This window comes from Bufo gargarizans, chromosome 1 (assembly GCF_014858855.1).
Source record: "Bufo gargarizans isolate SCDJY-AF-19 chromosome 1, ASM1485885v1, whole genome shotgun sequence".
Taxonomy (NCBI): Eukaryota; Metazoa; Chordata; class Amphibia; order Anura; family Bufonidae; genus Bufo; species Bufo gargarizans.
In genome coordinates this window covers 286,609,249-287,178,202 of record NC_058080.1, presented here as the reverse complement: position 1 = coordinate 287,178,202, position 568,954 = coordinate 286,609,249, and the positions used below count along the sequence as shown (strand labels likewise).

Below are 568,954 nucleotides of genomic sequence, written 5' to 3'. Positions count from 1 at the left end.
AGTGTATTTGGTGGCATTGCCAAAACAACCTGATTTCAGTTACTGATCTGCCACTGATTTCTCTGCTGCAGATTTTGCTAAGGGGGTACATTTATGTGGCCTTTCCATGGTACGTTTTTGCTGCCTTTTTGTAATAAAAGGGAAGCAAAATATATATTTTCTATCTTTTTATTTTTCAAAGACTGTGTGTATAATAGCAATTCTATGTCACATATGCATTATACATTGAATGTCTGTTTTTAGTTAAAGATTATAATACAAATATATATTAAAAAAATTAAAAATTGTATATATTTTATACCGTGCATATAAATTAGTATTTCTTTTGTAAATTGTAACCAAAATTTATTATCTTAAGAGGGTGGGGATCCAGGTTAAAGATATTGATGACCTATACTTGGAATAGGTCATCAATATAAGTTTGGAATGCCAAACTAAGTCTACTTTCAGATTGGCGTTTTTTGCGGATCCGTCATGGATCTGCAAAAATGCTTCCGTTAGAATAATACAACCGCATGCATCTGTCATGAACGGATCTGGTTGTATTATGTCTTCTATAGCCATGACTGATCCGTCATGAACACCATTGAAAGTCAATGGGGGAAGGATCCATTTTCTATTGTCAGAGAAAACGGATCCGTCCCCATTGACTTGCATTGTGTATCGGGACAAATCTGGCTCCGCTTCGTCAGGCGGAATGGTGACTGAACTGAGCAAACGGGTGCATTCTGAGCGGATCCTTTTCCATTCAGAATGCATTAGGGCAAAACTGATCTGTTTTGGACCAGTTCTGAGAGCCCATGACTGATCTCGGAAACAGAAATCCAAAACGCTAGTGTGAAAGTAGCCTTACACTGCTGTAACAGAAAATGGAGCATGGATCCCTACTCTGTATAGTGGCCATGGGCAAGCCCAGTGCCCCTCCATGGTCCAATCACCATGCCCTCGGCAAAAGCTCCACTGGTTCCAGAGGATGTGGAACACTGGTCTGGGCTCATTAACCACTAGGGTCCCCTTAAATTTCCAGAAGAAGAGTACAGGGGTTGTGCAGGAGGTGTGTATTGATGACCTATCCTCAGGATAGGTCATCAATGTCTGATGGACAGGGGTCAGCTGTTTGAAGAGGAGGTGATGCTCCATGCGAGCGCTGTTTCCTCTTCATTACACTAGGCATTGTCTCCCTTGCAGTGGCTGCATTCAAGTGAATGGAGTGAGAACTTTTTGATTATACTGCAATTGACCTGTTAAAAAGGAAGTCCAAGAGACTCACTACCATAGAAATGCACCTCAGCATGCTGAGGGAATACTACAAGTCTAGGGGGTCTAAGATCTCACCTCCGCCCAAACCTATTCCCCACAATGAGGAATTCTGCAAGAAGTTCGAACTGGTTAATAATAAGTATTCCTTTGAACTAATGCTACTAAATATCGAATACCTGCACAAAGAGGTTGATACTATCAAACCAACCCTGTCAACGTTGGATGGGCAGACACAAGGGCTGTTGTCTACGGATGATTTTACGGCTCATAAAGAGAAAATAACCCAACATTTGCAACAACATTAATCTGAGGTGGAAAAAATCTAAAGGGATAAGTGGCACCGCGATCTGGAAGACTATCAGTCTGGACGAATATACAACTGGCAGAATCAACAACCACGTAGCAGACGCCCTAGACGAAGGGGCAAGGGGAGAAGATTTGAGCAGAGTCACTTTGGCTTTACAACTTGCGATTCAGAATCAACTGATGAATCAACAAAGTCATATTTTTTAGGAAGACCACCAAATGCAGCGGGAGGAAACGCCGATGTGGCGGCAGAAAACATCACAGGGTCCAGAAAAGACCAACATCCACCTATACATCCGGGCTACAATCAGGGAGCACGGGAGAGAGTGACGAGGCACACTTACAAAAAGTAAAACAGCTGGTGGTAAATATATAATTGATTTGAATTGAGTGTTGATCAAGTCAATGTCTTGGGACATGGACTATCTTTAAGCCCCACGGCAGAGACCGATTGGTTTGAGACCGAACTTGACTTACAAAGCTTTTTTAGGCGTCTTAGATTGAAGGTTTTTTTTTTATATACTAACATATAGGGGTGTGTCTAATAATGATGTTGCTGAATTGTCTTTAGCCAAATATGAGTTACGCAATAAGAGTCAATTTATACCCCCTCATAACAATAACATTGTAGAATCATACATTCAGTTAGTCACCAAACAGATTAGAATGATCCAACAACAGAGTAGTCAGTGGCATTGCAAGTCTAATATTACACACGATGAGAGAGAAGCTCTTAAAGAGCTGACACGTAACAGTGACATTACCATCAAGCCCGCCGACAAGGGGGGGCGCTGTGGTTGTTATGGACACAGAAAAATATCTGGGAGAGATACGTAGGCAGTTGGGTGAAACTTTGAGACAGGATCCCAAATGGGAGATTGTGGACTTGGTTGACACGGCTTGTGCACGGGGTATTATTGATGCTGACTTATGCCAGTTTCTCAAGGTACTGCACCCTGTCACCCCGCTGATTTATGTGCTCCCCAAGATACACAAATGTTTGATTGATCCCCCTGGCAGACCCATTGTGTCTGGCAGGGGATCTATCTTTATCACCATTGCCATCTTTTTGGATAGATTGCTCCGTGTCCATGCAACCTCAGCACCCTCCTATGTCAGGGATACTGGACATTTTTTGACCAAATTGAGTGAGATTACTTCACCGGCTCATTTTTATTTGGTCAGCTTTGATGTTGTGTCGCTGTATACGTCTATTTCACATGATTATGGATTAAATGTCGTCAATGTGGCCCTGGCATGGGACTCACTTCTGATGCTCGCCGGTTTGTCCTCAACCTCCTTGAGTTGGTCCTGAAGCGGAGGTTGAGGACAAACCGGCGAGCATCAGAAGTGAGTCCCGTGCCAGGGACACATTGACGACATTGAAGGTAATCAATATATACCGCCTGCACAAACCCTTTAATCTCCAGAGAGGAAGATGAAGCAGCCCGCTCAGCATGGCTGACTCTCTCTCCCCCCCCCCCCCCAACCATAGAGCCATAAGAATAGATGTTCCAGAATTATTACATGGGGAATACATGAAGCTATTAAAATAGGCAGGTCAGGAGTAGTGAAAGGTCCTCTTTAAATCAGGTATTGGTACTTTAGGCAGGTGCCAAGTCCTGCTAGAAAATGAAATCAGCATCTCCATGAAGCTTGTCAGCAGAGGGGAAGCGTGAAGTGCTCTAAAATTTCCTGGTAGACAGCTGCGCTGACTTTTGGACTTGATATAACACAATGGACCAACATCAGCAGATTACATGACTTCCCAAACCATCACTAGCTGTGGAAACTTCACACTGGACTTCAAGCAACTTGGATTATGTGCCTCTCCACGCTTCCTCCAGACTGAGACCTTGATTTCCAAATGAAATGTAAAATTATTTTTTATCAGAAAACAGGACTTTGGGATACTGAACAACAGTCCAGTCCTTTTTCTCCTTAGCCCAGGTAATACACTTCTTACATTGTCTCAGGGTCAGGAGTAGCTTGACACAAGGAGTGACAGTTGTAGCCCATGTCCTGGATACATCAGTGTGTGGTGAGACTTAAAGCACTGACTCCAACCTCAGTCCTCTCCTTTTGAATCTCCCCCAAATTCTTGACTGGCCTTTTCTTGACAATCCTTTCAAGGATGTAGTTATCTCTGTTGCTTGTGCACCTTTTTCTACTACTCTTTTTCCTTCCACTCAACTTTCTATTAGTATACTTGGGCTCTGTAAGCATCCAGCTTCTTTAACAATGACTTTTTGTGGCTTACTCTCCTTGTGGAGGGTGTCAATGACTGTCTTCTGGACAACTGTCAAGTCAGCAACCTTACCTATGATTGTGTGGCCTACTGAACCAGATTAAGGCTACATTCAATTGATGGATTCAAAAAAGGGACGGCTCAAGGTCTGCCAATATATGGATGTACAGTAGGTGCAACCAACCGACCTGGCTCACCCTGCCAGTATAAATAGAATTGAGAACAAAAGAATTGTGAGTGGGCACTCAAACTATGGACTAGGCAGAAAGCAATTTATTATGTGGTCAATAAAATATAAAATGTTACAATAAAATACAAACATAAACAGTCCTAGCATTGATGGGCAAATAGCATGTATATTACATATAAAATCCTAGTATGCTAGGCGATGCAAAATGTATATCGAGACCTGCAACATGTACACTCCTACAGTTGCAGGCAATGCAGATCGCAATGTGTGTACTAGGACATGCAACAATATAGCAATGGGACTGAAACTTGCAGTAATGTGAAGATTAGGTTGCTTGAGACATCCAAACAGTCAGTGAGGACCAAGAATATTATCCCAATATCTCTAGTCATGGAGTTCAGCAGTGGTATATTATGACCCAATGTCTCTGGTAATATGTGCAAGGCTAAACAGCCATCAAAGGAATTCTTTCTGGATGAAATCCCGTATGGATCAAATAGCCAGCCTATATGTAAGTAGATATAAGAGGGCGTGTAACAACTTGCGTACCGATATCCTCCTGTGCGGCGTCCCGCATCAGCGGTACAGTGGACTCACCTCTATGTCCGTGTATTAGATATTGGAAGCTACCCTCCTCTCCGACGAAAGTTCAGCAGTTTCACTTGTCAGTGGTGGCAGGGGAGCAGACTGCAATCACTGTCCAGCTGGTCGATTTTCATGCACCAGTCTCATGATAGTTTGCAATGTTGGTCTCGGCTATATTGCCACTCCAGCTGGAAAATTTCCTCAAACAAATTCCGACTGTGTACAGCTTGGTAATTCCTACAGCATATACAGGTCCTTCTAAAAAAAATTAGCATATTGTGATAAAGTTCATTATTTTCTGTAATGTACTGATAAACATTAGACTTTCATATATTTTAGATTCATTACACACAACTGAAGTAGTTCAAGCCTTTTATTGTTTTAATATTGATGATTTTGGCATACAGCTCATGAAAACCCCAAATTCCTATCTAAAAAAATTAGCATATTTCATCCGACCAATAAAAGAAAAGTGTTTTTAATACAAAAAAAGTCAACCTTCAAATAATTATAACAAGGAAGAGCAGGCACACCACCATCATAAATGATAACAGGAGACAAATGGAAGATAAAACTGTGTCTGAGGCCTTTCGGAATTTGGAGACATTATTACATAAACAGCTAAGACAACGATGGGAAATTAAAACATTAAACTACTATATTTCTAGTGAAAAAATTCCAAAGGGACTAAGTAATATTAAACAACCAGCACAGGATCTATATTGTGAAGACTTCAACAGGGAATGGGAATCTCTGTTGAAGACACAATCTATGGCATTAATACAATTGATTATAACTCGTAGAACTCAAATGTTAAATGATATTAATCTACAAATTGAAACTAGTAAATCTGCGATTAAAAAATTTCCCCACAATGAAGAATATAATTTATGGCAATCACGGATTTGTAAAAGTCTAGATTCCCTAGAACAAGAGATTATTTATAGAAAAACTAAAAAGATCTTCAATAGAGGAAATGATAAAATGCACAATACGGATAGGGCACAAAACTCTCAGAATCAAGAATATTATTCTGACAATTTATCTGGGAACACCTATAGAGCACATGAGTCACATAATGTGGAGTCTCAGAGGAAAGTACAAAGAGATATAGGATTTGAACAAGGGGACCCAAAAATCACTTATAATATACCTATCACAAACCAATACGAAAGTCTATCTGAAACACATTTTTTAGACAGAACACCGCCTCACCACAAATCCCGAATACATCGACCTATGGAGAAAGCAACTCCCAGACAAGAACATTACCAGACACCAACACAATCACACAATTACAATCTAAGACACAGAGACTTCAGCCCCACAACACATGCACAAAAGAGAGAACGGACCCCACCGAGAGGGAGACGGCGCTCGCGACCGCCCCCAACACAACATTACAACCCACAGAGACCACAACGCACGCAAGTCACTCGGACTCAAGATCAGGGAGGAAGATACGTAGGGGAAAAAGGAAACAGAAACACACAGAGATGAATTCCCAAACGAAGGAAGAAAGCCCCATCATTAATTTAAGTACACATACACTTACTCAAGCACAGAGCACTTTATTGAGTAAGGGTCTAAAATTTGCACCCACAGCCCTTTTGAACAAATTTGAGACGTATATTAACAAAAATTTGTGAGGAAATTATGCCTGAAAAAGCACTTTATCAAAAATCCCTATGAATATACCCTATCGAACCAATCCAAATATTTACACACCGATTTGAAACCGAAATCTAGGAAATACCCTCAACAAGAAATAGGATATGAGATAGCAGCTTTTAGAAAAAATATGGAGACAGACATCAGAAAGATCAATACATCTATACAGAAGAGACATTATAACAATTTAACTAAATGTGAATGTGAAGCTTTGAAACAATTACAGAAACTGGACAGTATTACGATACGTCCAGCTGACAAAGGAGGTGCAATTGTGATTCAAAACACAGAGGATTATGACAAAGAGTGTCGCAAGCAATTGATGGATCAAGATACTTATATGAAGTTAGATAGAGACCCCACACAGGAATTTTTTGGATCCTTAACTGATCTATGTAAAAGAGGTAAAGAACAAGGCTTTCTATATGAAAATGAATACAAATACATATTAGACACTGAACAAAGAATCCCTGTTTTTTACTGCCTGCCTAAAGTTCACAAAAATAGTAAAAATCCTCCAGGACGCCCTATTATTTCAGGGATAGGATCTATTACCTGCAATTTATCACACTATATTGACCAAATCTTGCAACCTTTTGTCAAAAAGACACCTTCCTATATTAAGGATACAACCGATATTATTAAAACTGTTGAAACTCTAATCTATGACCCTGAATGGTTTTTAGTCACATTGGATGTCAGCTCTCTGTATACCTCCATCAAACATAAACAAGGTTTGGAAGCAATAAGAACAGTACTAAAGAGAGAGAGTAAGTTAGAAGAAGGCCAAATTAATTTTACAGTAGAAGGGATCCAACATATATTATCACATAATTATTTCTGGTATGGTTCTGAATTTTATTTGCAAGCCAGGGGGACCGCCATGGGGACCAGGTTCGCCCCCAGCTACGCCAATCTCTTTGTAGCACAATTTGAGCACAGGGTGATTGGGTCGTGGCTGGGGTCGAGCTTGGTCCTCTGGCGGCGATATATTGATGACATCCTTTTCATTTGGAATGGGAGAGAAGATGACCTGAATGAATTTATTATAGAACTAAATCAGAACGACCAAAACTTAACGTTTACTGCCAATATCAGTCAAAAACAAGTTGAATTTCTAGATTTATGTATTGCTGTAGAAACACAGAGATTGGTTTGTAGCACATACTATAAACCAGTAACTCGTAATAGCTACATCTTGCACACGAGTTGCCATCTCCCTCGGTGGTTGTCAAACATACCAATCAACCAATTTAGGCGTTTAAAACGAAATTGTACGTCTGAGAGCACTTTTGAAGAAGAAGCAGAAATAATGAAGAAAAATTTTGATGCCAAACAATATCCATCATCCCTTTTACAAAATTCTTTGAACAAGGTGAAAATGATGGATAGAACCACCTTTTTCAAAGAAAAATCCAATATAGAATTAGAGAGAGATGCAGAAGAAAATAAAATAAGACTTATTCTTCCTTTTAATTCTCAGTATAAGAAGATTGAGAAAATGATCAAAACACACTGGCATCTTCTTCGTGAAGACAAAGTTATAGGACATCTCCTACCAGTCGTACCAGACATTACATATACAAAAGTCCCTTCGTTAGCATTAAAAATTGCTCCAACTATTAAAAATAGGAATTTAACTCAAACTGATACGATTGCTAAATGGGCAGGCCTACATGGGTTCTTCCGCTGTGGAAGCTGTGCAAATTGCAAAATCACAAAAAATCAGAATAGAAAAACAGAATTAGTGATGTCAACAAGCAATAATTATAGATGGACAATCAGAGAATTTCTAACATGTAGCACTACGGATGTTATCTATCTGCTCCAATGCACATGTGATAAGCAATACATTGGGAGAACTAAGAGGACATTAAAAAAGAGAGTCTCGGAACACATCGCAAATATACGTAAGGGATATGAGAAGCATACGGTCTCTAAACATTTTAAAACTCATCATAATCAAGATCCCAGTACATTAAGATATGTGGCCCTAGAGAGAATACAACCTAACTGGAGGGGAGGGAACCACATTATGCATATGTCCCGAGTAGAGTCAAGAAGGATTTTTGAATTTGGCTCGTTGGTTCCGAAAGGTCTCAATGCAGAATTAGAAGTATTTGGTTTTCTATAGGTTGCCTGGGACCGATGTGACATCAGGGTTAGCTGTCCTCAGTCCAGCACCCTGATCTCCCCTTGCTCCCAGGCATCATTATATCTACCTTCATTATATCTACCTTCAACAAGAAATGAAATAAAATATATAATATATGAAATTACATACTAAATATAGGACAAAATTTTTATAAAAATGTTATAGAAACATCTTACAAATATCCTTATATGTACTATGGTTGAAGAGATATACGAAATTTTCACTAAGATATATGAGAACAAAAAACGCACAGGAAACGCATGTGTGCATTGAGACCTATTATAATAATATTATGAAAGAACCTTTTTTAGCATATTTTTAGTATATTTGTGCGATTGTAAACATTACAAGAGAATAATACACATATTCTGTGCGACATAGAATGAGATTTGACATTTTGATACATATTTGTAACCGCTTTAGAATCGTTTTTAGAATCCTTCTTAGAATCCATGCCATGTTTTAAGTGTTCCTAGCTGATCTCAGGTTTTACCAATGATTTTAATTGTGTACCCTATATAATGTTTGGAAGAGCGCAGTCTGGTAGCTACTGAGGAAGAGGCAGGTAGCCTCGAAACGCGTCTAGCCGACTACGCAATTCCTACATCCAGTACTGGTCCGGACCCCAAGTACAGAAGACTTTGTGGATCAAAAGTATTATCCTGTAACAACTCTTTTTTGAACACAGCCATTGACGCAATATAGGACCTAGACTTATCCTTGATACAAGGACCTGTGAACTACAGGACTGGACGATTCATACCAGCTGATCGGAACATATTATCCTTGGTACAAGGACCTGTGAACTACGGGATTGGGCGAATTATACCAGCTGATCGGAACATCTGATTCATTTGCATAGAATCACCTGATCGAAAGCACGCCCTGCGAACTAAACACTTGAAACCAACCCAGCGTCCAGCATCCTGCGTCCTGCGCTCATGTGATTGCAGTTTCCATTGCTGTGCATCAGTCACTTTGAGCGCGTCTTCCGGGCTGTGTGCCTGTTTTAATTGATCCAGTGTTCGGCGCTCAGCGCACAGAGTCCAGCGTCTTGGAGACTACACACTGCTCCGTGCATGTATACCGCACGCTAATAACATCGGCACTACTGAGTGGTAAGAGTCTCATGGAGACAGACTAATACTGACAAGTGGATTGTTATAACTTTCTCTTCAACTCAGGAGACATAATTTTAGGAGACTACATACCAATCTTGGCTTTTTATGTGATATTTCCTTTTTATATCAATTTTATCTCAATGTATTTTATTGTTTATTGTTTAGAGTATTTTATTGGCCATTTTTATGTGTGATATCTCAGAATAAAATTTTTTATAATAATTTCAACAGAGTATTTCCAGTGGTCCACTCTTTTTCCAGAAGGTGGTGTGCCTGCTCTTCCTTGTTACAATTTTTCATTTCATAATTGGGTGAGTGACCCAATCAGCAGCGAACCCACCGCTATCCGTTCACCTAGAGTGTTGAGCCTCCCTATTTCTTCAGTATTTTACAATCTTCAAATAATTATGTTCAGTTATGCACTAAATACTTGGTCGGGAATCCTTTTGCCGAAATTACTGCTTCAATGCGGCGTGGCATGGAGGCAATCAGCCTGTGGCACTGCTCAGGTGTTATGGAGGCCCAGGATGCTTCGATAGCGGCCTTAAGCTCATCCAGAGTGTTGGGTCTTGCGTCTCTCAACTTTCTCTTCCCAATATCCCACAGATTCTCTATGGGGTTCAGGTCGGGAGAGTTGGCAGGCCAATTGAGCACAGTAATACCATGGTCAGTAAACCATTTACCAGTGGTTTTGGCACTGTGAGCAGGTGCCAGGTCGTGCTGAAAAATGAAATCTTTATCTCCATAAAGCTTTTCAGCAGATGGAAGCATGAAGTGCTCCAAAATCTCCTGATAGCTAGCTGCATTGACCCTGCCCTTGATAAAACACAGTGGACCAACACCAGCAGCTGACATGGGACCCCAGACCATCACTGACTGTGGGTACTTGACACTAGACTTCAGGCATTTTGGCATTTCCCTCTCCCCAGTCTTCCTCCAGACTCTGGCACCTTGATTTCCGAATGACATGCAAAATTTGCTTTCATCCGAAAAAAGTACTTTGGACCACTGAGCAACAGTCCAGTGCTGCTTCTCTGTAGCCCAGGTCAGGCGCTTCTGCCGCTGTTTCTGGTTCAAAAGTGGCTTGACCTGGGGAATGCTGCACCTGTAGCCCATTTCCTGCACACGCCTGTACACGGTGGCTCTGGATGTTTCTACTTCAGACTCAGTCCACTGCTTCCGCAGGTCGCCCAAGGTCTGGAATCGGTCCTTCTCCACAATCTTCCTCAGGGTCCGGTCACCTCTTCTCGTTGTGCAGCGTTTTTTGCCACACTTTTTCCTTCCCACAGACTTCCCACTGAGGTGCCTTGATACAGCACTCTGGGAACAGCCTATTCGTTCAGAAATTTCTTTCTGTGTCTTACCCTCTTGCTTGAGGGTGTCAATGATGGCCTTCTGGACAGCAGTCAGGTCGGCAGTCTTACCCATGATTGCGGTTTTGAGTAATGAACCAGGCTGGGAGTTTTTAAAAGCCTCAGGAATCTTTTGCAGGTGTTTAGAGGTAATTAGTTGATTCAGATGATTAGGTTAATAGCTCGTTTAGAGAACCTTTTCATTATATGCTAATTTTTTTAGATAGGAATTTTGGGTTTTCATGAGCTGTATGCCAAAATCATCAATATTAAAACAATAAAAGGCTTGAACTACTTCAGTTGTGTGTAATGAATCTAAAATATATGAAAGTCTAATGTTTATCAGTACATTACAGAAAATAATGAACTTTATCACAATATGCTAATTTTTTTTGAAGGACCTGTATTTCCACGCCAAACGTGTTTCGAAACAACTAGTTTATTCCTCACTGACTGTTTGGATGTCTCAAGCAACCTAATCTTCACATTGCTGCAAGTTTCAGTCCCATTGCTATATTGTTGCAGGTCCTAGTACACATATTGCGATCTGCATTGCCTGCAACTTTAGGTATGTACATGTTGCAGGTCTTGATATACATTTTGCATGGCCTAGCATACTAGGATTTTATATGTAATATACATGATATTTGCCCATCAATACTAGGACTGTTTGTTTGTATTTTATTGTAACATTTTATTGACCACATAATAAATTGCTTTCTGCCTAGTCCATAGTTTGAGTGCCCACCCACAATTCTTTTGTTCTTAAGGCTACATTCACACATTTTTTAGAACATATTGAAGTCAATAGGGGTATTCACATGGCTGCTTTTTTAACAGCCAATGAATAGCAGCCGTCAAGAAATAGAACATGTTCTATTTTGGGCCGTTTTCACGACTAGACGGACCCCTTTGAAAACAATGGGACTAGAAATAAGTGAACCAGGTTCGTTACGATCTTTGCAAAATTTCCTCCAGCATCCAAACCCCAAGCTTTTCAGGTCGTGTAAGGGACAGTTATTTTGCGGATCAGCCACTTAGAAGTGGGGCTGCCCTTTTCGGGGCGATTACTCTGCTTGTAGACAGGGAATGTTAGTATTATAGGGTAAAAATCCAAAAGCAAACCCATGTGTACCCCCTTAGAGCTATTTAAGGTGGATATTATCCAGAATTAGAAGACATCTTTCTCTGTGATTGGAGGCAGCTTATTCTCATTGATGACGTCACACAGAACTTGATATTATATCTGGATAATGCTTTGGCTCAACTACTATCTGTTTGACTACTGAATTGTAAGTAGCCACAGTTGTGGCAAATAACCCTCAACAAATTAATCAAATACTGACCCTCTTATCATATATAGTGTACTTATTATCATCCATATGTGATGATTGTTTTGTGTATCTACGTCTAATGGGATTTTATTATAATATTATTTGATTAAAAGTTATGTTTTAAGTAGGTTTAGTCCCGTGAACCCTCGTTTCATACGAACCCAGTAAAACGGCACAGAGCACCATTTTACTGCATGTGGCAGTGGGGAAAAGCACTAGGGAGGGAGAAGAACAATGCTCACATAATCCGGAGAGGAAGCTGGGGGAAGGGCTTGCCCTCATTGGCTCACAGAACGATAGACAGCCTGGATGAGCCAATCAGTGCTGCAGCAGGCAGGGAGGTGCCCATGCAGAATGAGCAGAACATCATTCTGTGTTGGACTGGGAATGAAGGTGGGTGGGTCTTGCAGTGTCTGACAGATCTTAGGGACAGTGCACAGTCACAATCAAGCTTCTAGTCTACTGTCAGGGACATTGAAGGAAAAGGCTAGATAGAAAGAAGAAGAATTGTGTAGAATAGGGAAAGGCAGAAAAAGCTGACAGCCAGGGAGCGAGAAGTGAGGAGCTGTGTGCCTGGGTGTACATACTAGCTGCACTTATAACACAGAAGCAGCTGCTGCAGAACATCAAAAGAAGCTGCCTACTTGAAATCTCAGTGAAAAGGGGGGAGGGTGTGTGTGTAATAATTATATAGGTTGACAAATTGTGTTTTCCACTAGAGAAAGTTATTTTCTGAAAATGCATATTTTAACGCCCAAAAGACATTAAGCATTAGGCCCAAATCTGTTATGGGCACCGATACTGCATTATTTTCAAAGTCAACTCTCTATAGCAGTGTCTTCATTGTGTGTGTGTGTATAAAGGGAAGGACATCATATTTAACTCCTGTTTTTAAGTTTCAAAAGACAGATTTGTAAACCGTTGCATACTTTGTGTGACTGTGTACATTTAGGCCCAAAAATGTTAGGGATATGTAAAGGTTCAAAACGAATGACCCAGAGCCAGAATGTGGGTAGTAGCAGGACCAACCATCCAACCGGAAGTAGTAGTAGTAGAAGGCTTCAGTTGTCCCTGGCTTCGGAACGATGCAACATTATCATTGAGGAGAAAGAGGATGAGATTGTGGATTGAATGACTTACTCCTCCTGTCAGTTGCAGCAGGATGACATGGAGGTGATGTCTGAGTCTGACACCGTGTTGCAGAGCCAGTGGTCACAGAGTTCCTCTTGCTCCTCCTCCTTGCAGCCCCAGAGAAGGCTTTTAGTATTCCTCTCAGTCTTCACTGCTCCTTCCTAGTGTGGTGCCTTCCTTTTTTCCAAAAAGCGGCAAGAAAACCCAACACGCCCTATGGCAGATAGTTGAGTCTCTCAGTTAAAGACTTGTGTGAGAGCAGTCAGCATTGTAGTGCCCTGAGAAGGCAGTTCAGGAACAGGCTGCAAACCCAAAGCATAGCTGTGTTGGTGGTGGTAGTAGTGGCATCTGTAGCCGCAGTATTGGCAGTGGGAGGCAGTGACAGACCTGCCTCTATCTCTGCGTGAATATCTCTCGTCTGGAAGTTGTTCTTCACGCTGCAGGAAGACAGTAGCATTGCCCTGCAAGAACAGAATAAGATGTGGACAGGCAAACAAACGTAGGCACCACAGCTTGATTGAACCACATAAAGAGGATCACCCTATCCAGTTGGCAAGCCAAGGTGGTAGCTAGCTACCACAATTCACCGATATCCAAAGGGAGTAAACTGCATATGGTTCTTGGTGTAATGATGACAATCTCAACAAAAAAATAAATAAAACAGGGATAGGGTTCCCTAAAGTAGGTGGCCCTGGCTAGTGGATAAACATACAGAGGCACCACTAGTCAGTAGTCAAACCAAATAGCCAGCTACCACAACACGAGTTCCCACCTTCTCCTGGTCCCCCCTGCTGTAGCCAGGGCACATCAATGGGCAGTACGATGTCTTTCGCACCATCATCCCTTTCTGCTTCACCCGCTCAGACTCCTTCTGATCCCCCCAATCCATTGATAACAGAATGTGTGACCAGGAGATAACAGTATGCACCCAGCAAACCACTGGTGCGCACACTTAATTCCCACCTGACCTAGCAGCAATTATTTCTCCCAAAAAGCCATCCCTGTCTTGTATGTGGTGGAGAATGTGTGTTGCTCCCTGCGATCTCACTGTGTAGCAAGGTTTACACCATGGTGGACACCTGTAACAGCTCTTACAGGCAAGGGACATTACACATTTTCCATGGCCCACTGGGTCAATGTTTTTTGAGGCAGCACGTCGGCAACAAGACCAGATCCTTTTGATTCTCCCCCCTTGATTGTTTCAGCCTGGCTCCCACACAGGCACTTATCCGCCTTCTCCACCATGAACATGCTCCCATCCCCAAAAGCAGAAAGGCACAGCGTTACTCCCACTCCACACAGCAGCAACAATGGCCGCAACATCCTGGCTGACCTGAACCTGGGGGAAATAACACATGCTCCCTGCATGGTGCACGTTATCAACCTAATCGTGCAACGCTTTTTCAAAAATTACACTGGCTTGCACAAGGTGCTGGCAATGTCCAGGAGACCGTCCTCACATTTCAGCCATTCTTTCCTCGTGAGAAATGCTCTCCTGGACTTGCAGCGATAAAATAGCTTACTTCTATACCGCTTAAGCTGTGACATTCCCACTCGCTGGAATTCAACATTGCATGCACAATCTGTACGAGCAACGGAAAGCTGTGAATGATTTTATCATGAGCCAGACCACCTCAGCAACAGGGAGCATGTGTTGTTTCGAGGTCAGGCAGTGGCAGCTCATCTGAGACACCTGTCAGGAGGCCACAAAGTTTGTCAGCAGGGGAAACTGCGGCAAGAACACCCTCCTATTTATCTTAGAAATAATTCTGATTGTCATGCAGCAGGGGACAACGTCGGAAGAATAACAGCTAACGCATCTTGCTGCCCTCCCTGTAGCTGTTGGGGACCCAAAGGATACACTGCCATGGAGGAGGTGGAGCTGCCACTGCAAGAGCAGGAGAAGGAATTGGAGGAGGATGATGATGATGATGATGATGATGATGATGGCTCCAGTTAGGACACGCTTATCTTTAGTTGGGGGGGGGGGGGGGGGGGGCCTTGAGTCAGAAAGAATTGGCTCCTCGGAAACACTAGCCTGAATGGTGACCTGTATGCTCGCAGTGACAGGCGTATCATTGACATCAAGCTGTCTGATTACTGGACAGCCATGCTTTTAGACCCTCACTAGCAAAGCAAAATGGGAGAATTTTTTCCTGCCGAAGAAAGGGTGGCAAAATTACATTATAATCAAAAATTCTGTGTACGCAGCTTGCCACAGGTTTCGGTGAGCAGACACCTGCCGCCAGCGTATCTGAAAGGGTGGCCCCTCTCCGCCCCCCCCATCTCCCACCGCCACAAGCAGCAGAAGCCAGTTCAGTCTCCTCAACATGATGGTGCAGATTTTCCATGTGCCGTTCCAGGCGGAGGCCAATAATCAAGACAAAAGCTCCTGTCTCAATACCCAGGTTCAGGCCTACCAACACTCTGACCTATATCTGGCACATACTCTATTCCCTGACCCCATGGATTTCTGGGACGGTAGACTGGAACAGTGGCCCGAACTGGCACAGCATGGTCTCTTTCTTGGCCAGCCTCTAGTGTCGGAGAGGATTTTCAGTAAATGACAAATGGACCAAGATGTCCAAAATATCACTTTTGTCAAAATGACCCAAGCCTGGATTGGGGAAGATTTTCACAGTCCTCCGGCCGAGGCAGGTGAATAGATCTGGCCTTGCTGATGGTGCCTCATCTTCCCACTGTTGCTGTCTGCCTGCCTGCTATCATGCCACTGCTGCTGCCTGCTAACCAACATGTTCCGTATGGCTGCTGCCTTCATCATTCTATAAAATAAAAAGAACGAAGAGATAAAAATTATATTCCTAGGAGACTAGAGGGTATCAATTTCCAGGGAAACTGGACCCACTTTGGTTCGGCCTGAACCGATTCGGGTGTGAAGTTAACTTTTTGAAAAAATTGGTGAACATGAACTGAACTGAACCTCGAATGGTAAGCTCATCTCTAAATGAGACCATTGTTAACAGCTGTTAGACAGAAGTGCACCCGTGTAACAGCTGTAAAAAATTGGTACACTTGTGAAATATGGCCTCTTAGGGGTCAAACAAAATTACTCACCTCATACACTGTCATGTGCACAGGCAGTGGTTCCTCTCTCGATTATGTTACCACGCGATCATGCTGGGAGCCACTATGGGGGACATTATTACTAGGGAAGAGCAAATCGACTTTGGATGAAACATCCAAAATCGATTCACATAAAACTCTGTTTCAATACTGTACGAAGCAAGCGCCCCGTATAGTATTAGAATGTATTGTAAGTTATTACTTTGCAAAGTGTCCACCACATACTGAAAGGCAGCAGTGGTCTGAACATGCTGGGACTTGTAGTGGCAGGTCTTTTGCATTCGGGGTTAAAGATAGAGATTCATATGAACCCTTATGACAAGAATATGTTGTTGTCTAGAACATTTACTGGCTCCGATATTTTGACCATCTTCCCTGAAAATGACCGTCCCCAGCTGCCCCCAGGGGAAGGCAGTGAAATTGACACCACAAATGTATTTTTAGCACAAGAATATGTGAAAACCTGTTAAGTAGGTGAAAGGTACCACATAGAATATAATATTGGCAATAACTAGCAAAGCTATATATGATTATTTTCCTTAGATTACCATACAAGCAGCAGCTGAGCCTAAGTGGCCCAATAACACATGCTGTTGTCCTCTTTTGTACATCTTGCGATCACAGCCTGAAATTCCTCAAAGCACGTTTTACATTGTTATAACAATGGTAAAATATATGCGGACCAATCAACATGAAGATATACAGATAAGATACTTTGCAAAACAAAGTCAACGCCAAGAAAAGTTGCAGGCAAGTTACATGCAACTTAGGCTACTTTCACACTAGCGTTTGGGGCTCCGCTTGAGAGTTCCGTTTGAAGGCTCTCACAAGCGGCCCCGAACACATCCGTACTGCCCCAATGCATTCTGAGTGGATGCGGATCCGCTCAGAATGCATCAGTCTGGCACCGTTTGGCCGCCGCTCGGCAGGCGGAGGCAAACGGATCCGTCCAGACTTACAATGTAAGTCAATAGGGACGGATCCGTTTGAAGTTGACACAATATGGCTCAATTTCAAACGGATCCATCCCCCATTGACTTTCAATGTAAAGTCTGGATGGATCCATCTAACTTTCACACTTAGAGATTTTTCTAAAATATAATGCAGATGGATCCGTTCTGAACGGATCCCATAGTCTGCATTATATGAGTGGATCCGTCTGTGCAAACACCAGACGGATCCGCTCCAAACGCAAGTGTGAAATTAGCCTTAAATTGTGGTCTATGATGTCAAATTTGGGCGTGAACAGTGTTGGATTTCTTTTTACTGTTTTGTCGCAGAATGGCTTAAGTTATATCGGGAACCCAATAACGCGACGTTACGATGTGACATTGCGATCTTCATTTTGCATGTCAAGTTACAGTGTTCCCTGAATGTTTCCAGTGAGGCAAAAACACATATTTACAATAGCTCGATCCTGGATCCTCCTATACAAGGTGTGAGGATGATTTCTGCTATTGTGTAGGTTAGCAAATAAAAACTGGTGTACTAGAAGTAGCTTCTTCTTACTAATATTGAAAATATTAGATGTATGCTCTGACAAGGGAATACATCAGGGGTTGCCATAAAAACTTATGTAGCAGCAATATTTAGATATATGAGCATTTCTTTTTAAATTATTTAAATTTGAAAATGTTTAATATATGAGACATTGTAACGTGGAGAATCCATCTTCAAGCAAAGTTAAGTTCTCCTTAGTCCTTATGCACACGACCGTTGTGTGCATCCGTGGCCGTTGTGACGTTTTTTTCCGCGGACCCATTGACTTACAATGGAAAAATCGGAAAATGCACCGTTTGCAGCCGAGACCGTGATCTGTGTTTCCTGTCCGTCCAAAAAAATATGACCTGTCCTATTTTTTTGACGGACAACGGTTCACGGACCCATTCAAGTCAATGGGTCCGTGAAAGAACACGGATGCACACAAGATTGGCATCCGTGTCCGTGATCCATGTCCGTAGGTTACTTTCATACAGACGGATCCGAAGATCTGTCCGCATAAAAGCTTTTTCAGAGGTGAGTTTTCACTTCGTGAAAACTCAGATCCGACAGTATATTCTAACACAGAGGCGTTCCCATGGTGATGGGGACGCTTCAGGTTAGAATATACTGAAAAACTGTGTACATGACCCCCCCCCCCCCGTTTTTAACTCATTGGTGGCCAGTGCGGCCGCCCCCCCCCCCCCTCCCTCCCCTGTAGTTAACTTATTGGTGGCCAGTGGGCCCCCCTCCCTCCCCTGTAGTTAACTCATTGGTGGCCAGTGGGCCCCCCTCCCTCCCCTGTAGTTAACTCATTGGTGGCCAGTGGGCCCCCCTCCCTCCCCTGTAGTTAACTTGTTGGTAGCCAGCCCCCCCCTCCCTCCCCTGTAGTTAACTCGTTGGTGGCCAGTGGGCCCTCTCCCCTCCTAAGTAAAATCTCCCCCCCATCATTGGTGGCAGTGGAGAGTACCGATCGGAGTCCCAGTTTAATCGCTGGGGCTCCGATCGGTAACCATGGCAACCGGGACGCTACTGCAGTCCTGGTTGCCATGGTTACTTAGCAATTTGTAGAAGCATCATACTTACCTGCGAGCTGCGATGTCTGTGTCCGGCCGGGAGCTCCTCCTACTGGTAGGCGACAGGTCTGTGCGGTGCATTGCCTAATGATCTGTCACTTACCAGTAGGAGGAGCTCCCGGCCGGTCACAGACATCGCTGCTCCACTGCCACCAATGATAGGGGGGGGAGATTTTAATTAGGAGGGGGAGGGAGGGGAGAGGGCCCACTGGCCACCAATGAGTTAACTACAGGAAAGGGGGGGCGGCCGCACTGGCCACCAATGAGTTAAAAACAGGGGGGGAAGGGGGTCTGCCCCCTGCTGCCTGGCAGCACCTACCAGGCAGCAGGGGGCAGTCATGTACACCGTTTTTCAGTATATTCTAACCTGAAGCGTCCCGATCACCATGGGAACGCCTCTGTGTTAGAATATACTGTCGGATCTGAGTTTCACGATCTAGCTCATATCCGACAGTATATTCTAACATAGAGGCATTCCCATGGTGATGGGGACGCTTCAAGTTAAAATATACCATCGGATTGGAGAAAACTCTGATCCAATGGTATAAAAGGGACTCCTGACTTTACATTGAAAGTCAATGGGGACGGATCCGTTTGAAATTGCACCATATTGTGTCAACGTCAAACGGATCCGTCCCCATTGACTTGCATTGTAATTCAGGACGGATCCGTTTGGCTCCGCACTGCCAGGCGGACACCAAAACGACTTTTTCTTCATGTCCGTGGATCCTCCAAAAATCAAGGAAGACCCACGGACGAAAAAACGGTCACGGATCACGGACCTACGGACCCCGTTTTTGTGGACCGTGAAAAAATACTGTCGTGTGCATGAGGCCCTAAAGGAACACTTCCATCAGAAATGGGGTATTTTTTAACTCAATATTACAAAAAGCTATTTATTTTTCAATGTTTGGCCGTTTTTAATTTCAGCACTACTAAGGCAGTAAAATTAAATACAAGGGGAGGGATCAAATTGGCACAAAGAAAAACTGGCTTAGTTGCCCTTAGCAACCAAATCAGATTCCACCTTTCATTTTCCAAAGGAGCTCTCAGAAATAAAAGGTGGAATCTGATTGATTGCTATGGACAACTAAGCCATTTCTACTTTACACCAGTTTGATAAATGTTCCCCAAAGTCTTGTCCTTTTATTTTACTCTGAGGAGGAAGACATTATCTGATGGTTAATCCTCATGATAATGGTAGGTGTACAATTGGGATGACAGTATTAAAGCTCATTTGGTTCTTTTGATAATCCTAGATAAAAGATGTCCACAGAAGAGCATTGCACTCTAACCGAATCACTACAGGGTGGATTTCTCTGGTCGTAGGGATAGAAACATAGAATGTGTCAGAAGATAAGAACCATTTGGCCCACCTAGTCTGCCCAATATACTGAATCCTATGGATAGCCCCTGGCCCTATCTTATATGAAGGATGGCCTTATGCCTATCCCATGCATGCTTAAACTCCTTCACTGTATTTGCAGCTACCACTTCTGCAGGAAGGCTATTCCATGCATCCACTACTCTCTCAGTAAAGTAATACTTCCGGATATTACTTTTAATCCTTTGCCCCTCTAATTTAAAACTATGTCCTCTTGTAGCAGTTTTTCTTCTTTTAAATATTCTCTCCTCTTTTACCTTGTTGATTCCCTTTATGTATTTAAACGTTTCTATCATATCCCCTCTGTCTCGTCTTTCTTCCAAGCTATACATGTTAAGGTCCTATAATTTTTCCTGGTAAGTTTTATCCTGCAATCCATGTACCAGTTTAGTAGCTCTTCTCTGAACTCTCTCCAAAGTATCAATATCCTTCTGGAGATATGGTCTCCAGTACTGAGCACAATACTCCAAATGAGGTCTCAGTAGTGCTCTGTAGAGCGGCATGAGCACCTCCCTCTTTCTACTGGTATTGCCTCTCCCTATACACCCAAGCATTCTGCTAGCATTTCCTGCTGCTCTATGGCATTGTCTGCCTACCTTTAAGTCTTCTGAAATAATGACCCCTAAATCCCTTTCCTCAGATACTGAGGTTAGGACTGTATCACTGATTTTATATTCTGCTCTTGGGTTTTTGCGCCCCAGGGATGGCCTGACTTAGGGCTGTATTACACCATCAGATTTTCTGACCAATCATTGGTCAGATAGCTGCTTACACACACAGATTTTTTTGTAATACACACACCAACTATTGAATTGATTGGACAGAAATTGGTCAGATAATCTGTTGATGTAATACAGCCCTTACGCTAGTTTCACACCTCCAGTGTGAATTCCATTAGGCTGTTCTTGCAGACAATGCCGGGAATCGCCCAGACACAATCGGCAGCATGCAGCGGTTTTGTCTGGCCAATCTCCCGCATTATCTTCTGGAATGCGGCTGGATCTATGCCCGACCTCATTATACTTTCACATCACATATGATTCTCAACAGTTTTGCTGGATGAGCAGCTGGATCTCTGTGCCACGGATGTGAAAGTAGCCTAAAAATGTTAACCATTTGCCCCCTTCCTGACCAGGCCTAATTTTGCAAAACTGACATATCTCACTTTATGTGGTAATAACTTTGGAACGCCTTTACTTATCCAAGTCATTCAGAGATTGTTTTCTCGTGACACATTGTACTTCATGATGGTCATAAATTTGAGTCAATATATTTCACCTTTATTTATGAAAAAATTCCAAATTTACCCCAAATTTAGAAAAATTCACAATTTTCGAAATATCTATTTCTCTGCTTTTAAAACAGAAAGTGATACCTCATAAAATATTTATTACTTAACATTCCCCATATGTCTACTTTATGTTGGCCTCATGTTGGAAATGTCATTTTATTTTTTTAGGATGTAAGAAGGCTTAGAAGTTTAGAATCAATTCTTCAAATTTTTAAGAAAATTGCCAAAACACACTTTTTAAGGAACAGTTCAGGTCTGAAGTCACTTTGTGGGGCCTACATAGTGGATACCCCCATAAATGACCCCATTGTAGAAACTACACCCCTCAAGTTACTTAAAACCGATTTTACAAACTTTGTTAACCCTTTAGGCATTCCATAAGAATTAAAGGAAAATGGAGATCAAATTTCACTTTTTGGGCAGATTTTCCATTTTTATCCAATTTTTTCTTTAACACATCGATGGTTAACAGCCAAACAAAACTCAATATTTATTACCTAGATTCTGCGGTTTACAGAAACATCCCACATGTGGTTATAAACTGCTGTATGGGCACACAGCAGGGCGCAGAAGAAAAGGAACTCCACGTGGTTTTTAGATGCCATGTCCCATTTGAAGCCCCCTGATGCACCCTTACAGTAGAAACTCCCAAGAAGTGATCCCATTTTGGAAACTGGGAGATAAGGTGCCAGTTTAATTGCTACTATTTTTGGGTACATATGATTTTTTGATCATTCATTATAACACTTTATGGGGCAAGGTGACCAAAAAATTGGTTGTTTTAGCAGTTTCTATTTATTTTTACAGCGTTAACCTGAGGGGTTCAGCCAAGTGACATTTTTATAGAGCAGATTGTTACGGACGTGGCGATACCCAATATGTATACTTTTTCTTATTTATTAAAGTTTTACACAATAATAGCATTTTTGAAACAAAAAAAATGTTTTAATGTGTCCATGTTCTGAGAGCTATAGTTTTTTTTATTTTTTGAGAGATTTTCTTATGTAGGGGCTCATTTTTTGTGGGATGAGGTGACGGTTTTATTGGTACCATTTAGTGGGACATACGCATTTTTGATCACTTGGTGTTGCACTTTTTGTGATGTAAGGTGACAAAAATTGCTTGTTTTGACACAGTTTTTTTTTTTTTTTTACGGTGTTCACCCGAGGGGTTAGGTCATGTGATATTTTTATAGAGCTGGTTTTTACGGACGCGGCAATACCAAATATATGTCTATTTTATTTTTTCTATTTTTAAATTATTATTTTTTAATCCTTACTTGGGGAATTTTTTTTTTTTTTTTTTCAACGCTTTATTTTTTTATTTTACACTTTTCGTCCCCCATAAGGTCATACAAGACCTCTGGGGGACATTTACTTCAATTTTTCTTTTTCTCCTGTAACTGGGGCTGACATAGTAGCCCCAGTTACATGAGAAATGCATCCCCCCCAGAGAGGCTGTACAGCGCAATACAGCACTGCACAGCCTCAGTCCAGGGCTGATCGAGGTCTCTGAAAGACCTCACACAGCTCCTGCACTCTCCGGTCCCGGCGATCACATGACCGCCGGGCCGGAACAGGAAGTGCATATCTGCTCTGCATACACAGCCTTAGTTTTAACAATGAGATCCCTCTGATGCTTTGGAAGCTCTCTGTGGACCATGGCTTTTGCTGTGGGATGCGACTAAGAAAATGTCTGGAAAGACCAACTAGAGCAGCTGACCTTTATTTGGGGTTATTCAGAGGCACTTTGATTTCTGGTGCATGCTATTTAACATGATTTTGAATGTGATTGCTTATTTTTGAACACAGCTACATCCCCAGTAATAAGAGCGTGTGCACACTTATGCAACCACATTATTTTAGTTTGTTTTCTTCCCTCCACCTAAAAGATTTCAGTTTGTTTTTCTATTGAGTTGTACAATTTATAGGTCACATTAAAGTTCGAAAAAGTTCTGTGTGTAGACTTTTTATATCCACTGTATAGTTTCAGATCACAAAGGTCAATAAGTCTTCAAATTCAGTGTATAACCTTTGTCACTAGTCTCCTGGCAATGACATTTTACTGCAAGCAATCAATAAAATAATTCATGTGTCCACAAAGTGTCTTTTTATTAGGGTGAAGTATAATGATGTTTGAAATGTTAACAAATGCTATTAACTGATGTATTATTTATTCTCAATTTTTCTGTTGTAATACAAAATGACTGTCAAAGTATCAAACACATACAAAAGTAGTGACAAAAGAAATAATCATCAGAGTGTCAGGCTTCACTGAAAAAGTGTTGCTTTACATAGTAATACATCAGGAGTTTCTGCAGTGTGTTAACATGCAGCAGGAACACAATACATAACAGTGTCCATGATATTAAAAAGGTCCCATTTCATCCCAGCAGTAAACATTTACGTTTCATTTCAGTCATCGCCTCCGCAGAGCTTTAGCAGGGCTGCCCCATAGTCCCCTGAGGTATCAGACTGCAAAGAGAGAAATGTAACTAGTTATATGCCAAGGATAGTTTTGACCCCAACAAATAACAGATGGCATTAACTGTAGCATGTAATACAACATATGCCATTCAAGATAACGTTTGCTACCTCTGTAATTCAGTTCTTTTGACTTATTAGTACTAATAGGGCAGCTGATATTCCCTCAAGTTATGGTACACCCTAAATACGTCCCCTTAAACATGTTACATTGCAAAAGGCAGGAAGCAAAGAGAAATATCCTAAATTGAGCTGTAACTGATGTAATACTACAATTTAAACAATGCCTGATTCTTGTCCGTTCTGTTAATGAAAATTAGTCTAAACAATTTACCAATCTGAGTCTATAGCATCGAGATTTGTTCCATAAAGACTTTCACCAATCATGTTAACTATTGCTTGGCGAGTCACATGATATCAATTTTAAAATTCATCATTTAACTGTATCTAATAAATAAACCACAACTACAAGATGTTCTGAAACCCAGCAGAAAGGTTCCCTGAAGAGCAAAGACTATACCATACGATAAAATAAAATGTAATGGCTATACATACCTTAATAGCAGAGTATAAAGACTCCCCAGCAAGTTTCTTGTATTCCGCACGGATATCCACAAGATCAATATCTGATCTGGAGACCATTATTCTTGTCAGAGTGTATTCATCTGTCCCAGCACCCTTTATTAATAATAACAATAAAGAAAATAATATTGTAAAAATGAGCAAATGTTGGGCAATATCTGGCCACCAAAGTGACTACATTCTCCTGTAACGCAGCATGTAACCCAGCAGTAGCAGGTATATATAATACTGTTCACAGGTCCTGCTGGGTGGTGGTGGGAGAGGGTTTTAAAAGGTAGTCTGCTATTATCTACGCAACCAAAGTGCCAGACAGGCCTTGCTCACCTGATCCCAATCCGTGGCTCCCTTGAAGATAAAATTGGCATTTTTGAACTTTGCAAATGATGCCTTTACTGCAATGAGGGCAGCACTGTTGCTTTCACAGCACAGACTCTGCTCCATTGATCGCGTCAGGCAAGAGGTACCTACGGCCTGGAACTGTCAATCAACAGTCTAAAGGCCGTTTCACACGAGTGGATGCCGTGCGTGACATTCGCTGCGTGAATGACAGCAAAGACCCGATGCGGACAGCAGAAGCACGGAACAGTAATATCATTGATAATGCTCCGTGCCTCTCTGTGACCTTTTTACTACAAAAATCACAGTGACAACTTTATCTCACTGTGATTTTGTAGTAAAAAGGTCACAGAGAGGCACGGAGCATTATCAGTCATGTTAATGCTCCGTGATTCTGCAGTCTGCATCGGGTCTTGGCTGTCATTCACGCAGCGGATGTCACGCACGGCATCCGCTTGTGTGAAACAGCCCTAAGGGATGGACTAGGCAGTGAATGGAGCAGAGCTTCTGTGCAATGACCGCAACGGTGCCATGGTCATTGCACTAAAGGCATAATTTACATATTAAAAGAAAGCTGGTTTTAGCTGCAATTTAGCCATGGATGGTTGTAAATTGGCACAGTTTGAATCAGGCGAGGTTAACATATCTGGCACTATGTTTGGTTGCATAACGATGCTACGGATTACAGACTCCCATAAAAAGATAAAATAAATGCGGACAACTCTTTAAGAACCATATATTTTAGACTAACGATTATTGAAATGAATACATGCTACTTTCCCAAAATACAAAAAATGTGTTGTGGTATAGGCAGTGTATGTAAAGCTTAAGTTAAAGATTCACCTTTATAGCTTTGTGCAGCCTTTCAGCAAAGAAAGCAGGAATACTCCTTGCACATTTCACTATAAAACAAAAGATAAAGAAAGGTTACTCATGATATAAACATGCCAATAAAAATGTAAATAAGATGCCTCATGTTACTTGATAGCACCATCGTTTTATATTTTTACTTTTTAGGATTGCTGAGACTGGATACGCGGCGCAGTCCACCTGTTAAAAGCACCTTGAAGTATTCAAGGTTATCAGACCCTGGAGAATCTTGAAAATGATTTAAAGCAGTAAAATAAAAATGTTATTAGAAAGCTGCTAAATTATACAACCATTTCACTTTATTTACATATAAACAGGGAACCTCTAAGTACAGCAGCTGCTGTATACAGAGGGAGCTCAGGGTATCTGTCATATCAATGAAACATCGTTCCAATCAACCCTTTTTTATAATATGGAGTAACCCACAGAATCACATACATAGAAGACACTGGTGCAATGTAGGTATAACAATGTGGCATACATGTATGCTGTGGGGATGGTGAGAGCACACAAGCTATGCCGGAACCACTAGCAGCCAATCTGCTGCAACAGACGAGATCAGTGCCAACACCACCTCTGGTTATTTTACCCCTCAGATGACACATTCAACCACAACTGCAGTGTATTATATCAGCAGTTAAGCAACTGCATGATTAGATCCCCTAGAGCAGGGGGTGCACAACCTTTTTTTGTCTGAGGGCCGCATTGTCACCACACTCTATTTCAAGGGGCCGCAAATAAAATAAAAAATGTTGATTGGCAGTCATTCCTCCTTCATTTAGCTACATTGATTATCAGTAGCAAATCCCCGATTACACATGATATGCGGCGCGATTAGGTCAGTTACCATGAATGAGCTTATGAACACTTGTTCCCAGTAATTGACCTGAATATCTCTCAGTGTATTAGGGGCTTAAAGGGATTTCCCAGTAAAAATGAATTTTTAACAAGTTCTTGCAGCATGGCCCCTGAAACCAAAGCGTTATACTTACCGGCTCCCCACTCTGTTTTTACTTGGCAGTGCATGGCCATGGTCACATGCACCTCTCCAGCCAATCACTGGCTTCCGCGGTGATGTGGCCACAAGCAGTGGGTCACTGCTGCAGCCAGTCATTGACTGGAGCGGTGTATGTGACCATGGCCATGCACTGACAGGTGCAAAAGTGCAGGAACTGGAAGAAGTGCTGCATGAAGCAGGTAAAGTATGAATCTTTGTTTCAGGGGCCATGCTACAGGAACTTGTTAAAAGTCAATTTTACAGAAAAGTGGCGACATTTCCTTCCTGCCTCCTATTCATAAATCAGTGATTTCCTTCACCTCAGAGGATGGCGCTCCCTGGCTATAACCACCTCCTGCCAGTTACAGGCACCAAGCAACAAACAGTAAGCATTTTCCCTTACTAGTGGGGAAAGCGGTTGGTTTACACTTTCATAACCAGGCCTGAGCAGACACTTTTTTTGGTGATTTAGCGCACGTGGTGGTTCGAACAGATTTAACCCAAATAATTTTTGCAACAATTTTTCACTTGACACATAGGGTCTGATAACTTATTTTTCAGTTTTATTTGGGGAAAACTGTACAAAAGTATTTTTTTTTTTTCAAACTATAGCACCTAATTTTTAAATATGCAATCTAAAACCAAAATATTTTTTTTTATAATTAGTTCCTTATTTTGTGTTTGTTGTTTTGTTATATAATATGTATAGTTTTACGTGAATGGGGCAATAATGGCGACAGTTTTGGTTGGTGTGGGTGTTTTTTCTTTTATGTATTATATTATTTTTTATCTATCTTAATTTTTTATATATTTCTGCTACAAATACACACTTTTTGTAAATTTTTCTTTTTTTTTTTTACTTTTATTTGAATTTTTTTTTTTTTTAATTGATTTATCACTTATTATTTAAAATATATTTTTGCCACATATGTCCCCCCAAGAGGTCATAAAAAGACTGTTGGGGGACAATGAACACTACTATTTTGCACTTTTTATTTTATTTGTATTTTCTATTTTTTTTAATATATATTTTTTCTGCATAATGTGTCCCCAAGGGATCATAAAAAGACTGTTAGGGGATAGTGAACACTCTTATTTTTTTATTTTATTTGTATTCTATTTTTTTGCCACATCATATTTTATTTCTTTTATTTATATATTTTTTTTTTCCTGCCATATTTTGTCCCAAAAAGGTCACTGAAAGACCTTTGGGGACACTGACTTTCATCCGAAAATAGAAGGAGTACGGCACAACTGCAAACCTACCAAGACAAGTACATCCACCTAAACTGAATGCCCAGGTAAGGAGAGCAATAATTAGAGAAGCAGACAAAAGGCCCATGGTCACTGGGCTTTATGGAAGAGCTGCAAGTCATTTTTGAAGCAACCAATAAGAAGTCCCATTTTCAGTTTGTCACATGCTATGTAGGTGACATAGCAAACATGTGGAAGACGGTGCTCTGGTCAGATGAGACCAAAGTTGAACTTTTTGGCCTAAATACAAAACGCTATGCATGGTGGAAAACGAACACTATACATCACCCTGAACACACCATCCCCACCATACAACATAGTGATGACAGCATCTTGCTGTGGGGATGCTTTTCTTCAGCAGGGATGGGGAAGCTGGTCAGAGTTGATGGGAAGATGAATGGAACTACATACAGGACAATCCTGGAGGAAAACCTGTTAGAGGCTGCAAAAGACTTAAGACTGGGGCGGAGGTTCACCTTCCAGCAGGACAAAGACTCTAAACATACAGCCAGGACTACAATGGAATGGTTTAGATCAAAGGATATTTGTGTGTTAGAATGCATGGTCAATGTAAAATAAGTTCCAGCACTTGTAAATCATTTCATTGCTTCGTCTGTTTTTTTCAGCAAATACTGAAAAAAAAATGGCTGCTTGGTGGCCATACAGCCTGGGAGAGGCATGTGTAGAATATAGCTGGGTGCTACTTTGCCCAGATTGTAGGCTGTAAGCCCAGGAGAGGCATGTTAGAGTTGGCCCCATCTGATTAGAAGCCACCTTGTCGTCCGGTAGATGGGCCCAACATATTTTTTATCAATTATATGCGCAAGAGCAGTAAGTATGGCCACCAAGCAGCCATTTTTTATTAAGTATTTGCTTATATCTTTGTGCAATTGACTAGCAGTGTGCTGCTACCTGTAGTTCTACTAATTTCATTGCGTTTCAGCCAAGGTAGCGTGCACCTGCAATCTCAAATTTACTTATTATGGAGTTGCTGGTTCGTTTGTTTTTCTTTCCTCTTGTCACTGCCACTGGGGGAAGGAAGGGGGGGTATGGGAAATGGCGCCCCCTGGTGGTGAGTTTGAACTGTGCACCACTGCCCATTTACCATGTGCTTTTAATTAGATAGTTTGTACAGCTGTATTCTACTTTGCCCATATTGCAGGCTGACAGCCTAGGAGAGGCATGTGTAGGATATAGATGGGTGCTACTTTGCCCATATTGTAGGCCGTAAGCCCAGGAGAGGCATGTTAGAGTAGGCCCCATCTGATCAAAAGCCACCTTGTCGTCTGGTAGATGGGCCCGACATCTTTTTGATCAATTATATGCACAAAGAGCTTCTAGCTGCCCTTGCAGTAAGTATTGCCACCAAGCAGCCATTTTGTATTCAGTATTTGCTTATATCTTTGTGCAATTGACTAGCAGTGTGCCGTTACCTGTAGTTCTACTACCTCAGGATAGGTCATCAATATCCGATCAGCTGTTTGAAGAGGAGGCGCGCGCCGTGCCAGCGCTGCATCCCCTTCACTGTTTCCCTTCTCGCCGTCGCCTCTGCAGCGGTGAGCAGGTGTAATTACAATGGGACAGATCGCTTCTATACAAGCGAGACTATGCAAAACAGAGCAGAAATTCTTGCTCGTTTGGGGGTCACTGAAGCGGTACGGGACAGAAGAGTCAGGGTTTTGGTATACCAGTCAGACCGGCCTCCTCGTTCCCAAATGTTTGATTTGTTTAATTTTGTAAAAAAATGGCTGGAACCAGATGTCTGCACTCCAGCCCAGATTGTTGAGAGGGTTGTCGTCGACCATTTTTACCGGGCTCTCCCCAGCAAGCTGCAGCGGTGGGTTGGTCAGGGGGATCCCCAGAGGGCAGACCAGCTAGTGGACCTAGTGGAGAGGTTTGTTGCCACAGAGATTAATCTCCAGGAGGGGCTCACCAACCCGGGGACCCCTGGGAACAGTAGGGCCACAATGGGCAAACGTCATCCTGTGGCAAAAGGGGATAACAAAGAAACCCCAGGTCCCAGGAGAGACTCCATGCTCCGGAAGCCGGGGCAGGTCCAGTGTTGGAGATGCCGGGAGTTTGGTCACATCATGGCTCAGTGTCCACTGACCACGGAGGTTATGGAATGTAACTACAGCCGACGTCCATCCCTGTTTGCAGCACCGTTGTTTCTGGCTACCGTGAGACTAGAGACTAAGCCACAAGTCTGCAAACTAGTGGTGAAAGGCTGCCCAATCCTGTTGTTGCTAGACTCTGGTAGTCTGGTGACATATTGGTACATGCCAGTCTTGTACCCGGAACACATATATCCGATCGATTTGCGAATGTAATATGTATTCAGGGTGACACCAAAAGGTATCCTGTGGCCCTCGCAAAAATAGAGACGCCATAGGGAATAGCTGAATATAAACTGGGAGTGGTGAAATCCCTTATGCATAGTGTAATTGTGGGGCGGGATTTCCCTCTGTTTTGGGAACTGTGGAAAAGTGGGCCTGTAGCAAAAGCAGACCAGGAGCCTCCTTCGGACAATAAGGTCGACCTCAGAGGGGAGGAGGAGATGTCTCCGCTACAGGTCTTCGCATGGGAAGATGAAGTTGACTCCAACCCCCGAGAAATGCCCGAGTTAGAAGTAAACCCAAATAACTTGGGCACAGCCCAGCTGAAGGATGATACCCTTAGACATGCCAGGGAAAATGTAGGGGTTATTAATGGTGTTCCCCAAAGTCCAGGGGCTGATCAGCAATTTCCTCACTCTGGAAATTGTTGAGCAGTTGCTGGTACCCCAGTCCTATCGACGCAAAATGCTGGACATGGCACATAGCCATGTTCTAGGGGGATACCTGGGAACCGAGAAGACCCAAGAAAGGGTTCTCCGGAGGTTTTATTGGATCAGGATTCAGTTGGAGTACTGCAAGTCCTGCCCAATATGCCAGATAACTGCACCGGTAAAGCATTTTCGCAGTCCCCTGATACCCCTCCCCATCATCGAGGTACCCTTCGAGAGGTTAGGGATGGATTTAATAGGGCCTATTGTAAAAGCGGTCCGGGGAAACCAGTACATCCTTGTGGTTGTAGACTATGCCACACGATATCCGGAAGTGGTACCCTTGAGAAATATAGCTTCTAAAAAAATTGCACTTAAGTTATTCTTTATGTTCTCTAGGATGGGGATCCCAAAAAAAAAACCTAACAGACCAAAGCTCCCCATTCATGTCCAGGGTAATGAACGATCTGCACCGGTTGTTGAAGGTGGCGCACATACGTACCTTAGTGTATCATCCCCAGACAGATGGGTTGGTCGAGCGATTTAATAAAACCCTGAAACAAATGCTAAAAAAGGTAGAGGAAAAAGACGGTCAAGACTGGGACTGTCTCCTTCCATACCTGCTGTTCTCCATTTGGGAGGTGCTGCAGGCTTCTACAGGTTTCTTGCCTTTTGAGCTATTTTATGGTTGACACCCAAATGGACTGTTGGATGTGGCAAAAGAAACCTGGGAAGCCGAGGCCACCCCATATTAAAAGCATTTTTGAACATGTGGTGCAAATGCAGGAGCGAATCAAAAGGCACAGGAGGCCCAACATAGAGTATATAACTGGGCAGCAAAAATTAGGCAATTCAGCCTGGGCAACCGGGTATTAGTGTTGGTGCCAACAGTCTAAAGTAAGTTCCTAGCAAAATGGCAAGGCCCTTCTGAAGTAGTAGAAAAGGTCGGAGAAGTAAAATTATAAAAAGGTGCATCAACCAGGAAGACAGAAAAAGTATCAGGTGTATCATGTGAACTTAATAAAAAGTTGGAATGATAGGGAGGCCTTGGTCGCTGCTAGTCCCAAGAGTAGTAGGTCACCACATCCAGCCCCCATAATTAACCGCCTCCGGACCGCCTAACGCAGGATTGCGGTCCGGAGGCGGTCGATTCATTCCTCTTCGACGTGCCGGCGCGCCATCTCGCGAGATTTCCTGTGAACGCGCGCACACAGGAACGGCAGGTAAACGAGTGCTTCTACAGCCTGCCAGCGGCGATCATTCGCTGGCAGGCTGTAGATGCGATTTTTTTAACCCTTGAAAGGTATATCAGACGCTGTTTTGTTAACAGCGTCTGATATACCTGCTACCTGGTGGTCCCTTTTGCTTGGATCGACCACCAGAGGACACAGGCAGCTCTGTAAGTAGCACCAAACACCACTACACTACACCCCCCACCCCCCTGATCACCCCCCTGTAAGGCTCCATTCAGACGTCCGTATGTGTTTTGCGGATCCACAAAACACATACGGACGTCTGAATGGAGCTTTACAGGGGGGTGATCAGGGAGTCTATATGGGGTGATCACCCCCCTGTCAGGCTCCATTCAGACATCCGTATGTGTTTTGCAGATCCGCAAAACACATACGGACGTCTGAATGGAGCCTTAGAGGGGGGTGATCAATGACAGCATCTAGACACCCCATATAGACTCCTTGATCACCCCCCTGTCATTGATCACCCCCCTGTAAGGCTCCATTCAGACGTCCGTATGTGTTTTGTCATCTCCTAGAACTTTTTTTTTTTTTTTTGGCACAAGTTAGGGGAAAATGATTTATTTTTTTTTTCTCTTACAAAATAATTTTCCGCTAACTAAAAAAAATTCTAGGAACTCGCCATGCCTCTCACGGAATACCTTGGGGTGTCTTCTTTCCAAAATGGGGTCACTTGTGGGGTAGTTATACTGCCCTGGCATTTTAGGGGCACTAAAGCGTGAGAATACAAATGCCTAAAAATGCCCTCCTAAAAGATACTCATTGGTATTTGGGCCTCTTTGCGCACCTAGGCTGCAAAAGTGTCACACATGTGGTATCGCTGTACTCAGGAGAAGTAGGGCAATGTGTTTTGGGGTGTATTTTTACATATACCCAAACTTTGTGTGAGAAATACCTCTGTCAAATGACAACTTTGTATAAAAAATTTTGGGGGAAGTTGTCTTTTAGAGAGATATTTCTCTCACCCAGCATGGGTATATGTAAAAAGACACCCCAAAACACATTGCCCTACTTCTTCTGAGTACGGCGATACCACGTGTGACACTTTTTTGCAGCCAAGATGCGCAAAGGGGCCCAATTTCCAATGAGTACTTTCAGGATTTCACAAGGCATTTTTACGAATTTGGATTCCAAACTACTTCTCACGCTTTAGGACCCCTAAAATGCCAGGGCAGTATAAATACCCCACATGACCCCATTTTGGAAAGAAGACACCCCAAGGTTTTCCGTGAGGGGTATGGTTAGTTCATGTAAAATTTTATTTTTTGTCACAAGTTAGTGGAATATGAGACTTTGCAAAAAAAATAAAAAATAATAATAATTTTCCGCTAACTTGTGACAAAAAATAAAAACTTCCATGAACTCACTATGCCCATCAGCGAATACCTTAGGGTGTCTACTTTCCGAAATGGGGTCATTTGTGGGGTGTTTCTACTGTCTGGGCATTGTAGAACCTCAGGAAACATGACAGGTGCTCAGAAAGTCAGAGCTGCTTCAAAATGCGGAAATTCACATTTTTGCATCATAGTTTGTAAACGCTATAACTTTTAACCAAACCAATATACACTTATTGCATTTTTTTTTTTTTTAATCAAAGACATGTAGAACAATACATTTAGAGAAAAATTTATATAGAAATGTAGTTTTAATTGAAAAATGTTACAACCGAAAGTGAAAAATGACTTTTTTTTGCAAAAATTTCGGTCAATTTCAATTAATATATAAAAAATAAATAAAAGTAAAAATGTCAGCAGCAATGAAATACCACCAAATGAAAGCTCTATTATTAGTGAGAAGTAAAGGAGGTAAAATTCATTTGGGTGGTAAGTTGTATGACCGAGCAATAAACCGTGAAAGTAGTGTAGTGCAGAATTGTAAAAAGTGTTCTGGTCATTAAAGGGAACCTGTCACCGGGATTTTGTGTACAGAGCTGAGGACATTGGTTGTTAGATGGCCGCTAGCACATCTGCAATACCCAGTCCCCATAGCTCTGTGTGCTTTTATTGTGTAAAAAAAAAAACGATTTGATACATATGCAAATTAACCTGAGAGGAGTCCTGTCCCTGACTCATCTCACATAAAGGACTCATCTCAGGTTAATTTGCATATGTATTAGGGCTGAAACGATTATTCGAATAACTCGATTAAATCGAGTCAAAAAATTCATCGATGCAGTTTCCCTGCATCGAGGAATCGTTCAGATCACGTGATCACGGAGCGGGAGTGAAATTAAGTGTCTCACTCACCGCTTCCGTGTCCTCCGGAGCCAGAGAGGCAGGACTGAGCGGCCGGCACAGAGGAGGAGGGAGTCTCTCCCTCCCCACTGTGCGCGGCTGCCGCTGAAGACCAAGTAGGAGGAGGAGGGGAGGGACTGAGGAGGAGGGGAGGGACTGTGGCCACTGCGCCACCAATGAATGTGCCGGCCATATCCCACAGGGTCCCCCTCCTCCCCCCCCCCCATCATTGGTGGCAGTGTCAGTTCCGATCGGAGCCCCAGCAGTGTAATGCTGGGGCTCCGATCGGTTACCATGGGAGCCAGGACGCTGCTTAAGTCCTGGCTGCCATGGTATGTTAGTAGTGAGCAGAGAGCAGCGCATTATACTCACGTGCGCTGTGGCGGACGGTCGCTCCTTCTTCTGTCTGTGCGGCGGATTGCTAATGCTTAGCATTAGCAATGCGCCGCACAGACCTATGAGAAGGAGCGACCGCCGGCCACAGCGCACGTGAGTATAATGCGCTGCTCTCTGCTCACTACTAACATACCATGGCAGCCAGGACTTAAGCAGCGTCCTGGCTCCCATGGTAACCGATCGGAGCCCCAGCATTACACTGCTGGGGCTCCGATCGGAACTGACACTGCCACCAATGATTAATACTGGGGAGGGAGGGAGGGGGAGTTGCGTTACCAGAGGGGGCATATCAGAGGCTGGGGGAGGCAGATCAGAGGCTGGGGGGAGGGAGGGGAGGCAGATCAGAGGCTGGGGGGAGGCAGATCAGAGGCTGGGGGGAGGCAGATCAGAGGCTGGGGGGAGGCAGATCAGAGGCTGGGGGGGGAGGCAGATCAGAGGCTGGGGGGGGAGGCAGATCAGAGGCTGGGGGGGAGGCAGATCAGAGGCTGGGGGGGGGGGGAGCCAGATCAGAGGCTGGGGGGGGGGGGGAGCCAGATCAGAGGCGGGGGGGGGGGGGAGCCAGATCAGAGGCTGGGGGGGGGGGGGGGGAGCCAGATCAGAGGCTGGGGGGGGAGCCAGATCAGAGGCTGGGGGGGGAGCCAGATCAGAGGCTGGGGGGGGGAGCCAGATCAGAGGCTGGGGGGGGGAGCCAGATCAGAGGCTGGGGGGGGGGGGGGGCGAGACAGATCAGAGGCTGGGGGCAAGCAGATCAGAGGCTGGGGGGAGGCAGATGGAGAGAGAGAGTGGTTAATGGAGGCTGCAAGCACCACCTTGGCATGTATAAAGTTATTGGTTTAGAGAGGGGTTAATGAAGGCACCTCCAAGGTGCTTTCATTAACCTCTTCAGACCAATAACTTTATACATGCCTAATGCCAAGGTGCTTCCATTAACCCCTCCAAACCCAATGGGCATGTATAAAGTTATTGGTTTGGAGGGGTTAATGGAAGCACCTTGGCATTAGGCATGTATAAAGTTATTAACCCCTTCAAACCAATAACTTTATACATACCTAATTACGTACGTTATTTTAAGTAGCTTTTTCTTATTAGATTACTCGATGAATCGAGAAATATAATCGATAGAATACTCGATTACAAAAATATTCGTTTACTGCAGCCCTAATATGTATCAAATCTTTTTTTTTTACACAATAAAAGCACACAGAGCTATGAGGACTGGGTATTGCGGATGTGCTAGCGGCCATCTAACAACCCATGTCCTCAGCTCTGTACACAAAATGCCGGTGACAGGTTCCCTTTAAGGGGGTTTAAGCTAGGGGAGCTGAGCCGGTTAAAGTAGGAGAGACCCTCTCCAAGTCCCAACAGCAGGAAGTAAAACAATTCCTGCAAAGGAACAAAAGAAAGTTCTCAGATCTACCCAGGGGGACCCATCTGATAAAACATGATATTGTTACACAGCAAGGAAAAAAGTAAACCTGAAACTCTATAGAATACCGGAAGCCCGTCGTGAAACAGTCTCGGCCGAAGCGTATGCTGGAATTGGGAGTAATTGAATGGTCGCAAAGCAAGTGGTCCAGCCCAATAGTGTTGATTCCCAAACCAAATGGGACATGGCGATTTTGCAATAACTTTAGGAAGCTAAATGATATCTCCAAGTTTGATGCATATCCCATGCCCAGGGTCGATGAACTGATTGATAAACTAGGTGGGGCCAGGTACATGACGATTCTGGACCTTACAAAAGGGTATTGGCAAATTCCCTTAACGGATAGAGCTAAGGAAAAAAATGCGTTTTCCACCCTGGAAGGTTTGTTCCAGTACAACAACATGCCGTTCGGGTTACATGGGGCGCCAGCAACATTCCAGAGGTTGATGGATTTAATTTTGAGATCCTATAGTAGTTACGCAGCAGCTTACCTAGACAATGTGATTGTGTTTAGTGCAGACTGGGGAAGTCACCTCTGTAAAGTACAGGCGCTACCAGATGCTCTAGTTGACGCAGGCCTTACAATAAATGCAGAAAAAAGTGTGCTGTAGGACTGGAAGAGGCAAAGTACCTGGGATATGTTATTGACAGAGATATAGTAAGCCTCAAGTCAAGAAAGTGAAGACTATACTGAATTGGCCGAGGCCAGCAATGAATAAACAAGTGGCAGCCTTTATAGGGATTACTGGATACTACCGAAGATTTATACCAAATTCGGCAATAGCAGCGCCAATAGCAGACTTGACAAAAGGAACAAAGTCCGTAATAGTGTCATGGTCCCTAGAAGCACCACCACCAATGAGGAGGAGGGGGGGGGGGGGACCCTGTGGCCACCAATGATTTTAATACTGCTGGGGTTGAGGGGCACGTTTAATACAGGAGGCTGGGTGCGGGCAGCAGAATCACATCTATGACAGGAAGCTGCGATCAGCGGCAGTTAACCTCTGGGGTTAACTGCCGCTGATCGCAGCTTTTAGAGGCTGGGCAACGGCTATGTGATTCTACACCCAGCTTCCTGTATTTGTATTAAACATTAACTTTCATTGGTGGCGCATTGCACCTGCCGCTCCTCCGCCCTCTCTCTCCTCATTGGTGGCAGCAGAGGCACAGGGGGAGGGAGAGAGTGACTCCTCCTCCCCTGTGCTGCTAAATAGAACACAGAGCGCGCTGAGAGCAGTGCGCTCCATGCTCTCTGATACTAGACAGCGGCGTAACGCATCCTAGTATCGAAAAATGTAAAATCCCGGTATCGAGGTTGATACCGAACAAAAGTATTGAATGGGTATCGAAACAATCCTAATTCCAATGCAAGAATAGCTACATTATGGGGAATAGAAGGATAAAGTGAAACAACATCAAGAGTGAACCAAGTATACTTTCTGTGCCACTGTGTCATAAAAACTGAGTACATTGGCAGTACTCTATCTTTACTATACCCGAAGTCTATACTAAAGAATAAAAATAAAAAAATCACAGAAAACCAGTGAAACACAATGCATCACGCAAAGTTAGTTTCAACTCATCTGAATCAGAGGTAACCAGTGATTCTCAGCATTCAGCTGAGGACTACACTCTGGAATTACAGGAACAGGCGGTAGTGCAAGCATATTACAAAAAAAAGCAAAGAACAAAACGAGGTCGAGAGGTCTTCCAAAAAACGTCCAAGACGGGATGGACGGAAACACAAATTGATCTCATTCTATGGCCACGTGGCTACAGAAAAAAATAGAGGGCTGTGCAGATCAACAATCAACGTTGGATGTTATTAACCAGTCTGAACAGTCTTACTGATGACCCAAAAAATGTCTTGTCTTTGGGTCTGAACTTCGATATATTTACCACTATTCTTGAGATTAACAAGTTTGTTAGAAATTTAACCCTTAGGAGACATTTTTATAACTCAGTTGATCAATTGGGGGATTTAGAGACAGGTACAGAACTGGCTGTTAATAATTATACCAACCTTTCATTTCAGGAGCAGCTGTCTCTGGTCTGTCTTGCAACTCTCAATTAAATCTTCTGCCCAAAGCATGGATACTTTTCAGGAGGTTATTGAAAAACAACTTACTTCAATACACAACCAAATATCCCATAATAGTAATAAAAATCATAACCTAACCATAAAACAAAGAAATGCTTTGAGGGAGCTAGAAGGTAAAACTGATATTATAATTAAAATGGCAGACAAAGGGGGATCTGTGGTGGTTTTAAACAAGGAAACATATTACCAACAAATGATGGACTTATTGTCTGATGCTTCCACATATCAGAGATTGGATAAAAATCCTTTACCTGAATATAAAAAACTAAAAAACACACCTTAATTCTTAATAAAGGGAGAGCTCTGGATTTTATCGACCACAGACCATACAATTTTCTGAATGTGGAGGCACCGGTTACACCCATAATACATGCATTACTAAAAGTTCACAAAAAATGTGGTCCCACCTCCACTGCGTCCTATTGTTTTGGGCATTGGCTCTCTGATGGAAAGGATGGGAGATTGGTTGGATACCCTGCTGCAGCCACTTGTTAAAAGGGTACCGGGCTATATTGCCGATGCATTCAGAAGTTTTTATGACAAACAGTGGCACAGAAAGTATACTTTGTTCACTCGATGTGGTTTCGCTTTATCCTTCTATTCCCATAATGTAGCTATTCTTGCATTGGAATATCACCTCCATAGGTATAGCAAACATTCAGTGGAGTTTATTGACTATATCTTGGAGGTGACATCCTTTCTTATGACACACAATTATTTCTCCTTTGACAATACATTTTTTGTCCAAATAAGGGGTGTGTCTATGGGGGCAAAATTCTCACCCTCATTATCCAATCTAACTATGGCATATTGGGAGGAGAGATATACCTTTTCTCAAAATAACCCCTTTTCGTGCGAGGTGGTCTGGTATGGCAGATACAGCGATGAACAGCTCCTAATATGGGGCAGCGATGTATCGGCCATATCAGCCTTTGTTGACTACGTAAATAACCCATACAATTTGAGGTTCACTCATGTGGTTGATTCATACACTATGAATTTTTTTTATTTAAAATTGACTGGCTATCAAAATCAGACAGAAACGTTCTTCAAAAATGTGTCAGGGAATACAATATTAAAAGCTAATAGTCATCATCCTGTTCACACTTTAAAAGCCATTCCAGTATAATTTATCCAGGCGCGCAGAAATTGCAGTACAAATGTCGCGTTTACAAGCGAATGTCAGTTAATTCGGACGTATTTGTCCCAGAGGGATTATCCTGACTGGTTGTTATCTAGAGCTCTGAATATAGCATCAAATAAATCTAGAACAGCGACTTAAAAAGATTCAAATAGACAAATCGCCAGGACCGGATGGCATACACCTCCGTATCCTAAGGGAATTAAGTAATGTCATAGCCAGACCCTTATTTCTGATATTTGCGGACTCTATACTGACAGGGAATGTCCCACAGGATTGGCGCATGGCAAATGTGGTGCCAATATTCAAAACGGGTGCAAAAACAGAGCTTGGAAACTATAGGCTGGTAAGTTTAACATCTGTTGTGGGTAAACTGTTTGAAGGTTTTCTGAGAGATGCTATCTTAGAGCATCTCAACGGAAATAAGCAAATAACGCCATATCAGCATGGCTTTGTGAGGGATCAATCATGTCAGACTAATTTAATCAGTTTCCATGAGGAGGTAAGTTCTAGACTTGACAGCGGCGAATCAATGGATGTCGTATATCTGGACTTCTCCAAAGCATTTGACACTGTACCACATAAAAGGTTAGTATATAAAATGAGAATACTCAGACTGGGAGAAAACATCTGTAAGTGGGTAAGTAACTGGCTCAATGATAGAAAACAGAGGGTGGTTATTAACGGTACACACTCAGATTAGGTCACTCACTAGTGGGGTACCTCAGGGGTCAGTATTGGGCCCTATTCTCTTCAATATATTTATTAATGATCTTGTAGAAGGCTTGCATAGTAAAGTATCAATTTTTGCAGATGACACTAAACTGTGTAAAGTAATTAACACTGAAGAGGACAGTATACTACTACAGAGCGATCTGGATAGATTGGAGGCTTGGGCAGATAAGTGGCAGATGAGGTTTAACACTGACAAATGTAAAGTTATGCACATGGGAAGGAATAATGCAAGTCACCCGTACATACTAAATGGTAAAACACTCGGTAACACTGACATGGAAAAGGATCTAGGAATTTAAAAAAAAAAACAGCAAACTAAGCTGCAAAAACCAGTGTCAGGCAGCTGCTGCCAAGGCCAATAAGATAATGGGTTGCATCAGAAGGGGCATAGATTCCCGTGATAAGAACATAGTCCTACCACTTTACAAATCATTAGTCATAGTCATACCACACATGGAGTACTGTGTACAGTTCTGGGCTCCTGTGAACAAGGCAGACAAGCAGAGCTGGAGAGGGTCCAGAGGAGGGCAACTAAAGTAATAACTGGAATGGGGCAACTACAGTACCCTGAAAGATTATCAAAATTAGGGTTATTCACTTTAGAAAAAAGACGACTGAGGGGAGATCTAATTACTATGTATAAATATATCAGGGGTCAGTACAGAGATCTCTCCCATCATCTATTCATTCCCAGGACTGTGACGAGGGGACATCCTCTGCGACTGGAGGAAAGAAGGTTTGTACACAAACATAGAAGAGGATTCTTTACGGTAAGAGCAGTGAGACTATGGAACTCTCTGCCTGAGGAGGTGGTGATGGTGAGTACAATAAAGGAATTCAAGAGGGGCCTGGATGTATTTCTGGAGTGTAATAATATTACAGGCTATAGCTACTAGAGAGGGGTCGTTGATCCAGGGAGTTATTCTGATTGCCTGATTGGAGTCGGGAAGGAATTTTTTATTCCCCTAAAGTGAGGAAAATTGGCTTCTACCTCACAGTTTTTTTTTTGCCTTCCTCTGGATCAACTTGCAGGATAACAGGGTGAACTGGATGGACAAATGTCTTTTTTCGGCCGTATGTATTATGTTACTATGTAACTGAATTACTGTTTAAACCCAAAAGGACTAACATAACCACAAATGACACAACAGATTTAGAACAACCTACACTTGTACTTACATACAGTCGCCAGTTCACACAAATTCAACAGGCTATCAGAAAAGGTCTTCCTATCTTGTATGAGGACAATATTCTATAGGACACCTAAAAAAATGGATGTAGAATAGTATCAAGGCGACCCAGTACATTGGCTACTGTTCTTTCTCCTTTGCTTTTTACACGCACTGCAAATAAATCATCTGGTGACTGGATAAAATACCTAGGTTTTACCAAACGTGGAGGACACTTATGCAAAATGTGCAGATATGCCACATACAGAAACCTTTCCGATAAAAAGCTATATTAATTGCAATACAATGGGCATTATTTAGGTCATTGAATGTACAATGTGTGATCTGATGTATATAGGGTGTTCCAGCAGGAAATTGAAAACAAGACTGCTGGAACATGTTAATTACATTACTAACCCCTCAGCGATGGCTACATCAAATGCGGCCAATCATTTTATAACCGTACATAACCGTGGTTTAACTAGTTTTCGCACCTATGCGATAGAAAAGGTAATTGTTCCTTTGAGAGGAGGTAATATGGGAAAAAAAAAAAAAAAAGGTTTTGCAGCGGAAGGCATATTGGATATTCAGACTGAATACCAGATATCCACAGGGTCTTCGTTTGAGGAAAGAACTAATGTATTTTTATTAATACTGTTGTAATCCAACATGCATAAGCGAATATCAGCCATTACTTTCACCGATAGTTATATGAAGATGTCTTATTATTTTATACATTATGTTCATGTTAGATTTTTTTATCCCATTCACACTGAGCAGCTTTTTAGGGTAAAAATATTTGAGGCTAGAGTCCTGATATAGAACAAGTGCCAGAATAGAAGTAGATTGTGCCCTGGAAATGTGTTGTTGTACTATGTATTTTATATACTTTGTTTGCTGTGGGACTTATATACACAAATTTATTTTGTATGCTGTTAAATGCAGATTTCAGGTGTAGCACATGACAGACCTATGGAGTGCCCTGCCTCTGGGAGGTGGTTCCCCTCCCATTGTTGGTTGGGGGAGTGGATCTATTTATCTATTTAAACCTGGAGGTTTGGCAGTCCATACAGTTACGACTAAGGCCTCTTGCACACGACCTTATGGCTTTTTCAGTATTTTGCGGTCCGACAAAAACGGATCCGCAATAAATACGGATGACGTCCGTGTGCATTCAGTTTTTTTTCGGAATGGAACAGCTGGCCCCTGATAGAACAGTACTATCATTGTCCGTTATGAGGACAATAATAGGGCATGTTCTATCTTTGAACGGAATGGAAAAACAGAAACGGAAGGCATACAAAGATTCATTTTAATGGTGTCCACATGCTGTAATTTGTTAACGAAAATAAAGACAAAGCAACAAAACGATTTACAAGTGCTGGAACTTATGTTACATTGTCTATGGACTGAGAACTTGCCTGGTTCGTTCCATGCAGGGAGGAAGATGAATATATGGCAAGCTGGATTTTTGTTTGTGGACTTTGAGTTGCCCATGGTGCCAGATCCCTATTTTTCAAAAACGGATTCGGCACCCATTGACTTATATTGGTTTTTAGTGACAGATCCGGTTGTTCCATTTTGATTTAACACAACTGCATCCAAACACGACAGTTTTTGTCCAGTTTTGAGATCCTCTGCCGGATCTCAAAACTGAAAACCAAAAGCGCAGATTTGAAAGTAGTCATATGACACACAAGACACAAGACCGATATATTATCAGTGGCGTTGCGAGGGGGGTGCGGTGGGTGCGCGCCGCACCGGGTGACACCAGTCTGATGGGGTGTCAGCCACCGGCCGCCAGAGTTCTCCTTACTCACTCACAAGCACGTCAGCCCGGCCGTCACGTGGTGAAGTGGGTGTGACTGTCTATTGAGTGGCGCCGCTGCAGCTGCACTGCAGGAGCAGCCAGCAGGCCCAGGACTGGAGCTAATGTTTGGGTCGTGAGTCACGTGACAGCAGTGACTGACTCACACAGCCAGCCAGACCTGCCACTGCCGCGCCCGAGGGAGGAGGAGGTGTGGTAGGTAGCGCAGAGAGCGCATATTGACTTTATATTTAGATGATTTAATACCCCATTATAGTATTTATTATATTTAGGGGGCGGGGCAGAGGGTTGGGGCCTCCAGGTCCAGCCAGGTTAAAGCTTGAACAGAAGGTGGAAATGCACTTTAATGCTCCATGACTCATGGAGCATTAAAGTGCGTTTCCTGGAAATGGCACAAACTACATAATGGAGGGCAGTGTGGGGGCAAATTACATAATGGAGGGCAGTGTGGGGGGCAAATTACTTAAAGGGGTACTGCACTTTGTTTTAACTAATGATCTATCCTCTGGATAGATCATCAGCATCTGATCGTCGGGGGTCCATTCAAGTGAACAGAGCTTAGCCCCGTCCACGCTAGTTGATACTAGTCATGACGTCACTGGGCCAGCGGTAAACAGTGAGAAGGCCGCATCGCTGCTATAGCGCCGCTGCTTTCTCAAACAGCTGATTGGCGGGGTATTGGGGAGCACAGCGAGAAGCAGGATAACACTGTGGGGACTCCAGGTTGGGGGATGATGATAGAAATGTGAGGAAGCCAAGATATCCGTGTGTCACACTCTGCAGAGACGAGACGCGGCTGAAAGAAGTGTCTGGACCAAATGGAGAAGCTGACAGAGAAGATCTACATCGGAGGAGATGTCACCTGGAGGCCCTGGATGTGAGAGGTACGTGCTGCTGTATAGTATAGTGTATTTATGTATGTGTACCATGTATATGGTGTATCCCCCCCCACGTCAGCAGTCTGTTAGTTTGTTTACTATCCAAACCCTCCCCCTGCGTTACCACTTGGGTCGGTCGACAGGCTCAGGGAAGGACGTGAAGGGATGTAGCTTGATGGATGCCCCCTACGTGACTCGTCCTGGGGGGGGGGGGGGGGGGTGACAATTTTCTACCACACCGGGTGACACCAGCCTTAGCAACGTCGCTTTATATTATATCTAACTAAAATCTGCCCATCTGCATGTTCCACTTACAAAGGAATCCTTCTACAGCCTAGTGTCTACATGAATACTGAAATTCTTTATTTCTTAACTTCTTGTACTAAAAAAATAATACTTATAATAATTGGTAACAAAATATGTTCATGATTCATGTTCTAAAGCTGAACTTCAACATTAGGAGCTATACCTGACAAATATGAACATGTAAATTCTTTGCCGTACCCTTAAAGTTAGAAAAAGAAAGAGGCATTTACATTCATTATGAGCAGCACAGCCTGTGAACAGTCAGCAAGTGTATTACCTATTGCAATCAGGAGATCTTCCAGATGACCGGATATCTCACTATTGATACTATCCTCGATAGCTTTATTGCAGATTTTCTTATATTCATCAAATGCTGTAGACAGATAAACATTGGGTCAATTTAGCATTGAGCACTCTAACTGCTGATGCACTGGAATCCAAAAAAGGAGTGCCAAAAAGTCAGAATTTTTTTGCGTAATTTGGTCAGTTATTTCCACTAAAACTAGGTGCAGGTCAAAAGCACAGAATAGGTGCAAATCACACCTGATCTCTGAGTAGGCTTCACTACTGGTTTTGGCTCACAATAACTGATGGAAATAGCTGACTAAATAACTGGAGTGTGAACTCAGCCTTAAGCCACATGCACACGACCGTTGCCCAGCCGTGCCCGTATTGCGGCCTGCAAGCAGTGGGTCCACAATATACGGGCGCCGGCCGCGTGCGCACGGTGTAATGGATGTGGAACCATTCAATTCTGGGGTATGCACAGATATGCCACAAACATTAATAGGCATGCTCCTCTTTATTATTGTAGCACATCTGATGCCAGGGAGAGATAGATTAAGACTGGCGAGTAAAACAAGTTATTAGAAAATTACCAACTGTTTAAATAAAATTTTTATGTAAACTTTTTTTTTTTTTTTTTTAGAATAGAATTTTGGGCAATTTTTATTTTCTATGTCACCATCCATATTCTTTTTAAGAATCCTAAAATCCTGCAGTCTTCACAGTAGCCACTAGTCCTAGAAAATGTCAAGACTTCCTTTTCTTGGACAGCAGCCACATGGGCCATAGAAACAATATACCGGACGGGACCTAATTGACTTAGGGCTCTTTCACACTTGCGTTCTTGTCTTCCGGCATAGAGTTCCGTCGTCGGGGCTCTATGCCGGAAGAATCCTGATCAGTTTTATCCTAATGCATTCTGAATGGAGTGAAATCCGTTCAGGATGCATCAGGATGTCTTCAGTTCCGGAACGGAACGTTTTTTGGCCGGAGAAAATACCGCAGCATGCTGCGCTTTTTGCTCCGGCCAAAAATCCTGAAGACTTCCCGCAAGGCCGGATCCGGAATTAATGCCCATTGAAAGGCATTGATCCGGATCCGGCCTTAAGCTAAACGTTGTTTCGGCGCATTGCCGGATGCGACGTTTAGCTTTTTCTCAATGGTTACCATGGCTGCCGGGACGCTAAAGTCCTGGCAGCCATGGTAAAGTGTAGTGGGGAGCGGGGGAGCAGTATACTTACCGTCCGTGCGGCTCCCGGGGCGCTCCAGAGTGACGTCAGGGCGCCCCAAGCGCATGGATCACGTGATTGCATGGCACGTCATCCATGCGCATGGGGCGCTCTGACGTCACTCTGGAGCGCCCCGGGAGCCGCGCGGACTGTAAGTATACCGCTCCCCCGCTCCTACTATGGCAACCAGGACTTTAATAGCGTCCTGGGTGCCATAGTAACACTGAAAGCATTTTGAAGACGGATCCGTCTTCAAATGCTTTCAGTACACTTGCGTTTTTCCGGATCCGGCGTGTAATTCTGGCAAGTGGAGTACACGCCGGATCCGAACAACGCAAGTGTGAAAGAGGCCTTATATGGGAGATTTTTCTAGCCAATCGTCAAACACAGAATGAAGACTTGCACAACTGGGTGTAAATCTACGAATGATTGGTCATTCCCACTATTTAAACCCATTCTCTTCTTCCTCCCTCATGCATGAGTAAGGTGGCGGAGAATTGGCATCCCTCATGGTGTGAATTGTTTTTATGAAGATTTTCACAAATAAAAAGAATGGAGGTGTTTGTCACTCAGATGGTCGCGAGTATGGAACTATTGCTCACTTGAACCCGAAAGGCCACGTTCTATGTTTCACAGCTGCTGAATGGAGGGGTGAAGCTTCAAAGTAGACTTGAAGGATTGAACAAGATTGCAGTGTGATGAGATTTTTGTTCTAAGATTTTTCTCGGCATGCTCTGCGACTTGGGCAGAGGGAGGGAGTAGATAAGCTGACATCGCTGTGATATCTATATATAGGTGTTATTTGTCATTGTAAGGCTACTTTCACACTTGCGTTCAGAGCTGATCCGTCTGGTGTCTGCACAGACGGATCCGCTCCTATAATGCAGACGATGGGATCCGTTCAGAACGGATCCGTCTGCGTTATAGTTTAGAAAAAATTCAAAGTGTGAAAGTTGCTCAGACGGATCCGTCCAGACTTTACATTGAAAGTCAATGGGGGACGGATCCGTTTGAAGATTGAGCCATATTATGTCATCTTCAAACTGATCCGTCCCCATTGACTTACATTGTAAGTCTGGACGGATCCGCTTGCCTCTGCACGGCCAGGCGGAAGACTCGAACACTGCAAGCAGCGTTCGGGTGTCCGCCTGCTGAGCGGAGCGGAGGACAGACGGTGCCAGACTGATGCATTCTGAGCGGATCCGCATCCACTCAGAATGCATTAGGGCAGTACGGATGCGTTCGGGGCCGCTTGTGAGAGCCTTTAAACGGAACTCACAAGTGGAGCCCCGAACGCTAATGTGAAAGTAGCCTAATTCTGCCTATAATGCTAATATGATGGCTACTAAAACGTTACCAGTCCAGAACAGGACTTAACATATTATTAGGCCAAGTGTACAGTTTAAAAACTGCAGGATTAAAGGATTTATTATTTATTTTTAATTATAAAAGGTGACATGGAAAATGTAAACAAAAAATTATAAAAATAAAAAATAAAAAAAAAGTATAACTTTACAACATGATTTAAAAAAATTCCGATGACATTCTTTTACTTAATGTTCCCCTGTGTAAAGAAAAACATGCTTTACGTAAATTTAAAAATGCCATACTTAGCCTAAGCTGTGGAAAGCTTCTCAAACAAAGTACTTCAATAAATTTATCTTCATCTGTTCCCCATTTTTTCTCTCCAGCATTATACAGAATCTTGAAAGGCACAAAAATATAAATAAGATAATATTCATTGCTACTGTATTTTAAACAAAAATACACTACAATATGTTGTAGTGGAAGCCAGTTTTTCCCCCTCTTTCTACTGGTTATACCTGGTTATGCAGCCGCGTATCGTACTTCCTTCCACTACTGCCTCCCCACAATGGAATCTCATTAAGGCTAATTTTCAATAATTTACCCATCAGCTCTTTATCAACAGCTTTACAGAAATCCAAACAGGCGATATCCATGGCACCACCTTCATCCATCACTTTTTATTCATTTATTTTATTTATGCTATTCACCACTTCGGTTATAAGACACGATAACTTTTTAGGATGGGTCATTATGAACATTTTTACATTTGTTGAACAAGTGATTAATAGCAAAACAGATTCATTGAGTCACAGATTTGACCTGAGGCCCCTCCTACAGTTATCGAAGTGGTTTCCTAGGTCCTCAACCTTTAACCCCTGTAATAGCCTCCACTGCAGGGGAATCCCCAGACCACTATTTCTCGTGGCATCACACGACTGATTTACAGGAGGCTGAAAGGAGTCACCTTTGTCTAATCGCTTAGATATTGTGGTTGCTATTGACCACAACATCTAAGGGGATGAATAGCCAGGATGGGAGCTAACTGCAATCTTGGCTATTGTAGGGGAAGTCCATTAAATTACAATGGCACAGTGTTACAATTACAATGGCACAGGCACAACTGCCCATCCCAGCAATGTAACTGTACATTGCTTTGCAGAAAGGGATTAAAAATACTGTCCAAAAATGTTATCTACACTATATTGTTCTGAGGAATTTTTTTTCTGGTTGTTTCAACAGTTGGAGACCAGGAAAGAAGTCTTTGTGATTGTGACCCACAACATGAAAGGGAATGTGTAATATATTCTATACAGATTTACATATGCAGATACTGTAATATTGTGTTGGTCTTTTTTAATGTTGTAGCTACCTATTAAATCCCCTGAGGGGCGGCAGTATTGAAGACACCCACTTCCTTCTTCTATACATAGTATAGCCGAAATGAATGGAAGTCAATTGATTAGGAAGTGATGGAGTACAGCCACTGTCATACACAAGGTCACCTGATATGATTTTCCTCATCCTGCTCTTGTATATACAGCAGGGATGACAAGTGCATTATAGCAAACTGGAAGCGTCAGCTTATTGTGACCGCTATAGTGGTCAGCGTGGAAACTAGAATATAATTTTTTATTTGGATAGTCACATAAAAAAACAAAACTAAATATCTAAAAAATATATATATTTAGAATACAAATCTCATGACACATTCCCTTTAAGCTTACAATTTAGACAAACTGCTGCCATTATTTACACCATGCGATGAAATATTCTTTCACCATATCAAACATGGAGTGAAAAATAACTGATAAATAGGACGGTTTAAGAAGAAGAAATTACAAGTCATTAGCATGCCAAGTAAGGTTGGTAAACTGTGTATATCATCATCACATGTCACTAGCTCAGAGCTGCAGGGAAGGCATGTCTAGCTTTATTTACCTCAGCATCCTTTTTAGCAAGATGTTCATCCACTTTTGGACTTTCATCACGTCTGGCCTTGAGGGGAAAAAAAATTAAAAAAAACAATTTTTATGGATTAAGTATATGGAGATTGATTGTGTTTTTGTAAGCAAAGCTAAAGACCTTAGCTCATCAACTATGGTAAATTTAGACTAACATCTGCTCAGGAAGTCTATGTGATTAGGAATGCCACAGCATCCTCATTAGAGAATTAGAACGCGTTCCATACCACAACCAAATGTATGAATCTAAAAAAATAAAATAAAAAGGTTGATGCCAAAAAAACTACAAGAAGCAAAAGTTGAGTTGACACCACTTAGGGAGAAAACATTTCTTGCTTGGTGGAAATCTTAATCACAGCAGTGATGTGCTGTTCAAGCCTCTGAGACTTCTGAAGCCTGTGACTGGCTTCAGCAGTCACAGGACCCATGCGCTTCATGGTCCTGAGGGGACTTGAAGCGACCAGGAACAAACACCATAGGGTTTCATTGTAATACAAATTATATATATATATATATATATATATATATATATATATATATAAAGGTAGTACTATACAGAGTACTATACTACCTCCTTTTGCATCCTTCTTCCCTCAATATATACATGTTAAACATGGGAGAAAATGTTATGTGGACACAGCCAACGCAGGCTATAAACATATGTGCACGGCCACCCTTTACCCAATATTCTAGTCATCATACAGACAATAACATGACATGAAGTAATACAGTCGGTGGAATTTAGCCACCTGAAAACATGTTGTGTATTGTATCAGGCTTATGGACTGAAATCAGTAAAGCATTAACAATTTTTTTAAATCACCATCTTTTTAGTAATAAGACTAATGAGGTCATTTATCAAACTGGTGTAAAGTAGAACTGTAAAGTAGAAAATGTATCAGATTAAACTTCCTATAAAAACACTAAATAAAAACAAAAATAAACACCCCTCTAGCAAAGTGTTCAGAAAAAATAAAATCTTACATTGGCCAAGAACAGCAATGCTTTCCTGAAGTCACCTGATGTTTCTGAACTGATATCATCTCCAAGGCTTTTACCATATACTGCAAGGAAAAAAACATATCTGGCTATTGATGACAAAATAGAACTAAAAGAAGTACCAAATACTTCAAGAGCATGTTCATTTTAAAAGGTGTATGTCCACCTTTACAATGCATATAAAAATGAATGACATTTTAAAGCTTGGTAGGAGAAAGATGGAAATATGATTACAGGATCAGGGAAAGGGACCATTTGTTTGTAGTCCGTAAGCACAGAGACACATACACCTGGGTAGGACCTGTAGACACAATACAGCTGGATATTAAAAATTATAAATACTTATGCACCAAATCCACTGCTGCTACTCCAGTCCTCTTCTCCGGGATTTGTTTACTTGGCCGCAGCGATGACGTAACTGCTGACTACCACAGACAACCAGTGGCCTCAGTAGAGCACTTTAAAGGGGTTGTCCATTGTCTGTTTTTTTTTTAATGGCCTACTTAAACCTGCCACTTACATAGCCTGCTACAAAAACTGCATCTTCCTGTGGTTCAGGGATTGTCAAACCTAACAAAGGGCTGGTAAACTTAGCACTGGGTTACCTAAAAATGTACAATGGCCAAGAAGAGGAGGAGGAGGTTGGACAGACAACAAGTCAACAGCTCATCACCAAGGGACCTTTCACACAAATATAGTCATATTGCTAGTTATGGGAATAATATATGAAAACAGCACCATTTCATGTATCTCTGCTGTTATACATTATAGAAACACACAATCTTGTTTACCCCTATGAAGCATGTGGTGTATTTTGACTTTGTGGTACTTTTTTTTTTTCATCCCCCTTATTTCAAAAGCCACATGTAGCCAAATGAGGGCTTGTTTTTTGCCCATTGCCCAAATTATATTCTTTTAATCATTTTGACTTACATATTATGAACTAAAACCTTTATTTTTAGGGGAAGTGGGATAAACAACAAAAAAACAAAAACAAAAAAAACCTGCAATTCGGAAAATGTTTTTTTTAAGGTCACCTGTCATCCTTTGTACCTATGAAACTGGCTGACCCGTAAAAGGCATCTGTGTTGGTCCCCTATTTTTTATACCTTATTATAATATTTTCAAACTTTATTGACTTTGCATTTTAGTTCCACTTGGGAACTTGAAATTATATGAGCTTGATCACTAATCTAATACAGTACAATGCAATACATTAGGAGGTCAAATGCCAACTGTCAAGGTGCTGTTTCACTGGTTATGTACCTGAGTAGTAAGCATCTCCCACTTCTTTCATCTGCTTGCTAGTTCGTGATGCCAGGATTTCTATCAAGATATTTTCAGATGTTCCTGTACCCTTGACATTAAAGTGAAGGAAATAAGGTGAGTTTTTAGCGTTCCTTCTGATTTCTAAAGAAAACTAAATATTGACAAACAAGTATATGCATTTAACCGTATAGATTTGTATAGACAAGTTTTTGGTTACATAATATACTCACCTGCTCCCTGCTGCTCTGGCTCCCTTCTCAGGTCTTCTGGTCCCCGTCTTGTAAGCTTCCAGAGAGACAGATGATTGGCGACTTGTCCCAAAGCGGCACGTCACTGCTGAGTGACATAGCGCTTAGAGACACGTTACACCTGGGGTCAGTCATTACCTTCTAAGGCTACTTTCACACTTGCGTTCGGAGCGGATCCGTCTGGTGTCTGCACAGACGGATCCGCTCCTATAATGCAGATGATGGGATCCGTTCAGAACGGATCCGTCTGCATTATATTTCAGAAGAAATTCTGAGTGTGAAAGTTAGTCAAACGGATCCGTCCAGACTTTACATCGAAAGTCAACGGGGGACGGATCCGTTTGAAATTGAGCCATATTGGGTCAACTTCAAACAGATCCGTCCCCGTTGACTTACAATGCAAGTCTGGACGGATACGTTTGGCTCCGCACGGCCAGGCGGACACCCGAACGCTGTCCGCCTGCTGAGCGGAGCGGAGGCCAAACGCTGCCAGACTGATCCGCATCCACTCAGAATGCATTGGGGCTGTACGGATCAGTTCGGGGCCACTTGTGAGAGCCTTTAAATGGAACTCACAAGCGGAACCCCGAACGCAAGTAGCCTAATCTATGTGGATTTTTCCAATTTGTTAAAAGGGAACCAGTCACCAAGAAAATGATAAATAATCTGCAGGCAGCATGTTATAGAGCAAGAGGAGCTGAGAAGATTGATATATAGTTTTTGGGGAAAAGATTCAGTATAACTTTATTGATTTTAATTCCTGGACATTCTAAGCTATGAAGTCAAGGAGGACGGTCCTATCAGTGATTGACAGCTATCTCTGTATACACAGTCATAGAGGGAAGGCTGTCAATCACTGATAGGACCACCTCCTTGTCTTCAGTCAGTGACTGACAGCTATCTCTGTATACACAGTCATAGAGGGAAGGCTGTCAATCACTGATAGGACCGTCTCCTTGTCTTCAGTCAGTGACTGACAGCTATCTCTGTATACACAGTCATAGAGGGAAGGCTGTCAGTCACTGATAGGACCGTCTCCTTGTCTTCAGTCAGTGACTGACAGCTATCTCTGTACACAGTCATAGAGGGAAGGCTGTCAATCACTGATAGGACCTCCTCCTTGTCTTCAAAGCTCAAAATGAGCATGGATATAAATGGATAAATTACAGGTACTACTGAATATTCAAACTATAGTCAATAAAACTATACATCAATGTGCTCATCTCCTCCTGCCCTATAACACGCTGCCTGCATCTCAGACACCATGTTCTATGTGACAGGTTCCATTTAACAAATGTTATATATGGCCAGATTAAAGAGAATGTACTAATTAAAACCAGATACTGACACATTTTTCTTTTTTTATAATTTGTTTTCATTTTCTGAATGTAATTTTTTTTAGTTTATATGATTTATGAGGACAGCCCATCTTGCCCAAGACACTGTTAACTGCATTCAGAAATATCCTTTAACCCCTTAGTGACCAAGCCTGTTTGGGCCTTAATGACAAAGCCAAATTTTGGAACTCTGACGTGTCATTTTAGCTTAGAATAACTTTGTAACGGTTTTGCACATCAAAGTAATTCCGATATTGTTTTCTCGTCACATATTGTACTTTACTTAGGTGGTAAAATTCTACCGATAAAATATGCGTATAAAAAGAAATTTAGTATAAATTGGCACATTTTTTCTATTTTCAACTGCAATATTTCACATACATAAATACTATTCAATATTTTTATCAGAAATAAATTTCCACATCTTTACTTTATTTTGGCTGCACTTACAAAAAAATGTTAACTTTTTCTTTTATTTTAGAAGACTAATAGAACCCCGCAAAAGTGAACCCATTTTAAAAACTAGGCCTCTTAACGTATTTATCTATGGGTGTAATGAGTTTTTTGACCCACTAGTTTTTTTTAAAGAAATTAATACTAAGAAGGTGAAAAAAAAAAATTTTTTTTTTTTTTACACAAAAGTATTAATTTAAAGACATATTTTTCCTACAGAGCACATTATTATCAATCCCTAAATGTTACTGTGCTGAAGGCTGATCTTCAGCACAGTAACCAGTGCGCCATTTTGTTTTTATTTTTAATTAGATGGGGGGGGGAAGCAACCCTAATAACTGAGCGGCGGCGGCCAGCTTTTAGTCTGCGCATGCGCCAGGCCACCATATTTCTTGAGGGTAAGGGGGGTGGGGGTTGAGCATCAGGACCCAGCTTAGGGCCAGAAGCGCTGGGGGACCCGATCGCTGCACCAGAGACTTTCTCCCTCCTCTCTTACATGAGAGGAGGGAGAAAGTTTAGTCCCTTGTCTCACTCTCTTTCTCCCCCCCTCCTTCCCTCCCTTGTCACTCTCTTTCTCCCCCCTCCTTCCCTCCCTTGTCACTCTCTTTCTCCCCCCCTCCTTCCCTCCCTTGTCACTCTCTTTCTCCCCCCCTCCTTCCCTCCCTTGTCACTCTCTTTCTCCCCCCCTCCTTCCCTCCCTTGTCACTCTCTTTCTCCCCCCCTCCTTCCCTCCCTTGTCACTCTCTTTCTCCCCCCCTCCTTCCCTCCCTTGTCACTCTCTTTCTCCCCCCCTCCTTCCCTCCTTGTCACTCTCTTTCTCCCCCCTCCTTCCCTCCCTTGTCACTCTCTTCTTCCCCCCTCCTTCCCTCCCTTGTCACTCTCTTTCTCCCCCCCTCCTTCCCTCCCTTGTCACTCTCTTTCTCCCCCCCCTCCTTCCCTCCTTGTCCTCTCTTTCTCCCCCCCTCCTTCCTCCCTTGTCACTCTCTTCTCCCCCCTCCTTCCTCCCTTGTCACTCTCTTTCTCCCCCCTCCTTCCCTCCCTTGTCACTCTCTTTCTCCCCCCTCCTTCCCTCCCTTGTCACTCTCTTTCTCCCCCCTCCTTCCCTCCCTTGTCACTCTCTTTCTCCCCCCTCCTTCCCTCCCTTGTCACTCTCTTTCTCCCCCCTCCTTCCCTCCCTTGTCACTCTCTTTCTCCCCCCTCCTTCCCTCCCTTGTCACTCTCTTTCTCCCCCCTCCTTCCCTCCCTTGTCACTCTCTTTCTCCCCCCTCCTTCCCTCCCTTGTCACTCTCTTTCTCCCCCCTCCTTCCCTCCCTTGTCACTCTCTTTCTCCCCCCTCCTTCCCTCCCTTGTCACTCTCTTTCTCCCCCCTCCTTCCCTCCCTTGTCACTCTCTTTCTCCCCCCTCCTTCCCTCCCTTGTCACTCTCTTTCTCCCCCCTCCTTCCCTCCCTTGTCACTCTCTTTCTCCCCCCTCCTTCCCTCCCTTGTCACTCTCTTTCTCCCCCCTCCTTCCCTCCCTTGTCACTCTCTTTCTCCCCCCTCCTTCCCTCCCTTGTCACTCTCTTTCTCCCCCCCTCTTCCCTCCCTTGTCACTCTCTTTCTCCCCCCTCCTTCCCTCCCTTGTCACTCTCTTTCTCCCCCCTCCTTCCCTCCCTTGTCACTCTCTTTCTCCCCCACCCACCTCGGGTGTAGCGTGGCCGAGCTCTGTCCGGTCCGTGATACAGAAGCATTTGCTGTACCCGGCCGGACTGACAGGAAGTGCACACTAAGTGAGCACTTCCTGTCAGTCCGGCCGGGTACAGGAAACAAAAGCTCCTGTACCACGGACCAGACAGAGCTCGGCCACGATACACTTGAGGCGCTTCCCTCCTGTCAGTCCCTCTCTTCATGCTGCGCCAGAGCGGGGCGCCGACAGTGTTGAGGGGCACAATGCGCTGCCCTGCTGAAAGGGAACGGCGTTCCTGCTAAGAAAAAAAGTGCAGGAACGCCGTTCCCACGCGTTCCTGCAGGACTCGAGCCCTGTTACTCACTGCCTATAGAAGAACACCTCTTTGAAATGGCGGCGATAAACAGATTTTTACATTAGTTCACATTCCAAAGTAGTGCACAGTGCGCAGATGCTAGAGTGTTATCTCTTCGCTTTAATTAAAAGCCGCTTTGTCACAATATACAATCACAGTCTGCTTAAACTAATAACACACAAATAATTAAATGTTACCATGTTTTTTATTCAACACACCATGTAAACATTCACAGTGCAGGTGGAAAAAGTATGTGAACCCTCCTTTGGCAGCAATAACTTCAACCAAACTTTTCCTGTAGTTGCAGATCAGACGTGCACAACGGTCAGGAGTAATTCTTGACCATTCCTCTTTACAGAACTGTTTCAGTTCAGCAATATTCTTGGGATGTCTGGTGTGAATCGCTTTCTTGAGGTCATGCCACAGCATCTCAATTGGGTTGAGGTCAGGACTGACCGGGCCATTCCAGAAGGCGTATTTTCTTATGTTTAAGCCATTCTGTTGTTGATTTACTTCTATGCTTTGGGTCGTCCTGTTGCAACACCCATCTTCTGTTGAGCTTCAGCTGATGGACAGTCAGAAAAATGTCTTGATAAACTTGGGAATTCATTTTTCCTTCGATGATAGCAATCCGTCCAGGCCCTGACGCAGCAAAGCAGCCCAAAACCATGATGCCCCCACCACCATACTTCACAGTTGGGATGAGGTTTTGATGTTGGTGTGCTGTGCCTCTTTTTCTCCACACATAGTGTTGTGTGTTTTTGCCAAACAACTCAACTTTGGTTTCATCTATCACAGAAAATTTTGCCAGTACTACTGTGGAACATCCAGGTGCTCTTGTGCAAACTGTAAACGTGCAGCAATGTTTTTTTTGGACAGCAGTGGCTTCCTCTGTGGTATCCTCCCATGAAATCTATTCTTGTTTAGTGTTTTACGTATCGTAGATTCGCTAACAGGGATGTTAGCATATGCCAGAGACTTTTGTAAGTCTTTAGCTGACGCTCTAGGATTCTTCTTCACCTCATTGAGCAGTCTGCGCTGTGCTCTTGCAGTCATCTTTACAGGACGGCCACTCCTAGGGAGAGTAGCAGCAGTGCTGAACTTTCTCCATTTATAGTCAATTTGTCTTACCGTGGACTGATGAATAGCAAGGCTTTGAGATACTTTTATAACCCCTTCCAGCTTTATGCAAGTCAACAATTCCTAATCGTAGGTCTTCTGAGAGCTCTTTTGTGCGAGGCATCATTCACATCAGGCAATGATTCTTGTGAAAAGCAAACCCAGAACTGGTGTGTGTTTTTTTATAGGGCAGGGCAGCTGTAACCAACACCTCCAATCGCATCTCATTGATTGGACTCCAGTTCGCTGACACCTCACTCCAATTAGCTTGTGGAGATGTCATTAGTCTAGGGGTTCACATACTTTTTCCACCTGCACTGTGAATGTTTACATGGTGTGTTCAATAAAAACATGGTAACATTTAATTCTGTGTGTGTCATTAGTTTAAGCAGACTGTGATTGGCTTAGCATCCTTTTACAGTGCACACTTCTTCTTCAAAGCATCTGTTGGTAGATAGAAGACAAACACTGCCGCAGCACAGTTCTCTGCCCCCCTCCCCCTTCTCCTCATAGTGTTGCATAGACAGAGCTCACTAATAGCAGAAAGGGGAGGGGGGAGGCTCCTGAGATAAGAAGTTAGTAACAACTTAAGATTAACCAGTTACATTCCTGGAGATACAAAAAATATAGAATAAAATTCACACATCTCTAACAATTGTTGTGACTTAGATGAAGATCAGATCACATTGTATGACCAATTTGTGCAGAAATCCATATTATTCCCAAGGGTTCACATACTTTTTCTTGCAACTGTAAGTACCTATTGTTCTTCATTATATTCATGTCTATGATGATGTGATGAGATGACTATTTAATAATTTATTTGCAGCATAACAGGCTGAACTAGATGGACAGATGTCTTTTTACAGCCTTACAAACTATGTTAGGTTACATTCCTTTAACACCTTAAGGACCGAGCTCATTTTCACCTTAAGGACCAGGCCATTTTTTGCAAATCTGACCAGTGTCACTTTATGTGGTGATAACTTTAAAACGCTTTGACCTATCCAGGCCATTCTGAGATTGTTTTTTCGGCAGATATTGTACTTCATGACACTGGTAAAATGAAGTAAAAAAATAATTTTTATTTATAAAAAAAATACCAAATTTACCCAATTTTTTTTAAAAATTGCAAATTTCCAAGTTTCAATTTCTCTACTTTTATAATACATAGTAATACCTCCAAACATAGTTATTACTTTACATTCCCCATATGTCTACTTCATGTTTGCATCAATTTGGGAATTATATTTTATATTTTGGGGATGTTACAAGGCTTAGAAGTTTGGAAGCAAATCTTAAAATTTTTCTGAACTTTTCAAAAACCCAATTTTTAGGGACCAGTTCAGGTCTGAAGTCACTTTGTGAGGCTTATATAATAGAAACCACCCAAAAATGACCCCATTCTAAAAACTACACCCCTCAAGGTATTCAAAACTGATTTTACAAACTTTGTTAACCTTTTAGGTGTTCCACAAGAGTTATTGGCAAATAGAGATGAAATTTCAGAATTAAAATTTTTGGGCAAATTTTCCATTTTACTATTTTTTTTCCCAGTTACAAAGCAAGGGTTAACAGCCAAACAAAACTCATTATTTATGGCCCCGATTCTGCAGTTTACAGAAACACCCCATATGTGGTCGTAAACTGCTGTACGGGCACATGGCAGGGCGCAGAAGGAAAGGAATGCCATACGGTTTTTGGAAGGCAGATTTTGCTAGACAGTTTTTTTGGACACCATGTCCCATTTGAAGCCCCCCTGATGCACCCCTAGAGTAGAAACTCCTAAAAATTGACCCCATTTTAGAAACTACGGGATAGGGTGGAAGTTTTGTTGGTACTAGTTTGGGGTACATATGATTTTTGGTTGCGCTATGGGCTGCTAATTGGTGTGGTTCTCAGTATTATCTTTCATTAGTAATTTATGTGTGCCGGGTGTTTCACGGACATGACATCTGAACAGTTTTTTGTTCTCGCAGGACATAGGTCTTCACCGGTCTAGTGCTGCAGTTCACAGTCGCATCCCAGGGCTCTGGAAGCGTTACTGTGGGTGGTGATTTTTCTGTCACTAGGGATCCCCTCCCTCTCATTCCTTCCCCTTCAGGACGAAGCTGGGCAGTCAGAGCACAGCTTAGGGAATGATATAGGGATGGTGTAGGAGGTTGCGGTGGACCTGGAGAACTTCCCCCCTCCCTCCCTAGGAGTACCGATTACCCATCTAAGTGTGGGGTAGATATATACCCCACCTACTTTATTTTGCACTATTATCTAAGGGCATCTATTTTATATCATATAATATTAAAAGTTATATTTTAAGGTTACCATTTTTTCATAAGTTTTTTTGTTGCTCTATATTACACTTTTTGTGAGGCAAGGTAACAAGAAATAGCTTTTTTGGCACTTTTTTTTGTTATTTACAACATTCATCTGACAGGTTAGATCATGTGGTATTTTTATAGAGCAGGTTGTCACGGACGCGGCGATACCTAATATGTATACAATTTTTTTATTTATGTAAGTTTTACACAATGATTTGATTTTTGAAACAAAAAAAAAAATATGTTTTAGTGTCTCCATAGTCTGAGAGCCATAGTTTTTTCAGTTTTTGGGCGATTATCTAAGGTAGGGTCTCATTTTTTGTGGATGAGATGACTGTTTTATTGGCACTATTTTGGGGTGCATATGACTTTTTGATCGCTTGCTATTACACTTTTTGTGACATAAGATGACAAAAAAAAAAAAATTTTACACAGTTTTTTTTTTTTTTACGGTATTCACCTGAGGGGTTAGGTCATGCAATATTTTTATAGAGCCGGTCGATACGGACGCGGCGATACCCAATATGTATACTTTTTTTTATTTATGTAAGTTTTACACATTAATATCATTTATGAAACAAAAAAAAAAAAAAATCATGTTATAGTGTTTCCGTAGTCTAAGGCTGGGTTCACACGGGCGTGCCCGGATTAGGTCCGGAGGTGTCCCGGTGTATTGCAGCAAACCCGTGCGATTAGGTACGCAATTTCAGTCGGTTTTGACTGCGATTGCATTCCGATGTTCAATTTTTATCGCGCAGGTGCATGCGCGTGATAAAAAACCAACTGTGGTACACAGACCCGAACTTCTTCACAGAAGTTCAGGTTTGGGTTCAAGGTTGTGTAGATATTATTATTTTCCCTTATAACATGGTTATGAGGGAAAATAATAGCATTCTGAATACAGAATGCATAGTAAAATAGCGCTGGAGGGGTTAAAAAAAATTCACCTCTTGATCGCGTAGTTCCCGGTCTCTTCTTTAATGATGAAATACCGGCTAGGACCTGTGGTGACGTCAGATCACATGCTCCAATCACATGGTCCATCATGGTCAACTAGCAACCATGCGTGAAAATCGCACCGCATCCGCACCTGCTTGCAGATGCTTGCGATTTTCACTCAGCCCCATTCACTTCTATGGGGCCTGTCCTGCGTTAAAAACGCAGAATATAGAGCATGCTGCGATTTTAAAGCATTGCAGAAGTGATGCGTGAAAAAAAAAACGCTCATGTACACAGCCCCATTGAAATAAATGGTGCCGGATTCAGTGCGGGTGCAATGCGTTCACCTCCCGCATTGCACCCGCGCGGAAATCTTGCCCGTGTGAACTCAGCCTAAGAGCCATAGTTTTTTTCAGTTTTTGGGCGATTATATTGGTAGGGTATGATTTTTGTGGGATGAGATGACGGTTTGATTGGCGCTATTTTGGGGTGAATATGACTTTTTGATCGCTTGCTATTACACTTTTTGTGATGTAAGGTGACAATTTTTTTTTATTTAGCACAGTTTTATTTTTTAAGATGTTCATCTGAGGGGTTAGCTCGTGTGATATTATAGACTGACTACAACTGAGCAGACGGGGAAGGAGGGGAGCTCCCTCCCTCTGTCACCCCATCCATCTGGGGGCTACAAAGGCACAGCAGCCCCCCGATGGCAGAGGGAGGGAGCTCCCTGACTTAACCCTTTCCATACAACGGTCCGTACGGACCGTGGTATGGAAAGGGTGAAACGGCTGACATCGCTGTTTATACCAGAGTGTCAGCAATATGCTGACACTCTGGTATAAACCACTGACCACCAATGAATATTCAGGGAGAGGCGGGCGGGGGATCGCGATTCCGCCTGCCGCACCGCCCACCTCCCGCCCCCCCTGCACCCCGCCGACATAAAATTTTACTTTGCCCATTTTAAAGTTTCTGTAGACATGGTGACAGTTTAATGCCAGGACGAGTATACTCGTCCTGGAGCGCTAAGTACCAGTGCTCCAGGACGAGTATACTCGTCCTAGGTCCTTAACGTGTTAAAGGCTATAGACACTTTTGCACTGATTTTTTTCCTTTACTGTTCGTTTGCTTCCTAAATGCAGTATTAAAAGGAGTTGCCTGAGATAATTAAAATTTTTGGAGAAGCCTTCAAAGGCTGTAAAAAAATGTTAAAAAATAAATAGAATACTTACCTCTTTCTCTGGGTGCTGTTCTCTGCAAGTCCGGTTATCCTGCTGCTGCTTGTTTACAGAATGCAGCAGTGATACGCAGATATATGGCCCAGAACCACTGCAGCCAATCACTGTCCTCATGCCATGCAGGCATACAGTATATGACTGCTGCAGCCAATCACTGTCCTCATGCCATGCAGGCATACAGTATATGACTGCTGCAGCCAATCACTGTCCTCATTGGTATACTGCTTAGGACAGTGATTAGATGAAGCGGCCATATGCCATGCAGGCATACAGTATATGACTGCTGCAGCCAATCACTGTCCTCAGTGGTATACCAATGAGGACAGTAATTGGCTGCAGTGGACCCATGCCATACACCTGCAAGTTACTGCTACAGTCTGTAAACAAGCAGAACCAGGAGGACAGGACTAGTAGCACCAAAAACAGCATAGAGATTTTTAATTATCTCGGACAACCCCTTAAGCAACTTTCTAAATAGGTGTCATCAATGACTTCCTACCATTTTGCTTCTGAAAAATGTGTGCAAGTCCTTCATTTATCTGCTGGGGCTGCTAAATCTGCTCCTGTTTTTGAGTATTCTCTCTGCTTTACCTCTATTCTGTGAGAGTTAGCAATAGCAGGAGGTTGTACACAGTAGGTGTGTGGAGAGTGGATCCAAGGAGGGCAGCTCATACAGGCTATAGATAGGAAAGAACACACAAGGCGGTTTGCAGACGGAGAATCACATAGGTGGTGTACAGGTGTAGAGAGAAAGCAAGACAAGGCAACTTAAACTGTTTCTATCACCAGAAATACCCAAATTAAACTGGCTGACATTAGAGATGTGCTAATACCATCTGAACCTAACTAGCCTATTACTATCCATGCCCCTGTTACATTAATGAAGTAACTTTTATAATATGCAAATTAGCCTCTAGGAGCAGGGGAGGGGGGTGTTGCTCCTGCTCTTAGAGGCTCTGGCACGGCGCAGGTGGAAGATTTACCATACACTCAGGGCCGGCAGGAGGATGCGAACGCTGCCTGGCCCTGTCAATCAAGACTTGGAGGGAGGTGAAATTTTGTAATGGGGAAAATAAACACCTAACAAGTAGCTTCAAATTGTTCCTGCAAGTCTTAGGCCCCTTTCACACGGGCGAGTATTCCGCGCGGGTGCGATGCGTGAGTTGAACGCATTGCACCCGCACTGAATCCTGACCCATTCATTTCTATGGGGCTGTTCACATGAGCGGTGATTTTCACGCATCACTTGTGCGTTGCGTGAAAATCGCAGCATGCTCCTCTTTGTGCGTTGCGGTGCGATAATCCACGCAACGCAGGCCCCATAGAAGTGAATGGGGTTGCGTGAAAATCGCAAGCATCTGCAAGCAAGTGCGGATGCGGTGCGATTTTCACGCATGGGTTCTAGGTGACAGTCTATTCACTGTATTGTTTTCCCTTATAACATGGTTATAAGGGAAAATAATAGCATTCTGACTACAGAATGCATAGTATAATAGTGCTGGAAGGGTTAAAAAAAATAAAAAAAAGTTAACTCACCTTATTCTCTTGTTCGCGTAGTTCGTTCCCGGTCTGTTCTTTGCTAGCTGTGGGCTTGGGCTGAATGACCTGTGGTGACGTCAGATCACATGCTCCAATCACATGGTCCATCACCATGGTGATGGAGCATGTGATCTGACATCACCACAGGTCCTTTAGCCCAAGCCCACAGCTAGCAAAGAACAGACCGGGAACGAACTACGCGAACAAGAGGATAAGGTGAGTTAACTTTTTTTTATTTTTTTAACCCTCCCAGCACTATTATACTATGCATTCTGTAGTCAGAATGCTATTATTTTCCCTTATAACCATGTTATAAGGGAAAATAATACAATCTTCAGAACATCAATCCCAAGCCCGAACTTCTGTGAAGAAGTTCGGGTTTGGGTACCAAACATGCGCGATTTTTCTCACGCGAGTGCAAAACGCATGACAATGTTTTGCACTCGCGCGGAAAAATTGCGCATTTTCCCGCAACGCACCCGGCTCTTATCTGGGCAAAAAACATGACGCCCGTGTGAAAGAGGCCTTAGGCTGGTTTCACATGGGCGTTGCGGATTGGGGCCGGATGCGTTCAGAGTGCGTTCAGTGAAACTCGCACCATTTTGCAAGCAAGTTCAGTCAGTTTTGTCTGCGATTGCGTTCAGTTTTTTCCACGCGGGTGCAATGCGTTTTTCACGCGCGTGATAAAAAACTCAAGGTTTACAAACAACATCTCCTAGCAACCATCAGTGAAAAACGCATTGCACCCGCACTTGCTTGCGGATGCAATTCGTTTTTCATGCAGCCCCATTCACTTCTATGCGTAAAAAATGCAGAATATAGAACATGCTGCGATTTTCACGCAACGCAGAACTGATGCGTGAAAAACAACGCTCATGTACACAGCCCCATTGAAATGAATGGGTCAGGATTCAGTGCGGGTGCTATGTGTTCACATCACGCATTGCACCCGCGCGGAAAACTTGCTCGTGTCAAAGGGGCCTAAAGGGAATGTGTCATCAGAAAATGCCCTTTTGTTTAAATGATGTTTTTATATTTTAAAATATTTTTTATTATGGTTTTTTTCCCCATGTCCATATCTATATTTAAACAAAAAACATAAAATCTTGCATTTTTTTCACTGGCCACTAAGCCTAATAGGCGCCACTTCCTGGTCTGCACAGATCATCACTTTACTGTAGTTATCTGCTTATCTGTCATTCTAGTCCTGTCTGTAATGATATCATCTCAGTGTATAGATAAGACTGGATCCACCATTCACAATAGACGATTGTCAAATCTTCTCTATTCTTTTCTTGTACAATGACCTCTGCACAGGGCACAGAGCTGCCTAGAAAACTCCCATAGAAGTCAGTGAGGTCCCCTCCTGACCATTGTGTCTATGGACCATGGGGATGCCGTAAAGCAATTTTCTTAATGCTTTTCAGAACAGCTCAGGCAAGATGGCAGCCCCCATAATCATGTTTAGGAAACATTTTTAAAAATCTGCAATCAGAAGATAAAAACAGTTTAGGAAAAAGGAGATGTGTCGTTATCGGGTTTTAACTGGCAGATAACTTGGTGACACATTTCATTTAAGGTGCCCATACACATTCAATGGCTATCAGCCAAACAATCGTTTGTTGACCACTAACATGTAAAAATATGTTTTCCCCATGTCAAATGTGTGCATGGCCTGCGATATGACCCCTGTGATGTAACATATAAGACCAGCACAAGGAATCTTTACTAAGGAACTACAGACTAAGGAACTACTTCAAAGCACATCTGAAATACAGAGCAATTGAAAAGTGTCTACTTTATTTCTTAAAGATTTTTCATCCTTTACTACTATCTACCTTCATAGCTTTCTTCAGCTGTTTTGCATCAAATACCGCTGGAGGCAATATGAGAGACACCAAAAGATGTTCAAAGTTTCCAGAAAGATCACCTTTCAAGTCATCCTTTAGTTCCTAAGTATGAAAGAAATGTCAAAAGTTAGTACTGGGAGTTTACATTCAATGATACCGTTTTACATAAGCTAGAACACCTTTTACTCTTAAAGGGACTCTGTCACCAGTTTCTAACCCCCACTTTTAAAAATATTGTTCTGTCCATGGAGCCCTTGTGATTACTAAGGTGTTGTTATAAGCTAAATCTGCTGGCTCGTTTTGATAAAAAAACGTTTTATCTAACCTGTCAGTCATATAGTTAAGGTGCCCAGGGCGTTTCTCATGGCCTGAAGATGCCGCCGCCGCCGCCGTTGGTGCCCAGCTCCTCCTCTGCTCTCGTCAGCGCCGCCTGAAAATCCTGAGATACGCCTCCGGCTCTCCCTCACGCCCCCCTCCTTCTTTTCTAAGATCCCGCGCGTGCGGCAGTGTTCGCGTTATCGGGAGGTTGAGCGAAGTGCTCGCGCATGCGCACTTCGCTCAATGAGGCTGAACCGAAAAGTCCGCACGGGCGCATCAGGCACAGGCCTGTGCGCACGTGCGGGATCTTAGAAAAAAAGGAGGGGGGAGTGAGGGAGAGCCGGAGGCGTATCTCATGATTTTCAGGCGGCGCTGACGAGAGCAGAGGAGGAGCTGGGCACCAACGGCGGCGGCGGCGGCATCTTCAGGCCATGAGAAACGCCCTGGGCACCTTAACTATATGACTGACAGGTTAGATAAAACTTTTTTTTTATCAAAACGAGCCAGCAGATTTAGCTTATAACAACACCTTAGTAATCACAAGGGCTCCATGCACAGAACCATATTTTTAAAAGTGGGGGTTAGAAACTGGTGACAGAGTCCCTTTAACTGCAGAGATTCATAGTAAACCCACATGCACATTTTTTGACAGCCAGAATTGCACCATATCAGACCTGTCATACATGTGCCTCACCGTTTCATAAAACCTCTCAGGAGTAAAAATGTTAAAACTCTGGATGAGCCGTGACAGCTTTCAGAAACCTTAGGCATTTCCCTTCTTCTTTATGGAACATTGATACATTTGTTCTCAAAGCATCAATAGGATATTTGCAATATAGCTAGTTTTACATACAGAAAAAAAATCTGCTCAGACTGTGGCCAGCTGACAGCATTTAGTCCTTTTCCAGGTACGTGTTTAATACGGCAGATAAACAGTTAAAGGGCACCTGTCAGCAGATTTGTACCTATGACACTGGCTGACCTGTTACTTGAGCACTTGGCAGCTGAAGACAACTGTGTTGGTCCCATGTTCATAAGTGATCACATTGCTGAGAAAAATTATGTTTTAATATATGCAAATGAGCCTCTAGGAGCAACAGGGGCGTTGCTATTACACCTAGAGGCTCTGCTCTCTCTGCAGCTGCCACGCCCTCTCTACTTTGATTGGCAGGACCAGACAATGAAAACAACATACTGCCTGGCCCTGCCAATCAAAGTGGAAAGGGTGCAGCAGTTGCAGAGAGAGCAGAGCCTCTAGGTTTTTTTTTTATCAAGTGCCCACAACCCGCCCCCTGAAACAGAATATTCATATTTACCTGCTCCACGCTGCTCTGGTCCTCCAGGCTACCTCTGCTTTCTCCATTTCCCAGTCCCCACATTGGTTATATCCAGCTGGCCATGGACCTGGTTACATGCACCACTCCAGTAGTGATGTGGCTACAAGCAGCACATCACCAATGAGGGCATCCGAATGTAAAGAGCGCGAGGAATGGAAGATGGAGACAGCGAAGAAAGCACAGCTACGACCAGAGCAGCATGAAGCAGGCAAGTATAAATCTTCTGTTTCAGGGGCATGCTGTAGGCACTTGATAAAAAAATTACTATTACCGAATAACCCTTTAGGGTGGCCATACACATTCAGTAGCCGTCAGACAAACAACTGTTCAGCCAAAAGATCTCTCTCCCAGTTCCCCCATGCACTTACATTCTACTCCCCCTCCCAATGCTACATCCTAAAGTTATTGACCTTGACCCCTCCACTTCAGTAAAACACAAGTAAACCGCATTCTCTTTTATACATTTCTGTTGTCTAAACCTGCGGTGCATCTTATTGTCCAGTGCGTCTTATTAAGAGAAAAGTACTGTAGGTTATCTACTGGGGGAACAAAAGGATCAACATCATCTGTTAAAGGGAACCTGTCACTGGGATTTTGTGTATATAGCCGAGGACATGGGTTGCTAGATGGCCACTAGCCCATCTGCAATATCCAGCCCCCATAGCTCTGTGTGCTTTTATGGTGTACAAAAAACGATTTAATACATATGCAAATTAACCCGAGATGTGTCCTGTCCCTGAGATGAGTCCGTCATCTCAGGTTAATTTGCATATGTATCAAATTTTTTTTTTTTTTTTTTTTTTTACACAATAAAAGCACAGAGAGCTATAGGGACTGGATATTGCGGATGTGCTAGTGGCCATCTAGCAACCCATGTCCTCAGCCCTATACACAAAAGCCCAGTGACAGGTTCCCTTCAAAGTCAGAAGTCCTCCATAGTCACATTAGATTGCAGGTGGGCGTAGCTGATAATACACTAAGGCCTAGTTCATACTTCAGTGATTTAATCAGTATTTGATCAGTGATTTCCATAGGTGATTGTCAGCCAAATCCAGATGAGGGTCAAAAAACACAGAGCAGATGCAAATCTTTCCATTATACCGTATCTCTGTGTAGGCATCACTCCTGGTTTTGGCTCACAATCACTGATGGAAATCACTGACCAAATGAAAGGTGAACTAGGCCTAAAGGTAGGTTCACATCTCTGCTAAGGTACAGACTCTGCTGGGACAGACAGACAATAAGAGCCATCGTATCCCTTGCCAGCAGATCTTGATTGACTATAGTTGGATCGGACAGGTTTCCGGCAAAAAGCTGGCATTTATGGCAGGAGTTCTGTGCCGGAGATGTGAATGTAGCCTAATGTGTTTGGAAGCCTTGCGAGTACATGTTATGCTGGAATACATAAAAAGAAAGATACACTTTACCTTCCCACATGCTGCCAAATATTCTTTTGCAATAAGCTGTCTCTGCGAATTTGACCTTTGTGTAAGAATATTGGTTAAGGAATCCTCATCAGTCCCTAGTTAAAACAAAACCAAAACTATGTATAAAAAGTATGCAAATGAAGATCCCTACATTGAATAAAAATTGAAAATTGCAAACGGCTAAGGCCACTTTCACACTGGCGTTTTGGCTTTCCGTTTGCGAGATCCGTTCAGGGCTCTCACAAGCGGTCCAAAACAGTTTTGCCCTAATGCATTCTGAATGGAAAAGGATCTGCTCAGAATGCATCAGTTTGCCTCCGTTCCGCTTTGGAGGAGGACACCAAAACGCTGCTTGCAGCATTTTGGTTCCCGTCTGACGAAACTGAGCCAAACGGATCCGTTCTGACATACACTGTAACTCAATGGGGATGGATCAGTTTTCAATGACACAATCTGGCACAATAGAAAATGGATCCGTCCTCCTTTGACTTTCAATGGTGTTCAAGGCGGATCGGTCTTAGCTATGTTAAAGATAATACAAACGGATCCGTTCTGAACAGATGCATTATCTGATCGGATCCGTCTGTGCATGACTGATCCGCACCAAATGCGAGTGTAAAAGTAGCTTAACCACTTCAACCCCGCTAGCTAAAACCCCCTTCATGACCAGGCCACTTTTTACACTTCTGCACTACACTACTTTCACCGTTTATTGCTCGGTCATGCAACTTACCACCCAAATGAATTTTACCTCCTTTTCTTCTCACTAATAGAGCTTTCATTTGGTGGTATTTCATTGCTGCTGACATTTTTACTTTATTTGTTATTAATCGAAATTTAACGATTTTTTTGCCAAAAAATGACATTTTTCACTTTCAGCTGTAAAATTTTGCAAAAAAAACGACATCCATATATAAATTTTTCGGTAATTTTATTGTTCTACATGTCTTTGATAAAAAAAAATGTTTGGGCAAAAAAAAAAAAAATGGTTTGGGTAAAAGTTAGAGCGTTTACAAACTATGGTACAAAAATGTGAATTTCCGCTTTCTGAAGCAGCTCTGACTTTCTGAGCACCTGTCATGTTTCCTGAGGTTCTACAATGCCCAGACAGTAGAAAACCCCCACAAATGACCCCATTTCGGAAAGTAGACACCCTAAGGTATTCGCTGATGGGCATAGTGAGTTCATAGAACTTTTTATTTTTTAAAAGAGAAATATCTTGGCAAAAGACAACTTTTCCAATTTTTTTATACAAAGTTGGCATTTGACCAAGATATTTTTCTCACCCAGCATGGGTATATGTAAAATGACACCCCAAAACACATTCCCCAACTTCTCCTGAGTACGGCGATACCACATGTGTGACACTTTTTTGCAGCCAAGGTGGGCAAAGGGGCACATATTCCAAAGTGCACCTTTCGGATTTCGCAGGCCATTTTTTTTTTTACACATTTTGATTGCAAAGTTCTTCTCACACATTTGGGCCCCTAAATTGCCAGGGCAGTATAACTACGCCACAAGTGACCCCATTTTGGAAAGAAGACACCCCAAGGTATTCCGTGAGGGGCATGGCGAGTTCCTAGAATTTTTTATTTTTTGTCGCAAGTTAGTGGAATATGAGACTTTGTAAGGAAAAAAGAAAAAAAAAGAAAAATCATCATTTTCCGCTAACTTGTGACAAAAAATAAAAAATTCTAGGAACTCGCCGTGCCCCTCACGGAATACCTTGGGGTGTCTTATTTCCAAAATGGGGTCACACATTTTTTTTTTGTTTTTTTCTCACAAAGTCTCACTTTCCGCTAACTTAGGACAAAAATTTCAATCTTTCATGGACTCAATATGCCCCTCACGGAATACCTTGGGGTGTCTTCTTTCCGAAATGGGGTCACATGTGGGGTATTTATACTGCCCTGGCTTTTTAGGGGTCCTAAAGCGTGAGAAGAAGTCTGGAATATAAATGTCTAAAAATGTTTACGCATTTGGATTCCGTGAAGGGTATGGTGAGTTCATGTGAGATTTTATTTTTTGACACAAGTTAGTGGAATATGAGACTTCGTAAAAAAAAAAAAAAAAAAAATATATATATATATTTCCGCTAACTTGGGCCAAAAAAAATGTCTGAATGGAGCTTTACAGCGGGTGATCAATGACAGGGGGGTGATCACCCATATAGACTCCCTGATCACCCCCCTGTAAGGCTCCATTCAGACGTCCGTATGATTTTTACGGATCCATGGATCGGATCCGCAAAACACATGCGGACGTCTGAATGGAGCCTTACAGGGGGGTGATCAATGACAGGGGGTGATCAGGGAGTGCATATGGGTGATCACCCCCCTGTCATTGATCACCCCCCTGTAAGGCTCCATTCAGACGTCCGTATGATTTTTACGGATCCATGGATCGGATCCGCAAAACACATGCGGACGTCTGAATGGAGCCTTACAGGGGGGTGATCAATGACAGGGGGTGATCAGGGAGTGTATATGGGTGATCACCCGCCTGTCATTGATCACCCCCCTGTAAGGCTCCATTCAGACGTCCGCATGTGTTTTGCGGATCCGATCCATGGATCCGTAAAAATCATACGGACGTCTGAATGGAGCCTGACAGGGGTGTGATCAATGACAGGGGGGTGATCATGGGTTCATAAGGGGTTAATAAGTGACGGGGGGGGGGGTAGGGTGTAGTGTAGTGTGGTGTTTGGTGCGACTTTACTGAGCTACCTGTGTCCTCTGGTGGTCGATCCAAACAAAAGGGACCACCAGAGGACCAGGTAGCAGGTATATTAGAGGCTGTTATCAAAACAGCGTCTAATATACCTGTTAGGGGTTAAAAAAAATCACATCTCCAGCCTGCCAGCGAGCGATCGCCGCTGGCAGGCTGGAGATTCACTCGCTTACCTCCTGTTACTGTGAGCGTGCGTTCACAGGAAATCTCGGGTATCGCGAGATGACGCGCCGATGCGTCCAGGAGGAGTAAATCAACCACCTCCCGGACGCATCGGTGCGTTAGGCGGTCGGGAGGTGGTTAAAACACATTTGCAAGTGGTTACAGTCTTGGAAAGAAGACCATCTCTGTAAGGTCCGCAAAGGCTCAGCTGTGGTCCTCACTTATAAGCTTGTAAACAGAGACTGGGGTAGATTTACTAATACACGGTGTAAACTTACACCAGCAGTGTGAATATGTGCTGAATTAAGCCTGTATAATACATTTTGTACCTAACTGTTTTGCACAGTGTCTTAAAGAGGATATCTTATGATTAATGTAAAAAATAAAAAAAACAGACATCATGTAGTACATGACAATCTCTTTCTAACAAAGCTAGAACCAGCCCTGTACCTCACATGGATCTCCCCATTCAATGCTCTGCTAGATTTATATCAAGCTGACAGCTCAAGGGGAGTGTCTTCTCTGCAGCAGCTCAGGGGGCGTGTCCATGCTCTCCCTATCACAGCTCAGGCAGTTGAAGGATGAAACTGAGCATGTGCGGCCATCTCAGTGAGCAGGTCAAAGAGATAAGAAAAAAAAAAAACAGCGGCTATGCTAAATCTTTTATTACATGCCATTACAAAAATATTCAGATTCAGCAGCTGGTTTGAAAACTGTAGAATATTTTTTGTGGGACAACCCCTTTAAGCCATGCCCCTTACCCACTATGCCACTTTCTCTTGTCAAACGAGACAAAATGTTAACCTGGCTCACAGTTTTTCTCATGCACTCAGAAGTCAACAATAGATGGCAGCTGCCAGGACAATGACAATAAGAATTTTAGATGTGATTGATGATACAGCCTGCTGTTAAAGGGGTTTTCCAAGTGTTTTTTCTCTAGATAGGTCACCAATATCTGATCGGTTGGGGTCCTACACCTGGCACCTCAGCCAATCAGCTGTTTGAGAAGGCAGCGGCGCTCGCAGCTTTTCCTAGGCAGTGTGATGTCATTCATCGGTACATGGCCTAGGCGCAGCTCAGCCCCATTGAGGTGAAAGGGTCTGGGCTGCGATACCGCTATACAATGTAAGAAGCTGTGCTTGATAAGTTGAAACTACTCCAAGCGCAGCTGTCTTCTCAATCAGCTGATTGGTGGAGGTCCTGGGTGTCGGACCCCCACCAGATACTGATGACCTGTCATCAGTAAGAAAAAACATTGGAAAACTCCTTTAAAGAAGCTATAGCAGTAGACTGAAATCAGAAGACTCAAGACAGCCAAAGCCAACACCAGAGGCTGCAACAGTCATAACTACGGCAAGGAATTGCAGTAAGCCAAGAATACAGAAGACTGAACGCAAGCCACCAGTAAAGCAATAGAGCTTACTAGTCCACTTAGTGTTCTGAACTTATGTCAGGGTAGTATACAGGTGAAACTCGAAAAATTTGAATATCGTGCAAAAGTCCATTTATATCAGTAATGCAAATGAAAAGGAATTGCATTAATGCAGCTTAAAATTAGAATTTTGTGAAAAGGTTCAATATTCTAGGCTCAAAGTGTCACACTCTAGTCAGCTAATTAATCCATATCCCCTGACCAAATGGGACCTCAAAAGTGTGACTTTGGGGTTTCATAAGCTGTAAGCCATAATCATCCAAATGATAACAAATAAAGGCTTGGAATATCTCGCTTTGCATGTAATGAGTCTTTCTCATATGTGAGTGTCACCTTTTAAGTTGCATTACTGAAATAAATGAACTTTGCACGATATTCTAATTTTTTGAGTTTCACCTGTATTTCCAACACTGGTTTCCAGCCCATGGAAAACATAAATCTATACTCACCGAGGCCTTTGATGGCTTTCCTAACTGCATCAGCATCTCTGCCTGCACTGAAACCTGGGAAGTCCTTCACGGTTCCTCTGTTACCAGCCTGTGAAGATATAGCACATGCATCATATATACACCTTTAGGTGACTTTATAACAGTACAAATCTGCAAAAATGTGATTACACACCTACTATAACAAAAGCCGCACAGCCATAGAGTCAAACAGAAGAGAGCCGAGTATTGTTTCCATTATGACTGTTCACATGCTTTATTGCGCAGTGTACTGAAACAATAGCATGCCGTCAACCTTAACCCACCATAAACATGTTCCGGAAATACCGATAGCTTTCACAAAAGATTTCCAGAGCTGTCACATTCCAGACTGTTCTCCTGCTTCCCCCAGCACGGCTACCAGCCAGAATATCACTGCTACATGAGCTGCACACATCGATGGTAACATCCCTGCATTACTTGCCACAAGCAGTGCACAGAATAGACATACTATTTCACAAATCACAACACTTGAGATAAACGTCCTATGCTGGTCCTCTCAATGGAAAATGCAGCATTTCCAAATAAGAAATCCACAAACTAGCAATGGGGACTAGGATCATCTTCATCAAGTTGATGGCAACTAGTCCAGACCACTATACCGTGTATGAAGTCCCGATGCCTGCTTCTGGCACCACAACTAGTAAAAACAGCTGATTGCTGGGGTTCCAGGAACTGGACCTATCCTAAGGCTAGGTCTACACGACGACATTTGTCGCGCTACAAAAAGTTGCGCGACAGATAGGGCGCAACAGTTGTCGTGCGACATTTTGTTGCACTAATGTTGCGCGACAATTTTTATAATGGCAGTCTATGGTGTCGCACTGCAACATGCAACATACTGCGACGTGACAGTCGCAGAAAAAATCCATCTCGAATGGATTTTCTGTGACTGTCGCAGTCGCAGCATGTCGCATGTTGCAGTGCGACACCATAGACTGCCATTATAAAAATTGTTGCGCGACATTCGTGCAACAAAATGTTGCGCGCCAAATGTTGCGCCCTATTTGTCGAGCAACAAATGTTGTCGTGTAGACCTAGCCTAAGGCTTCTTCCGGAATTGCAGTGCAGCCTTCCAGCAGGCTGTTACGGCATAGGATGCCGGGAATCGGCTGGACAAAAACCATTGCTTGCAGCGTAACGGATATCCGATGGATCCCATTATAGTTAATGGGGCCGGCGGGCATTCCAGCAACATCGGCAATGCCAGATCCACAGAACCCTGGCAGGCTGTTCTCTGCCAGAACAGCCTGCCGGAATGCTGTGCTGCAAATGTGAAAATAGCCTAAATGAGCCCTGGAAAACACTTAACAGGGGATTATTGCTTATTTTTATTTTAGCATAATACCTGTTACACTCAAACGTCTTACATTCTCAGAATGCAATCTGATAGAACCTCAACATAAAAAGGAGTGAAAAACCCCTTTACGGGTGGTTTCACATCATTTAAAGAGGACCTTTCATGGGTCCAGACATTATGAAATAAGTAGCAGATTATGTAGGGCATAGTCCATGGATGTAAGATCGCTTACTATTTTTTCTGGGCGCCGCTCAGGCTGTGCCTCGATCCAATCACAGCAGAGCGTTACAGACAGGGAGAAAAAAACAACTCACCTTCTCCCTGGCTGTGACGCTCTGCGCTGTCATTGGACCGCGCTACAGCCAGGGAGAAGGAGACTCCCATTGAGAAACAGGGCTGTGTCCTACTCCCTGTACCGATGCTATTCATTACTATTCATACCAGGCGGGAGAAGTTAACAGGGGCCACAGCGGGCGAACAGAGCGGCACCAAGAAAAAATAGTAAGCGATCTTACATCCATGGACTATGCCCTACATAACCTGCTAATTATTTCATAATGTATGGTCCCATAAAAGGACCTCTTTAAAAATGCAATTTTTCATGAAGTGGATTCTGAATTCTACGAGAAATATAAAAGGAAGGATTTCTATTTCTTTGGGTTGGATTTACTTCTGGCTTCAGCTCAAAAAAAGAAAAAAGTGGCAGCACAGTCCCTGGTGAAAGCAGAAGGGTGCAGCTGGCCCAATATGGCTAAAAGCCAATGCAACAGATAAAAGACAAAAAAATGGGCAGCACTCCAGGAAGTAAAAAAAGCAGGACATGCGACGTTTCGGCTCTATACAGGAGCCTTTCTCAAGGTACTTGTCACATTCCAGTGACTCGTTTCGGCATACAATCTGCCTTCATCAAACTGCAGCTTACCTGCTGTACGTCAGTCCTAGCAAGTACACAGTGTACAGAACCTTCTGCTTCGTACACAGTATAGATTCTGGTGCCATGGCTGCCTGGAAAAACTGGTCGGTGGTGGTGCCGGCTGTTGGACCCCCACTGATCTGATCATCATAAGGATAGGTCATCAATATTTATAGCCCGGACAAGCCCTTCAAGGGTTATTCTCAGTCTGGACATTTATGCATATTCTACTTCTGTGAATGTAGAAGTGACTGAGCATGCGCTGCGCTGTCCACTGTTCTATGGGAGTTCATGAGGATTTTGGCGAGGAATATGCATTTGAATCTGTCATGGGACATACCATTACATTAGAAACCATTCTTTGTGACAAACTGGCAATAGAATTTCTTAGAAACAGAGTGGCAAGGTGGGTACTACTACTAGCCATACCACCTGGATGGCCAGGGCATCATGATATGCTTGTGGATTCTGCACACGTGTGACTTTCCAGGGTGGTAAGAATGCCAATATTTTCCTAATCATCTGGTCCAACCAGTTCTGTGTGTGTGTACACTTGTCCATTCAAACATTATTTTCTAAAGATGTAGAGCGTTCTCACAGCGAACGATTAAAAAGGGAAAAACTGGCGCAGACCTCGCTGCGTTGTCTTAAAATATAAACCACAATGACTAAACCACACTGAATTCATGCGCCAAAATAAGCAAAGGAGGAGACCAAGATCCGGGAAGGTTTTTATGAGGCTATATTTCAATCAATCTTGTGGCGCTCATCTCACAGACGTCCTATGTGGAACCTTGCACTGGACTTCTGAATTCTAATTACTTTTCTGCACAGACATAGATGCTGCCAGATTTATGAACGAATAATCACCAGAAGAAATCAGTAGCTTGCTCTACATATACAGTATGTGCTGCATTATGATAATATATCAGCAACCTGTACTATCTAGTAAAAGATGTCTTCTATAAGTCATTTTAGTTCATCGTTCCGGCCATTGAGCGTGACAGACGCAAAGAAACATCTGAACAGTTGCCTATGTATTCTAAATATATTGTATGGACACACATCTGCGTTAATGTCAGAATGTGGCTGCACTCGGAGCAATTCCAATCTATGGGATAATAGCAAATTATAAGTATATAAGCAGTCGCCAGGGGGTTCTGCAATCATATAAAAGCTCAAGTCTAGTGCAACTACACAGGCCTGTCATTCACGGGTAAATGTGCTATGCGGGGCGGTGAGGTGGCTCAGTGGTTAATTTGAACCTAGGGGTCCTAGGTTCAAATCCGACCAAGGACAACACCTGCATGTATGTTCTCCCTGTGTTTGCGTGGGCTTCCTCTGGGTACTCTGGTTTCCTCCCACACTCCAAAGACATACGGATAGGGAACCATCAGGGACGGTATGACACTAATGTCTGGAAAGCGCTGCGGAATGTGTCAGCGCTATATAAGTGTGTAAAATATAATAATTATGTTTTACTTTTACAATCTGCCGGCTGCATTTAACGGATCAAGCAGGCTGTTCATCGCAGGACCTAATGGACTAGAATGGCTGTATCACTTTTGAATCCCATTAAAGTCAATGAGGTCCAGCATTGAACGGCGGTATCCGGCTAGGCCAGATCCAGTGAAGACCGACAGGCTGTTCCTCTGCTGGAACACGATGGAAATATCACTCTGAAAAACCTGTGTGGGTGCACCCTAAGGGCCGTTTCACACGAGCGGATGCCATGCGTGACATCCGCTGCATGAATGACAGCCAAGACCCGATGCTGACTGCAGAAGCACGGCGCAGTAACATGACTGATAATGCTCCGTGCCTCTCTGTGACCTCTTTACTACGAAATCACAGTGACAACTTTATCTCACTCTGATTTAGTAGTAAAGAGATCACAGAGAGGCACGGAGCATTATCAGTCATGTTACTGCGCCGTGCCTCTGCAGTCTGCATCGGGTCATTCACGCAGCGGAAGTCACGCACGGCATCCGCTCGTATGAAACAGCCATAAGGGTATAGAGTTGCTGCAGAAATGCCACAGACTATCCCATTCATGTTCATGGCGCATTGAACCAACATTTGCTTCCTCCAAAAATAACTTTATTCCAGGGGTAGAGCTGATTTTCAGTCACAGAATTTCTGCAACAGATCTTCCATTTGTGAATATCCCCATAGGTTCCTCTTAGCCAATGCTCATTTTCTAGACACCAACACTGGTAGGGGTATCTAGTAGCCAAAGGGTTAAAGAAACATTTCACTAGAGAAACCAACATTAGTATTAGGTGCATACATTTTATTCTTACAGTCTATAATCTGGTTATGGCTATATGGCATTTTAAGTACTTCACGCAAGGAGCCGCCTCTCTTTCTCCTAGTGCAGGGTTGCGCAACCTGCGGCCTTCCAGCTGTTGCAAAACTACAACTCCCAGCATGCCCAAACAGGCTACAGTTAAAGGGGTATTCTCATCACGCTGTTTTATACTTACCTGCTCCCGGCGCGCTGTCCACTTCCTGGTTTCGGCATGGGGCGGGCTCCATCTTGATTGAAGTCTTCTCCCAGCCGGGCCGCACGCTGGACTGAACGCGCATGCCGTCGCGCATGCGCCCTGGTAACTACTTCCTGGCACGTATACTATACTGGCCAGGTAGAAATCACCATAGAGCATGTGAGGCCTCAGCGTGCGCTTTCGGAACTGCGCGCGGCCGGCCGAAAAGAAGTCGTCTGCGCAAGTGCGGCCACCGCGATTCCGGAGAATAGCAGTGGCCGTAACCAGGGGAGACGGAAGACAACAGTCAGGTAAGTATATGGTCATTTACTTCTTCGGGGTGGCAATTACTTAAATATATTTAGAAAAATTATCACTGTTAAATCATTAACAGATTTAACAGTGATCATTAAGATGGGAATACCCCTTTAACAGCCTACAGCAGGGCATGGTGGGAGTTGTAGTTTTACAACAGCTGGAGGGCTGCAGGTTGAGCAACCCTGCACTAGGAGAAAGAGAGACGGCTCCTCGCGTGAAGTGCCGATACTCCAAGGTGAATGACGTACGAGCAGTTACCCTACTCACCAACACCTTGGATGGCAAAATATAAACGGTGAAGCCCTGGGCTACAGCCTCGAATCAAGACCAGCGGGGAAGCAATGCGGTAAGGATAATAACACCTACCATGGCGCTGTCATCTGGGGTACAAGATGATATTTCAAGAGTAGGAACTTCTAAACAGAAACTTTATTATTTCCGTAACTGTCTTTACAACGCGTTTCAAGAGCGGACTGCTCTCTTCACAGGCTAATGATGCAGAGTACTGGGGAATGAGAAAGACTTTTAAATAGAGCGCCAAAAACCACAGTTCAAATGATCAAGCCCTAGAGGGGGCTTTCCTTTCTGTATTACATCTCCGTCTGGACCAGACAACATGACGCTAAGGAAGCACGTGGAAAACAAGGACAGTCCCCTCTAGGGATAGATCCTTGGCATTGGGTTTTTGGCGCAGAGTTTTCATTCCTCAATACTCTATGTCTTGACCTGATGAACAAAGCAATCTGCCCTTGAAACGCGTTGTAAAGACATTTCATAATAACATTTCTGTATAGGGTCTCCTACTCCAGGAATACAGCATCTTCTTGTACCCCAGATGACAGTGCCCCGATAGGATCGTGGTTTTTATACTTGCCGCATTCAGTTACACTAAGGCTACTTCCACACTCGCGTTTGGTGCGGATCCGTCTTGTATCTGCACAGACGGATCCGCACCAATAATTCAAACGCTTGTATCTGTTCATAACCGATCCCTTTGTATTATTCATAAAAAAAAAAAAAGTCTAAGTCAAAACGGATCCGTCTTGACTTACATTGAAAGTCAATGGGGGACGGATCCGTTTTTAATTGCATAGTCCGCATAGTCAGAAGGATATCAAAACGCTGCAAGCTGCATTTTAGAGACTGTCTAAAAAACGCAACGGAGACCAAATGCAGCCAAACTGATGCATTCTGAACGGATCCTTATCCATTCAGAATGCATTGGGGCTAAACTGATCCGTTTTGGGCCACTTGTGAAAGCCCTGAAACGGATCTCACCAGCGGACCCAGAAACGCCAGTGTGAAAGTAGCCTAAATATTCCAACTGGTACCATGAAATGTAAGCAGCCTGGTCATAGTATACACTTACCCATACAGAAGACATGTTGAATCTGGGGGGAAAAAAATGGCAAAAAAGGACAAAATCAACAGTCAATACATTATTTATATTTCATAAAAACATACAAATTATGACAGCAAGACTAATGTAAATTATTTCCAGAAGCAGCTACCTACCAGCGTTACATAAAAGGAACTCCAGGCTACGGACACATTCAGGGCATTTTTTAATGACTGCATTTTACTCCTTTTAGTCAAAAAAAAATATTTTAATTGGTCTTTATTAAAAAAAAAATCTGCCATTTTTAAGATACAAAGGTTAAAAATCTGTGTGTTTGCAGAGTATCACTTCTCAGTCCCATCAGCTGACCGCTTACATGAAGCCGCAACTCTGTTCTCCTGACCTCAAACACTCATTATAGCTCAACTCTTGTCAAATTGCTAAGAATATGGCTTACATGAGTGTTTATGTGGTCAGGAGATCAGAGATAAGGCTTCACATGAGCTGTCAGCTGATGGAACCGACATGTGATACTCTGAAAACTGACTTTTATCCCTTTTATTTCAAAAATGGATCAAAAGTTTTAATAAAGACCAACTGAAAAAGTGATTTTAGCCCAAAATAACAAAAATTACCCTGAAAGTGGCCAACAGACCTTTTTATCCCCACAATTTGATTGCATCCCCAGAAAACAAACCATACTCTATATGCATATTACGCAGAGTGCTAATTTGGGTAGGTTTGAGCGTTGAAAGAACCTGCGACCTCTAGTCGATTCCAGCTCCCCCCCCTCCCTAGACATCAGTCTGACCATGGCTGTACTGAATTCTACTCATGGCATTATGCCAGTACAGTTCAGTAGATTTGAGATCGGGCAGGAACTCACAGCATTATAAATCATTATAAGGGTCCATTCACACGTCCACAAATTGCAGATCTACAAAACATGGACACCGGCATGGCTGGCACTATAATAGAAATGCCTTTTCTTGTCCGTGACTGTGGACAAGAATAGGACATGTTCTATTTTTTTGCGGGGCTGTGGAACGGTAGTGCGGATGCGGACAGCCCACTCTGTGCTGTGCACATCTTTTGTGGCCCCAACATTGCGGAACAGATGCGGACCCATTTTCCGGATGTGTGAATGGACCCTAATCCTGTGAGTGGGTCTCAGGAAATACCGTTTTCAAACGGAGCGCATTTCATGGACTGAATACATTTGTGTAAAACTGCCCTTACTGTAGTTTAGGGGGTTTCCAAAGCCCGAGTCCCCATAAAGGGGTATTAAAAACCTTTTTCACCGGCCTACAAATGGTGGGAAAAAATAAATAAAATAAAAACAGCAGTTTTACAAGCCTTGCCCATCCCATTCTAATGGTGGCGGTGTCCCACTTTCTGCCGGTCTTGTCACAGCAGGAAACAGCTGTGAATGCCACTTAGGCACCTTTCAGACGAGTGAGTGTCACGCTCCAGACTGGCAGTGCCGCTCCCGTCCTGACCTCCCAGCACTGCCGGGGTTGCATAGCATTATAGTGATTTATGATGCTTTGTAACCTTTACAGTTCAGGAATGTATTCTATAACACTGACATAATGTGGCCCCTTTCACACGGGTGAGTTTTCTGCGCGGGTGCAATACATGAAGTGAACGCATTGCACCCGCACTGAATCCAGACCCATTCATTTCTATGGGGCTGTGCAGAGGAGCGGTGATTTTCACGCATCATTTGTGCGTTGCGTAAAAATCGCAGCAAGTTCTATTTTGTGCGCTTTTCACACAACGCAGGCCCCATAGAAGTGAATGGGACTGCATGAAAATCGCAAGCATCCGCAAGCAAGTGCGGATGCGGTTGCTAGGAGACGATCGGGATAGAGACCCGATCATTATTATTTCCCCTGTACCATGGTTATCATGTGATCTTTTTACCATGGTGATGGCTCATGTGACGGACCATGTGATGATCGCAGCGACGTCCTCAAAGGTCCTATTCCTCAAAGAAGTGATGCCGGCTGCGCAAACAAGTGGATTAAGGTGAGTAAAAATTTATATTTTTTAACCCCTCCAGCCCTATTGTACTATGCATTCTGTATTCGGAATGCTATTATTTTCCCTTATAACCAGGTTATAAAAGGGAAAATAATACAATCTACACAACCTTGAACCCAAACCTGAACTTCTGTGAAGAAGTTCTGGTCTGGGTACCACATTCAGTTTTTTATCACTCGTGTGCAAAACGCATTGCACCCGCGCAATAAAAACGGAACGAAACGCAATCGCAGTCAAAACTGAATGCAATTGGGTATCTACTCGCGCGGGTTTGCCGCAACGCATCCGGACACGCTCGTGTGAAAGAGGCCTAAGGGTTACATAGCATCATAAAATCAATATAATGCTAGGACGGGAGATGCGCTGCGAGTCCGGAGCGTGACACTCCCTCGTCTGAAACCAGACTTGGCCAATCACTGGCTGCAGTGACGACCTGCCTCTGCCAGTGATTGGCTGAGCAGAAATCCAAGCCATTTTCAGAGCAGGAAGTGGGGCGCAGCAGGGACCCCACTACTACTGGAAGAGCAGCATCTAAATCCCATGTGCCGTAAGGACCTTGTGATGTCACAGGGTCATGGGACATGCTAAACTCATGTGGGTTTGAAGCAGACACGGGAAGCACAAACAGCGTAATATCTACATGCCATGAGTTGTGGTAATAAAGATTAGTAATAAAATATAAAAATTGTGTTGACGGCGAGGCGCATAGTCACTTTAGAATTGAGGCCTCCAATGTCACTTGGCCCTGAGACGTCACAAGGTCCTCGAGAGGTATAGGATTAAACACTACCCTACTGGAAGGGCATCGCGGAGGATTGAGGAGGCATTACATTTTTATTATGTATAGCCGTGGGAAAGGGGTTTTCTTTGCGCTGGAATAGCCCTTTAAGAACATTTTTGTAACACAAGGCAGTCTAAATTCTAATATTTGAGATGTCAACAAAAATGGTAGAATTTTATAAACTATCAGACTGGAGGTCAGGATCTTCAGTGTAAGAACTCCTCCTGTCTGCTGCAGGATGTGACGCAAGCATTTCACCTCTCCCACACTCCTGTAGATGTTATACTGCGCCCACACCCTGAGTGATGGTGTGCAGTCCGCTCTCTGCTGCAGAAAACCGCAAAGACACATGCGGATTTTTCAACAACTACAAAAATGGAACCAAAAAAAACAGCAGAACGTTCCACAAAAAAAACAAGCCCTCATAAAGCTCTGTAGACCGGAAAAAAAAAATCCCCAAAAATTATGGCTGATGGTGATGGAAAGAAAATGTTATATTTTTTTTTAAAGCTACAGTACATGTACACGACAGGCCGTGTTTTGCAGCCTACAAATTGCGGATCTAAAGAGCACGGATGCCGCCCGTGTGCATTCCGCAATTTGCAGAACGGACCGCCCATAATAGAAATGCCTATTCTTGTCCGCAAAACGGACAAGAACAGGTCATGTTCTATTTTGCGGTGAATGAGTCCATATCCGAGCCGCAAAAAATAAGGCTCAGATGTGGACCCCAAACAACGGTCACGTGAATAAGGCCTAAAAGTAGTAAAAATAAATAAATATACAAGTTTGGTATCGCCGTATTCGTATTGAGCTGCAGAATAAGGACGTCATGTTATTTTGCAAACAGTGAACGCTGTGATGTAAAAGCCCCAAAAACCTTGGCGGAAATGTTTCTCTTTTTTACCCCCCAATTTAACCCCATAAAAGAACCTTTACCCCGTTTTCCAATAACAGGCATCGTAAATTAAATGGTGCCCTTAGAAAATAAGCCTTCATATGGATATATGAACGTGGGGAGGAAAAAAAACTAAAATGTAAAACCAATAATTGGGCTGGTACTTAAGGAGTTAAAGGATCTCCAACAAGGTTATGCAGAAGAAACGGCCCCATGTAATTCGGGAGCATCTATTCTTACACCGCTACGATGTGCCACTCATTTACTGTTCCTGCTAGAAGTTATGACTAAATTGCTAGCAGTTTCCTATGAAGGTCCAGATGAGCGTTTCCCGTTCAGGGGGTGTGTCCCTGCACAGTCTTCCTCTATCCAATTAGTGCTACCAGTGTCTGAGTGTACAGGGGCACACATGCAACTAGTAACACCCATCTGGACCCTCACTGCAAATTGCAACTAATTCATTCACTCATAACTTCTAGTAGGAATAATAAAGGAATGGCACAGCATAGAAGCATACGAATAGATGCTGCAAGTAGTTACTACAACATACATGTCAGGAGAGGTGACAGGTCCTCTTTAACAAGCCAGGTCTACCTCCAGTAGGATTTTTACAGTCTATAGGAAATGAGCCTCAAAGGGTCCAGCCGAATCCAGGTACCCACCCGCTCTGTGACTGTATGTGCCAATCCAAAAAGTGGGACACTCCGGTACACTGTCCCCTAGCAGCATTGTATGTACAGAGGTTTTCCAGAGTCAGTGCTCAGCGACTGGCTGCAGTGGTCACTGGCGGTTGACATTACGCCATCGCTGCAGACTGGACAGGTGGGTTTCCCAGGCGAATACTGCGACTTTGAGTATTCGAGGTCATTTCAGCTCCGCCAAATTTTGCCCGATGCTGGAATACCTCCTCTCACAGTGTTCTCCACAGAGCAGGCACGGTAAAAGGATCAGGCATGCTGAAATCCAACATGTCTCATCCTCGTTTCCTCTGACATCTGAGGGTTTGCCTTCCAACAAATGCCACCCAAATCCCAGGCCCACCTCTGTCCACCACCCTCTTGGCTCTGTGCTGGTTAATATGGACATGCTACAATAGGGCTGTACATGTTCTGGTGGAAAACCTCCCTGCATGCAGCCCAATAATAGCAGAATGGCAGACACCATGACTAAACCATGGTTATACAGGTGTGAGCAGAGCCTTATTGAAGTGCCCCCTGTGTCTACAGGCTCCTGCTGGGTACCAATCGATGTTCATCCAGGCTTGTGCTATAATGAGACCCCTATGAAATCACAGATGCCAGTGTGTGGTGCCCACAAGCACTTGTGGACAGGAACTCCTGGAAGTTCTGCAACTTCCCTGCTATTAACCATTAGACATCTGAAATATGAGAAATCACTGTTCCAACAGTCAGAACTCACCGGTGGGCGCAGCGAGAAGACGAGGATGCGACTGCTGTGTCCTGTGCGGGCAGCTGGAGTGGAGCCGCGCCCGAGCAGCCGCTCCCCCTGTGCGGGAATAGGAGGGGGCCGGGCGGTCACCACACCCTCCCGCTCTCCACACTCCCAGACTGCACTGCGCGCCCTCAGGAAGGGAACCTCACACCAGCCTGTGTGAGGAGAGACTGGTCTGCAGCGCTGTCCGACATTGTACAGAATACAGGCGAAGGCTGGGGCATTTTGCATTGCGGAGTGGTTAAATGTCGCACTAATATGATATCTTACAATGTTGGGAATAAACATGAATTGGTGGCATAGTGTCTGTACAGAGATAGAGAGGTGGTGCTACACATGATCTTGTCCATCCTTGAGCCTTTTGTTGGGAGATCTGCTTTACATTCTACTCCATCTACAAGGCCATTATTAAAGAGAACTAGGCCTAATACAAAACCTTGTGTCATATTCCACATGTATACCATTTACAGCTATGTTTTGTCTTTTAACTTCAAAGCTACGAACACTTTTGAGGCACTTTTTTGCATTCTACTCATTTTGAGCTATAAATCATTTTTGCAATTGTTCTTTGTTAAAAAATGTCAGCATTTTTTCATAAAGGGGTTAAATTTCGGTCTATTTGAAGACTGTCACCTTCTGTTTATGGAGTCATGTATAGCTCTTATCTCTCATCTACTGACCTCATAAACACTCATTTAAGGGTTACATTAGACAGGCAAATAATCCTGAAGATCATAGCTAACACGCATTCGTAGCAGCTCGTTAGTGATGATCTGGCAGTGTAATACTGCCGCTGATTACCTGATGAACGAGCATACAGTCGTTCATCGGATAGCTGGAATCTTTTAGCAGGTTGTGCTGTCTAATCGCGATCTGCTGCCGGCAAACAACGATTAAGTGTGGGGACACCAAACGGCATGAGCAATCATTCCTTCCTATACCGTGGAGGAGATCACTGCATGTAATAGCAGCAGTCTCCTCCTCTGAGAACACTTCCTTCCCAACAATCACCTGTGATCTGCAGGTCTAATATAAGCCTAAGCGCTCATGCACACAAACAAATTTTCTTTCCCTGTCCGTTCTGTTTTTTTTTGCAGACCGTATATGAAACCATTTTTTTCAATGGGTCCGCAAAAAAAAAGGAAGGTATTCGGTGTGCATTCTGTTTCCGTATGTCCGTATTTCCATTCCGCAAAAAAATAGAACATGTCCTATTATTGTCTGCATTACGGACAAGGATAGTACTGTTCTATTAGGGGCCAGCTGTTCCGTTCCGCAAAATACGGAATGCACACAGATGTCATCCGTAATTTTTGCAGATCCATTTTTTTGCAAACCGCAAAATACATATGGTTGTATGAACAAGCCCTAAGCCATATTCTTATCAGTTTGATAACAATTTAGCTGTGAGTGTTTGGTCAGGATATTAGAGATGAGAGCTCTACATTTGCCGTCATCTGACGGGACTCAGAGTAAACAGAGACTGTAAATAGACTGAAACCCATGTATCACAAAAACTGCAGACATTTTTTAATGAAGACCAAATGCAAAAAATATTTTTTGCCCAAAATTAATAAAATGCAAATCATAAAAAATTGCTCTGAAAGCATTCATAGCCTTTAACCTCTTAAGGACACGACGTATCGGTACGGCATGTTGTCCTGGTACTTAAGGACACATGACGTACCGGTATCGGAACCCGGTGCCTGCTCAAATCATCGAGCAGGCACCTTGGCTAAATGCGCCGGGGGGTCCTGTGACAGACGTCCGGCTGTCTATGGTACTGATCAGAGGCTGTCCATGGTGCTGATTAGGCCCCATGCACACGGCCGTGTTTCACAGCCGTGTGCGGGCCGTGGAACCGCGGCCTGGATCCCTCCTGAGAGCAGGAGCGCACGGCGTCACTGGTTGCTATGACGCCGTGCGCTCCCTGCTGCCGGCACAGTACAGTAATACACTGGTATAGATCTATACCAGTGTATTACTGTACTGTGCCGGCAGCAGGGAGCGCACGGCGTCATAGCAACCAGTGACGCCGTGCGCTCCTGCTCTCAGGAGGGATCCAGGCCGCGGTTCCACGGCCCGCACACGGCTGTGAAACACGGCCGTGTGCATGGGGCCTTAGACTTCTGCTAAAGGAACCAAGTGGGTCTGGGTCAAAAAAATGTGAAAAAAAGGAAAAATCAAAAACCACATTTATCACTGATTAAAAATGAAAAAAATAAAATTCCCTACACATGTTTGATATCACCGCGTCCGTAACGACCTGATCTATAAAACGGTGATGTTACTTTACCCGCACGGTGAACGCCATAAAAATAATAAAACTATGATGAAATTGAAATTTTGCCCACCTTACTTCCCAAAAAATGTAATAAAAGTGATCTAAAAAGTTGCATGTACGCCAAAATAGTGCCAATCAAACCATCACCTCATCCCGCAAAAAATGAAACCCTATCTAAGATAATCGCCCAAAAACTGAAAAAACTATGGCTCTCAGAATATGGAGACACTAAAACATGATTTTTTGGTTTTTGTTTCAAAAATGAAATATTTGTGTAAAACTTACATGAAAAAAAAGTATACATATTAGGTATTGCCGCGTCCGTAATAACCTGCTCTATAAAAATATCACATGACCTAACCCCTCAGGTGAATACCGTAAAAAAAAAAAAACTGTAAAAAAAGCTATTTTTTGTCACCTTACATCACAAAAAAGTGTAATAGCAAGCGATCAAAAAGTCATACAGACCCCAAAATAGTGCCAATCAAACCGTCATCTCATCCCGCAAAAATCATACCCTACCCAAGATATTTGCCCAAAAACTGAAAAAAACTATGGCTCTCAGACTATGGAGACACTAAAACATGATTTTTTGTGTTTAAAAAATGAAATCATTGTGTAAAACTTACATAAATAAAAAAAGTATACATATTAGGTATCACCGCGTCCATGACAACCTGCTCTATAAAAATATTACATGATCTAACCCCTCACGTGAATACCGTAAAAAAAACTAAAAAAACTGTGTAAAAAAAGCAATTTTTTTGTCACCTTACATCACAAAAAAGTGTAATAACAAGTGATCAAAAAGTCATACGGACCCCAAAATAGTGCCAATCAAACCGTCATCTTATCCCGCAAAAATCATACCCTACCCAAGATATTTGCCCAAAAACTTTAAAAAACTATGGCTCTCAGACTATGGAGACACTAAAACATGATTTTTTTTTGTTTAAAAAATGAAATCATTGTGTAAAACGTACATATTAGCTATTGCCGCGTCCAAGACAACCTGCTCTATAAAAATATTACATGATCAAACCTGTCAGATGAATGTTGAAAATAACAAAAAATAAAAACAGCTATTTCTTGTTACCTTGCCTCACAAAAAGTGTAATATAGGGCAACCAAAAATCATATGTACCCTAAACTAGTACCAACAGTACTGCCACCCTATCCCGTAGTTTCTAAAATTGGGTCTTTTTTTTGGAGTTTCTACTCTAGGGGTGCATCGGGGGGCTTCAAATGGGACATGGTGTCAAAAAAACGGTCCAGCAAAATCTGCCTTCCAAAACCGTATGGCATTCCTTTCCTTCTGCACCCAGCCGTGTGCCCGTACAGTGGTTTACGACCACATATGGGGTGTTTCTGTAAACTACAGAATCAGAGCCATAAATATTGAGTTTTGTTTGGCTGTTAACCCTTGCTTTGTAACTGGAAAAAAAAATATTAAAATGGAAAATTTGCCAAAAAAGTGAAATTTTGAAATTGTATCTCTATTTTCCATTAAATCTTGTGGAACACCTAAAGGGTTAACAAAGTTTGTAAAATCAGTTTTGAATACCTTGAGGGGTGTAGTTTCTTAGATGGGGTCACTTTTATGGCGTTTCTACTCTAGGGGTGCATCAGAGGGGCTTCAAATGGGACATGGTGTAAAAAAAAACAGTCCAGCAAAATCTGCCTTCCAAAAACCATACGCGCACCTTTCCCTCTACGCCCTACTGTGTGCCCATACAGTAGTTTACGGCCACATATGGGGTGTTTCTGCAAACTATAGAATCAGAAAATAAATATAGCATTTTGTTTGGCTGTTAACCCTTGGTTTGTTACTGGAAAATGTATTAAAATTGAAAATTTGCCCAAAAATTTAAATTCTCAAATTTCATCTCCATTTGCCAATAACTCTTGTGCAACACCTAAAGGGTTAACAAAGTTTGTAAAATCAGTTTGGAATACCTTGAGGGGTGTAGTTTCTTAGATAGGGTCACTTTTATGGAGTTTCTACTCTAGGGGTGCATTAAGAGGGCTTCAAATGGGACATGGTGTAAAAAAAAAAAAAACAGTCCAGCAAAATCTGCCTTCCAAAAACCATATGGCGCACCTTTCCCTCTACGCTCTACTGTGTGCCCGTACAGTTGTTTACGGCAACATATGGGGTGTTTCTGCAAACTACAGAATTGGGGCAATAAATATAGCATTTTGTTTGGCTGTTGTGCTTTGTTACTGGAAAAAATGGATGGAAAATTTGCCAAAAAATCAAAATTCTGAAATTTTAGCGCCATTTGCCATTTACTCTTGTGGAACACCTAAAGGGTTAACGACGTTTGTAAAATCAGTTTTGAATACCTTGAGGGGTGTAGTTTCTAGAATTGGGTCATTTTTGGGTTGACGTGTGGAGAAGACTGTACGTCAGCAAACAGAAACTTGTGCAGTTTAAAGCGGCAAGATTTCTTTGTGCCACCATAGGTGCCATAAGTACATTGCTTTTCTCCCCTCTTGTGCTCTGCTATTCACCAAATTAGAATGCATCATTAGGAAGGAAAAATATTAACTGTTTTATGTCAGCCGTGCATTCACTTCACATCACAAGGGCTGGAAATGTGCTAGAGAACACCTGCAACATGTAGGGTATTAGGGCTCATTCAGACGACGTAGGTGGTCCGTGCCCATGCTGCGGCCGGCACATTGCGGCTGTGTGAATTTCTTTTTCCTATTGCGATGCAGACCTATTGACTTTAAAGGGCTTCTGTCACCCCACTAAAGTCATTATTTTTTTTTGGGCTAGTTACTGTCATGGAACCATGAACCAGACGTACAACAAGAGATGAGTGGAAATAAGAAGGCTTTATTGAAAATAAAGCTGTAAGGCAAAAGTCCAAACGGATGGCTAAACCGAAGCAGGGTCTTGCGAAACCAGGGATCAGGAACCAGAAGGGTAGTCAGACGAAGCCAGGATCAGGAATCAGCAGGGTAGTCAGACGAAGCCAGGATCAGGAATCAGCAGGGTAGTCAGACGAAGCCAGGATCAGGAACCAGAAGCAGCAGCAGTCTTAGAAGCATGTGAGCACAGGAGGACCAAGCAAGGAACTGAAGCCACAGACCTCCTATATATATGAGCTAGGCATCCAGCTCCTCCCAGTGGGAAGGAGGAGCCGCAGGGTGGGAGGCTACAAGAAACCCAGAAACCAAGATGGCCGCCAGCACATGTCAAACGAAGGAGAACAGCAAGGAGGTAAGACCATGACAGTACCTCCCCCTCAAGGGCCCCTCCTCTGCGGAGTAAGGAACGGTTTCTGAGGGAAGCGTGCGTGGAAGGCTCGGAGCAAGGCAGGAGCATGGACATCTGCGGAGGGAACCCAGGAACGCTCCTCTGGACCATAACCACGCCAATGGACCAAAAACTGCACCCGGCCGCGGACCAGGCGTGAGTCCAGGATATTGCTCACCTCATACTCCTCACAATTGCCCACTTGGACCGGACGAGGCCGAGGAATCGAGGAAGTGAAACGATTACACACCAGTGGCTTCAACAGGGAGACATGAAACACGTTGGAGATCCGCATGCCAGGAGGAAGCGCAAGGGCATAGGCTACCGGGTTTACCCTGCGAAGCACTCGGAAGGGACCAACAAAGCGAGGCGCCAGCTTGGGAGTGGGCACTCGAAGGTTGAGGTTGCGGGTGGACAACCATACGCGGTCTCCGACCTGGTAGGAAGGAGCGGGCGCTCGTCTGCGATCAGCCTGGAGTTTCTGGCGCTGCGCAGAGACCTCAAGGGACCTCTGGATCTGTACCCAAGAAGCACGTAGGACGGAAAGGTGATCCTCCACAGCCGGAATATCCTGGGGAGAGAATACCTCCGGTAACACGGCAGGTTGGAACCCATAATTGGCCATGAAGGGAGACGTCCCAGAGGAAGAGTTCACCGCCGTGTTCCTGGCAAACTCAGCCCAAGGCAGGAGGTCAACCCAATTGTCTTGGTGATCGGAGACATAGCAACGAAGGAATTGCTCCAAGGCCTGATTGGATCGTTCTGCGGCCCCATTGGACTGAGGGTGGTAGGCCGAGGAGAAAGAGAGATGAATCCCCAACTGGGAGCAAAAGGCGCGCCAGAACCTGGACACAAACTGACTCCCCCGATCCGACACAATCTCCTTGGGCAAACCGTGCAACCGGAAGACCTCCCTGGCAAAAATCGAGGCCAACTCTTGTGCAGAGGGTAACTTCTTAAGAGGAACACAGTGGCACATTTTGGAAAACCGATCCACTATCATGAGAATGACCGTATGGCCTCGGGATGCAGGGAGGTCCACAATGAAATCCATCCCCAGGTGTGACCATGGACGCTCCCCGGTGGCTATGGGTTGCAAAAGGCCCAACGGAAGGTGCCGAGGGGACTTACTCTGGGCACAAACGGAGCATGCCGCTACATATGCGGCGATGTCGGAACGTAGAGAAGGCCACCAGAACAGACGTGAAACAGCCCAGGACAGCTGATTCTTTCCAGGATGCCCCGCGGCCTTGGAGTTATGGTAGGTTCGCAACAACCGAGTGCGCAACTCCTCCGGCACAAAACACCTGCCGTTGGGTCTCCCAGAGGGAGCACCAGATTGAGCCGCCAAAATCTGCTCACCCAGGGGAGAGGTCAGGCTGGTGCGAATGGCGGCCAGGATCTGATTCGGAGGTATGACCGAAGTCGGAATCGACTCCTCCCCGGACAGCTCGGAGTACTGCCGTGATAAGGCATCCGCTCTGATGTTCTTGGAACCGGGTAGGTAGGAGACCACGTAATTAAAACGTGACAAGAACAGAGCCCATCTGGCCTGACGTGGTGTCAATCTCTTGGCCTCAGAGAGGTAGGTCAGATTCTTGTGGTCCGTCAGGATGAGAACCGGAACCACCGAGCCCTCGAGCAAGTGCCTCCATTCTTTAAGGGCCTGCACGATGGCCAATAACTCCCTGTCACCAATCTGGTAGTTGCACTCCGCGGAAGACAGTTTCCGGGAGTAAAACCCACAAGGAAGCAGAGGACCCTCTGGTGTTCTACGCTGAGACAGGAGGGCGCCTACTCCCGTCTCAGACGCGTCCACCTCGAGGACAAACGGCAACCCAGGGTTGGGATGCGACAGAATCGGAGCCGACACAAAGGCGGACTTTAGAGCCTCAAAAGCTTGGATGGCCTCGGGCGGCCAGACCTGGGGATTACTGCCCTTCTTGGTCAGATCCGTGAGAGGCTTGGCTAGCATGGAAAAGTCCCTGATGAACTTCCGATAATAATTGGCGAAGCCCAAAAAGCGCTGCAGGGCACGAAGACCACTGGGCTGGGGCCACTGTAAGACAGCCGAAACCTTCTCAGGATCCATGGAGAACCCCTCAGCGGAAATGATGTAACCTAAGAAGGTTACCTGGGATCGGTGAAATTCGCATTTCTCAAGCTTACCGAACAGCTTGTTCTCTCGTAACCGTTGCAACACTCGTCTGACATCCAGAATGTGGGCCTCCATGGATTCAGAATATACCAAGATGTCATCCAAATAGACCACCACACACTGCTGCAACAGGTCACGGAAAACATCGTTGATGAATTCCTGGAAGACTGCGGGCGCATTGCACAACCCAAAGGGCATAACCAAGGATTCATAATGACCGGTCCTGGTGTTAAACGCGGTCTTCCACTCATCGCCCGCCTTGATCCTTACCAGGTTATATGCCGCCCTCAGGTCGAGTTTGGTAAAGACTGTGGCCCCTTTGAGGCGATCGAACAGCTCGGAAATCAAGGGTATCGGGTAAGCGTTCTTGATCGTGATGCGATTGAGACCCCTGTAATCGATGCAAGGCCTCAACTCACCGCCCTTCTTTTTCACAAAGAAAAATCCAGCCCCTGCCGGGGACGAGGATTTGCGAATGTGTCCACGTGAAAGCGCCTCCCTCACGTACTCCTCCATGGCCTCATTCTCCGCTACCGACAGTGGATAGACTTTGCCACGAGGCGGAACGGCACCAGATTGTAACTCTATGGCACAATCGTATGGGCGGTGCGGAGGTAGGGCAACCGCACGCACCTTATCGAATACATCCCGGTACTCCTCGTATTCAGGAGGCAACAGAGAGTCCGAGGAAGTACACAGCAACTTAACAGGCCCATGGATGCAACTAGCCCCACACTGCGGTGACCACGAGAGGATCTCGGCCGATTTCCAATCGAAAGTCGGATTATGCTTCTGGAGCCAGGGGTACCCCAAGACCACCGAGTAGTGTGGAGACGAAATAACCTGGAGACAGACCGACTCTCTGTGAACGGCACCAATGGCCATCCCCACTGGAAGGGTCTCATGAGTCACGTGTGGCGGCAGAAGGGGTCTGCCGTCTATCGCCTCAAGAGCCAGTGGGGAACCTCGAGGCTGCAGAGGAATGGAATTGGCGGCAGCGAACACACTATCAATGAACAAACCACCAGCACCAGAGTCCACCAACGCCTGGGTCGTCACCGAGCCCCCGACCCAGGAGAGGACAACAGTAATCAGTGGTTTGTCAACACGGGAAACCGGGGACGAGGAGACTCCACCCAAGATCTGCCCCCGACAGGATCTCAGGTGCGAGCGTTTCCCGGACGGTTCGGGCATGCCAACCGAAAATGCCCACCGAGACCACAGTACATGCATCGGCCCTCGCGTCTCCGGAGTACCCTCTCCCCCTCGGACAGACGAGCAAACCCCAGCTGCATGGGTTCACCCCCAGACAAGTCATCCCCAGGAGGCATGGGAGGAGAGGGAGGCACGGGTGGGACAGCAAACGTAGGCGCCAATCTGTTAGAAGGCCTCCGCAGGCTCTCCTTAAAGGAAGGTCTCTCCCTGAGTCTGGTGTCAATCAAAATCAGGAAAGAAATAAGAGACTCGAGCTCCACTGGTAGGTCCTTAGCTGCAACCTCATCCTTCAAGGCATCCGAGAGACCATGAGAGAAAGCAGCGACCAGAGCCTCATTATTCCAGCCCACCTCTGCTGCCAGGGTACGAAACTCAATGGCGTATTCAGCTACGGATCGTGAACCCTGTCTGATGGACATAAGGAGCTTCGCAGCAGAGGCAGCACGAGCCGGCACATCGAATACCTTCCGAAAAGAAGCAACAAAACCAGAAAACTCGGCAACCACCGGATTGTTGTTCTCCCATAAAGGGCTGGCCCAGGCCAAGGCCTTGTCAGAGAGCAGCGAGATCAAGAAGCCCACCTTTGATCTCTCAGTAGGAAACTCGAAGTAAATGCCCACCTGGTTAAGGAAACCTCGGCACTGAGTTGGCTCTCCCCCAAAGCGCTGTGGAAGGGGGGCAGAACCGGTCATACCCCAAAACACCGCAGGTGCAGTAACAGGTGTCGGGGTAGACTCTGACGCAACAACCGGAGCGGCAGTAGGAGCGGGCCCAGGAGCGACAACCGACCCATCGGCAACGGAAGCTAAATGAGCCGTGCGTTCAAGCAGGGTTTGCAACGCCACAGCGAACCGACCCAACAGGTGATCCTGCTGATCAAGTCTGGCAACCAGCGTAGGTAGCGAGGATGGCCCTGTACCGTCAGAATTCATGGCTTGGTCCTAATGTCATGGAGCCATGAACAAGAGATGAGTGGAAATAAGAAGGCTTTATTGAAAATAAAGCTGTAAGGCAAAAGTCCAAACGGATGGCTAAACCGAAGCAGGGTCTTGCGAAACCAGGGATCAGGAACCAGAAGGGTAGTCAGACGAAGCCAGGATCAGGAATCAGCAGGGTAGTCAGACGAAGCCAGGATCAGGAATCAGCAGGGTAGTCAGACGAAGCCAGGATCAGGAACCAGAAGCAGCAGCAGTCTTAGAAGCATGTGAGCACAGGAGGACCAAGCAAGGAACTGAAGCCACAGACCTCCTATATATATGAGCTAGGCATCCAGCTCCTCCCAGTGGGAAGGAGGAGCCGCAGGGTGGGAGGCTACAAGAAACCCAGAAACCAAGATGGCCGCCAGCACATGTCAAACGAAGGAGAACAGCAAGGAGGTAAGACCATGACAGTTACATTCCTTATAGTGCGATATATGAGAATATAATGGTGTTACTTACTTTCATTCGGCCGTTTCTTATAAAAACGAAGTTTTATAATATGCAAATCAGGTCTTACCAGCAAGTAGGGCGTCTTCTCTTTCGGTGATGTCATCGGCGCAGGCGCACTGAGGGAGTTCTGAGGAGACGAGCCTCCTCATCTCAGAGCGCCTGCGCCGAATGAACAGAGGCGCGCGATTTTTAAAATGCTGACAGGGCCGGCCGGAGGACGAGATCGCGGCTGGCCCTGTCAATCAACACGACGAGGGGACGGTTTTTTGCGGCGGCTACCAGCAAGTAGACGCCCTACTTGCTGGTATAGACCTGATTTGCATATTATAAAACTTCGTTTTTATAAGAAACGGCCGAATGAAAGTAAGTAACACCATTATATTCTCATATATCGCACTATAAGGAATGTAACTAGCCCAAAAAAAAAAAATGACTTTAGTGGGGTGACAGAAGCCCTTTAATGCAGGTGCGTAGCTAATGGCTCATGGGCCCAGGTGCAAGAGTTCAGCTTGGGGCCCCCCTTCCCTTAGTGTTTTGTGGCCAGGGGCAGGAAGCACAAGGCCTTCGTGCTGCCCGAGGCAAAAATTGAAACGGCACCCCCTTGAGCCAGAGGTGTAACTTGACCAGCATGCACTTTCTATAATACTGGTGTCTTCTTATGCACCACAAGGGTCTTTGGGCCCCCTCAGGCTCCTGGGCCCGGTAGCGACGGCTACCTCTGCACCCCCTATAGCTACACCCCTGCTTGAATGGGTTCGTGATCCACAATATACGGCAAAAGATAGGACATGTCCTATCTTTTGTGGTGTGACGGCACGGACCCATAAACCCACGGAAGCGCTTGCGTGTGCTTCCAACCCGTGCCTCTGCTCCATGGCGTATTTTGCGGATTGCACACCCTTTCAAGGCAATGGGTCCCCATCCATGATACAGGATTCACACAGCTCGTGCCCCTATATTGTGGACCCGCCATTTGTGGTCCAAAATACAGGCACTGACAGCCTACGGTGATGTCAATGAGCACTTCTTTAAAACATCCAACAATTCTGAAATAAAACAAATCAGTAGCAAGTGTTTGTGTTAAAAAAAAAAGATCTTTAAGGCCCCTTACACTTGTAGTTTTTTTGTCACGTTTTTTTGCACCTGTGTTTTTGCAGTGTTTATTTGCAGGATACTTTTTTCAGGTGTTTCTCCGTAGGGGAATAACAGCATGAAGAAAATGGAAAATGGCTAACACAATGTGTGCAAAAAAATTAATTAAAAAAAAACAGAGCCAGAGAAAAAATATATATTCTGGCTTTTTTTTTTTTTCTCAGGTAAAAGAAATGCCAGTGACAATTTCATGTGTGTGATGATCTTACATCTTTTTCAAATCAGAGATTTAGAGTCAAGTGCTGCGGTAACTATGCAAAGAATGCTGGAAAAATTCTTTAACACTTACACATAAGCTGAGGCCAAGCTCAAGGGAAAAAGCAAACGTGTATATAGTGAATAAGTGCTAGGGCTCAAGCACTCCGTAGTGTTTCAGTGGGCATCCGATCTGTGTCTCTGTTTGAAGTGAATGGGTCCGTGATCTGTGATGCAATGGCTGTGTGCATGAGCCCTTAAATTGAGCAATTGTAAAGTTAAAAAGTAGAGCATAGAATTTTCTTTTTGTTTTACATGTGCAATTATCCACTTGACTTTTTTATGTATGCAGGGGGGTAAGAAATTCTGGACCTCATGAATATTTAGGACTCATCAGCATGCTCTGGAGATGTTCAATACAAGATTTTAGCAACATAAAAAAAAAAAAAAAGTAACCAAGCATTTTACTAAGGGGATCTAACACTAGTTTATAGTTATAGTTTTTAGTTATTAGTTTAGTTAGGATACCATAAAACTGGTAAGAATGCAGAGATTTTTTGTGGGTCTTTTTTTTTATTGTCATTCTTTTTTTGACAGCTGTTTGAATGTTTGTTTTTTATGTGGGCTGTTCTTTTTTTAATGGCATTTTTGAAGTACAGTATATTTTTGGGTGGTGTGGAGCGGTAGCAAAAAAACTGAAATTCTGTCATTATAAATGCAATGTAAATGGTGTTTCAACTTTATTCTGAGGGTCAGTACGATTATGGTATACTAAATTTTAATCTTTTTTTATGTTTTATTACTTTTGCACGGAAAGCACATTTAAGAAAAAAAAATTGTGTTAACATTTTTACTTTTCTGTCAATGGAGCCGTGTGAAGGCTTTTTTTATTCCGAATGAGCTGTGGTTCTCATTCGTACCATTTTAGGGTACAGCTTTATGACCACATTTTATTCTTTTTTTTTTATTAGGGAGAATTTATAAATACTAAATATGTGTAGGTTTATTTTTTATTTTTAGTGATAACATGGGAATTTTTTTCTACTCCCCCCCCCCCCAAACTTTTTTAAAAACTTTTTTTAGTGTCTTTATTTTGTTCAAAAGGTGACAGACCTGGGGACCTTTATTTGCTGCCCAGCTGCCATAGAAACCAATCGGCAACCCACAGATGCATTGTGGGGCGCTGATGGGGTTACAAAGTGGGCCCCTTCCCTCTAACTACTTAGATCTTGCAGTCACTATTGAACATAGCATCTAAGAAAATAACTGCTGATGGTGTGGAGCTCAGCTCCTGATCTAAGCCATCTTTGCACCATAAGGCTCCTTTCACACGAACGAGTTTTCCACGCGGGTGCCAAGCGTGACATGAACGCATAGCACCTGCACTGAATCCTAACCCATTTATTTCCATGGGTCTGTGTACATGAGCGTTTTTTTTTCCATGCATCAGTTCTGCGTTGCGTGAAAAACGCAGCATGTTCTATATTCTATGTTTTTCACGCAGCCCTGGCCCCATAGAAGTGAATGGAGCTTCAGTGAAAAACGCATTGCATCCGGAAGCAAGTGCGGATGCAATGCGTTCTTCACTGATGGTTGCTAGAAGATATTGTTTGTAAACCATCAGTCTTTTATCACGCGCGTGAAAAACGCATCAAAACGCATTGTACTCGCGCTGAAAAAACAACTGATTGCAATTGCAGACAAAACTGACTGAACTTGCTTGCAAAATGGTGCGAGTTTCACTGAACGCATCCGGACCTAATCCATCACGCTCGTGTGAAAGAGGCCTAAATGTATGGCATTTAGTGTCAAAGGGAATTGTCCACCTCCGGCAAGCTGTATTATGTACAGTAATACATGTTTAGAACACCTGCCATTGACCTTGAATCAGACATTTTAATTTTCTACCACTGTGTGCTCGCAAACTGTCCTGGAATACTTTGAGAGGACTCATGAGTACATGCACATAATGGAGAGGACTCCAGGAGAAGTCCTTACAATGCACTCCAGGGCTCATTTGCAGATACACAACAGGTGAGCTAAAGTGAGTATCAACATACAAATTACTGATCCAAGGTCAGTGGCAGGTGTTCTATACATGTATAAGTATATTTAATAGGACTTGCAGGAGGTAACAGATTCCATTTAAATCATCACTAACCTTTCAACAAACTTTGCTTTCATCAATAGTACAGTGCGGTTCACTGACTGCAGCCTTAGGGCTCATGCACACGAACGTATTTTCTTTCTGTGCCCGTTCATTTTTTTTTGTGGACCGTATATGGGACCATTCATTTCAATGGGTCCACCCAAAAAAAAAGGAAAGTACTCCGTGTGCAGTCCGTTTCCGTACTTCGCAAAAAAAATAGAACATGTCCTATTATTGTCCGCATTACGGACGAGAATAGTACTATTCTATTAGGGGCCAGCTGTTCTGTTCCACAAAAGACGAAATGCACACAGATGTCATCCGTATTTTTTGCGGATCCGTTTTTGCGGCCTTATAGTGTGTGAACTATGTCCTGTGAACTGTGTACTCCCCGTGTCTTGTTTGTATCACAGTGCAGTTCACTGTGACACTTTGTTGCCGTATAGGCTGGCTGCCTGTGTTTTGGCTGTGGTTGACTCTTCCCATGTATGCTGGCTGCAGTGTTCTGTGGCTATGTGTGAACTGTTTCCTGTGACTTGTATGTTCTGTGTAGAGTTAATGTTTCCCTGGTCTGTGTGTTTGATTACCAGGTGGCAGGGGCGTTGCTAGGGTCTCAAAAGATCCGGGGCACAAGCCCCAATAAATATGCCCCCCCCCCCCGAACTATGCTGTACTTGCTATACAGCGGCACTTACCTGTCACATCCAGGGCCTCCAGGTGACGTCTCCTCTCTGTCATCATCTTCTCGGTCTGGACAACTTCTCTCAGCCGCCTCGTCTCTGCAGAGTGTGACACACAGACATCTTAGCTTCCTCACTTTCTATCATTATCCCCAACTGGAGCCCCCAGTAGTAATAAGAACGCCTATAATGTCCCCTGGATTTGCAGTGCTCCCTGCAGTTATAATCCTCCCTCCACCATACAGTCCCATGTAAATAACATCACCTCTTCCCCATCCGCCTCCAACGCACAATCCCATGTAAACATCACCCCCTAAGGCTACTTTCACACTTGCGTTCATGTACTTGTACAGGACGGATCCGCACCGATATAATACAAACTAATGCATCCGTTCAGGACCAATTTGTTTGTATTAGATTTTAATTTCTAAGTCCCAATACGGATCCGTCCTGACTTACATTGAAAGTCAATGGGGGACGGATCCGTTTACAATTGCACCATTTTGTGTCAATGCAAAGGGATCCGTCCCCATTGACTTACATTGTCAGGACGGATGCGTTTGGCTCCGCAAGGCCATGCGGACACAAAAAACGCTGCTTGCAGCATTTTGAGGTCCGCCTCCAAAATGGAACGGGGGACCGCACGGAGCCGAACGAATGCATTCTGAATGGATCCGCATCCATTCAGAATGCATTGGGGTTAAACTGATGCATTTGGGGCTGCTTGTGAGAGACCTGAAACGGATCTCACAAGCGGATCACCAAACGCAAGTGTGAACGGACCCTAAACATTAAGTCCCATGTACATAAACATCATTCCCCCCCACCATCCACTTTCAACATACAGTCCCATGTAAATAACATCCCTCCCTCCCCCAGCCACCTCAAGCACACAGTTCCATGTCAATAACATCCCTCCCTTCAGCCCTAAAATACATCCCAGTTAAATAACTACAACTCCCAGCATTTCTCTACCTCTCCCTTCACTTACCTCGCCTGTACAGACATCACTATTAGGCTCCTTCTCCTCTTGACTCCGGTCCAATCCTGAACTGGGAAGAGGCGAAAGACCTTTGGTGACATCACAGGCCATGTGATCAGCAAAACAGGCTGTGATAGGATGACCTGGATGGTGACATCATCCAGGTCATCCTATAACAGCCTGTTTTGCTGATCACATGACCTGTGATGTCACCAAAGGTCCTTCGCCTGTTCCCAGTATAAGATTCAATTGTATTTGCCGTTCTGTGTACGGCAATACAGTTGCATCTAGCAGGCAGGCAGGACATTCGGGGCATGGGACAAAACATCCGGGGCCCAGGCCCCGAATGTTTTAACCTAGCGACGCCCCTGCCAGGTGGTCAGGTACTCTCATTACCCAGCTATTTAGTCTAGTGAGATCTGTGCCAGAAATCAGTCTCCAGGATTGCTGTGTGCAGGGTGTGTGCTCCTGATCTGTGTGGTTGCCTGGTATTTCATAGATGTCACTATGGTCTGACTGTGCCCGCCATGCATCCAGTTTCGCATAGGGTCCAGACATCTGTCTGACTTCATGTTTGTTCAGCTCTGTCTGTGATCACCATGCATTCAGTTCTGCATGGGAACCAGACATCTGTCTTTGTCTGCATGTACTGGTCTGTCTGGGTTCACCATATGTACTGGATCTAGTTCTGCATGGGTTCCTGTTTATGTGGTTCATCTGTGTTCTGGTACTTGGTTCGTGTCTGAGCAGTGTCCTATGTTGCAGCTTTGTTTGGTTTCCTGTTTGTTGGCTTATGTTCCTGTTTTGTTATGTTCCTGGACCCTGGTATCCTGCACCAGTGTCTGTTGTCTTTCAGGTTTTGGCCAAGTGTATTGAGGCTATCCCAGGAGGTAGTGGTGTTGTTGCTTCCTTGTCTCAAAGACCAGATGCCTATTGGAGTTAAATGGTGAAAACCAGGGAAGCATCGGAATAAGGCCATTAGGGTTTAGCCCTAAGTCAAACCAGTCACTTGGCCCAGTGGTTCTACATCTGCCACTGTTCCCTGTCCGTTTGTCCAGTACTATGCCAGTTGTGTTTGGTCATCACTTGTTAATAAAGTATTTGTTTTGGTACTCTGGACTGTTTGTCTGTATGCTCGTAGTATGTTCTGTGGTTCTCTTGACTCCCCCTTAGAACATGACCGTATGAAATACCAGACCACGCAGTCTGTCCTGACTTGTGTTAGTGATTCTGAGTTCGGTGTGTGTAAGAAGGTGTAGCATGTTCCTTCCTTTTCGTGTTTGGGGCTTGTGCATGTTTGTTCTCCCGAGGGATGGCGTCCTGGGGGTATTTTCTGTAATTCTCGGTTGAAATTTGATTCCTGGCACAGTTTTGCTCTCTCTCTCCACCTCCATGTGGGCTAGTTGCTGACTAGGAATGTCTGTGCGTATTGGCCGCGGTTTGTGGTGAGTTTGAACTGGTGCCTATTTTTATGCTCTGTTCGGATTTGGCCCTTGGATGAGGGTATTCTGATATGATTTTGAGTCTGTTCTGTTCTCTAGTCCTCCCTTTGTAAATTGGGGAGGCTTGAAGGGGGGGGGGGGGGTACTGTCACAGGGCAGTTCACTGACACTTGTTGCCATGCAGGCTGGCTGCCTGCGCTCTTGCGTACTGGCTGCGGGCTGTTTCCTCTGTATGCTGGTTGTTTGGGTGCTGTGTGCTGGCTGGGGCCTTATAGTTTGTAAACTATGTCCTGTGAATTGTGTACTCCCTGAGGTAGATTTATCAAAACTGGTATAAAGGAAAACTGGCCTAGTTGCCCATAGCAACCAATCAGATTCCTCCTTTAATTTTTCCTTGCCGTGTGGGCTGGCTGCCTGTGCTTGTGTACTGGCTGCGGTTGACTTTCCCGTATATACTGGCTGCATTGTTCTGTGACTGTGTGAACTGTGACTTGTATGCTGTGTTCTCATAGGGTTAATGTTTCCCTGGTCTGTGTCCTTAATTACCACATGGTCAGGTACTTTCATTATTCAGCTATTTAGTCCTGTAAGTTGTGTGCCTGAGATCAGTCTCCAGGATTGCTGTGTGCAGGGTGCATGCTCCTGACCTGGGTGTTTGTCATTCTACCTTGATCTGTGTGGTTGCCTGGTATTTCATTAATGTCACTATGGCCTAGTCTGACTTCGAACGCCATGCTCCCTATTCTACATGGGTTCAGGTGTATGTATGTTGTTACTAGGTCTCTGTATGTCTATTTCACCATGTCTAGCCTGTTTGGGAGTTGCTTCAGCTTTGTCTGTGATCACTATGCATCCAGTTCCACATAGGGTCCAGGCATCTGTGTGTCTTCATATTTGTTCAGCTCTGTCTGGGATCGCCATGCATCCAGTTCCACATGGGGTCCAGACGTTTGACTTTGTGTGCATGTACTGGTCTGCATGTGTCCTGTATCTAGTTCTGCATGGGTTCCTGAATATGTGGCTCATCTCTGTTTTGGTACTTGGTTTGTGTCTAAACAGTGTCTTATGTTGCAGGTTTGTTTGGTTTCCTGTTTGTTGGCCTGTGTTCCTATTTTGTTACATTCCTGGACCGCAGGTGTCATGCACCAGTGTCTGTTGTCTTTCATGTTTTGGCCAAGTGTAACGGGAACATCCCAGGAGGTAGCAGTCTGGTTGCTCTCCTGCAGTGAAGACCAGATCCCTGTATATAGATTAAAGGGTGAAAACCAGGGGAGCACCGGAATAACGCCCTTAGGGTTTGGCCCTAAGTCAAACCGGTCACTTGGCTCAGTGGTTCTACATCTGCTCCTCTACCCTACCTGTTTGTCCAGGATTATGCTAGTTGTGTTTTGTCATTACTTGTTAATAAAGTATTTGTTTTGGCTCTCTGGTCCTTACTCCAACCAGGCAGCGACAGGAAGAAGTATAAATTTGACCCTTGTATGTCTCATTGTAACGCTGTTGTCGAGGACAAAAAAGAAAAAATTACTCTTACCGGTAATTTCGTTTTCTTGAGTCCTCAACCACTGCATGAAAATCCCAATCCCCCCCCCCAAAAAAAAAAGAAATATATGTATATAAAGGTTAAGGGAGCACGGTATTAGGAGTTGTATGAAGGTACAAATGTGTGATTAGACCCTCTGGCTGTCAATCCAGTAAGACACTGAGGAGGAGTCAGAGGTGAGTCAAATGTATTCTTCTTTCTGTCCCTGCCTGGTTGGAGGAAGGTCTCTCTCATAGTAAAGCTGTCATGGAGGACGTTTTTTTGTATTTATTTTGGTTTTAGCTTCAAAAACTGCATCAATAAACTTAAAGAGGACCTTTCATGGTTCCAGACATTATGAAATAAGTAGGGGGTTGTGTAGGGCATAATTCATGGATGTAATATCGCTTACTAGTGTGTCTGTCTGGCTCTCCGTTCCCCCGCTGTGGCCCCCAATCACTCTGCCCATCTGATATTCTAATGAATAGCATCGGTACAGGGAGGAGGACACTGCCCTGTTTCTCAATGAGCGTCTCCTTCTCCCTGGCTGTAGCTGTATTCATTAGCATATCAGGGGGGCAAAGTGGACAGGGGCCACAGCGGGGTAATGGAGTGCCGGACGACACACTAGTAAGCGATATTACATCCATGAACTATACCCTACACAACCCCCTACTTATTTCATAACGTCTGGACCCATGAAAGGTCCTCTTTAAATGTATGGCAACATCCTAAAAGCATTTTTCAAACAGAGAATCAATTACCAAGGATGGATGAGCGGTAAACAGCTGATAACATGAGAACTAGACATTTCTCATGGACAAGACTTAATACAAAGTTTCTTGTGGTTGCTTGTACTATTGATTTATGCAAAGTTGTGTGAAAAGTAAGTGACCATTTAAGGTCCACCTGCCAATGCCTAATATTTACAGTGCAATGCGTGAAGGGGTCTAACAATTTTGAACTGCATATATATAAAAAAATAATAATGAAACAACCTTCCAAATAGTCTTAATTGAAGAACTCTATGTTCTTGCATATACAGGTCCTTCTAAAAAAATTAGCATATTGTGATAAAGTTCATTATTTTCTGTAATGTACTGATAAACATTAGACTTTCATATATTTTAGATTCATTACACACCAACTGAAGTAGTTCAAGCCTTTTATTGTTTTAATATTGATGATTTTGGCATACAGCTAATGAAAACCCAAATTTCCTATCTCAAAAAATTTGCATATTTCATCCGACCAATAAAAGAAAAGTGTTTTTAATACAAAAAAAGTCAACCTTCAAATAATTATGTTCAGTTATGCACTCAATACTTGGTCGGGAATCCTTTTGCAGAAATCACTGCTTTAATGCGGCGTGGCATGGAGGCAATCAGCCTGTGGCACTGCTGAGGTGTTATGGAGGCCCAGGATGCTTCGATAGCGGCCTTAAGCTCATCCAGAGTGTTGGGTCTTGCGTCTCTTAACTTTCTCTTCCCAATATCCCACAGATTCTCTATGGGGTTCAGGTCAGGAGAGTTGGCAGGCCAATTGAGCACAGTAATACCATGGTCAGTAAACCATTTACCAGTGGTTTTGGCACTGTGAGCAGGTGCCAGGTCGTGCTGAAAAATGAAATCTTCATCTCCATAAAGCTTTTCAGCAGATGGAAGCATGAAGTGCTCCACAATCTCCTGATAGCGGCTGCATTGACCCTGCCCTTGATAAAACACAGTGGACCAACACCAGCAGCTGACATGGCACCCCAGACCATCACTGACTGTGGGTACTTGACACTGGACTTCAGGCATTTTGGCATTTCCCTCTCCCCAGTGTTCCTCCAGACTCTGGCACCTTGATTTCCGAATGACATGCAAAATTTGCTTTCATCCGAAAAAAGTACTTTGGACCACTGAGCAACAGTCCAGTGCTGCTTCTCTGTAGCCCAGGTCAGGCGCTTCTGCCGCTGTTTCTGGGGAATGCGGCACCTGTAGCCCATTTCCTGCACACGCCTGTACACAGGGGCTCTGGATGTTTCTACTCCAGACTCAGTCCACTGCTTCCGCAGGTCCCCCAAGGTCTGGAATCGGTCTTTCTCCACTATCTCCCTCAGGGTCCGGTCACCTCTTCTCGTTGTGCAGCGTTTTCTGCCACACTTTTTCCTTCCCACAGACTTCCCACTGAGGTGCCTTGATACAGCACTCTGGGAACAGCCTATTCGTTCAGAAATTTCTTTCTGTGTCTTACCCTCCTGCTTGAGGGTCAATGATGGCCTTCTGGACAGCAGTCAGGTCGGCAGTCTTACCCATGATTGCGGTTTTGAGTAATGAACCAGGCTGGGAGTTTTTAAAAGCCTCAGGAATCTTTTGCAGGTGTTTAGAGTTAATTAGTTGATTCAGATGATTAGGTTAATAGCTCGTTTAGAGAACCTTCTCATGATATGCAAATTTTTTTAGATAGGAATTTGGGGTTTTCATGAGCTGTATGCCAAAATCATCAATATTAAAACAATAAAAGGCTTGAACTACTTCAGTTGGTGTGTAATGAATCTAAAATATATGAAAGTCTAATGTTTATCAGTACATTACGGAAAATAATGAACTTTATCACAATATGCTAATTTTTTGAGAAGGACCTGTACAGGTCAGACGCAGGCATATATATTTCAATGGTTATGGACTTCAAGCCCTGTATTCAGTCCTATATTGCAATAATGTGTTATTCCACTTTAACTGTCTACTGGCAGATCAATGCTATCTAAAACAGTACTAATACATATTAGAAAAATAAAAATATAGTATACTACCTGGCAAACACACCAGATTAAAATAATTCTTTTAGCCTTCTTTTATATGTTATATAATGCTAAGATTCCACCAAACAATAATGGTATGCTGGAAGTGCATTGCAATAAGAACTTATTTAAAGGCAGGACACTTAATCCTTTGGCACATCTTCTGGCAGTCTGTGCACCAGAAAAGCAATTCTACGACAACTATGAGCTAGTTCAGATTTGACATATAACTTATGCAAGACTTTTTTTGTTTTTAACTGTTGAGAGCAGCAATACATTTAAGAAGGGGAATAGTGCACAAAACCGGATTAGCATTTCTTGACAAAAGTGTTAGGTCTAACCCCTTTCCGATCTTCGCCATACATGTACAGTGGAAGTCAGGTCTTTAACCGCCTCCGGACCAACGCAGGATTGCGGTTCGGAGGCGGTCGATTCATTCCTCCTAGACGCATCCGTGCGTCATCTCGCGAGATGACGTGCATAGCTGGCCCGCGCATTGCAGGCCGGCAAAAGTCGCAGCAGAAAAACAAATCACAAGCCTATTAACATTATATTTATAAATATAATGTGTTAAATGGCTTCTGTGCTCCTCTGCTGGTCCTTTTCGTCGCTTGGTCCCAGCAGAGGAGCACAGATCACTGTAAGTGCACAAACACCACACACTTAGCCCCAGATCACCCCCCATCACCCCAATTAACCCCTTGATCACCCCTGTCAATCACTAGTGAAAGGGAAAAAAGTGATCAGTGTAAACTGTCACTTTTTTTTCCACTAGTATTGACGGTTAGGTTTTAGGATAGTTTAGGCCCCTTTGTTAGGTAGTTAGCGTCGGTTAGTGCCCAGCCCACCGCAGTCACTGATTCGCTGATTAGCGTATCGATAATCAGCATTGGTACTTTTATAGTATCTGTAAGTGATCAGAACTAATCACAGTCAGATCTATAATAGTATTAGTGTCACTTTAGCTCGCCCTCCACCCAAAACGCAGTGTTTGCCCGATCAGGCCTGATCGGTCGCCCACACGTGCGTTCACCCACACCTGCCCTGCCGCAGTAACATTTTTTTTTATCACTGCACAATCACTTTACAAGCGCTGCGGCGATAAAAAGAAAATCAGTTTTGATATTTTTTATCAATCGCAGCGGCTTCCGGTACTTCGCTAGCCTCCCATTTGTAAGACAGGCTTGCTTTTTTTTCTTGGGTAGTCTCAGGGAATACCCCCTAAATTTAGTTGACCAAATGGCAAGTAAGGGGTATTCTTCTGAAGAGGCCTACATGCTTCTGACCCAGTCGGATGAGGAATGGGAACCCTCATCTGACGAATCCAGCGGGTCAGAATACGAACCTGTAGAAAGCAGTGGCAGTCTGACCCAAAGTTCGGACGATGAGGTTGAGGTCCCTGATACCACCAGGCGTACCCGGCCCCGTGTTGCTAGAACACAGGTTGCGCAGGATCCGCTTCAAGGGCAGCAGAGTGGGGCTGGCGCTGGCGGATTACGTGGTGAGGCATACACCAGCAGCGCAGCCCATCCTGGACCTAGTACCAGCACTGCCGTAGAACATGGTGAAGGGCTAGCACCAGAAGGGCAGTTGAAGCTGGTACAGTGGCACGTGCATTAGTTACCCCGTCGCAGCCACCGCACAGACAGGCCCGTAGACCCCCTAGAATCCCTGAGGTGCTGGCAAATCCTGATTGGCAGTACCCAACTTCAGCCGCACCAGTAGTTCCCTCTTTCACCGCCCAGTCTGGAGTTCGGGTTGAGACAGCTCAGATCGGTTCGGCCCTGGGATTTTTTGAGTGAGCTTGACTGCGGAGCTCTTGGACATAGTCGTGGCAGAAACAAACCGGTATGCCACACAATTTATATCCGCCAACCCGGGAAGCTATTATGCCCAGCCTTTCCGGTCGAAATCTGTTTAAGTTTCCGAAATTAAAACTTTTCTGAGCCTTCTCCTCAACATGGGTCTAACCAAAAAGCATGAATTGCGGTCATATTGGTCCACGAACCCAATTCATCACATGCCCATGTTCTCTGCTACCATGTCCAGGGCACGATTTGAGGCCATCCTGCGTTTCCTGCACTTAAGTGACAACAGCACCTCTCGTCCCAGAGGCCATCCAGCTTTTGACCGGCTCCACAAAATTCGACCCCTCATAGACCACCATAACACCAAATTTGCAGATTTGTATACCCCTGAGCAAAACATCTGCATAGACGAGTCCCTTATACATTTTACCGGGCGCCTTGGCTTCAAACAATACATCCCAAGCAAACACGCCCGGTATGGGGTCAAATTGTATAAGCTCTGTGAAAGGGCCACAGGCTATACCCACAAATTTCGTGTCTATGAGGGTATAGATCAGATCCTGGAGCCGGTCGGTTGCCCTGACTACCTGGGGAGCAGTGGGAAGACAGTCTGGGACTTGGTGTCACCCTTATTTGGCAAGGGGTACCATCTTTATGTAGACAATTTCTACACAAGTATGCCCCTCTTCAGGCATTTGTTTATAGAACAGATTGGCTGCTGTGACACCACGCGACCTAGTCGCCGGGGCTTCCCCAATGGCTCGTTACCACCCATCTTGCAAGGGGGGAGAGGGCTGGCTTGTGTAACGAAGAACTGCTCTCGGTGAAATGGAGAGAAAAGCGTGACGTTTACATGCTCTCCTCCATTCACGCGGACACGACAATACAAATTGAATGAGCAACCAGTGTAATTGAAAAGCCCCTCTGTGTCCACGACTATAATTTGTTCATGGGAGGGGTGGACTTCAATGACCAGATGTTGGCTCCTTATCTAGTGTCCCGCCGCACCAGACGCTGGTATAAGAAGGTGTCTGTATATTTAATTCAATTGGCGATGTACAATAGTTTTGTTTTCTACAGTAAGGCTGGGAGAATAGGATCCTTCCTCAAATTTCAGGAAGAAATCATCGAGAACCTCTTGTATCCAGGAGGTTCCGTGGCCCCATCCACAAGTGTAGTGAGCCGTCTACACGAGCGACATTTCCCCAATGTCGTTGATGGTACCTCAACCCAAGCGCCACCCCGAAAAAGATGTTGTGTCTGTAGCAGGAGTGGAATAAGGCGTGACACCCGCTATTTCTGTCCTGACTGCCCTGACCACCCTGCCCTATGCTTAGGGGATTGTTTCTGGAAGTACCACACACAGGTACACTATTAGCATAGGGATTGCGTCACAGGCACACAGGGCTCTTAGGGCCCTTTCACACAGAGCTGCTGCAAACCTCTCCTTTCACCTGGGACAAAGTGCATAATGTACTCCGCCACATCTCTGGGCAATTGGCGCTTTGCACATTGTCCCATGGGGAAGGAGAGGTTTGTCCTTTAAAGGTAAAAAAAAGCAAAACAAAAATAAAAATCACCGGTAAGCAAAAAAGTTAATGTTCTGTTCCAAAAGTTCAATAAAGTTTATAAAAGTTAATGTTCTGTTCAAATGTTATATAAAGTTAATTTTTTTTTTTTTACCTTCTAGATGGACCAACCGATGAACCAGCTGCAGCACTGATGTGCATCCTGACAGAAGCATTGCGCTGCTGTCAGATTACACAAAAGTGTATGCGGCGCTGCAAGATGAGATTTCTCCTCTGCAGTAAAAAAAATACGTTTGCCGAGGCTTATGAGCTGAGAGGCGGTGTTCATATGCTTTGGCAAACACTTTGTATATATAAAAAAAATATATAAAAATCCCGGCAATGATTTATTCATCCACATCGATTGATGTGAATGGAGAAATCGGGTTTGCCAGGGCATACGAGCTGAGTGGGTTTGGATGTTGGGCGGAGCTCCTATGTCCTGGCAGACGCCTTTCTTTTTGGCAGAGATTTTTTCATCCACATTGATCGATGCGAATGAAGAAATCTGTGCCGTTCATTTTTTCTTTCAGCCCAGAGGCTGAACGGAAAAAAAAAATCTCATTGTCCGTATGCTCAATATAAGGAGAATAGCAGAAACTCCTAATGCTGGCCATACATGTAATGATTGCGGAGACCCTCAAATGCCAGGGCAGTACAAACACCCCACAAATGACCCTATTTTGGAAAGAAGACACCCCAAGGTATTCGCTGAGGGGCATATTCAGTCCATGAAAGATTGAACTTTTTGTCCCAAGTTAGCGGAAAGGGAGACTTTGTGAGAGAAAAAAAAAAAAAAAACAATTTCCGCAAACTTGTGCCCAAAAAAAAATCTTCTATGAACTCGCCATGCCCCTCATGGAATACCTTGGGGTGTCTTCTTTCCAAAATGGGGTCACATGTGGGGTATTTATACTGCCCTGGCATTTTAGAGGCTCTAAAGCGTGAGTAGTAGTCTGGAATCCAAATGTCTAAAAATGCCCTCCTAAAAGGAATTTGGGCCCCTTTGCGCACCTAGGCTGCAAAAAAGTGTCACACATGTGGTATCGCCGTACTCAGGAGAAGTTGGGCAATGTGTTTTGGGGTGTCTTTTTACATATACCCATGATGGGTGAGAGAAATATCTCTCTAAAATGACAACTTTGTATAAAAAAAATGGGAAAAGTTGACTTTTAGAGAGATATTTCTCTCACCCAGCATGGGTATATGTAAAAATACACCCCAAAACACATTGCCCTATGCGGCGATACCACATGTGTGACACTTTTTTGCAGCCTAGGTGGGCAAAGGGGCCCAAATTCTAAAGAGCACCTTTAGGATTTCACAGGGCATTTTTTACACATTTGGATTTCAAACTACTTCTCACGCATTAGGACCCCTAAAAGGCCAGGGCAGTATAAATACCCCACAAGTGACCCCGTTTTGGAAAGAAGACACTCCAAGGTATTTCGTGATGGGCATAGTGAGTTCATGGAAGTTTTTATTTTTTTGTCACAAGTTAGTGGAATATGAGACTTTGTAAGAAAAAAAAAAAATTTCCGCTAACTTGTGACAAAAAATAAAAACTTCTATGAACTCACTATGCCCATCAGCGAATACCTTAGGGCAGTGATGGCGAACCTATGGCACGGGTGCCAGAGGCGGCACTCAGAGCCCTCTCTGTGGGCACCTGCGCCCTGGAAAAAGTCTATGGCGTACCAATATGCTTTAGACTTTTCCTGCCATTCATCAGCACAGGACGCACTATGAACGGCACAGGCAGTGCACTGAATGTAGGCTATTAAGCTATTATAGCTAAATGATAAAGTACATGAAAGATATACTATATTGTATTCAAGTTAAATTGCCATGTTGGCACGTTGCAATAAATAAGTGGGTATTTGGTTGGAGTTTGGGCACTCGGTCTCTAAAAGGTTCACCATCACTGCCTTAGGGTGTCTACTTTCTGAAATGGGGTCATTTGTGGGGTGTTTCTACTGTCTGGGCATTGTAGAACCTCAGGAAACATGACAGGTGCTCAGAAAGTCAGAGCTGCTTCAAAATGCGGAAATTCACATTTTTGTACCATAGCTTGTAAACGCTATAACTTTTGCGCAAACCAATAAATATACACTTATTTTTTTTATCAAAGACATGTAGAACAATAAAGAAAAATGTATATAGAAATGTAGTTTTATTTGAAAAATTTTACAACTAAAAGTGAAAATGTCACAGCCACTATCTCTGGCTGTGATCTTCCGTCCTTGCTCGTTCGGCGCTCCTCGCTGAAGTTTCGTTTCTATGTTATTTGGGGTTCTGTATGGGTTAACTCCCCTGTGTTCCTATCAGGAGTTAATCCTCTCTGTCTGTTCCATGGGTGTGGCCTCTCTGCTGCACCCATGGAACCTGTATATAAGGCCTCATGCACACGACCGTTGTGTGCATCCGTGGCCGTTGTGCCGTTTTCCGTTTTTTTTCGCGGACCCATTGACTTTCAATGGGTCCGTGGAAAAATCGGAAAATGCTCCGTTTTGCAGCTGAGACCGTGATCCGTGTATCCTGTCCGTCAAAAAAATAGGACCTGTCCTATTTTTTTGACAGACAACGATTCACGGACCCATTCAAGTCAATGGGTCCATGAAAGAACACGGATGCACACAAGATTGGCATCCGTGTCCGTGATCCGTGGCCGTAAGTTACTTTCATACAGACGGATCCGAAGATCCGTCTGCATAAAAGCTTTTTCATAGCTGAGTTTTCACTTCGTGAAAACTCAGATCCGACAGTATATTCTAACACAGTTAGAATATACAACGAACTGTGTACATGACTGCCCCCTGCTGCCTGGCAGCACCCGATCTCTTACAGGGGGCTGTGATCCGTACAGTTAACCCCTCAGGTGCTAATTGTGCTATCATAGCCCCCTGTAAGAGATCAGGGGCTGCCAGGCAGCAGGAGGCAGACCCCCCTCCCTCCCCAGTTTAAATTTCATTGGTGGTCAGTGCGCCCCCCCTCCCTCCCTCCCTCTATTGTAATGATAACATTGGTGGCACAGTGTGCGCCCCCCTCCTCCCTCCCTCTATTGTAATAATAGCATTGGTGGCAGTGTGCGGCCCCCCCCCAGCCCCCTCCTCCCTCCCTTTATTGTAATAATAGCATTGGTGGCACAGTGTGCGGCCCCCCTCCCTCCCTCTATTGCATTAACATTGGTAGCAGTGTGCGCCCCCCCCCCCCTCCTCCCTCTTTTGTTTTAATACATTGGTGGCAGTGTGCGCCCCCCCCCCCTTCCTCCCTTTATTGTTTTAATACATTGGTGGCAGTGTTGTAATATTGTGCGCCCCCCCCCACCCCCTCCTCCCTCCCTCTATTGTAATAATAGCATTGGTGGCACAGTGTGCGGCCCCCCTCCCTCCCTCTATTGCATTAACATTGGTAGCAGTGCGCGCCCCCCCCCCCTTCCTCCCTCTATTCTTTTAATACATTGGTGGCAGTGTGCGGCCTCCCCTCTCCCCCCCCCCAGATCATTGGTGGCAGCAGAGTTCCGATCGGAGTCACAGTTTAATCGCTGGGGCTCCGATCGGTAACCATGGCAACGAGGACGCTACTGCAGTCCTGGTTGCCATGGTTACTTAGCCTTAGCAATAGTAGAAGATTCATACTTACCTGCTGGCTGCTGCGATGTCTGCATCCGGCCGGGAGCGCCTCCTACTGGTAAGTGACAGCAATGCGCCGCACAGACCTGTCACTTACCAGTAGGAAGAGCTCCCAGCCGGACACAGAGATCGCAGAAGCCAGCAGCCAGGTAAGTATGATGCTTCTACTCCGCTGCCACCAATGATCGGGGGGGGGGGGAAGAGGGGAGGCCTCACACTGCCACCAATGCTATTATTACAATAGAGGGAGGGAGGGGGGGCGCACACTGCCACCAATGCTATTATTACAATAGAGGAAGGGAGGCGCACACTGCCACCAATGCTATTATTACAATAGAGGGAGGGAGGGGGGGAGGCGCACACTGCCACCAATGCTATTATTACAATAGAGGGAGGGAGGTGGGGGGCGCACACTGCCACCAATGCTATTATTACAATAGAGGGAGCGGGGGGGGCGGGGGCGCACACTGCCACCAATGCTATTATTACAATAGAGGGAGGGGGGGGGGCGGACGGCGCACACTGGCCACCAACGAGTTAACTACAGGGGAGGGAGGGGGGGGCCCACTGGCCACCAATGAGTTAAAAACAGGGGGGGGGGGGGTCTGCCCCCTGCTGCCTGGCAGCACCTGCCAGGCAGCAGGGGGCAGTCATGTACACAGTTTTTTTGTATATTCTAACCTGAAGCGTCCCCATCACCATGGGAACGCCTCTGTGTTAGAATATACTGTCGGATCTGAGTTTCACGATGTAGCTCATATCCGACAGTATATTCTAACAAAGAGGCGTTCCCATGGTGATGGGGACGCTTCAAGTTAAAATATACTATAAAAGAACTCCAGACTTTACATTGAAAGTCAATGGGGACGGATCCGTTTGAAATGGCACCATATTGTGTCAACGTCAAATGGATCCGTCCCTATTGACTTGCATTGTAATTCAGGATGGGTCCGTTTGGCTCCGCACGGCCAGGCGGACACCAAAACGACTTTTTTTTTCATGTCCGTGGATCCTCCAAAAATTAAGGAAGACCCTCGGACGAAAAAACGGTCACAGACCTACGGACCCCGTTTTTGCGGACCGTGAAAAAAAACTGTTGTGTGCATGAGGCCTAAGGCCTCATGCACACGGACGTTTTTTTTCACGGTCCGCAAAACGGGGTTCCGTTGGTCCGTGATCCGTGACCGTTTTTCCGTCCGTGGGTCTTCCTTGATTTTTGGAGGATCCACGGACATGAAAAAAAAGTCATTTTGGTGTCCGCCTGGCCGTGCGGAGCCAAACGGATCCGTCCTGAATTACAATGCAAGTCAATGGGGACGGATCCGTTTGATGTTGACACAATATGGTGCCATTTCAAACGGATCCGTCCCCATTGACTTTCAATGTAAAGTCTGGAGTTCTGTTATACCATCGGATTGGAGTTTTCTCCAATCCGATGGTATATTTTAACTTGTAGCGTCCCCATCACCATGGGAACGCCTATATGTTAGAATATACTGTCGGATATGAGCTACATCGTGAAACTCATTTCCGACAGTATATTCTAACACAGAGGCGTTCCCATGGTGATGGAGACGCTTCAGGTTAGAATATACAAAAAAACTGTGTACATGACTGTCCCCTGCTGCCTGGCAGGTGCTGCCAGGCAGCAGGGGGCAGACCCCCCCCCCCCTGTTTTTAACTCATTGGTGGCCAGTGGGCCCCCCCTCCCCTGTTGTTAACTCGTTGGTGGCCAGTGTGCGCACCCCCCTCCCTCCCTCCCTCTATTGTTTTAATACATTGGGGCCAGTGTGCGCGTGCCCCCCCCAACCCCCCCTCCCTCCCTCTATTGTTTTAATACATTGGGGCCAGTGTGCGCGCGCCCCCCCCCCCTCCCTCCCTCTATTGTTTTAATACATTGGGGCCAGTGTGCGCACCCCCCCAACCCCCCCCCCCCTCCCTCCCTCTATTGTAATCATCATCGGTGGCAGCGGAGTAGAAGATTTTCATACTTACCTGGCTGCTGGCTGCTGCGATCTCTGTGTCCGGCCGGGAGCTCCTCCTACTGGTAAGTGACAGGTCTGTGCGGCGCATTGCTGTCACTTACCAGTAGGAGGAGCTCCCGGCCGGACGCAGACATCGCAGCAGCCAGCAGCCAGGTAAGTATGAAAATCTTCCACTCCGCTGCCACCGATGATGATTACAATAGAGGGAGGGAGGGGGGGGGGTTGGGGGGGTGCGCACACTGGCCCCAATGTATTAAAACAATAGAGGGAGGGAGGGAGGGGGGGTTGGGGGGGCGCGCGCACACTGGCCCCAATGTATTAAAACAATAGAGGGAGGGAGGGAGGGGGGGTTGGGGGGGCGCGCGCACACTGGCCCCAATGTATTAAAACAATAGAGGGAGGGAGGGGGGGTTGGGGGGGCGCGCGCACACTGGCCCCAATGTATTAAAACAATAGAGGGAGGGAGGGAGGGGGGTGCGCACACTGGCCACCAACGAGTTAACAACAGGGGGGGGGGTGGCCGCACAATGATATTCAAACTGGGGAGGGGGGGGGGTCTGCCCCCTGCTGCCTGGCAGCCCTGATCTCTTACAGGGGGATATGATGGGGTTAATTGTACTATCATATCCCCCTGTAAGAGATCGGGTGCTGCCAGGCAGCAGGGGGCAGTCTTGTACAAAGTTTGCAGTGTATTCTAACTAGAAGCGTCCCCATCACCATGGGAACGCTTCTGTGTTAGAATATACTGTCGGAAATGAGTTTTCACGAAGTGAAAACTTAGATCAGAAAAAGCTTTTATGCAGACGGATCTTCGGATCCGTCTGTATGAAAGCAACCTACGGCCACGGATCACGGACACGGATGCCAATCTTGTGTGCATCCGTGTTCTTTCACGGACCCATTGACTTGAATGGGCCCGTGAACCGTTGGCCGTGAAAAAAATAGGACAGGTCCTATTTTTTTCACGGCCAGGAAACACGGCTCACGGATGCGGCTGCCAAACGGTGCATTTTCCGATTTTTCCACGGACCCATTGAAAGTCAATGGGTCCGTGAAAAAAAACGGAAAACGGCACAACGGCCACGGATGCACACAACGGTCGTGTGCATGAGGCCTAAGGCTGAGGTTTCCTCAGTTCTGTGTCAGCTCTCCTGGTGTGTGTTGTCTTGTCCTGCTCCTTGTTTGTACCCACTCTCCCATGCTGCTGACCCATGGGATCTGTGTCTGTCTGTGCTCTGTGGGTTTCCCTACTTGTTCATTGATGTCCTCTTTCCTGTGTTTCTGTATCTGTTCTGCCAGTTATGTTTGTTACCTTGTGTGTATTAATGTCTCTGTTCAGCAAGCCCTTGCTGCACCTTTCTTTGCAGCAGAGTGCCATGGGTAAGGCCATGCAGTTTACTACTGCTGGAGCAAGTCCTTCTCTGCTCATTGTCACTCCTGTTTCCTTGCTATGAACTCCTGCTTGTGTTATTAGTTGCCCTGTTTGTATTTGCCTGTCTATATTATGTATGCCTATGTGCCGTCGGTACCTTCTGGTACCTGTTATCCATTCGTTCCTGCTGTCACTGTCTAGCTCACGCTCCAGAGTGGACCCTGGCAACTTCCTGCTGCAAAGCCTAACCCTACCATCCGGGGCCCTAGTGAATACCAGGAGTTGCTTAGTCACGCCCCTCTGGAGTATTACTAGACAGTGGCGCAGTGGGGGTTTGCTCCCATTGTGCTGACGGTACATAGAGCTCATGTTTTGTCTGTGCTGCCTTCCCTGGTTTTTGTTTGTGCAATAAACTCATGTGTGTCTGTACCTGATTTCCGTTTGTTTATTGCTTGACGACGCGGTGGTCGCTCCTAGGACCTCCAACTCGTGACAGAAAAATGTAATCTTTTTGCAAAAAAAAAATCAGTAAATTCGATTAACAAATAAAGTAAAAATGTCAGCAGCAATGAAATACCACCAAATGAAAGCTCTATTAGTGAGAAGAAAAGGAGGTAAAATTCATTTGAGTGGTAAGTTGTATGACCGAGCAATAAACCGTGAAAGTAGTGTAGTGCAGAATTGTAAAAAGTGGTCTGGTCATTAAGGGGGTTTAAGCTAGGGGAGCTGAGGTGGTTAAAGATGGCGCCTGCTCAGAAGTTGAGCTGGCACCATAGCATCTGGGTTTCTACTGTTTTAAACAGCAGGCACCTGAAGCTAATGTCTGTGGTCAGTGATAATGTAGATCAGACATTTAACCCCCTCAGATGACATTGTGACCACAATATCTGAGAGTTTTTTCCCTTTAGAGTCTGCTCCCAGGACCCAAACAGTTGCCCAGTGCAGAGATCGGAGAAACTGTTCATTCCCTGTGGTAGTCTCAAGCCTCCAAAAGGTTCCAAGGCTACCACGGCGATAGTTCCTACGTTTAGGAATAGGATATAGGAAGGGACTTAGAAAAAGTAAAAAAAAAGTTTTGAAAATATAAAAATGTATAAAAAAATGAAATCTCTCTTTTCCATATTAAAAATAACAATAAAAATATATATATAATTGGCATCGCCATATCCCTATAATGCCTGAACTATTAAAATATAAATGTATTTATCCTGTACAGAACATTTCTTCACCTCCCCCCCAGCAAAAAAAAAAATGTAATAAAAAGTTATACAAACTCCAAAATGTTATCAATAAAAACTACCCCACAAAAAATTTATGCTCACACAGCTCCATAGATATAAGTATAAGGCTATATGCACGCAACCTTGTTGTTTTTTGCGGTCCGCAAACCGCGGATCCACAAAAAACTGAAGCCGCTCGTGTGCATTCCGCAATTTGGGAACGGAACGGGCGGCCCATTGTAGACATGCCTATTCTTGTCCACAAAACTGACAAGAATAGGACATGCTATATTTTTTTTGCGGGGCCACGGAACGTTACAACGGATGCGGACAGCACACGGAGTGCTGTCTGCATCTTTTACGGCCCCATTGAAGTGAATGGGTCTGCATCCGAGCCGCAAAAACGGCACCTCGGATGCAGACCAAAACAACGGTCGTGTGCATGAGGCCTAAATGTTATGGCGGTCAGAATATGGCAATGAAAAGAAAAAAAACTAATATTTTTTTTCAAAATTCAACTATATAAATGTGGTATTTCTGTAATCGTACTGACCCAGGGAATGAAGGTTAAATAGATTCAGTGCACACGCCAATGTGGATCAAAACTATATCCTTTTTAATTTGACAAGATATATTTGTACATAATTTCCATTGTTTCAGAAAAAAAAAAGAAAAAGGGAGAACATTCTTATGGGGTCAGAGCAGACACCCCCTGCTGCAGCTAGTGCAGATAAGACTTGAAAAAGGTCACTACAACCGAAACGTCGTCGTCATCATCATCATGCTGAGAAACGATTCTTGAAATTATCAATGTTCTCCTTTTTTAAAAATATTTTTGATGAGACAATGGAAATTATGTACAACTATATCTCGTCAAATTAAAAAGGATACAACTTTGATCCACATTGGCGTGTGCACTGAATCTATTTATTTAATATTCAAATAGGGTTGAAGAACCCTATTTGGTTGCACAGCACCCCACATATGGTGTACTTTTCCAATATATTTCCAGGAAATGAAGGTAACTGCATTGGGAATGCGGTAAAAACGAATTGTATAAAGCTATGGCAGAATTGCTTTTTTTTTTTCCAATTCCTCCCCATTTTGAGATTTTTCTCCAGCTGCCAATTACACTGTATGTAGTAATACATGATGCCATTAGAAAGTATAACTTGTCCCACAAAAAAACAAGCTCTCATATGGCTATGTGAATGGAAAAAAAAAATTATGGAAAACAGAAAATCTTGAAGGGATTATAGATTTAGATAAATTTAACAAACATCATGTGACATTTGATAAATTGGAAGTTCAAGGAAAACTGACTTTAAATATTATCAACATGATAAATTCTCCCTATGTGTTTTAGAGCCGGACCCTGGATTGAAGGGGTTTCCCAAACTCTTGAAAATTTCAGATAGCAATGATTGTTATAAAATATAATATAAAAAGCTTAAATCAACTGTTTTATCCTTTTCCATTCCAGCACTGCCCACCAGTCTTTGTTTCCGGCACTGCAGTGATGGCATCCTTGACTACTCCAAGAAACCTTGATGAAGTCTTCAGTGCTGCGCCAGAAACAAAAAACTGCCGGGCAGTGTAACTGAGCTGGAATGGTGGAGGAGCGGACAGGTGATTAAGCCTTTTTTATTTTTTATTTTTTTATAATCCCTGATGTTATCTGAAATTTTAGGTTTTTTGGAAAGCTCCTTTAACTGAACAATGCCTTTAATTATCCAAAGAAAATGTTGTTTCCATTTTTATAGTACAGATAGTGCGTTTAGTAGGATTTACTGGAATGGTTGAGCATCAGACAGGTGATTAAGCCTTCTTTATAATAATCCCTGATGTTATCTGACATTTTAGGGTTTTTGGAAAACTCCTTCAACTGAACAAACCCTTTAATTAACAACAATAGGATATTTCTATTTTTATAGTGTTTAACAAATAGAACAGATAGTGAGTTACTAGGATTTATCAGGGATGGGTTAATATGTGGATTTTCAAGCTGATCTGCTTGTGAACACATACAAAACAATTCAATCATATAATAATGGCAACATGTTATAAGTAATGAAAACTCATTTTATTAATATAAATGTGTTCAATGGCACATCTGTCATACAATATATGTGTATATAAAATAGCAATATACGTTGTATATACGTTGGTTTTCCTATTATGTTTTACAGCACCATAAAAGGGCTACAGTCATCTGAAAGACTTGTCTCACACACAGGACAATAAGAGAAGCTCTACTTCCCCAAGTGAGCATTCGGCCCGAGCGCACCATGTTCCAGCATTCTACAACACAACTGACAGCAGCAGCCTGCCCAGCAATTAAAGGCAACATTACATCCACAGGGGCAGATGTGGACACTGTGAAGCCTACTTTACAAATGGCAACACACAGTTTCCATGTTGTGTTAGTAGTTTCACAATCTAAGGCATTAAAATGGTTCTAACTACTCACAGAATAGCAAAATATAGGAATCTAAGCCCTGGTAGATCAGTATATGTGAGAATCTGTACTAAATGGACTAAAATGTCACTTATAATTAACATGCTCCCACCTGTTAATGACATACTAGCTTTCATTGCTATGACTATCGGACTGGTTTAGAGGGCATCTGTCAGCAGATTTGTACCTGAAAAATTGGCTGACCTGTTGCAAGTGCGCTCAGCAGCTGAAGACATCTGTCTTGGTCCCATGTTCATATGTGTCCGCATACCGTATATATAAATAAGCCTCTAGGAGCAAAAGGGGCCTCTGCAACTGCCGCACCCTCTGAACTTTGAGTCACAGGGCCAGGTGTGATCACGTTTACACTGCAATCAAAGTGCAGAGGGAGCAGCAGTTGCAGAGAGAGCGGAGCCTCTAGGTGTAACGGTAACACCCCTGTTGCTCCTAGAGGCTAATTTGCATATATCAATACATTATTTTTCTCAGTAATGCAGGCACCTATGAACATGGGACCAACACAGATGTCTTTAGCTGCCAAGCGCACATGTAAGTGGTCAGCCAGTTTCAAGGGCATGCTGACAGATGCCCTTTAAAGGGATTGTATGAGATTAGTTCTAAAGGCCTTCTTTTCTCCCCGAAACAGAACCACTCCTTCTAAGCCCCTTGCCTGGTATTGCAGATCAATTCCATCACTAATTTCATCAAACTCCTTTTATGTAATATTGAGAACCTATCCTATTCCAAAGCAGTAGTAGATATAGCAGAAACACAATGTTGTAGATGATATATTGAATGCACCCGCAGTCGAATAGATAACATTGATTCTGCAGATTTTGCAGAGCTAGCATTTTATGCCACCATCATGTGTGGTAGCCCGATTACACACCAACTCTAAGAAGGTGCTAGAATTGCATAGGACAAGTACAAAAATAATTTCATATCCCCACAACTATGCTCCTAAATAAAAAATGAATGCCACTTGTCATGATAAAAATGCCCTATAATCTTAAGGAGGTTGGGAGGCTTTTTAGAGGGCTCGATAACAGTGCATTTTTACTGTGCGTTCTCCAGTGGTACACTACAATGTGCTGAAATATGTGTGCTGGCACTTTGTAAATAAAGAATGTTAGGGTACATTCTCACACCATTTTTAACGGCTGTTTTTTCCCGGATGCTATTCTCAAAAACGAGCATTACAAAACAGGACAATGTCCTATTTTTTTATGCCCGTCATTCACGCACTATAAAAAAAATGGCCGTATGACTTCAATGGTTCTGAAAACAGCGTGAATGTACCCTTACTCCTTCCTACCCAGCTTCCCTCTCTAAGACACTCTGCCATCAATGGACACAAGCACCTTGTGATGTATACTCCCACGTGTCCCTACTTTCTATCCTAAGCACTTTACCTATATGTCTTCCTAAAATCCTTCCATTAGTTCTGCATGTTTATATTATAGCTAAAACCCTTCATTGACATAATATTTCATACATTTATATTCCATATACTCAAACTTGCAGAAGACATTTGCTGCATGACATAATAGCATTTGCCATAGCTTCTACCTTCATGTCCTTCTTCTACATGCATGGAGCTGAATAATAAATTCCATATGAGCGTAAAGCGGCGATTCTGAGATTCTGGTGATTGGCTAATAACAGTTCTTACAGTCATTTTGAGGAATGTTTCAAGCCCGACCTTTGCTTTGCTTGTTTCTTACCCGGTGATGTTACAAACAGTTTTCTTTTAAGGCTCAGACTACAAACCAAAACAAAGGCTGCGACTTAGGCTTCGTTCACATCACCGTTCAGCCTTTCCGTTCTCCTTCCCCGTTAAGGGGCAGGAAAATGGAAAAGACTGATTCGGCACATAACTGAGCCAAACGGAGCCCCACAGACTATAGGGTCCATTAGGTTTCTGCTCAGAAGAAGATTTTTGAGTGGAGACAAAAGTTGTGCATGCATGCTTTTGTCTCCGCTTCAAAAATCTTCTTCTGAGCGGAAACCTAACAGACTCTATATTAAACTCTATTGGGCCCGTGGGCTCAGTTATGTGCCGAATCCGTCCTTTCCGTTTTACTGCCCCTAAACGGGGTAGGAGAACGGAAAGGCTGAACGGCGATGTGAACGAAGCCTTATGGGCAACCTCATATCGTTATCTCAAAAACAAGGCAGGTGTTCCATTACCACCCTACTTTAAAGCTCTTTCCATCCTTTATATCTTCTCACACTTATCTAAGCCAATAACAATTGTCTAAAAGTAAATCCTGGTTCCACTTCCTTCCCCATCAATGCTCCACTCACGTCAGTTCTCTTCAACCCCACTTATTAACAATTATCTTCACTATCTTAGACTCCTCACGCCTAATAACCCTAAAGCAATATGTTGTTCAAAGCCAGGAACTAGTATATCTGAAAGTCTTAGAATGTAATACATATGGATGATTTTTTTTTTCTCATTACTGAAGTCTGGTAAAACTGTACATTCTTTTACTACAATATAGAAAAAACATAATTTCTCCAGTGTCTTCTCCCAAGTGTCCTTATAGTAGTCTCAATATTATAATCATGAAGATACTTGTAGAATCGAAGGTACAGCAGATTACAATTAAAGTTCTAAAATATAGAATAAGATTTTAAGGACACAATAGGGACCCTAAATAAAAAAAAATACTAAATAATATCTGCAGTGATATGATTGTTCTAATACAGTGCATATAAAGCTTATAGGTAATGAAACATCTAGTGTTTGACCTTTGGTGGCAGTGGTTAGACTATGTGCAGTGCAATTTTCTAGGCAATTGGAGGGAAAGAACAAATATTTGCCATGTGTTTTAGCCCCATGTATCTCGCAGACGTGGGCATAGCGAGGTAGCTCAGTTGAGTCGCAGTTAGTACTGCACATCTGTCCATCGTTCATTTACGTTCCCTTTTAATGTAGAAAAATACTGGTGCTTGTTTCTTTTTTTACATCTTATAAAATGGTTTAACCTTTTCAAAATATACTTTGTATGTGCCAACATGTCATCAAACTTCTGTTCCATCGTGTAAGTTATTATGAACTTTGACTTCAAGATTCATTTGCTTAATTCTAACGCTTTTAACCTCGTAGTCATCTTTGCTGTCATTGAGCAGGTTAATGTTCCTGACAGTACAATGCTGCTTGCTAAAGTTCTTTTCCATTCTGTCTATGTTTTTCCTTGAAGCATCAACCTTAGTGTTCAGTGGATATTCCTCAGCAGCATCTCTAGGTGGCGTCTTCTTTCTGTTTTTCCTGCACTTCTGTGTGATAAGGCACACAGACAAAAGAACAAGTATAAGTAGCATTATGGCTGCAAAGGCACTTCCGATGGAAGCCCCCGTTTGAGATGCCGCAGTTGCAGCACTTTCCATTTCCAAGTTCAAAGTCTTCATGTTAGTGCCATTCTTAACCTGGTCTCCTTCGTTGTCATAAATCAAAGATTCATCCAGAGTAAGCCTGCCATTGTTGTCAACCAGATCCCTGCGGGCACGCCTCAGTTGGTAGGTGACTGATCGCTGAACTCTAGGTCCTGCCATTGTCTCTGGACCAATGATGTAAATAACTTGAAGGTACCACTGGTGCCCAGTTTCAACCTTTTCAAAAGAAAATAAAGATCGTTTTTAAATACACTTCTGGCCAAATTTCAAACACTACATTTTTTTAATTTTTATATTGGAATATGAGGTCAATGCACAGCACTGGCCATGTTGTTATGAACAGAATAAGTCCATATATTAACCCTTAGGATACCGGAGGTTATTTCGTTTTTGCATTTTCATTTTACTTCACAAAGCCATATGAGGGCTTATTTTTTGTATGCAATGGCATACAATGTAGTGGGAAGTGTCCCTACGGCGTTCCCTTTGTGGCAAAACTGACCCGTGCCCTTCATTCTCTGGGTCAGTACGACTACAACGATACCACATATGTATAGGTGTTTTATGTCTAAATAGTGTAAAAATAAATGTAAACTTTGAAGAATAATTTTTCTTCGCATCACCATATTCTGACCCCCATATTTATTTATTTTTTTAAAAGTTATATCTACTGAGCTGTGTGGGGGCTCATTTTATGCGGGAAGATCTGTAGTTTTTATTGATACCATTTTCGAGTGTGTGACTTTTTTGGGTAAGAGAAGCAATGAATAAAATGGCAAATCTGCCAGTTTGACCCTTTTCTCTGTTACAATATTCGCCGGATTGGAAAAATATATTTTTATATCTTATAATAGTATGGGCGTTTTTGAATGCAGTGATGCCCATGATGTTTATTTTTTTGGTTATTTATGTATGTATGTTTTTTATGGTTTTGTAGCCCATGTTTGAAGCTACAAAATGGTGTATTAAAAAAAAAATATCGAATTCTGTACCACTATGTTTATTAAATATCCATATTGGTACAGAATTGCTCATTTCTTATGTTGACCTGTCACCTGCTGGGCAAAATAAAAATTGAAGCTTTAATACCCTGGGTCTCTTTACAGTATTACAGCCATACTCTGCGGCCAATGAGGTAAGAAGCTTTTCACCCTTTAGATGCCGTGATCTCACGGCATCTAAAGGCTTTAATGACTGCAATCGGCATTATTGCCGGTCGCGGTCATTAGCCGCGATTCTCTGCTGTTTGAAAGAGTGGAGACTAGTTGGCCATGGCGCCTGCTGCACGCACGAGCGGGCGCCATGTTTGCCCATTGCCGTACATGTACGGCGATGGTAGCGAAAGGGTTAAAGGTGTTTTCCGAGCAGGCCTTCTGCCCGCTTACCCTATGCAGTGATGAAACGTTCATCGGTCTCATGGCCTAGGCACAGCTCAGTCCAATTTAAGTGAATGACGCTGAGCTGTGATACTGTCACAGAAACCGATTTTCGTTGAACATAGTTGTACTTCGAGAGGCATCCATTTTGTCGGCTTCCCCTTCTTATACCAGTACTTTTGAAATGGAACTTAACTTTTTGAAGTAGGCAACCTGTTATTTTTCTCTAACCTATTACGATTTTTTTTTTTAGAACATATTCATTTAGATTTAGATTTTAGCACGTAGCTGTCGAAATTAACTTCTGTATTCTGTCTTTTCATTCCTGATTGGTTACTTTAGTAAATGACTTTTATTGGTCATATTAAAAGTGATGGCTAAAGGAGTGGCGACTAGACCCCCAATGTACAACTAATAAAATTAGCTCTATGGGCGTTGCCTGGCAGATAATTTTTTAACCCCTTAGTCACCACTCATACGTCTTTTTACGGCGGTCACTAAGGGGCCTTAGGCTGGGCCGCTGCTTTTTTACGATGGTCCAGTCTAAGCTCTGCAGGGGTCTCCCATACAATGGGAAGCGGGAACCCAGCTCTAACATGAGAGCCGCAGCCCTGCTCTAACAGCTTGGACCGGCAGGAGTGCCGATCTGGGCTGTTTAACACTTAAGATGCCGTGGGCAATGGCGCCAGACGCATGTAAAATGCTAACAGAGGGAGCAGTCTCCCTCTGTCTCCCATCGGCACTCCGCAAATGCGATCACGGGGTACCGATTTGTGTGAAGGCTGCCTGGGGTCTATAAAGGCCCCAAGCCAGCCTTGATTAGTTTCCAGCAGGTTTTTTTTTCCATTGAAAATAAACTTTTCAATGAAAAAAACAGCAAAAAAAATATCTCCCCCATATGTTTGGTATTGCCGCCTCCGTAACGACCTGGGCTACATAAATATCATGTAAATTATCCTCTACGGTAAACGCCATAAAAAAAATAAAAAATAGAAAAAAAGAAGAAGACAGAATTGCTAATGTATTCTTAGTCGCCACCGAAAAAACTTAATAACAAGCGATCAAAAAGAGTCATTTACTCCAAAAATGATACCAATGAAAAATAGAAGTTGTCCCGCAAAAATAAAGCCCTCACACAACTCCTTAGAAAGAAAAATAAAAAAGTTATCGATCTTGGGAAGCAGCAATGCGAAAACATTTTTTTCTTTTTAAATAAAGGGGTTTTATTGCAAAAAAGTTGTAAAACTTAAAAAAATATATATGTACAGTATTTGGTATCATGTAATTGTACTGACCCAGAGAATAAAGATATTATGTTATTTATACCGAAAAATGGACGATGTAAAATTTATAACGAAAAAACGCTGTGGCAGTATTGCCGTTTTTCCCATCTCCCTCCCAGAAAGAGTTAATAAAAGTTAATCAGAAAGTTATGTATACCCCAAAATGGCACCATTAAAAACTACAACTTGTCCTGCAAAAAACAAGCCCTCATAAAGCTATATTGATGGAAAAATAAAAAAGTCCTATATAGCTCTTGGAACGCGACGATGAAAAAAGGAAGAAAAGCGCTTGGTCATTAAGGCCCAAAACAGGCTGGCCACTAAGGGGTTAATCGGCAAAGTCTCTGTGTCTTTGATTCTTAGGTTGACCGCATCCCCTGGCACAAGTCGAACTTAACCAATTTGAATCCCACAGGCAACCAGGTGAAATGCCCTAATTTGGGAGTTGTCTTAAACAACTGTTGCAACAACACCAAGCACAGCCACTATACCATGTACAGAGCTGTGCTTGGCAAGCTGTGAGGAGACAGTGGTGCAACGTTTGTGGTTTTTACATTGCGTATTTTGGTGTTTTTTGTTTTTGTTAAAAAAACTCTGGATAGGTCATCAGAATCTAATCGGTGGGGGCCGCGGCCTTCTCTCTAATTTCCTTAGGCTGAGTGACAAGATGTTTATCCGTCACGTAGCCTAGGAGCAGCTCAAACCCATTCAAGAGAGTGAGGATGAGCTGCGATATCAAGCACAGCTGCTATACAATGTAAGGCTGCGGTGTGCACAGGAGCTCTGGTGCCTTCTCAAACAGCTGATCTGCAGGGGCACTGGGCCCCCACTGATCAGGTACTGATGACTTATCCAGAGGATAGGTCATCAGTAAAAATATACATAAACATTTAATGTAACTAACCTTGTAGAGGGCATCTACTTTCATGGTAAAGCCATCCACTCCAGGTATGCCACTCATGGCATGAAAATCTGATGACTCTGCAGCAAAGTGTGCATCAAACGGAACGTCATGGAAGAATTTATCAGTTACTTCTGGCTGGTTTCGGTCCTGCACAGTTCATAGAAAACAGGAACAGCTTGTTTAGCACAGAACTTACAATAAAATAACACATACTGTATAATAAGGTAGTCTTTGCTCATGGAATTCAAAAGTTTTTCTTTGAATCTTGCAGATGACATTGTCTGGGTGGCTGATTAATGCAAGAACTAATGGAAACTAAGGCTGCATTTACATCTCCGTTCTCGAGATCCGACGCAAAAGCCGTCCACCGGACCTCATTGTAGTCAATGGGAATCCGGCAGTGAAGTAGAGGATCTGGCAGGCTGCTCTGTGCCGGATCAGCCTACTGTATCTCTAAACGGAAATGTGAACGAGGCCAAACTGTGTGTAGTAGTTATGGTACAATAACAAGCACAAACGCATCCGCAGGAATGGCACTAAAAAACAAAAAAAAAACATGTTCTTTTTTTGTTTTTGCTAACAGTTGTGCCTCAATAGACATGTCATATAAATGGGAATAAAGTACACGCTGTCACAGCACACAGCAGTGAAATAAATGTTAGTAAATTGCCACAATGTGTCTTCCTGTTTACTTTGTACCATCAATAATAAAAGTTACAGCAAAATCCCTTTCGGCATGGCAAAGCATGAAAATGAGCTTACCAAGAGCAGAAACCGATGCTTTAGGTTCTTATTAGGCTGAATACAACCATACTGAGCGCCTTCATTATAAATGGTGCCTGTGGGATCAAAGAAAGGAACATATCCATCCTTCCCAGTGCAGAGATAAACCTTCTCCAGTTGGAGCTTGTATGCTGAATTCAGATTCTGGTCTGGATTCCAAAGTACTCTTCCATACAGGGTTTGACCTACAAAGAGACTGGATACTTAAAACTAGGCGTGATCATGTAACTGTACCTATATAATATACTTTTGTACTAGTAGTAATTAGAAAGAAACTTTCTGTATAATAGTCTACAGAAACAATATGTAAATATGATAAGAACACTGGAATGTGGTGCACAGGTGAGATACAGAACACTGGTAAGTATAAGGCTTGGTTAATTCTTTTCTGTATACCTTTTCATTACATTACTATATGATCTAAAATGAAAATATTACCTTAACCCCTTAGGGTACTTTCACACTTGCAGGACAGAACTCAGTGCTGGAAAAGAAAACCGCTAGTGTGAAAGTACCCTTACCCAATTTTAAAAAAATTTATCGTCGCCTTCCAAGAGCTATAACGTTTTTATTTTAATGTCTATGTAGCCATATTTTTTTGAGAGACAAGTTGTAGTTTATAAAGGTGCCAATTTGGGGCACACATGCTTACTGATTATCTTTTAGTAACTCTTTCTTGAAGGGAAATGGGAAAAAAAAAGCAAAATAACTGCCACTTAGTTTTTAAGTTATAAATTTTGCGACATTAATTTTTCGGCATAAATAACACTTACTTTATTCTCTGGGTCAGTACGATTACAGCAATACCAAGTACATATAGTTTGTTTGTGCCTTACTACTCTTACAACTTTTTTTTAAAAGAAGAAAATGTTTTTGCACTGCCGCATCCCAACACCCTTTTTTACTTGTCTTTCTACAGAGCTGAGTGAGGGCTTGATTTTTGCAGGACAAGTTTTCATTGGTATCATTTGAGGGCTATATAACAATTTTTGATCACTTTTTATTCCGTTTTTTTGGTAGTGACTAAGCAAAAAGCAACAATTCAGTTTTTTTTTTTTTAAAGCATTCATTATATGGGATAAATTACATGATAATTGCATAGTGCGGGTTGTTACAGACTATTGCACTTTTTTTTTTATCTAATAAGGGCTGTTTCACACAAGCGAGTCCATTGTGGGAATCACGCTCCGTGTGTGAGTGTGATCCTCCGCTCTGGACTTGCAGGAGCGCACGGCATTATACGGACTTATAATGCTGTGTGCCTCTGCTTGACTTTATTTCTACAGAATCATACTGACAGCTTTATGTCACTATGATTCTGTGGAAAAAAGGCCATGCAGAGACACATAGCATTATAAATCATGATAATACTCTGCACTCCTGCAAGTCCAGAGCAGAGGATCACACTCACACAGCCCTAATTTTTTTTTAACTTTATTTAACCATTTAATAGTTCCACAAGGAGATCCATAATAGGCGATCTTTTGATTACTTCTAAAATACATTTCACTATTCCTATAGTGCAATGCATTTTAATGTCAGTGCTATATTGACAATGACCAGCAGGCTGCGCCAGGAAGGCGCACCCTGCTGGGAAAGGCTGGAGGCAGGCCTACAGCCTACACTAGGCCCCGGCTTTTCTGTACTGGCATCGGCAACCCACAATGTCATTTGCGGGGTGTCGATAGGAGACAGAGGGAGTCTGCTCCCTCTGTAACTTATTACATACGGCAGACTCCATTGCCCATGGCATGTAAGGGGTTAAACAGCCCAGATTGGCACTCCTGCTGGTCCGGGGCTCTTAGAGCAGGAGTGCAGTTCACATGCCAGAAGCAAGCCCTGGTACTCCGCTGCATGGGAGACCTGTGCAGCGCTTAGACTAGGCCGCCCCAAAAAGCCTAAGGCCCCTTAGTGACCCCTGTAAAAAGGTGTATGGGTGGTCACTAGGGGGTTAAGGAGTTCCTAAAACACTTGCCATATACAGTTGAAATCATACGTTTACATATACCTTAGCGTAGTGAGACCTCAGCACACGTTTAGTTAAAAGGCTTTTGTGGGTGCTCGTCTCCTGATAGCCTCCTTCCACCCGCGGAGTGAAATAGTAGCTTTCAAATAAGTTTTTCAGAGACAGCACACCAATGTAGCTTTATATTCAACCTTTATTTACCAGTGGTATATTCTCAATATATTCTTATGACATTTATTGCTATGTGCAACGTTTCGGGCCCATTTGGTGCCCTTTGTCAAGCTGGATTGCCGGTCTGCGTGTTTCCACGCACGCCGTGGAAACACGCAGACCGGCAATCCAGCTTGACAAAGGGCACCAAATGGGCCCGAAACGTTGCACATAGCAATAAATGTCATAAGAATATATTGAGAATATACCACTGGTAAATAAAGGTTGAATATAAAGCTACATTGGTGTGCTGTCTCTGAAAACTTATTTGAAAGCTACATATACCTTAGCCACATTTATTAAAACTCAGTTTTTCACAATTCCTTTTAAGAAAGTAATAATAGAAACTGATGTATTTCAGCTTTTATTCCTTTTACCACATTCCCGTTGGAGCAGAAGTTTACATACACGTCTTATTTGGTAGCATTGCCTTTACAATTTTCTAACTTGAGTATAGCATTTTGGGTAGTCATCCATAAGCTGACAGAACTGGTGTCTGGTTTGTAGGCGTCCCTGCTCACATACACTTTTTCAATTCTGCACATACATTTTCTATTAGATTGAGATCAGGGCTCTATGATGTCAACTCCATTACCTTGCCTTTGTTGTTCTTAAAGGGGTTGTGCAGCCAGTAATATTGATGACCTATCCTCAGGATAGGTCATCAATATCTGATTGGTGGGGGTCCAAATCTGGTTTCCACCGCTGCGAGCGCTACTTTCTTTTCAAGACTGCATGTTGTCTTGCTTGCAGCAGTGGCGCAGTGTTTTCAAGTAAATGGAATAAGCACTTATAATTACACTGCACCTCCGAGACGACGTAGTGTAATCTTGAAGAGAAATTAGTGCTCATACGAGTGCCGTCTCTTCAAACAGCTGATCAGCAGGGGTGCCGGGAGTCAGACCCCTACCAATCAGATATTGGTTACCTATCCTGAGGATAGGTCATCAATATTATTGGCTGCACAACCCATTTAAGCCATTTTGTAACAACCCTGGAAGTATGATTTGGGGTATTGTCCATTTTGAAGACCTATTTGTGCCCAAGCTTTCTGGCTGATGTCTTGAGTTGCTTCAGTAACTCCACGCAATTTTCTTTCCTCATAATGCAATCTATTTTGTGAGGTGCACCAGACCCTCCTGCAAAAAAGCACCCCTATAACATAATGCTGCCACCCCTGAGCTTCATAGTTGGGATGGTGTTCTTTGGTTTGCAAGCATCCTCCTTTTTCCCCCGTACATAACAGTGGTCATTATGGTCAAACCGTTCCATTTTCTTTTATTAGACCAGGGCGTTTGTTGTTGTTCTTGGATTGTTCTGTATTTTTCACACTGCAGTACATTTAACTCCTGAATGGTATGATAGCTGCATGGTTTCATGGTTTTTAATCTTGCATTATTGTTTAGAAAAGATGAAAGTGGTACCTTCAGGCCTCAGAAATTGCTTCCAAGGATGCACCAGTCTATAGAAGTCTATGGGGGACATTTATCAACCCTATTATGTTAAAATTGTGGCAAAAATAAGTTGCAAATTACGGTGCACATCATATTTACTCCATAATTTGCAACTTTTAAGCTTCTCAAAGTGGTGTGGGGCTTAGTGGACGTTGCTTGGTGGAAGGGGCAAGGCTTTCCCCAGCCCGCCGGATTTACAATAACTTATGGCAGAAACTGGCGCAAGATATACAGTGGGTATAAAAAGTTTACACACCCCTGTTAAAATGTCAGGTTTTCTGTGCTGTAAAAAAATGAGACAAAGATAAATCACTTCAGAACTTTTTCCACCTTTAATGTGACCTATAAACTGTACTACTCAATTGAAAAACAAACTGAAATCTTTTAGGTGGAGGGAAGAAAAAAACAAAACACTAAAATAATGTGGTTGCATAAGTGTGCACACCCTCTTATAACTGGGGATGTAGCTGTGTTCAGAATTAAGCAATCACATTCTAAATCATGTTAAATAGGAGTCGGCATACACCTGCCATCATTTAAAGTGCTTCTGATTAACCCCAAATAAAGTTCAGCTGCTCTAGTTGGTCTTTCCTGAAATTTTCTTAGTTGCATCTCACAGAAAAAGCCATGGTCCACAGAGAGCTTCCAAAGCATGAGAGGGATCTCATTGTCAAAAGGTATCAGTCAGGAGAAGGGTACAAAAGAATTTACAAGGCATTAGATATACCATGGAACACAGTGAAGACAGTCATCATCAAGTGGAGAAAATATGGCACGACAGTGACATTACCAAGAACTGGACGTCCGTCCAAAATTGATGAAAAGACGAGAAGAAAACTGGTCTGGGAGGCTACCAAGAGGCCTACAGCAACATTAAAGGAGCTGCAGGAATATCTGGCAAGTACTGGCTGTGTGGTACATGTGAAAACACTCTACCGTATTCTTCATATGTCTGGGCTATGGGGTAGGGTGGCAAGAAGAAAGCCTTTTCTTACGAAGAAAAACATCCAAGCCAGGCTACATTTTTCAAAAACACATCTAAGGTCTGCCAAAAGCATGTGGGAAAAGGTGTTATGGTCTGGTGAAACCAAGGTTGAACTTTTTGGCCATAATTCCAAAAGATATGTTTGGCGCAAAAACAACACTGTACATCACCAAAAGAACACCATACCCACAGTGAAGCATGGTGGTGGCAGCATCATGCTTTGGGGCTGTTTTTCTTCAGCTGGAACTGGGGCCTTAGTTAAGCTAGAGTGAATTATGAACAGTTCCAAATACCAGTCAATATTGGCACAAAACCTTCAGGCTTCTGCTAGAAATCTGAACATGAAGAGGAACTTCATCTTTCAGCATGACAACGACCCAAAGCATACATCCAAATCAACAAAGGAATGGTTTTACCAGAAGAAGATTAAAGTTTTGGAATGGCTCAGCCAGAGCCCAGACCTGAATCCGATTGAAAATCTTTGGGGTGATCTGAAGAGGGCTGTGCACAGGAGATGCCCTCGCAATCTGACAGAATTGGAGTGTTTTTTAAAGAAGAGTGGGCAAATCTTGCCAAGTCAAAATGTGCCATGCTGATAGACTCATACCCAAAAAGACTGAGTGCTGTAATAAAATCGAAAGGTGCTTCAACAAAGTATTAGTTTAAGGGTGTGCACACTTATGCAACCTTATTATTTATCATTTATCTACCTAAGGCTACTTTCACACTAGCGTTTTTCTTTTCCGGCGATGAGTTCCATCCTAGGGTCTCAAATCCAGAAAATAACTCATCAGTTTTATCCCCATGCATTCTGAATGGAGAGTAATACATTTAGGATGCATCAGGATGTCTTCAGTTTTTTGACTGATCAGGCTTTTCAGAAAACCGTAGCATGTTGTATTTTTACCTCCGGCCAAAAATCTGGACCACTTTGACTGAACGCTGGATCCGGCCTTTTTCCCATTGACTTGCATTAATGCCGGATCCGGCGCCGTGTGTTCCGTCAAAACGGATCTGGCTTTTGCATGGTATACCCAAAAAATTAGAAAAAAAAGTTAAAGTCCATAAATGGTGGATCCGTTTTTTTTTCTAATGCATTTTTTCATTGTGATCAAAATCCTGATCAGGATTCAAATGTAATCCGTTTTCACCTGTTTTTACGGATCTGGCAGGCAGTTCCGGGGACGGAATTGAACACCGGATTCAAACAACGCTAGTGTGAAAATAGCCTAAAAGATTTCAGTTTGTTTTTCAATTGAGTGGTACAGTTTATAGGTCACATCAAAGGTGGAAAAAGTTCTGAAATGATTTATCTTTATCTCATTTTTTTACATCACAGAAACCTGACATTTTAACAGGGGTGTGTAGACTTTTTTATATCCACTGTAGCTGAAGTCACAGACTGCCAGAGATGTGACAAATTTATTAAGAGACATCTGGCGCCTCACAGACAGCAAAGCAGACAAATTGCAGTTAAATTACTTCACATTCAAACCTTTAGGCTACTTTCACATTAACGGCAGGGGAGTCCGGCAGGCTGTTCCGGCAGGTGAACAGCTCGTCGGATCCATCCTGCCGCTAGTTCACGCGTGCCCCCGGACTGCCGCGCCATCTCAATTGACTATAATGAGGGTGGGGGCGGAGTTCCGGCGGCAGCACGACGAGAGGCAGCCGGACTAAAAGTACGGCATGCAGTACTTTTAGTCCGGCTGCCTCTCGCCATGAGCGGCCGCCGGTACTCCGCCCCTGCCCCCATTATAGTCAATGGGGACGGAGCGCCAGTCCGGGGGCACACGTGAACTGGCAGCAGGACAGATCCGACAGACCCGCTGGAACAGCCTGCCGGACTCCCCTGCCGCTAGTGTGAAACTAGCCTTAGACTTCTGACCCTCAGCTTCTAGCTAAGTCTGTTTCAAGAAATAAGGCCCCCATATGCAAATCCACTTCTCCTATGTCTGTCTTTTTCTTTTCACGTTTATTATCATTGAGAGCATATTCTGAATACAAATTGTTAAAAAAGTAGCAAAAGGAAACATAAAAATACCTTTGGAAAATGCTCCTTTATAATCCATCTCTGCAAGTGACATCTCAGTCTTTGTTGGATCCATCAAGAAAATCTTTTCATTGTTACACAGCTGGAATTCAGTGTTTAAGGAATATACAACAGGCACTGGACGGTTAGTCTGCTGAAAGGCGATAGGAATAAGAAACCTAAGAAAAGAAATAAAATGGGAAATATATTGTCATATAGATATTGACATGCTACAAGTTAGGCTACTTTTCCACTAGAGTTTTTTGTGGATCCGTCATGGATCTGCAAAAACGCTTCCGTTACAATAATACAACCGCATGCATCCATCATGAACGGACCAGTTGTATTATGTCTTGTATAGCCATGACTGATCCGTCATGAACACCATTGAAAGTCAATGGGGGTACGGATCCGTTTTCTAGTGTGTCCGTCCCCATTGACTTACATTGTGCGTCAGAACGGATCCGTCTTGCTCCGCACTAAATCCCGGACAGAAAAATGCTGCTTGCAGCGTTATTCTGTCCGCTATAGGAGCGCAACCAAATGGAACGGAATGCATTCTTGTGCACTCCGTTTCGTTCAGTTTTGTCCCCATTGACAATGAATGGGGACAAAACTGAAGCGTTTTCACCCGCTATTGAGATCCTATAAAGGATCTCAACAGCGGAATTGAAAACACTTTGGTGAAAGTAGCCTAAAAAGGTAGGTAGTTTAATGTGATGTTACTGAAGGCAGCTACCAACTAAATACATAGCAAATGCACCAAGGCTTTGTTAAGATGTCCACACTAGTTATTGCATCATAAGACAAGCTCAAAAGGAACTTACTGACCTTTCTGGAGCATGTGCTGTGCAGGCTAGAGGTTTATCTCCAGGGTCTACCCACGACTGTGTTGGCTGCACAGTACAGGGAATTAAGTAGATGGTATATTCTCCAGAGTAGTCTTTTCTGAAAAAGAGAGTAAAAATAATCGAAATATAGAATTTTAAATCAGTACTGTCCTGATCTGTAACTGAAATAAATTCTTACACTTCACTTTGAACATTCAGACAATAATTATGTTCAAGCTAGGCTCTCTTCACAATAGTGCCATTGGTTTTGTTCATAACTAAATCAGTGCAGCTGGTTATAGAAGAGACCCTAAATGAATCCTAAAATATTGAACTGAATTATAATAAAAACTACAAACCCAAGCTTGGGTTTGTAGTTTTTTGTTAAATAGCGTTAAAAACTACTCTATCCCAGAATTCCTGAGGAAAAGTAAATAAAGCATGATGATTGTAATACTGTTTTGTATCTTTTACCTGCTGTATGAGCTTGTTGCTCTCCACAGCTGATATGGAGAGTCAAATGTCTGCGCACTCCACAAAGGCTGAAGGTCAAACTCGATGCCACCCAAGTGGTCAGGTGCCATAATGCGAGATTTCATATCTGGAAGAGTGTGATGCTCCATGACAAACTGACCTGTATAATAAATGAAAGGTGTAATTATTTTTTATATTTTAATATCCCATGCACAAATACATTACTGTAAAACCCTGAAATTTTAATTTGGCCTTAATTTAAATAGTCTATTCTTAAAAACATAAGATTATTAAAATAAGCATATTTCAAATATTCAAAAGGAGTCTGCCAGCAGTTTTAACCAAGATAAACTGCTGAAAGCACTAAGACGCGACTGAGGATAGCAGTACAAACCTCTTGTGAAGCTTTTATCATAAAGAGTAGTGTGAATATGAAGTTTTATTCTGCACATTCTGCTCTTGCAGGTTGGAGCTTCACTGTAAAATACCCTCTAAATTAAGCTACTTCACAGTTTCCTATCTTTCACTCAGAGCAGAGGGGAGGGGCCTCGAAGAAACTCTATGCAGACAACACTTCACTGTGAATCCCTGTCCTAAGCACAGCAGAATTTGTTAGAAGAAAACTTCCTTTTCCCACTACTCCTGATGAGAAAAGCTTGACAATACCCACAAGGGGACTGATCATTTACAGACATACAACCCACCTTGTGGCAACATAAAAAATTACCTCTAAATTTAGCATGGGTTTTAAATTCAATGACCAGGCGACCATCCTCCCGAATATATATTCTTATGATCTGAAGTCTGGCAGACAGAACACTGTCTGTCTGGATTCCTGCATTAAAACACATAAGCGCATGTTACCATGTTTTCTTTGTATAACATTTTTACTTCCTTAAACCTGATGCTCATCAGCTAAATGCTACATAGTTTTTTTTCCCCCTTTTATAAAAGATGCTGTAGTATCAGAATCAGTAGGGTATCTTACCGGTTCTCCAGAGAACAGTATCGTAGAAGAAGGAAAATTCCATCTCTGTGTGGTGTTCCAAAGAAGCCCAACCCCTTGGTGCAGTGACATAAATGTAGGACACATACAGAGGAACATGAACCGTCAGAAAGGACTGGGCCGAGTCTCGCACCTACCAAAGTTTAATATGTAAGTGAAATATGAATTACATGAACAATAAAAAGAAGTATTTATTCTACACTTTATTATAATCACAAGCACAATTATAAATGTCCCTGAAAGACCAGCCATCATTTGCATTCTTCAAAATTCCAGTGGTATGTGAATGATAAAATCAAGTAGCTTCTACTGCATATACACCAATCAGCAATAACATTTTCCTAATATTATGTTGCTCCCCGTTGTGCCACCAAAACTGCTCTGACCCACTGAAGCAGGGACTCCACAAGACCTCAAATTGTGTCCTGCAGTGTCTGTCCCCATGAGTGGCAGATATTTTAAAGGGCTTCTCAGGGAATAATTTATTTTTAAAATATTTCTTTATTATAAATATATTCCCAAATACCTTTCATTAGTTATAATGGCTCGTTTTGTCTAGGGAGCAATCATTAGGAGAAACAAAATGGCAACCGTCCTGTTAGTATACACAAAACCTGTCCTAATCACACAGGAGGACAAGTTACTTCACAACACAGAGAAAAAGCTGCATCATCCTTGTCTCTGCTCCGACTGTCAGGGATTATGATCCTGACTACAGTTTAATATGATATTTAGCTGAATCTCTGTAGGAATGGAGTTCATCAGGAGACATAAAATACAGAGAGGACAGACTGTGGTACCGGAGACTACATACAAGTGCTGCTGCTCATTAGTCACATTCAGGCTCGGACAGGCCCATAGGGGTACAGGTGAATCTCCTGGTGGGCCCCTGAGCAAAGTGGGCCCCTAGTCTCCCAACCCCTGTACAAGTGGCACATAACACAGTAGACGTAACTGCTCTACATACATATATTCAATATATAGCACCTCATCCAGCCTATGTTCATGTAAAACACTTGAAGAAACTCCCCAGTTTATTATAGTCACGATCAGAGCAGAGATAACTTCTAAGTATAGAGGAAAAGCTGCCAGTGTCCTTTTCTCCCCAGTACCTACCTTCTCAAAGCTGCTGCAGGGACCCCCATATTCCATCATTTGGTAGCATCTTGCTGCTGTGTGATAAGGTAATATTTGAATGTATCCAGACGATGGGCCCCCAAAATAAATTACTGGTGGGCCCTAGGCACCCCAGTCTGACACTGGCCACATCTGCTCATGAACTCCATTCCTACAGAGATTCAGCTGAATATCTTATCTGTATTCGGGATCATAATCCCTGACAAGCAGAGCAGAGAGGAGGATGAGGCAGCTCTTTACCTCAGTGTTGTGAAGTAACTTGTCCTGCTGTGTTATTAGGACAGGTTTTGTGTGTACTAATAGGATGATGGACATTTTGTTTCTCCTAATCATTGCTCCCTAAACAAAACGAGCCAATATAACTAATGAAAGGTATTTGGGAATATATTTATAATAAAGTAATATTTACGTATTTTAATTTTCTTAATTGTTAGAGAACCCCTTTAATGTAAAGATTCATCTGTGTGAACTTTGGTTTGATAACTCTTCACGCGTCACCTTTAGCATTAAACCATTATACTACTATCTTCTACCAAAATCTCTTGAAATTTTCAGCACCTGAAAATCTGCAGTCACAGCTCCACCACAGACATCAATGAGTTCTGTCATGTCATAATATGCATCAAAAGTCCAAATGCAACTCTTCAGGTTGAGGTGTTTGTACAGCTGAACTGTCTTTGGTTCTCTGACATTGGGATCAAATTGGTAAGGACGATCATAACCTGGACCAACCGCAATGCTGTCATATGTCACCTCATCCAGAAATCCAGCTTCTGCAAACCAAAATACAGATGAAGAAATGTCATCGTAGATTTTATATAATAACTAGGTATATAAGTGCTTTATAATCTGACCAAGATCCTCAAAATTTAGTCTGACAAAAGCAGAATATCTATTAGCTATAAGACTAGAAGCTGTACTCTGATGAAGGACTGAGAACTAGTACTAACATCAGGTAACTGTACTGAGCAAAATAAAACTTAGGGTACATTTACATGACTGTATGTATTTTGTTGTCCATGGATGAACCATGTCCTTTCTAAATCCGTATGTCAATTTCACAAAAGACAGAACATGTCCTATTCTTGGCAGCAAAATGTGGTTCACGGACCTACAGAATTAAACAGGTCTGAAAAAGAAAAAGGTTGCAACCCGGACGTCACACAGAAGTCATCCATATTTTGCTGAACACAAAATACATACGGTCGTGTGACTGTACCCTTAACAGAAGCAACAGCTACAAATATTAATACAGACACATACGGTATTTTCGAGCCCAGTACCTGAAAGGCCTTTCAAATCACGGATGGTGACAAGATTGGAGCATACATGCTGATGGCGATAAACGGATTCAGAAAGCAAGAAGTGAAGGTTATGCAGTGGCATTGTAGAGATAAGTGGCAGCATGCCATCCTGATGTGGAATCTGCACCGAGATATGAATTCTGAAAGTAGAAAAAAAAATAGTATTTAGGTCATTCTACCTTTTACACTTACAGCACATAAGTAGAGTTCTCTGTTCCTACCATGTTCGGCACGTCCATACTTTACACTGCAAATACTATTTACAGTAAAAACTTGATAGCATACAGTTTCAAATCATAACACTTTAAATGAGAAATAAAAAAATCTACTAATGCTAGATGATAAATCTGAATTATTGGTAAGATCAGCTGATAAAGTGGCAGAGGAGACAGTAATTTAGTTGAATGAAATTCTTTCCATGTAACCTGGCCAAGCTTATGGATTATTGCTAATTGCTCGGATATACCTGTACTTGCAATTTAAAAGCACAGCAAATACAGGCCCCAAATGTGTACTAACACTCGTACCATCAGTACGTGTAAGTTACCTGTTGGGATGTTCTTTGTGTTTAACATCCAGATACTTCAGAGTTGCAATGAATGATTGAGCCTGGAAGCCTCTTGCGGTGCCGGCTACCACTGGAGTGTGGCATATTGCACTGTCAGTTCCTATTGTCACTATATTGCTTCGCAGTGGTGTTCCCATATGTCCCACTTTATCCACTGCTTTCGCCACACAACGTACATGGAAACGTCTGCTGAAATAAATGCTATCCAGCACCTAGTGAGCATAGCAAGGAAAAATATATGAATACTGTTGACTAATCTTTTAATCATCATTTAAACGTGAAACTATTTTTATTACATTTTTGATGTCCTACTACTTAAAGGAAAGGTCTCACTGAAAATGTTATTTGCCAGTTAAAACCAATTAGCAACACATATAATTTTTTTCTAATCTGTTTCTAATTGCAGATTTTTTCATTCTATTTCCTGAACATGATTATAGGGGCGGCCATCTTCCCTGAGTTGTTCTTATCAGCATTTAGAAAGCATTAAGAAAATTGCTTTACGGCAGCCACATGGTCCATAGACACAATGGACAGGAGGAGAGTCTCAGGAGACCTCACTGACTTCTATGGGAGAGTTTTCTAGGCAGCTCTGTGGCCTGTGCAGAGGTCATTGTACAAGGAAAGAATCAATAAGATTTGACAATCATCTATTGTGAATGGTGGATCCTGACCTATCTATACACAGAGGTGAAATCATTACAGGCAGGACTAGAATGACTGATAAGCAGATAACTACAGTCAAGTGATCTGTATAGACCAAGAAGTGGCACCTATTATTAGACATAGTGGCCAGTGCAAAAACTACAGGATTAAGTTTTTTGTTTAAATTTTGATATTAACATGAAAAATTAAAAATAAAAACGTGTTTTAAACACTCATTTTCTGATGACACATTCCCTTTAAGGAGTAGATGGATGTTAACCTGGTGAACCAATTCATATAGGTAACATGTCACTTCATTTTTTGGCAGAATCATTTGAACACTGGCTCCAATTTCATTTTTACATTTACAGCAACTACTCACCATGTGATTAACCCCAGTGAAAGGAGTGGTATCAGTTACAGTCTCAAAAGGAGATCTTGCCCCATTAGAATCGGTGGGTGCTGCCACTTCCCAGCTGAACACAATAGTGGACTGATTAATGCCAGCCTCCTCACACCGTTCCTTCATCACAAAGTACTTTGGAAAGTGTGGGTCACATGGTGTGACACAAATAAGTGGGTACCCAGGAGATGGAGATTTCTTTGTGCCCTCCTTAATAACTTCCTCCACATGGTCATAGTCGGCCAGGGATACAACCTAAAAGTAAAAAAATAAAATAAAAAATCCCATAATTTTAATTACTAACATTCCGCAATTTTTTGGGTCACCCTTTACCCCTCCAAAAAAACGGAATAAAAAGTGGTAAAAAATTTGTAGGTATCCCTAAATGGTATTAATAAAAACTACAGCTCACCCTGCCAATGGCGTACTAATGGGTGGGTATGAGGGGCAATCCGCCCTGGGTGCCTATGGTGGTGCCAGAGGCTAGATGCAATGAGCACTTCCATCAATACAGATGGAAGCGCTCATTGCTGGAGCGCTGGGAGGTGCAGTCCTATTACTCAGCTCCCCCCGCTCTGTCTCTCCCGCACTGAATGCTGAAGCAGGGAGAAGTCTCCACCATTCAGCGTGCAAGCACGGATTGCGCTGCCGGCTTGTGTGGGAGGAGCCTGCAGCCTGGCAATCTGCATAAGCTCCACCCACACAGAGCTGCACGATCTGTGCCTGCAGGAGAGAGATGACTGAGCTTCAGGAACAGGACAAGGTGAGTAGGTAATGTGTTTGCATGTCATTACTACCATGGAGGGGGCAGAGAGAACATTTCTACAATAGAGGGGACACAGGGCATTACTACTACAAAGGGGGCACAGAGGGCATTTCTACAATAGAGGGGACACAGGGCATTACTCCTACAAAGGGGGCACAGAGGGCATTTCTACAATGAAGGGGGCACAGAGGGCATTTCTACGATGGAGGGGGCACGGAGGGCATTACTACTACAAAGGGGAAACAGAGGGCATTACTATTACAAAGGGGGCACAGAAGGCAATACTACTACAAAGGGGGCACAGAGGGCATTACTACTATGAAGGGGGCACAATGGGCATTACTACTATGAAGGAGGCACCAAGAGCATTACTCCTGTGAAGGGGGTGGGCATAACTGTTATGGGGTATTGAGTGGGTGTTATTACTGTGAAGGAGGCACAATGGGCATTACTACTGTGAAGGGACACAGAGAGCATTATTACTGTTATAGGGGCACAGTGAGGGCATAACTACTCTGAAGGGGCACAGAGAGGGCATTACAACTGTGAAAGGGGCACAGAGTGGGCATTACTATTGTGAAAGGGGCACAATGAAGGGATAAGTACTGTAAAGGGGCACAGTGTGGGCATAACTACTGTGAGGGGGCACAATGAGGGCAATACTACTGTAAAGGGGTAAAACATTTTTTTTTAAGTATTGGGGGGAGGGGGTGCCAGAAAAAGGACCCGCCCCTGCACCCTGCAAAAAAACAAGTGATAAAACAGCTATGTATACGGAAATATAAAACAAGTTATGGCATCACAATAAGGCAATGCAATGTTTTTTCAAAAGTTTTTACAACAATAAATAATAAAAACGATATAAGGTAGTTATGTCAGCGAACGCTTTAAAAACGCTTAACAAATACCCTGTCACTCTAGCGTCAACGCCCTGGTGAATGGATGTGACATCACTGCAGTACAAGTGAACAAAGATGGGCAGGGGCCATTCCCTACAGTTATGCCTCAGGCACACAACAGTGTACATTTTAGATTGTAATTCTCATGCTCAAGGGGGTTGGTCCATTCAACAGTTTCCTATCGGTTTCTTAGTTAAGGCCAGTATATTAATAAAGAATGCAAAAATATTGGTTATCACCTTTCAATCTGCTACTTGTTAAACTGTCAGTTTGCTAATGATTGACCACGATGACAAAATATCAGTTGACTGTTACATTCTAAAGGCCCCTTTATATGGGCCAATGATCACAGCAATCGGGGGAATGATAACTGCCCTGTGTAAAGGTACCACTGATCACCCAGTGAATGAGCAAATGCTTGTTCATCAGGTGAAAGCATCACAGGTGCAGTCACCCTAGGTTATTGTTTCTGGGCAGACTGCGCTGTCTGAACAGGCATTTGCTGCCCAGAGACAATGATTCTCTATGGGGACGAGCGATTGAAGTAGCAATCCCACGTACCCATACAGCAGAGGTGATTGCAGCATGTAAACAGAGCTCTCACCCTCTGTAGGAACAAACAGGTCATTGGCGATTATAGCCTGCTGTGTTGGCCCCTGGACTTTAAGAAGTGAATTCAGAGGTGACAAAAATTTGCCTTCACTTCCTGTTGTCACGTTTGCCAACAACAAAATATAACAATGCAACACAAAACAGTAATACAGATGCAGTCACCCATCTTTGTTGGCTGCTCTGACTGACTAATATATGGTTATTTTTAATGTAAGGAAGTTTTTACAGTAGAAATCTTCATTAAATCCACACTCCATAAAATAAACCCATACACTTGGCCTTTAGGCCTAATGCTAGGTCTGAAAGGGAATGCATAACTTTTACCTCTGGTGTTCCCTAAATGAACCTGACAGTGGTTATAACATAGTATATTCCCTTGGTTCTGGCTCTGTGGGTCACCGCTGACTTTACTGTACTTTGGTCCCTGCGTGTGGGGACTGGCCAATGCTGTGACGTGTCCCCAAACAGCACATCACTGCTGGGTCATGGGAGGTTTGGGGGTGCCTCACCGATGCAGCCAGTCATTGGCTGCAGCAGTGCACAGGACTCCATGCATGCTGGAAGTATTCATGCAGGGACTGAAGTGCAGTGAAGTCATCAGCGGACCTATGGTGCCAGAAGCAAGCATCAGGGAGCAGGCAAGTATGCTTCACTCGACATGTCGCATTGGGTGGGGCTTAAACTATATAAAGTTAATTATATGAAGTTGGACAACCCCTTTAAAGAGAATCTGTCACCATGACTAATACTGAACTGTTATAATGTGTGGATATCCTAAGAGACACAGAGTCCGGCATTGTAATTCTCCTCTCTAAACTCCTCCACAGTAATGCGGCAAATGTGGTATGTCCTCTGCATTATAATGCATCCTCCAGACATCCTCAGAATAGTGTAGTGGACTCCTACGTACTTCAGTCGCATACAGAGCAGTGAAAAATGCATACAGGAGAATGTGCATCAAGTAGTAACTAACAACTGCATAAAGGCACATGCCCTAGAATTTGACAGCCATTTTAATTATCATCGCTAAAACTCATTTAATGTGATTACTTTGTGATGGTATTGAATTCTGAAGATAGGCAATAAATGAGAAAGACAGCATATTAAACCTCCAGCAATTTTTCTCTAATTGATATATACACTGAGGTGAAAGTCCATTCATTTTAATTACCTCTGGTGCAGGTAATGACTCAGATCTAACTGCATAGTGAATTCATATTTTATGAGCAGCTCACAACTCCGTAATAGTAGAAGATTTATTGGCCACTGTATACAGTCAGAGAATAATATTTCTCCACAAAATAAAGTGAATGGGCAAACAAAAAATAAAACATAAAGATCGGGTTATAAGAAATAACTACTAACGCCATACAGAAGAGGACTGCAAGGTCTGGAGTGCTATGTAAAGGCTGCCTCCTAATTTCCACTTTTCAGCACATTAAGGGTACTTTCACACTCGCGGCAGAGGATTCCGGCAGGCAGTTTCGTCGCCGGAACTGCCTGCCGGATCTGTCAAAACGTATGCAAACTGATGGCATTTGTCATACGTATCAGCATCCTGATCCCTCTGACAAATGCATTGAAATGCTGGATCCGGTTCTCCGGGGTCACCCGGAAAAACGGATCCGGCATTTATTTGGTTTCAAATTTTTTGCGGTCTGAGCATGCACAGACCGCGATGCCGAATCCGTTTTGCCGGATCATGCAAGTGTTCCGGAATTTTGGACGGAGATAAAACCGCAGCATGCTGCGGTATTATCTCCGTCCTGAAAAGTCAAAAAGACTGAACCGAAGACATCCTGATGCATCCTGAACGGATTTCTCTCCATTCAGAATGCTTGAGGATATAACTGATCAGTTATTTTTCCGGTATTGAGCCCCTAGGACGGAAGCAGCAGCAGTAAAAACCAGTCATTGATCCTTTTTTATTTGTGATGCTTGGCCTTGGTCACCCTTGTATTGATGAACCTTCCAAGTCCAGCATTAAGTAGATGGGATATAAAAAATAGAATGAAGGATTGCCATTTTATTTTCACCATCTGTACTGTGATATGATTAAAGAAGAGGAGGATATCATGGAAACCGCCAGCAGTATTTCGTATGCCCTCAATGATGAGGTCATCATAAAATGCAGTGCAATCTACAGGATTGCAGAGTTGAAATCTGCACTGCTTGGAGAGCATCAGAAGATCCATTCCGCAAGAGCCGAGGGAGGCACAGCACAGGCACAAGAAGAAAGGGCTAGACGAGAGGTTTAACCCTGTCAATCCAGGGGAAGAGACGAGGAACGAAAGCTGTAGGAGTGTTACTAAATGGTTGCTAAATACTCTGAGGGCTCTGGCTGGCCCCTTAGTGCTACTAAGCACTACATATACATATATTTCTCTGGAATGGGACCACAGAATTACATAATCAAGGTACCGTTTTTGGCAGCATGAACAACCGTACCTGGCTATATGCCGTGTTTAATACGGTCAATCATGCTGACACATGCTTTTTACAGGAACAAAGAATTCTTTAATACATTTTGTAATTTGTTTTAGTCATAGGTGTCTGACAAATCTGTACTTCCTATGATGGAAGGAATATTGCCTAATATTCACTATTAATTGTTGTGAGAGCTATCAGTTTTATTTTTTAAGTATAAGCAAGTATAAGTAAAACCGATGTACTGTCTGAGGCTTCAGCCTTGTAATGTACACTGGGATTAGGGCTGAAACGATTACTCGATTAAATCAAGTAATTCGACACAAAAAAATCCTCGATGCAAATTTGTTGCATCGAAGATTCGTTTGTGTCATGTGACCACGGAGAGGGAGTGAAGCGCTTGCTATTACTCCCGCTGGCCTGCAATACTCACCTTTCCAGCAGGCGGCCTCCGGACACTCCACAGTACGTCCATGGTCCTGCGCTGCTCTGACCTCCTGACGTACGCACGCCGTGACCTGACGCACTGTGTGACGTCAGGAGCAGAGCAGCGCAGAACGATGGAGTGTCGGCAGCTCCCCTGCTGGAAAGGTAAGTTGGTGAAACCGAGGGGGTGGGGCGCAACTAAGGCCGGGCGCCTGGAGTGCACAGCGTCATAGAAACCAGTGACGCTGTGCAATCCGGGTGTCAGGAGGAGCGTGGCAGCAGAGCTGATGGCACACTGGGGGCAGAGCTGATGGCACACTGGGGGCAGAGCTGATGGCAGAGCTGGGGGCAGAGCTGATGGCACAATGGGGGCAGAGCTGATGGCACAATGGGGGCAGAGCTGATGGCACAATGGGGGCAGAGCTGATGGCACTGGGTGGGGAGAGCTGATGGCACTGGGTGGGGAGAGCTGATGGCACTGGGTGGGGAGAGCTGATGGCACTGGGTGGGGAGAGCTGATGGCACTGGGTGGGGAGAGCTGATGGCACTGGGTGGGGAGAGCTGATGGCACTGGGGGATAGTGGAGCTGATGGCACTGGGGGATAGTGGAGCTGATGGCACTGGGAGATAGTGGAGCTGATGGCACTGGGAGATAGTGGAGCTGATGGCACTGGGAGATAGTGGAGCTGATGGCACTGGGAGATAGTGGAGCTGATGGCACTGGGAGATAGTGGAGCTGATGGCACTGGGAGATAGTGGAGCTGATGGCACTGGGAGATAGTGGAGCTCATGCACTTGGGCTGATCGCACAGTGGGGAACAAAGGGTGTTGGGGACTGATGGCAGGGGGTCTGATGAGTTTTTATAAAGGAAAACAGTCTATTATTTTTTTCTTATTAGATTACTCGATTAATCGTAAAAAATAATCGATAGAATACTCGATTACTAAAATAATCATTTACTGCAGCCCTAACTGGGATGTACTGATGATAACAGTGCAATAGTAAGTTAGTAATTAATAGATGACTCACTATAGGTGGTGATGGTAATATTAGACTTCCTGTTGCCTCCTGGTCCAGAATAGTCACTGTTGCAGTTGTTATATCTCCAAGCACAGCTTCAACAGGGTCATCAGGTCCAAGAACCAGTGAAAAGGATTCATGCCACTCTCTGTCCTCATTTGACAAGATTTCCACCTTGAAAAATATGTGATCAATGCCTGCAAATTGCAATGGATGATATCTGAATCTGCTTCACAATTTTTAAATATTAGAAAACAAAACTTTTAGAAAATGTAATTCTTATACATGAGATGTTAGAAAAGAAGCCAACATTTGGTAAGTATGTTTCTTTTACTTACAGAGATATTGGCATTTTTCTAATTTGTTGAAGCAGCTATAAGTAACAACAGGATTTGCAGCCATGTTGGCTGCCATTCTCAATTTATTATCTTCTCAGAAGCTAATGGTAACATTGTTAGTGTTCAGTGTCGGACTGGGGTGCCTAGGGCCTACCAGTAAAATTTATTCTCGGGGTCCACTGTACAGATATATTCAAATATTACCTGCACACAGAGCAGCAGACATCAGCAGGATGCTACAAGATGATTGATTATGGGAGCCCCTGCAGGGACTTTGAGAAGGCAGATCCCTGGGAAAGGAGGATATTGGCTGGCCTGTCTCTCTACCTAGAAGTCATCTCAACCACCTGATCACGTCTATAATAACCTGGGTAGTTCCTTAAATATTCTACCCAGTTTTGACATGAACTTACGCTGGCTGAGGAGCTGTAGATTGCCTATCTATATGTAGTGCAGTAAGTCTACAGGGTTATGTGCCACTTCTGCAGAGGGTGGTAGACTAGGGTCCCACCTTGCTCGGGGGCCAAACTGGGAGATTTACCTATACCCCTGTCTCAGTCCGAGCCTGTTAGTGTTATTGACTGAACAGTTGTTGAGAAGCTATTTCAAATGTAACAACCAATATGGCTATACTTCATGTTGTCACTTTTGCAAAAATTTTAATGTCCACCAAAACAAACCTGAAACGTCTGAAAGTAAATGAAACAGAATTACTGAACTTTGGCCTCTACTTGAGCTTCTAAATTTCCAAGCATTTGGTCAATTTTACACACACACACATATACTTTTAGATAAATATATCTATTCACACACACATGTACTTATCGGTTAGATCAAAATGACTTACCTGGGCTAAATTTAAGAACTCTGCTTTTTGGATAATAGTCAACTCCTGACTGGGCAGATCCATCTCGAGTGCTACAACGCACCTTTGATGTCCTGTTCTGGTCTCCTCTTCTTATTATTTTTATGTTTAAAATGGCTACTCCATCTGGTTCCTGGGGCTCTCTAATTTGATATGTAGACTCCTCAAATTCAATGGTCGGTGCTATTTTTTTTTGGGTGGTGAGGGGGGGAAATTGGATATCATTACCAAACCTTTGTCATGCAGCAAGATAAAAGAAAAGTTAACTATATTGAAATACAATTGTTGGTGATAGTTCTCGTGTATCAATAGCACTTACCATCCTCATCATTTGAAATGGTAATGGTAGCCATATCTATTTTCCCAATTCTTGCTCCACTCCAGTGATTGCCGAGAGGATTGCTTAGGTAGATCTTTAACTGCTCTTCTGGTTCAAACACTGAGTCGTCAATGATGAAGATTGAGCAGTTTTTCAGCTGTCATGGGGAATAAGAAATGTTACGTGACTGCATTTTTGTGTTGTTTTATTATATGGGTGATTTCTATGAAATTTGCTTAATGGTTTGTCAGTGCTTTCCCACTGTCTGCTCAACAACAAACCAGACGTCAATCAGAACTCACTTGGAAAAGTTTACTAAGAAAATTGCACCTGAATTCTGTGTGCCATAGATGGAGTACATGGTGTGAGCCAACTGTTTTATTATGTCTTTCAGCTGGCTTATTTTATACCTACATAATTAAAGGGAATCTGTCAGCTCCGAAACACCCCCCAAATTTGAGTAAGTGGTGTAAGTGATGCCGACTCCAGTTAAGTAATTTTTATCTGCATACTCACTTGCATTCTAACACTGTGCTTCAACAAACCAGCAGTAAAATGCATTGAGAGGACTCCTCTTTGAGTCCCCTCCATTATGTTTGTAAGCGCGGGAGTCCTCTCATTTTACGGCTGGTTTGTCAGAGAACAGTGTCAAAACGCAAGATGAAAATGACATATTCAGTCTTCTCGTCACTTAGGGTGGGGTTCACATCTGCATTCTAGATTCCGTTATGGCTTTCCATTATAAAATGGTTATAACAGAAAATAATGGAATCCATAAGATGCAAGTCAAAACGGAAGCCTTTAGAAGCATTCCGTTTTGATCCGTCTTAATAGAAGTCTATGGGGAATCATAACGGATCTGTCTGGGTCCCATTATGCAAGACGGAAAAAAAAGTCCTGTCGACAGGACTTTTTTCTCCGTTCTGCATAACAGAAACCAGACGGATCCGTTATGCTTCCCCATAGACTTCTATTAAGACGGAAAGCAAAACGGAATGCCTTTTAAATACTTCTGTTTTGCATTTCATCATAATACAAGTCTATGGGCAGCATAACGGATCCGTCCTTCCGTCTTATGGATTCCGTTATAAACATTTTATAACGGAAAGCCATAACGGAATCCAGAACGCAGATGTGAACCCACCTTTACACTATACACTGCTTACTCTAGTTTGGGGGCTGTTTGGGTACTTTTCCAGTATGTTTTACATACTGTAATTAATCTTGGTAGCAAGTTTCTTACTAAAAATGTTAACAAATGTAAGCACATAAGAACTACTAGTCTACTCAAATTGTTTAGCATGTTTATTTTTAAGCAGAATCCTCCTAACAAACTCTGAAGATAATGTTAGACACTGTTCAAGCAAGATGTAAAGAATAAAGATGTCCATACATATTAGTATAAAGTTGATAAAAATGGACGATTTCAACCAAAATCCTCATTTGGCAGGTGAAATTTAACAACTTAGGATCATTTTAGCTGACCAATGACAGACTATTAATATCTGAAAAGAAGTTGGCTTTGCTTGAAATTTTCGGAAAGATGAAAAATCTTTCTTTGAAAGAACATTCCCAGAAAGATCTTTTGTCCATTGCCCAATATCAATGAACATATACGGACAGTTTGAACAACTGTAATGGCCAATATTGACTAAAATGTGTATGGCTGTGAAGAGATCTTTCACCATATGATTGTTTATTGAACTGTTGTTCAGCCATCAACCAACTTCTATCTGTTGTGTATGACCATCTTAACCCCTTAAAGACTGAGCCTATTTTAATTTTAGAATTTTTTATTTTTCTTCCCCGTATTCCAATAGCCATAACTTTTGAAATTTTGCACTCACATACTCATATGAGGGCTTATTTATTGCAGGACAAGATACATATTTAATGACACCATTTAATTTACCATGTATTGTATTGGAAAACAGGGGGGGAACACAATTCCGCCAAGGGTTTTGATATTATGAAGCTCACTGTAAGGAAATCCTTATTCTGCGGGTCAATACGATTATGGCGATGCCAAATTTACATGGTTTTTATCTTATTATTTTAGAAAATCAAAATTTTATGACCTATAACTATTTATATTTCGGTCTACAGGGCTGTACAAGCACTCGCATAGCTATAGGGGCCCCCAAGCCAGGGGCATTTTATAAAGGGAATTCTAGTGTGCACTTCCACAATGGAAGCGCTCACTAGTTTCCAAGACCCGGGGAGAGAAGAGCTGTGAGCGCTGTACTCAGGGCCCACGCTGCTGGGTCCTGGCTGCCTGCAGCGTCAGGACGCACAAAGCGCACTCTGACCTGACGCCAGCGAGGGCCCTGAGAAGAGAATGGAAGCCCGCCGGACCTGGAGAGTGGCAGCGGAGCAGGAGAAGTAAGTTAATTTATTTATTTTTAAGTTGCTCTGAGCTCTGCTAATGGGGGTCTGGAGGTCTGCTAATGGGGGTCTGGAGGTCTGATATGGGGGGTCTGGAGGTCTGGTCTGAGGTCTGATATAGGTATCTGGAGGTCTAAAAGGGGTCGGGTCTGAGAGGTCTAATAGGGGTCTTATCTAAAGTTTGATATTGGGGCGGGGTCTGATCTGAGGTCTAACACTTGGGTCTGATATGTGGTCTGATATAGAGGTCTAAAGGAGATCTGGTCTGAGATGGAGGGGAGTCTCATCTGGGGTTTTATATAGGGGTCTGATCTGAAAGGTACGGGGGTTTGTTTTTGTACTGGTGCACAATATAAAGGGGTATTTTTGTACTGGCGCACTGTATGGTACCAGTATTTTCAGGTGGACTGTTTCTGCAGGATAGTATTGGAGGCACAGTATTGGGGGGGGGGGGGCAGGTTGGGGTGTTGAAAAGGTGGGAGGATGATGGAAAAGTAAGAAACTAAGATGTATGTTTGTTAAACTCTGCAGAGACGAGACATGGCTGGAAGAAGTCACAATGGCGGTCTGGTCTGAAAGGAGATGAGGAAATAGAATATCTACATCAGAGGAGACGTCACTGGATGTAAGAGGTACATACACTGCCTGTTCCAAATCCACCTGGATTTAACTAAGCAAATAGTTATGAGCCTCCTATTGGATAATTACTGCATGGGCGATTATCTTTCAGCTGGCAACAAGTTACTTAACCCCAACTGGTGCAATGAGTTGTTAGTCTGTTTGAGAAGGGTCAAATCATTGACATACATCAAGCAGGATGGAGATGTCACGGAAGGTATTACAGAAAACTAGAAGACACAACTGAAGATCTGACTGACTCAATCCAAAACAAGGAACATAAGGGTAAGGGTAACATAAGGGTAAGCCCTGTAACAGCCCTAGCTCTCTCCCTTACTGCTCAGCCTATGCAAAAATCTCTATAGTAGAAAATTGCATACCCTCGTTCCTCGACTGTATGACACCTGAACACCCTATAATAGTGAGGGGACACGACCACCGGCTCCCTACACTTAATATGGAGGGAGTCAGGGTCACCTAGGATCAAGCAAACAGGAAAACACAAATAAATTAACAGACTTATCTGTAGAAGCATCAGTTGTAGCATCCAGCATGCACACACTCCAGGAAGTTGTATAAACCGCAAAGTGATGCAGTATGGGAGGGGATTTAAAGGGATGCAATCAGTGCAACTAGATGACAGCCGAGAGAGGGAAACAAGATGACAAAACGAAAGCAAAACAAAAGAACCTCAAGCAGGAGGTTCTGAAGAACGTCTGTCAGAGCTTCTCAGATGTCTGGCGGTGACAGGAGATTGCAGAAACTACTAAAATTGGGTTAAGAACTGTCCAACGCATTATTAAACTGGAAGGATAGTTGGGGACCCATCGTATTCGAGGAAGAAATGTGGTGGGAAAAAAATCCTGAATGATCGTGATCGTCGATTGAATGCGGTGAATTCAAATCGAAGAAAAACAACAGTAGAACTCAGGGCTATGTTTATTAGTGAAAGTAAGAGCATTTCCACACGCACAATGCAAAGGGAACTCAAGGGATTGGGACTGAACAGCTGTGTAGCCGTAACAAAATCACTAATCAGTGAGGCAAACCAGAACAAAAGGCTTCAATTTGCTAGGGAGCATAAAGATTGGACTCTAGAGCAATGGAAGAAGGTCATGTGGTCGGATGAGTCCAGATTTACCCTGTTCCAGAGTGATGGGCGCATCAGGGTAAGAAGAGAGGCAGATGAAGCGATGCACCCATCATGCCTAGTGCCTACTGTACAAGCCTGTGGGGGCAGTGCTATGATCTGGGGTTGCTGCAGTTGGTCAGGTCTAGGTTCAGCAACAATATGTGCTCCAAGAATGAGGTCAGCTGACTACCTGAACATAATGAATGACCAGCTTATTCCATCAATGGATTTTCTCTTCCCTGATGGCACAGGCATATTCCAAGATGACAATGCCAGGATTCATCCGTCTCAAATTGTGAGCACATGGATTGGCCACCCCAGAGTCCAGACCTTAACCCCATTGAGAATTTTTGGGATGTGCTGGAGAAAGCTTTGCGCAGCGGTCAGACTCTACCATCATCAATGCAAGATCTTGGTGAAAAATGTATGCAACACTGGATGGAAATAAATCTTGTGACATTGCAGAAGCTTATCGAAACAATGCCACAGCAAATGCGTGCCGTAATCAAAGCTAAAGGCAGTCCAACAAAATATTTTTGTTGCCGACTTTTTTTGGGGGACGGTGGTTGTCGCATTTTTTTTGTATTTTTTTTTGTATGAGCGCTGCCTTTTCTGCTCTGCTCTCATATGAGTGCTGCCCTCTCTTCAAACAGCTGATCAGCAGGGGTGCCATGTGTCGGTTTCCCAGCAACCTGATATAATTTTTACCTCAGGCAGAAGCATAAAGGCTAGGTGCACCCCTGCCCCTTGCCAAAAAGCACTGAGGGAAGGGGATGGGGGCCAAGCTGAACTCATGCACCAGGGCCCATGAGCCTTTAGCTACGCCACTGTTTACAAGGGCTTGTTTATTTGCAGGACGAACTGTAGCTTTAAAAAAAAATTACCCCATTTTTGATCACAGTTATTAATTTTTTTGCGGGGGACAAAAAAAATGGTGAATCGCATGTTTTCATTTTTTTTTCATTATGGATTTCACCATGCAGGAAAAATATTTTAATAGCTCAGACATTTTAGGACGTGGAGATACCGGTTATATTTTTTTTTATTATTATTGTTTATATCTTTTTAAATTTAAAATTGGAAAGGTGGGTGATTTGAATTTAGAATTTTATTTTAATTTTTCTTATGGAACTATTATGGCCTAATCGATTTTCATTGCCTGCCAGTAAAGCTGTGCCTTGTGCCCAACCCGATCATTGCAGCCGAGTTCCTGCTGTATTTTACAGCAGGCACCCGCCATGTATGGAGTAGGCCGCTCCATACAAGCCCTTGCACAGAATCCGGTACATGTATAGCAATATGCGTTAAGGGGTTAAGTAAAGCTAGCTATATACATTAAGGCCCCCATGTACACATTAGTGTATTGTCATCTGAACCTGGGGTGCCCCCAACTCATTAAATATTTTCGCCTGAACGTTTTGTTCTCCTGGGAGATAAGCCGTCGCCACAGGTGTCTGGTAGTGGCTTTGTTTGCTCTCCTCATACAATACACATACAAGCCGAACATGTACGTATGTGAGGGAGGCGGTGGGGAGTTGGAAGAGATAGCTTTCATTCGGCTGACATCTATTCAATATATACAGCCAGCTTAAGATGTAAATCTGCCATCATGTGTGTGGTTGCTCGGTATCACTATACAAAATAGCTCCTCACCACCAGGAAGAAAAGTTGCACTCTAGTTAGAATCAGTGCCGAAGAGCCTGCACAATATCTGTACAAACTTCCCTGATATTCCAGTTTTTCTTTTAAATCTAACCTCTGCAGGAGGGACACGTTACAGTAGGCTTTATCATACCTTGTGAATGGCCCCAAAAGCCCCCAACAGACCATTTATGCTAGATTATGTCACTAGTTTGCATCTGGGACACATGAATGGGACTGCTTGTAGATACAGCGGGGACTATTTATTTTGGCTGAGAATAATCTACTGCATTATCACCATTTTAGAGGGACCATGCTTTCTGCATTTTACAATTTGAATCAATCCTACTGACACAATCCTGTAGGTGGCAGTGCAGCAAAGCACCACGTCTGCTGCTACGTTTCCAGCACAGGTCATTTTGGAGATACCTTATCATACTCCACAAAGAAAAGGAGAGTTATAAATGAGTAAGTAGAACGGTGGAGCTACGGCGGATAGCAACCACACAGGTTACTGCTTTCATTTTTTTCAGCCTGCCCTACAAAAATGCAAGCTGTTACCTGATTTGCTATGTGCAACAAGACTGGTCTTATTTGTACTATTATTTATAAGTCTGGCCCAGAGGCTGCCTAAAAGTAACCCCTTTAATATTCTTAACTTGAACATAACATTAAAGAAACCTACCTTTTCTCCCTTCAAAAATATAACACGAGAATCATCAGAATTTCTCCTCTCTTCAAAGTCATCCATCACTTGAGCAGATTGAGACTGTGTGTAACAACGTACAGAAGACTCATAACTTAAATCTCCAGTACGAATGACAGGAACATGCAGCAATCCATCCTTCTCCTTTACTGTGAATAGGTCTTTACCAAACTGCATGCTGGGAACTAGAGGGAAACCAAAGGAAATATTAAACTGTAGAATATTTCAAGAGAGCAGAAGATGACATGAAATGAAATGTCTCTTCAAGTTTATCGAAGAAGCATTTTGCATGACATTTCATCTTCTGCAACCACCCCCATCCCTTTTCTATTCTTCTGTGAGTTAGAGATTGAGGTTAAAGGACCCTTTACAGGGGCCGAGGATCCTGAAGATAATCGCCAAGGATCGTTCATAGGAAAGCTTGTTAGTGATTATGTGCCGGTGTAAATGTACCGGTGATGCACCGCTGAATTCAATCATTTCTGGGCACACAACAATTATCGTTTACCGCCAGCAGATTGTGCTGTGTAATTAGAATCTGCTGCTGGCAAACGCGTTAGTATGGGGACGAGCGATGGCATTAGCACTTGCTCCTCCCCATACTCTGGAGGAGATCCAGGGCCGTCTTTAACAAGGGGCAAAAGTGGCAGCTGCCCCGGGCCCAGTTGCTCCTGGGGGGCCCAAGGCAGCTGCCTCTTGAGCCCTGCTAGCCACTGCCGTGGGTGTCAGGCTGTCAGCTACACAGGGGGTGCTGCCATGCCTGCCGCCACTCCAGGAAGCGTACTGTGAGAGCTGTGATTCTCTAGGACCTTAGATGACATCATCACCATGTGACCAGTAACCTAGCAATATTACTGGTCACATGACTATGAGGTCATTAAGGTCCTTTTTACAAGGAGTGTTGCTGTAGAAGTTTGCCTTAACTGTGGCGCTTTTTTATGTGACGATTACATCAGAAAAAGGTGAAAGGGGCTGTTATGCTAATATACTGTAAACTACTGTATAGTGGGGTGCTGTATACTGTGGGGGCCTGTATACTGTGGAGTGCTATTGTCACAACCAGACAGCTGAGAAGCTCTGACAGAAGCCTTTCAGAACCTCCTCCTTGAGTTATCTTTGTTTTTGGTTTTCAGTTCCTCATCTCGTTAGCCTCTCTCAGCTGTCATGTAGTTGGACTGATTGCATCCCTTTAAATTCCTCCCCATAATGCATTAGTATGCGGTTTATACAGCTTCCTGGAGTGTGTAGTGCATGCTGATCCTATTTCCCAGTTCTTCTACAAGTTAAGTGTTGTACATTCATTTGTGATTTTCTGTTTGCTGGATCCCAGGTGACCCTGACTCCCTCCGTGTCTAGTGTAGGGAGCCGGTGGTCGTGTCCCTTCACTATTGTAGGGTGTTCAGGTGTTATATAGTCGAGGTACGAGGATATGCGATCATCCACCATTGGGATTATTGCATAGGCTGAGCAGTAAGGGAGAGAGCCAGGTCTGATGCAGGGGTCTCCCTTTTTTGTTCCTTAGTTTTGGATCCAGTGAGTCATATATTCATTTTGCATTGTCTTGTTTCCTGTACACCTTCCGTGACATTATAAACCGCCAAAACCGTCTCAAGCATGGATCCGGTTTCACTTTTGACTGAACGCTTCCAGGGTCTTTCATTGGAGGTAGCTGATCTCCGTAAGACTCTTTCTCAGTTTCTAGTGACCGGTTCAGCTTGCGTTCATGGAGTTTGTTCTGAGCCTAAGATCTCGCTCCCGGATACGTTCTCCGGGGGTAGTGAGAATTTTGTGCGTTTCAGAGAGGCTTGCAAACTCCATTTTCGCCTTCTTCCCCATTCCTCTGGTGATGAGGAACGGAGGGTGGGGATCATTATATCGCTGCTCAGGGGTAACGCTCAGTCGTGGGCTTTTCCGCTGCCGATGGGGGCACGGCCCCTCCGTTCAGTGGATGAATTCTTTTTAGCCCTGGGTCAGATATATGATGATCCAGATCGTATTGCTCTGGCTGAGTCTTGACTACGTCTTTTATGCCAGGGTAAACAATCTGCAGAGATATACTGCTCAGAATTTCGGAGATGGGCAGCTGATACTGGTTGGAATGATGCTGAACTCCGAAGTCAATTTTGCCATGGTCTTTCAGAGGGATTGAAAGATGCATTTGCCTTTCATGAGAGGCCTATCTCCTTGGACTCTGCTATGTCTCAGGACGTTCATATTGACAGGCATCTTAGAGAGAGAGGAGAGATCTCTCCTTCCTGTCATACTCAGTCCCAGGACAGTGCAGCGGTCTCATTCTGTGCGCAGGGGTCTCAGTCGCTGTCAGCCCCTTCTGAGCAGGAGCCCATGCAGCTGGGGTTGATTGCCTCTGACAATAGAAGATTCAGCCCGCATGGGAAGGTTTGTTTTTGTTGTGGAGGTATAAATCATTTGGCAAATGTTTGTCCCTCTAGGAGATTCAGGCAGTTTTATGGGAGTAATAAAGAAACAAAAAGGAAAAAATCTTTTAAAAATGTTCCATCTGTTACTATTGGCAGGGTTGAGGCGGAAATTGAAGGTTTTCCGTTTGCTTGTAGTTCCCGTTTTGTCCTGCCTGCCAGGGTGGCGCTAGAGAGCAAGAACATTTTTTGTGAGATTTTTGTAGATAGTGGAGCAGCTGTCAATCTCATAGTGGAGCAGCTGTTTTTGCTATTGATTCCGCTCCACTTTCTCAGAAATCATTAAAGGGCATAGTTCACAATATTCGTTTAATTGTGAGTGATGCTCATGTTGAGGATGATTCATGTTTCGTCCTTAGCGGATTACCTACTCCTCTTGTGTTGGGGCTACCCTGGCTCACTAAACATAACCCCACCATTGATTGGCAAGCGAGGCAAATAAATGGTTGGAGTGACTTTTGCAGAGAGAATTGCCTCACGACATCTGTTTCTGAGGTTTCTACTAAGACTGTACTACCTTTTCTCTCTGAATTTTCGGATGTCTTCTCTGAGAGTGGAGTTCAGGATTTGCCCCCGCACAGGGAGTACGATTGCCCTATTAATCTCATCCCAGGCTCCAAGTGGCCTAAATATCGTTTATACAACCTCTCCCAACCTGAAAGGGTCGCTATGCGTGCTTATATCTCTGAGAGTCTGAGAAAAGGACACATACGACCCTTGAAGTCACCTGTTGCCGCTGGTTTTTTCTTTGTTAAGAAAAAAGATGGTTCTTTAAGACCTTGCCTGGATTTCAGGGAGCTGAACAGTATCACTATTCGTGACCCTTATCCGCTTCCTCTGATCCCAGACCTGTTTAACCAGATTGTTGGGGCTAAAGTCTTTTCCAAGTTAGATCTAAGAGGGGCATACAACCTGGTCAGAGAAGGAGACGAATGGAAGACGGCCTTCAATACCCCTGAGGGCCATTTTGAGAATTTGGTTATGCCTTTTGGTTTGATGAATGCCCCAGCCGTTTTTCAGCATTTCGTGAACAGCATTTTTTATCATTTAATGGGAAAATTTGTATTAGTGTATTTGGATGACATTTTGATTTTTTCTCCTGATTTCAAAACTCATAAGGAACACTTACGTCAGGTCTTGCTCATCCTGCGGGAGAATAAATTATACGCGAAACTGGAAAAATGTGTGTTTGCGGTTCCAGAAATTCAATTTCTGGGGTTTCTTCTCTCCGCTTCTGGTTTTCGCATGGACCCCGAGAAGGTCCGCGCTGTGCTTGAGTGGGAGCTTCCTGAGAATCAGAAGGCGCTGATGCGTTTTTTAGGCTTTGCCAAATATTACAGGAAGTTTATTTTGAATTATTCCTCTATTGTTAAACCACTCACTGATATGACCAGAAAGGGGGTAGATTTTTCTTCCTGGTCGGTAGAGGCGCGTAAGGCCTTTTCTAATATCAAGGAGAGTTTTGCTTCCGCTCCCATCTTGGTACAACCTGATATTTCTCTACCCTTCATAGTTGAGGTTGATGCTTCTGAGGTGGGTGTGGGTGCGGTCTTGTCTCAGGGTTCCTCTCCTGCCAAATGGCGACCGTGTGCCTTTTTCTCGAAGAAACTCTTCTCCGCAGAGAGAAATTACGATGTGGGAGATAGGGAATTGTTGGCCATCAAGTTGGCTTTTGAGGAATGGCGCCATTGGCTAGAGGGAGCCAGACACCCTATTACCGTGTTTACTGACCATAAAAATCTGGCCTACTTGGAGTCAGCCAAGCGTCTGAACCCTAGACAGTCCAGATGGTCTTTGTTCTTTTCAAGGTTTAATTTTGTTGTCACGTTCCGCCCTGGGGTTAAGAATGTGAAGGCAGATGCCCTGTCACGTTGTTTTCCGGGAGGTGGGAATTTTGAAAACCCGGGTCCCATTTTGGCTGAAGGTGTGGTGGTCTCTGCTCTTTTTCCTGAATTGGAGGCAGAGGTGCAGGCAGCCCAGTCTCCTGATCTTTGTCCTCCTAGGAGGTTGTTTGTGCCTCTCGCTTTAAGACACAAGATTTTTAAGGAACACCACGATACGGTCCTTGCTGGGCACCCGGGGCCAAGAGCCACAGTGGATCTCATCGCTCGGAGATTCTGGTGGCCTGCGCTTCGTAAGTCGGTTGAGGGTTTTGTGGCAGCCTGCGAGACTTGCGCTCGTGCCAAAGTCCCTCATTCACGGCCATCAGGTCCTCTCCTTCCCTTACCCATTCCTTCCCGTCCTTGGACACATCTGTCCATGGACTTCATAACGGACCTGCCTCGTTCCTCGGGGAAGACTGTGATTCTGGTGGTGGTGGACTGTTTTAGCAAAATGGTGCATTTCATCCCTTTTCCTGGTTTGCCCAATGCTAAGACGCTAGCGCAGGCATTTATTTATCACATTGTCAAATTGCATCTTATTCCTTCAGACATAGTCTCTGATAGGGGCACGCAGTTTGTTTCCAGATTCTGGAAGGCTTTCTGTTCTCGCTTGGGGGTTCGGTTGTCATTCTCTTCTGCTTTCCACCCGCAGTCGAATGGCCAGACAGAGCGCGTCAATCAGAATCTGGAGACATATCTGCGCTGTTTTGTGGCGGAGAATCAGGAGGATTGGTGTTCTTTTTTGTCCCTTGCTGAGTTTGCTTTAAATAACCGTCGTCAGGAGTCCTCTGATAAGTCACCATTTTTTGGTGCATATGGGTTTCATCCGCAGTTTGGGACTTTCTCGGGAGAGGGGTCTTCTGGTTTACCTGATGAGGACAGATTCTCCTCGTCTTTGTCATCTATTTGGCAAAAGATTCAGGATAATCTAAAGAGCATGAGTGAGAGATATAAGCGTGTGGCAGATAAGAGACGTGTGCTTGGTCCGGACCTGAATGTTGGTGATCTGGTGTGGTTGTCTACCAAGAATATCAAATTGAAGGTTCCCTCCTGGAAGTTGGGTCCTTGGTTTATTAGGCCTTACAAAATCCTGTCTGTCATCAATCCTGTTGCCTACCGTCTTGATCTTCCTCAGACTTGGAAGATCCATAATGTTTTTCATAAGTCCTTATTGAAACCTTATGTTCAACCCATTGTACCCTCGCCTTTGCCTCCTCCTCCGATTATGGTTGATGGGAATATTGAATTTCAGGTCTCTAGGATTGTGGATTCTCATCTTGTCCGCGGTTCTCTCCAGTACCTCGTTCATTGGGAGGGTTATGGTCCTGAGGAGAGGATGTGGGTCCCACTGACGGACATTAAGGCCACTCGTCTCATCAGGGCTTTCCATAGGTCCCATCCTGAGAAGGTGGGCTCTGAGTGTCCGGAGTCCACTCGTAGAGGGAGGGGTACTGTCACAACCAGACAGCTGAGAAGCTCTGACAGAAGCCTTTCAGAACCGCCTCCTTGAGTTTTCTTTGTTTTTGGTTTTCAGTTCCTCATCTCGTTAGCCTCTCTCAGCTGTCATGTAGTTGGACTGATTGCATCCCTTTAAATTCCTCCCCATAATGCATTAGTGTGCGGTTTATACAGCTTCCTGGAGTGTGTGTGCATGCTGATCCTATTTCCCAGTTCTTCTACAAGTTAAGTGTTGTTTATTTATTTATATTTTCTGTTTGCTGGATCCCAGGTGACCCTGACTCCCTCCGTGTCTAGTGTAGGGAGCCGGTGGTCGTGTCCCTTCACTATTGTAGGGTGTTCAGGTGTTATATAGTCGAGGTACGAGGATATGCGATCATCCACCATTGGGATTATTGCATAGGCTGAGCAGTAAGGGAGAGAGCCAGGTCTGATGCAGGGGTCTCCCTTTTTTGTTCCTTAGTTTTGGATCCAGTGAGTCATATATTCATTTTGCATTGTCTTGTTTCCTGTACACCTTCCATGACAGCTATACTGCTGTACTGTATACTGTGGGGGGCTGTATACTGTGGGTGCTGTATATTGTGGAGTGCTGTACTGTATACTGTGGGGGGCTGTATACTGTGGAGTGCTATACTGCTGTACTGTATAGTGTGGGGTGCTGTTTTGTGTATAGTTTGGGGTGCTGTATATGGTGAGGTGTTATACTGCTCTACTGTATACTGTGAGGTGTTGTATACTGTGGGCTGCTATACTGCTCTACTATATACTGTGGGGTACTGTATAGTGTGGGGTGCTATACTGCATACTGTGTGGTGCTGTATACTATAGGGTGCTATACTGCATACTGTGGGGTGCACTATAATGCTAGGGTGAGCTGTGCCCTGGTCTCCTTCCTGCAGAGCGGTGCCCACTTCCAGCCTGAGCCCAGCTGCCCAGAGCACTGATCCTGAGCCGCTGGAGTCTTCAGAACTGGAAGTATTTACAGTCATTCACTGTACTCTACCAGGTGTGTGGATTTTTTGTGTGTGTGTTGTGGTGGAGGGCGTGATTGCCTGCTAAGGTGTGGGAAGGCGGGATCCAGGGGGCCCAAGTAAATTTTTGCCCAGGGTCCAATCAATATTAAAGACGGCCCTGAGGAGATCGCTGCATGTAAATGTAGTGGTCTCCTCCACCAGCAAACAGCAGATTGTTGGAAAGGAAAGCTCCCTTCCAGACAATCCGCTGCTCTGTCTTCCCATATAAAGGGGCCTTAAAGGGGTTGTCTCACTTCAGCAAATGGCATTTATTATGTAGAGAAAGTTAATAGAAGGCACTTACTAATGTATTGTTATTATCCATATAAATTGCAGGGTAGTCGTAATCATGGAAACGAGAAGTGTATAATGTGATGTAAAAAGGAATCCAGCCAGCGAAGGAAGAAATATGGATAATAACAATACATTAGTAATGTACAAATGAATCCAGCCAGCGAAGGAAGAGGAAGAAATATGGATAATAACAATACATTAGTGTCTTGTATTAAATTTCTGTACATGATAAATGTAATTTGCTGACGTGAGACAAAGGATACAGAAGATAAGAAGGACCTACAACACAAATGAACAACCACTTACATTTTACTGATATTTATACCACTCCCTGTCATACTGCTAACATACAGCACTCAATGTTTCCTATTACAATTTTCCATTTAAAGAGAATCTGTCATCAGGAAATTCATTGTTAAATCAGGCACACGGCTTTGTAGTCAGCTGAATGTAATGACACCTTTCACTTAGTGTACATTGCTTTTTAATGGATAAAGAATATGTTTTCCATATGCAAATGAACAATTGAGTGCACTGAGGGCGGGCCCAAGCCACTCTTATAGTATTTACTGCACTGAAGGTCAGTCTTTCTGTGTATCACTGTTTGCATCTGTTATAACTGTTAAATTTCAGTTGTGGTGTATGTACATATTTTCCTGAAGGTACTGCCACACATTCAAGTTGGTGCAGTTTTGGAATTCAAACCAGGAGTGAATTGGAAAAAAAAAAGGAGATGTCGTGTCTGCTCTTAATACTTTCTCTCCTTTTATAATCCACGCCTGAGTTTGGCTTCCAAAACTGCATCAAGGAACCTGAACATGTGGCCGTGCCATTTAAGAGGACCTTTCACTTGTATAAGCTATGTGAACTGAGTATGCTGCCATATAGAGCGGCGCCCGGGGATCTCACTGCACTTACTATTATCCCCGGGCGCCGCTCCGTTCTCCCGTTATAGGCTCCGGTACCTTTGCTCCTTAAGTTATAGTAGGCGGGTCTTCCCTTGTCCTGTGGGCGTCTCCTTCTCCCAGGCTGTGAGCTGTGCGCTGCGATTGGCCAGCGCTGCAGCCTAGGAGAAGGAGACGCCCACAGGACAAGGGAAGACCCGCCTACTATAACTTAAGGAGCAAAGGTACCGGAGCCTATAACGGGAGAACGGAGCGGCGCCCGGGGATAATAGTAAGTGCAGTGAGATCCCCGGGCGCCGCTCTATATGGCAGCATACTCAGTTCAGATAGTTTATACAAGTGAAAGGTCCTCTTTAAGGTCATTAACGTTTTGTGTCAATAGAGTTTGCAACAAAGTTGATGATAGTCATGCACCTTCTCATGTATCTGGTACACTACCAACAAATTGTGCAACGCTGTAAAAGCCAAAAAGTGTCAGACCAAGAGCAACTTATAGGAAGGTGACCCAAAGTCACTAGTATGCCCCATTCCAGTCTTATGGAAGTATGCACCTTCTACACACAATAGATACCTTTCAGCAGGTACATGCTGCCCTAACCTTTTACACCATGAAATACTGTCAGACAATGAACTGTATTTTGCATAGGGATAGGGAGAGACTTGTCAATGAAGCTGAACCAGGCAGGAAGAAGCAGAAGAATATGCATCTAGTGGGCAAGTCTCCTTGTGTCTGCCTCTTTTTTAAATTATGGAGCAGATTTACTGATACTGTGTAATAGTTAGACAGTGTTAACTTAGACTAGACAGTCTTAGGCTGAATGCACACAGGCTGGATTCCTGCTGACAGCAGGAGCGCACAGCGTCATTGGTTGCTATGATGCCGTGCGCTCCCTGCTGCCGCCGCAGTACATTAATACACCGGTATAAATCATACCAGTGTATTACTGTATTGCGGCGGCAGCAGGGAGCGCACGGCGTCATAGCAACCAATGACGCTGTGCGCTCCTGCTGTCAGCAGGAATCCAGCCCGTGGTTCCACGGACCGCTCACAGCCGTGTGCATTCGGCCTTACACTGTGGCAGATATATCTCAGTGGCTAATACTGGATGACTTTCTAATCTAAGCTAGATGTAGATCACAAAATATGCCAAATTTCTGGTTCATGTTTTGGCCACAATGTGGGATTTAAAGTCATGCCCCTTTCATGGGAAGCCATGCCCCCTCGTTGGAAAAGCTATAAAAGGGGTCTAAAAGTGTTTAAATGTGGTGCAAGGCATGTACACTAGTTTTCTTTGTGCAAACTGCACCAGAATTCTGGCACAATTACAATTGTAAATCTGCCCCAATATCTTCTCTGAAAGCCTTTCATAGTAAAATGCAGTTCATTGAAATGTGCGTGCATGTCAGTATTTCATGCTGTATGCATTTACGGCAGAAGATGTCTGTTGACAATTTCCCTTAAAGGGTATTTACACCTACAGGACAATGTTTATGATTGCTTTTTACTTATTTTGGCAAAAAAAAAAAAATTCAATTGGTCTTTAATAGAAATGTTCCGTCGTTTACGAAATACAAGGGTTAAAAATGACTTCTCAGTCCTGCAATTGCATTTTGGCTAAAAATAATTTTTCTATTGGTCTTCATTAAAAATATTTAGCCATTTTTGACATATAAGAGTTAAAAATCAGTCTGCAAATTATCCTTTCTCAGTCTCATCAGTTGAAGGCTCATGTGAGGTCTTATCTCTGATCTCCTGACCTCAAACACTCACGTAAGCCAAATTCTTATCAGTTTGATAAGAGTTTAGCTTTAATGAGTGTTTATGAGGTCAGGAGATCAGAGATAAGGCTTCACATGAGCCGTCAACTGATGAGACTGAGAAAGGATAATTTGCAGACTGATTTTTAACTCTTATATGTCAAAAATGGCTAAATATTTTTAATGAAGACCAATAGAAAAATTATTTTTAGCCAAAATGCAATTGCAACATGCAATCTTAAAAAAACAATTTCCCAAATGTATACATATCCTTTAAACACTATTCATGAGACTCTTCTGAACCCCACACAAACAGAGCTCATGAACCTAAATGGTCAGCAAAGCTTATCTTACCATCTTGATACGTATCATTGATGGCAACTGTTGCCTGAAATGGTTTTGTGAGTTCAGCCCCCTGTGCAGAGCTGAGGAAGACGACAAATGTCTCCAATCCCTCGATGACTGGGTGCTGTGTATCGTCAAGTATAGACAGGGTACAGTGCTGCAACATAGAAATAGTCTGTTAGGTATAGTAGTACATCTTAGCCATTTCATATATCAAGTTAACTTGTGAAACTTATCATCAGAGGTGCAAATGTTGTAAGAATGAAAGAAAGGGCAGCAAGACTAGACATCACTCACACACTGAATTCACAAATGGCATTTATGAGTCACATTAAAGACAGAAGTATTAATAGTAGAAGGAAACTCATGCTTTATTATATAAAAAGCCATATGATATGACACAGAGTGGAGAGTATATCATGATCTCATCCAACTATGTTATAAACACTTTAGCTATGCTCTGCTCCGACATTCACATCTGCACTAGTTCATTTCACTCTTCTGCTCCATTAGAGAACAACGAAAACAGAAGTAGCGGATTTAGCAAAAAATTTAAACCAACAGAGACGAAGAGTGACTATAATGGGGTCTGTTCAGTTTTTGTTTGGGTGTTGTTTTTTTTACTGGTTTTTAGCAGGAGTTTTTGTCAGCTTTTTTTTGGAGGAATTTGTGACGGAGGACCCCAATAGAACATACCCTAAATCAAACTGTAGGGAATAATTAGGCTGTGCCTTCCATTGACGTTAATGAAAAAAATTACAGGAAATGCTTGCATAACTATCCCCCAGAGTCCAATAGGATTTTCATTTAGGATTATCTATTTAACTGTACTAATAGAAGTAAGGATACAAGGCACAGAGAAGCAACCCTGAATGATGGGAAGAGGGTGCAGGAAAGAGTCTGTGTACAACTGCTTTCAGGAGGGTGTCTTGGTCACCAAAGTACTAGACAACCTCCAAGATCACGATTGCAACTTTCTCCTCTCAGTTACAGTCGGAAGAGCACAAACCATTTCTATAATCAGAGTAACACCATGCACACTCATATATAAGGAAACATCATGATTGTCCAGGATTTTGAAGACCACGGAAAACAACTGTGATGGATGACCGAAGAATTCTTTCCCTGGTGAAGAAAACACCCTTCACAACAGTTGGCCAGATCAAGAACACTCTCCAGGAGGTAGGTGTATGTGTGTGTGAAAGTCAACAATCAAGAGAAGACTTCACCAGAGTGAATACAGAGGGTTCACCACAAGATGTAAACCATTGGTGAGCCTCAAAAACAGGAAGGCCAGATTAGAGTTTGCCAAATGACATCTAAAAAAGCCTTCACAGTTCTGGAAAAATATCCTATGGAAAGATAAGACCAAGATCAACTTGTGCCAGAGTCATGGGAAGAGAAGAGTATGGAGAAGGAAGGGAACTGCTCATGATCCTAAGCATACCACCTCATCAGTGAAGCATGGTGGTGGTAGTGTCATGGCATGGGCCTGTATGGCTGCCAATTGAACTGGTTCTCTTATATTTATTGATGATGTGACTGCTGACAAAAGCAGCAGGATAAATTCTGAACTGTTTCGGGCAATATTATCTGCTCATATTCAGCCAAATGCTTCAGAACTCATTGGACGGCGCTTCACAGTGCAGATGGACAATGGCCCAAAGCATACTGCAAAAGCAACCAAAGAGTTTTTTAAGGGAAAGAAGTGGAATGTTATGCAATGGCCAAGTCAATCACCTAAGCTGAATCCGATTGAGCATGCATTTCACTTGCTGAAGAAAAAACTGAAGGGAAAATGCCCCAAGAACAAGCAGGAACTGAAGACAGTTTCAGTAGAGGCCTGGCAGAGTATTACCAGGGATCAAACCCAGCGTCTGGTGATGTCTATGCTTTCCAGACTTCAGGGTGTAATTGACTGCAATGGATTTGCAACCAAGTATTAAAAAGTGAAAGTTTGATTTATGATTATTATTCTGTTCCATTACTTTTGGTCCCTTAACAATTGGGAGGCACATATGCAAACTGTTGTATTTCCTACACCGTTCACCTGATTTGGATGTAAATACCCTCAAATTAAAGCTGACTGTCTGCAGTTAAAGCACATCTTGTTTGTTTCATTTCAAATACATTGTGGTGGTGTATAGAGCCAAACATTTTAAATTGTGTTGATGTCCCAATATTTATGGACCTGAGTGTATGTAATACAATCATATGCAATATTCCAGAGCACTATCTCCTCACTTTTTACTAACAGGCCCAATATTTTCCTGACCACTGCAACTACATTTAAATTGGAATAAGAAGAAGAATTATGGACCATTTAACTGAGGCTGATACAATGTTATAATATGAAGAATGTTTTTGGAGGTCTTTGGAAATGTTCTCATAAAATTAAGATTTACTAGATGGAGGATAATTTCTAAAAGGATACTCAAATTTGAGGTAAGTGTGTCTTATAGTCCAAATTCTAATGACCTCTTCTATTATGCAGGTGGAAGGCGAAAGGCACACGGAGCAGTGAGGAAAGCGCCGCACAGTACTCACCCTCCCAGGTGTCTTTCTGGGACCCGCTCTGCACTGTGTCCTGATGGTGTACAGCGTCTGGACATAGTGCACATAGGCACGCACTATGACCTAAAGCTGTGGGACGTAAAGTCATAATGCAGTGCGGGCTGGAAGAATACCAGGGAGTAGTGAGTGGCAGTGCCATCCAGAGCAAGCGAGGTAAGTTTATTTATATATTTTTTTTAAATGTCTGATCTGAGGTCTGATAGGGGTCTGATCTGAGGCTGATGGGGTCTGTTCTGTGGCTGATGGGATCTGATATGAGGCTGATGGGGGACTGATATGAAGCTAATGAAGGTTGGGCCTCTGATCTGAGGCTGATGGAGCTTGGGGGTCTAATCTGAGCTCTGATGAAAAAAAATAATCTTCCTCCTTTAAATCCTAGGTGCGTCTTATAGTCTGGTGTGTCTTATAGTTTGAAAAATACAGCAAGTATATACAGGTTCATTGATTATGGCTCCCTGCCTACCATTATATCTATAATACCCCCTTTTGGATCTAAAAAATGACATAGTACTTTGTGTTCCCAAAATAACCAACCTTTATAATTTCTAGGAGGAACAAAAGGGGTATTATTACTTTGCAGCAGCATAAAGGTATGTAATTATCTATCTGTCCCACGGCATGACAGTACTATTTGGGCCTTGTATAGACGTATTATTGGTAAAATCTGTCAGTGTTTTTTAGTCAGTAAAAATATAGTAATATTAATCAGTCACTATGTGTTGGTAATATGTTGTCATGAGGTAGCAGTATTATTTGAGCCTTGCATAGTGGTATCATTGGTAATATTGGTCTTTGTGTAGTGAATTTAAAGGGGTTGTCTCATCATGTACAATGGGGGCATATCGCTAGGATATGCCCCCTTTGTCTTATAGGTGCGGGTCCCACGGCTGGGACCTGCATCTATATCGTGAACGGAGCCACGCAGGGTGGTTGGCTGGAGGACTCCGGTCCGGCCACCACCAAGCCGTCTCCCCAAAGAAGTGAATGGGAGCGTACCGCGCATGCGTGCCCCCCGCTCCCATTAATTTCTACGGGGCCGATAGAAATAGCCCCATAGAAAATGAATGGAGGGTGGCTGCGCATGCATCCTCCTTCACTTGCGGGTCTCCGTTCTCGATATAAGACAATTGGGGCATATCCTAGCGATATGCCCCCATTGTCCATGATGAGACAACCCCTTTAAGGCTACTTTCACACTAGCGTTAATATTTTCCGGTATTGAGATCCGTCATAAGGTCTCAATACCGGGAAAAAACGCTTCCCTTTTGTCTCCATTCATTGTCAATGGGGACAAAACATAACTGAACAGAATGGAATACTCCAAAATGCATTCCATTCCGTTCTGCTGTGTCAGAGAAAAGCAAACCGCATCTCAGGAAGGAAAGCAAACCGCACCATGACATAGCAGAAAACGGATCCATCCCCCATTGACTGAGTTCATAGCGGATCCGTTTGGCTATGTGGTTTTGGTAGTAGTCATTTGTGTCGGTATTATATGCATCTTGTATATTGTTATTAATCGTAACTGTGTTCTTTGTACAGTGCATTTTGTTCTGTAACATTAAGTGGGCAATATAATAACCTTGGGACTTTTAAGACCCTAGAAATGCCGGCTACAGCCAGTAGAAGCTCTCGCTGTGACCTAAAGCACGGGCTACTCTCTGCAGCCCGCACCAGGATTAATGGCAGCAGGGACCTATAAGACCCACACATGCAGCCCTGTTTCAGAACTCCAGATGAAAAATAAAATAATCAATATCACGATGTTTTAATAAAATGGACATCGACTAGCTGCAAGAAAGCAAATTACCAAATCAATTTGATTAATCGCACAGCCCTAACTTAGACACACTCAAGTAATTACTTGCCTCTACTGTTTTCCCAGGTCTAAATTCTATTTTTTTGGAGCTCGGGATGTAGTCAATTCCTGGTGTAGCAGACGGTGGATCTGAAGGGCGCGTGGCACACCACACAGATGTTGGCACAGAGAGGTCTGGTCCACTACGCATCACTGGTATCTCTACAGAGCCTGTTGGACAGTAGAGTACATGTGAATATGTAAAAAAACTTGATTAAATACATAAATGAATACTAGTATACTAACAGAGAAATAGTGCAATAGCAACAGATGCATACATTCACTTAAATCATATGCTATGGCATTAGGTAGGTTTCTGCTCTTGTTTACAAGCAAGAACATATATAAGCAAGGAAATGTGTTTGTGCACCGGTTGTGTACATGGATATGGTGGATAGTCCTTTGTCCCAATATTTCAAGAACAAAGAACAGTTTGTTACTTTTAACAGCATTGCTTATAACAACCTCCCCCAACTTATTATAGATTTAGTACTAAAGGGGTTTTCCAGCCCTAAAAAAGATTGCTGTAAACCCCCTTTAAGTAAGCACTTTGGTAATCTAATTTTAGTATCACAGTCTTGCTATACAATCCAGTTATGCCTCAGATGACCATGAGTATTGGCTGTAATTACTGCTACCAATTTGATGTTTAAGAGGGCAGTTACATGGGTGATATGGGTCATATAATCTAATATTAAAGGGGTTGTCTCACTTCAGCAAGTGGCATTTATCATGTAGAGAAGGTTAGTACAAGGCACTTACTAATGTATTGTTATTATCCATATTGCTTCCTTTACTGGCTGGAAACCTTTTTCCATTACATTATACACTTTTCCTTTCCATGGTAACGATCACCCTGCAATCCAGCAGAGGTGGTCGCGTTAGCGCGCCATAGGAAAAAGTGCTGGCCTCTCTGGTGGCTGTGACCGTGAGAGCTCACACAGGCTATTGCATTTTCCCATAGTGTCCACTGATGGATTGCAGGGTGGTCGTAACCATGGAAACAAGAAGTGAATAATGCGATGGAAAAATTAATCAAGCCAGCAAAGGAAGCAATATGGATAATAACAATACATTAGTAAGTGCCTTGCATTAACTGTCTCTACATGATAAATACTATTTGCTGACGTGAGACAACCCCTTTAAATTCGGTGTAACAAATATACCATAACATGAGATGTACAAATGCTTTCACCATCCATATGAACACAACAATAACATAATGCAGTACTTATAACTTTGGCTAATTTATACCTGCATCTTCGCTGACAATAAAGGTGGCGTTGCCCAAGAATACCGTTGAAGCATCATTGGGTCCTTCAATAATAACCCTGGCAATTGCAATACTTCCAAGTCTAGCATTCTCTGAAGGGTTAGCCAGGGCTATCTCAAATTCTTCTTCTTCTTCATATTCACTGTCATCTATTACTTTGATGTCACATGTGGACATAGTAACTCCAGGTCCAAAAATGATATGATTTTCATTGGTCATTCCCCTAGACTTAAAGTCAGACCCTGACTCCAGTGCATAAAGACTGCTGCCTTTAGCAGATTTGGGGATTGTGTAGCAGATAGTAGAAACAATGCTTCCTGGATCACCTGTTAAAATAAACCTGGAATTACAATGATGTAGTTTTACAATTACTATTCCCGTCTCCAATATTAAAGAGGATTTCCACTTAGAATATAAGATTGGCCATATATTAGAAAATTAGAGGTTGGAGCCACATTAAAGGATTGGTAATTATAGGTTTGCTTTACTTACAAAGATGTCGGAATTGTAAAGGGGTATTCCAGTTATAGGAAGTTATTACAATTACATTGGTGGGGGTCCAACCACTGGGACTCCCACTGATCAGAATTGGTGCCCCATAGCGTAAAATGAATGGATCAGCCAGTCGAGCAACCAGACTACCCCTATATAATATTCAGCTGTGGCAATTTTCGCAAAAATGCAGCCATATTGGTGGTCACTGTTGAATTAGCGCCTCCAAAACGGACAATAAATCTTCCATTCTCTCAGCATTTTCAATCAATAACGAAGCGACAGTTTTCCTATCAGTAGCTTAGAAGTCAATTTAAAAGTGGTGACCTCTATAAGTGACAGCAGGGCAACCCAGAGAGAAGGCAGGGACAGTTCCCAGGTGTCCCTGCCTGCTAGATTGCTCAACGAGCGCTGTGTGTACAGATCAGGAAGTGCTATGTGATCGCCGGGGCCGGGAGAGTGTAGGAGCGGTCGGGTCTTCTACAGACCTCGATCAGCCCTGCACTGAGGCTGTACAGCGTTGTATGGTGCTGTACAGCCTCTTTGGGGGGTGTATTTCCCCTGTGACTGGGGCTACAATGTCAGCCCCAGTTACATAAGAGGAGAAATCAATAATGGGGAAAAAAAGAAAAGTGAAGTTAAATGTCCCCCAGAGGTCTTGTATGACCTTATGGGGGACGCAAAGTGTAAAATAAAAAAAAAAAAAAATAAAGTGTTAAAATAGTAAGCAAGGAAAAAAAAAAATTTAATAGAAAAAAATAAATAAAATAGGACATATTTGGTATTGACGGTATGCTCTATAAATATATCACATGATCCACCCAGTCCGATAAACACCATAAAAATTATAAACTGTCAAAAAAAGCCATTTTTGTCACCTTACATCACAAAAAGTGCAGCACCAAGTGATCAAAACGGAGTATGTCCCAAAAAATTGTACCAATAAAACACCTCATTCCACAAAAAATGAGTCCCTACATAAGAAAATCGCTCAAACAAAAAAAAAAATATATAGCTCTCAGAACATGGACACAGTTTTGTTTCCAAAATGCTATTATTGTGTTAAAGTGAAATAAAAAAAAATAAAGTATACATATTAGGTATCACCACGTCCGTAACAACCAGCTGTATATCACATTACCTAACCCCTCGGGTGAACACCCAAATTTTTTTTTTATAAAAAACTGTGCCAAAAAAGCAATTTTTTGTCACCTAACATCACATAACTTAGAATTTACAAATGGCGACAAGACTTTTTGCGACTAGACCCGCCGCCGCAGCTCTGCAGTTGAATACAGCGGCGGGCACAGGAGCTGATAGTTCTCTGCCCCGCCGCCGATGTTCTTCTCAGCAGCGCAGTGGAGAAGGAATCTCCCTCCCCCCTGTGCTGCTGCCGCCGCCTCCGCCAATAAGAAAAGACGGGAGGAGGAGGAAGAGGGGAGGGGCTGACCTGTAATACAAATACAGGAGGCGGGTGGCAGAATCAAATAGCCGGCACCCGACCTTTGTGACAGGGAGCTGCGATCAGCGGCAGTTGAGTTAACCCTTCAGGTGCGGTACCTGAGGGGTTAACTGCCGCTGATCGCAGCTCCCTGTCATAGAGGTCGGGTGCCGGCTATTTGATTCCGGCACCCGCCTCCTGTATTTGTATAAGAAACATTGGTGGCACAGTGCGCCCCCCCCCCCCCCCAACACCCCAGTATAAGAAACATTGGTGGCTCAGTGGGAAGTGCCAATGAGGGTTAAAAAATACAAAAAAAATTAACTCACCTTCTCCAATTGATCGCGTAGCTGCCGATCTCCTGTTCTTTCTTCAGGACCTGTGGTGACGTCACTGAGCTCATCACATGGTCCATTACCATGGTGATGGATCATGTGATGAGCACAGTGATGTCACTACAGGTCCTTTGACAGGTCCTGAAGAAAGAACAGGAGACGATCAATTGGAGGAGGTGAGTTAATTTTTTTTTTTTAACCCTTATTGGCACTGCCCACTGCGCCACTAATGTTTATTATATTAAGGGGGGGGCGCACTGCGCCACCAATGTTTATTATATTGAGGGGGGGGGGCACACTGCGCCACCAATGTTTATTATACTGGGGTGTTGGGGGGGGGCGCACTGCGCCACCAATGTTTATTATATTGGGGGGGCGCACTGCGCCACCAATGTTTATTATATTGGGGGGGGGGGCGCACTGCACCACCAATGTTTATTATACTGGGGTGTTGGGGGAGTGCACTGCGCCACTAATGTTTATGATATTGACCTTCTACTATGCATTCTGTATTAAAGAATGCTATTATTTTCCCTTATAACCATGTTATAAGGGAAATTAATACAGTGAATAGACTTTCATCCTAGCAACCATGCTTGAAAATCGCACCGCATCCACACTTGCTTGCGATTTTCACGCAGCCCCATTAACTTCTATGGGGCCTGCGTTGCGTGAAAAGCGCACAACATAGAGCATGCTGCGATTTTCACGCAACGTAACAACCTGCTCTATAAAAATAGCACATGATCTACCCTGTCAGATAAATGCTGTAAAAAATTAAAACAGTGCCAAAACAGCCATTTTTTTGGTTACCTTGCCTCACAAAAAACGTAATATAGAGCAATTAAAAATCATATGTACCCCAAAATAGTAACAATAAAACTGGCACCTTATCCCCTAGTTTCCAAAATGGGGTCACTACTGTAAGGGTGCACAGGGGGCTTCAAATGGGACATGGCATATAAAAACCAGTTCAGCAAAATCTGCCTTCCAAAAACCATATGGTGCTCCTTTTCTTCTGCACCCTGCCGCGTGTCCTTACATCAGTTTACGACCACATGTGGGATGTTTCTGTAAACCGCAGAATCAGGGTAATAAATATTGAGTTTTGTTTGGCTGTTAACCCTCAATGTGTTAAAGAAAAAAAATGGATTAAAATGGAAAATCTGCCCAAAAAGTGAAATGTAAAAATTTGATCTATATTTTCCTTTAATTCTTGTTGAACACCTAAAGGGTTAACAAAGTTTATAAAATCAGTTTAAAGTAAATTGAGTAGTGTAGTTTCTACAATGGGGTAATTTATGGGGGGTATCAACTATGTAAGCCCCACAAAGTGACTTCAGACCTGAACTGATCCTTAAAAAGTGGGTTTTGGCAACTTTCTTAAAAATTGTTTCTAAAATTCTAAGCCTTCTAACGTTCTAATAAAATAAAATGACATTTACAAAATGATGCCAACATAAAGTAGACATATGGGGAATGTTAAGTAATAAATATTTTATGAGGAATCACTTTCTGTTATAAAAGCACCGAAATTGAAATCTAGAAAATTGCTAATTTTTCTAAATTTTTGGTAAATTTGGGATTTTTTCATAAATAAGGGTGAAATATATTGACTATCATGAAGTACAGTGTGTCACGAGAAAACAATCTCAGTTCCACATAAAGTGAGATATGTCAGATTTGCTAAATTAGGCCTGGTCAGGAAGGGGGCAAATGGCCCGGATGTGAAGTGGTTAATGTGCAGTTTCAAAAGGATTTCCACCCAACTCGTAAAACGTTGAAGCAGGTCCAGATAAGAAGCTACAAGGACACAAAAGAAATTGCACAGGAAAAAAATCATAACAAAAGCTAAACCAGAAAATATAAAGTAGTGTTTCAAGTGCCGGATATTAATGTCTAAGACCAAAGCGTATTGTTAAATTAACAGGTCTCTGCTAGCAGTGCAGATATCTATAATGGGTTGCGGCTTCAGACTGCTTCCATTTAGGTATTTCTATAAGATGTGACAGTCCCTGGGATGCAGACAATAAAAAAATCAAGCAAATAAGCAACGCAGCTGAAGCAATCACAGGGCTGTTTACTGATGTGGCTTCTGCAGAATATAGAATTGTGGAGTCTCCATTGTCTACAAAATTTAAGGGAATTTCCATAGAATTCTGAACAAGACACTACTTAGGTTTTGTCTGGGGAATATTGCAATATCATGTTCTGTACATAGCTTGTACAATACATACAGAGGGACTGAGTTTGTGTTCTGATAGCCCCAGTATGAGGACTTACGATTGGGACCACGTGTAAAAAGAGTCCTTAGAGGTTAATGCAGCCGAAAATACTATTAGAGTCGGTTTTGGAACATTTGAAAACCAGTAAATAAATTCATAAACTGGATCTTGACGTTGTTGCTCTGACCTATTCAATTAACAACTTCTTTGTAGAAATGATGGGAGCACTAAATTCATTTTGATTCTTAAATCTCCCTGGTGAAAATGGTTTCTAGTGTTGGACTAAAGGGAACTAGTTTTGTCATTTTTATCACTGCTGCAGTTTAAAACAGGGTAAAGGACTTAGGGTACTTTCACACTTGCCTGCCAGATCCGGAAATCCGTATGCAAACGGATAGCATTTATTTCCGGATCCAGATCACAAATGCATTGAAATATCAGATCGGTCTATCCGGTGTCATCCGCAAAAATGTTTTTTCGGAACACTTGGTACCGGATCCAGCATTAATACATTTCAATAGAAATAAATGCAAGTGTTCCGGAATTTTGGCCGGAGAAAATACCGCAGCATACCGTAAGAGGGACTAAACTAAAGACATCCTGATGCATACTGAATGGATTGCTTTCCATTCAGAATGCATTAGGATAAAACGGAAGCATTTTTTTTTTTTTACAGTATTGAGCCCCTGTGACGGAACTCAATACCAGAAAACTTTAACGCTAGTGTGAAAGTACCAGGAAAGTACCATTAGACTAGTTTCACACTGGTGCTAAAATCTTCTGGCAGGCTGTTCTGGCAGAGGAACAGCCTATTGGAGTTCATTGTATCCGATATCGCTGGATACTACCTTCCCCCCACGTAGACTTTTCACTATAATGGGACCCAGCAGGGATCCAGTCTCTTTCTGGCATTAGTGCTAGGATTCGTTCAGCCTGACAAAAACGCTGGTTGCAGCTGTATTTGTCCAGTCAAATCTCGTCACTAAAGCCGGAAACAAACTGGATCCTTGCCGGGTCCCATTATAGTCAATGGGGCCTGGCGATGCTCCGGCAGAGTCCGGCTATGGATGCGATGAACTCCAGCAGGCTGTTCCACTATTGGAACATTTTAGTGCTAGTGTGCCTCTCCAATCTAGAGTTTCCTATAAAGATATACTTAAAAGAATTTATCAACATTCTAAAATACAAAATGTCAATTTAAAAATATTTTAACATACACTGAGCAAAAATATAAACGCAACTCAAAGAGCTGAAACATTTTCTACATACACAAAAGACCCATTACTCTCAAATATTGTTCACAAATCTAAGGCCTATTGCACACAAACGTTTTATTTTCCGTTTACGTTCCGTTTTTTGAGTTCCGTATACGGATCCGCAAAACAAAATCGAAGGTACGCCGTATGCCTTCCGTTTACGTATTTCAGTTTTTCTGTTCCATTCAAAAATAGAACATGTCCTATTATTGTCTGCATAATGGACAAGAATAGTACTGTTCTATCAGGGGCTAGTTGTTCCTTTCCCAAAAACCCTAAATGCACACACAAACGTCTTCCGTATTTTTTGTGGATCCGTTTTTTGCGGACCGCAAAATACTGAAAAAGCCATACGGTCGTGTGCAAGAGGCCTAAATCTATGTTAGTGAGCACTTCTCCATTGCCGAGATAATCCATCCCACCTCACAAGTGTGGCATATCAAGGTGCTGATTAGACAGCATGAATATTTTGCACAGGTGTGCCTTAGACTGCCCACAATAAAAGGCCACTCTGAAATGTGCACAGTTTTGCCTTATTGGTGGGGGGTGGGGGTTAGAAAACCAGTCAGTATCTGGTGTGGCCACAATTTACCTCACGCAGTGAAACACTTCTCCGTCACATAGAGTTTATCAGGTTGTTGATTGTGGCCTGTGGAATGTTGATCCACTCCTCTTCAATAGCTGTGCGAAGTTGCAGAATATTGTCAGGAACTGGAACACGCTGTTGTACAAGCCGACCCAGGAATTGTGTACAGATCCTTGCAATATTAGGCTGTGCATTATCATGCTGCAACATGAGGTGATGGTCGTGGATGAATGGCACAACAATGGGCCTCAGGATCTCGTCATGGAATCTCTGTGCATTCAAAATGCCATCCATAAAATGCACCTGTGTTCGTTGCCCATAACATACGCCTGCCCTTATCATAACCCCACCGCCACCATGGGCCACTCGATCCACAACATTGACGTCAGCAAACCGCTCACCCACACAACGCCACACACAATGTCTGCCATCTGCCCTGAAAAGTGAAAACTGGGACTCATCCATGAACAGAACACCTCTCCAACATGCCAGGCGCCATCGAATGTGAGCATTTGCCCACTCAAGTCGGTTACGCCAACGAACTGCAGTCAGGTCCAGACCCTGATGAGGACGACGAGCATGCAGATGAGCTTCCTTCAGACAGTTTCTAACAGTTTGGGCAGAAATTCTTTGGTTATGCAAACCGATTGTGTCACGGCTGAGGATGGGGAAAACCCTCAGCCGTGCAATGCCAGATGATGTTGGTCGCTGCTCGACAAGGACGACAGAATTAGGGAGCAGGTCACCTCCTAATCTGACCCCGACTCCTAGCTGTATGAGCCGACCCTGATGGTAGGAGGGCTCATACTTGAAGTCCCTGCTAGCCCTCAGGGTGGCCCTAAACTAGGAGCAGGGTAAGACGACCTGTTCCTTCTGGACATGGAGGAACAGGAGTCTCACTGGCCAAGCTGCAAGGAAAAGGGGAACACAAACAGACCTATGGATATGGCAGGTGAACTGCACTAGTTCCACCTACCTGCCACAGCCTTGCTGACTGGATCCCTGTGCTGACAAGCTGATGTCCACACAACACTAAATGAACACAGCAAACACACATCCACACACAGGAACCCAGATCCATAGCTGCACCAAATAACAAATGGAAAACATCAACTGAACATCACATATAACATAAACTTATGACCACAAGGGTGGCCCACACTGGTAGATGGAAAATTAGTAGGAGGATGACTCCAGCATGCATGACTGAAGTACCCCTCTGACAACTGCTCACAGCAGAGACTATATAGGCCCAAGTAGCCACACCCACACAGACACACCCAGTGTTCAGACCCTTCCAACACCAGGGAAGGGAAGACAGCAACTTAAAGGGGAATACACACAATAAACCTAAATACTACAGCCCTCACCTGTGATTGACAACCAGACCAAACCGCTGACAACCGCATGCGACCACAAGAGTCACGACCATAACCATGGTCGTGACAGATTGTTGCTGCAGCTGTCCGGGTGGCTGTTCTCAGATAATCATGGAGGTAAACATGCTGGTTGTGAGGCCGGTTGGATGTACTGCCAAATTCTCTGAAACGCCTTTGGAGATGGCTTATGGTAGAGAAATTAACATTCATTCATTGCACGGGCAACAGTTCTGGTAGACATTTCTACAGTCAGCATGCTCCCTCAAATGTTGCGACATCTGTGGCGTTGTGCTGTGTGATCAAACTGCACATTTCAGAGTGGACTTTTATCGTGGGCCATCTAAGGGCTGTTTCACACGAGCGAGTACATTGCGGGAATCACGCTCCGTGTGTGAGTGTGATCCTCCGCTCTGGACTTGCAGGAGCGCACGGCATTATCATGATTTATAATGCTATGTGTCTCTGCTTGACCTTATTTCTACAGAATCATACTGACAGCTTTATGTCACTATGATTCTGTTAGGGAAAAAAACATGCAGAGACACATAGCATTATAAATCATGATAATGCCGTGCGCGCCTGCAAGTCCAGAGCAGAGGATCACACTCACACACGGAGCACGATTCCCGCAATGGACTCGCTCGTGTGAAACAGCCCTACGGCACGCCTGTGCAATATTCATGCTGTCTAATCAGCACCTTGATATGCCACACCTGTGAGGTGGGATGGATTATCTCGGCAAAGGAGAAGTGCTCAATGACACAGATTTAGACAGATTTGTGAACAATATTTGAGAGTAATGGGTCTTTTGTGTATGTAGAAAATGTTTTAGATCTTTGAGTTTAGCTCATGCAAAATGGGAGCAAAACCAAAAGTGTTGCGTTTATATTTTTGCTCAGTGTATATTTAAAAATCTGATAAAATAAAGTGTCCAAAATAATATTAAGCACACATTTTGTATTGGGATAAAACAGAAAAGTCATTCCCTTAAACTTTTATTTTCTTTTGTATGTACACCTCAAAAACTGTACCAAACTGCCCTGCGTGAACAAAAAAGGGGACATACAAGTGAAAGCCTCAAGGTTTTCAACTAGAATATAAATAAAAGACCTGTCATTTTGTTGGACTTACGCCAATGATAAACCGTCTTCACCTTTCACAGTGTAATGCTGCCTAATCTGTAATTCTGAATAATTAATAACTTTACACCAGCAGTATTCTTCCATCCAGTGCAATCCTGAAATACTAATTTCCCATAACATGCAACTTTCTCGCAGACTATTTTAAGGGGTGAATAGACCAGCAATTTTCGCGGTCAGTATGAGATCAAAGCTCTAATACTGTAAGGACATGAGTGATCCTGCATCCGATGGACAAAAGGCTCTAAGAGATGTCTCATTAGAGCAGTGGAAAGTAACTGATCGTGACCTAATTATATTTTGCACACTCTAGCAACAATGTGAAGTACCGGTAATTAAATTGTAAATGCTACAGAACCTCATTTAGCAAATCTAGTCATTTACTTGTCTAATAATGAATGTAATATAGTAATTACAGAAAATATATGGATGTATCATTGGTTTCTATAATTGACATGACACAGAACTCTCATAATTTCAGAGACCGCTAGCAAAGGGACAGTAGAAGAGATTATTTTAAGTATACATTTTGTTACAAGGTATTTCAAATCAAACAGCTATTTCCAGATGTAATAGACTAATATGCACCGTGGTTATGCTGGATCATCAGAATCTGGCAGCAAAGCTGTGTTCATAGTCTTATAATTTGCTGACACTGAAATAAGACATTAACCATGGCTGCTATATTTCAATCTAATGTCCCTGGAACATATATTTACTCAGTATCTTAACCTAAAGAGTCACATCGCTGTCTTATGTGATAATGTCCTCAAAATATTAGAGAATCAGACCATATGACATTTGCTATTTCTCCTGCAGAGGGCGCATTCTAACCATTACAAATAAATAATCAGTCTTGTATGGGTGACATTAAAGGGGTTGTCCAGCCTCGAAGCTGAAAACTCCTATGGTCTTTACCTGTGCCTCTGAACATATAAAAGCAGAAATCACCTGCCTATGGTCCATCCCCTGCTCCATTCATGGCTGCATTGGACCAGGAAATGGCTTGGTCCAGTGACCACTACGGCCAATCAAAGGCGTCAGTGGTCATATTAGCTTGAATAGTAACTCACAGCTGCGATGTAACATTTAAGCTCATGTGACCGTCGAGGCCTGTTATTCGCTGCAGCGGTCATGGGATCGGAAGCAACTTGGATTGAAGCAGCGGTGTTCAGGTGAGCAGGTTCGGACAATAGGGTTTGTCGACTCGAACGTAGGATTACCCTTTTATGGCTATACTGGGTTTTTGTGATTAGTCATGTGATCCTGGTGATCACATGATGTTACATGACCACTAGGACCAATAGCGGCTGTTAAGCAATCCACAGTGCTAATTGAGTGCTGTGGATAGGAAATGACAGGAGAGATAGAAACCACTTCTGTCTTCTCTACTGGGTACTCAGCAACCTCTGACAGTTGGACACCCAACATCCAGCTACCCAGTTGCTCAGGAAACTACAATAAACTTGTTGATTTTTAGATTTTAGATCCATTCCTGTGTTTAGCTAAAAAAAAAAAAAAAAAAAAAGCGACAAGAACAGCAACAAAAAAACATTGGGCCCTATAATTACATAATGTAGGATAATACCGTAATTGCTGACATAAGGAAAAAATAAAGAATCAAACCTTTTCTTTCAACAGGTACAGACAGGACATCAGTACTCTCATTAGCACGGTAGATCTTCTTATCAAACTGTAGAGTGGGCTCATCTTCGGTGTCATTAATGTTAACGGTGGCTTTAGTGATCTGCCCCAGAAGGGCATAGGCTGGCATGCTCAGCTCCACTGTGAAATGTTCAATATTCTCATATACCTGGTCGTCATTAATGATGATGGTACAGGCTTTACTGTCTTCTCGCTCATCAAACTGCACCTGATCGATTTACATAAGAAACAGGATAACACCACATAGCAGCGCTGAAATGTCTCTTAATAGCAAAAGTCCATGTCTTCATTGCAGTTTCTCAACTGTTACTGTAATTTTACCATGAATGTTAAAGGGATTCTCCACCTTTTATTAAGTGATGGCCTATCCTCAGGATTGACTTAAAGGGGATCACCACTGCAGGGATGAGCTGGGTCCACTACAAAGTAGACATAGATGGGAGCAGCACTGCAGCGACCAACTGAGTCCACTACAAAGCAGACATCAATCCTAGCAGTGCTGATGGGACAAGATCAGTCCACTACAAAGTAGACATAAAATCTAGCAGTGCTGCAGGGACAAGATCAGTCCACTACAAAGCAGACATCAAATCTAGCAGTGCTGCAGGGACAAGATCAGTCCACTACAAAGCAGACATCAAGCCTAGGAGTGCTGCAGGGACAAGATCAGTCCACTACAAAGTAGACATCAAGCCTAGCAGTGCTGCAGGGACAAGATCAGTCCACTACAAAGCAGACATCAATCCTAGCAGTGCTGAAGGGACAAGATCAGTCCACTACAAAGCAGACATCAAGCCTAGCAGTGCTGCAGGGACAAGATCAGTCCACTACAAAGCAGACATCAAGCCTAGCAGTGCTGCAGGGACAAGATCAGTCCACTACAAAGCAGACATCAAGCCTAGGAGTGCTGCAGGGACAAGATCAGTCCACTACAAAGCAGACATCAAATCTAGCAGTGCTGCAGGGACAAGATCAGTCCACTACAAAGCAGACATCAATCCTAGCAGTGCTGCAGGGACAAGATCAGTCCACTACAAAGCAGACATCAATCCTAGAAGTGCTGCAGGAACAAGATCAGTCCACTACAAAGCAGACATCAAATCTAGCAGTGCTGCAGGAACAAGATCAGTCCACTACAAAGTAGACATCAAATCTAGCAGTGCTGCAGGAACAAGATCAGTCCACTACAAAGCAGACATCAAGCCTAGCAGTGCTGCAGGGACAAGATCAGTCCACTACAAAGCAGACATCCATCCTAGCAGTGCTGCAGGGACAAGATCAGTCCACTACAAAGTAGACATCAAATCTAGCAGTGCTGCAGGGACAAGATCAGTCCACTACAAAGCAGACATCAAATCTAGCAGTGCTGCAGGGACAAGATCAGTCCACTACAAAGCAGACATCAATCCTAGCAGTGCTGCAGGGACAAGATCAGTCCACTACAAAGCAGACATCAAGCCTAGTAGTGCTGCAGGGACAAGATCAGTCCACTACAAAGCAGACATCAAGCCTAGCAGTGCTGCAGGGACAAGATCAGTCCACTACAAAGCAGACATCAATCCTAGCAGTGCTGCAGGGACAAGATCAGTCCACTACAAAGCAGACATCAAGCCTAGGAGTGCTGCAGGGACAAGATCAGTCCACTACAAAGCAGACATCAAATCTAGCAGTGCTGCAGGGACAAGATCAGTCCACTACAAAGCAGACATCAATCCTAGCAGTGCTGCAGGGACAAGATCAGTCCACTACAAAGCAGACATCAAGCCTAGCAGTGCTGCAGGGACAAGATCAGTCCACTACAAAGCAGACATCAAGCCTAGCAGTGCTGCAGGGACAAGATCAGTCCACTACAAAGCAGACATCAAGCCTAGCAGTGCTGCAGGGACAAGATCAGTCCACTACAAACCAGACATCAAATCTAGCAGTGCTGCAGGGACAAGATCAGTCCACTACAAAGTAGACATCAATGGGAGCAGCAATGCACGGACGAGCCGAGTTCACTAGAAAGTAGAGGGAGCTGTCTGTTTCCAGCACTAGAGCTAGGGCAGGGGTGCAAGGTGTCAGACCCCTGCCAATCAGCTAGTGATCTGAGGATAGGACATCATTTAATAAAGGATAGATAACCCCTTTAAGTAATCTAATTACACCCACACAAAATAAATTACTTTCCTTGGTAACTTGCTAGGTGGTATAGTTTTCATATAAAATAGATAGAAGGAAAGAGAATTATAGAAAATAAGTGAAAACAGCAATATTCTAGACACTAAGCAGAAAAGTGCTTTGTGGCAGAATTCTATACTGGATAGAAAATGTCATAATAAAATAACATCTTCCAGTAAAGTCAAATTCTATCTTCCGTAAACAGGCAAAGAGGGATTCCTGTTCTGGGGACTTTTCAGAACAATTCTACAGCACACTGTGCTAGCTGCTCCAGGGACAGGATGAAACCATGGTCCTGTATTCTGCATAGATAGTCATTACTCATGAATACAATCCATAACACTTTAAAATAGGCTCAATAATTATTTGACCAAGTGTGAATATTATATACAATTCGATTAAAATGAAGTTTCACCATTGAAATCCAATCTTTTGATGTTTTATTTAAATTGTGTGTGGACTATTTAAATTAAATCCCCTCCATAGACATAGATTTAGTAGATCTGTTACCTGCCTGCATTTGCCACTAGAGGAGCTTACTGCATACTGTGATCATTGAGTACTATGTATAACACTATGCAGAAAACTACTACACTTCTTCTACTGGCAACTGCAGCTTGTTATTTTTTTAATCTATAGCTATGCTATACCCATAAAATAAACATTATACTAAAATACTAAGAAATGAATAAGCTCAGAATTGTGTACCAACTACTTACATGATGATAAAAGGTGGAGATGGTAAGGTTTTAGCACCTAGGTACAAAGTTAAATAAATGAAGATATTTTACCTGGCCAGCATATTCTACATAGTCCTGCTGTCCTGGTCCAGAGCTGACGCCGGAGCTTGATGTGGCAGTTCCCTGCTCTGTCCGGCATAGGACTATCGCATACTGATTAAGATTTCCAGTCCTTTTAACATTAACACTTATGGATCCTGCTTTTTCACTTACGTTGTAGCTTTTAACAAGAAATATACACATTAGTGACCGATTCGCTGAAAAAATAAAATTCTAAGCAGCAGAACAGTAGCTAGAACATATTCAGTGTTGGATGTCAAAAACCCCCCTTTCCATGTAAATCACTCTATGGTAATAAAATCTTGAAGCATAGTCTAAAATCTCAATCCATGTATTCTTAGACATCACTTAGCAACAATGAAGAGCGATGTGTAACAAAACTGATAAGAGCTCAAAGACAAGATACGCTCACAACCTAACAATATTATAATTTGTAACATTATCAGCTCCTTCACCTATTTTACCCAGGTAAGGCTCCTTTCACACCTGCGTTCAGGTGTCCGCTCGTGAGCTCCGATTGAAGGGACTCACAAGCGGCCCTGAACGCAGCCGTCTGGCCCTAATGCATTCTCAGTGGAGGCGGATCCACTGAGAATGCGTCCGTCTGCCAGCGCTCAGCCTCCGCTCCGCTCAGTGAGTGGACAAGCAGCGTTCGGGTGTCCACCTGGCCGTGCGGAGGCGAGCGGATCCGTTCCGACTTATAATGGAAGTCAATGGGGACGGAACCGCTTGAAGATGACACCATATGGCTCAATCTTCAAGCGGATCCGTCTCCCATTGACTTTCAATGTAAAGTCTGAACGGATCCGCTCAGGATACTTTCACACTTAGAAAAATTTTCTAAGTTATAATGCAGACGGATCCGTTCTGAACGGAGCCACCGTCTGCATTAATATGAGCGGATCCGTTCAGAACGGATCCGATCGAACGCTAGAGTGAAAGTAGCCTAAGGCTGCATTCACACTTCAGTTATTTGATCAGTTATTTCCATCAGTTATTGTTAGTCAAACCCAGTAGTGAAGCCTACATAGACATCAGGTATAATGGAAAGATCTGCACCTAGTTTTGGCTCACAATAACTGATGGAAATAACCGACCAAATAACTGAAGTGTGAACTTGTTGTAATCCATAAATAAAGGGGTATTCCTGTCATTTCAATGTATCCTCTATCCATAGAATAAGGGATATAACTATTAGACCAGCTGGTGTCCTAAAGCTTGGACCCCCACAGTCACAAAACAGATATGTTGTTCCCCGAAATGAACGGAGGGGAAGGCCGAGCATGCGCACTGCCACTTCATTCATCGTTATTGGATTGCCAGAGATATCAGAGTACGGCACTTGTCTCAAATGAAGTGGCAGTGCCCATGCTCAACTTGCCATTGCATTCATTTCAGGGGGCCACGTGGGATATGAGACCCCCATTCTTATAAATGGTAGAGGTCCCAGTGGTAGAACCTCAGCTGATCTAATAGTTATCTCCTGTGTATAGGAGATAACTTGAAATGACTGGAATACCCCTTTAATGAGGGTAAATAAATAAAAATCCGCTTATCACAACACATCAAAGTCTAGTCCAGAAATAAAAGGAGCACAGTCTTCAAAACAAAGTACAGCCTGAAGAAACCACTGCAAACAGTGGCAACCATAATAAAGGATAAAACAAACATTTCTATTAAATTGCTTGTTTGTTCTCTGCATCTTATCTTATTTCCTTGACAGGTAACTGATGAAAGTATCGAAAACGCACACTGTGATCTTAAAAATGGAAGCTTTATCAGACTCAACAGGACATTCTGGCGAGTTAAGATGAAGGAGAATAGAAATAGTAAAAGCTTACATTGAAATATCACATAGGGTATTCAATACAATGCTTTCGGAAAGTCTGCAGACTCTTTTATTTTTTCACATTTTGTTGTATTGCAGCATTGTGCTAAAATAAAAAATAAAAATCAAGTTTTACCATCATTCTGTGCTCAATACCCCATAATCACAAGGTGAAAACAGAAGTTTTGAAATCTTTGCTAATTTATTAAAGGGCTTCTGTCACCCCACTAAACTCTTTATTATTATTTTTGGCTTCTTATAATCCCTATACTGCGATATATGAATACATAATGTAATTAGTCATTTTGGTTCAGAAGATAATGAATAAAACACACTTTTATAATATGCAAATTACCTGTCTACCAGCAAGTAGGGCGGCTACTTGCTGGTAGCAGCCGCATCCTCCTATCATAAAGACGCCCCCTCCGCATGTTGATCGACAGGGCCAGGGAACGGGATCGTCCTCTGGCTAGCCCTGTCTGCTATCAAGATCTCGCGCCGGCACCGTAACAGTATTCAGTCGGCGCAGGCGCACTGAGAGGAGGACGCTCGCTCGGCCGCTCCATCCTCAATGCGCCTGCGCCGATGATGTCACATCTACATCATAGAGTTTAGTGGGGTGACAGAAGCCCTTTAAAAAGGAAAAACTAAAATCTTGCATTGACATAAGCATTCAGACGCTTTACGGGCAGCACGGTGACTGAGTGGTTAGCACTGGTGCCTTGCAGCGCTGGGGTCCTAGGTTCGAATCCGACCAAGGACAACATCTGCAGTTTGTATGTTCTCACCGTGTTTGCGTGGGTTTCCTCCAGGTACTCCGGTTTCCTCCTACACTCCATACTGATAGGGAATTTAGATTGTCCCCATTGGGGACAGAGAGATGCTAATGTCTGTAAACTGCTGCAAAATATAGTATTTTACTCAGTATTTAGTTGAAGCACCACAAGGTTTGCACACATGGATTTGGGGATTTTTTGTCATTCTTCTCTGCAGATCCACTCAAGCTCTGTCAGACTGAATGGGCACCGTCAGTGGACACGCATTTTGAGTTCTTTCCAGAGATGGTCGATTGAGTTCAAGTGAGGGCTCTGGCTGGGCCACTTCAAGGACATTCCCAGAGTTGTCCCTAAGCCATTCCTGTGTTTAGGGTCATTGACTTGTGGGCAGTTGAAACTCTGGACCAGTCTTAGGTTCAGAGCACTCTGGATCAGGTTTTTATTAAGACTATCCCTGTACTTTCCTCCATTCAGCTTTTCTTCAACCCTGACCAGTCTCCCTGTCCCTGCCACAGAAAAACAACCCTATTGCATGATGGTGCCGCCATCATGCTTCACTCTAGGGATGGTATTGAGCAGATGATGAGAAGTGCCTAGTTTCCTCCAGAAATGATGCTTAGAACTGAGACTAAAAAGTCCAATCTTGGTTTCATTAGAACAGATAATCATGTTTCTCACAGTCTGAGTGTCCTTTAGGTGCTTTTTTTTTTTGCAAACTCCCTAGGCAGGATTTCATGCGTCTTTTACTGGGGAGGGACTTCTTTCTACCGACTCTGCCATAAAGCACAGATTGGCGGCATACTGCAGTGATGGTTGACCTTCTGGCAGTTTCTCATATCTGCACACAGGATCTTTGGAGCTCAGCCAGAGTGACCGTTGCGTTCTTGGTCACCTCCTTTATTAAGGCCCTTCTCCCCTGATTACTTAGTTTGGTGGGACAGCTAGGTCTAGGAAGAGCCCTGGTTGTTCCAAACTACTTCAAGGAGGAAGCCACTGTGCTCTTGGGAACTTTCAGTGCAGCAAAATTTTTGTGTACCATTTGTCCCTACATAATCCTGTCCAAATCATGTCAAGTTAACCAAATTTACCACAGGAAAATTCAATCAAATGCAATTCAATCAAGATAAAACAGCTCAAAGATGATCGGGAGAAATGGGAGAGCTAAATGGCAAATATTTCTAAAATTCTATTTTCAGCTTGTCATTATGGGTTATTGAGTGCAGACTGATGGGGGAAACTTGAAGTTTTGTTTATTTTAGCACAAGGCCGCAACAAAACAAAATGTGAAAAAAGTTAGAGTCTGAAGACTTTCCGAATACATTGTATATTATTGACCGTTTAGTGATTAAACCTGTGTATGTACCTGTATTTTGTCTCTTAATACTGCAAAGTTGCAGGAGTTGTCTATTGAGAACAATTTTTTCCCCCTAACAATAAGCTAATCATGTAGCAAAATAAATCCAGCATTTGAAACAGTCCCAAAATATCCACACTTTAATTTTTGGAAAAATACAAAAAGTCCATATAAATGAACCCACTCCCTGGTCTATATCTTTCGGTTAAATAGCCTTACTCATGACCAGCTCACTCATCCCAGTTAAAAAAAACACACACATCACATGATTAATTACCATACCTAAAACCAAACAATTCTTGGGAGTTAGTGTTGCCATATTTGATGCATTTTTTTTATGATTGCATTGTATTTGTTTTAGGCTAACAAAGAAAAAGGACAGTCTTTAATAACCCTTTTGTGTACCTGCTTGTACATCTGTGGTGTGCGAAGGGTGTATGGAGCAGGCTCAGGGGCTGTGTTTGCTGCATACACAGCTGACATCTGTCCACAGCAGCTGGGAACGGATTTTCAGCCATCTAGCCTCTCAGATGCTGCAGTCAATAAAGACTGCAGCATCTGAAAGGTCGGACAGAGGAAGGGACTCCCTCAGTCCTCTCTTCAGTGCCCCCATGGCAGAATTGTGAGGTCCCAATCAGTTTCTATGGCTGCCCAGTGCCTTATGAAGTCTCCCAGGTCTGCCATAGGAAATTGTCTGTGACAGGGCTTAATATGAAGACTTAAAAATTACCTCATGTCCAAATCCCCTAAGTGGAAGAAATATAACAGTACAAAAAATATTACAAAAATTAATAACAAATTTGCAAATACCCCAAAAGGGTACCAATCAAAACTGCAGTTTGCTCAACAAAAAACAAGCGTTCAAACAGCTCTGTTATGGGTGTCAAAATATGGCAATGCAAGAACATTTTTAAAAGGTGTACATTTTTTAAAAAGCTAGTAAAAATATAATAAAAATTGTATAAATTTGGTATTGGCATGCTCATACTGTCCTACAGAACAGGGTTGTATTTTCTCAAAGCCAAACTCAAAGGCACTCACACTTTTTTAGGCCAAAACAAATACAATTCTTTTTAAGGTATAAACAGAGTTTTAGTTACCAGAGGGGGAGTCTCACCTAGGAAACCCCCTAATACCTACAGGCAAGTGTTGGCTGTAGACAACTGACAACAAGCACTGGAATCAAAAGATATCTGTGGTTTTCAATGGACACAGTGGAAATCTTTATTTTCGCTGAGCCTGAGAAAGCATTTAATATCATTAACAGGGCATTTTGTTTTAATATTATAAATATATTATTTTGTTGTATTATGTTAAAGGGGTTTTCTGGGTATTTATACCTGATGACCAGTTCCAACACCTGGCACCCTCTGTCGATCAGCAGTTTGGTGAGCACAGCGGCCTCAACTCAACTTACCAAGCAGAGCACCATCTGATGCAAAGTGGTTGTGCATGGAATTTAAAGTGAAGGCTCCTTCACTTTAAAGGGAATGAGCTGCATCTAGGCCAAGTAACCAATAAACGTGATGTAATAGGCCTAGGAAGAGGCCACAACCTCCTGAGGATAGGCCATCAATATAGAAAAAACGTAAAACATGACGTTTGCCCTTTATATGCAGTTTTGAAAGTGAAATTAGGATTTTTCAGAGCCTGACTGACTTACCTAACGTAGGTAAAGCTTATCAGCGACCACTGGATGTGGAACATATTGTCAGTGACCACATTGGGTTTACTGTCTTTTACAAGAAATTTAAAGTTATCCATGGTTTCCTTGTACTTGTCTTCATTTAGAATATAACGTATCAAGCCCAGGTTTATGTCCTCTGAAAAAGAAACACCTTTTAACGGACACATGAAGTGTGTGGATTTCCAGCAAAGTTACCATCTGAACAGGACATTCATTATTGTTTATTAAAAATGCAATAAACCCCAAGGATGAATCAGACACCATCCTTGCTGAAGTGCAGATGTGAAAGACCTGCAACACTGTAAACTATGCAATACAAACAATAATGATAATGGGAATAATGTATTGCCAATAATAAAATAGAGAGATATCGGAGGATAGCCCAGTAAGATGTTATTATACATCAGGAGAACTCCACTTAAAGCATAAATCCAGAGATTTACACAAAACTACCCAGGGAATGTGTCTGAGGGTGCACAATTTGTTTGTTAAAAAAAAAAAAGGTCTTAACTTTCTTTTAATGCATTTGTTTCCCAGAATTCCAGCTATATCAATTTCTTGTTTTGGGAGAAGCACTCCTGATGCAACTTTAATGAGGGTGTAGTGTAACTGCACTGGACTGTTTAAAGGGCATCTGTCAGCAGACTTGTACCTATGACACCGGCTGACCTGTTACATGTGCACTTGGCAGCTGAAGACATCTGTGTTGGTCCCATGTTCATATGTGCCCACATTGCTGAGAAAAATTATGTTTTAATATATGCAAATGAGCCTCTATGAGCAATGGGGCTGTTGCCATTGCACCTAGAGGCTCCACTCTCCCTGCAACTGCTAAACCCGCTGCACTTTAATTGACAGGACCAGGCATGATGACGTTTACACTACCTGGCCCTGTCAATCGAAGTGCAGAGGGCATGGCAGTTGCAGAGAGAGCAGAGCCTCTAGGTGCAATGGCAACACTCTCGTTGCTCTTGGAGGCTCATTTTCATATATTAAAACATCATTTTTTCCCAGCCATGCAGGTACATATGAACATGGGGCCAACACAGATGTCTTCAGCTGCCAAGCGCACATGTAACTGGTCAGCCAGTTTTACAGGTACAAATCTTCTGACAGATGCCCTTTAATATCTCCAGATAATTAGCACTTGAAGCATTTTTTGAGAAGTGTTTTCTTTAAAAAGAAACAGTGTATTGTGTTTTTTTTTTCAGTTTTTGCTGTGCATTAATGCACCATTTTTCTGCTGCACCACTACCAACACACATGCACATGCTCTAATAGGTCAACGATTAAAATTTATAAAAAAATGTATTAACTGAACCTAATTTTTTTTCTTTAAGAAGAAAGACAGACTAGTTTATTGAAAAAACAGCATACCTTGTGTAAATGAAGTGAGGAGTAACCCAGGTTTTAGTTTGTTTTCCAAACAGCCATGTGTGGGCCCACTTAAAATTTCATAGGTAAGTTGCTTGTCATCGGTGTCTGGATCTATGGTCATTAGTTCCTTCTTTGTAATGTAATTGGAAGCCTGGAAATAATCCAAATATTGCTGATTCTCACAAGTGAGATTACATTAAAATACATGTTGGACGCAGAAAGCTTTGCATTGCAGAAAAATAATATCAACACCCATTGATACAGAAAGATGATACATGAATTATAACACCTATTGTGTTTTTAAAGAAACACTACAAGAGCAGTAATGTGTCCCTTAAAGCCTCATGCACACGACCGTTCCGTTTTTTGCGGAACGGAACAGGCGGCCCATTGTAGAAATGCCTATTCTTGTCCTCAAAACGGACAAGAATAGGACATGTTCTATTTTTTTTGAGGGGCCACGGAACGGAGCAACAGATGCGGACAGGAACAACGGCCGTGTGCACGAGGCCTTATTCAACTCTTTTTCCTACAGTGTCTCATGTGTCTAATCAAAATTGTTCCTAGACATAAAGAATTCTCCTGTATGTATTGTAGGTGATCAGCCATTTCCTATCCAGCTTCTAACAAGCCAATGTATCTATGGATATAAGGAAACTTGCTGCAGAAGGAGCTTTTGCTCTACATCTCGGTTGGCATTAAGAGACCAGGGACGTCTAGATCAGCATATTAGGGCTCATGCACGCAAACGTATTTTCTTTCTGTGTTCATTCCGTTTTCTTTGCGGACTGTATGTGAAAGCATTCATTTCATTGGGTCAGCAAAAAAATAATAATACGGAGTTACTCCGTGTGCATACGTTTCCGTATGTCCGTTCCGCAAAAAATAGAACATGTCCTATTATTATTATTCTATTAGGGGCCAGCTGTTCCATTCTGCAAAATACGGAATGCACACGGCATGAGGCCTAACTCTACAAGGATGTCCCTGAATGCCCTTGCAAAATTAGCAGCTCATGTGATCTTAGCAGAGCCAGATCAGCAATAGGACCAACTGCCTTGTTAAAGTCTGCAGGTGCTATATCGCCTGTAAATAACACAAATTACAGGTCCCATTTTCAAGCCCGCCCCCATAACCCATACCTCTCTTATATCAAAATGGCCATTATGGAGAGGGACATAATTAAAAAAAAATCTATTCCAGTTGCACTTTGTGCTATTAAAAAAAAGTTTCAAAGACACATCTACAAAAAAAATGCATCTGGTCAGGAAGGGTGGGAGTAAATGGCCTTATTTTGAACTACTCAATAGGGTTTTCCCACAATACAAACGTATTCCCTTAGGAAACGGTATAAGTATCTAAAGGCAAGTATCCAACCAGTATCTGATTGGTACTGATCAGATATTTAAGGGCACTTTACACAGGCCAAGAATCCGCCAGATAATCATTAACGAGTGTTCATAGGAACACTCATTAGTAGTGTTGAGCGAACTTGTGTTTTAAGTACGGCATCTAAAGTTCGGGTTTAGGTTATCGAAGTATTCCGTTATGGTCCGTGGTAGCAGAATCCTTAACGGGATACTTCGATAACCCGAACCCAAACTTTAGACGCTGAACTTAAAACACAAGTTCGCTCAACACTACTCATTAGCGATTACCTGGTGCTGAAAAGGTGCCACTGATTACACGATGAACGAGCAAAACTTTCAATCACCTGCAATGACCTAGAGTTATCAATAGAAAAATGTATGATATTAGCCTATTAGAGATCGGGAATCACATTTGTCCAGTGTTCATAAGCAACCAAAATTACAGTGCATTTAGAAAGTGTTCAGGCCCTTTTATTTTTTTCACATTCTATTATGTTGCGGCCTTGTGCTAAAATAAAAAAAACAAGCCCTTAAGTCACTCCTGTGTTGACCTGGCTGAGTGCTTAGGGTCATTGTCTTGTAGGAAAGTTAACCTTGGCCCAGTCTGATGGTATTGGGTAGGCGATGAGCGGTGCCTCGTCTCCTCCAGACACTTAGATTTAAAGGGGTTATCCAAGACTATAAAAATGTCTCCCATATGCCGGGGCCCTCTCACGCTCAATATACTTACCTGGCTCCCCGCCCCCTGAACCACTCCTGGTACCCGCACCGCCACTGCAGCTTCTCCCTGTGAGCGGATGAAAACATCCAGTGTCGGAGGGGAGCAGTCAATGGCAAGCGGGGACAGGGACTAGCCTCCCTACCGTCACCCGCGATACTAGGGAGGCTCATCCAATCTTGGTTTTGTCAGACCAAAGAGTCTTGTTTCTCACAGTCTGTGAGTCTTTTAGGTGCTTTTCCGCAAACTGCAGACGGGCTTTCATAAGTCCTTTACTGCTACAAAGCCCAGACTGATGAAGTTCTGCAATGACTGACCTTCTGGAAGTTTGTCTCATCTGCACACAGGATCTTGGGAGCTCAGCCAGAATGACCATTGGGTTATTTGTCACCTCTCACCTCTCTACCAAGGCCTTTCTCCCCCCAATTACTTATTTTGATAAGGCAGCCAGCTCTAGGAAGAGTCCTGGTTGTTCCATACTTCTTCAGTTTAAAAATAATGGAGGCCACTGTGCTCTTAGAAACTTTCAGTGCAGCAGAATTTGTTTTGTACCCATCTTCAGATCTTTCACACAAAACTGTCTCTGAGCACTACATGCAGTTCTTTCCTTCTCATGGCTTGTTTTTTTCTCTGAAATGAATTGTCAGCTGGGAGGCCTTATATAGACAGAGGTGTACCTTTCCAAATCATGTCCAGTCGGCTAAATTTACCACAGGTGGACTTCAATCAAAGCACAGAAACATCTCAAAGATGATCAAGAAAAATGGGAAGCCCCCAGAGTTAAATTTCAAGTGTCATAGCAAAGGGTCTGAATACTTTTCTTTTCCCTTTTAATAAATTTGCAAAGATTTCTAAAATTCTGTTTTCCCTTTCTCATTATGGGGTATTGAGTATAGATGGAAGGGGGAAAACTAGATTTTTTTTTATTTTAACACAACAAAATGTAAAAAAAAAAAAAAAAAAAGTGAAAGGATCTGAAGACTTTCAGAATGCGCTCTTAAACCAAGCAAGCAACCTAAAGCACATTTTCAAGACTCCTCTAAGTTCATGAAATGAACACCAAAGTCAGTCACGATTCTAAGAGTTAGCCAATGTTACCTTTCCATCCATGTATTCCAACCACTGAAGTCCTAAATTGGTAATGATTCTTGGTGTCCCATCATCAACTGGAAGGATATCTACTTTAAATCTCTGAGGCGCTGCAGTAACAATCTGTAACCGCAAGGTAATAAAACAATTTAAGATTCCTGCATACATTGCAATAACAAATATCCATTTTGACAATACTGATTAAAGTGGATAGCAGGATAGCAGTGAATCCACTTTGCAACCAATAGTCACAGAGTCTGCACATGTTTCATTCATGCCTATAGTATATCATTACATTGATGAAATAGTTTTTGCAATGTAATAATAATAATAATCTTTATTTATATAGCGCCAACATATTTTGCAGCGCAATGTATTTTCTGATTTGTTTTGGTAATAATCTACCCAATCTTCCCCTTATCACTCTATATTATGCAGAGGTGTAACTAGAGCCCCACAGAAACAATTTTAATGTGCAACCCTCATTCCTGCAGCTAGTCAAGAGTGCTCTTTCAGACCAAGCCAGGCATCCACTTCTTCTGTTTCCAACACATATATGCTGTATATCATGCCACTGTATTTACTGTCACTGTATATAATGTCATTGTATAATACCGTTGAGGGGACCCTGACAATAAAATCTTTCAGTCCTCCTCCCGGGGGAGGCCCTGTAACAACTGCTTTCACTATAGCTAGGCCCTGCATTCATCGGTTGCTTCCTAAAGCTGGGCATATGTACGAAGTAGTTGTTGGCTGCAAGCTACTTTTGCTGACCCCACCATAACCTAGGAGTCTTGGCTAAAATTTTAATGTGGTGAAGGGATAAAGCTCATCTCTAACAGCAACAAATGTTAAAATCAACATCCTGAGCCCCATACCCAGATAGCCAGCCATATCTTAAGGAGGAGTCTTACACAGATAAGATTTGGGAAATATACTACTGAGCACCTACGCCAGACTTCTGTATTTTACTATTCTGTTAGATGCCAACTTCCGCTCTTAAGGCTAATTTCACACTAGCGGTAAAGAGATCTGACGGGCTGTTCCGACAAGGAACAGACCGCCAGAGCTCTCTGGATCCGGCATTGCTGCTCACTACCAGAATGTCTGCCGGCCCCATTAACTATAATGGGGAACAGCAGAGATCTGGCCGCAACCCGGCAAATATGCCATAATGTTTACTTGCCATTGTAACACAAAGCAGCTTACAGATCGAAGACCACTGAAATCAGCAGTGAATGTATGACTGATAAAAGGTTCACATTCTAAATGGCATACCTCTTTCCCTCCATCTTCTACAATAAAGAAAGGGTTAGTTCCATCTGATACGGTGAAGGAGAATCGGTCCTTTAGAGTATTACTTCCGTCATGATTGTAGCTGATACGATTCTGGTAGATGTCATCCATTGTGAAGGTAAACGTCTGGCGGTAGCTCTGACCATTGGTGCTGCGCTCAATCACTCCATAACGAGGTGGCTGGACAATGGTGAACGTAATGGATTCTGCCTGTTTCAGATATGACAGTAATACTGTATGGCTTAACTGACTAATCGCCAAGAGACCTCAAGGCTATTTTCATACAGGCTTTGTGCTAAATTATACAATCTTATTAGTTTAAAAACATATGGTTATGTAACTGGTCCAACCTCCAAAAACCCCACAAACTAAAGCAGGCATGCTCAACCTGCAGCCCTCCAGCTGTTGCAAAACTACAACTCCCATAATTCCCTGACAGCCTACACCTATCAGCCTACAGAAGGGCATGCCGGGAGTTGTAGTTTTACAACAGCTGGAGGGCCGCAGGTTGAGCAACCCTGCACTAAAGCAGGTGAACTGAAGATCCTCATACCTCAGTGTCAGCATCAATAGCTTTCAACTCAAATTCTGTAATGGTTTTTCGAACACCTTCTTGCACCCTCATTCCTGTATTCTGCACCATAGGTAAAGAGTCGTCCACTTTATTGATGGTTATATAAAAGGTCTGAGATACCTAATAAACAAACGATATTAGGGAGATAGTATGGACACCACCAGCAGATAAAAAACCTTATTGATGTTTATAAGCAGGAAAAGTAATACATAAGAGGAAAGATTCTGGTGAACTTGTTTTCTTTGCAGATGCAGTTTTTTCATACGTGAAATCACAATGGTTGTGATAGAAGGCTTTGTTTGCGTCATACTTTGGCTCTCTGCTGCCAAGATATGCAACGGTATTCAAATGTAGCCCTCAGCAAATCCATTCACTTACAAGAGGCAAACAAAAGTCCAAAAGGGGATTAAAGGGGTTGTCTTACTTTAGAAAATGGCTTTATCATGTAGACAAAGCTAATACAAGGCACTTACTAATATAACGTGATTATCCATATTGTCGCCCTTTACTGGACAAATTTATTTTTCCATCACATTATACACTGCTTGTGTCCATGGTTACGACCACCCTGCAATCCAACAGCGGTGGCCGTGATTGCACACTATAGGAAAAAGTGCACTCCTATGGTCCCAGCCACCAGAAAGGCCAGCGCTTTTTCCTGGAGTGTACAAGCACGACCACCGCTGCTGGATTACAGGGTGGTCCTAACCATGGAAATGAGCAGTGTATAATGTGCTGAAAAAATTAATCCAGCCAGCAAAGGCGGCAATATGGACATTCCCAATACATTAGTAAATGCATTGTATTAACTTTTTCTTCATGATAACTGCCATTTGCTGAAGTGACACAACACCTTTAAACTGTGGGCTCAGTTTAGCCTGATTTCCATCTGTATACATCATTTTTGGGGGGACAACAACAAAGTACAAAGTTTATCCTTAGACTCCATTTGCTTCATTAAAGTGAACAGATCCGCTGTGAGAAATGTTTGAATAACGTTTTTGAGTATCCAGAAATGTAACATTAAAGGGCATCTGTCAGCAGATTTGTACCTATGACACCGGCTGACCTGTTCCATGTGCGCTTGGCAGCTGAAGACATCTGTGTTGGTCCTATGTTCATATGTGTCCGCATTGCTGAGAAATATGATGTTTATATGCAAATGAGCGGCTAGGAGCAATGGGGCTGTTAACGTCACACTTAGGCCTCATGCACACGACCGTGAAAAAAAACCAGCTGTTAAAAACGGACACACTGTCAGTTTTTCATGGCCATTTTGCATTAGAGTGTGCATCCATTTTCTGGCCATGTGTCCGTTTTTAATGTCCAACATGAAAAACTGATGAATTTGACCCACCCTTCTGGGAACACCCACAGGACAGCAACAATAATGTCCCCCATACTGTAGGAATTTTTTTTATATTTTTTTTGCTGCCCCTTAGCTTTAATAATGCCCCCATGTAGGCCCCCAGCTAAATAAATGTCCCCCACAGTGTATATAATTTTTTTTATAGTGTCCCCAGCTTTTATAATGCCCCCAGCTAAATAAATGTCCCCCAGCTTTAATATTGCCCCCAATGTAGGGCCCAATCTTAAATAATGTCCCCCATAGTGTGTTTCTTTTTTTTTTTTAGGGCCCCCAGCTTTATGTCCCCCATGGTTTATATAATGACCCCATAGTGTCCTGCAGTCCAAAAAAAAAAAACACAAGCCCTCACCTTATCCACTTGCTTGCGCTGCAGCAGTCTCTTCTCTCTTCACAGAACGGGACCTGCCGAAGGTGCGCGATGACGTCACTGAGCACTCCCACGTGGTTATGTCACCACGCAGATCGCAGGTCCTTCTCAATGAAGAGAGAAGAGACTGCCGCACCACGAGCAAGTGGATGAGGTGAGTATATTTTTTTAACCTCTAAATGGCCTGTGTACCCGTTTTTAACAGTCGTTAGACGGGTGCACTCCTGTCAATCGGCCGTTAAAAACGGTCCCATTGATTTTAATGGGGTCCATTTGGCCGTGAAAACTGCCAAAAATAGGACATGTCCTATTTTTGGACGAACACTATTCACCCTTAGACGGCCATCACACGGCCATTTTTCACTGTCGTGTGCATGTAGCCTTAGAGGCTCTGCTCTCTCTGCAACTGCCGCACCCTCTCACCTTTAATTGACTTTAGGAGACTTCAGGGCCAGGCATGATAACATTTACACTGTCTGGCCCTGTCAATCAAAGTGCAGAGGGCGCGGCAGTTGCAGAGAGAGCAGAGTCTATAGGTGTAATAGCAACGTCCCTGTTGCTCCTAGAAGCTCATTCGCATATATTAAAACATCATATTTCTCAGCAATGCGGACACATATGACCATAGGACCAACACAGATACCTTCAGCTGCCAAGCGCACATGTAACAGGTCAGCCGGTGTCATAGGTACATCTGCTGACAGATGCCCTTTAAGATCCTGGACCCAAGTGCAAAATCTTTAACAGGGTCCCCACCTACCATGTTGCAGAATGATCTTTGGGCCCCCTCAGGTTCTGTAGCTTCCTCTAAACCATCTATAGCTACCTGCCTGAACGTATCCATTTAGCAGAAAGCTCAGTAGAGGGCTAAAATAAGATGTGCACAGCCCCTAAGCGCAGTGGAAATCTCTATTTCTTGCTAATACTATCATCTGACACTTTTCACACCAAGCAGTACAATACTAAAACTATAATATTGGCTATAATTGACAAGGTAATGAACCAAACAGGCAGAAGAATATTCAAATCTGACTGAAGCTGTACTAGCAGATAGCAAGTAACATCCATAGAAATCTATTTATTTCCAGTTCTGTATCTTCTTGTGTGCTGATCCTTCCAACTATTACCTTTTTTTTTTACAAAAGAAAAGGCTCAAAATGAAATAACAAAAAAAAAAATCTAGCGGAATAAAGGCACATCAAAAAGAGACTCATTTCCTCTGTATGTTGAAAAAGAAGAGCACTCTTGGCTGTAGGCATTAGAGGAGATTAATCTGTGCAGCCAAATAAGCAATGATGAGACCCAGCAACAGTGGAACTGTAAAGACAATATGTGCGCCTTGGGAAATCTGCCTTAGGCCTATTGTTTACCTCAAAGCAGGCACAAATGTCCTGTAAACGGAGAACCTGACAAAACCAAAAATTCTTCTACCTCATTGACTCCATCTGAGACGGTGAAGGTAAAGTCATCGGCATGTTTTTCATCAGCGCTAGTGTGAATGTATTGAATACTTCGCGACTCCAGATCTGCCTGGCTGAAGCTGCTAATTTTTATGCCTGGAAAAAAAGGAGAAATAAATCAACCATGAATTCCTGCTGTCAATCTTTTTTTCATTATAAAACCATGTACAATACCTCGCACATAATAAGCACAGAGATAAGAAATCAATATATAGCTTGTAAAATGCATTCACAATGTAATACCACAACTTAGCTCAGACCCAAATCTCAGGTATTTGCATACAGACACTTTTTCCTGCATTTCTATACCGCTGACGACCTAATGTGTATGGGGAGCTCCCAACTCTCCCCCAACAGATGACGTCGAAGGAGAGAAGGATTGACTGCATTTTTTCACCCGATTCCTTTGTTCTCACAGTAGTTAAAGAGTAACTAAACTTTTACACAAGCTGCTTTTAAACTCTTCTAAATGGCCCCAAAATAATTTTTGTAATATACTTTATTAATGAATTATGTTGTTTTGCAACTTAAAAAGGTATCCAAAGTTCATGATAGTACCGCTTCTTAAAATCCACATTCCCATACAGCACTGGCTTGTCAGCGCTATGCGGTGTACGGATTTCTGCTGCTGTACAGATCTCCTGCCTGCGCTCCCCCCAAAGCTATTTCCGGCACAGCACATTGGTACCCTGTGTCCTGTACCATGTGCTCTGCCATGTTTTAGCTGATCGGAGCAGGCTCCTGCCCGTGCCCATGCTCCTCTCAGCTCAAGGCTCTCTATACCACACTGGTACGGTACCTTTTTAAGTTGCAAAACAACATAATTCATTAATAAAGTATAATACAAACATTATTTGGGGGCTATTTAGAAACTTGTATAAAATTTTAGTTACTCATTAAGCCATCTCTACCAGAAGTGTCTGGCAGCAGCTTTTTCCTCTCGATGAATAAACATACATGTTTTCCACAACCAAACGTGTAAATGTATGGGGGAATCAGGAGAGACAGCCCCGACAGTCATCCGTCTGTTTGGCTGGCAGATATCGAATGTGTATGTCTGGCTTTAGGGTCACACATTTTTATGGTATTTTTGTGGTACTTTTAAGGATTTGAGTTTGTTTTTTTTTTTTGCTCAAAATGTATGCGAATTACTAAAAGTAGTGCATACATGCATTTTTTTCATGTGGTGTTTTTTCAACTGTGGCACATTTTTGAGAAATCTGAAACAGCTTTTCTTTTTTCTTCACATTTTCTTTCAAATTTAGAATTTGATTTAATCATTTTCCACTAAATAAACTTTCAAGATAATTTTCTGTTAAAAGCAACATAAAGGTTGTGAAAGTTAACAGATACAAACATTCCCTACATACCTCCCTGAAAGAGGAAATACTAGTAATATATGAGAAGGGCGGGGGACAGCAGTCACAGTAAGGATTTATTTTGTGACTGTGGCAAGGAACAGAACATGTGCCTGATTATAATGCAGACTTTTAAGCTTAAAGTAGTTGTCTCACCTCCAATATTGGTGGCATATTGCTAGGATATGCCGCCAATGGCATATAGGTGCAGATCCCACCTCTGGGAACCGCACCTATCTCTAAAACGAAGCATCCAAAGAGAATGAGGGTGCACTGCACATGCGTGACCGCCCTCCATTCATTTGTATGGGAGTGCTGAAAATAGCTCAATGCTGGATCAGCTATTTCCGGCAGTTCCATAGAAGTGTATAAAGCGGTGGACGCATTTGCGCAGTGTGCTCTCCTTCTATGGGACTTCCTGAAACAGCCGAGCACATGGCTCTGCATTTTTGGCGCTCCCATAGAAATATATTAAGGGTGGTCATGCATAGGTAGGGCACTCTCCTGGACTTTTGGCGCTCCGTTCTAGAGATAGTTGTGGGTCCCAGGAGCAGGCCCAGACCTATCTGACATTAGTTACATATCCTAGTGATATGCCCCCAATATTTGAGGTGAGACAACCCCTTTAAAGGGTAACTGTCATGTTTTCATCAAAAAAATCAATTTTAGCATATGTTACTGCTGCAGTAGCATTATGCATAAAACAATCTGTAGTTTCTTCACATTCCACTGTTTTCCTTGAGTTTTCCCCTTAGTGACAGCTGTTTAAACATGTACAATATGAGGACCTTCTCAAGATGGCTCCTCTGCCAGTTCTCTGAGGCCAAAACTGCTTTCCCTCACTTCCCATACACACTTGCTGTAGCCAGCAGCTCCCTGCCAGCCAATCATATTGGATTACTGAGAAACACACCTCCTCACTCTGAAGCCTAATGCAGGCATACAGTGTGAAGGACTGCCCCTCTGTCTTCTGTCTACACTAAAAGGAAGACAGACAAAGTCCAAGCAACGGTCTTTTAAGGGAGCAGTGGAAATGGACAGAGGACATTAATGAAAGCTGTTATTATGAGGTAATTACAGATCTTTTGACAATCATTGACACACTAAGGCTACTTTCACACTGGCGTTTTGGTTTCCATTTGTAAGATCCGTTCAGGGATCTCACAAAACTGATCAGTTTTGCCCTTAATGCATTCTGAATGGATAAGGATCCGCTCAGACTGCATCAGTTTGGCCTGCATTCCTCTTTGGAGGTGGACACCAAAACTCTGCTTGCAACGTTTTGGTGTCCATTTGCCGAAACTGAGCCAAACGGATCTGCCCTGACACACAATGTAAGTCAATGGGGACAGATCAGTTTTCACTGACACAATATTGCACAATAGAAAACGGATCTGTCCCCCATTGACTTTCAAGAGTATTCAAGACGGATCAGTTTTGGCTATGTTAAAGATAATACAAACTGCTCTGTTCTGAACAGATGCATGCAGTTGTATTATCTGAACGGAGGCGTTTGTGCAGATCCATGACGGATCCGCACCAAACGCGATTGTGAAAGTAGCCTAACTCAGGTATACATGTCTAGCTCTAATAAACTAGCAAATAAAAATAATATGACAGTTACCCTTTAAAGCTTCATGTACTCAACTGTGTCTATAGTTCAGTCTGCAAACAAGAGATCCACAGAATACTAATACCTTTCATGTGCATTACATATTTTTCTTGCTCCCATCAGTAGAAAGGGCTATTCTAGTCTGCAAAATGGGCAAGAATAGGACATGCTCTATCATTTCTGGAGCAGCCACAGGGATCCGCAATAAAACATGGATGTGTTTAGAAATGAAAAAGTCTGTGACTGCCAAAAATGTGGATAGCAGACAGATGAAAAATATAGTCATGTACCTTCAAGGAGCCCAATAGTAGATTTTAAATCACAGTTAAAAGTGTCAAATATGTGTTTTACAGTCTTCAAATATTGCATCTAAATAAGATACTGCCATCTATAAGATTCACTTGAAGTGTGGATGTTAGCAAACATAATTAACTTGAATCCCTTTATGCTGACGTACTGAATTACCTGTCTGTACAGAATCACTGTTCTGTATTACAAACAATTCGGATAATCGGAAATCAGATGCCCTTACACAAACATTCCTTCCAATGTCACAGACAATCTAGGAGATGTTAGTAGTGGTCCAGTACCTGGGGAGCTTATGTGCTCCAGATGCCCAAGGCTAGGTTGCCTATTGATGCGGAAGAGTAGTTCTCTGGGCTCACTGTCTCGATCTGTAGCTGAAAGTTGCTGTGTAGTGATTTTCTTCCAAGTATTCTCATCCAAGGTGAGACCTTTGTTGGCAGTAATTGATGGCGGCAGTCTGTCTTCTAAAAGGCAAGCAGAACAACATTGCTATAAACAGTAGGATTTCTACAACAGGCATGTGTTTTCCCACATGGCGAAAATTACAGATTTTACAGCAAGATTTATTAAAATGACAGAAACACAGTACACTTACCTAATATACTAATATAGAATGGCTGGTCAATCAGTGTATTCCCTTCTGAATCAACTAGATCAAATTTGAAAGAAAAACTTCCTCCTGATTCTCCTTTACTGTGCTTATACAGAATGTATCCTACAAAGAGAGGCAGGTTATAGAAATAGTACCATATAACTTAGACATTTTAGTTTTATTGTATAAGTTATGCTAAAGTTATTATCTACCTTTATTAACGTCCATCTGAGTAAAGCTGGTAACTGGTCCTTTAACAGAAATTGGCACCAAGTTATTATTCTTTGACATCTGTAATTGTCCCACAGCCGGATCTCTCTTGATGACGTATCTTAGCTTGGCATCATCTGAATCCATGTCAGTTCCCTTTAAATGCTGTTCAGTGATTGTAGCTGTTGAGCCTAGATAGAAATACATATGGAAACTGTCGTTAGAAAAAAGCAATAACTAGCTCCACACAAGAAGTGCTAATTATATATTATTATTATTATTATCAGTTTCAGAGTCCACGAGCTCCAGAGTGGTTTTAAAAAAACATTTGTTGCTAGCCAGCAATGAGATGAGAAGACCATCGTCATGCATGTTCATGCAATCGCATCCTGTAGCCCAAGGCAAAAGGGTCTGCCATTTGTTCATGCCACTCTGTGTAGATTCTTACCAGCTACAGTTGTGTCTACATTTAAAGTGGTTGCCCACCTTTGTTGTCTTCTTTTCAGATCTCTCCAGTATGGCCACACCCACAGTGGCGAGTATACTTACCTGAGCCCTGTTGCTGGGTTCCGACTCCATCGCTCCTCCTCGTGCCCTGCTGATGCCGTAGCTACTTACGTCAACATCTGGTATGATGCGAGTCACAATGACTGGCCACATCGTTGACGTGTCACCTCACTAGGCCATGTGACACATGACCAGCACAGCCAGTCATTGGTTGTGGTGGTAACGTGACTAAAGACAAACAGGATGTTGATGGGGGTAGCTACGAGGCCAGCGGTGCACGAGGAGGAGTGATAGAGCTGGAACCCAGCAGCGGGGATCAAGTAAATATGGATGTAGCAGAGTTAATAGTCACAGTCATAACTTCTTAACTAGATGTAATGACTCACCAAGTGTGTGTGTGTTAACTCTGCTGCATTTGCATAGACTTGCATAAGAGGGACTATCTGCCCATGCTGGGTGGACTGAAAAAAGGCACAAGAATGAAGAACCCCTTTAACCCTCTGCAAATGTCGTTGCTATCAAAACCCTTAGGCTGCAATTCACATCAAAACCACTGAGTGGTTACATATAGACCATATAGCATGAACACCTTCTAACAAAGAATCACAAAATCATGTCTTTCTTCAAAGCTGCCCATTTCACCTCCACTAACCTTGGAATATGTTGAGCCAAGAGGAAAGATAAGGACATGGGGCTGCTTCTATAGCACATACAATACGCTATAGTCAAAGTTATATGAGGCTTGGTTTACCATGGTTATTCCAATATTTGTACCATTCTTTAAGAACACAGAGTACGGACTGGTAAAACATTGCTAACATTTTATATTAAACTGTTAGCAAACCAAGCCTACTACGTTCCACCTGACTAATGATGATCCACCAGTTGAAATGGATGTAACCTGGAAGAATAATAAGCTTAAGGGCTCATGCACACGATCGTATGTATTTTGCGGTCCGCAAAACATGGATCAGCAAAAGATACGGATGACGTTCGTGTGCATTCAGTATTTTGCAGAACGGAACATCTGGCCCCTAATAGAAAAGACATGTTCTATTTTTTGCGCAACGGACATGCACACGGAGTAACTTCTGTTTCTTTTTCCCGGACCCACTGAAAATTCCCCCGGAAAGGACACGAAAAGAAAATACGTTTGCATGAGCCCTAATACAGACAATGTAGAAAGGTATATCCAATACAGTATCAGACTACCTATCAAACTATTCAGTATGTTCCATCATTCATTCATGAACACATGAGACAGCCAGGTATTACTTATATTATTTTACCACCTATATTCTCATAAGGCTAATGCCTATATGTATTACAGTACGTGCACTACTATTAGTAACAAGTAGAAATAGTTATGCTTCTATCAGTTTGACCCACCTTCCTCTATGCCATTCTTCTACCCGTTAGACATACCTGCTGAGATTTGTAGGCCTCTGTTTACAGCCAGCCTTGGTGGTTCCTTTGTCTGTGGCTCAATAGTAAACTGTAATCTTCCAGTATCAGTGTACCGACCGTCTGAGAGCGAGAACCTGAATTCATCTGAATGCGTAGCCCCAGTATCTGGTATGTATACAATCAACTCATCTAATATATCCTGATAAGTAAAAGAGGAGCCTTGGGCCAGGATCCTTCCATTATCCAATGGCTCAGAGTAGAATTGCCTCCTGCGTAAAAGTCCTATGGGAATGCACTTGAAATATTATCTGATAGCATATATACATTTATGAAAAAGACACAATCTATGTTTTAAACACTAAATCACACTAAAACGAATAAAAAATCATGTTTTTATAAGGCATCACTTTTGGACAATTGTTACTCATGCAGTGGAGCATAGAACATACATCATGTATAATGTAGGCCTAGTGTAGACCTTTTCTTTTCTGAGCCAGCCACCAATGTCTCAGGCTGTCAGCAATGAGTGCTTCGAACAGTCAAAAGGACCTGTCTTTGCTCGCAGGAGCTTTACAACAAAGAAAAGAGACGGTTTGGCAACTTTGCTGTTGCCATCTCAAGGATTTGACCAATTATCTGGAAAGAACATTTGGGCCAATTACCGGAAAGGAACATGTAAATGTGCCTGATCACTTCAGATGATTGTCAGGCGCCAAAACCCTTATGTGTCACCAGCACACTGTCCTACGTAGACAGGGATTTGCTGCCGACAAACAATGAAACTATATGATCGTAGTAATGATCGCCCATTGCCATATGGCACAGATCATTGGTGCATATAAATTCAGCTAACACGTGGGCAATAATCGGGAATGAACATTCCTCATTCCTGAACATTGCCAGCTCTCTTGGGCTGTGTAAAATTGCCATTTTATCCCATCAAGAATTGTAAGACATGTTGGTGTATGTAGCATTTGTGTATTCACATAGCACTAGATGCAAAACAAAATAGCATAAACAGGCACTTGTATCATGTAAGCTATAAAAAGAGTAGCAGTTTAGTAAGTAACTGGTTAATTCTGTAATTAGTAAAGGTAACAGTAACAATAATGGAAGTTTTCAGTGCATGTAGAGTTAGGGTCCATTCACACGTATCCGGATCCGCAATACTCCCAGCCGGCACCCCCATAGAAATGCCTATTCTTGCAGAATTGCGGAAAGGGTGTGGACAACACTTGCGGACGTGTGAATGAAGCCTTAAGGGGTTGATCTGGGGTTTTTATATTGATAGCCTATACTTAAGATAGTTCATCAATATCAGATAGGTGGGGGTCTGTCTCCTGGCATCCCTGCCAATCAGCTGTATCTCAGGTACCAGAACTGCACAGCTCTATCCCCTCTGTAGAGAACAGAGCCAGCTGCAATGCTGCGTGAATGGGAGTAGCGATGCAGTAACCAGTTCCATCGGCTACAGGGCTGTGTAGTTCCGGTGCCTATTTTTGGAACCAGAGCAACTGCAGAACATTTGATCGGCAGTTGTGCAGGATGTCAGACCCCTGCTGATCTGATATTGATGACCTTTCCTATAAATATAATGACTTTCATTTAATTTATGAAAAAATGTAAAATTTTGCCTGGGCCAGAGATATTAATGGTCTATCCTCAGGATCAGATTGGTGGGGGTCTGCCCCCCAGCGGTCAGCTGTTTTCGGTGCCCATAGCACCAGACGTTATACAGTATACAAGATCTGTGTAGTTTGTGGCTCAGGTGTACTGCAGCTCAGTTCCATTCACTTCCATACCCTGGCACAGCCACAACGCAGTGTACAGAGGTACCTGCTCCCAAGTTTACCACTTACCATGGGAAGGTGCTTTTGTGACAATGAAAACGAGCTCATTATCTGGTGTATCAATGTCCTGGACACTTAAGGAGGTATTCCTTATTACTGCTCCTGCATTATCATGGACACTTACAGGCAATACAAATATCTGGGGAGGTTCATCATTCTTGCTCTGTAATAAGAAAAGGAAACATGAGAGTTTATATTAAATCCATGTATGTGGACTTAATAGTTTCAATCACACAGGTTTCAAAGCAGCATTGTGACAAAAGACATTAAAGAGCATGTTAGCATGATCAACTCTATCAAACTGGTATTGCCTGGTAGGGTTGATCATGCTGAGTAAAACAATATATTTCTTTTGTGTGTATCTTAAATTGGTTTTCTAAGATTTTTTTAACTGATTGGTGTGGGCCTGACACCCAGGAACCCCGCTGATTAGCTGTTTTAGAAGGCACTGGCGCTTGCAGTAGTCCACAGCCTTGTCTCAGCTCACCAAGCCCAGCAACGTACATTGTATAGCGGCTGTGGTTGGTATTGCAGCTCAGCCCCATTCACTTCAAAGGGTTTGAGCTGCGCTTAGGCCATGTGACTGATAAACATCATGTTACTGGGATAGGCAAAGCTGCAAGAAAGCTGTATGGATACTGTGGGAACCCCACCGATCAGAGGATAGGTCATCAGTTTAAAAAAATAATAATCTAGGAAAACCCCTATAAGTGGCTCATGAGAAATGTGTACCAGTACTTTAATTTTTATGCAGCTGGAGTGCTGAGGGATGGGGGGAGAACTTAGAGCACTGCTATGCCCCTCTGTGCTCAGTAAATCCTTGATAACTTTTCTGGATAGCCTGTGGCCCGTCATACCGTCTCCATACATTCCCATTTAAATAATTTGTATGGCCGGCTTTAAGTGGGGATCCGCCAGGGTGAACAATAGAATTCCATTACTATACGTAGCAAACAGAAGGCAAAATTCCAATTGGCCAACATGTCTTCTCTACCAATGCACCTACTAAGAACTGAACACCACCTGTATTAGAATACCTACCTCTATGGTGATGGTGATATTGTGAATTTCAGACTGGCTCGATCCATCAGTCATAAAAAAACTAAAGTAGTCAACACTCGGCTCCACACTGTCATGGACACTCTGTACATAGTAGACGTAATTCTCTACGATGTCCTGAATTGAAAACGAAGATTCAGAGCCCTCCTGACCTCCTAGAGAAGTTCGGCCTCCTGTTTTAAAAGTTTGGCAAATAACATTTCATTCAATAATATATAGCTGTTATACACATGTATGTCCATGTCCTGTTATATAATGTAAACATATTCTGCAGCGCTCTGCTAGATTCGTCAGCACTCCCTGTCCCCATTGGGGCTCCCAGTCTAAATCCTTTATTTCATACATAGGAAGGAAGTCAAATAACTTGCAGTGTAGGAGGAAACTGAAGTACCTGGAGGAAATCCACACAAAGTATACAGTCAGTAACTCTGAATTTATGTCTGCCTGTATTAATTCATTGCTACAGGATGTATTCAGGAACAGACCACCATAGACACCTTATTTATCAGTCTCAGGCACTGTCACAGTCATGTCATACAATGCCATTATAACACTGTCTGAAGTAATAGAACATTCATCTAAGAAGTTTCTTTCCTACCAAGAATAACATAAACCCTAAATATCTATTATAATGAAAAGACCTATGAACAGAGACCTAGTGAACTGCTCTGTACAGACCTTTACATCTGCATCTCCACGCATACCGCTATACATGTGCTGTGCATATGAAAGATTCATGTCTACGTAACACTTTGTACACAGCTCAACGGTATATATTCACTACATGGCAGTGCTTGAGCAAAAAAAAAAAAAAAAACTAATAGGCACATAAGCCTGGCGTGTGCTATGTTAGTCTTGATATCCCCTGCACTGTCAGAGGATGCTTGTGCCTCATCCTAAATGACATGCATCCTCCAGGCGTTCATGTTCCTGACTATACCAGTTCATAGCTGGCAAAGATTTTAGTGATCATTTAAGCTAGAAAACTGGAATAAAAATGATGAGAAAAATGCCAGGGCTGATGACCCTGCCCACATCCCTTCCCCTTTTCAGGCAGTGAAAAAGCACAAATTGTGACTACAATGGTGTTTTAAAAAAGTTGAAAACGTAAAGTTTGCCAATTTTTTACACCAGTGTAGGGGGAAGAAAAATCTCCCCCATAAAGTGCATACCTAAAACCTAACAGAGAGAACATTACAAAGTTAAACCACTCTCCATATCTCTATGAATCAGCAACTATCGGTATATTAACCCTTTCAGCCAGTGTGATGTACCTCACAGTGGTTGAGGGCTTGTATGGAGCAAGCTGCCACATTGAGGCCGCTTCCTGTGTCGGCTGTATCATACAGCAGACAGGCCACAAAGACCGGGGATCAGCGATGACTATTAAATATAAAAATATTTTTCCAGCGCGGTGTACACCGTAATGGATACAAATAAAAACACGCAATTCATTTTTTGGTCACCTCATCCCCCCATAAAAATTGAATGACTGATCAAAAAGTTGTATGCACCCCAAAAACAGTAGCAAAAAAATGACAGTTCGTCCCGCAAAAAAAAAAAAACCTTCATACAGATCTGAGGATGGAAATCTAAAAAAGTTGTAAAGTTGTAGCTGTCAGAAAATGGCAATGCTAAGAAAATTTTGATTTTTTCAAAGCAAACAAAACAAAAAAAACGATACATTTGTTATCACCGTAATCGTACTGACCCGCAGAATAAGGACGTCATGTCACAGTGGACACCGTAATATCAAAACCCAAACAACCTTGTCAGAATTGTGGGTTTTTTGGCATTTTAACTCCTTGAAGATTTTATTCCCTGTTTTCCAATACAGGACATGGTAAATTAAATGCTGCCATTAAAAAATATAACTTAGGCCTCATGCACACGACCGTTGTGTGCATCCGTGGCCGTTGTGCCGCTTTCCGTTTTTTTTCGCGGATCCATTGACTTTCAATGGGTCCGTGGACAAATCGGAAAATGCACCGTTTGGCAGCCGCATCCGTGATCCGTGTTTCCTGGCCGTGAAAAAAATATGACCTGTCCTACTTTTTTCACGGCCAACGGTTCACGGACCCATTCAAGTCAATGGGTCCGTGAAAAAACACGGATGCACACAAGATTGTCATCCGTGTCCGTGATCCGTGTCCGTGATCCGTGTCCGTTTTTTCCTATCATTTCAATGGCAAACTTGACTTTGATTTTTTTTTCATTTTTCATGTCCGTGGATCCTCCAAAAATCAAGGAAGACCCACGGACGAAAAAACGGTCACGGATCACGGACCTACGGACCCCGTTTTTGCGGACCTTAAAAAAAAACGGTCGTGTGCATGAGGCCTTATCCCGCAAAACATAAGCCCTTATGTGCCTATATGAATGAAAAATTAAAAAGATTATGGCTACTGGAACGTGGGGAGGAAAAAATTAAAATGTATAAAAGGAAAAAGGGGTGTATGGCTTATCACTAGGATATGCCATTACTTACTAAATTGGTGGTTGCCCAACCTCTGAGACCCCCAAGCCTGACTGCAATGAAAGTATGGTGGACCTCTCAGCTTTTCTTCTAGACAGCACCCCTCCAGACCCAGCATTATGTGGGGAGCTGCAGCACAGCCGAATCAAGTGAAGTTGGGTGATTTGAAGTATATGCACAGCATTAGGTCAGGAGAGAGAACCTCTGACGGAGCTGCTGTGTTTACTAGTGCTGTCACCTCTGTGGTCTAGTGAACTTTGTGGGTTGCAGAACTTGCCACCCACCGATAAGTATGTGATGGCATACTGTAGCAATGAAGTAATCTGAAAAACACATATGTGAGGTCTAGAATCCCTTGGACATGCACACATATTACCTTTTTATGGGGTTTTATTCATTTTGAGTAATTCAGACGGAAAGTCAGATAACAGCTGACTTCCCAGAAAGGCAGCTATGCAGCAGTATAAAGTACTTCACCTCACAGAGCACATCCATCTTCACTCAGCTCATTCTAAACATTAGTACATGTCAAAGAAGGAATATACAGAATAGCCTGAGGTCAGTCTGAAGCAACCTCGTCTCATTCCTGCTACAACATCAGAATAGACATCCGATAATATAAGAGAATACACTTCAAACTACGACTTACCGTTCTTGATGTTCTCAAGGTAACCAAACCTTGGTCCAGTGACAACATGTATTTTTAGCCTTGGAACAAATGCTACAGATTCAAGAGGCAGTATATTACGTACAGATAGAGGAATTCTCCCTCCTTCTTCCACCTGTAAATTTATCAGAATCTTAAAATGTGTTTCAAAAATATTTTCATTGTCATATAACAAATGCTTAGCATAGTTTGTCAGATAGAGATAGAATGTAGACATTACAAGGAACATGTCATTTTGGAATATGATGGCTTACCTTGAGCATATGATGACGATGGCCTATCCTGAGGCCATCCATTTTACAAATCCTGCACAATCCCTAAAGTGGGCCAATGTATGTGTGTGTGTATATATATATATATATAGTGGCTTTATATTATATTAATTTAAAAGGAGTTTTCAAGGCTTCTGATATTCATGACCTATTCTCAGGATAGGTCATTAATATCCAATCGGTAAGTGTCTGACACCCCCCATACCCACTGATCAGCTGTTCCCTGCAGCCTCCAGCACCAGGACTAGCTTTCAGACGAATGTGTCCTGTGCGGAAATCACCCTCCGTGTGTGAGCGTGATTTCACGTTATGGACACGGCTCTTTTCCCAGGAGCACGCAGCATTATACTTATTTAGAATGCTGTGTCTCTGCGTGACCTTACTTCTACAGAATTCTACTGACATAATGTGGTGTCTCTTACATAATGTAGAAGTAAGGTCATGCAGAGACACACAACATTATAAATCATTAAAATGCTGTGTGCTCCAGTGAAACGAGCATGTCCATAATGGGAAATCACGCTCACACACAGAGCATGATTTCCGCACAAGACACGCTCGTCTGAAAGAGGCCTTAAATGGAGCAGGAAGCAGACAACTCTGATCAAAGTGTAATGACTGTGTGGGGCTACTACAGCTTGGCTTCTATGAATGGAAGCTGAGCTGCAGTCACCCGGCACAGCCACTACACTTTGAACTGAGCTGTCTGCTTGCTGCTCCATTCAAAGAGACTGCATGGAACCGCTGATCGGTGAGGGTGCAGATTGTTGTGTCCCTACTGATTGGATATTGATGACCCATCCTGAGAACAGATCAATATCAGGGACCTGGAAAAACCCTTTAGGTGCATGCAACCACAGGAAAATACATGGGATTAGATACTTTACTCTTGTCATTAGAACACTTACCGTTATGTGCTCACCAGACTGAATTACCGTAAGACTCCTACTGACTGGTGTAATGGTGATAGTAAATATCTGATTATCCAGACGGTCATTGTCCTCATTGTACACAGTGAAGTGGAACAGATCAGTGAGAGGCTGGCTGTCTATCTCTGATATTGTGGAATATCTACATTAGAAAAAGCTAAGTATTAGTCTTCTAATGCTCATTCATTTTCAGATTTTTTTCTCTAATCATTCTAAAAGATTTATTTAACCGTCATGATCATAATGAATATTTAATACTAAAAATACTGAGGATTTGCCATAAAAAGTTGTACAAGTTTTCATTGACTGCTTTCTGATACAGAGAAGGCAACTTACTTAATCTTCCTGTTGTTGATATCTTCCATTGTGAAAAAGGAGAACTCTGATAGCTCCTCGGCCACTTGTCCTGACTTGGCCTTTGTTAGAACACCATACATTGGCAGGGAGACCAGTTGGATTCTGATTTTAGAGTCCTGGGAATGACCATCCTGATCAGGAAAAATAAAGTCCATTATGCTGTGTTTGCACTGGGTCATACTACAAAGCGTGCACATGATAATCGGCCCTTTTTTTGTCACAGGGCACACTATAATATGAAACATCTACTATTTATCAGAGTTTAGAGGAAGAATGTGATCATCATCAACCATGAAGTCCTACTTTCCATACTAAGCATTCAGAGGCTCATTTATTAAGAACAGCGTTTTAGACGCCCTACTGTATATCTGCTCAAAGTTATGACGAGACGCAGACCTCCATATAACTTCGGAGCATCCAGCGCCAGTCTAAATGTAAGACAGCTTCCTAGCTAGCTCACATTTAGACCATTTCTACGCCTAAAACAGGCCGACCCGTCCCCTTCCCTGCCCACTTTTTTAGATCTGGCGTGAACAGGGAAAAGTCGCAGATTATGGCGAAACTAACCGTTGCAATGCAATCTATGCCTGAAATACTCAGAATATAGGCTTATTTCAGGATAATAAATGACCCCCCCCAGTTTCTTACATTTCATCTGGATCATGAATGAGCTAGTTCTCCTGTGTCATTTATAGAGAAGTCATCTCTGTCAGTCCATTAACCATTGAGTATTCATTAAGTGAAGGAGAGGTGCAGATTGTGACTTTTACTCTCTTTATGGAGCTTTACATGCGTTTTTATATGAAACTGTCTGCACTTGCCTGACTAAGGTAATGCACTGATTAATACCTACCGTAATTGGCAATCTCACAAGTGACAGCCACTGTAATTGTGAGGATTATTTGCATCAAATGTTTAAAAGATTGCATTACGCAGCAAGAGAATATGTAACATTCATTTTCAAATCACATGAAGAAGTAGTCCTATTTCTTCAAAGCCACAACCTCAAAAACAGCATCTTTTTCATAATGCAGCTACAAGTTAAGCAAGCTTAGCTGGCAAATCTCACTGCCAAGTCAACATCGTTATTCATAAAGAAAATGTACTTATGGAAGGCATGGAAGATACATCTCCTGTGAGTCTATGACATTCAGATGATGCTCACTTCTCCAAATGAAGCTAATGGTTCCTAGCGTGGCATTGTTTATCTGCAGAAATAGTCCTGTGACTATATAAAAATTCATAGCCGGCTTAAATCAAATCACATTGAGGGAGATTATCATGAGGGGATTTTGAAGGATTCTGAGTCGTCGTCATTTATGCCCAATTTATCAAATGTCGCACGATTTGCACCCGTTTGAGCCATTTCCTTCTGAGATCCGTTATTTTAGACGGAAAAAAAATGTCCTGTAAATAACGGATCTCAGACAGAAATGACTCAAACGGATACCAAAAGTGCATAACTCATGCTTAGGATGCATTTTTTTTCTTTGTTTTTCTGTTCTTCTCTCGGATCAGAAGAACGGAAAAAATAAGTGGTGATCTGTCTCAGTTTCAGAATAGTTTCTGATAGTTCCTTAGGGTTTTGACATCTTAGGTTACCATGGAGGAGAACTATAGTAAGGCTAAAACTTAATGACTTGGCAAATATTCATTGAGATTAAACTTCTATATTTCTTTAATATTAAAATAAAATGTAATTTACAATAAAAAAAAAAAAAGAAAAGAGAAATCACATACCGTGTAAGCAAGATTTGAGTTTGTAATGACAACAGAGCTTTTGCTAGGCACCGTAATAGACAACAGAGAACCGGGGACAAGGCGAGGACCATTGTCATTTGCCAACGTGACTATTACTTTCAGAAGAGTTGTGGTGGAAGTCACTCCATCAGTGACTGCAATCTCCATGCTGTCTTCCGTTGTTGCGGAGCCATCATGCACGTAATGCACAGCATTTCTGTTGATATCTTCATACGTAAATGAATCATCTGCCAAAAATTTCAACCGTTATCTGTAAGTGGAACAATTACAAGTATACTGGCACTAGGTTTTGCATGCAGTATTAAGAAATGTGTGAATCTAGGAGATCCCAAAATACCACAAATGGCAACAATTTTTCCAAACTGGCACATATGGTATACGGTACTTGGTGATACTAGCTAGGCATAGTAGACACATTTTTCTTGCTAATGTGTATGGTATGGTGTGATAGCATACACTAATATTAGTATACCCTAACATTTTCCATAAAAAAGGTGCATGTGTCATTCCCCCAACATGTGACCAGTTTGTATGTAAATGACACTTGTCTATATTGCTTGTCTACCTGAAGTCAATACCGTCTGTATGCCATCTTCAGATTTCATAAGGACACCAAAACGAGGCGGTTCCACCACTTCATATAACAGATCCTCTGGAGCTGTGTCCGTATCACTCACTGCAAGCTGCATTCCTACAAATGACAGATAACGGTGACTGGGGGTCTGAATCTCGGCACCACCACGGGCCAGCTGTCTGAAGGGGCATTGGTGCTCAAGTAAGCACTGTGCTCTCTGTTTCAGACCTGTGAGAATTCACAACCACCCCCTTAAAACACCTGATTGGCAATTTCGAAGTACTGGAATCTGGAGTGCGGAATTTGTAATTATAGGCAATTTCAGGATTCTTAAAATCTACATGAAAAAAATAACATTAAGTCCACAAAAAATTAAAGGGGTTTTACAAGTGTTTAATACTGATGACCTATCCTCAGGATATGTTATAAAGGTCGAGCACCGCACACCGTTTTTAATTGCCAGTGCCAGCAAGGACTTGTCAGTCGTAGCAAATTAATAGAAAATTGCGGCACATGGCTTTTCGTTTGCAGTTCAAGGCATTTTATTCATGTCACATCACACAGAATTCATGATCCAGTAATTTCTCAGAAGCGCAATTGATTATAGGTATTAGATTACGTGACCGGACGTTTCGCCGGTCTATTATCTTGATGCGGCTTCAATGTAGCTTTCGGCGCTGGATCACAGGATGCTGTCCGGTCACGTAATCTAATACCTGTAATCAATTGCGCTTCTGAAAAATTACTGGATCATGAATTCTGTGTGATGTGACACAAATAAAATGCCTTGAACTGCAAACGAAAAGCCGTGTGCCGCAATTTTCTATTGATTAACTATCCTCAGGATAGGCTGGCAGTATCTGATCAGTGGGAGCCGACACCCGGAACTCCTGCCGATCATCTGTTTGACGAGACGGAGGAGACTCTTAGCTTACCAAGCACAGCGCCATATATTGTATAGTGGCTGTGCTCGGTATCGCAGCTCAGCTCTCTTCAAACAGTCGATTGGCCGGGGTCTCGGGAGTCAGATCCCCACCAATCAGATACTGATGACCTATCCTGAGGATAGGACATCAGTATTAAACACTCGGAAAACCCCATCAATGATCTATGCACCCTTCAATGCATATAGCTGCTGTTCATGTTTTATCTTTCCTCCAAGCTGTTTGTGTTCACCTTCTCTCCCAGCTACAATATTAAATATAGATATACTATTGGAGTCATGACATGCTGTAATGTTCTTATGTGAAGGAGACAAAGAGGGTGCTCTGTGAGGAACGGCAGTTTTATCTACCAAGTAGCTGTTTACAGAATATATAGCTCCGTGTAATGCTGAAGTACTTTTTAAAGAGTTAGATAAGGTAAGTTTTTTTTATTTTTGGGTAGACTGCTACCATAGTAACCTCCATATTGGCATTAGGAATAAGTGACGATTTTTGAAGATTCATCTACTTCCACTACTTTAATTTGCTCGTCCCTTGAGTGCATATAGAAATGCACCATAATGGCCATTATAAATAATTTTCTGATGAAATCTGGAAGGTATCAGACCTAATTTCTGGATTTCTCTGATGCTTGACAACTTGCTTCCCATCTTAGTCTTACCCTGGGTTCACACCTGAGCGTTTCTGAGACGCGCGTTTTACACGCGTATTTGTCGCGCGTTTTTATGCACGTTTTTTGCAATAGTAAACGCGCGTTTGACGCACGTTTGTGTGATTGACTGCAGTGTTGTCCAATGAGTCTATGGCCAAAACGCGCGACAAACGCCCCCAAAAAAGCTCAAGAACTTGTTTATGCGTCGGGCGTTTTACAGCGCGTTCAAACGCGCTGTAAAACGCTCAAGTGTGAACCAGGGCCATAGGGAAGCATTGGTTTTCACGTGTTGAGCATTTTACAGCGCGTTTGAACGCGCTGTAAAATGCTCAGGTGTGAACTTAGGGTAAGTGTCGGAGAAGTTAAATGCAGGCTACTAACCAATAGGAACTCTTCCACCTTGCGTCACCTCAAGGAGCGGAGCAGTGATCTGGAATACGGGAGGTTGCTGTTCATTTGAAAGCAAATGAATGGTAAATGGCATTTCCGCTGTGGTGAACTCCCCATCTGAAACTGAGAGCAGGAACACAGAGCAGCAGTCAGATGGTGTATTTCCACAATGCCACCTCCAGACTTCAGTTTTAGTTCACACGCTAATATGTGAAGGCAGACCACATTGAAAAATACATGATTCTGCTTAAATCCAGCTCAGCAGCTGCTAGCAAAAGCCCTTTATACAGCACATCCGGCAAATATGTTACTGATACGTGTTAAATATATACTGTGTGTAAATGTATACAATGTTACTGTGTATATATATATATATATATATATATATTTAAACACCTTAGTAACAATATTTTTTGTATAATTTTTTTACGTATTATTTAACATATTTTTTATTACAAAAATAAGAGTATACAACGTCTTCCATAAATTCACATCATGATGGAATACAATGCGAGTGTACAAACAGTAATGTACAATAAATCATGGCAAAAGACAATGAAAAGCGTTTGAATCTCAGTAAACAAAAAGAGACATAATAGTAAGGAAAAAAATATATAATATTTTTTTTTTGCATTATCACTGAAAAGTGCAGTAAACTCCTATTTTCAGTGGGAGGGAGTCAATGGTAGATGTAGACAATTGTACAGGTTGGATACACCTGGACTATAAGGCCATATGTAGTGTGCAAACGTAAATGTGAAGAGAACCTGATTCACATTTAGTGCTATGATTCCTGTAAGGCTGCATTCACACGTCCGCAAGGGTTGTCCACACCCGTTACGCAATTGTGCAGAACGGGTGAGGACCCATTCATTCTCTATGGGGCTGGAAGAGATGCGGAGAGCACACTATGTGCAGTTCCGCAATTGCGGACAAGAATAGGCAGTTCTATGGGGGTGCCGGCCGGGTGTATTACGGATCCGCAATACACTACGGACGTGTGAATGGACCCTTAGTGAAAGCAAAAGTGATTTGCAAGTTGCTTCAAGGAAAAAAAGGATAGGTTCAAGCTGAATAACACCATGTTTCAAAGGCTTCTCAAAAAGTATACAGCTGAAGAAGAGTGCATGCATGTCCAGTGTTCACACTTCCTAATTTACCAAGTTCAAATTTTCTCCCAGGCAACGATCTCACAGATGATGGCTGCAGGTAGGCAGACGTTATCTCATAAACATACATGTGTAACTTGCAAAGCTGCTTAGTTTTCAGCATACTGCAGCTCAAGTCCCATTCAACTGAACGGGAGCTAAGCTTCAGTACCCTGGCATGGTCACTACACAGTGGAAGGAGCCTTGTGCTTGTGGCCCCATCCACTCTATAGTTTCTGGCGACTGCCCAAAACAGCTTATCTGTGGTGGCATGTTGGACCCCGACCAATCAAATTTATGACCATCAGGCCACTCTCCTTGATTTCTGGAATAAAAAATGATTAGCCCAAATTCTACATTTCTTTGTATATTAACGTTTTCTAATACTACCAAGAAATAATATTTGTACACTACCTGTAAAGAAGAAATTCACTGATTCAGGAAGACCTAGAACAGAAATAAAATCTGACTTAGCACTGACCTAGCATGTTGCCTTCTGTACAATTTTGAGATTTAAAGGAAATGTGTCACCATAATTTTATTATGCCAGTTAAAACCAGATAGTAACACAGCATTTTTTTCTAATCTGTTTTTATTTTCTGATTGTAGATTTTTTTTCCTATTTCCTGAACATGATTATGGGGGCGGCCATTTTGCCTGAGCTGTTCTTAACAGAATTTACATATATCAAGGGGAGAAAAACAGAACTGGATCGCATATCCACAATGCTATGCTTAGATCTAATTAAGCTCGCTTCTCAGCGCCATATTAAAGTGTACAGCCCCCCATACTACATGCTGTACAAGAGGCATTAGTGTATATTTTGATCAAAAGGCATAAGCGCACTCACCACGTCAAGGTCGCCTCTTTGAGTGGGACCTACTCTGACAAAAAGCCGCAGCACAATGCGGTGACAAAGCGGCACTGCCCTAGTAGGCGGCAGGACCCAGGAGTCAAACGTATGACAATGCCACCCATGGCACTGGGTCCCACCAACCCACCAGTACAGCGCCACAAAAACAAAGGCCACCACGCAGTACTGCACCAAGTGAACAGCTGTCTAACACAACATGTTCATTGCTATCAGGAACTGCGTGTCAATGACACCAGTAGTAAAGAAGAAAGATTCAAATTGCATTACGTCAGCCACATTGGCCATAGACACAATGGTCAGGGGGGACCTCATTGACTTCTATGGAAGAGTTTCTAGGCAGCTCTGTGCCCTGTGCAGAGGTCATTGTGCAAAGAAAGAATAGAGAAGATTTGATAATCATCTGTTGTGAATGGAGGATCCTGTCTTATCTGTCATTCTAATCCTGCCTATGATATTACCTCCTTGTATAGATAAACAGCTAACTGCATTAATGTGATCTGTACAAACCAAGAAGTGGCACCTATTATTTGGCTTAGTGGCCAGTGTGAAAACTGCAGGATTTTATAGTTTTCATTAGAATATAGATATTGACATGGAAAATTAAAAATAACCACCAAAAATTCTTTAACAATGTGATTTAAACAATAGCTTATTTTCTGATGACACATTTCATTTAAATGTGAATTAAAGGGAAAATGTTCAAATCATGTTTTTATGTTAAACATATATTTTTCGAATTTTGAAAGTCCTTCTCTATATACCGTATATATAATAAATCCTAAAATCCTGCAGTTTTCGCACTGTCTACTAGGCCTAAAATATGTGAAGACTTACTGGGAGGAATTTATCAAACACTGGTGGTTTACATTTTGCTCTTCTCTTTAATATCCCCGGTGTCGCCGGAGGATGAGCTTAATTTATGATGAGGCTCACACCTTGTCATAAATTAGACACATCCTCTGACAGTTCATGCACCTCAACTAAAATCAATTCCAGCTCGTAGCTGGCATAGGTTTCAGTAATCATTTACTCCAGAAAACTGGTGTTAATTATGCTAAATGTGCAGGGGCTGATGACCCTGGGCACACTGTGCCCCACCATGCCCTTTTTCAGAAAGTGGTGAGGGCAGAATTGAAATGTTACTTGCACCTACGTTTAGGCGCAAGGGCATTTAAAATTACATAAACCCAGGGTTTGTGACTTTTTTATGCCAGAAAACTGGCAAAGGGGGATGATAAATTCCTCCTACTATTCTTTGAGGGCAGCCACATTATCCATAGCCACAATAGATTGGAGGGGGCCTCAGTGATTTCTATGGGGGTTTTCTAGGCATGCTCTGTAACCTGTGCAGAGGTCTGGAAGCAGCTGATAAGCTGTGATATCACCTATTGTGCATAGTAGATCCTAAACAAAGGTTATATATGTCCAAACATAATCGATATCTGTTATCCATTATGGCCCATGCCTCATTCCCCAGTCGTGCTCTCTTCAGCAGGTGCGATGCAGTAGTATTGTGCCTGTTGGGCTGAATAGAACAGCGCACAGGCCGAGCATCATTCCCCGTCTTGTCTTCAGCCTTTTCTTTCTTTCAGCACAGCTGAAACTGGAACTGCATCACACCTACTGCTGAGGAGACTGGGATGTGCTTCGTTCATCAGGGGAATGGGGCTAGCTGAGTATCAATGTGTTAATTTACACCACAGGTTGCTTCACTAAAGTAAAGGGTCACTAAGGGGGAGCACTACTGTGTGGGTGCACTAAAGGGGAGCATTACTCTGTGGGGGCACTAAAGGGGAGCATTACTGTGTGGGGGAACCACAGGGGAGAATTACAGTGTGGGAGCACTAAGCAGGAGAACTAATGTCTGGAGGCACTAAGGGGGAGCATTACTGTGTCGGGGGCACTAAGGAGGAGGAATACTGTGTGGACGCACTAAGAGGGAGCATTACTGTGTGGGGGCACTAAGGAGGAGCATTACTGTGTGGGGACACTAAATGGGTATAATTACTGTGTGGTGCCTCTAAGGGGACATAACTACTGTATAGGGGGGCACTTAGGGGCCATAACTATTGTTTAAGGGCACTAAGGGGGCATTCTATTTTGTGGGGACCCTACGGGAGCAAAACTACAGAGTAAGTGGGGGGTTCTATAGCATGCATAGGCATCGGGTGCCCACCGATCTGATACTGAGATGACTTATCCAGAAGATAGGTCATTAGTTAAAAAAACCTCTCAAAAAACCCTTTTAACATAAAAACTATGATTTAAACAATAGGTCATTTTCTGATGATACATTCCTTTTTAAGTATGTAAAGGAATCTTGATGAACAACAGACAAGCTATAAGAGACCAGCTACACTTACCTGTGAAGGAGAAATCCATGATCTCACTCAAGTGAGGTGCTGCTCGCGGTGGACGGTAGACAATGCTTCCAGCATTGATATCAGCTTGTGTGAAGTATCTCACAGGGATCCGGGGCCTGTCTTTGTGCTCTAAAGTACCTGCATATTTAACAAAAAAATTAACTCAGTCAAAACTCATTCAAACACGAAATTTCCTTTTCTGTAGAGAACTGAAAAATAGTGTTAATATATGGCAGAATCGGTGGCCAACTGCCGGCATGAGCGCCCACACTTGAGAGCTGCTCCGTTCCCCGCACAGAATCCTGCAATATCCTGGCATACTGGCCACTTCAAACATCGAGTGGCAAGTCCACAGAGGGAAGAGGAGACCTGGAAAGTTGGCAATGGGCCCCAGAAAGGCGCAGTCAGCAGTTGAAAAGCTAAAAGAATATGTGAGACAGGAGGCTCAAAATTGCGCCGTCGCTCCTGCCACACCACGGGCGTCAGTCACGCGAGGTCAAGCAGTGCAGCAGTCAGAGGCGGAAGGTACGGGGGAGCCCGAAATTACTTTAAAAACTGTCTCTGATCAGCTGCTGACAGCGATCTCTACATGCCAGACCTCACTCACCTGCAAAATTGAGGAGGTGAAGGTGGACCTGGGCCTGCTGAGGCAAGACGTGCAGCAGCTCAGGGAGCAGGTGCGCCACACAGAAGACAGGGTCTCGGCTTTAGAAGACCTCACTAGACCACTTGTTGTAAAAGTGCATGATGTGGAAAGGTCTGTGAGCCTATGGCAACAAAAGTGTGATGATCTTGAGAACAGGGCCAGGTGCAACAATGTCAGGATCCTGGGACTACCAGAGAGAGCGGAAGGCTCGGATCCGGCTATATTCCTGGAACTTTGGTTTAATGCGCAATTTTCTGCTGCCTACGCTGTTGAAAGGGCACATCGAGTTCCTGCCAGACCTCCCCTCCAGGGACGCCTCTAAGACCCCTTTTGCCACGGATGCTTAACTGGAAAGATAGAGACCTCATCCTGAGTCAAGCAAGAAACAAGAGTGACATCAAGCATGAAAACGCGAATCTATCGCTATTACACGTTTTTTCTGCTGAGCTGCAAAAGAAGAGGGCCACCTTTATTTCAGTCAAGAGACGACTACATGATTTAAACCTACAATAGTCCATGGCTTATCCGGCGCGTCTTCGGGTGGTGGATGGCGAAAAGATCTTCAAGAGAGCGAGCTGCCCAAGACCTCATTGATGCTACCGTCTTCGCTGATGTCGCAAGTATCACGACCACACTGTTACTTACACTCACCTGTCTGATGTGTTCCTTTGACTCTTAAAATCACTGTCCGGGACTCAGGGCAATCCTTTACCCTGCACCAGTGGAACGTATTAGACCATAATACTTCACTCCACCCCTTTTTCAGCATTTAAATTATTTAAATTAAAAGAACTGCTATGTTTCCCTTAGGGTTAATCAATCTTCTTCTGGGGACTCCCTTGTCACTCTCTTCTCCCCCCCCCCTCGCTCCCTTGTCACTCTCTCTTCTCCCCCCCTCCCTCCCTTGTCACTCTCTTCTCTCCCCCTCCCTTGTCACTCTCTTCTCCCCCCCTCCCTTGTCACTCTCATTCCCTCCCTTGTCACTCTCATTTCCCCCCCTCCCTTGTCACTCTCATTCCCCCCCCTCCCTTGTCACTCTCATTCCCCCCCCTCCCTTGTCACTCTCATTCCCCCCCCTTGTCACTCTCATTTCCTCATTTCCCCCCCCCCCTTGTCACTCTCATTCCCCCCCCTCCCTTGTCACTCTCATTCCCCCCCTCCCTTGTCACTCTCATTCCCTCCCTCCCTTGTCACTCTCATCCCCCCCCTCCCTTGTCACTCTCATTCCCCCCCCCTCCCTTGTCACTCTCATCCCCCCCCCCTCCCTTGTCACTCTCATCCCCCCCCTCCCTTGTCACTCTCATTTCCCCCCCTCCCTTGTCACTCTCATTTCCCCCCCTCCCTTGTCACTCTCATTCCCCCCCCTCCCTTGTCACTCTCATTCCCCCCCCCCTCCCTTGTCACTCTCATTCCCCCCCCCCTCCCTTGTCACTCTCATTCCCCCCCCCTCCCTTGTCACTCTCATTCCCCCCCTACCTCGAGTGTAGCGTGGCCGAGCTCTGTTCGGTTTGCGGTACAGGAGCATTTGTTTCCTGTACCCAGCCAGACTGAAAGGAAGTGCACACTAAGTGAGCACTTCCTGTCAGTCCGGCCGGGTACAGGAAACAAAAGTTCCTGTACCGCGGAGCGAACAGAGCTCGGCCACGCTACATTAGAGGCGCTTCCCTCCTGTCAGTCCCTCTCTTCGGGCTGTGCCCTGGCGGTGCACAATCATAGACGTGCCAGCCTGGGCCGTGCGGCACCCTCCCGGTGAGGGGGAGGGCCCGCTGCCGTACTTAAAAAAATAAAAATTGCGGCAGGACCGGCCTGGCCGCCACTTAACCAATGCTTTTTCTTTAAACCGCGCGGGGCCGGCGCCCCCTGCTAAATTGCGCCCTAGGCGACTGCCTAGGTTGCCTTACAGGTGGCACCGGCCCTGTATATACAACCCCCCCCCCCCTGCCACTATGACCATATTTCAGGCGGTGGTGGGCTTTGTTGCGCAGTATCCCAATGCTAAACTGCTCTGTATGGGAGACTTTAGTTTAGTGATGCATGATGATATGGACAGATTCCATCCGGTGGGGGGAGGGGACAGTCGCTCTCCACATGTCACCACCCTCTCCACAGTGGTGGAGGAATTGAGATGGTTAGATATGTGGAGACTTAAACATCCGCTTCAGAGTTTTACTCCTGTCAAGGGTTCCTTGTCTAGGATTGATTATCTCCTTGGCAACGCAGCAGTATACACAGATCTCGAAGATATAGGGTATGGATCGCAGGGACCCTCGGACAATGCTCCGGTCTTTGCTAAACTAAGATTTCATAACTTTGTCAGGCAGAGTATCAAAATGCGCATTTATCCATTCTGGTTGTCCCTTATGACCACGAACGATGGGATCCCTGATCAGCTTCAGCTGTTCCTGGACGTGCAGGATGAGATGACAGATGAATTGCTGCTCTGGGAGACAATGAAAGCCTACTTGAGGGGGGTGTCTCAAATCATATATCTCCTATATCAAGAAAGACTTAATGTGTAAAGAACTAGAATTACACACTAGTTGTAAAGAGGCAGAGAGCTCTTTTAGGTCTGACCCCTCTGAGGCAAATAGAAAGGAATTGATGCTTAAAGGCAGGCTATATATGATGCATCTTAGGGAGAAGAGTGAGTACAAATTGTTCTCTTTAAAGCAACAATCCTCTGAGACGAGTAATCAGGAGGGTAAATTGCTTGCTCATATTGTGCGTAACAACAGTATGTTCCCCCCGGTCATCCGAATAAAGAATCCTGAGGGCTCGGTGGTGGAATCAGTGGAGGGTATATTACAATGTTTCAAGGGGTTCTACCAAGACCTGTATGAGTCTGCAGTTCAATACACAGCACAGGAGTTAGGTGAATATCTAATGGAGGTAGTGCACCCCCAGCTTAATGAAGATGACAGGAACCTATTAGAAGCTGACATTTTGCTAGAAGAAATCCAAATGGCAATTAAGGAGCTGCCTGCTGGAAAAGCGCCCGGTCCAGATGGTATCCCGGTAGAAGTGCATTCTAATTATGTAGAGGTACTAGGGCCCCAGCTTCTCAAATTATACCTGGCTACTCGGCAACGACATCAGTTGTCAGAATCCATGTATGATGCTACTATAGCGGTGATCCTGAAGCCCGATAAAAATCCATTTGAGTGCTGATTGTATCGACCAATCTCGCTATTGAACTTAGATTATAAAATACTAACGAGGCTCCTACTAGATTAAATAAGATAATTGCCACTTTAGTGCATAGAGATCAGTCAGGATTTATACCGGGTAGATCGACATCTGACAACATTAGGAGAGCGCAGGCCATTGTGCAGATAGGAATAGCAGGGGATAAGCACTGGGCCCTGGCATCACTGGATACAGCCAAGGCATTCGACTGATTGGAGTGGATGTATTTATTTTTTATTTGTTTATAAATTTCTTTATTAATTTTCTCAGAGGAAAAACAATATACAAATATATAAAAAGGAAGGAGCATAATGCGTATACATATTACATCTCCAAATGTATAATCTCAATAGTATACATACTGATAGGACTCTGACATGACACGATGGCCTGATAGGCCGGCAAGCATATAAAATAGAAAAAGAGGCCCTAGCATGGATACTGGTCTCCCTCCTTCCATAGCAGACAAACCCAAAACAGCCTCCCCCACCATTCCCCCCCCCCCCCAGGCCGGGCCACGGCTGTCGCAGGGGCTGCGTGTGACACCCACCATCATTCAAAGTTATTTCATCCTATCTCATGGTAACCTGTTAATTGTACCATGTCCGGTGTTTCTCCCCTTCACATTTAATATACTCAAATTCCTTTACTCTGTGCATTAATCTTTCCCACTCTAGTAAAGTAGGCGCCCTATCCATCACCCAATTCCTAAGAATGAATACCTTCGCCAATAAAAGCCCCTTCAGCCAGCGAATCTGTTCGCCTTTTGATGATTTATATTTAAACTTCGAGGGAAATATCCCAAGTATGGCTAATTCAATAGTTAGGGGGGGGCTATCCTCAGTTCTTGACCCTATACCCTGGAATATACTTTGCCAGAAATTCTTAATGGCCGGACAACTCCATAACATGTGCACATATCCGGCTTCAGGCCTGAGGCATTTCGTACAACAAAATTATTTTTCTTTTTTTCCATACATTTTGGAGAGGAGATCCGGAGTGAGATATAACCGATGTACGATTTTAAATTGTGTCAATCGATGCTGGCCCGAGAGGGAGGCCTTCTTAATATTTTGATATACCTCCCGCCACTGAAGTGAATTACCTACCCCTAAATCCGCTTCCCATTTACCAACACTTTTAAATTTAATGATAGTGCTTAAATCCTTTTTTAATCTAGTATATATTTGTGAAACCCTAACTTTTTTCCCATAAGAAGTATAACAGAAACCTAACAGTGATGGCGTGAGTGGTGTTTGAGAAACTTTATTTCGCATACAGTATGTGCATGCTTAAGCTGAGAATATCTATAATGATTTAACACCGTAATTGGTGTCTCGTGAAATATTTCCCCTATAGGTTTTAATTTACCGACAATACAAATGTGTGAGAGCATCGTGATCCCTCTCTGGGTCGAATAATTGTTGTCATTTAGAGCTAAAAATTCATTTAGAAAAGGGTTATTCCATAACGGGGTAAACTCCTGAGCATATGTAACCAGCAAAATGGATTTTATCTTATTCCATACTTTCTGCAGCATTGAACTTATAGGGCAGGTATATTCACTGCAACCTAAAAGTCCAGCCTCCACCGTACTAAATATATTCTGCATAGGGCACGTCTGTTGTTTAGTAAGGTAAGATATCAATAAGCCATCTCCAACGTTAATGCACCATTGTAGTTGAGAGCACAGATAATATCCCTGGAAATATGGAAGACCTAGGTCACCATCAATTTCGGCTAAACAGAGATATCACAGCTTGATCTGGACCCTTTTCCTGCCCCATATCAGATCGTTGATCAGTCTGTCAATCCCGTTAAAGAAACCATCCTCGATCCAAATGGGGCAGGGGCCTATCACATACAGTATCCAGGGCAACAGAATCATTTTTATCAATGCGATTCTGTTGATCTGCGAAAGGGGGAGTTTCTGCCAGACCCTAACCTTCTCCTTTACTTTATTTGCCAAGGGAATGATATTTAATTTATTGTAGTCCCTTACTGAGCTACCAATCTTTATCCCTAGGTATTCCAAGTGGTCCAGTGGGGATAATACTTTTACCTTTAACTCGTTTTGTGGGAGTGAGCGATTCAGAGGGAGGAGGACAGATTTTGACCAGTTTATCTCATACCCGGCCGAACTAGTCTATTGTTTGCATAACCCGTGGAACATTTCTCCACCCGTCATTTAAATAAAGCAGTACGTCGTCCGCATATAAACTGATCTTATCCCCCGCCCCCTTCCTCCTAATCCCACAATTTCCTCATCGGCTATGGTCCTACAAGCAAGGGGTTCCATGAAAATTGCAAAAAGTTATGGAGAAAGTGGGCAGCCCTGCCGAGTACCACGCTGCAAGCAAATAGCAGGAGAGATCACCTCGTTGATGTTAATTCTAGCCACTGGGCCGTTGTATAGCATTCTGACCCATCCAATAAAACTTTTCCCCAAGTTCATCTTATGCATGGTCTGCCAGAGAAAGGACCACTCGATCCTGTCGAAGGCCTTGGCAGCATCCAAGGACAGGATGGAGCAGTCCTCTAACCCTCCCGTCTGTATATTCAGGAAGGTCCTCCGTATATTTGTCTGGATCTATCGCCCAGGAATAAACCCCGTCTGATCTGTATGTACTAGCCCCGTTATCACCTTTTTTAGTCTGTTTGCGAGGACTTTGGCGTCTATCTTATAATCTGAGTTGAGTAATGATATGGGTCGGTAGGCCTCTACTTTCTTTCCATCCTTCCCTTTCTTCAAGATCAGTGTGATGATTGCCTCCATTAATGACGGGGGCAAATTCCCTGTAGTACAAGATTCATTTAATACCTGCAGTAGCCCAGGCAGGAGGACTTCCGCGTGGCACTTGTATATGCCAAACGGGAGCCCATCCGACCCGGGGACCGAGGACCCCTGAATTCCCGATACGACCTCCTGCAACTCCCCCCAAAAGAATAGGGGAGTTCAGAAGTGCCGAATCCGGTTCCGCCAGTGTTGGAAGCCTGATTTGCTGCAAAAAGCCTTCTACGAGTACCTCTGTATCGTCTGATTCAGAGCGATATAAGTTGTTAAAGTATTTTACAAATTCTCCCTCAATTTCCACTGCTTTGTCCAGCTTACGGCCATCACATGCTTGGATTTGTCTAATCTTTTGGCAGGCCCTTTGATTAAAAACTATAGAAACTAGCAGTTTACCTGGGGTTCCCGCCTCGCAAAAGTGGTCATATCTTTGAAAGAACAATTTGTTCTGTGCCTTTTTCATCATATAGTTTGTATAGTGATCCTTAGCTGTTTTAAGCTTGGCCCGCATATTCGCATCGTTGTTTATTCTGAACATCCCTTCTAAGTATTTTACATTTTCTTCCAGACTCTTTTCCTCTGCTCTTTTTACTTTAATTATCCCATAGTATAGCCCACGGAGATATGCCTTCATTGCATCCCACACAAAGTGGATATGCGTTGATCCAATGTTTTCTCGCCAGAAGTGGGCTAGTTCCTTATTTGTCCTCTCTTGATCTTTTACAATAGTTAGAAAATGTGCATTCAGTCTAAATGGTCTAACAATAGCGTGTTGTCCCCCTATCTTCATGACTAATAGAATCGGTGAGTGATCAGAGATTCCGTGGATCTCATTTTATTTTCAAAATTAGAGCGGTCATCTCAGTATTGGCCAGGGCAATGTCAATTCTGGACATGGCATTGTATGTCTTGCTAAAACATGAAAAGGCCTGTTTATTACCATACAACGCCCGCCAGATATCCATTAGCCCTGTTTCCTCACAGAACCCTCGGAGTAATGAGTGTTTTCCCTGATTGTATTTTGCGGCATTAGATATTCTGTCCAATTCTGGGTCTAACACACAGTTGAAGTCCCCGGATACTAACACCAGACACCGCTCTCTACTATACACGAACATGGCCAGCTGATTCAAGACTGTCATGGCGAATGGGGGAGGGATATACAAAAAGGCCAAAGTACAATTTCGTCCGTTCCATCGGCCGTAGAGAAAGATAAATCTCCCGTCTGTGTCAATCCGATGTTCCAAAGGGACATAGTCAACATTTTTGTGGACATAAACGCTAACCCCACGGGAGAATGATGAGAAGCTGTAGTGGAACTGATGCCCCGCCCATTTCTTTGTTAAATAATCAGGGATCCCTGGTGATGCATGTGTTTCCAGTAATGCTACTATTGCGGGGAGATGTCGAGAGATCAAGTCAAAGACTATAACCCGTTTTGTTCTGTCCCCGAGCCCGCGTACATTCCATGTTAAGATTTTATCATTCATTACGTTTTGTAATTATAAGAGCGTCGTCCGCCGCCCCTTAGCGACAACCGTGGCCGTGCCCAAACCCAACCCATCCCACCACCCACCACACCCGTCCTCCCCAAACACCGCCCCCCCCATTCCCCCAAACTGGTTCACTGGTGAGAATCACCCTGTCAACCTCTTACATTACGCCCACCGGCTAATGGGCGCCCACCCCCTACCCCCACCTCCACCTCCACTACCCAACCACTGTCCCACAGGCCTGCATCAAAATTCTATTTCTATTTCTCTACACAGTCCACCCACTGGATGTATTTATTGGCGGTGTTGCAGAGCTTTGGTTTTGGCCCTAAGTTTATCAAATGGATAGAGTAGATAAGGTGAGATTATATGCAGATGATCTCCTTCTTTTTATGGATAAGCCTGAGACTACGCTTCTAGAGCGATTGAAATAATAGGAAATTTTGGGATGTACTAGTGCTTGCACATAAACTGGACGAAGTCTGCAATTATGCCCCTCTGGGCACATACGTGGGCCCCACAATACTGCAACTTACCGGTTGTGGATCGCTTAAAATACTTGGGGATTGTGATCACCAAAGATCCCCAACTGTCTATTGAGGGAAAGTGGAAAATTTAAATACCGTCTCTGACGGCTGATGATTGGAACAAAGCTTTAATGGCTTCGCTGAAGGTCTATCCATCAATCAACAATAGGTTGATTCAGCTGTTTATATTGCACAGAAGTTACCTTACGCCCAATAGGTTACACAAAATGGGTAGACTACCACAGAATAGATGCCACAGATGTTTAGAGGCTAATGCAGATTTATGGCCTCTGCTGTGGGATTGTACTTACTTGAGAGGCTATTGGAGAGAGGTGGTAGGAGTACTGTCAACTATGGTTCCCTCTGCAGTACCACTATGTCCTAAATTTGTGTTCTGGGTATATTAGATGAGGAGACATGGGGGCATTACCATAGGGTGTTCTTGAGTGAGACTCTATTCCTTGCTAGAAAAGCCATTGCTTTGAGGTGGATGGCCGATAGAGCGCCCACACTAAGTCAGTGGAAATCATTGGTCAATCATGCTGTGAGTATGGAAAAAATTGTATTCATTCACAAAAAATGTCCACGAAAATGTCACAAGGTATGGGGAGAGTGGTGTTCATCTTCCCTAACATTGCATAATGCATGCATGTACTCTGTGGCCAATATTGATCATCCATCTGCTGTATAATAATGTACGACTCTCAGGTTCTGGATCATTTTACTTGTTACTCCTCTCTGATTAAGAATGGATTTTTCTTGCATCTTTTGTAAGATCCTCGGGATCTCTCATGATATCAGTGTATCCCCTGCATGGGATGTATCCTTGCAATGCTTTCTTGTCACATGCCTTATTTGTTAAACGTCAATAATACGAGTTATAAAATAATAATATATGGCAGAATCAGGTAGAAAGTATTTTTTTTCTACAATGCTTCTAATAATTAAACACTACTACTAGAGTTGGTAAAGGTAAGTTAAGGCTAGTTTCACACTACTGTCAGTAGTTCCAGCAGGCTGTTCCGGCAGAGAACAGCCTGCCAGAGCTCTCTGGATCCGGCATTGCCGGATCTTACCAGAATGCCCGCGGGCCCCATTCAATACAATGGGTTGGGGTGGAGATCTGGCCGCTACCTGGCAAATATGTGAGCAGCAGTTTTTGTCTGGCTGAATTCCGGCATATAGGTGGCAGCAGACAGGATAGGTCATCAATATCATATCTGCGGGGATCCGACACCTGGGACCCCCACCATTCGCCGCTTCCTGTTCATTACACTGCACTTTGCCTTGGAAGCGCAGTGTAATGATGAGTACTCATTAAACTTGTAATGACATCATGCCACTGGTCCACAGGAGATGATGCATAATAACCAGGAAGCAGCACTCACATGGAACACCGCCTCCTTGTCAAACAGCTGATATTGAATAGGTCAACAACAGATATTGATGACCTATTCTGAGGATAGGTCATCAATAAATAAATAAAAGTAAATCACTGCACAAGCCCTTTAAGGCTTGATAATAATCATCGTTAAGAAAGGCCAGGTGATGCGAACTTCAAAGTTTTATGAATACCCAGACCTTTCTAACCTTATCCCAAAAAACAGCAGCCATGGATTCTTCTAAGCAGCTGACTAAAACTCCTGAAAATGAAAACAGTTGAGGCCCACAAAGCAGGAGAAGGCTGTAAGAAGATAAAGTGTTTTCAGGTTGCCATTTCCTCAGTTCGAAATGTAATTAAGAAATGGCAGTGAATAGGAACAGTGGAGGTCAAGAGAAGGTCTGGAAGACAAAGAAACATTTCTGAGACAGCTGCTCAAAAGATTGAAAGAAAGGCAAATCAGAACCCCTGCTTGACTGCAAAAGACCTTCAAGAAGATTTAGCAGACTCTGGAGATGTGATACATTGTTCTGCTGTTCAACACCTGCACAAATATGGCCTTCATGGAAGATTCATCAGAAGAAAACCTCTCCTGCACCCTCACCTCAAAATTCAGCGTCAGAAGTTTGCAAAAAAACATCTAAACAAGTCTGATACATTTTGGAAACAAGTTCTGTGGACTGATGAAGTTAAAATAGAAATCTTTGGCCACAATGAGCAAAGGTATGTTGAGAATAAATAAGAATAAAGGGCACAGAATTTCATGAAAAGAACACCTCTCCAACTATTAACCATGGGTGTGAATGAATTAAGCTTTGGGATTGTGTTGCAGCGAATGGCATGGGGAACATTTCACAGGTAGAGGGAAGAATGGAGTCAATGGAATTCCAGCAAATTCTGGAAGCAAACATAACACAAACTGTAAAAAAGCTGAAGTTGATAAGATGATGGCTTCTACAGTCGTGGCCAAAAGTTTTGAGAATGACACAAATATTAGTTTTCACAAAGTTTGCTGCTAAACTGCTTTTAGATCTTTGTTTCAGTTGTTTCTGTGATGTAATGAAATATAATTCCACGCACTTCATACGTTTCAAAGGCTTTTATCGACAATTACATGACATTTATGCAAAGAGTTAGTATTTGCAGTGTTGGCCCTTCTTTTTCAGGACCTCTGCAATTCGACTGGGCATGCTATCAATCAACTTCTGGGCCAATTCCTGACTGATAGCAACCCATTCTTTCATAATCACTTCTTGGAGTTTGTCAGAATTAGTGGGTTTTTGTTTGTCCACCCGCCTCTTGAGGATTGACCACAAGTTCTCAATGGGATTAAGATCTGGGGAGTTTCCAGGCCATGGACCCAAAATGTCAACGTTTTGGTCCCTGAGCCACTTAGTTATCCCTTTTGCCTTATGGCACGGTGCTCCATCGTGCTGGAAAATGCATTGTTCTTCACCAAACTGTTGTTGGATTGTTGGAAGCAGTTGCTGTTGGAGGGTGTTTTGGTACCATTCTTTATTCATGGCTGTGTTTTTGGGCAAAATTGTGAGTGAGCCCACTCCCTTGGATGAGAAGCAACCCCACACATGAATGGTCTCAGGATGCTTTACTGTTGGCATGACACAGGACTGATGGTAGCGCTCACCTTTTCTTCTCCGGACAAACCTTTTTCCTGATGCCCCAAACAATCGGAAAGAGGCTTCATCGGAGAATATGACTTTGCCCCAGTCCTCAGCAGTCCATTCACCATATTTTCTGCAGAAGATCAATCTGTCCCTGATGTTTCTTTTGGAGAGAAGTGGCTTCTTTGCTGCCCTTCTTGACACCAGGCCATCTTCCAAAAGTCTTCGCCTCACTGTGCGTGCAGATGCGCTCACACCTGCCTGCTGCCATTCCTGAGCAAGCTCTGCACTGGTGGCACTCCGATCCCGCAGCTGAATCCTCTTTAGGAGACAATCCTGGTGCTTGCTGGACTTTCTCGGATGCCCTGAAGCCTTCTTAACAAGAACTGAACTTCTTTCCTTGAAGTTCTTGATGATCCTATAAATTGTTGATTGAGGTGCAATCTTAGTAGCCACAATATCCTTGCCTGTGAAGCCATTTTAATGCAACGCAATGATGGCTGCACATTCTTCACCATGGTTAACAATGGAAGAACAATTCTTTCAAGCATCACCCTCCTTTTAACAGGTCAAGTCAACCTGACATAATGATCTCCAGCCTTGTGCTCGTCAACATTCTCACCTGAGTTAACAAGACGATTACTGAAACGATCTCAGCAGGTCCTTTAATGACAGCAATGAAATGCAGTGGAAAGGGGGGGATTAAGTTAATTTTCATGGCAAAGAAGGACTATGCAATTCATCTCATCACTCTTCATAACATTCTGGAGTATATGCAAATTGCTATTATAAAAACTTAAGCAGCAACTTTTCCAATTTCCAATATTTATGTAATTCAACTTTTGGCCACGACTGTACAAATGGATGAGGATTCTAAACACACCTCAAACTCCACAACAAACTACCTCAAATGGCGCAAGGTGAAGGTTTTACCATGGTCCTCACAGTCCCCTGATCTGAACATTATTGAAAATTTGTGGATAGACCTCAAAACAGCAGTGCATACAAGACGACCCAGGAATCTCACAGAACTGAAAGACTTTTGCAAAGAAGAATGGTAAAGATCTTCTAAACAAGAATTTAAAGACTCTTGGCTGGCTACAAACAGCGTTTACAAGCTGCGATACCTGCCAAATAGAGTGTTACTAGGTACTAAACATCCTAAGGGTGTCCAAAGTTTCATTTCTGGCCTCTTTCCTTTTTTTTGGTTATTTTGCAAATGTACATGATGAAAAATAAAAAAAATAGTTTTTTGCTTAAAATACAAAGGGAATGTGTCATCTTTAACGTTATGCCTTTTGGAGATCATCTTTAACTTGCTTAACTGTTTATAGGGACAGTAATTTTGACCAGGGGTGCCCAAACGTTGCACACCACTGCATATATATATATATATATATACATACATACATACAGTCATGTGAAAAAATTAGGACACCCTTTGAAAGCATGTGGTTTTTTGTAACATTTTTAATAAAAGGTTATTTCATCTCCGTTTCAACAATACAGAGAGATTAAAGTAATCCAACTAAACAAAGAAAACTGAAGAAAAGTCTTTTCAAGATCTTCTGTAAATGTCATTCTACAAAAATGCCTATTCTAACTGAGGAAAAAGATAGGACACCCTCACATGTATTCCCTCTTAAATTGGCTCAGATCTCACACAGGTATATCACACCAGGTGCACATAATTAGTAGATCGTTACTCTGCATGTTGAATGAGGCTTGCCCTATTTAAACCTCAGACATTTAGTTTGGTGTGCTCCTGACTGTTGAAGTGAGAGTGAGCACCATGGTGAGAGCAAAAGAGCTGTCAGAGGACTTCAGAAAAAAGATTGTAGCAGCCTATGAGTCTGGGAAGGGATTTAAAAAGATCTCAAAAGATTTTGAAATCAGCCATTCCACTGTCCGGAAGATAGTCTACAAGTGGAGGGCTTTCAAAACAACTGCCAACATGCCCAGGACTGGTCGCCCCAGCAAGTTCACCCCAAGAGCAGACCGCAAGATGCTAAAAGAGGTCTCCAAAAACCCTAAAGTGTCATCTCGAGAACTACAGCAGGCTCTGGCTACTGTTGATGTAGAAGTACATGCCTCTACAATCAGAAAGAGACTGTACAAGTTTAACTTGCATGGGAGGTGTGCAAGGAGGAAACCTTTGCTTTCCAAGAGAAACATCGAGGCCAGACTGACATTTGCCAGAGATAAAGTTGACAAAGACCAGGACTTCTGGAATAATGTTCTTTGGACAGATGAGTCCAAAATTGAATTATTTGGACACAACAGCAGAGGACATGTTTGGCGTAAACCAAACACAGCATTCCAAGAAAAGAACCTCATACCAACTGTGAAGCATGGAGGTGGAAGTGTCATGGTTTGGGGCTGCTTTGCTGCAGCAGGACCTGGTCAGCTCACCATCATAGAATCCACGATGAATTCTACTGTGTATCAGAAGGTGCTTGAAGAACATGTGAGACCATCAGTTAGAAAATTAAAGCTGAAGCGGAACTGGACCATGCAACATGACAATGACACAAAACATACTAGTAAATCAACCAAAGATTGGCTGAAAAAGAAGAAATGGAGAGTCCTGGAATGGCCAAGTCAAAGTCCAGATTTGAATCCCATTGAGATGCTGTGGGGTGACTTGAAAAGGGCTGTACGTGCAAGAAACCCCTCAAACATCTCACAGCTGAAAAAGTTCTGCATTGAGGAGTGGGGTAAAATTTCCTCAGACCGATGTCGAAGACTGGTAGATGGCTACAAGAACCGTCTCACTGCAGTTATTTCAGCCAAAGGAGGTAACACTCGCTATTAGGGGCAAGGGTGTCCTATCTTTTTCCTCAGTTAGAATAGGCATTTTTGTAGAATGACATTTACAGAAGATCTTGAAAAGACTTTTCTTCAGTTTTCTTTGTTTAGTTGGATTACTTTAATCTCTCTGTATTGTTGAAACGGAGATGAAATAACCTTTTATTAAAAATGTTACAAAAAACCACATGCTTTCAAAGGGTGTCCTAATTTTTTCACATGACTGTACATACTGTTAGGGAACTTAGATTGTGAGCTCCATTGGTGACAGCTTGATGCTAATGCATGTAAAGCGCCGCGGAATATGTCAGCATTATATAAGAGAGTAAAATAAAGACAGACAGATAGATAAAATCTATAAAGTAGTGAATTTATACTGGATTTAGCAGTTATAGGGTTATTCCTATAGTGTCCCAACCACTAAATATCCAGGTTTATCACCCAAGAAATATTATCTCAAAGTAAATAATGGATAATAATTAATAATACTGCAATATCCTGGTCAAGGCTTGTTCTGCTGCTTGACATTTTGTTAAATGAGCTCTGGAGCATCACTACAACAAACCCATCCAGTTAAATGCAATATTGCAGAGTTTAAGGCTGACAGTAATGTGTGAGGAGAATGTAATTCTGCTGACAGTTGAATATCTTATCTGGTCAGCTCACTGCTGTGTTCCTGCCCAACTTTATTAATCTCTAACATTTTAGGCAGCTAGTTAATTAACTTCAATAAAGAATGATTTACCATAAATCCTTGCTATTAGGTGGTGCTTCCAGGCAATGTATATGCTCGACTCCACTGCAACATAGTCTTTCGAAATCTACTTTGCTTCAAGTAGTCTGTACATTATCAAATCCAGCCATATATTACAAAAATGTAGTCTGAACCCACTTTTTTCTTCTTTTAGATTATTTTCATCAAGGGAAACAAGGATTGCATCTTACCAGCCCAATCCTTTGTTTGTAGCCTAAACAAGGTTGTGCATTATTATTAGGGAGTTTGGCGACATGGTATATAATAGGTGGTAATTCAGCATAGCAATGCACAATAATGCAAATATCTAATCATGCCAGCAATTCAATGCATACAAGAAACCGAATGTGGTCAAGAGGTTCCGTTTTTGTTCGAACTGGACATCAGAAACGGGATAAAATTTTACATTGGACTGAATGTTGCCATCAAATGGCATGAGTATTTAAAAAACTGCTGACAGCTACAAAATATGCCAAGACTACAAACAGTAAGGCCCATAACCATAAACATGATGATCCATAGGTTGCTGGTCATGTCAAAGTACAAAAATATGGTCAACACTTGGTTGCTTTATGAGAAAGTGATATAGAAATATTGCGGGTGTTCTGATCAATTTTAGAGGGTATTGTTAAAAAAAAAAAAATCAAAACAGCATTACAGCAAGCACTTCCAAAAGCTATTGCAAAATGCACAAATAAGAGTAGTTTGAATTGTTCCAATAACATCATCATACAGAGCCCAAAAAATAATAAACTAGACAGGGTGGAGGAGGTGATGGTGCATTTGTCCTTTCTGCCCTCTCCGTAATACCACTATTATAACACAACACATCAAAACTTTAGTCTATGACCTCCAGAGGAAGAAAAACCTGACCACCCTGTTAGATAAGAACAGGACATCTAGGATCGTAGTCTTGTCAAAAGATGAGAAAAGCATTGCCTGGCCTGTCAAATTTTCATTTCTCCTGCATCACATGGATGGCAGGGTGAATATTAATCCATGGATACATTCTGTGGCTGGAGGAGGCTGTGTAATGCCTAAAGGAATGTTCACACAGTTGTACTAGCAAACAATTTACATGTGAAACCCAAATCAAAATTCCACGTGTTTCCAATGCTGTTTTGTATGCGACTTTCCAGTTAAAGTGTTTTTGATGCAGATTTTAATGCAGTTTTTGATGTGCTCTTTAGGCCTCATATCCCTTAGAATGAGAATGAATGTGTTGCTCTTTTTTCCTACAGCTCGGATATTTCAATTCACGTGCTGAAGAAAACGCTCCATATGAACTGCAGCACAGATTTTCCTTGAAAACAATCAGAGGTAGTCTAAGAGCCAAGTCTGTCCGAAGTTGGTGTGGAAAATGCCCCAAAATCCATGCGGAAAATCCACTGTGTGAACGTGGCCTAGGTCTGCCTGAGTAAAGCTGCTGATCAAGTGCATCCTTTTTGGCCAACAAAACACCTGAGATACTAAAAAATACAATGTTGAATGTGCAACCATCTAAGCTACACTTGCAGTGAAAATGATCAGAAAAAGTTTAGTACAGACACTGAACAAGCAGGTAATAAGTTAGGTAATGTGAACTCAGCAATGTAAAGAACTGTTAAAGCAGCCTTCAATTAACATCCTGCAACTCAAATGTATTGATAAGTAACACAACTTCGAAGGTACAAAGTGTTCAAAGGTGAATCTACACTTAGAGTCCCAACCAGTGTCATTTCACCCTTGTCATTCCAAAGTGGCACTAACATGACACTAAAAAAAGTTACTGAAAAAGTCTTAATACTAGGTGTCTGCCATAACTGTTATTGTCACTTCGAGAAACGAAAATATTTCTGTCACATGTGAAAATACGAATACCCCACATTTCCACCAGATTGTTTCCTTACCTTCATGTGCTTGTAATGGAACAGTCACATTGTAAACGATTTTTTCACTAGGGCTTTCAGAATCAACAAAGGACAGATAATGGGACTGAATCACTGTTATCCGGTCTTCAAGAGCCTGCAAAATATGTGGATTTGATGAACATCCAATGGCACTCGCTTCTCTCCATTCAGACAGCAGTGTTTTCTTTTCCCAGCAGTGACAGGTAAGGTATCAAAAGTGCACAGTGTAAAGCAGTGTATGACCACAGCAGGGGTACTCAAGCACTTTTTGTAAAGGTCTATACAGCTGGGTCTGCTGTAGGGTGATACAATACCACTGGCGTGTAGAGCTGCAGCGATTTTTTTTTCTACAATAAATCCCACCTAAACTCCAGCCTCTAATCCCACCTAATCTCTGAAACTTTTTTGATGACCACACAGTGATAGTTCCCCCTTAGTGCCTCCCCATACAGGAAGAATGTCCTCTTAGTGGTACCTACCATTAAAGATGCCCCTTAGTGACCCTCGAACAGTATGATATCACTTTAGTGCCCCCAACAGACTATGAAACCATCTTAGTGTCTACCTCACAGTCGAATGTCCCCTAAGTGCCCCCTCACAGTTGGATGATCCCTTAAGTGCCCCTCACATAGAATGAGGCCTTATTAGGCGACACCAACACAGAGTGATGTCCTCACACACTATGATGTGCCCTTAAATCCCTCCTCACAGAGTGATCCCCTCTTAAGTGGCTTCTGAACAGTATGATATCCCCTTACATGCCCCCCACCCCACACAGAGTGATGGCGTCTAAGTGCCTCCCCCACAGTACAAAGCCCTCTTAAGTCTCCCCACACAGTACGATGCCCCAATAAGTGACCCCCCCACGCAGTGCTGCCCCTCAAGTTCCTTCAAACGGAATAATATCCCTTCAAGTGGCCCCCCACACGGTGATGCCTCCCTCTTAGAGTTAAGCTCCCTTAGGTGCCCCCCTCATAGATTATGCCCCCCACACAGTGATGCACCCATCACAATGACATCACTACATTAAGTCTGCTAGCACTGAACTATGGACAGCAGGGGAATGGTGAAGCAAGGAGCTAAAGGATACCTGCTTCACCTTTGTATTCAACTGTATGTGCTTCCTGCGGACGCAGATATAGTTGAGAAGCAGGGCAGGCAGGAAGAAAGCTAGCAACCGTGTTCCAACAGTTGGGTGCCTCTGGACTAGTAAGTACTGCATATATTGAGACAGTACTTAAAGAGGACCTGTAAGCATAAAATGCAATGCTTTCTGAAAGCACCATGTTATAGAGCAGGAGAGGTTTTGTGGGAAAGGATTCAGTAAAACCTGTAATTTATACATTTATCTATTTTTTTCACTTTCGTAGAACAGCTATAGGTATAGGGAGAAGGAGTTATCATAGACTGACAGCTATCTCTGTATTCAAACTTAGGGTACTTTCACACTAGCGTTATTCTTTTCCGCCATTGAGTTCCGTCCTAGGGGCTCAATACCGGAAAAGAACTGATCAGTTTTATCCTAATGCATTCTGAGAGCAATCCATTCAGGATGCATCAGGATGTCTTCAGTTCAGTCTTTTTGCCTTTTCAGGACGGAGATAATACCGCAGCATGCTACGGTTTTATCTCCGTCCAAAATTCCGGAACACTTGCCAGAATGCCGGATCCATCATTTTTTCCAATGAAATGCATTAATGCCGGATCCGGCCCAGAGTGTTCTGGCAAAACGGATCCAGCATTGTGGTCTGCGCATGCTCAGACCGCAAAAAATGTGAAAAATATAAATGCCGGATCCCTTTTTTCAGATGACACCAGAGAGACGGATCCGGCATTTCAATGCATTTGTCAAATGGATCAGGATCCTGATTCGTCTGACAAATGCCATCAGTTTGCATAAGTTTTGATGGATCTGGGAGGAATCCTCTGCCGCAAGTGTGAAAGTAACCGTATTCACGCAATCACTGATAACGCCACTCTCCTGTACCGATAGTTTTTTACAGGGCTGCAAAAAAGCAGAGATATACATGTATACATTACAAGTTTTACTAAATCTTTTCCCACAAAACTATCTATCAATCTGCTCAGCTCCTCCGGCTCTGTACCATGCTGCCTGCAGATTGCACTGCATTTTCATGGTGACAGGTTCCTATTAGAAAATTCCTGCTAATAATCAGTCACAACTTATAAAGTAAGTACAGCCCCACGTGTATAAACATACAGCATTTAAAAAAGGGGCAGCTACTTTTTTATAATAAATGGCATTGAGGGTTATAATTAATCAAACAATTAATGAATAATTGATCTAACAAAGGTTGACCTTAATAGACACGTGTCTTTTTTCAACCTATGCAATATATTCAGTATTAATATTGCAGAGTTCATACATCATACTATAAGTATTATTGCAGTAATGAACCTCAATAGACACAGGTCTGATGGTGCAACAGATAAAAGCTGATAAAATATACAGTTTAGTATTTTCTTACTGTCATGTGGAGGGAGGATCCTGGAGAAAGTTGCGGTGCCTCAGGGTGGTTGGGTAAAATACCAATATTGAAAGTGTGTCTGTCTTGGGGGGCATGATTTGTTGATGCACTGGAAATCTGTACACATGAAAAAGAGCAGACTGTAAGGCTGGCAGAATTCAGCACTTTTCTTCACCCATATACTGTAGATCAGAAGCTTATATATTCTGTATATTATAGGGTTTTCCATCTTTTATTAAGTGACGGGCAATTCTAAGGACCCATCTGCTTATGGCTATTGCTGAATAGCTGATCAGAGGTGGTGCAGGGTGTCGGATCCCTGCCAATCACCTAATAATTGCCTATCCTGAGGACAGGACACCACTTTAAGTGCTTTTTTAATTAAAGATAAGAACAGAGACGCCATTTACTAAATCTATACCTCTCTCATTCGTTCTCCATTCTCACAATGTCCTACCTCATAGAAACAGAAATAAAGGGAGAGATTTACTAACCAAAATGCGCCAGAATTCTGGTGCAATGTGCACCAAAAAGACTGGTGTAAATGCTTTGCAAAACATTTGTTGTTTTAGACACCAGACACTTTCAGACGTATGGCCGTTTTGCAAATTGTAGGATATGTCCTATTTTGGTCCGTACTGCGGATGAGAATAGTCCCTTTTATTGACGGGAGTGAGAAAAATGAGAAATACACACAGAAGGTGTCCTTTTTTTTGTATCCGTTGTTTGTGGACCAAAACACAGACATGGCCATTCCATTTGCATGAAGCCTTATACTCTGTGTGTGACTTCAGCCAAAGGCTGTCAGTCACCGACACTGATTTCAAGATGCTGCCATATACTAGAACTGATACCAAATAGAGAAGAGATAAAAATAACTTGCATTATATAAACACATGAATAATAATAGCAGAAAAACAATGAAAATAAAGTCTGTAAAATTAACATGAGAATCCAATCAGAGCCACATGAAATGAAAATCCTATAATCATATTATTGTCCCCCATTAATTTAGCAGGAATTTCCATAATTAACCAACAAAGGAATTATTTAGGTGTGAGGTGGCAGTTATCCTGGCAGCACCCTGGTATTCAATCTTTAACCCCTGTACAAGATCTGGACTTTTCTGCAGGGGAGATACCAGGCTGCTACCTCCTGTAATAGTCCTGATGTGGTTGACAGCTGACCGAGTCAGAGGGTCAGAGACACATGCGCTGGGGACCAAGTGATCAGGCAAACTCGGAGTCAGTAACAGGCCAAGGTCATGGCAGGCAAGTTCATGTGAATCCAAGAAACATGTCAGAGATCAGGGCAGACAAACAGAACAACTTTGCTAGGGCACCTATTGCTCAGACACCCTCCCCTAGGAAAAGGTGCCTTAAGCACCCCAGAATTGCCAGCCATTGGACAAGTGCAGGCCGCAACCCGCAGTGGCAGACGAGACAAGGTATTCCGGCGGCTAGGCCTGCTGCTTGTGTGTAGAGGAGGGCCAGAGGATTTGGGCCACCATATCCACAAGTACAGAAGCTGGGTTAATGATGTGGCCCCCGCGCCTGCCCCAGATAGTAGGACATTGGTGGGCACGAAGCACCGCCATAACACTATCTGTCTGTTTATCTATTATATATATATATATATATATCTGTTATAAGCCACTGTATGCCCCCTCAGAAACAACACCTGAGACCACATCAGTATTACAGCACGTGAATGAACTCTATAGGAAATCCATGCCTCCCTATAAAATCCAACACAGTGGTACAACATTGGCCATTAGCAGTATGTAACCAGTGAACTAATAATCTGTGTGCTGTTTAGCAAACACTGTACCAGGTGTGTAATACCAGTAGATTTTATGTTCTTAGTCAGACATATAATTTTCCTCGGAGAGTAGTAGGTAGCGAGTTCATTTAGAGACAAGACAGTAGTAATTTAGAAGAGCGTTAAAAAGATTTGCTTACATCTGCTTAAAATGTTCCCAGGTCACTCCTTATCTGTCTGTGTTATCTAGTGAGTTACTCTGCAAATTGCTTTAATCACCTGTACTGATGGATTGCGAGGGTGCAATCATCAAGAGGTCTTGGAATAATCGCTAGGATGAACTCTACATGCTCAACTTCCTGGAATAAACAGATGCTCATCTCCTCGCCAAGGATATCACTGTGCAAAATGATTCTTGGCATATAAGTATACAAATATATTTCTGTGTATACATAATTAAAGAGGATTTACACCACAAATGTAACACTGGCATACATTAGTACATTACATTATGGAACAGTAGCCAGGTTTTAGTAATTATGTCTGCTTTTACTTGTAGACATTTTTTTTTTCTTTGCAAACGTGACAACAGAAAGTGCATCATTAATAGTTGTCACCTTCCCATAAACTTATTATAAACTGTGACATGAATCTCAATCAATAACTGACAGCTTTATCATCAGTTTTTGAGAAGCTAAATCAAAGTGACACCCATGCACTTCCCCCGTCACTTGTCCGCAGCAGCAGATTTTCTGAGAATAACAACATAATTACTAAACTGCTTTACTACTACATCATTTTACACCTTGGCTGGAAATCCTCTTAAATTAATATAAAGATATTACATGCTAGGTCCTGCAATTGTTTGAGATAGTGTTTCTGAGACTTTTATACTTGTGACCTATCCTCTGGATAGGTTATCTCGTTAATCGGGTATTACCCTGCCTGATCTTCGCTAACGAGCGCTCATAAGAACGCTTGTTATCGATGATCTAAAAGATTATCTGCCACTTCCCATGATATGAGAGCATGCATCTGGTGAGGGTATGTCAGGAGACTATGCTAAAGTCCCATCCACAGCCAGAGAAATCGGAGGAAAAGGAGATAGATGTCGGGAGTAAACTCACTGCTGACAAAACTCATTCAACTCTGCTACAACCATAAAACACAGAATACGAAAATATAATTCTGTAATTGTACCTGGAAACTGAATGCATCTCGTCCTTGTAAATGGGATCCAGAATGCCTGTACCAAAGCAGTCCCTCGTTGATGTCCTGCTGTGTGAAAGAGTTGGACGGGGTCGCAAATCGTCCATCAGGCAATCGCTGCCAACTATTTGCTGGACCGTCAGCAGACATAGGAGCCAGAAGGACAACGTCACCTGAAATTGGCATAATTTGTAGCTCTTTGTAAGGTGCCCATACACAGTGCAGACCAGCGGCTGCATCCACATGAAGATCACTAACAATTGCCGGGCTGCATTTACACTAATGTTTCAAATGGCAATTATCAGCAATCTGCATGTGTATCCTGTGGTCAGACCACATCAGTGTTGGACTGAGATTCCATGGGTCTACCGAAGGAAATAATTCTTGAGGCCTAACCCCTATATCAGGGATGGCCAACCTGCGGCTCTCCAGCTGTTTTAAAACTACAACTCCCACCGTGCCCTGCTGTAGGCTGAAAGCTGTAGGCAATGTAGGCATGCTGGGAGTTGTAGTTTTGCAACCACTGGAGAGCCTCAGGTTGGCCATCCCTGCCCTATATCATCAATAAAGTGTAATTGGTTTTGAATCAAAGGAATAGACCCTAGTGGTAAGTGGTTGTAAAGACAGCTCCAAATGTTTTTCCTCCTTGATGCCTAGTATGTCTTCAGACCCTGGGGCTACCAGAGAATCCTCCGATACTCTGAGACCGGTGAGCCAGTCCGACCCTGGACTGCACCGTATACCAGCAACATAAAGCTGTTTGTGTGCCAAATGTGCTTCCATTTTTACTGAAAACATACCTTCAGTTACAATGTGAAGCACATTACCCAGACTGAGAGATTCAGACATACCCATCCCCTAGTACCTAGTAATTAACCCCAAAATGTCAGGATATTATGTAGTTTGCAGGTAACAGGCAGATAACTGCTATGACATAACATAAGGTACAATAGATGAATTAATTTTCTACATAGGAAAAGATCTGCTTCAAACTGTATAAAAAGAAGAAACAATTCTCAAAGAGGTGGCCATACTAATAAGTAGAGAGCCTGCTACATACATAAAGTTGAAAACAGAGAATGGTATTTAGTCTTTACCAAATTTCGGATGATCACTTGTAATGGTGTATAGGATATCGGAGTCGGCCACGCCAAAGGCCCTAGCCTGCAGGAGTCTATTTGATATCTGAAGCATTCCTCCTTCTGGAACCCAAACAGCTGAGTTTAATACAAGCTGTATCCCTCCGTTTATCTGTAGTTAAGGGAGGAAGCAAGGGGTTAATACAGAATATTAAGAAGCAGTATTTCACTTCAGATTTCGACCATAATAAATGTGCCGATTCAGGATATTTACTTTAAAAAATTGTAAATCATTAAAATGTTAATAACACAATCCCTGCTTAATGTAGTCAGCACATTTCTAATTAATAAAGCATATTAGAATAAATTATATGTTTTCAACTTGCTTAGCTATTTAGAATGAAGAGGATTGTGTTTCCATGTACAGGGACACTCCTAGCCACCTCAATTGCTACCTGGACAAGTAGCAGCTATTCAGCTAATAAAGTAGGGCAGCATAATATGCCTGCATTGTGTGAATGGAAGATTACAACTGAAAGTGATTCCGGTCTATAGGCGGCACTAGCACTTTCTGTCTGTACTAGTTTATAAGCATGAAGCTCTGTTAGGTCTCCTTGCAACAGATTTGTATAGAAATCGACAGATTCTCTTCTGGACAGGACATCAGTATCTGATCGGTGGGGGTCCAACATCTAGGACCCCTGACGATCAGCTGTTTGAGGCGGCATCGGCGCTCATAGTAGCTCCTCGGCCTTCTCTCGGCAAACAAATCATAGCACTGAACATTGTATAGTGGCTGTGATTAGTATTGCAGCTCAGCCTTATTCACTTCAATGACACTGAGTTGTGCACAGGCCATGTGACCGATGAACGTGACATCACACGACCTAGGAAAAGCTGCAGAAGGCTGCGGTGCTACTGCAAGTGCTGGGGCATTCTCAAACAGCTGATCGGCGGGGGTCCTGGGTGTTAGACCCCCACTGATCAGATACTGATGAGCTATCCAGAAGATAGGTCATCAGAGTAAAACTCCCAGAAAACCCCTTTAATGACTAGGAACTTAAAGTGGCCCTGGAAAAAATACTAAAAGTGGCCCCCAGTTTTGTAGTCTGGTCCAAATTGATGGAAGGCAGAGCCAGCAATACCATATTGTGGTACATTATACCACCCCGACAGAGCCAAATACCACAGACCATCACATAATACTGCCAGCAGCACAAAATACGTGCCCAAAAACCTTGGGCAACGGCCCACAGGAAATTTCCCTGTAAGGTCTATGGCCAATCCGCCCCTGCTCTATGCCAGCCTTCAAATAAAGATACTTGTATCAAATAGAAGTATAAATTTCTGGAATACCTTCTCTGCAACTTTGACATGAAACAGAATATTCTGGAAGTAGTAGCCATCATTTGCCTGGAAAACAATTACATCTGATTGACTTTCAGAGCCGTCATGGATATAATGAAGCGCTCTGTTTGTAATGTCATCGAGTCGGAATTTGTGGATGGGCGTGTTCCCTGGGGGAATCACCACCTGTCCATATTTTGGAGCCGTTAGAACAATAACGGTAACATCCTGGGGATTATCATCATCTCTTAGATCAAGGACAAAACCACTGATAGATCCAACTTCACCTTTGCCAACCACTAATTCTTCATTTCTTAGGATGTATGGTGCCTTTTGTGAGAGGGAAAGAGAAAAAGATGCATGAGATATCACCCAAGAAAACAAAACAAAAAACAGTACAACTACAGTATACATCACCAACCAACTGATTCCAAATGTAGTATATACTTACGTCTGTCCAAAGATATAAAGTAGGTATAAATCCTTCCAAAGAAATGTTTTCTTAGACTATTTTTCCCCCAGTAATTCCTCACTATATATATGCTTGCTGTTAGTGAATAGACACATTCTTACTTGCATTGGGGAGCTATAATACATTTTGTCATTTCCATTTTAATGAAAATAACAGTACTAACTACAGTCCATGTAATACCACTATAGTGTGCCCATATAACGCTACTGAATGAGGGCCAAATATTAGCATGTACCAGGTAACAAGTTAGTTAATTCTGATGAGGGTTGTTAGCTCTTGCTGTAAATCACTGTGAGAGTATGGTGGAGGTGCTTAGTTTATGAACTCGCAAGGCATTCACCCCCATTGGTAGTAGTAATAAGTCAGAGTAACTGGACGTCTATTGTTTTTGAAGACATTTCGTTAGTTATCTGAATGGCTTCCTCAATTATCATGACTTGTACAAGACATTAAATACTGGTGACTCATGCTTCAGTCAGTGTAATCTGTTTATCATAATCAACATAAGATCAAGAACCCCGTGGAGGTAAGATGTTGATTGCAATGTCATGACTGAAGCTATATAGTTGCTCTGACTTATTACTACTGATGTGCCATGATCTGGATGATTGAGAACCTTCAGAGACACCCCTTTTGGTTCTTCCAGAATATAGCTATTGTGTCTCAATATGATCTCCAAAAGTAGACTACAAGAAACAGCGCTACAGTGTAACATATTGTACATCTGTATATATTCATCACCCATGTCTTATGAAGACAACCACATTATTGCCGGTAGCAGTGATGCCCAAGGTTTGATAAAATAACGATACTCCATATACTTTGCTAATCACACCATGGGTTGCATATGATCATATTGAACATTACCTTAGTTGACACTGCTTGTATGTTGATTGTCTTTGGCTGCGAGTAGAGATGTCCATCACTGACTTTTAGTGAAAAGAAGCCTTTCCTACATGAAAGTAAGAAATTTAGATAAAACACACATTTAGGGCTCATGCACACGATCATATTGTTGGTCCAGAACCGATCTACATTTTTTGTGGATTGTACATGGTGGATTGTCCTTGTTTTCAAGGGAGTTAAGCAGCCTCCAGAAGAGTCTGGCAAAAGCTTGCTCCTCTCTCTCCACGGACCCATTAATTTCTATGGGTCTGGAAAAATGTGGACAGCACACGGATGTTTTCTGTGTGTTGTACGCATATGTATGGCTGTGCCGCGAAATTATAGAACATGTCGTATTCTTGTCTGTCAAAAAATGTCTAGTGAAGGGAGTGAGAAAACTGCAGCATGTACACATCCGGCATCCATATTTTGCAGACTGCAAAATGGACATGGTAGAGTGCATGAGGCCTTAAAGCAATAGTAAATGTGCAATTATGTAGAAGGGAACTTGTCAGCTAATGTTGCTGTGTACATGTATGAATTAGCAGAACAATCTGCACTTTTTTCATCAAGTGTATATGCAAAAAGCGTATCAACTAATAATACTTTTTAGCATTTTGCGTACTAACAGAACATTATTTCTTATTTAGCATTTTATTAGAAGCCACATAACATGATCAAGAAAGTCTACAAAATTGTACAATGTACTTTAACTGATTTAGGACTATAACATTTTTTATTAGAATTTAAGCAGAGACATTTTACACACTTCATAAAACTGGGGCATTGTAAAAGCTTGATAATAGAGATGAGCGAACTGATTTTAAACTAATCAAATTCATTATGAATTTCACACAAAAAATTGGATTCAAGGGAATCCAGAACTTTTACAATTTGTTTCAAATTGCTCAAAATGGTAGTCACAGACAACAGAGAAGAAGGCATCTTACATAGTAACATAGTTTATAAGGCTGCAAAAAGACATCCAGTTCAGCCTGTTATCCTGTAAGCTGATCCAGAGGAAGGCAAAAAGAAATTGCGACGTAGAAGCCAATTTTCCTCACATTTTCCTTGCACACGGGCGTCACAGATTTTGTGCGGATGCGTTGCGGGTGCATTGCAGGAAACCCGCTCGAGTGCGCAGGCCATTTCAGTCAGTTTTGTCTGCGATTGCGTTGTTCAGTTTTTTCAGCGCGAGTGCAAAGCGTTTTAATGCGTTTTGCACGTGCGTGATAAAAAAACTGAATGTGGTACCCAGACCCAAACCCAGACTTCTTCACTGAAGTTCAGGTTGGGTTTGTTGTTCTGTAGATTTTATTATTTTCCATTATAACATGGTTATAATGGAAAATAGAATTCTTTAATACAGAATGCTAAGTAAAATGTCCCTTAAGGGTTAAAAAGTAATAAAAAAATTACTCACCTCATCCACTTGATTGCGCAGCCGTTATAGTCTTCTTTCTTCTTCTTGCAGGACCTGCAAAAGGACCTGCGCTGACATCATCGCACTCACCACGTGGTGAGAGCGGTGATGTCAGTGCAGGGTCTGCTGAATGAAGATAGAAGATCCTTCACCCATAGTCATATATGTCACTGTCACTCTGACATTACTAATTCTGTCTTGGTGTTAAAGAGCTTGGAAGGGGTTGTATACAGCCCTAGTACACCCCAAAGTGTCATACACAACTTTTCACGGTAACTGGGGAACTTCTGATTTGAATTAAACTTTTTGGAACCAAATTGAACCTGACAGCTGCAAACCCAAAACGAATTTCAAGCAATGTGGTCATCGCTACTTAATATAGTAGGTAATTTGTTTCTTGCATTTAGAGTAATATTATGATAATAGCCGTGTGTATATTTTTTATTTTTCAAGACAATCTGGAGTTTTTTTTAGTTGTACTATTTTGCAGGTGTATAAAATTAATTGCTTTTTTTATTGTACATACATGCACTCTTCTGATCACTTGTACCATAGACTGCACTTCTTTTGCAGTCTATGGAATTCTAACAGACTGCCTGTCAAGCCATGTCTTGGGCATGGCTTTGCAGGCAGCTCACTATGACAGCACTGGAGGCCTTCACAAGGTCCCAACCTGTCATAGCAACTGAACAGACCCATTTGATTTCGCATTGGAGCTCCGATTGTAGGGCAGAGGGAGCCCTCTCCCTCTGTGTAACCAATCAGATGCTGCGATTGGTACTGACAGCGGCATCTGATTGGTTAAATGATCAGGATTGGCGTTGTCTCTGATTCTCGTCATTGTGGGAGGATGCTGGCTGTATTACACAGCTGGGACCAGTTGCAAATGTAGCAGGATCAGCTGATCGCCCTGCTCAATACACCTTGCGCCACGCTGACCTACTATTACGTCAGGGGGCACAATGAGGTACATGCATTCAAGCAGTCCATGCACTAGTATAGCAAATCTACTATGTGCGGGTACAGAATTATGCTATAATTTACACCAGTTACTGGCAAATAAATTATAGTAAATTTGGAAGTCAATACATGTGGCCTAATACTGCTGCAATCTTTTTCAGTACTGTTGCAAATGAGAAGTCCCTAAAAATGGCAAAAATAAAAACACTATGACAGTCGTTAAGGGGTTAATTTTAGCATGTTTCAGGATTTTTAAGCATTATTAGAGTGTTATGCTTGAGTATAAGTTCCTTACCTTGATTTCTCTTTGCTGTGCTTAAACCTCACCCTTTGCTCAATCAGATCCTTCCAGCTAAAGTGCGTGTCCTTGTTTAGATGAATCTCCTTGCCATGCGTTATTTTCACGAGCCGGCCATTGGCTGGAGCAGTCACAATATGAAATGTAAGAGCAGCCTCTTCTGTATCCAAATCCTGAACATTCATAAAAGAAAGGTCCAATGGTCTTACTGCGCCAATCCCTACTGTGAAAGAGCCATTCACTAGGAGAACTGGAGGATGTGAGTTAACTGAAATTGATGAAAAAAAACTATGTTAACATAAGTACTGTGGTCAAGTACAGATTAAAGGTAGGGAGCATATTTGTGAAAAAAAAAATTATGTTTAACTTACACAAATAAATAATTACAGTCTATTCCAACTACTTTCAAGGTGCTTATAGACATTAGATAAATGTTGCCGACATTCTGGCAAGGTTCGCCCAAATAACAGATGTCGGGTTAAAAACAGATGTGGCATTTTGGATTTCAACCTGGCCAAACTTTTGTTTTCAAGGGAGTTAAGCAGCCTCCAGAAGAGTCTGGCAAAAGCTTGCTCCTCTCTCTCCACTGGGAACACAAACGCGCTTGGCTCAATGAAGGGGTCTGGAGGAATAGCTGTTGATTAAACAAGCTGGGCTGACAAATCTAATGTGTATGTCACAGTCAAATAGTGGAAAAGCTTTTTATAGTCTGTGTGCTACTGGGGAAGGATTTTCCAATCCAAAATAGTCCAAGAACTCTAGTATGATGCCACAAAGTTTCACACATGATTACTGATAACATAAGGCACTGGTTTTATCAATCATGTGCTTTATAGTATTGAAATGAGAATATAGCTCCAGAAATCACAATTAGCAAGCAACATTTTGGCCCAGATATCTAAAGTTTAAGGTCAGCTTTGCCGCTACAGTTGTATACAGACAATACAATTTTTACCAACAATCTGATATTTATGGGGCCACAAGACAGGTGGATAACTTACGTTAAGGGAAAGAGAGTGGACAGATTTATACACTTACGAGCAAAGGGGTAACAATGTTTTCAACTTTTGACTTTTATCTCACCATCCACTACAGCTTTCAAAGTGAGACTACCATCATTCTATAGACAATCATCTTGGCTATCTTATACATAAATTGGACTTGCAACTATTTAGCATATGATTAGTTGTGCAGATTCTTGTCATTTAACTGCATTGTTACTGCTTTGCTCCTGGTAGTGGAACAATCTTTTTCTTGTTGTCTACTATTCTCACATTCCCTAATAGCTCAGTGTGTTATTAGGTTGATTCCCAAGCGAAAGGTCATTGGTTCAAATCCAGGAAAGTATATGAAGAAGATTTTCCAAGAAAAGAGAAACAGCATTATCCAGTTTATCGATAGCAGGATCTCGGCCAAGAAAATTGCCAAACTGCATCATGTGAGTGCCATGACAGTTAAAAGAATATGAAATGAAGTCCATCCATTCCAAAGCCAAGAGGTGGACATCCAGGCAAAATATCAGTCAACAAGTCGGCTCAGTTCAATCAGGTCTATCAGCTCTGGCGCGACAAACATGGCAGTGGAGGTGGCTTGTATGCTTCGTAATAGTGAGATCACAGACGTCCATGCAAGCACCGTGCAACGGGCATTACACAAGTCTGGAATGGTAGCCTGAAAAAAAGGTGAAGAAGCCTTGACAGTGGACTGTAGAAGATTAGAAATGGGTGGTTTGGAGCAATAAGATGAATGTCAATAGAGTGGGCTCTGTTGGGTGAAAATGGGTCTGAAGAAAACAAAGAAAAAGGGGGCTAACAGATTGAGAAATTGAAGGAACTGTCAAGTTCGGTGGAGGAAGCCTGATGGTAAGAGGTTGTTTCACAGCCAAAGGCATTGGATACTTGACCAGGATCGATGGTAGTCTCAGCGCTGAACTATATATGAGTATTAGGGATCAACCGATTTTTTAGGGCCGATACCGATAATATGTGAACTTTCAGGCTGATAATTTATACCGATATTTTGGGTATTTTCATTTTTGAAAAAATAAAATAAAATTCCTACACAAATCTGCAGAAAATGTATGTTTATTGTTAATGTGTAGTTTGCTTTTTTTTTTGTAAATCTTTATTTTTCATTTATACTTAATATTTTGGTGTTTTATTTTTATTTTCTTAACATTTTTCTTTTGTTTGTTTTTTTACTAACTTTTAGCCCCCTTAGGGACTAGAACCCTTGTCCTATTCACCCTGATAGATCTCCATCAGGGTGAATGGGAGCTCACACTGTCCCTGCTGCTCTGTGCTTTGTGCACACAGCAGCATGGAGCTTACCATGGCATCCAGGGCTTCAGTAGCGTCCTGGCTGCCATGGTAACCGATCGGAGCCCCAGGATTACACTGGGGGGATTACGCAGGGGAGAGGGGATCCTGTGGCCACTGCCACCAATGAATAATACTGGGGGGCGCACTGCGCCACCAATGTTTTTAATACTGGGGTGGGGGGCGCACTGTGCCACCAATGATTAATACTGGGGGGATCGGGGGGGGGGGGCACTGCGCCACCAATGAAGATAAATCTCTCATTCATTCATATACAGGAGGCGGGAGCTGGCTGCAGAATCACATAGCCAGCTCCTGACCTCTATGAGCAGTAGCTGCGATCCGCGGCACCTGAGGTGTTAACTACCGCAGCTATTGCTCATAGAGATTTCTCTTCATTGGTGGCGCAGTGGCCACAGCCCCTCCCCTTCTCTTGTCCTCCTTCCTCTCATTGGTGGCAGCAGCAGCAGCACAGGGGGGAGGGAGACACTGCTTCCTTCTCCTCTGTGCTGCTGAGGGAACACGGAGAGCGCTGTCAGCAGCGCGATCTGTGTTCCCTTTAAGCTATCGGAATATCGACAAAATAGATGCCGATACCGATAGCGGTCAAAATCCTGAATATCGGCCGATAATATCGGTAAATCTGATAATTGGTCGATCCCTAATGAGTATCCTACAAGATCAGTTACTTCGTACACTCGAGTACTATGGGTATGAAAAGGACGACAGTGTGTTCCAGCAGGACAGTGACCCGAAGCATACATCGAGATTGGCAAAGAAATGGCTTAATGACAATGAAGCATAGGTGCTGGATTGGCCCCTACAGTCCCCAGACCTCAACTGGTGGGTACAGTGGAAGAAAAAGCTGTATTCGTATTTGTGAGTCGACAAGTATGCACCAATATTGAAAATGTGTAGAAGAGACCTGGGAACAGATTTTGGTTGAAACATGCTTGAATCTGATCGAGAGCATGCCCAGAAGGATTCAGGCAGTGTTGAAAGCCAAAGGTGGATTTAAACAATACTAACAAAATATAAAAATTTCGAATTTTAGGAGCAAAACAGTAACAATGCAGTTACATGACAAGAATCTGCATAACTAATCATATGCTGAATAGCTGAAAGTCCATTTTATGTATGAGATAGCCAAGATGGTTGTCTATAAAATGATGGTAGTCTCACGTTGGAAGCTATAGTGGATGGTAAGATCCAACAAAAGGTGTCGGACCTGTGGTTTGAGCTTCTGTCCCTCTTTTTTATAATTCTTATCTTTGTAGCGTTAATGTCTTTTTTTTCCTGTATCTTATTAATTACTGAATTGTAATCATTTATATCTTTTGCATATAGCACTAATATACTGTGCAGTAATATATGATCCAGATTCACACTGGCTGCAATTTTTGCTATGCATGTAAGGATTTAAATAACATTACTATCAGAAGGGAAGGAAAACATTCTGCTCCATTCTCCATCTAGTTCAGTGGTTGTGCACCTGTACTTAGTGCACCCAGATGCTGTCAAATTGTTGCAGCTGCAAGAATGCCATTCATTCTCTCATATTGCGACCTGCTGTATGGTAATAAGCTCACTCTGTCTTCTGTACGCTACAACAGTTGAATAGGAATGACGACTGGGTCTATGAGGCATTCCTTTGGGACGGTTTCACTAGGTATGCAGCCTTCATGTTTGCTTTAGACACGTGAGCTTGCATTTTTAGCAGTGTTGGTTGATATCATGAATTCCCCTGGTTCATAAAATCAAAAAGATAAAGGTATATCATCTTATGTACAGTACAGTATTCTCTGTGCTGTTTTATATTGCAAAGACACACAGGCACAGTAACAATGTAATTACACTAAATCGATGATCATTAATTCTAACATAACTTTGAATTAACTTGTAACTAATGTGACGAATAATAATCATTATACTATCATAAATGAATGCTCAGTTAAGGAGAATTTGTAATTATTACAGCACTCATTACTTTGTGATTGAAAGCAGTAACTTCCCCTGCACGGGCTTCTTGGCTCCCATCTTTCTAGCATCATTCATATACCAGACAACTTGTGTAATTTTTACCACTATCTTGCTGCTCATTACTATATGTAGTAGGATTAAATATGAATACGGAAACAGTTTATGACGCGTTTAATAATTCTACATGACCAACTTGGAGTGGAATGCATATGCAAGCTTTAATTGCATGGACACATTTATTATGTGGACAAGTCAAATTCTGCCCCTTGTTATAATATCAGCACTACAGTGGTGCCACTAGTGTTGGAGTTGTCCAACTGAATTTTTTTTTCTGGGGGTAAACTGTAGTGAGGCTGGTAAAAGAATTAAAAAGAAAACATCTCACACTTACCTTTCCAAGCCCCCTTAGATAAAGCGTAATGTTATCGGCTGCAGTGGTGACGTCCCATATACCAATGCAGCCAATCAATGTCCTTTAGCGCTGAGGCTAGTGATTGGGCGCACTCGTCACATGTGGTATACAGGAGATCACTGCTGCAGACAAAAAGGTTACCGTACATCGTTGGCAATGTTGGATCAGAGAGAGTTTTGAAAGGCGAGTTTAAAAAGAACCTGTCACCATGAAATGCAGTGCATTCTACAGACAGCATGCTATACAGAAGAAGTTGAACAGATTGATAAATAGTTTTATGAGAAAAGATTCAGTTTACCTTCTAATCTATTCATTAAAATCTCAGCTTTTTCTGAGTTCAGTAAACAATCTTAACAGTAATCGACAGCCTTCCCTGGATAGGTGATCAGTATCTGATCAGTGGGTGTCCAACACCCAGAACCCCTGCCTATCAGCTGTTTGAAAAGGCACTGGCGTATCTGTGAACGCTGTGGACTTCTCCGTGCTTTCCACACAGGGCTGTACATTGTAGAACGGCTGTGCTCGGTATTCACTTCTATGGGGCTGAGCTGCGTCTAGGCCACATGACCGATAAACAAGTCATCACTGGCCTAGGAAAAGTTGAGAGAAGGCCGATGCACTACTGCAAGCTCAGCTGCCTTTTCAAACAGCTGATCAGTGGGGGCCCCGGATGTCGGTCCCCATTGATAACAAACTGATGACCTATCCTGAGGATTAAAGTCTCAGAAAACCCTTTAATGAATAAGTTGCAGATCATGAAAAATAAACTATAAAAGCAGTACACTGTTCTCTCAGGCTGCAGCCGTGTCTAACTACCCCTCCTTCTAATACTAGTGCAGGTGAGCCTGGAAGTATATGAGGAAGGGGCTGGGTTTAGTGTGGATAACTTTTGTCTACACAATGAGTGTGGCTGTTTTGTTTGAAGGTATCTCCTAGTTACTAATAGTACTCAATAGACTTGGTTACAACCATGTGGCACTGTAACAGACTACAGAATACTAAAGCTACCAAGATAAATCCCGTTCCTCATTGCTCAATGGTGCAATAGCAAGGCAGACTTGCTTTTCAGGTTCCTGGGAAGGCTGGGTTACCATGTGGAACAGTTTTAGGTGTAGAAAATAGTCTAAATTTAAGCCAGCAAGGAAGCTGGCTTACATTTAGACCTGTGGTGGATGCACAGAAGTTATGTAGAGGCCAGCGCCTCTTCATAACTTCAGCGGATCCAACGCCAGCTCACAGGGTTATTAAGACTGGCGACTTTAAACATAAATGATTAAACTAAGAATCTACCTATTGTATTTTTATATTACAGTCGCCAACCCAGAGGTTTAAACCCAGAGTCAGGAACTTATACAGCTTTAGTAATTGAAATAAGGTTGTGATATACTATGATATCTTATATACCAGTGATGGCTAACCTTGGCACTATAGCTGTGGTGAAACTATGACTCCCAGCATGCTCCATTTATTTCTATAGAGTTCTGAGAGCAGCCAAGCAAGCGGGGCATCTTGGGAGTTGTAGTTTTACCACAGCTGGAGTGCCAAGGTTAGCCATCACTGTTATATACATAATGTATGTCCTTTCCTTTCCTGAAGTGGGGAAAATGCAGGCCATAGTTTAAAATACCCTGTATGTCCAGAATATTCTAATTGAGGTGAAGATCTGGTCATGTGACTTGCCGTCATGAGATCGGATTACGTTTTGAAAGTTGATTGTAGGGAAGCAACTTTAGATCATGATTACGGACAGTTCAGAGTCTGAAACGTGTAGATCTGTTGCTGGGAATCCTGTCTTGTAACACTGGATTTTAATCTGTGGATTGAATAAAGCCTATAGGTATTTTTGCCTTGATCTATCCTTGGAACTGCCCCATAATCTAAATCATTAGGTATCCAGTGACCAGTGTGTACAGACTAACTTTCCTCACAGAGATTTGTTCTTGATCATTGCTTAAAATGAGATCATTAAGATAATTATTATGTATATTATCACCTTCAACAAAATGTTAGTAAACCCTTTACATAATTCTTGTTATTCTGTTTTGTAGGTGACCTTGTTATAGAGAATTGCATTAAAATGTGCCTACAAGTGATTATGCCTCTTTATTACAGATGTGATTACTATTTATGTGAATAAAACCAGTGGCTCAATACAAGTGTAGTGAAGAACATTTCATTTTATTATTTCAGGTATTGTACAGGATAATTTATCCATCCACCGTGGAGTAGGTGACCAGTTCTAGGTAATAACATGACCACGCACCATACAGACTCAATTACACAAGAATTACACATGTTTATTTTTCACTGACCTTCACATCTCCTTGTCTTACTGTTTCCTGAGAATCCATGTCCACAATGATGCACACAGTGATGATCCTTTAAAAACGTCTTATTGTCACACATTTTGCAACGCTGGGAACTGTCACATTCCAGACATCCAGAAAAGCAGGCTATAAAAGGTAATATAATTCATGAAGCTTACGTTACTGTGTATACATAATTAAGCCACAATGTACCAGGCTAAATGAATAAGGCTACTTTCACACCAGCGTTTTTGCTGGATCCATCATGGATCAGCAATAACGCTTCCGTCATAATAATACAACCGTCTGCATCCGTTAGGAACGGATCCAGTTGTATGATCTTTAAAATAGCCACGACGGATCCGTCATGAACAGTCAATGGGGGAAGGATTAGTTGTGAGTTGTGAGGGATCCGTCTTATTCCGCACCACATCGAGGACACAAAAACGCTGCTTGCAGCTTTATTCTGTCCGAAATGGGGACGCAACCAAACCGAACAGAATGCATTCTGGTGCACTCCGTTTCGTTCAGTTTTATCCCCATTGACAATGAATGGGGACAAAACTGAAATGTTTTCTTCTCCGCTATTGAGAACCTATGACGGATCTCAATAGCGGAAATTTATGCTGGTGGGAAAGACACATAGAAAAATCTAAATAAATATTATTAGTTGTGAACAAGATATTTCTCAAAATTAGTGACAAATTATTTGCTATGGTCTACTTACAGAGGCATGTCCGGTCAGAGTGGTAAACATGATGCTGTTGACCGCACTCGGTGACGCACTGTCCGTCCAGAAGATAAAATGGGGCTTTGCACTGACTGCAGTGATTGACATCAACACAGAACTGACAATGAGCTCCACACTCTGCAATACACAAAGACATTACTATTTATAGTCCCAGCTAAAAGAGGAAATAACACACACATGACTATTATAAGTAGGGGCGAGCAAATCGAGCTTCGGATCAAAGATCAGAAGTTGATTTGTTGCAAAACTTCGTTTTAATGCTGTATGGAGACCTGTCTCCGTGAGGGATTAAAATGTATGGGCTTCACAGAGTCAAAATACGTTAAGTCCGTAGTCGGGGGAGACTGGTGAATAACTGGTGAATAACTTCAGGCTTCAACTCTACAACTTAAAAAAAAAAATTAAAGCAGGAATTCGAAGTCTGTGGAGGTACCTGCTAGTACTGAAGACTACTTCGGATTCCTGTTTTAAAATGTTTTTGAAGTTGTAGAATCGAAGGCCGAAGTTATTCTCCAAAGTTTTGCGCGCCTCTGGCGAAATCCATACATTTTAATGCTGTACGGAGACAGGTCTCCGTACAGCATTAAAACAAAGTTTTGCAACAAATCGGCTTCGGATCTTGGACCCAAAGCTCGATTTTCTCACCCCTAATTATAAGGATCACACAGAGCTTTTAAAATGAAGTGGATGTGGATTCGCTGTGTCACTTGAACAGATTTGGCATGGGCCTACTCCTTAGGGCAGGTCTTCACCCTTTAAACCCTGTACTGGGATTTGGACTGCACTGCAGGGGAGCTACCAGGCCACTACCTCTTGGAGTCGTCTTTGTTCAAGTGACTTCTGAGTCATGGGGGTCAAGAGACACCAGTGAGGGCACAGAGGGATCAGGCAAGACCATAGTCAGGGACAGAGTAAAGTCAGAGCAGGCAAGAAATGTACAATCCGAAAAACAACCTGAGACCAGGCAAGCAGCTATGGGTCAGTAAAGAGATCAGACAAGAGCCAGGTCAGACAGCACTGGATCAGTTCCAGAAATCAGGCAGAAGTTGGTACAAGGAACAGACAAATTAACAAATATCACACCTTTTCAGGAAACTAGCAAACTAGAACCTATTTCTCAGGCACCTTCTTACAGGGGAAGGTGCCTCAAATACCCTAAGGTGACCAGCCATAGGCTGGTGAGGGAGAGGTTGTGCATACTGGCTCTTACAGCACCCTACAAGCAGCAAGAGGCATGATGGGAGACACAGCACTACTCCGACAGCTGGGACTGATGTGCAGGTGAGGGAGATGCCGGTGGGACTGGGCTTCTGAAGTCCAGGGACAACAGAGTGGGCAAGAAGGAGAAGAGTTGCAGTGGAGGCACGGCCCAACGCCATAACTTTTACCCACATTTTTCCTATGGTCATATTATTTTGAGGACATTGGTACAGTGGTAACAAAATTGCACATCAAATTAGCAGTATGGTCATTGACGTTTTTTATAGACAGTATAAGGCTCTATGCACATTGCATCTGAGCCTGTTATTAGAGGGAGAAGATTTCCAGACCATACCTTCAACAGAAGGCTCTTACATTTGCCACTAAAAAGCATCACATATAGGATACCATTTTTTCACTAGCTCTCTGTATAGGAAAGTGCAATCTGCCTCATTTTCCAATACAGATTTAAAACTAGGTATGCAAATATATACCAGCCCAATGAAGGCCACAAGGACTTTTGGTGAATATGTTTGATGTGTACACCAAGAGCTTATTGCAATTTTTACACTAAATGTAGGTCTCTAACGTACTGTGCTTAAGGACTAATATTTTATATGGTATATAATGTAATTGGTGTACAATGAACAGAATGTGACACTATCACCAGGATTAGGGGGTAATAAACGCCAGTATTTATGGGGCCGGACTTTAATAGGCCTTTTACATTGTTTGGGTAAATGCTTAGCAGAATGAAGCGTGCTCAGACATTTTTTGCAATTTTATACACTTGCTGAATCTATGCGGAATACATTGCTGGCACAGTCTCAAGGACTGTTTTTAACATGAATCTCACAATCACATTATAAGATGACAGCATATGATTATTATAGCACACGGGGGATATATTTACAACCAGCACGAAAATCTACTTGGGGTGGAGACAAGAACGAAGCAGAACTAAAGCATATTAAAAAATGATAAATATACAAATAAGCAATAGCTATATGAGGAGGACGTTAAGATGAATGAAAATAATCGAGAAGGAGACGAGAAATGAGAATGTAGATGACAGTAGGATGCATTAATATTTATATAGCAGATGGTGATGACCTGATTATCTCATGGCCAGGCAGGAAGCGGAGAAGGAGGCCGTATACTGTAAAAGGTCATCAGTAAAGAGTTAATAAATAATGGATTGCCTGGCTTATATCCCCAGGAGGTAAAAACGTCCATGAATCTAGTATTTCATGTTTATTTCTAAAAAGGGAACACCATAACTTCTCTGAGCAGTAAATAAATATATGCAAATTCAAATTCAAGAGTGTCGGCTGGTTTCTCAAGTTGTCAACCACAGCGAGCAATGAAGGAGAAGGCCATGAAGTGATGCGGCTGCAAACGGCTACAACGGGAAATGAATGAAATATTTCAGCTCATTAAAGCAACAGCAATTATTCTGATCTTTATTATGGTATAGGTTTGCTCAATGTAGATTCAATGTAGATTCAAATAAAAAGCGTGTTACGTGCTCTAGACCACATGCTGCAAACAATATCATTTCAGACTATCCAAAAACCCACATCACTGCTGGTTTTGTCCACTTTCACATGGTCAGTATTTTTAGCCCAAAACCAGGAAGATTTATGTCCCTTCTGTTATTTGGATCCACTGCTGGTTTTGTCTTCAAAATACGGATGCAATATGTTGACCAAGTACTGACCATGTGAAAGTAGGATAAATGAATCCCAACGACATAAAAACCAATTATAGATGTACGTAACACTTCAGATCTCCATCATCTACAAGGTACTGCTCTCCCTGCTCATTCTTGTAGGACAAGGAAAAGAGGTGACCAGCACAAAGCAAAGCTGAAGGAAAACTCTTCCAGAACGCACAAGTAGAAGGGCTCGGGAAGGAGTAATATAGCACATTTCATAGCTGCAGAGATTAGACTTGCCATATGATAAATCTGAGGTAAGTTTGATCTAGCACATAAAAGAAAAAGAAATGGATTAGTCTGTGGGAGACACTGAAGTCAAATCAATGTGAGCAGTGATGCAGTGACAATGTTGACGGTGCTAGAGGTACACCTCAACAGCTGATCGGCAGGGGTGCAGGGTGTTGGTCTCCTGTAAATCAGTTAGTGATGGCCTATCCTGAGGATAGACTATCACTTAGAAAAGGCTGGATACCCCCTTTAAAACAAATTTGTATAAACATTTAGTTACACTTTAAGGAAAGAGTGGTCTGGCATATACTTGCAATACGAAGAACTAGGGAAGAATGAGTTCACCGAACTTTTACTAATTTGTAACTAGAAGGGATGCACATATCTCACATAACTCTTACTAGGGATCTATGCCATAGACAGTAGGGATGTAGCTAATGGATGGTGTTAAAGCATAGAGTAAACCAATTAAATGGTCCACAAATAAAAAAAAAAAATGCAGTGAAAATTATTGTTATGTTGAGAAACACACTGCAACACTTTTCTCGCCCCTGCACTGTTCTATGGTTGCTATATACACATTACAGATAATTAAAGGCTATGGACACCTTTGTGCACTAAAAATCAATAACCCCATATCTTACCGTAATGCAGCACATAATACAATTGCACTGGTTTGTTTACTGGTATCAGCTTTGCTTCACATGCTCTCAGAAATGCTCTGATATGAGTTTTATGCCGTCATCTCCTGTGAGGCTCTGTGGGCGTTCCTGTGGATGTCACATGCACCAGCACAAGCTCTGCTGCCCCGCCCCCACATCCTGTTACATAACAGCTATCAGCCACTTGCATATAGGCTACAGTCTGTAATCAGCAGATCTATTTCTCACTTTCCATTCTGTAGAAACTCCATTATTTGTAGACACAATAGATATTTCTGCTGGTGACGTTAGTGCAGCGATCTACAGTCAGAACCATGGCGGTATAAGCAGGATATACTGTATTTTTCCCCAAAAAGTGGGGGAAAATGCCCCTGCGTCTTATGGGCGAATGCTGCCATTTTACATTGCAGTCTGCGATGCTGCAGCATCGCAGACTGCGATGTATCAGCCGGAGGGAGGAGGGGCCGGTGGCATGCAAATGCGGCGGGGCCGGTGCGGTCACTGTACTCCGGCCCCGCAGCTCACTCACTTACTTAATGCCTAAACCTTTTATATTAATAACTTTAATTGAAGTTCCGATCCCCAGCCCCATCTGTACTACTTACTAAATGTCCTGTAGCAGGCAGAGCAGGGCGGGCAGCCAGCCATAACTCACTGATGTCACGTGCCTGCGCCGCCTATGTCATTCATAAAGTAGTAAGTAGTACAGATGGGGCTGGGGATCGGAACTTCAATTAAAGTTATTATTATAAAAGGTTTAGGCAATACAGCAGTGAGTGAGCGGCGGGCCCGGAGTACAGTGACCGCACTGTCCCGCCGCATTTGCATGCCACCGGCCCCTCCCACAGGTTTAGCTCCGGTATATTAGGGCATCTGTGGATGCCACTATTATGGGGTGGGGGATATGTGTATGGCACTGTTATGGGGTGGGGGATCTGTGAGTGACACATATATAGCAGTTCCATCCACAGATCCACCCCCCATAACAGTGCCATCCACAGATCCCCCTCCATAACAGTGCCATCCACAGATCCCCCTCCATAACAGTGCTATTCACACAGATCCCCCCCAATAACAGTGCTATCCACAGATCCCCCCATAACAGTGCCGTCCTTAGATCCCCCATAACAGTGCCATCCACAGATCCCCCCATAACAGTACCATTCACAGATCCTCCCATAACAGTGCCACCCACAGATCCCCCCATAACAGTGCCATCCACAGATCCTCCATATTAGTGTCATGCACAGACCACTATTAGTTCAAAACCCACCAAAAGCACACCTTTTGGTTAAAGATATTTTTTTTCTTATTTTCCTCCTAAAAAACCTAGGTGCGTCTTAAGGGGGCGGTGCGTCTCATAGGGCGAAAAATACGGGTAGATCTCATTACTGACAGCTCTCACTACATGCACTCTCTTCTGAATATAGTATTGTGTGCAGTCCACACAGTAAGCGGTCACTTTTCCCACACAGATTAGTACAGTGTGACGACATACAATGCTATATATATATAAGTACACAGTGGGGGAGATTTATCAAAACTAGTGCAAAGGAAAACTGGCTTAGTTGTCCACAGCAACCAAGCAGATTCCTTTCATTTTCCAATGAAGCTGTGAAAAATGAAAGGTGGAATTTCATTGGCTGCTATGGGCAACTAAGCCAGTTCTACTTTACACCAGTTTGATAAATGACATTTATATATATGTAAAGAAAAAAAATGTCCGCACTCTCAAACACTTTATTCACTCCTGTGGTCGCAATGTTTTCAGCTCATTCACAGAGTCTCTTTTAAAGCTATGAACTAGAACGTTGCGACTAGTGTTGAGTGAACTTCTATTTTGAAAGCTTGGGGTGCAAGGCTCAGGTTATCTAAGAATTCTGTTATGGATTCCGCTACCACGGACCATAAGGGTCCATTCACACGTCTGCAACTGTTTTGCGGTCCGCAAATTGCGGATCCGCCAAACATGGACACTGGCCATGTGCGTTCCGCACACCCTATAAGAATTGGGCCGCTGCCACAGCAGAGCAGCAGCCCGATGGTTTTCTCCTCCATTCAGCGGTCCCTGAGGACCGCGACATGGAAGGGGTTAAACGACCGACACCGATTCGGTCATTTCAAGCAGAGTGTCAGCTGTATGTTACAGCTAACATTCTGTCCCGCTACTGCTCTGCAAACCTTGACTTTGGGGGGAGGGAAGGTGAGGGGGGCTTATTGCGTCGCCTGCCACCCTGAAGGGAGGGGAGGGCTTGTTGCCTCGCCGGTCATCCTGAAGGAAGGCGGGGAGCGGGGGGGGGGGGACTTGTTGCAGTGCCGGCCACCCTGAAGGGGGGGGGCTTGTTGCCATCCTAAAGGGGAGGGGGTGACGGCTTGTATGGAGGTGAGGACGCCCATTTTACATGTGGGGGAAGTGGGACGGCATCCTGCCACTGACACAGCAGAGCAATGGCCCAATGGTTAGCCCCTTCCATACAGCAGTCCCTAAGGATCATGGCATGGAAGGGGTTATGTCTGCAGTTTGAAGCAGACTGTCAGCTGTATGTTACTGCTGACAGCAGAGGTCGCAGTAAATTTTTTCCAGAAGAGTAAAAATACTACTCTTAAAATTTTGAGGAGTATTTTTAGCTGAGGAGGAGTATGAACTTTTCGGTAATTTGTATATATAATGCATAGGCCCACATAACGTTATGAGGCTGATATTTCTGCAGGGAAACCATTGCTAGTCTCCCATGCAGAAATAAATGTAGACAATTTTACATTTATCCAACATTATACACTAAACATAAGACCACTGCTGCAATACACAGCGCCCACCTGACGCTGCCATACACAGCGCCCACCTGACGCTGCCATACACAGCACCCACCTGATGCTGCCATACACAGCACCCACCTGACGCTGCCATACACAGCACCCACCTGACGCTGCCATACACAGCACCCACCTGATGCTGCCATACACAGCGCCCACCTGACGCTGCCATACACAGCGCCCACCTGACGCTGCCATACACAGCGTCCACCTGACACTGCCATACACAGTGCCCACCTGACGCTGCCATACACATATTACATACACAGCTCTACCACATGCCCATTACACAGATAGTTTACTATGTACACATTGCACATACAGCTCTGCTACATGTCCATTACACAAAACTACTGTGTGCACATTACACAGAAAACTGTACAATAGACTTGTTACACTGACATGTGATGACATGAAATGGACCTGCAAAAACTCTTCCGTTACAATAATACAAACGCATGCATCAGTCATGAACGGATCAGGTTGTATTATGTCTTCTATAGCCATGACAGATACGTCTTGAACACCATTGAAAGTCAATGGGGGACGGATACGTTTTCTATTGTGTCAGAGAAAAAAACTGATCTGTCCCCAGGCAGCGTTTTGGTGTCCGCCTCCAAAGCGGAGTGGTGATGGAATGGAGGAAAACTGATGCATTCTGAGCGGATCCTTTTCCATTCAAAATCCATTAGGGCAAAACTGAAAGTAGCCTTATACACACCTTCCATACATAAAGTACCTCTGCATTCTCAACCAGCACAGTCCTACACAGAGCCTGTGTTCCCCTAACTCCTCCCACACATATGGCTGATCACATGACTGTGACATCACCACAGGTCCTGTAACCACAATGTAGTCTGGAGCTGCACCTGGTGAGAGATGTCCATGAGAGGAGGGGCTTCATATGTGTCGGACCTGGCAGCTTCTGTTACAGCGCTCCTGACTAGGGAAGGGGAAGGAGGAGGAAGAGGGTGACAGTGCGCACTCCTGTGTGCACACAGGAGGAGTTACAGAGAATCCGTCAGATGACAAATTCTCTGTAAACTCACTGAGAACAGCCTGCTGTGCATAGGAAGCACAGCAGGCTGTAGAACAAAAATGATAAAAGATAGATAAATAGAACCAATTGTCACGATCAGTTTGGGGGAAAAACTCCACAATAAACACAGGAGGGAATGGGAATAGTAACTGGGGCCTGGAAACTAGGGAAGGAACAGGTCACCTCCTAAACAAACCTAATCCGGGCCCTAACTAGCTATCAATATGAATAGACCTTGAAGGTAAGAATATTCATATGCTGGACACCTAGGCACTTATTTCCCTATAAGGCCCTGGAATGATGTTAGGACCAGAGACAACCCATTCCTCCCCAGATGGACGTATGGAAGTCTCTGTAAGAACCGTACAATGATGTTCCTCCAACACCATGTGACGCAATTCCGGTGGCACAAATAGTTTCCCAGAGGGACATGACTCCGGTGCATCTCCCCGAGCCACTAACACCTTCACCTCAAGGTCAGGGTAAAGAGAGGATATCACTACCCCTTTAGACACTATGGGATTCGGGTTTCCTCCAGGGAAACTACGTGACAAGGCATCCGCCTTGACATTCTTAATCCCAGGATGATAGGTGACAGTGAAATTTAATCTGGTGTAAATTAGGGCCCATCTGGCTTGTCTTGGGTTCAGTCGTTTCGCCCCTTCCAACCAATGACGCTATTTCTCAAAAGCCAATTTAATGGCCAGCAACTCTCTGTTACCCACATCATCATTTTTCTCAGCAGGGGATAGTTTTTTTGAGAAAAATGCACATGGTCGCCATTTACTGGGTGATGGGCCCTGTGACAAAACTGCTCCTACCCCCACCTCGGATGCGTCCACTTCCACAATAAACGGTTGTGAGACATCTGGCTGCACCAATATGAGAGCAGAAGAGAATCATTCCTGAATCGCAGAAAAGGCTTGCAACGCCGAATCAGACCATACAGAGACATCCGTCCCTTTCTTAGTCATGTCTGTTAAGGGTTTTACTATTGTCAAATAATTCTTAATACATTTTCGGTAATAGTTGGTGAATCCTAAAAAACGCATAAGAGCCTTCAGATTTTCGGGTCGATCCCAGTCCAATACAGCACAGACTTTCTCAGGATCGATTCGAAAACCCGAAGATGACAGCAGGTAGCCCAAGAACTGCACCTCGTTTACCGCAAAAACACATTTCTCTAATTTTGCAAACAATTTATTATCCCTTAAAATCTGTAACACCTGTCTTACATGATTCTGATGTGTTTCCATGTCAGGAGAATAAATAAGAATGTCATCCAAATACACGATCACAAACCTCCCCACCAGGTGATGAAAGATGTCATTCACAAAATGTTGGAAGACAGCCGGGGCATTGGTCAACCTGAAAGGCATGTTAAACAAATCGGGAATCAAAGGAAGAGGGTAAGGATCACGGATAGTAATCTGATGGAGTTCACAAAAATCCAGACATGGCCAAAGACCTCCATCTTACAAAAAAGAACCCTGCAGCCACTGGAGACTTGGAAGGTCTTATGTGCCCTTTCTTCAAACTCTCGGCAATATATTCTCTCATGGCCTGCCTTTCAGGTTCAGAAAGATTATACAACCTAGATTTAGGCAATTTAGCCCCAGGAATAAGATTGACAGGACAATCATATTCCCGATGGGAAGGTAAATCCTGACATCCACTCTCAGAAAACACATCGGCAAACTCGGATACAAAAGAGGGTACAGCCTTAGTAGTAACAACAGAAAAGGATGTATTGAGACAATCAATGCAATAGTCCCCCCAATCCAGAATCTGCCTAGCTTGCCAATCGATAGTTGCATTATGCTTGGCAAGCCTTGGTAAACCCAGAACCATAGGTGCAGAGAGACCTTCCAAGACAAAACATGAGATAACTTATTGATGAGTCACCCACTCTTAACCACCTCCCGACCGCATAACGCACGGATGCGTCCGGGAGGTGGTTGATTTATTCCTCCTGGACGCATCCGTGCGTCATCTCGCGAGACGCGAGATTTCGGTCACAGCCGGCCCGCGCATGCGCAAAGTTCAAGGAGCATTTCGTCAGCAACCTGCCAGCCAATGATCGCGGCTGGCAGGTTGCTGATTTTTAAAAAAAACAATGACAAGCCAGATAGCAGATCATATTTGTAAATATGATCTGTTATATGGCTGCCCTGCTCCTCTGCTGGTCCTTTTCGTCGGTTGGATCCAGCAGAGGAGCAGGCTACACAGTGAGTACACCAAACACCACATACTAGCCCCAGATCACTCCCCCTGAACCCCAATGAACCATTTGATCGCCCCTGTCAATCACTAGTGAAAGGAAAAAAGTGATCAGTGCAAACTGTAACTTTCTTTTTTCACTGGTATTGACCGTTAGGTTTTAGGTATAGTTTAGGCCCCTTGGTTAGGTAGTTTAGGGATCAGTTAGCGCCCAGCACACCGCAGTCCGTTATTCGCTGATTAGCGTATCGCTAATCAGCATTTGTACTTTTATATTATCTGGAAGTGATCAAAACTGATCACGGTCAGATCTATAATTGTATTAGTGTCACTTTAGTTCGCCCTCCACCCAAAACGCAGTGTTTGCCCGATCAGGCCTTATCGGTCGCCCACACGTGCGTTCACCCACGCCCGCCCCACCGCAGTGACAAAAAATATTTTTTTTTGATCACTGCACATTCACTTTACAAAAAAAATCAGTTTTGATATTTTTTATCAACCGCAGCGGCCTCCGGTACTTCGCTAGCCTCCCATTTGTAAGACAGGCTTGCTTTTTTTCTTGGGTAGTCTCAGGGAATACCCCTAAATTTAGTTGCCCAAATGTCAAACAGGGGGTATTCTTCTGAAGAGGCCTACAGGCTTCTGACCCAGTCGGATGAGGAATGGGAACCCTCATCTGATGAATCTAGCGGGTCAGAATATGAACCTGTAGAAAGCAGTGGCTCTCTGACCCAAAGTTCGGACGAGGGGGCTGAGGTCCCTGATACCACCAGGCGTACCCGGCCCCGTGTCGCTAGACCGCAGGTTGCGCAGGATCCGCTTCAAGAGCAGCAGAGTGGGGCTGGTGCTGTCGGATTACGTGGTGAGGCATACACCAGCAGCGCAGCCCTTCCTGGACCTAGTACCAGCACTGCCGTAGAACATGGTGAAGTAGCGAGCACCAGAAGGGCAGTTGAAGCTGGTACGGTGGCACGTGCAGTAGTGACCCCGTCGCAGCCACCGCAAAGACGTGCCCGTAGAGCCCCTAGAATCCCTGAGGTGCTGGCAAACCCTGATTGGCAGTCCCCAACTTCAGCCGCTGCTGTAGTTCCCCCTTTCACCGCCTAGTCTGGAGTTCGGGTTGAGACAGCTCAGATCGGTTCAGCCCTGGGATTTTTTGAGCTGTTCTTGACTGCGGAGCTCTTAGACTTAGTTGTGGCAGAAACAAATCGGTATGCCACACAATTTATAACCGCTAACCCGGGAAGCTTTTATGCCCAGCCTTTCCGGTGGAAACCAGTCCAAGTTTCCGAAATTAATTTTTTTTGGGGCCTTCTCCTCAACATGGGTCTAACTAAAAAGCATGAATTGCGGTCATATTGGTCCACGAACCCAATTCATCACATGCCCATGTTCTCTGCTGCTATGTCCAGGACACGATTTGAGACCATCCTGCGTTTCCTGCACTTTAGTGACAACACTGCCTCCTGTCCCAGAGGCCACCCTGCTTTTGACCGGCTCCACAAAATTCGGCCCCTCATAGACCATTTCAACCTGAAATTTGCAGATTTGTATACCCCAGAGCAAAACATCTGCGTAGACGAGTCCCTGATACATTTTACCGGGCGCCTTGGCTTCAAACAATACATCCCAAGCAAGTGCGCCCGGTATGGGGTCAAATTGTATAAGCTCTGTGAAAGGGCCACAGGCTATACCCACAAATTTCGTGTCTATGAGGGAAAAGATCAGACCCTGGAGCCGGTCGGTTGCCCTGACTACCTGGGGAGCAGTGGGAAGATAGTCTGGGACTTGGTGTCACCCTTATTCGGCAAGGGGTACCATCTTTACGTGGACAATTTCTACACAAGTATGGCCCTCTTTAGGCATTTGTTTCTAGAACGGATTGGCGCCTGTGGCACCGCGCGAACTAGTCGCGCGGGCTTCCCCCAACGGCTCGTTAGCACCCGTCTTGCAAGGGGGCAGAGGGCCGCACTGTGTAACGAAGAACTGCTCGCGGTGAAATGGAGAGACAAGCGTGACGTTTACATGCTCTCCTCCATTCACGCAGACACGACAATACAAATTGAGCGAGCAACCCGTGTCATTGAAAAGCCCCTCTCAGTCCACGACTATAACCTTCACATGGGAGGGGTGGACTTCAATCACCAGATGTTGTCTCCGTATTTAGTTTCCCGCAGAACCAGACGCTGGTATAAGAAGGTGTCTGTATATTTGATTCAATTGGCTCTGTATAATAGTTTTGTTCTCTACAGTAAGGCTGGGAGAACACGATCCTTCCTCAAATTTCAGGAAGAGATCATCGAGAGCCTCCTGTACCCAGGAGGTTCCGTGGCCCCATCCACCAGTGTAGTTAGCCGTCTACACGAGCGACATTTCCCCAATGTCGTTGCTGGTACCTCAACCCAACCGTCACCCCGAAAAAGATGTCGTGTCTGTAGCAGGAGTGGAATAAGGCGTGACACCCGCTATTTCTGTCCTGACTGTCCTGACCACCCTGCCCTATGCTTAGGGGAGTGTTTCCGGAAGTACCACACACAGGTACACCTAGCATAGGGATCATCTCACCAGGACAGGCACACAGGGCTATTAGGGCCCATTCACTCACAGCTGCTGCAAACGTCTCCTTTCACCTGGGACAAAGTGCATAATGCACTTCGCCACATCTTTGGGCGATTTGCGCTTTGCACATTGACCCATGGGGAAGGAGAGGTTTGTTCTAAAAACACCAGTAAGCAAAAAGGTTAATGTTTAGTTTAAAAAGTTAAAGTTTATATGTTCTGTTCCAAAGTTAATAAAATTATTGCGTTGCGGCCTGTTTTTTTTTTTTTTTTTTTTACCTTCCAGGTGGACCAACCGATCGACTAGCTGCAGCACTGATGTGCATTCTGACAGAAGCATTGCGCTGCTGTCAGATTACACGCAAGTCGGTGTATGCGGCGCTGCAAGACGAGATTTCTACTCTGCAGTAACAGATACGTTTGCCAAGGCATACGAGCTGAGGAGGAGGCGGCGTTCCTATGCTTTGGCAAACACTTTGTATATATAAAAAAAAATAATAATAATTCCCGGCAATGATTTATTCATCCACATCGATAGATGTGAATGTAGAAATCTGGTTTGCCAGGGCATACGAGCTAAGTGGGTATGGATGTTGGGCGGAGCTCCTATGTCCTGGCAGACGCCTTTCCCCTCCTTTTTTTTTGGGGGCAGAGATTTTTTCATCCACATTGATCGATGCGAATGAAGAAATCTGTGCCGTTCATTTTTTTCTTTTAGCCCAGAGGCTGAACGGAAAAAAAAATCTCATTACCTGTATGCTCAATATAAGAAGAATAGCAGAAACTCCTAATGCTGGCCATACATGTAATGATTGCGGAGACCCTCAAATGCCAGGGCAGTACAAACACCCCACAACTGACCCCATTTTGGAAAGAAGACACCCCAAGGTATTCGCTGAGGGGCATATTGAGTCCTTGAAAGATTTACATTTTTGTCCTAAGTTAGCAGAAAGTGAGACTTTGTGAGAAAAAACAAATAAAAATCAATTTCCGCTAACTTATGCCCAAAAAATACATTTCTATGAACTCGCCATGCCCCTCATTGAATACCTTGGGGTGTCTTCTTTCCAAAGTGGGGTCACATGTGGGGTATTTATACTGCCCTGGCTGTGGGGCCCTAAAGCGTGAGAAGAAGTCTGGGATCCAAATGTCTAAAAATGCCCTCCTAAAAGGAATTTGGGCACTTTTGCAGCCTAGATGCGCAAAAGTGTCACACATGTGGTATCACCGTACTCAGGAGAAGCTGGGGAATGTGTTTTGGGGTGTCATTTTACATATACCCCTGCTGGGTGAGATAAATATCTTGGTCAAATGCCAACTTTGTATAAAAAAAAAAATGGGAAAAGTTGTCTTTTGCCAAGATATTTCTCTCACCCAGCATGGGTATATGTATAATGACACCCCGAAACACATTCCCCAACTTCTCCTGAGTACAGCGATACCAGATGTGTGACACTTTTTTGCAGCCAAGGTGGGCAAAGGGGCACATATTCCAAAGTGCACCTTTCGGATTTCGCAGGCCATTTTTTACACATTTTGATTGCAAAGTACTTCTCACACATTTGGGCCCCTAAATTGCCAGGGCAGTATAACTACGCCACAAGTGACCCCATTTTGGAAAGAAGACACCCCAAGGTATTCCGTGAGGGGCATGGCGAGTTCCTAGAATTCTTTATTTTTTGTCGCAAGTTAGTGGAATATGAGACTTTGTAAGAAAAAAAAATAATAATAAAAAATCATCATTTTCCGCTAACTTGTGACAAAAAATTAAAAATTCTAGGAACTCGCCATGCCGCTCACGGAATACCTTGGGGTGTCTTCTTTCCAAAATGGGGTCACTTGTGGGGTAGTTATACTGCCCTGGCAATTTAGGGGCCCATATGTGTGAGAAGTACTTTGCAATCAAAATATGTAAAAAATGGCCTGCGAAATCCGAAAGGTGCACTTTGGAATATGTGCCCCATTGCCCACCTTGGCTGCAAAAAAGTGTCACACATCTGGTATCGCCGTACTCAGGAGAAGTTGGGGAATGTGTTTTGGGGTGTCATTTTACATATACCCATGCTGGGTGAGAAAAATATCTTGGTCAAATGCCAACTTTGTATAAAAAAATTGGAAAAGTTGTCTTTTGCCAAGATATTTCTCTCACCCAGCATGGTTATATTTAAAATGACACCCCAAAACACATTCCCCAACTTCTCCTGAGTACGGCGATACCAGATGTGTGACACTTTTTTACAGCCTAGGTGGGCAAAGGGACCCACATTCCAAAGTGCACCTTTCGGATTTTACCGGTCATTTTTTACAGATTTCGATTGCAAACTACTTCTCACACATATGGGCCCCTAAATTGCCAGGGCAGTATAACTACGCCACAAGTGACCCCATTTTGGAAAGAAGGCACCCTAAGGTATTCCATGAGGGGCATGGCGAGTTCCTAGAATTTTTTATTTTTTGTCGCAAGTTAGTGGAATATGAGACTTTGGAAGAAAAGAAAAAAAAAATCATCATTTTCCGCTAACTTGTGACAAAAAATAAAAAGTTCTATGAACTCACTATGCCCATCAGCGAATACCTTAGGGTGTCTACTTTCCGAAATGGGGTCATTTGTGGGGGTTTTCTACTGTTTGGGCATTGTAGAACCTCAGGAAACATGACAGGTGCTCAGAAAGTCAGAGCTGTTTCAAAAAGCGGAAATTCAAATTTTTGTACCATAGTGTGTAAACGCTATAACTTTTACCCAAACCATTTTTTTTTTTGCCCAAACATTTTTTTTAATCAAAGACATGTAGAACAATAAATTTGGCAAAAAAATGTATATATGGGTGGTTTTTTTTGCAAAATTTTACAGCTGAAAGTGAAAAATGTCATTTTTTTGCAAAAAAATCGTTACATTTTGATTAATAACAAAAAAAAGTAAAAATGTCAGCAGCAATAAAATACCACCAAATGAAAGCTCTATTAGTGAGAAGAAAAGGAGGTAAAATTCATTTGGGTGGTAAGTTGCATGACCGAGCGATAAACAGTGAAAGTAGTGTAGTGCAGAAGTGTAAAAAGTGGCCTGGTCATTAAGGGGGTTTTAGCTAGCGGGGTTGAAGTGGTTAATCTGATATCATGCAAAACTTGCGACAAGCACCTCTGAGTAAGGGGGGCAGAATCAATAGCAAATACAGGAATATCTTTTTTTAATGTACTTGGTGATAAACCGTGCATGCGGACAAACTGAGCATCAATCAGGTTCACCCCAGCCTCGCAGTCGATAAATACTTCAATTCCCACAGTCTTTATCTCTAGCGCCACCTCGGCAGTCAGGAGAAATCAGGTACTACCAGCAAAGGACAAATGCACATTCTCTGACTCCCCAATCACACCTCCGATAGTCAGATGGGATTTAGACGCCTCTTTTTGTTTCTCTTTTTGCCGATGAATGCTTGGACATACAGTACAGACCAAAAGTTTGGACACACCTTCTCATTCAAAGAGTTTTCTTTATTTTCATGACTATGAAAATTGTAGATTCACACTGAAGGCATCAAAACTATGAATTAACACATGTGGAATTATATACATAACAAAAAAGTGTGAAACAACTGAAAATATTTCATATTCTAGGTTCTTCAAAGTAGCCAACTTTTGCTTTGATTACTGCTTTGCACACTCTTGGCATTCTCTTGATGAGCTTCAAGAGGTAGTCACCTGAAATGGTCTTCCAACAGTCTTGAAGGAGTTCCCAGAGACGCTTAGCACTTGTTGGCCCTTTTGCCTTCACTCTGCGGTCCAGCTCAACCCAAACCATCTGGACTGGATGACTGGAGGCCAGGTCATCTGGCGCAGCACCCCATCACTCTCCTTCATGGTCAAAAAGCCCTTACACAGCCTGGAGGTGTGTTTAGGGTCATTGTCCTGTTGAAAAATAAAAGATGGTCCGCAAGATGCTGTGGTAGCCATGCTGGTTCAGTATGCCTTCAATTTTGAATAAATTCCCAACAATGTCACCAGCAAAGCACCCCCACACCATCACACCACCTCCTCCATGCTTCACGGTGGGAACCAGGCATGTACAGTCCATCCGTTCACCTTTTCTGCGTCACACAAAGACACGGTGGTTGGAACCAAAGATCTCAAATTTGGACTCATCAGACCAAAGCACAGATTTCCACTGGTCTAATGTCCATTCCTTGTGTTCTTTAGCCCAAACAAGTCTCTTCTGCTTGTTGCCTGTCCTTAGCAGTGGTTTCCTAGCAGATATTCTACCATGAAGGCCTGATTCACACAGTCACCTCTTAACAATTGTTCTAGAGATGTGTCTGCTGCTAGAACTCTGTGTGGCATTGACCTTGTCTCTAATCTGAGCTGCTGTTAACCTGCGATTTCTGAGGCTGGTTACTCGGATGAACTTATCCTCCGCAGCAGAGGTGACTCTTGGTCTTCCTTTCCTGGGGCGGTCCGCATGTGAGCCAGTTTCTTTGTAGCGCTTGATGGTTTTTGTGACTGCACTTGGGGACACTTTCAAAGTTTTCCCAATTTTTCGGACTGACTGACCTTCATTTCTTAAAGTAATGATGGCCACTAGTTTTTCTTTACTTAGCTACTTTTTTCTTGCCATAATACAAATTCTAACAGTCTATTCAGTAGGACTATCAGCTGGGTATCCACCTGACTTCTCCACAACGCAACTGATGGTCCCAACCCCACTTATAAGGCAAGAAATCCCACTTATTAAACCTGACAGGGCACACCTCTTGAAGCTCATCAAGAGAATGCCAAGAGTGTGCAAAGCAGTTATCAAAGCAAAAGGTGGCTACTTTGAAGAACCTAGAATATGACATATTTTCAGTTGTTTCACACTTTTTTGTTATGTATATAATTCCACATGTGTTAATTCATAGTTTTGATGCCTTCAATGTGAATCTACAATTTTCATAGTCATAAATATAAAGAAAACTCTTTGAATGAGAAGGTGTGTCCAAACTTTTGGTCTGTACTGTATATTGACAAAATGTCCCCTTTGACCGCAGAAAAAAAACAACCTCCCTGCTTGCGAATCCTACTTTAGCAAGCAGATCCCAGAGTTGCTCCCCCTAATTGCATGGGTTCATCCCCAGGTATAAGCTCAGGAGTCTTTTCACCCAAAGAGTCAAAGGAATACGGTATGTTATGTAATGTCCTGAGAGAGGGGGCCCTTAGATCTCTCTTTTAGGCGTCTATCAATACGTACAGCCAAAGACATAGACTCAGGATTCTCAAGAAAGGCCAAAGCGTCCTTCAGCCTCTCAGATAATCCCTGACAAAACTGGCTACGGAGAGCTGGATCGTTCCACTCAGTATCCGTAGCCCACCTCCTAAATTCTGTACACTAGATCTCCGCCGAACGCCCTCTTTGACGCAGGCCCTGTAATTTAGTCTCGGCCAGGGAGGTTCGCTCCAGGTCATCATAATTGAATCCTAAAGCTCCGAAAAATGCATCTACTGATCGGAGAGACTGTGATCCGGTCGGCAAAAAAAGCCCAAGACTGGGCGTCCCCTTTAAGAAACTAAATAATCACACCCACTCTCTGGCTCACGTCCCCAGATGAGTGTGGACGCAACTTAAAGTACCATTTGCACGCTTCCCTGAACCGAATAAAATTATCACCCCCCCCCCGAGAATCTATCCAGAAAAGCAACTTTAGGTTCAGGATAGGTTAGGTAACCACCAGGGGCGTAACTAAAGGCTCATGGGCCCCGGTGCAAGAGTTCAGCTTGGGCCCCCCTTCCCTCAGTGCTTTGTGTGTCTTCTTATGCGGAACAAGTATCTTTGGGCCCCTTCAGGCTCCTGGGCCCGGTAGCGACTGCTACCTCTGCACCCCCTATAGCTACACCCCTGGTAACCACTACTAGGATCAGCCAACAGTGGTCTCTGCATCTGTGAGACCGTCGTGCCTCCATAGCTGTCCGGCCAGTGCAGCCATAACATCCATGGCTGAACTGATGGGGACAACAAAATGACGGTTATTCGGCGGCTTATAATGTCACAATCAGTGTGGGGGGAAAAACTCCACACTCCACACTAAACACAGGAGGGTAGGGTAATAGTAACTGGGCCTGGACACTGGGTACAGGCAAATAAAAAGAGATAAAACGCCCAAGGTGTGAGCACAAGGCTGCTGTGTTGCAATCACAGATGTCACTATAGAGAACACAGGATCCACACAATAGGTGATGGCTACATCTTATCTCCTTCCTTGTACAATGACCTATGCACAGGTCACAGAGTGTGCCTGGAAAACTCTATCAGTCTATTTGGTCTATGGCTCTTAGTGGCTGCTGTAAAGCATATCTCTAAATGCTATTAAAAACTGCTCAGGCAAGATGGCTGCCCCATGATTATGTTCAGAAAATTTTAAAAAATCGACAATCAGAAAACAGATTATACAACAGATTAAAATATGTGTCACTATCTGGTTTTAACTGGCAGAAAAATGTCGCTTCCATCGCCGTACATGTACGGCGCTGGAGCGATGGGAAAACATGGCACCTGTTTGCACATGCAGTGGGCGTCATGGACGGCGGGTTTCTGCCGGTTGTGGTAATTAAAGCTTCCAGACTTGATACCGGCCGCAGGGGAATTGGTTTTAATATGCTGAGTTTTGCAAGCAGTTGCCTGTTTTTCACAATTCCCAATAAAATAACAACATTACGAATTCTCATGTGTTATCGTATTTTTCGCCCTATAAGATGCACCGGCCTATAAGACGCACCTAGGTTTTTGAGGAGGAAAATAGGAAGAAATTTTTTTTTAACCAAAAGGTGTGCTTTTGGTGGGTTTTGAATTAATGGTGGTCTGTGCATGACACTATTATGGGGGATCTGTGGATGACGCACTGTCATGTGTGGGATCTGTGGATGACACTGTTTATGGGGGATCTGTGGATGGCACTGTTTATGGGGGATCTGTGGATGGCACTGTTATGGGGCATCTGTGGATGGCACTGTTATGGGGCATCTGTGGATGGCACTGTTATGGGGCATCTGTGGAAGGTACTGCTATGGGGTGGGGGATCTGTGGATGGCATTGTTATGGGGTGGGGGATCTGTGGATGACACTGCTATATGTTATCCACAGATCCCCCTCATAACAGTGTCCCCCAATACACCGGCCCTCTGCTCACCGCAGTATTTATAAACATTAATCCTTATCCTGTTAATAAGTTTAACTAAAGCTGCGCTCTCCCCTGTTCCAGTACAGCACTTGCTAACAAGCTTCCATAGCAGGCAGAGCGGATGGCAGCAGTAACGTCACTCACTGACGTTGCGCGTCTGCTCCGCCTGCTTCATTCATAAAGTGGGAGGAGCAGGCGCACAACGTCAGTGAGTGACGTTACTGCTGCCGTCCACTCTGCCTGCTATGGAAGCTTGTTCGTAAGTGCTGTACGGATACAGGGGAACAGGGGAGAGCCCAGCGTTAGCTAAACTTATTAACAGGATAAGGATTAATGTTTATAAATACTTCGGTGAGCGGCAGGGCCCAGTGTAAGAGTACAGTGACTACACCGGGCCCCACCTCTAGTCCCAGACTCCAGCCCCTTCTCTCTCCTGGCTCATACATCGCAGTCTGTGATGATGCAGCATCGCAGACTGCGATGTAAAATGGAAGCATTTGCCCCATATGACGGAGGGGCATTTCCCCCCCCCACTTTTTTTTTGGGGGGGGGGGGGGGGAGTGCATCTTATGTGGCAAAAAATACGGTATGTCAATGTTTCCCTATATGAAAAAAGTCACATATACTGCTAAAAAGCGCCATGACCGTGTTTTTTTTTTCTATTTTTACAAGGTGGCTTGCAACTTGTCTCCCACAAGGAAACATTGATATCACTCTTCCACAGAATCCATAACGGAATTCTTAGATAACCCCAACCTTGTACGCCAAACTTGAAAACAGAAGTTCGCTTATCCCTATTCACAGCGATCTCACAATTTACTTGAAATAACAGGTCTGTATTGCCAGGTAGCCATAGCCTTTTGGCTTCCTATGGAACTGACCTTACCGCTTAGGACTGAAATGATGACCATCTCTGTGCAGTGGTGTGGAATACATTGAAAAGATAACAAAAGGAAATAAAAAATACATATAGAGGTGCAGTACAGTCTACAAGACCTATAGAAAATATTATACCAGAAATAAGGAACACAATCAATAAACTCAGTCACAGAAAATAGCAGATTGACACCAACCTCTGCATGTGTCGCCGTGCTTGTAATATGAAGGTGGGCAGTGCTCGACACAAGCACCGTTATGTAAGCTGTAGTGTTCCATACACTGCAAGCAGTCTGTGTTCAAGGGGCCTTTGCATGCATTGCAGCTCCAGTCACATTCTGAAAGGATAATATATGCATTGCTTAAAAATTAGAAGTATGAAAGCTGAAATGACAGTAATCAAAACTAGCAGTGGTCAGATTCCAATTGTGTACAGATAATCAGCGTAATGCATAAAGATAATTTTATTTAAGTGAATGGACAACATCCAGCATTGAATGAGCATGTATTTATTCGGAGTAGATAATGACATAAATGGTTGCTAACAATTCCCAAATTGTGCAGAAATCAATAGTACAAGTGACCATAAGACTCTTTGTAATATATCTTAATATAGAAAAATGTCTAGTTCTCCTGGTAGCAGGAGATGCTTTTCTGTTTCAAATTTCCCTTGAAACTGTCCAGGACAGTAAACCTGCCAATACAAGTCTATAGAGAGGAGAGGGATGAAGTGAGCAGGAACTCAGAGACAGGCACACAAGAGAGATGGCATAGACTATTTATGTCTCAACCTAGGGTACATTCACATGACCATTGTAATTCTTTCCGTTTTGCAGTCCGCAAATAACGGAACCGTGTGTCCGCATTCTGCGGACGAATGACTTTCGTTTGTGTTCCGTATGTCTTTTGTTTATTACCTTCCGCAAAAAAACCGAAGGAAAAAAAAAAAGAGAAAAGAAAAAGAATTATTAATTCACAGTTGTCAAGGAATACGGAAACGGATCCACAAAAAATGGATGTCATACGGAAACCATTGACTTGAATGAGGCTGTGGACTTATTTCCGCAGACAATAGTAGTACAAGCTTCATATTTTTGCGGACTAGAAATGCGAAAACACGGATGCGGACAACATGCTGAATGTTGTCCGCACATTTTATTCACCCATGAATGAATCGATGCGCATCTATTCCGCAAAATGCAAAACGGAAGCGGATAAAATTATATGGTCGTGTGAATGTACCCAAAGTGCTTTATTCACATCGATACAGGTCAGTATTTCTCTGTAATGTTCTCTATGAACCTGGGCTGGTTCTGAGTGAGTAGATTATCCTCTCCTTTTTGTGTGCAGTGGATGGCAGCTAATCTCCTCCCACAAGATCTGGGAAAACTGCAAACTAAAAACCTAGCATACAAAGGAGAAAACTGCTAAAAATGCTAGATACAAATCATATAAAGGCCAGAAAGTGTTATTTCCAATCTACATACTCTGTACTATTAATTGAAGGGGTTGTCTGGGTTCAGAGCTGAACCCAGACATATCCCCATTTTCACCCAGACTGTCCCCCTGATGTGAGCATCGGAGCATTTCCTGCTCCGATGCTCTCCTTTGTCCTGCGCTGAATCGTGCAGGATAAGGCTTTTTTTGGAGATCCTTTCACGTACCGGGCTCTCCAAGGGTAAATCTAGGATGAGGCTTCTGTGATGTGCTAATGACTTCACTGATGTGCTAAAGCCCGCCCATCAGTGCCGGTGACATCACCGGCAACACTGCTAGACGGAAGCCTCCACCTAGCAGTGTAAAAATATAAACAAACAGCCCTTGCCCTGTGCAATACAGTGTAGGGCTAGAGAGAGCATTGGAGCATGAAATGCTCCGATGTTCATATGAGAGGGGCTGCCTTGGTGGAAATGAGGATATGTCCGGGTTCAGCTATGAACCCGGCACACCCCTTTAATGCAATGTTTGTTGAAAGGTTAGGTATACTTTAATGTTCTATACTGAGAACAAGTTCAATTTTGTACATCCTTATCATTATTATTATATATATTTTTTTTTTTACTGTTTTACTGAACCATAGTACCAGCTTGCTCCCCAAGATGGCACTGTGATCTATATAACCCTCTGGCAGCCTGCAACAGTAGACTTCTGTCAATGTGTAAATATACATTCAGGCATTGTAGACTGGCTTTGTGCGTGCAAGTAAAAAAAACTAAAGATTTTCCAAGAAAGGACTCTATGGTGATTTGCTTGTCCTTAACAATACAAAAAATGAACTCAAGTATGTTTTAGTTTCACCTGAAAATTAAATCAAGGTAAAAGAAAAGAAAAGAAATGTGTACTTCTGGGCTTTGCGCATCCTGATTGATTCTGTATGTCCAAGTTCAATAGTAATCCCCACTTGTAGTGATGAAAAAAATAATAGTTTTTCATCTACTGAGATGAACTCTGCATCAGTAGGCAGCAGGGGGGGGGGGGGGACGACAAAAAAGAGGAATGACTACTTTTTAAAGATTTAAAATGTTTGGCACTCACCCCCCCCCCCCCCCAATCTATCCTCAACTCTGCTGCCCGACTAATCCACCTCTCACCCCGTTACTCCTCTGCCTCTCTTCTCTGCCAATCCCTTCACTGGCTCCCCATTGCCCAGCGAATTCAGTTTAAAATACTAACAACTACATATGGCTGTCCACAACCTGTCCCCTCCATACATTTCTGAGCTACTTTCTCGATACATCCCCACACATAATATCCAAACCTTACAAGACCTCCTTCTCTCCTATCGTCTTATCACCTCTTCCCACAATCGCCTCCAAGATTTCTCTTGTGCATCCCCCGTACTTTGAATTCTCTACCCCAACATATCAGACTCTCACCTACAGTGGAATCCTTCCAAAGAAACCTGAAAACCCACCTCTTCAGACAAGCCTACAACCAGTGACCATGCTGCCTCTATACCGCCATGACCAACTTCACCCGCACCTACTGTGTTCTTCTCCCATACCATGTAGATTGTAAGCCCTCACGGGCAGGGCCCACTCTCCTTCTGTACCAGTCTGTAACTCATCTTGTTTATTATTAGTGCAATTGTCTGCATTATGTATGTGCACCCGTTTTCATATGTACAGCGCTATGGAATGAATGGCGCTTTAATAATATATAATAAAATGATAATAATTTATCATGTAGAAAAAACTAATACAAGGCACTTTCTAATGTATTGTTATTGTCCATATTGCCTCCTTTGCTGGCTAGACTAATTTTTCCATCACATTATATATGATACATCTATACATCTACATGATAAATGCTATTTGCTGAAGTGAGACAACCCCTTTAAAGGGGGTGTCTCACTTCAGCAAATATAATTTATTATGTAGAGGAAGTTAATACAAGACACTTACTAATGTATTATTATCCTATATTGCTTCCTTTGATGGCTAGATTAATTTTTCCATCACATTATACACTGCTTGTTTCTATGGTTACGACCATCCTGCAATCCATCAGTGGTGGTCGTTTTTGCACACTATAGGAAAAGAGCACTGGCCTCTATGGTGGCAAGGACCATGGCTGGTGCTTTTTCCTATAGTGTGCAAGCAAGACCACCACTGATGGATTGCAGGGTGGTTGAAACCATGGAAACGAGCAGTGTATAATGTGATGGAAAATGAATCCGGCCAGCAAAGGAAGCCATATGGACAATTACAATACATTAGCAAGTGCCTGGTATTAACTTTCTCTACATAATAAATGCCATTTCCAAAAGTGAGACAACCCCTTTAAGGATGGGAAAAATAAATTAAATTATAGTGCTCCTACAAATAATTCCAAATACTAAATTTCCCTTTTAGATAACATAGTTGACAAGTTGGAAATACTGTACTTCCATGTTTTATAATGTATTTTTACCATTTTTTAAACTAACAATGCTAATTTGTATTTTACACTAATAATCTCATGCTGGTGCAATGTTTGACAGACAGGTCAGCAAATTCCAACCTGTTTACCTTGCTACTGAAAAAAATTATAACATATTAACTATACTTTCAAAATACTTATACACGTTAGATAGACAGATACATAGATACGATATATATATATATAGATATGAGATAGATAGACATACAGATAGATAGATACATAGACGTTCTGATCAAAATATATTTAAGTCCCTCATATTCATATAGTAGATATAGCACTGGTAAAATTTGCAATCCATATATTTCATATTTGCAGAGTGCTGTTGCATTGTGTTTTCAGCCCCTGTTATGCGTATTTTATAGGATGTGATGGCTAGGGATGAGTGAACCATTTCCTGAACGCGGGTTCGGTTCCAAGGAACGCGAGTTCGGGAAATACTTTCATCCCTAATGATTGCTAACTTTGTCTTTTGTTTTTGTAGATTGTTATGAGATAGACGGATCGAACAAAGACAGAGAAACAGAAAGTGGAACATGCAGCTTTCAGACATGTAAGGCAAATACTTTTGATACACCAAAAATCTCTCACATGGTAATAACTTTCAAGTTTTATTGTTGCCCTTAGGTGTTGTACAATGTTTCTTCTGCCAAACAAGCAACAGTTCATTCCTGCCTGTGTTTTAACACTGGGCTATAAGATTGTTAGTGTTTTTCTCTACCCTCTACCTGTACAGGTATGTCTTTCAAATAGTAGTTATAATCTTTGATTCACACAGCTTGCTGTGCTTCTTCGGCCAGAAGAATATCGTACATTTAGAAAAGTGCTCTTAGTGGATTTTGATCCATCTATGGCTTTGTATTTTCTTCCTTACCTTTGCATGTACCACTGGTGTAGTCAAGATAGTACTGTTGGGTACAGCTTTCATATTGGCACTCTCCAAACAGCAGAACTTTCTTCGGGTCTTTACATGCGGTACATCCTTCCGCTGAGTCACAAGTTAAACACTGGCTATTGCAAGCTGCACAGAGGAATTATACAAATGGCTTGAGATGGATAGAATAAATAAAAATACATATACATATCAAACTTGTATTGCAAACATATATAATTAAATTTGATTATAAAAGCCTAGTTCCAGACTATTTAAAGTGTAACTGTCCTTTCAGTTTAAAGAGTATTCTTAGCAAAGTCCTAACAGAGTTGCTCAGGAGAGTCTGTCTTCAGTCTAACACGTCGGATAGGCTGGGTGATGGGCAGTAATAGCTAGGGCACATGTCTAGAGTCACTGACTGGGGTAGTGACAAGAGTCGGCTGGAAACCTCTGTATTTTAGACACAGGCATCTTCAGCGCTCAGTAAAATGCTGAAGACCTTCTTAGCAAAGCTGTGTGCTAAGAAGGCTCTCCACACCCTGTGTTTTAGTACAAAGAAACATCTTTCCATAATAAAGTATGATTTGACTGAATATGTCCTTATCATGGGGGCAGCAATCGCTTAATATATCCATGGAGAATAATATATGTCCTCTGCTGAAGACCAGAAGATGTAGAGGCGTTGTGTGTAGAGTGGTCCTCTCGGTTCAGATTCTGGCCTTAACTACATTACATCACTTCTGAAAGAACCGCTTTCACTTGTATTAAGGCTTTTTCATTTCAAGAAGTGAACTAATAGATCAACCAAAGGATAACTTCCTTTTTACTGGAGCCAAAAAACACACTTTATCAATTATCTCCAGTCACAGATCAAATACAATTATAGAAGTCTTTCATAAGTCATCCAGTGGAATTCTAAATCTTTGCTGAAACTGCCCTTATGCAAGGAAATTCATAGTCTTTCTTTTACTGCGGCAAGAGCTAGCTGCTCCTCTTATATTCATACTCCACATTCCCTACTGCCAATCTAGAGGTGGTTCAGAACTAATGGTTCACGGAAGGACAAACTAAAAAAAAAAGCCAGCACGGTAATAAATATGTCTTTCCTTCTGACAATACATTGCAATGTTCTCGGAAGGCAGAAAAAAAATGTTCTCGGCAGAAGTCATATTCTATTTAACAATACTGTATCCTTTATTGAAGTCACCCAAAGTAACAACTTAAGGAGTTGGGTATTTTTCCAAGCAGAAATTATTTTGACAGTGCATAAAATGTAATTGGAATTTTATGAACTTTCCAGGTTATTGGAGTAATTGCTCTGCATAACTGTAGCAATACTGTCACTATCAAAAGCACAGGTATTAGATAGCTGTATTAAAAAGGTGACATTTTATAGGGAACCTGTCACCTAGAAAATGCATATTAAACTGCCAGCAGTACCTTATTGCAGCCTGTAGCATGACTATAAAGGTGTCTGTGTCTTCTCTGTGCAATGCGGCAAAAGTCTGAAAAAAGACTTTTATTCACCAGGCCAGGCTATGTAAACGATAATCTTGAAGTCAAGGGGGCAGCGGCTTTCTTGCCTGAAGTCAAACGTGTTTTACCTCCCCAAAGCGTTTGATTGATAGGATGCCCGATTCCTTCACTGCCGGTTGCTTGAATGTAGTCTCGCACATCCCCAGGCTTTCGTGTGCCTGAGCATTGAGCTCATAGTGGAGTGGAACAGGCACAGGCGCCGGTATTGCAGGGACACGGCGCACGCGCAAGACTACATTCAAGGGTCCAGTAGTGAAGCAAATCTTATCAATCAAACGCTAAGGGGAGGAAAAGGGGACGGGACGAACATGACTTCAGGCGAGAAAGCCGCTGCCCCCTTGACTTCAAGACTATTGTTTACATAGCGTGGCCAGTTGAATAAAAGTCTTTTTCCAGACTTTTGGGGCATTGTACAGAAAAGACACAGACACCTTTATAGTCATGCGTCAGGCTGCAAGAAGGTACTGCTGGCGGTTTATTATGCATTTTCTAGGTGACAGGTTCCCTTTAAGGCTAACTTACAACAAGACTCAATATGACTTCCATACTTGCCTGTGCATACATTTCCATCCTGGTAGTATCCTTGGGCACATGACTGTGTACACATCCCACTGTGAGACAAAACAAGACCATCTTCACAAGATGAACAAGCGTTCAGACCTGGGCCGCTGCAAGTTTTACAGGACAGGTGACAACCTGTAAGAAACACAAAGGGTTTACTACAAGAATCCCAGACACAGGAAGTCATAACAGACTAGAATATTTTTCCAGTCTGATAACTGTTACACTAGTCTTTACATTCCAGCATATCTCTCTCTTTCTATATATATAATGCACACAATTAAATATATATATATAAAGAAACATTTTTCCCTAATGTAGGACATCCCTGTCCCTACACAATATAAAAAATATCTGAAAAAAGACATGAGCACGTATTTCCACTATAACTATAACAATTAGATGGTTTTTATGGCCTAATTATCATATTCTGTAAGATAAAGTGAATGTGTATCTTACCTTTACAAGTTCTGCCCTCTACATAAAATCCTCCTGGGCAATCTGGTAGGCAACACTCCCCAAGAAAAAAGTATCTAGAGTACTGGCACTTCAAACACACACTGCCTGTGTCATGCAGATTTGCTACACAATACTGACACTGGGGATGACAATCTAACAAGAAAAAAGTAAACAAAAGTAAAACAAAAGTAAAATAAAAAAATAAAATAAAAAGTTAAAACAAAAGTTAAAAGAAAAACCATGAAAGCTATATTAAAGATTAGTACTCTGAAAGTCTTTATTTCAGAATAGTCATTCATGTACAGGAATTAACTAAGGGCTCATTTAGATGAACGAATTTAATGTTTGGATGCTGTCTGAGTGTATAATGAATGGCACCCAGACTGAACACTGACCAGGTATAGTCAATGGATCAATTCACATGACCGATTTTCGGGATGGATTATAAGCTCCAGTTTCACCGCAAGACTCATTCACAAAAGTGAATGGGTCTATGGGAAAAAACGAACAGCACGTGTACACCATGCCTGTGAGGTCCATTTTAAAACTCATCAGCACGGATGAGTTTAACATCGCTATTCTGAATCTAAAAGAGTGTGCTACATGCACACGACCGTTCCTTTTTTTGCGGTTTGCGTGTTCCGCAATTTGTGGAACAGCCTTTAATATAGCGCGGCCAAGAATAGGACATTTTACATTTTTTTTGCGGGCCGTCTTTTGCGGCCCCATTGAAGTGAATGGATGCAGACCAAAACAACGGCCGTGTGCATGAGGCCTTAGGCAATGATTTTTGACAAAAATGTGGTGCTGTTCATATGTTGTTTACAGGTGATCCCTAGTACCACAAGGATGACACAAAATGCTTCCCAAAAAAATGAAACCATTTAAAGGGAACCGGTCACCACCTAAAACCATCCCAAGCCGCCAGCAGTACCTGCGTGTAGCCAGCAGTGTGTTTCTAACAATGCCTTTCTTCCTGAAGGCAGATGCAGAAAAAGTACTGAAAATGTTCTTTTATCCCCTGCCCGGCGCCCTTCTCCACACATGTTTGCAGTCAAGGAAGCAGCGGCCTCCTTGCCTCAAGTCACGGTAACCACGCCCCCTTCCCTGCTTCTTTGCTGTTACGGACAGTGCTTATGCAGAGAATTCGGCAAATCCAGCCAAACTGCCAGCTGTCAGTCACAGTGAAGGGACAGGGAAGGGGGCGCGGTTACCGTGACTTGAAGCAAGGAGGCCGCTGCCCCCTTGACTTCAAGCATGACTAGAAATTAGCGCGGGCAGGGGATAAAAGAACGTTTTCTGAGCTTTTACCACATCTAACTGCTGAACGAAAATGATCATTAGAAACAAACTGCTGGCTACACGCAGGTACTGCTGGCGGCTTGGGATGGTTTTGGGAGGTGACAGGTTACCTTTAAAATTTTCCGCCATAATGCATTTCAATGGGCATAGATTTAACCATCTGCAGGGACTATATCGGTGCATTTTCAACAGTCCCATATGGGCAGCAAAACAACAGGTTTATGCGTTAAAGGGCTTATGCAGTGCTAGTATACTGATGACCTACTCAATATCAGAACGTCGGGGGTCCGGCACCGCTGCTGATCAACTGTTTGAAGAGGCTGCAGCGCTCGTGCAAGTACTGCTTCCTCTTTACTGTTTAACTACATGCCGACTAAGACTACATTCACATCTGCTTTGGAGGCTCCGATCAGAGCCTCCGAACTTCATCTTCAGAGTTCATCAAAAACAGCAGAGAGAAAAATCTTGCATGCAGGACATTTTTCTCCTCTAACAAAAAAAAAAAAGTATTCCCGAATGGAAACCTATTGGATCCCATTCTAGTCAAATGGGATCTGTCATACTCCTTTGCTGTCAGTTATGTGCTGAATCCGTTATTTTCATTCTTCTGTCCTATAATAAAGCAGAAGAACGGAAAAAAATATAGCGCTGATGTGACAGTGTCCTAACTTGTAGCAATTGCAGTGTAATTACAACTGCTTGTCCCATTCAAGTAAACAGGATGAGCAGATATAGTTATACTGCACTGCTGCAACAAGCTAGATGATGTGCAGTTAAAGGGGTTATCCATATAATACATGACAGTCTCTTTCTAACAAAGCTAGAACCAGCCTTGGGCCTCACATGGGTCCAGAGATCTCCCCATTCATTGCTCTGCTAGATTTATTTCAAGCTGACAGCTCAAGGGGAGTGTCTTCTCTGCAGCAGCTCAGGGGGCGTGTCCATGCTCTCCCTATCACAACTCATGAGGCAATTGAAGGATGAAACTGAGCATGTGCGGCCATCTCAGTGAGCAGGTCAAAGAAATAAGAAATAAACCAAAGAGCAGGTGGCACTATACAGATACACTTTATTGAAAACTCAGTGGCTATAGAAAACGTTTAATTACATATAATTACAAAAGTATTCAGATTCAAGTGCTGGTTTGAAATATGTAGAATATTTTTTGCAGTAAAACCCATTTAAACAGTAAAGTGGATGCACCACTTGCCCATGCGCTGTGGCCTCTTCAAACAGCTGATCGGCAGTGGTGCGGGGAGTTGGGCCCCATTGATCTGATATTGATGACCTATCCTGAGGATAGGTCATCATTATGCTAGCACTGCACAACCCCTTTCATGTAGTTAGTAAATTATTATTCTACAACATGGGATAATAGAGTAAAATAGTGATTAACAGTGGCTTACTGACAGTAGGACACATACACTAAAGATTGAAATTGGAAATGCAAACGTTTTATTAAAATAGTATGCTCGAGTAAGATGCACCAAATATATTAAGAGGTACAGGCCTGTTGATAAATTTGTTGAATCTTGTGTGCCAAAAACTGAAATTACTGTAAATGTTTTGGGCTGTGGTGGCCACCCCCACTTTAACTAATTTCTGCCTACTGTTTTCAAAAGTTAAAATAGGGGCACAGAACTGTTAGGAGTCAAAAATTTTGAGGGGCAAAAATTTGCAACTTTTGTATGACAGAAAACTTGTACAATTTGGTAAATGTACCCCTAATGTGTGTAAGCACATACACTCCACTGCTTCAGGTCTCTGGCAGTCCTAACTTGCCTTTATCCCTCTTCCCCTCCACAGCAGGCCCAGCCGCTAGAGTAGCTCTGATCTCCTTCCCATGCATGCTCAGACCTGCTTCTTGCCGACACTGCCTCTCACTAGGATGCACATACTCTCCCCGGCTCTTAAAAGTGTCAGCACACACACACACACCCTAATCTTTCCCAGTAAATTGCAAAGAAAAAGGGGGTCAGTCAGCACATCCCAAAGCGCAGGGGCACGTTGCTATGGCTGAGAACAAGACTGTTAGACAAAAGTTACAATGCAACAGCTCACTGCAAACCAAATAAAGTACAAAATTGCATCATAATTGCAAATGCTATACTAATAAGTTAGAGATGCTTGGCAAATCGTTTTGTACAAAATTATTTGAGCCCGTCTGCCACACGTCAAGGCGATCTCTAGTTAGACAGTTTCCTAACACAAAATTTTACCTGTTATGAGCCATGACGGCTATCATATAATTCAGAAAGTGCTTTCCGTGGATACAATGGAGGCCATTTTGGCACCAAAAATGACAGAAATTTAGGCGGATCCAGCATGCATGCGGAACCTGCACTTTCTGAATTATATGATAGCCGTCATGGCACATAACAGGTAAAATTTAGTGTTAGGAACCCGTCTAACTAGAGATCGCCTTGACGTGTGGCAGACGGGCTCAAATAATTTTGTACAAAACGATTTGCCAAGCATCTCTAACTTATTAGTATAGTATTTGCAATTATGATGCAATTTTGTACTTTATTTGGTTTGCAGTGAGCTGTTGCATTGTAACTTTTGTCTAACAGTCTTGTTCTCAGCCATAGCAACGTGCCCCTGCGCTTTGGGATGTGCTGACTGACCCCCTTTTTCTTTGCAGTTTGTGCTGGAGGTGTGGCTGCCTTCTCAGTCGTGCACTCCTGACCAGCTCGTCTGCCCCATAGGCTGATTTTAATTAGTGTTAGTATATAGCTTGGCCTGCTCCCTCTCACTCACTGAAGCCATCTGGCACCAGGAGAGAGATAGTGTGTGGACTCTCATTGCAGTCCTTGGTGACCCTTTGGCGCCAGGGGTGGTGTGGAGTGGGCCCGGCATGCATGCTGGTAACTGCTTTCCGTGGATACAATGGAGGCCATTTTGGCACCAAAAATGACAGAAATCTAGGCGGATCCAGCATGCATGTGGAACCTGTACTTTCTGAATTATATGATAGCTGTCATGGCACATAACAGGTAAAATTTAGTGTTAGGAACCCGTCTAACTAGAGATCGCCTTGAAGTGTGGCAGACGGGCTCAAATAATTTTGTACAAAACGATTTGCCAAGCATCTCTAACTTATTAGTATAGTATTTGCAATTATAATGCAATTTTGTACTTTATTTGGTTTGCAGTGAGCTGTTGCATTGTAACTTTTGACTAACTTCCCCAGTAAATGGTTGGTGAACCTTGGATACTTAACACACTTTCTCTTTCTCTAGTGCACTGATAAGTTTTTTTGCCTGTCCATGTACAAAGTTCTGCCTGACATCTGGATTTGACTCTGCCTGACCTGACTTCTGTCTGATCTCTGTACTAAACCCTGAGCTGCCCACCCTGACTTCGGACTGTGTGTTGGATTGCACAACCTCTACCTACCCTGATCTTGGCCTGTCCCCGACTACAGTTTTGCCTGATTCTTTCATGTTCTGCCCCAGTGTCTCTGAACCCCCATGGATCAGTAGTCACTTAAACAGACTCTACTCCAAAAGGTATAGCAGCCTGGTAGTTCTTCTGCAGAATCCAGATCCCAGTACAGGGGTTAAAAGGTAAAGACCAAGAGGGCTACTTAAATAATGCCAAGTCAAATCTGTACATTGAATCCATCCACTGTTACAGTTAGCTAAAATCAAGTGCTATCAACTGCATTGATTATTGCTTTCATATAAACACAATGAAAATCCAACAAAAATATAATAACTACATCTTAGATACAGTTACAATAATGGGACTACTGTTGCAGAGTTCCAATGGATTTTCAGAAGTACATTTCTGAAAAGAATGCATTATGCTAGGAATTTATTTTATGATTAGTTACAAATACATTGGAATGAAGAATAAGTTTATGATTTAACGGTTGACTGCACAGTGTACAGAAGAGTAATTAGATTTTAGGAATAAGTGCTACAGTGACCTCAATGTTTGAATAAATTGAAATACTTATCATCCTGGGACATTTAGCCATGTCTTTACTAATATAACCACAGATATTCTGCCCTAGGATTGTTGAAGCAATAGCTTGCATTAATAACTTTCCCTTAAAAATATACTGGAATTGGTTAATGAAACTTGTTTATCAGGTCACAACTAATGTGTTCAGTTTTATTCTTCTTTTCCCCCCTACAGATGTAGAATGGAAAAGAAATATCGCAGTTAAATTTCCAAGCCAGCACACATGGCAGTAATGCGGCATATTACTAGAGGCGTAATGACGGATTTCAGAGCAGTAAAGTGTGAACATAAAATGTATTTCAGTATGCAACCATTTAGATGTACAGTGTATTAGTAGATTGCCCATACAGAAATGTGTTGGTTTATACTCCCACAAACAGCCACAGCAAATTAATGAAATGAAATACAAATATTGACGTGTAGAAATCCACTTCATTTGTAATATAGCATTTATTAGGACTAACAAAGTTTAGATCCATAACTAAGAAATAATAGCAATAGCAAAACTGCTTTGCCTCGAAGCATGAAAAAGTAATTTAAGAATTTAAACCATGTAATTCATATATTTAATAGGCAATTGTACCAATATCCAGAAGTGTAATCCCCTACTAATCTCAAAGTAGTAACTCTTACATTAAGAAACTGAGTTCAGAACTCTAACTATTTTCATCAAAGAGAAATTAAACTTCTAAATCCATAGTGAATTTGTGGCACCATTTAATACAATATAAATGCATAAATAAATGCAATAGTCTGGCTCTACCCATGTACTTCAGGCTTCTACTTTTAAGATTTTTTTGTCCATGTCTATGGAAATATACTGTATGTTCTAGAAAAAGGATGGTTGGACCTGAAATAAGAAATAGTAGTAAAAGCTACATTGAAATGTAAATAACAAGCAACAATTCTAAACTTTCTAAAATGCATGCAAAACGGACAGAAAATGGATGCAAAAATGGTGGAAAAATGGGCACGAAAAACTGACACGTGTGAATGTAGCCTCAGACTTTTTTATGAATTGTTTTGTGGTTATGTCATGTGTCCAATAGCTCCCCCTTTCCATATTATTTTGTATTGAGAAATAAGCTAGAGTAAAATTAAGCTAAAACATAACTAAAATGTATCACGAGGATAATATTTGAAGTCAGTATTGCTTCAGTCTGCATTAGCTAACTTTGTGCCAAATTTATTAAACCGTAGATGTTGTAAGTTAAATGTGGCACATCTTTCACCTTAACACTATTGTGTAGAAATGCACCTCCAGTTTTCCGTGCCACCCCCTTACTGGATTTTGTGACTTTTTTTTTGCAGTTTTAGTGATGAATCTGGAGAGAAACAAATTATTTGACGTAGCTACACCTACTTTTCAAAACGAGTGGTAAAAAATTAAAAAGTTGCAAATCGTTGTGCAAATATGCCCAAAAAGTTGCAAAGGCACTATTTTGTGACTTTTTGTTAACAGAATTCAGGAATGATGGACACGATCAAATCCCCCAAGGTTTTTAACCCCTTAGGGACCACTAATATGCCTTTTTACTAATGTAAACAACGGGGGGTTTTAGCTAAAGAGCTGTTTTTAATGAATCATTACATGTTCCCAAAATGGTGCATTAAAAACTATAACTTATCCTGCAAAAATAAGACCTCATATAAGTACATTGATAAAAAAAAAAGTTATAGCTCATGGAATGCAATAAAAAATGTGTGTGGTCACTAAGGGGTTAAGTTTTATTCTGATGCGATATTCAGACAGCCCTTTCAGAATTAGTTACATTAAGGCCATCATTTCTAAACATATATCTCAACCTTTTAACACTATGGTATTTTTCATATTCATCGTTATTCGTTGATTCACATAATGTATCTGCATAGGAGTTGTTGCTCTATTCTTATAATACAGACTTAAAAAAAAAATCCTGCACAGACATAATTAATTCTTCTAATTTTAATGTCCATGGACTACCCATTGCCAGGCTTCACAAACAGTCCCTAAAACTACAGTCCTATCATCTCCTGCAACCAACTCCTCCCTTCTGCCATGTATCTGGCCCTCCTTCTCTCAGTGTGTCTTCTCCTCTATCACTCCTCTGCCCAGGGAAAGGTGGGAGAGAAGACAAGCCTAACATCTCAACAGTTTTTGTATTCATACACTCAGAATTTGCATTTATGTGACAAAGGGGGTGGAGGTGGGAGCTCAGGAAAGGAGACAAGGCCAGTGTCTTCCAAGTACTGTGAAGAAGGGAAAGAGCGTTCGCAGTCAACACATCTGGGTAAAAGGATAAACTACAAGACTTCCGGTGTTGGAGGAGTGAGATAAAATCCATTACCAATTAAGTATATTAGTAGAATCATCTGCTAACATTTTTCATGAAAAGGAAAATCCCTTTAAACCTGTGTTTGAAACAATAAAAAAAAAAAACAAACAAGAAACTACTTGCTACAAAGAATAAAAAATGAATCAACACATTTAGGACCTATTAATAATAACATTGTCACAACACAAAAAAAAACTGGCAGATCATAATTGTTATGTAATAAGTAACAATGGATAATACATTCAGCACCCCAGAAATTTGGCTTAAAAAAAGAAAGAAATCACAATAGGGCTTTGTCACTTTTTGTGCTTATTTGTGTAAAAAAATGCAACATTGTGAGGGAGATATATCAAAATGTGTAAAGGAAAATTGGCTTGTTGCCCATAGCAACCAATCAGATTCCACCTTACATTTTGCAAAGGAGCTGTGAAAAATGAAAGGTGGAATCTGATTGGTTGCTATGGGCAACAAGCCAGTTTTATTTTACATCAGTTTTGATAAACATCCTCCTTTGTGTTTCACACCCCTCACTCCAGTTTTGAAAAGGGTGTGTGGTAAGCCTGTCAAGCTGACTTAAAGGGGTTGTCCTGGCTTTTACTATTGATGAACTATCTTTAGGATAGATCATGAATATCAGATCCGCGGGGGTCTGACACCTGCACCCCCCGCCGATCAGCTGTATAAGGAGACGGCGTGCACAGTGCGCAAAGTGCTGTCTCCCTTCTCTCTTCCTGCTGCTATGTCTATGGCAAAGCAGCGGTGAGCAGGAAGAGAGAAGGGAGACGGCACTTGTGCACTGTGCACGCGGTCTTCTCATACAGCTGATCGGCGGGGGGTGCAGGTGTCAGACCCCCGCGGATCTGATATTCATGATCTATCCTGAGGATAGGTCATCAATAGAAAAATCCCGGACAACCCCTTTAAAAAAGAGAGGAGGAAATAAATCCCAAAAAAGAGAGTTAGTCTTAGACTTCCCTTGGACGGTATATCCAAAGGTGGTCTTTCGAAAAACAACCGGGCGCCACCAGGGAGGAGAGAGAGACCACTAGTGAATAAGTAAGTTGGTGGTGAGAGGCTGCCAGGAGTGGCTGAATATACAGCAATAGTGGCTGTATACAACAGTGTTTAAGAAAAAGGAAAAGAACAACCGAGAACCCAGCCACAATGAGGGGGCCAATCACCTGAGTAAAGTGGAGTGCGGTATAAGGAAGGCCGAATAAATATTATTATAAATTAATGCTTATAGTAGGTTTTAAGGAACAATCTGAATGTATCAACATAAGGATTATACAGTGTATTCAGACCTCAGTATATAGCAACATATAAAGGTGTAATAAAAACCACAAAACGGTGTTTTAAAATGTCGATAAAATAAGTAAACATATACATTTAGGTAACTCACTTCACAGGGGGAGATAGTCTAAGGGATAAGCATAAAACACCCATAGGCTAAACTCCCCCGGCCAGGATCGCTTGTACAGTCGTGGCCAAAAGTTTTGAGAATGACACAAATATTAGCTTTCACAACGTTTGCTGCTAAACTGCTTTTAGATCTTTGTTTCAGTTGTTTCTGTGATGTAGTGAAATAATTACACGCACTTCATATGTTTCAAAGGCTTTTATCGACAATTACATGACATTTATGCAAAGAGTCAGTATTTGCAGTGTTGGACCTTCTTTTTCAGGACCTCTGTAATTCGACTGGGCATGCTCTCAATCAACTTCTGGGCCAATTCCTGACTGATAGCAACCCATTCTTTTATAATCACTTCTTGGAGTTTGTCAGAATTAGTGGGTTTTTGTTTGTCCATCCGCCTCTTGAGGATTGACCACAAGTTCTCAATGGGATTAAGATCTGGGGAGTTTCCAGGCCATGGACCCAAAATGTCAACGTTTTGGTCCCCGAGCCACTTAGTTAGCACTTTTGCCTTATGGCACGGTGCTCCATCGTGCTGGAAAATGCATTGTTCTTCACCAAACTGTTGTTGGATTGTTGGAAGAAGTTGCTGTGTTTTGATACCATTCTTTATTCATGGCTGTGTTTTTGGGCAAAATTGTGAGTGAGCCCACTCCCTTGGATGAGAAGCAACCCCACACATGAATGGTCTCAGGATGCTTTACAGTTGGCATGACACAGGACTGATGGTAGCGCTCACCTTTTCTTCTCTGGACAAGCCTTTTTCCTGATGCCCCAAACAATCGGAAAGAGGCTTCATCTGAGAATATGACTTTGCCCCAGTCCTCAGCAGTCCATTCACCATATTTTCTGCAGAAGATCAATCTGTCCCTGATGTTTCTTTTGGAGAGAAGTGGCTTCTTTGCTGCCCTTCTTGACTTGACACCAGGCCATCTTCCAAAAGTCTTCGCCTCACTGTGCGTGCAGATGCGCTCACACCTGCCTGCTGCCATTCCTGAGCAAGCTCTGCACTGGTGGCACTCCAATCCCGCAGCTGAATGCTCTTTAGGAGACGATCCTGGCGCTTGCTTGACTTTCTTGGACGCCCTGAAGCCTTCTTAACAAGAATTGAACCTCTTTCCTTGAAGTTCTTGATGATCCTATAAATTGTTGATTGAGGTGCAATATTAGTAGCCACAATATCCTTGCCTGTGAAGCCATTTTTATGCAACGCAATGATGGCTGCATGCGTTTCTTTGCAGGTCACCATGGTTAACAATGGAAGAACGATGATTTCAAGCATCACCCTCCTTTTAACAGGTCAAGTCTGCCATTTTAACCCAATCAGCCTGACATAATGATCTCCAGGCTTGTGCTCGTCAACATTCTCACCTGAGTTAACACGACGATTACTGATCTCAGCAGGTCCTTTAATGACAGCAATGAAATGCAGTGGAAAGTTTTTTGGGGGGATTAAGTTAATTTTCATGGCAAAGAAGGACTATGCAATTCATCTGATCACTCTTCATAACATTCTGGAGTATATGCAAATTGCTATTATAAAAACTTAAGCAGCAACTTGTCCAATTTCCAATATTTATGTAATTCTCAAAACTTTTGGGCACGACTGTAGAATCACAGGAACAAACCGCAGTCACCACAGGAAACTTTTGGAATATTCCTTTTATTAGAATCCACGCTTCAATGCGTTTCGGGGGCTAGGCAGATACCCTCTTCTTCAGGAGCATCTTCTATGCCACCTCTTTTGCAACTTTTTTGAAGTTGATAAATCTGGCTTAAACATCTCAAGACAGAAGTATTAGACTTAAAGCTGCACTTTACTACTCCAAATATACGCCTAAGCCAGTCACTTATAGTGACTTTCTTTAACCAAGCGCCACTGAGAACGCAGTGGATATCCTTTTAGGAACAATGCCTTAACATTATAAATAAGAAGAAGTTACGTAAAAGGCATCCTTTTGTATTAGTCTTAAAATGCTGTCCCAAATATCAAGTTCTGAGACCACAAACAGAATAGAAATTGATGTCACTTATTTCAGAAGTACACGGTACTTGGGGAAAATACAATAAGGAAACACTGACTCATCAAAAAAACAAACAAACTACAATTGGATTGTCTCTCCACTGTCACCTCCTTGAGGAACAGAAGAAAAATTAGGATTACAACTGACACTACATTTCCAATGTGTATGCCTAGCAAGCCATTAAAATTGACGGATATGTAGTGATTGCAGGTTGTTGTCCATCCTGATGAAGTGCATGCTGTAACATGGATGGAAATAAATTAGTGTACTGCAATAGATGTACCATTGCGAGTCTCTGGAGAGCAAGGGGAATATACTGCAATCAATACTTGAAATAATGCTTCAACACATAAGCAGTTGTGTATGAACGCACTGTGCAGGATGAAGTACTTCTGATTTTAATAAGTTTAAAAATGTTATATGTTTAAAAAAAAATAAACTATTAAATGAAGTAAAGAACGTGTATTACGGGTTAAAACTAGAAATGAGCGAATCAAAGCTGACTAAGTGGAATTCGTTCCGAATTTCAGGAGAAATTTGATTTGCACCGAATGCGAATTTCCTCGCGCTTTGTGGTAACCAAACACATTTTTCCTCAAATGGCTGCTGCACGTGTGAGGACATGGAAAAAGGAACTCTTGGAAAGTGGGATCACCCACAATGCCATGCATGCAGCCAATCAGCAGCCTGCCAGCCCTGTGATATCACAGCCCTATAAATACGGCAGCCATCTTAGGTTCTGCAATTCACCAGCGTACTTCGTGCAGGGAAAGACGTGTCTGCAGGCGCTAGGGACAGTAATAGAAAAATCGTCATTGTGCTTAAAAAAACGATTCACAAGTGCAGGGAAAGACTATTTAAGGTGTAGGGAAAGCATAAGGAGGAATCATTCCACAGCATTTCTGTTGAACAAGGGTTCAGTTGGGGAGGTGAGAGCCTGGTTATTAGGAACAATCCTATTACAGCTTGCTGCACTGACTGGGGATCCAAATTGCCATTATACAGCTCTGTAATTCCAGCAAACCATTCTTGTTATTGGGGTGCAAGTGCTGCTTGAGGCATTAACAGGGTTTATTACTAGGAAATATTTCAACGTTTTATTTGCCCTAGTGCGATGCAATTATATGTTCTAAAGCATTTTTTGGCTTGTATTAGTGGGAAAAGGGGCTTATTAGTGTTGTGTGGTGAAGTGCGAAAATTACAGTCCTTTTTGTTGTTCATTAGTGGAAAAATGAACACGTTACATGGTACATGTTTCTCGCTCTGAAGGAAGCTGGGAAGGTTCAGCACGAACTTCCAGCTGGGAGACAGGGCCATAGCAAAGACCTTCTGAGGTCTCACATAGACCACAGACGGGGAGGTCTTGCAGACAGCGCACGCTCCTGATCCTCCTCTCAAAAATTGGGTCCCTAGGCTGTGGTTGATCCCATACCCTGACTGCCCGGTCCTCAATAGCTTTCGGATATTGCCACATATTTCCCCCATGGGCCGTAATCTCTCTGGGGACCATGGGATTTAGTCCTTCAAAAGAACCATGCTTCCTGGGCGGCAGAGTGGTGACTCAGGCTGCCTCTGCCGCACCAGCTGGCATGGGGAATGCCACCTCTTTACCTTTCAGGGGCTGCTGCACTTGAGAGACGCGTATCTCTCCGCAGATGCCTGCATCTGGTGTACCTTATCACCCCCAGGGCCGTTTGAAGGAATTTGGGGGCCCCAAGCAAAATAGACATGGAGGCCCCCCCCCCCTCCACGCCCTCCCCACCTTACGCACGCAAAGCCTACAGGAACCACAGTATAGTCATACAGTTTAAGTTCACCCACACTTTATATAAATAAAAAAGGAGGTTTACAGTGCAAATACTGTGGATGGCACTGTTTAGGGGAGGTCTGTGGATGGCACTGTTTAGGGGAGGTCTGTGGATGGCACTGTTTAGGGGAGGTCTGTGGATGGCACTGTTTAGGGGAGGGGAGATCTGTGGATGGCACTGTTTAGGGGAGGGGAGATCTGTGGATGGCACTGTTTAGGGGAGGGGGAGATCTGTGGATGGCACTGTTTAGGGGGGAGATCTGTGGATGGCAATGTTTAGGGGGGAGATCTGTGGATGGCACTGTTTAGGGGAGGGGGATCTGTGGATGGCACTGTAGGGGGATCTGTGGATGGCACTGTTTAGGGGGGAGATCTGTGGATGGCACTGTTTAGGGGGGAGATCTGTGGATGGCACTGTTTAGGGGAGGGGGGATCTGTGGATGGCACTGTTTAGGGGAGGGGGGATCTGTGGATGGCACTGTTTAGGGGAGGGGGATCTGTGGATGGCACTGTAGGGGGATCTGTGGATGGCACTGTTTAGGGGGGATCTGTGGATGGCACTGTTTAGGGGGGAGATCTGTGGGTGGCACTGTTTAGGGGGGAGATCTGTGGATGGCACTGTTTAGGGGAGGGGGGATCTGTGGATGGCACTGTAGGGGGATCTGTGGATGGCACTGTAGGGGGATCTGTGGATGGCACTGTTTAGGGGGGATCTGTGGATGGCACTGTTTAGGGGAGGGGGGATCTGTGGATGGCACTGTAGGGGGCTCTGTGGATGGCACTGTTTAGGGGAGGGGGGATCTGTGGATGGCACTGTAGGGGGATCTGTGGATGGCACTGCCATCCACAGATCCCCCTACAGTGCCATCCACAGATCCCCCTCCCCGACGCTCACAGCAGTATATTTATAAACTAATCAGTAACTACTTTAACTTTATTCATTGCTCATTGCTGAGCTCTTAACTTGGATTATTTGGATATCTCTTACTTTGTCTTCGTTCCGGTAACTAACAGCAGGCAGTGCAGGCGGCGCTCACTCACTGACTTCACGCGCCTGCGCCGCCTAGTGGGAGGAGCAGGCGCCTGACGTCAGTGACAGTGAGTGAGCGCCGCCCCCCCGCTGCCTGCTGTTAGTTACCGGAGCGAAGACAAAGTAAGAGATATCCAAATAATCCAAGTTAAGAGCTCAGCAATGAGCAATGAATAAAGTTAAAGTAGTTACTGATTGGTTTAAAATATACTGCTGTGAGCCGCGAGCGGCGTGGCCCTGTATATTCTAACCCCCAGGCAAGCGTCCCCGTCACCATGGGAACGCCTGGGGGTTAGACTATACCATTGGATTTGAGTTTTTGCGATCTCACTGAGCTCGTAAAACTCAGATCCGATGGTATATTCTAACCCCCAGGCGTTCCCATGGTGACGGGGACGCTTGCCTGGGGGTTAGAATATACCATCGAATCTTCTGAGTTACTCTGTTTGGCCCCGTCCAGCTCGGGGCCCCAACCAGCTCGGGGCCCCAAGCAATTGTTTGTTTTGCCTGTCCCTTAGCGACGGGCCTGATCACCCCAACACATTCCGCCCCAATTTGGCTGACGAGGACGCGCCATCTTGTTTCCTCTCTGGCTAGCACACACTGGTGATGAAAGAGGAGCTTCAAGGGAGGAGCTTCCACTTCCTCTCCTTGCACCGTAATATGGCTCCTTATGTATCGCAATTGTAACTTGAGGAGTTCCTTCTTTCTACATCTTTCTAGACTTTGTCCACGCTCTAGCACTCTAGGTACTGGATATAATAGATTCTTACTTGTAATTAGCAATCCACTGGACGGTCTCCCTAACAGCAGGCAAAATCCTCTGATCAATTATTTGTAAGGATGCCTTTATTTACTCTGATCTACAATGTCCTTAGAGGCATGTGGTAAAGGATAATTTTGCTCATTAATCATCTGGCTGTGTCCAGGTACTTTTAGGTTCCGCCTGGTAACTGTTGTTTGTGAAGTCCATTGACTAATTTAGCTCTAATCTCCACTAGACTTTCTCTATATCCAGACGTAGAGTCACTGGTATGTGCTGTGCTGCTGTAATAGTGTTCTCTATACTCCCTTCGCCTGGCCAGAGCAAAGGGTCTAAAATAGCAGCTACATTGTGGACCGCTCTAAGTCTCCCATTCTCCATTAACTTCCTCCTCTGTTCATTCACACACTGACTTGAAAAAACCCCCAGCTATATATAAGTGGTGCCAGCACCACCTAGGGGCAAATCAAGATAAATGACACAGCCAGCCTGTTAAAGGGAATTACAGCATGATACCACAATAAATGTTGCAGAAACCCCCATAATCGTCTAGTAGTGTAGATATTTCCATGTAGCTGTACAGCGTGACCCCAGCAGGGGCGTAGCTATAGGGGGTGCAGAGGTATCAGTCGCTACCGAGCCCAGGAGCCTGAGGGGGCCCAAAGACCCTTGTGCCTAATAAGAAGACACCAGTATTATAGAAAGTGCATGCTGGTCAAGTTACACTGGAGGCTGGAGGGAAGGGGTTAGGTCAAGAATGTGGCATGGAGGGGGGCAGGTGCCGATTCAATTTTTGCCTCAGGCTTCCCTGGACAAAGCATTAAGGGAAGGGGGGCCCAAGCTGAACTCTTGCACTAGGGCCCATGAGCCTTTAGCTACGCCCCTGGCCCCCAGAATGAATTTTACTGGTAGGCCCTAGGCACCACAGTCCGACACTCTAAAAGCCTGCAATCTAGCAGCAGCAAGATGGTTTACAGCCACTTCTATCTCCTCTTCTGAAACCTACATAGCACTCAAAAAGCTCTAATGCTCCGTTATACGTTAGCATATTCGTACACTCCGTTTAGTGTGCAAGCAGCATTAGCAACACATACGCGGAAAATACACATATTTAAATCTCTCTGTGGAATCAAAAGTTAATTTCGATGTAAGTATGCTGGCCACTAAATAGGAAGTTTACAAAAACACACTCACCAACACAATAACCCACTAAATTCAGGTACTGTCCATCAGGGCAGGGAGTCTTGCAGATTCCGGCATTAAGAGTTGCATGGGGGTGGCATGTCAGACAATGTGCTTCAGAAGGCCCACTGCACTCCTTGCAGGATGGGTGGCAAGCTGCAAGGGAAGAACAGGATAAAATGTACTGTGTGCCAAGGCTATACTTTGTATTCAGAACTAGTTACAATGACGCTGAGAGACATTCAGTAAGCTAATTACGCTGCTTATTATTGTGGTGCAGATTATGGTTCACACCATATGTGCGCCATAATTTGAGACTTTTTAGGCTTTTGAACACTTTCTTTCCTTCTGCTGCAGCAGTCCCAGCTTCTAACAGTACTAAAAAAAATTTTTTAATTCAAAGTTTATTTATCATTTTCTTCTTCTCATTAAAACAAGAAAAACATAGATAAGAAAATAACCATTACAAAAAGCACAGATATACATCCTCATATTTAACAAGAGCATACCCTAACAGCTTTTCCCCCTTCTTATTAATTATACCGTAATCCTAAAAAAAGAAAGAAAGCTTTCCCCCTCCCCTCCCATCCCCACACCCACCCTCCCCTCCCTCCTCCCTCCTACCCACTTGGTTGTCTTGGGAGTGTCCTCAGGGTATTTTGTTTCAATGGCCTCTTTTCTAATAACTTATATCTATATTTCCCCCTCCTTACTCCTCATTTAATTACCCATCAGTTTCACCTGCCTGGCTTTCTCATAGCTCGTCACTCTTTCATATAGATTTTTCCATTCTACCACTCTTGGCGGGCGGTCCGCTCCCCATCCTCTGGCCAACACAACACGAGCCAGCATTAGCCCTTTTTCCCATTTCCTTTTTCTTTCTCTATCTCCCCCCATTATTCTAATGTCTCCCAGGACTGCCGTACTAATCCCCAGAGGTACAGGTCTCCCTGTTTCTCTCTCAAGGTCCTCAAAAACTTTAACCCAATACCCCTGTACAGTCGGGCAGGACCAAATCAGATGCACAAAATCAGCCCTTTCCTCTCCACATTTCCAACATTTTGCCTCTCCTGTTCTGTACATCTTACTCAATACCATGGGGGTAATATAGGTCCGGTGAAGGATAGAAAACTGCGTCAGTCGGAAGCCACTGGAGATTGTACTCCTTTTAACATTTTTATATATACTTCTCCAATCTAAAGTTGCGGGTTCGACCTCTCGTGCCCATTTTTTTTCACTATTAAATCTAATCACCCCTCCCAGTCCCTTCTTTATTTTTTTATAAATCTGTGAGATTGACACTTTACTCCCTATTCCCTGATAACAAAATTCAACAAAATCTGAGTGCTTCGTGATAAAGTATTCTCTATTCTCCGTTTTATCGAAAGCATGTTTTAATCTAGCATATCTAAACCATGTGAGACAGTCTTTATCTATATTAAGACCCATTTCCTCTGGTGTCTTCAACTTTCCTTCCACCACCATCTGGTGCACAAACCTAATACCCTTTTTATCCCAAAATACAAAGTCTTCAAACTTCCAAAATTCCTTCAAATTTATATTTCCCCAGATGAGGGAAATCTCTAGTGAGTGATTTATTCCTAGTAATTTTTTAACATTAACCCAAATTAAGTGTATCATATTATTGATTGGGCACTGCCTACCCTTTATTTTTATCATTCCTGTTTCTAAAGTACTAATGATATTATATTGGAGACCCTTCAGTTCCCCCTCCAAAAAGCGGCGCAGTCTGTCATCCTCCATCATTAACCACTGAAGCTGGGATGCAAAGTAATAACCCCTAAAGCATGGGACGGACAGGCCGCCATCTTCCTCATCTAGCCATAAATATTTTTGTTTCAGTCTGACCCTTTTTTTCCCCCAGATAAGATCATTTATCACTCCTTCTAGTGCATTAAAAAAGTGATCCCCTATCCAGACTGGGCAGGATGATATAACATACAAGATCTGTGGTAATAAGACCATCTTTATTATCGCTATTCGGTCCACTTGTCGTATCAGCAATTTTTGCCAGGTACTTGTTTTTTCCTTGACTCTTTTTAAAAGAGGCTCAATATTAAGTTCTAAATACTCCTGTATCCTTGAGCTAACTTTAATGCCCAGGTATTCAAACGACTCCGTGGATTTCAGAATTTTGACCTTAATTTCCTCTGGCCCAATTTCCTGGCCAATTGGAAGTAATACCGACTTTGTCCAGTTCACCCTAAGGCCGGAGATAAGGCCGAACTGATTTACTATTTCCATCAAGTACAGTACCATTGGTACCCCTCCATCCACAAAAAACAGAATATCATCAGCATAGAGGCATATTTTATCTAATGCACCATTTCCCCCAAACCCCCTTATTTTTTCATCTGCCCGGACCTTACAGGCCAATGGTTCCACAAATATGGCAAACAATAATGGGGAGAGAGGGCACCCCTGACGAGTACCCCTCTGCAAAGGTATTGGCTCTGAAATTTCTCCATTAATTTTTATCCTAACTTTCGAGTTCTTATATAAAAGCTGTACCCATTTGATAAATTTTTCTCCCAAATTAAACTCGTACATGACCTTCCATAGGTATGCCCATTCCACCCTGTCAAACGCTTTTTCAGCGTCCAGGGACAGGATGGAATGGGCACCCTCTCCTCCCATCTGCATGTTCAGTAATGTCCGTCGAATGTTGGTCTGAGCCTGGCGTTTGGGTATAAACCCTGATTGGTCTGGGTGTATTAACTTCGCGATAACTTTTCCTAGGCGGTTTGCAAGTAATTTAGCACATATTTTAAAATCGGTGTTGAGAAGAGAGATGGGGCGATACGAATCCACCTTTTTCTCGTCCTTACCCTTTTTACCTATTAAACTTATTACCGCTTCCGAGAGGGAGGGCGGGAGTTCGCCTCTATCCATTGACTCGTTTAGGACCTGCACTAACACTGGAAGAATGACATCTCCATATCTTCTATATATCTCGTAAGGGAAACCATCCAGCCCAGGACTGGAGTTCCCCTGAATAGTTTTCAGTGTCTCTCGTAATTCCTCAACTTCAATGGGGGCGTTCAGCCAGTCCCTCTCCTCTTCCGAGAGTCTGGGGATCGATACTCCCTCCAGGAAGCTTCTAAATTCTTCAAGCCCCCCCCCTCCCTCCGAGGAGTAGAGGCCCCTATAATATTCAATAAATTCGCGCTCTATCTCTCTCTGGCTGGATGCCATCCCCCCAGCTCTCCTCTCAACACCGCCAATCCTATTTCCCGTCCTTTGACTCTGTATAAGTGTGGAGAGAAGTCTTCCTGACTTCCCAGATTCCCTAAAATATTGTTCCCCCTCAAAAAACACTTTTTGTTGTGCCTTGTCCATCAGATAATTCCTCAATGCCCTTTTTGCTTGATCCAGCTGGTCTATCAGTTCAGGGACTTTCTTCCTCATAAGTTCTACTTCTATTTTTTTTATCCTCTCTGTCAGTTCTCTCTCCTGTTCTGCAAATCCCCTCTTCAGGCCCTTAATTTTGCTAACCAAAATACCACGTAGAAATGCTTTAAAAGCATCCCAAACATACCCTGAACCTGCTGATCCCAAATTATATTTCCAAAACTCCTCTATATCCATTCTAATATCGTCTTCCTCCTTAATTAGATTCAGCCAGTGTGGGTTTAGACGAAACTCACGACTTTTTAGTCTTTGATTTGTTTTAAACCGCAGGCAAACAGGGGAGTGATCTGAGATACTATTTACTTCATACCTCATGCTGGAGATCTTATTTACTAAATCTGAACTAACCAGTGCCAGATCTATTCTGGACATTATTTTATTTCCCCTGCTAAAGCAGGAAAACCCTAGTTTATCACCATATAGGTATCTCCATACATCTATTAATGATAATTCCTGCGATATTTTCCCCAGCACTGATTGTCGCCCAGTCAGCTGTTTAATTCTGCTTTTTGCACATGATTATGGGGGAAACCATCTTCCCTTAGCTGTTAACAATATTTAGAGATACGCTTTACAACATGTAGATTTTTTTTAACTCTTTTTTTCTGTACATGATCAAGGGGGAAGCCATCAGCTTCCACCTCATTCTACCAGTAGTGACAGGGACAATATCAAAACGCCAAACTAGAGAAGAATCAGTCAAGAAGGATAAGGAAGGTCTGTGGCAACCACCTGCATAACTATTTCCTTTCTGGGGGTTGTTTTGCAGTCGCTTTTCAAGTGCATCTGTTGTCACTTTCATTTGCACCAAAGCAGGTGAAACAGATTCATTGTAATTTATGCTTCCTAACTGGGCATTCAGATTTCTGAAGTTTAAGTGACTTTGGGTTATACTGTGATGCTTAAATGTTCCCTTTTTATTGATCAGTGTATACACAAGTGTTACCTTTCACTGTAATCCTACCTGTGATAATATTGGGAGGACTGCGGAACAGGAAGTGTTGGCATATTATTAGGCTTAATGATTAGTGAGAAAACTGAAGAATTTAACGTTTAGGATTTTTTAAATAAATATAGATAGTGACATGAAAAATTTAAATAACATCATCAAACAATCTTAAGCTAATGAAGTGGCTCTTGACCAGGAGTGCCAACTGTCCAGAAATTTGTGGAAAATCCATAAAAATAGGCAATTTATTTCCTGTGTCCATTGAAAAAAAATAGATGTGTCTGTAATTTTTTTTAAGACTGGTGGTACTTGACTAGAATATTTCAGTGATAATTTTCATCATTTTACAGCTAACAGTACATGCTGGGAATAAGTTCGTACAGGTATATTGAACTATAGATATTTATTATCCAATTGTTTTCCAATATGTCCAGAAAAAAAGCAAAATTCTGGTCGGCTACCCTGCTCTTAACTATGAGACCAGCACGTAGTCCTAACAGGGATCTAACAAGGCCTTATCATTAACCCATTTATAGCTTCAAAATTTACTAACCATAACAAGCTGCATCCTTGCCATAGAATCCTTCAGGACATTGTGGTAAACATGTTCCATAGTGCAAAACATTAGGAGCAGTGCAGTCTGTGCAGTTTAAATGGTCCTTCCCAATACAGTTTCGACAAGTGGAGTGGCATTCTGTAATCAAGGTAGACATTAAATAATGTACCCAGAGTGCATAACTTACAGAATATCAAACAGTTAACATCAAAAGCATTGTCAGGGTATAGTGTACTGATCAAATGCTGAAAATTGTTGATAAATTGTTCATTACATGAAAGATGAGAAAGCTATGGATGTTTTAATTCCTCTTTCTTAAAGGGGTATTCAAGTCTGAATCATTTATCACTTATCTCACCACTGGGACCGCCATAATAGCCAGAACATGTTTCAAAAGAGCAGCAGGATGCATGCTTGACCGATTTCCCATTCAAGGTGTCCCTAAACAGGGTCTCTTGTTATGGCAATAGGTGGGGTGTCACAACAGTGGCCTTTCCCTAGTCTAGCGTTATCCTACCCAGTGGTTAGGTGATAAATTATTCTAACCAGAATACCCCTTTAAAGCAATACAATGTTGCAAATTGATCAGTTTAACTGACAATAATTAAAGAAGCAACCTCACAAAAAATGTTACTCTCTGACCTGTTAAAACAGTACATGATGTAACTGTAGTGAATGCCCTCTTCTTACAAGGGACTGTGTTTGTGAGTTGTAACCTCCCTTTTGATCCTTAGCTGTGTCATGTGACCAAATCATAGACTCTCCATTTAACACCGCATCTTATGTATGGACAGGAAGCCAGTTTCTCTCATAGTCTCATAGGAATGAATAGAGAAGTAACTGACTTCCTGTCCTGTGTCAGTTGGAGATGAGAGTTGGTCATATGACACAGCTAAGGATCAGAAGGGAGGTTATAACTAACAAATACAGTCACTAATAAGAAAATTACCTTCATTTCAGATTACATCATGTATCTTTCTAACAGGTCAGAGATGCATGCCAATGGATAGATATTGGAAGTCCTCGAACTGATCTTCGTTATTTCTCTCGAGATTTCAGATGGTAGGAATCAAATTGCAGGCAATGAGAAGGCAGCACTGCAGATGCTTTACCAGTAATTCAAGATTTTACTGCTAATATTACAGGACATCTACTTTGTAATGTATTTATAATAGTCATTGAATCCGCACACAATAAAGAATACCAGCAGTATATTGCATACATAACAGTATATTAACCCCTTCTACCCTAGGCCAGTTTTCACCCTCCTGCCCAGGCCATTTTTTTCAAATCTGACATGTCACTTTATGCAGCAATAACTTTAGAACACTTTTACTTATCCAAGCCATTCTGAGAATGTTTTCTCGTGACACATTGTACTTCATGAGTGTCATAAATTTGAATCAATATATTTCACCTCTATTTAGGAAAAAAATTAAAATGTATCAAAAATATTGAAAAATTCACAATTATCAAAATTTCTATTTCTATGCTTTTAAAACAGATATTTTTTATAGAGCAGGTTGTTACGGACGCAATGATATCAAATATGTCTACTGTCTGTTTGATTCAGTTTTACATAATAAAGCATTTTAGAAAAAAAATATTTTCTGAACGCCATTTGTTTTTATTTTTGGGCCGATCGTCTTGTGCAGGGGCTTGTTTTTTGCAGGAAGAGTTGAAGTTTTTGAAGATTTTTTGATCATTCATTATAACACTTTATGGGGCAAGGTGATCAAAAAAATTGGTTGTTTTGGCACAGTTTTTATTTATTTTTACAGCATTTACCTGAGGGGTTAGGTCATGTGATATCTTTATAGAGCTGGTTGTTACGGACGCAGCGATATCTAACATGTATACTTTTTTTTTAATTTCACTTTAACACAATAATGATGTTTGAGTGTCTCCATAGTCTGAGAGCTATAGTTTTATTTTTTGAGCGATTTTCTTATGTAAGGGCTCATTTTCTGTGGGGTGAGGTGACAGTTTTATTAGTACCATTTTGTGGGACATACTCCTTTTTGATCACTTGGTGTTGCACTTTTTGTGATGTAAGGTGACAAAAATGTCATTTTTTTTTTACACATTTTTTATTTTAATGGCGTTTATCGGACGGGGTGGATCATTTGATATATTTGTAGAGCTGGCCATTACGGATGCGATGATACCCAATATGTGTTTTTTTCCTTTTTTTCTATTTTTTTATTATACAATCATGGGAAAGGGGCCAATTTATTTTTTCTTTTTTACCGCTCCGGTGCCCGCCCGATCAACATGACGTAATAATATGTCAAAATGCGGAAAGTCACTTGCCACCATGATGTACTAGTACGTCATATGTCGGGAAGGGGTTAATGTTATATATAATTCTGTTTGCTCAGCAGAGCATAGATTGATGCATAATTTCTTGCCCATTCTGAAGACAAGTCTTGCTGTGATATTTCTATAATATATACAGTATGAGAAGCAGGTATTTTACTTGTAAATGTTCCTTTCTCTTGTATCAGTTTTTAAGCCCTACAAACAAATTGCAATGAATCAAAAATGCTAATTTCATAAACATACAGAAATATTTAATAATCTCCCATTTTGGAAGAGATATCCACAGATGTGTCCCTATATTCAGTTCATGAGTTTTACAGCTTTCACCATCTTTTCATTCCTGTGCACTGAAGTCAAATGAGGCGTTTAGGGTGTAATTATCTCGCCTAGTATAAAATTATGTGTTGTCATCGACCTATCATTCTCATCCTACAGTTTTTACAGTATACCAAATCTGCATTTTGTCAAGGTTGAGAGATTTGGACAGTTGCTCTTTTGTGCGATCCATATAGTGCATTCATTAAACTGCCAGGGCACGAACCAGCCTGCATGACGTCTATAAAACTCTGTCTGGTGTAAAACAAAGCACACTTACCAAAGATGACACATTAAAGAGCCACTAAACCTAAAACCTGCAGCTCATAAAAGCCCAGTGTTATAAGTTGAGCAGCTAGTATCACTCACACATACAAGGCAAGAAACTTTTTAGCAACTCAATTAAACATGACTTCTGCATTTTTACAACCAAGACAGTGACTCCATTTTTATTATGTAAGTGCTGAATAACAATAAAGAAAGAGGCTCTTTGGAGAACTACCGAAATACTCTTCACAAGTCCCCAGGAAAACACAAAGCTGGAAGGGGAATGTGGACTAAATGAGCCAACATACGCCAAAAGTTTGCTGCAAAGTAAAGCCAACCACTGGATGAAGTGTCTAAAGAAGACCTTCCACCGCCCCTGATATGCCTGCTTTAGTAGCTTCATGCATCCCCATGTAATAACAATTCTGGAGCATCTATTCTTATGGCTCTATGGTGTGCTGTTCCTTTACTATCACTACTAGAAGTTATGTATGAATTGATACCAGTCCTTAGAAAGGGTACAGAGGGGAGGTAACCAGTTGGTTGGTTGGGGGGGGGGGGGGGGTGCAGGTACACACACGCCAACTGGTTACCACCCCTCTGTACCTTTACTGCAGACTGCTAGCAATTATTCATAACTTCTAATAATAAGTAATTGCCTCCCTGCTTCTTCTTCTCCCTGTATTCTCTATTTACCTGAACCAGATGTGCAATCTGAATTGTTTTTTTTTGAGAAAATGAAATTCTTTTTGCTTTGCTGGTAACATATAATATGGAAAATCACTGTAATCACAGATACCTTGTAAAGGGTAATACACTACTGAAATCACCGGAATACAAAAAATTCCCTCCTTTAAAACATAGCTTTTACTAAATATTGTTTTAAATTCCCTCCTTTAAAACATAGCTTTTACTAAACAATTTTATAAAATACAAAAAACAAAACAAGAATCCACAGAATCCAATATTATCTGAACCCGTGGTCAACTCTCCTCCTTGTCGCAAGGTCGTAAGTAAGATTGGACCATGCACAATACAGTGCAGTGGCCCCAATGATGAAATAATTCTCTATGTCCCGGCCTGTGTAGTATCAATTGTAGATTAATTTTTTTTTTGTTTGTTTCTGTATTTTATAAAATTATTTAGTAAAAGTTAAAGGAGGGACTTTTTTGTATTGCAGTGATTCACTATAATATGGAAATTAAAGCTTAGACTAAAGTATTCACCACTACCGGCAAACTGGCTGAAAGATGGCATGCCCTTTCGAATCTTATAAATTGCCTAAGGCTTTCAACAGAGAATACAAGCATATCAAATCATCTATTTATGACAAGAATTGATTCAAATTCCCCTCGAGCAAACATCCTAGAAAAAAATTATGTGGATAGAGAATTTTATAAAAAAATTTTTTAAATCTGACACGAAAAGTCTGAAAGTTATTCAATATACTGCTGATAACCATACTTCTGATTCAGGGAATCACCTACATCTATTTAGATTCATGATAAGCATCTGCTATTTTTTTCTTTATATCTTGAATTATTATTTGACCTTTGAGTGCGTTAGTGGTCAATGTGATACCTCTTTTCAAGACATAACTGCTCATTATATACTGAATTTACAGACTGCAGTAAAAATAACAGGAAAAGGGAGCTGAAGTAGGGACGCTCCAGCCTAATCTGATTACTTTACTAACCAGATAATCCTAGAAGTAGTAAAGTCATACTCGTGAGATACAGTAACTGTCAGCAGAACACTCTCTCGATCCTCCCATACATATTGATGCTCAGCCCAGCCTGGCATGCATATGTAGTGAATATGGATCGGGGAGGAAGCTTCTGACAGACACCTCTGATAGCAGGTTATCTGCCCCAAAACAAAAGAATCAACAGTTGGCTTCCAATATACCCGACTCTTATTTCCCCAAACAGCTTATGTCAGGAGGACACTGTACACATCAGATGATTGGCCAAAACTGCAGAATGTGTATGGCCAGCTTTAAGACTCCATAAGAGTCTTAATTAAAACAGTGCTATATGACTGGGATAGTAATGAGTAATGACTGGGGAGTAATGACTGGGATATATCAATACCAGGGTTCTCTCTGTACAGGAAAGACAGAGAAGGCAAGAAAGGGGAGGGGTGGCCCTGTATGTGAAAGATGGCATAAAATCTAATTTGATACAATTTAGTGAGAACAATTTAGAGTCGGTTTGGGTTACCTTGCAGCTTGATAATCATAAGGTAACTCGTGTAGGTGTGATATATAGACCACCTAGCCAAGTCAAAGAATTAGATGATCTACTAGTTGAGGAAATAGCTAAAATAACATTAACCACTTCCCATCTGAGCCATTTGCCCCCTTCCTGACCAGGCCTAATTTTGTAAAACTGTCATATCTCACTTTATGTGGTAATAACTTTGGAACGCCTTTATTTATCCAAGTCATTCAGAGATTGTGAGTCAAAATATTTCACCTTTATTTATGAAAAAATCCCCAATTTACCCAAAAATTCGAAAAATTCGCAATTTTCAAAATATCAATTTCTCTGCTTTTAAAACAGAAAGTGATACCTCATAAAATATTTATTACTTAACATTCCCCATATGTCTACTTTATGTTGGCATCATTTTGGAAATGTCATTTTATTTTTTTAGGATGTTAGAAGGCTTAGAAGTTTAGAAGCAATTCTTCAAATTTTTAAGAAAATTGCCAAAACCCACTTTTTAAGGACCAGTTCAGGTCTGAAGTCACTTTGTGGGGCCTACATAGTGGATACCCCCATAAATGACCCCATTGTAGAAACTACACCCCTCAAGGTATTCAAAACCGATTTTACAAACTTTGTTAACCCTTTAGGCGTTCCACAAGAATTAAAGGAAAATGGAGATCAAATGTTTAAATTTCACTTTTTTGGCAGATTTTCCATTTTAATCAAATTTTTTCTTTAACACATCGATGGTTAACAGCCAAACAAAACTCCCAGATTCTGCGGTTTACAGAAACACCCCACATGTGGCCATAAACTGCTGTGTGGGCACACGGCAGGGCGCAGAAGAAAAGGAACTCCATGTGGTTTTTAGATGCCATGTCCCATTTGAAGCCCCCTGATGCACCCTTACAGTAGAAACTCCCAAGAAGTGACCCCATTTTGGAAACTAGGGGATAAGGTGCCAGTTTTATTAGTACTATTTTTGGGTACATATGATTTTTTGACATTTTTATAGAGCAGATTGTTACGGACGTGGCGATACCTAATATGTATACTTTTTCTAATTTATTAAAGTTATACACAATAATAGCATTTTTTAAACAAAAAAATTATGTTTTAATGTGTTCTGAGAGCTATAGTTTTTTTATTTTTTGAGAGATTTTCTTATGTAGGGGCTCATTTTTTGCGGGATGAGGTGACTGTTTAATTGGTACCATTTTGTGGGACATACGCGTTTTTGATCACTTGGTGTTGCACCTTTTGTGATGTAAGGTGACAAAAATTGCTTGCTTTGACACATTTTTTTTTTTTTTTTTACGGTGTTCACCTGAGGGGTTAGCTCATGTGATATTTTTATAGAGCTGGTTTTTACGGACGCGGCAATACCAAATATGTCTATTTTATTTAATTTTTTATATTTTTAACATTTTTTTTATTCCTTATTTGGGGACTTTTTTTTTTTTACATGTGAAACTTTTTTTATTTTATTTTTTCAACCCTTTATTTTTTATTTTACACTTTTTGTCCCCCATAAGGTCATACAAGACCTTTGGGGGACATTTACTTCACTTTTTCTTTTTTTTTTTCACTGTTGATTTCTCCTGTAACTGGGGCTGACATAGTAGCCCCAGTTACAGGAAAAATACACCCCCCAGAGAGGCTGTACAGCGCTGTACAGCCTCAATGCAGGGCTGATCGAGGTCTGTGAAAGACCTCACACAGCTCCTGCACTCTCCGGTCCCGGCGGTCACATGAACGCCGGGCCGGAACAGGAAGCGCATAGCACTTCCTGCTCTGCATACACAGCGCTCGGTGAGCGCTGTGTATGCAGCGATCCAGAAGGCAGGGACACCTGGGCACTGTCCGTGCCTTCTCTCTGGGTTGCCCTGCTGTCACTGACAGCGGGCAACCCGATCAGCAGCTGCACAATTAGCGTGCAGCTGCAGTTACTGAACGGACGTTTTAAAACGTCCATTCAGAAATAGAGATCCACCCATAGGACGTTTATATCCTATGGGCGGACAGAAAGTGGTTAAAGGGGGAAGTTATCATTATGGGAGACTTCAATCTTCCAGATGTAAACTGAAAAACCAAAATAGCTAGTTCTGCCAGGAGTACAGATATTCTAAATTCCCTACTGGGATTATCTCTACAGCAAGTAGTGGAGGAGCCAACCCGGAAGGAGGCCATTTTGGATTTAGTATTCACAAATGGGAATTTGGTATCTGATATTACTGTAGGGGAAAGCTTGGGATCTAGTAATTACCAGTCAGTGTGGTTTACTATAAGTACAGTGACTCCACACACACAAAAGTCACACCACACAAAAACAAAAGTTTTAGATTTTAGAAAAACTGACTTTTCTAAAATTAGATTAGTGGTATACGAGTCCCTATCAGACTGGAACAGTTTCATTGGAGTCCAGGAGAAATGGGACTACTTAAAAGTAGCACTATTGAAGGCAACAGAAAATTGCATTAGGCTTGTCAGTAAAAGCAAAAAAAGGAAGAGACCACTGCGGTACAGCAGAAGTGGCCAAAAATCATTAAAAACAAAAAGATAGCATTTAGGAATTATAAAAAAAAACTAACGAGGATGACAGACAAATTTATAAGATTAGGCAGAGAGAGGCCAAACAAGTTATAAGAGCTTCTAAAGCACAGGCAGAAGAGAAATTAGCTCAGTCAGGGGAAAAGGGCGATAAGGCATTCTTCAGATACATAAATGAAAAAAGGAAACTAAAACAAGGAATTACCAAATTAAAAACAAAAGAAGGAAGGTATATGGAAGAAGATAAAGAACTAGCTGACTGCCTCAATGAATACCTCTGTTCAGTGTTTACAAAGGAAAATGAAGGAGAAGGACCTCAGTTTGGAAAGAAGACTAATGAATCTTTTGATGCATGTGTCTTTACAGAGGAAGAGGTTCTAAGTCAACTGTCTAAAAATAATACAAATAAGTCACAGGGGCCTGATGGGATACACCCAAAGCTGTTAAAAGAGCTCAGCGGTAAACTAGCAAAACCATTAACAGATTTATTTAACCAATCACTGGCAACAGGAGTCGTCCCAGAAGATTGGAAATGAGCAAATGTTGTGCCCATTCACAAGAAATGTAGTAGGGAGAAATCGGGCAACTATAGGCCAGTAAGCCTGACATCAATAGTGGGGAAATTAATGGAAACCATACTTAAAAGGGGTTCTGCACCTTCATTTAACTGATGATCTATCCTCTGGATAGATCATCAGCTTCTGATCGGCGGTGGTCCGACACCCGGGACCCCCGCCGATCAGCTGTTTGAGAAGGCAGCGGTGCTCCAGCAGCGCCGCGGCCTTCTCACCGTTTACCGCCGGGCCGCCCGCCCACTGACGTCACGACTTGTATCAACTAGAGTGGGCGCGGCTAAGCTCTGTTCACTTGAATGGAGCTTAGCCGCGCCCACTCTAGTTGATACAAGTCGTGACGTCAGTGGGCGGGCGGCCTGGCGGTAAACAGTGAGAAGGCCGGGGCGCTGCTGGAGCGCCGCTGCCTTCTCAAACAGCTGATCGGCGGGGGTCCTGGGTGTCGGACCCCCGCCGATCAGAAGCTGATGATCTATCCAGAGGATAGATCATCAGTTAAATGAAGGTGCAGAACCCCTTTAAGGAGAGGATTTTGGAACATCTAAAATTCCATGGATTGAAAGATGAAAAACAACATGGGTTTACTTCAGGGAGATCATGTCAAACTAATCTTATTGATTTTTTTGATTGGGTGACTAAAATAATAGATGGAGGAGGTGCAGTAGACATCACTTATCTAGACTTTAGTAAGGCTTTTGATACTATCCAACATAGAAGGCTTATCAATAAAATGCAGTCTTTGGGCTTGGACTCCCATATTGTTGAATGGATTAGGCAGTGGCTGAGGGACAGGCAATAGAGGGTTGTAGTCAATGGAGTATATTCAGACCAAGGTCTTGTTACCAGTGGGGTACCTCAGGGATCTGTTCTGGGACCCATATTGTTTAATATCTTTATCAGCGAAATTGCAGAGGGCCTTGATGGTAAGGTGTGTCTTTTTGCTGATGACAAAGATTTGTAACAAGGTTGATGTTCCTGGAGGGATACACCAAATGGAAACAGACTTAGGAAAACTAGAGGAATGGTCAAAAATCTGGCAACTAAAATTTAATGTTGATAAGTGCAAGATAATGCACCTGGGACGTAAAAACCCAAGAGCAGAATATAAAATCAGTGATACAGTCCTAACCTCAGTATCTGAGGAAATGGATTTAGGGATCATTATTTCGGAAGACTTAACCCCTTAAGGACTCAGCCCAATTTCACCTTAAGGACTTGGCCATTTTTTGCAAATCTGACCAGTGTCATTTTAAGTGCTCATAACTTTAAAACGCTTTGACTTATCCAAGCCATTCTGAGATTGTTTTTTCGTCACATATTGTACTTCATGACACTGGTAAAATGAAGTCAAAATTTTTATTTTTTTACAGTGGTCACCTGAGGGGTTAACTCTTGTGATATTTTTATAGAGCCGGTCGATACGACACGGCGATACCTAATATGTATACTTTTTTTTATTTATGTAAGTTTAACACAATGATTTCATTTTTGAAACAAAAGAAATCATGTTTTAGTGTTTCCATAGTCTAAGAGCCATAGTTTTTTCAGTTTTTGGGCGATTATCTTGGGTAGGGTCTCATTTTTTGCGGGATGAGATGACGGTTTGATTGGCACTATTTTGGCATACATGCGACTTTTTTGATCACTTTTATTACCTTTTTGGGGAAATAAGGTGGGCAAAATTTCTATTTTTCTCATAGTTTTTATTTTTTTATTTTTATGGCGTTCACCGTGCGGGGAAAGTAACATGACCGTTTTATAGATCAGGTCGTTACGGACGCGGCGATACCAAACATGTGTAGGGAATTTTATTTTTTTCATTTTTAATTAGTGATAAATGTGTTTTTTGATTTTCACTTTTTTTTCACTTTTTCTTACTTTTTTTTTTACCCAGACCCACTTGGTTCTTGAAGATCCTGTGGGTCCGATGTCTGTATAATACAGTACAGAACCTATATAGGGTTCTGTACTGTATTTTACTTACACTGAACAGATCTATGCTTTTAGCATAGATCTGTTCAGCACCATGGACAGCAGGACGCCTGAGAAGGCATCCTGTTGCCATGGGAACCTTCCCCCGCTGCGAAGTTGTGGCCACAACTTCGCAGACGGGGAAGGGTAAGGACTGGGGCTTCGGGGGGCTGTCTGGGGGCTCTCTCCCTCTCCCATCGGGGGGCTGCAAAGGCACAGCAGCCCCCCAATGGGAGAGGGAGGGAGCCGCATCTTACTGTTAACTCTTTCCATACAGCGGTCCGTACGGACCGCTGTATGGAAAGGGTTAAACGGCTGACATCCATTCACAGATGTGAGCCGTTTATACCAGGGTTCCAGCAATGTGCTGGCACCCTGGTATACCCACTGTACACCAACGATTATTCGGCGGGAGGCGGGCGGGGGATCGCGATCCCGCCTGCCGCACCGCCCGCCTCCCGCACCGCCCGCAACACCCCCCCCTGCACCTCCCACCAGGCTAAAATCATGCAGGGGTGCAGGGGGGGTGATAACCATGTATTTGTGCCGCGGCGATCAGAAACAGCAGAAATCGCAACAAACCGCAGGTCTGAATTGACCTGCGGTTTGCTGCGATCACCGATACGGGGGGGTCATATGACCCCCCCAGGCATTGTGACAGGATGCCGGCTGAATGATTTCAGCCGGCATCCTGTGCGGATTAACCCCTGGGGCGCCACAATCTCAATTTAAACTCATGACGTACTGGTACGTCATGGGTCCTTAAGGACTCGGGATCCATGCCGTACCGGTACGTCATGGGTCCCTAAGGGGTTAAAGGTAGGCAGACAATGTCATAGAGCAGCAGGAAATGCTAGCAGAATGCTTGGGTGTATAAGGAGAGGAATTACCAGTAGAAAGAGGGAGGTGCTCATGCCGCTCTACAGAGCACTAGTGAGACCTCATTTGGAGTATTGTGCTCAGTACTGGAGACCATATCTCCAGAAGGATATTGATACTTTGGAGAGAGTTCAGAGAAGAGCTACTAAACTGGTACATGGATTGCAGGATAAAACTTACCAGGAAAAATTATAGGACCTTAACATGTATAGCTTGGAAGAAAGACGAGACAGAGGGGATATGATAGAAACTTTTAAATACATAAAGGGAATCAACAAGGTAAAAGAGGAGAGAATATTTAAAAGAAGAAAAACTGCTACAAGAGGACATAGTTTTAAATTAGAGGGGCAAAGGTTTAAAAGTAATATCAGGAAGTAATACTTTACTGAGAGAGTAGTGGATGCATGGAATAGCCTTCCTGCAGAAGTGGTAGCTGCAAATACAGTGAAGGAGTTTAAGCATGCATGGGATAGGCATAAGGCCATCCTTCATTATTTAGTATATTGGGCAGATTAGATGGGCCAAATGGTTCTTATCTGCCGACACATTCTATGTTTCTATATTTGTCTTAAAAATTATGCAAGGGAAAATAGAGTTGCCAGCTCATAGATATTTGATATGCTATCTGCAGGTGAACTCAGCAACAAGTGGCCAATTTCGCTGGAGCACCACCACATGAGAAATGAAACATCACATATTGCCCATTGAAGTCTGTAGACGCTTTCCACTGTGGTTTACTGATTGACGTTTCAAATGAGGAACTATTAACGCAGAATGCCCTAATACAGTTTTTTTTTTTTTTTTTTAAGGATCAACCCCTTTAATTTCAATATAAAAGGGAAGGCTTAACTTGTAGCTCATGAGCCTCAATGCAAAATTAATTACCGCCCCTCCCTACTATGTGCGATTTATAAAACTGGTGTATTTTTCTCATTATGCAAAGGGTTATTTTGGGTTCCTTCAGGCCTGGGACCCAGGTGCAACTGCAACCCCAAAACTTTTATATTTGTTTCTGTATAAAGGTTTGCTTGAAGCACAAAATCTTGATCCCTTTCATAGAAGCTTTCCTTGGCTCTTTCATGTCAAAGGAGTATCATTTTCCTTCTCTTCCCATGATCTCCCATTTCCTATATATGCCATGATAGTGTCCCCATAATATGAAAGAACTGCAAAGAAAGGGCAGTGTGTCCCATTGCTGCAAACTTTATAACTGTATATCTGTAAAGAATAAATCAAGGCAACTGGACTTACTGTAGATTTCTTAAATACGTTTCCCTTTCGTTCTTCCAACGAGTTTTCTCAATTCTGAGTGACTGTACAAGAATTCTCTGGGAATAAATATGTAAAATCAACATCTGGTAATTATACCCAGCATGGGGTCAGAGGTCATTATACCCAGCATGGGGTGAAAGGATGTGGATTCCATTATCCTAATTGGAGTCAGTAGGTTATAATGACCTCCCAGAAAAAGGTGTCAAGACAGCATTGTATGTGGCAGACAATAGATGTCTAACCCCCCCGCCTCTATTCAAGCTTGGCTTCTCCATTTTTACGTAGATAGCCTCCTTCACACCTCGTTTTTACATCTATTCGTTTGTACATCTATCGTTTAGACATCTATTGTCTGCCACATACAATGCTGTCTTGACACCTTTTTCTGGGAGGTCATTATCACCTACTGACTCCAATTAGGATAGTGGAATCAACACCTTTGACCCCATGCTGGGTATAATGACCTCTGACCCCATGCTGGGCATAATTACCAGATGTGGATTCAGTTACATATTTATTCCCAGAATTTTTGTACAGTCACTCAGAATTGAGAAAGCTTGTTGGAAGAACTAGTGAAACGTTCTCAAGAAATCTACAGTAAGTCCAGTTGCCTTGATTTATTCTTTACAGATATACCATGACCTGGATAAATGAGAACCTTCACAGACTTTATAACTGTATGCTCAGGACAGGTCATCAATATCTGAACGTCAATATCTGAGCCTGAATCCCGGGGCACACCCGCTGATCAGCTGTTTGAAGTGGGTGAGGCACTCTGGTCAGTGCTGGGGCTTCTTCCTAGGTGTTGCTCAGCCTCATTCAAGTAAATGGGGCTGAGCTGCAATACCAAGCACAGCCGCTATACAATGTGTGGCACTGTGCTTGTTATGATGTGAGAAGGCTGCAGCATTTAGCCATCAATATCAAAATTCCAGACAACCCATTTATTAAATGGAATGAGTATTGTCTAATATCTGCTACATAAAATACTATTGTGCTAAAAATAATAATAATAACAAAGACAAAAGTATTATACTAGTAATAAGAATCATCAGAACTGATTCCTTTACACCGATGCTCAACCTGCGGCCCTCCATTTGACGTACGCGTTAGAAAAAAAAAGCATACAAAAAACTCAGCAGATCACTTTCTTGTATCCTGCACAGCTCAGTAAAAAAAAGTATATATTTTTTTACAATTTAAAAAAATGGTAAAAAAAAAAAAAAGTATACTTTTTATTTTTACAATGGAACTGTATGGCATCAGTCTGAGGCATCTATTTAACGTATACATTTTTTCTATAGGTTAAACAGATGGGAAACACGTGATGTGAACCCCCGGCATGACTAAATGTGACTTTTTAGTTGCACTTTATTGTTAAAGGCGTTATGCCATGATTGATGTAAAAAATGAAAATCAGACTTCATATACATAGTATGTGACAATACTTTTCTTATAAAGCTAGAACCAGCCCTGTACCTCACATGGAACCAGGGATTTCCCCACTCATTGCTCCAGCTCTTTCTCTGTAACTGCCACTGTTTCTAACAAAAGATATGGCTGGTGACAGTTGACGATTTAAACTGAGAACATGCAACCATTTCAGTGAGGAGGATGGAGAAATAAGGAAAAGAAAAAACAGCAGGTGGCGCTATACAGATACATTTTATTAACCAACTCAAAGGCTAAATTAAATTTACATGCAATTACAAAAGTATTTAGATCCAGGGGCTGGTTTAAAAAATGTAGATATATTTTTTCATGGAACAACCCATTTAATGTACATGTTTTGAGATATCCTGGTTTACTGGAAGTAAAAACAATTTCATTCTTTTTTTTTTGGGTGTACTGCCCTGCATTACCCTAACAACAAGTTAAGAAAAGAAAGCTAGGTGTTCATGCGGCTTGTGCATGCATGAGTCTGTACTGCCAATCTTAATAGTGTTATTAAGGCAGTCTGTAGCACCTACCAATTACATGTCCAATCAGGTCAGTTTCTGGCTTACCTTGGCATATTCCTGTAACGTCCACATAAAAGTGTTGCCTGCACTGAGGCACACAACTCCCATAAGGCTTTCCTCCATACTCTTGAACTGCCTGTAGTGAATGCTCTGAATCTGTGCACTGTGTGCAGTGGGAGTCTTCTGGGCCCAGGCAGACACGACAAGATGGATGGCAAGCTGAAGATGTAATAGGAAGAGAACAGAATACCTTACATTTCTGAATTATTTCATACCAACAAAAAACACATCATTTAAATCAGGCATCCTCAAACTGCGGCCCTCCAGCTGTTGTAAAACTACAACTCCCACAATGCCCCGCTGTAGGCTTATACCTGTAGGCTGTTCGGGCATGCTGGGAGTTGTAGTTTTGCAACAGCTGGAGGGCCGCAGTTTGAGGATGCCTGATTTAAATAAATAAGCTCTTTTCAGTGACAACAATGCAAAGATCTGGATTGCTAAAGGGAAACACTGTAAACATAAGCAAATATAAGGGATACATTTATTGTAAAGGACCCACTCCAGTTTGTTTCTTCAAGAAAATTAAAACATATGAAATAGGGATCCATTTTGCGACATTTGCAAAAATGAATGTAAAAAGAAAAGATTGTAAAAGTGTTATAGTGAAGTCCAGTGCCCACCAGCACTCTGCTCTCTCATGCAGGTACGGCCAGCAGCTCAGAACTGCCGGGTGCACACACTGCCAGAGTAGCTTCACACCTTCCCCTGTGGGAGGGTGCCTGAACAATAGCTTCTAGTCTGCTGGTGTCTTTCAAAGGTGTGCTGTTCTGTTTGCCCGTGCACCAACTTCTGTCTGTTTCCCAGATTTCACGTGTCGCTGACCTCAGACTGTTTATCGGATTGTATGTTTATCTGCCTATCCTGGCCTTTGCCTGTCCCTGACCACAGTTTTGTCTGATCCCTTGGTGCTCATCACCAGTATCTCTTGATCCCACTGGATTAGACTTCACTTGAACAAAGACTACTCCAAGAGGAAGTGGTCTGGTGGTTCCCCTGCAGCGAAGTCAAGATCCCTGTATAGAGGTTAAAGAGTGAATACCAGCAGCCCCCGAAACCCCCCCCCCCCCCTCGATGAGCCAGAACTCCTGTCCTGGTTCTCTATCATGGCATTACCCCCTTCCAACCAATCCCCGGCCCAATACCCCTCAGCTCCTTATCGTTTCTCTAGCCCAAGCTCCAGCCGCCTCCGCTTTATCAAAAACACAATATTTTTTTTCCCATTCAACCCTCAATTTGGCTGGGAACATCAGTGAATATTTAACATTATTTAGGCATAAGATTTTTTTCACCTCTATAAACCGACTTCTTTCCTTTGCCGTTTCTTTCGCATAATCAGGGAATACCATTACCGTTGCACCTAAATATTCCAATTGCCCTCTCTTCCTAGATCTACGCATTATCTCATCCTTATCCCTAACTGATATTAAATTGAGGATTATGGGTCTTGGTCTCGCTCCAGGTGGGGGTTTCTTTGACGGGAGTCTATAGGCTTGATCCACAAAGTTTTTATATTCCGAGATGTCCTGGCCCAGCTGTTCCTTCGGCCAAGACTGTAGAAAGGTGGTGAGGTCTTGCCCCTTCACCCCCTCTGGGATCCCCAGACATCTCAGATTATGCCTCCTGGACCTATTTTCTAACTCCAGTACTCTGCTTTTCAATTCCCTATTTTCCTCCTTCAAGGAGTCTATTTATACCCTAATTATCTGTAAAAGATCCTCAGAGTCAGACGTTCTTTTCTCTATTTCTGTTAATCTTTCTTTATATTTTTGAACGTCCGCTCTGAGTAATCCCACCGACTCCCTGATATTTCCAGTCTGGAGAGAGAGGTCCTGTATTGCCAGGCTACATTTGGAATATATCCTGTAGGCTAGGAACCTGCTCCCCCTCTGTTGTCTCTTTTCCCTCCTCACCCACCCTCCCCTGCTGCCCTCCCCTATCTCCAGACTGGAAACTCTGTCACCTTCTCTACAGAATTTTCCTCTAAGATAGATTCCTCCTCTTGAGAGCGAGTCAGCTCCTCCTCAGCCTTTTGGGGGGCTACTTTGTACTCACATAGTGGTCAAAAGTAATTGCCTAGTTTTATCAGTTTTTTTTTGTCATAGGGGAAATTTAAGTATTTAACTCCACTTGGCCCTTAGCCCTTTTCCCCGCCCCCTGTCTAGCCATCCCTAGAGAGTTTCCTCTTTCCCCTAGTCCGTTATCCTGCAAAACTTAGTAAGCAATTGTATTATTTTAGAGCTGACACAGTTAATAACCTAAAAAAAAAATCAACCACGACTCAATTATATTTGTAAATTGTTAAATAAACCTGAGCTGTCCATCCATCCCATTATTACGTATTCAACCACAGCTCAAAGCAGTTAATAACATAAAGTCGGTGGTAGACACTCAGTTAGCTCAATTCATTAGCAAGGTTAGTTGGATTAGTTCAAACCCTAAAGTCATCCGATGGGGCTTGCTTCCTTTCAAACATTAGTCCAATTAGTTCAGCCCCTCCTTTTATCCAGACACTTCACTTTGAGCCGTAGACCCCATATCAGGCTCCAACACTTATAATGTTAGCAGGTCGTAATGTTAGTATCATACAGCCGGTAACAGTCAATAGCCATCGTTTTCCGTAGCTCTGTTACTTTGGGAAGTTCTCCACCACTTTTTCACAGACCTTCAGAGGGGGAGGGGGCGCCACACAAATCCCACATATATGCCTTTAGGATCTGTTCTATGGCCCCCTTCCAACAAACCCCAACCTACTCCCTCTCTCTTTTTTTTTTTTACTCTTCTCTCCTCCGCTCTCGCTTTCTTCCCCTCCTGGGGGCCTTTTAAGCATATTCTTGAGATGGGCAGATTTAAAAACAGTTTTCTATGAGAATTATATCTTGGAATATTAGGGGTTTGAGTAGGGGTGCAAAGAGAGTGGCAGTTTTTGACGCAATACACAGATTTTTACCGACGATAGTTTGCTTACAAGAAACGCATCTGACAGGTGAAACGACAGATGGACTGGCGAGATCGTGGATACAGCACTCCTTTCACTCAGTTTATTCATTATATGCCAGAGGGGTGAGTGTATTAATACACCGGGATGTGGATATTAAAATAAGGGAACGAGACATAGATGGGGAGGGGCGATATGTTTTGATTGACTCTCTCTTGGAAGGAAGACCATGGGTAATTGCAAATGTGTATATACCGCCACCTTTCAAGTTGGAGGTTTTAGTAAAAATTCACCATTTTTTTACTTAAGGTAGGGGACAAACCACTTGTAGTAATGGGTGATTTTACGTAGACTTGGGAATGTTCAAATGGCTAGCACGGGATCAAAATAAAAAAATATCACAGAGGAATTGGGCTGGATAGATATTTGGAGGGTAATGCACGCGAAATTGAAAAAGTATTCATGTTTTTCAAAGACCCATAAAAGTTTATCACAAATTGATTTAGTTTTCACCAATGAAAGGGGTTCGTCCGAAATTGAAAAGGTCAAATATGGACAGCGTGGGATCTCAGACCATAACCCAATCATTACAAATATAAAAACAAATAAAAAAAAATTAGTAGACGGATGCACATAAAATTTGGGTGGATAAATATATTGGGTGTACATGAAAAGGTTGCGAAAGAGATAACAGTTTCTTGATTGGAATGAAGGTTCAGCAGCAATTAATATAGTTTGGGAAGCTGCAAAGGCATATATCAGAGGGAGTTTCACAAAATATACAGCAGGGTATAAAAAAGTGTTAAGGGAAAAAAATATTGGATATGGAACACGAGGTGGAAAGATATGAAAATAAGTATATTGGAAATCCCACAGGTAAAAATTACAAGGAATGGATAGAGGTAGAATCCAAACTGGAAGGTGAGCGGCTCTTACAGGCTCAACAACAGAAAGAAAATGATGTAACAGATAGTTATGTTTTTGCACATATACCGGGTAAAAAGCTAGTGGCTTTAGTGGGGACTCAGATTAAAAAAAAATATTATATTCACTGCTTAACAGATAAATTAGGTCATAAAACTACCGAACAAGCGGCTAAAATAGAGCTACTCAAGGAATACTTTCAAGACATGTATAGTAGTAAGATAAATATGAATTTGATACAAACACAATATTTCCTGGAAGGTATTACTAGCTCTACGTTAACAAAAGAGCAAAGTGAAAAATTGGAGGCCCCCCTAAAGTATTGTCTAGTATCACCAAGAACAAGGCCGGAATAGATGGTATCCCGTTCGAAGTGTATGCTCAATATAAAAAAATATTAATCCCCAAATTACTGGATATGTTGGAGGATTCGAGGAAGATAGGGAAGCTGCAAGATTCACTGAGAGAAGCCCTAATTACATTGATTTTAAAACCGGGGAAGGACACAACCCTTCTGGACTCATACCGTCCCATCTCACTAATTAATACCGATAATAAAATTTTGGCCAGAATTTTGGCAGCTAGACTTAGAAGTGTGGTTTCGGGACTTGTGCATGAGGATCAGACGGGATTCATGTCAGGTAAGACTACAACTGATAATATTATGCGCTATTTCGTGAACACCCAGCTTGAACCCACGAATTGCGGTGAACATTTAATTGTTACCATAGATGCCTCAAAGGCATTCGACACTGTAGAATGGCCCTTTTTGTTTATAACACTGAAGAAAATGGGTTTTGGAGATCGCTTTATATAATGGGTAAGGCTGTTGTATACAGAAATCTCAGCAAACGTTATATTAAATGGGGAGTATTCTGATAATATCGATATTGGTAGGGGGGGTTAGACAGGGGTATCCCCTTTCCCCCCTGCTTTTCGCTATAGCTTTGGAGCCATTGGCAGATATGATTAGGCAAGATGAAGAAATCGTGGGTTTCAGGTTTGGTGCGCACAAGGAAAAAATTGCCTTGTATGAGGATGATATTATGTTGTTTGTAGGCTCACATAGATCACTTATGTAGATTTTCCAGGTATTTGATCAGTATGGTAGATATGCCGGCCTTAAGATAAATTGGTCTAAATCGGCTTGTGTCCCGATTGATCCTTTGAACAATTTTATACCAGGAGCATTGGAAATGAAGAAGAGCAATAAACCCGTTAAATATTTGGGTATTCAAATAACCCCAAATCCTAAGGAATATGTCCACTGAATGTGATCCCTAAAATACAAGAAATTAGGAAGAAAATAGATGTATGGAAAAGACTATATGTGTCGATGGCAGGTAGGATCTCTTTAGTAAAAATGTGCTCATTACCCTCCCTGAATTATATTCTGTGGAATGCACCGTCAATAATCAATAAATAATAAAAAAATATTTAAAATAATTGCTAGCCTATTAATGGGTTTGATATGGCGAGGGGAAAAACCAAGGATAAAAGCACAAACATTGTATATTCAAGAGAGGGAGGGGGGACTATCAGTCCCAGATTTGGAATTATATTTTATCTCCGGCCATATAAAAAATATGATAACGTGGAGTAACACACAATGATATCCATGATAGCAGGGATTAATGAAAGGTTGGAGAATTGTACTATATTCCAGCACATAGAAGCAGGAGTGTTGACACAACAGGAAAGTAGAAAGATACCGCTGTTTGAGCTGATGGAAAAGGTTTGGAAGGAAGCAAGGGCCTTCTGGACCCAGGCCGGACTACATGCTGATACCATACTGTGGGACAATACTGCCTTAATAGAATTAAAAGAAATCGAACAAGAGGTGTGGTGGCGGCATGGAGTCTACAAACTGGGCAGATATGGAGACAGGGGGATATAATATCATATGAAGATCTCAAAAAGGAGTATGGTTTGGGTAATACAGAACTTCGTTTTTTTATATACAAATAAAACAAATACTGAGAAAGCTGCTGGGGCGGGGCATTTTGATATCTACCCTTCCGCAGCCATTAGCTGACATTTCTGGTTTAAAAACAGGGGGGAAATTAGTCTCTAAAATATACCAATGTCTGTTAAAACAAAAGACTAAGAAGATAGCAGTAAACAGCCTAAGGTATAAATGGCAAGACGCTATAAACCCCCAGCGAGAAGAATTTTGGGAGTTGACTATACAGGGGAAAAAATGAATAGAATAACCCAATTTAACATACTATATCGCCTTTACTACTCCCCCAAGTTCCTAATGAAGTGCTACAAACCCAAAGTCTTTAGATGTCTAAAGTGTGGGGAGATAGGGGTGGATGATATTCACATACTCTGGACATGTCTGAAGATCCAGGAGTTCTGGAGAAAAGTCAGTGATAGAATAGAGTAATACCATGGTATTAAAGTCCCTAGCCAATTCGAGATATGTATTCTGGGAGTGATGGGGAAAATGGAAATCTCTCTACATCAAGAAATAGCCTCCAAATTACTTTTATTACTTTTTCAAGCTAGGAGGTGTATTATCCGATACTGGGGGGGGTAGTGCTGTACCCACGATTAGCGAATGGGAGAATCTGGTCAGAAATTCACTGGCTTGTGAGGATGCTCATCTGGTAAATAAAAAGAAAAAATATAGATTTTTTAGAATATGGCAGAAATGGTTGGTATAGGGCCCCGAGATGGGGGGAGGTATTGGCTGGGGCTGGGGCTGGGGAGAGGAGGAGATGGAGAGAGGATGATATAAAAAAAAAAAAATTCGGCTAACGAATAAGGGTGGTGGGGGGGTTGATGGGATGCAAGTCTTATTACATGATATTAAATCAACTGTTTCTAAAAATGAAATTGTATGTTAAAAAAACAATAAATATGAAATAAAAATAAAAAAATAAAAAGAGTAAATACCAGCGGGGCCATTTTTAGATAACACCCTTAGGAGAAGCCCCAAGCAAATCTGTTCATCGACTTCTTAACATAAAGTAACTAGAAAAGCTACAATTTATGGGGAAATTGTGTGAAGTGTTCTTGCCTCCACCAGTAGTCTGTAACTTGAGTGGGCGGAGTAACTGTTGTGTGGTTGGAGTGGCTGGAGTAACTGTGGAAAGGCTGGACTGGGCAGAGTAACTTTATGGAGTGGGCAGAGTAACTGTTTGGAGTGAGTAAAGATAGTAAACATTACACGAACTAATTGATTGATCAAATTTACATGGCAAGCTTGATAGAGTGAAAAATGCATTTCAACTTTTATTTATTTATATAGCACATTTAATTGCAATGTTGTTGCCCAAAGTGTTTCACAGTTACATTAAAACATACAGACGTGGACAAAATTGTTGGTACCCTTTGGTCAATGAAAGAAAAAGTCACAATGGTCACAGAAATAACTTTAATCTGACAAAAGTAATAATAAATTAAAATTCTATAAATGTTAACCAATGAAAGTCAGACATTGTTTTTCAACCATGCTTCAACAGAATTATGTAAAAAAATAAACTCATGAAACAGGCATGGACAAAAATGATGGTACCCCTAACTTAATATTTTGTTGCGCAACCTTTTGAGGCAATCACTGCAATCAAACGCTTCCTGTAACTGTCAATGAGACATCTGCACCTCTCAGCAGGTATTTTGGCCCACTCCTCATGAGCAAACTGCTCCAGTTGTGTCCGGTTTGAAGGGTGCCTTTTCCAGACTGCATGTTTCAGCTCCTTCCAAAGATGCTCAATAGGATTGAGGTCAGGGCTCATAGAAGGCCACTTTAGAATAGTCCAATTTTTTCCTCTTAGCCATTCTTGGGTGTTTTTAGCGGTGTGTTTTGGGTCATTGTCCTGTTGCAAGACCCATGACCTGCGACTGAGACCAAGCTTTCTGACACTGGCTAGTACATTTCTCTCTAGAATTCCTTGATAGTCTTGAGATTTCATTGTACCCTGCACAGATTCAAGACACCCTGTGCCAGACGCAGCAAAGCAGCCCCAGAACATAACAGAGCCTCCTCCATGTTTCACAGTAGGGACAGTGTTCTTTTCTTGATATGCTTCATTTTTTCGTCTGTGAACATACAGCTGATGTGCCTTGGCAAAAACTTCGATTTTTGTCTCATCTGTCCACAGGACATTCTCCCAGAAGCTTTGTGGCTTGTCAACATGTAGTTTGGCATATTCCAGTCTTGCTTTTTTATGATTCGTTTTCAACAATGGTGTCCTCCTTGGTCGTCTCCCATGTAGTCCACTTTGGCTCAAACAACGACGGATGGTGCGATCTGACACTGATGTTCCTTGAGCATGAAGTTCACCTTGAATCTCTTTAGAAGTCTTTCTAGGCTCTTTTGTTACCATTCGGATTATCCGTCTCTTAGATTTGTCATCAATTTTCCTCCTGCGGCCACGTCCAGGGAGGTTGGCTACAGTCCCATGGATCTTAAACTTATGAATAATATGTGCAACTGTACTCACAGGAACATCTAGTTGCTTGGAGATGGTCTTATAGCCTTTACCTTTAACATGCTTGTCTATAATTTTCTTTCTGATCTCTTGAGACAGCTCTTTCCTTTGCTTCCTCTGGTCCATGTCGAGTGTGGTACACACCATATCACCAAACAACACAGTGATTACCTGGAGCCATATATATAGGCCCAATGGCTGATTACAAGGTTGTAGACACCTGTGATGCTAATTAGTGGACACACCTTGAATTAACATGTCCCTTTGGTCACATTATGTTCTGTGTTTTCTAGGGGTACCATCATTTTTGTCCATGCCTGTTTCATGAGTTTATTTTTTTACATAATTCTGTTGAAGCATGGTTGAAAAACAATGTCTGACTTTCATTGGTTAACATTTATAGAATTTTAATTTATTATTACTTTTGTCAGATTAAAGTTATTTCTGTGACCATTGTGACTTTTTCTTTCATTGACCAAAGGGTACCAACAATTTTGTCCACGTCTGTACATTTATAAAAAAAACATTAGCAGCATTATCGAGTCTAGCAGATGAAGGTAATTTTTCTAATCTGTTCACCATGACATGTTTCCCTTAGGAGCTTCCTCAGACAGCTGTAAAGTGAAAGTAAATATCCCAGCATGCATTGCAGCAAGCATCTTCAGAGGAGTAGCCACATGCCATCCCCGCCCACCTCTGTTCCTATAGAGACAAGAGCCCCTCAGTCTTCTGTACAGACACAGCAATAAAAAGCACACCTCCAGCAGTAGAGAGGTCCCTTCACTGGAGGTTGCAATCTTCAAACGGTCGAAGTTTAAAAATTACAAATCCTACAGCGTAGAGCTTTATATTGTAAGAATCACAAGACCCAGACCTACATTTTGATACATAGTATGTCTCTGATATATTAAAAATAATAATTATTAATAAATACATATTAATATAATATTAAAAATGAAGGCACAGTCGCAGTTTAGAAATTGCCCTTCAAATTTGAGGTGGCTACAGTGGAGTTTCAATGAATGTCAATGGGCGGCATGAGTAGCAAACAAATGGTCATATTGTGAAAACTATAAGGCCTATGGCTTAGCCGTGGACATTTTTAGTGGCAGTAGGGATAGCTGAACGTTTTGATATACTATTTGTGTAGGTGGGCTTGAAAATGAGGGAGTGGTGGCAGTTTAGAAATCATGTCCTGATTTTTCAGCTCCCACTCTAGCTTTTGTCAGCTCCCACTCTAGTTTTGAACATTCCACCATTCATTCCTAAGGGACCAATTTCGCCACAAAAACGCAGATATTTCGTGAACCATTCAGCTAAACGTTCCACAAAGTGATAGCACACCAACAGGGAACAGTCCGCACGTTTCGGCATATTACTGTCTATGTAGTGTAATAACTGTGGGAGGAGTTCGGGTGGTAAATTTGGCTATAATAAGAATATATATGTGAGATGACAGTAAGTGGTCTTGCCATGCAAGAACACTTAAATATAGATTTTTAAGCATATAACAATAATTTTACATGTGATACTTTTTTGATTTGTATCAAGGTACCTATTGCAAGTCCAACCTTTTTTTTGAAGGATCTTCTGACTAAAACCTGCCATACACATGAGACCATGGTTGGCCACATTGCTTTTGTACAAACAATCCTATGAGCAGTATGACAGGCTAAACTGGCCAAACAGGGAGACAGTTTTTTTTTAAACTGATTCACTGAGCACAATGGCAGATGATCAGCCAGATTTGGTTGAAATTTTCCAACATGGTCAATAACATTTTCAGCAAAAAAAAGGTCACATTTGTCCAAAATATGCACCGCCCATGCTTTTTAACAGATGGGCATCCAAAATGTCATGAAACCATCCATTTGAGCCGATTTTAAAGGGGTTCCCCAGGAATTAAGAAAATGAAAATACTTAAATATCACTTTATTATAAATTTATTCCCAAATACCTTACATTAGTTATAAGGGCTCATTTTGTCTAGGGAGAAATCATCAGGGGACATAAAATGGCTGCAGTCCTATTAGTACACAAAACCTGTCCTAATCACACAGGTGGAAAAGTTACTTCACAACACTGAGCTAAAGAGCTGCCTCATCCTCCTCTCTGCTATGCTTGTCAGGGATTATGATCCTGAATATAGATAAGATCTTCAGCTAAATGGAGTTCATGAGGAGACATGAAGTACAGAGGGGACAGGACAGACCGGGGAAAATGGAGACTGCATACAAGTGCTGCTGCTCATCAGCCACATCCCCACCTCCTCTCTGTACTTCATGTCTTCTCATAGACTCCATTCCTACAGAAATTCAGATGAAGATCTTATCATCTGTATTAAGGATAATTCCTGACAAGCAGGAGAGGAGCCTCAGGCAGATCTTTACCTCAGTGCTGTGAAGTAACTTGTCCTCCTGTGTGATTAGGACAGACTTTGTTTGTACTAATATGACGGCGGACATTTTATTTCTCCTAATGATTGCTTCCCAGACAAAACGAGCCTTATAACTAATGAAAGGTTTTTGGGAATATATTTATATTAAAGCAATATTTAGTATTTTCATTTTCTTAATTCCTGGAGAACCCCTTTAATCTTATGTGTATTGCCAGCTTAAGATATTTATTTATTTTACTTGCTTATATAGTACCAACATATTCCACAGCACTATCATCACTCATTGTCCCCACTGGAGCTTATAATCGAAATTCCCTCTATCAGTATGTGTTTGGAATGTGGGAACTGGAGTACCCGAAGGAAAAAAACACTCCGAGAACATATAAACTTCATGCAGATGTTGATCTTGGTTGGATTTGTATCCAAGATCCCAGCACTGCAAGGCACTAATGCTAACCACTTAGCCACCGTGCTTAAAGGGGTTGGCCACTTTCTGGCTACTTTTGACCAATGTGTAGGTAAGATGACTATATGACACTTACTAATATACCCTTTGTTGATTTTCTATGCTGTTTGCTATATTTTATAAGTCATGTCTCCTTGCTGGGCAGATCTTCTGTGCAGTCCACATAGAAGACCTGTTCATAAGTTGGCCGTTGATGGAGGGTCATGTGACAAGGCAAAAATAACTCCAGACATGTCTTCTACACTCAAATACACTATGCAATGTTGAGAGTTTAGTGCATGTGTTGTGTGTTTTAGTGGAGGAGACTGAGTGATATGCCTGGTCACATGACCCTCCATCAGCAGTCATTTTATGGACAGAACTTGTACGTTGACAGCACAAAATACTTTACCAACAAGGGGGCATACCTTATGAAATACAGAAAGTTGTGAAGAATATCAACAAATATTACTATATTACAAACACATTTATCAACAGCAGCCAGAAAGTGTCCAACCCCTTTAAGCTAGAAGAACTCCTAAGGCCTCTTTCACACTTGCGTTGTCCGGATCCGGCGTGTACTCCACTTGCCGGAATTACACGCCGGATCCGGAAAAACGCAAGTGTACTGAAAGCATTTGAAGACGGATCCGTCTTCAAAATGCTTTCAGTGTTACTATGGCACCCAGGACGCTATTAAAGTCCTGGTTGCCATAGTAGTAGTGGGGAGCGGCATACTTACCATCCGTGCGGCTCCCGGGGCGCTCCAGAATGACGTCAGAGCGCCCCAGGCGCATGGATGTCGTGTACATGCGATCACGTGATCCATGCGCTTGGGGCGCCCTGACGTCACTCTGGAGCGCCCCGGGAGCCGCACGGACGGTAAGTATGCTGCTCCCCACTGCACTTTACCATGGCTGCCAGGACTTTAGCGTCCCGGCAGCCATGGTAACCATTGAGAAAAAGCTAAACGTCGCATCCGGCAATGCGCCGAAACGACGTTTAGCTTAAGGCCGGATCCGGATCAATGCCTTTCAATGGGCATTCATTCCGGATCCGGCCTTGCGGCAAGTGTTCCGGATTTTTGGCCGGAGCAAAAAGCGCAGCATGCTGCGCTATTTGCTGCGGCCAAAAAACGTTCCGTTCCGGAACTGAAGACATCCTGATGCATCCTGAAGGACGGACTGTCCATTCAGAATGCATTAGGAAAATCCTGATCAGTATTCTTCCGGCATAGAGCCCCGACGACGGAACTCTATGCCGGAAGACTATAACGCAGGTGTGAAAGAGCCCTAAGCAATTTCAAACTCAGAGCCAACCTAATTTACATGAAGATGACTGATGGATGTATACCAATGTGCATTTTAATCATGCGTTTTTGAAAAATTGCATTCTCTGATGCTGCAAATTCATTTTCTGAATCAGATTGTTTCATGGGTCAGTAAAGTAAAATAGAGTATGTCAGTTTTCTCTTACCCAAGGGTTAGGGCTAAGATAATCAATCTTTACATGACAGGTAGCAATTAAGAAATATGTATATGTGGCTTGATTGGTTTAGGGACAATCCTTGCTACATGATAGCTCAGATGAATACGCTTATTTCACAACATAATTGTTTTTAGTGCCACTTAGAATTAAATGAATTCATCATGCACATGAAGAAATTCATTGACTGATAAATGAGGCTTAATTCTTTAAATGAAGAGCAGTTTTGCTTGCTATTTTTCCAATTTACTCTGGCAATGATTCAATAATTACTTGGAAATTCGCAGAAATAAGATTGAGATATGCAACAGTTTTCAAGCAAACATTTTAGTGTTATTATTATTGTAAATTTACTGAATTATTAAAAAATCTGTGTCTCTAAAAGTTTGTCTTGATTTAGGCTGGGTTCAGACCTGAGCGTCCCGACCTGAGCGCTATGTATGCGCGATTCTCCGGCGTCTCATATACGCGGCTCCGGTAGTATGCGAACGCCCATTTTCGCGCGTTCCCGGAAGTCTATGTACGGGAACGCGCGACAAGACGCCCCAAAGAAGCTCCTGTACTTCTTGGGGCGTCGGGTGTTTTACAGCGCGTACGATCGCTCAGGTGAGAACCATTCCCAAAGGGAATCATTGGCTCTTGCCTGTTGAGCGTTTTACAGCGCGTAGGAACGTGCTCTAAAACGCTCAGGTCTGAACCCAGCCTTAGAGTAAATTCAATGTTGTTTTGATCTTTTAATATTTAGATAAAAATAATAATTGTTTAACATCGGTAGAAATTGATGATAATGTCTCTCAAGCACTGCGAAATATGTCACCACTATATACTGTATTTTTTTGCTTTATAAGACGCACCTGGTTATAAGAGACAACTAGGTTTTTTAATATGAAGGAAAATCAGAAAATAAATATTTTTCATCTGACTTCACATCAGACTCCCAATCTTCATCAGACCACAGTTCAGACCTCCATCTTTATCAGACCTCAGATCAGACCCACAAACTTAATCAGACCTCAGATCAGAAACCACAATCAGACCCCCAATCGTCATCAGACCTCAGATCAGACCCCTAATCTGTATCAGACCCCCAATTGTCATCAGACCTCAGATCAGACCCCAATTGTCAGACCCCAAAATCTGCTCTTCCTGCACTCACCACTCCCTAATTGTCTTCTGGGCCCCACAATACACTGTGACCTGATGACACACAGTGTCAGGTCATAGTACACACCTACATGCACTACGTAATGACACTATAAGCCTTCAGGACAGAGCAGCACGGGGCCCAGAAGAAAACCAGGGATCCGTGAATACAGCAAGTGCTAGCAGCGCTACATTTGTTTCTCATCCAGCTTCCTGCATGTCAAACCATGACTGAATGAACCTGCACTAATATATGTGATGTCAATAACATGATTTTTAGGTATGAAGCTGCTCTGATATTGATGACATATCCTAAGAAGTAACAGCTTTAAAGGGAGTCTGTCAGCACATTTCAGCATATTAGACCGATCAAATAGGGTTATATGATCCACCCAGAACTTAAAAACGGTACCTTTGTTGTAGAAAACAGACTTTTCTTTTAGCCGAAAATGAACTTATAAGATTATGTTAATGAGCCCTCTCCAGTGCCCAGGGCGGTGTCTCAATCCTCGAAACCCCAGGCAGCACCTCCTAAACGGCTCATAACCCCGCCCTCCGTGCGCCTCTGCCCGCCCGTTTACTCCCCTCCCCTGTCCTTTTCCTCTGCGGCTGTGCGGTCCAAATCGTAGCGGGCGCATGCGCAGTAGGTATTGCGATGCCCTGCCAGGAGCGGGCATTGCATTGCGCATTAGCCCGCTACGATTTGGACCGCACAGCCGCAGTGGAAAAGGACAGGGGAGGGGAGTAAACGGGCGGGCAGAGGCGCACGGAGGGCGGGGTTATGAGCCGTTTAGGAGGTGCTGCCTGGGGCTCCGAGGATTGAGACACCGCCCTAGGCACTTGAGAGGGCTCATTAACATAATCTTATAAGTTCATTTTCGGCTAAAAGAAAAGTCAGTTTTCTACAACAAAGGTACCGTTTTTAAGTTCTGGGTGGATCATATAACCCTATTTGATCGGTCTAATATGCTGAAATGTGGTGACAGACTCCCTTTAATTCTTTTCCACATTTTTTTGCCACATGGGTTTTACAGTTTAAACTCATGAAAAACATACAGTCAAACATCACATTTAAAAACTGCTCTAAAAATCCTTGTGCACTGCTCCTGCACCACTTTCCAACCACATCTTTAAAGTGTCTGCAAACAAGACTTGGATTACAACAGGTCACTGCCGAAGTCAGGCATGCAGCAGTCAGATGACTGCTAGGCTTGTGGCGTGTTTATATTTTAAAAAGGGGTTGTCTTCAGGAGATTAGAATCAAATGCAGGTTTACAGGGTACATACAATCTTGCAACCATTTAGAGATGCATTAATGCAATAAAATGATCGTAAAATGTGTAAAAGGAAATTAAAGGAAACCTGTCACCATGATTTTGCACATAGAGCTGGGGACATGGGCTGCTAGATGGCCACTAGCACATCTGCAGTACCCAGGTCCCATAGCTCTCTGCGCTTTTATTGAGTTAAAAAACTGTTTTGAGTGATATGCAAATTACCTGATATGAGTCCTGTAGCCGGAGATGAGTCAAGCGGAAAGGAGCCCAGCACCGCCCCGCGTCCTCCGAATCTCCTCCTTGCTGGCTGACGTCACTGAGCTGAAGCGCCGAAATCTCACGATGCGCGAGCTAGCGCATGCGCAGTTCGTTCCCTGTGCTGATGCCAGCACAGGGAATGAACATGATGCCGACACTGCGCATGCGCTAGCTCGCGCATCGCGAGATTTCGGCGCTCCAGCTCAGTGATGTCAGCCGGCAAGGAGGAGATTCGGAGGATGCGGGGCGGTGCTGGGCTCCTTTCCGCTTGACTCATCTCCGGCTACAGGACTCATATCAGGTAATTTGCATATCACTCAAAACAGTTTTTTAACTCAATAAAAGCGCAGAGAGCTATGGGACCTGGGTACTGCAGATGTGCTAGTGGCCATCTACAACCCATGTCCCCAGCTCTATACACAAAATCATGGTGACAGGTTCCCTTTAACTTTTAGCTTTCCTTTTTTTCAAGTGGAAACATTTCCTGTGCAGAAGTTAAAAACATTTGTGTATAAAGGCATATGATATGGTGCAAGATATATTGATAAGCGGCTCACTAATAATAGATAGGCACGCTTCATCAGGAATAAGTCAGAGACCTGAATATCATTGAATTATTTATTGAGTATTCCCCTAGACAGAGCAAGATAAAAATATCCTTCAAATATATTTGTAAACTCTCCAATTAAATAATTATAAACTCTCCAAATAAATATTTATTTGGAGACTTTACAAATATATTTTAGGGATATTTTTATCTTGCTCTGTCTAGGGGAATACTTAATAAATAATTCAAGGATATTCAGGTCTCTGAATTATTCCGGATGAAGAGTACCTATTTCATATGACATGGTACCTACACAATACGAAAGCACCTCCAAAACTTGTTTTAAAGTAAACACTCTGTGATGTAGGATAAATACCCCAAAGCAGTACCATACCTTTCTTGTGAAAATTTGTCTAATCCTGATAATTGCTTCTTTGGGGCATTATTGGTCTACCCATAACACTGTTGAGCCACTCCCCCCTTGAGATTTTAAAGGTTGTGGCAATAACGCAAGGGAATCCAGGCTGCTTCGTTTGGGGCATGATTTCTCCGCCTCTAACACCTCCCAGCCCCTCCCCCTTTTTAGATTTCAAAGCTTGTGGCGATAACACAAGGGAATCCAGGTGCACTGAACAGAGGGTCCCTACTCATGATGTGCCTATAACCTTATTTGAAATGTTTTGGAATAAACCAGAAATAGACCGCACTGCTGTGTGAGGTGGCCCGGATGGGTGCTCTCAGCCCACAGATTCACCCAATCTATAAACTACAACAATATTTCAAGAGAAGGGCTGGGCACTCACTATATATGGAGTATGTGGCACTTTATTAGATAAAAATGCTATAATACTGATAAAATTAGCAATGACAATAATACTGATAAAAATATATTGCAATCAACAAATAGGTCTGGCCAGACTAAATAGTACCTTCTCAGTAAAAAACTATTAATTAGTAAAATCACAGAGTTCCAATCAAACGCAATGGTTATCCTTAAAGGGAGTCTGTCACCACCATATGGCCATATACAGTGCTTACATGGCTCTGTAGCACACCTATACAGGATTGTAGTGGTACCTTTGTTCTTTTCTTTAGACTTGCACCAGCAGGAAAAACGAAGTTTAATTCATACGCAAATGAGCACTCGTAAGTGCCCAGGGGCAGCGTTCAGTGTGTAAGTGCCCAGGCTGCTCTGCCTTCTTTTCACTTTACTCCTCCCCAGTCTCTTGCCTCATCGATAGGTCCGGACTTGGAGGGCGGGCAAAGGCAGAGACTGGGGAGGAGTAAAGTGAAAAGAAGGCAGAGCAGCCTGGGCACTTACACACTGAACGCCGCCCCTGGGCACTTGCGAGTGCTCATTTGCATATGAATTAAACTTCGTTTTTCCTGCTGTTGCAAGTCTAAAGAAAATAACAAAGGTACCGTTACAATCCTGTATAGGTGTGCTACAGAGCCATGTAAGCACTGTATATGGCCATATGGAGGTGACAGACTCCCTTTAAATCCAATGTCCAAAAATTTCGCATCAATAGACACAAGTCCAAAATTTTGTATAAATGATCATATGAAAAGAGTGGCATTATATTCAAGATATTCGATACAATGTCCAAACATCTACATATAATCGTAGGTTATCCGAATTTTTGTATACTGGTTAGTCTGTATGAGGACCAAGTTACAACATCAAGAGATAGGACTCTGTGCCGATTATATTCGTCGCAAAATGCTTATTCCATCTATGGTTATGTTGTTTACTCACGAAACAGATGTCTGCAGGTGGATCAAATCGACAGTCCGCGGCGTACCACCACTGAGGAAGGTGCCACTAAGAGCCCCGAAGCACGTTTGGTACTGGATGCCCTCATTCAACACAAGGACCACCAACTTCTACAGCTCTGAATTCCTCTGGAGAAAACTTATTGAGGACATATCACATGCATTTGTGGAGCTGTGGACTGTGGAAGAAATCACTGGCGCCAGTAAGTGAAAGCTTGTTAAAGTAAATGACATCAGCTGTCGAAATTCCTTGAAAACTGCTGAAGGAAGTCGCACATTACTATTCCACAAATAAAATCGATACTCATGTGAATAAAGCAGTAACGGAGGATCGCATCTGGATCACCACGCGGGACGCCGCGGACTGTCGATTGGATCCGCCTGCAGATATCCGTTTCGTGAGTAAACAACATAACCATAGATGGAATAAGCATTTTGCAACGAATATAATCGGCACAGAGTCCTATCTCTTGATGTTGTAACTTGGTCCTCATACAGACTAACCAGTATGTAAAAATTCGGATAACCTACGATTATATGTAGATGTTTGGACATTGGATCGAATATCTTGAATATAATACCACTCTTTTCATATGATCATTTATACAAAATTTTGGACTTGTGTCTATTGATGCGAAATTTTTGGACATTGGATTTAAGGATAACCATTGCGTTTGATTGGAACTCTGTGATTTTACTAATTAATTGTTTTCACTGTGAAGGTACTATTTAGTCTGGCCAGACCTATTTGTTGATTGCAATGTATTTTTATCAGTATTATTGTCATTGCTAATTTTATCAGTATTATAGCATTTTTATCTAATAAAGTGCCACATACTCCATATATAGTGAGTGCCCAGCCCTTCTCTTGACTTATTTGAAATGATTCTTAAAGAGAAAGTTTAGCCCTAGTCTAATTGTCATGGCACTTTTTTCCCCCCAAAGACACCCCCGTTTGTCCGCTGTTGGCCCCGTGGATTTAAAGCCTTCTATTATAATGAGCCGACTCGGTATACTAGGCGGAGACTCGAAGTTTCGCTGGGGGCGGTTCTCTTCTTCCTGACTGTGAGTGCATGCAATCAGAGCGCACCGCTCTTAGCCAGGGAGGAGCTCATTCAACTGCGAGTCTCCGCCTAGTATAACCGAGTCGGCTCATTATAATATAAGGCGCCGAAATCAACGGGGCCAACAGCGGACGAACTGGGGTGTCTTTGGGGGGGGGGGGGGGAAATCCATGGCATCAGTGGGGGCCACCATATAAGGTAAGACCATAATTAGACTAGGGCTAAACTGATTAAAGGTCCTCTTTAGGAAAAGTATGGTCATGTCTCAGGGCTGATTTTGGAGGTGACAGACTCACATTAAAGCAGAAAAACATCGTCAAAATCTAGGAGTTAAGACAGTTACTGGGCTCAAAAGTAAAAGAAAAATGACTAAAGAAACATAAAAAAGAATGAAATACCATTGCAGTGGTTTCCATCAAAATAATATCCTATGCCGCAGCTACTGATGCATTGCCCTTTCAACAAGGCCAGCGGAGGTGAGCAGGATGTGCACTGGTTGGCTAGTGGGCCGGAACATGATGGACAATCTTTGTGACAAGCTGGGGAAACAAAGAATAAAACAACAGATGCTTCATGGATGAAATATTTCTGAGGACTAGAATTCAATTCCCAATGACTAAATTGTCAGATGCTGTAAAACTATGCTAAATTAAGACTTAGCCTTGCATTTTTCCAATGAGTGAAGCACATGTAAAAAGTAACGACAGATAAAGGACCACTTGCATAGATGAAAGCATGTCTGGTGCTATACCCGCAGGTCACTATGCAAGGACAATTGCCACAGACTGTTAGATATTAGAAAAGTATCATCCAACACCAGATACAATAACCTGGTGTAACGGACAAGGACTCCAAAAAACTAATTCTTTCAGTATATTGACACACAAATCCAATCTTACCAGACTAAGCATGTATTCTAAAGAAGATCACTGCACAAATTTACAAGGCGAGAACATTAAGTGCTGCACTGAACATCTTTTCATGTATCACTTGCCGTTCTGCTAACTGCACATTGTCACTTACATTGTGACAGATGACATTACATTACTGGTAATAGCTGTTGTTTATTGCTTGTCATTCACAATCATATCTCTACCGATTTGATTTCTTTGTGCCACTTTTCCACCAGCAATGTAACAAGCTGACTCTAATTGAGATGCCTAGGAAAATCTGTAATTTAGCAAGATAAATAGTACCGCTATATATCCCCAATATGGGCTGTCTGTCTGCCTAGGATACATCAAAATGCTGTCAGTGGCGCTTGCACTCAGCCTATAAAGAACCATTGCATAATGTATATGGAATTTTAACATGTTGCTACCTAACCTATTGTTCTAATTAGACGCCAAAACAAAAAAAAAGAACAAGATACAAGTCTACAAATGGGCAATTAAAAATTTCAGTACAATATTTCTAGTGCAATGTGTTAGCTTTACTGAGAATTTGCTCATTAACAACTCAAACAATTTGTCTTGACAACTTGTCATTGTGTTTCGTTAGTTATGTGAAAACTCATAATGTACAAGGTTTCAATGCAAAGATAACCATTGTGTACATCATATTATATAACCTATAATTGGTAAGCAGAATGGTAAATGTGGAGGGGGTTACCATCATAACAATAATTGCAAGATGGATCAAAAAAAGGAAAATATTAATAAGAATAGTAAGCAGTCTGTCAAGAGGTTATTTTCTAGTTGTCTATAGCTTTTTTCCATTAGCAGACTTCGAGGCAGTGCTAAGAGGTTCTAAAGGGTAATAAAACTATACTGGAGAACCAGTCATTGTGCAGTTCCTCTGTATTTTAACTCAAAGTCCGTGGTGGAAATTCATTAATACTCATTTTTAACTTTCGGCAAAATTAATGTGCCCCTTATTATGAGTTATATAAAGTCTAGACATTATAATAATCTATCTGCAACAGTACAGACGATTGCATTACTAACCTACTTTTCGAAACAATCATTATCATCATTGGTGCTAATGCTTTTGATATCTGTATTCTAATTGACTAAGGGAAAATAACTATTTAAGGTCTATGAGCATCGTTGGGGTCGTTTTTTATGATTGCATAATATAATTTTGCAATTGGTTTTTATTAAAACTTTTCAACAGTTTTTGTTCTACAGGGTTAGGTTTCAGTCTATCTGTTTGGGAACACAGCAGGGCTCAGAAGGGAAGGAGCGCTATTTGGCTTTTGAAACACAGATTTTACTGCAATGGGTTTCAGTGCCACATCGAATTTGCAGCACCCAGGTACCGGTACAGTAAAAATCCCAGGAAATAACAGTGCAAAACATACAACGTAAGCTACAGGCAGCATTTTATAGAGCAGAAGAAGCTGAGCAGATTGTTACATATTATTGTGTGGAAAAGATTCAGTAAAACTTGTATGTCATTTATTTAAATTCCTGCTCATTCTGGGCTTTGAAGTCAGGGAGGCGATTCAATCAGTGATGACTGTGCATACAGAGAGAACGGTCAACCATTGATAGGACCGCCTCCTTGACTGCAAAGCCCAAAATGAGCAGGAATTTAAATGAATGAAATACTGTTTTACTGAATCTTTTTATTTTTTTTTAGGCATTTACACTGACATTTGGCCTGATCAAAACCTGTCTCTGGCAGGGCCTGGTGGGCTTCCGTACATGGCAGGCCCAAAGGCCTTTGTAAGGCTTCTGGATGCCAGGGCAACCATAGGGACCTTGCCATTGCATCGCAGGAGTCCAAATCCTCGGGCTGCCAGGGCAACCACTGGAATTTTGCAATTGCATTGCAGAAGTCCAAAAGGGCAGATCGGTCCCTCTGTAAACCCCTATGATGCAACGGTTACTACGGACTGTGGCATCCAAGGGGTTAAATGCCCAGGATTGGCACTAACAAAGATCTAGGCCTTTGTAGCAGGGTGTCAGCTGTATGCTACAGCTGACACCTGCTGCTGATGGTGGCAGCTCTGTACCTGAGCCGTTGCAATCTGCATGCTGTTAATGTACGTCATGGTGTTTTAATGTTCTGCTTGTCATGCCGTACATTAACGGCATGGAGCGGGAAGGGGTTAATAAAGACAAGTTTAAAACATTATTTTTACCATAAAATGAGCAAAATGCTATCCTAAAAAATTCTTCCCAAAATTGTTTATAGCTTTTTACAATTTGCAGGTCAAAAGCAAAAATATTTCCTACCTATACACAGCAGTCCATCATAGTCAGCATAATAACCTGCTGGACACTGCAGCACACATTTGCCTTGGTGAAGGATTCTGCCTGTGGCACAGCTTAAGCATCTGCTGTTCTTTGAAGAGCAAGCATGGCATGATGGGTCACAATCTTAAAGAAAAAGATAGAGCGCATTAAAAAGAAAGCAAGATAAAACTGCAACAAACACCAAATACAGCTGGCTGGAGCTATACATAATGCTGAATACGGAAGCCAGTGTGCACTTGGAGCTCAGTATCAGCTTGGCACTACGAAACAGTGAAACAGATGGCCATTCTGAGGAATAGAGAGGAGTGAGCCAGGTCACTATAAAACTGTGCCATAACAATTGTAATCCATTCACTTTCTGTGTTTTCAAATTGGCCAAATATCGTTCATTTTAAAAAGAAATAGCACGTTTTCAGAAAAAGTGACTGGTTTGTAAAATGTCATAATAAAAAGAAAACAGGCTATTTGACAACATCAGCCCTACAAAACCTTGTAGACAACATAAGGCTGTCTAACATGCAGGCACAGATCTAAAGATTATCAATGTCTACATCTTGCACACACAAACAATATAGAGATATAGGTGCAATGTATGTTAGTCAACACATGCATGTGGGATTGGCTAGTGTTGTTCACATTAATATGTTCAACTTATGAAGAACATGAATGTTCCTGGCCACTAAAGACTGGGAATTATTAAGGTTTATCTGGTAAAAGCAAGAGCGAGGCGCTATAGAAGATGCTCCGTCCGCTAACGTTATGGTGGCATACTGGTCTGAGCAACAGATGATCTGTCTCTAAGCACTGGAGTCAAACCTAACAAAACACACGACCATTGGCTGTTTTGCTGTCCCTAAATTGCATGGATACCAGCCGTGTACATTCTGCATTTTGTGGATCGGAACGTCCGGCCCATAATAGAACTGTCCTATCCTAGTCTGTAGTACGGACAATAATAGGACATGTTCTATATTTTTTGCGGAGCGGCCATACATAAACAATACATGCGGAGTAAATTCCATTTTTTATGTGGACCCATTGAAGTCAATGGATCCACATATAGGCAGCAAAAAGAAACGGGGGAAAAAAAGGTTTGTGTACATGAGCCGTTATGTGTGGCAAACTGTCACACAAGGGGAGCCGGCTGTAACGCATAACACATCAATGAAGCGTAACAGAAGGCTTGTGTGCAGTACCAGTTATAACCTGGATGGTGGCAGACGTTCTGATTTTGTCTGATATATTGGTAAGTATTGGAGATGAATGGCTTTCCTGCCTCATGCTGAGAGCTGTAGCTACCTGTTATAGTTATGCTAACTCTAAGAGCGTAGATGGCAAACTAACTGAGAATCCATTTCAAATTAGCTTTTAAGTGGTTCACAAAAAAATATAACGTCCAGGGCGCCACTGCTCCTTCACCAATAGGGGGTTGTAAGCCTCGAAATAAAGCTTGTGGACTATGCTCAACAAAAAATCTATAGCACTACACAAGGATGTCTTATGCAATGAAATACATTTTATTCCAAACAATATATCCAGGTAGATTTCCAGTATACGATCTCATTGCCACATAAATAAATGCCTGCCATTTCGGGCCATACATGAACTTTTTTAATGGTACATCTATGGAAAAAACTGTATAAAGGTAAATACGTGTAAGCATGCCAGGATAAGATCGTCAAGAAAATCAAAGTAGAAAATTCAATAATATTCCCTGAGATATACACCTACACAAAACTGGTGACTGAAAAAACATATAGCATGTGAGCGAAAAAACAACAACTGTGAGCAGAAAAAAATAATGAAAAATATACACTAGAAAATATCCCAAAATAAAATGAGCAAAAAGACATTGACATTTCAACTTTCAGAAACAGACAAAGATATCTAATATTTGCAGCATCCTATGGATGCAGTTTCTGCACCTGTAAACCTTGGTGACAGAGAAGGAAATGAAGTACTTCTATGAGACATTATAGTTCTGGCAGCACGGTTCATTCACCCGCCTGATGGACTACAGCACGGCCTAAAGCACTCACCCAGCTCCCGCTACCTCTTTTACTGCAGACAAGTGGCTGTGGCAGGCCTCTGAATCTTTTCAGTTAAACACCGTGCTGCTTACTCAGTCAAATAATGATCATGAAGAAATAAAAAGGCTCTTGGCCTCTAATCAGTTATAGCTAGGATCTTGTTCGCACTATCTTTGCAACGGTTAAAAAAGCATTAAATCGAACCTGTCATCAACCTTATGCTAACCTCACTGAGGACAGCATAAATTAGTGACAGAAATGCTGATGTCAGCAGTGTGTCATTTATGAGCTTATAGTAAGTGGTTACTGAGAACCAGCTTTATAATTATTGCAGCCCAGGCCTGGAAAAGAGTCCAATCTACCTGAGAAGAGTCATGATTATTCATAATCTCCTGCTCTCAGGGGCGTCGTTAGGTCAGAACATTCGGGGCTTGAGCCCCGGATGTTTTGACCAGTGCCCCGAATGTGTCTTTATTATCTAATGCAGTTTTTCATGCCAGCGAAGTCATTTTCACACAATCTCCTGCACAGCCCGGAGCCTGACTCCGCCCACTCATGTGACTGATCACGTGCTCCTGACATCATAAAAGGTCCTTTTGCCCACTAGCAACTATCATCTCCTGAGGTAGGGAATGTGAATGGAGCATTTCTAGGTGCATGTTTTGGCTGTATTCTGCCCTCTGCCCTGTACTGTACCCCCTATGCTGCACTGTGCGTGCCTCCTGCCCTGTACTATACCCCCATGCTACACTGTGTATACCCCCTGCCCTGTACTGTACCCCCTATGCTGTATTTTGCCCCCTGCCCTGTACTGTGCCCCCCATGTTGTATTCTGCCCCCTGCCCTATGCTGCACTGTGTGTGTGACTCCTGACTTGTACCCCTTATGCTGCACTGTGTGTGCCTCCTGCCCAGTACTTTACCCCCTATAATGCACTATGTCCCATATGCTGCACTGTGTGTGCCCCCTGCCGTGCACTGTACCCCCTATAATGCACTGTGCCCCCTATGCTGCACTGTGTGTGCCCCCTGCCCTGTACTGTACCCCTCTAATGCACTGTGCCCCCTATGCTGCACTGTGTGTGCCCTCTGCCTTGTACTGTACCCCCTATAATGCACTGTGCCCCCTATGCTGCACTGTGTGTGCCCCCTGCCCTGTATTGTGCCCGCTATGCTGTACTGTGCCCCCTGCCCTTTAGTGTGCCCCCTATGCTGCACTGTGCATTCCCCCTCCTTTGCCCTGTACTGTACCCCCTATACTATACTGTGCCCTGTACATTGCAGCCTCCCTTCTCTGTTTCTAGTGCTTGCCACTTAGCACTTTCATGGCACACTAAGGCCGGTTTCACATCACGTTTTGCCATTCGTCTAATGCAGGAGTAGGCAACCTACGGCACTCCAGCTGTTGTGAAACTACAACTCCCAGCATGCATTATTGCTCTTCTCTTCTCATAACTCCCATAGAAATTAATGGAACATGCTGGGAATTGTGGTTTCACAACAAGCTGGAGTGCCGAAGGTTGCTGACCCCTGGTAATGTATACATAAAATGTATATGTTAACAGGTGACTCAGACTGACACCATCAAAAAAAATGATACGTTAATGTATACTTTTTTTTTAACAGACTTTGCAGGATACAAAAGCGTAGTGTGCTGCGCTTTTGTATCCCATTTACCAACGTAAACATCAAACGGATGGCAAAAATGTGATGTGAACTCTCCCTTACATATGCACATATGGGATGCCAGGATAGTCATGGAGGGGGTGGAACCCCATACAAAATTTTGCTGTGGGGCCCAGTCAGTTCTAGCTACGCCCCTGGCTGGCAGGGCCGGCCGCTCTGACTCTCCTGCACTGCGCAGCCCCGCCACCCTAATCCGTATCCTGCAGTAATTGAACTTTAAAACAGCGCTCATGATCTCATTACTATTTTAAACACTCAGCTCCGGAAACATGTAGTGCGGGCGGCGCTCGCTCACTGAGGTCACGCGCCTGCTCCTCCCACTAGGCGGCGCAGGCGCGTGACATCAGTGAGTGAGCTTCGCCCGCCTGTTACTGGAGCTGAGTTTGTAAGTCAAGATAGTAATGAGATGAGCGCTGATTTAAAGTTCAGTTACTGCAAGATACGGATTACTGAGGGGATGATCTGTGGGGTTGCCCAGATGGCTAGGCCCTTCACAGTAGTTATTAACCCCTTTCAGCAGTCCTTCATTCACTGAAGGGAGTACTGCTGAAAAGGGTTAATAACTACTGTGAAGGGGGGACTGCTGAAAGGGGTTAATAAATACTGTGAAGGCCCATGGGGGCGTGGCTTCACAGGGCATGATACAATGGGCTTGTGCCCGAATGTTTTCAGACCCTAGCAATGCCCCTGCCTGCTCTCCTGCCCATCTGCTGATGATTGGCAGTTCTCTCCAGTCTCTGTCAGTCATCAGCAGGAGTCCATGAATAACCAGGACTCTTCTCAGGTGGCCGGGACTCTTTTCCAGACCCAGTCTGCAATGATTGTGATGCTGGTTCTCAGCAACCACTTACTTTTATCGTATAAATAACAGACCGCTGAAATCAACTTACCAGTCTCTACTTTTTGCTGCCGTTCGTATGGGCAGCATAACGTTGATGACAGGTTCCCTTTCAAATGTGCATCAATATCACTGGGGGTGGCATGGCAAAATGTATGCTTGTGCAACATAGATCCACTAACATGTACAAGACAAGGAGGGGACATTCACACGACTGTGTATTTTACAAAATACGTGAGACATCCATGTTGCATCGTTTTGTGTTTTTTTTTTTCAATGGGTTTGTAGTCCGCAATTTTTCAATGGTCCGCATTTTGCGCCCAACAATGGGAAATGTTATATATTTTAGAGCAATGGACATACGGCTGCAGAAAGCACACAGATCAAACGTATGCCCATTCCGCAAAGAGTTAGAATATGTCCACAAATTGTGGACCACGGACCCATTGATGTCAATGGGTCTGAAAAAATTGTTTTTTGTTGAGCGCCTCGATCGTTCATCTCGAAATCAGCGGTACATTTCAACAGCACGATCATAACGAACGAGCGTTCATAGGAACGCTCATTAGCGATAATCTGTGCAATTCTCAGCCCGTATAAAGTGCCCTTATGGCTACCTTAGGACAGGCTATCAACAACAGATCGTTGGGCGTCTGACACTCATACCCCTGCCAATGAGCTGTTACCTTGTAGCTCTGGCGGGAAGCAATGGACTGAGCTGTCCTGGCGCCAGAGCTACAAAGAAACAGCTGATCAGCATGGGTGGGAGTGTCAGACCCCCGCCAATCTGATATTCATGGCCTATCCTCCTGAACCACCCCTTTAAGCTATTCAGAGAATTAAAACATTACCAACACATGAGGAATTAAGGATCGCTAACACTGCTGGAACATCTAATAAAGCAATGTATCAGAAACTTATTTTTTTCAGTTTCAAAAGCAGAAGGGATAAATCTAAAACGTTTTCTGGGGAAAAAAAACTCCAACAAGCACTTTAGTACAGTAATTGCTTCATCTGTTGGAAGCTCTGTGGTAACAGGGAGTGTAATGTTCATGTGTGATAAAATAACACCTATATTTCACGAAAACAGCAGCACTTGCTTAGGCTATAAATACATTAGTCCTTAAAGGTTTGCAAGACTGAATGTGTGAGGAATAGAAATCTGAAGTTAATGGAAAATAAAATCCTAAAGAAATCCTTGATTTACCTTTTAGTAATGGTTAAAATAATCTTGTTGGGAAAGAACTTTTTCTACTTAGCAAATATTTAATTTGAATATCCAAGAATCTGCCCGGCAATGAAGAGAAGCCATGCCACCATTTTTGGCAACAGGCTAGGTAAAAAAAACACAGTTATCATCACACAACCAGAACAGTAGTAACTAATGAATGTTCCTATAAAATGACTGCAAGCAGATATCTTAACAGTCTGAGGAAATGGACACAAAATATATTGGTAAATTATATAAATGTTTTTCATACAAAAATTATATTTATACACTGAAACCTGAATATCTCTCGCAGTGCCATCTAGCTACCATACTTTCAATTCCAGGGTAATTCTACACTTAAAAAGTTTCAGCCATATCGCCATTAATTTTCACTAGATACAATTCTTTATATCTGCTAACTTTCAAAAACGAATTGGTGCATACATGGTATGCTTAAAGGGGTTATGGCATATTGCTAAGATATGCCATAACATTATGTCTGTTTATGGGTTAAACCCACCAATCCTGAGAATTAAAGGGGTTGGCCCATCTCAGACTTTGATGGCATATTGGTCGGATATTTCCAAAAGGTACAGGTCCCACTTCTGGGATCTACTCCTTTGTCCAGAACGGGGCCCCAAAGTGAAGGAAAGTGCACTGTGCATGTTCGGCTTGCTCTCCAATCACTACTATGGGAGTCCAAAAATCAAAACTCCCATAGCAGTGAATGGAGGGTTTCCCCACTTGCGTGGTGTGCTCTCCTTAACTTCAGGCGGCCCATTCTGGAGATAGGTGTGGGTCCCAGAGGTAGGACACACACCTATCTGACACTGATGTATCCTAGCTATACGCCATCAATGTCTGAGATGAGACAACCCCTTAAAGGGTCTGCAGCGCTGTTGAAGTGCTGCCTCCCTTTCACTGTTTTTTCCTGCAGAAATGTGCCCCTGTTGCCCGATTGGAAATAACTGCAACACAGTCACTGTATACTTTATATTATAACATGACATATAATATAACACAACCATGTAGATAGCAAAACAATGCACTACATAATTTCCTTATTTTGTCTGGTACGGCCTCCATAAATCATCCGCCTAATGACCAGTTCAGTCATTCCAGCTCTGCCTTGTTTCTTCACAAGGCTGCAAGCCTCATATTTCACACATCGACTGCGGTTAGCAAAACTGGTGTACACTACATGAAAGATTCTCGATTAATGCCAACTAAAGATAAATCAGTAGATATCTTGTTGTTCAAGGCGCATTAACTTAAGCTTTCATATGTTACAACATGCTCTACTAATGCAATTATTTATTCTTGGGAAATGTGATCAGTTTTTGCTCAGAGAGACATATTTGTTCTTCCCGAGGTCATACAAGGTAAAAGATAACTGCTCAGAACAAGAATTACCTGCACAGGTTCCATTTTGTATATAGAATCCCGGACCACAGCTGTCTACACAGTGACCTCCACGTTTCACTTGTAATGGGTCTTTGCATGTTATGCAGTCACTTTCTGAAGGTCCGTGACACTCAGAGCAAGAGTCATGGCAAACTAGATGACAGAAGGGGAGGAGAAGTTAAAATCCAAGTACAGAAGACCTTTAATGAAATAAAGAATGAACAACTTTTTTATTTCTTTTTTTTTTTTTTTTTTTTTTTACAAAAAACGGATGTACTAACAATTCGCATTAACAGCAATTGCTTCATAAAATCTTCATGTCTATATAGCTCCCATGAAATGCGGGTTCATGTACAATAAAGGTGTACACATTATGGAGGCAGATCATTCGACTGCTATGGATCCCTACTAGAGAAGGGACATAGCCCTGGAAAATGTAATCCACATTTCAAATACATGGGGTGCAGCGGTGCATGGCTCTAGTATCATAAATTTTTTTTTTCTATTGGATCCTCCTCTCTTCAAGGCAAGGATAAAAAAGGAAGCAGATTTAGGCCTCATGCACACGACCATATGTATTTTGCTGTCCGCAAATTGCAGATCAGCAAAATATAGATATCATCTGTGTTACATCCATATTTTTGCAGACCCACTGACTTCAATAGGACCGTGGTCTGTATTTAGTGGGCAACTATAGGACATGCTCTTGTTGCAGAATAGACATACGGATGTAGAAGGCACATGGATCATCCATGTGCTTTCTGCATTAGTAAGCCCATTCTGCAAAAAGATAAAAATATGTCCTCAAAATGCGGTCCATGGATGCATAGAGGTCAATTGGGTCCCCTAAAAAAATGTGGACGACACACAAACTGCATCCGTATTATGCAGATTTGTGATTTGCGTACTGCAAAACGGATGTGTTTATGAGGTCTAATACTTTCTAGGATTCAGATAGTATAAGCTTAAAGAGGCATTCCATCGCAAACATTGATGGCATTACGCTAGGATATGCCATCAATGTCAGATAGATGTGGGTCCCACATCTCGGACCAGCTCCCCTTCTCCAGGACGGGCCCCCAAAGTAAAAAGAGAGCAGCCACGCTTGCAAGGCCATCCTCCATTCACAGCTATGGGAGTTCCGGAATTAGGAGAGCGCTGGCTTGGCTATTTACAGCAGTCTCATAACGGTGAATGGAGAGGTGACCGTGCATGCGTGGTGTGCTCTCCATTCATTGCTATGGAACTTCCAATAGTAGCCGAGCAAGGACGCCCTGTACTAGAGATAGTAGAGGGTCCCAGAAGTGGGACCCACAACAATCTACATTGATGGCATATCCTATTGAGATGGGAATACCCTGGGAATAAAATATTGATAACCTACATATCCTCCGAACACAAACCATGCTATTAATGTTGGATTTGATGCCAGTTTTTGTGCACTGCTTATTCCCTAATATAATAATAATATACTATTTGGAGTGAAATACATGTCATCAGTTTATCCTTAGCTGACTCAGTTTGCCTTTCATATACAGGGCATGCACACTCTTGTCTTCGTAAGACAAGATTGCATGCCTGTGTGTTCAGGTTTAAAAGGAATCAAAATGATGTGGATTTAAAATGGTGAATTTATGCTATTAATGTTATAGAGAACAGGAGGATAATCAGTTCACCGCTCCCAAACGAACGTCCGTGCATGGATCTTAGCAAAGCAAATCGAGTACAGCAAAAGGAGAAAGATCCAACACTTGGAAAATGATGATATAATAAAAGTTCATATTTTTTGTAAATCCATAAAACAATTCTTGTACAGACAGTCCAAGAAAATCCCCCTCGGAACAGGTCAAAGCATTTCGGACTTCGCCAAGTATGTCATGAGTTCGGATTTGGCCAAGACCAAAATGTGTTGACCTGCTTCAAGGGGGATTTTTTGGGACCTCACTGTACAATAATCATTTTATGGATTTACAAAAAAGAGGAACTTTTGTTAGATCCAGCACTTGGAAGATGAAGATATTTGTTCTATTAATGTTAAAAATGGGTCGTCTCACCCGATGAAGGACTGTCCATTAATACATGAAAGGGCCGAGTCCTGCAGGGAGCAAGATCTGCCGCTTGTTGATGGATCTCTGTTTTGGCTCACATATGTGGTCCTGATAGAGGGATACCCCCTCTATTAGGTTCATAAGGCCAAATAGGGACAACCCCTTAAAGGGGTTGGCCACTTTCTGGTTACTGTTGACCAATGTGTTTGGAAGATTATTATATGGCACTTTTGTGCTGTCCACACAGAGGTCCTTTCCATAAGATGGCCGCTGATGGAGGGTCTTGTAAGCAGACACATCACTCAGTCTCCTCCAGTCCTGCACCTGCTCTAAACTCCCAACAGAACTGGTACAAATGCAGGTGCAGTGGATATGAATGGTGGAGGCATCACATGGAGGTGATCTGCCTGGTCACATGACTCTCCATCAGCAGCCATTTTATGGACAGGACCTCTGTGTGGACAGCACAATAGACTTTGTAAACAAGGGGACATACCTTATGCAATATAGAAAATGGCACAGAATTTCAACAAAGGCTATACTAATAAATGTCATATAATCATCTTACAAACACGTTGGTCAGCAGTAACCTGAAAGTGGCCAACCACTTTAAGTCTTATGGCGATAAGCACCACAAAGTGCTATATTTTTCCAATACAATTCTACCCTCTGCTCTCCAGACCTGCTCTTGACAAAGTAAAGATACATTTTCTTGTGTGTTCTTCAGGTGTGGGGTAAAGCTTAAAGAGTTTTCCAGTACTTTTATACTGATGGCATATTCTCAGGATCTGTCAATCAAGAAGAAGGGCATGACAGAGGGAACAGGAGGTGGAACAGTGCACATAGTGGCTTGGGCCTGCCCCCTGTGCACTTAACTGCTCATCTGCATATGGAGTAAAAGTAGGATCATTATATTCTGCTAAGCTAGCCCTACAAGCCATTGTGCCTGGCATTGTGCTTTCCGATGACATTCTTACTTTAATGGTGAATACATCCCTATGATGTCTTTACACTACATTACATTATTACTTGAGGCTAGTCTAATCAGCAAACGTCTCAGATACATTACACCTCTAAAAAGTACCACTTCCTTTTTATAAAATATAAAGTGAAACTTTTATGCCCCGAAACAACTTTTTTACCAAGCCATTAAAATTGTTACATTTTCTTAGGGTATCTACATAGTGTTTCAATTTACTGAAAAAGAAACATAAGGCTTATTAGATTGCAGAAATAAATCACAATGATTTGGGTGATTTCTGTTTCTATCACTATTGATCTATCTGACCAGATGACTGCCAGCTTAGGTTTGTAAAATGAAAGCTTTCAGTACAGGCTTATACCGTGCTCTTCTTGAAAGCACTAAAGCCAAATGTCAGCTATATTTACAATGACAAGCTGCACTTACAAATTCATTGCACTAGCTAGGATTTAGAAGGATTCAGATACAATAAATTGACTGTCATGAAAATATGGTAAAGTCGTGTTTGGCAAGAAAGTTACTGTATTGATACATACATAAGGGCATGCAAAGCAAGATAACTTGTTTCTGAAATGAAGCAGAACAGAGTTTGTCACAAGTCATTGTATCAATCTGTGTTTTTACATAGGGCTGCAGGTGACAATCACAGGTCACAATGCAAAAACAACGCTGCTTCAGAAAGGTTATTAGCCCTGCTACACAAAGCACACAAGATAATCATCAAGGAACATTACTAGCGCACCACCCTACTAACTATGCTATGTTCAGACAAGCAATGTAAAGCCTGTATTATGCAGGCCGATTGAGCAAGCATTTGTCGGGAGGGAAGTGATTATTGGCCAAAAATCGGCCTGTGTAATACTAACATTCATCTGCTTAAATGAAACAAATGAATCTGTGGGAAATCAGCATTGTCTCTGACTGTGTTCTGTTTAGCCATTTCTTTCTGTTCATATGGCATCGGTATGTTATCAGTTTTTTCACGTCAGTAAATGGTGTCCATGCGCTGTCCATCTTTATAGTGCACACACTGACTTCAATGGATGTATCTAGCATAAAAATTGCACCAAAATATTGTATGCTACAATCTTCCCTGCACAGAAGAAAATTTGACGTGCATTGGCCCATTGACTTTAATGTGTTCAGTGTTCAGTCTGTGTGCTGTCCATTCTACACTCCGCATATGGATGTGAACACTACTTGTCTCAATAGGTCCTTCTTACATTTCCATACAACTTGAAAAGGAATGTGTCATCAGAAAATGACCTATTATTTAAATCAAGTTTTCATGTTAAACATATTTTTTTTTTAAATTTGGTGATGTTATTTTATTTTCCAAGTCATCATCTTTATTTAAAAAATCCTAAAATCCTGTATTTTTGCACTGGCCACCAAGGCTAATAATATAGCAAGAGTTTGTTTTCTGTACAGATTACTTTTCAGCAGTAATCTCATTATCATCACAGACACCATTACAATGATAAATATCACCTATATAATGCATTTGGAAAGCCTTTCACTTTTTTGCAGATTTTGTTATGTTGCGGCCTTGTGCTAAAATAACAAAAAAAAAACAACATAAACAAAAAAAACAATCACCCAATATTTGATTGGTTTCTAGTCAGGACTGGACCACTCAAGGACATTCACAGAGTTGCCCCCAAGTCACTCCTGTGTTGTCCTGGCTGTGTGCTTACAGTCATTGTCTTGTTGGAAGGAGAACCTTTGGCCCAAACTGTGATCAAGAGCAATCTAGATCAGGTTTTTATTAAGAATATCTCTGTACTTTGCTCCTATCAGCTTTCCATCAACCCTAACCATTCTCTCTGTCGTACCAGCTGAAAAAAAAACAAAACAGCACAATGCTGCTACCACCATGCTTCACTGTAGGGATGGTATTGGCAGGTGATGAGCAATACCTGGTTTCCTAAAGAGATAATGATTAGAACTGAAGGCAAATTTCAATATTGGTTTCATCAGACCAGACAACCTTGTTGCTCAAAGTTTTAGGCCCCTTTCACACGAGCGAGTTTTCCGCACAGGTGTAATGTGTGACGTGAACACATAACACCCGCACTGAATCCTGACCGATTCATTTCAATGGGTCTGTGTACATGGGCGTTTTTTTTTTCATGCATCAGTTCTGCGTTGCGTGAAAAACTCAGCATGTTCTATATTCTGCGTTTTTTTTACACAGCCCTGGCCCCATAGAAGTGAATGGGGCTTCAGTGAAAAATGCATTGCATCCGGAAGCAAGTGCGGATGCAATGTGTTTTTAACTGATGTTTGCTAGGAGAGGTTGTTTGTAAACCTTCAGTTTTTTATCATGCGCATCAAAACACATTGCAACCGCGCTGAAAAAAACTGAACGCAATTGCAGACAAAACTGACTGCACTTGCTTGCAAAATGGTGCGAGTTTCACTTAACGCACCCTGAACGCATCCGGACCTAATCAATCAGTAACGCTCATGTGAAAGAGGCCTTAGGACCCTTGCAAACAAGCGTGTCCGGATTAGGTCCAGATGCGTTGCGTCTGCGATCAGGGAAAAAATAAAATAAAAATTGAACTCACCTCATCCACTTGATCGAGCAGCCGGGCTTGTCTTCTTTCAGGACCTGGCTGGAAAAGGACCTTCGGTGACGTCATCGCGTTCACCACGTGGTGAGGGCGATGACGTCACTAAAGGTCCTTTTTCAGCCAGGTCCTGCAAAGAAGACGAGCCCGGCTGCGCGATCAAGTGGATGAGGCGAGTTACATTTATTTTTATTTTTTTAACCCCACAATGGACCTTGTACTTAGCATTCTGAATTTAAAAATGCTATTATTTTCCATTATAACAATGTTATAATGGAAAATAATAAAATATACAGAACACCGATCCCAAACCCGAACTTCAGTGAAGAAGTCTGGGTTCGGGTCTGGGTACCACAGTCAGTTTTTTATCACACGTGTGCAAAACGCATTGCACCCGCATGATAAAAACGTAACATCGGAACGCAATCACAGTCAAAACTGACTGCAATTGCGTACCTACTCGCAGGATTTTTCCTGATCGCAGACGCAACGCATCCGGAACTAATCCGGACACGCTCGTCTGCAAGGGGCCTTAGAGTCTGTGTTTTTTTTGCAAACTCCAGACAGTCTTTCATGTGTCTTTTACTGAGTAGAAGCTTATTTCTGGCCAATCTGCCATAAAGTCCTTATTAATGGAGTGCTGCAGTAATGGCTGACCTTCTGCAAGGTCTCCAGAGCTCAGCCAGAGTGACAATTAGGTTCTTGGTCACCTCTGTTACCAAGGGCCTTTTCCCCAATTACTTAGTTTGGTGGGGCGGCCAGCTCTAGGAAGAGTCCTGGTTGTTCCAAGATGGAGGCCACTGTGCTCTTGGGAACTTTTAGTGCAGCAGAATATTTTTGTACCCTTCTCCAGATCTGTACCTCCACCCAATCCTGTGTCTTAACTCTACAGGCAGTTCTTTCCTCCTCATGGCTTGATTTTTGCTTTGATGTGCATTGTCAGCTGTGAGACCTTATACTGACAGGGGTGTGTCTTTCCAAATCATTTCCAATCAACTTACCACAATTTAACATACTTATACACTTATTTATTGCAATAATTGGCCCTTCGGACAGCCAATAAGCACCAAAGTTTTCAATTTTTGCAATAACAGTGAGCCGCTATCCAGTGTTAGTTAATCTTAATTTAACACAGGTGGACTCCAATCCAGGTGTAGAAACATCTCAAAGATGATCAAGAGAAATCAGAGGCCCCCCAGAGTTAAATTTGTCACAGCAAAGGGTCTGAAAACAGTATGTCTATGTTAAATTTTAGTTTTTCCTTTTTAATAATTTTGCTAAATTTTCTAAAATTCGTATTTTACTCTCTCATAATGGGGAATTAAGTGCAGACTGATGGGGGTGAAACTTGATTTGTTTTTTATTTATTTTAGCACATGGCTGCAACATAAAATGTGAAAAAAGTTAAATTGTTTGAAGAATTTCCAAATGCATTGTATATAGATAACACAGGATCCACCCTCCACAATATTTGATTTTCAAAGCTTATTTACACCCCCCTGATCTTTGCACAAGTCACAGAGCATACCTAGAAAACTTTCCCAGAAGCCAATGATGTCCCCCTCCTGTCCATTGTGTCTATGGTCCATAGAGGCTGCTGTAAAGCATCTCTCTAAATGCTGTAAACAATAGCTTAAGCAAGATGGGTACTCCCATAACTATGTTCAGAAAATAGAATTTTAAAAATGTACAATCTGAAACCAAATTACAAAAAAGATATGTGCCACTGTCTGATTTTAACTGGCAGAAAAAATTGTACGCAACACATTCCCTTTAAATCTGGCCATAAGATGTTTACTTTGCATATCTGAGAATATGGATGAGTGACAGAGAACAGATACCAATAGGACCATATTTATTTTTAGCAAGCAATGTCCATTAATATTTTGTAGGAATAATAGCTATCAATCTGAAAAATGATGACAAAGCACTTGTCTTCTGGGAAATATGTAGCTAAATTTTGCTAGGAAAAAACACTGCCCACAAGTGCTGCAGTACTCTATACTACGAGGCACTAGCCAGAGGTCTTTTTCTAAGGATTGTTGGAAATGAATTATGGGCACTGTGAAATTTGAAGCTTTCTCCACAAACTCTGTATTATGCAATCAGAGCAGCCAGGCTGAACTAAAGCGAATTGGATGTATTCCCATGAGTATCAATGAAGAAAATGTTCTTACTGTAACGAGAGCATTTGCCTACACAAACATACACAATCATAACGATTCAGTAGCTCAACAGGACAGCTGACATATAACAGGTTGTTGCTTTGCATTATTAATGCTTATTAACTAAACATGCAGTGGTATCAACAGCTAAAAACAGTAAACCGTGTAACTAGGATAAGGATTAGAAAAGCTACATGCTGTATATGGTGATGCCTCATAGCGGCATTTTGACATAAGAAAAGCCATTTAAATGATAAAGGCAAGAGTTCGTAATAACCTTAAATTGCTGCTGACCTTTCCTAAGGAGTTTAGCTTTTAATTAAGCATAATGAATTCCAAGGTATGGTATAGTCCCATAAGTACCAAGAAAAAAAAGCATCAAGTCAAAATACTTATAGTAATTCCTGGATATGCTAAAGTTAGGCTGGATTCATCCATTCATTTTGATGCAGTTTTTGAGCCAAATCCAGGAGTGGATAGAAGAAAAACAAAAACTACAGTATAAGGATTCTTTCATAAACACAGTTTTATTTGCAAAAACAGTGTTTTTAGCAGTGTTTAAAATGCTCAGGCCGGATGTGAACTCTAAGTCAATAGGAAATTCTGAAATGTACTACAGTGTTTTGTGGAGTTTTTCTGCATGTGTGTACTTTTAAAAAAAAATTGGGGGCGGGGGGGGTCTATGGTGTTTTTCTCAAAACATTCTTGAGGAGTTTTCAAAAAAGGCTAGTCAGAGGCCCTCTAAAAACAGGCACAAAAAAAAAAAAGCTAAGTGTAAAGGAACGTAAAATAATAATAATTAAAAAAAAGATATTTTTCCTTTCTTTTATATCCAATTCACTGTTTTGTCCAAAAGACTACACCAAAAAACTGTAACTAAAAAAACTGTATGTGTGATTTCAGCCTTAGGGTGGATTCCCATATAGGTTTTTAATGGTGGTTTTTTTTTTAGCATTGTTGCCGTTAAAGGACATTTTTTTAGGAGCCACTTTTGTCTCTTTGGTGTTTATTTAACACCAAAATAAAACATATATAACACCAATATAAAACACAGCTTGTGAAAGCTCAGTTTTTTTTTTATTCTAGCATTTTAACATTTTCTTCTCTACGGAGAATAAAATGGCATAAAAATATAAAAAGTATATAGTATATATAAGTATATAGTATATATAAGTACGCTTTCATTTCATATGTTTAGTTGGGGTTTCAAAACAATACTCTATACGTTGTATAGGTAGAAGGATACTTTCTTGTATAAATACTGAAGTCGACTAAATGGTATACATACCTGAACAGACTAAAGGGCCCTGGAAGTATCCTGGTCCACAAGATGACACACACTGTCCTTCCTTCAACAGAAGAGATCCAATACATGCTGTACACTCAAATCCATTGTTACAAGTTATACAGTTTTCTTTACAAGCTGTTCAAAACACACAAAACACAAATATAATGTAAATAATGTTTCAAATACTAAATTCGAAATAGATATAGCTTTAAAAATTAGAATGAATGAACCCTTATTTCAAATATATGATATACATATATATATATACACAGATATACCCTTGAGAAAGTATTCATACCCCTTGAACTTTTCCACATTTTTTCACGTTACACCTGCAAACTTGAATGTATTTTATTGGGATTTTATGTGATAGACCACAATTATCAAGTATGTGTGAAGTGAAAAGAATAAATGGTTTTCACCATTTTTTATAAATAAATATCTTATAAGTGTGGCGTGCATTTGTATTTAGCCCACTGTACTCTGATATCCCCTAAATAAAATCCAGTGTGACCAATTGCCTTCACAAGTCACCTAATTAGTAAATAGAATCCTGTGAGTAATTTATTCTCAGTATAACAACAGCTGTTCTGTGAAGGCCTCAGAGGTTTGTTACAAAACATCAGTGATCAAACAGCATCGTGAAAACTAAGGAACAGACCAGACAGGTCAGGGATAAAGTTGTGGAGAAGCAGGGTTAGGTTCACAGACTCTCTCCATCCAATATGAGCTTTAGCTATTTTGCAAAGAAGAATGCATATTTCAGCTTATAGATGTGCAAAGGTGGCCCTACAAAGTATTGACTTTTATAAAAAATTTAGAAAACCATGTATCATTTTCTCTTGACTTCACACATACTTGCTACTTTATGTTGGTCTATCACATAAAATCCCAATAAAATACATTCAAGTTTGCAGGTGTGGCTGTAGCGTGAAAAAAATTGGAAAATTTCAAGGGGCATAAATAGTCTAATCAAGAAGAGATCTAGACATGTACCTGGATTACCTTGCATGTAATAATCTGGCCCCTCCAAGCTTTGTTTTCCTGGCAGCAGTGGTGACGTGCCCATACACCACCAGGCCAGTGATTGGATAAAGCAGTCAGATGTCATCACTGCAGCCAAAACATAATGCCACAGCTGCACAGTTGAACTCTTCCAGGATGCAGATGGACTACATCAGTGAATTATGATGATGGCTGATTTATTAGGGCTAATAATAACAGGTAAAATGTGAAGAAGGTACTAGGTTATGTTACATACATTGTCTAAGTTAAGAAACTTATTAAAGAGGTATACCCATCTCACACTTTGGTAGCATATCGTAATAGGTGCTATCTTTAGGACGGGGCCTCCAAAGCGAAAAATATTGCACAGCACACGTGCGGCATGGTCTCCATTCACTTATATGGGAGTTCTGAAAAGAGCTGCGTGAGCGTGCTTTCCAGATCTCCCATAGAAGTGAATGGAGATTGCACTGTGCAAGCGCCCACCTCTCAATTAAACCTTATTGGGGTTCCGGAAAAAAATGAATTGGTGCACTCCCATAGAAGTAAATGGAGGGTGGGCACGCTTGCACAGTCTACCCTTATTCACTTTGGGGGCTGTTCTAGAGACAGCGATAGCCACCAAAGTGCGTGATGGACCAACCCCATTAAGGAAATAGTATCTAGAACTGTAGAATATACTCAAAGGAGATTTTTGCTAAAATTCTACAGCTTAAGGCAGAATACAAAACACTGGTTAGACTGAAAGAAACCTCAGCCACATGCAGCTTCTGTAATAGGAAACAGGAAAAAAACAAAGTTATTTTCAGCAGTTACAACATGAATTACCTAAGCATGTCCTGCCATCCAGATAGAATCCAGGGTCGCAGCTGTACACACAGCGTCCCATCTGCAACAAGCGAGCTTCATCACGGCAGATGTCACAGTGGTCAATAGACTGAGAGCAGGTTAAGCAGTCTGGGTTACACTGCTCTAGAATTAGAATGAAGCAGAAAGCACAAATAAGATTTTATTTTTATATTCCATACAGTCTGTTGTCCAAGATGTATTTTTATCAGTTATCGCTGCTCCAAGAAACCCCAATATACCGTAGTTCAATTTAGATCTAGGACAGTGCAAATAATCTGAACAAAAATGTAAAAAAGTTCACCAGCCAAATATATTCCTTATATATATACGGCTACCAGTGTTGTACATAGAGAAGTAAAGGCCCCATAGCAAGGATCAAACTAGGCCCCCCAAACAGGACAGAAGGATTTCTGCCTAAACCCCTTTCAATGACCCGTAGGCCATTTTTCACTGCCTCAATTGCTAAAAGTTGTTCCTTTAGAGGGTAGAGTCCTGACCAAGTTTTCACCCCCAGTAGAAGATGAGATAATCCCAACTAAGACTGGGCCCCCACTTGCCCTGGGCCCCATAGCAGTCGCATGGTCTGCCGCTATGGTAGTTACGCCCCTGACGGCTACTATGCAAACAGAAAGCAGCTCCACACGGCTGCTTTCTGTTGGCATAGTAGTCGTATATATGATGATGCATAAAGGTACAATAGGTGTCATATTTAATTTGTGCTCAAAAGGAGCCCCATCCTCACAAGCCCAATAGACACTAAACCAAACCTCTATCCTACTTGATTTACTAGCACCCATTACAGTTTGGGTAGAAGCTGGCTGTTGTCCTAACTCCCATAGGTTTACATGTACATGTAACACTGGTACCTTGTTTGCACTGAGGACAGCATTCTCCACCTTTCTTTACTGCCAGAGTTCCTACTGGGCACGATGGACAGGATGGAACCAAGCAGCTGATCTGTCCATTCTGGCACTCACACTCGGTACAGTCATCTTCTTTCCATTTCTCTCCATCCTTCAACAATTAGATTGATAGAAAAATAAATTCTATAAAGTTCAGACACTATACTAATGTCCATATTTGAGCACAGCCATTATCAATCTATACAACCACATTTTTAAAAACAGGAGGTAGACTGCTTTAGATAGCGAAGAAAAAGAAGATGAACAATGTTGACAAGTGAAGTAGTAATACAGGAATGTGTCCACGTATCAAGATACCCGATATCAGCTTTCAAACATTATATAGTAGCTTCCAGGAAGAATGGGTTGTTGCGTTGTCCTTAATCATGTTATCTGCTTTACCTGGGATAGTGGTCGTTTATCCTATGTAGTCTGCTAGGTAGTAACTTCTCCATTTTTCTATAGACATAACTAAAGTAACTAATGATCTTCCACAAATACTGTGCTCGACTTCTACACATATTCCAAGCAACATACAGGAATTATATATTGTTTGTTACTAATACTCAATGTTTCAACTTGGGAAATATCATCTGTATGGTAAGTCAGTGCAGTAATATCTAATCTAATATAAAATTATTATCGAATATATATGGCTTTCAACTAATATATAATTTAATATAAATGCATATGTGAGCATTTGATATATCAGTGTTTTAAGCAGTTGACCTGCTATCCCAAAGTGCATTCAAAAATAATATAAACCACTATAAAAAACATGAAAAACAAGAAAAGGAGGACACAAAGAAAGAGTGAGAAGCATATGTTCTACAAGTTTGTTTTCAGGTACTGCTCAGGCTAAGAGCAGTAGCATAATAATTAGGGTCCATTCACACGTCCGCAAAATGGGTCCGCATCCGTTCCGCAATTTTGCGGAACGGGTGCAGACCCATTCATTTTCAATGGGGCCGGAATGTGCTGTCCGCATCCACATTTGCAGATCCGCACTTCCGCATCAGTGCTTCCGTTTCCGCAAAAAAATAGCACATGTCCTTAAGGTTGCAGGGGGGGGGGGGGGGGGTGATTGCAACATGGCCTGGAGAGTACGAGGGCCCGCCTGATCCCTAAACAGGTTCTGCTTTCAACTGGATCTGCATCTTCAAGAAGCAGATCCAGGTAGAAGCGAGGGCGATACGAAAGCCTATTGCACACTGCCTCGCTACTTACTCTGGTAAGACATAGCCTGCTGTAGGCCTACCAGATGCCCAGAGGTTGGGCTCCCAAGAGGTCAGGAGCATCCAGATGACATCAAGTGGCACGATCTATGCCGGGTTGTTCACGGAGAGCAGGAGGAAGTGGCTGCTCACAATGGAAATGGGGTTAGGTGGATATCAGTAATTTCATCTTGTAAGTATTCATCTTGTGTTTCTATATTGCTGTTATTGTTGGAGTATAGTGATCCAAGAATTGCAGCTCCAGTTGGCAAACCGTTATTTGAAAGTGTGAGGGGGCTGCAGTGTGGCTATCTACACAAACTTTTGGTAATCCATACTAGTTCACGGGGGAGAAACGTCAAAGAGGATGCTACGAGGAGGCTAGCAAGGGGACAGTGCCTGCATTGTTCCTGAGAAAATCGCTCCTTTGGAGTAAAGCAGGTGCTTTGACACTAACTGCACTTCTGACCATTACTACCAATATACAGACTCTTTTTAATTTAAAGTAACAGTGGTGCGTTTGGACTTTTGAGGTTCACCTACCATGCTCTGGGTCTTTACATGGTTTATGGTCATTAAAATATGCTTTGTTTCCAGAAAGGAACAAGACGCATTTCAACAGGTTATTTGTGCTGTTTTTTTTAACCATGTCTTGTTTATTCATATATGCATTTGTGAGCAAACTCATAAATTCAAAATGGCTGACTATGGTTACTTCCAAAGTATGCATGTCTTTTCATCAAAGTAGACCTACTGTACATATGCTGTTGTGGGAGAGTCAGGAGGCCCTCATTTACATTTGATGGTCATCCTGTCACACTGTCTGTGGGTTTGGCTGACAATCATCAAATGTGTATGGCCAGCTTACAAACTGTCACTGTACTTTGGGAAAACTTTCATTTTGTCATAGTGACACTCGAAAGTTTTGATCGCTGGGGGTTGAAGTGCTGAGATCCCCACAGTTAGCTACAACAAGGAGAGAGAAGCTCTCACATAGCATGCTCTCTCATCACTGCAGAAGATGGAAGCGAGACTGACTCAACAGAAAGTCTATGGGCCCATCTCGATTCAGTCTGCGGTAGGAAGAAGAGAGAGTGTGCTCTGTGTGCTTCATTCTCCACGGTCTAGCCCTCGAACCAACACCAATCAAAACTTTTGATATGTCATATCAATAGTTTTCCCAAAGTACAGAGTCACTTTAACCCCTTAGTGACCTGCCTCATTTCTGCCTTAGTGACTAAGAGATGTTTTTTATCGTCGCCTTCCAAGAGCTATAACGTTCTTTTCCTGTCGATGGAGCCGTATGAGGGCTTGTTTTTTGCAGGACAAGTCGCAGTTTTTAATGTCACCATTTTTGGCTACATATAAAATACTAATTAACCTGTATGACCTCTTTCTGAGGGAGATGGCAAAAAAAACTGCAATACTCCCACTGAGATTTTACATTATACATTTTTTGTTGAACATTCTTTTGCATAAATAGCATGATAACTTTATTTTCTGGGTCAGTATGATTACAATGATAATACCAAATACATACTATTTTTTATGTTTTACTAGGGCTTGATTTTTGTAGGATGACCTGTACTTTTCATTAGTACAATTTCTGGGGTACATAACACTTTTTGACTTTTTTATTTTTTATGCAAAAGACAGCAATTCTGGCAGTGTTTTCTTTTTACAGAGTTCACCATAATGCATAAATTACATGATAATTGTGTAGTGTGGGTTGATAACAAACATGTGGAGAGAATTGTATTTTTGCAATTGTATTTTTTTAACAAATTTTTTCTTTAACTTTTGTTAACCATTTACTAGTCCCACAAGGGAACTTTATCAGGCAACCTTTTGATCTCTTCTATAATACATTGTACTGCTTATGCAATGCAGTGTATTATACTGTCAGTGCTATACTGACAGACACCAGCAGGCAGAGTCTTTTTGCTATGCAAAGATATCACCACCCCGATCTTATTCACGGGTTGCAGATGGGAGAAAAAGGGAGGTCCCTCCCTCTCAACTACTTAGGTGCTGCGTTGGAATGTGTTGTGATTGCCGCCAAAACACTTTCTAATTGAATCTAAGGTTGTTGATACATTGGCATGGTTTAATCCCTTTGTTCTACATGGGTAAAAAGTCCTTAAAGATTATGGGGGGTCATTTTGTTATTACCCCCCAAGCCAGAAACTGGTGTAAAAAAAAAGTCACATGTCAACATTTTGCCACTTGAATGCTGGTGCAGGTAAATTTAGGCGTACACTGCGTTTCTAATCTACCCTCGCCACTAGGGAGTTGCGAGGTGGTGCAGTGTGGCCAGGGCCATTGGCTTCATCACATCCAACATTGTTTAGGCATATTTCCTGGTGTAAATGACAAATGAAAACTATTCCAGTCAGGGGCTTTCAATCTAGCCACAAAGACGAGGAGGATGTGTCTAATTTATGACGAGGCCTGTGCCTTGTCATATATTAGGCACATCCCCAGAGGAGCAAGGGATATCAAAGAGTAAAACGCCAGTCTTTGTTAAATGACTGCCCTATATGTTTGAAAGACACTAATTGCAGTATTTGCCCCTCTATAACTCACTAACACAATCCTTGATAAACAGAATGCCTCCCGTACTACACAGCATTTCTTCCTCATGTGCATGTATAGGAAATTGATATCTAACCAGTAATAAAGTAACACCTCTATTACAGCACTAATGGCTGTGTGTAGTTTGGTGCTTCTAATAGTCCCATTTGCTCTATGCAATTTAACTAGATGTTAATTAACTCTCCTTCCCTGACTGCCCAAAACACTTTGTGACTGTCAAGAGGCAAGCAGGAAAGTCTGTTAAATAAAGAAGAAAATCTCCATAAACATCATTATTTAAAAAAGCTATGAGAATACGAATCTAAGAAAATAACCCTCTCTGAGCAGAGCTTATTTACTTTCTATCACTTCTATTACCTAAGGATAGGTCACCAATATCTGAACGGTGAGGGTCCGAATTGCGGCAAATCCGCCAAACTGTTTTAAGAGGCTGCAGCACTCACCGGCCATTTCCTAGGCCAGCTTAGTCCTATTCAACTCAATGTCGCTGTGCTTGGTATGCTGTGAGGAGGCTGTGGCACTCAACGGTGCGCCGCAGCCTCTTTAACGGCTTATCGGCAAGGGTGCATTCTATTAGGCCCCTTTCACACGGGCGAGTATTCCGCGCGGATGCGATGCGTGAGTGGAACGCATTGCACCCGCACTGAATCCCGACCCATTCATTTCTATGGGGCTGTTCACATGAGCGGTGATTTTCACGCATCACTTGTGCGTTGCGTGAAAATCGCAGCATGCTCTATTTCGGGCGTTTTTCACGTAACGCAGGCCCCATAGAAATGAATGGGGTTGCGTGAAAATCGCAAGCATCCGCAAGCAAGTGCGGATGCAGTGCGATTTTCACGCACGGTTGCTAGGAGACGATCGGGATGGAGACCCGATCATTATTATTTTCCCTTATAACATGGTTATAAGGGAAAATAATAGCATTCTGAATACAGAATGCATAGTAAAATAGCGCTGGAGGGGTTAAAAAAATAATAATAATAATTTATCCACCTGATCGCGCAGCTGGCATCTCTTCTGTGCTGTGTGCAGGAACAGGACCTGTGGTGACGTCACTCCGGTCATCACATGATCCATCACATGATCTTTTACCATGGTGATGGATCATGTGATGACCGGAGTGACGTCACCACAGGTCCTGTTCCTGCACACAGCAAAGAAAGTAGACGATGCCGGCTGCGCGATCAAGTGGATTAAGGCGAGTTAAATTTATTTTATTTTTTTAACCCCTCCAGCGCTATTTTACTATGCATTCTTCAGAATGCTATTATTTGGTTATAAGGGAAAATAATACAATCTACAGAACACTGCTCCCAAGCCCGAACTTCTGTGAAGAAGTTCGGGTTTGGGTACCAAACATGACGATTTTTCTCACGCGAGTGCATAACGCATTAGATAACGCGTTTTGCACTCGCCCGGAAAAATCGTGCATGTTCCCGCAACGCACCCGCACCTTTTCCCGCAACGCCCGTCTGAAAGAGGCCTTAGAGTGAACGTAAGGGGCTGAGGTAAAGAATTTCATAGCTCACAATTACTGGTGAATTGTTGGAGGGATACAGAGGTGTGCTGTGCGATTGGGAAGAGGATGGAGCACAAGAGGCCCATACAGTGTTCTTGCACCAGGGACCTTAGCTATGTCTGCCCTTGGTGCATAGTGTCTCAAAATATCATTCTTTAAGGAGGGGTCATTAACAGAAAGCAGGAAGCCCCTTGAAAGTGGCAATGGACCCCTGCAAGTTGCCCCTTGAAAGTGGCAACTTGCCTGCTGGGTTCCCTGCACAGGTGGTTGCACATATGGTATGTCTGCTGCTGCTATGCAACCAAATCACATACAGGTGTGCTTTCTGTGAATATTTAGCAAAATGATTTTGCATAGCTAGACATGAACATTAGTGTCTAAAGAATTACATAAAAAAATATATATATATTTGCTGTACATTCAAAGGGGTTACCCCATGATTAACGTAAAAATGAAAATCAGACATCATACGTTACATGACAATGTCTTTCTAACAAAGCTAGAACCAGCCCTGTACCTTACATGGGTCCAGAGATCTCCCCATTCAATGCTCTGCTAGATTTATATCAAGCTGGCAGCGCAAGCAGTCGTGAACTTTCTCAGAGGGTGTTTCCTTTCTCAGTGGGCGTGTCCTTTCTGCTGCAGCTCTCTCCCTGTAACACTCACAGCTTCTCACAGCAGATAACGCTGGTGGCAGTTGAAGGATGGAACTGAGCATGTGGCGCTACACATACATTTTATTCAATAACTCACTGGCTATACAACTTTTTTAATTACATGCAATTACTAAAGTATTCAGATCCAGGCCCTGGTCTGAAAAATGGAGAATATGTTTTGTCTTGTTATAAGGAAGGGTCACACTGGCCCATCAGAGGTCTGATACAGTAATCCAGTAAAACATAACTCCATTTGGTCCTAAGAAGCCATTTCAGCTAGGAAATCTATGAACTCAAGTTTATCTCACATATCTCTACTTATAGTCAGTGTCATATAGTCTTTCTGTAGCACCACACCTAAATTACGGTAGTAAAAAAAAAAAAAAAAAAGGTAAAACAGCATTTTGTGTATATACTTTATATATGACCTTAAAGGGTATTTGTCATCAGATTTGTAGCTATGATACAGGCTGACCTGTTACATGTGCACTTGGCAGCTGACGTCATCAGTGTTTGTCCCATGTTCATATGTGTCCACATTACTGAGAAAAATCATGTTTTATTCAATGCAAATGAGTCTCTAGGAGCAACAGAGCTTTACTGTTACACCTGGAGGCTCTGCTCTTTCTGCAACTGCCACCCCCTCTGCACTTTGATTGACATGACCAGGCAGTGTAAACGTGATCATGCCTGGCCCTGACGTCTCCTAAAGTCATTGAAAGTGGAGAGGGCATGGCAGTTGCAGAGAGAGCGGAGCCTCTAGGTGTAATGGCAGCACCTCTATTGATCCTAGTGGCTCATTTGCATTTATTAAAACATCATATTTCTCAGCAATGCGGACACATATGAACATGGGACCAACACAGATACCTTCAGCCCCAAGTCCACATGTAACAGGTCAGCCGGTTTCATAGGTACATCTGCTGACAGATTTTCCATAATTTTAAGAAACCAAAGTGGAAACAGCAGTCTTGTTTGCTTCATGCTTATATGTATTGTGATCCTACTTGATAAATGCTTGAGATAAATGTATCCAAGAAGCATCTTCACTCACCATCAAATGTTTGACTCCACTTAAATCTGAATGAGAATCCTGCAGACAAGTAGAAATACCTCTATGAGGAGAGCATGTTTGTTAAGCAAAGTTATCGGTGTATCACAAGCATTCCAACAAAACATTCCAGTGTTATCTAGTACTCATTCCCAAGAGTTCCAAAACCCAGCAACGTCCTTCCGCTTGTTGGCAGGATTTAATGGTCTGCTCCTCTAATATGTATACAATAACCATTTCTCAGGATCTGTACTGAATGCTATAATCTACCAGGATGAATACATTAAAGGGAAAGGAATGTGTGTCTATCAGTCCATAAAAAAATGGGCAAGCAAGGCTAAACCAGCACAGTAAGGGTACTTTCACACTAGCGTTGTTCCATTGCCGGAACTGCCTGCCGGATGAGGAAATCCGTATGTAAAACGGATATCTTTTGTTTCGGGATCCGGATGCAGATACGTCTGACAAATGCATTGAAATACCGGCTCCGTCTCTCTAGTGTCATCCGGAAAAACGGATCTGGTATTTATTTTTTTTCACATTTTTAAAGGTCTGCGCGTGCGCAGAACAGAAAACAGGTTCTGTCAATGCAGCAATTTCCTGAACAATTGGTACTGGATCCGGCATTAATACATTTCAATGGAAATTAATGTTGGATCTGGCAATCCGGCAAGTGTTCCGGAATTCTGGCTGGAGAAAATACTGCATGTAAAATGACCCCATTTTGGAAACTACACTAATTTTAAAACTGATTTTACTAACTTTGTTAACCCTTTAGGTGTTTCTCAAGAATTAATGGAAAATGGAGATGAAATTTCATAATTTCACTTTTTGGGCAGATTTTCCATTTTAATCAATTTTTTCCCACTAACAAAGCAAGTGTTAACAGCCAAACAAAACTCAATATTTATTGCCCTGATTCTGTAGTTTACAGAAACACCCCATATGTGGTCGTAAACAGCTGTACAGGCACACGGCAGGGCGTAGAAGGAAAGGAACGCCAAATGGTTTTTGGAGGGCAGATTTCACTGGGATAACTTTAAGTTGCCATGTCACATTTGAAGACCCCCTGATGCACCCCTAGAGTAGAAACTCCAAAAAAGTTACCCCATTTTAGAAACTACACCCCTAAAGGTATTCAAAACTGATTTTACAAACTTTGTTAACCCTTTAGGTGTTTCACAAGAATTAATGGAAAATAGAGATGACATTTTGAGAATCTACCTTTTTTGGCAGATTTTCCATTTGAATCCTTTTTATTTCACTAACAAAGCCAAGCAAAACTCAACATTTGGAATTGAATTGTAGATGGCATGCACCCAATATCTACAACCACTAGAGCAGGGGTGGCCAACCTTACATACACAAAGAGCCCAAAAAAATACGTATGACTACCAGGAGCCACAGGCTATACATTTACACACAAGTCACCGTATTTTTCACCCTACAAGATGCACCTAGGTTTTAACAAAGAAAAATAAGATAAAAAAAAATATTTTTCATCCGATCTGAGGTCTGCTGAAAATATTTTTTCTTATTTTTCATTAGCAGAGAAAAATAAATATATATTTTTTTCATGAGACCTCAGATCAGACTCCTAGATCATATCCCCAATCCTCATCTGACCTACAATAAGATCCCCGAACCTCATCAGACCCCCAAAATAAGACCCCCAATGCTCGGATCAGACAACACAAAAAAGACTCCCAGTGTCAGACCCTCAGTGCTCAGATCTACCCCCCCCCCCATGCTCAGACCTGACAAACCCATGCTCAAACAAGCCCCCATGCTCAGATCTTCCCACTCATGCTCAGATCAGACCCCCATGTTCAGATCAGACCCCCATTGCCCAGATGAGGACCCCCATCCCATGCTCAGATCAGAACTCCCATGCTAAGATCAGACCACCATGCTCAGTTCTATAATTTAAAAAAATCTCTTCCCTCTCCTGATCAGACAGTGGGCTCCTGCTCGGGCACCTCCTACTCTGCACGTCTGACATTCTCTCCACTGTGACCTGATGAGCACAACGTCAGGTCATAGTGCGTGTCTCCACGTACTACGTTCTCACACTGTGTGCATCAGGACGTAGTGGAGAGTGAGCTGTAGCTGCAAAGTAGTAACAGGGCCCGATCAGGAAAAGAGATCTGAGCAATGGGGTGGAGAGTGAGCCGGCCTGACTGCTTCCTGGCTTCACAGCTAGAGCCTCACTTGAAGAAGCAAAGAGCCGCATGTGGCTCAAGAGCCACAGGTTGGCCACCCCTGCACTAGAGGACAACTGGTCATGAATAAGTCATATTTATTAGTACTAGTAGTAGTAGTAGTATTAGCAGTAGCAATGTTTCGGGCATGAGCCCTTCATTAGTATTAGTAGTAGCAATGTTACAGACATGAGCACTTCAGTAGTATTAGTAGTAACAATGTTTCGGACATGATCCTTTCAGTAGTATTAGTAGTAGCAGCAATGTTCCAGGCATGAGGCCTTCAGTAGTATTATTAGTAGCAATGATCCGGCCATGAGGCATTCAGCAGTATTAGTAGTCACAATATTCCAGGCATGAGCCCTTGAGTAGTATTAGTAGTAATGATCCGGGAATGAGCCATTCAGCAATATGAGTAGTCACAATGTTCCAGGCATGAGCCCTTCAGCAGTATTAGTAGTAACAATGTTTAAGCCCTTCAGTAGTATTAGCAGTAGCATAAATGTTTTGGGCATAAGCCCTTCAGCAGTATTAGTAGTAGCAATGTTTCAGACATGAACCTTTCAGTAGTATTAGCAGTAGCAATGTTTTGTACATGAGCCTTTCAGTAGTATTAGTAGTAGCAATGTTTCGGACATGAGCATTTCAGTAGTATTAGTAGTAGCAATGTTTTGAACATGAGCTCTTCAGTAGTATTAGTAGTAGTAGCAGCAGCAATGTTTCGGGCATGAACCGTTCAGTAGTACTAGTAGTAGCAATGTTTCAGGCATAAGCCGTTCAGCAGTATTAGTAGTAGCAATGTTTCAGGCATGAGCCTTTCCTTAGTATTAGTAGTAATGAAGTTCGGGAATGAGCCCTTTATCTGGCTTGTAGCATAAATATAGCAGTCCTTATCATATGTTACTGTGTGTAACACTTTACAAAGTCCACCTGCAGCCTGATATGCTGACTCTTATTGTATACATATTAAATGCCAGATTGTACGTTAACCACCTGTGTACTCAACTGGCCTGTTTCATCTTGCAGAAAATTATTCCAGAACTATAATATATATACATATTGTGGGGATTCCCTCTGGTAGTTAGGATTAGCGAGTGCAGCACTGAGGCAAAGTACAAGTTTTCGGTTCAAAACATCAGTGTTTATTCACACGAGAAACCAAAAAAAAAAACGCAAGTTGCTTGGTGATCGTTCACACACATGAAAAGTATACAAAACAGTCACCTTTTCTCCTCTGCGCTACTACACACCCTGTTGAGAGTTCTGCTTTGTCAAGTCCACAGGCAGGCGTTAGGCGGCCTGTTCGCCCTCACAGGTATCTGAGCCTTCCAGTCCGGCTTAAGCCGCGGTTCCCAACACAGCCCTCAAATCACAGCACACAGACTTCCTGAGTGCCACTGTCAGACGGAGATAATCCTCCCCGCCTGGCAGTGCTGGGTGGATTTCATGCCTGGCAAAACCCAGCCTGGAACATGGGGAGTAGTCACCCACCCAGCACTTTGACTACTCCCAGTAAGAGCCATCCCGGATCAGCTATGACAGCCATGCTAACTCTCAAGTTGTCAATTAGCAATAACTAACACATAAAATACCGGCTCTTACTCCGAGGCCAGGAACCTTCGTGACACGTACCTATCATCCACGATGATTCCTTGTGCCATCTTACTATTATATATTGTAAGAAGGTACCTGGAATCATCGTGGATGGAAGGTGTCACCGAACTTCCTGGCCTCGGTGACGTAATAGTCTGTATTTTATGTGTCAGCAACAGCTACTGCTAATTGACACCTTGAGAGTTAGCATGACTGTCATAGCTGATCCGGGACAGCTCTTACTGGGAGTAGTCAAAGTGCTGGGTGAGTGACTACTCCCCAAATTCCAGGCCAGGTTTTGCCAGGCATAAAAAAAAACAGTCAGCACTGCCAGGTGTGGTGGATTTACCTCCCTCTGACAGTGGAGCTCAGGAGTCTGTGTGCTGTGAACTGAGGGCTGTGCTGGGATTTGTGGTTTGAGCCGGGCTGGAGGACTCAGACAGCCTGTGAACTTGATGAGGTTGAACTGCTAACAGGGTGTGAATTAACACCCAGGAGAAAAGGTGACTTTTTATTGTATATGGACTTTCCTTGTGTGTGAACAAACACCAAGCCACCTGCGTTTTGTGATACACCTTATCTGCAATTTGTTATACACCAATGTGTGAATAAACATCGCTGTTTGATTCAAGAACTGTGTACTTTGCCTCTGTACTACATCCGCTAGTCCTAACTACCATAGCGAATCCCCACTACATACATATATATATATATATATATATATATATACACATATATACACATATATACATATACACACACACACTACTCCTCACAAAAAGTTAGGGATATTTGGCTTTCAGGTGAAAGTTATAGAAAACGTAAAAAGTTCACGCTACAGTGATATTATATCATGAAAATAGGGCATTTAAGTAGAAGCATGCAATGGTGATTTCCTCATCTCAAACAGTTTATTGAAACAAAAGCCAACAACAGTGGTGGGTATTCACCCACAAAAAATGTCAATGTCTCAATAACTTGTCATGTGGCCTTGAGCATCAATTACAGCTTGACAACAACGTCTCATGCTGTTCACAAGTCAACTTATTCTCTGCTGAGGCATGGTATCCCACTCTTCTTGAAGGGTGACCCTCCGGTCATTGAGGTTCTGGGGTACAGAGTTAGGAACCTCTACACAGCCACTCCATTTGAGGTCTCCCAGTCTCCAGCAGCCATTCCCTAATGATGCGACATCGATGAGCTGGCGCATTGTTATTTAAATAGTATGGGCTTGTCACTGTACGATTCACAAAGTATAGGGTAGTTCTGTATTGACTGCCCACACTGTAACACTACCACCAAAGACTTATCTGGTGAGAACAGTGACTGATGCATAGCGCTCTCCATGTCTCCAACGTCGCAATTTCTGCTCAGCGTGAATCGACTTTCCCTCGTCCAGTGTAGATGCTCCCTGACCCATGCAAGACGATGACGCAGGTAAACGGTTCGGTAAAAGTTTTTTTACAGTAGAAATTAATATTGGGAAGTTATTACCCGAAGTCTCGCGAGACTTTGCGAAGTAATAACTTCGGCTCATAGACCCAATACATTCTAAAACTGTACGGAGCTCCCACTCTGTACAGTATTCTAACAAAGTTTTATGCGAATGTTTAATGTTTCATCCAAAGTCGATTCGCTCATCCCTATTCATGGCTCAAACACCTGTTGTGAATTTTGCCGTTAAGCTCCTTGTTAGAAAACAGAAAGTTGTGGGCAAAGTACTGAAACATTGAACAGTTGGACATGTCCATTCAAAAGTTTAGAGAAGATCACATTGAGTTTACCTGTAAAGGTTAGAGTGCATTTTATGTTCATCCTGAAATTTCACCCAGTGCCAAATATCTAGGTATAAGTGAAAATACTAAGTCCATCTTACCTCTTTGCCATGTTCTGTATGAAGACAGTAGCTGGTACTCAGCACACATTCCGCACAACACTTTCCCTCGAAATGTACTAATTCTTCACCCTGATAAAGAAAGGCAGATTGCTGCAGTAAGAAGAATGCTCTTTTGCTGAAGTGATGTCAGTTTTCCAGTAAACAAAAAAGAAGATCTGGAATTTAAAGATCTGACTTTATTCATCTTAAGGAGTAGCATTTAGAGGCTCTCCATAAAGAAAAGCAAACTCAGCACATTGCTGGAAAGCCTGTTATCTACATTTAAGCCTGATATCTACACCAGAGGTTAATACAAACCGCAAGTTTGATAATGAGCACAAATCTCACGAAGAAAAAAAAAAACTCACAAACTGTTGCAAACTACCACAATGTACTCATATAGTATATATGTGGAAAACCAATCTATTACTGGATGTCATAAACATGGTGTACAGTATAATAATGTACTGCTTAGTTTAATTACACAAGACAGAATTAAAATGATACTCCTGACTTAGGTATTAAAGGGGAACTAAAGCCAGAATCCAAAGAACAATAAAATAACATATTCTCCTTGTGTGTCTTTGTTAATTGCTCTTGTTTCATCAGATATCACAATTGCAGACCATGAACAATAAACTAGAAAAGCAGTGCAACGTTCTCTCGGGCTGCAGCCACTTCTACTATCCCCTCCTTCTCATGCTAGTGCACATAAGGCAGGAGGTGTAGGAGGAGGGGGCTGGGATAACTTTTACTTTAAAGCACATTCAGCTAGCCGTTCTGTAGCCAAAGATGGGGGAGGACTAGGGGAAAGACAAAGTGCTTCATCTGTAAGATCTCTCCTAAAACTGCTTATGACCGCATAGGGAGAAGCACCTTGTAGACATAGCTATGTGTGCAATATGGATTAAATGTATTTGTAGGATTTATTCATTTTCAGGGTTTAGTTTACTAATCCTATTGCTGAAACCTGACCTGGTGACACTTGTTCAGTGGAAGACCCCATTAATGGGAAAATGGTGCATTGTTTAATTCAAACTTTTAGGATACTCATAAGTTGAAACATTTTTGTTGTTTTTTCATTAAAATTCCTGAAATATTGCCGTTTGCACTCTGACAGCACAACCCTCAAATAGATTGACAATTCCTGTTACTTTTCAGCTTGTGCCATGAACACTGGTGGCATAAGCAACAGTCATCCTATTGTAATATCAGGACGGAATAACAATAAAGGCCCTCATATACATTAAATGGCTGTCAGCCAAATGAACGTTCAGCCGATGTCTCCCAACCCCCCTCTTGGCTTCCCTATACGGATACAAGCTTGCAACTGTCAAACATTTTTGTGTATTGTATGAGGAGAGCGGATAAAATAAAAGGATTGGGCAAAAATATTAATTTCTTCCAATGTGTCTCTCCCTCAACATCATCTGTCAGAGAGAGTAAAGAGCTCCCCATACTCATCAGAATATCATCTGAGTCTGCCATACACACTTATACAGAAAATGATATCAATTACTGATAACACCTCCCCTGTGTACAACTATCAGTGACTGACAGCTATCTATGTATACACACATACACAGAGAATGCTATCAATCACTGATAACAACTACCCAGTGTACAACTATCAGTTACTGAGAGTTATCTATGTATACACACCTACACAGAGAATACTATCAATTACTGATAACACCTCTCCTGTGTACAACTATCAGTGACTGACAGCTATCTATGTATACACACTTACACAGTAAATGCTATCAATCACTGATAACACCTCGCCCATGTACAACTATCAGTGAAGGACAGCTATCTCTGTATACACACTTACACAGAGAATACTATCAATTACGGATAACACCTCCCCTGTGTACAACTATCAGTGACTGACAGCTATGTACATACACTTACACAGAGAATTATATCAATCACTGATAACAACTCCCCCGTGTATGCTATCAGTGATTGATAGCTATCTATGTATACACACACAGAATGCTATCAATCACTGATATCACCTCCCCTGTGTACAACTATCAGTGACTGACAGCTATCTATGTATACACACTTAGACAGAGAATGCTATCAATCACTGATAACACCTCCCCCGTGTAGGCTATCAGTGATTGATAGCTATCTATGTATACACACACACAGAATGCTATCAATCACTAATAAACTTCTCCCCATGTACAGCTATCAGTGACTGACAGCTGTGTATACACACTTACACAGAGAGTGCTATCAATCACTGATAACATGTCCCCCGTGTACAACTATCCGTGACTGACAGCCATTTATTTATACACACAGAGAATGCAATTAATCACTAATAACACCTCCTTAGTGGACAATTAAATTAGAAAGGGGAAAGATTGAAACGTATAAATTTCTATTTAATAAAAACAAACACTGAGATGAGAAAAATGTATTCAGATGAAATGTTTGTGGGAGACAATTTATTCCTTAAATGGGTTTTTGGGGAGATAAAAAAAATAAGCATTACTCAACCACCAATCCCCTTTTCCACCACTATTCTGATCCCCACTGACTCTACTTTCTGGTACGCTGTTGACTGCAGCCAGTGACAGCATTTCCAGCCATTTCCTGTGTGTCAAATAGAGACCAGGAAGTAGAGCGCTTCTGAGGCCGTAGCAGTGTAGGAGTGGCAGCAGTGGAGGTTCGGTGAGTTGACTAATGCTTAGTTTTTTTATTTTTAAACAAATTTTTCTCATTAACTCACCTACAGATTTTCAGACATGGTGGAAACTCACAGTGTGAACTATATAGTCTTCTGCGCTACCCAATCTTCTCTGGCTAGATATACAATATATATCAAGATAAGCTCATGTCTGATTATCAGTGCAGTCTGTGAAATGTAACGCTAAGGTGTAACCACAAATTCACAAGACTTAGTATAAGAGATAAAAATTGAGTGGTGGAAAAATGCTATTAAGGAAAAGATCAAACGCTATATGAATGAGAACATTCAACAGACATAGTAAATGGAACCATAACTTTGCTTTGTGAAATGAGTGCCAGAAGAGTAGGATGTAAAATGAGATAGTGGAAGCAAATAAGCAGGGCTTTATATGGGAGCAGCCTTCAGTATATTCCACCAAAAGAATGTTTGGAGGAGGTTAAGGGGAAGAGCTGATACCATAAATACATATTGTACGTTACCATTACCAAGCAGTTAATTTATACACATGGATGAGAGAAAATAACTCTGCATAAAGTGTTTGACACTCCTGTTACTATATAAACATACAGGCCATTACGAGAGGTTTTCCAGCTAGGACTTTATAATGCATACTGGTTCTTACAATCCTGAGGCAGGGAATTTACAGCTCAAAGTGCAATTATTTCTCAGTGCCTGGTAGAACCCATCAATCAAGCAGGAAACATAAACCATCTGAAAACAATGGCGACCTACTAAAGTCATTTATACTACGTTTGAGTTTCTAGTCATATCGCTGATATGTGTGAATGAAAACTCATTAACAGGATTAGGCTCCTTTCACATCTGCGTAGGAAGCTCCGTTCAGGGCTGTTATCACAAAAATTGTCAAAAACGGTGAAGAGAAAAGTCCCCATGCAGGACTTTTTTTTCCACAAAAAAAAATATGTTTTCCTAAACGGAAATTGAATGTTCCCATGGTAGTTAATGGGATCTGTTAGTTCCTTTCGTATCATTTATGTACCGAATCTGTGACTTCTGTTATTTTCGTTTTTCTGCTCCTATAACGAAGCAGAATAACGTAAATAAGAAGCGCTGATGTGAAAGCAGCGTAAAATGTAGAGTAGTACATCAGAACATTATTCATAAAACCATAGAGACAACCTAATAAAAATAGTTTCCTTATAGATATGGCAGATACAGCAGAGCTCGGGACAGCTTGTGATTTGGCATAGCTCATTGAATCATTTGTAATACATTGCATTACATATGACTGCAGATGAACCCTCTTGGCACCCTTGAATGACAAAATCAGCTTTGCTTAGTATAAGCAATGAAATACTGTCTAGTTAAGACTATGCCATGAGTAGGGATCAATATTTCTAGATCCGAAACGTGTAGATAATGCAGTTCTCATGCATTTTTTTATTTAAAGAAGGGAAAATAAAAGTTTTGTATTTTAGAAGGTTGCTTGTGGACGCTGGACTTCTATACTAATACTCATGCTAATAGTGCTGCTGTCCATGCATTCCACATATCACAGGTGAGCTGGATTTCGTTTTCTATTGGACTGCAAGCAACGGCTTACAATATGTGATTAATATTGGCACGTCAGAAACAGAAGAAAATAAAAACCTCACTGAGAATTAAACAGATGGGACCAAAACATAAAAAAAATTATGTATGGTATCCTATATAAAAAATGAAGACTGCAACCTGCTGGACTAGAGCACAGGAGGAACATGTGGATGCACAGACTGAAGTTGACTCCTAAATCTCCTAATTTGAGATGGGCAATGTCACATGGCATTCTAATCAAAACTTTTTTTTTATTTTTTCAAGTTTTTGCAGTAGTTTCATCCAAAAGCCCAATATTAATCCTTGGTACAAACGGTATATTTAGACCAGACGTTTTGGTCATTTCAGACAATTTCCATTATATATATATACTGGCTGTTCCCAGCCCTTGATTGGCACCAGAGACCACTGAATTGAGTGCGGTTCTTCATTCTATTACTCACATGGCATTCTAAAGCGTTTAGTTTTTTCCTCTTTTGGTGGCTACCAACAATGCCAGTCACCAAGGATACACTGAAGCTTGGACTATTAATTCTGAGGTCAACCAAATTCAAGCCACCCTCAAACCTAACACATTTCCTTGAAGTCATTTTGATGTTCAAAAAAGTTGATGAAGTTTGCCATCATGTGAAATTGATAGTATTAGTAATATTGTTTTGGTAACAACCTGTCTAACCCTACATCTACAGTACTTTGGAACTGCTAACATTCTCTTCCATAAGACCAAAGAAGGGGGTTACATTTGATCTTGAAAACTTCATGAACAGAACATCCTAGTGACATCTGAGAAAATCCCATATACTAAGTGAGCTATGTATAAATCATATATTTCTACATGCGGACCCATAACTATCTATAGCACATCCTGTAATTAATTTGACCATCATCATAAATAGAAGATCCTTCTTGACAGCTGGGTGGAAGTGAGTATTTTTTCACATTTCCCAAAATAAATCATGCAAGGTTGTGCCAAGGGTCAGTGTTCTTCTTTAGAGTTGTAGAAAAGGAATGCTATTCGGGTTGTCCATGAAATGCAGAGATTAGCGTTCACCGCATAATTAGAGTTTTGTTGATCAACTAAGTAGACTTACATAGGTTACTAAGACAATATTTACCAAGTGTCCGTAAGCTCTATGCTCTATGCTAGATCAGCAGATATCATGGCAAAACAGCTTTGTAACTAGCATAGTTATATCTAGTAAGGATATATAGAGGATCTGCACCATAATAAGACTACAGCAGTAGGAACCTTCTTACCCATGAGCACTCTACTTGGGAACACTGAGCTGGGTGGCACAGTACTTTCCCTCTGTCACACAAGCAGAATTTACAGTGACTTCCATTCCAGAGCTCTCCATGGTACTTGATGGATCCATCCACCATACAGCTGCCTTTAGAGGACACACACTCTTCACAGCACTGTCCAGAGCGTCTCATTTTGCTCTGGCCCTGCAAACAAAGAATGTCTCAGTCAGTCATATTTTGGCAACTTAATTCTGTTTCGTTTCTAGTCTCAAGGTATTTTAAGTTAAAATCTATTTCACAGTCAAATTGATTCTGAAAGGTCCTACAAACTCTATCACAGTGAATGCAAGGGCTACAAAAAATGACTCCGTCATCTTATAGATAATTACAAGTTGTCCCTTTCTCTGAAACCTTGAGCACTCTAAGGCCTCTTTCACACGGGCGTCAGTTTTTTTGCCCGGATAAGAGGCGGGTGCGTTGTGGGAAAATGCGCGATTTTTCCGCGCGAGTGCAAAACATTGTCATGCGTTGCACTCGCGTGAGAAAAATCGCGCATGTTTGGTACCCAAACCCGAACTTCTATGTTCTGAAGATTGTATTATTTTCCCTTATAACATGGTTATAAGGGAAAATAATAGCATTCTGAATACAGAATGCATAGTAAAACAGCGCTAGAGGGGTAAAAAATAAATAAACAAAAATGTAACTCACCTTAGTCCACTTGATCGTGAAGCCCGGCATCTCCTTGTGTCTCCTCTGCTGAACAGGACCTGGGGTGAGCTGCTGCATTAAATAGAGGTTAAGGACCTTTGATGACGTCACTCCGGTCATCACATGGTCTTTTACCATGGTAAATCACCATGGTAAAAGATTATGTGACGTACCATGTGATGACCGGAGTGACGTCATCAAAGGTCCTTAACCTCTATTTAATGCAGCAGCTCACCCCAGGTCCTGTTCAGCAGAGGAGACACAAGTAGATGCCGGGCTTCGCGATCAAGTGGACTAAGGTGAGTTAAATTATTATTATTATTTTTTTAACCCCTCTAGCGCTGTTTTACTATGCATTCTGTATTCAGAATGCTATTATTTTCCCTTATAACCATGTTAGAAGGGAAAATAATAATGATCGGGTCTCCATCCCGATCGTCTCCTAGCAACCGTGCGTGAAAATCGCACCGCATCCGTACTTGCTTGCGGATGCTATGCGCTTTTTACGCTTCCCATTCACTTCTATGGGGCCTGCGTCGCGTGAAAATCGGACAATATAGAGCATGCTGCGATTTTCACTCAACGCACAAGTGATGCGTGAAAATCACCGCTCATGTGAACAGCCCCAGAGAAATGAATGGGTCAGGATTCAGTGCGGGTGCAATACGTTCACCGCACGCATCGCACCCGCACGGAAAACTCGCCCGTGTGAAAGGGGCCTAAAACTGCTACTTAAAATTTTAAAGGGGTTCTCCTACAATTTAAAACATATGATCTATCCACAGTGGATAGTTGAGTATTGTACATGGAAATAGCCAAGTGCAGTTTACATGGGGGGAGGGGGGGATAGGAGCCGATTGTCTTGTGGATAGGTGATGGAGGTAAAACCCATTTAAGGCTGACTTTTCAATTCTAAACTAAAATTATCCAATAAAGGTTCAGTTTAGGAGGACCTTTTGATTGTTCAATTGCAAATCATCATCAATGTTGATTCAGGTACAGTAAATGGTGCATGTACCCTGTTGATAGAGCCGAATGTGCAGGTACACTAAATCGCTCAGCAATTTGGAAAGTAGCATCAGGGAAATGAAATAACCCATGCGTACTCTTCCAGTGGCATCCATGGAGACATGAGATGAGATGGCGCAATGTGCTTACAGGCATTTATACCATTGCGCTCAGATTAAAGGTGGTCCAGATGGTGCTGGCATTTTGCAGACAACACCCGGGGATCTTGTGAAAAGAATACATTTTCTCGATGACTGCTCCCTGTTAGGCTATATCCACATGGCTATATTACTGCTACATTTTGTACAGAATGGGAATAAGGAATGAGGTACACAGAGGCATACAGAGTTTTTTTTCTTCACTCAGATCCAGCACAATTCTGTTAGAAAAAAAAATCTTGGCACTCTCCATCAGATGTACGCTATGTCAAGTTAAAGGGGTACCCTTACCCGCGGATCTGCTGTTTCCGTGTGCCGGGCCACCTAAGGCTGGCACTCTGATGTGTCCGCAACTCCCACTGTGGAAAGAGCTAGACAACCCCTTTAAGACAGCTTGTCATGTGTAACATTACCTTGTCACAGGAAAGTGAGGGACAAGTCTGTGTATGGCACTTCACTTCACCTCTGTCACAAATACAGGTGGCACAGGAATTTTTCTTCCACTGTGAGCCATGCTGAATAAACAGAAGACAAGTATAAATCACCATGTGATGATACCCATTTCATTCAACTGAAATGAACAAGCAGGACATGGTACAGAATGACTAATACAATACACAACCCTAAATTAACGGGTTCTGAATTATCACCCTAAGGGTCCATTCACACATCCGTTGTTTCTTTCCTGATCTGTTCCGTTTTTTGCTGAACAGATCTGGACCAGATCTGGACCCATTCATTTTCAATGGGTCCTGAAAAAAAATCAGACATTGTGCTGTCCGATTTTTTTCAGGACCCATTGAAAATGAATGGGTCCAGATCTGTTCCGCAAAAAACGGAACAGATCAGGAAAGAAACAACGGACGTGTGAATGGACCCTAAGTGGAGCAAGGAATATAGATTAGAAAATGCTGTCTTAAAAAGCAATTTTGGAGAAATGTTCTCCTATTTATGTAGAACAGATGCCTACTGTGCACAGAACATCACATACTATGGTGGTTAGAAAACGGACCTTTGTATGCAACCTGTTAAACATTTTTGTAATATACTTAGTTAGTTAAAGATAGTATTTTTGCACTAGAAAACAGGGTGTAAAGAGTCCTCTTAGTAAAGCTCTGAGTGTTGCTAAGGAGAGTCTGTCTTCTGTGTTCAGTTCCCCTGAAGACGCCTGTGTGTAATATTCAGAGTAGAGATGAACAAATTGATTTGTCTCATTAGGCAGACTTCTTCAACTTTGAGGGGCTGTCCCCACAGGTAAAGAAATGCCCACCCGCCATATGATTGACATAGTCGGACACCTCTCCCAGCCATGTCAATCTCCTGCAAAAGCTCAAATTCGGCTTTGGGAACAGCTACTGCGCATGTGCCGCTATTCTTCCAGATTTGAGCTTCAGCAGTGGCGCAGGCAGGAGATTGACAGGGCTGGGCATGATGCCTGGAGAAGAATCAATTTGCTTATCTCTAGTACAGAGGCTTCCAGCAGCCTCCTGTCACTGCCCCAGTACCTGACTATGTACATGTGCCCTATCACTGCCCATCACCCTGACTTATTATGCTTCAGCACTAAGTAAGTAGAAAGCTGAAGACTCAACCCATACTCACTTAGAGCTAAGAAGACTCTTTACACCCTATTTTCTAGAAACATCTTTAACTAATAACATACATTACAAAAATGTTCAACATCCCTGTCCCTAAACTATATTAAAAATAACTGAAATGACATTTACACAAGATTACCTATTGCCTACCATGACATGTTTTAGTAACTATTTGCATTCTCCAAGTAATGACAATTATGGAGCATCAATTCTTATAACTCTGTACTGTGCCATTCCTATATTATTCCTATTAAAGTCCATCAATGAATTGTAGCCATCTGCAATAAAGGTCTAACTGGGTGTTACCAGTTGGGGGCGTTTCCCTACACAGCCTGACACTATCCAATCAATGCTGCCACTGTCAGACTGTGCACACCACCAGCTGGTAGCACCCAGCTGGACCTTTATTGCAGACTTCTGGCAATTTATAAACCTTTAGAATGAATAATAGAGCAATGGCACAACATAGAATGATAAGTATAGATGCTCCAGAATCACTATTACATGAGGAATGGAAGACTGCTAGGAATCTGGCCGATCGTGAGAACAGGGGTCCCATGTCTCCCTATTTTAGTGGAGCCATGGTTATATGTGGCTCCTCCATGGCACTGCATTCAACTCTATGGCACTGATGAAGATAGCCAAGTACAGCACTCTGTAGATAGGGGATAAGTATTGTTCCAGTGAAAAACTCCCTTTAATTCCCCCTGTGATGGTGCTGCAGGTTTCTTGACAGGTGTCCCATTGGATAGGCACTTTGTTCTCTACATTTTGTCAACTGGATCCTTTAACAAGAAGATATTGTTTAAAGTGGAGCATCCCTTTAATCCAGTATACAGTAACTGCATTCAAATCCCTGAAAAAAGAAGGTCAAGCAATGCTAGAGGACAGCATTATTATTTATTTAGTAATATAAAAGGTATCATTCTTAAATGTTCCAGCAACATTATAAGCTGAGGTATCTGACAGCACAGTGCATATATAAGCCACCAATGCAAAACACGACTACATCAAGTATTTTCCATGAGGAGGAATTAGCGAGAAAAATGGCCTCTCAGCAAATTAGACCCAGGCCTTTGAAGAAGTAAGGGCACTATGACTACCACCACCCCCACCGCATTCCTATCTCTAGAACTGCAGCTTGCCAGGGATAACACGGCTTTTCAAAGGGCTATCCCACTTGGCTAACCTAAAAGCAGCAATATTTCTAGCCATTGTTTTTGTAAATTAAGGATGGCAGAACAGGACTGCTTTGTCCCAGTTCATGCATTTAATTGACTGATCAAACACACACAAACACAGAAGATGCCAAAGCTCAATTAAGGGCAGCACACATTCTCAAATGTCGCCTTTCAGGAAACAAATCTGTAAAAGTTTAATAGGAAGTTTTTTCTTTCTTCTTGGATGGAATATGCCTTTAAATTGGACTCCTTTAATATACAGTATATTTTCAGTACAGGGCAGGTTAACAACATGATTCATGTAATATATCAGAAGCAGGAAGAATGCTATTAGTGAAGCGAACGGCATCCAATAATACCATATACTGTACCAAAAGTAGGTTATAAATACTGTATAGGGAGTAATGAACACTTAGGTCTAAAGCTCTCCGAAGTTTTGGGGAGATTTATCATCCCACTACGAAAAAGATTAGGTTTTGTGACTTTTTAAATGCCATTATGACTAGATTTATGCGGCACAATTCTTCAAAAAGGGTATGTATCGAGAGGGGGGGGGGGGGGGGGGGGGTTGGAGTCATTGGCACCAGTATACTTATCATTTATGCCGGAAACTGGCAGAAATAATGACTGAAATGTGAAATGTACAACAGCTATGAGCTAGAGTAGACCTCAGTCTGCCGCACACACTACTGGACGAGGCACTTAAAGGAATTCTGTCACCACGATTCTGAACTCTTATCTACAGTAATACATGAATAGTACTGCAGAAAAGGAGTCCAGATTGTGATTTTTTTCATTTTCCTACTGCCGCCCATACCCACACCAGCGCATGTTCTCCCACTCCCAGCCTTCAAAGCTGTGCTGAAATGCACAGTCCAGACCGCTGTGCCATGCTAACACAATGGAGAGGACTGTGCATGGACAGCAGTCCTGACAATGCATTTCAGTGTAGCTTTAAATGCTGGCGGTGGGAGAACATGGCCCAGTAGGAAAATAAAAAATTGTGATCCAGACTCTTTATGTGCAGTGCTACTCTTATTACTGCAAATAATAGTTTGAGATCATGGCGACAGTCCCCCTTTAATTACCCTACCCTCCCTCTGTATATCCCTGCATTCTGTTGAAGATATTTATCCCCTATATAAAGGACAGGGAGTGCAGACATAGTATGTAATTGTATAAAGCGATTAGCTTCAGTTATATAAACCTGACTCACACTGCCTGTACAATCTGTGTGTGCTGACTCTCCAGTGTACTTATATGTGATGTAGCTTCATATTGGTCTCCCTGCCTCCTGCATGTAAGAGCTGACAGGAAAGTGAGATGACAGGGCAGAAAGGGGAGACTAGCTCAAGCTTCATCACATAGGAGAATAGAGCAGTGCAGAGGACACGCGCTCTTTCTGAAAAGCCAGGCATAATGGCAATGGGCATCGCAGTGCGCATGCCCCGGCCAAGGAAGTCAGAGCGCAGGCACGGAATCTCGCTGAGGGGGAGAGAAAACAGATGGGCGGACAGAGGAAGAGGCTGGGAGGGGATAAGAGCCGAAGAGGCAGAGCTGCCTGGGCACCAACGTGGTGGACGCCGCCCCGGGGCACTTACGAGCCCTAATTTACATATGCATCAAGTTAGTTTTTGGCCGTTTTACAAGTCCACAAAAGCATATAAAGGTACAGTTTTAATCATCTGTGTTGCAGCTACAGCGCTATGGGAACTGTTAAAAAGGGGTAAATGTGCTGACAGACTCCCTTTAATAATGGCCTTCCCAACAGTCAGCTGCTCGTTCCGTGGAGGTGAAGTTCTGCATTTACATCCTTCATTATAAGGACGAGGGATCACTATTGCGATCACTCATCCCCATACAGCTGCATTGTTTCTGGGCAGCAGATCGCTGTTTAGACAGCACGATCTGCTGCCCAGCAACGATAATTGCTGTGCCTGCATGAATGACAGGATCACAACGATGTACGACCGTTTCGTTTGTTCATCAGGTGATCGGCGGCACGTTTAGGTGGGCAGATTGTCGGGAACAAGCGCTCGCAGCAACGTTCATTCACGATAAATCCATGTAAATCCACCTTTTGTTGTGGATCCACAGATAATCCACAGTGAAATCAACAATGGTATGCAGATTTTATTTTGGCTTCCCATTTGAAGTCAATTTGGAAGATTGGCAAAAAATCCATGATCCAGATCAAAGCAAGGCAGAAATTAACTTGCTGAAGACTTCAAATTCTGCACTGCAGGACAGTTTATAGATTTAGCAACACGTGGATGAGATTTGCCTTGTTCTGTGTTCTGCTGTAAATTTCTCTGGTCGAAATCCGCAGCATGTTCGCCTCATGTGAATTTACCCACATTTTGCTGCCTCTGGTTTTGTACTATTCTAGATAATGTTGCAGTTCTGTGTAGACACAGATTGTGTCAGCCAATTATGACATTTTTCTATATTACTACAGTAAAAAATATCAGTAAAAATATAGGGAGATACCTATAATGAAACGAAAAGAATTACCTCGTAGGTCTTTCCAGATACAGTACATGACTTTGGAAGGCACTCAGGACAACACTTTCCAGGAACGACAGCCAACATTTCATCCTAAAAATATAATTATGTTGTATATTTACCTGTCAGTTACAAAAAGGAAAGAAATGCAGACAAAAAAAAACACTTTTTTCCCGACTGACTGTCAGGCTTGTGTGGACAAGTTTGGAGTGACACAATTCCTTTACTATACACACTGTGGGAGGTACAGCAAATTCTTAACCTCTCGTTACCCACTGTACCAAGACGCCCAACACATAGGTCTCAGACTATATAACGCAATTATCCCTAGGAGGATTCAGTATACACCATTATCCTCTAATTGATATTCACCGGCAGAATGGCAGCGGTAAGTATAATGTAGTTGAGTTCAACTCTGAAGGACCTTGAGTATCCTTTGAATTTAATGTGTGCTATGCAATGCTTTGCTTTCAATGAAGTGGCAAAAAAACTGAGCAATGACATGACATCAGCGGTTTGTGGGAGATCCCAAAAGAGAGATGATCTCTACAAACTGGTAAAACTTTCTGCATTTAAAGGAAAGCTCCATTTGATCGACGGAGGAACTGTTTTACGGGTCATGAACCAGCTGCCAAGCCATACCCTGAGGTGCTCATCACTGTAAACATGGGGATGTGTATTAGGCTTGAAGACTGAATTGTACAGCCAATGATTGCTCAACAGTCCATCCTCCCCAGACTTCTTACCTTATCGCATAGCAAGGGAAGACAATCAGCTACTAGGCACTGCTTCACCCCATTCTTGCAGGTACATCTTGAACACTGTCCCAACTTCCATTCCTCTCCATCCTTTAGCATAAGGCCACCATCAAGAGAGCAGGACTCTATAACATGTAAAAAGATAATATGCATCTTATAAAGTCAAGGAGGGTTGTCAATGACACCATGTCGTGAACATACAAAGGCAAATAAAACAGTACGGTTCTGCTTAATGTCAGTCGCACACACTGTGAAGGTTACATCTCAAAATGTCTCTTCAATAGGTGTCTCAACAAGTGTACTACATTTCTGCCCACCTCAAGCCATAGCAGTTCAGTTCTGGGCACCAGTCCATAGAAAGGACGCACTAAAGCTGGAAAAAGTACAGGGGAGAGCGACTGAACTGATAAGGGGCATGGAGGGTCTTAGTTATGAAGAAAGATTAAAAGAAATGAATTTATTTAGTCTTGACAAGAGATGTAAAATGCCCTCAAAAGACAAGGGGGCACTGAATTCGACTAGAGAGGAAAAAGTTCAGTCTCCGGAAGCGTCAAAGCTTCTTTACTGTAAGAACTGTGAATCTGTGGAATAGACTTCCTGAGGACGTGGTCACAACAGGAACAGTGGACAGTTTTAAAAAGGATTTAGATAAATTCTTAAAAGTAAACAACATTAATGCTTATGAAAACCTGTAGAAATCGGAGTCTCATTTCCTTCTGGGATTCGCGTCCCCACCTATCCCTTGGTTGAACCTGATGGACTTATGTCTTTTTTCAACTGTATTAACTATGTAGCGATGTAAGGAAAAAAAATAAACCATGAGCTGTCAGCTTATAGTGATGTAACCCAGATGTAAGGACATTGTTTAGAACCTCTCATTCAATGCCAGTCAAGCATTCAGGTATATTCACAGGACTAGACACACTTTCCACTACCACTCTTGGCAGTAATTTTATGACATCACAAAACTTTATTTAAAGGGAATCCATCATCACCTTTATGCTTCCTTTTCTGAGTGTAGCATAATTTAAGTATTGTCTCTGTTATGTGTGTCTACAATGCACTTCCTGTGAACTTTATCAGTTACTAGGTGAGACGCCGGCTTCATGCTGTGAGGAAGAAGCCCTCTGGACACTACCGCCACTCACTATCACACGGAGAAAGCTGTCCATCAGCGCTGAAAGGGCAAGGGTGGGTGGGGCTAGCCGTGTTTGACTTGTTGGTCCTATTACTCTATTTTCCTCCATACTATTTGGCTTGCAAAGAAGTAGCCATAGATTGTTTTATGTGAGCATCTGGTACAGGGAATTCAACTATATGCCACAAATAATCTACAAAAAAAAAGAGAAAACAGAATACCTAGAAGAAGATAAAAGTTAAAAAGCCTACTTTCCAACATGGCAGTGCTAGAGGGTGTTACATATAGTGATCAAAATTCCAAGATCCTTATTGTACATGTAGATACTCCATAAACTTTTTTTGGGCTTGCATCACTGTTTTTTTTTTGTTTGTTTTTTGTCTGACCCCACTGGATTTAATCTTATTTTTTCCAGGGCTGTTGATTGGCTATTGTTGTAGTGCTCACTAGTCCTCACTAGTCCTGCAGTGCAGTTAAAGGGGTTCTTCAGGATTTACATATTGATGACCTTTCCTTAGGATAGGTCAGCCCTCTTCCTAGGCCATGTGATGTCACATACATAGGTCACATGGCCTAGTCACAGCTCAGCCCCATTCAAATCACAACTGCTATACAGTGCACAGCTCTGTACTTAGTAAACTCAAGGGGGGATGGCCTCATCAAACAAAATGGTCATTCACCAGATGATTGGTTGTTTAATCTAATATATATGGCCAGCGTCACTGGACTAGTTTTTGCTTTATTTTCCATCAGTGAGTAATTAAGGACCACTCAAGCCAGGTACACCATACTGTAATGAAGTTTTCATTAGAAGCACTAGAAATAATGCATGTTAAGCCTCATCCATTTAATACTGTGCTTTCTCATTGATAGCTAATGCCAGTAAATGGCATAACACTAAGTGTACTTAATTGGATTTAAGGTCTCATCTGAACAATAGGGCTTTTTCCTCTGTCACTAATTAGTGCTGTCAGTGTAAACGGGCGACAAGAACGGATAAGTGAGGTGAGAAAACAGATTAAGAAAAATAAAACATTTCAATTAGGCCTCATGCACACGACCGTTGTGTGTTTTGCGGTCTGCAAATTGCAGATCCACAAAACACGGATGGATTCCGTGTGCGTTCCGCAATTTGCGGAACGGCGTGGACAGCCATTAAAAAAAAAACTGAAAAGAATAGGACAGGTTATATATAGTCTTTTTGCGGACCACGGAACGGAGCAATGAAGTGAATGGGTCCGCATCCAAGCTGCAAATACTGCGGCTCGGATGCGGACCAAAACAACGGTCGTGTGCATGAGGCCATAGTGTCTGGACAGACAGAGATATGAGCCACATATAACAATGTCAATAAGACTCCACAGACACCGCTACAGCTGGCCGGTTACCAGCAGGTGAAATATATGAAACATGCAGTTTACAGATTGTATTGAAAGAAATGATAGGATTATCTCATTTGTTTATGAGTAAGTATCTAAACTGTGTGATACAATCACCTAAAAAGGGTGTTAGCAGAATGTTAAATGGTGGAAAAGTACCCTAGGGAAGGTTTTGCATCTTGCAAGGCTCAGTTTTATCTTATTACAGCATGCAGTTCTACACATCAATATCCAGCAATGACACAGAAGCTCACTCATCAGCTATATCCTAGGTACAATGTACACCAGAAGCAAAACATTTACGAACATAAAAAGCACAAAGCGTTAGTTATGTTGGCTACTTTGGACGGGCATGGGCACGGCTCCACTCACCCTATGTCCGTTGCATGTCCAGCTCTCTGGCTGTGGGCCAAGGCGCTGGTGTCCTGTGTGTCTATTAGGAATATTCTTCATTGAAACTTACCTCATTCTGCAGTATTGAAAGGGTTAAACCAGGGCTCGACAAATCCCAGGCGACAGGTCGATCAGGAATTTTGTCCTGGCGCTTGGGTATTTGTCAGCCCGTTTTCAAAGGTGCACAGGTGACGGGTGCAGAGCGCCGGAGGGGTGCCCATTCTGTCCGGAGGCAGCAGGAGTGGAGATGAGCGCCTCCATTGTGGAAGCGCTCATCTCCATATTCATCTGTATCGCCGTCCTCAGGACAGCGATACAGATGAATGGTGCAGTAAGGGGGCACTATGGGGGCCCTATATACTGGCACAATATGGGGGGCGGGCACTATGGAGAAGAGGGGAAGAACTATGGGGCCCTATATACTGGCACAATATGGGTGGCACTATGAAGAGGTGAAGCACTATGAGGGCCCTATATACTGGCACAATATGGGGGGGCACTATGGAGAAGAGGGGGAGCACTATGGGAGCCCTATATACTGGAACATTATGGGGGCACTATGGGGAAGAGGGGAAGGAGCACTATGGGGGCCTTATGTACTGGCATGCATCATTGGCGGGCTCTATGGAGAAGTGGGGGGGAGCACTATGGGGGCATCTACTGGGAGCTTTATGACACGGCTCCGCCTGGCTCCTAGATTCCAAGGAAATTTGTCAAGCCCTGGGTTAAACCCTCCTTTGGGTAGGTGTGAATCTGCTAGACTGTTTCTAATGTGTTAATTAGCTTCTGCCATATATGCTGTGAAGTTTGTAGCATTCTCTGCCTGAGCAATAGATTTACTAGCTTGCTAGATCCTTTGAAAGTGTGTTATAATCTGCTTGTTTGCCCTTGTACTGACTTATGCTTGATTCCCATATTCTGACTCGCCACTTGACCTAAGCCTGATTACCTTCCAGACCCTGTTCTGCCTACCCTGACCTTTGTTTGTTTTTTATGGATTCGCACAAACTCTGCCTTTCCTGACCTTAGACTGTTACTGACTTTGTGCTTTGCCTCATCCCTGTCAACCACACCGGGACGACTTCAAAACATAGCGGTCTGGTGGCTCTCCTACAGCAAAGTCCATATCTCTTTTTAGGGGTTAAAGGGTGAATACCATGGGACTGCCCAAATTTAATTTGAAAACTTTCCCAAAGTCAAAGCAAAGCATTTGGTACCACACCCACTGCCTGTACAATCTCTGGATATAGCTAAAACAATTAGGGTATATTCACATGGGTTTTGCTTTGAGTGGAAAAATCCAGTGCAGGTTCTATGGCAGAAATCGGAGGGAGACGCTTTTTCCATTGTTGTTTCGGGTTTCCAGCCCAGATCTCGAGCACTGCACACGCATGGAGGTGAGCTGGTCCAATATCTTTTTTGTTTTTAGGACAGTGTAGCATGCGAGGATATAGCACACGCCTATACGATACTAGATTATCATCCAATGAAGCAGCAGCAGAATGGATATTGGACATTATATAATGATGGAGCACATACATTAATAATAAATCATGTCACACTCACCTCCTGTCCCCACGCATGCTGGACAGCATTCCCCAGGAGCTACAGCCTCGATCTCTCCTGCTCTGCAGCTCGTCCTGTGGCAGGGCTTAGAGGCACAGGTTACCTTTCCATGCACGCACCTGCACAGAATGCATTTCGAGGGAGTCCACTGTGTACCATGCTGTAATTACAAAATTAGATTTCTCTTTGTTACTTTGATGATTAAAACACAATCCTCGAAATCCCAAAATATTATTGTCTTTCCAGCACTAGTAATAATAATAATAATATATTATCTATATATAAAATCTCACTTAAAAAACATCCACACAGCCCAGCAAACAAACTTTTTAGGCATACTCCTCTGTAGCCTAGTCATATTTGCATTGCACAGTGGTCTGACTAAAGTGGTTTATGGGGTAGTCATAAAAACATACACATACTAAACGTTTCTAACATGGCAGAAATACATTTCTATAAACTTTAGGAGCCACTTAGACTGCAGATACCAGTTGGATTATTTTTTAGTTGCTTGTTAAGGATTATAGCCTTCCACTTGATACAGGTAGGTCCATTCACTAGCCAAGAATATCCTAAAAATATCCTTGGAAAAGTCAGACTATAGGAAGAAGAATGAAACAATTTGGGGCCCATGGCGTCCCATCAAACACTACCTTGAGGTGTTGAATACTGCTTTGATTTGTGACGAGCTCTCAGGCAGGATGGGGGATAAGTAAGGGTGGAGGTGGATGTTTTGTTGCCCCCATGCAGACCACGTCTATATCTATGAGATAACTTCTGTACCATGTCATTGTACTTTTCATTCTTCCTTGAAACTTTTCACCATGAAATATATTTCACTTGTTCCAGGGGAGAAGGGGTGGGGAGCAACGCTGTGTATTGTACTGCGCTTATTGAAGGAAAACATGTTGATCTGTGCTCCTAATGAAAAAGGGATCCGATTTTTAAAAAGTACCATGTAAAAAAGTGGTAAAAAGTCACTCAGAGAGAGGATGTGATCTGTGTCCTAGATCTCAAGCTTTTGTTAACAACGTGTGCCATGTTAACCACTGATTAACGCTATTTGCTTGTGTCAAAGTTACGTTTATGCATTGTTCTCTGTATGACCATAGATGTGACTGTTAATCTGAAATCTTGCGCATGCGCTGGCGTAATGGAGCGGTCATCCTGGCTCTGAGATCCTCGCTGCACCTGTGACATGGCACTACCACTAGCGCATGCGTCAATCTCACTGGGAGGGGGTGTGGCAATGGGGAGATGGAGACGTGAAGTGATGCTCTGAGGGGCTAGGCCAGCCTCATGGTGCTCTGAACAAAGCTAAGAATTTCTCTGCATTGGAAATACCAAAGGGTTCGTTTTAGTCATCATAATCAACCCTACCAGGCAGTATTCCTAGTTTAATAGGGATAATCATGGTGACAGATGCTCTTTAAATTACATTTTTTTATTTTTATTATTATTATTATAAACAGTTGTTAAAAAAAAGGCAATCCGAAGCATGGGGTAGTATTGCTCCATTGTTATTAACAGTAGCCTTTCTCTTCCAGCACAATTTGCGCGTTATGCTTCTGTCGCAAGAGAGAAGGTTACATTTTCAGTCACCTTACCCTTTCATTAAATTGGATACACTTTCCCTGACAGTAGGATTAATGGCCTTTGTGCTACGCCTTCCGAAAGCTGCAGCATAGAGACGTTAACAGCATGAGGATGCCATTCACAGCAGAGATTAGGGTTGTCGCCATGACCTGTGTGACAACCTCAACAGTGCAGAGCCAGGTTCCCAGCCTCACAGCCTCTAGGGCAAAAATATTCATCTGAAGGTAGGTCATGTGGAAATTATAACCCTAACCTGTAATGATCCAGTCTGTGGGTCTCGTAAACAGGGATGCCTGTGTAGTCTTCCAAAAAGTTCATCATCATTAAAATGAAAACAGAATAATGACGAGGCCATCAGGAACATTAAGGTCATTGTTATTGGTTTTATGACTTGGTTTTCTATGGATAGACGTCAACTATGGATAGACGTCAACAGGACTTGAATATCAGAAATGAACATATGTACTCACATTCTAACTCTAAATGGCAATTACTGGGACTGCATCTATGGAGGGATCATTTAATGTGTTTACAGACAGGGCTGTGGTCTGAATACATCATTACACAACATAGTACATTAACCAATGCAGCTAATCCCAGCAGCACACGGAGCAACGTTTGACAGGATCTACTCTGTAAACCCCATTTCTTCATCCAGCCCTCGCTCCTATTGTTTGAATTGTTGATTTAGTTACTCTGCAATGTCTGACTTTGACTGTACATGTACCCTCTGATCATAAAGTGCTGTGCAATCGAAATCAAGATTATTATTACTGCAGTATTATGCTATTTGCATTCAAGTTAACAAAACTGTACAATTAAAGAGGACCCCAACATATTACAAGAATGAGAGTACCATATCCTCTATGGGCAGAAACTTGATGGTCACAAATTCCCACAGACACAACAAAATTTTGTGGAAAGCATTCCCAGAAAAGTGGAGGCTGTTATGGCCTCAAAAGGGGGCCCAATTCCATAATAACCCCAATGGTTTTGGAATATAATATGCAACAACTCAAGTATATGTGGTAGTCAGGTGTCCATATATTATTGCCATTTAGTGTATATAAGGGGTTTCCCAAGATTTTGTAAAAGTTGTCAGAGACTGCTGCAGCCAATCACTGGCCTCAGCGGTCACATGTTCATGAGTGGCATGTGAATGATGAAGCCAGTGAACAATTAACAGTACGTGACCAGATTGCATCTGCAGTGCACAATGGGCGGGACATTTAAAGGGCACCTGTCAGCATGATCAACACTATTAAACCAGGCATACAGCCTGGTAGGGTTGATCATGCTGATAAAAATGATGACTATCCATTGCCCCTTTGCTGAAAAAAACTGCAAATTTATTCATATGCAGTGGAGCACCAATATGCCGGCCAGAGCCCTTGGAGCACCAGTTTGCTACACCTCTTCAAGTTCTGTCCCTCCCCCCTTCCTCTAGATTGACAGGGCTAGACATCTCCTCGTCTCCTTGCGCCTGTGTTATGTCTCCTGGTCTTTGCGTTTGCACAATGGCCCTGCTGCCGCTCTCTAAGCAGCGCAGATTCCAAATGAGCTAATGCCAAGACCAAGAGACATAGTACATGTGCAAGAAGACAGGGCTTGATGCTTGCTCATTTGGAATCTGTGCTGCTTGTAGTGTTATTTTTAAGTCTTAAATAATTACCTTTTTTAATTTTATATTTAGTAGCAGTAGCAGCATGCTGCGGTACTGCAGCGTTAGATTAGGCAGGTATATATAGGGGTATACGAGTGCTAGCGTCTGTTACATTTGTATTATTTTTCAGTATCTATTAAGCTGGACAACCTCATGAAATTTCAGGATGTAAAATTATGATCATCTTAAAATGAAAAATTTAAACAACGGAATATGTCTTCAACTAAATTATCACAGTCATCCATTGTTAAAATGATACAATAAAATTTGTATTTTTTTCACTAGTAGCAAGGTAAAGGATACTTTCACACTGCCGTTTTTGGCTTTCCGTTCAGGGCTCTCACAAGCGGTCCAAAACGGATCCGTTTTGCCCTAATGCATTCTGAATGGAAAAGGATCCGTTCAGAATGCATCAGTTTGCCTCCGTTCCGTCTCCATTCTGCTTTGCAGGCGGACACCAAAACGCTGCCTGCAGCTTTCTGGTGTCTGTCTGACGAAACTGAGCCAAACGGATCCGTCCTTACACACAATGTAAGTCAATGGGGACGGATCCGTTTTCTATCACACAATATGGCACAATAGAAAACTGATCCGTCCTCCATTGACTTTCAATGGTGTTCAAGACGGATCCGTTTTGGCTATGTTAAAGATAATAAAAAACGGATCCGTTCTGAACGGATGCAGACGGTTGTATTATCTGAACGGATCCGTCTGTGCAGATCTATGACGGATCTGCACCAAACGCGAGTGTGAAAGTAGCCTTAAATGTGCGTTCTTACTATGCTATGTCCAGCAAGTAACTGCTTCACAGGCGTCATGTACAGAAGAGCAGCCCATATATTGCACTGTTAGCTAATCTGTCATTCCAATGACAATTACAGATGCCGGGAAGCGTGTCTCTTCTAATGTTTCCACTGCGTGCAATCTAGTCCAGCAATGTGCACTGTCTCATCCTATGTTCTTCACCTGCCTGAGGCTCCTATGTATAATGCACAACTCCTGCTATTACAACTGATTCAAGTATCTCACAATTACTCATCCTGAGCAAATAACAAATTGCTAATAGATGTTGGTCTTTTCGATAGATAACATGAATCAAAAGAGAAAAACAGCATGTAACAAACTGCAAGCATAAACGACATATTATCATTACATAGGTTACAACTGTAGATTTGGCTCAGCAAACTTCAGCAACTATAAGGCCAACTCCACACTTGACTTCTCACGTAATTACTTGAAAGCAGCAGCTAAAAGTTCTATCCTGCTGACCTTTCTACAAAGTGCGTGCAGTGCTATAATATAACAAAAGACGTAATAATAACCTTACCCCATTGCTGCTCCTGTTCTGACCCATCCTGGTCGCATCAATTAGTAAAGTTACTAGTTATTTCATCAATAAGGTTATTAGCAAAATTATCAGTTACGGTACTCCATTTGTTATTTTATAATATTTGGTAAAAAAAAAATCATTAAAATCTTTTATTAAATTGCTATAAGAAACAGTATGTGTACGTTTTACGAAGTGGTCCACAAGCCCTAGTGAAGAAATCGCAAGTTCAATATTTCCCTAATGAATCTTGCAATAAAGGCTAAAGGGCCATGATAGTATACAAATTTAGACGTCTCCGCCTGAAGACTACCACCAAAAGTTGTGGTCATGGCTTTTTCCACATAACTACAGTGCCACATGGTGCCTCTTGACAACACTAATATGACTTCATGGAAAAGCATCTCATTAATGATCTATCAAAAATGATGACAGACGCATTTAAAAACAGGGGTCATGATGCTAAAGTGAACAAGGCCAACATCAGTATACAGCAAATTACTGCTAAAAACGGTACAGGCACAGATTTATCAGTAAAAGACCATATATTATGCTCATTATAAATATTTGTACAATAATGTTTTTATGGAAATGTCTCCATTTCATGTCACTTCCAGTAATACAGACTACACTGAGCTCTTCTAAGGCTACTTTCACACTAGCGTTCGTCGGTCCGCTCGTGAGCTCCGTTTGAAGGAGCTCACGAGCGGACCCGAACGCCTCCGTCCAGCCCTGATGCAGTCTGAATGGAGCGGATCCGCTCAGACTGCATCAGTCTGGCGGCGTTCAGCCTCCGCTCCGCTCGCCTCCGCACGGCCAGGCGGACAGCCGAACGCTGCTTGCAGCGTTCAGCTGTCCGCCTGGCCGTGCGGAGGCGTGCGGATCCGTCCAGACTTACAATGTAAGTCAATGGGAACGGATCCGCTTGAAGATGACACCATATGGCTCAATCTTCAAGCGGATCCGTCCCCCATTGACTTTACATTGAAAGTCTGAACGGATCCGCTCAGGCTACTTGCGCACTTGCGAAATTTTTCTAAGTTATTAATGCAGACGGATCCGTACTGAACGGAGCCTCCGTCTGCATTAATATGATCGGATCCGTTCAGAACAAGTGTGAAAGTAGCATTAGAAAAACAAATTCTGTCATTAGACACTCAAAAGTATATTTTAGAACAGGGAAGCCCAACCTGTGGCCCCTCCAGTTGTTGCAAAACTACAATTCCCAGCATGCCTGGACAGCCTACAGCTATAAGGGCATGCTGGGAGTTGTAGTTTTGCAACAGCTGGAGGGCCGCAGGTTGAGCATCCCTGTTTTAGGAAATAGAGACTATATGGCTGGCATTATGCATAGTTTTTGCAGCATTCTCCCGAATTTTGCAGTGCTGCTTTACAAACATTTTGTGTGCTGTTATTTCAATTAAAACAAAAATTGCAACTAGAAAATGAAAACAAACAATCGCCCAAGATAACACATGCTCTCCGACTAAAAAAGACATGAACTATATGTTCTCATGCAATCTAGATTCAAATTATTCCTTCGCAGATCTAAATCACTCCACTACTATAGCGGCAACAAAGCTAACAAATCCTTAGCTAACCGGATCAAAACAAGATCTGCCAAATCCAGAATCTCTCATCATCAACCCACAAGATATAGCAAATTAATTTGCTAATTATTACACTAAACTATACAATCTAAACAAAGCCACTCAAACATTACCAGTAAATGGCATTGTGATTTAAACCAGGTATTTCAAGATGACCAATGGAAGGCAGCCCTTAACAAAACTCTGCAGATGTACCTCACAGGAAAATATTTTACAGATGGTACCTCACCCCTTCCCGATTGTGCAATTTGTGTTGGAGATGTGGGAAGAAAGAAGGCACCTTCATCCATATGTGGTGGGAATGCAGTCCCATAAAGAGTGTTTGGAGTCAGGTTTTCCAAATGCTAACCAATCTATGCCAATTCCCATTCACCCCGGATCCAGCCCTAGCCATATTATCATTAGATAAATTTACCTTTCTACATGCTACCATTATATCTCACGTGTGTATAGCAGATGAGACACAAAATTGCCTCATCATGGAAACTCAAACTCCTATACATATCTCCACTATTATTAAAACGGTTAACGAACAGTGTTGGTATTGAGAAGATGTCTGCCTCGGCATTCAATAAACACAGAGTTAGGTGGGAAATCTGGACTTCATCCACATTTTACTCACCAACTTTTTAAGTGCTCCTATACGATCTAAGTATCTTAAAGGGTTATTCCCATCACAATGATCACTGTTAAATCTGTTAATGATTTGACAGTGATCATTTTTGTAAATACATTTTATTACCCAATTCCCACCCTTTTTGAGAAAATAAGTCCCCTTTTATCTGATTGTTGTCTTTCGTCTCCCCTGGTTACGGCCACCTCTCACCTGTCGAATCCTGTGGCCGCGCTTGCGCAGAAGACTGAAGGTTATCTCCCGGCCGGGCCGCGCAATGACCTGAAAGCGCACGACCCGCGCATGCACCATGATGACTTCTTCCTGGCCAGTATAGTACAGAGCCGCGAATGCGCACGCCGGCTCATTACTATACAGGCTAGGAATAAGTAAAAATGGCGCATGCGCAGCGGCGTGCGCGTTAAAGACAGCACGCAGCCTGGCCCGGGAGAAGACATCAATCAAGCTGATGGAGCCCGCCCAGCCGAATCCAGGAAGTGAACGTCGCGCTCGCCGCAGGTAAGTATTTAATGTGTACTGATATATATAGCGATGTATTTTCAATGCGTATACGTTACTACAAATATTGTATTTTGATGATACTAAGCCCTTACTCCTTTCATCTACCACATAAAAGATCTGACTCTCGATAACTGCCTTGTGATATAACAGAATATAACTACATACTTGATGTTATGATATATCTCTCAAGTTACTTTGTTATTATTGTTTCTCTTACATTATAAATAACTTGTAAACTGCTGCCATATCCGGTACCATTTTCCGACCTAATGTAAGTAACTGAAAAAATATGGCACACCAATAAAAATTATGTTTAAAAAAAAATATATAAAAATATATAATTGCATAATGCTGTGGCTATAGGATTCTTTTCCCATTTGCTGGTGTCTTGAATCCCTATCTATCCTTTTGTCTTTAATCCCTATCCATCCATTTGTCTTTTGCCCATGCTTGCCTTTTTATGGTGTTTTTATTTTGTTTACTATGGCTTTTAAAAAAAAAAGATCTAAAAAGGATTGACAGGAGAGGGGGGTACATACTATCCTATTTTAAAATGCAAGGCTTGCAAAAAAAATAACCTCACAAAACAAGAAATGCATGCATTGGAACACACCACACCACAAAAATGACACAAAACATCTCAACAAACGCCATAAAAAAAGCAAGTCAAACCAACTTGATGAGTGAAGGAGGCCTTAAAGGGGTTGTTTACCCGTAGTAAGGACCATTTCTACAGACCGCCGCCCAAATGTTGCCGGATCCCCAATAGTAAGCATACTTACCTTATCCCCACCACTGGGATCCGGCTCCATTGCTTCCCCTCAGCCTCCACAGGTCTCGCGTGCCCCCACATTAACATCCGGTTTGACACGGGTCAGCTAATGACTGGTCTCAGCAGTGGTGTGTCAAACATGCGTCATGTCATTGGGTCACGTGATGCATGGGTGACATATAATTGTTGTGGTCAGCCATTGGCTGCAGTGACCAAGTGACTTGCGTCAAACCAATGTTGACACAGGAAGACCTGAGGCACTCGAGGGGGGAGTAAGGGACTCAGAACCCAGCAGCGGGGATCAGGTATGATTACAACCGCAGGCGTGGCCATGCTGGGGAGTCTGCCGAAAAGATCCCCAAAGGGGAACAACCCACTTCAGTAGTATCAGGGTACATTGACATGCAACAGATTAGTTGCAGAAATATCTGGCACAGTCCTATTCATTTGAATAGGGCTTGCAGAAATCTGTGTGCTTGCCACAAAACCAACCGCATTCAGATGCATGGAATGCATTTTACTTAACGGAAATCCCTTCAACAAATCTACCGTGTGTGAATACATCCATACACAATGCCTGCCACCCCCTTCAAAACACCCCTTGAATGTTAAACCTGTCATCAACGTTATGCTGCCCATACTAACGACAGAATAAAGTAGAGACAGGTGAGTTGATTCCATCAGTCTGTCATTTATAAGATAAAAGTAAGAGGTTGCCGAGAACCAGCATCACAATCATTGCAGACTGGGCCTGGAAAAGAGTCCGGCCACCTGAGAAGAGTCCTGGTTATTCATGGATTCCTGCTCTCCTGCTGATGACTGACAGTCTTCTACCTAGTTTTCTCCCTTTCTCTCTAGGAGACAACTGTCAATCATCATCAGGTGGGCAGGAGAGCAGGAGATTATGTATAACCAGGACTCTTCTCAGGTAGATTGGACTCTTTTCTAGGCCTGGGCTGCAATGATTATGATGCTGGTTCTCAGTAACCACTTACTATAATGAGTGACACATCGCTGAAATCAGCATTTCTATCACTAATTTATACTGCACTTAGTGAGGTCACCATAAAGTTGATGACAGGTTCCCTTTAAGCATGAAATTGGCACACAAGTCTTAGGCCATTTTATACACAACGATCATCTCATTTTCTGAAGCATGGGAAATTTACAGCTCATTGTAGCCCTGCAAGTTAAGCCTCATTCACACGTCAGTGTTCGGTCAGTGATTTTGAGCCAAAACCAGGTGCAGCTCTAAACACAGAACAGGAGCAGATCTTTCCCTTATACCTTATGGCTGTGGAGGCTCCACTTCTGGTTTTGGCTCACTATCACTGACCAAAACACTGACGCGTGAATGAGGCTTTATTATCAGGACACTTCAATAAAAAAATGAAATATTTCCAAAAAGAATATTAAGGGATAGAAGGGAATCAATACTTTCCTAACATACTGTATATTATATATAAAGGTGTTCCAAAGGTAGATATTCACATATTGCAATGCTACAAAACTGTACAAAGGAAGGTAAAATCAGGGTACATAATAAGCCCACGGTCGTGCTAGAAATATACTTGCTACTATATTTAGAGAGGAGTATAAAACAATATTCAGTGTGTGAGAGTACCAGGTACAAATATTTGCTAAAGAAAAAAGATAAAAAGAATACTTACGGCATGTTCCTTCCCTTCATGTCGGCAAAAGCCTTCTGATCTTGAAGCACATTCAGGGCAGCACTTATTAGGATCTACTCGAAAAAGTTCTCCCTAAATAATAAATAACCAGCTATGAGCTTTACATTACTTGCACTAGCCAAAGAAACTTTAAAAAGTAACCTTACTGCTACGGAAAGGCTCAGATGACATGCAATATTGAAAAGTTCCAGCGCTGTAATGATGTAAAGTACAAAGAAAATAGAACACACTGTTCAAACACCATACGATATCTGTGAACTGGGGAATTATAAATGAACCATTTTAACAGGACATCCCTCTAGGTCTACCCCACTTTGAGGCTGCAATCCACATTGGCTCCTATGCTCTAAGGAACCCAAGTTGCCCTCTGCGATGAAACAAGCAGCTGTGCTATAAATGGACTTTTAGGAGGTGTAGTCATCTCATACTAAATGCATAGGCCAGAAGTATTTAAATGGACCCTTCCATTTTATGTACATATATCCTACAAAGAAGCAATTGCATACAGTGCAAGCAATTGTACTGTGGTCATATAGGGAGGTCTAGTTATAGTGAAGGATCCTGTAGCTAAAGGCGCATTTACACACGACGAGCAGCAGCAGATTGTCAGGAAGGAAGCGCCCCTTCCCGCCACTCAGCTGCTCCTTCAGTGGAGGTGAAGCACTGCGTTTACTTGGAGCGATCACCTCCACAGTATAAGAACAAGGGACCGATATTGAGATCGCTTGTCCTCATACAGCTGCATTGTTTCTAGGTGGCAGAACACTGTTTAGACCGCACAATCTGCTGCCCAGAAATGATAATTTAGGTGCCTGCACGACCGACAGTTTCATCCGATGAACGTTTCGCTCGTTCTTTGGGTGATCTGCTGTAACATTAGATGGGCAATTTTGTCGGGAATGAGGGTTCACAGGAACGTTCATTCACAAAAATCTGCCCCATTATCTTGCCATCTGAATCGACCTTTAGTGTTCCTGCAGGACCCATAAACTATGCGACTGGATCTTAAGTAAAATTCCGCCTTGGTGACAAATTTTCAGCAATTTTCAGGAGGAGGGAATGCTTGCATTAGAGCTCTAATGCACTATAGTGCTATTATTGATATGATGTACTGTACATACACAGATTTCTGACATATCTGATCAATCTTAGATGATGAAATTGGTCTGAGTTGGCCATTTATACTTGCAGACATTTTCTTAGGAACGAACTACCGGTAATTCTCATAATCTGTAGAAAGGCAACTGAGCAGCAGCACTACTGGTATCCAGCTCAGTGGTCATATCCAAAGGCTTTCTTGGCGGTGCTCCCAGCTTCAGGCTTAATTCACAACAAAGCTGCAGCACCCCATAGGTGATCTTTTATTCACCCAGCACAGCAGCGTCTCAACTCCTTAAGGGTCTTCTATGTAACTGTGCAGGCTGAATAAAAGATCACCTATTCTTTGCTAAGGCTACTTTCACACTAGCGTTGTTTTAATCCGGCGTTCAATTCCGACACCGGAACTGCCCGCCGGATCCGGAAAAACGTGTGAAAACGGATTACATTTGAATCCTGATCAGGATTTCGATCACAATGGAAAAATGCATTGGAAAAAACGGATCCGCCATTTATGGACTTTAACTTTTTTTTCACATTTTTCGGGTTTAACATGCAAAAGCCGGATCCGTTTTGACTGAACACACGGGGCCGGATCCGGCGTTAATGCAAGTCAATGGGAAAAAAGCCTGATCAGGCGTTCAGTCAAAGTGTTCAGGCTTTTTGGCCGGAGGTAAAAATACTGCATGCTACGTTTTTCTGAAAAGCCTGATCAGTCAAAAAGACTGAACAGAAGACATCCTGATGCATCCTGAAGGACTGACTCTCCATTCAGAATGCATTAGGATAAAACTGATCAGTTCTTTTCCGGATTTGAGCCTCTAGGACGGAACTCAGCGCCGGAAAAGAAAAACGCTAGTGTGAAAGTACCCTAAGACATGATGCAGCTTTCTTGTGACTTTGTTTTCATCTACCTCTTCGGTTATGTTCGTCTTTCAGATACTGTTTTAAATACTTCAATCATTGTGATTGGCAGATCAGTTTTCTGGCCAACGGGAAAGATTTCAATTAGATCAACTGCTTATTTAGGATGCCTCTACACAGTGTGCTGGGCCAGGCCGCAGCACTGTGCTGGCTTATACCTGTACTTGCAACTTAAAGGCTATGTACACTTTTGGGGGCAATTTGTATATATTTTTTGCATTGTACTTATTTTGAGCTAAAAATATATTTTTTCAATTGGTCTTTATAAAAAATATGGAATCCTTTTTCGTGTACATAGCTGAGAAGGTCTACTAACTGTCTATGGATTTTCTCTCTTTTCCGTTATCTGGGGAGCAGACGGACTCCTTAGCTCAGTTCTTATCTTACTGATAAAAATGTGGATTAAATAAGTGTTTATGACCTCTTAATAGTGTAGAGATAACGGTTATTAGATATTAGATGACCGGTGTAACGTTACATTATCCTAGTTCGTGAGATTTCTCTACCTCCTAACTTCCTGTCGCACCGGAAATGACGTGTGGAGGCATTCCTTCCTCCACATGCGCAAAAGGACAGTTTAGGGAAAATCTCACTGAGGAGTTCGAAGTAGGGAAATAATACGGCCCATTGCGCAAGCGCGGATAACTCCTGAAAATCCATCCGATCTCTGCGCCTGCTCCAGAATAGCGCCAGCAAAGGGTTAGCAGCGATTGCGAAATGGATATTTATACTACCCTCGGCGCTTGTGCACTTGGACGTAATTTTTCCCTACCCCCACACGGCGCAGATCAGATGGATTTTCAGGCGTTATCCACGGTTGCGCAATGGGCCGTAATATTTCCCTACTTCGGCCCTCTGGCGCATGCGCAGTGCCCCGGTGTGCTGCTGAACTCCTCAGTGAGATTTTCCCTAAACTGTCCTTTTGCGCATGCGCAGATCATGAACACTAAGGAACACCTCCACACGTCATTTCCGGTGCGACAGGAAGTTAGGAGTTAGGGAAATCTCACGAAGTAGGGTAATGTAACGTTACACCGGCACAAAGTGAAAGTACCAGTCACACAGTTAGAAAAACAGATAACCCTTTGTGACAGAGTGGCTGAATATTTTTTAATAAAGACCAATAAAAAAAATATGATTTTTAGCCAGAAATGAGTAAAATACAGTCAAACAAAAATTGACTCCAAAGGTGTACATAACATTTAAACCAGGAATCTGCTGCTCAGAAAAAATGATTCTCTAGGGCAGCGGTTCTCAACCTAGGGGTCGCGACCCCTTTGGGGGTCGATCGGCCCTTTCCGGGGGGTCGCCTGAGGCTTCCTATTGTGGGTCGCCCGCACAACGGCAGCGGCCCCTTATCCTCACGCACAGGAAGTGATGTCCTATCACTGCCTGTGCTTGAAGGAGCCTGACGTCTGGATGGGTAAGTCGGGCCGCCTGTCTGCTGAGGTCCGAGTTTTTTCGTTAATGACACCGCCGCTGAGCACCACTGCCACCAATGATTTAATTGAGCCTGGCTGAGCCTGGCTAATTTTATTTTAATTATTTGGCTGAGCAAGGCTTAATTTATTTGGGGGGACATGAAGCACCGCTGATTTATTTATTTGGGGGACCCTGAGCACCATTGATTTATTTATTTGGGGGACCCTGAGCACCATTGATTTATTTATTTGGGGGGGACCTGAAGCACCGCTGATTTATTTATTTGGGGGACCCTGAGCACCATTGATTTATTTATTTGGGGGACCCTGAGCACCATTGATTTATTTATTTGGGGGAAACCTGATGCACCACTGATTTATTTATTTGGGGGTACCCTGAGCACCGCTGATTTATTTATTTGGGGGAGACCTGAAGCCCCGCTGATTTATTTATTTGGGAGACCCTGAGCACTTCTGATTTATTTATTTGGGGGGGGGGGGGGGGGGGGGGACTTGAAGCACCACTGATTTATTTATTTGAGGGGTACCCTGAGCACCACTGATTTTTTTTATTTATTTTTTTTGGGGGGGGGGGGGGGGTACTGTGAGCACCACTGAGTTATTTATTTGAGGGGTACTGTGCGCACCACTGAGTTATTTATTTGAGGGGTACTGTGCGCACCACCGATTTATTTTTTAGGGGGTATTTGTTGTTTATTATTTATTTTAAAGTTATTTATTTGGTTTACAAATATTTTGTATTTATGCTAAAGTTCTGTGGTTATGAATGAATACTTGTGTATTTGAATTAACATTTGGTGTATTGGTGTCTGTGCGTGTTTTTGGTGGGTCAAAAAGATATTTACATTACAATTCATAACAGTAGCAAAATTAGTTATGACGTAGCAAGGAAAAAAATGTAATGGTTGGGGGTCACCACAACATGAAGAACTGTATTAAGGGGTCACGGCTTTAGAAAGGTTGAGAACCACTGCTCTAGGGGGATGAATGACTGCAGTAACCATACAGAGGTGCTGATTGCTGCAGCTCTCATGTCAACATGACGAGCAGGTAATTATCAGGAACCTTTGGTTTATTCTCAACAATTGACTGCTGAGTTGGCCTGTGTAATTTGGGAATGTAAATTGATACTGGCCTCATTGGACAGAAATGAGTCAGATATCTGTCCGTATAAAAGCACCCCAGCTCCTGCAGGGACAATTCTGATAGATTTTTATATTCCTCCCTCAGCGTCTCTCACCGTGGAGATAGGGAGAGTTTAGGTCAGAGCCAAAAACCTGCAGTCAAGATTTAGATAGAGCCTTTTTCTTCCTTTCTTACTACCTACAAGTTTCTCTACACTTAGGTTCACTGGGGTGGATGATCTGGGGATAACCGTAATACATAAAGCAAGCAAAGTAGCTAGGTGTTATTGTGAACCATCAGGCCTGGATATGCAAAGCAAGTGGCAGCCTTCTCCAATGCACCATTGTCAACCAATGGGGGGTATCTTCTAGAATGTCTCTAGCTTCCAAGGCTTAAAGGAATGCCCTTGTTGTGGTTCACAGGACGTTCTCCTGAAGAGGACAGTCCACTACTAAATTACCTGGCAATTAATTTATAGCTTGAATGGGTCTCAGCTTGTAGTGTACCTGCCTCTACAGAGTCTTCAGAGCTGTGCTAGTACCAAGAATAGGACCCCCACCAATCTGATATTGATGACCTATCCTTCTAATCATCAATATCAGATCAGCCCGAGTCCGACTCCTGGTACCCTTACTGATCAGCAAGTAAAAGAGGTCACAGTGCTTGTACACAGCTTGCCTGCACACCATCTCTGGAGAATTTTAATGGTGTGTTCTCCTGATACAATAGGACAAATTTTAAATGTGATATAATAAAAGTATAAGTTTTAATAATCAGTCAGTGAGGAATAAGGGCCACAGATGGTCCTAGAGACCCTTGAAAATTTTCGGTAACTACATCTTCCGCTCCTGTTCACTTGAATGGGAGAGGATGGTGTAATTACACTGCACGGTCACTACAAAGGAGACAGTGTGTAGGTACATTTTGAACAGGATGCAGTGCTCAACCAGCTGATCGTGGGGGTGCTTAAAGTCAAACCCCCGCTGATGTGATATCGATAACTTATTCTGAGGATATGTCATCAATATTCTGACGCTGCACATTCCCTTAAGTGCTGTCAAACCCCTTCAATCCCTCTTTATTTTCACATTCACTCACATGGATTTTGATGGAAAATAAACTGTTTGCATGAAAAACTCAAAGATGAACAAAACATGAGGGCTTAAAATAAAGAAAATAAGTGTTGCCTGAAAAACATGTCAATACCTTTGTAAAATCACATTGAGGGTCTCTGCAAAGGGTCTTTTCACACACCACAATATTGTCATGACAGGCACAATCTTGACAGGATTCAGGCTTCCATTCAGTACTGTTCTGTAATAAAAAAAATATTGTATAATGTTATTGTTTTGCGTGTACATTGCATATATTTAAAGCAGGCGAGGAACGGGGCAATTATCTGGGTTGAGAATGCTCATTCCCAATAATTTCCCCAGTCTAAACGTGTCACCCGTGGTCTGACAAACAAGCAAAATGCTCACCTGTCAGTGATGATTTCTTATGTGCCACATAAAATCACAGTTTGCCGGGATGTGCAGCCAGCGGACAATGAATATGTATGGGAAACAGCAATCACAATGGAGATCATTCATCTGGAGTCATAGGAGTAACTCCACCATATTTTGACTCGATTTGTTTTAATAAATGAGGTCCAATGATGACTAATAAAAAAGTTGATAAACAAGTATACTTTTTTTTATAAGAGGGGGAGGGGCACTAGATTATTATTTTTTTGAAGTGCTGCTTATTTTTCTCCAGAAATAGCACCACCTGCATCAGGACTTACAACTCATTCCTGCTCAAGCAAATATGGCTGTACCCATGGATAAAATGGAGCACTATTTCCAGTAAAAAAAAAAAAGATAATTTTTTTCTGATCTTATATGCATTGTAACACATTGCGATTAATAAAATATGACAGACGTGTATCTGTGGAACAGAAAAATTCAGTAGTAAAAATAACCAGTGCTTCTCTGTGCTGTAAATACCAGGTCCCTATCCTGTACTGTCCTCCTGTTTAAAGGCTCCCAGGATTCCTTGTTCTAAGCCTATGATAATGAAGAATGGATTCCTGCCAGGAAAGCCTAGAATGATAGAGGCATTATTTCAAATGAAGCTTCTGCCTGCGGCCTGGCTGCAACCTGAACTACATATTTTACCTCAAGATCGATAAACATTGGTGCTCAAGTGCTTTATGTATATTGAGCGCGCTGTAACATCAATGTGCAGCACATGAGCAATGTTTCATCAACAAATTGGAAATAAATCAGGATACATTGTAGGGTTCCACTCCCCAATGCAGAGATGTAATACCTGTAATCCTGGTGATGCAATGAGATAAATGAGGATTCAATGGGTATTTGGCAATAATGAGTGTGATCACACTACTGCTAGTACAGGCGATATACAGTAAAGCCCAGAGGGTGCTGCCCAGAGGGTGCTGCTTTTTCTAGGAAATTTTCGAACGCAAAAACCAGAAGTGGTAGACATGGTATCTGTCCTTAACGCTTTCTTTCCTTTCATCATTCAATACAAAAACTGCTTTAAAAAACATGTGGCAGCACCCTTATAGGTAAGCGAGATGAAAAAAGCTAAGAGAAGAATTATATATTATTATATTATATTTTTGTGTGTATTTTCTGTTTAGTGGCCTTTGTAACCTTGTGTAGCTACAGGGTTGAGGAAGTAACTTCTATAAACCAAAAGTGATAACTAATATTTGAATAACTTACATCTCCTATAACTGAATGAGTGATAGTATAACAATATTAAGTATGCTGTAATGAGGTGTGTCCTTCCTACTCTCCTAATTTTACTTTTATTTCTTAATATTACTTTAGAAATTCCAAAGTATCCCCCTCCCCCCCCCCTTCTCTGACCAAGTACAGCTCTCCTTGGCGTTTTTCTAAAGTTTAGTACATCTCACTTGAGACTGATCACTCAGGTTCTTTGGTCTGCTGCAGTTTCTTTATACATTTCTCAACACTGACATTGCAACATCAAAAAGGAAAAGTCATGGAATGATAGAAATCCCAGGTTTGACAGACATGTTAATGATACGCAAATGATAAAAAATGAAGACAAAATATTCAGAACATCTTGATTTATTCCCTATGAGCACTCTGGAGAAATGGCCCTATCACCGATTCCACTACTAAATCCATGCTGCGTGAATTTCCTCCTAGTTGGTTTTCTTTGGGTACTCCAGTTTCCTCGCACACTCCATACCGACAGAAATACTGATAGGGAACTTAGACTGTGAGCTCCATTGGAAACAGCAAGCAATGATAATGTCGGTAAAGTACCGCAGAATATATCAGCTCTATATAAGTGCGTAAAATAAGCAAATACATTTAACATCGAGCTGTTAGTGTACATGAAATGAAGTCCAGAGGGGTCCAGCTACCATTCATTATGCCACCCCACAATATAATCCCAGGAGTAAGGCCGGTGTGACATTCCCTTGTAAAGCCCTCTATATGGCGTTGCCCACATAGTCCCCAGACCAATCTCAGGCTATTAATGCATTGAGGATAAAAGTAGGACTCATCGCTGAAGGGGATCCACCTCCATTGCCGTCTTGCTGTGCATCATGATAGCCTTTGAGAACGGTTTTGTAAGGTCAATGGAACACCTGAAGCTAGACGTCTCGCTTGTAGCCCAATGACTTGCAAACGGCTTCTGCAGGTTTGTGTAGACACTGTTCACCACCCTAGGCTTTGGATGTGACATCTAATTTCACTTGCAGTGGAGAATGGATGTCTAAGTCATATTCTTTTAATCCGACGATCCATCCGTGCACAAGTTGGACTCTGTGCACCCCTTGCTGCCAATCCAGTTCATTGTTGTTCTACCAACCAATGGGGCATGCAATGATGAACAGCACTGACATCTTGACCTAGGCGCGTAGTGATCTGCTAGAATGATAACCGAGGTCTCTCAGTTCAAGGATTCTGTCCTTCTCAGTTTGCAACAAGTGGCGATAACTAGAACGTTGATGAGCAAGAAGCATCAGTCAATCATCTCACATGACTTGATCTGTTTTTTGAGGTTTCATGTGGCTAAGAACTTTTTTTTCAATATGGCTTTTATGCCCCTCCCAAATACCACAGATTGGAGCTAAATGTTTGAAAATTTAATCATCTGCAGATCTTAAAAACTTTTGCCATTTCCATGATTTGCATAACCTTACGGCTTGTCCTTTTTGGGGCTGCCATTTTTATGTCGAGCAGTGTATGTAGTTTATGACACTGCTATTAGGTAATATTCTACACACAGCAGCACAACTGCAGTATACACGTTGTCTTTTTTTATTATTATTATTATTATTTTTTTTACAAGAAAATAAGATAGTGATCTGCTGCAGCAGTTGTGAGCAGGTGATCACAATGTCATAATTTTAGGAGAACAAAACCAGCGGTGTTGGAGCAATCGGGGCATTTTTGGTAAGTACTATTTATTTTGTTATTCTATCACATCATCTTTCTTCATTGAAGTTTATAAATATCCTAGACACCCACAACAAAGACAAAGTATAAAAATAAAAATAATCACTATTTTTACTGGTAATAAACAATGCTCACACTACTGAGAGAGCCTGCTCTGTCAAATTTCAGTTGTCATTGCTTTCTGTAAAAAAAAATCCATATTTCAATGCACTTGTCAGACAGGATCCGCATGTCGCCGCTTGTATGGGCGCAAATCCACCATGATGGTGCTCCCATACTAGACGCGCTCATCTGGCCCCAGTCACATGACACGTTGCGTTAACGCAATGGTGTCAGAGAAAGAGCGCATCCAGATAGGCAGCCACAACACATTGTGGTCTAGTTCTCTCGTGTATTTTTATGCATTTTTGGGATGCTATACATTTATAATAGACTTGGGTATTTTTTTCTTACTATAAATGTAATTATGAGTCCCGTTGTTTTTTTGGATAGTACCTATGATAGGTGTCCTTTGGGATCTCCTTATTAATATCTCTAATATTTATGAGGACATTGTAGGTAGTTTATTCACACCAGTGCTCTCTAGTCTCTATGCACTTACCCCTCTGATCCTTAAAGGGGATGTCTTACTTCAGCAAATGGCATCTATCATGTAGTTAAAGTTAATACATGGCACTTACTTATGTATTTTGATTGTCCATTTTACCTCCTTTGCTGGCTGGATTCCCTTTTCCGTCACATTATACACTGCTCATATCCAAGGGCTACGACCACCCTGCAATCCAGCAGCAATGACCATGCTTGTACACTACAGCGCCTATGCACACTCCCCTGGTCTCAGCCACCAGAGAAGCCGGCACTTTTTCCTACAGTGTGCAACAACGACCACCAGTACTGGATTACAGGGTGGTCGTAACCATGGAAATGAGCAGTGTATATTGTGATGGAAAAATTAATCAAGCCAGCAAAGGAAGCAATATGGACAATCACAGTACATTAGTGTCTTGTATTAACTTTATCTACACGATAAATGCCATTTTCTAAAGTGAGACATCCCCTTTAAGTGAGAAGACAGCTTGTCTTGGTTTTATCAAGACAAATTTCACACGAATTCCAGAGAAAAAGTTTAGAAAAGGAAGGGGGCATTTGATAATTCTAGAAAAAGGCTCCAATAAGATATATTGCAAAGTTTCTTATATTCACCAGTACTGTTAATTAATGCACAGACGTTTGCCAGGTTAATGACCTTTTAAGCCACATTGGCCTCAAAATACATCTTCGTTTTACAATGTCCTTTGGGCACCAGGAAAAGGCAGCTCTGATTTAGCCCTTTCTCACTTTTATATCTAAGCACTTTATCTGTATTAACAACCTGCTTATTCTTAAGAAATCTTCATTTTTTAAATATTTTTAGTCAACATATTGGGGGGGAGGGGGGGAAATCAATGGTTTAACTAGTAAATGTTGTGCCATCACACAGGTGCAGATGGGCACTGTGGTACTGACGGTGGGCAACTAGCATACTAGACCACCACTGAACGTAAGAAAGAGAACGGTTTCTTGTAGTGCAAATGAGTCCTGTAATTCCATGATATGTTTAATTCATTGCAGAATAAGAGATAAAAGCACATGCAATTTGTGCGCATAGGTTTAGTTGGATAGGTACTATCAATAATCTTTACCCTGAAAGCCACAACACTTTATCATGTCACTACATGCAGTATTTACTATAGAGGACCAGAATTTTTAACATATGTCCATGTATCATACTTTATGCACATGCTTCTAGAGACACGGTAACTCAATTATCTTCCTGCCTTACAAGACAACAAATAGTTTTGCTAAGATTATAAAATCCAAAACTACAAATCGTAATGTCACTGAACACGGCGTTCGGAGTCACTCTGGGAACTCTGACAATCATGGCGTCGGATATACAGAAATAAACTGTTATCACGTGAAACGAGAGCAGGTTATGTACTCTGCAAGTGTAAATGGTTATTAAAGTCTACGTGGGAGTTCTGTAAATGATGACAGATTTGGGGTCGAACAGAGTGCCACCACGTAGGGAGACATACCAGTACAAGACAGTAGCACGTATTAAAAAAACAAACATACAAGTAACACCAGCTTTATATAGTCATTATATTAACATTCTAGCTAACTTTATGAATATGTCTCCCCAGGGAACATTGCCTGTAAAACTTTATGTTGTGTACAATATCTCTCAAATTATGTTTATAATTCTACACTTTAAGTGTAGATACAATTACTGATGGGGTGAGGGGGACTGGATCTTATTATGCAAGCAAGAACTAAAATCAAACACTAAACCTGTGATAGACCTGCAGCTATCAATCCCTAATTTTCTTACTTTATATACATGCTTAAAAATACTGTGCCACTAGCCATAGCACTGCTTATATAGGTCATATATGGCTATTTAAAGGGGTTGACCTGCCACTTAAAATATTTTAAAACCTGTGATTGACTGCAGAGATAATATGTTTGTATCAAGAGGGACCAGAAAGTACAGTAGAGAAACTGGGAAGCGTTGGAACGCAAGTGGCAGGGGATCAGTAAGATATTACTTCTTTAATTATTTTACATCTAATCTTTTTTTTATTTATTTTTAATTACGTTGCTGGACAACCACATAAGTGCTTACACTCTCAAAAATAGAACAAACTTATCCTAGAATTCAAATCTTGGCCCTAGTAGTGCTTGAGATAGGGAATTTAAACTGTGAGCCCCACAAGGGAGAGGTACTGAAGCGAGTGGTGATTATTTTCGATTTTAGGCTAGTTTCACACACAGCGATTTGCTGAAAAATAGTTTTTTTTGTGGTGTATTTGTGTACACTTTTTTTGTGTGTATTCCCATCCCAGACATTGATGGCATATCGCTAGGATATGCCATCAATATCAGATAGGAGCAGGTTGCAGAGGTGGGACCGGAACCTATCTCCATAATGGGCCCCCAAAGTGAACGAGAGAACATTAAAACCCCTTAGTGACCACGAATACGCCTTTTTACTGACGTAAACAAAGGGGGGTTTGGGGTAAACAACTGGCTTTAATCAATCATTACATGTACCCAAAATGGTGCGTTATATACTATAACTTGTCCTGCAAAAAATAAGACCTCATACAAGTAAATTGATGAAAAAACTAAAAAGCTATAGCTCTTGGAATGTGATTTTTAAAAAAATGTGTGTTGTCACTAAGGGGTTAAGCAAGTGCAGCCACCCTTCTTTCACAGCAATGGGAGCTCCAAAAACAGCCGAGCGCTGGCTCAGCTATTTCTGGCAGTCACATAGTGGTGAATGGAGAGGTGGCCGTGCATGAATAGCAGAGCATGCTCTTTCACTTCGGGGGCCTCATTCTGGACAGGAGAGGGTCACAGTGTTTTTTCCTCACATTTGGTGGATTCTGTGGCACTTTTCTGAAAACGGAGCATCGGGTATAGCTGGATTATCTGCCGGCTGCTGTAGCCATTGACTGTAATGGGGTCCGGTCTTGTTACAGCATACAAGCTGGGTTTTGGCTGGACAAAAAAAAAAAACTTTGGACGATAGCCAGCATGTATGCCGGAACATGGCAAGGGGGCCTTGGACCACATTATAGTCAATGAGAGCATATAGCTGGTTGTATCCGGCTATACCCAATACGGTGTACTCCAGCAGGCTGTTCCTCCGCCAGAATGTGTATCTAAGGTTATGTTGTGAACTCTGGCAGTTTGTTACGGTGGAGGAACAGATTGCCAGAGTTCACTGGCTGCATCAGTCATAGCTGGATGCCCATCGACTGTAATGGGGATCCAGACATGTGACATAGAATTTTGATAAGATTCCCCCTCCCCAAGTCAGTCAGCCTTGCAATCAAATCAGTCCCCCCATGCCGCAAGCCCGCAATCAAGACCACCATGATCAGACCCCTATGCTGCCACCATCAGACCCTCCCTTGCTGCAATCAGAGCCAGACCCCCATGTCAAACAATGTAAAATTTAATGAGGATACAAAATTGATCCATAATGGATCCTTCAATTGACTTTAAGGTGAGTGACTTTTCTAGAGTTTTTTTAATTGGCTGTCCAGGGTTAGGAAAAAAAATGCATTGGCTTTCTTTTCAGAAACCATTCAACTCTGGTCCATGAGTGTTGTCTGGTATTGCAGCTCACTGCCATTCAAGTAAATGGGGCTGACCTGCAATAACGGACACTACAGTATTTACGGAAAGGAAGCAAATGTATTTTCAAATCATGAACATGTCCCCCACTTCCCCAGTGCCATCAGATCAGCCCCTACATGTCATGTCCCTCAGTGCCCCCATGATGGCACTGCCATCAGCCCCTCCATGTCATCCAGATTGCCATGATGTCACCCTTCCCCAGTGCCTCCATGCCATCCACCATGTCCCCCACTCCCATCAGATCAGCCCCTCCATGCCAAATCACAGGTGCCCCCGCCATCACAGGATCCCCCAGCCCCCACCGCTAACTATATACTTACCTTTCCTGGCAGTGCGCTGACACATGGAGTCCGCAGGAAACGCATCTTCATCCCAGCATGCACTGGAAGGGACCTGACGTCACACACAGCATCAGCCAGCGCACTGACGATGTGTGTACGCAAGGCCCTGGCCAGTGCAGCGCGGTGCCAAATCGGAAGGCCACGAAGTGGTGAGTGAGAAGGTCACGTGACTTAAACGAATCCTCGATGCAGGGAAACTGCATTGAGGATTTTTTTGCCTCAATTACATTGATTAAATCGATGATTCGTTTCAGCCCTGCCGACTGAACTTCTATACAGCTATTCTTAAGATAGGCCATCAATATCAGTTTGGTGGCGGTCCGGGACTTTGCACCACTGCCATTCAGCTGTCTGAAGTGTTGTTAAGGCAGGGACCCCAACTTGTTCACTTTTTACAATGCTCATATATATTTCATAGTAGCTGTGCTGGTTATTACAACTTTGTTCTGCAAATCTGATATTTATAGTCAATCCTAAAGATAGGCCATCAATATTATATTCCTGGAAGCCCCCTTTCTAGGCCTCATGCACATGACCATTTTTTCCGCACCTAATTCACATTTTTTGCAGAACGGATGCAGACCCATTCATTTCAGTGGGACAGCAGAAAATACCAATAGCACAGTGTAATGTCCGCATCTGTATGTCCGCATGTCTGCCCTGTAAAAAATGGAACATGTCCTATTCTTGTCTATTTTGCGGAATAGGCATAGAATAGGCATTTTGATAATGGGGCCTGCAGAAATTGCAGGATGCACATACCCAGCATCCATATTTTGCGGATCCGTGCTTTGCGGGCCACAATATACATAAGGTCATGTGCATGAGGCCTAAACAAGGGACACATCTAGTTGAGCTTCAGAAAACTGTCCGTTTTTATGTCATCCAATTGGACAGAAAGTTTTTACTCCTTATGTTTAGCATGATTGTAACTCTAGCGAACAGTACGTCATTCATATAGTTAAAGCCGTTTCACCAAGGCTGATGATTGGGGGACATGTCACTGCTGAAGCTCGTCCTTGGTTGCAGCAGTGCATGCCCTGATTGGAAGAAAACAATCAGGGGACTGTTAGACAGAGGAATAGGAGTCAACGTGCAGGAGTGGTGGGGAGCAGACAAGTATGGATCTTTCAGGAGCTGATACAGGCTAGGGGCCTTCCCTATTATTCTAGAAAAACCCCTTTAAGAGAGTAGTGCTGCATTGGACTCTAAGGGAATCCTAAAAATTATAAGATATGCAACTCTAAATATAGAATTCAATTGTCGCAACATTTTAAAATTTAAACCAGTTTTAGTCAATCTGCTTGTTCCAGGTTATTATGACCTAATGCATAGCTAATATTCAATATAGTTGGCTGTGGGCCATTGCATGGTCTGAATAAAATTCTACCTACTGCATATTAAAGGTAATAGTTAAAAGCCACATCCAGAAATTGATTTGTTTCTAACATTATCACACTTCTACAAAACCGCAGCTAAACCAAATGTACGCCTATGCTGTCTTGCCATCGATCTACAGTGACTGCAGCAAACGATGCATGCATTTACATTTTTAACACCATTTTAATCCATCACAGTTTAATGAGGATACAAAATTGATCCATAATGGATCCTTCCATTGACTTTAAGGTGGGTGACTTTTCTAGAGTTTTTTTATTGGCTGTCCAGGGTTAGAGAAAAAAAAATGCATCAGCTTTCTTTTCAGAAACCATTCAACTCTGGTCATGGAGTGTTGTCTGGTATTGCAGCTCACTGCCATTCAAGTAAATAACGGACACATCCCATGGATTGACACTACAGTATTTACGGAAAGGAAGCAAATGTATTTTCAAATCGTGAACATGCCCCCACTTCCCCAGTGCCATCAGATCAGCCCCTACATGTCATGTCCCTCAGTGCCCCCATGATGGCACTGCCATCAGCCCCTCCATGCCATCCAGATTGCCATGATGTCCCCCTTCCTCAGTGCCTCCATGCCATCCACCATGTCCCCCACTCCCCCAGTGCCATTAGATCAGCCCCTCCATGCCATGTCCCCCAGTGCCCCCATGATTATTCATAATTGGACCCGTTAAAAATGAGGTGCACCACTGGGACCAAGTCTCAATATAAAATGTATTGTTCTATTCAGACATACTCATTGACAAAAAATAAAAAGCAGCCAGAGAGAAATGTCAGATTTCTGAAAAACTCGGCATGCAGTTATGTCTCAGGCAGATATGTAAATGATTCTGTTTGGGACCCGTGATGGTCGGGTTTGAATATGAAAGCCTTGTGGTGAGCACTTTAATCCTGCCTTTGCTGTGAAGTGACACTCTACCCAAACTGCTGGGGAGCCATCACACGCAACACCCCTAGTAGTGATATGGGACACTAACAGCTCAGTGATATGAGCAAGGACATCCTACTGCCACGTGTTGCCTTTCTCAGCAGGATAATGCTCGCCCACACACAGCAAGAGTTTCCCAGAAAAGCCTCTGGCAGATTACAACACATCCTTGGTCTGCACGGTTACCAGATTTATCGCCAATCAAGCATTTATGGGATCAGCAGGGACACCAGCTTTGCCAGCCTATGAGTGTGCAGGGTCTACAAGCCAAAGTGCAACATCTATGGCAAATCTGCCTCCATATCCAACTGTATCTCATCTTGTATCCAGGCTAGAGGCGGCCCAACAGGGTACTAGAGCATTCAATTATACCGTTTTTCCTCACATAAACGTATCCTTTTACTCTAAGGCTCCAATCATAAGTCCGCAATTGTGCAGAACGGGTGCAAAACCATTCATTCTCTATGGGGACTGAATGGATCGGATGGCACACTCTGTGCACTCCGCTTCTACATTTCTGGAGCGTGGCCCCGATCATCCAGTCCGCAGCTCTGGAAAAAAATAGAGCATGTCCTATTCTTGTCCGCCATTGCGGACAAGAATAGGCATGGGGGTGCCGGCCGGGTGTATTGCGGATCCGCAATACACTACGGACATGTGAATGGACCCTAATATTGTACCATTCACACATATAAAGTTTCATTAGATTCCAACAACCCCTTCTAGGTGCGTTATTTTTTCTGCCAATGAGTGTATTTCGTATATGGTGTATTGGGATACAATAAAAAAATATATCATAGTAACAAGATGGGTCGTAGTTTAGAGAGAACTATATCCTGGATCTAAAATAAATCCAGACTGAAGAAAGTATACACTACCACTGGCAGTAAAAGAACCTGACTGGAAAGAAGGACTCTAGCAAAGAATCCATCATCCAATGTGCTCAATGCATTTCACTATTGGCAAAAGAAATCAGAGCTCCTGGACAGTACAAAATGTAGATGAGGGAAAGAGCGATTCCTCTTGCTTAGCAATACAGCAGGTACAGTGACAGGGAACTGACGTTAGCCTTGAGGTTATTGTACAGTGCAATGTGAGCCCAGGAGCAGCTTTAGAACAAGGTCGCAGGGGAATCAAGCTGAACTCCCAAGCCTCATACTTAATTCAGCCTTCTTGCAGAGTGACATAGTTTAGACACCAGACTGATGAGCTTAAATGTTGGTAATACTTGTAATATAATGAATATAGGACAGATGAAATTTAAGTAAACCACAGAAAATGTACATGAATAATCAAGAACAATGGAGGAGGTGTATTCAAGACGTTCTGAAAAAGCCCCCGTCACCAGACAGAGGTGTTTATTTCAGGGCATCTATATGACCCATGTTAAAGTGGAGTAAAGAAGAGGAGACACGCACCTTGAGCAGGACCCTCTAATGTTGGTGTTGGGGGGGTATTAGAGAGAGCGGTTTACCTCTGGTGTTGTGCAGTCGGAGGCATAGCACTTGGAAGAGCATTGGTGCAGAGTCTGGCCGGTCTTCAAATATAGTGTCACCGGAGGGTAGAACAGAAGAGTAGTGCACGGACCTTTTTCTTACCCTCCTGTGACACTGAAAGTGGAGTTAAAGGGGTTGACCACTTTCTGGCTACTGTTGACCAGTCTTTCTGTAAGATGACAATATGGCACTTACTGATATACCTGAAAGAAAATAGATAAGCAGGCACACTCTGATTTGGGTCACTCTATTAATTTATTTGTATATATGGTGAATGTAAGATGTATAATATATTAAAATAATGTTACAATAAAATGAGGCAAAGGTGTAACATATAATATGAAGAATTATATCGGAGAATTGAATTCTGCTAACTGTCCTTTTTAATGGATAAACGTAGAAATAAGTGGGTCGTCACTAAATAGTCACCAGCTGGTGTTGAGGATGTTGTGATAATAAAATATTCGAATAAAATGTATATATAAATATAAATGATGCGCTAAAAAAATGATGCGCTATTAAAATGAAGAAGGTAAAAGATATGTAGGATTGTTGTCCTTATAAATATAATAGTCTTTTCATGAAATAGTACCCTCAAAGTGGAGGCTAAGTGGAGGATAGAATAATGCGTCTTTCTCCTTATCTCCCCGTTTATAGGATAGTCTTTTTCTTTGGGGTAATATCCTCTAGATAGGAGATAAATCGGTGTGTAATGCGCCTTGTGACTCCTTTTATATATTCACCGCTATTGAATGGAGGATAAGTGATGCGCCTTGTTGCTATATAAATATGTCAGTTGGTTTTCATAGAGCCGCAAGCATGTACATTAGTATATTATATGTTGCAATATATTGATGTTGTGGGAAGAAGGGGTGCTCTGTGCCTGAGTGCAGCGTCCCACACTGTCTCTGGCTACAGAGGTCACTTACCCTTCACCCAGGGCTGCTGTCTTCGGTCCTCTGGCGGTGATCAGTTCTCCCTGGGCGGCTATCTTGAATCCAGGAGTCGGCGGCGTATCTCGTGTTGCCAAGGACGCCGGGAGGCGTGGTTCGCGCGTCTGTAGGGCGACGTAGGCTGTCACGTGATTGCGATCTTTCCCGGCTTGTTCTGAATGGTCCCGGCCTATTCTGAGTGATCCTCTAACTCTGTTACGAGTAATGGGTATTCTGACAATCCTCTGCTCCTTAAACGCGTTTCGGGAGTCTCTCCCTTCATCAGTAAGACACTTACTGATATAGCCTTTATTTGATATTATGTACTGTTTGTTATATGCTATAAGCCATGCTGTGCTGCGCTGTCCACATTAAAGGGTAACTGTCATATTTCTAGTTGCTAGCTTATTACAGCTACCCATGTATACCTGAGTTAGTCGTTCAATGATTGCCAAAAGATCTGTAATTACCTTATAATAACAGCTTTCATTAATGTTCTCTTTCCCTTTCCACTGCTCCATTAAAGACCGTTGCTATGGCTCATCTGTCTCCAGCTAGGAAAACAGAGCGGCGGTCCTTCACGCTGCATGCCTGCATTAGGCTTCAGAGTGAGGAGGCGTGTCTCTCAGTAATCCAATCTGATTGGCTGGCAGGAAGCTGCTGGCTACAGCAAGTTTGTATGTGACCTGAGGGAATGCATTTTTGGCCTCTGGGAACTGGCAGAGGAGCCATCTTGAGAAGATCCTCATAATGTAGGATACAAAACAGCCGTAACTAAGGGGGAAAACTCAAGGAAAACAGTGGTATGTGAAGAAACTAAAGATTGCTTTATGCATAATGCTGCTGCAGCAGTAACATATGCTAGAAATTGATTTCTTGATGAAAATATGACAATTATCCTTTAAGGTACTGTCTACAAGATGGCCATTGATGGAGGGTCATGTGACCAGACTCCTCCATTCAAAAACACTCAGCAGGGAAAGTGCAGATGGCAGGTGTAGTCTTTTTGAACGGAGGAGACACCACATGGAGGTGATTTGTCTGGTCACATGACCCTCCATCGGCAGCCATTTGATAGACAGGACCTCTGTGTGGAAAGCACAAAAGACGGACATACAAGGGGACATATTTTATTAAATATAGAAAATAGCCCAAAACTTCAACACAGGCTATATTAGTAAGTGCCATATAGTCATATTACAGACACACTGGTTAATAGTGACTAGTACGTAGCCAGCCCCTTTAAATGCTCCAAAATGACCTGCATCATATACACATGTGGGCACATCCTGGGTGATGGCGGCACTGCTTCAATAAAGGTGAAAACTGGCAAGAACTTGGAATAAAGATGTATGAGTAAGGCTGGTTTCACACGGGCGTTGTGGAAAAAGATGCGGGTGCGTTGCGGGAACATGCACGATTTTTCAGCGCGAGTGCAAAACATTGTAATACATTTTGCACACGCGTGAGGAAAATCGGCTTTTTGGTACCCAAACCCGAACTTCTTCACAGACGTTGGGGTTTGTGTTAGGTGTTGTGTAGATTGTATTATTTTCCCTTATAACCTGGTTATAAGGGAAAATAATAGCATTCTTAATACAGAATGCATAGTACAATAGGCCTTATTGTACTAAGCATTCTGCATTAAGAATGCTATTATTTTCCCTTATAACCATGTTATAAGGGAAAATAATAATGATCGGGTCCCCATCCCGATCGTCTCCTAGCAACCGTGCGTGAAAATCACACCGCATCCGCACTTGCTAGCGGATGCTTACAATTTTCACGTAGCCCCATTCACTTCTATAGGGCCTGCGTTGTGTGAAAAACGCACAATATAGCGCATGCTGAGATTTTCACTCAACGCACAAGTTATGTGTGAAAATCACCGCTCATGTGCACAGCCCCATAGAAATGAACGGGTCCAGATTCAGTGCGGGTGCAACGCGTTCACCTCACGCATTGCCCCCGCGTGGAAATCTCGCCCGTGTGAAAGAGGCCATAGTGTTTCAGAAAACTATTTTAACCTATCAGTCATTTGAGTATAGAAGTATGAAATCAGAGTACCCAGAAGAAACCCAAGTAAACATGTGAACCCATGGCCCTGCTAACCACTGAATCTTGATCTCAATTTTAGCCACCACTAATAATTTTATTATTCCCTAACCTTAAAGGGGTTGTCCAGGTTCAGAGCTGAACCCGGACATACCTCCATTTTCACCCAGGCAGCCCCCCTGACATGAGCATCGGAGCAGTTCATGCTCCGATGCTCTCCTTTGCCCTGCGCTAAATCGCGCAGGGCAAAGGCATTTTTCAGAGTTCCAGTGACGTACCGGGGCTCTCTATGGGGCTGCCAGGAACCCCGGTGACGTCAGTAAAACGGCTAGGGCAGAGCTAAAGCCCGCCCCTCAGAGCCGGTGACGTTACCGAACACACCACTGGGCGGAAGTTACCGCCCGGCAGTGTGTTATTAAAAACAAAAGAGCCCGTGCCCTGCGCGATCTAGCTCAGGGGGGCTGCCAGGGTGAAAATAAGGGTATGTCCGGGTTCAGCTCTGAACCCGGACAACCCCTTTAAATTCAAGAATCCTATAAAGCAACCGTATTTCTATTACATTTTATATCCATTCTTCAAAGGCTAATACACAGCATATGAATCAGTTCGCATCATCCACGTTACAAAAAATAGTGATTTTCCACTGCATGAAGCGGCTAATCCTCAATTTCTTTTGTCAAGCTGAAGAGACTCAAACATTGGCTTAGATTTCTTTGATGTGAGATGCTTGGAAATAATACACATACGAGGCACACAAGGCAGGGATCTGAGGCTAGCTGCAGCTGCTTGTGCTTCTCAGTAACATACCGGGTGAGAAATAGCACAGGGTCATAAAGACATCTAAGCAAAGCAACAAAGTAGCATGTGCTGAAATCGCAGACAGTTTAGTGAACGACGCCTAGAGTATATAGAAAATTAGAAAACAAATGGGCAGCTGCCTCATGGAAATACATTATTGGAAGCGCACAGTGTTACATGTATTTTTAAGGTGGGGGAAAACAATTGGAAGTAAGCCACTTTGATTAATTAGAGTGGGCGCCTGCCATACTACTGACATATCAGCTCAACAATCGCAACCATGTTGCTAGTAGTATGTGTGCTGATCGCTCTCAATATAAAGTAAAGTCATGCGTGGCAAATTTGTCTTATGGGACTTCCATAAATCCATCCACATGCTGCAGAAACAACCCCAATCAGATGTATGGAACAGATATTCAGCCCCCTGAATATTAAAGGGGGTGGCATATCATTAGGATATGCCACTAATGTCAGATAGGTCCAGGTCCCTCCTTTTTTCCTCCCAGGTTTTTCTGTTATTTTTTTGTGCTTTTCTGTATCATTTATATTTATGCATGCAGTTTCACTAAACATTTCATTTCAGCAGAAATTTTAAATGGTTGACTAAAAGGGGTTGTCTCATGTGAGACATTGGTGGCATATCACTAGGATAGGTGTTCTGGGATCTACACCTGCCTCCAGATCGGGACCACCGAAGTGAGTGGAGAGCAGCTGTGCAGGCGCGTCCGCCCTCAATTCATTTCTACAGGACTGCTGAAAATAAGCATCTCTGGCAGTCCCATAGAAGTCAATGGGACTGGAGCAGTCTAAAGCATTACAGTGGAACTGGAGGTTGTTGGAGAATGCTTCCTGCACAAATCCATAGTATCTTCTGGAGATGTTGTAGAAGTAGGAATTATAGTTGCGGGCTGTTTATCCTGGTATAGACAGGACTCCTTGGTTCCAGTGAACAGAAATCTTGATGCTATGACATTCTAGAGAATTGTGCGCTTTGAGATTTCTTGTTTGGGAAAGGCCTTTGTTTGTGGCCCGAGCCATGTTGCCTTGGCAAGCGTATTGAGAAACAGGATTAAAGGGATTTTCTGGAAGTAAAATAATGATGGCCTATTGTCAGGATGGGTCAGCAATATCTGATCCGTGGGGGTCTGACTTGGGACCTATCCCAGAAAACCCCATAAAGGCAGCAAACTGGATCTTTGCCTTTGCTTTGTCCGCTTATACACATAGGATAATCATCAAGCCCTATGTGTCAGAACAGTGGCACCAACAGTATCAAGTTTTCTAGAAACTTTTTGATATTTTACACCACACTTGCCAATTTAAAAATAAAGTGGGTGGCCGAGGGCAGGAGAGGAGGGGTTGAGGGCAGGAGGGGTTGGGGCCTGTTGAGCCTGACACATTTTGGCTATCTTTAGCAATTTTTCTGGTCAAAGGTACACCTGAAATCTACATTAGTGTGCACCTATTATTGATTTTGGCACATTTCCCTCAAAAGGTTTACGGAGTTTGGTGACGAGTGGGATACACCTGCATCAATATGTGTAAACGTTATGTTTCAGGCACCAAGTGACCAACTGTATGCTGGGTAATTTTTTTTTCCATTTTTCTTGTTTTCCCTATCTCTAATTAAAGTTCATTCAGTCTACCATCTGATCACAAACCTGCCAGTGAACCCTTATTCATCACATTTAAGAGCAGCATAGGCAATTTGTATGAAGCACAGTGGGCACAAGAAACATTGATTATGAAGAACATTGTGTTCTTTTCACTTGGGTACTCTAGACTTGAGTATGAGAAATTATATTGTTAAAGGATGTACACTTAGGTGTTGAGATTGTTAATTAGGATATTATTTAGCATTGACTGCATTTGTGATGGCTAATATACTATTGTGATAAGTCATTAAGACAGGACTCTATTATGGCTGCAATGCATTTTGGAGTCATATAAAATAAGCTACATTAAAGGGGATGTCTTACTAATGTATTGTGATTATCCATATTGCCTCCTTTGCTGGCTGGATCCATTTTTAAGTCACATTATACACTGCTCATATCCAGGGGTTATGACCACCCTGCATTCCAACAGCAGTGGTCATGCTTGCAAACTATAGGAAAATGTCTCTTTGGTGGCCAGGACTGTGGGAGCGAGTATAGGCACGCATGAGCAGCAGCTCCTGTCCCAGCCACCTTGTATCTCACATTATACATGAGCGGTATGTAATGTGATGGAAAAAAGAATGAAGCCAGAAAAGGAGGCAAATGTACAATCACAATACATTAGTAAGGGTCTTGAAGTAACTTTCTCTACATGATAAATGCCATTTGCTGAAGTGACACAACCCCTTTAAGGTTGAGTTAGATTGTATTTACACACAATGACCAAGCAGGCAATTATGGGGAACGGACCGTTCCCTCCGATAACTACCAGCTTGTGAGTGGAGTAAAGAAATGTATTAACATGCAGCAATCACCTACACTGCAGGGGTGTAGCTATAAGGGTAGCAGGGGAAGCGGGGCCCACCTAGGAAAAGAACTAAAAGATTTTAATGTGAGGGCCCCCTCAACAGTGTTATACAATGACATTATATACATTAACACTAAGAAATGGATGGACCGGCTGCCGGTGTCTGAGAGCGCGATCTTGACTAGCTTAAGGAGTCGGGAGTTTCGATGAAGTTGCTAGGGGAAGGGGCATGTTCAAAAATTTGCTGTGGGGCCCGATCATTTCTAGTTACGCCACTGGTCCACTTTATAGTGACGAGTGATGCCTTTCTTTCTGGGCAGCAGATCCCTGTTTACCCAGCACTATCCGCTTCCCAGAAATGATGATTTAGGTGTCCACATGAACAATCATTTCATCTAATGCTGATGATCTGTGGCACGTCTACACGGACCTTATCAGTGTATGTTATTCTCGATAATCGGCCCAACAATTACCATCTGCAAACAGACATTAGCCGTGGCAAATAATCAATAAAACGGTAAAGACTGGGAAATGTGAGCTAGCCTCTTATGGGTTGCTAAAGGCAACAATAATGTTTTATTTTTGCAGATCTGGTTTTATACATGACCCCTTTTCTGTTCATATTCTGTTACCTAGATTCTATTTAATCAAACATACTTCATCTAGAATAAAATCTACAATCTTCTACATATAATTTTAGCTCCACAACAGTGTAGTCTATATACGTCAGGTAGCAACAACATGAATTCCCATGGAGGTGACCACCAGTTCACTACATGTGATAGCAAATGTAACAGTGCATTCATAAAAATGGTAAAAAAAAAAATTCTATCTTCTACAAATCAGACGCCTGTCACACAGGTATGTTTTAGGATATTCATAGGCCTTACATCACCTCCGATGAGGTAGCTTAGTGTATTCCTCTAGAAGGTGTCTAAAGATTTACAATAATGTCCTCAAATCTACTTTTTGATATAATAGAAGGCAAATGTATACAACAGTGTAAGGCTACTTTCATACTAGAGTTTTTACTGGATCCGGCAACGTTCAGCAAAAACGCTTCCGTTACTGATAATACAACCATCTGCTTCCGTTATGAACGGATTCGGTTGTATTATCTTTAACATTGCCAAGACGGATCCATTATGAACTCCACTGAAAGTCAATGGAGGACGGATCAGTTTTCTATTGTGTCAGATTGTGGCAGAGAGGGTCATGCCGGATCCGTCTTGCTCCGCATGCCAGGACGGAGAGCAAACTACAATATGTTGCGGGTTGCTCTGCGATCTGGGAACGCAACTAAACGGAACGGAATGCATTTTGGAGCATTCCGTTCTGTTTAGTTCAGTTTTGTCCCCATTGACAATGAATGGGGACAAAACTGAAGCATTTTTTCCCCAGTATTGAGCCCCTATGATGGATCTCAATACACATAAAATAAAAGGCTAGTGTGAAAGTAGCCTAAGACAAAGCAAGTGGTTTCCAGGAGTTAAAAATGTTTGACGTATCCTCAACATAGGTCATCAATATCAGACTGGTGGGAATCGGACTCCCTGAAACCTCCCCTCAATCTGCTGTTTAAATATTGGACTAGTGCTACAGCCTTTTCATAGTGTATCAAACACAGTGCTGTACATTGTATAGGGGTTGTGCTTGGTGTTGTGACTCAATCTCATTTACTTGAATGGGGCTGAACTTCAGAAAGGCCATGTGACCACTGAATGTGACAACACAGACCGAAGAAGAGGTTGTGGCCGCTTCTACCAACTAATTGATGTGGTTCCGGGAGTGGTAATCTGATAGGCCTCTTGCACATGAACGTTGTGCATCCGTTCCGTGCATTGGGGTCAGCAATTTGCGGCGGCCGGGATGGATCGACACCCATTCAACTTGAATGGGTCCGTGATCTGTCCGCACTGCAAAAAAATAGAACAAGTTAAATTTCTTTGTGGTGCGGAGGCACAGACAGAAACGCCACAGAAGCACTCCATAGTGCTTCCGTGGGGTTCCGATCTATGCTTCCGTTCCGCATCGCCGTGATTGCGGACCCATTCAAGTGAATGGGTCCGTATCGTAGTGCACAAGGGCCGGTCCCCTTGTATTGCGGACCCGCCGTATGCGGGCCACAATACGTCCACGGGCACGCAACGTTTGTGTGCAAGGGGCCATATCCTGAGGACAGGTCATCAATATTTAACCCTGGACAACCACACAATAAACATCCTCCTCTGACGGTTCCCCTTTAAATGTAAATTATCCATGAAATTAGCGGTATCTTCACTTTGGCTAATTTTGCTTGATTTTTGCAAAGTTCAGACTTTCTGAAATGATTGCCCTTGGCTGTCATTGAAACACACGCACAATCAGTGTTAATGGTGAGAATTATCGCAGTCTTTTTGTCAGAAGCACATCTTTGTAGCCTTGTTAAATATGTTTTCTGGGTTTATGTCTTGTTGGAACTGCTTTGGTTTCCCTGACATTCCTGGATGCTCTCCAGAACAGCACATGACCTAATCGTCTTTTCTTCCCTGAAGGGATGTGTATTTCTCTAACACACAAGGAAATTAGCTGCCAATTGCCCCAAGAATGACATATTGACAAAGTATTCTCTTCAGCTGTGCACACAGTGGGACACAGTGCGCTCTTTCACGCTCTTTCATAATGCGGCAAGGATTTTTCTTCCACTTGTGTCATACCAAGGTTCTTGCTAAAACATTCCAAAACAAAGACCGAGTATCAGGTATCTTACATGATCACTTGACCACTTTGCTAGGCCCACAGGCAACAATAGGGCAAGTGAGAAGAATTTTCCAATCTGTTACTGATCTCGCCAGCATTTGTCAATGAAGAATGAAGTGAAACAGTAAAAGATATGACTGACATAATGCCGCACATTTATTAAACTGTGTGTGGCTTTGTGCTTTTACCTCTTTTTAAGGTATAATTTTAGAATAGCTGAAAGTTTACTGTTATAATTTTAAAAGGCACTTTGCATTCTGATGCTGTGGAGCAACATTTTAAATGGCATAGCAAATATCTGCAAATTAGTATCTACAGTGTGCTCTAATAATCAAAATGCCTTTATTTATTTACTGCATCAATGATACACATAAGTGGGAGAAGTAATGCATTAGTAGTAGTATTAAAGGGGGTGGCTCACTTCAGCAAATAGCATTTATTATGTAGAGGAAGGTAATACAAGGCACTTACTAATGTATTGTCATTATCCATATTCCTTCCTTTGCTGACTGGACTCATTTTTCCATCACTTTATACACTGCTCATTTCCATGGTTATGACCAACCTGCAATCCATCAGCAGTGGCCGTGCTTGCACTCTATAGGAAAAAGCACTAGCCTATATACGCTCCCACAGTCTCGGCCACAAGAGAGGCCGGCGTTTTTTCCTATAGTGTGCAAGCACGACCACCAGTGATGGACTGCAGGGTGGTTATTAGAGATGAGCAAATTTCATGTTATGAAATTTGTTTACGCTTCATTTGGTGGTAAAAGCAGAATTGCGTTATGGATTCCGTTACCACGGACCATAACGCAAATCTCTGACAGAATGCCTTTAGGGGCATTCCGTTATTCATTCCATTATAGTAGAAGTCTATGGGCTGCATAACGGTTCCGTCTCATTTCCGTTATGCAGGAGAGGACTTCCTTGCATAATGGAAATGGGACGGTTTCGCTTTGCAGCCAATAGACTTCTATTATGACGGAATGAATAACGAAAAGCCTCTAAAAGGCATTTCGTTTTGCATTCCGTCATAAAATTGCGTTATGGTCCGTGGTAACTGCTTTTACCACCAAACGAAGCTTAAATGAATTTCCTAACATGAAATTCACTCATCTCTTTTGGTCATAACCATGGAAACAAGCAATGTATAATGTGATGGAGTTGCTCATGCGTGCCTATGCTCGCTGCCACGGTCCTGGCCACCAAAGAGAATGAGGCATTTTCCTATAGTTTGCAAGCATGAACACCGCTGCTGGATTGCAGGGTGGTCATAACCCCTGGATATGAGGAGTGCATAATGTGACTTAAAAATGAATCCAGACAGCAAAGGAAGCAACATGGATAATAACAATACATTTGTAAGTGCCTTGTATTAATTTCCTCTAAATAATAAATGCTTTTTGCTGAAGTGAGACAACCCCTTTAATAGTAGTTTGGTAGAAGTTTGGTCCTCTGCGTATAGGTGGCAGAACCATATGAAATATAATACACCGTTTTTTTTTACCCCATAAGATGCACTTATCCACCCCCAAAAAAGACTGCAATGTATGATCAGGGAGAGAGGAGGGGCTGGAGTCCAGAACTAGGGGCGGGGCCCGGTGGAGTCAGTCACTTTTCTCTTACACCGGGCCCTGCCGCTCACTGCAGTATTTGTAGACGTTAATCCTTAACCTGTTAATAAGTTTAACTAAAGCTGTGCTCTCCCCTGTTCCCCTGTATCAGTACTGTACTTACTAACAAGCTTCCATAGCAGGCAGAGCGGATGGCAGCAGTAACATCACTCACTGACGTTGCGCGCCTGCTCCGCCTGCAAAGTGGGAGGAGCAGCGCGCAACGTCAGTGAGTGACGTTACTGCTGCCGTCCGCTCTGCCTGCTATGGAAGCTTGTTAGTAAGTACAGTACTGATACAGGGGAACAGGGGAGAGCGCAGCTTTAGTTAAACTTATTAACAGGTTAAGGATTAATGTCTAGAAATACTGCGGTGAGTGGAGGGCCAGTGTACTGGGGGACACTGTTATGAGGGGGATCTGTGGATAACACATACGGTATATAGCGGTGTCATCCACAGATCCCCCCCCCCCCATAACAGTGCCATCCACAGATCCCCCACCCCATAGCAGTGCCATCCACAGATCCCCCACCCCATAGCAGTGCCATCCACAGATGCCCCTCCCATAACAGTGCCATCCACAGATCCCCCATAACAGTGCCATCCACAGATCCCCCACATGACAGTGCGTCATCCACAGATCCCCAATAATAGTGTCATGCACAGACCACCATTAGTTCAAAAGCACACCTTTTGGTTAAAAATATAATTTTTCTTATTTTCCTCCTCAAAAACCTAGGTGCGTCTTATAGGGCGAAAAATACAGTATAGTAGACTACGGAATTAATGGGAAAAGTGCCACTAAAATGTTATTTGCCAGTTAAAACCAGACAGCAACACATCCCTTTTTCTAATCTGTTTTTATTTTCTGATTGCAGATTTATTCTACAAGTACATCTCAATAAATTAGAATATCATCAAAAAGTTAATTTATTGCACTAATTCAATAAAAAAAATCTCATATTTAGATTCATTACACACTAAGTGATCTATTTCAAGTGTTTATGTCTTTTAATGTTGATGATTATGGCTTACAGTTAATGAAAATCTAAGAGTCAGTGTCTGAGAAAATTAGATTATGAAAAAGTTCAATACTGTAGACTCATAGGGGAAGATTTATCAAGACTGGCACTTTCTGTGCTGGTCTCGATATTCCTTGCACTTCTGGAGGATGCACCTAATTTATAAATTAGGCGCATTCCCCAGCAGTCAGTGCGCCTAAACAGAAATCTACAACATTTCAGAGATACCATAGATTTCTGGCTTCACCAGAAAACTGGTGTAAATGAAGATAAATTTGTCGGGGCAGCTGGCCACACTCCCTTCCTGCCCTTGTCAAGCCCCCTTTAAGGAAACTGGCGAGGGTGGTGTAAAAAGGGGGAGATGCGACACTTTTTAAAAAAAAGTTGCAGTTAAAAAGGCTGAAACACATAGTTCGCTACTTTTTAACACCTTTTTTCAGGTGCTAGAGAGATGATAAATCTTCCCCATGGTGTCACACTAATCAGCTAAAGTTTCCTAAGCCTTTAAATGGTCCCTCAGTCTGGTTCAGTAGGCTACACAATTATGGGGAAAACTTCTGACTTGATGGTTGTCCAGAAGACAGTCATTGACACCCCCCAAAGGAGGGTAGAGTCACAAAAGGTCACTGCTAAAGAAGCTTGGCTGTTCACAGAGTGCTGTATTCAAGCACATTAATGGACAGTTGAGTGGAAGACAAATGTGGTAGAAAAAGGTGCACAAGCCACAGGGATTACCACAGCCTTGAAATCAGAAATCGTTGTCAAGAAAAGGCCATTCAAGAATTTGGAGGTAGATTTACAAGGAGTGGAATGTGGCTGGAGTCAGTGTTTCAAGAGCCACCACACACAGAGGTATCCAGGACACGGGCTACAACTGTCACTTTCCCTTTATCAAGCCACTCATGACCCAGAGACAATGTCAGAAGTGTTTTACCTGGGCTAAGGAGAAAAATGACTGGACTATTGCTTAGTGGTCCAAAGTCCTGTTTTCAGATGAAAGTACATTTTGCATTTCATTTGGAAATCAAGGTCCCAGAGTCTGAAGAAAGAGTGGAGAGACATATATTCCAAATTGCTTGAAGTCTAGATTTTTTACTTTGAATGACATTTACATAAAATAGGGTTACTGCCTTGAAACGTAAATGAATATGTATAACCCATACATTTCTAGGATTTCGTTTCAGGCTTTGGCAGTAGAGACAATATATAGCCATCTATTAAAGTTTGAGTCCCTGATATACAGCAAAGAAAGGGTAATATAAGCGCTGCACTGGTAAGGAATCCCGATAAGATTTGCAGAGAATCAGTGCTGAATAAATATTTCATAGTATACTGATATTCCATTACTCAAGCTTTGCATATGTTTATTTTGTCATATAATGTGCTTTCAGCTACCAGGACAAGCCTGAATTTATCATCCTTCTGGATGTTAGGATAGCAGACATTAGCATTTCATACAACATAGGCTGCTAAGACAGTGCATACACCATGCAAAGCTCTGGTAATGGCCCATGTACATTCATGTCTCCACACCATTAGGATCCATATGAATGCATCTCAGACACCTAGCCTCATGTTTCTTTTTCAGCAGCAGAACCAACTTTTAGTGGGGAGTTAATAAATGCACAATTCGGATTTCCTGTGGTAACTGTACAATCTATGCCATGGTATATTATTTTTCAGGTTAGCCAGTAAAGGTATCACTCGTCTAATTATTTAGGGTACATTCACACTAGCGTTTTTGTTTTCCGGTATTGAGTTGAGTTCAGTCACAGGGGCTCAATACTGGAAAAAAAACTGATCAGTTTTATCCTAATGCATTATCCAAAAAAACGTAAGAGGGGCTGAACTGATGCCTCCTGAACGGAATTCCGTTCAGTATGCATCAGGAGGCATCAGTTCAGTCCCTCTTACGTTTTTTGGAAGGAGAAAATACTGCAGCAAAATCCTGATGCCGGACCCGGTATTAATTTCCATTGAAATTCATTAATGCTGGATCTGGCCCTAAGTGTTTCGGAAAAACAGATGCGGTTTTGCGGTCTACGGAAGCGCAGACCTTTAAAAATGTGAAAAAGATAAATTCCGGATCAGTTTTTCCAGATGACAACTGGAAAGACGGATCTAGTATTGCAATGCATTTGTCAAACAGATCCGCATCCGGATCAGTCTGACAAATGCATCTGTTTGCGTCCGGCTTGCCGATGAACTGCCTGCCGGAATCCTCTGCCGCAAGTGTGAAAGTACCCTTAGTCTTTGTAATGTGCACTTTTATACAAGTTTTACAGAAGTTTTCTTTTCCCATTCGTGTTAAAGGCTCTGAACGACCAATAATTTACGGTCATTTTTCGGTCAATGTATAAACAGTTCTTTAATCTAATAACCAATAAATAGACAATAGTCTTTGACCCCATTGGGCCATTTCACCCTTGGAATTTCTCTCTTCTTACTTCTTCATGGTTTAGGTGAAAGAAACTTTTAGCAGAATCACTGTTATCTCTTCTTATTACATGTGCACCCCTAGCTTTCTAAAAGTGTGCATTCATTATTAGTAGTATTATTATTACATCTCCTGCAACATCCATATTATTGGTAGCTCCATCTGCGGTAAAGCTAGCCGGCAGAACCTTATCCATCATGCAATACCATCAAGGAGGCATCTGAATCCAAACACATAGCCACTGTCATTAGGAACTATCTTCAGCATAAAGAAGAACAAGAATCCCTTAATATCATCCAGTCTGTCTGGGATTACATGAAGAGACAGAAGGATTTGAGAAAGCCTACATCCTCAGAAGAGCAGTGGTTAGCTCTCCAAAATGTTTGGAACAACCTTCCTGCCGAGTTCTTTCAAAAACTATGTGCAAGTACCTAGAAGAAGTGATGCTGTTTTGAAGGCAAAAAGTTGTCTCAACAAAAATGTATTAGATTTCTCTTTTCTTCATTCACTTTGCATTTTGTTAATTGATAAAAATAAACTATTTCTGTTTTTAAAAGCATTCTTAATTTGTACCATTTTTCCCACACCTCCCTAAAACTTTTGCACAGTACTGTATCTTCTCAGGTCTGAAATACATATATATATTCCAGTAAGATGTCAAATTCCTTTCTGGTCCTAACCACTAAGCAGGGAGCACAAGGACCACACAGATATTCCCACCTGATGTGTTACTGAAAGCAACCAGGTGAGAAGAGATTAAAAGGAAAAAAAAAGGCTTTTGTGTGAGTAATCTGAAAAATGTGCGTTCACCATAACTGTCTGAACATCACTGATCTCGACCGGAAACCTGTCTGTGTGTGCTTAGCTGGAAAAGTAGAAAGGCTGCTCAAATAGCAGCATGTACAGATCTCTACATGCTCAGTTCGATGTTTGTTATGGTATTAAAGTGCTCCTTTTTTTCTTATATTCACATATTAAAAAGCATTAAAATATGCATTCAGTGTCTAGGGTATATGATCAGGGCAGAAGAGTAAAAAACAGCCCTCCTTATCTTTTTTTCAGCATGGATTCTTCTTAAAGCAACACACTGGTTCAAGAAAAAACAATCACTTTAAGGCCCCTTTCACAAGACCGTCTTTTGCGTATCCATATACAGAACTATTAATTTCAATGAATAGTATGCATTCCATTTCCGTATTTCCATTCCATTGAAAGATATAACATGTCCTATTATTGCCCACAAATCACGTTCTGTGGCTCCATTCAAGTCAATAGGTCCGCAAAAAAAAAAAAAACTGAACACATATGGAAATGCATCCGTATGTCTTCCGCATCCGTTCAGTTTTTTGCGGAACTATCTATTGAAAATTTTATGCCCAGCCCAATTTTTTCTATGTAATTACTGGTTACTGTATATGCCATATAGAAAAATGGAACGGAAACACGGAACAGAAACGGAAACAAAAAACGGAACGGATCCGTGAAAAACGGACTGCAAAACACTGAAAAAGTCATACGGTCGTGTGAAAGAGGCCTAAGGGCTCATGCACACAAACGTACTTTCTTTCCGTGTCTGTTCTGGTTTTTTTGCGGGCCGTATACCGAACCATTAATTTCAATGGGTCCGCAAAAACGTTTCCGTATGTCCATATTTCCGTTCCACAAAAAAATAGAACATGTCCTATTATTGTCCGCATTACGGACAAGGATAGTACTGTTCTATTAGGGGCCAGCTGTTCCGTTCCGCAAAGTACGGAATGCACACGGATGTCATCCGTATTTTTTGCGGACCGCAAAATACATATGGTCGTGTGAACAAGCCCTAAGGCTGTGATGGCTAACCTCCAGCACTCCAGCTGTGGTAAAAAACTACAACTCCCAAGATGCACACTTGCCTGGCTGTTCTCCGAACTCCATAGAAATGAATAGAGCATGCTGGGAGTCGTAGTTTCACCACAGCTGGAGTGCCGGAGGTTAGCCATCACTGCTGCTCATGCACGGTTGTAAGTGTTTTAAGGTCCGCAAATCCTGGATCCCGGCCCCACCATTTATTTTTTAACACCTGTAGAAATGTTCTATCGTTGTCCGCAAAATGGATGTGCGAATGCGGACTGTATCTTTATGGGTTCATTTAAATTAATGGGTCCCCATACAATCTGCAAAAAATGCAGATCGGATCGAAACTATGGTCATGTGCATGAAACCTAACTAGGAAATAAAAAGAACATTTATAACATGGTGACCGCCTTCTCTTCTTTTCAGCTGTAGATCCGCCAAACCCCTAGCTCCTCTTCTGCTATCCAAGAAAGCCACAAGGCTTCTCAGACTACCTGATGAACCCGAATTCAAGAGCAGAGCTGGTGAAGCAGGAAGTACACAGTATACATCAAGTGGTATGGCCATCTTGAATGACAGAAGAGGAACCCAGAAAGTGGTGGTTCTGCAGCTGAAAAGATAAAAAGGAGGTCACCAGGATTCTGATACTGATGACCCATCCTCAGGATAGGTCATCAGTATGTGATCGGTGCAGTCTTAGGCTGGGTTCACACCTGAGCGTTTTACAGCGTGTTCCTACGCGCTGTAAAACGCTCAACAAGGAGAAACCAATGCTTCCCTATCGGCATGGTTCTCACCTGGGCGTTTTACAGCGCGTACGATCGCGCTGTAAAACGCCCGACGCCCCAAGAAGTACATGAGCTTCTTTGGGGCGTCTTGTCGCGCGTTCCCGTACATAGACTTTCAGGAACGCGCGACAATGGGCGTTCGCTTTTAACTGTATGCGCGATTGCAAACGCCGGTACAATCACGCATACAGAGCGCTCCATCGCGAACGCTCAGGTCTGAACCCAGCGTTAGGCTACTTTCATACTGGCGTTTCTTGGTCCGCTTGTGAGATCCGTTTCAGGGCTCTCACAAGTGGCCCAAAACAGATCAGTTCAGCCCCAATGCATTCTGAATGGATAAGGATCCGTTCAGAATGCATCAATTTGGCTGCGTTTAGTCTCCGTTCCGCTTTTTAGGCGGACACTAAAATGCAGCTTGCAGCGTTTTGGTGTCCGCCTGACGATACTGAGCCAAACGGATCCGTCCTGACTTACAATGTAAGTCAATGGGGACGGATCCGTTTTCATTGACACAATATGACGCAATTGAAAATGGATCCGTCCCCCATTGACTTTCAATGTAAGTCAAGATGGATCCGTTTTGACTTAGACTTTTTTTTAATAAATAATGCAAACAGATCCGTTATGAATGGATACAAGCATTTGCTTTATTGGTGTGGATACATCTGTGCATGCAGATACAAGTCGGATCCGCACAAAACACGAGTGTGGAAGTAGCCTTACCAAGCACAGCGCCGTACATTGTATAGCGGCTGTGCCTGGTATCACACTCTCCCCATTCGGTCTATAAAAGTGACTCTGCCAGTGTTACTCCCCCTAGTACATATGATGCACAGAGATTATTAAATACCCAGATGCATAACTTTACATTTATCCACATTCAACCTCATTTGCCAAGTTGATGCCCAAACACTCAGAGCGTCCAAATCAAGAGAAATAAATATAGCTGTTACTGGTAAAGCTGGTTGATAATCAGTATGGTGGGAATTTCTCCATAAACTGAGAAAACTGGAATACAAGCCCAGTAGAAGGGTTACCCACTTTGACAGCCAAAGTACACTGTGTAGGATGTTTAAGCGGCCTGTAAAGTAATATTTTTACAACCCTTATATTACATATTTCATGTAAGGAATTAACAGAAAATTTACATTTTAAATTGGAGCAGGCATATACCGTAAGTGAGCTTCAGTAATGAAGTATTTTGCTGCAAGTTTTTGAAATGAATCGTAAATAGGTTAAGCATTTTTGGCTTAGCGTGACTATCTTTCGGTCCATTGAGCAAGGCACTTGAGCACAGCGAAGTAACGTATACATCTAGGTCACAGCTGTAGATGGTTACAGCTGGGAATCTATTCTCATGGATAAGTAGTGCTGCATTTTCACAGGGAGGCTACAGTATAGCATAATCTGTCATTTCCACTGCTCAGCATTACCTGAGCAAGTCTCTCTATTCATGCAGTATATATTCATTTTATTATCCTCATTTGGCAAGTTTTCACAAACCAGGTGGAATAATGTGCTATTATATGAAGCTACAGCCCAAACCTTAGGTTTGTCGCTTCCTCGGTAAATAAAGACCTTGTAAAAGGTCTTTTTACTTTACAGTTTTTACTACTATTCCGTAGAAAGTTATAGGATTCCTAACACTAAATACTGAAAATATTAATGCAGATTTAGTACTGAATACAAACCTGAATTATGGATCAGATTGATCCAGAATTGTTCTGTACATGACTTACACCACACTTATCAAAAGTTTTAAACATTTTTACTGCTGCATTCAACAAGGGGGCTAACAGCTATTAAATGTGTATGCTAAAGACTATTCCCAGAAAGATCCTTCGTCCATCGGGAGACATAGCTGTTGACCAAACCGATTGTTCGGCTAACAGCTATTAATGTGTATGCTAAAGACTGTTCCCAGAGAGTTCTTTCGTCCATCGGGAGAGATAGCTGATGACCAAACAGATTGTTCGGCTGACGGCTATAAAATGTGTTTGAGCAGCTTCTGTTTAAGGCTACTTTCACACTAGCGTTCGGGCGGATCCGTTCTGAACGGATCCGCTCATAATAATGCAGACGGAGGCTCCGTTCAGAACGGATCCGTCTGCATTATTTTTAGCATAGAACAGCTAAGTGTGAAAATAGCCTAGTACGGATCCGTCCAGACTTTCAATGTAAAGTCAATGGGGGACGGATCCGCTTGAAGATTGAGCCACATTGTGGCATCTTCAAACGGATCCGTCCCCATTGACTTACATTGAAAGTCTGGACGGATCCGCACGGATCCGCACGGCCAGGCGGACACCTGAACGCTGCAAGCAGCGTTCAGCTGTCCGCCTGTCCGTGCGGAGGCGAGCGGAGCGGAGGCTGAACGCCGCCAGACTGATGCAGTCTGAGCGGATCCGCCTCCATTCAGACTGCATCAGGGCTGGACGGCTGCGTTCGGGTCCGCTCGTGAGCTCCTTCAAACGGAGCTCACGAGCGGACCAGCGAACGCTAGTGTGAAAGCAGCCTAACATGGAAGTGGCCGTGTTTTACGCCAGTCTATGATATCCCCTACGCTGCCGGAAGATGCATCTGGCGCAAGCCTTGTCATAAATTAGGAGCGTATTTCAGCAGTCTGTGGGCCTAAACTAGGAGCTGGCAAAGATTTCAGTTTTCTTTTATGCCAGAAATCTGGTGTAAAAGAAGATAAATGTTTTGGGCCAACTGAACCTACCTCTTTCCCACTACCCTCTCAGGAAAGTGGCGAGGGCAGCGTAGAAATGCCACTTGCACTTAAATTTGGTCTCAATGGCAGAAACAAAAAGAAAGCTGGTGTGGGAGAAATGATAAATTCCCTTTCGTCCTAACCAGCAGCACAAGTGGGGATTTGCCCCTGTGAAGCTGATCAGGACAGGCGGAATTTTTGTTGAAATAAAATTCTGCATCATTATTAATTAATTAGTTAATTAATTCCCCCCTCCTTATATAGGCCGTCCTCCATAGGGCTAGTTGCTTTTTTTCTGTCCTTTGGGTTTGGTCAGACAGGCATGACTCTACCCTGAGTCTCTCCCCCTGAAGTTTTGGGGAGAAATTGCTAACTTCTGCATTAATTCTTATATCTATAATTCTTCTCTTATAGGTCCAGGCAGAGGACGGCTGTCTCCTGCCCGTCAGCCGGGCGTAAGTATGAGAGCATCCTGGCTATGTAATAGTCGGTAACTTAGACAGGCGCGCGCACGTGACAAGATACGTGCGGAGCTCCCTTCCCCCTGTCCATCTCTGCTTCTGTCCGTCCCCTTCCCTTCCCCTCCCCTCCCTCTGTACCTTCGCTCCGTCCGACCTGTGAGATTGCGTGTCACCTCCAGTGAGTCAGACGCGAAACCGGAAGTGTGTCACTGTGCACCTCCGGTCCGCAAGCTCAATTCTGTGCCTCGGCAAGTTACAGGCCGATAATCAGTAGTATGCTTGTTACAGTACAGTACCTAGGTCTTAGATGGAAACTTACCATATTCCATAGTTTGGTTCTACTGTAGGGAGCCTGGAGATTGTTAGGGGAGGAGCTATTGCTCCCTCCTCCCCCCTCCCTGCTATATAAGGCCAGGCTGTTTGCTAGGTCAGTGTTGCACTCAGTTTCTGTGTGCAGCTGACCTTCACTGTTGGCTGATCCGGTTTCTTCTCTACTCTGATCAGAGGGTCTCAAGGTTGTGCTCAAATTCTAAGGTCATGACGTCCCCTTCTCACGGTAAGATTGACGTCTGGTGTAGACCCCTTTTTGGGTTGGAACTATTTTAATAGTGCTTATTTCTTTTCTTAGGAAAAGCTGCTCACAAGCAAAAACACCTGACTTGTTCCGTTTGTGGCACCCCGTTACCTCATGCCTACGAGTTCCATCGGTGTCCAGGCTGTTGCCCTAGGCCGGCCAATCCTGAGCCTACGGTCGTAGAAATGTTCTCGTGGATGAAAGAGTTCATGGACACCTCCATCGCGGAGATCAAGGGGGCGGTCTCCAACAAGAGACCTAGGCAGGCCTCTCCTGGGCCTGTTCCAATGTCGGAAGATGTGATCTCGCTTGGCGAGAATTCCTCCTCTGAGGAAGAGGAGTAGTTTTTTTATTTTCCTGCCGAAAATTACTGCAGGAGATTACCCAGAGATTACTGCGCTCCATCAGGTCAAGGGACCAGGATGTTGAGCATGGGGAAGCTCCACACTCCACCGCTAGGGGGCCAAGGGCCTTCAAAGTGGACGAGTCGCTTAAAAAATTAATGGCGACAGAATGGAAACATCCAGAGAAAGGCGCGGTCTTAACCAAAAGGTTCACACTTATGTTTCCCCTACAGGACGGGGACTCCCTGGATTGGGTCCCACCACCTAAAGTGGATATGGCAATAGCCAAGCTTTTCAGGAGAACCTTGGTACCTTCCGATGACGGGAGTAATCTGAAGGATCCCCTGGACAGACGCGCAGAATGTTCGCTTAGGCGTAATTATGCTGCGGCGTCCGCCTCTGTGGCCATAGCCTGTACCGAAGTGTCTGACTTCATTCGCGCCCGCACACTCAAGATCCAATCAGACATAGATTCGGGAGTCGCCAGAGATGACATCCTGGACCAATTTAAGACTCTACTATTGGGCATAGATTTTATGGTGGATGCGTCTCAGCAGCAACTAAGGCTAGCTGCTAAATCAATGGCTTTGTCTGCTGCCAGCAGACGGCCTTTATGGCTGAAGCCCTGGGTAGCGGACAATATATCTAAGTTTAATCTGTGCGCTCTCCCTTACGAGCCTGGCAGGTTGTTCGGCTCCGAATTAGACCGCCTCATGGAAAATCTAGCAGACAAGAAGGGAAAATCACTCCCTCAGCAATCCTTTCGAGGAACGTGGGAGAGGCAGAGGTGGAAGATTCCAGGGAAGAGAGAGGAACCAGAGACGTTCCGAAGGTAACAAGAGGGGTAGAGGTCGCGGTCGCGGGAACCGCAGGGCTGATCAATGACTCTCGGCAGCCCACCACCTCCCCATCCCCACCCCCCACACTAATCTCCCTGCCTGAATCCTCCAGTAGGAGGTCGTTTATTTTTGTTCAAAGATTTTTGGAAGCAAATAATTCCAGATCCTTGGGTGCTGCAGGTCATCATGACCGGTTACAGGATTGATTTCATTTCCCAACCTCAGGAGAGGTTCGTCCTTACAGCACGCTTAACACCCAGCAGACAGCTGGTCCTGGAGGACTCTGTACTTCAGTACATAGTCAAGGGGGCCTTAGAGGAGGTTCCTCCTCGCGAGCTCAGTCAGGGAGTGTATTCTCCCATTTTTCTTGTTCCAAAGCCGTCAGGAGACTGGCGCATGATTATCGATCTGCGTTACCTAAATCGGTTTATCAGAAAGAAGCGTTTCCGGATGGAAACCATCCGCTCAGTCCTGAACATCCTGAACCCGGCAGACGTGATGGTAACGATAGATCTGAAGGATGCTTACCTTCATGTTCCTATCCATCCGGCCCACAGGAAATATCTCAGAGTTGCTGTCTTTATAAAAGAGGTAGTGAAGCACTACCAGTTTGCTGTGTTGCCCTTCGGCATCTCCTCTGCGCCACGCACCTTCACACAGGTTGTGGCTCCTGTGGTCGCCTACTTAAGGCTCCTCGGCTTAGAAGTCGTCCCTTATTTAGACGACTGGCTTTTAAAAGCCGCGTCCGCAGACATCTTACAGGTCCAGCTTCAACAAGCTATCCACACTCTGCAGACCCTGGGATGGCTCGTAAATTGGGACAAATCAGAATTGGTTCCCTCTACCACAAGGCGGTTCCTGGGCTTTGTGATAAATTCCCAACTAATGACCCTATATCTGTCTCCACAGAGGAGAGACAAAGTAATAAAAGCTGCAGAGTTTCTCCTATCCCCCAGATGGGTGTCTATTCGGGTTCTCATGAGGATGTTGGGCCACATGTCAGCGTCTGCAGAGGCAGTGCCTTGGGCCTTGTGGCATCTTCGGCCACTTCAAGAGGAAGTCTTAGCGGTTTGGAGTCGCAAACCCAGAGACCTAGATCGGAATCACTCCCTGTCTGTAGAAGTCCGTTCTTCCCTCAGGTGGTGGAAGAACTTAGTGGATGAAATGCCTTTAGCCCAACCTACTTGGGTGATCCTAACCACGGACGCCTCCCTTCTAGGCTGGGGAGCCCATCTGGGACACAATACAGTTCAGAATACCTGGAATCCTCAGGAGAGACTCCTCTCGTCTAATCTGAGGGAGCTGAGGGTGGTCAGGCTAGCCCTCTATCACTTCTCACCTCTCATCCAAGGTCAAGCCGTGAGAGTACGGACCGACAACATGACTGTGGTTGCTTATCTAAACAGACAGGGAGGAACGAGATTCTGGACCCTCCTGAGGGAGGTGGGATAAATTCTATCTTGGGCAGAGAGCAATCTATCTCATCTAGTGGCAGTCCACATCAGAGGGGATCTCAATATAGTAGCAGATCGTCTGAGCCGGGGCCTTCCGGTACCGGGAGAGTGGTCCCTGAACGACAACATCTTCTCCAGGATAGTCCAATGCTGGGGGACTCCCGAGATCGATTTGATGGCAACTTGTTTGAACGCCAAAGTAAGCAGATTCTGCTCCTTGTACAAGGAGGACAATCCGGTAGCGATAGATGCTCTGTCCACAACATGGAGGTTCAGGCTGGCCTATGTATTCCCTCCAATTTCCATGATACCAAGGGTATTGATGAAGATCAAGCAAGACCAGACCTCAGTGATCGCTATCATTCCATTCTGGCCAAAGAGGTCTTGGTTCACCCAGCTCATGCAGATGAGTCAGGGCAATTATTGGAGACTTCCCCTAATACAGAACCTAGTGTACCAGAACACAGGTCCCTGTCTAGATCTGAGGAGGCTCAGTCTGACAGCCTGGAAACTGACCGGTCCCTTCTAGAAGCTAGAGGGCTTTCGGTGGAGGTCCTGAGAACAATCTCTCATTCCAGAGCAGATTCTACAAATCTGAAATATTCCCGCATATTCAAAAAATTTATGCGATGGTGCACGGATAGAGAGGTAGTTTCCTCAGATCCTCCTCTCTCTGATATTCTTCAATTCCTGCAGGATGGTCTAGACAAGGGTCTAAGCCCATCTACACTAAGAGCTCACGTGGCTGCCTTGTCAGCATGCCTTGGTAAACCAATTTCTCAGGACCCCCTAATCAAGAGGTTCTTTAAAGGTGCTCAGAGGCTTAGGCCCAGCATCCAGAGACCAATCCTTGAGTGGGAGCTGCCAGTGGTCTTAAGGAGGTTGTGCTCCCCCCCCCCTTCGAGCCTTTGGAACAGGTAGACTTAAAATACCTTTCCCTCAAAGTTACTTTTCTCTTGGCCATAACCGCAGCCAAGAGGGTTGGCGAGCTCCAGGCTCTGGGGGCAGCGGAACCATATTTAAGTTTTTTGCAGGACAAGGTCCTGTTAAGATTTCTACCTACCTTTCTACCAAAGGTTCCTTCGTTTGTGAATACCAATCATACGATAACACTGCCGGTGTTTTCTCCTACTTCCAACACTCCTGAGGAGGAGAGATTACTTTCCTTGGACATCTCAAGGGTCCTCAGAATATATTTGAACAGAACTGAAGAGTTCAGATCTGAAAATCTGCTGATCGCTTATTCGGGGAACAACAGAGGGCTCAAGGTTTCCAAGCCCACCTTGAGCAGATGGATTAAAGAGGCTATTAAGCTTGCGTTCACGTCCCAAGACTTACCACCGCCATCCTTCTTATCTGCCCATTCTACAAGGGCAGTCTCTACATCATATGCGGAGAGGAAACTAATCCCTTTAGAGCAAATTTGTGCTGCTGCCTCGTGGAGTACGCAAAACACCTTTATTTCCCATTACCGCCTGGAGAATAGGCATTCAGAGGGAACAGCCTTTGGACGGTCTGTGTTAAATGCTGCTTTCTATAAAGTAGAAAGTCCTTAGCCCTCCCAAAATTTGTGTGAGGTTCCTTGCTACTTCCCCACTTGTGCTGCTGGTTAGGACGAAAGGGAAGCGTCAATTTTGACGTAAATCTGTTTTCCCTTAGTCCTAACAGCAGCACACAAATATTCCTCCCTCTATGCTGTATGATTACTTGTTAAAAAAAAGCAACTAGCCCTATGGAGGACGGCCTATATAAGGAGGGGGGAATTAATTAACTAATTAATTACTAATGATGCAGAATTTTATTTCAACAAAAATTCCGCCTGTCCTGACCAGCTTCACAGGGGCAAATCCCCACTTGTGCTGCTGTTAGGACTAAGGGAAAACAAATTTACGTCAAAATTGACGCTTCTCCTCAGTGTGTCTTTCCACTGGTGTTTTCTTCAGTGAGTTTTTATCCTATAGAGAGAATCTAAAATTAAAATGCTGGAAAAAAAAAAAACACCAGAGCTTCAGGAAAAAATACTAAAAAAACAAAGACAAAGAAATGGCACCTATTTACGTAAAATGACATTAATGAAAGAGTGCTTGTGTTTCATATTTACCATAGATCTGGTAACATTGGTAGCTAGTGTTTTCACTATAATATGTCAAAAACTGCTGGTGCAAAAAAAAATACATAAATAAATTTGCAAAAGTCCAAAGAAATACCACAATTTTTTTTGTAAAAGCAACCTAAAGCCTAAATGTCATAAATGACTGTGTGGGAGAGTAGAGAAGAGAAGTTATAACTAGGCAAGTGATATTTTAAGAATGTTTAATAGAAGATTTTGGCTTCTGTCACCCCCCCAAAAGTCATTCTTCATTTTTGGGCTAATTAAAATCCTTATAGTGCGATTATTCAATATATAGTGTTCTTACCTTTTTATATTGCTTAGTTTCTTTTAAAAAAAACACACTTTTATAATATGTTAATTACCTGGCTACCAGCAAGTAGGGTGGTTGCTTGCTGGTAGCCGCCGCATCCTCCTTTCAAAAAAACGCCCCCTCCTCCTGTTGATTGACAGGGCCAGCGAGCGCTCTCCTCCTCCGGCTGGCAATGTCTGCGTTCCAAGTCTCGCGCCTGCGCCGTACCGGTCTTCAGTCGGCGCAGGCGCACTGAGAGGAGGACGCTCGCTCGGCCGCTCCTTCCTGCGCTGGGTGTAGATGTGACGTCATCGGCGCAGGCGCACTGAGGAAGGAGCGGTCGAGCGAGCGTCCTCCTCTCAGTGTGCCTGCGCCGACTGAAGACCGGTACGGTGCAGGCGCGAGACTTGGAACGCAGACCGGGCCAGCCGGAGGAGGAGAGCGCTCGCTGGCCCTGTTAATCAACAGGAGGAGAGGGCGTTTTTTTGAAAGGAGGATGCGGCGGCTACCAGCAAGCAACCGCCCTACTTGCTGGTAGCCAGGTAATTAACATATTATAAAAGTGCGGTTTTTAAAGAAACTAAGTAACAGAAAAATGTAAGAGCACTATATATTGAATAATCGCACTATAAGGATTTTAATTAGCCCAAAAATGAAAAATGACTTTTGGGGGGTGACAGAAGCCCTTTAAGGGCTCATCCACACCGTGCTGTGCATTGGGGATCGCAAATTGTGGTCCCCAATGCACGGGCACCGTCTGTGTGGTCAAATTGAATGGGTCGGCGATCTGTCTGCACCGCAAAAGAAAATGTTTTATTTTTTGTGGTGCAGAGGCACAGACCAAAATCCCAGTGCTCCGTAGTGCTTCTGTGGCATTCCGCTGTGTATTTTCCGGATTGAGGCCAGTGTCAGTATATTGCAGACCCGCTGTTTTTGGGCCTCAATACGGGCACAATTGGCATGAACGTGTGCACGAGCCCTAAATCATCTGTGAAAACACCCTAGGCGAGACCGTTAGCAACATTTCTTACTGGAACTGTAGTAACATTTATCAAGAACTGTGCAACTGGTCACAAACTCTACTAGTTACTTGATTCCATAATTGGAAAGATAGTTGTCACACAATAGTTTCTGCGCAAAACATTTAACAACCTTCATTCTCTCCTCTAAAACCTCAATTTTCCTGAAGCAGATGTAGAGAATTGGCTACATGAATTAGAGTTTTCTTGCATCTCATTTAAATTATGGAATGATCCCAATACCATACAGAGTGGAGTAGACAACTGAAAAGTAAAGGTTCTGATAAAGTCATCAGTCTAATCATAAAGCACCATAAGAAGTAATATTCTTAACAAGGGCACCACCTTTATAAGTAAGAGAGTACCGTACCCCAGGTTCAATCCATATTCTGAATAAATGCCTACAGTCCTCCGACTGTAATCACGATTTAGAAATATGATTTCCATTGAAGAGTTGCCAGCCTTTGTAAATGGATATAATCCACTACATTCCTTAGTCTTCCAAATTCTGTGTATAAAAGGCCACTCTAAGAGGGCACCTTCGTGAAAACAGATATGACTTGTAATTCGTAGATGGACAGCTTTCAAATAAGAAAAATGTGTACAGGTCGTTCATTCCTCAAACCAAAACTTGTACAACTTAATCAAAAGGTAGGTAAAGTACTGTACAGCCAGCAGATCTATCAGTGCCAAAAATGTGTATGCAATAGACAGGAGTCTGAATAAATATTTCCAGAATTTTTCAATGGCATGGTTTATATGGATTCTGAGAAAGTTCATCCAAAAGAAAACACCATATTGCTACCTTAGCTGCTAAAGACATTGCATTTTCAGTTACAATAGTGAGAGTTAAGATTTTTCAACCTAGAATTGACCAGTGAGTATCCATTTCATGACCTAAGGCTAGCCATGCTCATTAAATACCTATTTCAGATGACAGCTAAGTCCCCACCCTCCATAAACATGCAGGCTAAGCTTGGCCAAGTGTGTATGTGTTCTGAACAAAGAGAAGAAAAAAGCTGCTGCCAGAAACATTATATAGTCAAAAGTATTGGATGCACCTCTTGAACACTGAATTCAGGTGTTTCATTCAGTCCCACTGCCACAGGTGTATAAACGCCAGCACCTAGCCATGGGTTGTTCTAAAGAGCTCAAAGAATTCCAGAGTGGTACTGGATAGGATGCCACTGCTGCAACAAGTCAGCTTGTGGAATTTCCTACCTACAGTACTACCTATCAATATGTTTGTCTGTATAGTTTAGTTCTGGTGGTATCTTATCTCTCCTGAGAGCCAAAGGATTGGGCATGTTGAAATCCAACAGATGAACCTTATGGATGTTAGAAAATTTTTGGAGGCCCCCTCCTCTAAATATTGGCATTTAATGTAAATAGTACAAATACATGTAAAGGGTTTATCTGGTTTAGATCTAGAGGTCACTTGCTTAAAGGGGTTGTCCGGGCTTTTAATATTAATGACCTATCCTCAGGATAGTAATCAAACAACAGATGATGGCAGCATCTTCAGATGCTCCTTTTTATTCTTAGTACTTGCAGGAATGTGTACAAACAGAGCAAAAGTGCAACGTTTCGGCTACAAAGTAGCCTTTGTCAAGCATAACAACAAGTAATAGATCACAGACATATATAGTGCATGTAACACCTCCCAATACCTCAAAGAGGCCAATCAAATAAATTGCACAACGCCCCATAGTTAAAATCCTCCAATACCATAGTGATCTTAATTAAATACACAGTCAGGTCCATAAATATTGGGACATCGAGACAATTCTAACATTTTTGGCTCTATACACCACCACAATGGATTTGAAATGAAACAAACAAGATGTGCTTTAACTGCAGACTGTCAGCTTTAATTATTTGAGGGTATTTCCATCCAAATCAGGTGAACGGTGTAGGAATTACAACAGTTTGCATATGTGCCTCCCACTTGTTAAGGGACCAAAAGTAATGGGTCAGAATAATACTCATAAATCAAACTTTCACTTTTTAATACTTGGTTGCAAATCCTTTGCAGTCATTTACAGCCTGAAGTCTGGAACGCATAGACATCACCAGACGCTGGGTTTCATCCCTGATGATGCTCTGCCAGGACTCTATTGCAAATGTCTTCAGTTCCTGCTTGTTCTTGGGGCATTTTCCCTTCAGTTTTGTCTTCAGCAAGTGAAATGCATGCTCAATCGGACTCAAGTCAGGTGATTGACTTGGCCGTTGCATAAAATTTATTTCCCTTAAAAAACTCTTTGGTTGCTTTTGCAGTATGTTTTGGGTCATTGTCCATCTGCACTGTGAAGCGCCGTCCAATGAGTTCTGAAGCATTTGGCTGAATATGAGCAGATAATATTGTCCGAAACACTTCAGAATTCATCCTGCTGCTTTTGTCAGCAGTCACATAATCAATAAATACAAAAGAACCAGTTCCATTGGCAGCCATACATGCCCATGCCATGACACTACCACCACCATGCTTCACTGATGAGGTGGTATGCTCAGAATCATAAGCAGTTCCTTTCCTTCTCCATACTCTTCTCTTCCCATCACTCTGGTACAAGTTGATCTTGGTCTCCTCTGTCCATAGGATGTTGTTCCAGAACTGTGAAGGCTTTTTTAGATGTCATTTGGCAAACTCTAATCTGGCCTTCCTGTTTTTGAGGCTAACCAATGGTTTACATCTTGTGGTGAACCCTCTGTAATCACTCTGGTGAAGTCTTCTTTTGATTGTTGACTTTGACACACATAATCACCTACCTCCTGGAGAGTGTTCTTGATCTGGCCAACTGTTGTGGAGGGTGTTTTCTTCACCAGGGAAATAATTCTTCCGTCATCCACCACAGTTGTTTTCCGTGGTCTTCCGGGTCTTTTGGTGTAGCTGAGCTCACCAGTGCGTTCCTTCTTTTTAAGAATGTTCCAAACAGTTGTTTTGGCCACGCCTAATGTTTTTGCCATCTCTCTGATGTTTTTTTTTTTTTCAGCCTAATGATGACTTGCTTCACTGATAGTGACAGCTCTTTGGATCTCATCTTGAGAGTTGACAGCAACAGATTCCAAATGCAAATAGCGCACTTGAAATAAACTCTGGACCTTTTATCTGCTCATTGTAATTGGGATAATGAGGGAATAACAAACATCTGGACATGGAACAGCTGAGAATTCAATTGTCCCATTACTTTGGTCCCTTAACAAGTGGGGGGCACATATGCAAACTGTTGTAATTCCTACACTGTTCACCTGATTTGGATGGAAATACCCTCAAATTAAAGCTGACAGTCTGCAGTTAAAGCACATCTTGTTCATTTCATTTCAAATCCATTGTGGTGGTGTATAGAGCCAAAAATGTTAGAATTGTGTTGATGTCCCAATATTTATGGACCTGGCTGTATATTACTTACAATTGTATTCAATTAAAAAGACGTGTATTACCTCACGGAGGGAGCCAAGGGAGCATATACTCCACATCAGCGCGTCACTCATTTACTATTGAATCACGTGATGTTCACCTGACCATCACGTCATCCAAGTCCAACCTCACTGCGTCTATCAGCTCGAATAAGCGTCCCCATTGTTATGGAGACCAGCTCTGTTATAAATACAGAGCGCAATATATCCATGTCATTGCAAAAAAAAATTAAAAAAAATATTATTATTTTTAATTTTTATTTAATTTATGAATATAATGTTTCTGCAGACAAGTGATCAAAAATGAAATAAATAAATATATAATAGTACCCAATGATGAATCGATAGCTGAAACCAGGTGCTTGGATTACCCCAATCTGCTCCACCCTCAATCTATCGGACCTAGTCTAGATTCCACGAGGTTTGAGGTAACACCTATGCCCTAATTTATTTCATAATAATGAGGAATTTTGGAAATTTGAATTGGTGAATAATAAATACTAATTTGAACTGATGTTATTAAACATTGAGTATTTATACAAATAAGTGGAAATTATTACAGAAAACCTTGGTATCCTTAGATACTCAAATACAAGGTCTACTTGGGGCGGAGGATTTTGCGGCACATAAGGATAAGACGGCACAACATATACAACGCCATAGAGTGGAAGTGGAGAGAAACAAACGTGATATATTGCACAAAGATCTAGAAGATTACCAATCCGGCGTGTGTACAATTGGCAAAACCAACAAACCCAAAATAGACCTAAAAGAAGGAAAGGCAGACAATTTGAACAAGGACATTTTGTATTCACCACTTGTGATACTGAATCTGGAACTCTGACGAGTGTGGAAAAATCTGTTGTTTTTTTTTAGGACAGTCAAAGCAAACAAAAAAAGGAAGTGTCGATGGGGCAGAAGGAAGCACCACAGGTCCCAGAAGGAATGTACCTCTACCTGAATATCAGGGACACAACAAGGAGACTCAGGGGCGATAAAGAAGACACAATCAGAAGAAATGAGTCAATTGGTTGTGAACATTTCTTCAATTGAATTGACCATTGATCAGATTAGGGTATTAAGTAACGGACTAACCTTCTGCCGTACAGTTGATAATGATTGGTTTGAGACAGAATAAGATCTACAACGCTTCTTTAGGAGATTATGCTTAAAAAGTTTTTTTGCCCCAGGTGGGGTAATTAATGCTATATCTAATAAAACTGTGGTTGAATTCTTCGGAAGGAGAGGCATATCCTCCATAAAGGGTTACCAACTTTACAGGAATTTGATGATCCCCCACTTATGGCATATAAGAACGCCAATTTGCGAGATAGATTGGTAAAAAATGATATACGGAGCACACAGAAAGATAAACAGAGATATCTAGATCCCCACAACATAGGCAATTTCCCCTGTTTGGGATGTTGTTACTGTGGGAATATGTTCAAGGGAGATACATTTGTACATCCATATACAGGACAAACATATAACATCAGAGAGCTCTACACATGTAGATCTAGGGATGTTATATACATGATAAATTTATGTGGGGGAGGCGACCATGGAAATTAAAGAAAGAATAAACAAACATAAAAGTACAAATCAAGAAAAAGATGTTGGACAAACCGGTGGCCAAACATTTTGTGCAGTGTGGTCATTCTGTCAATCAGTTGAGATTCTGTGTTATTGATTCAGTTGGTATGTTGAGAAGAGGTGGTGATAAAGAGAAAATTCTTAGGAAGAAGGAACTAAAATAGATCTTTACCTTGAGGGCATCACAACCGTATAGACTCAACATTGAGTTCAATGTGTGTGGCCTGGACTAGGCCCTATAGGTGAGTTAATGACGTTAGACCTTATATGTACTCATTAGTAGTAAGCATTTGTTGATCATATTTTTAATTATTCATTTTAACATGTCACTATTTTTCACAGATGGAGGGCGGAGCAGATTGGGGTAATCTAAGCACCTGGTTTCAGCTATCGATACATCATTGGGTATTATTATATATTTATTTATTTCATTTTTGATCACTTGTCTAAAGAAGCATTATTTTCATAAATTAAATAATAATTTGAGAATACATCTTTTTGATTGTGGGTTCGCACAGTACATGGAGTACCCAAGATTATGGGTTGCTCCAATTACTGGTTGCGCCACCCTGTTTAATTTTATTTGCAATGACTTGGATATATTGCTGGTCTCCGAGCTGGTCTCTATAGCAATGGAGACGCTTATTCGATCTGATAGACGCAGTGAGGTTGGACTTGGATGACGTGATGGTCAAGGGATAGTTAATGAGTGATGCGCTGATGCGCGCTATGCGATACGTGTGGCACCCCTTGATGATGTTTTAAGCATGCGCAATTGTACTAGATGCACGCCAATGGTGAACCGAGGCACTTGGTGGCTCCCGCCCTCCGTAAGGTAATGCGCGTCCTTTTAATTGAACACAATTGTAAGTAATATATATTTGATTAAGATTACTATGGTATTGGAGATTTTTACCTATGGGGCGTTGTGCAATTTATTTGATTTGCCTCTTTGAGGTATTGGGAGGTGTTACATGCACTATATATGTCTGTGATCTATGACTTGTTGTTATGCTTGACAAAGGCTACTTTGTAGCCGAAATGTTGCACTTTTGCTCCGTTTGCACACATTCCTGCAAGTACGAAGAATAAAAAGGAACATCTGGAGATGCTGCCATCATCTGTTTGATTACTAATCTATGGACTGCTGTGGCTCTGCGGTGGTGGTTTGGCTGTTGCATTCTGGAAGGGTCGATTAGACCCGTGGGTGCTGCTCTTTACTACTTTTCTTTACTATCCTCAGGATAGGTCATCAATATCAGATCAGAGGAGGTCCGACAACCAGCACCCCCACCGATCAGCTGTATAAGAAGACGGCATGCGCAGTGTGCATGTGCCATTTCCTGTCTCTCGTCCTGCTCGCTGCTGCTATTTCTATGGCAAAGGAGCAGCAGAGTGCCGTCTCCTCAACAGCTGATCGGCGGGGGTGCCAGATGTCAGACCCCGTACGATCTGATACTGATGACCTATCCTGAGGATAGGTCCCCAATATTAAAAGCCCAGACAGCCCTTTTAATTTATCAGCTTTAATTACATGTAAGAGCAGAGAGCAGCTACAAAGAGCGTCTGTTATGCAAGCGGGAGTGGACCCACTGTGCCACTGACTGTCTATACTCTGGAGGGGCGTGACCAAGCAACTACCTAGTCTTACCTAGAGCCTCCGATGGTGAGGATAGGCTTGGGCCGTTAGGATAGTTGCCAGGTACCACTCCAGAGCCATCCCAGAGTCATTGGCAGCTGACCAGGGGGTCAGATATACTGATGCAAGGACCAAGGGAAAGTACGCGCTCAGGGCAGGCAGAAATCAAGCAAGGTCCATAAACGAAGTCCAAGGTCAGAGGCAGGCAGCAAACAGCCAAAATCTGATAATTACAAAAGCAGGGTCTGGTACACAGCAAAGCAGAACCTGAAAAACACCTTCACACTTGGAACTAGGCAAGCTAGTGACCATGAGTTGCTCAGGCATCTTCCTGTGGTAGAAAGCACCTTTAAATACTTCCTGCGATCCAGCCATAGGCTGGTGAGACAGAGGGCATGTAAGTGCTGCCTCACAAGTGGGGAGAGACACACTCATGCAAGCCCTAACAATAGTACAAGTCTCCAGCAGGAAGTAAACTCCGGCATTGAGCACAGATGCAACAGTTAAGCTACCTGCTGCCCACAGCGCATGGCAGCAGGAGGGAAAGAGGGTGCCCGGTGCCCGTGCCCACGGGTAGGGGCAGCAGCGCTGGCACGGACCACTGGGCTAACAGTGTCTCTTGCTTTCAAGGACCTGACATGTTGGTGCAATACACAAAAAATGATTGGGGGTGAAACTGGAAAATAAAATAGTTGTTTTACTGTTTTATTCTTATTGCATTCACTCATCGGTAAAAATAAAATGGTACCTTCATTCTACTGTCATTTTTTCCATTACGGCATTCATCAGACGTGTGATACTACCACTTGGTTTATCATTGCAGTTTATAGGAAAACTGCTTTGCTCCCTTTGAGCCCTGCCTGAGGCAAAACTAAATAGGAGCTTTACTATGGAGGCCTGGGATTCTTCACATGGGGGGCCTATTCAGTTACCAAAGCAAATGAGTTAGCGGGACCTACAATCATGGAAAATGCAGGCAGGCCCTCTAAAAAGACTTAACATTCACCGTATGTGTAGGGCGCATGTGGGGAAGGGGTTAATTTAATGCATAGTGCTTTATTTACCCTATTATGGCACTTGACACTGGGTTTCCCAACAGATTATAAATGAACACTGGGTGTCTGAGCCTCAAAACTCCCTATGATGATTAGAGGGAACCCCTTTAAAAAAAAAAAAATCCTCCAAAAATGGACAGGTCCTTTTAATGCTGGGGGAAGAAACATTTTATTAAAATCAAATTAGTACATTTTTTCTTCCTGGTGTGTCACAGCCACTGGCACCTGCCACCTCCTCCTCCTTGTAACGATGCTCAGTATTACTATACTGGGTGCTAAAACTACAGGGGGCATGCGAGGGGCATTTGAAAAAAAGAACAAGGATGGCAGCATCAGCGCAAGGTACCCCGCAAGTAAAAAGAAAAAATTCCATGAAAGGTTCTCTTTAAACAGCAGGTCATTTTCTGATGACATATTCCCTTTAAACTTACACCAGCCAAACTAGACACACCTCTCTGTAGACAGCAATGCTTCGGCATTCTTGCTCCCCACTGGTACAGAGTAGGTACTTTTTGGGTGCATGAAATCCCTGAGATGCAGTTCAGGGGTACTGCATCTTTAATGTTCCCATAAAGCACTGGCTGAAAAATAAGTCTTCATACACCACTGAGTCTCTTCTGTGAGAAGCAGTAACCCCTTCGGCTGCGTCTCATCCAGTGAAGTAGCACCGCGCTCTGTACTGAGGGTGGGGGCAATTGTCCTGAAACACATGCATATTTCTTTCCATAGCGCACTATCTGAAAAATAAGTCTAGAAAGACCACTGTGTCTCATAAAAAGCTTAGTAAATAATCTACCATCTATCAGTGCACTAAAAGATATATGCTTTCTATCCAGTGAAACGGTTAGTATTCTATCTAACTATATCACCAGACACTGTATTAATTTACAGTTGTGAAATATGTTATTTAAGTGCATTCGGAGGGTGGTATGAGGATAGTATTCATCATGTAGCAAGTACTCTGGAAGCCAAAATGAGAAACTCTTGTAGATATGAACAGCTTAAAATACTGCCTCAAGGGAAAAGGGACTCCCAAGTCACAAGCCGGCAGCCAGCAGCATCCAATTAATGCATGAAGCGCACTGACAGTATCACTGGAAATGTGACCAGTCAATGCTTGATATAAACTGCTTTTGGGAAACTTGGGAGGTGTATAGAGGTCACCTGAGGGAGGATGAAAATAATGTGCTGAGCATAGAGTTATGCACACAAATGTAAATCACTGGAAACTTCCTGAAAGCTGAAAACTCTTACCAACACGAATAAACAACGCTTCCCCTGAAAAGTATCTTAAAACCTATTGGTTGTATGATGAAGCCTTGAAACATCGGACTATAATGGAGAGATAATTGTTCACATTTATATGATTTATTTTTAAAATGCCTCCATTCTGAATGAATTATGCATACTGATTCGAACAACAAAATAGTGTCCTGGAAATGTTGGAGAACCCACTTTAAAGGGCTTATCCGACATAAATATACTCAATTTAGGTATATCAGACGTCTGGGAAGGTTTTCGGGAAGGTCTCAGCTCTCGAGATATTCCCAAAAATTGTATTAGCCAATAGGAGCTTGCAGCTTCACTCATATCCTAACTGCCCTACACACATGACCCTTATTAGCCAATAGACGCTCGCAGGTCTTTCAGTCTTGAAATAAACACAGTTTACCACCAGGTTTTCATAACAACTCAGCCATTTTTCTTCACTGTTATAGGTTACTGTTATGGGGGCGGGCGTGTGGAGGTCACAGTTAACCCCTTAAGGACTCAAGGCGTACTGGTACGTCCTAAGTTTAAATTTACATTGCGGCGGGGGTTAATTGTGACAGGATGCCCGCTGAAATCATTCAGCGGTCATCCTGTCACAACGCCGGGGGGGGTCCCGTGGCCCCCCATATCGGCGATCGCCGCAAACCGCAGGTCAATTCAGACCTGCGGTTTGCGGCTTTTACCTTATCCGGCGGTGCCATCGGGTCCCCATGCGCCTGGGGGGGGACCTAATGGCATGGAAGGCAGAGCGATGTCTAAGGAAGGCATCGCGCTGCCTTCCGGTGAAGAGCCTGTGAGATCCAGCCCCCTGGATCTCACAGGCCCCGGAAGCTGTATGAGTAATACACACAGTATTACTCATACAGCCAATGCATTCCAATACAGAAGTATTTTAATGCATTGTAAAGGATTAGACCACCAAAAGTTCAAGTCCTAAAGTGGGACAAAAACTAAAAGTGAAAAAATAAAGTTTCCCCCCCAAAAAATTTAAAGTTTCAAGTAAAAATAAACAAAAACGTCATTTTCCCCAAATAAAGTAAAAAAAAATAAAAAAATTGGTAAAATAGAGGGGAAGGGGTTGAGTATACATATTTGGTATCGCCGCGTCCATATCGACCGGCTCTATAAACATATCACATGACCTAACCCCTCAGATGAACACCGTAAAAAATAAAAACTGTGCTAAATAAACCATTTTTTTGTCACTTTACATCACAAAAAGTACAACAGCAAGTGATCAAAAAGGCGTTTGCCCACCAAAATAGCACCAATCTAACCGTCACCTCATCCCGCAAAAACTGAGCCCCTAGGTCATAAATATTGAGTTTGGATTGGCTGTTAATGCTTCTTTTGTAACTGGGAAAAAATTATTAAAATGGAAAATCTGCCAAAAAAGTGAAATCTTTAAATTGTATCTCTATTTTCCATTAATTCTTGTGGAACACCTAAAGGGTTAAAAAAGTTTGTAAAATCAGCTTTGAATACCTTGAGGGGTGTAGTTTTTAGAATGGGGTCATTTTTGGGTGGTTTCTATTATGTAAGCCTCGCAAAGCGACTTCAGACCTGAACTGGTCCCTAAAAATTAGGTTTTTGAAAATCACTGAAAAATTTCAAGATTTGCTTCTAAACCTTGTAACATCCCCCAAAAATAAAATATCATTCCCAAAATGATCCAAACATGAAGTAGACATATGGGGAATGTAAAGTAATAACTATTTTTGGAGGTATTACTATGTATTATAGAAGTAGAGAAATTGAAACTTGGAAATTTGCAATATTTTTTAAAAAAATTGGTATTTTTTAACTTTATTTTACCAGTGTCATGAAGTACAATGTGACGAAAAAACTATCTCAGAATGGATAATGGATAAGTCAAAGCGTTTTAAAGTTATCAGCACTTAAAGTGACACTGGTCAGATTTGCAAAAAATGGCCAAGTCCTTAAGGTGAAATAGGGCTGAGTCCTTAACCCTTTCAGGACCAAGCCATTTTTTACCTTAAGGACCAGGCTATTTTTTGCAAATCTGACCAGTGTCAGTTTATGTGTGAATAACTTTAAAACACTTTTACTTATCCAGGCCGTTCTGAGATTGTTTTTTCGTCCCATATTGTACTTCCTGACACTGGTAAAATGAAGTCAAAAAAATTTTTTTTTTGCACAAAAAAATACCAAATTTACCCAAAATTTGGAAAAATTAGCAAATTTCAAAGTTTCAGTTTCTCTACTCCTGTAATACATAGTAATACCCCTAAAAATTGTGATGACTTTACATTCCCCATATGTCTACTTCATGTTTGGATCATTTTGGGAATTACATTTTATTTTTTGGGGACGTTACAAGGCTTAGAAGTTTAGAAGCATTTTTCGGAAAATTTCCAAAACCCAATTTTTAGGGACCACTACAGCTCTGAAGTCACTTTGTGAGGCTTACATAATTGAAACCACCCAAAAATGACCCCATTCTATAAACTACACCCCTCAAGGTATTCAAAACTGATTTTACAAACTTCGTTAACCCTTTAGGTGTTGCACAAGAGTTATTGGCAAATGGGGATGAAATTTGAGAATTTCATTTTTTTGCCTAATTTTCCATTTTAACCCATTTTTTCCACTAACAAAGCAAGGGTTAACAGTCAAACAAGACTGTATCTTTATTGCCCTGACTCTGCCGTTTACAGAAACACCCCATATGTGGCCGTAAACTACTGTACGGCCACACAGCGGGGCGTAGAGTGAAAGGTGCGCCGTATGGTTTTTGGAAGCCAGATTTTGCTGGACAGTTTTTTTTGACACCATGTCCCATTTGAAGCCCCCTGATGCACCCCTAGAGTAGAAACTCTATAAAAGTGACCCCATCTAAGAAACTACACCCCTCAAGGTATTCAAAACTGATTTTACAAACTTTGTTAACCCTTTAGGTGTTGCACAAGAGTTATTGGCAAATGGGGATGAAATTTGAGAATTTCATTTTTTGGCCTAATTTTCCATTTTAACCCATTTTTTCCACTAACAAAGCAAGGGTTAACAGCCAAACAAGACTGTATCTTTATTGCCCTGACTCTGCCGTTTACAGAAACACCCCATACGTGGCCGTAAACTACTGTACGGCCACACAGCGGGGCATAGAGTGAAAGGTGCGCCGTATGGTTTTTGGAAGCCAGATTTTGCTGGACAGTTTTTTTGACACCATGTCCCATTTGAAGCCCCCTGATGCACCCCTAGAGTAGAAACTCCATAAAAGTGACCCCATCTAAGAAACTACACCCCTCAAGGTATTCAAAACTGATTTTACAAACGTTGTTAACCCTTTAGGTGTTCCACAAGAGTTATTGGCAAATAGAGATGAAATTTCAGAATTTCAATTTTTGGCCAAATTTTCCATTTTACTATTTTTTTTTCCAGTTACAAAGCAAAGTTTAACAGCCAAACAAAACTCATTATTTATGGCCCTGATTCTGTAGTTTACAGAAACACCCCATATGTGGTCACAAACCGCTGTATGGGCACACGGCAGGGCGCAGAAGGAAAGGGATGCCATATGGTTTTTGGAAGGCAGATTTTGCTAGACAGTTTTTTTGGGCACTATGTCCCATTTGAAGCCCCCCTGATGCACCCCTAGGTTAGAAACTCCAAAAGAGTGACCCCATTTTGGAAACTATGGGATAAGGTGGCAGTTTTGTTGGTACTATTTTAGGGTATATATGATTTTTGGTTGCTCTATATTACACTTTTTGTGAGGCAAAGTAACAAAAAATAGAAATTCTGAAATTTCATCTCCATTTGCCACTAACTCTTGTGGAACACTTAAAGGGTTAACACAGTTTGTAAAATCAGTTTTGAATACCTTGAGGGGTGTAGTTTCCAAAATGTGGTCACTTTTTGGAGTTTCTACTCTAGGGGTGCATCAGGGGGCTTCAAATGGGACATGGTGTCAAAAATACCAGTCCAGCAAAAACTGCCTTCCAAAAACCATATGGCATTCCTTTCCTTCTGTGCCCTGCCGTGTGGCCATACAGCAGTTTACGACCACATATGGGGCATTTAGATAAACTACAGAATCAGGCCAATAAATATTGAGTTTTATTTGGCTGTTAACCCTTGCTTTGTTACGGGAAAAATGGATTAAAATGGAAAATTTCCCAAAAAATTGGTGTTTTGGCACTGTTTTTATTTTTTATTATTTGCAACGTTCATCTGACAGGTACGATTATGTGCTATTCTTATAGAGCAGGTTCCTACGGACGTGGCAATACCTAATATGTCTACCTTTTTTTAATTTATCTAGGTTTTACACAATAAAATCATTTTTGAAACAAAAAAAATCATGTTTTAGTGTCTCTATAGTCTGAGAGCCATAGTTTTTTCAGTTTTTAGTCGATTGTCTCAGGTTGGGTATCATTTTTGCGGGATGAGATGACGGTTAGATTGGTACTATTTTGGGGTGCATATGACTTTTTGATCGCTTGCTATTACACTTTTTGTGATGTAAGGTAACAAAAAAATTGCTTTTTTGACACCGTTTTTTTTTTTTTTTTTTTTACAGTGTTCACCTGAGGGGTTAGGTCATGTGGTATTTTTATAGAGCAGGTTCTTACGGACGTGGCAATACCTAATATGTCTACCTTTTTTTAATTTATCTAGGTTTTACACAATAATATCATTTTTGAAACAAAAAAAAAATCATGTTTTAGTGTCTCCATAGTCTGAGAGCCATAGTTTTTTCAGTTTTTAGTCGATTGTCTCAGGTTGGGTATCATTTTTGCGGGATGAGATGACGGTTAGATTGGTACTATTTTGGGGTGCATATGACTTTTTGATCGCTTGCTATTACACTTTTTGTGATGTAAGGTAACAAAAAAATTGCTTTTTTGACACCGTTTTTATTTAAATTTTTTTACAGTGTTCACCTGAGGGGTTAGGTCATGTGGTATTTTTATAGAGCAGGTTCTTACGGACGTGGCAATACCTAATATGTCTACCTTTTTTAAATTTATCTAGGTTTTACACAATAATATCATTTTTGAAACAAAAAAAAATCATGTTTTAGTGTCTCCATAGTCTGAGAGCCATAGTTTTTTCAGTTTTTAGGCGATTGTCTCATGTAGGGGCTCATTTTTTGCGGGATGAGGTGACGGTTTGATTGGCACTATTTTGGCGTACATGCGACTTTTTTGATCACTTTTATTATCTTTTTTGGGAAGTAAGGTGGGCAAAATTTCTATTTCCTCATAGTTTTTATTTTTTTATTTTTATGGCGTTCACCGTGCGGGGAAAGTAACATGATTGTTTTATAGATCAGGTCGTTACGGACGCGGCGATACCTAATATGTGTAGCGTTTTTTATTTATTTTATTTTTATTCAGTGATAAATGTTTTTTTTTATCTTTTACTTTTTTCACTTTTTTTAACATTTTTTTTGACCCAGACCCACTTGGTTCTTGAAGATCCAGTGGGTCTGATGTCTGTATAATACAGTACCGTACAATATACTATACAGTACTGCACTGTATTTTACTTACAGTTTGCCTGAACAGACCTATGCTTTCAGCATAGATCTGTTCAGTACCATGGACAGCAGGATGCCTGAGAAGGCATCCTGTTGCCATGGGAACCTTCCCCGTCTGTCACAACTGCGCAGACGGGGAAGGGTGAGGACGGGGCTGGCGGGGGACTGTCTGGGGGCTTTCTCCCTCTCCCATCGGGGGCTGCAAAGGCACAGCAGCCCCCCGATCGGAGAGGGAGGGAGCTCCCTGCGCTGTTAACCTTTTCCATACAGCGGTCCGTATGGACCGCTGTATGGAAAGGGTTAAACGGCTGACATCGCATCAACGATGTCAGCCGTTTATACCAGGGTGCCAGCAATGTGCTGGCACCCTGGTATACCCACTAGAAACCAACGATTATTGAAGGGGAGGCGGGCGGGGGATCGCGATCCCGCCTGCCGCACCGCCCGCCTCCCGCACCGCCCGCACCGCCCGCAACCCTCCCCCTGCACCACCCGCCCACATAATACCATTCAGGGGTGCAGGGGGGGGTAAAAAAACATTATTTGGGGAATTTTAAAGTTTCTGATCCCTGCGGTCAGGGACCGCAGGGATCAGAAACGACATAAAGCGCTAAAAAACCGCAGGTCTGAATTGACCTGCGGTTTGAAGCAATCGCCGATAGGGGGGGGGTCACAGGACCCCCCTCGGCATTGACACTGGGTGCCTGGCTGTGTGTAACAGCCGGCACTCAGCGCTGTCACCATGTCTGCAGACATGGTGACAGTTTAATGCCATGACGAATATACTCGTCATGGAGCACTAACTAGCAGTGCTTTATGACGAGTATACACGTCATAGGTCGGGAAGGGGTTAAAGGGATTCTGTCACCAGTTTTTGACCCCCACATTCAAAAATATGGTTATGTGCATGGAGCCCTTGTGATTCCTAATGTGGTCTTATAAGCTAAATCTGTAGGCTCATTTAGTGTAAAAAACGTTTTATCTAACCTGTCATTCATCTCGGTAAGGTGCCCAGGGGGTTGCTCATGTCTTCAAGATGCCGCCCGCCGCCGCCGTTCGTGCCCAGCTCCTCCTTTGCTGTCATCAGCGCCGCCTGAGAATCCTTTGCAACGCCTCCGGCTCTCCCTCACTTCCCCCTCCTTCTTCTCTAAGATCCCGCGCGTGCGCACAGGCCTGTGCCTGATGCGCCCGTGCGGACTTCTCCATTCAGCTTCACTGAGCGAAGTGCGCATGCGCCGGCACTTCGCTCAACCTCCCGATGACCTGAACACTGGCCTACAGATTTAGCTTATAAAACCACATTAGGAATCACAAGGGCTCCATGCACATAACCATATTTTTGAATGTGGGGGTCAAAAACTGGTGACAGAATCCCTTTAAGGGCTTAAGGGGCAGGGTGATGTGGAAGTCACTGTTAAGGGAGCACAGCGCTGTGGAGGTCAAAGATAAAGGATAACTTTCATATATATATTTTTGGGGAGTATTGGATTGTGGTGATTAATATCTCCTTGGTGGCCCTATTTCAACTTTTCACTGTGTATTCAATTACCCCTTAATTCCACATTTTTGTTCCCTGTACTGCCTACTTTTACCTGTGCTTAAAATCAGGTTGCTAGGCATGGTCCGTCTATGTGCTGTGCACTTCTCCCTGTCCCTGCGCTTGGCAGACGCTCCCTCACTCAGCAGAGCTGGAGAATGCAGAGTTGAAGCAGCGACGACCAGGGAAGGGAGATCTGCCATCTGCTCAGTGCATAAATGAAAGCAACATGTGGTAAGAGGACCCCTTTGTGCTGCAGGAGATTAACCCTTTAGGGGGAGGGCTGTGGTTACTGACACTTTTGGGGGGCTATTGTTACTGGCTAGTGAGGGCAGGCGGGATTAGCCTCAGGGTGAGGGCAGTGGTGGCCATCTTAACTGAATAGTGAAATTGCAGTTTTATGCAGACTGGTTGCTAAGGGCTGAATCTTATTAAATATGGGGTAAGTCAGTCTAATAGTAACTGATTCTGGAATATCATGTTATTAGTAACTACATATATGAAAACTGAAATTAGGGTCTAAATGTGACAGTTATCCTTTAAGGGGGTAGGGTGCTGGAGAGGCACTGTTAAGGGGGCAGGGCGCTGTGGAGGTCCCTGTTAAAAGGACACGTCTCTGTGGAGGTCACTGTTAAGGCTGCGTGGAAGTCACAGTTAAGGGGTGCGTGATGTGGAGGTCACTGTTAAGGGGGTGGAGAACTGTGGAGATCACTGTTAGGGGACGTGGAGCTGTGGAGGTTACTGTTAAAGTGGTGTGGCACAGTGGAGGTACAGTTTAAGGGGTGGTTGATGTGGTAGTCACTGTTAAGAGGGTGGTGTAATGGGAAGGGGATGCTGTGGAGTTCATTGTATATACACAGATTGTTCTGTATGCATACTTTCTCATGACTCCTGTGACCTTTCAGCAACTTTTTGGGCAGTATAGTTCATTTCACCATCTATCATAGTGCTGCTGTTGGCTCTTGTAAAAAGTGGGTAGTCCACTATAACAGAAGAGGAGAAACTACATTTCCCATGATTCATCTCATCATTAATCTAATTTCTGCTATGGAAGCCCTTCTTTCTATTCCATATCTAATTATGTTTCCACAGCCATGCATTGCTCCACAGTTCCCCATCTCACCCTCACTATCTCCGCTCCCAAAGTTACACACACTGATGCTTTCACAAGGCATAGTATGTCACAGGATCCTCTCTGCTCACGACTGTCAAGGCTTGGCATTCACACATTCTTGGTGCATTCTATAGCTCAGCATGGTTCCTGTGCATGGGGCCTGATAAACTGCCCACCTCCTGGTACAAAAAAATAAATAAATGTTAGGTAGAAGTAGGAAGAAGATACTGGCAGATGAATAGTCACATGATCTGAGACAATTTGGTCAGGGGGGCGTAGGCATATCAAGAGTACTGGTCACATGATCTGCGCATTTTGTAAACTCACAGAGGAAAGATATACATGTGACCACAATACAAAACGTCACTGCTTCAGGATGCAATCACATGACTAATCCCGCATCTGTGCAGTGATCACATGACTAATCCCGCATCTGTGCAGTGATCACATGACTAATCCCGCATCTGTGCAGTGGAAAGCATTAATAGCAAATATTACTAGTAAATTTGGCATGGTGACACTATTGAAATATAATTTTGAAAGGTTGAATAACCTCTTTGAACTATAGGTCTCAAAAGCATCAGCACAAATTCCCAGGTGGTAAAATACTAACATTTACATAAAACCACTGATATTTAATATTAGCCCTAAAAGTAAAGAAATGTGCAACCTGCAATTTCTTTTTTTGGACTGGTTTAGACGAGTTTGTGTTGTCAGGCCTGTTTCGGGATATATTCATTATGTATTAGTTCTAAGCAGTATATTCAAGGGAAGTTGCTACACTTCGATTAAACTGTTTTTTTCTGGAAATATGCACATAGCAAAGTACAATAAAAACACATGAAATACAACTCCAACCTGCGGCCCTTCAGCTGTTGCCAAACTATAACTTTTATCATGCCTGGACAGAAAACAGCTGTCAGGGCATGCTAGGGGTTGTAGTTTTGTAACAGCTGGAGGTTGGACATCCCTGATATATCTAAATAAAACAAAGAAGACATGTCAAATATTCTTACATGTGTAATGGCATAGAAATAACTACATTATATGTATCTATCTCACATCAGAAAAAGCTACACATTAAAAGCCCATCTGTCAGCAGATTTGTACCTATGAAATGGCTGACCTGTTCAATGTGCGCTTGGCAGCTGAAGGCATCTGTGTTGGTTCCATGTTCATATGTGTCCGCATTGCTGAGAAAAGGGATTAGTGTTGAGCGAACATGAACTATTTTGGGTACCCAGACACAAACTTTGCCGGAAAAGTTTGGGTTCCAGTTCGGTGTTCGGGCATTTAATAAAGCTTGTTGAAAGGCTGCAGGGCCTTAAAAACCTTATGGCTGTGGCTGTCCCACAGTACGTTGTGCCCAGCCGCCACTACTTTCCCAGACGAGCCATCCCTGCCTTGCACAACCAAGTGGCTGACAAAATTAGGTGTGCACTGCGCAACGCCATCTGTGGCAAGGTCCACATAACCACCGATACGTGGACCAGTAAGCACGGGGAGGGACGTTATATCTCCCTAACTGCACACTGGGTAAATGAAGTGGCGGCTGGGACTGAGGCAGATAGAAGTTTGGCGTAAGTCCTTCCGCCACTGAGATTTGCAGGATGTTTTTCTTTGCCTCCTCCTCAGCTTCCTCCTCTACCACCTCATCCGGTCAGCGTAACATTTTCACCACCAACTTCAGCATAGCCAGGGGGAAACGACAGCAGGCTGTTTTGAAACTCATCTGTTTGGGGGGGGGGGGGGGGGAACACACCCCGCGCAAGAGCTGTGGACGGGCATGGAACAACAGACCGATGAGTCTCGTAGAAACTCTAGGCCTAGCCGGTTTGACCCACATCCCTTGCCAGGCGCATGTGCTGAATTTGGTGGTGCAGAGGATCCTGAAAAATTACTCCCTGATATGTCAGAGCTGCTACAGAAATTGTGTGCCATCTGTGCGCGCTTTCGGCGTTCTCACCCTGCTGCTGCTCGCCTGTCTGCGCTGCAGCGTAACTTCGACCATCCCGCTCACCGCCTCATATGCGATGTACCCACAAGGTCGAACTCCACCTTGCACATGCTGGAGAGAGAGTGCGGGCAGCAGCAGGTGATAGTGGAGTTTCAGCTGCAGCATGCACGGATGAGTCGCTCTACTGAACAGCACCACTTCACCACCCACGAGTGGGCCTCCATGCAGGACGTGTGTTGCGCTGTTTCGAGTACTTCACCAACATAGCCAGTGCCGATGACACCGTCCTCAGCGTTACTATCCCACTTCTATGTCTCCTTGAAAAAACACTTTGGGCGATGATGTAAGAGGATGTGGCACAGAAGGAAGAGGAGGAGGAAGAGGGATCATTTCCACGGTTATCAGGCCAGTCATTAACAAGTGGCTCGGAGGGTGGGTTCCTGCACCAACAGAGGCCAGGTACACAACTGTCCAGCCAGGGCACAGTTCTGGAGGATGAGGAGGAGGTCGAGGAGGAGGAACCGTGTTCACAGCAGGGTGGCACCCAAAGCAGCTGATGAGCATCACTGGAGCGTGGCTGGGGGGGATACAGATGACACAAACGATACACCTCCCACAGAGGACAGCTTGTTGTTGCCTCTGGGCAGCCTGCACACATGAGCGATTACATGCTGCAGTGCCTGCGCAACGATTGACGAGTTGCCCACATTCTAACCAGTGCTGATTACTGGATGGCCAGACTGCTGGATCCCCGCTGCAAGGACAACGTGCCATCCTTAATTCCATCACTGGAGCGTGATCGGAAGATGCGCGAGTACAAGCGCACACTGGTAGATGCGCTGCTGATGGCATTCCCACCTGACAGAGGGGGCTCAGTGGAAGCACAAGGCGAAGGCAGAGGAGGAGGAAGACGTAGCCAACGCAGCTGGGGCACCACCAGCACCTCAGAAGGGAGGGTTAGCATGGCCAAAATATGGAAAAGCTTTGTCAGCACGCCACAACAAACAGCACCACCAGCTGATATAGGAGGTCAGGTCATACTGACTGATGGGTCTGCCCCATTCAACTTCTGGGTCTCCAAATTGGGCACATGCCCTGAGCTTGCCCTTTACACCTTGGAGGTGCTGGCCTGCCCTGCGGCCAATGTATTGTCTGAAAGTGTGTTTAGCACAGCAGAGGGGTGATCACAGACAAGGCACAGCCGCCTGTCCACAGCCAATGTGGGCAAGCTCACTTTCATTAAGATGAACCAGGCATGGATCCCACAGGACTTGTCCGTACCTTGTGCTGAGTAGACAACTATACCGGCTGCACCCAGCCATTGTTATACTCCAGCGCACTTTCTCTTTGCATTCTCTTTTCTATTTCCCAATAAAATCAATAAAAAATTAAAATAAAAAAACAAAAACAGTGTTTGCCACCTGCTCCTCCTCCACCACCACCACCACCACCACCACCACGTCCTCAACCTCCTACTTCACTTTGACCTCCGCCTCCTAGTTCAAGATTATTATTTAAATTTTTCTTTCTATTCTGTTATTTTATGTAATTTCCCTATCCACATTTGTTTGCAGGGCAATTGTCCTGCTCTTACCCCCATTTTGCATCCTTTTGCAGCCCTCTAGCCCCTACTATGTCTATTTTACAGGCATTTTAGTGCACCAAAGTTCGGGTCCCCATTGACTTCAATGGGGTTCGGGCTCAAGTTTGGGTCCCGAACTTTGAGCCGAAGTTCGGCCAAACCCAGCGAACCCGAACTTCTAGGTGCTCTCTCAGCCCTGAAAGGGATGTCTTATTATATGCAAATGAGCCTCTAGGAGCAACGGGAGCGTTGCCTTTATTCCAAGAGGCTCTGCTCTATCTGTAACTGCTGTGCCCTCTCCACTCTGATAGACAGGGAAAATGTCATCACACCTGGCCATGTAAAAGTGCAGAGGACACATCAGCTGCAGAGAAGGCAGAACCTCTAGGTGTAATGGTAACGCCTCCTTTGCTCCTAGACGCTCATTTGAATATAAGCATCATTTTCTGAGCAATGTGGGCACATACGAGCATGGGACCAACACAGATGCCTTCAGCTGCCAAGCACACATGGAACAGGTCAGCCAATTTCAAAGGTACAAATCTGCTGACAGATGCCCTTTCAAGTGACCCTCCTGTTCAAGAAAAAACTGGGGAACTAGTGCCCTCCTTTTCAGCTGCAGATGCGCCAATTCTTGAACTCCTGTTCTGCCATCCAAGATGAATGCACCTCTTCTCAGACTGATACACTTCCTGCATGTCCAGCCCAGCTCTTCGATTGGCTAGTACTGTTCATGTTAGCTGTGTTGGCCAATCCAAGGGCAGCAGGAAGTGTCTTGGACTACCAAATGCACAATATGCATCAAGCAATCTAAGAAGCGGTGTGGCCATCTTGGAATTGGCAGATCTGCTGCTAAAAAGATGAAAAGAAAGGCACCATGTCAGGAATATAGATTATTATTTACTGGCAGCCCGAATTGTCATTTGATTCACGTTTTGGCATGTACACAGTCAGTGTACATGCAAAATATGTTCCCACCCCCCAGCCATCTGATTGTCTGCTACAAAGGGAGAAAGCCCCAGGGGTCCAGGCTTCAAGTAGGCCCCAGGTGGATAAAGTCACACCTGAACCAGCCAGTTTGGAGGCAAGCTAATCCTGCAGGAAAACCCCCAGCAGGCGGTCTCAGCCCTTGCCCATGATCAATGATACCCCCCAAACATGTTGACACTAGGGCTGCATGATATGGGAATTTTGTGCGATTGCGATTAGGGCCCTAAAAATTGCGATAACGATATGCGATGCGATATTTTAAGGGAATTGTGGTCTATTTGCTTGGATTTTCCAATATGAGCCGCTGACGCGGCTGGGTATGACATAGTTATGGGGGATCTGTGGATGACGCTGTTATGTGGGGGATCTGTGGAGGACGCTGTTATGTGGGGGATCTGTGGAGGACGCTGTTATGTGGGGGATCTGTGGAGGACGCTGTTATGTGGGGGATCTGTGGAGGACGCTGTTATGTGGGGGATCTGTGGAGGACGCTGTTATGTGGGGGATCTGTGGAGGACGCTGTTATGTGGGGGATCTGTGGAGGACGCTGTTATGTGGGGGATCTGTGGAGGACGCTGTTATGTGGGGGATCTGTAGAGGACGCTGTTATGTGGAGGGATCTGTAGAGGACGCTGTTATGTGGGGGGATCTGTAGAGGACGCTGTTATGTGGGGGGATCTGTGGAGGACGCTGTTATGTGGGGGGATCTGTGGAGGACGCTGTTATGGGGGAATCTGTGGAGGACGCTGTTATGGGGGAATCTGTGGAGGACGCTGTTATGGGGGAATCTGTGGAGGACGCTGTTATGGGGGAATCTGTGGAGGACGCTGTTATGGGGGAATCTGTGGAGGACGCTGTTATGGGGGAATCTGTGGAGGACGCTGTTATGGGGGAATCTGTGGAGGACGCTGTTATGGGGGAATCTGTGGAGGACGCTGTTATGGGGGAATCTGTGGAGGACGCTGTTATGGGGGAATCTGTGGAGGACGCTGTTATGGGGGAATCTGTGGAGGACGCTGTTATGGGGGAATCTGTGGAGGACGCTGTTATGGGGGAATCTGTGGAGGACGCTGTTATGGGGGAATCTGTGGAGGACGCTGTTATGGGGGAATCTGTGGAGGACGCTGTTATGGGGGAATCTGTGGAGGACGCTGTTATGGGGGAATCTGTGGAGGACGCTGTTATGGGGGAATCTGTGGAGGACGCTGTTATGGGGGAATCTGTGGAGGACGCTGTTATGGGGGAATCTGTGGAGGACGCTGTTATGGGGGAATCTGTGGAGGACGCTGTTATGGGGGAATCTGTGGAGGACGCTGTTATGGGGGAATCTGTGGAGGACGCTGTTATGGGGGAATCTGTGGAGGACGCTGTTATGGGGGAATCTGTGGAGGACGCTGTTATGGGGGAATCTGTGGAGGACGCTGTTATGGGGGAATCTGTGGAGGACGCTGTTATGGGGGAATCTGTGGAGGACGCTGTTATGGGGGAATCTGTGGAGGACGCTGTTATGGGGGAATCTGTGGAGGACGCTGTTATGGGGGAATCTGTGGAGGACGCTGTTATGGGGGAATCTGTGGAGGACGCTGTTATGGGGGAATCTGTGGAGGACGCTGTTATGGGGGAATCTGTGGAGGACGCTGTTATGGGGGAATCTGTGGAGGACGCTGTTATGGGGGAATCTGTGGAGGACGCTGTTATGGGGGAATCTGTGGAGGACGCTGTTATGGGGGAATCTGTGGAGGACGCTGTTATGGGGAATCTGTGGAGGACGCTGTTATGGGGGAATCTGTGGAGGACGCTGTTATGGGGGAATCTGTGGAGGACGCTGTTATGGGGGAATCTGTGGAGGACGCTGTTATGGGGGAATCTGTGGAGGACGCTGTTATGGGGGAATCTGTGGAGGACGCTGTTATGGGGGAATCTGTGGAGGACGCTGTTATGGGGGAATCTGTGGAGGACGCTGTTATGGGGGAATCTGTGGAGGACGCTGTTATGGGGGAATCTGTGGAGGACGCTGTTATGGGGGAATCTGTGGAGGACGCTGTTATGGGGGAATCTGTGGAGGACGCTGTTATGGGGGGGATCTGTGGAGGGCGCTGTTATGGGGGGATCTGTGGAGGACGCTGTTATGGGGGGGATCTGTGGAGGACGCTGTTATGGGGGGGATCTGTGGAGGATCTGTGGAGGACGCTGTTATGGGGGATCTGTGGAGGACGCTGTTATGGGGATCTGTGGAGGACACTTATGGGGGACTTGTGGATGGCACTGTTATAGGGGATGTGTGCTATGACACATAGGGCCATGAGGGGGGCCACCATAAGACACACATATAGCATCTTATGCTGGTCCCCCTCATTGCCCTATGTGTCCTAAACTGCGCACATAACTGGCTTTGTGTGTGAAGTATTTTACTACTGTGTGAAAAAAGCTCTCTCCTACTGATAAAATGGCCAGCCTCTGTAGTCTGTACTCACTGTCACAGTACTATGAATGCACTGCAGCGAGCGGCAGCGAGGTGGCCGGCCGGCGCGTGACTGACGTCACTTAGTAATGCTCCTGATTCCTGAAGTGGGAGGAGCGTTACTAAGTGACGTCAGTCACGCGCCGGCCGGCCACCTCGCTGCCGTTCGCTGCAGTGCATTCATCGTAATAGCGAGTACAGAGGCTGGCTATTTTATCAATAGGAGTCAGAGAGAGCTTGTTTCACACAGTAGTAAAATATTTTACACAAAAAGCCAGTTATGTGCGCGGGGCCCCTTCATATATAATCGCGGCATTTTCGGGCCGGCCAAATCGCCATATCGCATTTGGCGATTATCGCGATTCGATTATTTTTTCGATATGTCGTGCAGCCCTAGTTGACACCTACATTTCATAAGGAATTATGAACCGTCCGTCCATCCCAGACATAATTCAGTTATCTTTTTGCGATCCTGGGGCAAAGCCAAACATCCATGTGGTCCTGGCTTAAGGCTTGGATACCCGGGAGGGGAGATATACATATCTTCCCACAGAAACCACATAGCGGCACCATTTTTGGACTCTAGTTGTAGCCGCAACCCAGGCTGATAAATTGGGCCCGGAACAATCTTCCTGCGACATTCTGGTCTGGGGCTATGAGCCCTAAGGGGTTTTATGGGTCATTTGCTACCAGAACCAGAGAAGGAGGGGTGGACCCTACCCATAGGTGGGGAGGGAAGCGGCCGGCTACAGGTCATAAGCCCATGCAAGACAGCGGGCGGTGTCTTTTCTGAAGGGGGTCACATTGTGCCAATGTGTTTGGAGAGACCGGAAACCAGCTGACCTCACTGCCCCTACGTGACTGCAGCCAAGGACAATTCCACCATTATAACCCAAAGGTACTTTCATCTTACCCGGTAACGGACTCTTGCTCTGCTTAACCCTGTTGTACTTATATCACCTGTATTTGTAACCTCAGACCACTGTATATATTCTCTGTGTATATTGTGTTATATCTAGTGTGACCTTAAGGCGATTAAGTACATGATTAAATTTTGCGCTCTCTTGTATCTCGATCACAGATCCCCACTTCCGTGTTTCGGCCAAGTTATAAGCTACCGCGGGTTGGTTTCTCACCTTACATAATCCCGTAAGCGGACCAGGCTTATATCAAACGAGAAACTGGTGGCAGTATACCCAGGCAGAGAAGGCGCTGTTTCACGGCGGCAGTGAAAAGGCTCTCAGCTCGTTGCTTCTCTGTGCCCGCGTGGACAGGAGGTATCTGTGTAAACTGTACCAAGCGGACCTTACTTACGCCTCTGGGGGGCGTAACGTCACGCTGTGTTAACCCGTGACCATACCGCATCTCGTGAGCTCGACGTAGGTGACGTCAAGCGGGCACGAGGTCTGATATTCGTCACACACCAGATAACTGCTCTGTTAATTCCCTAGTTAAAGGGTTTGTCCGGGTTCAGAGCTGAACCCGGACATCCCTCCATTTTCACCCCGACAGCCCCCTTGACATGAGCATCGGAGCAGTTCAAGCTCAGATGCTCTCCATTGCCCTGCGCTAAATCGTGCTGGACAAAGGCATTTTTTGGAGTTCCGGTGACGTACCGGGGCTCTCCATGGGGCTGCCAGGAACCCCGGTGACATCACCGGCACTGATGGGCGGGATTTATCGCTACCCTAGCCAGTAAAACAGCTAGGGCAGTGCTAAAGCCCGCCCATCAGAGCCGGTGACATCACCGAACAAACTGCCAGGCGGAAGTTTCCGCCCGGCCGTGTGTTATTAAAAACAAAAGAGCCAGTGCCCTGCGCGATTTAGCGTAGGGCAAGGGAGCGCATTGGAGCACAAGATGTTCCGATGCTAGCCTGGGGGGGCTGCCTGGGTGAAAATAAGGGTATGTCCGGGTTCAGCTCTGAACCCGGACAACCCCTTTAATGTGAATTTTTTTCTTCAACTGGAGTACCTCTTTAAGGCAAGAAAAGGGAAATAAGAGGAGAAGGGGAGGATAGTTAATTGAGGTTTGCAATGACGGCAGTAAATTAGATAATGAGTCTTGATAGCCTCATTCACTAGAGAGTCAGAGGGACGGCACACCACATACCCCACAGAAAATTATCGGAATGGCCCTGATTTTTGCAATATCAAAATATTCTTCACTAAATTTCTTCACTGAGATACAGAGGGGGATCTCTCCTCCATCCAACACAGCAATGGCTTTCCTAGCTAGAAAGAAAACTTCACAAAGAAAAAACTGTTTCTATTGGGACCAAATATCTTTTTGAATAATTAGTACAACTTTCTTGGCTCTTGTAATAAAATCAACAGTTTCTGAATGAACTTCTTTCCAAACATTATTTTTACACACAAGGTGAATTTGAAACATAAATTTGGGAAGTAGTATTTGAAAACTAACCTTGAATTTGACAGATAAGAATGGCCAAATACCTGCACAAGGCACTTTGATTCTTAGGCTCCTTCACAGTAGCTGTCGCCAGCATATTCTCATTAGTTCCCTTCCTTTTCTTGTGTCACCGGCACACACACATCCAAGCTCTGTTCCATCATGTTCTTAACATTTTGATCAAATGATTTTAAAACTACTTGGCTACAACTTGAAAAAGTCATTATGCTTTTCATATTTGTATAGGGCAAATCAAGGTTGGCTTTAGCATACTGTATGTTACTAGGCAAACACAATAGTGTGCAAACCTGTGGCATAATATTTATGTACTAGATTTTGCAATAATGATATTATTCTCTTTGTAAGTTATCTACTAGAAATAACTAGCCCAAAGATGAAAAATGTTATTTACCATGTAACATATCATTAGTAATGCCACAACAACATAAACATTCTATTCTCCCAGTCTTCTATTATTCCTACTGCTGGCAGCACCCAGTAGGACCTAGGGTTACTTAATGGGAATTCATATTGTGTGGAGGGCACTTAGAGGGCATCACTGTGTGGTGGGGCCACTTAAGGGAGCATCATACTGTGGGGGAGACACTTAAGGGAGCATCACATTGTATGGGGGACACTAAAGGAAACTTCATACTCAGTGGAAGCCACTTAAGGGGACATCATTATGTGGGGGGGACATAAGGGATCATCCTACTTTGAGGGGTCACTTAGGAGCATCATAATGTGTGGGGGACACTGAGGCATCACACCGTGTCAAGGGCATTAACAGAGCATCATACTGTGCAGTTGTACCAAGGTATCATTGTGCTTTAAAGGGCAATTAAGGGCTATACTAATCTGAGGGGGGCACAAAGAGGCATCACACTGTCCAAGGGGCACTAAGAGGCATCATTATTGTTTGGTGGTACTAAGAGGACATTCTTACTGTGTGGGGAGTCACTAAGGGGGCACTATCACTGTATGGAGATTAGGTGGCATTAGAGCTGTGTTTTATTTATTGTAAAAAGAAATTGTTGCAGCGCTACACGCCACTGTTGTTGTCCATGCTTACATTTCTTTATTTATTTTTTGCGAGTTGGACCTTCACCCGATAGCAGACCCAGGTGTGTAGACCTTTGCAAAAAAAGTACACAAGTAACCTATACCTACAGGATTACAGCCTTTTGGTGTCTTTTCTATCTTTTAACAAATTAAGAGAGAATTCTGAGGAATTTAGTTCAGATGTAGCATCAGTGAAGATGACTGTAACTACAGCGTACTAAAGTTTTAGTAGAAATCAATTTCACCGACAGCCTAAGAAATAATAAAATGAAAAGAAAGAATAGACACTGGCTTTAAAAAGGTTGCAGCTTTATTATCCACCATGAGACACATACCCTGTGCAGTTCTGTTTTGTGGAAATGTATATAACTATTTTTATGCAGGATTTCAGTTACTTTGGGCTAGTTTCATACTAGTGTTCAGGAGATCCGGCAGGCTGATCCACTAGGGAGATCCAGCATTCCCAGAAGCTAGGTGAAAGCCATCTGGTTCCATTAACTATAATAGGGACTGGCGGAAATACAGCCACAACCCGGCAGTGGTATATTTGCCGGTTGTGGCCAGATCTCAGCCGATCCCCATTATAATTAATCGGGCCGGACAGCATTCATGAAGTATCCGGCAATGCCATATCCAGAGGGACTTGGCAGGGTGTTCCCTGCCGGAACATTCTGCCAGATCTCCTGAATATTTGTTGCTTGACAAAATGATTAAAATGAAAGCCTCTGTGTCACACGTAATGGAGAGGGGACAACACAATAAAACACACAGAAGGAAATAAACAAGAGTCTAGGCCTCAAAGCTGAGGAAGAGGGATGGTGACCTCCTAGTAATCCCTAGACCTCTCCCTGACTCCTGCCAGTATGAGTAGACCCTCAAAGGTGGAAAAACTCATACACCGGAACCTAGGCCCTGGAGACCCTGAAAATCCCTAGGAACGGTGGCAGGGTATAAGACTACTGGTTCTTTCTCAGCGTCTCCCTGAGGCCTAGATACACAGAACAAGTGTCACAACAAAATGCACAACAAAAGCACTTATTTTTAAAGAGGGAATGGAGAAGCCGGTGATCCACAGGAACAACACACCATCTCAACAAACACCAAATATCAACCGCATGGTAAGCAGTGTGAGAGTAAACTAAATAGAGCCTCGGTAATGACCACAGGCTGCACCTGACAAGGGGTGTGGTCATCACTAAACAACAAACTGCAAGGTGAGAACAGAGACTGTCAGATAGCCTCATGTGCTGCCAATCTCCCTGATCTTCTCACCTCTGTCATGGCAGGGGCCGTGACACTTTGCTAAAGTTTGCTTGATCAATTCCCTATTAACTTCTATTTCAGCATAGGAGGAAATAGCGCAGATTCTGAGTGAAGTGCCGGTCTTCTGTTCCGTATTGTAAGTGGGCTTTTCATACCCTGGACGCGAGCACCACGACTCTGCCAGAGGAGTGCCGACTGTTTTTCTTTTTTCCTATTAACTTCTAAGGGTGGTTGCACATTGTTGTTATTATTTTTCTCAGCATTTTTTTATTGTAGCAAAAAGAATGCCACAACCAGATCAAATTAATCAGAAATGGCTCAAATTTAGCATTACAAAATCACATTTCAAAGCTCTTTCATCAAAAGTATCTGATTTCTTAAGCATTAAAAACTTTAAAACCTTGTAGATGCAACTACAAGGCCAGACCATATTTTAGTTCTACAATGGTGTAGGTTAGATGGCTCACTGTAAACATATCTCCACTAGGATCTTGCCAAATTAGCTTTAATAAACCAATAAGGCAGATACAGATAGGTTTTTGGGACAAAAAAAAAAAAAAAAAAGGCGAAATATATAATGGCCACTACTTGGCAGAGGTTTATGTAGCATCTTTATGAGTTCAGGTTGTAAAACAGCATATGACTAAAACATAACTAATTTAACCACTGACTGTTGCTGAAGATGACAACAAACAAGTCATTCTGATAAAGCAGAAATAAAAAACATAAACCAGTTCTCACAAGATGCAAACCATCTTAGAATGGATGACCTAATTGGCACCTTAACCATATAGTTATCACCATGGCACTCATCAATTTATATTAAGCAGGGTGTTTAATTGGTGCGTATAGTCACAATAACTCCAGACAAGCGTAAAATATGTGATTGGCATATTGATATATGCGATTATACATGTATAATACACCTCCAGGACGCATACATCTTTACAACCTGTACATCCACAACTCCACTCACCTTGCACCAGTTAACGTTTCTGCTTTTTTTCTCCTGCCCTCCCCCCGCCCCATCTCTCACCCCAATGTCACAGCACTCTGTTTGCATTATATTGTTAGTGATATGCTAATTACCTGATAATATTCTGTTTTGTTCTGCTTTCATGTACAGCCTCCGATATACCTTCATATCCAGTCTTGTTTGTATATTTATCCTTACAGTATTTTTGCTATATGTTTAGTCTTTGCATAGACTCATTGTGCTGAAGAAGTATTTCTGGCATAATCACATATTAAACGTTTGTCTGAATTTATTGTGACTGTACCCACCAATAAAACTCTCTTATTAATATAAATTGACGAGTGCCAGTGTGAACATTCATCTACCACGGGCACGACACCTCTTAACGGAGTGCTGAGGTCAACGCTATATTTGGTACCTTAACCACATAAACCAAGTTAACCAGCTATAGGTTTACTATAACAGATAAATATGGCATTAGCCGATTGAACAAAGGTTTATCAGTATCATAATAGCATTCGTTGTGAGAAATTAAACCAACAAATATCTACAGTAACCAGCAAAAAGAATTACCACTGATAACAGGAAAGTGTTTTCATTTTCATTTCTGTTCCCTTATTGTGTACTTTACACAGAAGACTGAGATACCAATAAATTGAGGTTACAACCCCTGTACCCTCTAATCTGTATGGGAGCACAGGCACCCAGCTGTCTGCTTTTGTTCCCTCCAGTCTATTGTATCCAAGATCCATCACACTGTGTAAAGCATATCTCTAAATGCTGTTCAACAGCTCAGGCAATATGGCAGCTCCCATAATCATGTTCAGCAAATAGAATAAAAAAAAGTCTACAATCAGAAAATAAAAACAGCTTAGTAAAAAAGGTTATGTGCTGCTGTCATTAACTGGCAGAACAAATTATAGGTGACACATTCACTTTAACATTAACCCTTCTTTACAATAACCCTTCATTGCTCAAGACCACCAGGTATAGTGATATTAACTCCTCTACAGATCTCTAGAGCACCAAGGATGCTCACATTACCCCTTCACTGTAGACTACCAGGAATATTGCATTTACCCATGCACTGCCCTGGACCACCTGGGATATTGATGCTAATACCTTTACAGAACACTAGGTATGCATGCATTCATTAACCCCTTCACTATCCTAGACCCCCAAGGATTTAGACAATAATCTTGACTCTGCTAGACCTACCGTGTATTTAATACTATTCGCCTGGATGCTATATGGCCTTTAACATCTCCCAGCTAATTACTAGAATGATGTACATTAATTTGTATTGATGAGGTTCAGTATTACTCAGCTTAGGGGCTGCTCACATCTCATTTTTGTTGTACGTCAAGCAGATATGTTTAGACATACAGTAAAAAAAAAGTATACAAACCTATGCAATCTTGTCTGTATAGTTTTTTTTTTTTTTACGTATACGTTCGACGGGTGTGCATCTGTTTCATTACATTTGTGCATCTGTAAATGTTTTTATGAAAGTTTTTTTTAAATAAAGATTTGAAGATTTAAAGGCACTCTCTGAAAAAACAGATATGCTTAACAGGTGGAAACGTACTGTCTTATGTTTCCATCCATCACCCATTCACTTCACTGCAAAGTAAAAAAAAAAAATATAAAAAAATATGCATTTCTATACTTTTTTTTTTCTTCTTTTTGCAGAAAAAGCGTGGTATGCTACGTTATTCAGTCCTACAAAAAAAAAGTCAAAAGTATGTACTTCTGAACTATGTTTGCATAGTCTATGGGTATGTCAAGCCATAAGATTCTATACATTATGTGTCTGTTTACAAAAGTATACATTTGACGTACAGCAAAAACAAGATATGAACAGCCCCTTAGAGGGAGCAGCACCCAGGTCCCAAAGTGCCCCACTACCTACAAAGGGTACAGGGTGCATAAATGATCAAATTAATAATCCATTGATAAGTGGTACAGTTTGAAGCATTACTTCATGCGTAGGCCAAGTTTCACAATGATAAATGGTGCCCTTTCATATCGTCTTTTGTAACAAACCCTGTATCCTTTTTGGGACTTTACCAGGGAAATGTTACGGGCACCAAAAGTTCCTGAAGTACTGGGCCCTCTCCTTCCTGATTTTGAAAAATTAGGGCCTTGTCATGGTCTTACCTTCTTGCTGTTCCCCTTCGTTTGACATGTGCTGGCGGCCATCTTGGTTTCTGGGTTTCTTGTAGCCTCCCACCCTGCGGCTTCTCCTCCCCACTGGGAGGAGCTGGACGCCCAGCTCATATATATAGGAGGTCTGTGGCTTCAGTTCCTTGCTTGGTCCTCCTGTGTTCACATGCTTCCAAGACTGCTGCTGCTTCTGGTTCCTGATCCTGGCTTCGTCTGACTACCCTGCTGGTTCCTGATCCAGGCTTCGTCTGACTACCCTGCTGGTTCCTGATCCAGGCTTCGTCTGACTACCCTGCTGGTTCCTGATCCAGGCCTCGTCTGACCACCCTTCTGGTTCCTGACCTCTGGCTTCGCAAGACCCTGCTTCGGTTTAGCCATCCGTTTGGACTTTCGCCTTACAGCTTGATTTTCAATAAAGCCTTCTTATTTCCACTTATCTCTTGTTGTACGTCCGGTTCATGGTTCCATGACAGGCCTTGATTACCACCTCCTGGAACTTAAGAAATTTCCCCGTCTGACCTGTAGATTAGTACAATGTGCATGGCGAGATTTTTGTACCACACCTTAGTTTTATGCATGGCACTGTAAGGTTTTAGAACTTGATCCGGGAGATCAACCCCTCCCATGTACCTGTTCTAATCAAGGATGCAGTCTGGTTTGGGGCTAGTGGTTGTGGAACCTCACATAGGGGCAGGGAAGTTGGTGTTCCCATGAACTGTGGTCAGTACAAGGACATCACTCTTGTCCTTAACCACCAGCATGTTCTCATGGAGGAGAGCCATGCTGCAGCCCTTTCTGAGTGGTTGCCCTACCTGGGATCTAGGGAGGTCTCTCAGATTTTTCTGTAATGTGCCACACATTACAGTACCTCTGGAGTTTAGGGACTAACAGTGGAACACTTATAGATATCCACAAAAAGGTGATAACCCTGATCGAGCGGTTGCTGAATTAAGTCCTACTAACTCCTAGGATGAAGGGGGGGGGGGGGCATTCTGGGGATTCAATCCAGGAGTCTTTTCCTTCATAAACCCGAAACCTGTGAGTGAACCCAGAGGTACTCTCTGAGTTAACGTGGTCCAGGACGGCTCTAATTTAAAATAAACGGTCATATCGTAGGTCATTTTGGGGACAAGCACTGTGCAAGAATTTCAAATCGCTTCAAATCTTGTGCGGGACACGGTCATACGATAAATCGGAGTCTGTACATCTGTAATCCAATAAATGTTTAATTTCCAGCTTTTTTCCAAGGCCCATATGCAGCAAGGGCCCCAAAAACTTCATCATCTCTGCTGCATTTATAGGGGTCTTGCATATGGCGATGTGAGGTTCAATCAATCAAATGTATGAAATCTTCAGAGAAAAAAAGTAAAGCACACAATCAATCTGGATTCCTGGGGTGCCCACAAACTCAGGAATTTGGGGCTGATATTCTTCAGGGGCTGGGGTCCCTATGGGATCATTTTGGGGGGCTTCCTTAACTGTTTTCCTGGGGCTTCTCCTTGAGGATCCTTCATCACTGGATGATGATAAGGGAGTAGAGGAATGTGGGATTCTCTTCGCCCTCTGTGATAGACTCAGTTTCAGACAAGATATGTGTATGCCTCCTCAGCTCAATACATTCTTTAGGATGGATGGGGCATTTTTATTTCTACTGGGGTGTGTGTTTGAACATGTGTAAAATTGTATTTATTATGGGGGGGTGCTTTTACATGTGAAGAGGCCAAAAACTGAGCACAGTTGCTGATAAGATATGTAAGCACTGATCAGCACTTGGTGGTTACAGAGGGACAGGGATTGGGATGGATTAGAGATCTGGAACTGTTGCAGATGAGCAAAAATCACTGCAGCAGCCGCAGATGTTGTACTTCTTTTCACAGGAACTGGAAAAGCACTGATCACTGTGGTGGTGCACCACAAGTCCCAGCAAGCAAACCAGCAGCACAAAGAAACACAGAACCTCTCTGCAAGCAGTCACCAGCTAGATTTCCATTTCCCTCTGCTGCTATAGCGCTGCCATTAGCTGGAGGGTTCTTACAGCAAATTGCAGTGCTTGCAGGGGACGCCAAACACTTCTGCCCCCTGCCTGAACTCGAGGGAGACTAGACTGGTGTTGACTCATTCAGATTCAGTCACCCTTGTCCCCACCCCCACCCTGGCAGCACCATAACTGGTTAAATCAGTGAGGACCCGCGATGGGCAGGTCTTCACTGACTGTCCAATAGCAGCAATCGGGGCAAAATGAAGGGGGGGAAGCACCCTAGGCCCTTAGAGAAGCCATCTTATCCCAGTCACCATGCGATGAGGCATGGGGACCAGTGTTTTCTGTGGCAAGACACTTGTTGCTGTGACGTAATAGCACGTCACATGTCGGCAAGGGGTTAAAGAGTTGCAGATCACCTCTGCTGTAGGGAACCCACGTCTTCCCCCACATTCTATTGTCTTTTTTTCTTTCAGACAGCCCTATTGAGATAATATAGGAAATACAAATTACTTTCTACACTTATCATCTGTTCCACCGGTTACTATAGTAACGGTCTGCTGCAATGATCTGGAAGTACCTTTAATTGTTTCTAGTAATTGAATCACTAGGATGAAGGGGCTGTGACGCTCATCAGACCCCAGAAACATTTGGCGTGCGTATACAAAGATATTTATGCAATTGCACAAATACTTTTTATAAATACCTATTAAAACGGAATGCGTCATCTGTTTTTGCCAGTTAAAACCACATCCTAACATATACCTACTTTTTAATATGCTTTTATTTTATGATTGTAGATTTGTTTTACTCTATTAAAGTGAATAGGAGCTGCAGTAACCCAGCACCAACATGACACTTCAAAACATTAGTCCTAGCACCGGTGGCAGAAGAGAACGGCTGATCATGGAGTGCTGGACCCCACACATTGGACATTGAGAATAGGTCATAAATATTGGAAGCCTAGATAACTCCTTAAAATGGGTTGTGTCACCTCAGACATTGCTGGCATATCACTTGGATATGCCACCAATGTTAGGTAGGTGCGAGTCCCAGCTATCTCTAAAATGGGGCCCTGAAAGCTAACAAAAGCCCACTGCGCATGCACGGTGTGCTCTCCATTTACTTCCATGGGAGTTCCAAAAATAGCCAAGTGCGCTCCCTTGGTTATTTCCATCAGTCTCATAGAGGTGAATGGAGACAAGGTCATGGAGGCACGGTGTGCTCTCCATTCACTTCCATAGGAGTTCTGAATATAGCTGACTGCATGCATGGCCTCCTCTCCATTCACCTCTGTGGGAATGATGGCAATAGCCAAGCGCACTCACTTGGCTATTTTTGGAGCTCCCATAGAAGTGAATAACGGGTGGCCACGCTTGTGCGGTTTACTCTCACATTTAGGGGCCCCGTTCTAGAGATTTAGGTGGATTCTGCGCCTATATGACATTGGTGGCATATCCTAGTGATATGCCACCAGTGTCTCAGATGAGACAACCCCTTTAAGCTATAATGAGGTAGATGTTGTTTTCTAACAGGACCTGCTATTAGCAATTGTGTACTCACACATATGGATCCCAGCACTTCACATTTCTTCCAATAAAACCAGAGAGTTTCAACCAAGAACATTGCCATGTACTCTCGCTATTAAATAAATGACAGTGGCAGCCCACACAGTGACCAGCTCTTACTGGGGCTCACAACAGGTTATACAGGTTCATAGCATATTCATCTTACAAGATGCATTTACGTTTATGTAAAATAAAGTTCCTGTATTATTAAAAGCACCATCTGACTTTGTTCAATCTGGTAGCTTCTTTGGGAATAATTCCAATATGGTAAAAAGGTTATAATCCTGTAAGCGCTGTCCAACTTTAATGCACACAATTTAATAGAGGTTGGGAAAATATATGGGTCCAATGCTTCATTTCTTTTCTGCAAATGTGCACAATGAGAGAAAAGCTTTTCTGTCCTAGTCTGTAAAGTGGGAGACATATTGTAATTTACTGAAACAAATCGAACAGGAAGCTCCAGTCTTCCATTACCAAACATCATGGGAGAGAGGTGCGAATATTGCTCAGAGAAGAAAAGGCATTGTAAAATCCAAAGCTCAAGGACAGAACATGAAGTGTGATTTATAGCTGTTGGTCTGCGGGCCTGGAGAATGTGCCTTCTGCATACTGCTAGAATCTGCACTTTCTTATCCATCTCTGCAGTAAGAACAGAGTAATGCCTTGTGTAGCCTGGAACGGCATAGCTTACGTTCTGTTTGATTGGTCATATGAAGGTTGACATTGCAATTGTGAAAGGGGTAATGTATAAAGGCAGTTTGCTTTGCATCGAGTAGCTTTGCGTACTCTCCCCTCTGCGTGACAACTGTGGTGGTCTCCTGGTTGGATGTTACAGCTGTCACTCAGAGCAGAGAGGAGGGGCTATGAACCAGCTCAAAGCAGAGAGCACTTCACTGTGAAGCTCCACCTTCAGTGCTCTTAAATTGCAGAATAAAAATTCATATTCACGCTGCTCCTACTCCACAAAAGGCATGTTTGTCCTGCTCTCCACAGCATCTAGCTAATGCTGTCAGCAGTTTAGCATGATCAAAACTGCCGACAGGTGCCCTTTAAACTTAGTGGGTCAGGGAGCCGAGATCCCTGCCACTTCTTTTTTTTATACAATTGATATTGCATGCTATGAATTGAAAACAAGAAGCATAAAGCAGAAATACGAATCTATGGATTCTCCACAGAATTTACCAGATTTCAAGTATGTGCAGTATTTATGTGGAAAAATGTATTACCTGTCTGAGCTAAAGGGTTAATGTGCCATTTATACTCAGCCACACTGAACCTCTCGTTATTGAAGGGATTATGGTGTTATCAAAATATACAATGGGAGCACTGTTGAAAGAGGTTTCAAGAATGCAGTCTTAACCATGCTCTCTCCACCAATGTATTATGTTACAGATAGCACTCCAGTCAGCATAAATGCACATAGAAAATAATACTCATGCTACTTTGGAAAATACAAAAGCAACAGGAACCAAGACCGGAGGCTTTTTTGATTATTGATGAAAGCAATTTCTAATGAATATTGGCTATAAAAAACAAAACACTGGAGATCTTGGGGAGGTTCCAGTCATCATCTACCTGGTGAGTTTTAATAAGAAACAGAGGATCTACCACAATAGATTTGACCACTTTGGATCATTACACAGGACTATCAGTTTATTATATTCTTGTAAAGTTAGTAACCTACTGGAAATCACAGATACTAGACTAATAATCCATAAGGTAGCAGAGAACTGGGCCTTCATGACCGGAGCAAAATATCACCATTTGCAAAGCTGTATTCTAAAGGGGAGTTTTTATTTTCTCAGTCTACAATGGTCTGTCTGCTGGACAACCACTTTAATAGACAAATGTACTGAAACAGGTAAAAAATTTGACAGAATAGAATTTTTATGTGTTGAATAAATAATATTTACTCCCTAAAAATAATCCTCTAATTTTACCCATGCAGAGTGATGTCAAATAACTATATACTGCTATGGCATTTTAAGGGGATTTTCACACTTGCATTAAAGTTTTTTTTTTTTTTTAACGGATCAATTTTATCCTAATGCATTCTGAATGGAGAGCAATCCATTCAGTATGCATCAGTTCAGTCACTCTTACGGAATTTGGCCAGAGAAAATACTGCAGCATTCTGCAGTATTTTCTATGTCCAAAATTCCGGAACATTGAAATGCATTAATGCCGGATCCGGCACCAAGAATTCCAGCAAAACGGATCCGGTTTTCCGGTTTTGCGCATGCACACACCTTTAAAAGTGCAAACAAAATAAATACCGGATCAGTTTTTTCAGATGACACTGGAGAGACGGATCCGGTGTTTCAATGCATTTGTTAGCTGAAATCCGCAGCCTGTTAATTTATTTTGTGGGTTTGATGTCACAGCGCTCTCCTGCAAACAGTGCCATCAGCAGGATCAGGCTGTCATACCTTGGAACCGAACCTGAGTTCAGGAAAAGTTTTTTTTAACAGTAGAAATTCATTTTTGATCCGGATCAGTCCACAAATGCTATCCGTTTGCACACGGATTTCTTGATCTGGCAGGCAGTTTCGGCGACGGAACTGCCTGCCGGATCTTCACAACGCAAGTGTGAAAGTACCCTTAAAAAAAAAAAAAATTGTCTTACAAGGATCTCCCTCACCTTAGACACAGCCTCATTCATCCAAGTACAACATTTTTCTAATAAAGAGGAGGTGTGAACTTTTTAGGGGGGTGCTGCTCTAATACTTATTTTTTCATATTCTATTTTTTTTACATTTTATTGTATTAATGAATTGAATAATTACCATAATTTTCGCTTTATAAGACGCATTTTTGTCTCCCTCCAATCAGTGCGTCTTATTAAAGGGAACCTGTCACCGGGATTTTGGCCATAGAGCTGGGGACATGGGCTGCTAGATGGCCGCTAGCACATCTGCAATACCCAGGTCCCATAGCTCTCTGTGCTTTTATTGTGTAAAAAAACAGTTTTGATCGATATGCAAATGAACCTCATATGTGTCCTGTATCCGGAGATGAGTCCAGCGGAAAGGAGCCCAGCACCGCGTCCTCCGAATCTCCTCCTTGCTGGCTGACGTCACAGAGCTGGAGCGCCGAAATCTCGCGATGCGCGAGCTAGCGCATGCGCAGTGTCGGCATCATGTTCATTCCCTGGGAACGAACTACGCATGCGCTAGCTCGCGCATCGCGAGATTTCAGCGCTCCAGCTCTGTGACGTCAGCCAGCAAGGAGGAGATTCGGAGGACGCGGGGCGGTGCTGGGCTCCTTTCCGCTCGACTCCTCTCCGGATACAGGACACATATGAGGTTCATTTGCATATCGATCAAAAAGTTTTTTTAGCACAATAAAAGCACAGAGAGCTATGGGGACTGGGTATTGCAGATGTGCTAGCGGCCATCTAGCAGCCCATGTCCCCAGCTCTATGGCCCAAATCCCGGTGACAGGTTCCCTTTAAGTCAACTAGTGAGCGCTTCCAATTCGCGCTCTGTACTTACCACACGCTAGTCTAGGCACGAAGACAACCAGGAAGTGTGAATGCAGGAGTGACTGCAGCGGAACAAAAGAGGTAGGTTTATTTATTTATTTTAGCTCTGATGGGGGAGAGATTTGCGGATCTCATATGGGGGTCTGATCTGAGGATCTGATATAATGTCTGAAATGGGGATCTGATTTGATATCCGATATGGGGGTCAGATTTGAGGTCTGATATGGAGGGCTCACGGGGGTCTGATTTGAGGTCTGATAAGGGGGTCTGATATGAGGATATATTGGGGTCTGATCGGGGGTCTGATATGGGGATCTGATTTGATGTCTAATATGGGGGGTCTGATCTATGGTCTGATGAAACATATTTTTTTCTTATTTTCCTTCTCTGAAATCTAGGTGCATCTTATCATCAGGTGTGTCTTATAAAGCAAAAAATATGGTATATATTTTTTTGCCCTGTGGGGACATAGGTTAGCAGTCAACTCATTATCTATGTGTTCTCTGCGATCCCCCTATACAGATGACTTATAACACCTGTTCTCTGCATGCCTCCCTGCACAAGAAATCTCTGACTGCATCATTGACATTAGGGATGAGCGAATCGACTTCAGATAAAACATCCAAAGTTGAGTTGCATAAAACTTCGTTTGAATACTGTACGGCACGAGCGCTCTGTACAGTACTAGAATATATTGGCTCAGATGAGCCGAAGTTATTTCTACTGTTAAAAACCTTTTCCTGAACTCAGGTTCGGTTCCATGGTATGACAGCCTGATCCTGCGCAGTGACAAACCCATAAAATAAATTAACAGGCTGAAGGCATAGGGACCATGCCATTAGCAGCTACTTTACATGGTGTGGTCTAGAAGGGGTTAACCCCTCCTTGACCAAATCACATAAACATATGGCAATAGACAGAAGGCCAGTCTGCAAGACTGCTGTATATTTTCAGTTCCCCTGATGAACGTGGTTTCCTACTCTAGGGGGTAGTCAGGGTAGGTAGGTATGGGTGTGGCTAAGAGCACTTGTCCGGGTACCAGATCCTAACCAATGCCTCCTATCAATCTATTATTTTTGCATGTGTTCAGAGTGAACATAGCACATACAGTAATATGCTTTGTAGCTGACCGTTGTCCAACTGTAATGTATCTATATTTATGCAAAAGATCTCTGGTATAAGCGTTGATCCAAGACCTGAAAGAATGATAATGCTCCCGTCAGTGTAATTGGTGAGCCTGATGATGAGGCACTTTATAGGCGCCAGCTAACACCTTTTATTATTCTCTGTTAAATTTCAATCTACTACGTTCTAAAGCTGAGTATTACTCTTCAACTGAATTTGCTGCATTTGCTGCATACTGATGTTCCCCTGAAATTCCATTAAAAGATGGATACGAAATAGAATCACATCGTCTGATATGGGGACTAATAATTAATTCTGCTCTCGAGAGGCTTTAACGAAGTCCATGTAATCTATTAAAATAAAATATACTGCACTACTTTAGCTTATTTTACCAATGCGAGATACTGCCCCACAATGATTCAAACTCCTAGTGATATTAGTCTAAATTCAGCCATTAAACAAAGTCATTTTTATTGGGAAAAGGCAATGAGCAAGTGCTATGTTTACCTTGTACCGGGGAGAAATTAGGACAGCTCAGCAAATCAGGGATAAACTGTGGAGCTCAGCAGAGTCTGCTAAGATGGATGAAGTTCAGGAAATGATGATGTGTTTTGAGGCATACTATTATTTGCCTAAGGTCACTCTCAGCTTGCCATGAGCCGAGATGTTCTGATTAAGAGTGTAAGGATGAGCAGCAAGTGGTCTCCTGTGGGCAAGAAAATATCTTGGAGTGCTAGAAAAAGCATTAATATCATTAAATCACATGTTGGGTATAGAACACACTATTCTGCCAGCAAAAGCTGGGTTTCAATCTTAAAGGGGTTTTCCCATTTGGACATTAAAAGGGGTTCTTCTCACTTCAGCAAATGGTATTTATCATGTAGAGAATGTCAATACAAGCCACTTACTAATGTATTGTCATTATCCATATTGCTTCCTTTGCTCTCTGGATTCATTTTTCAAATCATATTATGCACTTGTTTCCATGGTTACAACCACCCTTCAAACCATCAGTGGTGGTCGTGCTTGCACACTTTTGGAAAAGTACTACTGGCCGAGGATGCGCACATAGTCCAGCACTTTTTTTCTATAGTGTGCAAGCACGACCACCGCTGTTGGATTTTAGGGTGGTCGTAACCAAGGAAACGAGCAGTGTATAATGTGATGGAAAAATGAATCCAGCCAGCAAAGGAGGCAACATGGACAATCACAATACATTAGTAAGTGCCTTGTATTAACTTTCTCTACATAATAAATGCCACTTGCTGAAATGAGACAGCACTTAAATGGCATATTAATAGGATATTCCCTAAAAGTATGATAGCTGTGAGTCCTCACTCTGGGAGCTCCTATCTCGCGAATAGGACCACACTGAACGGAGAGGTTTAATGGCACCCTCTCCATTCACTGTGATAGTATGTCTGAAAATAGCAGAGCGTATTTTCAGTAGTTCCAGGGCAGTTTATGGAAGGCAAGCTGCACATGCACAGCCACCCCTCCATAGCCATGTGTCCTGTATCAAGTTCTGCATGGGTTCCTGACTATGTGGCTTGTTTGTGTATGAACCGTGTCCTATGTTGCATGTTAGTTTGGTTTCCTGTTTGTTTGCCTATGTTCCTGTTTTGTTAGGCTACTTTGACACTCTCGTTTTGTGCGGATCCGTCATGGACGGATCCGTTCAGATAATACAACCGTCTGCATCTGTTCAGAATGGATCCGCTTGTATTATCTTTAACATAGCCAAGACTGTTCCGTCTTGAACACCATTGAAAGTAAATAGAGAACGGATCAGTTTTCTATTGTGCCAGATTGTGTGAGTGAAAATGGATCCATTCCCATTACATTGTGTGCCAGGACGGATCTGTTTGGCTAAGTTTCATCACATGGACACCAAAAAGCTGCAAGCAGCGTTTCGGTGTCTGCCTCCAGAGCGGAATGGAGACTGAACTGATGCAAACTGATGCATTCTGAGCGTATTCTTTTCCATTCAGAATGCATTAGAATGCAAACTGATCCGTTTTAGACCGCTTGTGAGAGCCCTGAACGGATCTCACAAACGGAAAGCCAAAACGCCAGTGTGAAAGTAGACTTACGTGCCTGGACCACTGGTGTCATGCACCAGCGTCTGTTGCCTTTCAGGTTTTGGCCAAGTGTACCGGGACCATCCAAGCCGAGCTTTATAGCATCCATATCCTCTAACAGGAATATGGACAAGAGTTGTCTTGATGGCACAACCCCTTTACCTTGGGATGCAGCAAATATTTATTCACTAGATACGTTTTTCATATAAACAGTTTTACTAAGTAGGTTAAAGTACTTAAGTTTAATTCAGCTTTTTTTTTATCAGAAAGTTATAAAGAAAAGAAAAAATGAAAAATAATATCTATACTATAGCAGTATGAGGCCTTCATTGCTTCAGTACTGGGGACGTAAAAAAGGACAATTAAATTGCATGTAGATTCTGGTAAAGACTTTTCTCCAGCAGGGCTCCTATTTGTAGAAGATATATCACTCTGTGCCAGTGAATGGTCTATTTCGCTGTGTGCTCTGAATAATATTTGCCATGTTAAATGTGTGACCATTTTCGGTTGCTAAGATGGAGAGAGCATTCTCATATGAAACCTAGACAATTTCAAAATTAATGGACCATCAAAGTGTTTCTTCTATATTTCGTTTCCTCGGGATGATACAAGATAAAGATAAATTACTAGATATGGTCTTGGCAGAGAAAATTAACTAGACGCTCTAAACACAGAGGTGATGAAATCATGATTTATACTAACACAGTCAGGCACTGTAATCCATCTATGTATTTCATATTTTTAATGTTATTAGGCAAGGCTCTGGAAAGTAAACAACAATATAGTATGTGTTCAAGGGAGTTATCGCATTATGCTAATGCGAGTTTCAAGATTACAATATGAGCAAAGTCCCCTGATACGCTACAGATTAATTGCACAGAACCCTGAATGTGTAATTGTTAAAGAAGTAACTCCAGACAGTTTCTGGACATTATATACTGTATTCACCTTGATCCATCTACTTCTATGTGGTACACATAGTAGTGGCACTGTATGGTACTGTAGCTTAGCTTTGTCCCAGAATAGGACAAAGCTGCAATTCCCAACAATGCTGCTACTAAGTAGATGACATGCTGGTTGACAGACCAAAGAGGCTTTGGTGCTTGCATGTGGAACTGTTTGATAAGGGTACCAAGAATTGGACTACCGCAATCTGATTTTGATGGCTTTTAATATGATGATCCCAGAAAATGTCAACGCTTTCCATGCCAAGGACCTACAGTATTTCATAAGCCCTTGCAAGGTGGTAATTCAGTAGATAACAACATATCTTCTTGCTACTGATGGCTGGATCTCAGGCTGTGTAACAGGTACAGATTCAAGCCGGGTGGTGTTTTACAGCTGACGATCTCAGGATTACCGAACTAGCCATGATAAATCACGAGATAGAGCCCTTAGAAAGCAGTCTCAGTGAAAGCTGCATATACCTGCAGTTTTCACTCCTGACTCAATTTCTATGTGCTCTAACTCACGATTTTTTGTGGTCCTGTTTTAAAGCTGATATTGTCAGCCTTAAAACAACACTTGGTTTGAATCTCTAGTTATTACACAGCCCAAGATATGCCAGCATAAAACAACCCTCCAGCCAGCTGAGATGTCATCCAGTGTGGATGAGCAGAAGGGGGCCAGTGAGAAATGTGCTAACAGTCTGTTGGAGGAGAGAAGCGACACAGATCCTTCTCTCTCCCTATGTAACTGTACATGTGCATGGTATCAACCCTTGTTACTCATAAATCAGAGAGCAAACAATCTCTGTTAGTCATATATGCGGGTCTTTTTTCAGATAAGGAGTGTGAAGGTGAGCACTCTGTCATCTAATGATACATGTGTACCTAATTAGGCAATTTACACCATGACCCAGATGTTCACAAGCATGAAGATCACAGCACCAAATAAGTTGCACCCAACACACCATAAACACAAAATCATCAAAGTCTATACCCAATCTATGGGGTAAAATATACAGACCTCTTCTCTAGCGAAAACCAATACACGCTGCAAAAATAGAGACAACAATTGTCACTAGAGAGGAATATTGAACATATTTATAACAAATGGAGAAAAAAAATTGTCAGAAAAGACAATTTTCACTGATTGTAGCCATAAAATTAATTAAAAAATTTTACATTTTCAATTTTTTTTTTTTTAACAACGGTATTCAACTGCTTACAGGGGCATTTTTGGCTCCATATTATGGATGCAACACCCTGAACTCCTGTGGTTCATCAGAACCAGGGTTTCTACCTTATTGTTTTTTTGCCTTCCTCTGGATCAACTCTGCAGGATAACAGGCTGAACTAGATGAACGTATGTTATTTTTCAGTCTTACAAAATATGTTACTATACATGGTGCTCTGACATTTTTTTGATGAACTAGAGAAGGTTCAGGTATTTGGTACATAATATGGGATCAATAAAGCAGCCCGTATTTATACTTGTATGTATTAAAGCAGCCATCGTTATTTTGTTCTTTTTTTGGCGCAGATTGGTTGATAAATCTCCTCCACTGTGTCTATTAGATCACATAAAATGGGCCTTAAAAAAGAACACTGTTAAGTAGCACACAAGATTGTTTGTGACGCTTGCTTGCAAATCGCGGAACTATATTACGCATTAAATTAATAACGGCAGGCACTCATTATCTACAACCACCCGAGGACAACAGGTCGCAAAAGAATCATATTTATTACCACATGATAAAAAACAATAAAAACAAGTAAAAACACTTACGGTATAAAAGTACAAAAAATAATGCATATATTTACTTCCTATTGTGGTTCAAGTATAGTATCTGTATTCACTACCTGCTGTGGTCCAGATATATATCAGATTGATCACAGAGATCTACAAAAATATCTACCAAAAAGAAAAATTGTACCAAGAAGAAAAAATTTAGCCACAGATTTGATACCAAAAACAAATCAATCGTTCATCAATATAGCAGGTGAGTAGTTCATCAATGATAAATCATAGACAATGATGGTTTATAAATGTATAGAGGAGTCCGCGCTGAGAAGAGCCATATAAATGGTTAAAATGATGGTTAGACTGTCCACTAAGGGTTAATCATCCCACAGAATGACTTCCACTTTAGTTCAATGGATTTGAGTCCATCCACAAACAATATCCACTCATATTCATATAATAAATTACCGTAACTATAGTGGATAAGACTTTAAATGGTAAATGTCACTTACACTACTCCCGTCACTGCACCACCTGACCCCCCCCCCCCCCCCTTCCCAGGAAAGATTCCACCACCACCACCACCACCACCAAATCTATCAAAAGTGCAGAGTTCCCTTTGGGTTTTAATGACAAGGCAGCCCCATTCATTCTACAGGTGAACAGGATCTCTAATGATCAACAAGAGTTGGCATAAGGCCCCTGTAGACAGGCCGCTACATCAGTCTATTTATCAGTGTATTTATGCCGGGGCTAAATGCTAATTTTTATAAAGCACTTATTTGGAGCTATTTGCTATTAGAGCTATACGGAAGTTGGTACAATGTTTGGTCCAGTTATAGTAAATTTCCTACCTGATAGACACATTTACAGGTTTTATGGTGTAGAAAAGCACTGAAAAAAGTAATTTATACACAAGACGTCTTTCTGTGAAGGTCTTATGCTTCAGATCCCATTATGGCACTTTTCTAACATTGGCAATATTTCACTTTTGATCACATCTGCAACAGAATATTAGGATAACATTGAACAATATATTCCCCCTTCATGGTTCATATCAGAAAGTATGAATTTGGGGTTTAGTGGTCCTTTAAAGATTTCGTGTTATTCCAAGTGAACATAATTATTCTATCGAACGTAGTTAAAAAATTAATGACACTTAAGCAGGAGAAAATATAACTACTTTAATGAAAAACAGAACATGATTGAAGATCCTCAGAATTCGTGTACCCAATATGCTAAATCTGAAGTGACAGTTCACCATAGATTATCATGCCAGATCAAGGAGACCCATCTATTAGTCCAAAGAACTGGCACACTGAAAAGATGACTCTATCTATGATGAGGAAATCAAAGTGGTCAGTTCCTGTCTATTACATACATGGCAAAATGCCTGGCCAGCCAATCAGACTGCAAAGGGACGCCAAACAAATCCAAATAACTGGGCTTACAGAATGGCAGCATTTAGACTCCACAGAAGGACAATGTACAATATATTATTCACCCAGCAGTTTAAAATAAATGGACCAGTTTTACACTGTTTTCTTATTACCTCCTAAAGTAGATGAATCGTTTATATAGCAACAAAATCATCATTTCTAGAATAAAAAATTTACAATGTTAAAATACATGGTAATAAAAAATGAACGTCAGTTTCTATTACTGTATTCTTGGCTCTCACAGACAAACGTTTAGAGAAAATCAGAATTTTTAGCTTAATATAAAATGAACTAAAAACTGTGTTTTATGTCGCTTTAAAAACAGAAGGCATCTTTTTATGGGCTGCTTGTAAATAAATGGCTGAATCGCAGTGGGTCTTCTCACAATCACATTACCAAACATAACCACAAAGTCTGCTTTTCTGACTGATCCAACAAGAAGCAGATGTTACTTATTACTGGAATACACCATTCACACAAATTTACATGCTGCAGATTTGTTATAGAAATTTCTGCAATTTAAAATCCGTTATCAGTAACTTACAGCTATTTCTACATTGACACTTACTATACAGGGCATGCTAAAAATTACTAGCCTCATATATATATATATATATATATATATACACACACACATACATATACACACACACACTTACACAGAGAATGCTAATAAGATGCCACCCCAAGTCAATAAGAGCAGATATTTAAATGCTTAAATTATTACAAAATCTTTAGCTCAAAACTATATATCATTCTGCTCATCTCCTTCTGATCTATAACAGGATGCCTGCAGACTGCACTGTATTTCACAGTGACAGGTTCTGTACCTTTTGATTACTAATGATCTATCCTTTGGGTAGATGATCAGCATCTGATCAGCGGGAGTCTTGGGTGTCGAACCCTCGCCGATCAGATGCTGATGATCTATCCAAAGATCTATCCAATCTTTTTGAATTTGGACTATCCTGACCGTTTTTTTCATCATGTAAACTAATCACCCTGGTCACTTTACATCCTGTTGCTGTATCCAACCAACCCCCGGATGCACTTCTCTCTCTCTGTCACACTGCCAGCACCTTTGTTAACAAAGTCCAGATAGTTTATAGCTCCTCCCACCAGCTAGTTACACAGAAACTCCCCTATCATCACCCCTAACAACTACCAGCTAGTTTATAGCTCCTCCCCCCTGCTAGTTACATAAACACTCCTCTATCACTGCCCCTAACGCCCAGCTAATTTATAGCTCCTCCCACCCAGCTAGTATATAGCTCCTCCAACCAGCTAGTTACATAGACACTCCCCCATCACTGCCCCTAACACCCAGCTAGTTTATAGCTCCTCCCACCATGTTCAACCTATCCAGGGAATACATCTATTTTAATAAGGTTGGTCATATTGACAGATTCTCTTTAATAATCAGGGTTTTTTTTAAGGTTTTTTTAAATTAGTAAATAATGTATATTCTGTCTCACAGGACAAAGGAGCTCATTATCAACTAAACAACTAATTAATATAGAAACACTACATATTTATAACCATAATTTTTTCTATCTTTTATCTGATGAAGAACAACAAATGCTTGCTAACAAAGGAGAGATAGAAAATGTCCTCTACGTGTATCTTGGGAAATCTTTTCAATGGTAACCATATTATACCATTTATCCTAAGGTATTGATATCCCTAGTATATGACACCTACTGCATTTTTTAGATGATGACTTTGGCAACAAAACCTTTTACGATAGATCAGGATAAACACAATTTTTCTCTTGGTTGCTGATTCTATAAGTACATCTATTGTACAGATCCAAAAGGTGATAAATCTCTTTAGTTGCCAAAAAATAAAAGCTAGAAAGATTCTTGCAGAATAAAAAACAGCTTTTCTAAATTCAATTTCCTGGAATTATAAGAGGAAGAATTCTTTATTTATCCACATAAAGTGCACCAAAGCATGTGATAAAATGCTGCAGGCTTTGGTGGTCTTTATATGAAAAAGGAAATGATTGTTAAAAGTTATAATTCGCAAAGCCTTAGGAATTAGACTTTAGATATTATGCTGGGAGTTGAAGCCCCAGTCCATGTACCCTATATTGACGCAGACACTGCTTCTCTGAGTTTTTAATTTTTGCTTCCTTATAAGTCAAGTTAACTTACTTGCCTGAGGGGAATATCCAGTCTAGGAATCAGAAGTGGCAGTGAAAATGATAGAAGTATGTTGCATCAAAACCTGCATACTATTTAATTCCTGTGGCCTATATAGCACCAACAAATGATGCTGTGGTTGTCACTAGTGTTGAGCAAAGCGAGCTTCGGATGCTTCTTCCGAAGTCGCTTCATTCAAAAACTTCAGAATAATACTGTATGGAGATCCATCTCTGTACAGTATTAGAATGTATGGGCTCCGATGAGTCAACAAAGTCACGCGAGACTTTGCTGAATAACTTTGGTAGTTGATTTTTAAAGTTGAAAACCACTTTAAAACTTGATACCAAACTCGAGGTACTAGTCAGAAACAAAGCAGAGTTCGGTTTCAAGTTTTAAAGTGCAACGGTGCTTATAGGCAACTACAGTTAGGAAATCAAAGTTGAAATTGTTGCCTTGGACTTAAAGGGGTTATCCAATTTCAAGAAAAACCCAACGGTAATATACTTACCCCACACCGCCTGCCATAAGCTGCTCCCCCCCCCCCCCCACGGATGTTTTCATCCGTGTGCAGGGAGAAGCAGCAGTGGTGATGCGAGGACCAGGAGCGGCGCTGGGAGCAGGTTAAGTATATTACAGGTGAGGGGCCCGACACGTGTGTGGGGGTGTTCTTGAAATTAGATAACCCCTTTAAAGGAGTTGTCCAGTTTACAAACACAATTTCAATCACTTTATTTTGGATTTCTGAGTTAATAGAGTGGAGACCTACGATCAGGATCATATAGCATCTCTTGGTCTGGAGGACCTGCTGTGTTCTCAATTGCACATTCAAGACATTGATGTGAATGGGCATTGTATAATGCTCACAGGGTTATCCAAGAATAATTTGGAAAAAAAATTACTGAAATATTACATGACACTATATATATCTCCATTCATAAATACTTTCAAATATTTACAGTTTTGTCTAGGGGCAATCATTTGGTGAAATATAATGGTTGCCATCATACTAGTATACAAAACACATAAAGGCGGCCATTTTATGTTACCTAATAGTTGCCATTATAAATAATTCAGGGTATTCAGGAATGTATTTAAAGTGATGTAATAATTCAGTATTTTCTGTATTTTTTCCCAACTACTAGGTTTACACACAGAGTACAGCAGGATAACACTGTGAGATCTGCTTGCAGTCAAAAGACCCTTCTAAGGCCTAGATCACACATCAGTGTTTTGTTCAGTGATTTTCATCATTGATTGTGAGCCATAACCAGGTGAAGATCCTTCCATTATACCTTATTTGTGATAGCCTCCACTACTGGTTTTGGCTCCCAATACCTGATGGAAATCACACAAGCCGGGATTGTCCAAAGCGGAATACACCTTTAGCTATATATACGAGTAGACAATTTGTATCCTGTTCATTGGGAGAAACTCATCTAAAACTGCACTTAAAAAATTACAAATCTTAAAGTTTCTGGCTTGTTGATTTGAAGGCAAAATTGAATTTACAGTGTACATTGATGAGGGTTTGTTTGTGCAGCCTTGTAAATAATTTAAAGTTAAATTACATACTGGAGTAGCTTTTATGAATTCCTTCGTAACGGTACTAGAAAATGTAATACTCTTACAGCAGGTAATTATATTTCCTACATAAAATATTTATTTACTATGGCCAGAGTAAAATATAAACTCTTTCCAAGAAAGATTTCAACAGGACCAGGACATAGGTTTGATGGTTAAGGATATTTTAGTGCTTGGTAATAAGTCACATAAATCATGATGACAGTGTTTTTATCAATCACAGTTTTCTTTGGAATGTGAAATATCTCTTGAATTAGCAGAAAAACAAAAAGGTAAAAATTGAAACAATATCAGATAAAAAAACAAACTCACAATTATTTGTATGATGAAGGCAAAAATATCGCACCCACATTTTATGTTGATGAAAAAAGTCTCCAGCATGAGAAGAAAGGAGAGTGATATATTGTAAAGTATATAAATTCTAAGCGTAATTTATTTTCATTGCAATAGATGGAATAATAAATAATAAATCCATTCACTGGATTTTTCTTATTATATCCAATATTATGGGGGGCATTTACTGTTCTATATAAACCGCATTTGTGGCATAATAAAGTTGGAGATTTTGTTGCACTCCATATTTGCAGCCAGAGGTCGCAATAACGCCTGTACAAGCGTCATAGATGCCTGTTCAGGCCATTTTACTCCCTGGAAAAAGTCTAAGGCGTACCAATACGCCTTAGACTTTTCCCTGCCATTCATCAGTGCCGTGAGCGCTGTGAACGGTACGGGCAGCGCAGCAATGTGGCTGCTGCCTGAAACAACTGTTCGGTAACGCCACATTTCGCACAGGTTACCCATAAGTGACGGCCGGCAGCATGGTGAGTGTTGTGTCACAGACAACGTTTCAGTTTCCCGTGGCCGCCCTTATCTCTAGTGTACAGCTCCTAATGTGCAGGCAGCGTGCGTCATGCGTGCGAGGACTGAGGAGTACAGTACAGCTGATACCTATAGCAACCAGAGACAGCCTGTTCTGTAATTAGAGGAAGCAGCCACAGTCTATTCATAAGTCATAACCCCATCAGCCACATTACCCCCAGAACAGGACAAACCCTTTAAACCTCATAAAATCACTGCAACAGTGACCTCAGTGGTACTGACCACTCAGAGCAACAGTGACCTCAGTGGTACTGACCCCTTAGCGCAACAGTGACCTCAGTGGTACCGACCCCTCAGAGCAACAGTGAACTCAGTGGTACCGACCCCCTCAGTGCAACAGTGACCTCAGTGGTACCGACCCCTCAGAGCAACAGTGACCTCAGTGGTACCGACCCCCTCAGTGCAACAGTGACCTCAGTGGTGCCAACCCCTCAGAGCAACAGTGACCTCAGTGGTGCCGACCACTCAGAGCAACAGTGACCTCAGTGGTACCGACCCCCTCAGAGCAACAGTGACCTCAGTGGTGCCGACCCCTCAGCGCAAGAGTGACCTCAGTGGTACCGACCCCCTCAGTGCAACAGTGACCTCAGTGGTGCCGACCCCTCAGAGCAACAGTGATCTCAGTGGTGCCGACCACTCAGAGCAACAGTGACCTCAGTGGTACCGACCCCCTCAGAGCAACAGTGACCTCAGTGGTGCCGACCCCTCAGCGCAAGAGTGACCTCAGTGGTACCGACCCCTCAGTGCAACAGTGACCTCAGTGGTACCGACCCCCTCAGCGCAACAGTGTCCTCAGTGGTACCGACCCCCTCAGCACAACAGTGACCTCAATGGTACCGACCCCCTCAGCGCAACAGTGACCTCAGTGGTACCGACCCCCTCAGCACAACAATGACCTCAATTGTACCGACCCCCTCAGCGCAACAATGACCTCAATTGTACTGACCCCCTCAGCGCAACAGTGACCTCAGTGGTACCGACCCCCTCACCGCAACAGTGACCTCAGTGGTACCGACCCCCTCAGCGCAACAGTGACCTCAGTGGTGCCGACCCCTCAGAGCAACAGTGATCTCAGTGGTGCCGACCACTCAGAGCAACAGTGACCTCAGTGGTACCGACCCCCTCAGAGCAACAGTGACCTCAGTGGTGCCGACCCCTCAGCGCAAGAGTGACCTCAGTGGTACCGACCCCTCAGTGCAACAGTGACCTCAGTGGTACCGACCCCCTCAGCGCAACAGTGTCCTCAGTGGTACCGACCCCCTCAGCACAACAGTGACCTCAATGGTACCGACCCCCTCAGCGCAACAGTGACCTCAGTGGTACCGACCCCCTCAGCGCAACAATGACCTCAATTGTACCGACCCCCTCAGCGCAACAATGACCTCAATTGTACTGACCCCCTCAGCGCAACAGTGACCTCAGTGGTACCGACCCCCTCACCGCAACAGTGACCTCAGTGGTACCGACCCCCTCAGCGCAACAGTGACCTCACTGGTACCGACCCCCTCAGCGCAACAGTGACCTCAGTGGTACCGACCCCCTCACCGCAACAGTGACCTCAGTGGTACCGACCCCCTCAGCGCAACAGTGACCTCAATTGTACTGACCCCCTCAGCGCAACAGTGACCTCAGTGGTACCGACCCCCTCACCGCAACAGTGACCTCAGTGGTACCGACCCCCTCAGCGCAACAGTGACCTCAATGGTACCGACCCCCTCAGCGCAACAGTGACCTCAGTGGTACCGACCCCCTCACCGCAACAGTGACCTCAGTGGTACCGACCCCCTCAGCGCAACAGTGACCTCAATGGTACCGACCCCCTCAGCGCAACAGTGACCTCAGTGGTACCGACCCCCTCACCGCAACAGTGACCTCAGTGGTACCGACCCCCTCAGCGCAACAGTGACCTCAATTGTACTGACCCCCTCAGCGCAACAGTGACCTCAGTGGTACCGACCCCCTCACCGCAACAGTGACCTCAGTGGTACCGACCCCCTCAGCGCAACAGTGACCTCAATGGTACCGACCCCCTCAGCGCAACAGTGACCTCAGTGGTACCGACCCCCTCACCGCAACAGTGACCTCAGTGGTACCGACCCCCTCAGCGCAACAGTGACCTCAGTGGCACCGACCCCCTCAGCGCAACAGTGACCTCAGTGGTGCCGACCCATCAGCGCAACAATGACCTCAATTGTACCGACCCCCTCAGCGCAACAATGACCTCAATTGTACCGACCCCCTCAGCGCAACAGTGACCTCAGTGGTACCGACCCCCTCACCGCAACAGTGACCTCAGTGGTACCGACCCGCTCAGCGCAACAGTGACCTCAATGGTACCGACCCCCTCAGCGCAACAGTGACCTCAGTGGTACCGACCCCCTCACCGCAACAGTGACCTCAGTGGTACCGACCCCCTCAGCGCAACAGTGACCTCAGTGGCACCGACCCCCTCAGCGCAACAGTGACCTCAGTGGCACCGACCCCCTCACCGCAACAGTGACCTCAGTGGTACCGACCCCTCAGCACAACAGTCACCTCAGTGGTGCCGACCCCTCATAGCAACAGTGACCTCAGTGGTACCGACCCCCTCAGCGCAACAATTGTTTAAATTTGCTATTTATGCAGGGAAGACAGTTCTAGAGCACTAGTAATGGTTTCCCTGCATAAATAGCAACCCCTTAATGTTATGCCTTCGTATTAACTATTTGAATTACTGTAACTTTCGTACTCCTCATCGGCTGAAAATACTCCTCAAAAATTGTAAGAGGAGTATTTTTACTCTTCCAGGAAAAATGTAGCGCGACCTCTGTTTGCCGCAAAATCTGCAACTTTTCCCATTTCACACCCCTTTTCAAAAGTGTCGAGAATGGGGGGAAAGGTGAGGACCAGCAGTTTTCTGGCTTGAATAAAGACAGAAACCTATGGCAGCTAGGAGGTGGACATAAATTTGAGATGGTCACACAGCCAGCGGGAGGATGCACCAAATCTATGAGAGGCGTGCACCATTATATAAATTTGGCACATCCTCCAGTGGTGCAGGGGGAATCAATACTTGCAAGGAAAACACCAGTCTTAATAAATGTCCTCCTATGAGTCTCTGAATGATCTATAACTAATGTTGAGCGAACTTCAGTTTTGTAAGTTCGAGTATGTACTGAATTGCGTTATGGATTCCGTTACCACGGACCATAACGCAATTCTATGACAGAATTCCTTTAAAGGTATTCCGTTATGCAGAAGTCTATGGCCAGCAGAATGGATCCGTCCAGTTTCCGTTATGCAGTAGTTCTCTTAACGAGAGTGTGAAAGTAGCCTTAGAAAAATGTGGTGCTGCAGTAGCAAATTCAGTGTGACTATGTGAGCACACACACTCTTGTCTAAGCTTAAGGTTTAGGCACACGACCGTAATTTCCATTCGGGTGCCATCCACATTTTTTGGGGATAGCACACTGACCCATTCCTTTCTATGAGGCCATGTACACATCTGTGTCATTTGTCAGTGTGAACATCCCAGCAAATTACAGAACATGTCATACTGAGGGAATGCACAAGGATGGTATGCGTATTTTACGGAATTCATCGTTTGTGGACTGTAATATATGGACACAGCCATGGGCATCAAGCTAGTTAGTATGCTCCATAAAAGCATAAAAAATATTCCAGGAGTCAAATGTAATATTCCCTCTCAATCAGTGGTATCCCGAAAACAAATCAAATCAGTCAAATAATGCAGTACTAGTATCTAGTAAGTCCCATCTGTATCCCAAAGTAATAGCCAGCATACTTACATCGAAAATGTGAAGAGAATTGCATGCCTCCAGCTTACAGTACAAGTATTTATTTTGCAGAACACAAAGTACCAATTTAGTTTTTACACTTGAGGTATGGAAAGATAACAGTGACAATTTAGAAAGCGCTTTCATCTTGTGGAACAAGGCACATAGCAGTTTTAGGCAAAGCAATGATCAGTTAAAGGACTAGTTCCCAAGACGCAGCCTGACTGGGCGATATCATCTGCTGTAAGCATCAGTATGTGTGCATGTGGCTGATGAACTATTGTATTCAGCCAAAATGAAACATCTTGATCAAACTAATCTAAATACATGAGAACAGTGAATATCATTCAAGTCTCTGTATTTTAACTGTGGGGAAAAATGGACTGAAATCAAAGGAGGTCACCAGCCACACTACTAGGTTTCTACTGGATCAGATTCTGGGCTATGTGACCACCTCATTTCAATTATGCATTTCACATCCAGATGGTGAACACAAGGGTTTCTATTAGGCTATCTCTAGAGCTGAAATAGTATGGACCTGTCAAGGTGATAAATAACTGTGCTTGTGCCCCAAAAGTTTTTGTGAAAACTTCAATATGATTATTACATGAATTCTTTTCACTCCTACATGCCATCGTTAAATCCAACGTATTCTGGACTCCAAAATACGCACATAAGTATGATTTAAATATTACTATTATCTTCTAAATTCTCAGCTACCATTTACTAGAGACAAAAAAGCACAAAGGGGATTTCTGTTTTTATTACATTAGAGATGTCTATAAATTACAGTTCCTTTTACTGGGATCATCGCAATCAGAATAAAGTACTCTGCTTAAATTTATTAACATGGTCCTCTTTGAAACGGCAATCCAGTTACTAAAATGTATTCCCTTTCCTTTACATAGGACAGGATAGTGGATAACTAAAGGTGGATTTAGAAGGACCAATGAGCAGCAGATTCACGAGTCAGCTGCTCGTTCAAGTGGAGGCGAAGTGGTGCATTTAGATGCAGCGATCACTTCCACAGTATGAGGAATCGCTATTGCGATCTTTCGTCCTCCTACATCTCCATTGTTTCTGGGCACAATCTGCTGCCCAGAAACGATAAATTAGGTGCCTGCATGAATGTCAGTTTTACCCGATGAACAAGCATTTCACTCATCCATCGGCAGCACCTTTACACGGACAGATTGTCAGCAAAGAGTGTTTGTAGGAACGTTAGTTCCAAATAATCTGTTCGTCTAAATCCACCTTTAGGGTCTATTCACACGTCCCTAAAATGGGTCCGCATCCGTTCCGACAATTTTGCAGAACAGGTGCACCGCCTTTCATTTTTAATTAGGCCGGAAAGTGCTGTCCGCATCCACATTTGCTGATCCGCACTTCCGTTCTGCAAAAAAAATAGGACATGTCCTATTCTTGTCTAGTCCCGGCGATGTGTGGTCCGCAAAATGCAGAATGCACATTGCCGGTGTCCATGTTTAGCAGATCCGCAAAATACATATGGACGTGTGAATGGACCCTAACTGACCCCCATCCTTAGGATTAGTGAAGGTCCAAGAGGTCATATGACCACTGATCCAGAGTATGAGAATGAATGTGTGCCCTGCTGCTCCTTTCATTCTCTGTGCAAGTGCAGGAAATAGCGGAACGCCTATCTCCAGGGTGCCACTCCATCAGGACAGGGATACAGGACCCCACTTTTCAGAATCAGTGGGGGGTCCCAGCGTTCAGACTTTCAGCGATTATTAAGTTATCCATTATAGGGATAAGAGATAACTTTAGTAATGGAAATACTCCTTTAAAGGCAATATGTCATGTAGATGGAACAAAAAAAAAAAAGGAACTAGGAAGAGGTTACTACCCAGAGCCCACAGAGCCGCCTCTGTCCTAGAAAATTGTTACAGAATATAGACTAACAGTACCCACATACCTCCAGCAGCTCTTCCTCTTCCCTATGCATATACATGCTCGGTTCAGCTCAGTATGCATGTGTTTTCAGTGGCAAGGAAGGACACATCTCTTGCCAGAACAAAAGTTACAGCTAAAGAAAATCTAATGTGTATGTGGTTCTAAAGTTTCATCAAGGCCAATTTGTTATTATATGTTAATGTGTAGATACAGGCAGAGAAAAGAGTCTACGTATATCATATGTAACAGCGACTGTGGTGGGCTGATGTCCCCCTGCTTACCGCTGCATTCCCGGGCGCCATGTTCAGAGGAGATCTGCTGCCAGTGCTTCTCCATTCACCGCTGGTCCTGGGTTTTGTCCTTATAGGTACTGTTTGCTCTGGGATCCGCTCCACAGTTTCCTTTCAGCCCTGGCCAATGCGTGCTTGCTGCTTGTCCCCTGCAGCACTTCCTTAAAGACCGGCACGTGTCACTTCCTGTGCTTTATGGGTTAGATCATGTGACCTCGTTGACCAATCCTAGCCCTCCTGCACGTATTTAAGTGGCTTAGCCCCCTTCACAGATGCCTGTGTCAAGGTCCTTGTGTCTTGCAAAGGTTGCTGATATCTGCTTGTGCTCCTGTGTACCTGATCCGTGCTTGTGTTTCTGGACTCTGCTACCTGTTTGATCCCTGCCTACTTGAATTGACTCTCCTGTTGCCGATCTGGATTGCCAGACCTGTACCTGTGTCGCCTGCCCAGACCTATTGCTTGTTTGACTTCGCCTCTGCCTCATCCTTCGGTCCTGCAATGTTGATCCTGGTTACGGCTCGGCCTGCTGACTACGTCTGTACCTCTTGTATCTTGCTCAGGTACCTCCTGGTCCATCTGGACCAGCTGCCTCATGTGCCAATCCTCCTCAGGAGGTAGCAACCTGATGTTCCCCCTTGAGAAAGTCTATCCCCGCCATCATGGGCACTGTGAAGATCGAGGGGTTCACTTAGACAACGCCTTTAGAGGAGGTAGGACACATGGTACAGTGGGTTCACACCTGTTGTTCGTGACATCATATATCTGTATCTATATCCTTTTAGATTTTATTATATTTTATTGAATTTGTATATTGTTTCAGTATGTTTTGTTTAAGAATAAAAATGCTAACTAAACTTCTACTAACCTTGCCGCTAGCATCTGATGCATATTAACAATGGAGAATGTCACAAGAAATCACCTAGATGTACAGATGTCTTAACAATCGATAATTTCACTCTGGAGCCCGGGCCTTATTCAGTATCTGACATAATATATGAAGACGAGAAGATTTGAAGTCTATTATCATTTTTTTTACTTTACAACTTAATATTAATTGCTTGATAGTAAAAATCCTTCTGACTTTTATTTAGGTCAAAGTGCACTCTTATAAAAATAACTCTGCACAAAGTAAATGGTATTGCTTTGTAAACCTGAAATTAAAAGAAAATATAAAAAAGGGAAATGCACGTTTTCCTTCCAAGTAAATTATTTATTATCCTAAAACTACTAAATTACAAGTTAATAGATAACTTATTATAAGTAAAGGGAAATTGCTTTGGCAGATTACTTCTGCTCTTGAATAATTAACTTCTGCCAAGTTGGTTTTGGTCTATAAAGAGACATACAAGATATTCTAAACAAAAGAGTGCTTGTTAATTGTGACCTGATGCCCGCTGAAATCATTCAGCGGGCATCCTGTCACACCGCTGGGGGGGGGCGGGGGTTCCGTGACCGCCCCCCCCCCCCCCGTATCGGACCTGCGGTTTGCGGCTTTACCATGGGCTGTGGGGGGCCCGATGGCATGGAAGGCAGAGCGATGTCTAAGGAAGGCATCGCTCTGCCTTCTGGTGAAGAGGCTGTGAGATCCAGCCCCCTGGATCTCACAGGCCCCGGAAGCTGTATGAGTAATACTCACTGTATTACTCATACGACCAATGCATTCCAATACAGAAGTATTGGAATGCATTGTAAAGAAATATAACCCCCAAAGTTCAAGTCCCAAAGTGGGAAAAAAAATAAAGTGAAAAAAAAAAGTGGAAAAAATAAAGTCCCCCCCCCCCCCCAAAATTTATTTTTAAGTTTGAAGTAAAAACAAACAAAAACGTAATTTTCCCCAAATAAAGTTTAAAAAAATTGGTAAAAAATTGGTAAAAAATAGGGGGGGGGGGGGGGTGATCAGTATACATATTTGGTATCGCCCGTCCGTATCGACCGGCTCTATAAACTTATCACATGACCTAACCCCTCAGATGAACGCAGTGAAAAATAAAACTGTGCTAAATAAACATTTTTTTGTCACCTTACATCACAAAAAGTACAACAGCAAGCGATCAAAAAGGCGTTTGCCCACCAAAATAATACCAATCTAACCGTCACCTCATACCGCAAAAAATGAGCCCCTACCTGAGACAATCGCCCAAAAAATTAAAAAAAACATTTGTTTTAAAAAAAGCTGTTATTGTGTAAAACTTAAATAAATAAAAAGAAGTATACATATTTGGTATCGCTGCATTCGAATCGACCAGCTGTATAAAAATATCACATGACCGAACCCCTCAGATGAGCACTGTAAAAAATAACAACTGTGCTAAATAAACCATTTTTTGTCACCTTACATCACAAAAAGTGTGATCAAAAACTCATATGCACCCCAAAATAGTGCCAATCAAACAGACATCTCATCCCGCAAAAAATGAGACCCTACCCAAGGTAATCGCAAAAAACAGAAAAAAAAAATATGGCTCTCAGACTATGGAAACACTAAAACATGATTTTTTTTTCTTCAAAAAAGAAATCATTGTGTAAAACTTACATAAATAAAAAGAAGTATACATATTAGATATCGCCACATCCGTGACACCCTGGTCTATAAAAATATCACATGATATAACCTGTCAGATGAATGTTGTAAATAACAGAAAATAAAAACGGTGCCAAAACAGCTATTTCTTGTTACCTTGCATTCCTTTCCCTTTGCGCCCTGCCGTGTGCCCGTAAAGTGGTTTACGACCACATATGGGATGTTTCTGTAAATTACAGAATCAGGGCCATTAATATTGAGTTTTGTTTGGCTGTTAACCCTTCCTTTGTAACTGGAAAAAAAATATTAAAATGGAAAATCTGCCAAAAAAGTGAAATTTAGAAATTGTATCTCTATTTTCAATTAATTATTGTGGAACACCTAAAGGGTTAACGACGTTTGTAAAATCAATTTTGAATACCTTGAGGGGTGTAGTTTCTTAGATGGGGGTCCCTTTTATGGAGTTTCTACTCTAGGGGTGCATCAGGGGGGCTTCAAATGGGACATGGTGTCAAAAAAACAAGTCCAGCAAAATCTGCCTTCCAAAAACCGTATGGCATTCCTTTCATTCTGCGCCCTGCCGTGTGCCCGTACAGCAGTTTACGACGACATATGGGGTGTTTCTGTAAACTACAGAGTCAGGGCCATAAATATTGAGTTTGGTTTGGCTGTTAACGCTTGCTTTGTAACTGGAAATAAAATATTAAAATGGAAAATCTGCCCAAAAAGTTTAATTTTGAAATTGTATCTCTATATTCCATTAATTCTTGTGGAACACCTAAAAGGGTAAACAAAGTTTGTAAAATCAGTTTTGAAATACCTTGAGGGGTGTAGTTTATACCTTGAATGGGGTAATTTTTTGGTGGTTTCTATTATGTAAGCCTCGCAAAGTGACTTCAGACCTGAACTGGTCCCTAATAATTAGATTTTTGAAAATTTCTGGAAAATTTCAAGATTTGCTTCTAAACTTCTAAGCCTTGTAACATCCCCAAAAAATTAAATATAATTTCCAACATGATCCAAACATGAATTAGACATATGGGGAATGTAAAGTAATAACTATTTTTGGAGGTATTACTATGTATTAGAGAAGTAGAGGAATTGAAACTTGTAAATTTGCAATTTTTTAAAAAAAAATTGTAAATTTGGTATTTTTTTTATAAATAAAAATGAATTTTTTAACTTCATTTTACCAGTGTCATGAAGTACAATATGTGACGAAAAAACTATCTCAGAATGGCCTGGACAAGTCCAAGCGTTTTAACGTTATCAGCACTTAAAGTGACACTGGTCAGAGTTTCAAAAAATGACCAAGTCCTTAAGGTAAAATAGGGCCGTGTCCTTAAGGGGTTAATGTGGTTTACAATTACTACTTACTGACACATCATAGAATAAGAATGATGGCCAACTGTCAGCTCCATTATACGTTCCTAGCTCAACCACTTAATGACATTTACAATGGTTACTATACAATAAATACATTTACTTCTTAACCAATGACTCTGCTTTAGGTATGTAAACCCAAGCAAATGGTACCTTTGAAGATTAAATCCATCATGACTAAAAAGCAGTACAAAGTACCCCAATTTCTTTAGTAACACTTTGACTTGCAGCAAGTGGCAATCTTAAAATATTTCATTTCTAAATCCTAGTTTCCAAAAACATGTTTGATTGCACCTACTGTGCACAGTAATCTAAGCCTGCAATATTATAATAAAATCCACACAGCAAGATGCCCAATCTGTTTTAAAGGTCAGCTGACTGTATGAAAAACTGGACGAAAGGTCTGCACGGAGAGAAAAACTAACCAGAGTGAAATATTTACAACACTAACCATGAAAAAATACAAACTCTACCCAGCTGTACAAATGCTGCACTGGTAATAGATAAAAAAAAAAAAAACAGTAAAGAAACACAGCCGCAACGCTGGAGCTTTCCAAAGTCGATACGGCTTTTAGCTACCGTATCGCAGAAAATCCAATGAACAGTGGCACATTCTCAGTGATATATTTATATGCATTTGTTAGAATTAACTACTAATTATCACATGCCCATTATCAAATATAGATTTACTATATTATATTTACATCATAGAAAAAGGCTGACACAATAAATACAAAAAGATTTTACTATTGTACCAAAGAAAAGCTGTTCTCTTTTGTTTAGCCTCTTAGGATATAAACAAGGGTGAAATACTTCTGGAATTAAAGTGACTGTCCAGTCATGAGCTTAAAAATGATATGCAAGTCAGTAGCTATAGGTGGTACTTAGAGTGCTGCCCATAATTATTCATACCCCTGGCAAATTTTAAAGTTACTTTTATTCAACCAGCAAGTAATTTATTTTTATTTTTTTACGGGAAATGACATGGGTGTCTCCCAAAAGATAATAAGACGATGTACAAGAGGCATTATTGTGGCAAAAAAAACATTTCTCAGCTTTTAATTACATTTGAGCAAAAAGTGTCCAGTCCAAAATTATTCATACCCTTCACAAACTGTCACAGTCTGTGGGAAAATCTGAAGTTCTATACTATTCCAAATAGTCCAAGCTGTTCTAAAGCATCCTAATTACCCTGATTAATTGGGAACAGCTGTTTTAATCAACTCAACAGGTGAAAAACAGCAGCTCTCTGCAGTTGGTTTGTGGACAGTCATGGCTAAGACAAAGGAGCTCAGCGAGGACCTGCGGCTGCGCATTGTGGCTGCTCACAAGTCAGGAAGGGGCTACAAGGCCATTTCTAAATGTTTTCAAGTTCCAGTGGCTACAGTGCAAAGTATTATTAAAAAATACAAGATGTTCCGCACTGTGAAAAATCTCAGAGGACGTGGTCGGAAGCCAAAAGTGACACCTGTGCTGGCCAGGAGGATAGTTAGAGAGGTGAAAAATAATCCAAGGATCCACCACCAAGGCCATCCTGGTGACTCTGGGCTCTGCTGGTAGCAATGTCTCAAGGCAGACCATCCAACAGACACTGCACACTGCTGGGTACCACGGATGCAGACCAAGAAGGATGCCACTAAGGCACACAAAAGCTTGCTTGGTCTTTGCAAAGGCTCATCTGGACAAAAAAGACTTCTGGTCTTCTGTGTTATAGTCAGATGAAACAAAAATTGAACTGTTTGGTCACAATGATGTTTCCTTCATTTGGCATAAAAAGGAAAAGCCTTCAACCCAAAGAACACCATCCCCACTGTCAAACATGGTGGTGGGAACCTAATGCTTTGGGGATGTTTTTCAACCAATGGAACAGGGAACCTAATCACAGTAAACGGCACCATGAAAAAAGAGCAATACATGAGGATTCTCAACGACAACATAAGGCAGTCTGCAGAGAAACTTGGCCTTGGGCACCAGTGGACATTTCAGCATGACAATGACCCAAAACACACAGCAAAAGTGGTGAAGAAATGGTTAGCAGACAACAACATTAACGTTTTGGAGTGGCCCAGCAAGAGTCCAGACTTGAATCCAATTGAGAAACAGTGGAGGGAGGGAGATAAAGATCAGGGTGATGGCAAGAAGACCCTCCAACCTGAAAGATTTGGAGCTCATTGCTAAAGATGAATGGGCAAAAATACCTGTGAAGACATGCAAAAAGCTGGTCTGCAATTATAGGAAGCGTTTGATTGCTGTAATAGCCAATAAAGGTTTTTCTATTGATTACTGAGAAGGGTATGCCTCTTGTACATCGTCTTATTAACTTTTGGGAGACACCTATGTCATTTCCCGTCAAAAAATTACTTGCTGGTTGAATAAAAGTAACTTTAAGTCAAAATTTGCCAGGGGTATGAATAATTATGGGCAGCACTGTACCTGATATAGTTCTTGTTGCTCCTTGGTCCATTAGGGAAGAGCAGTGGTAAGTGATCGCTGTCTCATCATTGGTGGAGGCTACTGCTCTTCTCTTCCCCCCCCCCCCCCCCCTCTCTGCAGCTCAGCCTCCTCAGATTGGCTGCTGCCTATCACAGGCTCACTAGGAAGTATCCAGCGCAGTGAACTCTATAAATAAAATTGCTGCTAAAACAATACAACTTACCTTTGTAGGTAGCAGCGGTCCAAAGATCTCATTTTAATTAATACGCAAATGAGCTCTTTCAAGCATCAAGAAGCCGGCCAAAAGGCTTGGAGCACTATCATTACAACACCTATCTCTTCTGCCAACTCTACTCTCCCCTTTGATTGACAGGGCTGACAAATTAAAAAAAAAGCCACAACACACATATCATATATATCAAAACAACCATTATGGAAAGGAGCAGTAAAAAAAAAAATATATATTTATATCTTAGTTGCACATAGTAGTATCATGTAGTAATAGTGGAAAGCATATTTTATTACCCTTTTTTTTACATTTATCCTTTTTATACAAAATGAAAATAAAATAAAAAATAACAAAATAAAACACATACAGACGTGGACAAAATTGTTGGTACCCTTTGGTCAATGAAAGAAAAAGTCACAATGGTCACAGAAATAACTTTAATCTGACAAAAGTAATAATAAATTAAAATTCTATAAATGTTAACCAATGAAAGTCAGACATTGTTTTTCAACCATGCTTCAACAGAATTATGTAAAAAAATAAACTCATGAAACAGGCATGGACAAAAATGATGGTACCCCTAACTTAATATTTTGTTGCGCAACCTTTTGAGGCAATCACTGCAATCAAACGCTTCCTGTAACTGTCAATGAGACATCTGCACCTCTCAGCAGGTATTTTGGCCCACTCCTCATGAGCAAACTGCTCCAGTTGTGTCCGGTTTGAAGGGTGCCTTTTCCAGACTGCATGTTTCAGCTCCTTCCAAAGATGCTCAATAGGATTGAGGTCAGGGCTCATAGAAGGCCACTTTAGAATAGTCCAATTTTTTCCTCTTAGCCATTCTTGGGTGTTTTTAGCGGTGTGTTTTGGGTCATTGTCCTGTTGCAAGACCCATGACCTGCGACTGAGACCAAGCTTTCTGACACTGGCTAGTACATTTCTCTCTAGAATTCCTTGATAGTCTTGAGATTTCATTGTACCCTGCACAGATTCAAGACACCCTGTGCCAGACGCAGCAAAGCAGCCCCAGAACATAACAGAGCCTCCTCCATGTTTCACAGTAGGGACAGTGTTCTTTTCTTGATATGCTTCATTTTTTCGTCTGTGAACATACAGCTGATGTGCCTTGGCAAAAACTTCGATTTTTGTCTCATCTGTCCACAGGACATTCTCCCAGAAGCTTTGTGGCTTGTCAACATGTAGTTTGGCATATTCCAGTCTTGCTTTTTTATGATTCGTTTTCAACAATGGTGTCCTCCTTGGTCGTCTCCCATGTAGTCCACTTTGGCTCAAACAACGACGGATGGTGCGATCTGACACTGATGTTCCTTGAGCATGAAGTTCACCTTGAATCTCTTTAGAAGTCTTTCTAGGCTCTTTTGTTACCATTCGGATTATCCGTCTCTTAGATTTGTCATCAATTTTCCTCCTGCGGCCACGTCCAGGGAGGTTGGCTACAGTCCCATGGATCTTAAACTTATGAATAATATGTGCAACTGTACTCACAGGAACATCTAGTTGCTTGGAGATGGTCTTATAGCCTTTACCTTTAACATGCTTGTCTATAATTTTCTTTCTGATCTCTTGAGACAGCTCTTTCCTTTGCTTCCTCTGGTCCATGTCGAGTGTGGTACACACCATATCACCAAACAACACAGTGATTACCTGGAGCCATATATATAGGCCCAATGGCTGATTACAAGGTTGTAGACACCTGTGATGCTAATTAGTGGACACACCTTGAATTAACATGTCCCTTTGGTCACATTATGTTCTGTGTTTTCTAGGGGTACCATCATTTTTGTCCATGCCTGTTTCATGAGTTTATTTTTTTACATAATTCTGTTGAAGCATGGTTGAAAAACAATGTCTGACTTTCATTGGTTAACATTTATAGAATTTTAATTTATTATTACTTTTGTCAGATTAAAGTTATTTCTGTGACCATTGTGACTTTTTCTTTCATTGACCAAAGGGTACCAACAATTTTGTCCACGTCTGTATAACCTAACAGAAAAAAAAAAGTTATGGCTTTCAAAAGATGCATGTTCTAAAAATATGGAAAATGCACCTTGGTGGAGGATGCCCTGGTCAGGAACTGCTTAAACAAGTGCTGATCAGGTTGCTATATCATCGATCGATCAACGCTAATTTCGGTCAGAATCTGCCCATTTCAAAACACCACAATGAGAGGCTTTTTTGTAAGGCTGAGTTAACTTTTTAATGCCACCATTTTGGGGTACACAAAGCACTGAAAAACCTTTTTTTGTTTTAAATTTGTTTTTACATCATTCAGAGAGGAATAAAAAAAGAAATGTTACGTTTATTCTTGTGGGTTTTTACAGTTAAGGCAATATCAATTTTTTTATGTTTTACTACCACTACACAATTCCCTTTGTGCCACTACATTCTAAGAGCTATACATTTTTTTTTGTTTCTTGTAGGACAAGTTGCAGTCTTCATTTTGGGATAAGATTTATTTATTAACTTTTCCATTTTTCGGGAGACAGATGAACAAAAACAGCAATTTTATTTATAGAGTTCTCTGTGCTGGATAAATATTGATAACATTTTAGAGCACAAGTGGTTATGATTGTGGCAGTAACATTATTCATTTTTTCAATATTTCATTTTTTCCCCCCATAATTCTATACTGTGTAGGGGAAAAGTATTTTTTTTTACCTTTTTGATTTTTCTGAATTTATTTTTCAACATTTATGTCAACAATTCTAATACCTGGTAGAGTTAATCATGCTGATTAAACCAATGTCTTACTTATATTTGTATGTAACAGCGTTCCCGAGTGATCATAATTTTATTAATATGCAAATTACCTCTTTCGAGCTTCAAGGGGCTGGCCAGAAGGACTAGAGCTCAGCTATCAGAACATCTTTGCGCACTCCCCCTCCTCTTTGATTGACAGGGTTAGACATCTCATTAAGCCCTGGACTCTCATGCCTGCTCCCTGGCTGAGTTCATTGGCGCTTGTGCACTCAGTCTGCTGCCGCTTCCCAAACTGCACATGTGCCAAGGAAATATCAGTCCAACTGGAAGTGGAGTTGCCGGCAATAGCTAAAGTGCGCAAGTGCTGATAAACTGTGCCAGGGTGCGAGAATACAGGACTAGATGAGATGTATGCAGAGGAGTGCGCAGAGGAAATAGATGTTATTATAACGGTGCTCTAAGCCTTCTGGCCAGCCCCTAGGTGCTCAAAAGAGCCAATTTGCATATTGATACAAAAATGATATATTGGGAATGCCGCTACATACAAAGATAAGTAAGGCATAGCTTTAATCCGTGTGATCAACCCTACCAGGCAATATGCCTAGCTCATTTGAGTTGATCATGCAGAGAGATGCTCTATAGCTAATACACTGCAATTGATAGTGAAGTCTTGCTACCACCATGCAATCAAAAGTTACCTTTGAACATTAGTTTAAAATGGACATGAATAAAATATGTATTTGGCCCTTTTAGCTCCTCACCATTTAACCACTGGTTAATGTGGCATTACTGCCGCTGATTAAATTAGGCTAGTCTTTATATTTTAGCCTTTTAGATTTAAAATAATATATTTGTCAGATATTTATCTATCTTTCTGTGTTTGTTGTTTTCTCATTCTACTGCAATTTTCTCCATGATAGTTTTATACATACACGAAAGCTTGCAGATAAATTCAAAAGAGATCTAGTACTTCATACTTCAATACTTGAAAGCAAAGACTGAGCTCTTTCATGGTTACACCTGATAGGAGTTTGTCTGTACTTTATATCTAAAAGGTATAATCAGGATGTAATTACTGGCTGAATCTTAAAAGCATAAGCCATCTCTTTGTCTCTTCTTTAGCTCAGAGCTTTCCCGATTTAACCATTAAGGTTACTTTCCAGCTGTCACAGTCTGAATGACGGTTCCCACTGTTCTTGCTATACCTAAGAGATTGTTACTATTTGTGTCAGGACGTGTCCTGGTTCCACCTGCAGAACATCCCACCCTTCTTCAGGTCTATGATCAAAGCCAGTACCATTCCAGGGAACATCAAACATACTTAAACGTCTGAAAAAAACCTGATAACTAAGCATCAGTGTACTCTGTATCCTGTCCCACACGCACATTCCCACACACACTCAAGGAACCACTTACTACTCAAATATTTAAAGAATGTTACTATGGGAGTTCTCAATACAAGGGGTTTATTAAGAGTGCACACTTTATGACTATCCCTAATACGTCATGACTTGGGAGAAGAAAAGGATAAGGTTTTTAAACTCAATGCACCTGATCCTTCTCTCCCCTGTCATCATCTTTCAGGAGAGAGTTTGGAGCTCCACATATACATCAGATTGTTGGCCTTTAGTGCCCTCTCCCCATTGAGAACACATACAAGCTCAATCAAGTTTAGCATGCTTAGGGGGGAATGTGGAACAATTGCTATCACCCAAAGTGTGTACAACTAAGGGTCCATTCACACGTCCGTAGTGCATTGCGGATCCGCAATACACCCGGCCGGCACCCCCATAGAATTGCCTATTCTTGTCCGCAATTGCGGACAAGAATAGAACATGTTTTATGTTTTTTGAGAGCCGCGGACCGGAAGAATGGGGCCGCGCGCCAGAAATGCGGGTGCGGACAGCACACTGTGTGCTGTCCTCATCTCTTCCGGCCCCATAGAGAATGAATGGGTCCGGATTCGTTCCGCAACGTTGCAGAACAGATCCGGACCCATTCTTCGGACGTGTGACTGGACCCTAAAAGCTATATAAAGGGGTTGTCCCATGATAACAACTTATCTCCTAACAACAAGATAGGGCAAAAGTGTCCGATTGCTGGGCATTTTACTGCTGGGGCCACCACTGATAGCTAGAATGAGGGCCCTGTGTTCCCTGTTTGAACGCAGAGGCAGACACGCATGGGGCTTCTATGGGGTTGTTGAATAAAGGCGAATACAAGTGTTCAGTCCAATACAACTGTCATTCCTGTAGAGCTGAATAGCAGACATGTATGAGTGTCTGCTGCTCCATCAAAGTGGGGAAAACAGGCACCCATTCTTGTAATGAACGGACACCCAAGAGGTTGGACCCCTGCCAATCAGACACTTATCCCCTAACCTGTGTTTGTCATGAGACAAACCTTTTAAGATATACAGTGATACTGTAATTTATCCATATCAATAAAGTGTACATAATGTTATGATACTATCCCGTTTAGTATAGCTCTCCAGCTGTTGAAAAACTGCAACTCCCAACATGTTGTTGTTACAGCATGCTAGAAGTTGTGCTGCAAAAATTAAAGGGAACCTGTCACATCCAAAAACCATCCCAAGCCGCCAGCAGTACCTGAGAGTAGCCAGCAGTGTGATGATCATTTTCGTTCAGCAGTTAGATATGGTAAAAGCGAAGCGGCAGAGAAGGGGGCGCGGTTACCGTGACTTGAAGCAAGGAGGCCGCTGCCCCTTTGACTTCAAGCCTGACTAGAAAATAGCGCGGGCAGGGGATAAAAGAACGTTTTCTGAGCTTTTACCACATCTAACTGCTGAACGAAAATGATCATTAGAAACACACTGCGGGCTACTCTCAGGTACTGCTGGCGGCTTGGGATGGTTTTTGGAGGTGACAGGTTCTCTTATAAAGGATCCAAGCTGAAGACCACTTCTAACCGGCATCTTGTTTAGGTCATTCAAACCTGATATGAAACAGCGAATGGTAAGGACTTAAATATAGAAGGAAAATCACTGTTATCAATACAACACAACGGCTGTAAAGCATATCTGAAAACAGGTTGAAAAGTAACAGTTAAATAGGAAACAATTGCTGGGTGAAAACTTGTTTCCACACTGAAGCTTGAGTCCCATCATAGCACAGCAGTAGTCAATTTATTTGCTGAAAATGTGAAAATTAATTCTGAGGGTGTGTGAAAATTAGTTTCAGAACTTGTATGCTTGAGTTTAGTGTTTTCATGTAAGCACTATTGATTAGGCGTATATATGAATTTTCATGTGGGGAAAGATAAATGGCGCAGCACAGGAAAATACTAAAAAACTCAAGATAAAATTTAGATTTTTTCTTTTTTTTTTTCTTTAACACCTTAAGGCCTCATGCACACGACTGTTATTTGGGTCCACATCCGAGCCGCCGTTTTGGCGGCTTGGATGCGGACCCATTCATTTCAATGGAGCCGCAAAAGATGCGGACAGCACTCCGTGTGCTGTCCGCATCCGTGGCTCCGTTACGCGGCCCCGCAAAAAAAATATAACATGTCCTATTCTTGTCCGCGATTTGCGAACAAGAATAGGCATTTATATTAACGGCGCCTGTTCCGTTCCACAAATTGTGGAAGGCAACACGGGCGCCTTCCGTTTTTTGCGGATCCGCGGTTTGCGGACCGCAAAAAACTGCACGGTCGTGTGCATGAGGCCTAAAGGTAATCTGTTACCACAATCTTGGACTTTTATCTATTGTAATACCATAATATTACTCTAGATAAGGAGTCTAGATCACTAGTTTTTATTTTATTTTTTATTAATTCTTTATTTTTCATTATTAAGATAATGCACACTTACAATCAGTGCCATTTTGCAGCACGTGTAGAATTTTGTCACAAAAACATGTGAAACTGTTACAATTTTGTTACAAAACAGGTATAAACGTTGTATATAGTTTAAATGTAGATAATATAAGCAGATTATCTTAGCGTCTCCATGTTTCCCCCCCTCCCCCTCGCAGAGGGGAAGGGCCACAACACGAAGAAGCCAAGGGCTGAGAAAGGGGAGGGGGGAAAAAGGGTGGGGGTGGGGGGAGAATAGATGGATATCCATAAGGCATCTATGAGTTCTTAACATAGCATATTTAAAATGTCTTCTTGTACATACAAATAAAGTGTTTTAAGAGTTTTCCTGTTGCCTTTGAGCCTGAAACTTCTTCCATGGTGCTTGAACTAGTTTTTATTTTCTCACTGCACTATAATACACTGTCAGGACTACCATGCATGTGTCCCCATTATGTTAGCACTGCCCAGTAGTCCAGACAGTGTATTTCAGTGCAACTTTGAGTGCTAACAGCGGGGAAATAGAGAACATTAGGAAAATAAAAATTAGATACCTGGGCTCCTTATCTGCAGTACAACATCATGGTGACAGTTTCTCTTTGAGAACTGGGCCAATTTTCATTTTCACGTAGTTTACTCCCTGCCTTCCCAGAGCCATAACTTTTTATTTTTCAGTTCACATAGCTATGATGAAGGCTTGATTATTATTATTTTTTTGTGGGACAAGTTATACTTTCTAATTGCACCATTTTATATTGCAAACAATGTAGTGAAAAGTTGGATAAAAAATCCAAATGGGGTAGAATTGGAAAAAAACACAATTTCACCATAGTTTTGTAAGTTTAGTTTTTCTGGCATTATGCGTTTTATGCAGTAAAAATTACTCTTTAACTTCAATCTCTGTGTGAGTGTGATTAAAATGATACCACATTTACAACTACCATATTTTTCGCTTTATTAGACGCACATAGGTTATTGAGGAGGAAAATAGGAAATAATATATTTTGAACCAAAAGGTGTGCTTTTGGTGGGTTTTGAACTAATGGTGGTGTAAGGAAACCAAGTATATTTAAACCACATTCGGTAGTTTCCTCCTGAACCGCCAGAGCCTGGTTAATATAGCGCTCCGTTCAGCAGTTAAAGTAGACAAATTCCATCCAAAATGCCAATAACTTTATAAGATGATTCCCTTAATAAAGCCTGCGGCTCCCCAAACATCAGCCAAAGTCAAGAAGAAGGGTACAAATAGAACACGCTTTAATTATCACACACAGGCTTTTTATGCACGTCCCCATGCAAGGGGACATCCAACAGGTAGGGACACAGTAGAGCCAATCAAGTACAATGGAAACATAAAACCCTTCCAGCATAAACATACAATGCCCTCCCCTAGTCATGGAGATAATCACGCCTGATCTATGGATGACGCACTGTTATGGGGGCATCTGTGGATGACGCACTGTTATGGGGGCATCTGTGGATGACGCACTGTAAGGCTACATGCACACGACCGTGTGTGTTTTGCGGTCCGCAAATTGCGGTTCCGCAAAAAAAACGGATGACATTCCGTATGGCATCAGTTTTTTTTGCGGATCCGTTTTTTTTGCGGATCCATTGTAATAATGCCTATCCTTGTCCGCAAACTAGAAAAAAATAGGACATGCACTATTTTTTTAGCGGAGCAACGGAACGGACATACTGATGCGGACAGCACACTGTGTGCTGTCCTTGTTTTTTGCGGACCCATTGAAATGAATGGGTCCGCATCCTATCCGCAAAAAAAACGGATCGGACACTGAAACAAAATACGGTCGTGTGCATGTAGCCTTATGGGGGCATCTGTGGATGACGCACTGTTATGGGAGCATCTGTGGATGATACAGTGGATATGGTAGCACTCACTATCAAGCTAGCAGGCAGGCCGGCAGCCTAATCATAATGTCCCTCACTCCGTCATGCTCCTCCCTCTTTATTAATGAAGCTGACATAGCAGGAGCGTGATATGGGGGAGCTGTTGATGACACTGTTATGGGGGATCTGTGGATGATATTGCTATGGGGATATCTGTGGATGACACTGTTATGTGCGGATCTGTGGATGACACATACACGTATATAGCATCTTATGCGGGTCCCCTCTGTGTCTTCTCATGTCCCTGTGTAAATTCCTCAACCAGTGGCTCTGCTTTGTTAAACTAGTGTATTCATCTGTAGTAGTACTCACTATCAAACTAGCGGTCAGGCCGGCAGCGTAACATCACTCACTCAAGTCATGCGCCTGCTACTCCAGCTTCATTAATGAAGTGAAAGGAGCATGACGGAGTAAGTGACATTACGATTATGCTGCTGGCCTGACCGCTAGTTTGATAGTGAGTAAGACATCACGCTAGTTTAACAAAGCAGAGCCACGGGCTGAGGAGACTTTACATATAAAGACTGCTGTGAGCGGGACCCGGTGTAATGGAGTACAGGGACTGCACCAGGCCCCACCGCGAGTACAACAGCAGCTGCCGGCCTCCAGCCCCTCCTCCCACCCCGTGTGATAGAGCTCTGATACATCGCAGGCCCCGCTGTGCAGCATTACAGCCGGCGATGTATCAGTGTCAGCAATGTAAAAATTTCACTATTCCCTTTATAAGACGCACTACCATTCCCAACCCCCGCCCCCCCCCCCCCCCCCACACACACACACTTTTTTGGCGGGGGGAGGGGGAGTGCATCTTACAAAGCGAAAAATACTTAAACTTTTTTATATTTAAATCTATGGGGCTGTATAAAGGCTTTGTATTTTTACAGTTATTTTAGAGTGTGTATGACTTAACATTTTATTCCATTTTTTTTGGGGGGGGGGGGTACACGATAAATATGTTTCTATTTTTAATATGTCAGGCATTTGGGGATTCTGCAATGCAGATTACTTTTATTATGGTTTATTTTATTTTTAATATGGGGAAAGGGGGTGAATTTATATTTTTTAAAACTTTTTAAAATGTATTTTAAATCCCCCTAGGAGACTTTAATGTAATTAGCTGATCTCCTCTCCTATAGACTACAATGATTTAATGTTCCAGCGTATGGGAGATTCACTACGTTCCTATAGGAACTTGGCTGTGGCAGGCATTGGAGCCTTCAGAAGACTTGAGGCTGCCATAGCAAACCGCTCCATCGATCTCAGTGTGTAGGAGCCATTCAGATCCTGTGAGTGCAGAAGCACTCCTGGGATTTCACCTCTCTGATTCCTTGGTCGCAATTAATGCAAAAGCAACACATGCATACACTGTGTGCACTAGCACTGTGAAGCAAAAGAAAAAAAGAGGGGGGCATTTATTAAGCTGAAATACGCACTTTCGGCTCAGATTGTGGTGCAATGGTTCAAGCATAGAAAAAAGTCTAGATGCAAGACAGCTTGGAAGTTGTCTTACATTTAGAAGAGGCGCTGTATACGCCGAAGTTATGAAGAGGCCAGTGCCTCTTCATAACTTCGGTGTTCCACCGCCAGTTATGAGGTTTTATTAAGACCAGCGTCTAAAACGTCGGTCTTAATAAATGTGCCCCAAAGTTTTTTAGTTTTAGAAGAACACCAGGATTACAGCATGAAGTATGTTTGCTAAAACACTGTCCAGAAAGAATGAACTGATAATAAACTGCCGGAGATAAAACATCCTGAACGGATTACTCTCCATTCAGAATGCATGAGGATAAAACTGATCAGTTTTTGTCCGGTATTGAGCCCCTAGGACGGAACTCTATGCCGGAAAAGGAAAACGCTAGTGTGAAAGTAGCCTTAGCTGTAAAGAGAAAAAAAAATAATGAACTCTAACTACGTATACTTTAGCTATAATAACTCTAGAGTTTTTTTTTATTTTTTATAAAGCTCCCGATTTGACAAAATCACATGAAATGACTTAGTAAATTAGGCATGAATTTTAAGGTTGCCAAAATACTCAAGTAAAGAAGTGGTTAATAACCATAAATAACAGAAGAGCATGTCAAGATCAGTCAGATGTCACACGCTCATATATTATCAATAACTATTGGCCACAGGTGTACATTCTAAGAGTAACTGAGCAGCATAGCATACCCAAACATATGTTCACCCCTAGGGATCAATATGAAAAGAAAAGAAGCTACTAAGAAAAGAACAGTACTGCTGTAAAGACAGCTATGCTTTAAATAAAGTAACAAATCCCATTGGTTATACTTGCAGCACGGTAAGCTAGGTTTAAGATCTTTAGCATTCTACAAATCGGTCCTGACCACAAGCCTTAAACCAGCTGTGCCGGACTGATGTCATGAGGCTCAAATATAGAGACCTATCAACAGCAGAGCCACCAATATCACCCAGTAAGTGTGCAAGCTTTGAGATATAAAATAACCATTACAAATGCTTGCCTCCATAACTAAAATGGATCAATATACAAGCTGCATGACAGTATAAATAAGAATGAAAGAAATAATTATTCAGTAGAAGTGCTTCATTCATATAGAAATCTATGCATGAAAGGCATAAAGAAACAGCATATTACATATAAAGTTATAGTCAAAATCAATCCTTTTCAGTACACTATCGACCACAGTAAAAAAATATATATATAGATAATAATAGGAGACTCTGATACAGTGTAGCTACAGATTTTAAAGGTAATGGTGACTAATTTGAATGCACTAAAAATTCTTCAGATTAGATCAGGGGACATCCATTTTTCCTATAGCTCTTTTATTACAGAATGTGGTAGAAAAAAAGCATGTACCTAAGGGCTCATTCAGACGACCGTAGTGTTTTGCGGATATGCAATTTGCAGAAAGCACATGGCCGGCACTATCATAGAAAATACCTATTCTTGCCCGCAATTGCAGACAAGAATAGGACATGTTCTATCTTTTTTAGCTGGGCCGCGGAACGGAACTACGGATGCGGACAGCCCACCGTGGGCTGTCCGCATCTTTTGCGGCCTCATTGAAATGAATGGGTTCGCCTCATTGAAATGAATGGGTTCGCACCCGTTCCGCAAAATTCCATAACGGGTTCGGCCCCGTTCATGCGGCCGTGTTAATAGGCCCTTAGAGTGATCTCACACAATACACCTGGGCCCATGGTAACTCTTGCTTTGTCTGTTCTTTCTGTGGCAGTGGCTCAGCTTTGTGCCACATTCTAGCATTTAGTGTTAACTTTGACTAAAGCAGTTTTCAAATTCTTAAACAATATTTTTTTAAGAATTACTACACTTTAAATCATGGCACCAGCGGACTCTGTCCACTAGCCTCAGGACCACCAGCAAGATACAGGCCATCATTATGTGTATGTTAAGCAGCACATCCAGATAACATAAAGCAACCCATTTCTGATCTAAGGCTGAGTGCAAGGACATATTAACAGAATGCTTTAGTAATTTGGTGATTCAATAACAGACATATGTTAGTGAATTGCTGTAGAGGGTAGAAGTAGAAGCAGATTAAATGGTTGCCTTGAGTTAAAAGGTTTCAGGCGGGGCTCATCGCTCCTTTATTCATTTTTAGACTTTCTACTGCACAGTTGACAACTTGCTTGTGTGTCCAGGATACATCGGTTTTCCCTAGCTCCCATATATCAATGTAGCGTCATTACTGTATAGAATCACCTTCTAGAGCTCATGAAGGATCTCTTATTGCTGAGTAGTAAGTGATTCTCTTCCACCTGCAGAGTGTAGGAGGGTGTTCTCCACTACCTCTACACATCTGCTCTCCTCCTATAGAAAACAGCCTGTATGATCTAAACGCCTTAAATATTTGAATGTTTTTCCTTTCTTCACACTCCGATTTGATGTATACAACTTGCTCCTCCCACATCTGCTGCTATCTCTAAGGGCTCATGCACACGACCGTACGTATTTTGCAGTCCGCAAAAAAAAAAAGATCCACCAAAAATATGGATGCCGTATTTTGCGGAACGGAACAGCTGGCCCCTAATAGAACAATCCTACCCTTGTCTGTAATGCGGATAATAATAGAACATGTTCTACTTTTTGCGAAACGGAAATACACACGGAGTAACTTCTGCTTTTTTTTTTGCGGACCCATTGAAATGAATAGTTCCTCATACAGTCCACACAAAAAAAAAACAGAAAGAAAATACATTTGCGTGCATGAGCCCTAACACTGAAAAAGGAGGGGAGAACAGAGATAACCATGAGCAGTGTACTGTTGGATTTCAGTAAGAAGCAGCAGCATAGCCTGCCTTGTAAAGGAGTTGAACCGACTCTATAACAGAAAATGGCAGGACATGTTTCATGAACACTATTGAAAAAGTTGCTTCATGAGGGGGGTGGGTGGGTGTAAGGGGTTGTTATTGTAATAATATATTGTTTTTATGAAACTCAAATAAAAATTATCTGATTTAAAAAAAAAAAAAAGTTGCATTAAAAGGAATTTTCCAGTTATAATAATTTTAGTCAAATGCTCACACCCTGCCTGCTACAACAGAAGATTCATACTTACCTGCTCCATGCTGCCTCCATCTTCCAGCGTGCATGGGTATGGTTTATTGTACCACCCCAGCCAATGACTGGAGCAGCACATCGCCGCTGAAGCCAGTCATTAGCTAAGACCATGCCCATGCAGAATTGGGTATAAACAGTGCAGGGACAGAAGATGGAGGCAGCACAGAAGACGACAGCAACGTGGAGCAGGTAAGTAAGAATCTTCTGTTACGGAAGGCAATCTGCCAGCACTTTCTTAAAAATCATTATAACCGGAAATCCTCTTTAAGAAAGCCAATAAAAAAAAAAATTCTGTGCAATGGTGACCTCGGCCTTTATCATCAAAAATATCGGAACCTGTAGACAGCATCTAAAACTGTGCTAGGATTTTCTGAAGAAAACTGTCTGCAAAGCAAGGGGAAAGAAGAAAGACTAAGGGATATATGTGGTGGACTTCTAACTATAAAGAGTCAGGCAAATGTCAGGCAAAAGTAAAAAGTTAACTTTAAGAGATGATTTCACAAGGGAAACCACTTTTGCTGCCTGCCTGGATGTCACAACTCCGATAAAAGAGATCTAATCTTAGAACCATGCTCTACCTTCCTAGATGCCCAGGAGAAACATGGCACAGAGTATTTGTTTAAAAGAACTAGAAACCGTGTGAGCTGCCAAACAGCTCCGATTATGTAACCAGATGTCTTATTTTAAGGAATAAATTCTGTGGAGAGGGATATTAGCATAATTCTGCCTAAATGTGAAGACATCGCTTTCTCTGAACTGCTCCCCAATGACCATTTGAATGATATTAGTATTTGCTTTCTCTGCTGTTTAAACTTTGTTTTGCTGCAATTTTTTTCTTTCGAGGCAAACGAGATGGAAACTGCAATTTCTGTATTGATTAATGGTAAAAGCAGCTGGTATTCAGAAACGTATGTGAGAGAAATGCAGGAGGTAAAAGGAAAGAAAAAATGAAGCAAAAACACCCCTGCCTGGGTTTCTCAGGAACAAGCAGCAGCTTGGAAAGCTTGAACTTGAGCCATCTTCAAATTAAGTAGATAACGTGAAGCTCCATCTAAAAGCCACCAAAACTATTAAACTAGAATTTCTTTATGAGCTATTCCTTAAAGAGCACCTATAAGAAGGATTAACCCCGTTAAACCAAGCATACTGCCTAGTAGGATTGATCCTGAAAATCGGCTGCAACGTTGGCAAAAAAAAAAAAAAATATGCAATGGACATGCAATGACGGGCAAGCCCTAGCGCCTTGGTGCACCTCAGCTCCTCCCCTTTCCAGTGCGGGCCATTCCCCTCTCCCCTTGACTAACAGGACCGGGCATTAGCATCCTCTCTCGGCTGACCCTGGAATAGCATGTCCAAGCTATGCAACACAGCTTCTGCACAGGCACGGTACATCTGTTTCAGCTGGCAGTGTAAATATTAACTTTGCCAACCATGTATTACATGGTGTTTTGGATCTGGTCAAACTGCCAGTTCGGTTGATGTACTGCTCCAAATCAATGTTATAAGAATACGTGCACGGAAAGATCAAACTGAGACACACACAGCTGGGGGTACAGCTACCTGCAGAAGTGGTAGCGGCAAATACAGTGAAGGAGTTTAAGCATGCATGGGATAGGCATAAGGCTATCCTTCATATAAGATAGGGCCGGGGGCTATCCATAGTACTTAGTATATTGGGCAGACTAGATGGGCCAAATGGTTCTTATCTGCCGACACATTCTATGTTTCTATGTTTCTACAGCAGACAGTATATAGGACAGCAAATATAGAACAGGAAGGAGTGGGGGGGGGTGTAAGGTGGCGTATATCTTTTCTATGGGCTATAAACTCTGTATTTTCTGTCACATCTATGTGCAAGAGGAAATTCCCCCCTCCCCCTTCCAGATGGGGGAAGCTGCTTGCTTGAGATGAACAGAAACTGTCTTGAGGTACATAATGAAGCATGAAAGTAAGATTCTTGTTCTAGGCGTTGGCTGGGTGCCTGGCTGACATTTTAGCTAAAGTATAATTCTCAACAGGCAAGTATCCATTTTGTCTCAATATTCCATAACAGTGGCCATCCAGCGCCCAGTAACCCCACACGTCTATCTAGATGCCACTTTACAAAGGCTGACTGACAAGCCAATTACTGGGAACAAATTGTTTGCTCCCGACAATTGCCTAATGTTTAGCAGAGGTGAGAGCTGCATTTACATGCAGCAATCAGCTCCTCTGTATGGGGACAAGCTGCTGCTACGGCAATCACTCATGCCCATAAAGATTCACGGTTTCTGGGCAGCAGATCGCTGTTTACACAGGACAACCTGTTTTTGGGTGCTGCATTAACAAAGCTTTCACCCAATGAACGATCGTTGTGATGGGTGCCACTTTTAGATGGGGAACATCGGGAATGAGCGTTCATACAATTGTTTGCTCCTGATAATTGGCCCGTGCAAAAGGGCCTTAAAAGAAAGGAGTGCCAATCACGCCATTACCTTAATTAACCCCAAAAGGAGATATTAAAGGGGGTTGTCCAGAAGGGAGAACAATTGTAAAGAAGAAACTGTATAAGCAGGTTTTATATTGTTTAAAAGCTAGCAACACTTAAGGCCCCTTTCACACGGGCGAGATTTCCGTGCGGGGGCAATGCGTGAGTTGAACGCATTGCACCCGCACTGAATCAGGACCCATTCATTTCTATGGGGCTGTGCACATGAGCGGTGATTTTCACACATCACTTGTGCGTTGCGTGAAAAATCGCAGCAAGCTCTATATTGTGCGTTTTCCACGCAACGCAGGCCCCATAGAAGTGAATGGGGCTGCGTGAAAATCGCAAGCATCCACAAGCAAGTGCGGATGCGGTGCGATTTTCACGCACGGTTGCTAGGAGAAGATCAGGATGGAGACCCGATCATTATTATTTTCCCTTATAACATGGTTATAAGGGAAAATAATAGCATTCTGAATGCATAATGCATAGTACAATAGCGCTGGAGGGGTTAAAAAAAAATAATTAACTCACCTTAATCCACTTGCTCGCGCAGCCGGCATCTCTTCTGTCTGTCTTCTGTGCTGTGTGCAGGAAAAAGACCTGTGGTGACATCACTCCGGTCATCACATGATCCATCACCATGGTAAAATATCATGTGATGGACCATGTGATGACCGGAGTGACGTCACCACAGGTCCTGTTCGGGCACACAGCACAGAAGACAGACAGAAGAGATGCCGGGCTGTTGAAGCAAGTGGATTAAGGTGAGTTAAATATTTTTTTATTTTTTTTTAACCCCTTTAGCGCTATTGTACTATGCATTCTGTACTCAGAATGCCATTATTTTCTCTTATAACCATGTTATAAGAGAAAATAATACAATCTACAGAACACCGATCCCAAGCCCAAACTTCTGTGAAGAAGTTCGGGTTTGGGTACCAAACATGCCGATTTATCTCACGCGCGTGCAAAACGCGTTACAATGTTTTTCACTCGCGCAGAAAAATCGCGCATGTTCCCGCAACGCACCAGCACCTTTTCCCGCAACGCCCGTCTGAAAGAGGCCTAAGGGTAATAGACAAAATATGGAAGGAATGGATGTACAGATATATTTCCTTTTCACATTTGCAATTAAAATCACCATTCGAACTGTGAAATATTTTGAGAAAGTAACAAAGTGTTATCCATCCCTCTTAATAGAGAGTAAGCAAGCAACGTCAAAGAGGCCATAATTATGACAAAACCCCAAAATTAATCTAATGCCATATAGCCCAAGTTATCATATGTAGTCACTGGGCCAAATGAAAGCATAAAGTGCAAACATGAACAGCATAAAAAAAAAAAAAAAAATGCTACTTTGTAAATAGTCACACAGAAAAGAATACATGCATAGCTTTGGACCATAAAAGAGGACTATTATAAGCCTGTGTATCATCTGAGAAATCATTGCTTCTTAGGCTACTTTCACACTAGCGTTCGTCGGTCTGCTCGTGAGCTCCGTTTGAAGGAGCTCACGAGCGGACCCGAACGCCTCCGTCCAGCCCTGATGCAGTCTGAATGGATGCGGATCCGCTCAGACTGCATCAGTCTGGCGGCGTTCAGCCTCCGCTCCGCTCGCCTCCGCACGGACAGGCGGACAGCTGATTGCTGCTTGCAGCGTTCGGGTGTCCGCCTGGCCGTGCGGAGGCGTGCGGATCCGTTCAGACTTACAATGTAAGTCAATGGGAACGGATCTGCTTGAAGATGTCACCATATGGCTCAATCTTCAAGCGGATCCGTCCCCCATTGACTTTACATTGAAAGTCTGAACGGATCCGCGCAGGCTACTTGCGCACTTGCGAATTTTTTTAAAGTTATTAATGCAGACGGATCCGTACTGAACGGAGCCTACGTCTGCATTAATATGATCGGATCCGTTCAGAACGGATCCGATCAAGCGCAAGTGTGAAAGTAGCCTTAAGGTGCATCTGTCAGCAGATTTGTGCCTCTAGAACCGGCTGACCTGTTACCTGTGCACTTGGCAGCTGAAGACATCTGTGTTGGTCCCATGTTCATATGTGTCCACATTGCTGAGAAAAGTTATGTTTATATACAAATTAGCCTCCAGGAGCAATGGGGGCGTTGCTGTTACACCTAGAGGTTCTGCCTTCTCTACATCTGCCGCGCTCTCTCCAATCTGATTGACAAGGCCAGGTATGACGATGTTTTCAGTACCTGACAGTGTTAGAGTGCAGAGGACACAGCAGCTGCAGAGAGGGCAGAGCCTCCAGGTGTAATGGTAACGCCCCCTTTGCTCCTAGCTGCTCATTTGCATATAAACATCATCTTTCTCAGCAATGCGGGCACATATGAACATGTGACCAACACAGATGCCTTCAGCTGCCAAGTGCACATGTAACAGGTCAGCCGGTGTCATAGGTACAAATCTACTTTAAAAGGGCTCAGTAAATGATGCTAATGTCATTGTCCTATTTATCAGAGTTTTATCTCAGAAGCCTACATTTTTACTAAGGCAATTTCATATACAAGATTTCGACATCAATCATCTGCTGTCACAAATACTGCAGATATAGAAAACATCTGAAATCTCAGAAGGTTAAGATTTCCTTGTATTTTAAGGACTAACCTTGGAAATACCATCTATAAAAAGGTATGTAACATTTCCATGGCACATCATTATAAATGCAGCTTTCTGACACTTATGCTTGGGTATAGCCTGTATGGTAAGTTTCCATATATTCTGTGTGATATATATATATATATATATAGTTTACATTGAACATATTTTAGATTGTTTCCCGGCACGACCCAGTGAATTGTTACAGAAATACTTTGCCATGAGCTTTAGAGCCCGGGTCAGATTGTAATCACTGATGAAAGATTTATGGTAGGTGGTCATTATGCCCAATTATAAAACAAAGGTACTTGCTCCGCTTACCCATACATAGGCAAGGGCAATGGAGATGGAATTTTTCACTGGGATTTTACGATGAGTTACAAATCCCAGTTTGAAGCACAGAGCGGATTATCCCTCTAGGCAAGAAGGACGTGCTAAACTATGCTTTGGGTCTGCATAGAACACTTCAGCTCTTCCTTGTGATGTAGCCTACAGGCGACTGTCACCTTGCTCAAGTATGTCATCTCTTCACAGCCGGATGTCTCTTTAAGACAATCTGTCAATGAAATGCAGCTGGAAAGTAATGCACTATAATCTTCTCTGGAACCTGTCAGTAGGAGCAACCCTATTAAACCAGGCAGAATTGATCCTGCTGGCCAAAACAGATACTGTGGAAATCAGCTGCAGCACTCCTGAGAAAAACGTATTTTATTCCTTATGCAATGGAGGGCTTCTGTGCAGGGACAGCTGTGACATATCATTCAAACCAATGTAACCGCTAAGGCTAGTTTCTCACCAGGGTTCAGAGCTCCGGCAGGCTGCGCAACGGTATTTGTCTAGCTGATTCTAGGCATACAGTATTTGCCGGGTTGTGGTTGGATTTCAGGCAGCTTCTGGCAATGCCAGATCCAGAGAGCTCTGGCAGGTTGTTCCGATCTCTGAGCGCAGTGCGACACCATAGACTACCATTATAAAAATAGTTGCGCGACATTGGTGAGACAAATGTTGTCGTGTAGACCTAGCCTAAGACCTGTGATTGGCTGCAACTTTCACGGGACCAAGCTGATTTATGGTTCTGTGGGGACCGGAAGCAGCTGTGAACGGAGCAGCAGTGGGACCGCAGACAGGCGAGAAGTGTTAAGGGACGCAGATTAAGAGGCCGGACAACTTCTTTAACCGAGTCTAAAAGCTGAAACTCTCTGAACATCTACAGTCAATAAAGCTTCGGAGAAATGTAAAATATTTATCTGCTTCATCTGTAATGTGAAAAGATAAAAGCCCTGAAACATGGATTTCACATAGAATTATTAATGAGGTTATCTAAAGCGACCCTTTGTCATCCCCTAAGGATGGAAGGTCTACAAAAGATTTCAGCAAACTTTATTACCACATCTGAGCAGTATTCAGGCAGGTACATGTAACTGGCTTCTGCATATATCCAGCTTTAACCGCCGGCAGTAAACAGCATAATGTGTGGAACGGTCAATAAATACATACACCGTTATGATAGTTTATATCATTAAAGGGGTTGTCCGGGTTCAGAGCTGAACCCGGACATACCCTTATTTTCACCCCGGCAGCATCCCTGAGCCTTGCCCTGTGCTAAATCACGCAGGGCACGGGCTCTTTTGTTTTCAATAACACACTGCCGGGCGGTAACTTCCGCCCGGCAGTGTGTTCGGTGAAGTCACCGGCACTGAGGGCCGGGCTTTAGCTCTGCCCTAGCCGTTTTACTGACGTCACCGGGGTTCCTGGTAGCCCCATGGAGAGCCCAGGTACCTCACCGGAACTCCTAAAAATGCCTTTGCCCTGTGCAATTTAGCGCAGGGCAAAGGAGAGCATCAGAGCATGAACTGCTCCAATGCTCATAACAGGGGGCTCCCGGGGTGAAAATGGAGGGATGTCCGGGTTCAGCTCTGAACCCGGACAACCCCTCTAATGTAAAAATTTTTAATTCAATATCATAAAAAACTTAGGCTACTTTCGCACTAGGGTTTTTACTGGATCCGGCAGGGTTCAGAAAAAAACGCTTCCGTTACTGATAATACAACCATTTGCATCAGTTATGAACAGATCCGGTTGTATTATCTTTAACATTGCCAAGACAGATCCGTCATGAACTCCGTTGAAAGTCAGTGGGGGACGGATCCGTTTTCTATTGTGTCAGAGAAAACTGATCCTTCCCTATTGACTTACATTGGGGGTCATGCCGGATCAGTCTTGCTCCGCATCCCAGGACAGTAAGCAATCTACAACATGTTGCGGTTTACTCTTCAGTATGGGAACGCAACTGAATGGAACGGAATTCATTTTGGAGCATTCCGTTCTGTTCAGTTTTTTCCCCATTGACAATAAAAGGGGACAAAACTTACGTTTTTTTTTTCCAGTATTGAGCCCCTGTAACGGATCTCAATACCGGAAAACTAAAACGCTAGTGTGAAAGCAGCCTTAGAACCAGCCCTGTACCTCATGTGGATCCAGAGATCTGTCCATTCATTGCTACAATTGCTCTGCTAGATTTATTTCAAGGTGGCAGCTCAGGGGACGTGGCCTTTCTGCTGCAGCTGGTGGCAGTTGAAAGATGGAACTGAGCATGTATGTCAACCTCAGTGAGCTGGACAGAGAATTTGTAAAAAGAGCAAACAGCAGGTGGCACTATACAGATAGATTTCAGTGAATAACTCACTGGCTATACTAAATATTGAATTACATGCAATTACAAAAGTATTCAGAGATCCAGAGTCTGGTTTGAAAAATATATTATATTTTTCATGGGACAACCCATTTTCGATCCAGTAAATAATAATTGGATCACTGCTAATTTTTACTGCATACATTTTGCAAAAGGAAGTAACAAAAAAAAGCTTTACTTTTCTAACAATTGCAGCAAACCATGAAACATATCAATATGGTAAATATTTTGCATCCTGATAAAAAAAAATATAAAAATCCCTAACCTACTATTCAGGGCACACTAGAAGAAATACATATTTGTTTAAGAATCCTAGTGCTGATATCAGCCAGCGAGACACACTGAGATTGGGGATTTTTTTTGCCAGATTTTACGCCATATTTCTTTATTCTGGACACTTCCTGCACACGCAGTGTGTAGACACCAAAGGTGAGTATGCAGCAAGCAATAGGAAACAAATCAAAATCATCTCTTTACTGAAGGAAAGAAGGTCTTGTTATTCATTTTCCAGCATCTTCAGAACAAACTGCATATCTAAGTAAATCAGAAAAATGGACATACCGCAAACAAGGAACCCTGGAAGAGACAAGCACCTGTAAAAGGAAAAAACAGAACAATTAGAATGGGTTTTATATAAACTAATGAATAGAAAGGTTATTCATTCTGAAGTTGCTTCTAGGATCGATCAATAGTTTCCTGGGCCTCTTATCTAATTTACATGTCATAACAGTGATTAGTTTGGATAACATGTACTGTTATATTATTACATGTATTTACTATTTTAAAGGGACACCGACAGGCCCAATAAGCATATTTAGGTATATATATATATGACAGTACAGGTCTTATAAAGTGTATTAAAATCCTCTAAGTATCCCCCCTGTCCACCTTATAAATACAGTAAACTGAAGTTTTATAACCTGGTAGAATCGTCTTCCATCTGCCCAAGGGGCGGCATTTTATCTCCACTTGCGCCCAGCCAGCCGCCCCCCAACTGCCGTTTTAAAGCGCTGCCCAGCTCATCAATATTTACTTCGCTGGGCGGCTACTACTGTCCCCGACTGCACAAGATCCGGCGCATGCCCAATACAATCCTATGGGCATCGGCCTCCGTCTCATCTTCAGCGCATGCGCCCGACACCCTCACTGGCCGGGATCACATCGCACCTGCGTACAGTCTGCATCTTAGAGGCCACTTCAGCCTCTGCATTATGCGCATGCACCGGGCACTGTTCAGCGCAGCGCTTCATAGCGGGGACAGCAGAAGCCGCCCAGCAAAGTGAATATTGATGAGCTGGCAGGCGGCGCTTCAAAACGGCAGTTGGGGGCGGCTGGCTGGGCGCAAGTGGAGATGAAACGCCACCCCTTGGGCAGATTGAAGACGATTCAAGCAGGTTATAAAACTTCAGTTTACTGTATTTATAAGGTGGACAGGGGGTATACTTATATGATTTTAATACACTTTATAAGACCTGTACTGTCATATATATACCTAAATATGCTTATTGGGCCTGTCAGTGTCCCTTTAAGCACCTATGTAGCTCTGACATATTCCGCAGCGCTTTACAGACATCAAGCTGTCCCCAGTGTCTTTGTAAGGTGGGAGGAAACCCACGCAGACACGGGGAGAACATACAAACTCCATGCAGATGTTGTCCTTGGTCGGATTCAAACCTAGGATCCCAGCGCTGCAAGTGCTAACCACTGAGCCACCATAACTGCACTCACGTGACCAGTAAAAATCTGTTGTTGTGCCTTTGTCTGCACCATTTATAGTAGTCTGTATCAGGTGAATAGCCTACCTTTACAGATGGGCTGACATGCATCTATTGATCACAATATGAAAGAAATCTCTATTTTTCACCTAGAAAACTCAAACAGTTAAACAGAAAGTAGAAAACTCTTTATAGGGGTTCTGGGAATGCCGAGTTTTAAGCAGGTAACTGCAGCCTACCTCTCTAAACACAAGATTAAAAATTACCTGCTCTCCGCTATTATGGTCCTCCTGTGTGTCCATATTCCGGTAACTGGAGTGTTTACATCTGGCGCTGCATGGTCACATGTCTGCTGCATCCAATGACTGGCTTCAGCAGCAGTATGCTGTTTCTGACCATGTCACAGCTGAAGCCAGTCATTGGCTGCAGGGGGGCATGGGACCATGCCCATGAAGCACCAGATGTAAACACTCCTGGGACCGGAACATGGACACAGCAGAGGGCAGCCCAGTGGACCAGAGTGGTAGGGAGCAGGTAAGTATGAATCTTCTGTTTACAGAGGAAGGCTGCAGGCACTTGCTAAAAACTCAGTATTCCTGAAGACGTGTAAGACTATTTATTTATTTATTTGTGGCGGATAAACAAAAAACCAGACATTCAGGAATGGTTTTCTTAGTGTTTTTTTTTGTTTTTTTAACAAAGGTGACTAGGTCAGGTCATCATGAATGCAATGATACCAATTACGTGGAGAAGTTTTCAAGTAATATATTTTTCTCCATGAAATTTATTTTTGCAAAAAGGTGGGTTTTTAACTTGAAGATTTATTTAAAAAAAATATGTTTTACGGAGTTGACTAAATCAGGTCATTATGAATGCAGTGATACCAATTACATGCTGGGCTTTTTATTAAATTTTTTGTATTAAAAATATTTTTGAGTAAACAGGTGGATTTTGTAACCTGGGGATTTATTTAATAAAACTTTATTGAATTATCATTTATCATACCTTTCATTCCCACAAGGAGACTTTGACATCTCCTGTAAGAAGCATTACATAAATGATGAAAAAATCATTTCTCACCAGAGGTGTGCCATTTACACTGGTATAAAAGCAGCTAAGAGTGCAGCTCCTTTTTTTGAAATGGTAAACTGAAACTTTTAAAAACTATATAAAATTGTTTAAAAATTTGAAACCAAAATGCTATTCCTAACAGGTAAATCTTTCTTTATTTTTCTGGTAGTACATATCAAGGATCGAAACCTCAGCATCCTCCAGCCACAGCTCTCCCCGATCCGTTCACATTGTACGGGTGGGACCCGCACCTATCAGACAATGGGGGCATATCCTAGCGATATGCCCATATTGTCTGTGATGGGAATACCCCTTTAAGACTATTGAGTCTATGGGTCATGGTGGCTGCTGTAAAGCAGATCTCTGAATGCTGTTAACAACAGCTCAGACCATGATGCCTGCCCTCATAATCACGTTCAGGAAATAGAACAAATAAAAATAATTTGCACTCAAAAAATAAAAGCAATCATGTCCTTCTCCAGGCTGCAGGAAATATATGAGCTACCTAGGACCCACTTCTGTAAGTACCTTCAAGTGAGACACGCATACAATTCCACATTTAGGGGTCCGACTGTGATGGCTGGGAGGGATATCGCATTGCATCAGATTCTGTCCAAAGGGGCGAAAAGAGGGATGATCTCCTGTGTATACAAGTTGCTGCTAGATAAGTTTTTGTTATTACACCCGCTGGTGGCTAGGGGCAAGTGGGAAAAGGATGTAGGCGAGCTAACAGATGACCAATGGTCTGACATACTAGAGGCAATACCTCTCTCTTCCTTGAGCGAGGGACGTAAACTCTCGCAGCTGTTTATAGTCCATAGGGTCTACAAGACATCGTTTTTTTTGTTCTGCATAGGTTTTAGACCTACGGCTGACTGTCCAAGGTGCTCTGTAGAGTCTGCGGACTTGATGCACATGATGTGGAAGTGCGAGAGGCTAGGGAGATACTGGAAAATGGTAACTCAGACTATACATGACGTATACGAGGTACGGATACCGCTTGATCCTAGAGTGTGTGTGCTGGGTTATGTCTCTGAACTGGCCACTAGTCAGGTACATAAAATAGCGATAGGCAGAGCGCTATATGTAGCTAGAAAGTTAATTGCCTTGCATTGGATACAGACAGCGCCGCCCACCTTAGGTGAATTCTTAGGTACAGTAGACACAATGTTAAGTTATGAACGGGTGGTATACCAGAAGCGTGGATGCCCATCAAAATTTGAGAAATTATGGGAACCATGGTTGTCATTTCGACGTCTGAATAACAATGTCTAATATTGTACTTTTGTACTCCTGTGCTACAGTGGGGCGGGAGGGGAAGGGTGAAAATTTGAGTATTGACGATTGTTTGGTAGCATGACTGATGTCAGCATTATAAAAGTTATGTCTGTATATCATCTTTACTTATGATCTGTACAACAGTGTATTTACATTGTAAACGCTCAATAAAAAAAGATCTGATTTAAAAAAAAAAAAAAAGCAAACAACAATGGATCTGTGTCACTGTCTGGTTTTAACGGGCCTAAAACTCAGGGCCCACCTGCCGGTCATGATTTGAGAATATCCCACAGAATGAAAACCTGAGGCAAGTCCTGATGTAATGACATCACCTGCTCAATACTAAGGAAATCCGGAAAACCTGACTGGCAGGTGGGCCTGAGGACTGGAGTTGAGGAACAGTTCAACACATTAATAACTTTCCAAAGAATCCATAGTGTTTAACCATGAGACTGCTGGAGAGCAGGGTGTGTTGTGCTAGATTTGGAATTTGGTGGCAGCGCTTGACTGGCGTGTGTGAACTGTGTTAGGGTATGATCTATGCTCAATCTGCAGTCTGAAAGGAAAAGTTGATTTAGACACACCAATAATTGTTCAGATTATCGGGAACGATCGTTCTCGTGATCGCTTGTTCCCGATCATCTGGCTGTCTAAATGTGCTGCCCATCACCTGATAAACGAGCAAAATGCTAGTTCATATATTGGGTGATCCTGGCGTTCGTGCAGGCACTCCAATCATGGTTCCTGGGCAGCAGATCGTGGCGTCTAAACAGCCATCTGCTGCCCAGAAACAAAGATTCTGTATGGGGACGAGTGAATGCAATACAAATCCATTGTCCTTATACTGTGGAGGTGATCGCTGCATGTAAATGCAGCGGTATCCTTCATTGAACAAGCAGCCGACAGTCGGGAAGTAACGCTTCCTTCGCGATAATCGGCTGTGACATTAGGATGTGTAAACCTGCCTTAGGATGAGTATAAGAATAAGAGAATGGAGAGAAATTAACCACTTAGGGTACTTTCACACTAGCGTTTTTCTTTTCCGGCATAGAGTTCTGTCCTAGGGGCTCAATACCGGAAAACAACTGATCAGTTTTATCCCCATGCATTCTGAATGGAGAGAAATCCCTTCAGGATCCATCAGGATGTCTTCAGTTCAGTCTCTTTGACTGATCAGGACAGAGAGAAACTGCAGCATGCTACGATGTGAAAAATGCCAGATGTGAAAAAAATAAATGTCGGATCCATTTTTCCGGATGACACCAGAAAGACGGATCCGGCATTTCAATGCATTTGTAAGACGGATAAGGATCCTGATCAGTTGGCATACGTTTGGATGGATCCGGCAGGCAGTTCCGGCTATGGAACTGCTTGCCGGATCACTCCGCCGCAAGTGTAAAAGTACCCTTACAGTTGCACCCACGTTGCCTGCTTAAATAACATGAACGGAAAGGCTAAAGATGTGCCAAACTATCGTACACGTTGTATGATAACTTTGGTGTATGGGTAGACACTTTTGTCTAACTTTAAATCACCTATTGGTTGACTTACTTACTTGACTAATTTGGTGTACATATTGTCATATCTTAAAAGGGGTTGTACACCTTTGGGGGAGCATTTGGCAAACTACCCCTTCTGAGCAGACCTGTGAAATGAAGCATACTGGCCTGCTTCCTAGCAAATTCACTCCACGGCCCTAGTGTCTTCGCTGGGCTCCCTGGATATAAACCTCCTGTTTGGTGCCGCCGCATCCAACGACAGCCCAGCGAGTGACCACTTGGTATGACGCAAATACAGATGTCAAGTGCCAGAAATGCACCAAATTTTGGTGTACTTTATAATGAAGTGAAGGCGCACGTACATTAGTAACTTCCCCCCGTTTGGTGTGATTTATAAAAGCGGGCGTTGTCAATATATTGGAGTACAAGTGATACAAAGTAGGATATGGGTAAGCGAGTCATGACAATATATTTCAATATATTTTCTTTCACACTTTGTCAACATTCTTCCTTTTGTGGGCATAGCCAAAAATGGCTGACTCCTATCGTTGACTAGAAGACAGTTGCGTTATTATGTGACAAGTGACTAGAGCTGGTATACTTTCCTCTGAGAGAAGTGTTCATCATGCCAGTCACATCCAAGAATTTATTTAAAGGGGCTATCCAGAAGTGAAAGATTGTTAGCAAGGGCCTAAGAGTGGGTTAAAAAACTGCTTCTGGTCCGATGCATATTGGGTCTCTGCTGGTCTGGACACACAGCCGACCATTGGCGGAGGTCAGTCACTGCGGCTGAGCAATTTATCACCAGTAAACTAAGCCAAACCTTGCAAATGTGCCACAACATATGATTAAGATGATGGCACCTAAAAGATATGACCTGACTCACATTTGAAATCTTAGTATTCCATATTTTCTATAACCATTATATCATTACTGAAACAAAGAGACTAGTGAACAATACAATGGTCTCATTTGGCAGATGAAGAAAGGCAATTAAGTGAATTAGCATGCTTCTATATGTTTGTAAGATTCCCATTTCTCACCTCTTACAGTCTGCTATCCTTCACGAGGAGGCTGCCAACATACAACCCATTAAAACCACATTAAAAGACAACCAGACAAGTATCATGTATACTTTCGTGTAACAGTACAATTATTATGACTGCCTCCTTTAATAACTGCAGTGGCAGCATTTCTTAAACTGGGCCAACAGCATATTAGGCAATATTCATTGATATTCATCAGAAGACTAAACCATTCTTTCATACCAATCAATGTCAAAGACGTGAAGAAAAACCAAAAACCAACTCCAAAAACAGGACGGACTGGCTGGACCCCATATTCTTTGCTGATTTTATGGCTATTACATACAGGCTCTCAAATAATAAAGATACAGAAACTACCAGTATTATCATTGAAGGGCTACTTGTACCGTTATTACCTAATGTCCTGTGCATAAGGGCTCATTCACATGACTGTAAGGGCTCCCTGCCCATATTGCAGACTTAAAGATACAGCAAAGGATAGGACATGTCCTATCTTTTGCGGAGCAGAAGTCAGTGGAAAACACTATGAAGCGCTTCTGTGGGCTCTCGGGCCATGCTTCTGCCGTATTTTGCAGATCACAGACCCATTCAAGTCAATGGGTTCGCACCGCAAGACGGGAGTCACGCGGCTGGTGCCCGTGTATTACGGACTGCTGTTTGCGGTCACGGAGCTCTTACGGTTGTGTGAATGAGCCCTAAGGGATACATTCAAGACTTGGCAAAATCCTTGTAATGGCTCAATCTCGTATAGTTACAGGCATTAAGGAGATTAGGCCGTCACATTCTCAGTCTGATCCTACGGAAGTGAAAAAGGGTTAAAATGATCACCTCCTGGTCACAAAAGGTGATCAGCTAATGGCAGAAGATACACAAGTAAAAAAACAGCAATCTTTGTTCTCCGGTATTACTGTGATGATGTAGGTTAAAAAAGGGTAATATACACAGGAAAAGGTTTTATTTTTGTCTGAATTTGTTTTAGTACATTTTTATTTGGAATTAGAAATGAAAAAAAAAATGGATTTTACAATATATACAGTACAATAACAAAAAACAAAAAACTTCTGTGCTATATCATGAAAGCCAATTCTATCTGGTTTAAAAAAAATAATACATAAAAAAAATATATATATATATAATCTAAATCATTTTGATATAGACATTCAGGCACCAAGGCCTTGGCTACAAAGAGGTTAAAGGCAATTAAAGGCTAGAAGAAGCAAATTGTACATATCCGGGAAATAACACCATGGAGCAGGTGTCCACCTACAGCTCTCATTTACATTCCAGTCTACTGTGTAATAATAGCAAGGCGACATTCCAGACATCAAAGGTAACCCATGAGGGTTTGGATGATCCAGGTAAAGTTTCCTGCCCACAATAAATATTGTAAGCCTGGTTACAATCCATGTTATCTCCTGTGGACCTATATAGTGGCTCCAAGTTTATTTGTTCCACTAATACTATTATTCTAATGAATTTACAGAAATATTAAAACAATATTCCCATACAGCACTTTATACAGTCTTCTTCATAACATTTGTATCACCTTCAACTAGAATTTCTCTACATGAAGTAGAGTAACAAAGAATCATGCTCTGCACTTCCTGTCCCGGATCCACTCATCCAATCACTGGCCTTAGACCAGCCTAGGTAGAGCATCGGGGAGCGGGGTGGAGGTAAGTATTCTTTGTCATTAGTAACATTCCCTAAACCAGACAAACCACGATTGTCACAATGTAAATTGCAATAAAGGGGTTGTTCACCTCCAAAGGCCTTTTGGGAAGACTACCCCTGGCATGGCCGGACCTGTGAAAGTAATCATACCTACCTGATCCGCACCACTGGGTTCCAGCTTCTTTGCTGCCCTGCTGCTGTAGATCTCCAGTCTTCCAGTGTCAACATCTGATTTGACGTGTTTCATGTGCCCGCTGCAGCCAATGAGTGGCCACAGTGGTGACTTGCCCCCCATGCGTCACGTGACCCAGTGACATGATGTATGGGGGACACATCACCGCTGTGGTCAGTCACTGGCTGCAGCAGCCACAGGCCTTGATGCTGATGTGAGAAGACCAGAGATCTGCAGAATCTGCAGGGAGCAAAGGTGCCAGAACTCAGTGGCAGGAATCCGGTAAGATTTCCTCCGCAGGTCCAGCCATGTTGCCTGAAAGCACTGGTTGACATGCTGTATCATCAATTGACACTCATTAAAGGCCAGACATCTGCTTGTGTAAATGGACCTTAACTCTTGAAGTCTACAGCAATTTGTCTACCCCTGTGAAAGACACATATACATCACATACAAAAACCTTTATCCTCGTACGCCTCTAAACTCTAGAAAATACCTGAAAATATCACTGAAGCTTAGAAATATTCTATGCACAGGTTTCTTAGATGCCCTGAGCTGTCACCACCACACGTCATGCTGATTGTATTTCCTTTTTAATTTTCACTCGAACAAAACAACATAAACAGTGAGAAAAAAGTCATCACACTAAGAACATTGACCAATAAAATGCTGATGGCAAAATAAAATGCAGTATATTAATCATTATCTGACCATAAAGATCTCAATAAACATATTAACCAAACTCAAAACTCTAATACAAAAATCCATAACCTAACAACACTTTTATTCCCAACCGCTGATTCAGGCTCATTTTTACAGCACGTCCACTGTGGTTACAATGAGGTTTCTACTTTACCATTCGACGCTCGAATGGTATGTTTGTGACGCTCAGCTTTTACTTTAAATACAAGCACTTCCATTATATTAAGCTTGAATATATTGTGTTTCTTCAGTGGCTGGAGTAAATTACAGTTGTGACAAGCAGAGAGGGACTGCACAAAAGTAATGAATAAACTTGCTCGCTTCCATTTAATACTTCTGCGTGAGCACAATTTGTTCCTGTTGTTCTGTGTACCATCCAAAGCTTCCTGAACTCAGTAAGAAGTCTGATATAGGAGTACTTTCAGTGAAATACAACTCATGACGCATGGAGGTCCAACCCTTTAGAGTATGTTCACACACAACAAAGTCGCTGCACATCTGTAGTGTAGTACAGTAGTAAAGTTGATTTTTAAAAGGACCTGTTAGCAGTTTTGCCCATGCTAAACAGCTGATAGCCCTAGGCAGAACAGTATAAGCATAACTTTTTGTGGAGCTTTTATTATCAGGAGTAGTGTGAATATGAACTTTTGTTCTGCTAGATTCTGGAGGAAAAGCTTCACTGTGGTTTTCGGAGATTTTTATACAGATCACCTATCCTTTGGATAAGTCATCAGTATCTGATCGGTAGGGCTTTTCAAGAAGTCAACAGTGCTCCGGTGAGCACCACAGCCTTCTCCTTTCCTAGGCCAGTGTTCATGTGTCACATGGCCTAGGAGCAGCTCAGGCCCATTCTCTATATTCTATTCTGCTGTATTCTCATGGTTGCAGAAATTTCATTGGCTCCAAATCAGTTCTATACATGTTTCTGCATCAGGTTCATGGATTTCTTCAGGCTCAAGAATGGGACAGTAGCAGAAACTCCTGCAACAAATCTGCTGCATACTCTCACTATTACTATTATTTTAGGCCAGAAACTAGCTACTAAGGGGGGTCCTAATATCCCCTATATGTGGCAGTGGATTCGCTGAAGTTATGAGGAGGCACAGGGGTGTCCAGCAGCAGTCTAAGGGTCCATTCACATGTCCACAAAATGGGTCAGAATCCGGACCCATTCATTTTCAATTGGGCCTCAAAAGATGCGGACAGCACACAGTAAGCTGTCCACATCCACACTTCCGTTCCGCAAAAAAACAGAACATGTCTTATTCTTGTCTGCAGACACAGACTAGAAAAGGCATTTCTATTTAAGGCCACTTTCACAGTCGCGTTTTGGCTTTCCGTTTGTGAGATCCGTTCAGGGCTCTCACAAGCGGTCCAAAACGGATCAGTTTTGCCCTTATGCATTCTGAATGGAAAAGGAACCGCTCAGAATGCATCAGTTTGCCTCCGATCAGTCTTCATACCGCTTTGGAGGCGGACACAAAAACGCTGCCTGCAGCGTTTTGTTGTCCGCCTGACGAAACTGAGCCAAACGGATCCGTCCTGGCACACAATGTAAGTCAATGGGGACGGATCTCTGACACAATAGAAAACGGATCAGTCTCCCATTGACTTTCAAAGGAGTTCATGACGGATGCGTCTTGGCTATGTTACAGATAATACAAACGTATCCGTTCATGACGGATGCATGCGGTTGCATTATTGTAACAGATCAGTTTTTGCAGATCCATGACAGATCTGCCCAAAACGCGAGTGTGAAAGTAGCCTAAAGTGCTGGCCAGTGCGGTCCGCAAAATACGGAACACACATGGCCGGTGTCTGTGTTTTTTTGTGGATCCGCAATTTGCGGATGGGTGAATGGACCCTAATCGTAAGCTAGCTTTCCTGCTGGCTTACATTTAGACCATTTTCTATGCCTAAAAAAGGCGTAGAAAATGATGAATGAGACGGGCCTGCTGGCCCCTCGCCTTCCCATGCCACACCCCCTTTTTTTAGACCTGACATGAGCAGGAAAAAGTCACAGATTGCGGCTCAACTAGCTGTATAGGTGTCTTTCAGGATAATAAATGACCCCCTAAATTTCTACAAGGCAACGTGGAATCTTTCCAATGTATACTGGCTCTAATATACCGTTTAAGGCTAATTTCACACTAGCGGCAGGGGACTCCAGCAGGCTGTTCCAGTGGGTTGCAGTACTTTTAGTCCTGCTGCCTCTCGCCGTGCCTCCGCCCCCATTATAGTCAATGGGAACGGAGCGGCAGTCCGGGGCACACGTGAACTAGCAGCAGGACGGATCCGACAGGCTGTTCACCCGCCGGAACAGCCTGACGGACTCCCCTGCCGCTAATGTGAAAGTACCCTAAGCATTTCCCTCATACAGTCGGGTCCATAAATATTGGGACATCGACAATTCTAACATTTTTGGCTCTATACACCACCACAATGGATTTGAAATGAAACAAGATGTGCTTTAACTGCAGACTGTCAGCTTTAATTTGAAGGTAATTACATCCAAATCAGATGACCGATGTAGGAATTACAACAATTTGCATATGTGCCTCCCACTTGTTAAGGGACCAAAAGTAATGGGACAATTGGCTTCTCAGCTGTTCCATGGCCAGGTGTGTGTTATTCCCTGATTATCCCAATTACAATGAGCAGATAAAAGGTCCAGAGTTCATTCCAAGTGCGCTATTTGCATTTGGAATCTGTTGCGGTCGACTCAAGATGAGATCCAAAGAGCTGTCACTATCAGTGAAGCAAGCCATCATTAGGCTGAAAAATCTAATAAACCCATCAGAGAGATAGCAAAAACATTAGGCGTGGCCAAAACAACTGTCTGGAACATTCTTAAAAAGAAGGAACCGGTGAGCTCAGCAACACCAAAAGAGCCGGAACACCATGGAAAACAACTGTGGTGATTGACCGAAGAATTCTTTCCCTGGTGAAAAAAAAACACCCTTCACAACAGTTGGCCAGATCAAGAACACTCTCCAGGAGGTAGGTGTATGTGTGTCAAAGTCAACAATCAAGAGAAGACTTAACCAGAGTGAATACAGAGGGTTCACCATTCACTCAAAAACAGGAAGGCCAGATTAGAGTTTGCCAAACGACATCTAAAAAACCCTTCACAGTTCTGGAACAACATCCTATAGACAGATGAGACCAAGATCAACTTGTACCAGAGTGATGGGAAGAGAAGAGTATGGAGAAGGAAAGGAACTGCTCATGATCCTACGCATACCACCTCATCAGTGAAGCATGGTGGTGGTAGTGTCATGGCATGGCCATGTATGGCTGCCAATGGAACAGGTTCTCTTTTATTTATTGATGATGTGACTGCTGACAAAAGCAGCAGGATGAATTCTGAAGTGTTTCGGACAATATTATCTGCCATATTCAGCCAAATGCTTCAGAACTCATTAGACCAGGGGTGTCAAACTCAAATTCATCGGGGGCCGCATCAGCAGTTTGGTCACCCTCAAAGGGCCGGGGGCCGGCATCTGCTTTTATAATGACAGCGGGGCCCGTGCAGTGACTATTCTACTACACGGGCCTCGCTCACTGTATAATCGTATCTCTAATAGTTAATGGTTACCGTATGTATATAATCGCATAAGGAGCGCTGTGTATTACCGGTACTTACAACTACAAGCGCTCGCCGAGAGGAGGGAGGCGCGTGACGTATGACTCACACTGCCAGCGCCCATCCTCCCAGCCTGCCTCCTCCCTCCTCTCGGCGAGCGCTTGTAGTTGTAAGTACCGGTAATACACAGCACTCCTTATGCGATTTATTATCACTTCCTATCACTTTATCATATGCAAATTACCTGTCTACCAGCGAGTAGGGGGGTTACTTGCTGGTAGCAGCCGCATCCTCCTGTCATGGAGACGCCCCCTCCTCATGTTGATTGACAGGGCAGCGAACGCGCTTGTTCTCTGGCTTGCCCTGTCTGCATTAAAAATCTGGCGCCTGCGCCGTACCTGTCTTCAGTCGCTCGCTCGGCCGCTCCATCCTCAATGCGCCTGCGCCGATGACGTCACATCTACACCCGGCGCCTGCGCCGACTGAAGACAGGTACGGCGAAGGCGCCAGATTTTCAATGCAGACAGGGCGAGCCAGAGAACAAGAGCGCTCCCTGCCCTGTCAATCAACATGAGGAGGGGGCGTCTATATGACAGGAGGATGCGGCTGCTACCAGCAAGTAACTGCCCTGCTCGCTGGTAGACAGGTAATTTGCATATGATAAAAGTACGTTTTTAGGAGAATCTACTGAACCAAAATGATATTATAACATTATGTATTGTTAAACTGCAGTATAGGGATTATAAGTAGCCCAAAAAAATAATAAGACTTTAGTGGGGTGACAGAAGCCCTTTAAACACTGTTACATTACACTTCAAATGCTTTATATTTATACCTTTTTAGAAGTGATTATCTGGTGTCAGGACTGTCTTGGTCAGGTTGAAAAACCACTGCTGCACTGTCTGCAGGCAGGGCACAGTGGGCACTGGGCTGGGCACTACTTGGGCGCTGGAGCTGGACTGGAGAGGAGAAGAAGAATGATTTCAATTCTCCCTCCCTGCCTCTCTCTCTGATGTCACTTCCTGTGTGGACTTGACTTCCTTATCAGAGAGAAGGAGGGAGGGACTAGTCTGGGAGGCAGGGGAGGAGCGAGGAGGAGCGAGGAGGAGCAAGGAGGAGCAAGGAGGAGCAAGGAGGAGCGAAGACTGGAGACCGGAGACTGATTGAACACAGTGAGTGAGCAGCTGCGCTGCCTGACATCATTCACTGTTACACTGTAGTGACTGTGTAGACTAGAGGAGGGAGGGACTCGGGGAGGCTCGGGAGGAGCGCTGGCTGCCTCAGCTGATCACCCGGCCCCGGCTGCCGCAGTGAGTGACAGCAGCTAAGCTTATGCGATCGGAGTCGGACATCCACACTGCAGTTTGTCAATCCCGGACGGGTGGCAACCCTAGGCTACGCGGGCCACATGACGAGGTCTGGCGGGCTGCGGGCCTTATGTTTGACACCTGTGCATTAGACGGTGCTTCACAGTGCAGATGGACAATGACCCAAAGCATACTGCAAAAGCAACCAAAGAGTTTTTTTAAGGGAAAAAAGTGGAATGTTATGCAATGGCCAAGTCAATTACCTGACCTGAATCCAGTTGAGCATGCATTTCACTTGCTGAAGACAAAACTGAAGGGAAAATGCCCCAAAAACAAACAGGAACTGAAGACAGTTGCAGTAGAGGCCTGGCAGAGCATCACCAGGCATGAAACCCAGCGTCTGGTGATGTCAATGCGTTCCAGACTTCAGGCTGTAATTGACTGCAAAGGATTTGAAACCAAGTATTAAAAAGTGAAAGTTTGATTTATGATTATTATTCTGTCCCATTACTTTTGGTCCCTTAACAAGTGGGAGGCACATATGCAAACTGTTGTAATTCCTACACCGTTCACCTGATTTGGATGTAAATACCCTCAAATTAAAGCTGACAGTCTGCAGTTAAAGCACATCTTGTTTGTTTCATTTCAAATCCATTGTGGTGGTGTATAGAGCCAAAAATGTTAGAATTGTGTCGATGTCCCAATATTTATGGACCTGACTGTACATTCTTCAAAGTGGCTTCAAATAAGAGTTCCAGTTTAAAATGCAATGGCTTTACAACAGATAAAACTACACTAGGAGGCAGCTATATGCAAGTGGTTCTTTTCCTCCTGAAGGTTACTGGGTCTGGTCTCCACGAGGCTTCCTCTCATATGCTGCTTTTTGTAATGTACTTTATTACTTGTTCTATTCTCCATTATTACTTGCAGGGAGTTTTTGCTCGTTGCCCTTTATAATGCGAGACCTCACTTAGTAGATGAACTGAAATGTTTATCCTTACGTTATTTTCCTCGGATGAGACGTGTTCACACTATTTCCATTGTAAGGCCTCATGATTAACCATTCACTTCAATGGGGCCGCAAAAGATGCAGACAGCACTCCGCGTTGCTCCGTTTGCGGCCCCGCAAAAAAAATATAACATGTCCTATTCTTGTCCGCGCTTTGTGGACAAGAATAGGCATTTATCTTGGCGGCCACCCGTTCCGTTCCACAAATTGCGGGAGGCACACGGGTGGCTTCCTTTTTTTGCAGACCGCAAAAAACTGAACGGTCATGTGCATGAGGCCTAAGGGTATTTGTACCATGATGACCTTCCTCTACTTTATACTCCTGCAGGAATGTCATTTATATTATTGGTGGCACTTCTTCATTTTGTTCTCTGGCCCTGTTTCTGTATATTTGATTTAATGAAGATCATCCATCTGTTCTGCAGAACTCCTGTCAAATCCTGTGCCCAGCATTTGTCTCCTCACTGCCTGCAGCTACTCAGTAAAGCCTTCAACCCCGAGTCTGTGAAGCTGAAGAGGGTAATGTTTTTCTTCAAGAATCCAGGGAGAGAGCAATAAGCAGCAGCCGGCAGTACAGGAGGACATGGCCAGCACAGTGACGTCTTGTGTACAGACACATATCTGTTCTCTCAGGCTTGTGCATAAAACATCATCAGAGCAGGGAGAGAAGCTGACATCACAGGTCATGTGACCCTCAGTGAAATCTGAAAAAGCAGCACTGGAGATAAAGTAAGTGAATTGTAAAGTCCTTACATTTGCCTAGTTAGAAACATGCAAAGAACCAAAAAATTACTCAGACAACCCCTTTAAACCATAGGCTGTAATAGTATAATATAGCAGTCTATTGAACTTTTAGGCCCCTTTCACACGGGCGAGTATTCCGTGCGGGTGCGATGCGTGAGGTGAACGTATTGCACCCGCACTGAATCCTGACCCATTCATTTCTATGGGGCTGTGCACATGAGCGGTGATTTTCACGCATCACTTGTGCGTTGAGTGAAAATCGCAGCATGCTCTATATTGTGCGATTTTCACGCGACGCAGGCCCCATAGAAGTGAATGGGGTGCGTGAAAATCGCATAGCATCCGCAAGCAAGTGCGGATGCGGTGCGATTTTCACGCACGGTTGCTAGGAGACGATCGGGAAGGAGACCCGATCATTATTATTTTCCCTTATAACATGGTTATAAGGGAAAATAATAGCATTCTGAATACAGAATGTATAGTAAAATAGCGCTGGAGGGGTTAAAAAAAAATAATAATAATTTAACTCACCTTAGTCCACTTGATCGCGAAGCCCGGCATCTCCTTCTGTCTCCTTTGTTGAATAGGACCTGTGGTGAGCATTAATTACAGGAACAGGACCTTTGATGACGTCACTCCAGTCATCACATGGTATGTCACATGATCTTTTACCATGGTGATTCACCATGGTAACATATCATGTGACGTACCATGTGATGACCGGAGTGACGTCATCAAAGGTCCTTTACCTGTATTTAATGCTCACCACAGGTCCTATTCAACAAAGGAGACAGAAGGAGATGCCGGGCTTCACGATCAAGTGGACTAAGGTGAGTTAAATTATTATATTTTTTTTTTAACCCCTCCAGCGCTATTTTACTATACATTCTGTATTCAGAATGCTATTATTTTCCCTTATAACCATGTTATAAGGGAAAATAATACAATCTACAGAACACTGATCCCAAACCCGAACTTCTGTGAAGAAGTTCGGGTTTGGGTACCAAACATGCGATTTTTTTCACGCGAGTGGAAAACGCAATACAATGTTTTGCACTTGCGCAGAAAAATCGCGGGTGTTCCCGCAACGCACCCGCCTCTTATCCGGGCCAAAAATATGACGCCCGTGTGAAAGAGGCCTTACAGGCATCTTACAAAGCCCTGCCTGATGCATCTGAGGAATTAAATGATCGGGATCAAAGCTATCTCCAATCACAGTCATTGTGGCCAGGTGTCAGCTGTATCACACCGCCAGCACTCGCCGTGTATGAAGTGGGCTCAGCTCCTGGTCCCGCTCTATACATTCCCTGTACACAATGTACAGTTATGTCACGTGCACAGAAAGGTTAAAAAAGGGACAAAAAAACAAAACAATTATGGTGGATTAGTAGATGGATTGGACTGAACGGATGACTAATTGAAAGGCACTAGTACATTCAGTTGAACTAGCTCTAACAGTGAATTTCTTGGTGACACACATTGAATGACACCTACAATTTTTTCAGATAGTGACACACATCTTTTTTTTTTCTAATCTAATTTTATTTTCTAACTGAAGACTTTTTTATTCTATTTCAGCCATCTTGCCTGAGCTGTTCTTAACAGCATTTACAAATATGCTTTACAGCACCCACCATGGGCCACAGCCACAATGGACAGGTGGGGGCTCCCTTTACTTCTATGGGAGAGTTTTCTACGCATGAATGCTCTCCATGCAGAGGTTGGGGGGGGGGGCAGACAAGCTCTGATATAACCTATTGTGAATGGTGATATTATCTGATATATCATCTAAACATATAGATGATATCTGTCATTCTGATCCTGCTTGTAAAGATAAGACAATAACTGCAGTAAGGAGATCTGTACAGACCAAGAAGTAGCTCCTGTTATTTGGCTTATGCTAGGTTCACATCTGTGTCAGAGAGCGTAAAATAAAAAGGATGAAATACAGCGGCACGCACCAGAATTTTGTCCAGCAAAATGCCAGCATTATAGTGAATGGGACCCATCGGGTGCTGGCGGTGTCCGGCATATGCTGCATCCAACGGTTCCAGAATCCTAGCGCTAATGTGCACATAGCCTTAGTGGCCTGTGTGAAACCTGCAGGATTTTATATTCATGTAGATAGCCTGTATAACTGGTCTATTAGCCTTGCCCTGCACATTTGAACAGAACAGCGTGAAATATTATAGGGCTCTGGAATTCGGGCGTAATCTCTTCCTTAATCTACCTTCAATTCACCAGCAAAGCAAACAGCTAGAGAGAGCTCCTTAGTTAATAAGGTGGGAAACAAAAAACTTGAGCACAATCTCCGGCCTGACCTTAAACATCCCCTCCCCCCTCTTTCTTCTCCGAGGAATGGAAATCTCAGTAAAACAAACAGCGTGCTTAGGAGCGGCAGGTCCTGGTAGTGCCTAATATTCAGCTACAGTAATCCCCTCTGTGTGTGGAGGAGATTGTACAGCTCCCTGCATTCCTCTAGGGCTCCACACAACAGGTGGTACCCTTCTTATAGGGTGGCAGCACAAATAGACTGCATCTTAAATTCCTCTGGCAGGCGACGGTTTTCCAGAAACTGTCAGCATCAATTATATCCTTGTAAAACTAAATGGAACTTGGGAATATTGGTTGTCAATTGATACGAGTCTTAGTGAAAATAGTTCTACCGCTATTCTAGAGCGGACATAATGGGACAGTCGATGAGGTCACCATTAGGGAGCATTCACACGACCGTATGTATTTTTCCGTTCTGCAAAAAAATACGGAAGACATCCGTGTTGTATCAGTTTTTTTTTTTTTTTCAGGACAGGTTGTAACAATGCCTGTTCTTGTCTGCAAAATGGACAAGAATAGGACATGTTCTGCAGAATGGGCATACGGATGGCGGACCGTACACGCATTTTTTGCGGTCTCATTGAAATGAATGGGTCTGCAACTGATCCGCAAGATAATGCAGAGTAAAAATACGGTCGTGCGAATGGGGCCTTCTCATGACTTCCCACCGCATGGCTGGGGAGACTGTAATGTGTAATTGTATACATTGGAGGCTGGAACTTCTCTAGCTTTATAATCCCTTTCAAATTTGGCCAGTATTACGCTGTAACACCACAACCCCCCCCTTGCCCCCAGCTTCCCACTCAGGGCCTGATCTGGGCTCCTTATGGTCTCTGGCCTATAAACTCCTGGATGGGTCACGTGCATCGCTGGGGCCAATCACTTGCCTCTGCAGTGACGGGTCTCCAAGCAGCACAGGAAAGATATCCATGTGTCTACGTGGAAAAGTCATTTATTATCTCAGATTCCCTTTTACCAAGGTGATAACATCTTGAGCTCCACTTACACATCATTTCTATGTTGCGTTGACTTATAGTATGTACTTATTAAAAGGGACCTGCACCTATATCCAGAATGGAGCCCCGCAAGGTGGTCGCTGGAGGACTTTGGTCTGGCCACCACCAAGCCGGCTCCCCATAGAAGTTAATAAGAGCCTACCGCGCATGCGCGGCCCCGCTCCCATTCATTTCTATGGGTCCGATGGAAATAGCCGAGACAGCGCTTGGCTATTTTCGCCGGCCCAATAGAAAATGAATGGAGGGCAGCTGCACATGCACAGTGCGCCCTCCTTCACTTGCAGGGCTCCGTTCTGAATATAGGCGCGGGTCCCAGCAGCTATAAGACAATGGGCACATATCCTAGCGATATGCCCCCATTGTCCATGATGAGACAACCCCTTTAATAATTCTTTTTTTATAACAGGCAGGGCCACTATTACAATATTAAAGGGGGGAAAAAAATGATACTAACAATTCTGAAGCCCCTCCTTTTCAGTGCCACCTAACCTACAAGCCACTGAAAGGGAATGTCTCATCAGAAAATGACCTATTGTTTAAATTACATTTTTATCTTTAATGAATTTTTTAAGAATTTTTGGTGATGTTATTTTTAACCTTTTCAGGACCCGGTGATTTTCAATTTTTTCATGTTTCTTTTTTACCCCCAGCCTTCCCAAAGACATAACTCTTATTTTTCATTCACATTGCCCTATCAGACCCTGTTTTTTGCAGGACAAGTTGTACTTTCTAATGGCACCATTTATGGTTGCATATAATGAAAAACAAATTCAAACGGGGGTGGAATTATTTAACAAATAACACAATTCCGCCATAGTTTTATGGGTTATGCGTTCACTATGTGGTAAAACTAACCAGTTACTTTCATTCTGCAGGTCAGTACTATTACAGCGATACCACATATCTATAAAACAACTTTGGAAAAAATTATCTTTTTTTTTTGCATCGTCATATTCTCACCCTTTACTTTTATGTCTACGGAGCTGTGCGAGGGCTCATTTTCTGTACTTTTCATTGATACCATTTTGGGGGGTGTATGACTTTTTGATCACTTTTTATTATTATTTTTTGTGGCAGATAAAATGACTTTTTTTCTGTTTTGCCGTTTGCCATATGGGTAAATATTTTTATATTTTAATAGTACACGCACCAGTACAATTTTTAAATTGTTTAAACTTTATACTTTTTTTTCTTTTTACACTTTTTAACAGTTTCTCTAGGGAAGAGAGATTGCTTCTCCCAAAGACTCCAATGCATTAGAGTATGCAATCAACATTATCATCGATCGTATACAATAGTCCAGGGCTATGGCGTCTGCTGCACTTGTGAGCGGGTGCCATCTTTAAACCTCGGTGGGGAAAAAAAGGTTGGATGTGACAAGTTTTAACATGCCCGATCCAAGAGGTGCTTTGCACTGGCTTATTACTCACTCTCAACTGAAAACACGTGAATGCTCGGCCAAAGAGATTATGCATGTGTATGGGAAGTTTGTAAGAAACATTTGTTAACCAAACGACTTGCAAAACTGAGATTGTCAGCTCTCGCTGTGGTTGTCAGCCCATTCTGCATATCTCAGTAAATCTGGAGCATATTTCATCTATTTCATTTAATGTTTGTGTGTGTCGTTAAAAAATATCAACAGTATCCACTATAACAGTGACATCTACAGCACCCCGCCCCTTTAACAGTGAACTCCACAGCGGCCTGCCCCCTTAACAGTAACATCCACAGCACCCTCCCCTTTAACAGTGACCTTCACAGCCGCCGCCCCTTTATTAGTGACCTCTACAGCACCCCTCTTGTTAACAGTGATTTCCACAATAACCGCCCCCTTAACAGTTACCTCTACATAGCTCAGTTCCCTTAAAATGTGACCTCTCTGTTAAGCAGCCCGCCCCCTTAACAGCGACCTCCACAGCAGCCCGCCCCCTTAACAGCGACCTCCACAGCAGCCCGCCCCCTTAACAGCGACCTCCACAGCAGCCCGCTCCCTTAACAGTGACCTCCACAGCGGCCTGCCCCCTTAACAGTAACATCCACAGCAGCCTGCCCCCTTAACAGCGACCGCCACAGCAGCCTGCCCCCTTAACAGCGACCGCCACAGCAGCTCGCCCCCTTAAAGGACATACCCATAATTTCACCCAGGCAGCCCCCCTAATGTTAGCATCAGAGCATTTCATGCATTAGCTGCAGGGAGAAAGTCACCGTCCCTCCCACCCTTGCAGCTGACAGAAATAGATTTTTATAATCCCTGTCAGCTGCGGAGTGGGAGGGCGTGACCTAACCGGATCAGGGGCGTGGCTTAACTGGACCTATGGGAAGGGTTTTTAAGTCTGTTTTTTGAGGGTGGCATCAATGGCCACCCTACCTGCCCCTGAACTGTGACCTTCACAGCACTCCTCTCCCTTAACAGTGTCATCCACAGCGCCCTGCCCCTTTAAAGCTGACCTGCGGCAGTGAAGAAAAATGGCTGAGATGTTATGGAAACCTGGTGTAAAACTGTGTGTATGTGGAGACTAAGGCCTCTTGCACACGAACGATACGGATTAGGTCCGGATGCGTTCTGGAAAACTCTTACCATTTTGCAAGCAAGTTCAGTCAGTTTTGTTTGCGATTGCATTCAGTTTTTATCGTGCGGGTGAAATGCGCATTGATGCATTTTTCACGCGCATTATAGAAAAGTGAATGTTTATAAACCATCAGTGAAAAACGCATCGCATCTGCACTTGCATGGGGATGAGATGCGTTTTTCACAGAGCCCCATTCACTTCTATGGGCCCAGCGTTGCGTGAAAAAAGCTGAATATAGAACATGCTGTGATTTTCACGCACAAGTTATGTGTGAAAAGCATCGCTCATGTACACAGCCCCATTGAAATGAATGGGTCCGGATTCAGTGCGGGCGTAATGCGTTTGCATCACGCATGGCACCTGCGCAGAAAACTCGCTCATCTGAAAGGGGTCTAAGGACCTGCGAGCTTCTATTGGCTGATAAGGGACATGTGACCGTGTGTATGGCAGTTGGGATATGAAGAGAAAGACCTGCAGGCTTCTATTAGCTAACATAGGTCATGTGATGGGCCATATTTGATTCTTTTTTTTTTTTTTATATCTCAGGAACGGTACATCCTAGAGAGAGGAGACCTGGTCTAAAACCTTGCCGGACACCTGATGTACCTGTGTGCCAAATTTCGTGATTGTAAAGGCGACGGTGCAGATTCCTTTAGCGAACATACACTCAGCTTTATACATTAGATATCTGCATTGCTGAATAACTATGCATTTATCATTCGGGAAAAGCTGAGTGACAACCTGGAGTTAGTTATCAGGAATGCAATAGTGACTGCAACAAAGCTTTCTTATGAACTGAAGTAAAATGGATGATTCTTTTGTTTTCCATTATTTAATTTACCACAAAACTTATAAATCAGTTGTTTTCCTGTCCAAACATAGCATATAAATTAAATATCAAGTTACAGAAAGTAGTAATATCAATCATAACTCGGCAACAATTGGTTTAGCAATTGGATATATTTGTGATTGTAAGAAGTACTACAGGTTTTTCATGAACTATTGTAGTGTCCTTTGTTTGACTTTCTCAGTCAGAGCACATTACATCTATAAGGCTGGGTTCACACTTGAGCGTTGCGCAAACGCGCATTTTTATGCGCGTTTTTGTAATAGTAAACGCGCGTTTGACGCGCGTTTGTGTGATTCACTACAGTGTCCTATGGCCACAAACGCCCCAAAAGTCGCTCATGTACTTTTTGGAGCGTCGGGCGTTTTACAGCGCGATCGTACGCGCTGTAAAACGCCCAAGTGTGAACCATTCCCATAGGGAATCATTGGTTTCTCCTTGTTGAGCGTTTTACAGCGCGTAGGAACGCGCTGTAAAACGCTCAGGTGTGAACCCAGCCTAAGAGCTATGCTCATCAGGGGCATCTTTATGTAGGCCTAGCAAGAGAACAATACAGCTTTCACACTGTTATCCCAATTCTACTCATCTACTAGCAGACATGTTCCCCTCACAGCAGCAGTGAACCAATAATAGGTTATCTATCTATATGGGAGATTTAGCTCTCTGGTGGCGATATTTTCTAGCTAATTTTAAAGGTATAGTACTGCCGAACTGAAAAAGAAAACTTCTTTAAAGAATGTCTTCTATGAATACCCCTTTCTAATTGAAGCGTCCCTTTAAAGAACGTTCCAAGACTGATCTTCCTTAGGCCTCTTGCTCACGAACGTAGTGCATCCGTTCCGTGCATTGGGGACCGCAAGTTCTCTTTTTTTTTTTTTGCTGTGCAGAGGCACGGACAGAAACACCATGGAAAACGTTCCGATCCGTGTTTCCGTTCTGCAGCTTCGTGAATGGGTCTGCATCCGTGATGCGGAGTTCACACGAGCCGATGCACGTGTATTGCGGACCCGCCGTATGCGGGCCGCAATACGGCCATGGGCACATGTTTGTGTGCAAGAGGTCTTAAAGGGGTTTTCTGATAATTGCGGTCACAGTCGGCCCCCCAAAAATCAGCAATTATTAAAAAGAGCACACTGCTCCTTTCTGAGCAGTGTGGAGCAGCGCCTAGGTGCAACGAGAGAAATAATGACACCCTCATTGCACCAAAGGCCTAATTTGCATATAAAGAAAAAAATATAACTCGGGAACAGAGCTTCGGATCAACAAAAGAAGAACCGTTTTTTTAATCAGGTGAACCACGGCTATGTGTCTACGTAAAAAGGTGGAAAATGAGGTCACTGGTGACAGACTCCATGCATGATGCATCTCCCATCAACGCTGGACAAATTAAGGCGCACAACGTTTAATAAATCCCCTGCATTACAGAATATAATGTGTCACCAGTGAGCCTGTTACCCACAGTTATTGGCTACAATCTGAGGCCTCATGCCCCAACCGTATTTTGGATCCATGTCGATCCGCATTTTTTGTGGATTGCACAAGGACCTATTCATTTCCATGGGTCCAGATCCACAAATTATAGAATATATTGTATTCTTGTCCGTAATACGGACAAGAATAGTAATTTCCAGTAATGGGAGGGAGAAAAATGCGGATTGCAGACAGGTGTCTGTATTTTGCGGATCCATGGTTTGCGGGCCCCAATACGGACACGGTCTTGAGGCCTGAAGTACTCCTCTCATCTCCTCCAGTAATCAAAGTTCTGAAAAGCTTTTAATGGCAAAACAAAGATAACAATGAGTTTTGAGCCAGCATTCCTAATGATCGCTCATGTGAAACCTGACAACTACCCAGGCGCTGTCCAAAGATACTGACAACAAGTCAAAAATGACAATGCCAGGTGGGCCTCAGAAGCGGCGTACCACGGAAATACAGGGAGGGAGTGGAATATACACATAAAGGCAGGGATGTGAAACAAACCATTATCTATAGGAGCTCCATTTATAACTAATCCACTCCAAATGTGATACAACAGTCCAGGAAGCTGAGATATACTATTTGCCAATAGGACTGCTTTCCGGCCCCTTTACACTGGCCAATGATCGAGGCAATTATTGGGAAAGAGTGTTGCCTATGAATGCTCATTTCTGATAATTGCCCTGTGCCAACAAAGGAGCGAACACTCGGTCATCGGGTGACGGCATCGCTGATGTGGGCAGCAGATTGACCTGTGTAAACTGTGATCTCTGGCCCAGAAATAATGATTTTCTACCGGGACGAGTGATCGCAGCAGCTATAATTCATCTCCAAACCGTGGAGGAGACTGCTGCCTGCAATCGCAGCTCTCAGGAATGAACGGTTCCTTCATGATAATTGCCTGCTGCTTCGGCCCGTGTAAAGCTACTTTCACACTAGCGTTTTTACTGGATCCGGCAGGGTTCAGCGAGAACGCTTCCGTTACTGATAATACAACCATCTGCATCCGTTATGAACGGATCCGGTTGTATTATCTTTAACATACCCAAGACGGATCCGTCATGAACTCCATTGAAAGTCAATAGGGGAGAGATCCGTTTACTATTGTGTCAGAGAAAACGGATCCATCTGCATCCCAGGACGGAAAGCAAAATACAACATGTTGCGGTTTGCTCTCTGGTCTCGGAACGCAACTAAACGTAACGGAATGCATTTTGGAGCACTTTGTTCCGTTCTGTTCAGTTTTGTCCCCATTGACAATGAATGGGGACAAAACTGAAGTGTTTTTTTCAGGTTTTGAGACCCTATGACGGATCTCAATACCGGAAAACTAAAACACTAGTGTGAAAGTAGCCTAAAGGAGACTTTGGTTGCCCCTGTGCCATGAAGAAGACACTGCAAGCAAAAAATATTCAGATTTATAAGCCAGGAAAAAGATGACTTCATGACAACGTAGCAGCACTAAAGCATCCCACAGTGTCAGGACCCCCCAAACAACTTCTCGTATCTCAGCTTCTGGACCCCCATGTGAGCTAAGGGAGGGGGATATTGGGAATACCTAATGTCAAGTGGCCGATGTAGGTCAATAACATGGTGGTATACTGGGGTAACCTACAATTAGTATGCTGGTAAAAAGTATAAGAATGGGAGATTTCCCTCTGCGCACAATAAGACTGGGGGAGAGATTCTGTCAGCTACAGATGAAAGATACCCTCAATACTGGCCGGACCGCCTCATACCAGGGAGACCTGCAGCAGTTTATATACATGACTGCCAGGTGTCACTGGGCACTATAATAATATTATTTATATAGACTTTGATCACTCAGACACGTGCCAAAAGAGTGCCCTTCAGGTTATGGCGTCTCTCGGTTGGTATACCTTTCATTAAACTGGATGATAAGGAGCTGCTGACGATGCCTTTTAAATACAACTGTATGAAAAAAGTAAACCATACAGAATAGGAATGAGAGTCAATGGCAAAGACATGTAACTACAGGCGTTTGGTCAGAGCAACTTTTCAAAAACATACGCCGAACATGGGGCGAACCGCGCTGTACAAATACTGGCACGCCATCCTGTGCCACATGCAGGGCATATCAACTGAGAATGGCAAGGATGTAGCTGGTGCAGCTCACAGTCACTTTCCGTGGTGATAGATAGATTAATATTACATGAATTGATGTATACATAAATAGATATGTACAGATAGATAGATATGAGCTGAGCAGAGAGATAGATTGATGGAAAGCTGATAGATAGATATTACATGAATTGATGTATACAGAGATAGATAGATATGAGATAGATAGATAGATAGATAGATAGATAATAGATAGATAGATAGGAGATAGATAGGAGATAGATAGATATGAGATAGATAGATAGATATATATGAGATAGATGGATATGAGATAGATAGGAGATAGATATGAGATAGATAGATAGGTGATAGATAGATAGATAGATAGATAGATAGATAGATAGATAGATAGATAGATAGGAGATAGATAGATATGAGATAGATAGATAGATATGAGATAGATAGATTTGAGATAGATAGGAGATAGATAGATAGATATGAGATAGATAGATAGATAGATATGAGATAGATAGATATGAGATAGATAGATATGAGATAGATAGATAGATAGATAGATAGATAGATAGATAGATAGATAGATATGAGATATAGATATGAGATAGATAGATAGATATGAGATAGATAGATATGAGATAGATAGATATGAGATAGATAGGAGATAGATAGATATGAGATAGATAGATAGGAGATAGACAGTGAGATAGATAGATATGAGATAGATAGATAGAGATAGATAGATATGAGATAGATAGATATGAGATAGATAGATATGAGATAGATAGATAGATAGATAGATAGATAGATAGATATGAGATATAGATATGAGATAGATAGATAGATATGAGATAGATAGATATGAGATAGATAGATATGAGATAGATAGATATGAGATAGATAGGAGATAGATAGATATGAGATAGATAGATAGGAGATAGACAGATATGAGATAGATACATATTAGATGAGCAGAGAGATAGATTGATGGAAAGCTGATAGATATTACATGAATTGATGTATACATAGATATGATATAGATATGTACACAGAGATAGATACATATTAGATGAGCAGAGAGATAGATTGATGGAAAACTGATAGATATGAGACAGATTGATCTTTACCTGTGCAGCCACACAAGTTGTATCTACATTATCTGACCACACAAGGTAAGTGTATGGGGAAGGGGCTAGCAGCCAGGTAAGTGTTCACCTACAGTGAAGTTGATCCATGTACATAGCTGTATGTATGAAGGCTACTGACCTTCTGACTGGGAGAAGAAAGCTGCGAATCCCAGCACAATCACTATCATCTGACGCCTCTGGTTCCTGTCCATCCTAGAAGGAGTTAATCCAGCAGACATGGTCGCAGGGCCAGGTAGTGTGGTCACTTGGAGGACTGGATGATTAGGGCTCGTCCTCTGGGTCTCTGGCCATGGTGTGGGCGGAATGGGCTCAGTCCCAGCAGATCCAGGAATAGGGACTCCTTCGGCTGCCTGTGGAAAGTTGTGCCGTGCTCAGGTGGACATGTGTATCAGCAGCGGCCGGCCTCTCTCCTCCTCCTCCTGCCCTCAACTTTCCTGCCCTCCCTCTCCAGGGACTGCCTGCCCCAGAAAGAACTGGGCGCCTGAGGAGACGGCGCTGGCCGGCCCTCCTATCAGTCAGGAGGCGTGTGCCTGCCTAGGAGTGAGGGGAGACGTGCCCTGCGGCTACACATGCTCTCAGTGTGGGGAGGGCAAGTGCAGACTCACCCCCGGGAAGAGGTGGGAATACCTGGGTGGCGGCAGACTATGTCACAGTGGCAGCGCTACCTGGCATCATATAGCCTGGACGCCCGCACCCCCTCCTCACAGCCTGTGATGGTGGCAGAGATTCCACCAGGTCACGTGACACCGAGCAACCTGATCCCCTCACAGTGCTGCCGAGTTCAGAGTCTGTACCGGGGATCAAAGCTCCGGAGCCTCAGTGCATGAGCGGGAGCACGAGGCCGGTAGGTGAGCTTGTGACCGGGGCCACCGTACTGAGTGCTAGAGGGGGTGACCTAATAGGGCACCAGTGTCAGCCCCTCACACATGATACAGCCCATGCCCCCTCACAGAGCTTCCGAGTTCAGAGTCTGTACCGGGGATCAAAGCTCGGGAGCCTCAGTGCATGAGCGGGAGCACGAGGCCGGTAGGTGAGCGTGTGACCGGGGCCGTACTGAGTGCTAGAGGGGGTGACCTAATGGGGCACCAGTATCAGCCCCTCACACATGATACAGCCCATGCCCCCTCACAGCGCTGCCGAGTTCAGTCTGTCCCGGGGATCAAAGCTCCGGAGCCTCAGTGCATGAGCGGGAGCACGAGGCCGGTAGGTGAGCGTGTGACCGGGGCCGTACTGAGTGCTAGAGGGGGTGACCTAATGGGGCACAAGTGTCAGCCCCTCACACATGATACAGCCCATGCCCCCTCACAGAGCTGCCGAGTTCAGAGTCTGTCCCGGGGATCAAAGCTCCGGAGCCTCAGTGCATGAGCGGGAGCCCGAGGCCGGTAGGTGAGCGTGTGACCGGGGCCGTACTGAGTGCTAGAGGGGGAGACCTAATGGGGCACAAGCCACTCGCACATGATACAGCCCATGCCCCCTCACAGCGCTGCCGAGTTCAGAGTCTGTCCCGGGGATCAAAGCTCCGGAGCCTCAGTGCATGAGCGGGAGCACGAGGCCGGTAGGTGAGCGTGTGACCGGGGCCGTACTGAGTGCTAGAGGGGGTGACCTAATGGGGCACAAGTGTCAGTACAGCTCCTCAGCCCCTCACAGCCAGGGGGATAAGAACTTCGGGTACCTTCACATTAGCATCTCAATACCGGGGAAAAAAACGCATCCGTTTTGTCCCAATGCACTCTGAATGGAGAGCAATCCGGTCAGTATGCATCAGGATGTCTTCAGTTCTGTCCCTTGATCGGACAAAATCTCGGAACACTACCGCACTTGCCGTCTCCGGCATTAATTTCCATTAAAATGTATTAATGCCGGATCCGGTACCAAGTGTTCCATAAATTGCCGGAGCAGATTTTTCGGTCTGCGCATGCACAGTTCTTTCTAGTTTTTCCTTAAAGATCTGGCATAAAACTAATAAAAGAACAAAATTTCTGACTTCTAATATGGCAGTGACCCCGGTCGGTACATTGATCCCTCCCCACCTCAAAGATCTAAAAAATAAGATAATGAAGGCGGAAGAATTATTTCTCGCACCAATAAGGAATTTAGTACATGATAATGTCTTCATCTCATATATATAGATCTTAAAGGGCTTCTGTCACCCCACAAAAGTCATTTTTTTTGGGGGGGGGGGCTAGTTACATTCCTTATAGTGCGATATAGGAGAATATAATGTTGTCACTTACTTTCATGCGGCCGTTTCTTGAGAAAACGAAGTTTTATAATATGCAAATCCGGTCTCTACCAGCAAGTAGGGCGTCTACTTGCTGGTAGCCGCAGCAGAAAACCGCCCCTCGTCGTGTTGATTGACAGGGCCAGCCGTGATCTCCTCCTCCGGCCGGCCCTGTCAGTATTTCAAAAATCGCGCGCCTCTGTTCATTCGGCGCAGGCGCTCTGAGATGAGGAGGCTCGTCTCCTCAGAACTCCCTCAGTGCGCCTGCGCCGATGACATCACCGAAAGAGAAGATGTCATCGGCGCAGGCGCACTGAGGGAGTTCTGAGGAGACGAGCCTCCTCATCTCAGAGCGCCTGCGCCGAATCAACAGAGGCGCGCGATTTTTGAAATACTGACGGGGCCGGCCGGAGGAGGAGATCACGGCTGGCCCTGTCAATCAACACGACGAGGGGCGGTTTTCTGCTGCGGCTACCAGCAAGTAGACTCCCTTCTTGCTGGTAGAGACCGGATTTGCATATTATAAAACTTCGTTTTCTCAAGAAACGGCCGCATGAAAGTAAGTGACAACATTATATTCTCCTATATTGCGCTATAAGGAATGTAACTAGCCAAAAAAAAAAATAGGACTTTTGTGGGGTGACAGAAGCCCTTTAATAGATACTTTCCAGAATTAGATCTTTCCTTCGGGGGAATATCCGCTGCTCAAAGACCATATAATGAAGTCGGAAATGTATCATTCTTCTGTCAACCCCTTAACGTCCATACAAAAATGCATCAGAAAGAATACCCCGGTTAAAAAAGCTATCGCCTCTATTTACAACATAATCAACAATCCCACCTCTCCCCCTCGTACCTTGAAAAATGGACAGTAGCGCTAGGTACGGAGTTCAATAGCTCTGAGATTAAGGACATCATTGCAAATGCGAGATCTAAATCAATTAGCCCCAAAATACAGGAAACTCACTTCAAAATAGTCTCACGTTGGTACAGAACCCCTATTAGACTCAATCGCATGCTCCCAGACATATCCCCATTGTGTTGGAGGTGTGAAGCGGAAAAGGGTACTATATCCCATATCTGGGTTCACTGCAAAAAACTAGAGACCTTTTGGAAATCCATTGCCATGATAGTCAATAAAACTTTTAACACGACAGCTAAAATTCCCCCAAACCTGATTCTGTTCAGTATATTCGATATACAGACATCTACTATCAGGCACCCTTTAACACTGCACATGTTAAACGTAGCCAAGCTACTTATCCCTAAACTATGGAAGGAAAAAGAATCCCCATCCATCTCAGAGTGGTTGAAAGAGATGCATACCCTACACAATTACCAGAAACTAAGATTAACTAGAGATGATAATAAACCTAAATATCATCAAACATGGGACCCTTGGATAAAACTTTTAGAAAAAGACGCCATAACTGAACATCTTTAATTATTCGGCTTCATCATCCTGAGCCTGTACTCATAAGGTTAGATTAAGCCCGTTTCCCTCCCTCCCCCCCCCCATATTTCCCCGGTTAAATTGTCCCCCCCCCCCATATTTCCCCGGTTAAATTGCTCTCCCCCCCCAGTTACTGTTCTTTTTGAGATGTAGCTGGGATGACTCCACTAGATTGTTACACTCAGTAATTTAGAAGTCGGTTAAGGATACTGCAGTGGTATAGGCATAAACGAACGGCAAACATAATATCATGCTGTTAATAAAGACCTCGGTCCTAACTTGCTATTCTATTGTCTGTCACCCCAGCGCCAATTGCTATAGGTTCAATAACTTAGATGGTAATAGCTGGATATATTTTCTTTTTACGTTAATACTTGATTGTTGTATAATTCCATTGTAATACATGTCATGACATTTAATGCTATGTAGACCAATCTTATTTACGTTTACGATATAGATTTTCATTTAAAACAGAATTATTTTTTGAACTTTAAAATTTGAATAAAAAAATAATTTAAACAGATTTACGGATCATGCAGGCAGTTCCGGCAACGGATTCTAACAACGCTGGTGTGAAAGTACCCTTAAAATGGTCCTAGGAAAAAACTAAAAGTGGCCCCATGTTGTAAGTGGGTCCAAATTGAGAGAAGCGGGAACAACACCAGTAGGTGGGGTCAAGATAAGTAGGCAGGACCAACAATACCACAGTGCAGCACAATATACTGCCCCAGCAGAGCCAAATACCACAGTACAGCACAATATACTGCCCCAGCAGCACCAAATACCACAGTGCAGCACACTACACTGCCCCTGCAGCACAAAATACCACAGTGCAGCACAATATACTGCCTCAGCAGCACCAAATACCACAGTGCAGCACAATATACTGCCCCAGCAGCACCAAATACCACAGTGCAGCACAATATACTGCCCCAGCAGAGCCAAATACCACAGTGCAGCACAAAATACTGCCCCAACAGCACCAAATACCACAGTGCAGCACAATATACTGCCTCAGCAGCACCAAATACCACAGTGCAGCACAATATACTGCCCCAGCAGCACCAAATACCACAGTGCAGCACAATATACTGCCCCAGCAGAGCCAAATACCACAGTGCAGCACAAAATACTGCCCCAACAGCACCAAATACCACAGTGCAGCACAATATACTGCCCCAGCAGCACCAAATACCACAGTGCAGCACCAAATACTGCCCCAACAGCACCAAATACCACAGTGCAGCACAATATACTGCCCCAGCAGCACCAAATACCACAGTGCAGCACAATATACTGCCCCAGCAGCACCACATACCACAGTGCAGCACAATATACTGCCCCAGCAGAGCCAAATACTACTGTGCAGCTCAATATACTGCCCCAACAGCACCAAATACCACAGTACAGCACAATATACTGCCCCAGCAGCACCACATACCACAGTGCAGCACAATATACTGCCCCAACAGCACCAAATACCACAGTGCAGCACAATATACTGCCCCAGCAGCACCACATACCACAGTGCAGTACAATATACTGCCCAAGCAGAGCCAAATACTACTGTGCAGCTCAATATACTACCCCAGCAGAGCCAAATACCACAGTGCAGCACAATATACTGCCTACCTTTTATTGTTGAGGTGGACGCTTTTGAGCTGGGTGTGGGTGCGGTCTTATCTCAGGGTGCCTCTCCAGCCAAATGGCGACCGTGTGCCTTTTTCTCAAGGAAACTCTCCTCTGCAGAGAGAAATTACGATGTGGGAGATAGGGAGTTGTTGGCCATCAAATTAACTTTTGAGGAATGGCACCATTGGCAAGAGGGAGCCAGAAACCCTATTACCGTGTTTACTGACCATAAGAATCTGGCCTACTTGGAATCAGCCAAGCGTCTGAACCCGAGACAGGCCAGATGGTCTTTGTTCTTTTCTATGTTTGATTTTGTTGTCACGTTCCGCCCTGGGGTTAAGAGTGTCAAGGCGGATGCCCTGTCACGTTGTTTTCCGGGAGGGGGGAACTTTGAAGACCCGGGTCCCTTTTTGGCTGAAGGGGTGGTCGTCTCTGCTCTTTATCCTGATTTGGAGGCAGAGGTTCAGGCAGTGGCTCCTGATCTTTGTCCTCCTGGGAGGTTGTTTGTGCCTCTCGCTTTACGACACAAGGTTTTTAAGGCGCACCACGATACTGTCCTTGCTGGGCACCCGGGGAGTAGAGCCGCAGTAGATCTCATTGCTCGGAGATTCTGGTGGCCGGCTCTTCGTAAGACGGTTGAGGGTTTTGTGGCAGCCTGCGAGACCTGCGCTCGTGCCAAGGTCCCTCATTCATGGCCATCTGGTTTTCTCCTCCCGTTACCCATTCCTTCCCGTCCTTGGACACATCTGTGCATGGACTTTATTACGGACCTGCCTCGTTCCTCGGGGAAGACTGTGATTCTGGTGCTAGTGGACCGTTTTAGCAAAATGGCGCATTTCATTCCCTTTCCTGGGTTACCCAATGCTAAGACGTTGGCACAATCGTTTGTTGATCACATTGTTAAATTGCATGACATTCCTTCAGACATTGTTTCTGATAGGGGCACACAATTTGTTTCCAGATTCTGGAAGGCCTTCTGTTCTCGCTTGGGGATTCAGTTGTCATTTTCTTCTTCTTTTCACCCGCAGTCGAATGGTCAGACCGAACGCGTCAATCAGAATCTGGAGACATATCTGTGCTGTTTTGTGGCGGAGAATCAGGAGGATTGGCATTCTTTTTTTGTCCCTTGCTGAGTTTGCTTTAAATAACCGTCACCAGGAGTCCTCTGATAAGTCACCAATTTTTTGTGCATATGGGGTTCATCCACAGTTTGGGACACGGTTTACCTGATGAGGAGAGATTTTCCTCGTCTTTGTCATTTATTTGGCAAAAGATTCAGGGTAATCTGAAGAGGATGAGTGAGAGATATAAGAGACGTGTGTCTGGTCTGGACCTAAATGTGGGTGATCTGGTGTGGTTGTCTACAAAGAATATCAAACTGACGGTTCCCTCCTGGAAGTTGGGTCCTAAGTTTATTGGGCCTTACAAGATCTTGTCCGTCATCAATCCCGTTGCCTTCCGTCTTGATCTTCCTCAGACTTGGAAGATCCATAATGTTTTTCACAGGTCCCTATTAAAACCTTATGTCCAACCCACTGTACCCTCCCCTTTGCCTCCTCCTCCGATTTTTGTGTATTCTGACAAACAACTGTGACATGCTCTTCTGGGCATTAAGGCCTAAGACTTGTGGGTTACTAAGGCTTCACATCACCGTTTAGCTTTTATTTCTTTTGATCTGTCATAAGAAGAAAAAAACAGGATCCTGCAAAAAACTGATCCTGTTACATCAGTTGGCATCTGTTTGAGCCATTTCCATCTGAGATCCGTTTTTTAGATAAAAATAGCCCTGCATACAGTACTTTTTTCCCGTTTAAAAAAAAGTTTCTCAGACGGAAATGGCTGAAACAGATGCCAACTGATGCAACAGAATCCAATTAATTTTTCCTTTCTTCTATCGGATCAGAAGAACGGAAAGCTAAATGGTGATGTGAACGCAGCCTTAGACTATGGGAATTCAGTTTGTTAGCTTAGGGTCCAGTATATGGCAGGAATTATCTGGGTAAATAAGCTATATGCATTATGGACTTGATGGATGCCAAAAGAGAGTCCTTTGGCTGCACTGGTTTATATCAGACTGTACTTTCCTGAACTGTCAGACATCACAGAGAAACATATACCACGGTACTTTTTTTGGGTGGCCTGTGGACGCTCTATGCAGTTGTAAGGCATAAAGTTGCATATGTTGGGGCTTTACTTTTGAACTTACTGTATGTCGAGAGATTTTCCCATATCATAAATAAAAAAAATAAAAAATGTGAACAGAGCTGAAAGGGGTTGTGGCATCTGGGCACTTATAGTATATCCACAAGGGCAGGTCTCTTCTATCTCAAGAACGGGGGCCTCATCACGTGCTGGCAGGAATAGCGCAGTGCATACACATCTCTTTACATTTATCGCCAGCCCTTTGAATATGCTATATATGACCTGATGGGAATAACCCGTTCATTCTATAATGGGGGAAAATCTACTTTGTAACCTCTCACTTCCATGTGCTTTGCATTTATGTTGCAGCATGGTTACTTTCCATAAATTCACAGTCCAAATCATTTCTATATGTTTTAGACTGCTTTACACTGCTACCTGTGCCTCATTCATTATCAGGTAGGTTTACACTATTTTAAAAAAAACACTGTTCGCTAGCAAGAAGATTTTATGCATGTTTGTTTCTAAGGTAGCCAAACAACAGAATGCAACTGAAGATTAAGGATGCAAAAATTAATATCTGAGCAGCAAAATATTGCTGCTGTTAGCTTTACTCGAGCTGCAGATATGCATTTTACAGATGGTAAGTTGTATCCTCCAGAAGAATTTTCTTTCTCTATAGATTCTAGTTTATCTTTTATTTTCCAAAATGATATTCTTCCTACCTTTCTATCTCTTTTTTTCCACAAATACAGTTGCAAGAAAAAGTATGTGAACCCTTTGGAATGATATGGATTTCTGCACAAATTGGTCAGAAAATGTGATCTGATCTTCATCTAAGTCACAACAATAGACAATCAGTCTGTTTAAACTAATAACACATAAAGAATTAAATGTTAGCATGTTTTTATTGAACACACCATGTAAACATTCACAGTGCAGGTGGAAAAAGTATGTGAACCCCTAGACTAATGACATCTCCAAGAGCTAATTGGAGTAAGGGGTCAGCCAACTGGAGTCCAATCAATGAGATGAGTTTGGAGGTGTTGGTTACAGCTGCCCTGCCCTATAAAAAACACACCCCAGTTCTGGGTTTGCTTTTCACAAGAAGCATTGCCTGATGTGAATGATGCCTCGCACAAAAGAGCTCTCAGAAGATCTACGATTAAGAATTGTAAAAAAGTATCTCCAAAAGCCTTGCTGTTCATCAGTCCACGGTAAGACAAATTGTCTATAAATGGAGAAAGTTCAGAACTGCTGCTACTCTCCCTAGGAGTGGCTGTCCTGTAAAGATGACTGCAAGAGCACAGTGCAGACTGCTCAATGAGGTGAAGAAGAATCCTAGAGTGTCAGTTAAAGACTTACAAAAGTCTCTGGCATATGCTAACATCCCTGTTAGCGAATCTACAATACGTAAAACAATAAACAAAAATGGATTTCATGGGAGGATACCACAGAGGAAGCCACTGCTGTCCAAAAAAACATTGTTGCACGTTTACAGTTTGCACAAGAGCACCTGGATGTTCCACAGCAGTACTGGCAAAATATTCTGTGGACAGATGAAACCAAAGTTGAGTTGTTTGGAAGAAACACACAACACTACATGTGGAGAAAAAGAGGCACAGCACCTCAACATCAAAACCTCATCCCAACTGTGAAGTATGGTGGTGGGGGCATCATGGTTTGGGGCCGCTTTGCTGCGTCAGGGCCTGGACGGATTGCTATCATCGAAGGAAAAATAAATTCCCAAGTTCATCAAGACATTTTGCAGGAGAACTTAAGGCCATCTGTCCACCAGCTGAAGCTCAAGAGAAGATGGGTGTTGCAACAGGACAACAACCCAAAGCATAGAAGTAAATCAACAACAGAATGGCTTAAACAGAATAAAATATGCCTTTTGGAGTGGCCGAGTCAGAGACCTGACCTCAACCTGATTGAGATGCTGTGGCATGACTTCAAGAAAGCGATTCACACCAGACATCCCAAGAATATTTCTGAACTGAAGCAGTTCTGTAAAGAGGAATGGTCAATAATTACTCCTGACCGTTGTGCACGTCTGATCTGCAACTACAGAAAACATTTGGTTGAAGTTATTGCTGCCAAAGGAGGTTCAACCAGTTATTAAATCCAAGGGTTCACATACTTTTTCCACCTGCACTGTGAATGTTTACATGGTGTGTGCAATAAAAACATATTATTCTTTGTGTGTTATTAGTTTAAGCCAGGCATGTCCAAACTGCAGCCCTGCAGCTGTTGCAAAACTCCCAGCATGCCCTAATAGCTGTAAGCTTCCCAGGCATGCTGGGAGTTGTAGTCTTGCAACAGCTGGAGGGCCGCAGTTTGGACATGCCTGGTTTAAGCAGACTGTGATTGTCTATTGTTGTGACTTAGATGAACATCAGATCACATTTTCTGACCAATTTGGGCAGAAATCCATATCATTCCAAAGGGTTCACATACTTTTTCTTGCAAGTGTACATATTTTTTTTAAAGTATTTTGAAGTTTCATTCTTGGGATGCTAGTAAAATTAGCATCAATGGTGGATTAAAGAGGATAGGATAGGTGGTAACTAACTGATCTGTGGGGGGTCCAACAATTTGAATGAGGCTGATCTGTGGTTGAATCCCTGGTACAGCAAAATACAAATCTGCTGCACAAACCCGAAGGCCAGCCTAGAATTTCTGGTCCAGATTCCACTGTAAATACATGTCCTTCTTGGTTTCTTGAGAATCTCATCTTCTACTCCAGGGGGGTCAAACACATTTTCACAGAGGGCCACATCATCATTATGGTTGCTTTCAAAAGGCCATTTAACGTCAAAGCCCAGAAGACAAGATGGCACCCGCTCTTTGTGCTGGCACCGCTGTCTTCCAGTTTACCCCAAAAACGTTACTGTCAGAACCTGCCTTATATAAATCAGCCTCCCAGAGATCTTACACCCGTGGCTCACTTTTTATAGTCCTTTAGTCATATTAATTAGTCTACACCTGTACAAACATCGCCTAAGGTAGACTAAATGAACTGAGTCTAAATCAAAAAATCTATCTGCATCCAATTCAATACCACTTAGCAGTGGGGTTATCTTTTTGATTATTTAGATTTTTTTCGTTTGATTTTTGTATAGAGTGGGGTTATTTTAACTTGCTCAGGCCCCAGAGATAAGAACAGACAAGCTTCAGATCTGGCTGCCACTTCAGGTTTCCTCACAACAGTAAGAGATGCTCTTGCCACTTTGTCTTTGAGAGTCTTGACTATCATAGACAAGGCAGCAAGAGCATCTCTTATTGTTGTGGGGAAATCTGTAGTGGTAGCAGCCCAACCTGAAGCTTGTCTGTGCTTCTCCCTGGTGCCTGAACCACTGAGCCAATCACAGAGTGAGGGTCTATAGAAGTCTTGCAAGAGTTGCACAGGCGAGTCCTCCCACAATAATTGATACATTTATTTTCCCAGAGGAAAATAAGCCAGGGGGTGTTCTTGTACCTGCTGAGCAGCCCATAAAAGCATCGTATGAATCTGCAGTCTCTAGTCAAATGTCACGTACTGCTCATCTGCGCTTCCAAGCTAGACCCTGTGGCCACATCTAGGGCAATATCTGATTGAGACTATTGGTGAAAACAGTCCCACTGATATTTCAAGATTAACAAATTGAAAATGGCCCACAAAGTAAAGAATGTGGGGAAATATCCTTATTTAAAAATTAACTTTTATATGATATACCTTAAAATATACACCTAGGATGTATCATGAAACAACACATATAGTTAAGGGGTTCACTGGTGTCGACCCCACTGCTGGCAGGAAGAAAAAGGGGCACTCCTTAACACTGATGCGCATATAAATAAGTGCGCTCAAAATGTTACCCAACCAACACACATAAGCAACATATATTGAGGTTCAAGAATGAGTACCTCACTTCTGGTAGAGCAAGGAGAAAATGTTACTGCCGTGCCTGTGTAGACGCAGGCAGTCTTACCTTACCGACCA

General features: G+C 42.7%; 2 protein-coding genes across 2 annotated transcripts; both read right to left on the bottom strand.

Annotated features, from left to right (window-relative positions):
* Positions 1–23,761: 23,761 nt before the first annotated feature.
* On the bottom strand, positions 23,762–84,063 carry ANXA3 (annexin A3). Its single transcript, XM_044304457.1, has 13 exons — positions 83,926–84,063; positions 78,812–78,833; positions 72,390–72,477; positions 67,617–67,711; positions 64,523–64,636; positions 51,469–51,559; positions 50,188–50,267; positions 49,181–49,237; positions 47,545–47,638; positions 44,698–44,793; positions 25,912–25,970; positions 24,706–24,828; positions 23,762–24,141 (listed from the first exon to the last, which is right to left on the bottom strand). The coding sequence occupies exons 2-13, from the start codon at positions 78,824–78,826 to the stop codon at positions 24,082–24,084; spliced, it is 972 nt and encodes a 323-aa protein (XP_044160392.1). The 5' UTR covers positions 78,827–78,833; positions 83,926–84,063; the 3' UTR covers positions 23,762–24,081.
* A 37,659-nt stretch (positions 84,064–121,722) lies between these two features.
* FRAS1 (Fraser extracellular matrix complex subunit 1) lies at positions 121,723–558,105 on the bottom strand. The gene is made up of 74 exons (XM_044304452.1): positions 557,640–558,105; positions 530,792–530,823; positions 407,836–407,943; positions 402,020–402,112; positions 392,247–392,406; positions 387,759–387,895; positions 387,022–387,105; positions 382,142–382,243; positions 379,864–380,055; positions 374,346–374,435; positions 368,679–368,717; positions 361,602–361,749; positions 360,715–360,858; positions 358,882–359,016; positions 349,832–349,975; positions 342,635–342,778; positions 339,851–339,991; positions 320,744–320,917; positions 306,374–306,514; positions 301,452–301,595; positions 285,628–285,780; positions 285,160–285,303; positions 283,072–283,218; positions 278,474–278,614; positions 257,794–257,934; positions 257,073–257,213; positions 250,048–250,318; positions 247,352–247,436; positions 246,022–246,342; positions 244,684–244,837; positions 243,578–243,759; positions 240,617–240,733; positions 238,128–238,242; positions 221,031–221,168; positions 218,208–218,240; positions 216,637–216,768; positions 214,651–214,776; positions 214,065–214,312; positions 212,304–212,455; positions 211,947–212,109; positions 210,749–210,881; positions 207,606–207,796; positions 206,574–206,727; positions 204,733–204,996; positions 202,803–202,991; positions 202,594–202,713; positions 202,283–202,462; positions 198,694–198,818; positions 195,506–195,646; positions 194,935–195,162; positions 193,666–193,779; positions 190,480–190,630; positions 189,079–189,238; positions 183,449–183,617; positions 180,459–180,705; positions 169,961–170,305; positions 168,717–168,877; positions 164,284–164,431; positions 154,160–154,365; positions 147,699–147,855; positions 147,362–147,562; positions 146,186–146,373; positions 140,005–140,280; positions 138,957–139,189; positions 138,389–138,549; positions 137,664–137,878; positions 135,951–136,101; positions 135,690–135,797; positions 134,963–135,122; positions 134,490–134,606; positions 133,671–133,837; positions 126,991–127,196; positions 126,229–126,375; positions 121,723–122,881 (listed from the first exon to the last, which is right to left on the bottom strand). Exons 1-74 carry the CDS (start codon positions 557,737–557,739, stop codon positions 122,294–122,296), a joined length of 12,057 nt encoding a protein of 4,018 aa, XP_044160387.1. The 5' UTR covers positions 557,740–558,105; the 3' UTR covers positions 121,723–122,293.
* Between the last annotated feature and the right edge of the window lie 10,849 nt (positions 558,106–568,954).

Excerpts from the sequence above, each read along its gene's own strand:
- ANXA3 (XM_044304457.1), bottom strand. Across the intron at positions 67,712-72,389 it reads GAAAGCCATCAAAGGCCTCG|GGACTGATGAGGATTCCTTA; the intron begins GTGAGTATAGAT and ends TGTTTTAACTAG. Across the intron at positions 47,639-49,180 it reads TTGCTAAAAAGGATGCTGAG|ATTCTGTATAATGCTGGAGA; the intron begins GTAAATAAAGCT and ends GTGCCTTTCAAG.
- FRAS1 (XM_044304452.1), bottom strand. The coding sequence starts at position 557,739 with ATGTCTGCTGGATTAACTCCTTCTAGGATGGACAGGAACCAGAGGCGT. Across the intron at positions 135,798-135,950 it reads TACTGTTCTCTGGAGAACCG|GAATCCAGACAGACAGTGTT; the intron begins GTAAGATACCCT and ends GTTTTAATGCAG. Across the intron at positions 135,123-135,689 it reads AACCCATGCTAAATTTAGAG|GTCAGTTTGTCATGGAGCAT; the intron begins GTAATTTTTTAT and ends TTTATTATACAG.